The sequence below is a fragment of the Vulpes vulpes genome, chromosome 7, assembly GCF_048418805.1.
Source record: "Vulpes vulpes isolate BD-2025 chromosome 7, VulVul3, whole genome shotgun sequence".
Classification (NCBI taxonomy): Eukaryota; Metazoa; Chordata; class Mammalia; order Carnivora; family Canidae; genus Vulpes; species Vulpes vulpes.
Window position 1 is genome coordinate 11,279,637 of NC_132786.1, and position 473,571 is coordinate 11,753,207.

Genomic DNA, 473,571 nt, shown 5'->3' on the forward strand with positions numbered 1-473,571 from the left:
TCTCTGAGCACCTTGACCTTCTATTCATACACAAGGGGCCTCTCCCTGTAAAAGCTTTTAGGAACACATTTTTCCTCTTTTTTTCTTACATTGGGAGCCTATTATGGAAGGCTCCTTCTGGACGTCTGTCCGGTGGAAGGGGCAGATACAGATTTCTCTGTATTTTTTTTTTTTTTTTCAGATTTCTCTGTATTAATCGTGCCTTTATATTTTCTGTATTCCTAATGCTTTGCATCTGGGGCTTTGCAGACCCAGGAGGGACTGCCCTGGGCTAGCCAGTTCCTAGAGACCTTAAAGGACTTGCCTACAAGCACAACTTTCATATGCAAACCAACCAATCCAGAGCCCATACCCCAGCCACCCCTTGCTTCAGCCACCCCAGGGCCCAGTACCAGACAACCAGAGACAGTCCCTACACCTAGAGATCCCCCTTGAGATTATTCAAACTAGCCAATCCTAAACTTGCTTACCTTGTCTTGCTCTTTCCTTCCTGTGGAAACTACAATAAAGCTTCTTGCTGACTTTTCCTTCCTTCCACTGCCTCCTGACTGACTACAGTGCTTCCTTATGTGGCCACTATGGCAGGGTGTGAGTCCTCCTCTTGGGACCTGTGTGTAACAAACTCTTTTCATCAGCAATTGTCTCTTGGCAATCTGCCAGCCTCACCATATCTGAATAATAATAACGGCCTACTTTAAAAAACACATTCCTTAGGCCTTGGAATGTCAAGTTAGAGGCTGATCCCAGACTCCTGGGCATTCTGGGTTTCACGGATGGATCTACTATGACTTGGGGCAATGTAAAAGATTTGTTGTTTCATTTCACAACAATTGGTTGGCAATTGTGTTCCAGAGAAGAAAAATGAGACCTGTAGAGGATGGTGGTGGTTCTTTTTCCCAGGAAATGAGGTAAATCAGAGAGCAGGTGTCTCATGTCCCAGTCCTGTGCTCAGGCTGGTTCCAAGGTAAATCACACCCCAGGCTCTGCAAATGGGAACTATAGAGGCAAGGAAGCAGTGGGGAATACAGTGGGGGAAAGAACCCAGCTGGCTTCAGGAGATAAACATTTATGGATTTCTGCAGTTTTATCAACTTGCTGGCCACAAGGGAAAAGGAGATGCTTATCAAGCACCTATTATGCACCTGGTGATTTTTATGTATTATATATGATCTTATTTATTTCCTCTAAAAATTTTATGAAGAATATATAATTATTCCCTTTCATAGTTTAGGACGCTGGGATTTTAAAAGGGTAAGAGGCTTCCTCGAATTCATACAGTAAATTAGCTGCAGATGAGAGAGGACAGTCTTCAAACTATACTGTGCTGTTTCTTAGGGCTTGAGCATTTTTGCTTGTCAAGATGCAGGGGTTAGCCTCTATCAGAGATTGCAGACCTTCAGTGCGTGTGTAAATATTTCCGGTTTGGCCCCATGATGTTTCAAACATTTAAAAATTATTGGTTAACCTTTCGACAGTCCAAGACTACTTGTAACATCAGATTTCCATCTTCTCCTAAAAGACTGGAGGACTCGAAACTTCAGGAGCTGAGTAATGGTGACCCCTTCAGTAGCATGGGTTGTCTGTGGGTGGCCACATGTCTCCATGCCTAGGCTGGTTCATTCATTTATGCTGCTTCCCTGGCCCTTCCATCATCTGAATTGACAGGAAAGGGAATAAAGGATAAGATGCTGTATTGATGGGACTGGGAGGTGGGAGGGCGCTCAGTTTCTCCCTGAGGGACAGAAATTGTGAGGCCCGAGTTTGGAGGCAACCAGGCTATGAGTCATGGAGGCTGCTGGCTAATTGCCCTTCTTTGCATTACATGAGAGAATTTGAAATCTGGGGTCTGTTCTTAGTCCAAGAGATAAACCTTCACCAATCTCAAAAATGATATTAAAAACTCTTTTTTGATGATCCCACTCATATAAGACCTTATGCTCTAAATAAAGCTCTTTCACATGCCATGTAACTTGCAGATCATCTAGGAGGGAGATGGAGCAGTCAGTGTTGTCCCTGTCACTCAGTTGAGGAAATGGGGAGGCTGTGGAGATGGGGATGGCACCACATTAAGTTACAAGATGAGTGCAAAGCAGAATCATGAACCAACTGTCCCGATTTCCATCCTAGTACCAATTCCATTAGCTGTGCCTCATCTGGGCAGGTTGACATGCTAGCTGTCTCAGTCATCCATGATCCTTCCAATGGGATTGCTTTTCAAGATGCCACTGCCATATTCTTTTTCCTAGAATTCTCAGGACTGAGTTTTAACTTGGTATATATATATATATATATATATATATATATATATATATATATATCCAAATGTCCCTGTCTCTATAGAGAGGGGGAAATAGGGAAGAAAGATCATCTCAGTCATTTCCTTAAAAATAATCCAAGTCACCATTTGAGAGGCTGGTGTCACTTGACCCCTCATTATTTGGTGAGTCTGGGCAGGTGGCACCAGTTGATTTTGTCTTCCAATGGACACAGCTGTTGCTAGATCTTTTTGGCAATTTTAAAGTAGAGTTCTGGCCCCATGAGGAGGCCATGTGTTCTCCTCCTCCCTCTGTGCTGTTGTTTTTAGATGGAGGAACAAAAATAACCATTGAGGAATACCATGAAAGCTGCCAGAGAGGCTGTTGTGCTCTTCTCCAAGAATCTGTTTCAAAATGTTTAATGTTTCTTAAGTGAAAAGTATTTGGGAATCGGGGCTGCCAGAGTGTTCATCAGTAATGTCCTCCCCAGTATTACTGCAAAACAGATGGCAAGTTGAGTTTCCTGATGAGTGTATGAGACATTCCAGGTGCTTGGGCTGGTTCAAAGGAAAGCCCTCCCCAAGACAAAAATGTAAATATACAACCACCTACATATTTAGAGACCACCAGGACTGGAAAGGTATCCTTAATCCCCAAAATGTTTCCTTTCTCAACTTAGTTATCAATTAAATGCTTTCAATCATTGATACAGCATTTTATCGTGGTTTGAGATAGTATAAGTTATAAATAAAATGCAAAAAGGAAATACAGTTGAGCTGGTATATGCAATATTGCACACATCATTCCATGCAATCCCACTCCAGAGGCAGAACTTGACAGGGGATATAAGTTGAATTAGGAGGGGTGCTATAAGGAAAGTCAGAGTTAGGGACAACATGCATGGCATTACAGGGATAAGAGGTAGAGAGAATGCTATTGGAGCCAATGGCAAAATTTTCCTATGGTATAATTAAATTTTAAAATATTGCAGTTCTATTACACATAGCTAAAAAAAAATTAGGGTACTAGAAAGCTTTTATTGAAAAATAGCAGGCTATTTTTCCCTATCTTTTCTATCCACCAGTCCTACTTCTTGGAAGTAACCAGTTTCCTTTTTTTTCTCACATTTATTTCTATATCTCTTTTTTAAAAGATGTTATTTATTTGAGAGAGAGAGAGAGCACAAGCTGGGGGAGGGGCAGAGAGAGAGGGAGAGAGAATCCCAAGCAGACTCTGTGCTAAGTGTGGAGCCCCACAGGGGGAGATCATAGGACCCTGCGAACATGACCTGAGCCAAAATCAAGAGTTGGACTTTAACTTATTGAACCCCCCAGGCACCCCTCTCTATTTCTAAATAATAGGTTTATGCTGCTCTTACTCAATATATCAGTTTTAGACAATTCTTATGGTTATAAGAATTTTACCACTTCAAGGGGAACCTGGGTGGCTCAGTAGCTGAGCGTCTGCCTTTGGCTCAGGGCATGATCCCAGGGTTCTGGGATCAAGTCCCACATCGGGCTCCCTGCAGGGAGCCTGCTTCTCCCTCTGCCTGTGTTTCTGCCTCTCTCTGTGTCTCTCATGAATAAATAAATAAAATCTTTTTTTAAAAAAAAAGAATTTTACCACCTCCAGCACACGTACAATGCATACTTCTCTCCCCATTTTCTTCCCATTTGGTTTTTCTTTCATGCCATCAGCCTTCCTCAAAGGTCTGAATGGCTTTTGTCCTTTCATGTGCATTATGATGTATCATAATGATGAGCTATTCCAAATTTAAGAGTCAGGCTAAGGTGTTATTCATTTTCCTTTAGCCCAGTGTTCTTTAAACTGAGGGTTGAGGAATTGGGAAATCAATTTAGTGTGTTTTGACCAACAATTTAAAAAAGAGAAACAGCATGGAATGGAGTGGAATTGCACAGAGTAAAATAGAAAATGTCAGAATGTATCTAGTAGAGGTTAACACTATTTCATGTAACAATTTCAGGTGTGTGTGTGTGTGTGTGTGTGTGTGAATATTCTCTTGGCTCATAACAGTTATATCACTCTGAGGGTCACAATAAAAAAGTTTTAAATTCTCAAAAACAAAACCCATTAATAATTCTCTCTCCATAAAGAGGTAAGATGATAAGTTAGCTTTTTTTTTTGTTAACAATTCCCAAAGAATAGCATATGAATATCTGGCACCATTTAAGCCTCCCAAGAGCAGTAAGTTTCCGTCCCGCCTGGGGACTGTAACTGCACACAGGTGTTCACGGATCAGTGTGGGGAACAGCACCAGGGAGAGTCGAAGTCATTTGGTACAGAGTTTACTTAATCCTCCTGTTTTGAGCCCATGCCTCACTCCTGCTTCCTTCTGTCTCTGGTGGCTTAGGCTGTGTTTTATTTGGATCATCTCAAAGAACCTCCAAGAATTTTCTAGATGACTCAGCACTTGCTTTCACCCTACCATTTCCTAATTGATGTAGCAAAAGACCAGCGCCAAGGACTAGCAGTGAGGGAGTCTTTCTCTCCGCTGCCCCAACTCCATCTCCCCTTGTCATCGTTAAGCCGTTAGTGGTCTCTCCTGCTGTGTTCATTGCTCTAGAGGTGTCTGAATTTTGGTACAAACAAAGGTAAAATAACTCTGCATGTTGAAAAGTAAATGTTATTCATAATTACGAGCTGGTACTTTTGGCACAAACTTTAAAACAATTTTCAAGCTGGGATCAAAAATATATTAGAAGCTCAACATATCCTGGGTGAAAATGGGGAGAAGGTAATAGGGCAAAGAGGAGACCTACCGCCCAGACTACACGGCATTTCACACATCCTTGTAAGATTTACTCCCTTTGCCTTTCTTGGATACATGATTGCAGCAGCTATGCAGCCAGAACCGAGAGATAAAGTGGGTGGCAGCAGATAGAGGCAGATTACTTGGTGTATGAAATATCTATTTTTAGGTCCAAAACTTTAAATTTCCAATAATAGATTCAGGGAGCCCTGGCTTTGCAATGTATCTGAAAGTTGCTGTTTGTACCTGAGGATGGGACCATCCTGAAGTGAGTGCAGTTAGAACCTGCCTCAAGTCCCAGAAAGCAAGTGTGCACTGTACCCTGAGTTAATTTACATGTGTCATGTTCCATTCTGTTCTGGCCACCACATTTTAAAAACGTGTATCATCAATCTTCTTAGGTACTGACAAACTCTTATCAAACTGTTTGTATCAGTTTATTCTTCTACCAGCAATATATGCGTTCCTGCTTCCCAATACACCAATGCTTGACTTTTGTTTAATTTTAATGTTTGCCAGTCTGACGGGCATAAAATGACACCTTGTGGTTGTTATTGTTTGAAGTAGAATGCACTGTTTCTGTTTTTCCAAAGATGCTATTTTAATTTTCTTCCTGAGCATTTATTTTTTTAAGATTTTATTTCTTTATTCATGAGACACACACACACACACACAGAGGCAGAGACATAGGCAGAGGGAGAAGCAGGCTCCATGCAGGGAGCCTGATGTGGGACTCGATCCCAGGACCCAGGATCATGCCCTGAGCAGAAGGCAGACACCTAACCACTGAACCACCCAGGCGCCCCTTCCTGCATGTTTAACTTAAACATTTGAAGTTGTATGTTTACTCTTCTCTTGAACAGCCTGCAGACCTTTGCATGCCTTAATTCTGAGCAGCTCTTCTATTTTCATGCACTTTCGGTGCAATGTTTTAGTTGTAAAGTCAGTCCTCGTTATTACCTTGTTTGTGAATTTGCTTACCCATTAAAATTTATCTTTAACCTGGAAATCGATACTCACAGCACTTTCATGATAATTCATGGACTTGCACAGGACAGCAAAACATCTGAGTTGCCTGACTCACATGTTCCCACTGAAGATCAAACAAGGTGATATGCTGCCTTTTTGTTTCAACTCTTATACTGTCAACAACTACCCTTTTGGTGATTTGGCATCATTTTTTCCTCCATTTTTGTATTTTTGTTGATGATTTTGCTGTTTAAATGGCCCCCGCACATAGTGCTGAAGTTCTATCTAGTGTTCCTAAGTGTAAAAAAGCAGTGACGTGTCTTATAGAGAAAGTATACACTAGATAAGCTTCATTCAGGCATGAGTTGTAGTACTGTTGGCCATAAGTTCGATGCTAATAAATCAACAGTACACTATATCCTGAAAAAGGAAGGGGAAATTCTGATGTGTGAGGCTGCTCTGGAAAGTACGTAATATCTGTAATGAATAATGATGCTATTGAAAAGATGGAAAAGCAGCTAAATATCTGGATTTATGAGATGACGGTTGATTAAAAGAAAGCCTAGTGGACAGTAATGTTATGAAGTTGAAAGCCAAAGAATTTTATGGTTGGCTAGTGTCAGGATAATGTTAAACCCCTTTCAGCTAGTGCTGTTGGCTCACACATTTCAAAAAGCAGAATGGTGTGAAAACGTTAAACCTGCAAGAGAGGCAGGTGCTATAGATCTGGAGGCTACAGAAGATTTTTAAAAAACATCTGCTAAGTGTTGCACAGGAAAATAGTTATGTGAGGGTCTTGTTTTGAATTTGTCTATAATTGGTTTTTTCTCTTCTTTATTCTTAAAAGATAGTTTTGCTGGGTATACAATTTTATTTTATTTTTTGAGATATAATTTGCATATAACATTGTATAAGTTGAAAGTATATAATGTGTTGTTTTGGATATATATATATATATTGCAGTGTGATTATCACAATAGCTAACACCTCTGTCATGTCACATCATTATCATTTCTTTTGACAATTGTAGATGGTCAGTTATCCCCTCTCAGTATTTTGATTCCACTATCTCTAGGGTTCTAATTTTGCTATTGAGAAATCAGCTTTTCTAGTTCTTGATTATCTGTAAGTAATCTGGATTTTTCTTCTGACTGCTTTGTGATCTTTTCTTTATCTAATAATAAATTTGATGTATTTATTGATCCTACTTTGGATCCATTGTGTTCAGGATTGGTGTGTTTCACCAAAGGAAATTCTCTGCCATTGGCTTTTCAAGTATACCTCTTTCCTTTGCCTCTCTTAACTCTTTATGGAATTCTGACTATTATTATTCCAGACCTTTTTCTATCTACAATATCTTGTAACTATCATATTTGTCTTTCTGTGAGCTCTCATTTCAGATCTATTTTACAAGTTAACAGATCTCCTTATAATTGCGTCTAATCTGTTGTGTCCCAGGTTGGGTTCTCTTGAAAGCAGAGGTTGGAACTGAGTTTGGGGTATAGCCTATTGATAAGGGATCAAAACCCATGAAAGAAGAGAATGAAGCAGGACTGTATGGAGGAATAAGGCAAATAGCAATGGCTTCCTAACCAAACCTTGGCTACTCCATTGAGGAGCTCTGAAGTAAGTATGTTCCATCAGAGTTGTCCTCTCATTGAAAGTATGTTCTTTCATTGAGATGGAATAGTCAGGGCCGTTGTATGTTTCATCACTCAGTCATTGCATACAGCTTCTCCATGACCTTGGGAAAAGCAACTCTGAAGGAGCTGACCCCCGGAAACTGTCTGATGACCACACTTCTTGCATTTGGTTAAGTCCTTCTTTGATAAGGAATCTTGAAGATATGCCTTCATGTCTACTACATGCTTTTTAATCTGTCCATTGCATTTCTAATTCTGATTATTATTTTTTCTGGACCTCCATTTGTTTTTGTTTTTTTGGAAAATGTCTAGTTGTTTTGATTATCATTTGTTCTTACATCACACTTTCAATATCTTCTTATATTTTTAAACATATTAAACACATTTTATACTCTGTTTTTGTATTTCTCAGATCTGATTTTTTTTGGCAGGATGATTTTGCTCTGTGTTTTTCTGCAATCTCTGACTCACAGTACCTTGCATTTTTATGGCTTTTGTGATATTTGATTGTGAATTTATCTATTTTGAAACTTCATTGGTGGAAATTTGTTGAGGGCTAGATTTAAACTATGTCCCTCTAAAGAGAATCTGCTTTTATTTAGCAGGTGCCAACATCTACCTACCTGGCACTACTTTAAACTGAGTGTTTATGTTCATATAGTGTGAATTATCACCCTAAATCTACACAAATAGAATGAGAAATTTCCTGAGGACAATTTCTTTCTTATTTCACCTTTTCCTCTCCTACCATTATTTTTTCTCCTCCTTCTCCTCCCACCCCCCCTCCTCCTCCTCCTCCTTTCTTCTTCTTCTTCTTCTTCTTCTTCTTCTTCTTCTTCTTCTTCTTCTTCTTCTTCTTCTTCTTCTTCTTCCTCCTCCTCCTCCTCCTCCTCCTCCTCCTCTTCTTTTCTCTCTGCCACTGCCACAGAGCTGTTTCTCCTTTGCTTCTTTCCTCTTTCCTCCTCTTCCTTGTCTTCCACCTACTTTATTGTATTTTGTTGTTCACCAAGCATCCACATTGCAATCAATCCTACCAGTCTCCCATGGTGTGGGTTTTTTTTTTCCTAGATCTTCCACGGTGGATGCAGTGCTTTGGGTTCTTAGGTATGTGTGGGTCTTCAGTCCAACTTATCACCCTATTTAGGCTTTAACTTGTACCCTCCAACTCCACAGTCCATTAAACAACCACTCCTAGTTAACAAGGGATCAGCTTATTGAGTGAATCAGATATTTATTTTAAAATTTTTCCTATATTTTATCCAGGATTGTAGGTGGTCTATACCAAGAGAAATGTCTTTGGATAGCTAGTCCACCATATTGCCAGAAATGAAGGCGGTTAGCTGTGTGCCTTGAAACCTCTCAAATATTTTAGTCCTCAGTTTTGCCATCTCTAAAATGTAAGAGCAACACTGAATGATATATGAGGCCTTTCCAGCCCCAACATCCTATAATCCATTTCAATAAAGTCTGATAATTTGGTCTGGGGTGAGGTTCAGCAATCTGTACTTTTTTTACATGCTTCCATTGAGACACACTTTATCCTTTTCAAACCCCAAAAAACATTTCCAAGTTTTGTCCCAATTTTTATGTTTTTGGTAGTCTTTATCACTTGCACTGGACTCTTTTAATCTCTCCATACCTTCTTTTAAAGGGTGATGACAATTTGACCAGCCCCGTGGAGCTACTGTGTTCAATGTGATTACATATCCCTACAGGAAGGCAGAAGCTTCCACCTCATCAGCTGTTGGAGAAACAATCTAAAAACCTTCAGCATTCAGAGATTCAAAGCAAATGTCCGTTTGGCAATTCCAGGGCTGTAGGGAATAAACACATCCTTTTTTTTTTATGAGTTACAATTTTCTTCATAATGTGTTCCTCCCTCTTCCCTTCTATTTCCTTCCATTTCAAACAATTTATCCAGAGTGGTTTTAATAGTATCATTTCTGTTAATGTTTATTGAGTAATGGAGCAGGAAACACATCAGTGAACTCTTGCCTACCAGACTTCAGTTATCCATTAGCTTTGATGAAGTGATCTTTTGGAAATAGTTCAATGTCCAGTTTGGCAAACATGCTCATGAAATTACTTTCTGAGACAGAAAAACATCAGAAGGATCCATATCTATTCCTTAGAGAAAGGGAACACACTGGTATCTTTAGGAAGTTCTGCAGTTATGCCCTTTGAAAAGTGTTCTTGATGCTGTTCTACTGTTCTTCCCTGATGATGATCACCAAGGGAGGAATAAGATAGGGAAGGAGAAATAGAGAGTGAGAGAGAAATGTGAGAGAAAAACTAAACACTTGATTAGTAAGGGTGCCATTCAGGCTGCTGTAGGACCACAAAATATCTGATAAGATGGCAGTGTACCTCATATCTCTTGCTTCTACCTCATTCACAGTTTTTGGATTCTTGTGGTGAGAAAGAATCTTGGAGAATTTCTGTTTCAATTCTTTCATTTTATAAATAAGAGAACTAATTATTGTAGAAGTTAGGATTATTCTAGAAGTTGCTTAAGGCCACACAACTATTTGATAAAAGTAGATCATGCAAGGTGTGGCTTTCTCATCCAGCGTTCTTTCCACTATAAAGTCCTTCTGAGATGAGGCTTTGACTATCCAAAGTGTGGCATAGGTTGTCCCAGGCTTGCCCTATTTTTTTAAAAAGATTTATTTATTTATTTTAGAGTTAGAAGTGGGGCAGGGACAGAGGGAGAGGGAGGGAACCTCAAGAAGACTCCCCTACTGAGTGCAGAGTTCAATGTGGGGCTCCATCTCACACCCTTGAGATCATGACCTGAGCCAAAACCAATAGTCAGATGCTCAACTGAGTGAGCCACCTGGGTGCCCCCAGATTTAACCTATTTTAAATCCAGTTCCCATTTTCTAGTTGAGCATTCTAGTTGAATGAAAGGATATGTAGGTACTCAGGTGTTGTGGTCTGAATGCAGGTGGTAAATGGAGCAGTACCTGTTGTGACTTAAACAGAACTGAACCCATTTTCTTGGCACAGTAATTATAATAAGAATATCTTCTTTAGCCCAGGGAACTAACTGGTGCTGGCTCGAAAGTAGTAAATACTCAGGAAACCTTAATCAGTTCAGCAACCTCAAAAGCAAGGAAACAATTGGTTAATTATAATTGATGACAATAGGTGTAATTTTATTGGATGTGACAGGAAAAGTCATAGAACCATAGGACTTATTGCCTGAAGTTCCTAGACTCTAGGCAGAGATAAATAGGAAACAATGAAATACTTTAATAAGTAGATGCTGAGGAAGGTGTGATGTAATGTTCCTCAATTGATTCCAAGAACCTAGAGTTTCTGTTATTTCTCTTCAAAATTAAAATTTTTGCTTTTAATTGTGGGGTTAGCTAAAAAATTAATATGGTTTATATCAACTCTGCATAACCTAGATTATCCTCTCAATACTAAATGACCTATGGTTTTAGGAGCCCTGTTTACCCTGATCACCAAGTAGCATTATTTTGTGACTGTGGGCTAATGTGCAAAGAATGGAGATGGAATTACTCTGTAAATTATGCCTTTGTAGTAAGTGAGGCCAAATGACCTCAAGACAGGCAGTATGAGCAAATGTGTTGCAATAATTGCGGTATAGAAATCTGACCAGAGAGCTGCTTATGCTCAAGGCACCCATTTCAAAAGAACTTGCTCTGGAGCAAACAGGGCCATATTTTTGTTGAAGGCGATGATTCAATTTGAGGAAAACAACATTATCCCTCATATTTTAATAGTGTGATTTTTTAATATTTGGGTTGTGTACCTTTGTATTGCATTTGAAAATTATTTGGGTGTTATCATGCAACCAGCATAAGGACTTTAGGCATTGTTTTTGTAGAACCATTAAAATGATAACTGAAAAAAATGTAAATGAACCTGTGGGACGTAAGAATCAAATCTTTTTTTTTCCTTTGAGAGAGTTCAACATGTGAGTGAAGATTGAGAAACAGTCGTATAGTGAGAAACAGTCATATAAACTATCAGTCCAGTAGGAGTTCAAGTAAAAGTAATAGGAACGGCTTTCAAGTCTCTTGGACAGCAGAAGCAATGTTGGACGAAAAAGGTTAAATTACTGCAATTCAATTAAAGACCTGACTCACTTGGAACAAAGAGGGAAATGCAAATGTTCTCGTGTGCAGCTCCATAATGGTGGATTGGACTACATGAGTTTTGCTAATTGTTCTCTGCTCACCAGAGGGACTGCAAATAACAGTAGCAGAAGCAGTCCTCCGAGCCCTCCATTTTTGCTGCAAGCAAACCCTGATCCTAAGAGCACGAGCATTTGTCCTCAGGGAACTTTTCCCACTCCAGTCAGCAGCATCTCAGAGTGGCAGCAACTGGAAAACTTGGCTAGTAATTCCACCCTGTAATCCTGCATCATCTTTGATTAATGAAGAGGGAAAAAAACAGGCTGCACCATCCTGAACTCTGATGCAGGGCTTGGCATCACAGTTTAGACAAGTTCCATCAAGAAATTGTTTGCTCCCTTGCCTTGCCATTGCCCCCACCTGGCTTCTGTTCAGTAGGACTCATGGTCTTAGGAGAATTTATTTTTCCCGTTTGTGTTCTAAGACTTAAAGTCAGACTGACTTCAATAATTTGTGGTCTCAGCATAAATTCGTTTTCATTTTTATTCTCCTAGAACATTGTTTTGTTTGTTTATTTGTTTACCTTTGTTTCAGAGGATTTCAACCAGTTTTGGCATTTAAAAAATGTTTTTATTGTGGTAAAAATGTAAAAAGTGATATTTATTGGCTTCATCTTTCTAAGTATCCAGTTCAGGAGTGGTAAATATATTCATGTTGTTGTGCAAATAACCCCCAGAACTCTTTCATCTTGCAAAACGGAAACTTTGTACCCATGAAACAAGAGCTCTTCATTTCTTCTTACTCCCAGCCTGTGGCAACCACCATCCTGCTCTCTGTTTCTATGATGATGTATAGTATTTGTCTTTTTTGTGCCTGGCTTATTTTGCTTAGCAGAATGTCCTGAAGGTTCATGTGTGTTGTAGCATATGTCAGAATTTCCTTTCTTTTTAAGGCTGAATAATCCCATTGTATGGATGTACCACACTTGATTTATTTACTCATCCATCGATGGACACTTAGGTTACTTCTACTTCTTAGCTATTGTGAACAGTGCTGTTATGAATGTGGGTGTACAAATATCCCTCTGAGGTCCTGCTTTCAATTCTTTTGGATATATACACAGAAGTGGAATTGCTGGGTCCTTTGATAATCTTAATTTTATTTTTTTAAGGAACTGTCACACTATTTTTGATCGTGTCTGCACCATATTACTTTTCCAGTAACAGTGGACGTGTGTTCCAATTTATTCACATCCTCACCAACTCTTCTTATTTCCTGGCATTTTGTTTTGCTTTGTTTTACTTTTTTTTTTTTTTAAGATTTTATTTATTTATTCACGAGAGACACAGAGAAAGAGAGAGAGAGAGAGAGAGAGAGAGGCACAGGCAGAGGGAGAAACAGGCTCCATGCAGGAAGCCTGATACGGGACTCGATCCCGGGTCTTCCGGCTCACGCCCTGGGCTGAGGCGACACTAAACCACTGAGCCACCGGGGCTGCCCTGTTTTACTTTTTTGATAGTCACCATTCTAATGGGTTGAGGTGATATCTCATTGTGGTTTTGATTTGTATTTTCCTGATGATGAGTGATGTTGAATATATTTTCATATGCTTATTGGCTATTTATAAATATTTTACCCTTGTTGCTTGTACTTTGGTGGCATATCTAGAAAGTCTTTGCCAAATCCAGCGTCATGAAGCTCCTTCTCTATTTTTTTTCTAAGTATTTTATAGTTTTATGTCCTATGTTTTGGTCTTTGATCTACCTGAGTTAATTTTTGTAGATAGTGTAAGGTGAGTGTTAGATGCAATGTTTGTATCTTCCCAAGTTCATATATTGAAACCCTAACCACTAACGTGATATTAGGAGGTCAGGCCTTTGGAAGGTGATTAGGTTTGGCTGAGGTCATGAGGATAGAACCCCCGAGGTTGGATTAGTGCGCTCCAGACGCAAGGGATTCTTCTCTCCACCATGTGAGAACACAGATAGAAGAAGGCTGCCTGCAAACTAAGAGGAGGGCCCTCACCAAGAACTAAATTGCCAGTACCTTGATCTTGGATTTCTCAGCCTCCACTATTGTGAGAAATAAATGTCTATTAAGTCATTCAGTCTGTGAAATTTTGTTCTAGCAACTTGTGTTGACTGTAAGAGTAAAGGTCAAAGTTCATTCTTTTGCCTGTAGACATCCAATGATCCCAATGCCATTTTAAAACACTATCCTTGAAGTAAGTCAATCGGAGAAGGACAAACATTATATGGTCTCATTCATTTGGGGAATATAAATAATAGTGAAAGGGAATAGAAGGGAAGGGAGAAGAAATGTGTGGGAAATATCAGAAAGGGAGACAGAACATAAAGACTCCTAACTCTGGGAAATGAACTAGGGGTAGTGGAAGGGGAGGAGGGCGGGGGGTGGGGGTGAATGGGTGACGGGCACTGAAGGGGGCACTTGACGGGATGAGCACTGGGTGTTATTCTGTATGTTGGTAAATTGAACACCAATAAAAAATAAATTTATTATTTAAAAAAACCACTATCCTTTCTATCAAATGATATTAGTGCCCTTGCTGAAAGGCATTTGATCATATATATGAAAGTTTATTTCTGCGCTCTTTTTCCTATGCTATTGTCTATGCCTGCCTTGACACCAATATTTCACAGTTTTGATAACTGTAGCTTTATAATAGGTTTTGAAATCAGGAAGTGTGAAATCTCCAACTTTGTTCTTCTTTTTCAGGATAATTTTGGCTCTTCAGGGTCCTTGGAGAATCCAAAACATTTTAAGATGGACTTTTCTATTTCGGCAAAAAATGCCATTGGAATTTTGACAGGGATTTCGTTAAATCTTTCATTAAATCTTTTTCATTAAATAGATTGCTTTGAATAGTATCGACATCTTAGTAATATTAAGTCTTTCAATTCATGAACACAAGATATCTTTCCATTTATTTGTATCTTCTTTCACTTTTTTCAGCAACATTTTGTAGTTTTCAGTATATAGGTCTTTCCCCTCCTTGGTTGAATTTATTGCTAAGTAATATTTTATGCTTTCTGATGCAACTGTAAATGGAATTGTTTTCTTACATTTTTCCTGATTGTTCATTGTTAGTGTTATAGAAACAACTGATTTTTGCATGTTGATTTTTTTAAAAATTTTTATTTATTTATGATAGTCACAGAGAGAGAGAGGCAGAGACACAGGCGGAGGGAGAAGCAGGCTCCATGCACCGGGAGCCTGATATGGGATTCGATCCCGGGTCTCCAGGATCGCGCCCTGAGCCAAAGGCAGGCGCCAAACCGCTGCGCCACCCAGGGATCCCTTTAAAGATTTTATTTATTTATTCATGAGAGAGAGAGAGAGAGGTAGAGACACAGGCAGAGGGAGAAGTAGGCTCCATGCAGGGATCCTGATGTGGGACTCGATCCCAGATCCTGGGATCATGCCCTGAGCCAAAGGCAGACACTTAACCGCTGAGCCACCCAGGAGTCCCAATGCATGTTGATTTTTTATTGTAGAATTTGGCTGGATTCCTTTAGTAGTTCTGAGAGTTTGTGTGTGTGTGTGTGTGTGTGTGTGTGTGTGTGTGTGTGTAATATCCAGGACATTCTACACATAAGATGTTTTCTGTGAACAGAGGTGATTTTGCTTCTTCCTTTTTAATTTCGATATTTTTCATTTCTTTTTCTTTCTCTATTGCTCTGGGTAGGACTTCCAACACTAGGTGGAATACAAATGGTGAAACTGGTCATATTTGTCTTGTTTTGATCTTAAAGGAAAAACTTTCAGTCTTTCACCAGAAAGTATGATGTTGGCTATGGGGTTTTTACATGTGAATTTTACCACATTGGGATAGTTTCTTCCTACTTCGAGTTTGTTGAGTATTTTTTTTTTCTCATGGTAAGGTGTTGATTTTTTTCTTAAACCCAATTTTTAAGAAGGATTTTATTTATTTATTCATGCAAGACACAGACAGAGAGAGAGGCAGAGACACAGGCAGAGGGAGAAGCAGGCTCCCTCCAGGAAGCCCAATGGGGGACCCAATCCCAGGACCCTGGGATCATGCCCTGAGCCAAAGGCAGATGCTCAATCGCTGAGCCACCCATGTGTCCCAGTGTTGAATTTTGTCAAGCGACTTCTCTGTATCAAATCAATAACCATTTGGTAATTTTTAAAAATCTCTTTATTTTGTTATTATGATGTATCACATTCATTGATTTTCATATGTTGAATCATTCTTGCATTCTGGGAATAAATCCCACTTGGTCATGGAGTCTAATTCTTTTAATGTGTTGTTGAATTATGTTTGCTAGTATTTTGTTGAGAATCCTGCATCAATATTCATCAGGGGTATTGGTCTTGTAGTTTTCTTATAGTGTCTTTGTCTGGCTTTAGGCTCAGGATAATGGTGGCCTAGTAGAATAAGTTTGCAAGTATTTCCTCCTCTTCGACTTTTTGGAAGAGTTTGAGGAGGATTAGTATCAATTCTTTTATAAATATTTAGTAGAATTCACCAGTGAAGCCATTGGGTCCTGCATTTTTCTTCCTTGAGGGTATTCTGATTATCGATGTAATCTCACTATTAAATTTGTATGCTTAGATTTTCTATTTCTTTATGATTGTGTCTTGGTGAATATAAGAATTCTTTTCTTTTTTTAAAGAAGGGCTTTAATTTATTTATTCATGAGAGAGACATAGAGAGAGAGGCTGAGACGGGCAGAGGGAGAAGACTCCCTGTGGGGAGCCTGATGCGGAACTTGATCCCAGGACCCTGGGATCATGCCCTGAGCCAAAGAGGCTCAGCCGCTGAGCCACCCAGGCATCCCAAGAATTATTTTTGATTTGAATTCTCCCTTGCAATACTCATTTTGACTTGCAGGTATTTGGTAGGTTAGATTATGGAGGTTTTGAGCATGTATTTATGATATATATTAAATTTTACTAGGTTCTTTGTGTTATTAGAGTCTTCCTAAAGTTTCAAGAACTACTTATTAGATTCAGTCTTGATTCCACCATTTCCCTCACTCTCCATAATTAATCTGTTAAAGACCTTTGGTTGTATCATAGTAATAACTCTCAAATACTTCAGCAGTATGTATTCACCTTCCTAGCCTGCTGCCACTGCCTTGGTTCAAGCCCTTGGTATTTCTTGCATGGATTGTTTCAATAACCTCATCATCTGTTTTCCTGCTTCTTCCTGTCCAGCATTGTCTTCCATGCCTTGATAGCTTTCTAAAATTTATTTTTAATCATACCATTTCCGGGATCCCTGGGTGGCGCAGCGGTTTGGCGCCTGCCTTTGGCCCGGGGCGCGATCCTGGAGACTCGGGATCGAATCCCACGTCAGGCTCCCGGTGCATGGAGCCTGCTTCTCCCTCTGCCTGTGTCTCTGTCTCTCTCTCTATCTCTCTGTGACTATCATAAAAAAAAAAAAAAAAAATTAAAAAAAAAATCATACCATTTCCCTTGCCTAGGAATAATCTGTGCTTTTTATTTGCTTATTTCATGAAGTTCAAAATCCTCAGAATAGAATAGAAGTTCTTAAAGTCTGTAACTTGCCATCCTCATCTCCTGTACCTCTACTTCTCCCTTGCTCCTCCATTCTAAGTCTGTGTCTGTAGCAAAATATTTGGTATTTTACAGCATACCTGGCTCTTGCATTTTTCTGTGCTTTTGCAATATATTATTTTTGGATTGTGAAATTCTACTCAAATCTTCAGAAACAAGGGAAAAGTGACTTCTTCCTTGGAATTCTTCAGGCACACATTGTTTTGTCTTCCAAGGTTGTGTTCTAAGATGCTTGGAATCTAGTAGAAAATAAGCACTTATGTCAATATGTTTTGTACGTATTATAGTGTTGTTCCCTCCCACAAGACTCTGATCCTGGAAGAGTAGTATGTGTCCCCAATTTGTCTTTGAATACAGTGCCTAACATTGTCTAGTACATAGTAGATAGAGTAGCTACTTCATAAATGCTTACATAATGAATAATTGTTTCTTCTTACAGATGAATAATATTAAAGAAAACCTGAACTATACTCCTTGTTCTTCACTAACTACGTATGTGACCTTCAGTGAGTCATTTAACTTTTCTAGGTGTCAGTTTCTTCATTTGTGAAATGAAAGGTGGGAACAGATAATCTCCTAAATCCTTCCCAGCCCAGACATCTTATTATTGCAGGTTTTATTTGTGCAAAAGACAATCTAATCATTAACATAATTTTATTGTCCATGACTTGCAATGAAGACAAAACCCAAACCAAATTCTTTAACTCATTTGACTCTGCACTTCATGTTCATTCTTGAGAAGAGGATCATTCTAATCTTAATGAGCTTTCCTGATGTTACAAATATTCACAACTTTATTGAATTAAAATCTTTTATGTTATTATTTAAATCAAATATATGACTGTTTATATTTCCAGCAACTCCAATTCAAAAGTTTGTGGTACCTCTATCTTTCATAGAGATACAAAAAGATACTTTTGAAGGAACATGGTATTTAATAAAACAATATTTATCTTTAAAATGTCTTACAATTATAATGACCAGAAAATAATTTTGAAAAAATTAAAAAAGTCATCTCAAAACCAACCTCATTTTCCTACTTGTGCATTTCTTTTCTCTCATATATGCATATTTTACCTAATTGATTATTCAACTTTATATACTACTCTTTTCACATAGCATATCATCAGCAGTATGTGTCATTTCTACATTGACTTATAATTATTATTTTAGAGTCCTGCATAATGTTTCTTCAATGGACATTGGAAAATTTACTTATTTCCCTACTGTTAATTTGTTAGATCACTTCCTCATCAATACAAACAATTCTACAACAAATGTCTTCCTTTACTCAGAATCTAGAGATTTTTGCTTAGGATCCATTTTCAGAAGTGAAATTATCTGGTTAATGAGTAAGATTGTTAACTTCATAGTTGCCTTTGGAAATTATGTGCAAAAGTATAATTTGGGGGGTACAGCCCAACTACCCAATTTGATTTATGGTGTTATAATATTTCAAACAATACACCATTTTTTTCCTGTATTTATTTGTGCCAACTAAAAGTTACAAATGCATTTGGCTGCAAGCAAATGAAAAAAATTAATCCAGTCAAGAGTGGCTTAAACAGATTGGAGTTTAATTTTTTTTTCTTGTAACGAAAATCTAGCGGTAGGCAAGCTGTCCTAGCCTGGCAACTGCTCAAGGAAGTCATTGAGGACCAAGGACCATCACATTTGACTCTTCCATCCTTAGTAAATGGTTTTTTGTCTTCATGGTTGCAAGATGGCTATTATACCTCTAGGCATTGAATTGAAGAAGGAAGAGGGGTAAAGGACTAAAGGGGCATATTATCTTTCTGTACTAATAAAACACTTTCCCAGAAGCCCCATCTGGTTATTTTGGCTTTGATCTCATTGTTCAGAACCAGGTCAGAGAGTCACACTTCACTGCGGGGCAGTTTGGGAAAGAGAGTATTTTATCTTTTATATCTTTGTAGTCTAGGAAGGTTAGAGTGAAAGGGGATATGAATGGTTTTTGAGTAAAAAGATCATGATGTTGCCCCATTACTTTTATTATTTTCAGTGAAAAATAAATGTGTTCCATTTATTATAATTAAATGATAAACCTGTTCAAGGAAGTCTTTTCAAATATTTTATTTTTAAGTAATCTCCCCATTCAACATGGGGCTCAAACTCATAACCCACAGATCCAGAGTTGCATGCTGTACCAACTGAGCCAGCCAGGTGCCCTTGTTCAGGGAGTTTATTGAATCCATGTCCTAATCCTCAGCATTAGCATAGTGTTCATATAGAAGAGGCTCAAGAAATGTTTGTAATATGTTGAAAAAGAAAGATATGATCCCTGGAATTTAGGATAGGTTAATTTAAAAAGTCCTTTTAGATTTGACTCATTTTCTTTAATATGATTTCTTGTCGAATACTAGGAAGCTTCATAATTTGTATGGCAATGGTGAAAGCCTGAGAATCTGGCATTTAACACACATTCATCATGGACATCCCTTCTTCCCTTATTTGCTGGTAAATTTACGACCCCAGAACCTTCCTGGTTGGCTCTCTGATTTTCCTTCTAGGCAGATGAATGTTGGATAATATTTATTCATTCATTCAGCAAACATTTGTTACATGCTACTATGTGCTTCACACACTTTTGTTGAACACATGAGCTGAGATAGAGCTCATGTTCTAATAAGAGAAGAAAGGCAAAAGTAAATAGACAACACAATTTAGACAATGGGAAGTGCCACGAGGAAAATAAAGTTATATGTCAGCTAGGGCTGAGAAAGACATTTTAGGGAGTGTTAGGGAAGCTTCTCTGAAAAGGTGATATGTAAAGTAAGATCTGAATGGTGAGAAGAAGCAGAGTATATGCATTGGACTCGGTTTAGAGGACCTCTCCAGAATGGCTTGGCCCCAGCTGTCCTTCTACCCCTTTGCTTATTCTTTTGCTCAACAGAGAGCCCCCTCCACTGACATGGACATTGCCTTCTCTCCTGCTCTGCCAGCTTTCTCAGTCTCCCCCTGAGGAGGGCTGAACTATGGCACAGCCTCTACCGAGGTAATATTGGCAGGAGATTCAACAGCTTGGTGTTCAGGCCCAACCAGTATCTGTCCTTAGAAGTTTCTCCCATCACTTGCAGAAAGGGCTGAGGAGTCTTGCTGTGGGGCAGGGGTCTGGGGTCCCCAGCAGGTGTCATAATGATCCAGTAACACAGCCAGGGAGTGAGGGCGAGTTAATTCCAGAAGGGACAAACTTCAGCCAGTGAGAGATAAGGCACAAGAATAAAGTGGCAGTGAAATTCGTCTTGCTCCTGCAGACAGAATGTTCCCAGCTGCAAAGACGATGTAAATCCTGTCTGGAAGAAGTTCTGGTGATCAAGCAACCAGGTATGTTTATTTGTGAGGATGCAGTCATGCCATAACTCACCATCTTGAATTTAATTTCCCCCTTTTTCTACCTTCCTCTCTTTTCCCTTCATCAACTGCTGGGATTATATTTCGCCATAAAGCCTTGGCTTGTGAGATTTACATCAAGGTCTGTTTTTCTTAGGGAACCCACATGAAAACAAACACTGTGGAGAAATTTGGGGGTAGAGCCACAGTTCCCAACTGTGCATGAAGGTGCTCCGTTTCTGCCATGAATTTACAGGGGCATTGCAGGATGCTTTAAATTTCCAAGAGAAACACAGTGATAGCTTCTGTTAGATGCCATGCAAACTACTAGCTCAAGGTAGTTGAGAGCTTCAATAGGATCCACACTACTTTCTTTCAATGACATTGTTATCTTGGCAAAGCTGGGTTTTCAGTGTTTGCTCTGATAACAAGCAAAACCAGGTACAGGAAATGAAAGTGGTGAAATCTAGTAAGATTCCAAGGTTTGAGAAGTTGTGCCATGCCCATTACTGTCCCATTGACAAGTAATTTTGGCTATTTTTAAAAAATTTTTTTAAAATTTTGGCTATTTAAGAATGAGATACAAATATCACGATTTCCTTTCAAACCATATTCACTATTTAAAAAACAAAAAACAAAAAACATCTGTTAGGGGCAGCCTGGGTGGCTCAGCGGTTTAACACTGCCTTCAGCCCAGGGCCTGATCCTGGAGACCCGGGATCGAATCCCACGTCGGACTCCCTGCATGGAGCCTTCTTCTCCCTCTGCCTGTGTCTCTGCCTGCCCCCCGCCCCGCCGCCTGTGTGTCTCTGATGAATAAATAAAATCTTAAACAAAAAAAGCAAGGCATGGACTTAGAATTAGACCCTCAACTCCGCCTTAAAAATAAAAACAAACACCTGTTAAAGTTTTGAAGACATAAATGCTTCTTAAATTGTTAGGACCCAACTACCTAATCAACAGAAATGTTAGGTTCTTCTTTTGGCTTGGAGTTCCCAGGAAAATGAATTACTGAGGCATTAAGGGTTCTGTGAACTGAGAAAGTTTAAGAACCTCTGAAGTAGAGTATTCCAGGTAGCACAAGTAGCAAGTCTAGACATTGGAAGGAAAAAAGCCTACACACATCAGTTCAACTCAGTTTTTTCCCTTTGGTGACAGTATGTTCAAAACCTTTATTACCTTGAGTTTGGTCTATACATAACTAAGATCCTAAATGTGTGTGTGTGTGTGTGTGTGGTTTATGTGTGTTACTTGCTTTTAAAAAAAAAAAAAAACAACCACCATAATTCTGTGTTATTTCCTGAAAATTATCAATCGCTACAAACATTTTTAAAAATGTTGGTTATACTATTCTCTTTATTACTGGTCTTGCAATCTCTTTAAACTCAAAAAGAAAGAAAGAAAGAAAGAAAGAAAGAAAGAAAGAAAGAAAGAAAGAAAGAAAGAAAGAAAGAAATTGTTCTTTCTTTAAAACTCCATGCTTAAAGACGTTTTTGGACAGGCTAGAATTTGGAGACTCCAGTTTGGTATTTAGGACAGGGATGATACCAAGTTTTTTTGTTTTTGTTTTTTTTTAAGATTTTATTTATTTATCCATGACACACACACACACACACACACACACACACACACACGCAGAGGGAGAAGCAGGCTCCATGCAGAAGCCTGACGTGGGACTTGATCCCAAGTCTCCAGGATCACGCCCTGGGCCAAAGGCAGGCGCTAAACCGCTGAGCCACCTGGGCTGCCCGAAGATACCTGTTTTAATTATAGAAATATGAAGTAAGAAGCCCACCTCATGGGGCATGGCTTTGGGTCCAGGGATGGAGATATTTTCTAGGTGACGCCTGGGATTAGAAGCAGGATGTTTCAACAAACTCAGAGAAGCTTATTTTCTTGGTTATGTATTTACTCAGAATCATACAAGATGCATTTTTAAACCTGTATGACAATTTCCTTTCCTGTGATTGGAATGCTTTTGACCCATTTCCAAGGATTCTACTTTAGAGTCAAGGTAACCAAGAAGTTGAATGAATAATTACAAGGTTGCCTAGTGACCACTGAAAAACAAAAAGGAAAATACCTTGCCTAAAAGAATAATTGCTATTTTAAGTAACTTCTTAGAAGGCCATCTACAACAAGAATTTTCATTTGTTTTATGCTGGAATGATTTGTACCTCTTGGGTGTACGGCTTCTCTCTTTCTCTCCATTAAGTTCAATGGTGTGTGTTCAATGACCATTTTCTTAACCCTATTTTCCTTTGTTCAGCAGCCCATCTTTGTGGGTACACTCTTTTAACATGCAAATACACAGCTGATTGGTCTAGCGGGCTTTTCCGTTAGCCTGGGAGGCATTCTGTTTCCTGTCAGTATGTACTGATTTAATCAGACAAAAAACTCAACCTTCTACTAGGACCATTCCACTCTGAGTGTCACTGCCTTCTCATGTATTTTCCCCGAAATCCTATATAGCTATTCTCTTTTTTCCTGTAAAGGATAGTATACCATATATTCTGAACTTTGTTTCTCTTTTCTTTTTTTTTTTTTAACTTATTTAAATTCAATTAGTTAACATATAGTGTATCACTGGTTTCAGTTGTAGAGTTCAATAATTCATCAGTTGCCTATATTGCCTCGTGCACATTACATCACGTACCCTCCTGAATGCCCATTGCCTAGTTATCCCATCCCCCTGCCCATCTCCCCTCCAGCAGCCTTCAGCTTGTTCCTAGAGTTAGAAGTCTCCTCTGATTTGCTTCTCTCTGATTTCATCTTATTTCATTTTTCCTTCATTTCCCCTATGGTCCTCTGTTTTGTTTCTTGAATTCCACTCTGTTTTTCTTTTTTCGTTAACATATTTGAGATTGTTTATATTATTATGCATGACTTTGCCTTATTTCTCTCAAGGCTGCAGAGAATTCCATTGTTTGGGCAAATAATAATTTAGGTAATTTCTCCATTTTAACATGCATTTAGGTTGTTTCAGTCTTAAATTTTTGGTGTACACTTACAAGAACATCAGAGGACAAATTCCTAGAAGTGGAATTGCTGGGTTAATTAGGTTGTGCATTCCAAGTATTGATAGATACTGGCAAATTTCCCATCAGGGAGACTGTATCAAACTACCCCAATAATTTGAGGAAGTGTTGGTTTTCCTAATCCATCATCAATACCGTCTATGATCAAACTGTTTATTTTTTAAAAATGACATCTTATTATAGTTTAAAATTGAGTTTCTTTTATAAGGAGTGAATTTGAGCATCTCTCTGTATCTTCAAAATCGTTTGTTTTTCTTTTCTAAGCCAATAAACATTTAATGATGGCCTACAAATATGCATAATTGTTATCCTCATTACTGGAGACATGGTAATAAACAATATGTAGCCTCCACAGACATATGGTAGAGACAGACAAGTGGCCAACAGTTACACTGGTCAAAATGTGGTATAATGGTACATTGGGAACCTGTTGGAGACACACCCATCATGGTGCAGAAGATCAATGGAGCCTCTAGCGGGAAGTGGTGTGCCAACTCAAATCCAATAGAAGTATGGTAGTTAGCTAGGCGAATACGAGGGATGGGAAGAAGATCACTAGGAGGGAGCAGACCCGGGTGTGCAAAGATGGGAGCAGAAAGCATCTGGCACTTGTACATAGTCCCATTCAGAGTGGCGCTGTCAGAAAAATAGGAAGGGGAGGTGGCAGGGCCTGCACACCACCCACTAATGTGGCCTTGAAAATCAGTCCAGGGGTTACGTGAACTTTGCCCTAATGAGACTATGACATAATTGGAGGAGTTTCAAATGGAGGATATCATATCAGAAGTATCTGAGGGGTCGAGCTAGAGAGTTGATTGAAGAAGATATGGCGAGCAGTTAGGACGCTGTCCAATAATTCAGGTAAGATGATGTTTCTGTGGTCTTAGGGATACACTAGATATTCGTAGATCTCGTGGAACATTATTGTTGAAGCACCTCACTCCCCCAGGCCCCTCTGAAGATGAGGCACATGGCACAGGGGTGAGGGGCAACCTCCTACCGCCAGACAGCCTGGGTACGGGTCCTGCCTCTGCCAGTTTCTAGTTGCACGAGCCGGAGCGAAGGAGGAAGCCACTAACGTCTGAGGATTGCTGCGGAGATGCGTGTCAGGTGCTCCGTGTGGCACTCGTCTTATAAAAATGGAAGCTTAATAACCGCTATCTGGGCTTTTTTTTTTTTTTTTTTAAATTTTATTCATGAGAGACACACAGAGAGAGAGAGAGAGAGAGAGGCAGAGACACAGGCAGAGGGAGAAGCAGGCTCCCTGCAGGGAGCCCGACGCGGGACTCGATCCCGAGACCCCAGGATCACGCCCTGGGCCGAAGCGGCGCTAAACCGCGGAGCCCCCCGGGCTGCCCATCCCGCGACCCTCTTCCACGGAAGGAGCAGCTGCTTAGGAGCAGCCTGCGGTGCGCGGTGCCGCAGACGCTGGGCCGGCTGGGGGATGCGCGGAGGAAGGGGCCCCAGCCCTCGGCCCGGGGCAGCTTAAGCTTGACCTGCCTGCCCCCGCCGCTCGCTGGGCGCCCTTTCTCTCCGGGTCCGCACGGCACCGCTCCCCCCCACCCCCCACCCCCGAGCTGCGGGCGGCCGCAGCCTCCCGTGCACCGACACCGACACCGACACCGACACCGACACCGACCGGGGCGCCCCCGCCCCCGCCCCCGCCCCCGCCCCGCCCCGGCCCGGCCCGGCCTCCCCTCCCAGCCCCGCGCCCCGGGGCAGAGCCCGCGGGCAGCTCCGGCTCGCGCCCCCGATTCAGGGAGAGGGCGGCGGGGCGGGCGCGGCGGGCGCGGCGGGCGCGGGTTGGCCGCGGGGGGCGGGGAGGCGGCCTCTGATTGGTCGGGGAGGGGGCGTGGAGCACGGAGTTTCCCACAATGCCCCGGTGCGGTGCAGCCGCGGATGGATGCTGCGGGAAGGGGCTGCCATTTGCCGCCCCTGCCAGCGGCGCGCGGAGCCGCTCGCTCCCCCGCAGAGGCGGCCCGGCCCCCGCGACGCCGCCGCCTCGGCCCGGTCCGCGGCCGCCGCAGCGGTCGCCATGAACCCCGGCTCCGCGGCGGGAGAGGACAAGGGCGCGCCGGGCGGCGGCGGCGGCGGCGGGGGGAGCTGCTGCCTGGGCGCCGAGGGCGGCGCGGAGCCGCGGGGCGCGGGGGCAGCGGCGGCGCTGGGGGCCGCCGCCCTGGAGGAGCCCGCGGCCGGCGGCCCGAAGGAGAAGGACGAGGCGCTGGAGGAGAAGCTGCGGAACTTAACTTTCCGGAAGCAGGTGTCGTACAGGTAGGCGCGGCTGCCCAGGTGCGGCGCCGGGCGGAGAGCTCTGCCCCCCCCCCCCCACCCCGCGCTCCCGCCCACCTGGGGGCGCCCGGCTCCTGGGTACCTCTCCTCTCTCCCCCTGGCGGGGACATGCAGCCTCGTCTCCTCCCAGCGCCCGGTCTCCCTCTGGAACAGGACAGAGGACTGGGTCCCTGAGGTCACGGCAGCCACCGTCATGCGTGTGCACCCGAGCGGGGCTCAGTTTCCCCGAGAGAAGTCCTCAAAGTTGTCCCTAAGCCGGTGTCATCTGTGGCCACTCCCCCTACCTCCTGGATTTCCTTGGATGAACCTTTGGCACCAACTCGGTAGTCGCCCTACAGACAGGAAGGAACAGCACCGCACTGGCACTGGCGAGAAATCCTTGGGGAAGTTGGCCCTGCCCTGAAATCTCCCATCAGGGAAGGGTCGATGTACAGGGAAGTCTGTGGGTGGCCACCTGGGGAGGGGGTTACCCATACCCGTGCTCTCTCCCTCTCCCCCCAGTGGAGGGTGGGGGGTGCCCAGCACCAGGAGGCGGGGAACCCGCAGGCCGGTCCGGGGTGAGTGCCACAATGGGACCATGCTTGCCCCTGAGGACGGATGCAACTGAGAGACAAGGACAGTGTAGGATAAAGGGCCACCAAGTTATCATAAGAGATGACCCCAAAGTGTTTCAGTATGGAAACGTGAGAAATGAGGATTCAGTACGTTCTCTGCTCCACCTCCCCACCGGCATCCTCAGGCAAGAAGAAAGCTTTTGAGAGGTTCCGAGAGTTTCAGAGACTCTCCCCTTACTGCTGGGTTAGTTTTAAAGTCAAGGCAATAACTAAGCATAGAATTACAAACATTTGCACTTGCTGGGCTCTGAGCATTTCCTGAAAAGGGGTCAGTAAAAAACATTAGTGTGACCTGACTCCTTTGAGCCGGCAGTCCTTTCCAGAAACCCATATAAAGTATTAAGCCTGCCACACCATGTGCTGTTATGTAAGCAAAAGCAGATGACAGAGGTGTGTGGGTTTGTGAGGGCGTGTGTTGTGTTTATGGGGGCATGTGTGTGAATCTTTGGGATCCCCGTAGGCATTGCCTGGACTCGAGGCCCCAGTCACTAGGGCATGGGCCCCGTGTCTCTAAGTGTTGGTTGGCTTCTGATGACTCGGAATCGGTCTTGCTGGTGAGGCTGTGGCTCCCGCATCCCCTGCGTGCATTTTGTTCACTGTGCACTGAGGGAGTTTCCCACTTAACTTGCTCTTTTAGTTACTCACATAGATCAGGATCAAATGAATCTTTCTCTTTATATTTTTTGGTTTCTAAAAATAGGTGCTGGAGAGTGGGGTAGCTCTAGGGAGGTATGCTAGGACACAGGCAGTTCTACTTCCTAGTGATGATGGCCTGCCCAGCCCTTAGGGGAACAGGGACCACATCCAGTCTAATTTGGGAGCTGTGGGTTTGGGGGGGGGGGTTGATTACATTACGCACATTGTGGGTCTGGGCTCCTGAGCTGAGAAACTCTCCTGCGTTACTGGTACTCATTGGACTCCTGGCGACAGTGGGTAGGGCTCTGAGGCCAGAGTTTGCAAGGGAAATCATTTCAGCGTGCCTCTTGGGTCATTCCCTGAGGCTCTCTCCTGGACCTGGGCACTGTGTGAGTGGGGCATGGCTTTCTGGATTGCACGCCCACGCATGCATGTGTGAGCGTGTGCACACACAAACATAGACATGGACACAGAATTTTTCTGTAAAGTACTAAGAATACGGCATCTGCCTTCCAATCCATCGAGGTGGATCCCACTTTGTGAACATTTCCTTTCAAATAAAGCTTTACAATCTCCAATTCATGGAACCACCTGCTTCAGCATCACCTCAGGGGGCTGGTTAAAAAGGCCTGCCACCCCGGACTTACAAAATCAAACAGTCCGTGGGTGGGAATCTTTAACAGCCTCCTGAGGCAATGCTTAAGCACATTAATATCTGAGGATTGCTGCCCTATTTTTTGCCCAAAGGCTAAACAATTGATCTTTGAGCTCATAAACGGGTGCCCAGCCAAACAAGGCCAGGGAGTCCCAAAGTCAGAGGAAAGACAGCGAAGACATAGGTGATTCCATCTGGCTCATGTTTGTCCTGGGTCACCCGTTTGATTACTATTATTATCTTTTTTAGAGTCAGGGTGAGTGACCTCCCCACTCGCATGGCAGCTGTTCCTGCTGGATTCAGGTGTAGCTGGGCCTGACCATTTTGCTGGTGGGTTAACAGGTAGTCTGTAAAGAAAGTACAGCTCTGGCTGGAGTTGGGCCCTGGCCCCTCTGTGAGGCCCACGCCGCCTCACTCCCGGGGGCACCCGAGGACAGCGACTGGTGGGGTGGGTGTTTGTGGAGACAGGTTGGGAGTACATCAGGGGATGGAGCCTGAGTGAAGGGGTCGGTTGGTGGGGGAAGCCTGGCCATTTGTGTAAGGGGGGTCGTGTGAGGTGGGGGGGAAGAGGAGCCTTGCAGGTAGGTAAAAAATATCTTTTGGAGAACATGGGAATTTGCAGAATGACACTTGACAGGAAAGAAGAAGGGGACTTTGGGAGAGGGTGTGCGTGTGCGTGTGTGTAGGGGGGTCTCATCTGCTCCTTCTGTTGCTAAGGAACATATAAGCTAGATTTTAAAAATAAATGAGGAGTGGGTGGGCATATGCAGTGACTCCTGTCTTTTTAGGAACTGGAGCCCTTTACAAAAAGCCTTTAAATAACCATTTCTGGAGGCAGATTATTCATTTTGCCTGACTTTTACTTTGTTAAGTAAAATAAACTCTTTATATACCTCTAGATTTCCCCTCATTATCTTTTCTTTCTTGGCTTTTTTTTTGGGGGGGGGGAGCCATTTTTCCCATGAAGAGTTTTCCTTTATTTCAGATTCTGCTCCCCTAGAGCAAATAGTCTCTGTAGACTGTAAAGCTAAAGGTTTTAGAAGGCAGTGCAAGTGAGCTGGTACTTTTCTCTTAAAATTACTACTTCCTTTTTCTTTGCAAATTATGGTGCTGCAACATGATACATATGTGCCAACGACTATATAATGTGTAGGAACTGGGTTTTTTTTAAAACTGCTGTAAGAATTCCCATTTAAGTTAGTAAAAAAAAAAATTATTTCAGAAATCCACAGGGGAGGGGAAGGAGAGGGTAGCTGATGTTCCTCGTACCAGGCACTGCATATGCCATCCTGTTTACTTGTCATGATGGTCTTATGTGTGGTTATGGTTATTTCTATATATTTCTATTCTATTCATTCTACAGACAATGAACTTGAGGGATAGGACTTGAGTAGGAGGCAGATTGCAAACCAAGATCTGACTCTAAAGGGTGCTCCCTTTATTTATTCTTTTTAAAATTTTTTTATTGGAGTTCAGTTTGCCAACATATAGCATAACACCCAGTGCTCATCCCGCCAAGTGCCCACCTCAGTGCCTATCACCCAGTCACCCCAACCCCCCGCCCACCTACCCTTCCACTACCCCTTGTTCATTTCCCAGAGTTAGGTGTCTCTCATGCTTTGTCACCCTCACTGATATTTTCACTCATTTTCCTCTCCTTTCCCTTTATTCCCTTCCACTAATTTTTATATTCCCCAAATGAATGAGACCATATAATGTTTGTCCTTTTCCGATTGACTTATTTCACTCGGGCGCTCCCTTTAAACCATGTTCTGCTTCCCTCAACATTCACTTCGGGTTGGAAGCCTCTCCACGAGTGTGCAAGCATATATATGTGTGTGTGTGTGTATGTGTGCGATGTGAGCTGTTGTTCACCTCCTTTGTAATAGGTCACAGGTCATTATATATTATCTCTTACTCACTCTGGGTCATCTCCCTTTAGCCATATAAATTTAAGGAGTTCCTCTACTATGTCAAAAATAAAAATGAATATAGGGCAGCCGGGTGGCTCAGTGGTTTAGCGCTGCCTTCAGCCCACGGCGTGATCCTGGAGACCCAGGGTTGAGTCCCACGTCAGGCTCGCTGTATGGAGCCTGCTTCTCCCTCCGTCTGCTGTGTCTCTGCCTCTCTCTCTCTCTTTGTGTCTCTCATGAATAAATAAATAAAATCTTAAAAAAAGAATATAAATAATTCCCTTACTATGTCAGAATAAAAATGAATATAAACCCATGGTCACCGAAACATGTATTAGTTTTGCTTCTTAGAACAAAACCACCTACGTGACACCTGCCATAATCATGAAGATGCCCCTGTTAGAGTTTTACATGCCTTTGAATAAAAATTACACAGATGTTGTGTAGGTGAACCTAGGTCCAGTGAACAACTGGCCTGTGTGTGCGTCCTTGGGCAGCCCAAAATAAATAATGAGGTATGATTTCACTTGTAAGAAGGCCTGGGCAGCTACCATTATGTTTAAGATGTTGATGGTATGCTTCAGCTTCCTGACTTATGCTCCGGGACAGTCCTGCCAAACCCTCCTTAGAGGGGGATTTTGGTATGATACAGAAGTAACTAGCAGGAACTATTAAAGTCCTTAGGTTAGACAACTTGGCAAAAAATGATTTGTTATTCTTTACAGGTTGACAAGAACATAGTATTTCCATTCTTGTTTTTTTTCCTGCAAAGGAAAGATTGTATGATTATAGGAAAGGCCAGTGGAATGTAGAAAGCCAAATAGGACAGCATGGACTCTGTTTTTCCTTGCACAAGAATCAATCGTGTGCGGGCAAAGTTTTCTCCTGAATATCAGTATGCAGCATCCTCCTTTGTAAATCAATTTTGCTTATTTTATGTTTCATACATTTGCTCACTATCTAGAGCCTTCAGGATCAGATGAAAACTTCAATTCTAATTTAATGTTTCCTTCCTGAATAATTCCTTAAGACTTGGCTAAGTGGGGATCCCTGGGTGGTGCAGCGGTAGACCCAGGATCGAATCCCACGTCGGGCTCCCGGTGCATGGAGCCTGCTTCTCCCTCTGCCTATGTCTCTGCCTCCCTCTCTCTCTTTCTCTCTGTGTGACTATCGTAAATAAATAAAAATTAAAAAAAAAAAAAAGACTTGGCTAAGTGTAGACGTCCTCATTCAGGACACCAACTGGGCAGGATTGCACTGTAACCATTGTTCAGAGTACTCAATCTGCTCTAGTTGATTTTTCAGAGGCTTGCTTTTTACATGGTAGGGTGACAGCATTGGATCCTGTGGCGTCAGGGGGAGGAGAAGTTGGAGGGGGTTTTGCTGGTGTTTGTTTCTGCTGTGGCAACAACGTCATTGCGTCATAGGGTCAACTTTAATTAGAGTAGAGGTAGCTCTTTGGAACATTTCAGCCTCTCTAATAGAGAAAATGAGGACTCCCAGTGAGGCTGGCTACACCTTCCCTGTCCGATGGGGCTGGGTTATGGGATACACATCTTTTAGGCAACCCTGAGTTGTTCTTGAAGGGGGCTCAGAACTGTGTGAAGCTGGAAGTATCTAGAAGGACCATTGCCTAGTGGCTGACATGACATTTACTTTCTGACTTGGGTATATGTTGATAACACCAATCCTAATTACTTTCGCTAAGACCCTCTAATTTTAGTTTTAGGACAACAGTTGCTCCACATCAATGGTGGATAACTGAGGGACCAAGGTAAGGAGCAAAAAACGTCTAAACTGCAGGTTCTTTTTTATCCTTGGAAATTTAATTTGCATGAAATAACTATAAAAATGGACTAATTTCAAATTGTTTGAACTGGCTGGAACTATTTGAACTGTTGTAATTGTTTGAACTGGTTGGAATGTTATGCTTATTGCAAGGCATAACAAACCAAAGCAATGTAGAAGAAGATTAAAGAAGTTAAAATGCCAAAAAACGTCTGCTTGCACAGAATGCCCCCATAATTCCTCTCTGGCTTGTTCACCAGGCAAACTGCTCCTGAGGGTTAAGTTCCAAAGTGTCCACTTTCTGTGACAGGTGGTGGGTCTTCCTGTGTCCTCAACGTGGCACTTCCAAAAAGCTGTGTTAGGACTACCCTGTGATCTTCGGGTGTGAGAATTCGACTGGGGTTTGAACCTGGCATCTTCTAGCTGGTCTTGGGCATGTCATGTGACCCCACATATTCATCTCTAAAATGGGGGTAATAGTGATGCCTACCTTAGAGGTTTGTGATGAGAATTGCATGGGTTGCTTTATGCAAAGGACTCAGCACAGCGCCTTGCAGAGTTAACTTTTCCAGTTATTATTCCCCGCTAAGTTGTTAGCTCCTTTGAAGATGCAAATTGCACCTTATCAGTTGAATTTCTGAATCCTGTTCTTATTACTCAGTAGGTGTTGGATAAATATTTATTGGATGAATGAATTTAATTGCCTTCTTTAAATAAATGACTACTCTTCCCATTCCCTGTCCATCTCCGCTGCAATTTGCCTTTCGACCAAAAGAAAGGTTGGTCTTCTTCTCATTTACACTTTGTCCGACAGCCCGGAGCTGTGTTTCTGTGGCCCTCTTCCTGCGTGAGTAAGTACCTGCATCGGCCGTTTAGCCAGCTGTTGGAGGCTGGAGAGGGGTGGCAGGCTCCGAATCAACCAGCTATTTGCGGCTTGTCAAAGAAAAGGCCTTAATTTGCCTTCTGAGTAGCACTAATTAGCTCTCAGGCTCTCCTTTCTGTCTGTCACATTCCTTTCTAAGGGGGCATCATTGATTTCCTCCTCGGGGAATATTCCCATTGACTCCCCCCCACTCCCACTCCATGATTAGAATTTAGAGCTGCAGGAAGATGGCTCTCTACCTCTCCCCCCGCCCCTCCCGTTCCTGGAACCTGTCCTGCTGTCCACCAGCCCAGGTCCTGCCTTCCAGGGCCTCTGCTCCCCATCACCTCACTCTCCCTTCGCAGGTCACCCGCTTGAGTTGGGTGGGAAGGTTATTTTAGGAAGAATTTCTTGGGGCACCTGGGTGACTCAGTGGTTGAGCATCTGCCTTTGGCTCAGGTCGTGATCCCAGGGTCCTGGGATCGAGTCCCGCACTGGGCTCCCTGCATGGAGCCTGCTTCTTCCTCCGCCTGTGTCTCTGCCTCTCTCTGTGTATCCCTCATGAATAAATAAATAAAATCTTTTTTTTTTTTTAAGAGGAAGAGTTTCTTTGTCAACGTAGTGACGCTGAGCTTTTTTTTGTTTTTCACTAGCTTCATAAGACATCCTTCAAAAAAGTGTTAGCTACCTTTTAGCCACGTACATTTACCACCTTTGAAGGATGGTGGTGAGTGTTCGGACACCCATGGGGCTCAAGGGGACGTGGCATGAGCATTGCTCTGTTCCCTTAGAGGAAATCGGATAGTCAGATGTGTGTGCACTGGCTGAGGTTGGGTAGGGGTGGGAAGAAGGGTCTTCGCAGATGAATGTTCAACTCCTTCCCTTCCAGCCCTGAGGTTTTGTGAGCCTTTGAAATGGAGTAAATACTGTTTTCAGTTTTGTTTTGTTTTGTTTTTACAGACAACAGCTTTCTGACAGGGACTTCTGTAGTCCTTAACCTCCATGCATTCTACTCAAGTGGAGATTTGCTGTTAAATTTGCAGATTCATAAATAATGCTCTGATAAGAACCAATTGTCATTTGAGCTATCACATTAATGGTCTGGCTTGCTGGATGGAGTGGGGAAAAATCAAAGCTTAAAGCAGTAAGAACTCAACTGCAACCCAGTCTCATTATAATTACTCTCTAATGTCATGAGACACGGGTGGGATTGTGGTTAACAGCCCTGACTCTAGAGCCCTACCACCGCGTTTGGTTCTCCATCCATCTCTGTCTGCTGGGTGACCTCAGGCAAGTTACTTAATCTCTCTGTGCCTTTATTGCCTCACTGATGAAATAGTACGCCTGATGGTAGTACCCCAGCCCGTGGAATTGGTTGAAGGTTGATACCTGTAATGCTTCCTCCACAAAGTAAGTGCTACGAGTGTTGGAGTGGTGTCTTTCATACTTATGTCCAGCTAAGGAAACTTGGTGATTATTCTTCAAAATGTTGAACATGAGTCACATGTCAGTAGCTAGCAATCAAATTATTCAGAGAATATGAAAATAAGATAGCTCTATACTTAGGAAACTTAAAGGTTTTGGCATTCACCGAGGTATAGGATATGCACTTTTGCTTTCACAACATACTAAAAATTAGTTGACTCTTACTAGAGCGTGTGAAGAGGATCAAGTTGCCCCTAAGTGCTGTGGAAACTGGCGTAGGCAGGAAGCCAAGGTCAGAGATGATGCGCATGGTCAATGTGCCAAGCAGCAGTGGCCCACACCCCCAGACCAGTCATTTGGGAGCAGGAAGTCACGCATGGAAGTATTGGATAACAGGGGTCTCAGAGCTTCAAGTGTCAGGAATAGATACACAGATAAAGACAGAGGTACTAGAAATAGAGTTGTCACCAAGGACTCCAGGACAGAGGTCATTTCTCTTCTGGCCTGGCTCGATGATGTCTGCTTTGTGTGTCCAGACAATGGCCTGCCGCCCTGTCCCGGCAATCAGAGAAAAAGCTTCCCAGACGCTACCTGGCCTGGATTATTTCAGAAATGGAAGGCTCAGCCTTCTGGGATGTTCTATCAGTTTTCCCAACCAGGCCAAACAACAGAATTTACTTTTTAAAATTGTAGGTGATTATTAAATATTTGTTGAACAAATAAAACTGGCTCAAGACCGTGGAATAGTACTGAGGAAGTTAATTCATTTTTTTTTTTTCTACAAAAGGCAAAGGAAAGGTAGTTTGGTTGCTTTTGTGTTATCATGCAGATTTTCAGGAAATAGCCAGAAAAGAGACTCCTTGAAAAGTTCAAAGTACATTTTTAAAATGTGTCATTCCTTTGTATACCAGAAATATGTCAAAAATTCTATGGAAAAAATACATTTTTGTTTTAAAAACACTTGAAAGTAATTTGTTTAAAGATGAAAGGGGCTATATATAAGCTTATGCAGAAGCGGTTGGGAAGGGTTCCACATATGACTTTTGAGACAAACTTCTGGAGCATTCTTCAAGCCGAAAGGACTGTGTTCTCATCACTGTCCTTAGGTAGGTAACCGGGTGTGAGGCAATCTCTCTCTGAGACAGAGAGCATTCCCTGTAGGGGTTTTGGAGAAAAGAGCCCGGTTTAAAACGGTTTCTTCCTTTTAAATTGGCCCCCTCTCAATGCAAAGACTAAGCTATAGCATATTTTTGTCTCTCTCCAATTGAAGCACTGTCCTCAGCGTCTAAAGTAAGACAGGAAGTGCAAAAACCTTGAACCCTAGAAGCCTCAGAGCATGATCTTCCCTGGCAGAGTGAAAACCCATGGGGCCTCTGAACCTTCCTGGTCTACACCACCTTTTCTCACAGTGGCCAAAGTCCAATGGAAACCAGTTGTTCTTGCCCTTCCCAGTGGCCGCTGACAGACCATTCCCCAAGGCAGCAGAGACAGCCCACATATTTCCAAAGTCTTTGTGCAGCGCAGCTAAGAGAAGAAACAATCTCTTCTTAGGGTTGAGATGTGGACTGTAAGTGTTAATTTACTTAACTACCTACTTGTGAATATTAATCAGTATAAGGTCCTGATTTTGCTAAATGTTTACTCTGTGCCAAGAGCTTCTGAACACTTTATAGGTAGCGTTTCCTTTCAGCCTCAATCAAGTCGGGACTGTTACTACTTCCATTTGACAGACAAGGGTACTGAGGCTCCGAGTTTAAGCAACTTGCCTGAGGTCACAAAGCCAGTGAAATGGCAGATGTAAAATCCATGCCCGTGGCTGCCCACTGCTCTCTTAAGGCAGCTTTGCACCTTGGTTCTTCTTTCACCCTTTCCCACTCTCAATGTGTGCAAATAGCCCCAGTTCCACCATCTGGTGGTTTATTGGACTAACATCCCCTGAGAGGAGAGATCCACGGACCCATCATTTAGGTGGGTCCAGCCAGTCCTGACGCAGGACATAGAGACAGGTTGATTGGCTGGCAGAGCAAGAGTTCCTTTCCTGTCCCAGCATGGACTCTGCTTTGGGAATAGCCCCGTGCTACCCGGAACTGTAGGCAGGCCAACATTGAGCTTTCCTGGGTGGCTCTTTCTAAAACTGTATGAATTTTCCATTGCATGAGATGGGGAAATAGATCCAGGTTCCTGGGGCAGAGAAATGATTTGCAGGGATTACAGCCCGCTCCTTCAAATGCTGCTTCCGCTACGAGACTTTGTGATCTATTGGAAGCAGAGTGGAACTTGAGAGGAGTGGTTAATGGTACGGTGGCTTGGGGTCCAGTGAAGAAGTTAGCACTGATTTATGTGTACCTTTTGTGATTGAAATGGTCCATTAAGCACCAATTTGATTTTTTATTTTTTAATAAGTATTAATAAGTATCAATAAGTAATAATAAATATTAATAAGTATTCCCAGGAGAGCTGAGTCTTCACCTTTAACGGGAGGGCCTATTCAGGCTATAAGTACTTGCAGTATAAGTTAATTCATAACAACACCCTTCAGAATTCATAAGTGTATGCATGTGCACCGTTATAGTCACCTAGAAAGTTCCAAAGGATGATTTTAAAAACCTGAGTCATTCTTTCCCATTTGAAGAAAACCTTCAGAATTTCTTAGCGAAATAAATCTCTAGTTCAAAAATAAACGACAAAGCTATTTAAAGATTAAAACAGAAGCTTTCTATGAGCCAGTGTGGAATTATAACAAAATCTAAGGGATTTTTTTTTTAAAAGACAGATTTCTGGAGATTTCTTACACTGTTAATACTGACTAAATTTAAGTACTTATAATAAAGATGTGTGTGGCACTTTTAGGGCTTTACCATTTATAAACTGCTTTCGTGTACTTGATCTAATTTTACCCTCAGAACGATCTTAGGCAACAGGTGGGGTAGGTACTGGTTTTATGGCCATTGCATATTTCGGGAAACAGGCATGACCACTAAGTGATGGGCTAGTAAGGGGCACTTCCAGGCTTAGGCTAGTTTTTGGATTTGAAGTCCCACATTCTTTTCATTTCAGGGCACTGCTTCCATGCACCATTCTCTGCGTAGGTTGATAGCAACATCTCCCTTTTGTTAATTTTATTTACTTGAATTTATCTCAGTTGTTAATCACAATGGGCAAAGTTGAAATCAGTCACTGGCTGGCATATCAAATCCATATCACATTGACAAGGAGGATGACCTCATTGTTGATCTCATTACTCTTTTTGGTAGGTTCAAAAACGTGAAACCACTGATGGGATGGTATATGTTTATCACTCCTCTACTGGGAGAAAAAAAAAGAAATATTCAGGCTCTTCCTTTGCATTAGTTGCTAAGCAGCAGCCATTTCATTGTAAAGGAGATTCAGTTCAAGTAATGACATAGGTATTCCAAGAATAGCATTTCATTTTTACAGCAAGTGCATTTCACGTCTCCATATAGCGTATGCTCTTGTGGCTCAATGATTTTAGGAGGAGAAGTAGGCACCTCAACACATTTGCTGAATGTGTGAAGAACGTTCTGTATAGCTGATCACCTAATAGCCAAACTCTCGTGACCTGTGACTAAGGTTGTGCAGCATTCATAAGCTCCTTGCACTTTTAAGGATTTGGAAGTGTCTCCAGAAAATATGACAGCCAAGCAGGTATGCTTTTGAGGCCATATTTGATATTAACTGAGAACATCTCAATGGAATGTTCTGGATAATTTAGAATTCGAAGTTTTTGAAGTAACATGGCACAGAATAGAATTTGGTTGCAGTGGAGAGTTGGATTGTGGACAAGATTTCATTGTATTGAGATTTTGCTAGCAACTGAAGGCTTTAAAAATGAAGATAAAAGAGAGTACCACACGGCTAGCATAAGTCTTGGAGTTCGGTTTTATCAGTGAAGAGGGTAGGAGTATAGGGGAAGGCATGTATCTGAGACATGAATGTGTGTCATTCTTCTATAGTTATGTGTGTAAAAGAGGAGATTGTCAAATTACAGGGCTGTCAGGTGATATATTTTTTTGATTGCACTATCATTAATCTTAAAGGCTGCATGATCTGTGTGTGGAAGCCCAAGGCCCTGCTTTTCGAGGCATTTCTGTCATCTCTGCTATAGGTTATCCAGACTGTTGTGAAATTTATGTGTGCCTAGACAAATATATTTTCTTTAGTGAACTGCTTTATGGGAACTGTTAAGGGAGCAAACTTTGTTGTTTCCTGAGAGTGTGCTGCACACCACTGCTCCCCCGACCCCCTCACCAGGCCATTTGAGAGAAAACACCTCTTTCCGGGAGCAGATGGGATGCTTGGAAGCTGGTCTTTAACTTCCAGTAAATTGCCCTCCCATTTATGGCAAAGTGTCTCTTCCAGGAACTAAAAGTAATGTTCAGAAGAAATAATACATGGATGAATCCACAAATGGTGATCGGTTATTCCCACTGTGGTGTGGGTTCATTAGTATAGTTGGTTTTAGCATCTCCCCAGCAATTAGTGCTTCTCAGATATTTCATTGTGCACTTTTTACAATTGCTTAAAACAGCTTTTGTGAAGCAGGTCTGGTGTTGTAGGAAACCATTATCTACATGGAGAAATCAAGTCTAGAGGGCTGGAAAGGAGAGGACTGGAATCATTGACTTCTCTCCTGGCATGAAGCCACAGAGGAGTAAAAGCTTCCATGTCTAGAAAAAGCACTTCCGAGAGGTGCTCAGTGGTGTACCCTCAGCATTATTAATAGTAATATTACCAGTCACAATAATCTTATTTACTGAGGTCTTATTATAAGTGCCAGGAACCGTGCTAAGTGATTTGCATACTTTATTCCAGTTAATTCTTACAACGACTCTATCAGGTAGATGCTGTTACTATTTAAAGTTGGACAGAAGGGTGGCGCAGTGGTTTGGCGCCGCCTGCAGCCTGGGGTGTGATCTTGGAGATCTGGGATCGAGTCCCATGTTGGGTTCCCTGTGTGGAGCCCGCTTCTCCATCTGCCTGTGTCTCTGCCTCTCTCTCTGTGTGTCTATGAATAAATAAATAAAATCTTAAAAAAAAAAAGTTGGACAGAAGAGGAAACTGAGGCACAGGGGAATGAAGTACCGTCTCAGGACCTCACAGCTAGCAAGCAATGAAGCCAGGATTTCAGCGTCAGGAGACCTCCTTGGCCAGTGCTATATCCCGGTATAGATGTATAGATCTACCCTGTTCTCTTCTTGGGAATCACCTCTACCCTATTGTGTGCAGTCTCTTGGGGTTGTACATCAAGGTACCCGGCTCTGAGCCATGGAGGCCACTGAGGTCTCTGGAAGCTGTCACCGCTGGCTTCGTCTTACTGAACTGACACTATGTTAGGGCATATGACCTGAGTTTGAACAGTTCGGTCTCTTTTGGATTTGACCTCTTAAAGGCTGTCAGAGGAAGTGACAGTTTGTTCATATCCATTAGCAATTCCCCGGTAGGACAGTTCCTTCTGCCCTTGCTGCTGTCTATTCCAAGCATGGATCCCCCAGCCTTTCGATTAAATTGTGAACTATCCAACATCTTATCAATGCACTTCCTCTTTGTTTAAGTAAAAAAAGCAAAACAACAACAACAACAAAAACAAACAAAAAACACAACCCCTTCTCCCCCCAAAAAACTCCCCAAAAAACCTAGCTGATAAAGAGTTAATTGGCAAATAGTCCACAGCAGGGGCTGGTGAATGTCTTCCCTGTCAGGTGTTCTTGGCTACACCTGGGAGAGTGTTATACTGTGCTTAGGTCTAATAGTTGGAAAGTATTCATTATAAGGAAAAATAAGGCACTACCATTTGATGGATATTTAGCATGACTTAGGTACTTCGTGCCTCCTGTTTTGTTGTTCTTGTATCTAATTATCACAGCAACTGTCTGAATTAGTTATTTCTATTTCTATTTTACAAATGAGGACACTGAATCTCACAGAGGGAAGTAATTTGCTTCACGTCAAAGAAGTATTAGTTGATGGGATCAGGATTCAGACTCAGTTCTAGGTCACCCAAGGCATACAATTTTCCCCATGATCCCATGTTGCCTCCATGTTGAGGCTAACCCTGACTCCTTTATTTTTTGCCTACTGGCATTGCATTTGCCCTTCTGGTGGGGCATTTAGATTAACCCTCCCCATTTTGCTATATGGTAGGTCTTCAAGTATTTGAAGTCAGGTATTATATTTCTCTTTAGCCCTCTGTTTCTTTAGACTAAACCATCTCCACTTTCATTCTTCAGTTTTCCCTTATCTAAAGGTGATTGCAAAGCCACTGTTCTGTGTGTCCCTAATTTGACAGCATACTGGTTTCTCCATGACTTTCTTCATAAGAATTGAGCAGTAAACTAAAAATGTGGTCTAACCAGGGCCACCACGAGCACATGTGGTATCTTTGTTTGAATTAGAAACAGTTTCCAAGTCTAAGTGGACAAGTTAATAAAAAGCCTCCCTTATTTCTGAGCTCTTTCTCAGCACCAGAGCCAGGCTCTGCAGGTGGTAGGTGGCACTTAGGGTGGGTTTCAGCTTCTACCTGCCCCCCTCCTCTAGGTGTCCTAGCAAAGGGTACAACCCGTCTGTATATGGGCATGGCTCTAGGAACTTACTTCCCTGCTGTGGTGGTAGGCTGCTGTGAGTATATGGATTAGCATGGGTTCAGGCCAACTGCTGTAAAACTTGCTCCAAAAGCCAAATATTCAGGTTGCCAATTCGACAAATTACTCATGAAATTTCCGGTGTCTTGCTTAAGATGCAGCCATTTCACTTAAGGTTTGTCATTTCAGTTTGGCTAAATGTTTATTTGGCATGTTTCATATTTATTTCAGACACCAAGCACTTCTAGAATGTTCAGGATTCCCTTTCCTTTTCTTCCTCCTTCCCTCCCACTCTCCCTCCTTCCATCCCTCTCTCCCTTCTTTCCTAAATAAGAAATGTCAAACTCTTAAGAACTATTTACTATTACCTCTATTTTTCAGACTTATGCCCTGCATCTCCTCCCCCTTGACCCTGCTGCTGTTGGAGAGATGCCTGTGGTCAACCTTTCTAAAAGTGGCTTAAGCTATTTGTCTTTGAGGTTTTGGTGAACTTTCTTTTAGTGTGTTGACGCAGAACTTATAAAGAAATCCATCTGCTTTTACTAAACCTATATTTGGGGGCCAAAAACATTACTTATTTAGATGATAGCCTTCTACTGTTTCAGATACGAGCGCTGCCCAGTACAGTAGACACGAGCCACATGTGCCTATCAGAAGTCATTTAATACATTAAATTTGAACCCAATTCCTCAGTCACAGTAGCCACACATTAAGTGGTTCATAGCCATGGTAACTACTAGGCACTGTATTGAACAGCGCAGATACAAACCGTTTTTATCACTGAAGACAGGTCTATTGAACAGTGCTTCTTTGAGAGATTAATGTCAAGACACTAATTGATCAAACCTCTAGAAACTGCTAGCCGGTCATCCTTAAATGACAACACTGAATATAGTTCTTGAATGAAGAAATCTAGTTCTCTAATTACAAAGTTATACTTTAGAAGTATAGTAGGAAGAAGAGAGCACTGAAGACAGGGAAAAGGGGAAGGTCATTCTTGGTGTTCTCCATCATGTTGCTTGTCACATCCCTCCCCGCCTCCCATCCCCCGCCCCCCGCCCCAGTGATAACCAATCCCTGTAAGGGTAAGAACAGGAAATTTGTCTTCTCTTTCCTTTGTAAGCTTCATCTTCCTGTAAATTGCAAGATATGCAGAGCTCTGTGCAGACAGGAACAAGTTCTGTGGCTTTTGGGTGGACTGGCTGTTTTGCCCTCGAGAATACCTAGCTTGGCCTACAGGTGTTGTATTTGGAGCCCAAGGGAAGGGTGGGTGAAGAGCATCACTGCTTCCCCATCAGGAGATTCCTGAAATTTGGCAAGGGGCATGGTCCACCATGCAGAGTGTGAACTTGGAATATGAATGTGCAGCTTCAGGTTCTATCACAGAAATTGCTTATTAGGCTCCTTGTTTCATTCTTAACACTAGTTCTCAGCACGTTCAATAAGGATTTATTGTAAATTCACCACATAGGCATGGAAGTAAATGCATGAACTTGAACCTTTAAGGTGGCTCACCTGGTTCTTACAGGAAAGACCTTAGGAGACTATGAAAAGAGCTTCAAGGACAAAGCAAAAACCCCAGGGAATCCTTGTGTGTTTGTGTGGATTCTCTCTGGTGCTTTGAACTGCCAATATTGCACACAAGGGTGTTCTAAAAATAACCTGAGTAATGTGCATCCTCAGCTGAAGGGAGTGAGATAATTTGTGAGGATGATGAAAAATGGAAAAGAAGAGAAGCTTTAGGACATGAGAAATGAAATACATGAATCTCCCTGGTCTCTGAGGCTCTCCCACGCATCAAGTGCTTTCTTTGAAGTCTTGATATTGAAAATCAGGAAAAAGTACTAAAAAAAAAAAAAGGCACCAAGGGGAGAATCATTGGGTTTTTCTCACCTATGTTTAATAACACGAGCAGTTGTCTGGACAAAAACTCACCCATCTTATAGGAATAGTTATAGAATACTCACATGCTGTTCATGCAAAGCCCTTGCTGAATAATCCAGAGTTAAATAATAAATGATTTCTATCTTAAAGTGATTTAAACTGATTATAACTTATTGGGGAAACAAAAAATGTGTTGAGTGCCTACTGTATGCCAAATACTATGCTAAGTGCTAGAAATAAAAGAGAAGAAATTCTGTTATCTAGCTTTTACAGTCTAGTGAGGGAGAAGCAGGGATTGACCTGTAGCAATACATAGTGATAAGTACAGAGATGGAGGGATGGTTGGGGGCCCCAGCGGAAGGGTGCCTACATCAGATGCAAGAGTGGAAAAAAGATCTTCTAGAGCAGATAATGGTTAAGCATGCCTTCAAGATGAAGAGAGGATGGCTAAGTGAATTTGTTCATACCCCGGATTCAATGGAGGAAACATGCCTTTAAGTTCCAAATGGCAAACTAGAATTTTGGAACACATTCCATTTGCTTCTACTCTCTTTTCAATAGCCCCTGAAATCAGCCATTTGAGTTTTTTTGGAGTGGAAGCTTTCAACAGGCTCCACTACCTATAAATCCACACATGAAGGATCTTTACTAGAAATTTTATCTATTCTGTACCTCTTAGGCATCAGCAGCTTGAACAAAGCTACAAACAGTAGGCATAAAGTGACACACATGGTCATTTCTGGGTTGTAGAAGCACCAAAGGGAAGGGGAGAGAAGTTAGTTATGTTTGGGAGTTTTCTTGAAACATTGGCTTTGAAGGATTGGTAGGATTCCAAAAAGGGGAGATAGGGTGCAAGGAGGGCAGGTATGGAAAACAAGCCAGCCAGAGGGATTGTATGAGAAAGGACTTGGTGGGTGGAATGAATAAGGTACTGGAGCAGCCATGTGAATTATGGGATAATTTTGCTTTGAGTAGGGAGATACATAATGAAAGGTCAGGCAAGAAAGGTAACTTAAATCTCATGATAGAAAGCCTTCATGCCATCAGAAGGGTTTGAATTTTGTAGTTAACAGAGAGCCATTGAAGATAGGGCAGAGAGGTGACACTCTGGACCCAAATGTGGGAAAGTCTCTGTTCTTCCTGGATCCATTTCTAATTCCTCTTTCTGGAGACACTATTATTACTGCAGTAGTCATTGCTGCAGAAGTGACACCTGTCTCCTGCCCTGCCATGAAACCTTCCAGGGTGGACAAGAGCTTCCCTCCCTCCTTCAGGGCATGAAGAGGGAAGGGAGATCTCTGTTGTCTCTGCAGTGACCATGGTGGCTGAAAGCCATGCTCCTCTCCTGCCTGTGGGACAATAGAAAGGAGGAAGGAGGACACAAGGAAGAAGGGCGAATCTCAAATCCATGAGAATCTGAGAAAGACTGAGTAAGGAGAATGTGAGATGTACTCAGAGCCTGAACATGAAACTCATTTTTCCATAAAGTGTAAATAAGTGGTTAGATTTGGTGTTCAAACCAGGTAACCACTGGGGAAGTTTGAGAGGATAGGGTGCCTTAGAACTGGGAATTTTTTTTTTCCCTTTCAAGATTTTATTTAAATTCTAGTTAACATACAGTACAGTGCTAGCTTTGGGGGGTAGAATTTAGTGATTCGTCACAAGTGCCCTCCTTAATGCCCATCCCCCAATTCACCTCCCCTGGGACTTTTCTTTCTAATCTGTTTGGAGAAACTCCCCAAATCACATCGTCATTGAAATTTTGTTAATGAAGTGGAAAGGTCCCCCTAGAAAGCACTGGACAAATTAATAGAGAAATATGTGTTTTGAACTTATTAGAAAATAGTAGTTGAGCAGCTTAAACGTTGTTCACTGTCAGAGGACTGTGTTACTGTCTAACACTCTTACATGAATAGGGATTGGCTGGACCAGTTAATAGAAATACAGATAATTTTGCAGTCAGGAAAGATTTGCTTTCAGCTGCAAACTGCACACTCTTTTCAGACCTAATCTTCAGTAAATGGAGTGCAGCATTGCGGTGGAAAGTCAGTGTGACCAATTCTGTCCCGTGGCTTTCATGCTGGCTCTTGAAGGATTAGGGCGATGCCCAGTTCATTCTTTGTGTTAGGTACGTTGCATTGCAAGGCTTCAGAGCTAGCCCCCCTCTGCATTTTGGAAAATCATCATTTTTCTTGTATAAATGGAAAATAGAAAAAATTGGGTAGAAGAGAGAACAAGTTGGAGATCAAAGTAATATTAACATGCGGGAGGGAGTAGAGCTTGATTCAAGGCTACCCAGAGTGATGAGTAGTAGTAATCTTGGGCCTGCAGGCCCACATGACCTGTCTGATGTGGGGACACAGCCTGCAAACTTAATTTCAGGATTTCAAGATTTAAAAACTCTGTCTACCTTTCAACAAACCCGACTGTTAATTATGTAGAGACCACCCAGCAATGCTGTAATTGCATTTCATAATAGTAAACTCTAAGATGCAAAACTTTGTATTCCTTCCCATGTTACTCAGTGAAGCCACTTTTGTTTTAAATGAAAAAAAAAAAAGTGACCCTCAGTTTTTTCCCTCGATAACCTTCTTTCAAAAATGTTCCTTCTTCACTGTCCTAAATCGACAAAGGCATAAATAAAGTCAGAAAATAAGTCTGGGGGGTGCCTGGATGACTCACTTAAGTGACTGCCTTGGGCTCAGGTCATGACCCTGAGGTCCTGAGATCAGGTTCCACATCAGGCTCCCTCTCCATCTGCCTCTCCCCAAGCTCATGCACGCTCTCTCTCTCTCTCTGTCTAATAAATAGATAAAATTGTTTTAAAAATTAGAAAATAAGTCTGTTAATGTGTCATTGTCTATCCGTGTTGAAAAATACTGCTACCATGTATGTGTGTGTTTGTGTATGTTCGAAAATGGAATTAGCTTGTTTGTGTGTCACTTGCTAACCCTCAGGTAGGTCTCACTGTCTCTGAAGTCTGGTGTCCTCATCTGAAAAATGAGGCTGGTGATACCTATTGCACAGCATGATGGTTGAGGTTGCATGGAATGACGTATGCACTTTGTAGATTGTAAACCCTGTCTAGATGCAAAACACTGCTGCACTACCACCACGCTAGATCATGTGTGTGCCATCTGTGATGGAAGGATGCGAAGACCTTATGGACTTCTCAGGGTAACCACATTTCTTTGTGACAGCTCTGGATTGTTTTTGTAATCTCTCTCAACTGTTTCCTATGAGAAGGTGAGGATTTCGTTCTCTTTTGTCCCATCTGCACGTGTCCCTTCTTTCATCTTTCCAGTAATGCTCACAATTTTATTTAAATTGTTCATAAATGCTTCTGTTATTGACTCTGTAAATCTTATGGATGTCTGAGCCACCCAGGGCACTACTGAAGACATTTCCTTCCTTATATTATTGGTCTCATTTAAAAATATTTTTTTATGTAGATTTGTTTCTAATTTTTCCATAAACTTCTTAAAAGAGCCATACGTCTTCTATGGCATTTACATATAACAAGTCATGATTCAGTTTCCTTGTTTCTGAGTAGAGAGCTCTGGTTCCCTCCCATCTCCCCCCTTTCTGGGCTGGTGGGTACCATGGGGCAATCTTTCTTCTCTGTTTTCTAGATTTCTGAGATTCCTTCTTTGGATTATGCCTCATTAGGTGGAGCATATGACAATTTCGAGAGCATGACATTCTTGGATAGTTTTTTTTCCCCCATCATCTTTTTATTTATTTCTTTATTTTTTATTTTTTTTCCCATCATATTTTTAGATGACCAACTGGAAAAAGTTTCCCAGGAGGTGGCTTCCTCGGACAGAGTGCACAGAAGGTGGTAGATATTTTAAGTCCTTTCATGTCAGAGAATATCTTTTTTTTTTTTCTTTCCTGCCCTCACTCTTAATCGAGAGTTTTTCAGGGTATGGAGTTCTGGACGGGAAATAATTTTACCTCAGAGTGGTGAGGGCATTTCTGTGTTGCTGCTCTGCTTCCAAGAGTTGCAGTTGAGAAGTCCAAATCCACTTGGTTCTCAATAACTTTGGTGGCTTTTTATTTTTTTTTTGTTCTCTGTGGGTTTAATTTTTTTTTTCTCTTTATACTTAAAGAGAATATATGCCTTAGCATGGGTGCATATATTCATGGTGTGGGAACTTTTTAGATCTCTTCAATCTGAAAACTTAGTTGTAAGCAATTTTCTGGTATCATTTTTCCACTCTATCTACCGGTTTTCCCTGGTTATGTTATATAGCTACTTGTATCTACTGGAATATTCCTCTAATTTTCTTTTCTATAAAAAGTTTCCCTTTCCTTCTATCTGTCCTCTGGGGGATCTCCTCATGTATTTTCCATCCTTTTATTGGATCTTTAGTTTTGTTGTGATCCTGAATAATTTCTAAGTGTTCTTTCTTATTTTCTAGAGTTCTTTTTTTTTTTTTATAGTCCTCCATTCTTGTTTCATGGCTTTAATATCTTTTATTTCCCTAAGGATATTAGTGATAATTTTTGGACATTTTGTTTGGCCTATATTAACTCTGTTTTCTTTTTTTCAAAAAAAATTATTTTTCTTTTAATGTTAGTACCTTCTTTCATGTTGGACTTTCTATTCAAATATCTGATGATCCATTCATATTTAAGAGAGAGGCCCCAAAAGGCTGCACAGAAGCTCGCTGTGTACACATATGCGACTTGTGAGACGACTAAGCTTCACTATGGTGTCATTGGTTGGGGACATCATTTGTTTTACTGGGAAAACCCTAAACATGAACGTTTTCTGTTCAGTTCTCTGAAGAGAACACTCTACTTTCCTTTTAAGAGGTTTGCACCCATTAACTTCTCTGAGGCTGGGATTTTGACTATTCGGTGTGTAGATTTTTGGTTGATCTCTCTCCCCTCAGTGGAGGGGCTCAGACTCAAACCAAGGTGTGGTTGATGTTTCTGGTTCTCTCTGATTTAGTCTCTTTAGGAACTAAATCTCCAGCGTCCTGGCTGTGTGCAGCAGGAGTAGCCACCAGGCTGTTCCGGGAGGGATCTAAGGAGTGTCTGTAAAGCCTTTGGCTCCCTTTCAGGCCCCTCCTCCAGCCTCGCCTTCTGCAGGACCTGGTGCCTCTGATCCAGAGCTTCTCTGGAACGAAGCAGGGGACTCCACCTCTCATTTGCTTCTCCCTCCTTGATATACTTAATTTCCAGCATCCTCTTCCTGCCTGCACACAATCACTTCTACTCACTCTCTAGCTTCTAAAAATCTTGTCGTCATCCCTTTTGCTGGCATCTTGCCTGTTTTCTTTGTTCTTGTGAAATTATGTCTTTTATTTCCTTTACTTTCATTTTAGTGGGAGTTTCCAGAGGGAGCTGGGAGAGAGAGGTGTATGTCCAACTCCATGGTGAACTAGAAGTTTTTCGCTCTGTTCTTCCTCAGTAAGAACAATAGGAGATTTGACAAATCAGTATATTTCTTTAGAATTTTTGAACAGACAATAATGTTTTTAGTTTACTTAAAAGAGTTTCATTAGGCATTTTGTCTGTCCCAACTCTCTGTGACATGGGAAGGGGTGGTAATTTTGCATCATTTTTCAAGCATCCAAGTAAAGGAGATAAAACTCCTGTCACTTTCCTCAGGCATTTTGCCACAATCCAGTTGCCTTCATTCAGTTCACCATTCGCCTTGCAGCCATCAACTGAAGTTTCAAAATATCCTTTTGATTTCTAGAGCCTCCTCACCTGAAACCACTGGTCTCTGCTAGACACAATGTTCTCTGTCTCCTGTCTGTATCCTATGCTCTCCTCGTTTTCTGGGATTCCCTGAGACTTGTCATTCTAGCAGCTCAGATGCCATGCTCCCCAAACACCCAGAGTTCGTTTAGCACCAAGGACTGTGCTCAGCCTGGGATTTCTGAGGAACCTGTCACTGGAGAGAGACTGTTGCTAATGAGGTGCAAATTGGGAGTAGCTGGGGAGGGGCAGCTCTCTCTGGGCTGGGCCCCATGGGAGGGGTAGATTGCTATTATGCTTTCAGGGGACACTGGCTGTGGGCTGGCCATGGGCTGGCAAGACTGATTCCTGGCAACAGGAGGCCCTCGCACAGTGTTGGAGATTGGTCTGGGCTCACACAGCCACGCCCCTGGAGCCACTGCCAGCTGGGTAATCTGTTGGCTAGTTTTCTTGGCTGGCTTTTCTTGCAAGTAGGAGAGGCCTTGCTCAGTCCTGGGGCTTTCCCAGACAATGGAGAGGCAGCCGGGAAGACCCACAGTCCCCAGAGACTGTCCCTCAGGCTGGGATGCTAGAAGGTCACAGGATTGGGGTTGAGTGGTGGGATAGCAGTTCCAGAAGCAACTGATGGGGGAAGGGAGAGTGTCTGTTCTTGAGCATTTACCCACTGCTCTTGCATGGAAGACTCTTACCCTCTAAACTGTTGACCGAGTGCCCTCATCAGCTACTCTCCTAGGTTCCTGGAAGGTTCACCCTTCTCAGTTATTTTCAGGTGCAAGTATTCCCACCAGGGCTGTGGCAGGGCCGTGGGTGGACCCATGCTCAGAATCGGAAACTATGCCCTGGTAGAGAGAAGATGGAGGGAATTGGGTGGATGTGGGCTGTTGCATAAATGGTGAAGTGGCTGTACCTTCTGGGATGCATGACTGCGCATGAGTGAGTGGAGCCCCGTGTATCTATTTGGATGATCTTGAGCCAACCTCCTAAATTCTCTGACTTTAGCACCCTCTGCCCCTCCTTCTGTTTCTCTTTATCTCATTTCCTCTGACTTTATAAAGAAAGTCCTGGGTGCTGGTCTAGATGCAAAGGTGACAGAAATGAATGAAATACAGTCCCTATCTTCAGTGAACTCACCTTCCAGTGAAAGAAGACAGATATACAAACAACACAGATTTACACGTGATGAGAAATGCCCTATATCAGAGGCATGTAGAAAATGTCACAGATGATGGAGGAAGGGCAGTAATGCTCTATGAAGGGGTCAGAGAATGCTTTATAGCAGTGGTGATGTTCAAATAGACTGTCGAAGCTCGATTCTGTACCCAGACAAGGAATGAAAGTCTGCTCTAGAGAGGTCAGAGCATCGTCATGGTGGCTTGAAAAAGCATGACGCCTTCTAGAAAAGGCAAGTTGTTTGTTGATCCTGGGGTACAGGTGCCAAGTGCCTGGGCAGGCTGTGGGTCTGAAAATACATGGGCTCAGATGATGGAGGATGCTGCTTGCTGGAAGAGTTTGGACCTCACCTTATCGGTGATGGGGTGCTGTGGTGGGTTGTGGAAAACTGAGAAAACTCACTAAGTGAGGAGGCTGGGCTCGATTAAGATCCCTTGTAGTCTGAAATTCTTGGATTCTTTGTGTGGGTACAAAGATGTGGGTCTGGGAACACAGCTTCGTTGAGGAGTGTTATCTGGTGTAACGTCTGTGAGTAGGTGTTTAAATGTGGGCTGGACTCGATAGCTATATTAAGAGGTAGCATCAAGTGGGGTGTGGAGCTCCAGGTTTTGAATTAAGCTGGAGTTTAAATATCCAAGTCTTGGGGTGCCTGTGTGCCTCAGTTGGTTTAGCATCTGACTCTTGGTTTCAGCTCAGGTCCTGGTCTCCGAGTCTTGAGATCAAACCCCAAGGTGGGTTCCATGCTCAGGGTGAAGTCTGCTTGATATTCTCCCTCTCGCTCTGCCCCTCTCCCCATTTTCTCTCTTTCTCAAATAAATAAATAAATCTTTAAAAATAAATAAATATCCAAGTCTTACTTTAGCCTTTGATTGTGGTTTTGACCCTGGCTAAAACACTTAACCTGTCAGTGCCTCAGGATTGCCACATGTGAAATAGCACTTGTGTAGAGTTGGAAGGGTTTTTGTTTGTTTGTTTGTTTTGGAATAGTTATATTTGATAATAACTTCGCTGTGGTTTAGGGCATTTGAGAGAAAAATAAGTTATTTAAAAGTTTAGCATTATTTCTAATTTTATGACTAGTTATCAGTAAGGATAGAAATAAAAGTTATCTGTGCATGAATTTTGTGTAATACACTTGTGATGAGTTTCTCTTGAGTTTTGGTTCAGATTTAGAGTAGGAATCTGGTGGGAGTTAGGGTAGAGATGGGAATATGTGCAAAAACCAGCATTGCAGGAACTAACTTAGTGAACCATACAGACACACAAAGCTTTAGCTGAGTGTTCCAGCTGGGCCATTTTAGGAATGTACTTGTGTAGCTGATGACACATTCCTGGACTCCTAAGTGTTAGTTTATGCTTGTTGAACTTTAAACCCCAGGGGATTATTATTTTCTGAAACCACATGACAAACACTTTGGCCTAACTCCAGAGCAGTTCCCAAACTCTGAGTTGCCTATTTGCTTTTGAGCTGGGAATATTTTCTTCAATTTTGCCTTAAGAGTTTTTTGGTCACTAACCTGCCCATTTTCTCAAATTACTCTCCAGTTAGCTCATCTTTGTAACTAAAGGGATAAACGATTTCTATGTGGTTTGGTTCTCAAGCTCTGAGACAATGCCGCTGATGGCTCAACAGCCAAATATGGGTGTAGGCGAGAAGGATGTTCAAAATATGGAACAATCAGTGAAGTGTGGTCGTGTAGTTGTGGACAACTGATACTTTCATACCAGTGTACACTTTCTGGTGTTTGCCCCAGCTGTGGCTCGAGAGGTGTGGACACATACATATGGGAATAAAACTTAGTATATGTGATGTCTTAAAGAGACTGAGCATCAGAAGATATCTTTTAGCACTGGCCTCATTCAGACACACAGCTTGGGTCCCCTACATTCTTGGGGCTCTTAGCATTGAAATAACTTGCTGATATCTGCAGGTTGGCTTTCCATTGGGAGTGATAGTAGGAATCACAAACATCTTTACCTCTGTCTGGTCTGGGAGGCTTTTATTGATCACTCGTGAAATTATGACCATGGTCTGTAACTTGTAGGACTGTATTGGGGACTGGAGGGAGACACAGTTTAACAACGTACAGAATTTGCTTTGTTCTATGCAAAAGATTAAACACTCAGTGGAGGGATCCCTGGGTGGTGCAGCGGTTTGGCGCCTGCCTTTGGCCCAGGGCGCGATCCTGGAGACCCGGGATCGAATCCCACGTCAGGCTCCCGGTGCATGGAGCCTGCTTCTCCCTCTGCCTGTGTCTCTGCCTCTCTCTCTCTGTATGACTATCATAAATAAATAATAATAAAAAAAATTAAAAAAAAATAAACACTCAGTGGAAAGTAATTTTTCTTGAATCTGAACTCTAATAACACTTTGTGGTTATTTCTCTTATGTCACATATTATTTTTGGCATTATTTTAGAGTTATATCTGCATGTGTCTTGTTAACCTCTGAGTGATTGTAGTATTCTTGAGGGTGCAGCAACTAATTCATTCAACAAACATTTATTAAGCACCTGGGGTGTGTCAAGCACCCAGTGTGTGTTTTAGGCATCAAGCACAAATGAATAAGATTCATTTACAGACCATAAGAATCTCACTGATTAGTAGAGGGAGATAAATAAGTAGACTGATAATCATAACACATATATTATAGTGATAGAGATATTCACATGGAATTAGAAAATGAGATATTTTGGGTATTAAAGGGTGAGGTAAGGAGTTCCTGGGTGGCACCGTTGGTTAAGCATCCAGCTCTTGGTTTTGGCTCTGGTTGTGGTCTCAGGGTCCTGGGATCAAGCTCCACATGGGGCTCTGCATTGAGCATGGAGCCTGTTTGGGATTCTCGCTCTCTCCCTCCCTCCCGCCCATGCTCTCCCTCTTTCTAAAATAAGTAAATAAATCTTTAAAATAAGAAGCATGAGGAAAAATGACTCAATTGAAGACAGTGGGAAGGATCTTCCCCAGAGGTCAAGAGGTCAACATGAGCAAACACATGGCTATAGAAACGATATGACTCTATAGAAAACTAGAAGTGAACTGATAATCCAGGAATATAAAGTGATGGCTTGGGCTAAGAAATGAGCCCAGGGGCTCCTGGGTGGCTCAGTGGTTGAGTGTCTTGCCTTGGGCTCAGGCGGTGATCCCAGGGTCCTGGGAATGTTTCACAATAGGCTCCCCGCAGGGAGCCTGCTTCTCCCTCTGCCTGTGTCTCTCAGCCTCTTTCTTTGTGTCTCTCATGAATAAATAAATAAAATCTTAAGAAAAAAAAAGGAAAGGAGACCAGATAGTAGCACTGTTGTCATTTAAATTATCATCTCATTGTTATTCAATGAGGGTGATTTTGTCACAACTCTGGGGATGCTCTTGGCATCTGTGGTTTCAGGTCTGGGGCACTGATAAACATCTTATGATGCATAAGACAGCCCCTCACAACAAAGAATTATCTGGTTCAAAATATCAGTAGTGCTAAGGTTGAGCAACCCTGCTCTTGACCTTTAAGTGTCTGGCTTTTAACATTCAAGTCTTAGCTTAAAGGCTTCCTTGAGTCTTGGCTCCAAGCTCAGAGTCTTCTAGAGTTTTGAGTCTTAGCTCAAGGCCAGTTCTTCAGGAACTGCCTTGGCACCCCACCTGTCATAGAAAAGTTTGCTTCTTTTCCTCTGTCACTCTCTATTATTCCTGTGGGTTTTTTTTTTTTTTTGTACTTTTTGATACTATCTGACATTATATGATGTGTTTATTTTCATTATCTGCCTCTCCTCCACTAAAATATAAACATCATGAGATCTTTGATTTCTTTGCTGCTATGTCTCCCAAACCTAGAATAGTGTGGGGCACATAAGCAAATGCACGGAAAAGTTTGACATCTTTGGGTTCTGGATGGAGACATGCAACCACTTAGATGCAGATTCTGTGGTGTTGGAATAATAATAGTGGTTAACATGATAATTATTCTCATTCCATATATGAGGAACCTGAGCCAGTAAGAGAGATTGAATATTTTCCCAGGATTATGAAGTGGCAGTGCTAGGGAGGAATAACACCTCATGTGATCTTTGTGTATTTGCAAAAGCTCTTTATGGCTACCAATCTGAGTACGCTCTGGGGCTGGATAGGGACTTGTGAATTGGATTTGAAGAATTTAAAACAATATCCCCAAAACAGAGATGCTAATTCAGGTAGAAATGGGAGGGGTGAGTAGCTGGTGAACAAAGGAGATGTAATAATGAAAAGATTGGTGCCTTGTAAAGAATGGAGTATGCTACTCTGTGAGGGTGTCCAATGACCCAGATAGGTCAAAACTCTTGACTAGAGTCCTCTTATGTAAGGAGGGGAGATACAATGAGCCCTGGCCTCCAAGGCAATCCCGGGCTTAGGAAAAATTGTGTCTTAAGTAGTGGCATAATGCTGAGCAGTACTCCTGACATAGGTGCATCAGAAGTTTCTGCAGACCATTTTCAATGTCGAGAATGAACTACAGGGATAACTGGGATGACAGGTTGCCTCAGAGGAAACCTTTGGGCAGTGTCTCTGTGGCTAGGTCACAGAGAATGCTTCTCATCACTGTAGGATTGCTCATTAGTTATATTTACAACGTTCCTATCCTGGTGGCTCTACAGATCTCAGAACTAAAGCCACACAGCTAAGTCATTTCATTGTAGTTCCTGTGTAAGCAACCCAACCTATGTTTTGTGGAAGGCCATGAACCTGACCTTCACAGATAACATTGCTGACCTAGTGTGGCACTCCTGAGATGGACTGAGATGGCAGGTGGTTACTGGTATCAAGTACCTAGAAACAAGGGAGGAAGATGACAGCCTTGCTTTGTTTTTCTTTCCTTTTGCCAATGGTAGAGCTGCAAGTTGGAGCTCAGTGAGTGCTGGTGTAAATACACCTTATGGAGAAAAGAGGTGGGGGACTTCTGGGTCTTTAGTACATTTCACCACTGGCCTTTGGGATTAATGGGGCAGAGCAGATTGGGTTCTGAGTTCATACCTCCTTCACATGTAGTAAGACCTCCTGACACTGGAGGACACTATCAGGTTATGGGGAGGAGCTAGAGAGGGAGGTGGCTGCACCTGGATCAGCGGGAGGCTGCTGGTACTGGAATATGGAGAGCTTGGGGGCCTGTGGTTGAAAGTTCAACCTTCTCTACATCCAGCAGAGAATATAGTTCAACTGGGGCAACAGGCAGATGCAGGTGATAGAGAGCTAGGGCTACTGTGCTAGCCCTGAACCTGAAAGACTCTTGACATTTTATCCTGCACTGTTGTCTAAGTTGTGTCTCCAGAAACTGGAGCTGGTGTGGCACTGGCTGACATCGATGTCTAGCAGTGGAAGATGGAGCAAGGGAGATGTTCAGTCTGACTTATAGATACAGCCATGTCTGGAAGCAAGGACTTAAGTCAAACTGAGTATGTAAAACTCAGTTTGGAAGAGTTGGAAAGTAAAGGCTGGAAAATTCTTGTGAGAAAATTATGTAGAGGGAGAGCTCTTCATGGGAAGCCCCGGGCCCCGGAGGCTGATGCTAGGGGCAGTGAGCCAGTATTGAAAATGGAGGATTTGTTGCCATTTTATGGCTGCTATGGGTGACTACAGAGAGGTTTTAGATAAGGGAGTGCATCTTTCAGATTTGTTTTTCAGCTAGATTATTCAAATGCATACACAGAGGATGGGATAATACAGGATCTTGTGCCAGTCTAGGTGAAGGGAAACAGGCAAGAACAGGCCTACGAGATGGAGGGGATGGAGAAAGTCTTTAGAACTTAAAATGAAGATGACTTAGTGACTGAGTGAGATTTATTGAGAATGAAGGAAGAAGCAAAGGTGACTTCTGTGTTTCACATTTGGTTGGTTAGTGGAGCTAATACTTAGATAAAGGGTAGAGGATAATGAACTACATTGGACAGGGAAAAAGATGAATGAAATGCCAGTCAAATTGCATGTGAGGTCCTTGTGAGCCAACAAGATGAGAAAGTCTGATGTGTAAGGGAATCTGATGCTCCAGAGAACTGTCTAGGCTGGATGTGTGGATTTTGTAGTGGGAACTGAAATCCTGAGAACAAATGTGACTGTCTCAGGATGGTCTATAGGATGAGTTAGAAAGAGGACGTGGAGGGGGGCACTCTGAAGTCACATCAATGTAAAAGTGCCTATAAGGAGCCCACATAGGAAACAGAAAGAGCAGTAGAGTGACATATCAAGATCTGTGTTAGATGCAAGCTTCAAGCTGAAGTCTCTCCTCTCCATTGTAGAATTAAGTCCTCCTTGGTCTGCTCTATTATTGTTATTTTTTATTTACAACGGAGTAAGTGATATTATAGAGGCATTAGACAATGGTTAGTGTCGTGAGTGTCATGCAAGTTGCCTATAAGCTTCTTTAGGCCTAGGTCTTCATGGTTATCCATGTCTGTAGTATCAACTTGAGTGGCTCATGTGCACTCATAGGCTTTTAATAAATAGATGATATTGAATACATGAATTAGAAAATGTTTTATGAGAGAATGAATGTACCATTTTAGAACATTTGTTTTTTAGCCCACATCAGAAAAAAGAAATTTTATAGACCAATTAGGTTTTTATTCCTCTTGATTTCACAATGGATTCAACTCCCAGTTGAGCAAACCAGTTAGCTAGTATCTGAAATTAGCTACATCAGTATCATGGTTAGGTCAGTACCATAGATGTTGGCAGCTGGACCAGAAACTCAAAAAAATACGATTTTCTAAAAGGGATCAGCTGTGCTGGTTTCATGTGTGGAGGAGAAGGCTCTTACATTTTCAATGTTCTCAGGTGCATACATGATTGTGTTCTCTTTACTGCTTGCAGGGCAAAAGAGGGGGATGTATTTTTAAAGATTTAAGGGAAAGAATGAAGATTCTGTTAATATCCAAGAAAAGTAATGATAAAACAAGTTATCTACAAGTTATTCTACTTTTTTGAGCTGAAAGCCATGTTATTTAGTGCTGTTTATTACTGGAAGGCAAAAAGAGCAGATCTTTTTGGTAATTGTTGATATTTCCATGTTTGCAGCAGGATTCAAGTGAGCAAAGGAGAAGCTTATCTTCCATTTTCCAAACTTAGAGACATCTTGAGTAATCCAGAGACAGGAAATTGCTGCCCAAGGACTGTATTTTAGTTTAGTTTATATGCTTCTTTGACCTAAAACCATCATACCATTTGTTTTTAAATATAAATGATACACCTACATAGTTTGTTCTGCCTTTGGAATATTTGTAGGCTCAGATTTCTCTCTATACTTGTTCTCTAGGTAGGCTTTACTATTTAATAATACTTAAAGAGTCTAGGGCACTTCTTACTGAGGTTCCAAGCCTCAACTTACATGCTAGGTAGCTTGGAATAGCTCAAATCCCTGTAGTCAAAGGACCTAGAAGCTGTCAAATGCTCAAGGGTACAAGAGACTCACCCCTTCTAAGAGGGATGATGCTGATGATGGAATTTTAACCCTTCTTGGCATTTTCCCAGTTTGTAAAAACACTAGACGGTATTCCATTCCAGTGCTAAGTTCTTCTTAACTCTTAAACTGAAAGCCCTATTACTAGAAAAGGCCTCATGAAGGCTTTTGTGAGTGAGCGTCATCATGCTACACTTGTGGCTTCTTCTCCTTATTTCTCCCTTTGATCCTCATGTGCCTCCAGACCTACCCCTCCGTCCCACCGTGGAGAGCCTTTGAAAATAGAGCATTAGAAGAATAAACCATTGATCAAAAGAGGCAGCAAAGCTGCCCTTTGGGGTTTAATAATGTGTCCTGCACTATTTTTGTATTTAGCAAAAATCAATTTTGCCTCATTATAAATGTGTTTTCCCTTGGGCTTTCATTTCTGAGATTATTTCAAGGGAAATTATATCCATATATTAGTCTCATTTGTCTGGTATCTCACTCAATAACTATTAGAGTTATTAAATATCTTGAACCAGGAAGTTGTATTTCGCCAGCATTAAATGCAGCTTGAAATTCTAAGATTCAATTTGGAGAAAAATCACTACATTTGAGTGGGTTAGAATATTGCCAAAAATGCATTTTCCATCTGTCTCATGGATAGAGCTGTTTTAGCATTTGAAATTTATAGCTGAGGACTTTCTGCCATCTTTGCAAAGTGGTCTGGAACTGGAGATTGTGATAAAGATTGTAGGTCCTTGGGAGCCGTCCTCGCGGTAGAGGACGAAGTGGAGTAGAGGTCAATTTCTTTCTGTTTTAGTTCCTTGAACTGTAAATGTCTTTGGTGTCTGATACTGTCAAGTCAGCACCAGCACCCTCCCCACCCTAGAGGTGGTTCCCAGGGTGTCTGCACCCAGAGCCATGCATTTTCCAGCGTGTCATGACCCATAGTGATGGTCATGGTTACTTCTCATCCTTTCCTCCTGACCTGAGTCTATCCTGGAAATATTAGCATTGGACTCATCCTTACACACCTAATCTAACACATGCAGAGAAGACTCTGAGTGTGCCAAATACAACTAAGAAGTCAAAGGCCAAGTCAGTAATTGGTTTTCAGCCTCTTCACTAACGTGGTCCCATATGCAGTTGTTCTTTATTGTCCGAGGTCATGCACCTGAGAGTAATCTCTTCTCTTTGTCTTAGCAATGCTGATAAAGCCATGAGCACTAACATCATCACTCATGGGCACTATAGTTGGTTCTCCTGTCTGCTTTTTTTTTTTAAGATTTTATTTACTTATTCATGAGAGATACAGAGAGAGAGAGAGGCAGAGATGCAGGCAGAGGAAGAAGCAGACTCCTCATGGGGAGCTTGATGCGGGACTCGATCCCAGGACCCCGGGATCACGCCCTGAGCTGAAGGCAAATGCTCAACCACTGAGCCCCCCAGGTACCTCTCTCCTATCTGCTCTTATGTGGATGGAGCCTGTCTCTTAGCATCATCATTGGTTTACTTACCTGGCTTAAAAAGAGGGACTCCCTTCCTTTTGATTGCATGTTGTGTCTCTGTCATACCTTCACAATGTCTGCCACAGAGGGTTATTGTGAGGATTAAATGAATTAGTACATGCCAAGGGCTTGGAATAGTATCTCTCAGAGATTGATACCAAATTTTAGTGATTGAAGAACTGAAAGAGTGGGGTTTCTTCATCAGTCATTTTGCCCTGACACTTTACTATTTATTGACTCCAAGAAAATATATGTGAAACTGCTTAAGAGGTCTGGTATAACTTTTACTAGGCTAAACGCCTCTCTACTTTATAGTATCTGGAACCTAGATGATGATGATGATAGCCAACATTTATGGAACACTTATGATGCCCCAGGCCCATCCTAAACATTATATATAATCTTATTTATTCATAAAAACCACATGGTGGGAGGCTTATCTCCACTTTACAGTTGAGGAAGCTGAAACTCAAAGGCTTGGGGCTGGATTCATACTCAGGTCTATCTGCCCAAAACCTGCACTATTAACCATTACTGTTAACTGCCTCGTTTACAACAATGGGCCGGTTCTCCTTCAAAGTGGAATCCTGGGGGAATGGGAAGAGAAGGAGATCTTTCTGGGGTCCACTCCTAAGGTGTTATTGGAACTTGAGGAAGGCACTCAACTTCCCTGAAGTTCAGAGTTTTTGTCTGCATGCTGAAGAAGACAATCACTGGTCAGGTTGTGTGACAGATGTGAACAAAGTAAAATACATAACAAAGCAAGAACAGGGAGGTACTTCAAGGATTGTTTACTGGCTGGCTTTGCCAGGGCAATCAGAAATGCTGAAGATTTCATTTCATATACATGTTTAATGTACATGATGAAGGTGGGACAGTTCATTCTGAGATTAGTATGCATTTCTCTCCATGATGGAACCGAGCTCAATGGCCATTAAGCAATGTGACTTGGGGAATGATTTTGGCTCAGACTGGGTGCACATGTTACTCTTGTTCTGTGCAGTCTGATCTGTCTGGGAGGCTGGGACATAGCCCTTAGACTCAGTCCCAGTCTTTCTCAACGTCAAGGAATTTACACGACAAATTTCCATTCTTTCTGGTAGGCTTTGCAAAATGCTGGATCTTCTTGGTCTTTCTAACAGAGTATTTTGTGATTGTTTCCTTCTGAGGTTGGTCAGGAAATTATTTTGAAGGGAAGCTAGCTTTTGCAGCCTGTGATTATGGGTGATCGTGATGGGAGGGGACATATTAAATCCTTTCTGTCAGTTCTTGGCCAGAATGGAGCTTAGAATGGATTTCACCATTTATGAAACCCATAACGCTCCCAATGTAATGCCATTACAGAGCCTCCTGACAGCAGTCGGTAAGGAGTAGCTCAGGGATGTTACTGTTTAATCACTTCAAACTCAATTTCACATGTTATTACAGATCTATTATTCCCCCTTCTTTATCACTTCATCTTTGGGTAGCACACCATTGCTTCAGAAGCAGAAATTCAGCAACAATTTTAGTTTATCGGTTGACAATAAACATGTTAGATTGTCTGATCAAGGCTGATGGATGAGCTCCATCTTTGGGATTATGATCAGTTCAGACAGGGCCACCTCTGGCCCATATCTGTGGTAGTCATAGATGCTGTTCACCAAATATTCTCTCTCATCACTCTGGGAGCATGGCAGATTGTACTTCCTGGCTTTTTTATATTTTGGTGGAGCCATGTAAGTAGTTCTGGGCGATATGGTGTGATTGTACGCCATTCAGTAGTGCTGTACTACTTCCGGGCTGGAACGTTTATTTGTCAACATGAGCCTATCCAGGGATCTATCTTTCTTCTGCCATAGTTACAGGCAACAGTCTTGATTGTCATCTTGGTCCCAGAGAGCCCCAGCCAATCCTTTATGGCCAGGCAGCCCGAACTAGAAATAAACTATTGTTATTTTAACAAATGAGACATTTGTCATGTGCCTGCAGGATATCCTGCTCCATCTCAACTAGTGCAATGATCCATGGTCAAAGGCTTGTACTTTTGGTGAGCAGTCAAGATATATCCTTGATGGAACTTGTTTTCTCTCTTTTATCTTTACCATGAAGTCCTTCTAGAAGTCTGAGAAAATGTAACACCTTGATAATAAATGTATTAGGGATAATCAAACTTGCTTCATAGTCTGATTTTTGTCTTTTTCTTTAATTTTTTTTCCCCTGTATCTCCTTATCCTAGCCTCTACTATTTTGCCGGGCATATAGTAGCCACTTGGTAAATGAGTGATGAATGAATTTGTACATAAATCCACTAATCTGAAAGGAATTTGCCATTAGCATTATAGAAGTTTTTCTGACTCTTTCCGAACTTACTGTTGCCAATTATCCTTTTATTAATTTGGCCTGCAGTCATACCATTTTTCATTTTCAGGCCTCCCACAATGGCAGGCAGCTCTGCTCTGGCTTTATCAGTAGCTGCAGTGGCCTCTCTGGAGAGAGCAGCACAGAGGATCTCCATCTTCTAAACTCAGCAAACCCAGGAAATGTATGAGATCCTTGCTTAAGCAGACAGGAAAATCCCTTACTCTGGCACCATTTTCTGGACAAGGACAGAGTACCCAAACTGCTGCCGGCTCTGGAAGAATTTTCACCTTTTTTAAATTTCAAATTTGTGTAGTTTCAACTCTGACCCTAGAGAGTGCCATCTCTAAACTTCTTCCCATGAGGCCACACCTAAGATGTCTGTCCCAAGTGCAGAGGGGAAAATGGACAGGGGTTAGGACAGCCCAAGACTTCAGTCTGATACCTGGGGACAAAATACCAGTCTTTACAACATTCAGCACATATCCTGCCCAACCAGAGATAAGAAGATATCCTCCCCCTCCCATTTTTTTTTTTTTTGAGATTTTATTTATTCATCCATGAGAGACACACAGAGAGAGGCAGAGACACAGGCAGAGGGAGAAGTAGGCTCCCTGCAGGGAGCCCGATGTGGCACTCAATCCCAGGACCCCGGGATCACGCCCGGAGCCAAAGGCAGACATTCAACCACTGTGCCATCCAGGTGTCCTGAGATGTCTCTCGAAGCAATTCCTTCTCTCCATTTCTTCTGACATCGCTTCAGATCAGGCTCTCAAATCCATTGATTGCACTATTAAATTAGAACAGTGCCTGGGACACCAATAAGTACAGCTATTATAATCTGTGTGTCTGTGTTATTGCTATTTTGTCAGCCTCGTGTTCTCCCTGTCTCCATGTTTCTACATCCCAGTCCGTACTCTGCATCTTTTCAAAATAGATCAGCTCCTGTCTTTTACCCCCTCTCTACAGCCCCCTTTGGCCTCCACTGCCTAAAGAATAAGGCCCACAGCCCTGAACGCGTCGCCCTTGTCCGGCCAGGCTTTCATCCACGTTAGCCGCGTTGGAAGCACCAAGGATGCTGGTCAAACTCTCCATCTCTGTACTCTCTTCCCCAAGAGATGCTGACGAGCTGGTGGTTGATGTGCAAGGGAGACATAACACCTTCCTGGGGTGGGAATGTGTAGTTTGAGGAAGATTCCACACCTAGCTATCCCCTACCTCCCCAGATAGAACCACTGCCTCCCATTCTGCTCTCCCACCATGGGGCCACATCCGGTGTGGGTTCCCAGCTTCTGGAGCCTCCTCAACCTCCTCAACTCCTCCCTGCTCCGTCATATCTCCTGGCTCTGCACATGCATGATCATGTCCTTTTATGCCCTTCTTCCTTTCTCTGCTTCGGTGCATGTTTTTTTAACATTTAGTTTAAATGTCAGTTCTTAGGCCTTTCTCAACACTGGATGGTTCTCTCTCTCTCTCTCTCTCTCTCCCTCCCTCTCTCTCTCCAATGCACTGTGCATTGACCTGCATTATTGTACTTGTCGTAGGGCAGCTCATTATTTGTACCTGCAGCTGCCTGGAGAGCAGGAGAATGTCTTGTTCTGTGATCCTCTACCAGATGCTAACTGAGTTTTGGTACCTGGGAGGCACTTAATGAAAGGCAGCACTCTTTTGAAGCATGGGTTTTGGAGTTATCCCTCCTAGGGCCCCGTGACAATTAAATGAGAATATACAAGGCACTTAGCCCAGTGCCTGACTCTCAGTAAGTGCTGGATAAATGGCACCTATAATTTTTGTGAAAGAAATGTTTAGCAATTAGTCAGTATATGTAATTCTTGCATTCGTATGCTAAGTTGTCTGCATATTCGTTCTCATGCCAGGATGCATATTTTCCTCATCCAGATAATATTTCGACTCCCAATTATTTATTTAGCAAATATTAGTTGCTATGGAGAATATATACTACTTCATCTTTGCTTCCAAAGAGATACAACTAAACACCACCGACATCAACACAAACACATGCAAAATGGCAGTGAGGCGACCACAGGTGGAGAGTTTAATTGGCTGTGTCTCTACAGCCCCCTGGGCTGTAGGTGCAACAGGAATGAAAGGAGGATATGAGGCCTGAGAGACCAGATTCACCTTTTGGGAGCTTCATTCACACACATATATCCATACTCACCTCTTAGGAAAAGTGGTGGCAAGAGGGGATATGGCTTGATGAGGGGAGGAAATACGGGGTGGCAAGAGAGGATATGGCTTGATGAGAGGAGGAAATACAGCAAGAGGGGATATGGCTTGATGAGTGGACAGGTAGGTGGCTGAAAGTCTGGGCTGCTTTGGGTAAGTACGATGCCAGGGCCACGCTACTCAAAGTGTGTCTATGCAGAGCAGCATCAGCATCACCTGCAAGCCTGCTAGAAGCATAGAATCTCAGGCCTGCCCACCTCCCCCCGCCCCTCCCATGAGAATATGCATTTTAAAAGCATCCCCGGATGATTCCTGAGCACCTGAAACTTTGAGAAACAGCAACCTAGAAGAATTTGACTTTATGGGAGGCTCATTTTGGGCTTCCTGCGAGCTGCTGAATCCTTACAGGGGTTCCATAAATCCATCTGTATCTCCAGTGCAGTCTGAACACTGCACAGACTCTGTAGCTCATGCATAAATGTAATATTTCTTTGTTCCAAATGTACCTAGATGGAATTATGACAAAATACAAAATTCAATTGGAAGTGTTACTGATTCTTAGTAGTTTTTCATCATTATGTGGTTTCTCAGGCATCCAGATCTAAAAGAAAACAGCTCTTGAGTGAAGGTTTTTTGAAACAATTTGTATTAAAAAGAAGTTTTAGTGTTTGAAAACCAGTATTTAGAAACAGATACACCTTCAGTATTGCATGTTGCACAATATTTTGGATCTTTGCAGACAGATTTGGGAATCAAAAATGAAATGCGTCCCTTCGTTAAACAGAGCACATCGCCTCGCACATAGCAAAGCTGCTCCCGTGACCCAGGACTTAGGGGTTTGGCATCGCTCTTATCCTCGTGCCTTGTGCTGTATGAGCTTCTGCTTCATAGGATAAGGGAAGCAAATACCTGCATGGTCCTGTTCCTTCTCCTTTCCACGTGTCCTCTGTCATTTAGGCTGCTGGTGATAATTCGTGTGTGGGAGTGGAAATTGAGGCATTTTATCCATTTCTTATTCCACTTCTTGGCCTCGGTTGGGTTTTTGGCTTGGAGCATGCTTGTCATGCTTGGTATGGAAGAGGGCAGGAGCGAAGCCTGGCTCTGTTACTGAGCTCAGTCCTGAGTATGGGTGCAAAGCTTTAGCACCTGGTTCTTCCCAGGCTAGTGTAGCACTGACTTTGAAATCAGCTGGACCCAGCATCAAATCCTGTCTCTATCACTCTGGGCTGGTTTCCTAACCTCTTTCGAACTCAGTTTCTTCATTTGTGAAATAGGGGTGACAAAACTGACTCAGCTTCTTTAACAAACGAATGCAATCTGCAAGTCATTTGGCAGATCCTTCCCACCCATGAGACCCCCTAGTAGGCCATAGTCATTGTTGCCATTTGCTGTGTTTTCTAAAGACTTCCCTTCCCCTGGCTTTCAGGTGGGGACCTTCATGTGGTAAATCTGAATGCTAAAGAAGGTAGAAAAGGGAGGCTGAACAATTATTCCTGCTCACAAGTGATTCACGGTGGAGGCCAAGAAGAGGAAATGAAATACCCTGTCCCCCAGCTCTTACTCAGCTTGAGCCCTGTCTGTGTGATCACTTAGCATCACAGAAATGATCTTCCCGTGCTTTCTTTAGCTCACGGTGCTGACGCGGGCTTAGCCTTGGCTGACCTGTCTGGACTCAAACAATTTCCTTCTCCTTCCTTAGCCTCAGTTTCCTTATCTTTAAAATGAGAGTGTGAGCCTTTGTGATCTCAAAGGTATTTCCAATTATAAAATTCTGAGAGATTACGCCCCTCTTAGAGCAAGTAGAATTAATGCGATGAAGGGGAGCCCTCAAGGGGGAAGCGCTGGAGATGAAGACAAGAATAGATGTGAATCATCTCAGTTTGGGGGCTCAGAGAAGCTCATGGCAGGCTTCTGATTCCGTCTGCCTGGTTGCATGCTTATGGATTGCCCTTGTTTGGCCTTGAAGGGCATGGTTTTTTCCATTGTTTCTAGTGGGGACAATACTGTATTGTCACAAATCATTGTGTCACGTCTGCTTGGGAAAGCAACCACGGCTGCTTCTCTTTGGCTCCTTGTCCAGGAAGCTCTCAAGCCAGTGGATTGCCTCAACAGTTCATGATGACTCTCCTGGTGGCTCCTCTTTGGCCAGGGACTTGTTCTCCCCGCTGTGTTGGACACCAGAGGGGATGGTAGGCATTTTCTCTCCACTCACTCCCACGTCAGGAACGGCGCTGGTGATTGTCAGGCAGGTAAGGGGATGCCGTCATGCTCAATAGAGATGTCAGACCAGACGTGAGTCAGCGTTAGCTTCCCCCAAGCACAGCTGGGAGACAAAGAAATGGATTTACTGGAGATGTACACAAACCAGAACCTATTATGTTAAAAAACATAAATAAAAAGAAGGAAAAGGCATACAGAGTGAAATTATCTTTTTAAAGCATTTGGCAAAATAGTGCTCAATACACATCAGCACAATAGTGGAGTCATCCATGTGTGTCAACCTGTAGTTTTTAATGACAGGGATGTATAAACAAGTAGGTAATATACAGCCCAGCTGCTTCTGTGGTTTTTCTTAACTTGCTCTCTTTGAGAATGAGTTGGTGGAAACACAGCTGAAAATACAGACTTAGAAAATGAGTAATTTAAGTTGAACATCGAAAAGGAGATGTGGATGAAGATTTAGAAAGAGTATATTCAACTTCATAAGTGTACAATGTAAGATTAGGCTAAATAGACAGAAATTTTACTTTGCTCTGAAAGGATAAATATCATTTTCCATTCCTTTTGGTGGATAGGCAAAGCTATGCCGTGAATAATTTTTTAACTGCTGGCTTCTTTATGAAAAGAAAAATATACCGCATTTTTTCTCTCACTCTGTGCCCACTCAGGCTCGTAACTCAGGGGTCCCTCCATGTCTTCTCTAGCCTGTATCAGTGCTAATCACCCAACACAGAAACACCAAAAAAGTTTAAATCTCTTCATTTTTTTTCTTCAAAGAATTTAAAACTGCCCGCCTTTGTTCTTACAGATAATTCATAATAGCAGATTGGTTTTATTTATGTTAAACGAATGTGTATGGGGCCAAAGAAACTCATGGAGGAAAGAGTGAGTGAGGGGCTTCTCTTCCAGAGAGGAAACAGGGACGAGAGCCAATAATGAAATCTTATTAAATCTTATTAAGGCAGGAAAAACTTGCCTTTACTCATATACCTAGAACATTCCAGATTCTTTCCTTATAGGATCTCTTTACAATAACTGTAAAGTGGTAATTTTCTTTATTTTTGAAGAGGAAGTCAATGCTAAGTAACTGGTCAAGCTCCCATATCTCACAGGGAGGAGGATAGAGTGGAAGTCCAATGTCAGGGCCTCATTGCTCCCTTTTTTGACAACAAGATCAAAATTACACATTAGGTAGCTACTGTATGCCAGACATTTTGATGAAAACTGGAGATGTGAAGGGAAAAAGAACCAAGTACTTCCTGTTGAGTGCTTCACAAAGCATTTATTAAATGCTTGCTGTTTGTCAAGTACTCTCATAAAGGGAAATCACAATCAAGCCTCACAGTAGATAATCATGTGAAGTGGACATGGTTATTAGCTTATTTTTCAGACAAATGAAAAGCACATGCTCAGACTATATATCTCACATAGCTAAGATCATATAGTGAATGAGTGTTAGAAGTGAGGTCTGGACTCAGCTATGTCTAGCCCTCAGCCCTTGTTCTTTTCTGATGTACATTTAATGCTTATTGAGTCCCCCAGCATATTTGATATGGACCTGATATGTTACATCTGCAGAAGTATTTGTATTGTAATAGAAAATCCTAAGGTGAAACTGTGTTTGTGTAAGAGACTCATAGGTGGTAAATGGGGGAAGTCACTTTGCCCAGGGAAAAATGTCAAAACTCTTCAGAATGACACCCGATGTTAAGTCTATTAGACAAAGACACATAAATGTGAGAGGTGGATTATCTTAGTTGGTAGACCACAAAGAGAGAAATGACATCAAAAAGAAATAAAGTAATGTGCAAATAAATTTCCGGTGATATAAATAGTATATATAATTCTTGAAAACATTCAAAGTCAGTGAGGAGGATTCCTCTGAGGATCTATTTAATATACTCACCGATATTAGAATCATAAAATAGAGCTCCAGTCTTGGTACTTTCCTGTATAAATACCTTGTCTGGCTATTACAAAAAGCTCATCTCCTCACTATCGCCTGACTTTTGTTTTGTCTTACCTCTGTTCTTCTCTTGGCTAGGACCCTTGCACCCTTTCTCCCCAAGGGTGGGACCATTTTAAATACCCACTCAGTCTCCAGGATGATTTCTATGATATTTCCTTACTGCAAGTGACCTGACCTGTCTTTCCTTTGGACTCCTGTTTGAAGAGCTGACATTCACCTAGTGATCCTTATTTTGCTTTGCTTTGTGTTAATTGTTATTAGTACTTGCTTTGCTTTATCCACTAAACTGTAAGTTTCTTGAAGGTTTTTCTCATCTCTTTTGATTCTTTGTAGCATCTAGCACAGGGTTTACAAGTTGCAGTAATGAATATCGGTAGCTATTGGTCAAATGAAACCAAATTAGGGGCACCTAGGTGGCTCAGGGTTGAGCCTTTGCCTTCCACTCAGGTCATGATCCCAGGGTCCTGGGGTCAAGTCTCACGTTGGACTCCCTGCAGGGTGCCTGCTTCTCCCTCTGCCTGTCTCTGCCTCTCCCTGTGTGTCTCTCATGAATAAATAAATAAAATCTTTTTTTCTTTAAAAAAAAAAAAAACAAATTAAATAAGGCCAGAGTGAAATGTGCAGTCAGAACAGCCAGGCATCAGACTTTCTCTGACTTGTGGATAAACCGCTTTCCAGCAAGGGAAGGAATTGGAGGAGAGAGGAAGACAGAAGAAGGCACTTCTGTAATTTGGCAGGCATGAAGTTTACAATGGAAAATCGGCATGTGTCCACAAACCACCTTCACCCTTCTCATGAGGGACAATATCTCCTCCTTAGGCAGGAACTTATACAGTGGGAAAATCTCATAACCCCCTACAGCCATAACCCTATTGATGGCAGCACATGTGGTTACTTAGCAACAATTATGGTATCGCACGTAGATTATTATGATGCTTTCAGGTATGAAAACAACTGGAACAAAGGATTAAAGTTAGCAATGAAAGGGAGAGATGTAGTAAATTTAGAGCTAGAACAGTTCTTTCCAAAAACACATTTTGCGTAAACTTTCCCGTGCAAGGACAAGGCGGACATCCTAAAGTTAAAGCTTTCCCCACAGAGAGAGAGAGAGAGAGAGAGAGAGAGAGAGAGAGAGAGAGAGCTGAGGCCTGCAGTTTTTCCAGATAGCGTTTTTCCCAGCTGCAAACCCATATTTATTTCTTCTAGGATATTTACTAATCCTCTTCCTCCTGCCCTCATCCCCAGGGGATGCATGGCTGGGCATGTAAACACATTCTGTTCTTTATCATTCAGGACTGGAGATAATATATTATCATCAAAGAGAATGGTCTTCATTTGATTCATAGGACTCACTGTAAGGACTCAAATCACACTCTGTAGTGGTTGGCCAGAAGGGTGATAGCGTTGCTCACGATATAGTCAATCATACTTATTATCCACTTTGTGGTTGGTGAAACTGAGGGCTGAAACCTAGTTTGACTTTTTCAAAAGCAAATGGTTGGGACCTGCAGGGTCAAAGCTCTCTGGTCCTAGGACAAGTGGGCTCATATTTTGTTATCACTATTTGTTTTTGCCATGTGCTCCATAGTTATAACGATGTAAAAGACACTGTTGTTTACTTATTTGATGTCCAATCCCCCTGGCTTCTTCCAATCTTGATTCCTCCTCCCTCCCCCCCCCCCCCCGAATTATGAGATTCAGAAAAGCTGGCCCCATTTCCAACTCCAGGGAGCAGGGAATAAGCAAGTCCAGGGAGAGATGGTGGCTTCTTTCATTCCCTTGTTATTCATCCACCCATGCACCGTCGCTCTTTTTCTTCCTTTTTTCATTTGTTTTTGCCTTCCTTCTTGTATGTTCAAAACAACGTCAAAAATATCTTTGAAGGATAAGGAGAAGATACCTCCATGTGAGTGGGAGGGTACGAATATATAAGTGCATAGAGAAGGAAGTGGAGTGTTGACTTGAAAGTTAGTGGGGCATTTGACCTTCCAATTTTTTAAGCACCAGCTGGTACTTCCTTTTCTTCTCTCCCTGATCCATGAGTCATGCCTCATCAAAAGTTTCCTAGGGCCCGGGAGTAAAAACGACAAATCACTGGGTATGAGTGATAGGAGAAGATTTCATTAGATGGACTGAGAGAAAGACTGCAAAATGAAAAATTGCAGGGTACTGACCCTTGTACTACATACAGAAGGGGCATAGTATTTAGATAGCTGCTGAACAGTGCACATCTTAAGATGAAATTCTTGAAATTGAATATGGCCTAAGGTGGGGCAGAAACTCTTTACTCCAAGTCATAAAAATTCTTGCTTTAGAATATGATGGAATGGTGAATTACCAAACTCCACTGAATATATAATTATCGAGGATGGACTCACAGACACTTGATTAAGCATCATGAGTATTGGATGGGCACAGAATACTTAAAAATAGTATGAGATGTCAAAAAGCATATGATCCTGAAATAAGCCCTAAGTATCAACAAATTTTGAAGCCAGAATGCCTGAATTGAATCTCTGCTCCTCCAATCTTGTCCAGGCCTAGTTTTATACCTATTAAAAATGAGCACCAAACTGTGTCATTGGTTTCCTGAAACCAGTGAGAAGCCACCTGGATAGAGTATCACTCCCAAGTTGTTCTAAGGATGTAGTAAATATTTGCCAATTCTGTTGGAACAACAACCCCGTTGCCCATCCTGCCACATTCTGCAGTGGAGAAAATGGCACCCTCAAGTCTCTTGGAAATCTGAGCTTGCTCATTTCCACTTATAAAGTCCTAGACCTATTTCTCTAAAACAACCACGCCTGTGCTCCTGCTGTCTCTTGTGGTTTCTTTCAGCTTTATTCCCAGCAGTCATCTAGAGATAAGCATATAGAGCAGTTGAAACAGGTATTTCTAGAGTCATTGAATACTAAAAATTAGTAAGGAACTAATCAACTACAGAGGGAAATTTCAAAAAGTTAAAACACATGGTTCATAATCACAGGGAGTTTAAAAGCTAGTTAAAGCTTCAAAATGGATGCAACTGATGGAACAGCAGGCAGGACTTCTGTTGTATGGGAGGGATTGTAACTAATTTCTCCTCTGGTCGTTCTTTTCTTCAAGCACACCTTAACTGAGATGGATAAGGCCGATTGCCTTACTACTTCATATTGGGCTTTCATGTTCTGGCTTTAATTCTTGAAGGTTTCAAGATGTATTTTGATCATTTTTCCTTAGGAAAGTAAGTGATCAACTTCTTAACCAGTCTAACCCCAAACGTAATGAACCATAATGTCAAAATTATGGCTTTTAAAGGAATAAATTATAGGCAGAATAGCTGAACTCAATATGTTCTTCTGAAGAATTGGGCTGTTTTTTTTTTTTTTATAGCAGCTTTATTGAAATGCAATTTACATACCATAAAATTTACCCTTTTAAAGTGTACATTCCAGTAGATTTTTAGTACTGTATATTCACAGAGTTGGGCAGTCATCCACACTATCTATTTTGGGAACATTTTAATCATCCCCCAAAAAACTCTGTACTCATTAGTAGTCACTCTCTATATATCCCTATTTCCTGCAGCTTTTGGCAACCACTAATCTACTTTCTGTCTGTGTATTTGCCTATTCTGGACATTTGAAATAAGTGGAATCATGCAGTATATGATATCCTGTGGCTTTCTTAGCATCATAGTTTCAGGGATCATCCATGTTGTAACACGTATCCAACCTTGCTTCCTTTTCATTGTCAGATAGTATTCCATTGAATGGACATTCTATATTTTGTTTGTCTATAATGAATAATGCTGCTATGAACATTCATGTAAAAGTTTTTGTGTGGATATATTTTTCTTCGGTTTAAACTGAAAAGTGAAATCTCTATGTTAAAGAGTCTGAAGAATTGCCAGATTGTTTCTCTAAAGTTCAGCCCCATTTTATGATCCCACTAGTGGTAAATGAGGTTTCCATTCCTCCACAACTTTGACAATCTATATAACTGTATATATTGCTATCTATATATCTCTATATCTCCTATCACCTCTGTTTCTCTGAGAACCCTGACTAATATACGGGGTGAAACTGGCCACATAGAATAAGCTGGAAGGTGCTTCTTGGTTTTCTAGTTGTTGCAAGAGTTTTTAAGGGCCTAGTGTTAATTCTTCTTTAAATGTTTGGTAGATTTCACGTTGAAGCCATCCAGGGCTGGGGATTTTTTTGGGGGGGGCGGGAGTTTTTAAATTACTAATTCAATCTCTTTACTTGTTACAGGTCTATTTAGATTTTTTTTTTTTTGTCTTGAGTCCATTTTCAGTAGTTTGTTTCTTTCTAGGAATTTTTCCATTTCATCTAGGTTATTAGCATAGGGTTGTTTATAGTATTCCCTATATTTCTGTAAGATTAGTAGTCATGTCCTTCTTTTATTCCTGCTTTTTGCAATTTCTCTTTTCCCTTGGTCAGCCTAGCTGAGGGATTTTCAGTTTTATTAATCTTTTTTTTTTTAAAAACTAACATTTGGTTTGTAGGTTTTCTCTATTATTTAACTAGAACCTATTGCATTTAATTCTGCTGTAAACTTCATTATTTCTTTCTTTCCTTCTGCTTGCTTTGGGTTTAGGTTTATTTTTTTCCCTAGTATATTGAGATGGGAAGATAAATTATTGATTTGAGACCCTCCTATATATATATATTTTTTGTTCTTATATTTCTTCATTACTGCCTTCTTTTTTGTTAAATATACCTTTCTTGGGATCCCTGGGTGGCGCAGTGGCTTAGCACCTGCCTTTGGCCCGGGGCGCGATCCTGGAGACCCGGGATCGAATCCCACGTCGGGCTCCCGGTGCATGGAGCCTGCTTCTCCCTCTGCCTGTGTCTCTGCCTCTCTCTCTCTCTCACTGTGTGTGCCTATCATAAATAAATAAAATTTAAAAAATATACCTTTCTTAGTGTACTAGCTTAATTAATTCCTTTTTTAATGAAATATTTGTGAGTTATTTTTTTAGTGGTTATTCTGGGGATCACATTTAAAATATTTTCTCAAAAAATCTAGTTCAGATTAATGCCAGCTCAATATCAATAGTATTACAAAAACTCTGCTCATATGTAACTCTCTTTCCCCCATTGACCTTTGTGTTATTATCACACAAATCAACTCTTTTACATTAGAGCCAAAGTAACATCATCTTAGAATTATTGGTTTATGTAGTTCCCATTTAAATCTGATAAAAAAGAGTTATGAATAAAAATACACTAGTATCGTCTTTTATATTTACCTATGTGGTTACTTTTACTGGTGATCTCTATTTCTTCATGTGTATTCAAGTTACTGTATATCATCCTGTTATTTCAGCCAGGACTCTCTGTAGTATTTCTTGTAGGGCAGGTCTGCTTGTAATGGGTTCTCTCAGTGTTCAGTTATCTGGTAGTGTTTTCATTTCTCCTTCAAATTGAAGGATAGTTTTGCTGAATTTGGTATTCTTTTTTTTTTTTTTTTTTTAGATTTTATTTATTTGAGAGAGAGAGCATGAGCGAGCAGTGGAGAAGGGCAAAGGGAGAGGGAGAAATAGACCTCCCACTGAGCAAGGAGCCTGAATGGGGCTTGATCCCAAGACCCTGAGATCAGGACCTGATCCAAAGGCAGATGCTCAACCAACTGAGCCACCCAGGCGCCCCTGAATTGTGTATTCCTGTTGACAGTCTTTTTCTTTCAGTTCTTTTAATAACATATCATCCTATTGGCCTTTGGTTTCTATGTTTTCTGATGTGAGGTCAGCTGTTCATGTTATTCAAGATTGATTGCATATGGTAGGTCATTTTTCTTTTGCTGCTTTCAAGATTTTTTTTTTTTGCATTTGACAGTTTATGACTATCAAGATATAGGTCTCTGAGTTTATCCTACTTGAAGTTCAATGAATTTCTTGAATATGTAGATTAATGTTTCCATAATTTGGGACATTTTCAGTCATCGTTTCTTCAATCATTCTCTCTACTGTTCTCCCTCCTTTCCTTTTGGGACTCTCATTTTGCCTATGCTGTTGCAATGTTCAGGTCCCAGTCTTTGAGGCTTGGTTTGTTTTTCTTCATTATTTTTTCTTTCTGTTCCTCAAGTTGGATAATCTCAACTGACCTGTCTTTAAGTTTTAGTTCTTTCTTCTCCCCATTCAGTTGGGCTGTTGGTCCCAACTTTTCATTGACATTATTGTATTTTTGATCTCTAAAATTTCTATTTTATCTCTAAAATTTTTATTTTCTTTCATAATATCTCTTTGTTAATATTGTCTATTTGGTGAGATATCATTCTCATATTTTCCTTAAATTCTTTAGGCAAGATTTCCTTTGTTCTTGGAGCATACTTATAATAACTCATTTATAACTATGTAGTAACTCAACATCTGAGCTCTGCAGGGATAGTTTCTATTGATTCTTTTTTCCTATTTATGGGCCATACTTTTTTTGTGGGGGGGGGCATACTTTCTTATGTCATTATGTGTGCCATTTTTTTGGTTGTTGAAAACTGGGCTTTTAAGATAAGTTCATGAGACATCTCTGGAAATCAGATTGTCTCCATATCTCCATACCTGGTTTGCTTCATTGCTTGTAGTATACTGTAGCAGTTGTTATCAGTGCTATTTGCTTGATTAATGACTTTAGTAATTTTTAAAATCTATATTGTTGTATGTAGCATCTAAAGTCTGCTTGATTAGCGTAGTAGTCAGGTAATGAGTCAACATAGATTTCTTTAAATTCCTTTAAGTAATAAGTCTCCCACCCTTTTGCTACAGATATATGTGTGTGAATTGAAGTATGCCTTCAATGCTCTGGCAGTTTCCAGTTATGCCTTAGCCTTCATCTCCTGTATGGCCAACCATACGTGAGAGATGAGGGCCTTCTTAGGTGTTTCCCAAGAATGCATATACATATGGCTTTCTAGATTCCCAGGGATATCTCAAAACTCTCCAAAGCCTTCTATGGACATCTCATTTCCCAGATACTTATTATAAGTTTCTTTGGTCAGCTTCCTGTTTGCCCCAACTGGTTTCACCACCTTAAGCAGCCATGATGCTAAATAATTCCTGATTCTTTTGGAAAAACACTCCGAAGGTAGGGATTTTCTCACTTAGTAATATCTGAGTTAGATCAACTAAAGATAAATCCTGCAGGTGGGACTTTTCAAACAATAGAGGTAATTCTCTAAAGATGGGACTTTTTGAGGGAGCTACAGACCTCTTCTTCTTTCTCAAACAGCTGGAAGACCACTGGTTTTCATAGCCACCATGTTTCTACAGTTGCTGGTTTTCAAGACTGCTGCAATGCTGGGGAGAGGGAGATGAGAAAACAGCAAATATAAATGCCACATAGTTCACTGTTCTTCTAGAAAAAGGACTATTTTTGTTTTCCATCCTTTGGTGATTTACAGAATTTTGAAAATGTTTATTTTGACTATTTTGCCGCCATTCTCATTGCTTTAATGGGGCACCATTCTGGAAGTATTCCTTCTTCTTGAGTGACCTTGATATCAGGGCTGCTTTTGAGACATAGGTTTTAGACCAGAAAGTTGTTTGGTACACACCAGAAAATGGAAATGGGTGAGCTAGAAGGATATAGATGGATGATTAAGTCTGGTACTGGTTTCCACTCTGGGGAGATTGATATTCATGTCGGTAGAGGAATGTTATACCTCATATTTCTGTGTTCAAGAGCCACCATGATTAGATATTTCCCTTAAGCCTTGAGATCACAGAAGAGGAGGAGGGTCAGTTGCTGCTGATGATAAAGTCTGAGTGGAAGTCTCAACTGAAAACCCTAATAAAACTGACAAACTGACAAAACAGAACTGTGACAGTGGGGCTTTGGAATTGGCTGGCTGATTGTGAGCTGTTGGTTGGGGACCCTTGAGATGTGCCTGCTGTTGACTTGCTACTTGATGTGCAGCTTAGGAAACACAGTGTCAGCACCACCTGAGAGCTTGCTGGAAATGTAAAATCTCAGATCCCACTCTGGTTTTGCTGAATCAGAATTTGCATTTTAATGAGGTGATTTATATACACAGTAAAGTTGGAGAAATACATGCCTATAGCATATTTATATCTTTATGTGGTTGTCCCAGGAAGATTCCTGTTGATTGACTAGTCTTGTCTCTTTCATGTTGATTTTTATCAACTTAAATCTCAGATGTAGTCATCTGTTTTCCTTAAACTTCAGAGAATGCCAATCTTTGCACGGTCTTATCCTTCTAGGGTTTTATTTTTGTTTGTTTGTTTGTTTTTATAGTGAGGATAAAGAGTTGAACCTCAAGAATTTCAGAGAGAGAGAAAGTATGTGAGCTGAATTAGTCCAGAAAGGCGTTATTCGAGTTGGACTTTGAGGAAAGGAAAGGGAGGATGTGAGTACATGTCAGGTAGACGACGGAATATAGGTCAGCCTACAGAGGTGGGGATTATCTATCATATGTAGTAGAACTTCAAATTATAAAATTTTTGAAGATGTAGATTATGTCTTGTTCATATATGCATCCTCAGTGACTGCATTGATTCACTGCCTACTCAATGCAGTAGGCACTCTGTAAATTCTTTTGAACTAAATAGTGGCAAAACTAGCTTCACTGAAAGTGAGGATTTATATAAGAATTATGGGAGTTGATACAAATTGCTTAGGATACGTCCAGGTGATGGGGACCTTGAAAGCTTGGTAGGAGTTTGTATTTAAATTTGTCGGATAATTTTCAATAAGCCATGGGGAAATGGAAGGAGGTTTACTTGGGGCTGTTATTAGAAAAATGATGAAAAAAAAAGCTATGTTCAAACTCCAGCAAATATAGCCCTCTAAAATCTTGGCTATTCTAGATATGCATACATTTAAATGAGAATGTGTTATGGGAATCACACATTAAGGAGAAAGAAAGCTGGAAAAAAATGGTAGACAGTAGTGGCACATTTCAACTTTTTGTATGTTGTAGGATCTTAGGCAGAGGAATGACATGTAAAAAATGGGGTTTGACAGTGATTAAAACAATACTAGGTGGATTGGAATGGGAAGAGAATGGAGTCAGGTAGAGCAGCCATGAGGTGTTTTCAGAATTGGGATGAGGGCAGGTGGATGTGAACCAAGCTCTACAGGATGAAGAGTAGTTGCTACTGGAAGTTCCTGGTTTTCCAAAGGAGTGAATTCTTATCAAGCAGCTTGGGTCTTGCATTAAAGATAAAGAAGGAAGGAGAACAGAGAGAAACCACCTGGTACAATAGTAGTAGTCACAACAACTATTTTTTACCACTCTCATAAGGCAATGGTAAGAATTAAATGAGTTAATTCTTGTAAGTTGCCTAGTAAATGCCTGGCACAGGGTAAGCAGTCAATGTAAATTTTAGCTATTAACATTGTTTCCTGGAAGAAGGGACCTCCTGGTGCTGACAAGTGGCACTTCTGTTCCTCAAAATCAGTATCCAACTCAGTGCTTTTTTGTAATAGATACATAATAAATGTTTGATGAATGGGAAATAAAATATTTATCAATGTAGGAACCAAAAATATTGATTCTAAATAAAATCACATTTTACTGTTGATATCTATTATAAATATTATACCCCAGTGGAGGGCTGGAGGAAACTGATTATTTATCTCACATCTTCTGCTCTCCAAACCAACTTTCTCTTTTTTTCTTTCTCTACTTGTCTACTCCCATCCTGGTGGTTCCTATCTCTATACTCGTAACTCCAGGAAGCCAGCTCTTCCTGTCTATCTGCATTTTACAGTCGATGCTCTATAAATATTTGTGTTAATGTGTAAACTTGTGTCTTCTAGACCTGGGGCTCACACCTCAAAGCACTTCCATCAGTGAGGAAGATACCCGTGTTTCTCTGCCATATGTGATTCAGCTCTTTTGAATAGCTTGTCCTCTCCGAAAGATCACTGAAGTGTTTGGTACAACCAAATTAATGAGTTGTGGCTGAAGTTCTTTCTCTATTTCATGTGGCTGAAATACATGTAACTGCACATTTGTGCATGAGCCCACGTTTCTAGAACTTTCATGATTACTTGACAGAATAATTGAAGCAAGAGGGAAAGGATTGAGTGGTTCATTTTCGCTTCTATTTTTTCACCCACTACTAAGATAAAATATTCTCCTGTGCAAAAGTCAGAAACTTTTCCAACCCCTATCACCATATGACAGCAAGTTGAAGAATGGAATTAAAATAGAGAGTTATCTAGAATCTCTTTCCAAGAAGCTGAAAGTTCTATTCATGTATCACCAGAGAATCTCTGTGGTAGAAAAGAGAAGTTTCCGTATGCGGAACTTTTAAGAGACTTAATTTCACTTGAAAGTCTGTAGAAACCTATAGTCCAGTGCTTCTGATCTCTCTGAATCCTTCTATTTAAAGTTGGCTTGCTTTCTGCCATTAAATAGGCCTTTTCCTCTAATGCTTAATAATGGTGAGCCTTTTGGAAGAGATTTGCTACAAAGGGTTTTGAATATGGGTAGAGAATCTATATCAGACCTGACTGACTCACTGAAAAGATTAATCAGGCACACTTAAGAAGGAGCAACATAATTTAGGTCATTTAAGAGAGAATATGAAACTATTAAATATACTTCCTATCATGTCCAGTTGAGAAAGGTAAGACAGGAAATATAGGGGAAGAAAGAGAATCGATCAGAAGAAGGAAAAGAACAGAGGAAAATATGCACTTGGAAGTAGATGCCCATGGCTCAGAAAGGGCTAGGGAGGAGGGAAGGGATTTGTGAGTTCTGAGATGAGATGCTCCTCACGTGCTGTTGTTTCCTTGGACTGATTTCTGTGCTAATGGGTTGTTCAAGTAATAAGTAGTTTAAGCTTCTAGCTCCTTCTACATCAACTTGCAAGGAGGAAAAAAATATTCTTTGGATTATAGCAACATTGACCCAAATGCTTTCTCTCTGAGAGGACAAATAAAATTAAGCCAAAAGCTGGAAGTTCATCTGTGCTCTTGAAAGGAATGCAAGTCACAGAGTTGAATCCTTACTCTGTAGCACATACATGTTCTCCAGATATTACGCAGTTTCATTCTCAGCGAGTCCAGCAACAGGTACCATTTCACACATTCTACAGATAAGACAGTCGGGGATTTGGCAGGTAACACAACTACTTGAGGAGAAACCGATCTCCATAACCAACAATCTCCTGAGTCCCGTACTTTCTGTTTCACCAGCTGCATCCAAGTCTCTTTCTAGAACTTAAAGGAACTTCAGAAAAACATCCAGATTTGCAAATTGGTTGAAATGGCTCCAGGCTTCAGACCGATAATAATTTGCTTTATTGAGTAGAGATGCATCCCTGGGCCTCATGCCAGCCAGTCGAGCTTCTTATCCATTTAAAGTAGAACAGCATCCAGTTGGTTGTAGGGAGTATTGTATCTACCCTTCTCTGACAGATGGCTTTCTACTTGGCTTTTAAAATTTTTTTAGGAGGGAAGGTCACAGTTTCTCACAGAGCTTATTGCAGTCATTTCCAGATCAGTCTTAGGATCATCGACGTGACTATCCACTGTTCCTCCCTTTGAGTGTGGCATACTGTGTGGGCCTGGCTTTCCTGCTCAGTTAATGATGATGGGACAGTCACAGAAACTGAGTTTACAAGGAATAAGTGTGAATAAGGACTCAGCAAACTATCACCCTTGGGCTGGATCTACCTGGATGTTTTTGTAAATAAAGTTTTATTGGAATGTAGCTCTGCTTTTTCACTGTGTACTGTGTATGGTTGCTTTTGTACTTTAACAGTCAAGTTTAGTCATTGTGACAGAGACCGTATGACCTGCAAAGCCTAAAATAGTTATTACTGGCCCTTTACAAAACAAATCTGTGACCCCTGCTATTGATTAACAAGTCACCTAGAGAATTCTTAAAGGGAAAAGAGAGCGTGGGTGTTGTCTAGGCCATAGTATGGTGAGGGTCTGCTACAGATGTTTGGGGAAATCCAAAGGGGACAGTTTTCTTGATTATCCCCTCATAACAGGGATTGAGAGTTCCTGGTAGAAATGTTGCTTGTGCAACAAAATACAGAGTTGTGATTCTCTGTTCTGTGGTTCTTGTCCAGGCAAGTTTGGAAATTGTGACTCCTTGAAACCATGTAGGGAGCCAAGTATTCCAGCTGATGTTTTGTGATCTCCCCCCACCCCCTTGTTTAAAAATAAACTCTGTAGAATCATTTTTTCTTTCTTTTTTCATGGCTCTCTAAATATTCTGTTTTGAAACATTTAATTACCCAGGTTATTTATATGGAAAGGTCTGATAATGTTTCTATTGGAGTCTGGGAGTCTGTTATTTATTTCTTTTGCTAAATTTTATCTTATATTAGGGGAAGGGCTGAGGTTGGTTACTATGGCAACATTCTCAAAACTGCAACAATCCTATTATGGATGCTAAAACTATAGTCATTCTGGTGGGAGGGTAGCATGGGTAGTGGGTGGTAGTCTTTTTATTTTTATTTTATTTTATTTTTTTAAGAAAACCTCTCCCACTTCCAACCCATTTGCATTCATTTATTTTAAGCTTTGCAGTGTAGGGTACTGGAATGAGAAATGAACAGAAAAAAAGGGTGTCCTGTCTGTCTCCATTAAATTTCTGTAGTCTTTATCTGCTCCATTTGTAAGGATACCCAGCTCTCTATCTGATCTTTTATTCATTTCTTCACCACTCTTATATTGAGGCCTACTCTGTGGTAGAAATGAGTAAGACACAATCTCTGCTCTCATTTCTTCTTTTAAATTACAAATTCCCTGAAGTCATTAATTCACTTTGCTGTAATTCAGTTAAATAAATATTTATGAGGACATACACTATACCAAGCATCATGCTGGCATACAGAAAAAGGGGTTTTGGTAAAAAAAACATGGTTTTGTTTTGTTGGGCAGTATAGGGAAGGTGATTAAAATAAACCATTATGCCCAGAGGTGATTAAAATAAAATTTGATTGATGCTAACACAGAAGTATGTAACTCACTTAACTCTCCAGTCTGGAGATCAGAGGAAAAATTTTGGAAGGGGGGCAACATTTGGGCTAATTCAAAGACAGGTCCCTGGGAATGGGTAGGGCATCCCAAGCAACTTTGGACCAACAAGACAGGGAATATGGTGGTGAGAGAGGTGTGCAGGAGATGTTTAAAGCATGCAGACAAGTGGTATTGGAATAGTCGGAAATAGAGGTTAGACTCATCAAGAAATGGCACATCTAGGAGGTTGGATTTTGGAGACTGGGAGCCACTGAAAAATTCAGGCAGAATAGCAACCTGAGTGTTCTAGTTTAGCAAGATCTTTCTGTTAGTGGTGGGTGGGATGGTAGATAATGAAGGGAAAGGGGCAGATTGGATAGAACATGGAGACTTGAAAAGATGGCATGTTTCCTCTTAGGCTTAAAATGAGCCCACCAAACTGGACTATCCAGTAAGCAGTTGGTAATATGGATGCAAGAGTCATGAAATGTGGGTGGGCACCTGAGACCAGGGTATCATCTGAGGCTTGTGGGTAGGAGGGAAGCAACCAGAAGAGCAGCCACTCATTATCACATCCTCACAGTGCCTAATGTGGTGTCTCACTTTGAATAAAATACTAATATTACTCAAATTAATTTCAATTAATTTGAAAAAAAAAAAAAGGATTCCAAAGTATTGATGTGACCAAAAGAAGTAGTCATTAGACTCATGATTCTTTAAGATTCTTTAAGATTCCACTTGGGATTCCTAAACAAATGGGAGATACTCCTCAAACAGCCTAGCTTTCTCCTTCTATTCATCCTTTAAATCTGCACAGTGGGGCATGCCCTTCCCTGGCTCTGCTGGCCACTCTTAGGAAATGAAAAACCTTTCTGTTGCAAAACACTGTACTAATTCACTAACTAAAACTTCCAGAGCTGGGCAATAATGAAAACTCTGGACTTAGAACTGAGGTTTCTTCCCTCCTCCGACGTGGATCTGGACAAGACCACTGCAGCCAGAGAAGAGAGCGGCCAGCTTCTTCTTTCTTACTCCATGGTGCCTTTTCTTTCTTGTCTCCTACTTGCTGGCCTCAGTTGCAAACCTCTCTCAAGCTGAAGTGGGGCTGGCAAAGAGGCGGAGAGGGAAACAGTGAAGTCCCTATCTGCCTGGTCATGATTTATGCTTCTACTGCTAGTGCTGTTTGAATCTTGCAGATATGGAAAGTTGTTTTTTTCTCTTTAGAGTTTTTCTGTGGAGTCTTTATCGTCTTCCCTCCCTCATTGCCGAGGATCTCATATTTGCAGTTTCTTGAGATGAGGGCAATGCATTGCTTTCTTGGCTACAAGTTTTCTCAACCCTTAGGATCTTGGTAGCACCTCTAGCTAAACTCTGCTGTGGTGTTTTGGATAGTATCTAAGCCAGTCCCAAGATGGCTGTCTCTGGCACATGGCCCACATCTTGTTCCATGGAAGACACTCAAGCAACCTCTTTTAAAATATATTATGTATGTATTGTTTCTTGATGTCTCAGAGAGACTATTCATTGGAACATCTTGTTACATATATATATATATGTATATATATATAAAACTACTCTTTCCTTGTTTCTTTTAAACTTTCCTGTCTTGTAGAGACAGTTCTGTTACACAGGGTAGGATTGGCTGGCTGCTTCTGGGTGGATTTAGTGGATGACAAGGGTGGAACCAGGTAGTCTTTGTGAACCTTGTGTGTGTACCTTCCATGTGGACAGGGCATCCTTGGATGAGAAGTGTGCATCTAATAGGAGCTCAGTTTACAAGACCGATCCCCTCCTTGCTAATGACTTCAATCTCTTTGCAGCCCAGGCTAAGAAAGCACAGATGGACCCTGAAAACGCATTACAACCTCTCATCAAAAACCCTGAACCCCAGCTGTTCACCCTCATCTCCATCCTTATGGGAACATAAAATGATTGGCAGCTTCACTGCCCAGTTTTTGCCATGCTACAGATAAGAAATGGGCATGTTCACATTCTCACTCTTACTTTGAGAGCCCTATCATCCTTAACCACCCAAGTAAAACCTGAGCCAGCTTTCTTTGAGATTTTTATTTTTTTTTAAAAGATTTTATTTATTTATTCACGAGAGACACACACACACACACAGAGGCAGAGACACACACAGGCAGAGGGAGAAGCAGGCTCCATGCAGGGAGCCTGATGTGAGACTCAATCCTGGGTCTCCAGGATCATGCCCTGAGCAGAAGGCAGACACTCAACTGCTGAGCCACCCAGACATCCCACTCTTTGAGGTTTTTAAAGGTTTAGGCAAGGTGACCTCCTCTCTCCTCCCAGTTTGGATACCAAAAGGAGATCCCAAGTTGAATTTTTGAGCTTAAGATACTCTTCCAGAGATGCAGACCATATGTCTGACATCTCTGATCAAAATATTACAGACTTAATTCACATCATTACTATGAATCCCACTCTTCATCCTGAGTACCCATTCATCTTCATGTAATTTCTCTTTAGTCTTAATAAATGGCACCTAGAACGTCTACTTAATTGTTCAAATCAGAAACCTGGGAGTCATCTATAAGTTCTTAAGCTCTTATGCACCATGGGTACCCCCTTTGGCAATGTATTGCTATTTATGGACACTTTTCAAAATGATGTTTTTAAACACAGAGAACCACTATGGAGACCAGCGATATGAAAATACAAGTCTATTTTGAGTAATTTGGAATCTGTGAATCCCCCCCCCCTTTTTTTTAACCTCTCATGTGGGTTTAGTTTCAGTCACCAGTCACCTAGGTGGCAGACTCATTTCATCTTGTCTCGCTTCAGGGCTACTTTCTTCATTCAGGCCTTCATCAGCTCTCAGTTGAATTGCGGCAGTTAAATTTTATAAGGAATTTGTATTGGAAAATTTCAAATATGTACAAAGTATATAAAACGGTATAATGAAAACCCATAGAACCATCACCTATTTTTGACAGTTATCAACATAATACTTCAACCTACTTCTTTCTACTTCCTACTTGATGATGATGATGATTTTATAGGGTTTAAAAACAATTTTTCATTTTATTTTTTAAAAAGATTTTATTTATTCACGAGAGACACAGAGAGAGGCAGAGGCATAGAGAGAAGCAGGCTCCCTGTGGGGAGTCTGATGTGGGACTCATCTCAGGACCTCAGATCATGACTTGAGCCAAAGACAGATGTTGCCCAGTTGAGCCACCCAGATGTCCCTATAGGTTTTTGGTTGTACAGTTTGAATCCATGAATCCACAATCCATCCTTCATAGCAGAAAGCCCACACCTCTATGAAGAGACATCTTCCCAGAAAGTTCCTTCTTTTCCCAGTCCCTTTCCAGTCTAGCCTTGCCCTTCAGAGGAAACCACTCGATGTTTCTTAAAAACCTTAGTTTAGTTCTGTGTGTTCTAGAATTTCATATACCTGGAATACAGTATAAAGTCCAACTATATCACTGCATGATTAGTAGGTTCATTCCTTATTGTTGCTGAATATTATTCCATTATATGAATACACTACAATTTGCTTGTGAATCTTTTGTTGATGGACATTTAAAAATTTTTGCATATTGTGTTCCTGAATATTCCTGAAGTATTTTGTGGGGAAATGTTTTCATTGCTTTTGGATAAATACCTAACAGTGGATTGGGGGGTCACAGGGTAGGAATAATGTTGATTTTTTTTAATTAAAAAAAAAAAAACACAACTGCTAGATCTTTTCCAAAAGTACCATTTCACTTCCACTAGCAAGATATGAGAGTTCTAGTTGTTCCAAATTTTCACCGATATTTGTTGTCAGTCTTCAAATCTGGCCATTTTGGCGGATGCATAATGGCCTCTTATTGTGGTTTTATTTTACATTTCCCTGGTAACTAATGATGTAAAGCATTATTTCTTATTGGACATTCACATAATTTCTGTTGTGAAGTGTCTGTCCAACCATTTCTTGCCTATTTTTAATTGTTTAAAAAAAGTATTAGTGAGTTTTAGGATTTAAAAAAGAACTCTAGATATAAATCCCTTATCATATATATATTTGGTGAATATTTCTCCCCATCTGATACATACCTATTCATTTTTTAAATGTCATTTTTAGGAAGCAGATACTATAAATTTTTCTTTTATAGTATTGCTTTTTATATTTTGTCTGAGAAAACTTTACCCTATCTTTAGGTCATGAAGATATTCTCTATTTTCTTCTAAAAATTTTATATATAAGCTTTCATATTTAGATCTGTGATCCATTTTGAATTAATTTTCATGCGTAGTATGAGACAGCAGTTGAGGCTCATTTTTTTTTCCACCTGGGTATCTAGCTGTTCCAGCATAATTTGTTGAAAAAATTCTTCTTTTTTTATGGTTTGGTTTCAAAGTTTCGCATTTTGTTCTTTCTTCAAGATTGTTTTACTGTTCTAGATTCTTTACACTTACATTTCCAATTAGATTTTAGAATTAGTATGTCAATTTTTATTTAAAAAGCCCTGCTGGGGGGAAAATTTTAAAAAGCCTTGGGATTATGATTAGTGTTGCATTGACTCGGTATGTTAATTTGCATGCCTTGTTCATTGGTTAGCCAGGGATCTGAGATTTTATTCAGATTTTAGGACTCACTCCCTTTATGACTTCCTCCCTTCCACCATTTCCTCCTACCTTTCTGATGATCCTGCCTTCCCTGAAATCACCTGACATCTCAGTTAAGGAAGGAAGTTGTGGTTTCCTGCAGCCCAACCTTTGTGTGGATTGAGAGGGCCTCAGACAAGAATTTGCAAATTCACACATTTTTTCCATTGCCTTTTTTTTTATTAATTATTATTTTTAATTGGAGTTCAATTTGCCAATGTATAGCATATCACCCAGTACTCAGCCTGTCAAGTGCCCCCCTCAGTGCCTCACCCAGTTACCCCAACCCCTTTCCACCACCCCTGTTCGTTTCCCAGAGTTAGGAGTCTCTCATGTTTTGTTACCCTCTCTAATATTTCCCACTCATTTTCTTTCCTTTCCCCTTAATCCCTTTCACTATTTTTTATATTCCCCGTATGAGTGAAACCATATAATGATTGTCCTTCTCCAATTGACTTATTTCACTCAGCATAATACCCTCCAGTTCCATCCACATCGAAGCAAATGGTGGGTATTTGTCGTTACTAATGGCTGAGGAATATTCCATTGTATGTATAGACCACATCTTCTTTATCCATTCATCTGTTGATGGATACCGAGGCTCCTTCCACAGTTTGGCTATTGTGGACATTGCTGCTATAAACACTGGGGTGCAGGTGTTCTGGCATTTCACTGCATCTGTATCTTTGGGGTAAACCCCCAGTAGTGCAATTGCTGGGTCATAGGGCAGTTCTATTTTTAACTCTTTGAGGAACCTCCACACAGTTTTCCAGAGTGGCTGCACCAGTTCACATTCCCACCAACAGTGCAAGAGGGTTCCCCTTTCTCTACATCCTCTCCAGTGTTTGTTGTTTCCTGTCTTGTTAATTTTCCCCATTCTCACTGGTGTGAGGTGGTATCTCATTGTGGTTTGGTTTGTATTTCCCTGATGGCAAGTGATGCAGAGATTTGTGTGGAATCAGAAAAGACCCCAAATAGCCAGGGGAATATTAAAAAAGAAAACCAGACCTGGGGGCATTACAATGCCAGATTTCAGGTTGTACTACAAAGCTGTGATCAAGACAGTGTGGTATTGGAACAAAAACAGACACATGAATCAATGGAACAGAATAGAGAATCCAGAAATGGGCCCTCAACTCTATGGTCAACCAATATTCGACAAAGCAGGAAAGACTATCCCCTGGAAAAAGGACAGTCTCTTCAATAAATGGTGCTGGGAAAATTGGACAGCTATGTGCAGAAGAATGAAACTAGACCATTCTCTTACACCATACACAAAGATAAACTCAAAATGGATGAAAGATCTAAATGTGAGACAAGAATCCATCAAATTCCTAGAGGAGAACACAGGCAACACCCTTTTTGAACTTGGCCACAGCAACTTCTTGCAAGATACATCTATGAAGGCAAGGGAAACAAAAACAAAAATGAATTATTGGGACTTCATCAAGATAAAAAGCTTCTGCACAGCAAAAGAAACAGTCAACAAAACTAAAAGACGACCTACAGAATGGGAGAAGACATTTGCAAATGACCTATCAGATAAAGGGCTATCCAAGATCTATAAAGAACTTATTAAACTCAACACCAAAGAAATCAACAATCCAGTCATGAAATGGGCAAAAGACATGAACAGAAATTTCAGAGGAAGTCATAGACATGGCCAACAGGCACATGAGAAAATGCTCCATTGCCTTTTAATGGTTCTCTCTGCTCCAGTTTTTGCATGACCTTGGCCCCTTTGCAGTGCTTTTGAGTAATATTTTCTTTAATTTCCTACATTTTGTCAATGTTATCTATGTGACAGTTGTTATGTCCAAGGTGCCATGCTGTTAGCATAAGATGGCCCCGTCAGCTGCCTCGCAATGCTCTCCATGCCTCCTCTCTCCCCTCCACTAATTTACTTGTCCCTGGTTCCCAGAGTGAACTTTCAAAACTGCAAACATTAGTGGTGCCTGGCTGGCTCAGTCCACATGGGACTCTTGATCTCGAAGTTGTGAGTTTGAGCCCATGTTGAGTGTAGAGATGACTTAAAATCTTTTTAAAAAGATGCAAACATGAGCAAACCATTCCCTGAATTAAAGCCCATCAATGGCTCCTCATTGCTTTCATTGTTCCTCATTGTTGTCATATTTTTCTAGATTCATCTGTGTTTATCTCAGGTGCTTTTGGACTTTATTGAACCATTGGCATTCCCTAGACATTGTTCCCTTAAAAACCTCCCCTCCTTTGCAGGTATCATGGTCCTGGCCTCAAATACCTCTACCTTCTTCGTGGTCTGGTTGACTACTAAGGTCCTTTAAAAGTCAGCTCAAAGTACCAACCTTTAAGAAAAACCCCCAAACTGGATTACTCATGCTTTCTTATATTCCCATTGTTCATATTATATTTTAGCATCACAAAGCATGTCAGGTTGTATGTAATTGTTTAATCACTTATTTGTTACCTCAACTATCAGGGCTGTGAGGTCCTTGAGAATAGGGTCTTGTGCTTGAATACCTGTCACCTAGCATTCAAGTGAAGCAAAGACAGGAGTATGGATGGGTTTTATAGTTAAATTATGGTTGCATTGTAAATTGTAGGTATCTGACCATCCCCAAATATTTTCTCTCATTCCTCTTGCTCATGGGTCTGGATATTCAAATGCCAATATGAAATTAACAAGGGGCACATGGTGGCTCAGCGGTTGAGCACCTGCCTTCAGCTCAGGTCATGATCCCAGGGTTCTGGGATTGAATCCTGCATCAGGATCCCCAGAGGGAGCCTGCTTCTCCCTCTGCCTGTGTCTCTGCCTCACTCTTTGTGTCTCTCAGGAATAAATAAATAAAATCTTAAAAAAAAGAAATTAACAAGATAAAATTAAAACAATAGAAATATCTCAATTATCCAGAGCAATATATATATATATAGCAATACATATAGCAATATATATATATATCTATATATCTAGAGCAAAAATATATATATATATACAGTTGATTGCATGTTGTAAATGTGTATGTGGGTTTGTACTCTTTCTTTTAGTTGCAATTACAAAAACAATAAATATAAATAATACTATATAATACTGTGGTTTATATAATGTAATGATATATCATTATAATATATAACTATATATTTATAAATATATATATTAAAGAGAATAAAAGACATCTATGAGTAGAAGGCAATGACAAAATAAATAAAGGACCAATGATGCAAAATATTTCATTTGTTGAGATACAATTTAAAGTGTTGTGAACACAAAGAAAAAGGCTGATAATGATTTCAGGAATAAAGCAGCCTCTTGAAGCTTTAATCTACATGGTCAGCCAGTGACACAGGGGAATACCAGGGATGCTTAACCATAGCTATGCTCTTGTGGGACACAGGGAGCCAAAATTTTTGCACATTTACTTGAATTCATCCATCTTTTCCTTTTCCTTTCCTTTCTTTTCCTATCCTTTCCTTTCCTTTCCTTTCCTTTCCTTTCCTTTCCTTCTTTTTCCTTCTTTCATTCCTTCCTTCAGTCTTTCTGCTACATAATCATATAGGCATTACTTACTTTTATATGGATTCTTTCTTGGTGGAATCCCAATGTAAAATACTGCTTTCATAGAAGTCATTTTTGGTGGTCAATGACTTTTCCACTTAAAATTTTTTTCTTATGATGTCACAATCCTCCATATTACCATCTTGTCCATCAACTAAGTTGGAAAGTTCTCCCAGTTTTTCAAAGGCCTTTCCTTGCAATTAGTGATGATCTCATTATTCCCCCTTTTCTCTTGCATTTTTTCCTTCTTCTCCCCTTAGATTAATCTGTGAAAATTATCTTTCTGTGTTCACTTCACTTTTCCCTCAAGCCTCCCCACTGTATACTTCAGGCGCCTTTCCTTTCTCACAGGGGCCTGTCCTTTCATCATGCTTTATAACACTGATGCACTTCCTCGATGAAGTTCACCTGCACTGATCATAAATAGTTGATTGCATGTTCGTAAGTGTGTATGTGGTATATGGTCTTCTTAAAGTTGTAATTACAAAAACAACAAATCATATGGAATAGATAATAGAGAGTACAAATGGAAAGTTTCTCCTTTAAATACACCTGCCCCAAATATACCTCTTCCCTCATCCCCAGGGGTAACTGCATTACCATTTGTTGTGTTGTGTGTCTTTCATATTTTTTCTAAGCACCTGTGAATGCACACATGTACATACATATAGCAAGATAATGATGAAATACTTGGCCACTGGTATGGTAGTACAAATAAATATATTTATTTCAGCACTTCAAAATATATTCTCTTCTATTCTCTGAGTAAACTAACTATATATGACTGCCAAGAGTTAAACGTTAGAGGGCAAATCATTCATCAAATCATTATGATAATTTCCAAAGCATTTCTTGATTTCTTGTTGGTATGGTGCAGCTGTCTACAGCTAAGTGATAGTGCTATATGAACCATGATTTGAAATGGGGAAACACATGAATCTGTTCCACAATTTACTCACTGCATTGATAAGCATCAGGTTATTGAGCCCAAGGTTTTATTATAGCCAAAAGGTGGCTGGACATGCACCTGAATGCATGGACATGGGGAGCTGGTATCTTAGCCCCCAGTGAAGTGCCATCCTAGAAGCTGCTTGCTCCACTCTCTAATCAGTGCTGGTCTCTGGGCCCTGGCCCAGTCACCTGGCTCTGTGGTCACTGCCAGATGGTGTCATGGAGTGATTTGTAAACTTAGTAGGCCTAGCATTTCTATTTCCAAATTGATGTGTAGGTATTTAAATAAGTTAACAACTGCTATGGTTGTACCAGTATATATAATCTGTGTATTAACCTTGTATATATTCCACATGATTAAATTCTCTGTGCGTGTGTGTGTACATGCATCCAAGCTTTTATGCATCCATAGGCTCCCCAAATCAGGGGCACAGTAAGGTAAGCAAGAGATAGGAATGGCAGAGGCACCTGTGTAGAAGGTAAAGGAGAAGAGGAAAGGCGGCAGGCCCAGGGATGTGTCAATATTCATGTACCTGGAAAGACTGTCTGTCTATCAAACTTTGAGAAAATTTTTTGTTGTTTTCCATTGTCCATCCAATGACACTTTGCACTTTTTTCCTGAGCATTTAAGATCACAAACTGTCCTGCTTGATTTTCAAATGGTTTCCCTCCCTTCTGTGAGAACTAAACCTCAGTGAAGCATTTGCTTTCAGGAGTCAAGGAGTTAAGAAAAAAAAAGAAAGAAAGAAGAGAGAAGTGAGTCAGAGAACTTCTGCCTGTATGTCTGAGTCAGCTTAGTGCGTTTAAAAAAAAAGAAAAAAAAAAAAGAAAAAAAAGCTGTGTGCAGAGACCTGCCTGGAAAAACTGCTGAATGGAAAGACTTGAACATAGCTTATATACTTTGATGGTGAATTTTGATGTTTTTTCAGAAATGGTTAGCAGCCACTAATAATGCTCCATGACATCACAGAAATCTTGACTCCTGCTGGTCCTTTGCATTCTCTTCCCAAGCCCATCCCACTTCCTTATCATATAGGATTTTAGCACAAGGGGCTTGGGAAGAGAAGAGGAGGGAGTGAGGCAGGTGGAGCTGCTGTCCTACCTGGCAGGCCAGTTTCCCTCACAAATCAGGCGGGCTTTTTGGAGGAAATGCCATTGGGTAAAAGTGACCTGTGAGTACTCGGTTGCTATCAGCAGCTCAGACATGTGGGACCGCTGGAAGGAAAAACACCCCTGGATGGGGGGAAGGTGGAGTTCAATTTTATGTTTCTATTGTGTGTGTGTGTGTGTGTGTGTGTGTGTGTGTGTGTGTGTGGTTTGGGGGGTAATGGTAAGAGTATCTGTTGCAGACACATGAACATGCAACAGAATAGTGGATGTGGTTTCATTATATTCATGCACATAACGGTGAACATTTTAATTTTATTTACGGTAGGGGAAGAAGCCCTTCAGGGTTGAAGATTTGGTGTAGTGGAAATTGCGATGAAGATCCTAGTTTCGCTCTGTTATCAGCAATATGTAACTTTCTGAGAAAGAAAAATCTCCATTTTCAAAGCTTGATTTTTTTAAGATTTTATTTATTTATTCATGAGAGAGACACACACACACACAAAGAGAGAGAGAGAGAGAGAGGCAGAGACACAGGCAGAGGGAGAAGCGGCTCCATGCAGGGAGCCCGACACAGGACTCCATCCCGGGTCTCCAGGATCACACCCTGGGCAGAAGGCGGCGCTAAACTGCTGAGCCACCCCGGCTGCCCTCAAAGCTCGATTTTTAAAACAGTTTGGGAAATTGGAGCTAAAACTAACTCCTCCTTTTTCAACAGCGAAAACGCTTTTAATGTGCTTTTCATGTTGCCCAAATTATGACCATTGTTTCTTTTTTGATTCAATTTCGAATCTGTTGGAGAGTTTAAATAACAGCCCACCTACAGGCCTCTATGAGATGCTCCATGTGCTTCACTATTTTGTTCTCATAAAAAGTGGAATTTTTCTTGTGTGAAATAGTGATTACTTTCCCCTGCAGTCTTAGCAGGTGTGTCAGCTGAGTGTGCTGTGTCAAGCCCTGGGTCATTCCTTCTTAACCTGTCTTTAAGGGGCAGGGGAGTGTGCATTATCACTTCTCTGATTAAATGATGTCTGGAGGCACCAGCCCAGGGCACGGACCCACTGGAAGACTTAATCATATATGTTCTTCTTACTAAACACTCTATAAAGCAAAGTTCACTTTCTTAGAACTAAAATTGAAGTTGAATGCCAAAGACCCTCTAACCATTTTAAAATGTTGGCCCAAATTGGTCACTTGGGAGATATTATAAGGCACTCAGGTAAGAAACTTAAGTTTAAGTGACTGAGAAAAGTTTGGCCAAGTCTCATGGAGGCAAGCTTAGTTTATAAACCTCAGACATGTTACTGTGCATAATGTCTACCTGCTTAGAGATGTGATTTTTCTCACCTTCTGGATATCTGCCTTTTCATGATAGAGAGAACATGGATTTAGTGTCCCACAGTCTTGGATTTGAGTCACTGTATCACTTCTGTAGCCTCTGTAAGCCTCCATCACCTCATCTAGAAAATGAAAATAATGCCTATAGGTTAGTATTGGAGTGAAGGTTAATTCAGGTTATTTCTATAAAATCTTGGCTCATACTAAGCATTTAGAGAACATCAGTTTCACCATTTTTCTTGTTTCTTGGTTGTTATTATTTGTTTGTCTGTGTCTTTCTGAGATGTGGGTTTCTTCTCCAATTTAGGTAGAAGGTGATTTTCCTGCAGTATTGAAATCTGAATTGCTAACAGAATTCTTTTTCCACTGGTCTTATGTATTTTTTCAACAAATAGCCACCCATTCAGCCCAGCTCTCTGATCAATATCTGGTTTCTTGGTTCCAGTGTGCCCCCACTGGATCCACTGAGGCACCGTGACAGGGGTGTCCCTCAGTCAGGGTCACCATTCAGGGCTCCAGCATTTCCTGGGAGTCAGGTCACCTTATCAGGCCGACTCTGTAAAGCAGTAATCTGTTTCTCTGGCAAATAGCCTAATAGCGTCTTTGCAAGTTAATCACATTTATTCACTCTGATCGGAGTGAGGATTTTCCCAAATTGTCATGCCTTCACAGAGGGTTTCCTACCATTATGTGCTATAAATGTGGCATCATTTTATGTTCCTACTTGTTTTTACTAATATAGAAGAAACCCCATTATAAATAATTCCAAGGGATTTTGCAGATTATTTTGCTGGTTCAATATAAGAGGACCGTTCCCTGGAACCTGGAGCTGCTGTGGTAGACAGTTTGTAGGTGTAGAATGGGGTACAGTGCAATTGCCCTGTGGGTTCCATCTTGTGCAGAATGGCACCTGCTGAGAGAAAGTAAAAGGGGAGCAGATCTGTGCATCTGGCAGTCCTCCCCATTCTGCAGCATTAACTCGAGCACTTTATCCCATTATGACACTGACTCACCCTTCCTCTCCACCCCCATTGTCTGGTTCTGATGTGCTCTGTCCCCACTAATTCTAGGGTTGCACTGACTTATGCCTTCTGCACCCTGAGTGGGGGAAAAAGCTGATCTTCACTATTAAAAGTATGAAAACCGAAATGCCACCACTTTCAATGTGAACAATATATGTTTGTTGAATGCATGAATACAACAACTTGGAACAACTGCTGGCAGTGTTTCCAAATATTTTAGGCCTATTTAAGTAAAGAGACATGAATAATTTGAAACTGGCATCCTTGTTTTCTTCTTCTTCTTCTTCTTCTTTTTTTTTTTTTTCCTGCATTAGCAATGAATGTGGTGAAATCTGAAGACAAATTCTTACAGTTAGGAGTGGTCGCCCATAGGCAGTAGGACCAGCAGCAGGTCTGGGACTTAGGCTGTTCATTAGAAACCATTCTGCATATTTTTTTGGTCGGATATATGCATTCCTTTTTTTTTTTTTTGATACCTGCCTTAAGTCGGTATCAGTTCAGTCAAAGTAAAATCTATTGAGGTGCCTTGTACCAGACATTGTGCTGGTCATCTGGGCCTAAGGATAAGTAAGGAATAACTCTTGCTCATGAGTTCACAGTCTAGAAGGAGAGACAGAACAGACCAGAGGTGTAGTTAAAGAATCTGATTCTGGCTTACAGAGACGTAACCGTGAAGGTAAGCATCTTCCTCCCCACAGGTTTTATTCATAGTTAAAAAAAATTCTGTCTTTTTGATGAGTGTGAGTGTATCTCACCAGTGTTCTAATGATATCACCATTTTGGTTTCAGTGCAAAAGAGTAGATGAGATTTTATCTTCATTTCCCCAACATGGAAGACCCAGAATGAATGACAGGCATAAAAACCAGTCACAAGTTTTATTTTGCTACTTTCTCTCTGGGCGTACATGCACAACAGTGTACAGCAGCCCTAAGTCACAACTTGGAATAAGACTGTGTAAGTACCAGGACATTCTTTATTTCCCGAAGCACACAGCTGCCAATTCCTATGTCTATATCCAGAGGTTTCCACTGCTTTTCATTGATTCTGGAGCACCCAGGAACAATGGCATCTTATTATTAGGAGGTGTTTCCAATGTGAATTGGAGGCAAGCTGAGCAGCTGTCTCCGGCGCTAAGTACTTCTGGTTTTCCTGACAAAGCTTCCAAACTCATCCAGGGGCTGTTAGACACATTTAATTCAATCTATCAGATTGTTCAGCAGTTAATGAACAAAGAAAGAGCAAAGCTGCATCACTCTGCATATCATCAGAGTGTACCAAGTCATTCTGATTTTTAAAATATCACTGAAATATATTATTAAAATGTCATTCAAATAAAGATTTGTGTTTTGTGGTGTCTATCTATTCCTCTATCTTGTTCCAGAGAAATTTACTTCGGTTTGTACAAAAAAGCTTTTTTGGCTTAATTTTAGAAGTTTGTGATTTCCACAAAACTAAAAATATCTGCAATGTGTATGATGTACCAGGACTCTCGTTTCTACTAACTAGTAGGAAAATACTTTGTCAGAGATATAAGGAAGAGTTTCATTTGTTGCAAGATAAGTGATTTGCTTTTGTTAATTTCAAAGCTAAAACATAAACTCAGATTGGGAATAAAAAGCAGAAAATGAAGGTTAATGATCATATGGATTCAATCTTTAGTGATTTCATTCAAGGGTTGCTTTAACATCACAAATGCAGTAGGTAACTGTCTGCATTTTATCCGTTAATTCCAAGATTATATAATGATATTAAATTTGTAAAGACACAAAAATTCTTTAAAACCTCCAAGAATACTTTATTAAAATCCACTTGGGTATAATTTATTATTTAAAAAAACGAATATTTAATTATTAACTAGTGAGTAGTACTGCTTTTGTCTTCCTTGATTAGAAGAAATCTTTATAGCTCACTTTAAACCCATTTCTTTGACTGAGATACTTTTAGCTCCAAAATTTCAGGTACATTTGGGGTCAAAATCTTTTAACAGAATTTTACCCTCAACTGCCATGGCTGGATTCTACTTCAGCCAAAGTTTATCTACCATGTTTAACATGCTCCGGCTTCTTCTGCACTTGCTCTAGATTTCTCCCTTTAAAGTGACAGAAGCAGAAAGTGTGATTATTGTCATGTAGTTGGGCCCCATAATCAGAATGAATAATCCCTCCACATAAATGCTGGCTTTTCTCAGAATTTCCTGACCCATTTTCTATTTTTTGTGTTTTTTTTTTTTTTAGAAGACAACATTTTCTTTCTTGCCCTCCTGACTTCTTCAGAAATCTCTTACATTAACTGGTATTTTCATCTGCTGGCACCTCTTAACTATTACAATGTGCCTCTCACATGGAATAGAGAGTGCCCACATTTTCTCTTAGAAAAGAAATACCTTTTCTGCAAGAGTTAGTTTCTCTGATGACACCACCATATGGACCATTTAATAGAAAACTCAAAAGACGTGAGAGCACGATGTAACAGCCATTCAATCAAGGGGCAGCAATCTTTTTGTCCCTGTGTGAAGGAGGCACCCCAGGAAGGTGTGGCTTGGGAGGTGGAAGGCCAGAATACAGGGGCGGGTCCTGGGGAGGGAGGGGAAAGTCGGGGCACCTGGGTCAGTGAAGGCACAGCGGGATTTTGCCTGGGGCCCGCCCATCAGGTCTGGACTCTCCCTTCCCCCTGGAAGCATGCCCTTTGCTAACTTTTTGTTTGAAGCAGCTGGAAAGATATTTTTTGCTCTGAGTCATGGCTTAGCTTTTGAAGAAGCTGCTTCATGAAAGTCATCTATTGTCATCCCTATGGGTTCCAGCTCAGTGTGATGAGGTTACTTAAATATGTGTGTGTTCTTAGATGGTTGGGAAAATAAACCCTTGGCACCAATGTGGCTCACCCCTTCCCCACTACTGAGTTCTGCTCTCCCTGGGAGCAGCTTTCACTTCTGGCTGTCCCTTCTGGTATTCATTTACTTCCACATTTCCGAATACTATGTTTGTTACCATTTCCTGATCTGCCAGGTGTAGACATTCTCGATGGTTTTCCTCCTTTGGATGATCAGGTCTGAGACTGACACCCGTGTGTCTCCTGACGTACCTCCTCTTCCTCTCTCTTCTTCGTATATGTACATCAAAGCTTTGGGTTAAATTAGTGATTGTACTATTTGTACTGTGATATATAACATGTTAAATAATAGCTGATAGTCATTGGGTACTTTTTAGGCACAAGGCACCATTTAAGAGTTTTAGACATGTGTGAACTTACCGTTTGAACAACGGTATCAAGTAGGTAACTATTGTTTTCTATTTTGTAGATGTGAACATTGAGACATGGGTTAAATAACTTTTGTTTTGTTTTTGTTTGTTTGTTTGTTTTAAATAACTTTATTTGAAGTCATACAGGTAGTAGTTGGTGGAGGCAGGCTTCAGAGCAGAGTAAATCTGACTCCAGAATCTGCTTTTAAGCACTGTACTCTGTAAATTACTCAGTTTTTTTTTTTTAAATCAATACTAACTATAGGGCAGCCAAATGCATACTATCACTTTTTAAAAAAATTTCAGTTCACTTACTGTCATTTCATTTCATGTTTTTCACCATGGGGTCATTTGTTTCCTTTTGGAACTCCCAGTAGCTGGAAGTTGTATGTCCTGAATTAAACTTCTGAATTTTTTTAATTAATTAATCTATTCATGAGATAGAGAGAGAGAGAGAGAGAGAGAGAGAGAGGCAGAGACACAGGCAGAGGGAGAAGCAGGCTCCATGCAGGGAGCCTCACGTGGGACTTGATCCCGGGTCCCCAGGATCAGGCCCTGGGCTGAAGTCCACGCTAAACTGCTGAGCCACCCGGGATACCCAAATCTCTGAATTTCTACCCTTTGCATCTTTACTACCTTTTGGCCAACATTCTGGGAGATTGCCTAAACTTTATCTTTTGACTCATCTGTTGACTTTTTGTTTGGTAATGTTTCTTTTTTGGCACGTTCCTTTGTTTCTCTTTTACTTCTTCGTGACTTTGTATTTTTGGTCCTGTCCTCTGTATTAGTGGTTTTCCTCCAGTGTCAGGAGCTCTGTGGTCATCAGTTTACATAGACAAGTGAGGCTTTAAGGAGCTGAAGGGATGTACTCTAGGGTGGCCCTCAGCCAGTGCAGCTCACTGCTGAGTGAGCTAGGCCTCACATCTGTTTGGCTGGAGGATCCCCAGTTATCATCTGGAAGCTTTTCCCATGGGTAGGTCAGATTCTCCAGAATTGAGTCTTCCAGATTTGTTCCTGGGAACATGTGCTGCTGCAGGGATTGTGGGAGCCAAGTTTGGAGCCAGGGACAGAAAGATCTCATAATGCCTGTTGACTTCCACTCACTTCTCCCTTTCCAGGTTCACATTTACCCCTGCACCACCCTTACCACCATGCAAGCCCTCCCTACGTTTGTCTCTAGTTCCTGAGGACTGCTTTTTCAATTTCTGTAAAAAGAAAATCCCTTCTCTGCTGCACTTCTTGGGAAGGCATGGTCACATGCTGAGTGGGGAGCACAAGGGGGTCAGGAGGTTTCTTTGCACCGTGTAGGGAGTTCATGGCACTACTTGTAATTCTGCTGACCCTCAAAGACCTGCAGTCTTAACTGGCTTGCTTTTCTTTGACTTTGCTTTTGGAGAGTTTTAGCTTTCTTTGTTGTAACAGGTAAGTAATGCCTTGTTTATTCCATTTCCATCTTCTGGAAGACTGTTGACATGTCTTTCTTACTGCTATCACCTTTCCTTTTCTCTTTGTCCTTGTGGAGTTTTACTTTTTAAATTTATTCACTTTCCTTATATTGTAGTTTGGGAAGGGAGCAGAGATAAATACCACGTTAATATGCCATGCTTAATGGAACCCTGCTTATATCACGATTGAAAAAAATAAGTATTTTCTGGAACTTGTTTCATTTTCCAGTTAGTTTGGAGAACCCTCCCATGGTAGTTGTTTCAGAACAATGGGATGGATTCACCTTTCTTCCTTACTGCTTGAGTTTTCTTGATGTGTACCTTTCTTTGTTTTCTCTCAGGATTGTAAATCCTGTATGGTCCCTCAGCTCTTTTCTCTCAAGATATTCATCTGTAAATGAAACGGACTGACAGGTTTCAGGAACTGGATCCTACATTAAGGGAAACTCGTGCAACAGGCTTCTCTTGGCCTTGTCCTCTCAAGGATGTCCTCTGAAACCTTTCTGTATTGGGACCTCTGGGTGACTTTGTGGTTGAGCATCTGCCTCTGGCTCAAGTGGCGATCCCAGGGTTTTGGGATTGAGTCCCGCATCAGGCTCCCCCACAGGGAGTCTGTTTCTCCCTTTGCCTCTCTCCCTCTGTCTCTCATGAATAAATAACTAAAATCTTAAAAAAAAAAAAAAAGAAAAAGAAAAGAAAAGAAAACCTTTCTTTATTGTACTGAGGTACAAGTATGGGATATTAGCTTAAGGTATAAGTATAACTTCTTTTGGGAACATGGATAGGGCCTTGAGGATAAAACTCCAAAAATGAATTTTTGTCTCCTTGGCTGGTTGGAAGGCTGGGTTGGGGCTTCAGGGCCTTCTTGGAAAAGAGGTGAATTATTCAGTGGTGTGATTCAGCTCCATCATTTCTAGGAGGAGGCCTGTGTTCACATTTCATTGCAGGGAGCTGGGGCAGGCTGGCTCTAAACTTCCACAGGACAGCGCTTTCTGCGGGAATGCCCCTTAGAAAACTCGTGGCACAGGGGAGATGAGGAGTATCATCGGCAAAATCATTTTGAGATTTCCTAGTTCAGGGGCTCGCCCTGAGCAGTAACTTTGCCAGCAGGTTGGAAGAAGACACTAGAGGCGTGTTTATTAAATCTGTAACAGATGCAAAGTTGGAAAGAATGGCCGATATAAGTATGTCTCAAAATGATCTGGATATGTTGGGATGCTGGGTTAAAAATAACAAGATGACATTTCAAAGAGATAAATGTAAAAATCTTATTTGGAAGTTAAAAAAATCAATGGTAATGATGGGAGAAAAAGATCTACTGGCAGTTGTTCTGGTAGAGAAAAGACATTTAGGTTTTGTTTGACTAAAACTCAATATAAGCTGCTACATCTGATGAGGCAACTAAAAAGCTGCATTAATGGAACCATAATGTATTGATCCCAGGAAGAAACCCCTCCTTCAATGGTTAGCCAGCACCTGGAGACGTGTGTTCGTGGGTGTACCTTTGATTAGATCCAGCAAATAAGAATTTGTCGGAGAGGAGCAATTAGCAAAGGGCCTAAGGCCCTGGTATCAGAGCCACTGATGGAACTGGGTATATGCAGATGGATAAGAAAACTGTCTGCTTCTTAAAAGCTGTAAAACTTCAGGCGAGTTGCTGCCTGGGCCTCAGATGCCCTGTGTGTGAAATGGGGAAGGGAGGGCATTTCTGCTCAGTGGGAGTGGGGGCCAGAGACGGCAGGAACTCCTGAATGAGACCAGAGAGGTACGAGGTGGGCATGAGATGGTGAACATCTTTGAATTTCAGGATAAGGGATTTAAAAGTTTATCCTGTGCTGCATATAAAGTATTCAGTCATCCCAGCTATTATCTTCTAAACCAGGACATTGAGAGTGAAGGGGAGCTTCCTAAATTTTGAATACAACAGATATAAAATGCTACCAGCAACTGTGTGCCAAGGGCACCCCAGGCAAACATGGGAGGAAAGGCCATCCTGGTAACTGGTGCTATAGGCTGGGGAAAACTGCTTTTTGGGATGTCAATGAGGTGCCTTTGGAAGCTATTAAGCAGAGCTTGGCTGAAGGAACCTGTGTTACAGACCAGACCAGTGGTTCTGCTTTAGAGGAAATGAACAAGATGAACTTTAAGATCCTTTCTAACTCCTGGTATAAGTGATGCTCAGTTGGGGGTGTATGAAACAGGTGACATTGAAACCATCCTGGCCTTCCCCCGATTTTTAAAAATGTATATATTTGGCAAAAATAGGGCAGTTTCTTCCGAATTATGAAACCAAAGCATCGGAGTCTGTTTACCTGGAACAAAGATTCTAGTGTACTTCAGGGAGTTTCTTAAAAACACTGATTTGCAGGGCTGGAGTCAGAGTATGGGGCTGGGTCATATTAGAAAACATCATCTGTTCTAGAGTGACCCCATTCACATCTGAGATGAGCAGCAAAACGTATTTATTAAATATTTTCTGGATCTGTGATAGGATTTGATCAAAGACAGTCCGGGAGTCATCACTTGGCACCTGTACAGGTTTAAAATAAATGTTATGATGATGTGCAAACACTGAGCAAATACCAAAGCAGTTAGATGCCCTGTCACTCTGTGCTCTGGCTCTCAGGCCCAGACTACTGTGTCCTTACTGGTTAGAGGTAGTAGTAGTACAGAATGCTTTTATCATTGACACAGGAGGCTGAAAATTGCTCCTCGAAGGGTAGAGAGCTTCCTAGGGACTAGATGCAGACAGGTGCTAGCAGTTCACATGCAGAAGAGCAGCTCTCCTTGGATGGGCGGGTAACTTTGTGTTGCCTTGTTAGGAAGGGAAACATCCAAGCAAGTCAGGGCCTCTCTCCCATTGAGCATTTAAGTCACTATTGTCCCCAAGAACCAGACAGTGGACCTTGTACATGGCAGGGTCTGCCCAGTCCAGGAGATCCTAGGTGATCCTCTCTTGGTTTTCATTTTCACATGGGAAAGTGACTTTCCTTGAGAAGAAAGAGGTCTCCCTTTGAGAACAGGTGATACTGGACCTAAGAATTCTAAGCTTTCTCGTTTTTCAAACAGAAGGATTTGATCTCCAAGTCTAGAAGAGAAATGAGAGAAAAAGGCCAAATTTGCTGAAGAAAAAATAATTCCCCATGAAAGGCAAATCAAAATTCTCAGACTAATTATAATATAGTTTCTATTTCAGAAGGCTAAAAAAATTTTTTTTAAGTTTTTTTTTTTTTCCCTGAAACCTGAATATACCTCAACAACCCTAGACATGCAGAAAGGTCTAAGAACCGGGAGCCCTTACAGGCAATGGCTGATGGGCTGGTTTCTGTGAGGACTCACATTCCTTCCTACATCTCACACCTGAGCCAACCCTTCCTGACTTGGGCTCATTAAGAAGTAAGGTCGTTGAAGCTCTGGGCGCCCAAGTAAGAGCGAATGTACATTTCAGCTATTTCTGTGTCTAAAAACTGAAACAGGGCCTGAAAGCTGAGGAAGCTTTGAGCATTTCGGTTGCAGACATTCCTTAGGTTGTCTTCAGATATGGGTGGGTCAGTGTTTTGGGAATGGACAACTGAGGCGATCGCACCTGAAAATAACAACTGGGTATAGCAGGATTTGCCTGCTGACCCAGGAATGACACACGGCTCACCTGCTCTTTAGACCCTTGGCTTTGGCAGTATCCCAGAGCTCTTAGCAGGGTCTGATCGTGCCAGTCTCCTGTCATTGCTTAACTTCATTCTAGGTCTTCTTTGTTGCCTTTTTTTTTTCTTTTTGGCTTTATTTTTTAGAGCATTTTTAGACACCAGGGGGCTTACCTTACTCTTAGGCGTTCACTGTGATCTTCGCATCAAATGTATAAGGAAAATAAGATCTGTGGATAAGTAGTTTTCAGCAGTTCTTTTGGTGGAAGTCCTACATCATTGTGCTTGATTATTTTAATTCTCCCCGCCATATGATTCCTGACATTATTCTGGACCCTTTTACACCAGGAATTACATGCCAAAAAGTACTCATATGGCTTGAAGGAAAGCCTAGTGGCATTTGTGATAGCATGCACCATTTCTAGAAGTCTCTTACTGACATCTTTTTTTTATATATAAATTTATTTTTTATTGGTGTTCAATTTGCCAACATAGAGAATAACACCCAGTGCTCATCCCATCAAATGCCCCCCTCAGTGCCCGTCACCCAGTCATCCTCACCCCCGCCCACCTCCCTTTCTAGGGAGTTCGTTTCCCCTAGTTCGTTTCCCAGAGTTAGGAGTCTCTCATGTTCTGTTTCCCTTTCTGATATTTCCCACTCATTTTTTTCTCCTTTCCCCTTTATTCCCTTTCACTATTTTTTATATTCCCCAAATGAATGAGACCATATAATGTTTGTCCTTCTCCGACTGACTTATTTCACTCAGCATAATCCCCTCCAGGTCCATCCACGTTGAAGCAAATGGTGGGTATTTGTCGTTTCTAATGGCTGAGTAATATTCCATTGTATACATACATCTTAAAGCTATGCGAAAGATAACATTATTGTCCTCCTTATTTTGAAAATGAAGAAATTGGGACTCAGGGGTTAATCATCTTGCCCGTGGGTGCCGTGCCACAAGGTGATGAAGCTTTGATTCTTATTTTTGTTCTTTGTGACTCCAAAATGTGTGTGTGTAGTGTAGTTATATGGCTCTGCTTGGGAAGATCAATGGATGATTGATTTGCCTAAGTCTATGAAGGAAATCACAGAAGGTTAGGATATATCTCTGACTTTCAATAACCATAGAAGAAAACTAGTCCTAGTCCTTTTTCTCAGATTCTCTCTGAATGAGGAAGATGTAAGCAAACACAGGCCTGAGCTACGTGATTCAAGCCTCTTGGCCCGGATGAATTACATTCTGGGTAATGTAGAGAAGCTACTATTGAATTACTATTTAGAATCTTTGGAGAATCATGGCTAATAAATGGGACAGGAGGTGGAAAATTGAGATAGGCAAACATTTTCTAGGTTTTCAAAAATGAGAGGACTGTAGATGAGAGAGTCTGACATCATTTCCATAAAGCATTCTTGAACAGGTTATGAAACAGACAATTTGTAAGTAGGATAGGAAAGGAGTGAACCTAAATGCAAACACTGGTTTACAGAGAACTTCTTGTCCAGGTAGCATGATTTGTTTTTGAGAAATTTAAAGTTGCAAAGCCTAAATAGGTGTAAGCACAATAGGTATGGTATATCTGGGGTTTAGCAAGACATTTGACAGTGTATGTGCCAGGTAATTTCACACCCAAATATTCTTGGACAAGAACGATAAGTATGAGCTGTATAAAAAGACAGTCAGATACACCATCCCCATTTCAGTGACTTCTCTGGGGCCCTTACATACAATGCTTCACAGATGCAGAGATTTCTCATGTGGATTCTGTGCATTAGGTCCCTATTTGAAACTTAATGATCATAACTTAGATGACGATGAAGAGTACATGTTACCAAAATGTTAGGTGATCTGAAGTGGCAGTGAATACTTTGTATGAGCTGATAAAGGTTTCAAACAGATATGAACAATTTAGACAATGGAGCTAAATCCTACTGAGGTCATTCTTTGTTACTTAGTCACCAATATTAAGTTCCCTGGTTGCTGAGAATTGGGCTAGGTTCTGGGGTTAGGAAGTACACAGCTATAGAAAGGAGAACAAGACACAGATAGTACCCTCTAACAGTGCTTTGATGGAGGTAGACCCAGGATGCTGGAAGAGCACAGACGCAATGAACCCCAAGAAGGCTGGGGGAGCTCAGGACCAGGTTAAGTCCTCCTGGAGAAGGTGATAATGGAGCAGTTTTGAAGAATGAAGAGTTGTTTGCTATGGAATCAATGCGTGTGTGTGTGTGTGTGTGTGTATGTATGCGTAGGGGGTGTATGTAGTGACCAGGAGCAATGGGGTCTGGGTATGAGACAATGTGCAAAACCAGTTTATGGAGGTCATCAATGGCAGGGATCTGGAACAGAGAGATATGTTACCTAGAGTCCTCACTTTTTTGTTGTTGGGTTATAGAATGCCACTGCTGCTTTTATCAGTGCTTCCTAAGAGTGACCACTGTTGTGTTGTTTTACATGTGTTGCCTCATGCAACCATCACAGTAACCCATTGAGGTGGCTACTGTTATTATCCCAGTGGCATAGGACACTGAGGCAATAGGACAGTCATGCACCTTGGCTAAAATCACACATTGGATAAGTGCTAGAGCCCAGATGTGAACATAATTGAAAGGGCTCCAGAGTCCTATCTGTTAACCACCGCAACCACTTGCTAGGGAGTACAATAGCTAGGAGGCTCACAAGCATTTGCTGGATTTAACAACAGAGAAGTTCCTCAAGACCCGGGCTCTGCCCTGGTGCTGGTTGGTGGGGGCTGATGCATAATGAGGAAGTAGAGACAGGGGAAGGAAGATAAGTGGGCTTCACCTACAGGGTAATGGGGCCAACAAGGATTTTGTTCTAAGATAGGAAATGGTGTTTACATGCTGCAGGGGAAGAGTAAGTAGAAAGAAATTGGTTTACGGTTCAGGAGCCTGAGCAATTTTGGTTGAATTAGATTCCTAAGTGTTCTTACCACACAAATGAACAAACAACAAAGCAAAACAAAAGAAAAAGGAAATAAAAAGGAAGAAGGAAAGAAAAGAAAATGGTTAACTATGTGAAGTGATGGATATATTAACTAGCTTGATTGTGGTGATTATTTCACAATGCATACAAATACCTATACGTTGAGTTGCACATCTTAAATAAATACAATTGTTTGTTTCTCAGTAAAGCTGGAAAAAAAAGAGAGATCCCTAAGGAAGCAGGAGATCATAGAATCCAGATAGGCAGCAAGGCACTGCTCTGGACCTGAGAAGGGAATGTCATCCCTCTGAGCTGGGGGAAGAAGGGCTGTCATGGGAGGTGAAAGGGATGTTCTCTGTAGAATAGGATGCAAGGTTTTGCTCTGAGGGGAACTCACTGGGTGGAGTTGGTGTTATTGGACCTCAGTAGGTCCAGCATGTATCAGACTCCTTTTGCCAACCAAAATAGTTCTCACTGGACTTACCCTTCTTGTTCCTGTTCCTCCTTTTAACCCGCCATTTCTAGAACTTGGGTAGAATCTTCATTTCCACTTACTGGTTGTTTCTGATGTGAGTGCCACTTTTCCATTTAGGACTATAACAGAAAACCCTCCTGATAAGATGTGGTCGACTGGATGGGTGGGAAGGGAAAAGTGATTACTGCGTTTCCCCTTTATCCCCCAGGAAAAGAAAGACCTGAGAGTAGAGAGAGAGGAAGCCATGAAAGGACCAGGAGGTGGGTTGGAGTGAACTCAGCTTGTTTAACAAGCAAAGCAGATCTAGATTAGAGTAACCATGACAACAGGCTTTGGGCTAAGGCACTCTGGATTTGGGAAAGAGGGAGGGAGGTGGAGGGGAGGTGCAAGCTGTTGGCTAGGTATCAGCCTACAGTTTTGGAAAATGCCGGTTCTTCCCTCAGGGTCCTTGGCTGTCAAAGGAATCACCATAGTCACCAACGGTGGCTGGAAGGGAAAGGCAATCAGGAAAGGAGGGTGATCAGGAAAGAGCAGTGGGTGAGATGGGTCCAGCTGATTCAAAGAAAGGGAGTGACCCCCAAGGACTAAGCAGGGTTCTTGACAGGAGGAACAGAAGAGGATTAGGGGGAGTCTGTATCTGGTGCCTCAGTCTACCCCTGTGCCTTCCAGGCACAGATGTACTATCCAGTCACATTTCATTGCTTACTCTGTGGTAGCGAAGGTGGTACCACCTCCATGGCTTTTTGTTTTTAGCTTCTCAGAATATCACATTTTTCACTTCTAAACAAATGAGGTATAAGCCCCTTAAGACTCTTCCTGAGGCTGCACCAAGTCTCTCTCTGTGTGTGTATGTGTGTATACACGCACATGTGTGTATGTTTGTGAGTTCATATATTTTTTTAAAGATTTGACTTATTTAATCATGAGAGACAGAGAGAGAGAAAGAGAGAGAGAGAGAGAGAGAGGCAGAGACACAGGCAGAGGGAGAAGCAGGCTCCATGCAGGAAGCCCGATGTGGGACTCGATTCTGGGACCCCAGGATCACACCCTGAGCCAAAGGCAGACGCTCAACCGCTGAGCCACCCAGGCATCCCAGAGTTCATATTTTTTTTAGTGTTACTTGAGTTTTATGTGTACAACGTAGTGATTCAACAACTCTCTAAATTATGCTGTGCTCACCACAAGTGTAGCCACCACCTGCCCCCGTACAGCACTATTACAATACCATTGACTCTATTCCCCAGGCTGTGCCTCTTATTCCTGTGAGTTCATGTGAACGCAGCCTCTTCACCCTGCCTGGGCCTGTCATTATCTACGAACTTCTTGGAAGTCTTGTATCCTTGCTCTGTCACCAACCACTTCTGTAGCTGCTTGAGAATCTCTATCCATAAGAATATAGATGCTTTTAAAATACGTGAATTCAGTTCCTTCCTGAGTAAGCTCAAAGCACTTGAATGGGAAATGTAAAAAATTGCCATGATCCCAAACTAATGATGCTTTTAGCTTAAGTATCTCCTCATCACACCCCAGTGAGATCTCATCCCAAATAGTACCAGCAGCGCTGCTGAGGACAGGCGCGTCAGACTTTCTCTTAGGTTAACTTAAAGTGATTTGCAAAAATGGCCTTGGGAGTCCACTCCCTTCCTCCCTTTCCAACTAAGTTTCTCCCTAAGGAAATAAAAGCTAGACTCACCATGGAATGGGCTGAGTGAACCTCAGGAGGTTTGGAGCCCCACACCTCACCCAGGGGTTCTTAGAACCATGTTGGGGCTGTAGGTTTATGTGTCAACAGTTGTCATTTCCGATCTTCTGCAATTTTGACTGGGAAGGAGGTGATCAAGGGGATTCACATCCATTTCTCAATGACTTTTCCTCCAAATAAGGAGGAAATAATGTAGAGCCCAAGCCGTTGGAAAAAGAAGGTTCCTTTGCACAAAGAGAAGTTAAAACTTGAGCTCTTTCTTCCAAGCTGTCCTAAATAGCTGTGAGAAGAGAAAACAGAAAGAGGACTGATTTCCCCAGGGTGCAGAGATCTTTCTCAAAGCTGGAAAGAGTATGCACAAGTCTCCAATTTTGCTCTAAGCTTAAAGCTACCCACCCCCCTTTCTTGAAAAACAGTCTTATGTCAGGTAGATTTAGTCATCTTGTTCTTCTTGGCTACATTATAACTTGTAAATGTGTAGATCTGTTCTGCAGTGTTGTGAAGAGTCCTCAGTACCTTGGGAAATAGGTTCTACACTGAGATTTCATTAGTCCAGAAGGATTTCTGGAACGAGTGACTTCGGTCTGGCCTCCTGTTGTCAGTACCGGCCAAGGGAAATAGAGCCGCATGCAGAGGGAGGTGACTGGCCAAGTGCTCCAATGGAGGGAAAACGAAGGAAAGCACACTTATAAAGTGATGAGGTGATCCCTTTTGGGTGGAACTGCATTAGAGAGATTCCGGAGGATTTGGGGAGGGAATAGAGAGGTGGTTCTAGAATAGAGTCTGAAGCACATTGATTCACTCACACTGTCACCCCTTGCACATATAGACACGCATGTGTGGACCCACAAACACACACACACATCTGCACTCATGAACCCCCACGTATAAACCCAGATGCAAACAAAAAATTCAGTTTTGCCTATTTCATTTACTAGTTCATTAATTCACCTCCCAAGCATTTATGGGACATTTTCTTTGGGTGGGTCCTGTGCTAGACTGAGAGAAGGAGCACAGAGAAATGTCAGACATTGCTGCTGCCCTCAGGAGTTTATTGTTAGTAGGTGAGAAAGCCCCACAGACGTGGTTGTATCACAGGATGGTGGATGCTGTAATAGACGGGTAGTTGTATGAACTATAGGAAAGCATGATCTCTAGGGTGAGAAAGAGGGGGATTAAGGGAGGCCTATTAGACTGCTCTGGATGCCATAACAAAATACTACACACTGGGTGGATTAAACAGCAGAAATTTGTTTTCTCACAAGTTCTGGAGGTTGGAAAACCCAAGATTAGGTTCCAGCAGTGTTTGGTTTCTGATAAGAGCTCTCTTCCTGGCTTGCACACAGCTACCTTGCTCTGTCCCCACATGGCTCCCTCTCAAAGTATGCATGTTGGAGGGAGGGAGGAAGGGGGGGACTCCCTAGTGCCTAGTGTCTCTTCTGGTAAGGACCCTGATCCTTTGGGATCCTGGCCCCACCCTTATGACCTCATTTAATCTTAATTGCTTCCTTAGTGGCCCCATGTCCAAATACAGGCACAGGGGTGGTAAGAGGGGAGGGGTGGGTGGGTAGGACATGTGAATTTTTGGGGGGGACACCAGACCAGCATTCGATCTACAACAGAAGGCTCATAGAGCAGATGACAACTGAAATATGTTTTTTAAAGTTATGCAAGGGAGAATAGGGATGCATTCCCTCCCCCTTAAAAAGAATAGATTAGGAAGGGATGGAAAGACTTTCTGCATTTCTACAGATTAAGATAGCCAGAAAGTAGACAGGGAAATGGGGAGTAAGGACACATCAAAGGGCTCGGATTTACTTTGTGGTTGATATGGAGCCACTCATTCCCGTTAAGGTGGTAACAGTGTATGTCGTCTCATGGGAAGCAGAAAGCCTGAGGTAGAGGGGACACCATCCTCGGTTAGCGTGATTGGCAGTAGAGGGGAGGGAGGACTGGTTGTATTTGGTGCCTGGATGTAGGGAGTGTAGAAGAGCAGAAGGTTAAGCCGATTGAGCTGCTGTCTTGGCTTGATGGATTTGTTCTCACAGGGAGCAGGGGTGGAGGGCAGGCAGGTGTGGAGGGATAGGTAATGAGTACAGTTTTGACATTTTGAGTGGGAGCTGGTCAGGAGGGAGGTCCCAGAAATGAAAGTTTGGAACCCCTCAACATTCTATGTGGCCATAGAGTGAGGGTGGGAAATGATGTGGAGATGACAGGAGGACTGGGCACAGAACCCAGGAGACCCTGCAGCTGAGGAAGGAGAATGAGAAGCTCGGGAAGGAGAGGGGGTGGGAAACTGAGGAATACATCACGTCTGGAAACCAAAGGAGGCCTTGGTTACCAGCGCTGGTAGCTGCAGATGGGACTGAGAAATAGCCATAGAATCTGGGCCTTGGAACAGGACTAGTGGTTTTGGTGAGAGGTTTTGAGTGGAGAGTGGGGAGCCCAAGAACCTCCTATGGAGTGAATCCAGTGTTAAATGGAGCAAAAAAGAGTGTAGGTACCCAGGAGCGGGGAGTCTAGAGTGTCAAAGGACAGCTTTCTTTCCTTTGTTTTGGGGATCCTGAAGAATGTTTACTGATAAAATTTAGAGGAGAAACAAATACAAAAGAGAAATAATTTAAAAACCTAGATTATTTATGCAGAAACACATTCAAAATCTAGGGAGCCCACATAGTTGAGAGAGACAAAAGATAGGTAGACCTATCTGCACAAAAGGAGCTAAAAACTGAAGCGGGGAAGGGGTGGGGGACGGGAGGGAAGTCGTTGAGGGGGTGGTCTTATTAACACTGTATTAATCACTCGGAAATCTACTCAAGGTAGTCTCTGAGGCAAGTTTGTTTTAAAATTGGAATTTAAATGATAATAATAATAATAATAATAATAATAATAAAAACCCTCCACAAGTCTAAATACTTATTCTTTTAGATCCTAGAGATGGATGAAGTTAAATAGCTCTTTTAAGAACAGCGCTGTGTGGAAAATAACTAGGTTTACCCGGCTAAGTTTAGCATATAAAGCTCTTTACTGAATGGCTTCTTTGTCAACCTCAGGCTGGAGGAGTTCAATTCCTTTTTATTTGGTGAATTCCTTAATTGGATTTTGTTTGCCGATCTTACTTTCTCACATTGTAAGATTTTAATAAATCATTATAATCATTCCCTTATGTCTTGCAAAAATAACCTTTCTGACGGTTCCCGAATGATTTTTCCCCCCTGTGTTTGCATCATGGGATTATTAGTGTAGCTTACAAATGAATCAGAAAAGGCTGTGCAGCCGAGGGTGTATTTCCATCATTTCCTAGGCGTGAGCTGGGGGCATGATAACCTGGAGCCCCTGAGGTCATGCTTGGCTAGGAGGGCACAGCAGGCCTTGGCATATTATCTCCTGTCTGGATTATTGATGAGGTGCTTTGCTTGGAAACAGGGGAGAGGTCTCCTATCTGCTTGGTTATTAAGGCCTCTGTAGGAAACAGGTTCATTGGTGATCTATGTACACTGGTGATTTGGCTGCATTTTCAGCTCCGATCCGTCCCTTTTACTTACGGTTGATGACTGGGTAGAGGAAGAACTTCCCGTCTTGTTTAGCTGATGTACTTGGTCAATGTCTGGCTTGAAGTGTGCCTTTCCTATGGCCCTTCCATGACAGATCTCTTCTGAGAGGAGGAGTTCAGGGGTGTTCTCAGTCACCCATTTGGGAACTGGACCAGGGACCCAAGGCTTTTTTCCTTCTAGCTCCCCGGGCTTTCCAATTTGCTGCTTTGTTGGTAGACTCCAGCACAGCCGCCTTCTTGTTGGCGGAGCTTTTGGGAAGCTGGGGTTGCTTTGGACGGTGGGATTTTCCAGACTAGACTCATTTCTTTGGCATCTTAGCGCCCTCAAAGAATTAAAAGCATTCAGATGGATTTGTTTCTGGTTTGCTCCCTATGTGAGCCAAAGATCTCAATCTTGACATACAAGTAATTTTTAAGCCTGAGAAGTTTTGTTCACTTGCCTCCCCTCTCTGTAGCTCTCTCAAATTAAAGGCCACCATCCCAAGGCCCTACCAAAAAAGCCAGGCTCGGAGGTGAAGGCAACACCCTGCAATGCAATCTTCGCCCTTGCTTGGTGGCGAGCCTGTGCAGAGCAGGTGTCGAGAAAAGCCTCGCATCCTTATAATCTGGTCCGTTTCTATTTCAGTCTTGAATGGATTTTTGCTACTTGCAAGGAAAGGATTCTCGATGGATACCCCTGGAGACTGGAGAAGGCCTTATTTTATTTTTCCTCTTTGTATCTGCAGCGTCTAACGCGCCCCTCACCCACAGCATGGCCGGGCACCGATCCCGTGTGGTCTTGTGCTGGTGTGTGTGTGTAAAGGCTTATAACCAGCAGTGCCCTGGAGAGCAGAGCATGGCAATAAAGTGCTTAAAACGCACAGAAAAAAGAGAAGACTTGGGCAGCCCCGGTGGCTCAGCGGTTTAGGGCTTGCCTTCAGCCCAGGGCATGCCCCTGAGGACCTGAGATCGAGTCCCACCTCGGGCTCCCTGCATGGGACCTGCTTCTCCCCCTGCCTGTGTCTCTGCTTCTCTCTCTCTCTGCATCTCTCATGAACGAATAAATAAAATCTTAAAAAAAAAAAAAGTAAGATAGGTAACACAGGAGGAAGAAGGCAAACGCCTTGCCCCAGGTGCCCTTTGGGAGGCCGGGGGTGGGGAGGCAGGTGCTCGAAGGGCCGGGTCTGCGCTGGAGGCCCGGGTGCAGGGCAGGGGCCCTCGTGGGTCTATTTATAGCCGGTGCGAGGCTGAGCACCTTGTTCTTTTCTTAGCAGTCGCTTGACTTGCTATCAATTATCTAGGAGGCGGATGCCAACACCGGGGGAGTTATTCGAGGCAGGTGCCCTGTGGTGAGAGGGACGGGACGGGTCACGCAGGGCCGGCTCCAGATGGAAGGGGTGAAATAGGCCTTCCTGGGTCCCCCAGCTGGGAGGATGGGGGGCCGGAGCTGCTTGCCCCCCGGACTTGGACTCCGGCTAGGCCCTTCTTACCTGTGTTCTGCTTCCATTTGAAAAGCCCACTTGGGCAGCCCCGGCAGCCTAGTGGTTTAGTGCTGCCTTCAGCCCAGGGCGTGACACCAGGGTCCCGGGATCGAGTCCCCTGTCTGGCTCCCTGCATGGAGCCTGCTTCTCCCCCTGCCTGTGTCTCTGCCTCTCTCTCTGTGTCTTTCGTGAATAAATAAATAAAATCTTAAAAAAAAAAAAAGAAAGAAAAGCTCACTTGGAAACTATGGGGAGCAGGAGGCGAGCAGCGGGGGTCTCCTCCTGGGGGAGGTGCCCGCAGGGGTCGGGGAGAGGCCCCACCAGGAAGCTGGGCATAGGGGTGGGGGTGGGGGGTGCAGGCAGGGGCTGGACAGCCTCCCTCCACCTGGGAGCCCTACAGGCGACAGGCGGCAGCCCCAGGACAGAAGCAGGAGTGCCTGCAGGGCTGCTCTGGGCCCGGGCACCTGAGCACCCTGGTCCTGGGCCACATGCCCCACACCCCTCGCGAACCCTCCCTCTGACCTCTCAGATTCTACACTAGGTTCTGATCTTTTGTTTGTTTCTGTTCTTTTTCTTGCTGCTGCTGTTGTTTTGTTTTTTCCCCACTGATCATTTAGATTCCATTTTTGGGAAGCTATTTCTCCTCTTCCTTCTCCAACTTTTTTTTTTTTTAAGTGTTGTAACAGAAACGCTGTTTGCCCCGTTGCAATGGGAGCGGCTGCCCTGGTGCCTCCTCTTACCTACCTGCTGTTCACCGGGCAGGTGCTGTAGAAGCAGGTGGAATTGGCTACCAGAGCAGTTCTGACGGTGCTGACGTCATTGCTTTAGCTCCAGGAATTGAGCGGCCCTGGAGGTGCCCGGAGGGGGCCTTCTTTTCCACGACCCCTCAGTAATCAGCCTTCTATTCCCTGCGCTCTGCCCCCCTTGGACTTTGAATATGATGAGAGGGAGACTGAGTTCCAGTCAAAGAGAATGGAAAATGAATTTGTTGAACATTCTATCAGCCTTGATTTCGGGCATAAACTAGCTCAGACCTCTACCCCATCCCTCTCTAAATTTTCCTGATTTCCTTCTTCCGGTTGCCCTTCCAGTTCTTTCTACCTTGAGGGATTAAACTGTCGCCGCTGCCCGTGCTGTGTGCGCTTGCTGATGCCTGGGGGGACAGGGCAGCTGCATCCGGAAAGGCTTTGGGATCCTTGGGAGGTTCCTAACTATATGTGGAGGGCACTGCCACGGTCACGGGCAGCCTCTCCCAGGGATCCCGGCTCTGGCTCTAATACCATCTGCCTGGCTAATCCACTTTCCAGGCCAGTGTCTAGCGCCAGAGAGTGTCTGGGTCTGTGAGTGTCCTGGTGCCATTTAAACCGACTCCAGCTTCCTGGGGATCAGTTTGCAGCCTTTGTTATCTTTTGGCAGAGCAACCCTGTCTTTTTCTTTCTCCTCTTCTTGGGAGTCAGACCACTCAAATTTAGCTTGGTTTATTATTTAGGGACTTCATAGGGAGGAGTTGAGCACAGAGCACCAAGCTTCCAGGCAGATACTGTGTGTGTGCCCGTGTGTGTGCTCCTGGGCACACAAGCACGCACTCGTGCAGGAGTAGCACACACATGAGTCGGTGAGTGCTACTGACTGTCTGGGGAAGATGAGTCCAGGATGGATGGATCTCTTTTGCAGAAGCTGCAGGAACCAAGACAGGTGCACAACCCCAGTACCAGAGGCCTCAGATGGCTGGTAAGTAAAGAGGAACTTCCTCCGTTTTGTTTTCGTTCTAGGTCATAGCAAAACCTTTAGTTGACAAATTACTAGGTCTTCTTGCTTCCTCTTCACAGACTGAAGTTTGTGAAACAGACCTCCTATTTATACCTGTGCGGGATTGTGTGATCGGAGTTTTCTTTTCTTTTTCTTTAATTGTTGATTATGTTATTCTTGAGTGACGGGAGTTCACCATCCACAGTTTTGCATTGATATTATTTGCCCACCTTTTCTACATTGTTTCCCTCAGCTTTTATTATCCAGGGGGAGATCTGTTTGAAGATTTCTGGCTCCAAGAGGTTCGTTCTGGGGATAGGTTAAAATAGCCAGATTTTTAGCCTGAAGGTTATTGCACCGAGGTTTATGATTTTGCAACATATTGGTAAATTGTATGAAGCTATATACTTATATCAACAGTCAAATATATATATATATATATATATATGGTATTAAATACGATTAAATGATTGGCTAGCACCTATACAATAACCAATAAACCTAGAGATGTTGCTTTTGTTTTATTTTTTGTTATTGTCATATTATTACGGCCTCTTTTCTTAGCTTGCTCCTTAAGAGTCCATATAGGACCAAATCTCTCTCATTGGGATTGGCAAAATGATAATAAATTGTTCTTAGGCCTTTTTTTTTTTTTGTTCCAAGATTTAATTTAGGAGTTGGAAAACTGCAGCCCATAGTCATTCTGGTCCACTGCCTGTTTTTATAAATAAAGTTTTATCAAAACACGGCACACTCATATATATGTAAAAATACTGTCTGTGGTTGTTTTTGTGCTACAACTATAGAGTTAATTTGTTGTAACAGAGACTCTATGGCCCCCAAAGCCTAAAATATTTAGTATTTGAGCTATGTTGTGGTTTGATTTCCTCTTTTCTTTTATGTACTTTCAAAAGATCTATAGTGACACTAAATAGGGTATCTTTAATGGGAGAATGAGCACTATTTCTACTCAAGGGGATTCTAAACTGATCAGAAAAGGAGGAAAGATATACCTGAAACATGTATAGCAACACGTGTGATAAAAATATATGAAAAGATAACCCAGCAGATATTAACAGCACCCACTCAGTGCAAGTAGCTTGTCAGGATGAGGAGAGGTATTCAAGTGAACAGAACACAGTCCTATTCTCAGAGTTAATAGGACAAATCTGCTACATAACTAGAGTTTCTGACAGGCTGTCACGATGGCTATAGGAAAATACACATTGTTATGGGATTCAGAGGAGGTAAAATGACTTTTATGGCCCAGTCTAGTAGGTACAAACTTTGGAATGGAAATTAAAAAATGATAATGAGGGTTGCTTCTTAATAACAGTAAAGGAAATCTTTATCTGTTGTCTCCAGCTGTTCACTGAAGTAGACCTTTGCTTCTATAGTTGAGGGAGTCTTGTTTTTTCCAAGAAAGGATAGAAGGAATCTTAGCCAATTATTTGTCATGAGATTCACAGTTGTAATAGACTCAGCGATACCTCATTTTAGGCCGCGGATAGGAACAAAAATATTATTAAAACCAGTTAGCCTGGACCTAGAAGTGACCCATAGAGCTCATCTACTAATAGTCCACTCCTTTTACAGCTGAAGAAACGGAGTCTAAGAGATCTAGTTAGTTGTATAAAATTGTCTCCAGAGCCTAGGATTTTTGGCTTCCTGGTCTTGACTAAATTTCACTATAGTTTTCTTTCCAATTTTTAAGCGAGAGTCTCTGTGGATGTGGATAACATCTCAAAATTACCAGCATGAAGTCTTTATGGCCTTAACGATCATGTCAGTTCTTTCCTTGGTCCTCCTGAATCCCCAAAATCACAGATGGGGGAGTAAAGTGTTGGCCAAGCCCCTTAGGCCTCTACCTGCTTCCAACTTCCCTATTGGACTGTTTGTGGGGCAGACAGACCTTCCAAGGCTGGGCTGGGTGTCCTGCTCTGCTGGAGTGCCCTCAGTTTTATAGTGCTGCTGATTGGAACAACCATATAAGGGTTTATCAGTGGGGAGGAGGACAGGAGAGAGTGGATGAGAAAATGACCCACAGGTAATGATGGGGGAGGGCTTCAACTTCCATTAACTTTCAATTAGTATTCATTGGTTATTTACTCAGCAGGTATTTATTAAGCACCTACTGTATTCCAGGCTCTGTTCTAGGCACTTGGGATATAACAGTGGTCTAACAGACAAGAATCCTCCCCTTGTGGGTCTCACATTTAAGGGTGCTTCACTATGGGAGAGTGTTTTTCATGGAGATGCGGCTTGGAACGTGGACAGGTTGAAGTGTTGGACCTGGGTAGGAAGGGCTGGGTCTGAGCCCAGCACCACCTCTTGGCCATCTCCAAAATTCTCCGCATCTCTTTACTCTTCATCTCATCTCCCTGTACTGAGTCTCTGTCTCTTTAATACCTTCATCCTGGTTCCTCTCTGCCTCCTTTCCTGGTTCTACTAATTCTACTTAACCTTAGGTTCCCCTTTAGGTTCTCCTATTACCTTTTGCTAGGAGGCCCAATGTCAGTTGTGTGTCCTTGTGCTGGACTCTGTGATGCTCTGCTCTGCTCCCCTCCAGTTTTCTAGCTCCTACCCAGCCCCGCTAAAGTATGCTTGGCTTCAGATCCTGGGTCCCATCCAAGGGTCAGCTCACCTTGGGGAACAGCTCTACCCCTAGCTGTCTGTAATCAGCACTTTTGCCACATTCCTTCCATTTCTGTGATGGTATTTATTCACTACATGTTAATTCACTCATTTTACAGTATTTATTGGACATGATTCTAGACAGGGACATAATGGTGAAGAAGATCAAATTCCTGTTCTCATAGATCTTACATTCGCAGATGGAGAATCAGGGTTGAATTTGGGTTAACTTCAGGGACTGATTCATCATATGCCAAATGATGAGTTGGGAGTTGATAAACATCCTTTTTAGCTCAAACATCCATCCTTTTTAGCTCAAAAATTTCTCCTTTTCAGTCACTCTCTCTCTCTCTCACTTGCCTCTCTCTTGCTTCCTCTGCCTACAGCCGATTGGTTATTATATTCAGTTAGAGTTATAAAAATGACCAGGATTTTTTAGGAAAAAGAGAAAGAGAGAGAAAAACGAGAATTCTTTAGATCCTGGATAAAATGGGCCTGTTGGATAGTGAAGGAGGCAGTGACAGCCCTTTGGTGTCTGTGAGTTGGGGTTCACCAGTGGTTTGAGTGGAGACTTTGCTTGGGGAAAATTAACTGTCCACAGAAACAATGGGGGGTGTAACAGCTGAGGGGAAGGGTATTGGAGGGCAGGGAGCTCTGTGCTCCTCATCTTATTTTAGGGTTCTGCTTTTGTATGTTTTGCAAATGGAGGAAACACAAGCAGCACGTATTTTATGGTGTTTGAGCATGGAAAGAGAAGACAGACGAGCTGTTTGAGTTTATTTTAGGTGAAGTTAAGAATCTTGTTTTACTAGTTTATTGATTATAGAATGGCTGGAGCTAGAAAAGATGATTAAATTAATAAATATTCGATGATCATTCTGGATCTGGCAACCATGCATGCCAATTTCAAATAATGCGTTCTATTGTCTCCATAAATAATCCTGTCATCATAACCTGCATGTCAATATTTGGTTCAGAAAATATAATCAATGGTTGCTATTATTATCTACAAGGCACGATACTGTATTATCTTGTCATCCAACTCAATTTTTACCATTTTTGCTTTGGCAATTTTATTGGAAGAAACTAGTAGCTCATAAATCATAAAAGGCTAATAATCCCAGTCATAATTTCCTTCCTTTACCAGGTGTCCTTAATATGCCCACTCTTGGGGCACCTGGGTGGCTCAGTTGGTCGAGAATTGGCCTCTTGATTTTGGCTCAGGTCATGATCTCATGAGTGATAGGATGGAACCCTTTGTGCTCTCTGTGCTCAGTGGGGAGTCTACTTGAAGATTCTCTCCTTCTGCCCCTCCTCCTGCTGGGATGCACACCCTCTCTCCCTAAAATAAAATAAATCTTTAAAAAATAAGATGCCCTCTTTCAATCCTAATATTTTTCTAAAGATTTTTAAAGAACTGGATCATGATTTCTATGATGAGATTAGGTTGGGAATGATGAGTTTAAAATGAATTTCTGACAGTATGTAAAGAGTATATTCCTATGAGAAAATTGAAATATAGAAAAACATACAGAAGAAAGTAAAAATTCCCCCCTGGCTTTCTGTTTCCCAAGAAATAATACTGGAACATAAGGGATGATGAAGTGAAGATATTACCTGTCTTCTGCTCTGTTTCTGTGCCAAAAAGTGCTTGGCACATAGTAGACATGCAGTAAATACTTGTGGAATGAATAAATGACTGTTTTGTGTATTTCCTTCAAGTCTTTTTTTTTTCCTATATACATATGTATGAAGATTATATAATAATGATTGCATTTACATCTTTGAATCATATTCTGTGTTTCAGTTTTGTATCTTCCCTTTTTCTTCATTCCAACCATAGATGCATTTATATTCAGGAGTTCCTCGAGGGAGCAGAAGAAAAAACAATGAAAATAGCATTACATATGGAATGATTTAAGAATTTTTGGTTTATATTTCAACTCCTGGTGATTAAGAAATCTGAAGTTGGTGTTTTCCTTTTGGGCCTTACTTCAGCAGCTATAGAACTTTATTTGTAGGACCCTCTCTTAGGTGCAGATAGTCACTGTTGGATGATGATGATGAGCTGGTGGCGTGTAGGCAAAGCTAAGAGCTTAGGTTCTGGGATCAGAAACACCCCAATTTGAATTTTATTTCTCTCCTACAGGACTAGATTAGGTGACCTTGGAAAAGTATCTTGCATTTTATAAATCTTATTTCCTTGTCTGTAACGTGGGTTTGCATTTGTTAGATGGCTAGCTGGACTATGACTGCCATAAACAGATAAACCCTGGAATTGAATTGGTTTAGGACAATGAGAGTATTTTTCACTCACGCAAGTCTGAGCCAAGTCTGGGCAGTGGGGAGAGGGAGGCAGGGGTGGAATGCTTTCCTCTTTCGAATGACTCAGGATCCAGGTTACCTTCTTGTGATGCTGCCGTCCCATTCCAGCATGTGATCTTTAATGTCTCTGCAGCAAAGGAGAGGAAGGCCTGGTGATGGCACCCAGCTCACAGCTGCATTGACATCAAAGTTACACATTAGATACCATCTCCGCTCACATGTCATTGTGTAGATCTCCGCATTGTGCCGCACTCAAGTAGAGGGGCAGGAAATAAAATTTTCGGATACCTGGGAAGAAAAGGAGACCCAGGCATGGGTGAGCACTAGTAGTTTTTACAACAGAGCCTAATAACAGTAACTTCAACAAAATTTGGTATAATCCAAACCTTTGCCAGCCTGTGATAAAAAAGAAGATTACACTTTGTTTTTTAATCTTAAGTTACTATGACACAGAACCCTACCAGCCAAATTGCTGGAAATAACAGGCCTCCACCCTCAAAGTACCTTTCAGGGATTCTCAGGGTCCTGCTCCTGGGTGTTCTCTAAGAGGTCTTTAGGCTTCCCCATTCTGGTTCCTTCCCTTGTCCTGTGGCGAACTCTGCTGATATTGAGAGGACTGTGCTGTGCCTGTCCATCCTGCATTGGTGACCGCCCACTCAGTGTTCTTCTCATGTTCGCCCTGGCTCCCTTCAGTAGAGCCACCATGGGGCTCAGTTCATAGGACCTTACTGAAACCTTGAGGTCAAAGCAAGCAACACCTAGAGCATACCTCACACTTATTACCAGATGTGTTTGGACTCGTGGAGCTTCAGATCGAAACTTAACTTCAGAGTCTCCTCTTCTGCTAATTTGGGGCTCATCTCCACCTTGCCCCATTACAGGGACTACTAGTTCAAGCCTCTACATGCTTGAGAATCCAGATCCTTTGTGGCCTGGGGAGAAAGAGGGTGAGGAAGACTTCCCTGCCCTATTTCAAGGCATAAAAAAAACCCCAAACTGACAACAATAACAAAAAAGTGTTTTCTTCCCAGGATGACTGTCAGTGAGAAGCTCGTTTCCCTCCAGGGGAGATTTCGCAGTGTGGCTTGGCCCCATATCCCTGAAAATATAATGTAATAATTCACAATGCATTAGTCCAAATCTGGATTATTTGCACTCAAATCACATCACTGTGGAACCCAACAGCCTATCCAGATTGTGCTTGATTAAGTCTGTATCACTTTCTTGTGGCTTTTCCTCTAGGGGTTGGGAGGGGAGATAGGGCTTTACCACCCTCCTGATAGTCTAGCTTCAGCTCCATCTCCTGAGAGCAGATACCTGGACAACACAAAGCATGATCTTACCCTCCTTCCCCCTGCCTCTTTTAAGTACTCTCCACACCCAGTGTGGAGCATGGCATGGGGCTTGGACTCATGACCCTGAGATCCAGACTGAACTGAGATCAAGAGTCAGATGCCTAACTGCCTGGGCCACCCAGGGACCTCCAAGCATGGTAGCTCAAGAACAAAGTTCTAAATCAAACTTTGGGGGAAAAAACAAAAACAAAAACAATTCTGTATCTATAGACACGGTTCTGTTAATACAGCCAATTCCCATTATTACATAGACACCTAACATGTTAGTCTGAAGTTTTTACTTCAGGCACTTGTTGCCTTCCATCTGTGTGAATGAAAGGCCCACCAAGGTAATCCCTTCCATGATAAAGACTGATTCTGCCCCAAAGACCAAAAGATACATTCATTCTTCACGTTCTAAGACCGAATCCCACAAATGGACATTTTTACAGATTCATGTCAATTTTAGTCTGGTTTCCACTGGAACTCCCTTACATTGAGTATTCTGATTATAATAAAACAATTTTACATCTTCCCTTCTTTGTCTTTCTTTGCATTATTTTCTTTAATAAACTCTATTGTACATAAAGTTATAGTCTTGCTAGTGGTTACTTCTGGGGTCAAGTCCTTTTTGCTCACTCACACACTTCATTTTTCCTTCTCAACTTCAGGCTTTTTCCCAATAACTTTTTCTCTTTCTTGTGGTAACAATGAGTAAGACATAAGCTGCTTATCTACCCAGGTCTTCGTTCCGTGAATGTCATGTTTGTGGTTTGCCTATCATCAGTCTTGTCACATGGGTTGACCTGCTTCTGCAGGCAGGTCTGTGTGTCTATTGGGCTGGGTAGAGGTAATGGAGAGCTCCCATGGGTGTTCCTTTTTTTTTTTAAATTAATTAATTTATTTCTAGAGAGAGACAGAGAGCATGGGGTGGGGGGTAGGGAGCAGAGGGAAAGGGAGAGAATCTCAATCAGACTCACTGCTGAGCAGGGAGCCCTATTCGGGGCTCGATCCCAGGACTCTGAGATCATGACCTGAGCCAAAACCAAAAGTCAGACACTCAATCCACCGAGCTTCCCCAGCGACCCACCCATGGGTGTTCTTGTGTGTGTCTGGCCAAGATACCAGTCCCAGATTGGTTCACTGGCACTTCTTTACTGGAAGCTCTATTTCTACCCAGAGCGACTCTCAGGTTCACCACTGCTGCTCCTAATGTAAGGGGACCCTAATTAAGAAGGATTTTAAAGTTCTATTTCTTTCTTTCTTTTCCCTTTTGGAGGTAACAGCTCACTCACCGCTGCCAGAGTTGACAGGATTGGAATGGCAGTAGGTGGGTGAGGGGAGTGGGGGTGGCAAGGGGAATGGCAATCATCAATTTGGGAACAATCTCAGAGCCAAAGAACTGCCTTTGGCATATAAGAACAATATGAGAGAGTTTGTCTCTGCCTCCTTGGAAGGAGCTATGCTATAAATCTGACTCAAGCCAGGAACTATTTATGGGATATCATTATTAAAGAACAGATATTTGGTTTTTCAATTAGCATAGGCTTGGCGAGATTATGAGTTGGGCCACTAAGAACTTGTTGTTCCCTGATAAGTTTCCTCCTGCTATCCATAAGGCAAATCTAAATTCTTGACAGGAATCTCTTCATGAGAAACCAGACTAGGCTTGTGTATAATATTAGTACATGTAAAAGCACTAACAAGCGTGGAGCTTTGCTACGAGAGAGCAGCCCCGTGGCTTTCAGCATTGTTAGCAGCAAGAGGTCTCATTCGTGTTAACTAGTGACTGTGCTTTCCCAAATCGCCCAGTGTTGCACCTTCATTAAATTGCAGTAAGCATCCAGATTTGTCGTGATCGTTATAGTAACTAGATCCAACCCCCGAGCCCAGAAGGGCCTGTCACTCTCAGTGATTCAGATGGGTATTTGGGTACAGGTGGCCATGTTTGGCAAGCAGGTGCCATGCAGATTCTGCACTTGTGGTTTGTTTGGTCTTAGCAGTCAGGCACAGATGCCTCTTGGAGTACCAAATCGTGCTGTTGGCCGAAATCTTTCTGCATAAACCACGACCTCTCCGTGATCCTAACAAGAAGGAGTCAGTGTACAGAGGGATGTGACATATTAAGAATCAGAAGCTGGGATAAGCCAGAAGGAATCTTCTAGGATTACTTTCTTCTCTAAGTTGGGTAATGTTTCTTACATACCCTCTTTTCAAACTTCAGCATTTCACTTGTCCATCTGCATTTTCTCTAACTATTGCAAATGTCAGGTTTGTGTGAAGAGGCATCTGCAAAGCTGTTGGAATGAATAATGCCCCTGATATTTCTGTGCAGACATGAGTGCCGGGAGCAAGCCGACTTTCGCACACTTACTATCTTTTACTAATTAAAATCAAGAGGACTGTGCAGTAAGACCTTTGATGTGCAAGAACCCGTTGAATTGATTTTTCTCCTTTTTGGTATTTCTGATCAGGTGGGAGGCAGGAAAGGATTGCCAAATGGCTTGCAGCAAGCTACAATGGTGATGTCCCACCACCCCCGGAAAGAGTCTTCAGTGGCCTGCTGAAGTGTGCTTTTCTATCTCAGAATAACCCTTCAGGTGGAGATTTGTTAACCCCTTTTGTACAGGAGGAAATTGAGGCTCAGAGAGGTTAATGATTGTGCTCAATGACACGGAGTGTGACAGGCTAGAATGTGGACCCAGAGCCACCGCTGAAGCTCATTCTCCTTCCACAAGCAGGGGATGGTGAGATAGCCCAGTTTCTGCATGAGAGCAGCCTTATTCTATGTGGAGTGAGTTTACATTGGATGGTTATTTAAGATTAGAGTCATAGGCTGAGCACTGCGATACCAGCAAGACACAGAAGCTTTCCGGAGAAGTTTTCTTGGTGAAATATTTGCACAACTTCTGATCACACTGAGCAACCATGCCTAGGGCTGATTGTTGGGGAGAAGGATGGGGCCAGTAGGTAATAGCTAGTCTCCATTTCTTACAGTGAGACATTCTCTGACTTTCTAGTTTTGAGGCAGGGAGGAGTGTTTGTGGCGAATCCCGGGAGACAACTTGATGGATGTTCCCTCTGTACCTGTCGCTGCTGAACTGCTTTGCTGGGGGCCCAAGTGGACACACAGGTCGGCCAGGCTGATGCCCCGGGGAGTTTCTTCTGCAGCCTGACCTTAAGCATCCTCCCTGTGGAAATTCCTCACATCAGACGTCTTGCATTCATGCCAAACAGTACTGATTCAGTCTCATTTGTTCCCGGGAATAATGTGACTAAAATCAGAAGCAGGAGATAGAAGAAGCTGGTCTTTCATCCAGAATTAATAAACCAAGATCTTTTAAATGTGTTTCCCAAGACTGTGGATTTCTGCAGTGTGTCTCTCAGGCTGCATAAACAGAATTTGTGCTTCAATTTCCCAGCGTCCTTAATTTCTCAATTCTCTCATGGGGCTTTCAGTAGAGGAGAGAGCCAGATTTAACTTGCTGTGCAGTCCTGGGGTGGGTTTGCGCTTTGACTTTATCCCAAAGCAGGAGATTGGTGGATCTTATTTGTTGCAGTGAGATGCTGTTTCTTTCCTCCTCCAACTTTGGAAGTTATGGTGGAGCAGAGCTGTTGGGCAACACCAGGACAAATAATTCAAAACTAGAGTAGTTGTTACTAAACACACACACACACACACAGAGAGAGACCTCAGTGTCACCTTCCCTCAGTGGAACTGCCAGTTCCATTCTGCAATTTGCAAATGTAGTCTGGAAAGCAGATACTCACTCTCATATGCTCTATGGGCAAATAGGAAAAATAGGGAAGAAGGGACTCAGGAGGCATATGACCCAAACTAACTTCCTCTGGACAGTCTGGAGGATAAAAGCCACTGCGAGGAGCTAGTATAAACATTCACGTGAAAATGCAGCACTCTTTACATGTGCCCCACACTTTCATAGTCAACTCTCATTGGCCATTCTGACTCTATTGTGTGTTGGGCAGGTGGGTCTGTTCTATTGGCAAGAGGGATGAGATCTGAAGGCAGCCCCTTGGGAAATGAGCTGGAGAGCCGGGGCTCAGCTTGCAAAGAAGTCCTGCCTGAGAAGTCCTTCCTTTCCCATAGGAAGCCTCTATGATCTCTAGTTCCTGCCCTTTTTTTTCTTTCTCTTAAATCACACTGCAACTCTGAAAAATCCAGGAAGGACTAAGCTTTTCTTATCTAGAGTTTTAAACATGGAAGGAGGCTAAGAACTTATTTTGTTCATTTTAGAGATGAAGAAAAATGAGACCCAGGGAGATGTGACTTTTACAGGGTCGAACAATGCTGAGGTCCTAGCCAGCATATAAAATACCTAGTGTGAATTTACAAAAATGCACCATGGAAGAACACAGCCTTTTGGACACATTGCTTGGTAAGCTGGGGTGTCTTTGTGCAAAGGAAAAGATGCCCTTCTTTCAGGTGGACACAAAGCCACACAGGGCACATGGCTTAGATGGCTGAGCATGAAACAAATATCAGGTCCTGATCCCCAATTTGAGATGCACTGACGATGTACTTACTAAACAAAGTAGCTCTGCATAGTTTCCCCCATTGTTTAAAACAAATTTGGTTAGAAAACATTATTGAGTGAGGGAGTCAGTTTTCCATTAGGTAGATGAGAGTGTCCATATGTCTACTAATTGCCCTCATTTGGCATAAATCAATCAGGCCTGGGGCATGAGGGGTGAGTCTTTCTTTTTTGCAGTTATAGACATGAATAATTAAGATGAAGCCAGACCTGCATGTGCTGGTTTGACTGATGGTGAACATTTTCAAGATCATCGCAAAGAAAAGAGACTTAATGGAAAGTCTGGCAAACTTCACAATGAATATCTAGTGAATTGGATGTGAAAAGGAAAGGAAAAAACTCTCAGCTTTTCAGCATCTTAAAAAAGAGTTCATGCAAGACAAAGCTGGTAAATTTGGAGAACCATTTTCCAAGCTTAGGTCAATACAGGAGGGTTTTTTTCTGGGGCCCAGAATTTGAATGGACAGGGAGGTTGGTGTCAGTGGTTAATGATTAAAGCAGATAAACATAACCCCCCCCCCCCCACCAGCCACATTACTATAAATGCTTTTTACTAATATGACATTATATTGGAAGGTAAATGTCACTATAACATTTACAAGTAGTAAATTAATTCCTTGGTAGTGAAAATAGCCCTACATTACAGAAACTAGACCCTTCTCATAAATGATCTTTGAGTAGCTCAAAGTTTTCTTTAGTATAACTCATTAGTCTTATAAATAATTATTTGCAGGTATGCATTTGATGTGTGTCTCCCTCAGTAGCTTGGGGTCAGAATAGCACAGTGGCTAAGGGTTCAGACTTTGAGGTCTGGTTTCATTTTTTAAAAAAGATTTTATTTATTTATTCGTGAGAGACACAAAGAGAGGGAGAGCGAGAGAGAGAGGCAGAGACACAGGCAGAGGGAAAAGCAGGCTCCCTGCAGGGAGCCAGACATGGGACTCCATCCCGGGTCTCCAGACTCACACCCTGGGCCAAAGGCAGGCGCTAAACCACTGAGCCACCTGGGGATCCCCTGAGGTCTGGTTTCAAATTCCACTTTTGTCACTTAGCAGCTGTGTTACACTGGTTGAATTACTTAATCTCCCTGTGCTTCATTGTACATCTGTAAAATGGTAATCATCATACAACATATTTCGTAGGGGTGTATGTTGCGTGTATTAAACGGGAGCATCCATGTGATTGCTGAGCACCATTCCCAGGACATGGAAGTCCTTGGTAGAAGTGCTGGTTGCTACTGTGGATGGAAGTGTAAGGCACTGTTTCTGTCTTATTCCCTTGGTTATTCCCAGAGTGTGGGGCACTTAGACAAACATTTGGTTGAATAAATTAATGGTCTCATTTCTTCATAGCTCCAGTGCAGTGAAGCCTCAGATTGCCCACGGTGGTATGTGTGAAATTAGCTCCCATGTGGCTGGGCCTTTTCCACAGTTGGTGTAACTATTTTGTCGCACTTCATTTAACTCCAGATTGATCTGCCCTCACATAAAAACAGTAATCTATAGGGGGCTTGAGCTCTGGTTCTTAGCTTCTAAAAAATTGACCGCTATTGTTTAGAGGTATTTTAAAATACAGTCTCCCAACAATACGTAGGGAAATAGGAGATGTGTTTTTGCCTTATGAGAATGCCGGAAAAAAGGACTAAATCAGGAATTCTGGGTTGTTAAATTTCCTCTGCTTAAATTTACCTTTTTTTTTTTTTAAATGAAGGATTAGCCTTGTGATCCTCAAGATTTCCTGTCTTTATATTTTATGGTACGAATGCGTTAGTGATTTCTGTTAACTTCTTCAATGCACCAATACAGGTACAACTTTACATAATAGAATGCAGATTCGGTTTCTGCAAATAATGTTTCTTTATATTCCAAGGAATCCTTCCATAAATATATCTTGTAAATCAAGAATCTTTTCTCATGCCAATAGTTTTCTTCTATGTCTCTGCTTTGAAAATTTGCATGCATTTTTTTTTCTTAAAATCAGGCCCATCCAAATATTTGCTAGTAAATCTAACACTACTTAGTGACTGTACGCATACCCAAGGTAGGAAACTAAGCATTTTTGGATTTGCATTTTTAAAACACTGTCACATTTCCTGCCATTGACTCCTATTCTTCCAGTTGTAGTTTATAGCCTGAGTCTTTGAAACTGATGAGGCTTGATTTTTTTTTTTTTTTGGAGTCATTTCACAGATTGCTCCAACTTCTTTTCACCCTGATTTATAGGAGATAACAAAAAGAGATCATTTACAGCCACTATTATTAATGAGGTGAGGGCAGATATTAGAAAAAAACTAGATAGGGTGCTTATCTCTTCCTGTGGTGCACGTGACCTCCGATTAATTTAATCCTAGTTCTGCATCTAACGTTGAGGGCCTGACACAAGGTCTTGATTGACAAAATCTATTTCCTCCTCACGTTCACTCAGGCCTCTTGGAAGCTAGGGATTTCTGATTAAATTATGCTATTTTTATAACCTGCAGAAGATCTCATATGGTCAATCTCAAGTTCCCTTTGCTTCCAGTATTTCTCCCAGATGTTTGTTTTGCTTAGGACAAGCAGGATGCTATTTGTGGGTTTGTTGTTTGACCTTCTCTTATGAAAAGGTTTTAAGTGTTTCCTCTTTCTGCTATTTTAAAAGTGAAATTTATTGACTGCAACGCACTGTAATGTGTTCTCTCCTTTATTCTTCACAGCAACCTGATGAGGTAAGGACTACTATTAATCCCATTTTAACTTTTCAAAATAAGCTGCAGAAGAACTAAATAATTTTCCCACTGCCAAGCAGCTAGTAAGAAGTTGGGTCTGAAATTCAGGTTCATTTGTCTCCAAAATCCATGCTTAAGCCTTAAGATAGGCTGCCTCTTAGAAAAACCTATCCTGATAGAGACTGCATGCTGAATAGAGTTTGTCTTAATGTTGGAAATGGTTTATTGATGTTCCCAGCATTTTTATTGGTCAGGTTGCAAAATCTGTGTGGACATTTAGTAAGAGAGTGAGGCAAAATTAATGATGTCTTCTCTGAATTTTCCTGTGGCTTATATTGGGAGAAGTTAGAATAAGCCAGGCAGCAGAGGAGAAGAGGAAGCTGGGGTCAGGGAGGGCAGGGGACTTAAACACATATTCCCCAGTGTCGACTGGCCCTGTGCACAGCACATATGATCTGTGTGCAGATCCCTGTGTTGTGTGCTTAGACATGGTGGTTCTCTTATTTGAGCCATTGTTCCCTGGTATGATTGTGGTGCTGGGGGGACAGGGTCCAGGAGAGTGTCCAGCATCACTGACATAGCAGCATACTGCAGCCAGTACAGGTGTTTGATGTGGGGCCACCATCCTGCTCTCCTAGTCCCTTCATTTCTTAGGAATTGTTGCCTTTTCGTTGCTGAGCTTGGAAGGGACCACGTGGTCTGTCCCAACTAGTGTCCTTAATGTCAAATTTTGAGGGTGAGAGGTTAGGGTTTTGCTTCCTTCCTTCCCAAAATTCCTTTGGGCTTCATATGCAATGGAGCCCATTTTCTTTATAGTGACTGGTTTTACATACTGGGGCTTCCTAATCTTGAGAAAATGGCTGGCTGCTCAGTCGACATTTTTCAATAGCTTAGAGGTGGCTTTGTGCTGCCAAGAAGAATTAATTTATTTTAGATAAAAAGTTAAAGGAAAAGCCTCTCTACCTCAGAGATACATGCGTGTAGTGGTAAATGCTGAAACACAGGCATATCACAATCCCAGAGGAGCACAGAAAGGGGCACCTGGCTAAATCTGGAGGATTCAGAAAGACTTTCTGATAGGATGACTCCTTATCTGGTCTTAAAGAATAGGTAGAAAAAGGTAGAAAGAGTTTTCAGGTAAGAGTACAGTATGAACAAAGGAAAGGAATAATGATGAAGTGCTGGTTTGTAAAGCAAAAATCAAAACAGATTAATATCACTAAAGCACAAAGCATGTGGTGGAGAATGGTGGAAGATAGGTATAAACACATCATTAGAAGTCCTGATACAGAGCCCTAAAATGCAAGATTAGAGTTTATTTTAGGCAATTTAAACACCTGAAGGGTTTTAAATAGGACAGATATGTTTTTCACGTTGGTAACTCTGATGGCAATGTAAAGGGTGGATTTCAGGGGCACTAGGTAGAGTAGAGGCAGGGAGACTTAGTTAAGAGATAGATGGTATGTGAGATGAAAAAGGATCTATCCAAGTACAGGTAAAGGGGATGCAGATGATTTTCATATTATGTTGAGGGACTAATGTAAAGGAGAGAGAGAAATTATCATATACTCATTGATCATCTAGTTTGTTCCAGGCACTTTAAAGGTCTTGCAATGTAGAAATCCGGAATTCTAAAAATCTAGAGAATGGTTGCAAGGGTTCCCCTTATGAGTGAGTTATCTATTGCTTCATAAAAAATTACTCCATGCATGCAGAGCAGGATAACTAAACTTTCAGCTTTCTGGCCAGTTAACTGAAAAGGGCAACCCCATATAACCAGAAAATATTGAGAAGGAGACAATGGAAAGGGGGAAATTTTAAAAAGCAACACCATAAAGTTGTTTATGAACTCCCAGGCTCATCCACAAGCTATGAATGAATATGTCTGACCCTAGTTTAATAAATAAAACATCTTCATTCAAGAGCTATATCTCCATGGTATGAAGGGCATACAAAATGTATATTTACAAGTATCTATTGAAAAGTGATTATACATACTATTTTGAGACTAGATCACTATTTGGCTTATTAGCTAATCTTTACAAAACTAGCATTAGCATGGCAGTTGCCATGTAGACAAATAAGTTGAAATTACAAATGGCAGAACCGCAGTTTTTTCAAGAACTGTGAATAGGTTTTAGAGTATTGTCGGAAGATGGAAACTTTCACTAAGACATGAGAGATTTAAGATTGAATTAAAGATTGTCTCATAGACATGAATAATTCACTTAAAGTTACATGATCCAGCTAGAGCACCAGCAGTTAGGTGGAGGGAAGACCTGAATAACCAGAGTTTATAGGAGATATGGTATGGGTTTTTATTTGGGAGGGCCAGCAACTCTGAGCTTAATTTCAGCGTATTCTTGAGGGTCAGATGGGCCAAACTCCACATAGAAAGTCTGTGGTTTATTTGGTGGCCAGACATAGGAAGCTGAGAAAGGAAACACCATGGGAACAACTAGTTCTAGAAATCAAGGTTAGGCAAGGTCAAGGACATGAGGAGCATTGTAAGTTGAGATAATGGCGTTGACATCAGAATACAGATGTGGGCTTGAATTTGGGAGGAAAGGAACTGGCTCACAGTTTTTTTTAGAGTTGGAGGTTTACTCGGTATGGCGGTGCTAGGACACATCTGATGATGACAACGATGATGATCACGGTGCTGATAACATCTGCCATTTCTTGGATCTGTACTGTGTGCCAGGCACTGCTAATTCAACAAATATTTTTAGTACCTAGTCTGTGCCTAGTGTTGAAGAAACAATAAATAGACAAAGTTCTTGTTCTTACGAAGATGGTTTAATTGGAGCAAGACAAAGAATAAATACACAGGCCAGTATATAGGAAATTGGGGAGTGATCAGCACTTTGGGAAACGGAAGAGCAGAGTGAGTGGAACAGAGCTAGGGGAGGGGGGAATAATTTCATGTAGGATGCTGAGGACAAGCCTGGCATTTCGTTTTTTGTTTTGTTTTGTTGTTGTTATTTTAAATTTTATTTATTTATTCATTTGACACAGAGAGAGGCAGAGACATAGGCAGAAGGAGAAGCAGGCTCCCTGTGGGGATCCTGATGTGGGACTCGATCCCAGGACCCCAGGATCGTGCCCTGAGCCAGAAGCAGACGCTCACCCACTGAGCTACGCAGGCACCCCAAGCCTGGCATTTTGAACAAGGATACAATATTGGTATGGGGACAAGCCAGACAGGTCTGGGGAAGAATGTTTTGAACAGAGGGAGGGGTAGGCCTGAAGGCCCTACAGCAGGCAATTGTTGCAAAATATAAGGAACTGTGCTGAGGTGAAACAGGACATGGAGACTAGATCTTGCAGAGCCTCACTGGTGCTCATTTCAAGGGTTTTGTCTTTTAATCTAGTGAAATGGGAAACCATTGGAGGCTGCTCTAAGCTTTCACTGTCTTAGCTCCCCACACCTCTACAAGACAGGTAATATTATTATCCCCTTTTACTTTAAAGAGGAACCTGAGACATAGAGAGAACTTAAGTGACTGGCCAAAAGCAGCTTTGAAGTTTTGGAAGGAGGATGTTAACCCAGGCAGTCTGATTTCAGAGCACATACACATTGCATAGGAGGGATACAAAGAAATGCAAGGGAAATTTGAAGGGTGATGAATATGATCATTTTCTTGATAATGGTGATGGTTTAATACCTGTAGATGTATGTCAACACTCATCAAATTGTACACTCCCAATATGTGCTATTTATTGAGTCAGTTATAGTTCAGTAAAGTTGTAAAGAAAAATGTTTTAAAAATATGAAGGGTTTTAAAGCAAAGGAGTGACATTTGTATTTTGTGAAGGATGGATTGGAAATTAAAGAGCCAACACGAAATCGAGGAATTGAATTAAGGTAATGCAGGGAGGAAAAGGAGAGGTGCTTGACTGTACAATTGACAAGACCTGGAGACTATTTGAAATGAGGGGAGAGAGAAAGAAGGAGCCCCAAAAGACTGTCAATTTGGTGGCTTGGGCAGAAGTGAACCGTGGTGCCATCAACCAAAATGTAAAACACTGGAGGTTCTGAAGAAAGATGATGGCAGTTGTAGACGTGTTGACAATTGTGGTGCCTGTTGGGTATCCAGGCCAATAGATAGTTTAACTTAGGGAGACTTCTGATTTGGAAATAGAGGTGTGGGAATCAATCAGTGTGTGAATTGTTGAAATAGGCACAAATGACACAATCCAGGAATGAGAAGGACATGGAAGGTAAACCTTGGTGGATATCAATACTTAAAATGGGATTTATTTATTTATTTATTTATTTATTTATTTATAAATGGGATTTAAAAAATATTTACCATAAATTTTGCTCTGCACCTCCTTTCACGCTCATGGGAAACACTGTGCATCAATCACAACACTCTGTCCTTTAAAAATCTCTCTGCACAGTGTTCTTAGAATTTGTGCATTTGACCAGTGCCAGGAAGGAAGACAAGTCCTCTTTCCTCTTTTCCGTCCCTTATTTAAGCAGTGAGTGTGAAACTGTTAAGGGAGATGAAGAAGTGTATCCTGGAAGCAGAGGAGATTTCAAGGAAAAGGAAGTAGTCAGCATAGACTTTAATCTCGTATTAACTGAAACATATTCACTGGATTTAGCCATCAGAATGGTAATAACTGTGTTGAGAGCTGTTTCAGTGGCATTAGGGGGCATAGGCCAGACTCGAGTGGAAGGAAGCGTGAAAGTGAGGATCGTTCCTCCCAGAAGCTCAGCACTGAAGGGAAGCAGGCATTTTATTGAAATAACCTATATTATTTTTAATAAATTTCTTCCCCAAAGAGTTCATTTAGTTTTTGTAGATTATCCTTTTTGTTTCTTAAATCTAGGAGGATTCTTGTCATCTCTTTGCTAGGAGACTTTGGAGCACAAGGCAGACGCCTTTATTTCTGGGCAATGTCTTGCCCTGTGGTCTGGGAGGAGGCTAAGCATTAGAGCCACTAGGATGTCTTTCCAAATGCTGGTCTGCCAGCCTGTAGCCGCCCCAGACCATCCTGGCACAAAAAGAGGTGCTCATGATACAAAGAAAAGTAAGAAAACTAGGGGTACCACTGGATTCTGAGATTGTCTTTTCTCCTATATCTGGATTAAAATATCCTTCCTTAATATCAGTAGATGGTATTTTTAAAGTACTATTATTCAGCAAAATAAATAAATTGGCAACTCTCATCCCATTTTTTTCTTCAGTGATTTTAATTCCTTATAAATAGACATCTTTTAAAAAATGTTTTATCTTTTTGGGGCCAGAATTAATTTGGGCAATGCTAACTAACTAGAATAATGAAATCATTCATCCTTGAAAGCTAGTGACCTGTAGCCCAACCCCCAAGACCTTTAAAATAAAGGATATGAGATTACCCACAGAAATTGGACATTAAAAGCTGTAATAGAAAAATGTACAAAATTACCTTAAAGATTCAGAATGGCTTTCCTGCCAGCCGGACTTGATTGATTAAAACTCTTAGTATGTCTAATGGAAGAACATTTGATGAGCAATGAAGCTGATTAGCCCAGGGAACATGGAGAAGCCACCGGGGCTGGTGGAGCCTATCTGAACACTGATTAGATGACAAGAAACCTTGGCAGAGCGTGTCTTTGGGGACTTGGGTTACAGCAGCAGAGACACTAGTGGGTGCTTTGGGCTGGAAAGGCCAGGCTGTATGAACCAACATTTACTGCATCCAACTGGCCTTCATCTCTTTCCACCCTCTTTTTTCTAGCTTTCCAAGTAGGAAAAGATACTATCGTGCTGGGGGGTAAAATATTGCTTCTCCAACAGACTGAGAATTCAAGTCCCTGTGTGGATATTTTCTTGCTAGAAATTAATAAACTGGCATTCTTGATTCATCCCTCAGTCTCAGCTGTGGGAGAAGGATTCTATAATGTGCTGACAAAGTCTGGTTTCTGAGCCTGTGGGTATGAGGATTGATTGAGACTCTTGTGACATTAGCCAGGAGGACTCTGAGCTATGACTTTCCCCAGGTAGGAACAAATTCTGGCATTGCCACTATTTTGGGTTTTTTTCTTCCTCCCAATTTTATGGAGGGAAATCGACAAATAAAATTATGTGTATTTTAATGTGTATGGTGTGAAATATATATATATATGAAATATGACCAAGATCAAGATAATTAATATACCCATCACCTCACTTAGTTAACTCGTGTGTGCATACATGTTGAGAATGCACGAGATGTACTCTCAGCAACTTTCAAGTATATGATACTATATTAACTACAGTCTCCATGCTGTACCTTAGATCCTCAAAAATTATTCTTCTTACTACTGAAAATTTGTACCCTTTGACCTATATCTTTCCATTTCCCCCTCCCTCTACTCCCTGGCAACCAGAACTCTATTTTCTTTGTCTTTTTTTTTTTTTTTTTTTTGGATCCCACATGTAGGTCATACCATACTGTGTTCTCTGTCTGGCTTATTTTACTTGACTTGAATTATGCCCTTCAGGCTCATCCATGTCACATGTTGGCAGGATTTCCTTCTTTTTTTTGTGGCTGAATGATATCCCATTGTATTTATATACCATATTTTCTTTATCCATTCGTCTGTCAAAGGACACTTAGGTTATTTCCATGTTTTGGCGACTATGAATAATGCTGCAGTAAATGTGAGGGTACAGAGACCTCTTTAAGATACTGATTAAGGGAACCCTCATATACTGTTAGGCAAAATATAAATTGCCAGTGTGGAAAACAGTCTGGTATTTCCTTAAAAAATTAAAGATAGAACTACCATATGATCCAGCATTCCTGGTATATATCTGAAGGAAATATTGCCAGTGTTTTAGACTACATTGTAACTTGCCATAATTTTTCTTTTAAAGTTTCCCCCAAAATTACCATTTTGAAGAAAACACCCAGTTAATAGAATGCCTATTGACCAGACATTCTGCAGAAAGTCGTGCTGAAGAATAACATTTGCCATTTTCCTCAGGTATTGTTCAGTCAAATTTTTTTCTTTGTTTCCTATAGAGAATAGCTTCAAATTTTTATAAACTGTTTTATGCTCATAATTTTATTCATGTGATTTTGGATTGTTCTGTGATGATAAACCCCAAGTCAGTTCCCCTTTCTTTGCCCTCCATTCTGCTGTGATGGATTATTTGTCTTGCAGATTTTGAAGGAAGTGGGTAGAGAGGGTTTAATCATACCAAGATAGTTTCCTGGGTAGAGAGGGTTTAATCATACCAAGATAGTTTCCTAACCCCCTAGTTCTTTTTACAAACAAAATGTTTTAAGTTTTTGCTATGAAAAATTACATTCGGTTTTCCTCATGGTTTGCAAATTATTTCACTAAGGCTCAAGGCTTTTGACATGACAATGAGCATGTGAGGGGAGTTGAATTTAGTTATTTGAGAGGGTTTGATGTACATTTTGAGAAGTTCACACATTTAAAAAAAGATTAATTAATTAATTAGAGAGCAAGCAGGGGAGAATCCGAAGCATCCTCCATGCTGAGCAGGGAGCCCAATGCTGGGCTTCATCTCATGACCCTGAGATCATGACCTGAGCAGAAACCAAGAGTGGGACACCTAACCGACTGAGCCACCCAGGCACCTCAGAAGTTCACACATTTATAAACATTCTGCTTTGAGTCTTTTGAGTTCTTTCCCCACTTTCTTTATCTGCTTCTTTGTCATTATACAAACACTTCCTTTCCTTTAGAAAGGAAGAGAGAGAAGTAATTCTTTGCCCAAATATCTCTTTCTTTTGTATTTGATCAGAATGCCCTCTGTGCTTCACTCTGGATGTTACATGATAGATATGGAGGGGCTTTGTAGAGGAACAGTGGGATTAAGCCTGGGCCCTGTGGTTGTTGCGTAACTGGGCAGTTTTGAACAAAATCTTTTCTGGATGAAACTTTTTTCTTATTGTCATATGATGTATTTAGAAATGAAAATAAGATGAAATATTAACTTACTGAAGTCTGATCTTCTAGATCAGGGTCATAATCCTGTGTTCCCCACTGGCATAGGAAAGATTGGCTAGTAATTTCTGTCCCCTTTTCTCCCTTTTGTATGACTTTAGACACCTGATTATTAATGTCATCTCTGGTAAGGAAAAAAGTCCTGTTTCCATGGAAATGGAATTAGGAAGGATCTTTGGGAGCTAAACATTTCCTCTTCATGAGATAATGTTTTGTTTTCTTTTGTTCACCTTGAAAATAATAGTACCTTTAACTAGCAATATACATAAATAAACGCTTTGATACATAAGATGGAAACATAGAAGAACTGTTTTATCAGAGTTTATATCAGACCTGTAATAACAAAGTAGAAAGGTCATTTAGGAATGAGTAATAGTCTCCCAGGGGAAGTCACAGAAGCTTTACCAGTATGCTTAAGATAAGATTTTTTTGAGGAAATTAAAGCAGAGAAAGTGCTATACCATTATCATCTTTCATAAATCTGTAAGTCAACTGTAGAGGTCAATAGTAATATACAACAATTCATGAACCTTAGAAAATATTTTTTAAAGACATAAAGTTTTAGAAATCATCTTGTTCTTAGCTGACTTCTTTAAGAAGTAAGGGTTGTTGATGATTTGGCTGATATGTAAATCCTTGACCCCTCCATGGAAGAACTCATGGTTAGAAGAAGAAAGCTCATTATCATATCACACGTGAAGTATTATATTAGAATCTACCTTTTTTTCTCAGATTTTTTGAATTCTCAGATCTTTTTAGCAATTAGCATTATAATTCAGTATCATTATATTTTGATGAATGGTTTGGTTTGGCAGAGTTGTTTTTGGTAACTGGGGAATGGTGTTCATGAGAAAAATATTTTGTGACTAGAATCAGACTGGAAAGACAAAGTATAGAAGAGGAGAGACCAGCTAGGAGGTTTTTGTAGTAATCTAGGTGAGGATGGCATGGATTGGTGTGGGAGCAGAGGAGGTGTGGAATGGAGAGCTTTAAGACATAATGTAGAGGCAGACTTGCCCAGGTTTAATGATAATTGGTTGTGGAAGTTGAGGATGATAGCGTCCTCAAGGAAGACATCTAGTGACTGAGTGAATGAAAGGATCATCATCTGAGATGGGGAAGGACCAAAAGTTGTTTGGGGTGTGGTAGGTATGAAGGATCTTCAAATGGGACAAGCACACAGTGGAAACTATGAGTTGGGGCTTAAAAGTCTGTGGGACTACTGATATGACATGTTACAACAGCTGACATCCATGAGTATTTGAGTATTTAATAACTAATTTTAGGTACTGTGTGACAGCCATAAAAATAAGAGATGAAAAAAAAATAAGAGATGATATACTTGGTAATACCACCCTACCCACCCCAAAAAAACCCCCACAAAGACAAGCACATCAGGTCAGGTCCAGTAAAAATCAGTCAGTGTTGAAGAGAGTAAGAGAGTTAGGCTCAAAGAGAAATTTAAGACTTTGCATTTTCTCTTTTGGTTTGATTCACATGAAAATTCATGCTGGAATGGGAAATAGAGGCTGTTATCAGAAGTCAGGAAACAAAAGCATAGGAAGAGAAAGTAAACAGATTGCTTTACCACCACTTTTGTTTTGCAAAGGTTAATTAAATCTATTTATGCTTTATAATGAGGACGATGTAACAAAAGTTGTTTTTTTTAATGACACAACCATTTTTAAGTTATTTGAAATAGAAATATGTCTGTTAGAGTCTCTTTTTCTAGCTGAGAGGAAGTTTCCCAGCAAGCCTCAGGACTTGAATGGTATCCTGTGATGTCACCAGGTCACCTCAGGGACATGTAATATAATAGGAGAAACCAAAAGGAGGATGTGATAGGCCTAAAAATTTAATGAATCAGGGAAAGATTGATGGTACTAGGGAAATTTTGGTTATTTTGACCATTTGCCAAGGTGGTCCTGTTTCTATTTCTGCCCAGAGGAATGTATTCCACATAGCTGTAGACTTCTTACACAGCAAAAAAAAAAAAAAAAAAAAAAAAAAAACCCAAAAAACAAAAACAAAAAAAAACCCAAACCAAAGAGCAATAATTCCACTGATTTATCATTTCTCTGCTAGGTTGAGTATTTTTTGACCAGCTCCTTTCTTGGCTGTGGTGTGCGCATGCACACACACACACACACACACACGCATGCACACGCACACATTTGGGGCAGCAAAAATGTAGAGAGGGAAGAAGTATGGAGACTAGGTGCTGAAGAGGAAGCCCAGGCTCTGAGAGGGAGTGGGATTAAAGAGCAGAGAGGGGATAGTACTTCACCTCTCACCTCCTTCTTACCTTTGTAAATACAAATAACTTTTTTCCACTCTTTGTTCTTCCATCACTGGTTGCTCCTTTTAGCCTGTATTGCTATAACAATCTTGCCTATCCAACTTAGGATTGTTCAGAGCCCCAAGTGCAATATTAGCACTTCTGTTCCTCTCTGTCCCCAGCTGCTCCCCACTGGGATCTCACCTGGCCCAGTGACTTTACCACTAGATGCTGAGGACAATGGAATGTACGTTTGCAGTCCTTCTCTGTCTCCTGAGCTGTGGACTACCTACTGGACATCTTTGTTTTAGGTGTTTTATAAGCATCTTAGACTTAATTTGTATGAAACCAAAGGCTTGATTTCCACATTTCCAACGCTTGTCTTCCCTCAGTGTCCCCCTCTCAGGAAATGTACTACCATTTGTCCTGAAACCTTCAGTCATCCTTGGCTTTTTTTTTTTTCTTACTCACAATCCACCTGCAGTCCATTAATGGACATCTCTGCTTTCAAGATATACCTTGAATCTTACCTCTTCTTGCCACCAGTACTGTTACCATTCTAATCCAAGGCCCCATTGTCTGGACCATTGCAGCAGCCTCCTAAATGTTTATTGGACTACCCCTGTCCTCTTCCACACCATTCAGATTTATTCTTCACACACCAGCGACTGTGGTCCTTTAAAACATAATTCTGTACATGGCACTCATTGGCTCAAAAACCTCTAATGGTTTCTTCTCATACTTAGCAATCCAAAGTCCTTGCCATGGCTAGAAAGCTCTGCATGCTCTGGCCCCAGATGCCAGTCCAGTGTCATCCTGTTACTTTTCCTTGCTCGTTCAGGTCTAGCTTTATCACCTTAGTTGAACAAGACAAAAACCGGAGGGGCTTTGCCCCTGAAGTTCTGTGCATCTGGAGTTGTGTTGATTCTTTCTCACTTCAATTAAGGTTCTGCTCATGTGGCACCTTCTCTGAGAGGACTTTGCTAACGCCTTACGCAGAACAGCATTTCTTACTCTGCTCTCATCCTTGTTTCCACTGGTGCTGTTATGATTGCAGTCTACATTAAAAGTGTGTGTTTCTGTTGTCTGGCTCTCTACTCAGTGGTAAGCTTTCTGAGCCTGGGGCTTGGTCGGGTTTTCATGTTTCATGTCTTACATTCAGAAGACTGCCTGCACATGAGGCATAAGTATTAGCTCTATAAATATTAGCTGACTGAATAGCAAAATCAATAACTAGGGAGATCAGATTTTATGTGTATGACTTCTTATTTTGGCAGCCTTGGGGAAGATAGCGAGTCTGCCCAGTGCTTGCAAGTGTCTAGCATGGTGCCTAGAGCAGAGTTTGCACATAAAATATATGTTGAATAAATGAATGAATGATTAAGTGAATGGATGAAGTTAGATTAGAAAGTTATTACCAGGGATGCCTGGGTGGCTCAGCGGTTGAGCATCTGCCTTTAGCTCAGGGCATGATCCCGGGATCCAGGATCATGTCCCACATTGGGCCCCTTGCAGGAAGCCTACTTCTCCCTCTGCCTGTGTCTTGCCACCGCCCCCCCCCATCTCTCTGTGTCTCTCTCATGAATAAATAAATAAAATCTTAAAAAAAGAAAGTTACCATTACATCATCATCTGCTCTTTAGTCCCATTCTTTATGGTAGGCTTAGAATAGCAAAGAAATGTAACCCTAAGGGGTCTGTGAAGCCCTCTCTAAGGAGAGTATGTAATAGTAATCTTACCTGTCACATTACTGAGTACTTACTATGAGTCATCTACTGTGCTTAGTATCTTATGTGCACTAGCAGTTTAATCCGGTGGGACTGGTACTATAATCAGTCCTACTTTACAGATGGGGAAAATAAAGTACAGAGAAATAGATGAATTTGTCTCAAGATCTATAGCTAGTGGCTGATAGAGCCAGACCCAGGCAATCTAGTTCTGGATCCTGTGCTCTTAACTATGGTGCTATAGGTCTAAGCTGGGGACAGAAGAGAGGCGTATATGGCTAAAAGGAGGGTTGCAGTTAGGTAGGAGTTAGTGTTCTGGGCAAATGGAATCATATATGCCAAGGGCTAGATCATGACCAGTTCCACTGAGGACATGAAGAGACATGCAAGAGGGTAAGAGAAGAGATTTGTTATGAAGGCCAGTAGGCCAGTAGGCTGTAGAAGGCCAGTAGGCTGTAGAAGGAGTTTAGAATTACTTTTGACAAAGAGACACATTAAATGATTTTAAGCAGAAACATTAGGTGCACAGATTTACATTTTTAAATAGTCATGCTGGTGGCTCTGTAGAGGATGGGATGGAAGGTAGGCATATGGAAAGCATGGAGACCAGTTAGAGAGGTTTTGCGACAGTTCTAGAAGGGGGTCATGAATACCTGTTGTAGAAGAGGCCATGGAGAGGTAGTAGAGATGTGAGGTTGAACCAACAGGACTCAGTGGCAGAGTGAGGAAGAGGGAGATAGATGGTGTCATTTAGAGGACCAATTAATCAATCACTTCACTTCTAGGGCTTGGTTCTACAGATAGACTAGTTACTGATGCATGCACAGAGGCCTTATTTTACAGGATTATTTCATTGTGGGAGCTATTTGTAGTTAAACTAGACACAGGAACACTGTGGGGCCCTGCATGACCCCAAGGGCTGCCATTCACAGTGGAGATGATGAGGAGAGCTCCCTGAATTAGAGCAACTGGCAAATCAATTACTGAGGTACAGGGTGTCCAAACAATGGAATAGGATGCAGCAGTTAAAAAGTGAGGATGTAAGTCTTCATGTACTGATAAATGATCTGCAAGATAAAATTGTTAAGTAAAAAGAGAAAGGTTCTTAACAGTGAATAGTATGCTATGATTTAGATTATTGGAATCTGTTTGTACACACACAAGTATATTTGTATAAATGTGTAATATCACTCCAGAAAGGTACATGAAATCTTTCAGTGTAAAGATTTCATAAAAAAGTCCTAAATGGATTGGAGGATTGAAGGGTAATAGTAGTAAGGAAACTTTCCTTTTTTGTACTGTTTTTTTATCTGTATGTATGAGATTATTAAAATAATGAAATTTAAAAAATAAATCATGGGAGACTTGATAAATGCAGTGACAGTTAAATGGGAATAAAGCAGACATTGTACTAGTTTGTAAGTATTTTTCTTTTTTTTATTTTTCTATTTAAAGGCCTGTGACATACAAAAAATTTAAATTATAATTATAAATTTCAAGGCAAAATTAAATATGAATGTAATAAATGTGGGATTTGGAATAGTGTGTCAGGGAAGGGCAGCATATTAAATTCTTAAGTCTAGGATAAACAAGTCATAACAAAAATTGTAAATATAAAATGTTTGTAATAGCATGTGAGTATAATTAATTGACCTTAAAGATTCATGTGCATGTACATGATTAGGATTTGAAAGAAAAGAACTGTATTTAGAAATACTATCATAGAAACTTTAAGTATCGAATAATTTTATGAGAAATTCCACTTTGCAAATCACAATGAGGACTCAAGGCTCTTTTAAGATTGATGAATCTTAGATTATACTTTTGGTTCTGGGATAATACTAGTTCCTTGGAAAGTGTGAGGAGCTCAGTGTCCTGCAGTAGGTGTACAGCTGCTAGTGGGACTTTGAGGATTTGTTCTATTCACCAATACATGTGAGAACTACTGCAAAATGAATGTGTATTGTAAACAAGAATAGTAGTGTGAGCAGGCCCAGAATATTAGATCAAGTTTGCCATTCTGGACTTCTTTAATTCTCATTCTATAAGTAATTGCAGTCTTTTGACAAGGGGCAGACTTTACCAGCCCTCCTTATCTGTGCAGCCACAGAAATGCTTGAGGACCAGGTTGGTGATTTTCTTCAGAGTTTGCCTGGGTGCTAGGTGAGCTTCATGTGCACATAAAGTGCACGTGGAAATTGGGAAATTTTATGGTGGCAGTAATAAAATTCACTATTGGGATTATATGGATGTCAGAAAACCTTAAAATCAGTCTTGATTAAAAGAAATGACAAATTAAAGGCAGATTCCAGTTAGGAAATACTTTTTTTTCCTGAAACTCAAACAATTGAAGCTATAATACATATATAAATATAAAAAACAATAAATATATTGTCTGATTATCATTTCTCTCCATTCATCTTTCAAGAGACAAAAGGCCTAACATTGTGAGGGCCTTGTCAGAGTGATCATTGTAATTGTCTCTGAAGACAATGTTGATTTATGCCATTTTAAATGCAGAGAGCAGCAAGAATGAAGCTTAGGGTCCTTGTGTTCTGAAGATTCCAGGTAGAATGCATGAACTTCTAGGTGTCTCTCTTCAGCTTCTCACTCTTTTGAGATCTCTTAGTTGGTCTTTCTCCTGCTACCTGTTGTCCTAATCACTGAGGACAATGATATTGGGTGGCATGAGATCCAAGTATCTTGAATGATACTTGTAAGATACTTGTATCTCATGCCATGAGATATGCAAGTATCTCTAAATGGTGGGCCAATGTTTACCAATTTCCTGTGAATGCTATACAAATCGATACTTTGACGTTTCAGTAACCCAGAAATATAAAGTGCAACAATCTCTAAAAGTGTAGGATATTTAAGTTCCTCCCAAATTTAAACTCCAGTACCCTCCCTTAGGTCTCAGCCTTCAACCTATCTGTGGAGTTGGTTGTTCCCGGAAACCCATACTGTGTGGAGAAAAGTGACTTTTGGGGATTACATAGACAACAATGTGTGTTGTAAACAAGAATAATAGTGTAGACAAACTGACTTTGGGGATTGCATAGACAAACCTGGTTCAAGTGCTATTTGTATCTTATTGGGTGTGTAGACTTGAACATGTTACAAAATGTAAGTGAACCTCAGTTTCTGCATGTGTATGGTAGGATTAATAATACTGTACATGTCAGAGAGCAGATATAAGTCCTCCCATATAATAGGACTCAGTAGTAAGTGTTCATTCTTTCTTTTGGCCACCCGCTGTTCCCGGCTAGGGCAGTGTGTTTTTAAGATGTGGTTTATGGATAGCCTACATCAGAACTTGCTGAGGAGTTTATTGGAAATGTAAATTTGTGGCCACCCCTGGACCACTAGGAGCTGGAAATTTTTGGTTAACAAGCTCCCTTGGTAATTCGGATAGAAATAGTTTGGGGACCTGCTAAGAGTGCTAAGAGGTGGTGCCTTCCCAACAAGCCTCAGATGAATCCTGTCAAGGCCTCCTTTGCCCACCCTTCCTATAATACCGTTCCATTAGGGGGTCTATGGAGGAGCAGGCTCCACTGGGAAACCCAGGTGAACTCAGCTCAGAAAGTGATGGATTCATGTCCAGGAGGAAATGGAGACATATAACTCTTAAACTCTGTGATCTGTTGATCAAATGCAGCAAGGCTTACCAAGAAAATCATCTGGTTTTAAGAGATAATCCCAAAACAGCTGAGACAGTTGTGACTGATTCTTGGCTGAGGGGCTGCTCTGAGATGCTTGCTATGGAGGAGGTCCAAAATGGGAGGAGCTGCTGTGTCCCCACGTCACCCACTACAGCTATAAGTCCATCAAGGGGTCGGCCAGCATATACCTCCCCTGATGGTATTTGACTGCCAGGAATCCTATTGGGCTGCAGACAACAGTTGGGTCCCTATAAGGGCACATTTGGTGTGGATTTCGGGTTTTATGCCCTGTTTTAATTTCAGTGGCATCTAGTAAAGACAGCAAATGGATGCTGAAAATCTAGTTGTCTAAGACATTAAAATATTATGTACCAAGACCAAGAAACTTCTACTGTCCAAAATACTGACAAAGTAAAAGGCCATGTCCCTTGTGTATTTTATACACAAAAACTCCATCCTGCTAAAATATCTGGTCTTATTTATTTATTATTATTGTGGTTGCATTTAATTCCCTCCAACAGGAAAATTTTTATGTCAGATGGCATTCAATCTTACATAGCGTAGTCTGACTCTGTGTTCTTAGAGTCACTTGTGGGTCCACTAGGAGCTTCTTTTGTCCTTCATTGCTTAGGGCTGGGGAACCACTACCAGAGTCCTGAAGACCACTGTTCTCACTTGGAGGAATTACGAGCCTCCTGGTATTGTGACTTTCCCCATGTTTTCCATTGCCCTCCCTGGACATCTGAGGTTTCCAGAGGACTTCCCCTCCTTGTCTGCAGGAGTATTGCTGCCCTCAGCAAGTTTCCTATTCTTTTGAGGCTGTGATTCTATGACTGGACCGTGTTGGTTGGAACCTTGTGTGTTTTATGGAGAAAGCTCTTGAGTGCCTCAGACTGGTCCTGAGTCAGAGAGAAGGCTTTGGCATTGCCCTCGCGTTTTTAGTGTCTTTTCCTCACTGGCCTTAATTCCTTTCTCAGTCTTCCCTGCCAACATTCACACCTCCTGGCAAGGGACATTCTTTGGGTTCAAATCCCCACTCCATCTTTTATTCACTTGCCATTTTAGACAAGTTGCGTAACCTCCCTGGGCATCATCATACTCCTCCATAAGGCTGCTCTAACAATCATAATAATGCTGCCTAGTGTTGGTTTTTGTTATTTTAAGCCTCATATGTTGTCTTCTAGAAAGTAGGTGTTCAGCTGCTCATCATTGTTATCTGTACAAGGCTGGGAGCCATTGGCCACTCCAGTTCATTCTCATTTTAATTCACTTGAGGTGCTGCAGGTGGGCAGCACCACTGGGCTGAGTCGTCGCTCCCCATTCTAGATGGGGCTGTGCTCTGAGCACATTCTCAGAAGGCAGCCTCTGAGGAGCACTTCTCTCCTGGTGGGAGGGGAGCTCATGTTTTCTCCTTATACTGGTGGTTACATAATTTGCAACAACAATGTTAAGGGGGAAGTTTAAAGTCATCAGAGTGGTATATATGGAAACAGTCTGATAAGTATGTGAGGATTTTTTTTCAGCCAGGAATGGCCATTGGATGCAGACTTTATGTGAGAAGGCTTCATGGAGTGTGAAGGGAAGTGTGAACCCTGTTCATCATATTCCCTTGTCAGAATTTCACCTTTTCCTCCTTCGCACCTTATCTCTACCCCACGTAGTATTTCTCTTCTCTCTAATTTTCATGGAAATTTAACACTTCCAAATACCTATGTAGAATATACTAAAGTAAAAATAAAAAGAAGAACATAAAGAGTATTTCTGCATGACTGTGTACATGCACACACCATGGCTATTACTGAGTGGTACCCATTTGATAATAAATGAGCCAACAGACATTTCTTCAAGCCTTGTGGAAACTTCATAGCATCTTATAAAATGCTGACATCACCTAAAATGTGATTGCCTACTCTGATTTTATTTCATTTTTTATTTTCCTGAGAACTATTCCCTGCAGCCGAAATGCCAAGTATTCATTTTAAATGAAGTTTTGTTTTTTTTAATTCCAAGTTACAGAAAGAAAAAAAAAAGCCTTTCTTTCTTTTCTTCTCCTTCTTGAGAGCCAAAAAAGCATGTCTGAGCCATTTCTGCCCACGATTAAATAATAGGGTCTCACACATCCCATGGGCTCTAAACCACCAAATTGAAGAAAGCAACTGTGTTGGAGTTTTTCCATGTACAAGGCAAAATTTCTTCATGTAGTTCCAATAATATTAACAAATATTGGCCCCCTAGTATTTGTTGGTCACTCCGTGTCACAAAATAAGATAAGTGCCTGTCTCCAGGTATTCTAGAATCTAATAAAAAAGGTTAGAAAAAGTGACCTTATAGTATAAGTGGAATAGCATGAGTTTTACAAGAAAAGATAGCAGTGTGGAAGAAGAGAGTCAAGTTAGTAGTGAGTGACGGATGTTGATGCAACAATCTGCAAGAGGCAGACAGAAGTTGAATAAAAACATGGGTGGAGGGACGCCTGGGTGGCTCAATGGATGAGCATCTGCCTTCAGCTTAGGGTGTGATCCTGGAGACCCGGGATCGAGTCCCACATAGGCTCCCTGCATGGAACCTGCTTCTCCCTCTGCCTGTGTCTCTGCCTCTCTCTCTCTCTCTCTGTGTGTGTGTGTGCATCTCATGAATAAATAAATAAAATCTTTTTTAAAAAATGGGTAGAAATTTTTGCTTAAGCTGGGACACAGAGCTGGATGTTTTGTTGTTTGTTTTTCAGAGGGAGAGGCAAAGGAATGAGTCAGTAATGGTGCTGAGGCATGTTTAAACTTGAGGAGGGAAAGGTTAAGGAGGCTCCCCCCTTGACCTTTGGGAATTTGCACAGAGCCTTTTGTAGGGGGGTAGGGGGTAGAGATGAAGTTTGGAACTTGAGGAGAGAACCTTTCTTGGGCAGTGATGAAACGTTCACTCTCAGTGTCCCCTTCAGTTTTTCAACACATGCTGCATATGTATTCAAGAGTCTACATTATCATTTGCTTTCAAAGATCATTAAGAGAAGAGTGATTTCATTTTTAATTACCTCCCTGCTGAGTTTTCTTTCACTGGTGTCTTGTGCTTTATGTTTGAGTTAACCTATTCTGGATCCAGCTGTCTTTGGGTTACTGGTGTAAAGCAAGAGTGATTGGCAGGTTGTTATAGCAACTGAATGTGATGGCAGTTAGGGATACCTGTGGGGATTGATCATGAGCTTGAATAGTGTACAAGCTTTTTCTTAGGAAATTTTACAGTCATTTTAAGTCCTTTCTTGCGGTTTTTGTTCTGACAATGAACCTTTTCAAGAATGTTCAGATTGTCTGAAGATGTTACAAAATTAGAATAAGGCAGTTGTAAGAATGTTCCATGATTCCCAGGAAACTATAACATTGTATGTTCTATTGTGGTTCTGTCGAAGTTCTATTAATAATAAAAATTTGAAAAAAAAATTTGTCAGAGACCAGAGTAATTATGGGTTTCCTTACATAAAAGCTTTGGTATTCCCATTGCCTGTGATCTTCTTAGGCCATTCAAGGCTTCGTCCTCTTGCTCTCAGTCATCCAGCTTTATGCTCTGTTTCTCTCCTTCATACTTTGTACACATGAGCCACAATGGGTGACTTCTTGTACCAGCACAAGACTTTCACTGTCACGGCTCTGGGTCTTGCTATGCTTTCCCCTCTTCACAGCAGACTTTTAACCTAATTCTTCATCTGGTGAAATTCTTCTCAGGCTGAGCTCAAATGCCACCTCCTCACTGAAGCCTTCTCTACTTCCTTTCAGAATTCACTCTTCTGTGCTCCTTGAAAACCAGCCATACCACTAATGCAACAAGTTGGGGGTTGTATCATAGTTATGTGGTTAGTCTTCAGTGAGTACAGAGTGTTTCTGAGTAACACATGTTTTTCCTAGTTGCTTTGCATACTCCTCTTCATCTTTTGCACAAAATGGGGCACTTTTGCATGTGCCCACACTTGCTTCTTCTGTTGGGCATTTATTACAGTGCCACCCTAAATAAAGCTGGGGCTTTAATACTGACTGTACAGGGGACCATATAACACTCACATGTTTTGGAAGACGTTGAAAGGGCAATGTTACTGGACTTTCAAAATGGGAGGGAAGAGGACAGTGGGCCTCATAACCTTCCACCCTTCTCTTCCATCAGACCAGCACACTCTTTTGGCCTGGGTTTCTCAATCTAGGCTTGGCAAGAACTGTTTAATAATACAAATGCCTAAACCTCAGGGCTTCTAATTTGGTGGTCTGTGGATGACTCCTAATTAAAGCATGTTTCCAAAACTTGGCTGGAGACTCTGTACACAGCTGGACTGAGGAGCATTGATCCCGCAGTGACTTTTATCCCTGGCTGCACATTAGATTCCCACAGGGAGGTTTTCCAAATATCAAGGCCAGGTCCTACCCACATCATTTAAATCAGAATCTTTAAAACTAAACCACTGATCTAAGATTTTTCTCTTCCTGCTTTCCACCAAGAAGCAAGATATGGAAAGGAGCAGAGGAGGAAATAGGCAGAGGTGATTTTATTATGGGAAACCACAGAGAAAGCTTATTTTTAGTAGTTTTTATGGTGATTATTTTAGTTTTTCCTGCACGAAGGAGAAATAGATTAGCAAGAAGGTAAGGGTAAGGCCATTCCAGGTGGCCGAATTAGTATTTGTGAAGGTATGGAAATGAGTGATTTGCTTTAGCTGATGGAAGGACTAAGTATGTGGATAATCAAGGTAGATCCCTGCATGAATGGTTGTAGGGATGCAGTGGGCAGAGAAACTCAAAGTCTGTATTGAGGATGTGGACTTAATGTTGGAAATAACATTCCCACAAGAACTCTTTAAAAGAAGAGTTACTTGTCTTTAAGCAGAGGAGTAATTTCATAGATAGCATTTCATTTCAATAAGATATCTTATTGCTATGGTTAGGGCATGTCTTAGTTTGCTCATGCTGCATAAAAAGTTACCAGAGACTGGGTGGCTTAGCCAACAGGAATTTATTTCTCATTGTTCTAGAGGTTGGGAAGTCCAAGGTCAAGCTGCTCCTTGATTCATTATTGATAAGGGTACTCTTCCTGGCTTGCAGATGGCCTTCTCTTATGTTACCGTGTCCTCATATGGATGAGGGCTGGGGAGGGAGAGAAGACTCTGGTCTCCTCCTCTTTTTATAGGAACACTAATCTCATTATTGGACCTCACCCAAAACTCCCAAAGACCTCATCTTCAAGTATCACTGGGAGGTAGAACTTCAATGTATGACTTTGGGAAGAGACACAAACTTTTGGTCTATAACAGGATGAATGGAAATGGATGGTAATATGGAAGAATGTTACCCAGGGTCAACCTGTGTGGTAGTAATGGGATGCTGATCACTTCCCATTTTGTATGTCCAAAAATGAACTAAACTCTAACATGGAATTTGAGTAACCAATGCCACCTTCCTCTCTTCACATTCCTGCTTTTCTTGCCTTTTCTTTCCACTTTCTTGTCACCATTTTTATGTTAAGTATGTTGTTGTATTCTCTCTAGGGCAAATGTCTAAATGTCAGTGCAAGGAAATGGAGGAAAAATTAAGAAACAATGATAAGACTCTGACTTTTTTAAGATGAAAATTACCTTATGACAATCAATATGGACTGTCCCAAGGCACAAACCATACAGTTTAAAATATATATATTTAAAAGCAAGTATGTGTTAGATATTTTTAACACTTAGTACCCTTGAAAGAATCCTAAATTCTTAGGAATACAATATTAGTATTTTAGATCTATAATGGACATGAGTTTTTGCCTATTGTTGCTTCAGATATTTTCATTAAGGAGAATTATCTTAAAACTGGAAGAGAGAAATAAATATTGATATGAAAAACCCAAGATCAGAAAGAACATATTTTGAAATAATCTACTTTTTTGAAGAGGGAAGCTTCCCACATTCAAATAAATTACATCACAGATAGTGGGAGATCTTGGAAATTTGATCATAGGACCTACCAATAATGTCTGAGATATATTGAAAATGGTAGTTTCTGGAATGTTGGTGATAGGAAAATATTCTCATTGTCAAAATTGGGCAGGTGAATTTATAACTTAATAAGATTAATGGCAACCTGTGCAAAATTCCCCTAAGAATCTTATACAGATGTTTTATGTAAACTTAGAAAGGAAAATCACAAACGAGCTAGAATGAGTTTCCTAAAAAAATATATATGTGGTTAGCCTCATTTCATTTATTGGATAAGATTACTATAGTGATAGATTTGGGAAATTCCATTGATAAATTATATCTAGACTTTAGCAATGCATCATGATTTCCCTATGGTCAAGATGGAAACTATCCCCATGAATATTATCAATTAATTCCAAACTGGAAGCAGGTTTCTATTTGAATAGAAGTTCTACACTTGGTCATGTCCTGGTTGCTACTTTCATTAATGCCTTAGGTGAATCATACAGGCATGCTTATCAACTTATCACCTCGTACTTATTCTGCTCTGGGAACTAGAGCTAATACCATGATGATGGAAATAAGATTTAGATATCTATAAACTGGAAGAATGGACCAATAGTAATCCATAAAATATAACACAAGGTTATAAATTTAGAAAAGGTGGCAATTAGATTAATTGGTAAGTATCAATGCTTATTCCCCCTGGTGATCTAGGATGTTCTGTTGTAATTTGTGTTACTTGGAAATTCCAAACTGAAGCTGTCTGGCCATTTGTCAGGATTCTTGGCAGAACTAGTTCCTGAGTTGTGAGGAAAGTTGGATTAGGTTACTTTGCTTGCCCTGAAAGTCTATTATTCTTTGAAATTACTTTGAGAAACTGTTTTATGAAACACATTGTCATCTTACTTATCTATTTATTATAGAGCTAAATCACCCATCTCATCCATCAGACTTGATTTCAAATAGCTTGTTGCTGTTTGACTAAAATAAAATCTATCCTCAGAGGATAAGGACTGTCACCATTCAGAATGTTCAAAAGAACAGCTGCAGGTTCAGAAGGCATTTCTAAAAAAGAGGAATCTCTAAAATTTTTAACAAGGTATCAGTATATCTGGAAAATACCATTTGCTATTGAAATTTTGTGTGTGTTTTCTGGGGTGGCAACTTTAAGTGGACAATAGTAGCTTGACTGTGTAAAGAATCACCTGTCCCTTTTCTGCTTCTAATTTTACAAGGTTTAAAAATATTTTTTTGTTGAGGAGAGAGTATATAAAATACAACCTATCTATAAAATGTAAATTATAAGGAATAATAACCAACAAATACTTGAGTATTCATTATCCATTTTAATACTGAAGGGTACTACCATAACCTCTGAAGTCTGTGTAGATATATTTACTTCATTACTCCATTTCTTAGCCTCCTCTAATTAGCCTGAAATATTTACTTATTCCCTTGTTTTTCATTATTTTTTTTTACCATATACATGATATATATTTAAGTTATATAAACATAACTTAAATAATTATGGCAGCATAAAACCTTAATACAGTGTTTTCTGTGTGGCAGACACTTATAAGTGCCCTAGTCTCATTTAACCCTGTAACAATCCTCAAAGGTAGGTAGACTAGTATCCCCATTTTACAGATGAGAAGCTGATGTATATAGAGGTTAAATAGTCCAGTCATATAGTTAGTAAGTATGGTAACCAGAATTCCAACTCAGGCAGTCTGGCTGTAAATTTTGTTCTCTTAAACCTCTATGTTATGTGACCTCTCAAGAATTTCTTGCAGTTAGGCAAGAAATAGAAATAAAAGACACTCAGATTGGAAAGAAAGAAAAGAAAAGAAAGAAAGAAAGAAAGATAGAAAGAAAGAAAGAAAGAAAGAAAGATGGAAGGAAGGAAAGAAAGAAAGAAAGAAAGAAAGAAAGAAAGAAGAAAGAAAGAAAGAAAGAAAGAAAGGAAGGAAGGAAGGAAGGAAGGAAGAAAGAAAGAAAGAAAGAAAGAAAGAAAGAAAGAAAGAAAGAAAAATTATTATTCACAGACGATGTAAGTGTCTATATGGAAAATTTGGTGGAATCTCCAAACAAGCTACTAGAACTAATAAATGAATTGATAAAAGTTGCAGTCTACAAAGCAATATATAAAACTCAATTGTATTTCTGTGTGCTAGCAATGAATAATTACAAATTGATGTTTAAAAGATCAACATTTACAAGCATGAAAAATATAAAGTACTTAAAATAAATCTGACCAAAAAAATGTTAAAACCTACATATTGACTACAAAATACTGCTATGATAAGTTAAAGAAGACCTAAATAAATGGAATATATTATTGGGTCAGAAGACTTAGTATTGTTAAGATATCATACTTCAAAAATACAGATTTAACATAGATCAGTACAATCCCAATCAAAATCCTAGTAGGCTAGTGTGTGTGTGTGTGTGTGTGTGTGTGTGTGTGTGTGTAAGTTGACAAGCTGATTCTTGAATTTCTTGCAAAATACCCACACTAATCAAAACTCAGCAAAAAACTAATGAAGTTGGAGGACTAACATTATTTGATATCAGGAATTCTGAAGCTACAGTAATCAAGACAGTGTTTTTGATGTTACAATACGCCAATAAATCAATAATAAAGAGTTTGTATCCTGAATATATAAAGAACTTTCAAAGCTCAACAGTAAGAAAGCAATCGATTGACAGATGAATGGATAAAGAAGATATGGTACACACACACACACACACACACACACACACACACAAACACACACAATGGATTATTACTCAGCCGTTAAAAAGCAATGACATGGATGGAACTAGAGGGTATTATGCTTAGCAAAATAAATGAGAGAAAGACAAATATATCATTTCACCCATATGTGGAATTATGGAATTATCTGTTTTGTTAAGAAACAAAACAAATGAACATAGGGAAAGGGAAGGAAAAATAAAATAAGGTGAAAACAGAGAGGGAGAAAAACCATAAGAGACTCTTAACTATAGGGAACAAATTTGAGGGTTGCTGGGGGGAGGGGATGGGGGATGAGGTAACTGGGTGATGGGCATTAAGGAGGACACCTGATGACATGAGCACTGGGTGTTTTATGCAACTGATGAATCACTAAATTCCATCTCTGAAACTAATAATATACAATATGTTAATTAAATTGAATTTAAATAAAAATTTTTAAAAAAGAAAACAATCCAACTGGAAAACAGAAAGGATATGAACAGATATTTCACTGAACAGGACATAGAAGTAAGGAAATAAGGAAAATAAGGAAATGGAATGATGTTCAATATCGTTAGACATTAAGAAAATGTAAGTTAAAACCACAATATCAGTATAACTATACACTTATTAGAGCAGTTAAAATAAAAATATAGGGATCCCTGGGTGGCGCAGCGGTTTGGCGCCTGCCTTTGGCCCAGGGCGCGATCCTGGAGACCCGGGATCAGGTCCCACATCGGGCTCTCGGTGCATGGAGCCTGCTTCTCCCTCTGCCTGTGTCTCTGCCTCTCTCTCTCTCTGTGTGTGTGACTATCATAAATAAATAAAGATTTAAAATAAAATAAAATAAAATAAAATAAAATAAAATAAAATAAAAAAATAGGAATTCCACAAAATTCTAGCAAGGATGGCAAGAAACTGGATTTCTCATACATTGTTGGTGGTAATGTATAAGGTGTCAGCCATTCTAAAACCAGTTTGCCAGTTTTCTATAAAAGTAAAATGCAATTACCATATAAATTAGAAATCTCATTCTTGAGCATTTATCCCAGGGAAACAAATTTATGTTTACACAAAAATCTGTGCAGAAATATTAATAGCTGCTTTATTTCTAATAACCCCAAACCAGAAATTACCTAGATGTTCATCAAAGGGTGAATAGTTAAACAAACTGTCATGTATCTGTACCATGGAATACTATGAAACAATAAAAAGGAACAAATTGTTGATACACTCAATAGCTTGGATGGATCTTGGATTAATTCCATTAAGTGAATAAAGCCAATACCAAAAGATTTATACTGTATGGCTCCATTTTTATAATATTCTTGAAACAATGAAATTTTAGAAATGGAGAATAGATTAGTGGTTGCCAGGGATTAAGGATTGGAGTGGGATGAACGGAGGTGAATGTGTTTTATAAAAGGACAACATGAGGGATCTTCATGGTAATTGAAAAGTTCTTTATCTTGACTGTTGCTAAGTGCACAGACCTATACATGTGATAAATTGTATAGAACTAAATACACATACAAACACGTTTCGTGCATACAGGCAAAAAACAAAATAAAACATACTATATAGCTCTGTTTGCATTTTTAAATGTTCTGTAAATGAAATACAACTGTGGTATTCTGGAATTGGCATTTTTCAATCACCACTGCTCTGGAGTTTCATCCGTTTGTTCTGTGGAGCTGGAGTTCATTCATTTTCATTGCTATAGAGTATTATTCTATTGTACGAGAATAATCTATTTGTCCATTCTGCTTTCATTGGACATTTGGGATGCTTTCATATTTTTATATGATAAACAATGCTGATATGATGTTTTTGACACATCTTCTCCATGTGTGCCAGAGAGATCTATGATCTAGAACTTGGAGCGTAACTGGTAATTCTTATTTGCAGTTTTAGCATTCCTCCGTAACACCAGTTTGCTTCCTAGAGTGATTGTGCCATGCTGCACTCCAACAGTACATTAATTCATTCCATGAGTTAATTTGTCAGACTTTTATATTTTTACCAGTCTGTTGGTTTTGAAGTAGTAGAAGAATGGGGTGAAGATGGAGGAGGAGGGCAGATTTCCATTTCTCTCATTACTAATGAATTTGATGTTTTCACTTTTTTTTTTTTTCAATTTGGGTTTCCCCTTCTATAAAGTATCTGTTAAAATATTTGGTACATTTTTGGGAGGAGGAGGATTCTTTTTCTTTTTTCCTATTGGTCTCTATTAATTGTCAGTTGCATTTGTGGAAAATAACTTTTTTTATTTTGTGCCTTGTCCTTTTTACTTTCTTCATAGTGATAAACAGAATTAATTAATTTAATGGATTTATAAATTCTTTCTTTTAGGATATCTGCATTTTTGTGTGTGTTTATTTCTTAAATGCTTCTTTCCACTTTTATTATTTTTTTAAATATTTTATTTATTTATCCATGAGAGACAGAGAGAGAGAGAGAGAGAGAGGCAGAGACACAGGCAGAGGGAGAAGTAGGCTCCATGCAGGGAGCCTGACGTGGGACTCGATCCCGGGTCTCCAGGATCACACGCTGGGCTGAGGGTGGCGCTAAACCATTGAGCCACCTGTCCCCCCCCCCCCACTTTTATTTTTAAAAAAGACACTTTCTTGTATTATCTTCTAAAAGTTACATAGGTTTTAATTTCACTTTTCCATCTTATTCTCCCTGGGATCAATTTTTATGTATCCTTTGAGGTAATGTCAATTTCATTTTTTTCTATAAGGATAATCTTTTTTCTGGGACCATTTATTACTGCCTTCTCTCCCCTATTGGTCAGTTTGTCTATTACTGCCTCAACACCACAGTATATTAATTGTTAGCTCTTTGTAGCAAGACTTAATATCTGTTCATGAGCTAGCCCTACTTCCAACTCTTGGTTCTCCAGGAGTCTCGGCTACTTTTGTTCTTTGCTCTTCCGTGTATATCATAGAATCAACCTGTCCAGTTCACCCAAAAGCCTATAGAAATTTTGACTGGAATTTTTTGAATCCAAAGATCATTGAGAGGAGAACTGACGTCTTCCACCACATGAACAGCTCTCCTTTTATTTGGGTGCCTTTAATGGCTTCCTGATATGTCTTTAACTACTGTCCCTTCTCAGTTCTTCCTCCTTTCTTTCTGAAACTCTAACAGACACGTGTTAGAGGTATTTTCTCAATATTTTTTATGTTTCCTAACTTTCCCTTCCTTTCATATTTTCTATTTATTATGCATTCAGGTCATTTCTTTAGATCTGCATAGTAATTTACTAATTTTCTTTTCTACTATTTCTGTGTGCCATCTACTCATTTATTATTTCCTTTTATAGTTTTCCTTATGAAAAGTTATTTTTATTCCTTAAACAATAGTTCTAATAGTCCTTTGTTCTTTCATTTTAACCCCATCTTTTATTCCTTTAAAGCCATCCAACATGATTATTTCATATTCTACTTACTACAGCTTTTGTATTCTAGAGTGTTTTCTAGAGTCCGCTGCTTTTGCTGGCTTGTACTCATTGAGTCTTTTTTGTTTTCCTGTGGATTTTTTATGAAGATTTTACATGTCTTGGCACCTCTTTTATTCTATTCTCTGAGACCTGGTTTGCAAATTGGTTGCTCTAGGGAGGATTCATATTTGCTTGTTAAGCATTCAGGGAAATTTCTTAAACCATAGCTACTTTTGGTTTGCCTGGGTGGCTCAGTCAGTTAAGTGTCCATCTCTTGATTTTGGTTCAGGTCATGATCTCAGGGTTGTGAGGTCGAGCCTCTAGCCAGACTCATGCACTGAGTGTGGTAGTTAAAGTCTTTTGGACAATCCAGGAACAAACTCATATAAAGGCCAGCTTATAGTCAAATATCCAAGGGGAGATCTTTATTTTTTTTCAATCACATAGTGCCAAAATTCAAGACAGATTTTTTTTTAGTAGACCCCTGGAGCTTTACAAATAAATATTTTTATTTTATAAGGTAGTTATAGTTTTATGTTCTATAAGGTACTTTCTACTCTCTTTTACTGTTGAGGAAAAGCAAGCTCAGAGCAGTTGCAACATGGCTTGCTCAGAGTTACAAAGTTAGTAAGTGTCGAATCTGGTTGTTGTTGTTGTTGTTGATTTCATCATCATCATTGTCCAGTTCACTCTCCCCTTTCCAACCCTAATCCTCTATGTAATGGTGACATACGCCTTTTAAAAACCTTTGCGGTGTTCTAGAAAACTAATAGGAGAAAGGTGCCTTTATTATTCTTACTTAATTGAATCTTCACAACAAGCCCATGTGGTATAAATTATTATTCCTGTTTTACAGCTGAGGAAATTGAGTTTAAGAGACATTAAGTAATAGAGAGATCATGTATTTATTTATTTTATTTTTTTATTTTTTTATTTTTCATGTATTTATTAACTAAGAGAGTGAGGCTTCCCATCCAGGAAGCCTTTTTTTTTTTAATTTTCTTTTTTTTTTTTTTTAATTTTATTTACTTATGATAGTCATACAGAGAGAGAGAGAGAGGCAGAGACATAGGCAGAGGGAGAAGCAGGCTCCATGTACCGGGAGCCCGATGTGGGATTCGATCCCGGGTCTCGAGGATCGTGCCCTGGGCCAAAGGCAGGCGCCAAACCGCTGCGCCACCCAGGGATCCCCAGGAAGCCTTTAAATCCTATCTCTGTTACCTGCTCTGGGTAGCCCATCCTAATAACTGGTTGTTGTTGTTGTTGCTGTTGTTGTTGTTGTTGTTTTTAAGATTTTATCTATTTATTCATGACTGACATATAGAGAGGCAGAAACATAGGCAGAGGGAGAAGCAGGTTCCCTGTGAGGAGCCTGATGTGGGACTTGATCCCAGGTCCTCAGGACCACACCTGAGCCAAATGCAGACACTCAACCACTGAGCCACCCAGGTACCCCTATCCTAATCCCTGTTCATTCCCATTCTCTGCCACCTTCTTCCTGTTGTACCCTTCATAGTAAGGGTAGTAGTAGTTACATCTATTAGCCACACATCATGTGTCAACTTATTTATCTGTGTTTTTTTCATCAGGATCATAGGCCCAATGAGAAGAGGGGTGACATGAGTTTTATTTACTTCTGTACAACCAGTAATTAGTTTAGAGCCGGAAATATAGCAGGCACTGAATAAAAATATTAGATGCCTGAAAATGGGATTCTGAAACTCATTTTATTTTTGCTACATACACTGCCTCCTCATTTCTTAAAAATCTCTATTGAGTAGAGTTTCTCCTATTATCTTGGAATTATAACCAAGTCCCAAAGCAGAAGACCATAAACATTGTAAGTATCCCACATTCTAAGTTTAGAGAATTGTCAGTGGTTAAGGTCAGACACCTATTGGGAAAGCTGAGATCAGAAAATTATTCCACCAAGCCTTCACATCCACTCTTGTAAATCAAGTGTAATATAAAGGGCAGATGGAAGAGAAGATGTCACTCTATCTGGAATACAGTGTTAGTGAGGAAAATTTGTTTGCTTCCCACATTCTGTAGCTATCCCTAAGGGCAAAGGCAGAGGGCTCAAGAGAATAATAATACAAATTAAGGGTGTCTGCAAGAAGGTACTATAGACATTTCCACTTCCATTAGTGCATATGCTTAACTCATGGACTTGACCACCTGGCTATCCAGTAGAAGAGAAGAAGTGGTGAAGAGATGTCTTGGTGAATGAAGTACTGCCAGGCACAAATGAAGCACAAGCTAGAGTTCTCTCAAGTTCTTAGTTGCTTCAGGTTTTGAAATATTGGTGCCACCTATGCTTTAAGGCCAAATGCTAGAAATTTTTATTTGGAGAAGAGGAGAATCTAGTCTTGTTAGTATCATCACAACTTTGAGTGAGTTGGAGGCAAACAGAACAACGAAAACTTATGTGTCAGAAGAAGGCTGCATGATGCTACTAACATCTCGAGATCAGTGGGAAGATATGACATGGTCTTGGTCAGGATGGCCAGTGTGGAGGGAGCTTTGTGGGGATAAGCCTGTGGTCAGTGGAACACATTGAGGCTACTGGGAGTCCAAGACAATGAGCTCAGCCTGCCCTATGGCTAGCCAAGACCAGAGCTACTGCCCGCCTCTTCCATTCGAATGGTAATTTCCAGGGTTCTGAAAAAAAAATATTTTGACAATTTTTGCTAGTGTTCTTACCACTTTTATAAAGGAACAACTTTTCAGAATTTTTGGCACAGGAATGAGAATGGCAGAATGAGTGTTAGTATCTTTTGATATGTCTTTTGATAAGTAGATTTTTTGTTTTTGATTAAATTCAATTCATCAATTTCTTCTCTCATGATTAGAACTTTCTGCATCCTAGCTTAAAAAAAATCATTACCTACTCCAATGGATGAAGGTAATTTCTTATGTTTTCTTCCAGAAGCTTTATAGTTTTAGCTTTTAGGTTTATATCTGTATCCCACCTGAAGCATTATTTGTTTATAGTTTGAGGTAAGGGTCAAGAAAAATTTTTCCCCAGCATGAATAACCAGTTTTTCCAGCATCATTTGTTAAAAGGATATTCTTTTCTCCAGTGATTTGCTTCAGTGTCTCTTTTGAAAATGTATATGTATGAATCTGTTCCTGGAAACACTTTTTTTCTATCATTCTGTTAATTCTTCCTCCAATATCCTATGCTCTTTTTTTTTTTTTTAAGATTTTATTTATTTACTCATGAAAGATTTTGATAGGGATTGTGTTGAATCTATGTATCATTTTGGGAAAATTTGACTTCTTAACTGTATTGTCTTTATTTATTTTTAAAGATTTTATTCATTTATTCATGAGAGACAGAGACAGAGAGGGAGAGAGAGAGAGAGAAGCAGAGACACAGGCAGAGGAAGAAGCAGGCTCCATGCAGGGAGCCTGACGTGGGACTCAATCCCGAGTCTCCAGGATCACACCCTGGGCCGAAGGCAGGCGCCAAACCCCTGAGCCACCTGGTGACCCCCAGTATTGTCTTTAAATGCACAAATAGAATACTTTGATTCATTTATGACTCTTTAATTTTTCTCAGCAATGTTTTCTAGCTTTTAGTGTGAGGTCTTATATGTATCTTATTAAATTTATCCCTTAATAGTTCACATTCTTGAATGCCATTGTTAGTGGTATTTTGAACATTTTATTTTTCAATTTGTAGTTGCTTATATATAGGAATACAGTTGAATTTTCTATATAGGTTCCATATACTATGATTGTAAAGTCACACATTAATTCTGGTAGATTTTTGTAGATTATTAGCAATTTTACATGGTTATAAAATCTAAAAATGAAGAGAGTTTCACTTTTTTATTCCCAGTCCATATGCTTTTTTCTCTTCTTTACTTTTTTTTCCCTCTCTCTCTCTTACTAAGTGGTTAGGACTTGCATTATAATGCTGAACTGCAGTGATATGAGCAGACATCCTTTGTTTCAATCTTAGGGGGAAAGTGTTTGGTCTTTAGCCATCATGTATTGTGTTCTGTGTAGATTTTTCATACGTACTCTTTATCATATTGAGGACATTTTCTTCCCTCTCTCTGGCTTGTTGAAAGTTTTTATCATTTCTTTTCTTTCTTCCTTCTTTCCTTTCTCTCTCTGTCTCTCTCCTTCTCCCTTCCTCACTCCCTCCCTCCCTCCCTCCCTCCCTCCCTCCCTCCCTCCATCTTTCTTTCTTTCTTTCTTTCTTTCTTTCTTTCTTTCTTTCTTTCTTTCTTCCTTCCTTCCTTCCTTCCTTCCTTCCTTTCTTTCTTTCTTTCTTTCTTTCTTTCTTTTTCTTTCTTTCTTTCTTTCTTTCTTTCTTTCTTTCTTTCTCTCTCTCTCTTTCTTTCTTTCTTTCCTTCCTTCTTTTCTTTCTCTCTTTCACAGGTAGGCCTGAAAGACATGTTCAAAGCATGAAGATCTGGGTAGTGATGAGTTAGTTGCTAGGGAGACAGGGAAATGAAAAGAACATGTACACTTACTTGTAGGCCAGACTGGATGGGATGGACAGAGGTCACACAATGATAATATAGACAAACTGGGCTGGACGAACAGACCTGATTTCTATTCCTGGCTCTGCCACCAACTAGCTATTTGACCTCAAATAAGTCACTTTTGCTGTCTATCTAGCACTGAGAGATACAGCTGAGAGCTAAGTGGATCTCAGAGAGAATTTAGTAGAGTTTGCAAATATGACTAAAAGATTTGAAAAATAAGAAATATGAGAACAGATTGATATGCCTGGACTTCTTTTGTCTGCTGAAGAGAATGCTAAGACTTGGATTAGTTTTATACTAATTCTTGTTTACTGCACAAAAACAACCATAAACCTGTTCTCTGGTTTTATGGTGCCTTAATATCCCTTTTCTCCAATATCACATGTTCTGGTTTCCTTAGGTTTATTATAGGTCTTGAGATTAGGTAGTGGTTTATTCCTTTATCTACCTTTAACTAGTTGCTTTATTAAAGCCTCTTTATTGGAATAATCTGAGCTGAATTCAATTTTTTTGCCAGGAACCTTCCTTCACTGATATAAGTTGGCAGTGTCTTCTCAACATATGGTATACTCTTGGTTCTCTCTGTAAACCTCGCCATCATGCCTAGGGCTGACCTCAAAGTAGATAAGTAGGTCTCTGCTTCTAACCCAGACCTCCCACCCCATTCATTCCTCATTGGTATTTACAATATTCTGGATTGGGCCTTAGGAAAATTATTTTAACTGCTTTGAATGTCATTTGACTCCATTCTTTGGGTCATGCAAGTTTTTACCTTTTTATGAGTCCCTTTTGAGAATGCAGATACTCTTATGGGGGACATATCCTAAACTGCCTTCAGTTGGCAAAATTGTGTTGGGTGATCTGTTCAGTGATACCACCAGTTGAGCAAGATTATGGTTGAGGCAGTGTAGGTGCAGAGTGAGGGAAATTGAGAGGAGTAGAGAGTGGTGTACTAGCATAGAAATAAAGAGGGAGGCTCAGATGTTAAACTTTTCCTGTTGATAGTTTTACTGGGAAGAACCCCATGGAAATCCAAATCCTTTCCCCTAAAATTTCTGTGAATTCCCAGAGGGCTTATGTTATTTCTGTTCTCAGGCTCATGCTTTTTCTAAATTTGTTCAATTTTGGATTATCTTTCTATTCCAGTAGGCAACATCTATTCTGTATTCATTGACCTAGATGTAAAATTCAGCTGTTTGAATTTCCACATTCATAAAACTCCACTGCCTCTAAGACAAGGAGTAGACTTCCCTGAAGATTTAGGTGCAGGTGGAAAATATGGAGGAGGAGACAAAGAAAGCATTTCCATCACAGTATTCATCAACTTCCAATTGAATGTTAGACGATATTTTTAAAATGTCCTCAGCCACCCTGACACAAGGGCATTTTCACTGGTGCCTTTCAGTCCATTGCACATCCAGATCTTTTCTTCTCTCTCTCCCTTTCAGAGGGAATGCAGAGCAATGGAGCTTTTGGAGCCAGACATCTTGGCTCTAGTCGTGGCCTTATTACTTATTAGCTGTATGGCTTATTTAAGTTATTCAAACTGTCTAATGTCAGTTTTTCCATTAGCAAAATGGGCATGATAAAATTACCCATTTCCTAAGTTTGTCATGACTATTAAGAGTGTGTAGTGGATGCTTGTTTTGCTGCCCACATGCCTTCTCAGGACCAAAATGTTCCTCTCTCCAGCTTCCAGGAGCCTTGGCTGCCAATGGTCTACAGCTGCACCCCTTCTCAGGCATTGCCCCTGTGTAAGAAAAGCTTTAGCCCATGGTTTCACTCTCCCAAGGGGCTGCCCATACCCAAAGACTGGTGGATGTGGAATTGCAAAGTCTCATCCCTGCCTGAAATTAGAATAGTTCTGAAGGGATGTTCCAGCTCTAGAAACTTACCTTTTGATCAGCTACAGCTTCTGTGAAAATTATATCACAGTTCAGATTCTCAATTTGCCAATTCTGCTTCCCTTATGAACCCTCCGCACAAACTCCAGTAAACCTCAACACTTCGATCTCAGAATCTGTTTCTAACCTAAGAGAAAATAGCTAAAGTTACGGTAATTGAAGGAGGTAGGGAATAAATTGTTATTATCATTTGGAGAGTGAGAGTTTTTTTTAGGAGATTTTCTATAATATTTCAGATATAAATAGAGATACACAAGGAATTCTGTATAATAATTTGAACTGTGAGTAGTAAAAATAAAATTATCTTAAATTTTGACAATGGAAAATGGTTATCTGGCTTTTAAAAATTATTCAAGTTTGTTATTTATTTAATTTATTTGACTAGAACATATTCTAATTAGCCTGCTCCAGTAGAAGTAGAACCTTGTTACTGAGTAATTGACTCTTACCTGATACTTTGGACACTGTAATTTCACTGTCTCTGTGTCTTTGATTAAGAATCCCTAACTTAAAAAAAAAAAAAAAAAAAAGAATCCCTAACTGAGAATGTGAACTGGTGCAGCCACTCTGGAAAACTGTGTGGAGGTTCCTCAAAGAGTTAAAAATAGACCTGCCCTATGACCCAGCAATTGCACTCTTGGGGATTTACCCTAAATATACAGATGCAATGAAACGCCAGGACACCTGCACCCCGATGTTTCTAGCAGCAATGTCCACAATAGCCAAACTGTGAAAGGAGCCTCGGTGTCCATCGAGAGATGAATGGATAAAGAAGATGTGGTCTCTGTATACAATGGAATATTACTCAGCCATTAGAAATGACAAATACCCACCATTTGCTTCAACGTGGATGGAACTGGAGGGTATTATGCTGAGTGAAATGAGTCAATCGGACAAGGACAAACATTATATGTTCTCATTCATTTGGGGAATATAAATAATAGTGAAAGTGAATAGAAGGGAAGGGAGAAGAAATGGGTAGGAAATATCAGAAAGGGAGACAGAACATGAGAGACTCCTAACTCTGGGAAACGAATTAGGGTGGTGGAAGGGGAGGAGGGCGGGCGGTGGGGGTGAATGGGTGATGGGCACTGAGGGGGGCACTTGACGGGATGAGCACTGGGTGTTATTCTGTATGTTGGCAAATTGAACACCAATAAAAAATAAATTTATTATTAAAGAATAATAATCCCTAACTGAAATCCCTGGTGGCTCAGCAGTTTAGCACCTGCCTTTGGCCCAGGGCATGATCCTGGAGTCCTGGGATCGAGTCCCACATCAGGCTCCCTGCATGGAGCCTGCTTCTTCCTCTGCCTGTGTCTCTGCCTCTTTCTATGTGTCTCTCAGGAATAAATAAATAAAATCTTAAAAAGAAAATAATCCCAAACCAATGGATGTGCTAACAGTTTATATCCCCATAAGATATAAGAGGTTAACCTATGAAAAACTGATGAGTTATGATTTTATAGACCACATGAAAAGTTAATGCCATGGTAATTAAGTTATCAATCTGTAGAGAGATAATACATTTTACATCTGATTTAGCAATCTTTTTATTTTATTTTATATTTTAAAAGTTTTTATTTAAATTTATACATACAACAATATTAATTAATACAATAATATTAGTTTTAAGTGTACAATATATACAACACTTCCATACATCACCTGGTATTCATCACAAGTGCACTCCTTAGTCCCCATCATCTGTTTTACCCATCCTCCTCCCCACTCCCCTATCCCCCATGGTAACCATCAATTTGTTCTCTATAGTTAAGAGTCTATTTCTTGGTTTGCCTCTTTCTCTCTTTCCTTTTGGCTCATTTGTTTTATTTAACAATCTGTTTCAACATTTCTTTTCTGATTATTCATGTCTCAATTTCTTATACACACTTTGATTTTGCATTGGGTTTTGCTGCTGGCTACCTCCTTAATGAGTTAAATAAAACTTTATCTAATGCTCACTATCTATTTGTATGAGAATATTGCTTTTTAATAGTAGCTTTTCATAGGAATGTGTTTCTGTTTTTTTTTGTTTGTTTTGTTGTGTGTGTGTGTGTGTGTGTGTGTGTATGTGTGTGTTTCTGTTTAAACATTAGTTTCTGAAAGGGTCACATTTGACAGGAAGGTACCCAAAGTTCCATGGGGCAATTGGAAAGAGAAGTCAACATTCTGAAGTTAGCCAAACCCTATCATACTATATCCAAACTTTGGGTTTGAAGTATGTGTATTTGCCAGGGTTGCTGTAATGAAGTCCCATGCATTAAATGTCTCAAACAATAGAAATTATCTTACAGTTTTGGAGACTACCAATCTGAGATCAAAGCAGGGTTGCTTCCTTTTGAGGTCTGTGAGGAAGAGTCTCTTTGGGTCCTCTCCTCTAGCAGCTGCTGGTTTACTGGCAACCTTTGGCCTTCCTTGGCTTGTAGACACAACCCCCTGATCTCCGCCTTCATCTTCACATTCTCCCTGTGTGTGTCTGTGTCCAAATTTCCTCTTTTTATAAAGACATCAGTTATACTGGATTAGGACCTGCCCCAATGGCCTCATTTTAACTTGATTACCTCCGTAAAGACCCTAAATCCAAATGAGGTCACAGTTCGACCCGTAACAGTATGATTATTTTTCTCATTTCCAAGGTTTACTTTTTCTCCTCAACAGGTACCTTAAGAATGTCATTAACTCCTGATGAATCCCAATTGAGAAATCTCCCTCCTTGTTTTAAAATGAGATTTATTGTCACATCTCACAACAAGTCCATGCTGGCATTGCTTTAGGAATGTAGTTATGATGAAGTAGGTTTGGGAAATAAATCCTGTTTAACAGATGAGTTCACAAGTTCTCAGGGGCATTTAGCAGCCCGAGTGCTTTACAGATTCCACAACAACAACAAAATGCCTTTTTTTGGTATAGTTTTCATTTACATGATTTTAAATAAATAAGTAATTTTAATGGAATTTGGATGGTATTTTAAAAAATATGTCGGTAAATTTGAGGGGAGAGTGTGCTTTTGAATTTTCATTGGATGGGTAGGCAGGTGGTGGGGAAGAATGATTCCTTTGGCAACCATGGAATTATTTACCACGACTAGAAGAAGAACCTTCTGTTTGAGTAACCCCTTTGAACAGTGTGACACGTAATGGAAGCTTGTTAAACGTTTACTCAATGAATGGAAGTGTCCAGGGAACTTGAAATATTTGAGAAGAATCAAATAAAAAACACCTGGGTGGCTCAGTTGTTGAGCATCTGCCTTTGGCTCAGGTCGTGATCTGGGGTCCTAAGATGGAGTCTTGCACCAGGCTCCCTGCAGGGAGTATGCTTCTCCATCTGCCTTGTCTGTGCCTCTCTCTGTGTGTCTCTTATGCATAAATAAATAAAGTCTTTTTTAAAAACCACATATTTATGCAGAGATTTACCATATACTTTGCTTTGACTAGATGCAATGGGGCTGCCAATACATGTAAAAAAGAATAATAGTAGTGATTATTTTTTTGTGCTTACTATGTGCCAATCATCCTGCACACACTTCTTTTTTTCTTTTTTTTTTTAAATTTTTTTCACACACTTCTTTTTAAAATTATCTCTGAGCTAGGTAATATTGTTCTTATTTTATATAGAAGGACACCAAGACTAAGAGAGTTTAAGCACCTTGACTATATAGCTAGCGATTGGTAAGGTTAAGTGTGCTCTTAATCTGTACACTTGAGTGCCTTTCAGATTGGCCTATTTCTAGGATAAGCTTATGTTATTATTGTGGAGATGGGACATTTATAATTGAGGCAATTGGAAATTTGGCATAGTAAGACTCTAGCTACTTTGTATGTCTCTTTTGCTATGTATGTGTGTGCTGTCAAAATTTCATAAAAATAACCATTGTATCATGGTTAAGTATGTACAATCTGGATTTTGATGCCTGGATTCAAATCCCACTTGTACCTCTTCCTATCTCTGTGATTTTGGACACATAGCTTAACCATTAGGTACTATCTTTTTTTTTTTTTTAAATTATAAAATAGGGTATGATAAAAGTACCTCCCTCATGGTTGTGAGGGACCTATATGGTATGTAAAATGATCTGTACCTGGCAAAATGTGTTTCCTGCTAGAATATAGGCTTCACAAAGGCAGCAATTTATGTCTGTTTTATTCATTCATGCATCTTACACATCTAGAACGGTGCTTGGTATAAAATAGACATCCAGTAAATACATTGTTGAATGAATGAATATATTTCAGTGTGTAAATGCCAGGGCTTAGTCACATTTGCAGATGTAATGAAGTAGTCACATGCTTGTACATCAATGTAGAACTGTGGTTCTCAGCCTGGGATGCTCATTAGAAATACCTGGAAAGCTTTTAAATAGACTGATGTCAAGCTACATCAGTCTCCACGCTGAGCAGCGAACCTGATGCGAGACTGGATTGCAGGACCCTGAGATCACGACCCAAAGTGAAGGCAGATGCTTAATGACTGACCCACCCAGGCGCCCAAACTATCAGAAGCAATTTTTTGGAATGACTTACAACCCTTAGGAAACTAAAAACAACCTTTGTTTTAATATTTACATTCTTGAAAATTTCAATTCACATTAAAATTGTCAAAACTACTTTGAGTTCATATGTAATATGGATTAGGATTTAGGCTCAAATAATTACACAGGATTTGTTCCCCTAAATAAGTCTTTAATGGAATATTTGGAGTTTGTATGGAGCTTTGGACAATTTTTTTTAATCATGTGGACTAACCTTAACATTGCTGGCAGCTCCTCTAGATCAACCAAGGAGCATCGTGGGCTGCTTTGAATATAAACAAAGTTAGTACCAAAATAGCATATGGGGAAAAGCACACTAACACATACACAATGATTAAGATCCCTCTTGAGGCACTTGGGGAATTAAACCAAGGTATGGAGTACCTTTCTAGACAGCTGCTTCTTTTTCTAAAACAAGGAGATGAGTTCACCAATCCCTGATGTGTCAGTTGCTTCTCTTAGGAGACGTCCTGGTTACGGGAATCTCTCAGTTCTGATGCTTCTCTGCTTAGCAGGCGGGGTCCTCATTCTATTCTATTCATAGAATCACCCAGAAAGGGAGTTGGCAAGATGGGGATGGATTGAATATAGGAGCCATATAAACTTGGAATCAGAGTGGAACCAGAGCGAATTCAGAGAAAATTGCAAAAATGGATAATTAGAGGGTATCCTGGCTAAACAACCACTTACATGTTTTCCCATAAATTTTAAAAAATTCTTTGCAAAGAGTATATGCTGCACATTTCTTTCAACAAATACATTATAAAAATGTTAACACTATCCCATGCCCTTTGCAAATGTTAGAGCAATAGGATTTTATTTTACGTGGATCACAAAGCAGTTTTGATGTCTCTTAGGCTTCTTAACCCTGAATTGTACCTCTTTTGCCTTTTTCTTTAAAGAGCTGTTTTGAAGGATTTCTGGCCCTTTCTGGAAAGTATATCACCGAAATGCACAGCCTGGGATATAATTCAAATCTTCCTAATCAGATTTCTCAAACCTTGATCTAATCAGCAAGCTGTTTTGCTTAGCTTTTTGGTCAAGTTCATTCATTAACTCAGAAGGCATTTATTGAATATTTGCTGTGTCTACCCCAGGGCTAGAATGTAATAAGATTAGTAGATGAATTGAGCCCTGTCCTTTAGGAGTTTGTAGTCTTATTGAATGAAGTAAAGGAAATAATAGAATGCTATTTAAAATGTACTATGGCTTTTATACTTTAAATATGTTTGAGGTCTTTCATGGCAGGTAATTGACATTAACCGTGACTTTGTGCGCCTGAAACAGCATTATAAAATATTTTCTTTTCGTATCTATTTCACAGTTAATATCACAGTTCTCCTTTTCAAAGATTCTTTTGCCATTATAGTCATCCCAGCAAAGTGTTGTTATAAGATTAATAGGAAGAATCACTGCCGTCTCACTGTCTCACTGACTGTGGGTTTGGGAAGATTCTGGGCCAGAGTCAAAAATAAGAAGTTGAAACCCCATTGATTTTTTATTTTTACTGGAGCATAGTGTAACATAAAACCCCTGCCACCTCAACACACCCCAAATCCTACCACTCTTAAATGTCATCTCCTACAACCAAGATGAGCCCACATAGAAAAGTAACTTATACTAATTTTACTTGAAGTCTGAGAAATAGTGAAATTGCTTTCTTATTTTGGAACAAAAGGCGTATACATATATGAGCTATTCAAGAAAAGGATTTTCTCACATGGTTGTTTAGAAAGATAGAAAAGGCTGTAATCAGAAGTTACCTCCTACTTCCCTATAGTACCTGCAGGTATTTTTCCTGTCCTCCTTCCTAGGTAATATCCTCTTGTGAGGCCCATTTGCAGTTATACACTGGCACCACTTTGATGATTCCTACTTATTTTCCTCCAAATAAGTGTTTATGTGTGTCGTACATATACAATTTTCCTCTATTAATGTTACAGAAAACCAACCTTAAATTTGCATCCACAATGAGGGATAAATAAGCAGCAAAAGCCCTTACTTATTGTTTCTATTCACGGGCTGGCCAAGAGTGCCATTTGACCGTACTTTCATTGCAGGGCTTACTCAGGGTTGAAGGTATGTATGTCTTTCCTTTTATTGCCATGTGGTTTTTTTTGTTTTGTTTTGTTTTGTTTTGTTTTGTTTTGTTTTGTTTTTTTGCTATGTGGCTCTTATAGAGACACACACAGCTCTTCACCCTAATTTGGTTATTTGGGAAGTGTGTCCCTCCTGGCTGTTTTAATTAGGAACACAGGCTTTGGTGGTCAGAGTCAACAACTTCTAGTGAGTTAAGCTCATTTATCCTGTGGTTTCCACTGTGCGAGCAGAATTGTATTCCCTCCCTTCTTTTTTATTCTCATCACAGCTTTCTGCGGCTGTGCATGAAGACATGAAGGGCTTGTATTTTCCTCACTTATTCAAGATTTAGGGATTCTTCAGTTCTTCCAAGGCCTTGTGCTTTGGCACTTTTTTTTTGTTGTTGTTAGAGTACTTAAATTTAGGTTGTGTTTTAAGGAATCAAAGATGGAACCTGTAGATTCTGACTCCACAGAGATCTGATTTTCTTGTGATGAAAGCCGTGACTTAGAATCACATATAGCCTCCTTCAAAGCCAGAGAAAAGTCCTAAAGAAAAATATGACAGAAGTTCCTTGAACTCAGGTGGAGAAAAATGCGTGGGCCCTGAAGGAGCACCGTGTGAGAATCTTCCAGTGTTCTTTTCTTATTGCTCAGTGGAACGGGATATACTTTGGAGGTGTGATATTGTGATTTATAAGAAACATACATTTGGTCAACTGAATGACCAAATATAGATTTCTCATATGTATTTGTTCTTCATCCACAGATATCTGCTCACAGTTCCTGAAACTTGTGATAAGGGCAAAAGAGGTGTTTTTCATTACGTTAACGAAGGTGGCTTTGTACCCCACTCAGGGGTGGGGGCTGTTTGCCAGGAGGACCAATCTTGTGATGGGAGGGTCGGAAGTTTCAGTTCTACCCCCCTTTCCCACCAGGGAGGAGAGAGAGAGACTGAAGGTTGAATCAATTGCCAATGGCCAATGGTTCAATCAACCATGCCTATATAACGAAGCCTCCATAAAAACCCAAAGGGATGGGGTTCAGAGAGCTTTCAGGTTGGTGAGCATTGGAGGCACTGGGAGAGTGAGGCCCCTGGATAGGGCATGGAAGCTCCACACTCCTTCCTGTACTTCACCCCTGTATCCCTTCATCTGACTGTTGATTCATATCCTATATCGTATCCTCTATTCAATGGGTAAATGTAAATAAGTGTTTCTGTCAGTTCTTTGAGCCACTTTTACAAATGAATCAAACCTAAGGAGGAGGTCATTGGAACCTACAATCGGTAGCTGGGTGGCCAGGAGCACAGGTGACAGCCTGGGGGTTATGACTGGCGTCAGAAGTGGCAGGGGGGTAGTATTATAGGGCTGAACCCTCAACCTACAGAATCTGATGCCAGCTCTGGGTAGGTAGTGTCAGAATTGAGTTGAATTCTGGGACACCCTGCTGATACCTGAGAATTGCTTGATGTTGGGGGAATCTCCCAACTCCCACTCCTCACCCCCCCACCTGGCTGCCAACTTTGGAATTGGCTCTGGGAACACAAAAGAGTTGGTGTCAGTAAAGGGGCCAGAATGGATGTTGTTAATTATTTGCCTTGATGAAAATGAGGAAAGAGAAGATTGTGTCATCGGAATGTCTTCATTAAAGGTCTACATGCTTGTAATGACTCTTTGGGGGATTACATAAAGCAAGTACATTGTGTGCTACCCAGTGGGAGCTTCTGAAAGTAGGCTATTGGCAGGCTTGATTGTGATCACTTCCAAATACTAAAGACCTTTACGCTATTTCTAAGACTTCCTGAATAAGGGATGGGGGGAAGGGGCTGGGCACTTGCTGAGCTCTATACTTGGCCATTGATCAGTGGCTGCACAATCTTGGATTCTTTTCTGGATTTTACCGAGCCTTTCTTTGGGTTTTGAGGCTACTGTTTATCTTGGTCAATTACAAATTCCATTTCTGGGTGGAGTTTGCAGAGATCAGTGAACAGAGAAGAGAGATCATCTTCCCCTAGATTCTAACAGAGCTTTTATGTTTTATTCTTATTCCTCCTCCTTTCCTGGGCAAGTCCCTTGCAGTGGCTCAGTCATGATGGGATTCTCCGTACATCTGGCCATCACTGCCTCCCTTTTCCCCATCTACCTGTCTGCAGCCTTGTTCCTTTTTTATAGTGAGATGGGTGAAGGAGTCTGAGGATCTGGGCCTCCCTGGGGAACCCAAGTGTCTGCAAGTCCAGGGTCCAGGATGGCAGATTCTTACTGCAACGTTCACATCCTATGAGATAGGATGCTGAGAGCTAGTGGGTGTAAAGTGCGTACTGAAGTTACTGATGCTTTCTTTCAGGGGTCCTGGGTAAGTTAGTGCTCCCCCACTTGCCCAAATGTACTTGCTATTGTCAACCTAAATAAAGAGGTAAAACAAGGCAAGCTCAAATTATCAGAAATTGAGTTTATTTGAGAATAGCATGGGAATTGCAATTTAGGAAATGAAAACTGTAGCAAGCTGCAGGCAAGTCCATGTAGCAGTTTGGGGTGGGCTGTTTTTATGGCCAGGAGTGTGAAGAGCAGGGAGTCTAGCCTGAGTCCAAGCAGCAAGTTCAGTGGCTTGAGGATGGGGAGACAATCTTGGTGGATGTTCATTGGTTGAGGGATAGGTTTCCAGTCTTCTGTAAAGCAGGCATTAACCTGAAATCAGTCTCTAAGTTCTTAAATTTTGCTTTCATGAGGGTGTGGAAGATTCTCCATTTCATATCCTCTTTAGGTTAGTCTCTCCACAATCCCACTGAGCAGTTTGAAAACTTTAGCTCACAGGAGGAAGCATGTATACATGCAGATTCCTGGGCTTCGCCCTCAAATCTGTCCAGGACTCAGCTGCAGGGTCACAGACCCACCTGAGTCTAGTTCAGGTCATTCTCAAAGCACACGTGGGCACGGCTATGGAGGGAAAACCCCTCTCCTTTCCAGGGAGCCACTTAGTTATTCATGAATCGGTACTTCTATTTAAGCTTGAGACCCTTGTCTGGCATTTTTCAAGGAGTTGTTCAGAAATTGTACTTATGTTATTAATGGTGATACCACAGGATCTCCCTGCTTTCTTCCTCTATCTTGCAGTTCTCAACTTGTCCACCGGGCTCTCCTCTCCTTTCCCTTCCCTTTTTCCTGTAGTTGTTAGATTTGCTTGCTAAAGCAACTCCTCTTATTTCTTATCTTTGCAGACCAAGGTCAGGGCTGACTTTCTCAACCTCTCCTGATTCATTCTGTCCTTTCCGACCTGCATTCTGTTATGTTCTTTTTAACAAATGCAATCTAAGCAACATGCTTTGGTTTTATCTCTCCGTGGGCCTTTGTAAGATAGTGGTCTTTTAGCAGATGCCTTTTCCTGGCAGATACAAATCAGTCTTTTCCCACTTGGAACTTCAAGCTATCTGCAGAAGTCCTCTGCAAGGATGAGGGAGGATGTTCTTGAGAGGAGCAAGACTGAACTTGGCCCTGTGACCAGCTTGGAGAGCACTTTGTTGGGAAATAGAATTTCAACAGAAGACCCCAGGAGCCTACTTTTCTTCTTTTCTTAACTTTTGTCTCTGACAGCTTTAAACTTGTCCAAGTATTATGACCACCCAAGCCCTAGATCTCTCTCTCTCTCTCTCTTTTTGTAGACAGAGAGACCTGCATTCTGCCCTCTACCCTAAATAGGGACTTACATTTTAATTTCTGGTTCTGAAGCAATACTGCCCCCCAAGTGATCCCCTCAGGCTCCCCGCTGTCTTTTGAGATTTGCCAGCCTCTATCTTCGCCATGCACTTTAGAGACCTATATTCCAATACATTTGCAAAGGTTTTCGCATGTGGAAGACTAACTCAGGCATTGTTTTCACCCCAGGGGAAGTTTTTAACTGTGTATTACCTTCTGATGTTGGTTTTTCTTTGTGTTTTTTTCTTCTGGCTGCAGGAAAGCAATCTCCCGGGCAGGCCTGCAGCACCTGGCTCCTGCACATCCCCTCAGCCTTCCTGTGGCAAATGGTCCAGCAAAGGAGCCCAGAGCGACTCTGGACTGGAGTGTAGGTGTTGGCTTTTTCATTTCAACATAATTCAATTGCATGTGTGTCTCTCTCATTCTCGGGCTCCCTATGGCTATGAAGCAAGGCTTAATAATTTTCAATATTGCTCACTGACCAATCTTCAAATACCTAAGCCATAGCTCCATTTGCAAACCTCCAGCAACATAGCTCCTTTGTATGAAATCAGATGTGTTTCAGACTAAAATAAAAACTTCATGAATTATTTGAGGCACTACTGCCTGGGTTTGCAGCTGTGAGATAAAAAGTATCTCTGTGCACATACTTTATTGGTTCTTGCCAACTTGATGATGAATAGAGCTTACTCTTAGCAACATCATGGCATCTAAGCTTAATTTCCTCAGCTCAAACTGCCTTCTTTTCCTTTTAGGTGCTTGTTTTCTTGTTTTTGTTTTCCCTGATACAAGATGATTTCATTTTACATTTTAGGTACTTCATGCCCTCCTGTCTGATATACTTCTGCCCTTAACACAAAGGTAGATGGGTCTGGTATCGGTGGTTTGAGTATAGTAACAATTTTAACCAAAAGATATACACAAAAGCTATTAACTTGAGCTGAAGATTGCATTCTGAAGTTCTTAAATTAATTAGAATACATTTACTGAGAGGGTCTTCAGTGAATCACGTTCTTGGTCAAAGACATCTATAACTGTGGACCGAAAGGCTTTGTCCCTTCCTTGAAGGAATGAATGTAGGGAACAGCATGAAGGTAGAGGAGGACTGCCCTAAAAATTTTGCCAGTTTGATCTTGATAGTGATTCTTGTTTAGCATTTGTAGTTGCGTTGAACAGTGGGGATAATTCATGTTATCCCATATTAAAGAGCATGGCAGGGTGGGGGAAAGGAAAAGAGGTTTTTTAATTAAAATATATATTTTTAGCCCATCTGTCATGACTTAATGTCCTTTTATATTAAAACAATTCTTCCTCTTTCCCAAGCACACACTTACTGACATTCTTATTTTACATTCTGGACTCATGCCAATATACGCTGCCTACCTAGAAAAAGACTGGACTTAACTGAGATGTAGCTTCTTCCGTGATAGGGTCGTGAGAATGCTCCGATAGCACCTGCATGTGCTGGATTGGTGCTTAGGATGAATGCTCCTTTCCTGGAGTTTCCCTATATTCTGGGACAGTAACTTAATAAACTCTTAAACCATAATGGAGTATATTTATACCAGTGTTTATATAATTAAAAAGAGTTACATGTGTAAATAAGCAGATAAATAAGATCAAAGAGCATCATCCTTGATCCAATAGTGAGAATGTTGGGAATCAGGGACCCAAACCAGTGAATTTAGTGTTTATGATGCCTAAACAACCCTCTGACCCCCAAGTAGTAGGACCCTATTTGAGAGGTAGGATTCTAATGAAGGATAGTTTAAATCGCTGACATAGAAAAAGTCATTAAATCCTTTTGCCTCTTGGGTGATGTTAGTCAAGTTACTTGATTTCTTTGAGTGTCCTCATCTATAGATGGGGACAATTGTAGCCCCTCCCTAAAGGGGACTTCTTGAGTGTTATTAGGATCAAATATGGCAGTAAGGGTGAAAGTTCTTTGTCAACTGTGCAGCCTGCAGATTTATTTAATCAGAAATAATATAGTTGATGAATTCAGTAATTCATCACATATTTGAGTCCCTGCTTTGTGCTAGAGCCTGTGTTGGCTCCTTGGGATTCTAAAATGAGGAAGATGGGATTTCTGCCTCTGAGAAGCTCAGGAAGCAGTCAGCATACAAAAATCAGCAGCAAGAATATAGGGTGGTGACACCTAGAATAGAGAAGCCCAGAGTCATGGAGTGCCAGGAAGGATGCTCCATCTCTATTTGATGGTGGAAATAGTTATCAGAAAATACTTTTAAAAAGAAGTGTCCTGCTTGAGCTGAAGCTTAGCAAGAAGGTATTATTTTCTGATTCCTGTAGAGATGTATGCACTCTAATATCTCATCAAAATGGTATTTTGGGCTAGTGGTGGGAGGCTGCACTACATAGCAGGAGAAGAGCAAGTAAGAGCTAAGCTCTTTCTTCCTCCCTCTCCTTTGATTGTGGGCGCCCTGTCATGGCGTCCCGGTGAAATGATGGCATGGCAGGAAACACTTTGGAGATGTTTAACAATGGAGGGAACACTGAAAGCCTCCTCTGAAGACACTCCATCTGAGGGCATATTTGAAGATCTGACGTGTAAGGAGCTATAAAGATATGACTGAAAAAAAAATTAACTGTGGGCTGATACTGCTGTTAGCGAACTAAAGCCAAACAGTGACCAACACTACAATTCCTTATTTATGATTGATTCCTTATTATGATCATTATAAAACATGTTTCTCAGAAGAGAGGAAGAAGCAGATGGTTAAAAAACATTTTAAAGCTTTTTTTTTTTTCTAAGACTTGCCCTTGCTTCAAAATTTTTGGCTTTTGCTAACAAATGTGCTTTTCACTAATTTGATTTATGTCACCTTAGTTTGCTGGTTTGTTCACATTGCTGAACCAGGATTTTCTTTGTTCTGCTTAAAGTGTGAGCTCAGGCCATGGGCGTGACTTGTCTCTGTCATTCCCTCATCTCACCCCCTGCCTGGCTCCCTGTGGAAAAGCAGCACGACCACCTATGCCCCCTCTATCAGCCCATTCTCTGGACTAAAGACATTGAAATGATCAAAATTCACTTACTCACTTTTACTAGTTACTGATCTCTGATTTGGCTTGGAGCCTTTTATGTTTCCCAAATGAGGGGGTGGCCTTAGGGGATGAGGTTCATCTCAAAGGCTTATAGGACTCTGAGCCCCTGACTTAAGTCACCTCCCCTCTCTGCATTTCACCAGCGGAAAAACAGATACAAAAAGCTGTTCGTGGTACATTTGAAGTTGCAAGACAAATCAGGATGAATTAAAAACTTAGTCCCTACATTTCTACTTAGTGTAGAATCCCAAAGGGGTCCTGTTTTGACTTTGTGCCAAAGCCTTTAGAAGGGGCACAATGGTTTCCATAAATATCTTTGTGCAAAGGGCTTTAAGGAGCAACCTGCCTACAGGGGTGCACTGATTTGGTGAGCCTAGACTGTAGGCACCTGTGTACTTTGGCCAGGTGTATCCTGTTGTAGGAATCGGTTTGATGTGTTGGGTATGCAAACTTAATAATTTCCTTAAAGTATTCATATTCCCATTTTCATATTCTCATTTACCTACTTAGTGATATATATTATCTCTCTCTTATTTTTAGCTGTTCCTCAAAGTCCCCAAACTTCCCTCTTGCTATGATTTACTCAAATGGTTATTAGGACTTATCAGATTGTGTCTCTCATATGATCTCATTTTCTTGGTGACTCTTCATGAACATTCTCTCCTGCCCCTGAGCAAAAACCTGCCCCTCCATGCATGTCAGGGGTAGAACCCTGCATGTTGATGTGTGGGGAGTAGCCAAATCAGTCTTCACTATGGTGCCTGAGCCTTCTATTGACAACAGTAGACACATGTGGAAATTGCTATTTCCTGTAGAGATTTCCTCTCATGCTCTGTGCCAAGTCATACTCATCTTTTCAACTGGCCTAATTCTGTTTATCTTATTCACTTTTTGCTTTGTTTCCTCACAATACCTCTACCCATGGTGCACTGTCTTAGAAACCTTAGAACCAAATTAGTGGTTTTTAGTTGCTTTCTTAGTCCAGATCCTCAGGTCGATTTCAGGCTCCTTGAAGGGAGGGACCAAGTTTTTTGCCCAGTTTTTCTTCTTCACAATGGAGAGCATGGGATCATAGGCCTACCCGCTATTTGGCTGCTGAGATCAGGGGACAAACTGATTTGGGCAGCTTTTCTATTCAATTGGTGAGAAGTGGACATTTCATTGGGAGTTGACCAGCATTCAGATTATCTCCAGTTCCTGAAAGGATTGGTAGACAAGAGTCCAAAGCTTCTTTTGAAAAAAGAAATGGGTTTATGCTATTTGAAACCAAGTAACTCTTTAAAAATCACTTTCCTAGTATGACACATTTAATTAAGTCTTGGAGTATAACAGCGGTCTGATCTCATTCCTCCCAACTTACCACCCTTCACCCTTATGGTGACAACCTGTAGGGGCTGCTTCCATGGACACACCATATCATGCATGTTGACCAAACCAGTTTTTGGGAAAACAAGCGAAGTTGCCAGAAAGGGAGTAATACTCAAAAAGGAAAAAAATTCTCATCTCCTGGGCTGGAATCCAAGGTTCTGGTTTAGAGTGATTTAGCCCCTGTAGAAGTATGTCTGTTATATAGATAATGTGTGTCTTCTCTTGAATGTCATATGCTTCATTCTATGATGGAGACTTAATTCATACTTAGATATTTTTTCCCCTCTTTTTAGTATTCTAGCAGGGAACATAGGAGGTGGGTCTTACTCTGTCTCCACTGTTTTATAATTTGTTTTTGCCCATTACACTGCCTAAAACAACTTTCAAAGCAATGGTGAAAAAGTCACCCAGATCTTTCTTAAAGGGCATGTTGGTTTTAACGTCGATTTTAATTTCAGTTCATTTTTCCCTCCCTCCTTGGAAAATTTCCTCCAATTGTGAGGGCTATGGAAAATAGGATCAACACAAACAAAGCCAGATTCTAAGTCCAGACCATATTTTCTTGCCTCTAGTTGGCAATGCTAAGAAAATAACTGCATTCTCCTAGGCAGGTAGAAACAAAACAGTTATACACCACCTCACCACTTGGTTCAGGAACAAGATTAGGGAAACAGAATCTTCACGCAGGATTGGTTTAAACTGGGTTATGAAACTAGGTCATCTTATCTTTAGAAACCTTGAATGAAGAAACAGGAGGAGGCAGGTGTGTATGGGTATGTGTGTGCGCATGTTCTCATTTCAGTCTTATTTCAGATGGCAGGTCCTGACAAACCTGTGCTTTTAGGCTTTAGCTCTTGTACCTTCAGGTTAGGGTGTTGTCCCCAATAGTGACTCTCACCTCAACATTTTCTCCACTCCCATCCCCATTTCAAAAACTGTTTAGTCAGGTTAATCAATGTGCCTGATGCTTGAGAGGTCAGGAGGAGCTAACCAACTATAAATCAGTGAAGGTCCTGGTCCTGGTTAGCTGTGTTAATAGTGGGACAGATCTAGCATGATTTCCAGAACCCTCATAATCCTTTATTTCCCCCAATTTTTTTTCTTTTTTTTTAAAATTTTTATTTATTTATGATAGTCACACACACAGAGAGAGAGAGAGAGGCAGAGACATAGGCAGAGGGAGAAGCAGGCTCCATGCACAGGGAGCCCGACGTGGGATTTGATCCTGGGTCTCCAGGATCGCGCCCTGGGGCAAAGGCAGGCGCTGAACCACTGCACCACCCAGGGATCCCTATTTCCCCCAATTTTAAGAATTTTAAATTATGTCACACTTGCTGCTGGGAGTTATCATAGAATCCCACAGTTTCACAGGTCATTGAGAAGTGTCTGGCTCTGAACTTCTGCCTCTAAGCAAGTGATTACCTAAACTGACACTGCCCAATAGAAATACAGGTGAACCATAAAGTATTTCTAAATTTTCTGGTAGCCACATTTTTTAAAAGTAAAAATAAATAGGTAATTTTAACGTTAGGACCATCTTTTGTTCAGCCAAATACATAAAAAATATTACTATCTCAACATGTAATCAGTATAAAAACTATCAGTGAAGTGGTTTGCATCCTTTTTTTCATGCCGAGTATTCAAAGTCTGCTGTGAATGTTACATTGACAGGACATCTCAGTTAGAGTTAACCATATATCAAATTCTCAGTAGCCATCATATACTTATTGGGAAGCACAGAGCCAAACCATCTGAGACAAATTCTACCTACTATTATCATGAAAATTTTCAGGGAGAGACAGTTGAGATTTCCTTTTCCTTTCTGAGTTTGTAAGGACATTTACATGAGATGCATCTTTATAACTTCCTTACTGTTTCAAAACATTTTTGTAAGCAAGTGTCTTCCTTTTGTGTAGACTATTTGCTTCTAGTGTCAGTTCACTCTGTGTTATTCAAACTCTTCCCCACCAATACACACACATATCTTCTTACCTATAACCATTACTAGGACTTCAGTAGAACTTGAGAGCAAGGACTCATATCTGTATCTATAAATCCATACCTAGATGGGTCTCTACTCTTAGGTAGCTAGATCTGTCTTTATACAGATGGATGTATATAAACATATGTGTATCTATAGAGACTTGTCTCAGTGCTCACAAATACAGAAGAAATGTTATCTTCATTTAAAAGTGGGAGAACTATTTTTTCTGTCTAGCACAGATAGATATTCTCAGTTATGTATTGTTTGAGATGATAGTTCAAGGTAGATGTGTACAGGAGAGAGAAAAAGGTTCCTGGGTGGGGAGAATGGAATAAACCAAAAACATTGCACAAAAGAAGGAAGATATGGCTATATGTAGAAAAGAGAGATGAAGGAGGAAAATGTACAAAGATGCATACAAGGAAGGTTAAAGATAGACAAATTGGTGCCATTAATAGAAGGTCTAGTATGTGAGATTAAATTTGGATTTCATTTTATAAATAATAGGGCATTGTTTAAGCATCCTGAGCAAGACAGAGACTTAATCATAGTTCTGTTCTAAAGGAATTAATTTTGCAGCATTGTAAAATATCAAAGAGAATGTCAGAATTTGAGTTCAGAGCAGAAGAAATCAGGACTCAGTTTAGACATGTTCTTCAGTAAGTAACTTGGGGGTAGACATAGATAATGAAAGGAAATCCAGACAAAAATATGAGGCCTATATTAGTTGGTGTAGAAGAGGCTGCAATAAATAAAATATTCAAAATATATAATTACCATGGAAGAGAAGTATATTTCTCTTTCATATAACAAACCAGGACTATTTCAAGTAAGTTAGGTGGGAAGTAGGTCCTATTCCACATTGTTATTCAATGCTCCAGGCAGTTGACCTTATATCCTAACCATATGGCTTCTGAAATCATCCCAAAGGTTGACTTTTCAAGTGTCCGGTGTGGGAAAAGAGCGTGGAGGAAAGCATGTGGGAGGTTTCAATTGGCCAACTCTGAAAACAGTGCGTGTCTACTCATGCTTATGTTCCATTGGCTGGATCTTGGTCACATGGCCACAAGTAGTTGGAAGGGAGGCTGGGTAATGAAGTCTAGCTATATGTCCAGGAAGAAGGAAAAAATTATTTTAGTGAATGGCTAGTAGTCTTGGCTACAAAGTCCAAGGAAAGAAACTTGAATAATACCAACATCTATGGGTTAGAAGGGAAGGAAAACTGGAGAGTGTCCACCTTAAAAGAAAACTGCCGGTTATTTTACCAGCAAACTGGATTTATTTAGGACTAGCAGAGGAATTGCAATTTGGAACATGCAAGCTATGGCAAACCATACTTGAGTCTGGAGATCAAAAGAGAGAAAGAGAGAGCCATTACTTCATAGAGAAAAGGAGGACAGTGGGAGGAGCTGCTTTGAAAAGAAGTCCATTGGAGAAAAGCCAGAGTCCAGGGAGGTGATGATTTCTCATTGGCTGAGTTGTGGTATTTTCTTATTGGCTGAGCCTGTTTCAGGGAAGGAGAAATTCTTTCCTCCTGCTGGAGTAGTAAAGTAGGCTTCTCCTTGTTGCAAATGCAAGGTAAGTCTCTTCTGGTAAGTTGGGAGTCTGCAATTAAGGACAAGTGGTAGAGTGTGACAGCTCCCTCATCTGATCTCCTGACTCCATTTTTTAAAATTTATTTTTAAAAAGATTTTATTTATTTATGAGAGGCACAGAGAGAGAAGCAGAGACATAGGCAGAGGGAGAAGCAGGCTCCCCACAAGGAACCTGATGTGGGACTCGATCCCGGATCCCGGGATCACACCCTGAGCCGAAGGCAGATGCTCAACCACTGAGCACCCAGGCATTCCCTCCTGACTCTATTGTATTGTATTGTATTGTATTGTATTGTATTGTATTGTTTATTTTTTAAGGTCCTGACTCCATTTTAAATGAATTTTCTTTATTCAGTTTTGCAAGGGTAACCACAGCAAAAATTATAGAAACTATATTGAACACCTATTAACTTCTTATTGGGTGCAAAGCATTGAACATTATGCATTTTCACATTTAAATATCACTATGATTTTGTGAGTGAAGTACAATTATTATTAGTGGTGAGTAAACTGAGGTTTAGGATAGTTAGAGAGGCCCAGGGTCATATAGCTAGTCGGTGGAAAATCTGTCTCATGTTTATTGATATTGATCTAGAGAAGGATTCATCAGAAATGTAAGAAGAGAGCCACAATGGTTCATTTGTCTTTTCTGTTTTTGTGTGAATGCAACCCCCAGCTGGATATCTTTATGCAGAATTCAGGAGTCCCCAAGACCACCTTCACTTCTGACATCAATTGAGGGCTTGGGACTCCCTAGCACCATACTCAGAATGTTTGATGAGTCACTAGAAGGACTCACAGAATTTACTGAAAGCTGTTACACTCACATTTATGGCTTATTACAGTGAAAGATGCAGATTCAAATCCACCAAGGGAAGAGGTACATGGTGCAGAGTCCAGGAGAGTGCCAAGGTGGAGCTTTGAGTTATCCTCTTCCAATGGCTCTGTGGACGGTGCTAACCTCTCCCAGCAACCATGTGTGACAGTACATATGGCATATTGCCAATTGATCTGAATCTTGGTGTCTCGAGTAGTAGTTGCAGCTTGATCATGTAGATACGGTTGGGTTTCTTCATGGCAGAATGTAATCTCTAGCCCCACTGGAGGGTGAGCTGATATATGGCTCCAAGCCCCACCATAAATCATGATTCTCTTAGACTATCTGGCATAGTTCCATGTCCCAAGGTAAACATAACACTCTTATCAGGTAGGACTTTCCAAGCACTTAGGGAGATGACCTTCCTAGAGCTGAGGACAAAGTCCAGATTTCTCTTTGGGTAAGGTTACTATAAATGTACTTTATTAGGCATCAGACAAGATAGATGTGCAAGAAAAGAATGAGGCATGGGAGAAATGTAGTCTAGTAAAAGATATGCTTCATCATTATTTTGCATGATTTTTTTTAAAAAAAGATTTTCTTCTGTTTGTCATTTAGAATACTGTCATGTTTCTATTGGGTACTCATATTTACTTCTCACAGTTAATGACTCTAAACTAATGGACAGCTAAAAATATTTATCCCTTTCTACCCCTTTGGAGTTCCATGTAACAAAATGACCATTCATTCATTTATTCATTGATTCTTAGTCTTTCATCTTTTCAAATTCAAAATTTATTTGTCATCTACTATTTTCCAGGAACTAAGTGAAGTGGACATTCAATGTTCTAGTGGAGTTTAGAATCTAATATATGAGGGAACATTAATCACATAATTATGCCAATGAATAGATAATTACCAATGGAGATAATTTTGGGAAGAGAACATGGTTTGATGAGAGAAACTAAGAAAGTAACTTGACTTAAGCTTTGGGGTCAGTGATGGCTTCTTGGAGGGAGTAACACTTGATCTGATGACCAGAAAGTAAATAGAAATTAATCATATATAATCAAAATGGAGAAGAGTAAACAATTTGGATATAATAAACAGCATTTGCAGTGAATCGGGATGTAGGGAGATTTCACAAAGACCTAAACAAAAATGAGTAAGGCACAATGTAGGTATCTTGTGTAAGGAATTTTTAGTCAAGGAAACAGCCAATTCAAAGGACCTGATGTGAGAGCTTCCTTAGCCTGTTTGAGAAACAGCAAGGAGACCAGTGTGACTGCAAGTCAATGACTCAGATGTAGTATGATAGAAGATGAGGTAACCAGGACAGAAAATGAAGTTGCAGAGAAACAGAAAGTGAGGGAGGCAACCAGGGTCTAGATAGTAAAAACTTCGCACTCTTTTAAGTTCATAGACAGCCTTTGAAGAGTTTTGAGCAGATCAGTAACTTGCTCAGATTTACATTTTAAAGCAATTACTTTCATTGTTCTGTGGAGAACAGACCATGGGGAGGCAGGACTGAAGCAGGGACACCAGTTGGGGGGCTATTGGGACATTCTAAGCCAAAGATTATGGAAGATCAGGTGGTGACAGCTGAAGTGGTAAGTAATTGAGTTTCATGCCCAGTTTGAAACTGGAGTCAATAAGATTAGCGGATGGGAGGAGTGGGAAAGAGAGATCTAGAATGACCCCAAAGTTTTTAGCAAATATTTGTGGCTATAAGAAAGGAAATGCCATTTGCTGAAAATCTAGGGAGAAGATTGGAGTATGAGGAGATTTAAGGAGTATATCACAAGCTGAGTTTTGAGAGTAAAATTTTGGGTGCTTTTTTGTTTCAAGTGGACATACCGAGAGAGCAGGGTTTTTTATTTGTTTGTTTAATGAATCTGAAGTTCAAAGAGAAGGTTTGCACTGTAGGAATAATGGGGGAGGCAATAATTAATTGATGGAATCTACAGCCAGGAGAACTAAATGCAATAACCTAAGGACTGGATGTGGATAGAGAAAAGATCTGAGAATGAGCTGTGGAACATTCTAATGTTTAGAGTTTGGGATTATAGGAAAGGTCCAGGAAAGAAGATTGTGATGGAGTGGCCAATGAGGTGCAACAAAAACAAAAGGAGTATAGTGTTTCCAGGAAGCAAGTGTCCCTAAAAGAAGGAATCATCTGTATCAAAAGCTGTTGGTTAAGATAAAGATCAAGAATTGGCCATTGGATTTAGCCCTGTAAAGTCACTGATGATGTTGACAAAAATAGTTACAGCGGAATGAGAAGGAAGAATGCCTGATGGAGTTGGGTTCAAGAAATAATGGAGCGCAAAGGAAGTAAAGGTAGCAGATAAGGAAAACTCATTCTTGAACTTTGCCAGGAAAGGAGAACAACAAGTAGAAATAACTAACAGGGATGTATGGGTCCAGAAATCAAACTACAAATATAATTTCTCCAGCTCTTATTTATATTCAAAATTGTGATCATAATATACAGGTAATCTTGAATTTTATTTTTATTTGACTTTACATCATATAGTTTTCCATATGGCCAATCTTCATAATTGTACTTCTTGATGACTTTATAATATTCCATTTCATGGGCAGCTTCAGTGGCTCAGCAGTTTAGTGCTGCCTTCAGCTCAGGATGGGATCCTGGAGTCCTGGGATTGAGTCCCATGTTGGGCTCCCTGCATGGAGCCTGCTTCTCCCTCTGCGTGTGTCTCTGCCTCTCTCTCTCTCATAATAAATAAATAAAATCTTTAAAAAATATTCCATTTCATGTATTATTCTATCAAACATTCTTCTCTACTGGGCATTTATGATAATTCCAATTTTTTATTAGACAAGGTAGAAATAAGCTTCTTGATGTAAATAGTTTTTTTCTTCTGTTAGGATTATTTCCTTAGGGTACATTCCTAAAGTAAGATTACTAAGTAAGTGTATAAACGGATTTAATTTACTCTGTTGCTTCTTTAAAGATTTGTGCATTGAAGACTTTTCTCTTATTCCCAGGATCTATCTTGTTAACTTTGAGCCTTCTCACTATGTATCTATGGTTTCCTGTCTCTTTCCTTAAAATCTCTCTGGGCTACCTTATACCTCCTCATCTCTCCTCCTCTCTTACCTTTTCTGGTGACTGTACAAGGACAGAAAAGTATCAAATTTAATATGTCAGTCATAGACAAGTTCCAGAATCTATTAACTTGAATGGGTAGGGTAGGGTTTGCTAGATTAGGGAATCTCAGGCTCTCTGCACACTAATCACTTCAGAACTTTGAAAACTCATGATGTCCAGGTTTCACCTTACATTAGTTAAAATAGACTCTCTGGAGATGGTGCCCAGGTATTCTTAAAAACTCACCAGTTCATTTTAATGAGCAGTCACATTTGAGAACCAGTGGGTCAGAGCCACTGTGGCAGGAAACCTCTTGTCCTTTTTTTTTTCCCTCTTTCCCTACAAAGGACAGTCTTTCTGATCAGATTTCCTCTTCAGAATGAGGTTAGCTGGACCTAGCAGCTCTGCTATGCCTGAATCTGAGTCAAGGTTTATCAGCAAGGATCTGAGTGCTTGTAGGTGGTATGTAGTATGCAGGGGGCAAATAGCCCCTGGCCCAGGTGAAGCCTACCAGCCTGGTGAGTTAGTGGAGTGCTTGCAAATCTGAGTCCCCAGGTCTTGACTGCTCCTGCTTCCCTTACTTGACCTCCCAGGAGTTAATTTCTGGCCTAGTTTGGTATTTACTATCAGTGGTTTTGGACCATTTGACCCACGGCAACATTTTATTCTCCATTTTTTTAAATTGCTGGCAGGATTTTTGCTCTTTTGCCTTCCCTAATATTTGATGCTGTAATTATGTGTTTTGTTTTCATGTTCTCTGGTAGATTTTATGCCGTGGGTTGCCACACTAACCCAGTGCCTGGCACCAGTGGTCTGGAATAAATGTTTATTGAATGAATTAAAGAACAACGGAATGAAAAAAAGTATTTTATTCTATAAATGGCAATAAAAAAGTTGGGTATTAAGTCCCCAATAATAGGCTGTTTTAGACTTTGGGGACCAATTTCTTTAGGATACCTAACAAAAACATGCCTTTCACATATTTAAGTATGTTCTCATCCATCCCTACCTGAAAATTTCTAGGGTGTTCTTGTCTTGCTTCTGTTGCTTTTCTGTAAGATGGACTGTGAAGTGAACCCCATTTTCCCGTTGACTTTCATAAAGAACATGAACATGACTTTCTACAGGGAAAGTGACCAACAGAAAAGAAAAATTTCTAGTGGAAAGACGGTCAGTCACCCTTTGACATGGAGGGTGGTGATTCTCATTAGCATTGCTTTCTTTTTTGGAAGAGTTTTGAGGCATTCTGAGATATGCAGGGCCTGCTCCTCCCACCTTGTGTTGTTCCTGATCCTTCAATATCTATAGAACTCATGAATTTCTCTTGCCCCTCCCCTTCACTCTTCTAAGAGTTGGTGTCATCTATCTCAGATTGTGAAGTCTGTATAACCTACACTTATTCTTGCCTGAAAATCATTTGAGCCTATGGGCTCTGAAAAGAAAGGTTTTGTACTGGAATCTTAAGAAATACATTTATTATAAGAGATGATGGCACTTTGTATTTTTTTCAGCTTCTCTTCAGTATATGTTTCTGCTACTTCATGTTGAGCTTTGGGATTCAGAGGGCAGTCAGGCGGGCATTTCTGGAGTCTGTTATTATAAAGGTGACTCATGTGAGATGGACTTCCAAGTTACTTGGTTATTTTGTAAAGCTCCTTACTGAAGTCATTTAACAAAAATGCCATAAGTGGCTTAAACAATAGGAATTTATTTCTCACAGTTCTGGAGGCTGGGAAGTGCAAGATCAAGGCACAGGTATATTCGGTTTCTGATAAGAACCATGTCCTGGCTTGTAGATGGCTGCTGTCTCACTCTGTCTTCAGATACCTTTCCTCCGTGTATGCATGGAGAGAAAGCCCTCTCGTGTGTCTCTTATCAAGGCACTAATCCCAATCATGAGGGCTCCACCTTCATGACCTAATTAACTCTCAAAGGCTTCATCCTCAAATACTGAGGAGTAGGGCTTCACAAATGAATTTGGTGGGGGGGGCGGATCACAATTCAGTCTATAACATCCCCCATGGAAGAGTGATTGCATGCCCCACTGATGAATGAGATAAAAACAAGAGCAATTTTCTTTTAAAATCAGTAAACTTCCTCTCTTTGTGGTTAACCCAATACAGTGCCTTCCTTAGTAGCTGAGTCCTTTTCAAGCAAATGAGCAAAATTCACAATTAATACATAAATCCACCATGTTTCTGAGGTAGTGTGCCAGAAGAAGGAAGGTGGCATCCTATTCATTATCCCGTTTTAAAGTATTATATTCCCCCCACCCATCCCAATGAAACAGTATGTGTTCCTGAACATCAGATTATTGTACTTATGTCACCCATCACAGCACCTCTGTTTGCCATCAGATGTGACTATGTAGGAGCAGGGAAATCACTCCGTTTGAGGAATGTAGAGCTATATGGGTGAAAGATGTACTGAAGTAGGAAAAGTGTGAATGAGTAGAAATTCATTATGCTTTGAGTACACAGTGACTTAAAGTAAGTTTTGAGAGGCCTCTGCTTTAGAATATAATTTACCCATTACTGATATTACATATGGCTTCAAACAGTCTTTAAAGTACTCTAATATCACTATCCTTCTTCTTAGCTAATTTACTAAATAAAGGCACCTTTTAATAGGATTTTGGTCTCAACTGTTGTGGGCTGTGCAGTGTTGGGCCTGGATAAATATGGCCTTCCGTTGAACAACGTGAGGGATTTTTCTTCCTTTATTTAAAATATGTTTCACAGATGACGGGATCTGTGAATAAAGCTTTTATAGGCCTAATGTCTGTTTTAGTTATGGCTCAGACAAAGTTTTCCCAAATATCTATTCTGTTTCTAGAATTTTGATAGGACTAACATCAACCATATCTCCAGGGCTGTGCTTATTTTCTTGCATCCAGAATCTAAATTTGAGATCTCCCCCCTTGATGCCTGAAAAGAAAACTGAACTCAGGTGGATCTTTTCCTTCCAGGAGAATGCCGTGAACGGAGAGCACCTGTGGCTGGAGACCAACGTCTCAGGAGACTTATGCTACCTGGGAGAAGAGAACTGCCAAGTCAGATTTGCAGTGAGTGTGCTCCTCGGACCTCTGGGCTCTCACCTTCCCCTGGGAGGGCCGCCAAGTTGAGTCTTCCAGCAGCACAGAGGCCACCATGCCTGAATCTCCAAGGAGAGGTTTGAGAGAGCCTGTACCTTGTGAGACGGTTGACAGTTAATGTGGCTTTTAAGGGGTCGGTTTTAATGGCTTTAGGGCTTGGCTCATTATTTGTTATGGTCTGTGATCAGGGATTATGACTGACTGAAAGCGGAGATAATGGTTAGCATTTGTAACAATGAAGTATTTTTTAAGGTAGGTACTTTTTTTTAGACTTAATGGCTTTGCACATTTAATAGACTATAGAATAGTGTAAATCATAACTTTCTTATGCATTGGGAAGCCAGAAGATTCATTTGACTCACTTTATTGTGATACTTTATTGCCGTGGTCGAAAACTGAACCCACAATATCTCTGCCGTATGCCTGAATTCAGATCAAGTTGTGGAGGATAAAATTCTAGAAACTGGACAATTAACAAATACATTGAAATAGCCCATGCTTTTTAAAACTTGCTTTGTATCCCTATTTAGAACCATCAGTATAAATGTCAAGATTGTCTTTATGTTCTGTGAAAAGAGCATGGTTGCCAGGCATTAAGTTGTGAGGAACTAAAATTGTATTAAGCAAGTGAACTTAAATTTTTATGTAATTCAAAATTATTGATTTGGAAAGAGAGTAATGGGAACCCTAGAAGAGTAAGGAAGAAATTACAAAAAAAAAGGGTTCCTTCTTATTTGGGGAAACGGGCCTCATAAATGACATATAATACATTTCTTTTTCTTTTTCATTATGTTTGTTTATTACATGAAAGACAAATTTGGGGCAAAATGCAGGACTTTGGAATTACAGATGAATATGTTTCTAGTAATGACTAATAAGGAAGAAATTGAGTTTTCACTACAGCTTTTAGAAGAATATAGCCCTCAAGGACTTTTATCAGGCTGCCTAGAATTGCAAAGCCGGTGGAACAAGACTTTAAAAACTGAATTAGCTGTTTTGACGACTGGTTTCTAGGTTTTGTTTGGGAGATTTCATAAGAGTTTAGAGGACCAGGGTTGCTTTAAGTGAAGTTAGGAACAAAGATCAGTGACAGGCCCAGCTGTATAGGGAGGGTCTCAATTTGAATCTCACTGTTACCACTCACTGTGTGATCTTGGGAACTCCTATCCTTTGGGCACTGGCTACCTTCTTAGAAAAAGAGAGTAGGATGAAATTATTTTAATTTTGCTTCCAACTCAGATCTGTACTTAGTTGTTTTCATTTCTCTTAATCTTGTAAATTCAATTGATTTAAATATTAGGGTTTCAACTTTCTGCATACATATTCTTAATTAAAGTATAATTGCATAAAATTTGATTAAATTAACCGAAAACCCAGAGATGCTCTGCTGTTTGGTCTGAAATGCTGTAAATAATGAATTAACATTAGGATCTTAGTTAATTGCATAAACACTGGTCTTGGAATATCAGATAACATAAAATGGAAAAAAATGAAAGACAATTTTACTTCCAAATACTTGCTTTTGAACGATTTCTACTGATACTCTAATTTGTTATGGAGTTCTACATCATTTCCAAATTATTCACTTTGATCCTCTTCTGGTAGTCATTTAGGGTCAGTACCTCTCTTGGCATATATATGTAGATAAACCTTACACCTTGGGTAGCATCGTGACCCACCAACTGATTATAACTTGATCACTATTATCTCTATACCAGGAAAAATAAAAAAGAATAAGGGAAATCGTAAGTGTAAGTAGGAGACAACAGAGTTGTGAATATTCCTGGTGCTCTTCTGAGTCTTTCTCCACAGTTCATCTTTAATACTCAGCAATATTAACTCACTTTACAATGTGTCTGGAAGATGAAGAGCTCTCCTCCAAAAAAAAAAAAAAAAATGATGAAAGAGGAATGAATCAGTGAGGAAGCAGAAGATCTGTGTTTCCTCATCATAGACTCCTGAAGGCTCAGTTTCTTCTGTAAAGAGAGCAATGTTTGTAGCATCACATGAGATAATGCATTGAAGGAATTTACTTGTAGCAATCGACACAATGAATTAAAAATAAAAAAAAAACAAAAACAGAAAAGGCAGACAATTCACAAAAGAGCTACCAAATGCCAGTATATATGTGAAAAATATTTTTAAAAGTACTCAAAACAATTGTGAGGAGTCAATATCATGTGCCCATTAAATAAGCAAAGATTTGCAAAATGGTAATACCTGTTGGTTAGTTTAAGCCTAAATGGATATTCTCATTGTCAGCTGGTAGGAGTGTAAATTGATATACAGTTAACTCTTGAGCAACATGGGTTTGAACCATATAGATCCACTTATATGTGAAATATTTCTGAATAATACAGTATAGTAATACAAATGTATTTTCCCTTATGGCTTTCTTAATGTTTTCTATAACTTACTGTATTATAAGCATACAGTATATAACATAGCATACAAAATATGTGTTAATTGACTGTTCATGTTATCAGTAAGGCCTCAGGCCAATAGCACACTATAGTAGTTATGTTTGGGGGAGTCAAAAGTTATGTGTGGGTTTTTGACTGCACAGGAGGTCAGTACCCTTAACCCCTACATCATCCGAGGGTGAACTGCACTGCTGAAATGGTCAGTATGTAGTGAAAGCATTACAAATCTAGTGCTCTCTCTCATTTGGGCATATTTGGTGGGGGGAGGGGACTTTGGCAAGCAGAAAAAGACCTAGAGGAGTGTGAGGAGGTAGTAGGAGAAAGAAGAGTGAAATAACCTGGATTGCAAAAGAATATGAATGAGGGGAAGTAGAGAGAACTGATCTCTTCCAGTGTTTGAAGACCTGCCTCAAAGAAAATGGAAGGGTCTTGCTCTCCATAGTTAGGACAGTAGAACTAAATTCTAGGTGTAGAATCCACTGACTCTAACAGTGAATCTTACATGTTTCATAAACATCACCTGGAAAACCTGTTAACAATGTAGATGACTGTTTCTCTCCTTGCTCCAAATGCTGATTCAATATGCCAGAGTTGGACTTGGGAATCTGTGATTTTAGCAAGCACCTCAAATAACTATGGTGCAGATGGTCCACAGACTTAACTTTGAGAAATACTCTATTATAAGGAAGAACTTTAACAACCAGAACTGTCCAGCAAAGGACCAAGGTATCTGGAGAGATGGGCTCAAATGATGTGTTTACCAACAAGATGGATGACCATCTTTCAAGGATGCTGTGGTGGGGGTAGGGGGTGTGGGGGTGTGCACATATGCTTGGCTAAGAGGTTAGGCAAGTTAATCTTCAAGAGAGGCTACAGTTTAAATGTTCTATTTGCAGCTTTCTTAGCTGAACAACAGTTTTGTAAGAAAAAAGCATGTGCAAATGGATTATGCATTATATTCTCCTTTCTTTTAATGAAGCATCTTTGAAGATAGCCAACCTGTTGAGATAAAGACCAAATTACCATTACCAGGTACTACCTGGAGGCTTCTAAACAGTGTGCAGGCACAGCATTTGGAGGAGGAGTGAGTCCATTCCCAGAGATGTGCCTTTCACTCCTTACCTTATTTTAGCAAAGCAAATGTCATGGGTAGAAGTTAAGAGAAGGGAGAAATCAGTGTGGGTTGAGGTAGACAGAGGCGGCTTCATGGCAGTGGGGCTTGAGCACGGTTTGAAAGATGGGTAAGATTTATGTAAGTGGAGTGGGGCAGGGGAACATTTAGGAACGAAGGGAACATTAGCAAACTCAGAGACAGGAACAAGCTTTGAGCAAGGGAGGAGTCATCATCAGACATGCATGAGCATACCAAAGGGCATGTGTTAGGTAAGAATGGAAATAAGGAAAGATGGGGGCTGTGTGTGTTCATGTCTTCTGAACTGAAACTTGGAGTGCATGTTATAAATGTCTGTGTGCTTATGAAGCATGGCTATATAATAAATCTTCTAACGTAAGATAGTTTTGAGGGTGAAAGAAGCTGCTGGTTATAAGGTGCTGTAACATTAACTATAAACCAGAACTGCATCAGGGACACTGAGGTAGTCACTCTACCTTACAGGGACATTGCAACAGTCTATTTGAAACCAAGGCTATCCTGCAAGTCCAAGACTTCCTGCTACCATATGGACTGATATTTGGGGCTGATATTGGAGGGTATTGAAAGCAAGGCAGTGACATCATAGGACACTAAGACATTTGTAGGAGAGTTTGCTCCAAAGCCTTGGGGCTGAACCAAATGACCTTTAAAATCCTTCATCTTTTGCATTTCTCTAGTGGCAACATTTAATAGTATAGAATGTCTGTGAGCAGAAATTTAATGGGATTAAAGTTGTTCCTAAATCAGCAACAGTCCCCAAATTAGTAACTGTTTTTTTTTCTGGTCTAGAGAGGAGAAAGGGATGCAGCAATAATGAAATGGGAGCAGAAGGATCACGGTTTCCCAACACAATGATGGGGGGAGAAAAATTGAAATAAAATTCCAATTAGGACCACTCTCATTTGGTGCTATTTATTGAGGAGGACATTTCTTCATTCATTTATTATTCTGTAAAAGTTTATGGGCTGAGTACAGTACCCGAAACTGCAGACAGTGTTGAGAGTGACAGTTAATTGGAAATGACATTATCACGGTCCAGTAGGTGCACTCTGGAGAAACCATTCCCAGTCTTTGTTTATAGTATGTACAAAGACGTTGAGCCAGAGATTTGCTTCTAAAGAAATTCACGCCTCCATTAATAATCAATAGAGCACATTCTAGTGCACACCTATTTTTACACTGAAATGACATTTGCCTACATTGCTATGTTGAGGTACCTAATAACCGTAGTCCTGGTCCGCAACCTGCCTCTATACGAGAGACAGAGATAGGCAATGCGGGAAGTAGGAAGGAAATGGGTTCTGTGAGCCTGACCTGGATTTGAAAACCTGTTCCGGGGATCCCTGGGTGGCTCAGCGGTTTGGCACCTGCCTTTGGCCCAGGGTGCGATCCTGGAGTCCCGGGATTGAGTCCTGTGTCGGGCTTCCGGCATGGAACCTGCTTCTCCTTCTGCCTGTGTCTCTGTCTCTCTCTCTCTCTGTGTCTATCATAAATAAATAAATCTTAAAAAGAAAAGAAAAGAAAACCTGTTCCATCTGTGTAGAGTGAACTTTGGACAAATTTCACCTACTTTGCCTCCACTTCCTGATTTACACTATGGTCACTAAGATCAGCCTCAGTGGTTCTTAGTGCTGGATGAGCACTGTGAACTTCTAAAAACTTCTTAATTTTGTTTCTTAAAGTGGTTGGTACCAGACTGGATCTACCACTCTGTTGGGTGGCACCGGGTGTGAATCTGTTAAAAACAAAATAACTCTACAGATGACTCCTTGCTGTCACATGTAGGTGGAGAAGTCTACCATTCTACTTCATGAAGAGTGTCAGGACCCAATGAAGAGACTGGTCTCAGCGCCTGGTGTATAGTGGCTGTTGTGGCTTGAATTGTGTATCACAAAAAAGATGCTGAATTCCTAATCGCCAGGACCTCAGATTATGACCTTATTTGTATATAGGATTATTGTAGACATGATTAGTTAAGATGCCTCTTCCAGTGTGACAAATGAACTTCTAAGGAGAGAAGGGCACAGAGATCCACCAGAAGGAGGCAGAGACTGGAGTGATGGAGCTGTAACTCAGGAACACTGCAGACCACAGGCTGTCATCAGAAACTGGGAGAGAGGCATGGGACAGATGGCCCCTCAGAGTCCTCAGAAGGGTATCAACCCTGTGGATACCTTGATTTCAGACATCTAGCCCCCAGAACTGTGAGTTCATGTATTTCTGTTCTTTTAAGCTACCCACTTTGTGATACTTCATTAGGGCAGCCCCGGGAAACAAATACCATAGCTGTCCTGTATGGTGACTTATCTGGCCACATGGGTTCCTCCGCGAGACTCACAGATGGGCATGCACCCGGAGGTATATTTCAAACAGCCTTGATTGAAGATTTCATTGAGACATTCGTGGCTCTCTGCATAAGTGAGCAGACAGGCAGGGAGGCGCCCGCAGCTGAGAACTGCGGGGAAGAGAGTAGTTAGACGTTAGGTGAGTGAGAATGTGTAGGTTGGGTGAGAGAAAAAAGGAACTGTCAGACTTCAGAGTGCTGTTTCCAGATATCTTTTCTATTTTTAAGTGGGCTTATGTCACCTTGTTTTTGTGGGTAGGCTAATGGGTACTATTTTCCTTTTGTAATTGTTTTGTTTATACGTTTTGCTTTCATCTTTTCCCTGTGGGTAAGGTTAAGCAAAAATGGCCACTCCGCTCCCCCACGACCTTCATTCTAAAGTGTCTTCCAATGTTGCTGGAAGCTTAACAAATACAGTTTTATTGAGTAAATGAACGAATTGCATTAGGGAGGCCATGTGATGTGGGGTGGGATGTGGAGAGTGAGGAACCATGCAGATTTAGAGACAAATAGACCTGGATAAATATCCTAGCTCTGCCCAGCTTCTCTGAGCCCCAGGTCCTTCTGTAAAATAGTGGTGATTGTATCTGCCTCTCAAAATTGGTAGAGAGATTAAATTACTTGACAAACATTAATGTCCTTTCTTGTTTTCTCCTGTCCCTACTTCTATTTCAATGTCATCAAGCTGAATGACCTAATGAGTAGTTTGGTTGGACTTTGCTCTCAAGAAGACTTTATGGGGATCCCTGGGTGGTGCAGCGGTTTGGCGCCTGTCTTTGGCCCAGGGCGTGATACTGGCGATCCGGGATCGCGTTCCACGTCGGGCTCCTGGTGCATGGAGCCTGCTTCTCCCTCTGCCTGTGTCTCTGCCTCTCTCTCTCTCTCTCTCTCTCTCTCTCTCCCTGTGTGACTATCATAAATAAATAAAAATAAAAAAAAAAAGAAGACTTTATGTTTGAGGTTCTCCTGCTAACCCCAACACTGAGACTTAAACTTTTACCTGTCATTTTACTGCTATGTGTGTAATATCCATAATCTTCCTAGGTCATGGATAGGGAAACTGAGTGTGCAAACTAAAGTAACCCATTCTGGAAAACATCTCCTAGACTGTGTCTCCTTATTGGTAGACCAGAAGTCTCATTGCAATATCACAGCCTCTGCTCACAAGGGGGCTGGGCATTTCACTGGATCCTTGGAAGAAACTTGTTAGAGTACAAGTGCGGTAGCTTCCTGCCCTATTTGAGCAACACTTTCAGCTTTTTGTTGCTTAAAAAAAAATTTTTTTTTTAAAGATGCAGAACCTGGTCACACACTGTTTATTTCATCTCTGGAATATGGACACACTAGACAGCAGTCAGTGCAGATGCTCTTCATGTGCATCTCTGTTCTGTGGGTGAAGAGGCAAAGCAGTGTCCAGCACACATTGGTGGGGCCTTTCTGCCCATCTGTGCATTCAGGTCTGGCAGGTGTATACCACAGAGCACCAACATTGGACTCAAGCCTCAGAATGCATCAGGACTGCTTGCCTGCTGATCCCTCACATGCCAGTTGTCCAGCGTGGCAGATTGATGGGCCATACCCCCAGATGGCAGCTTGGCTGAGTCGGGTGTGGGCTGTTGCAGGGAACTGTGAGTGTGGTAATAAAGCCCAGGAGGCTAAGCCAACTTTCTGTTGTTTGGGTGCCAGCCTTGAAGATGCCATCTCCAGGGAGCTGCCAATGCTGCTCTCTGCCAGAGGTCTCTCCCATCATTAGGGTATTGAGGAGCTAATGAATCCAGATGACTCAGGGAGAGCAGAGCCATCAACAAAAATTGTTTTGAAAAACATTTGCATAGAAAGATTATCTGCTCCTGACCCTGTGGTCAGTGGACGTGAGTGGAGAAAGGGAGTGAGGTGGTTCTGTGGGTGCAAGTGATGGTACTCCATATGTGTCTGGCCAGATGGTTGGGCATTTGCATGAGATCATCCAAGTGCACATTTCAAACTGCATCTGGCATGTGGCAGGCCCTCAGTAAATATTAGCCGTTGTTACTAGTATAGCTATCATTGTTGTTATTAGTGTAATTATTTGGTGTAGAATGCTGTCCATGCACTTGAGGGGAGTATCGTACTGATCCTGCCCACTTCATGCAACAGAGACAGAGATGTGTTATGGAGCCCAGGAAACTTTAGGATTCTTCCCTCCTAAGTGACCATGGATCAACAGTATCATTGACTTTTTGCATAGTCCGTTTTTTTTTTTTTTAAACCAAATCATGTTCTGGAGAGCACTAAACCCCTATAAAAAATAAGGTGCATTGTTTATTAAAGCAGACTTATGACCAAATAAGTTTAGCAAACACCGAACACCTTTGATATACAAATGTATGTTATGAAGCTCTAAGAAGATATAAAGTATGCAGGATTTCCTATGTTTTTCCTTGGGAGAAGGGATGATGAATCCATTATTTTTCCCACAGAACAGCTACTGGCATCATGTGGGATCCCAGTATTCACTGGAAACCTTAGAAATGCTCACATAATGGCATTTACCTAGGACTTGTCAATGTTGGTCAATAACAGGAACCCTTTGGGCTGGTCATCGAGGCAGTTGCCTCCCATTTAAAGGTGAAGGAATGTCAGAGAAAATAACCATACAGAGTTTCATACCTGTTCTTTATCTTCTGTTATTTTGCCTTTGTACTAAACTTTCATTAAGACAAGTGTGCACGCGTGCGCGTGCGTGTGTGTGTGTGAGAGAGAGAGAGAGCGAGAGCACGTGAGCATGTATTTTATTCTTAAGAGTTTGGGCTTCTGAGAATAATTTTCATCTCTTCTGCAATAATAATTTTAGATTGAGGCTGTGTTTGTGGGTATGTGTTTGTGTGGAGCAGTTGTTGTTATTTCATACTGGCATGGTCCTGTTACTTAATAAAAATAATTTGCATCTAATTGAACATAGGGTTTGTATCTCAGCTAGGCAATGCCCAGGTATATAGAAATGCTTTTGCTTTTTCCACTGTTCTCAGTGCAAAGACCCAGAAAATAGAATTCAACCAATAGTCTTGTTGCTCAGAGGCCCCAGTCTTGGCTGAAGCATTATTTGTATCAGATGTTCCCCAGAATTACTACCAGCCTCTAAGTGGACATGATTTCTAATTGTTAGGAGCTTGTTGTTATTTTTGGTCCCTATCTCATAGACCAGGCAGATAGAGATTTTAGAAAGTAGTGTCATAAAAACACATGGAAATGGAAAAGCCTGCTTTGATGACTTCATTTGAGGAGGCATGTGGGCTGTGGAATCAAAGGGTGATCTGGCTTTGAATCTAGGCTCTGGGATTTCCTGGTTGTGTGATGTTGGTTATCATGTAGCCTCAGTTTCCCATCTTCAAAATGTGCACAATACCTGCTTCTTACCATTGTTGTGAAGCTTAAATGGGATCATGCATATACAGCAATCAACAGCGTGGCAAGTCACGAACACATGGTAAAAATCTTCCACTACAGTCATTCCTTCTTCAGTGGAAGTGGCTGCAATGGGTTGTCAGAAACTTATCCCGAGCCAAAGCCCGAGTACAAACTTTGTTTTTTTTTTTTTTTAAATGTTTTTATTTTTTTTATTTTTTATTTTTTTATTTATGATAGTCACACACACAGAGAGAGACAGGCAGAGACACAGGCAGAGGGAGAAGCAGGCTCCATGCACTGGGAGGCCGACGTGGGATTCGATCCCGGGTCTCCAGGATCGCGCCCTGGGCCAAAGGCAGGCGCCAAACCGCTGCGCCACCCAGGGATCCCTTATTATTATTATTATTATTATTTTTTATTTATGCCGAGTACAAACTTTGGAGGGCCTTATGATCAGCACGTTACTCTCACTGAATAAAAGAGAAGATGGAGCTCATGAAGTGAGATCCCAGCTGACAGGCTGTCACTCAACTCTGTGGCCCTTCTCCATTCTCTTGATCTTATATAGCATGGATCACTTTCTATTTTTTTTTTAATCACTCACCTACTTGCCTGTATCTCCATCCTAGAACATACAAGTTCCATTTAGCTCAGAGACTGTTTCCTGTGTTCTACTGTCCTGGATCCTTAGTTCTGAGAGCAGTGACTAAAGTCAGGAGTTATCCTGCCATTTTTCTGGAATGAATGAGTTCAGTGATGGTATTACTGAGACACACATGCACACATGGATGCCTGTCACCAGATCGAACCCTGCCATTTAAGTATCATCATACTTAGCATCCAGGATGTTTGAATTCTTGCCTTAGTTCTCAGGCTCTTTAGCAGGGGGTTCAACATTCATTGTTTATCAGGCTCTTGTGGTTAAAACCCCTGTATAGCCTGTGCCATGCCAATTGCAGCCCATTTTATTTGTTTCTCATGGAGAATAGAGGCTGGGTGTTTTCCATTCTTGACATAGGTGGTCATGGTATGGTTGTCTTATAGTCCATCCCCATGGGGCTCTCATGAGAATGGATCATCTGAAGCAATGTCAAATGTATTTATCTTCATTAGTTTTGTTCCCCTAATCTTTCACTAGTAAAATGACAAGGAAATAGTAAGTTGTAATAGAAATGTAGCTTTGAGCCAGAAAGACTTGGGTTTCACTAGCTAATCTATCTTGGGAGAGTTGTTCAATCTCATAGGGTCTTACCTCCTTTGTTGTAAAATGGGTGAAGTACTGCCTTGCATGGCTGGAGTGGGCTGTGATGACAGTGCACATAATGCATATATTCTACTACCAGCCATACTGGTAAATACCGTAAGTGGTAGCGACGTTCTCACTGAAGGATGGTATAGGTAGGTGTGTGTATGTGAGTAAAAACTATGGTGCCAACTGGGGATATAGCATTGGGTGAACTGTGGCTGAAATAGCGGTCCCCCTGGGCTAGATTGGCTGGAAGACTTTCTCTTAATTATGTTACCAAGAGCTTGGGATATAGGAAATGGCAATGAAAGAATAGCTTATTTACCATAGCTCAATATGGCTTCTTAAGCAGGTACAGTATTCCATATTAAAGCATGTGTATCTAAATTATTTTTTAGAAATCTCAAGCTGTGAATTAAAAAGAAACCCAAACAAACAAAATTCCTCTATTTCCATGATGTAAACTGATAATGAGAACATGTTAGGAATCATGCTGCAGGTTAGGGAATGTATGTGGTGCCATCACACCTGCAAGGAATGAAAGGCAGACTTTGGTGTTCTCTAGTTTATACTGAACCTCAGATCTCTACACACTTGACAGACTACCTCAGAACTAGAGAGAGCCATTAACACAACATAGACACACCATTTCCTGTTAATTTTTATTATGACTTCTGTAGTATGTCCAGCCATTCTCGTATCTATTTCCTTGAAATTCATAAATGTGCATCTTTGGGTGTGTAGAGTTATCATTGCGCAAATATCTATTTATTAGTGTCTGTCTACTTATAATCCTACTTACATACATTTTTTGCACATATAGTAACACTTCATTTAATCTGTAAGATGTGCAACAACTCTGACCTGAGATCACTTGAAAAGAGTATAAAAATTCAACAGGCAGCAGCCACAAAGTCATCTTGAAAGAAACAAAAATAGAAAGCACACAATAAAGTCAAAGCCATTGACTGGCTATGGTCATATAAGCTAGGACCTGCTGGCACCTAAGCTGAGAAACATAGAGGAAATGAATGGGGAAAAAGAAATAAGAGAAAAGACAGGCAGAAGAGAAAAAGGTAAAACAAGAGATGAGAGCAACAAAGTACAGAGGCTGTCAATAACAATAGTTACGGAAATATCAAGTATCCTTGGGTAAAATGACAACCAAGAGTGGGAAATAGAATTATGGATTTGTGAAGATTTCTTCTAGCTCATTAGGCTGAAATCCTTTTTTCTTTTGTCCTGAAATCCTTTTTTTAATGCATCAGGACCATGAAGGTGGCAGAACGAATGTGTAAGCAGCAGAGCAACCTCGTATCCGTCCATGAGTGCACAATGCTGAGCATCCCATAGCCCAGCAGTCTCTCAGAGCAGCCCTGTGTACATACCTTTCCATCAGACCTACACAGATTTATCAGACCACGCACCTTAATTTCCATAAGTGACAACTGCAACATATATTTGCTTCCTATCTCTTTAACTGCACCCAAATTCTACATAGATGTATAAAAGTAGTGTGTGTAAGAGTTAAACTCAACTGAGTTCCACGATGTGGACTCCTCCTAAGATTTTCTACATGTAGCTTCCTACTGCAACCCATCAGTACCTATCAATTTTTCTTTTTGCTAGAGAAAAATGCCTTGAATTCACTAACATTAGCCACTTTTAGACCACTCTTAAAGAACATGATACAAATTTTATTGTAAGTGCGAGCTATTAAGATATAGGCAAATATCTCCCCCTTGGCCCCCACACTTAAAGTGAATACTGTGCCACTCTGACCGTAGCTTTTACCAATCTTAATATAATGTTAAAAATAAGACAAGATGCCACTCTTTATAACCAACCAATAATTTCATCTTTGAATCAACTCAATTTCTTTTTTTTTCTCTTGGATAAATATTTTTATTTATTTTTTAATTTTTTTTAATTGGAGTTCAATTTGCCAACATATAGCATAACACCCAGTGCTCATCCCGCCAAGTGCCCCCCTCAGTGCCCATCATCCAGTGACCCCAACCCCCTGCCCACCTCCCCTTCCACTACCCCTTGTTCGTTTCCCAGAGTTAGGTGTCTCTCATGTTTTGTAACCCTCACTGATGTTTTTACTCATTTTCTCTCCTTTCCCTTTATTCCCTTTCACTAATTTTTATATTCCCCATATAGACCATATAATGTTTGTCCTTCTCCGATTGACTTACTTCACTCAGCATAATACCCTCCAGGTCCCTCCACATAGAAGCAAATGGTGCGTATTTGTCGTTTCTAATGGCATAGTCCATTGTATACATAGACTTCAGATTCTTTATCCATTCATCTTTCGATGGACACCGAGGCTCCTTCCACAGTTTGGCTATTGTGGACATTGCTAATCAACACAATTTCTACCAATTTAGTTTTTACCTAAGTGTTTCTCCGGTGAGCCCAGATTGCCTGCTTTACAGGAGGAGGAAAGGTTTTCATAAGATGTTTTAGTTCTCATATTCAGCTCACCCAGTCTGTTCCCTTCCTCAGTTTTCTGCTCTAAGATTTGGGTTTTCTTTCCCTTCACATGAAAAATAAACATCATCAGTTGAGGAAATATAAGACTTTTATTTGTGTCAAAACAGTCAGGAGAAGGCTCTTCTTTATGTGTCTCCAGAGAAGCTGTGGAAGCAACACCTCTGTGCCTGAGCTCAGGTGGCTCTTGTGACCTTCTAGATTTATAGGCCTATCTGAGGTTACTCAAGAGAGCGGGTCTCTAGAAATGTAAACACTTCACACACACATTGCTTCAGATAACACATTCTTTACAACACGATACAATGTGCTGCTTGAAAAGCATATCAAGTGAGGCTTATTGCAGGACTTTAGAGGCAATCCGCACCATAACACGCCGTGCACTGTAGTATGTGTAGTCAGCCGGCTACACCAGCAGCAGGCTGGTCAAGGTGTAGGAGGGAAGCCGTCCTTGGCCGTCTGGAAGACCGCCAACTGGAAGACCTACGGGCCCAAGTAGGAGACATCTGTGTTAAGCTTTAGTGGAGGCCCGCAGGTGACTGGAGAGGGGTCTACTTTATCACTTACACACTTGTGCATCTCTGCCTCCACTCCTGTTTTGTTTTTGTCACTTCAGCTCAGTACCTAATTGCCTAATACGTGAGTTATCACTGTGGAGTCGGAACCATGATTTGCAAGACCCCTTGTGATCTGGCCTTGCCATTGTTATCCGGCCTCTTCTCTACCTCATTTACTTCGACAACTCAGGCCCCTCTGTCACTCTTTAAACATCCCAAAGCCCTCAGGCCTCTGGGCTTTGCACTTGCTGTTGGTCCCTTTGCCTTGAATGCTTTCCCCCCAGACATCTGCAAGCGAACTCCTACACTTCCTTCCGGTGCTCCTCAGAATGTATCTGCTCATTGAGACCTTTCCTGGCCAACTACAGCTTCCTTCTACTCTTGTTTTTTTTCTCTTATTTCTGGTTCTCTCTTTAATTTTTCTCTTTAGCACTTATATCTACCAACATATGATATTTATGTATCATATTTATTTTCTGTCTCTTCTTGGATAAAGTTATCTCCATGAGATAAAAAAAAATGTTTTGTTAATGCTTTGCTCACTGCTGTATCCCCAGAGCTTGGCACCTACTATACGCTTGGTATTTACTGATTGACTGAATTAATAAATTACTTTGTCCCATCTCCTTTTTTCTTTCTCCTGCTTTCAGATTGTGCGACATCTTGCCACCAGATTAAATGATTATTTTTGGCCACATTGGTCTCAACAACTCTGTCAGCGTTCCATTGCATATTAGATTAAAATTTGTACTGCTCAGCCTAGATTTAAGGATTTGAGTAGTCTTGGATTTGCCGTTCTGGCCTGATCTGCATCACCTAACCGGGACTTCTATTTGGGAAGCCTGGCCTACTTGCTGGCCCCAATTTTGTCCAGTGTGTTTCCTCCCCACCCCCATGACCATCATCCAAGTACAGATTCCAATTTAGCCTGTACATACAGGTAGTATAACAAGAGCAGCAATAGCACCGACTTTTTGTTCTTAACTCTACCGACTTATGTAAGACCTCAGTCCTCTGCCCAATAGCTATCCCATCTAGTGTCCCCAAGGCTCTGCAGAAGGTATCTCATTTGTGACACAAAGGTGGTGCTGCTGTAATCACTGCGAAGCCTCTACCCTATCTTCCCTCTGTGTGGAGAGGTCTTCTCTTCCTTTAAAGTACCACATTTTCTCTTTTGGGGTTGCCTACTGTGAGAATGCCTCTGTCCTGCTGAAGGTTTTGTCTCATGATCTCAAAGCCGCCAGTTCTCCAGATTGGGGCTGATTTGGGGGCTTGAAAGAGAGAAAGCCCTTCTCTACAAATCCTTCTTCTTTCCTTTTTCCTTTCCTTCCAGAATGTCTATTAGGCTCTTGGTATGTATCCAGTAGTGTACTTGGTGATGGATTTTAGGAGTATGAGGAATCTCCTACTTTTTGTAACTCTACAATTTTTTAAAATTTTATTTTTAATTTATTTAGAGAACATAAGTGCGGGAAGGGGCAGAGGAAGAGAGAGAGAGAGAAGCAGACTCCCCACTGAGTGTGCAGCCTCACAACCTTGAGTTCATGACCTGAGCCAAAACCAACAGTCAGATGCTCAACCAACTGAGCCACCTGGGCACCCCTATACCTCTACAATTTTTAACCCTGGGGCCTCTTGGGAATAGTTCTGCTTTGCCATTTTTTTAAAAAAGATTTTTATTTATTTATTCATGAAAGACACAGAGAGAGAGGCAGAGACACAGGCAGGGGGAGAAGAAGGCTCCCTACAGGGAGCCCGACATGGGATTTGATCCTGGGACTCCAGGATCATGCCCTGGGCCAAAGGCAGACACTAAACCACTGAGCCACCCGGGGATGCCCTGCTTTGCCATTTGTCTTGCAGCCCCTTATGACACAGCTCCTGTGGCTTCTTAATATGGCCATTTCTCCTACTCCTCACCTTTGGGGACACCTTATTCCATCTGAACCTCCAGCCGGGAACACACGTAGAAGTCTCCATACTCCCAAGTTTCAACCTGGCACCCAAGAACTTGCACCAGTGGACACCTATGAGCCCAGCAACTCTGTACCCCATGAAACATGCCAAACCCAGCCTCCATTCCTATACGAGATATCAGTGGCTGCTACATAAAGGCTCTTTACTGAAGTGTTCTCAAATTTTGAAATATATACATTTTATAAGGCCCAATTCAAGCATTTGTTTTTCTGTTAGGTCCTTCTTACTGACTCAGCCTCTGAGATTTTATCATCCTCTGAATAATGGCTCTCATTGTCTGAGCTGGTCATTTAGCATCTAGCCATGTGTGGCCTTCTCTGTTAATGACCTCCCCCCACCCTCCCGGCTGAGTCCTCCTTGCCTCAAGTGGCTTGCCAGCTTTTCCTAGGAAGGACAGAAGCTCCTTCCTCTTTAATTCCTGCACTGCACTTAGCATTGCCTTATCTTCTTAGTGGTGGTTAAACGTATTTCTTGATTAAATGTTTATAGATATGCTTTGGAAAAGTCAGTGGTTAACACTGTTTCTGCCACATGGAAAATTAATTTATGCTGGACACTTCAGACCATCATGGTTCCAGAGGACTGGCACATGCAGGTTTAGGTGTATTGGTATGTATTTGAGCATTGCATGAGCAAATTTTGTGCACTCATTTACATAAGTCCTCCACCCAACCTCCTGTTCCTGTTCCTTTCTCTGTCAGATATTTTGAGGTACATCTGGCATTTAGAATCTAGGGTGTCAATGGTGAGGGACTCCCTCAGAGGAGTTTGAGTCCTTGTCTATCCAGAGGACACAGGGGACAAACACATAGGACCTTGGCAAATGAGGGTCTTGACCTTCCAACATGGACCCACAATCCTTAGGCTGAAGGCTGACCCCTTTAACACAGAGTGAGATCTTGTAGCAGACCCTGGGAGACAGCTTTGAAATTACCCTTGAGCCACAGACTGCTCCACATGTGTGGTGTTTTTGCTCCTCAGTCTGGGATTTTGAAATCCTATTGTCATAGACTTACTGATGTAATGAAGAACCACAATAGAGGTGCACTGAGACCTCAGATAGCTGCCCTCCTGGTTTGTCCGAAGTGTCCTGCATTCTGTTTGAGGAAAAGAGGAGCCAACATGAGTGGCATTGGAGGCTGTGCTTGGCCCTCAAATCACATTAATGGAACTTTCAGATAATGTCATTCTTCATTTTTCCTAATACCAATTTACAGATTGCATCCCAGGATCCCCAGAGAAGCAGAACTTGCCAAGTATGCTTGTCATTTCTTCTAATTAGGTTTTTAAATAAATCAAAGAACTCTTGTTTTCATTTACCTTGGATTACACAGCAACAGTGTTCTGGTTCATGTTGCCCATAGAGGCAATCCCCACTGAAAGGACACCGAAATCCTGACACTCCAAAGGCTTAGGAGCTTTCCTCCCTCCTCTTTACTGAGCATTCCATTCTTTCCTTGGAGAGGAAGAAAAGATGGCCTTACCTGTGCTCTGTTGCCTCTCCTGGTGGCCCCTCCCACCAAAGCGCCCCATAGACTGAGTTCTGTGTCTGAAAGGGAGCAAGAAGGGAGGATATAATTCTTCTTGCCTTGCTTTCTTTTTACTCTTTACCTAATTCCCAACCCTCACTTAGCTTCTGTTCCTCAGCCTGATGCTTTGGATCTGGGGTAAGCCAAGGGGCTAAGGAATCACTGGGAAGAAGACTGCTAGGCAGAGCTTGATGCCCATTCCCTTGGCCCCGTCCTCTCACCTCTTTCCAACTCTGTGCTCCATTAAGTCCTTTCCCCCAGAGTGCCTCCTCTGTCTCCTTCCCTGCTCCCAGTATGATTGGGTTCCTGCCCAGAGGAACCCTTCCCTGGCCATTCATCTTTTTATCAGTGTAGCCTCATTGTAGAGACAGAGCTGATAGAAGTAGTGACTCCTTGCATTAAGTCTGTGAGCCCAAACCTGGGAACTCTGGGGAGAGATGCTGCAAGTCCAAACTGTATTTGGCCAGCAGCAGGCTTTGGTCTCTAAGTTCTTCCGAAACAGGGAGACTGAGAAGGGGTAGTCATGCCAGCTCTGAGGACTCGAGTATTTCCTCCTAATATTTTCTTTGAATACTGACAAAATCAGAAAATCCTTAGTAAGAGCATTGAAATCACTTGATATTCAAAGCAGTAAGTCTGATTAGCCTTTAAATTCATAGAAAAGAGTGAGTTTTTAAATTTTTAAAATTTTAATTTGCAAACATATGTAGAATTAATGACTATATATATATATATATATATATATATATATATAATAGTCACACACAGAGAGGCAGAGACACAGGCAGAGGGAGAAGCAGGCTACATGCATCGGGAGCCCGATGTGGGATTCGATCCCGGATCTCCAGGATGGAGCCCTGGGCCAAAGGCAGGCGCCAAACCGCTGTGCCACCCAGGGATCCCTTAATGACCTTTTTTGATTCATCACTTTTTAAGAGTGAAGCATTGGTTTAAATAAGAGTTCAGTGGTTGTTTTTTTTAGTGGTTTTTTAAAGAAAATGTAAATAAAGTCTATATTCTGACACTTTTAACTTTGTATTTAGCTTAAATCTTGCAGTTAAAAATTGTAAAATAACCTAGCACAAAAATTCTGTATGTTTTGAGCAATTTCTGCCCAAAAGCTTATCATCTAGCTATTTTGAATAACTTTGACCAGTCAAAATATAGTCATAAATCAAGAAGTCAGGAGTTAAAATTTCTGATTCACTGGAACAGTTTTTGTCACTTGAGAAACTAAATTCCATGTATTTTATTATTATTGAAAAAGCCCTTCATTCAGAATTTGCCTGATTTTGCATATGATCATAAGCCTCAATTACCCACTTTTTATATTTATTTATTTATTTATTTATTTATTTATTTATTTATTTATTTTTTAATAATACATTTTTCATTGGTGTTCAATTTGCCAACATACGGAATAACACCCAGTACTCATCCCGTCAAGTGCCCCCCTCAGTGCCCGTCACCCATTTACCCCCACCCCCCGCCCTCCTCCCCTTCCACCACCCCTAGTTCATTTCCCAGAGTTAGGAGTCTTTATGTTCTGTCTCCCTTTCTGATATTTCCCACACATTTCTTCTCCCTTCCCTTTTATTCCCTTTCACTATTATTTATATTCCCCAAATGAATGAGAACATATAATGTTTGTCCTTCTCTGACTCATTTCACTCAGCATAATACCCTCCAGTTCGATCCACGTTGAATTTTACCCACTTTTTAGATTATTAACTGTTAGAAGCTGTCACTGAAGAAATTGAAGGCAACAAAAGACAGGCACAACAACATTGAAAGGATATCTAGTCTGTCAGAAAGAAAACAAAAATAACTGTTCTTCATAGAAAAATGCATCATGTTAGAGTGTTTATGAAGAAAAATTTAGATTATGGTCTGTATATTCTGGTTCTAGAGGCATGAAAGTCTATATTTTAGGAGGGTTTTTTAAGATTCAATATTGTTTAAATAATGTTGGTTTTATAACTTACAGCACTTTATTTCCTACATTATCATCTGGAGAACATTGCACTTGAATTACACTCTATGAATGATGTTGACATATTTACATGCTGTTCCAGAAATCTGAGAGATAACTTGTCTGAACCTTGTGGTTCTCAAACTCTTACTATTAGCCCAGATACCTTATTCCAAAAATTTTCTTTCTTTCTTTGTTTCCTGGTTTGTTTCTTTCTTTCTTTCTTCTTTCTTTCTTTCTTTCTTTCTTTCTTTCTTTCTTTCTTTCTTTCTTTCTTTCTTTTTCCTTTTTTTTTTTTTTTTAGATTTTATTTGACATAGAGAGAGAGAGACAACACAAGCAGTGGGAGGGCAGGCAGAGGGAGAGGGAGAAGCAGTCTTCCCACTGAGCACGGAGCCTGATGCAGGGATTGATCCCAGGACTCTGAGATTGTGACCTGAGCTGAAGGCAGATGCTTAACTGAGCCACCCAGGTACCCCTCAAAAGAGATTCTGATTTAGAATCCTGGTACGGAAAACAAGGAAAGGAAGAGATATTCTGGTTTTACCCAGTGTTCTTGGGTCCCTGTGCCTGCTTGGTGCTCTTCCTACAATCCTCAGTGACCTCTTAGGAGCCTCCCAGAGTCCCTGGAGCTCTACAGGTGCAAAGCCAGACTGAAGCAAGAATTACTGATAAGGAGGGAGGCTTGTCCAGTGTGCTTAAAAATCATAACCCATCAGTGGTGCCTACTGTGAGGAGAGTTGCTGTGTTTGTCTGCAGTGTAATCTACCAGGGGTTTTGTGGATGATGAGTAGGCTGGAATCAATTCCAGTTTCCATAGCCTCACTACAACTCTGATTGGCTATATGACTCAGTTGCCCCATGCATTCTCTGCAGGTGGTGCTGCATCAGTGATCTGTACCTGAAGATCTGAAGGAGAGGGGAGAAAAACGTGAATTTGCTCATGGGCATTCTGCAAACTAGAATCCTATTGTTGCTTCGAGTGCTGCTGCTGCTTCTACTACTACCACTGTTTGTGCTCCCCTTCCCACCCCCCTCGTCCTCCTCCCTCTCCTGTCTTTTCAGTAATAGAGCTGAGATTTTCCAGTCGTGTAGCTAGACGCTTGGGTTTCCCTTATCCTTTGTTCTTTGCAAAATCAATTGATTGTCAAACTTAATGTTCCAGACCATGTTCTTTCCTCAGGCAGAGGAGAGCCATCTACAAGCAGGTAACTAAACCTCAGTCAGTGGGTGTCTAGACTGCAAGTTGAGATGCTGCAGGGTTCTGGGTGCCTGTGGAAGGCACAAAGCACCATGCAAACCCCATGTTGAACGCATGGAACTATCTGAAACAGAGCAGGCTGGAGTTGCTTGCATTCCTGATCCTGCCCCTTCCGAGAGGGTGGCTTGCAGTCCTTCTAATTTTCTTCAGTAGCAGCAATACCTCAATTTTTGGCTCAAAAATTATATCTCAGTAGGGGAAACCACACATCAAAAGAGAGCAGTTTGCCAGTAATCTATACTAGCACCTTTCCTGAGAATAAGGACTCAGGCCTTTCACACTTGGATGCTTTGATTCACTGTTTCACAGATTAGCTTTGTTATATTAAGCTGCTTTCAGTGCTCAAACTCCAGTTATTCATGCAGACCTACCTTCTAGCCTGTGCTTTGTAGAGAGGCCTGAACATTCCCAGCTTGGATTTTACATGACATTGGAGTATTGAGATACCACCTGTTCCTCTCTCACCCCGCTGCTCATTTTTTTCTTTATTGTTAGAGGAAAAATACACCTCAAAAGTATTCTTATTGTGCATTGAAACTATACTGTCTGTCAGGCCAAACTGTATAATGCGGACAAGCATGAGCTCGGAGCCAGACTCCCTGGCTCTGCAGTATCCTAATTATGAAACCTCACGTGCATCACTTATTATGCTGTAGCTTTCTCATCTATGAAATGGGAGTAAAAATACTACCCGTTGGGGTACCTGGGTGTCTCCGTGGTTAAGCATCTGCCTTTGGCTCAGGTCATGATCCCAGAATCCTGGGATCAAGTCCCACATCAGAGTCCCTGTAGGGAGCCTGCTTCTCTCTCTGCCTGTGTCTCTGCCTCTCTCTCTGTGTCTCTCATGAATAAATAAAAAAATAATCCTAAAAAAAATACTACCTATTTCTTAGGGTTGTTGAAGGTTAACTGAGTTACTATTCGTGAAGTGCTTCTGAGTGCCTGAGTGACAGTGAGAACTACATTTGTCTTAGTTGTTCCTGCTCCTGTTATTACTGCCTATTGGTATTACCAGGTGTAAGTGTTAGGCTGCTCTTATTACTTAGCTGAAGATTTGGGTAAAGACCCAAGTAGCTTAGTAGAGATTTTGTGCCTGGGATAGAAGCCTAAAGTGATTGACCCCTTGAAATGTCGATTCCTGGCAGTCACTAAAGAATGCCTGTTTTGAATTTAGATTTAATTCTGCATGTTAGTCGTGCTGCTTAACTAGCAGAGTAAAAATATAAAAAGACAACAACAAACAAAAAGAAACCTACTAAGGAAAAAAAAGAAACTTACAAAAGAGGAGGATACTAATGCTTCTGTTGTTCGGTTATAAAACTTAGAAATGACAGAAGAAAGAGCCTGGTCCATATTATATGCTCAATATATAGCAGCTATCATAAGTATTACATTTTGGAGAGAAAATCTAGCCCCCCACCCCAAGTCATCGAGATATGGAGGTAGGAGGTGGGTTGAGGGATTGAAGCTTGCCATATTATCAAATGTTTCAGATGATGTTTTAAATTTGCTTGTTTGTCTTCTTTATGTATATTCTCTTTAATGCCAAGGGACTTTTCAGAACAGACTGTTAATGTTTCTTCTTGTATTTTGAATTGAATGTTGTAGAAATCGGCCCTGAGGAGGAAGTGTGCGGTCTGTAAAATCGTCGTCCACGCTGCCTGCATTGAACAGCTAGAGAAGGTGAGACAGCACCACCTGCTGCAGCGTGGGCTACATTGCAAGTGTTTGGGCTTCTAAGACCAGGTGTCAGTTCCTATTGCCAACTTTTTCAAAACAATGCCCTTTTTAAAAAACCTGAAATACCAACATTGTTACCAGATTAGTAATGGAAAAGCAGTGCTTAAGGTTAATTCGCCGTATTGTTTGCTGAAGGAAAATTCGATATCATTTTATGTTGCTTCTTGGGAGGAGGAATGGTGAGGTTAGAGAGAAAAGCCTGGTACACACAATTTTTTTTTTTTACAGTGACAAAATTGTTATTCACCCATAGAATTTTCCACCCATAGAATATTTTTTTTCTTAAAGAAAAAATATCTATAAGCTCTTTAAAAATCATTGTTTAGATTCGTCTGACCTTTGTGAATTTCTTCTTCTTAAAGTAGCTACAAGGAAGAGAGCCCGGCCAGAAGCCAGCTCTCTGTCCTTTCTTGGGGGGCAGCATGAATGTGTGGGTGGGATGGAAGTAACATCTCCCTGGTGTCTTGCCTCTGGAAGAAGTAGATTCTGCGGTCCATTTGGGTATTTGCAGGAAAGGGGAGGTTCCAGCTGTGAGTAGTCTGTTGGCCTCTTGCTCTCCTCTCTTTCCACCTGTGAGTGTCTGTGTTATATGTTCTTGAGCTGCCATGTGTGAACGTGTTGAAATATTTTCATCCCCTGCAACATTCATTATTTTCATGAACATGTTACCGATTATTGCTAGCTGCTATTTTGTAGGGAGGACTACTAACATTTATACATATATGTATACATATACATATTTTTTTCTTCGTGCTGTTCCAACCCCATTTACTTATGTCCTCTTTCATTTCTATACTCCTTTCACCTTATCAAGTAACTAAAGAAGATGCACATGTTACCAGGAGACCTGCCTATCTAAAAAAAAAAAGCAGTACTGAAGACTTGAAGAAAAATTTCTGTGTGTGAATCATCATCATCATATTAAATATTTCTCAAGTTTATGTTGTCCTACTTTTAAAATCCGAAACATAACTGGGTGATTTCAGCTGCCTTAGATATTTTCTTTACTTTTTATCTTTTTCTCACATTTATAGTGTAAGGGGACTATTGTTTAAAGATATGTTGATTTCATCAATGAGAATAAAGAGACGTGGTTTAGAGATAGAGGATCACCTGGGATCTGTATAGATTATGTAAGGTGATGATTTCAAGTGTTAAACTGTGTTCCTTATTCTTTGGGGCTTTTGTAGTCTCAATATGTGTCGCTGTTGATTTGTTCAGGTAAGTCAATCTAGTCTGATGCGTATCCCTAATGTAATACACTTTTCTTTTTAAATGACAGATTAATTTCAGATGTAAGCCAACATTTCGAGAAGGGGGCTCAAGATCACCAAGAGAAGTGAGTGTTTCAGAGCTTGACTTTAAATACCACCTTTATTTCCCATTGACTTACTGGACTGATAGATATTCACCAGTGATTAAATACCAAAGTCTAGCTCCCTCCATTCCACATGGGTTTCTCGTTAATACATCAATAAATACCATCAGTAGAATCTCCCAGTCTCTTCAGCATGTGTATATTGCCTTTTATTATTCTCATGAAATGCATTGGGGAACTAAGGTTTTCATGAGCAGGTGGAGAGGCAGTGGTAAACTTGAAGAGGTAAGAAATAAATAGCATTCTATTGTCTTCTGGTCCATTTTAATTTCATTTTTCAATTTTGAGGGGGGTAGAAGCTCTTCAGGGGGCTGCATGGTTATTGAGTATTCCCACGAACACTGGAGCCAGGTTGATTTCTATACCAGTCTAGATGCTGTGTGATTTGAGACATCGTACCTAATCTTTCTGAACTGCAGTGTTTTTACCTGTTAAGTCAGTAGGTAGGTAGGTAAATGGAAGAACCACATTCAGTGCTTAGTCCTTAACCTCACAGCCCAGTCGTGAAGACAAACAGCTAAAGAGGAAATCATAATGAAGAGCAGTTGCTCTGTTGGTGGTAAGCAGACGGGAGGACAGGAGGAGAGCTGCACTTTTGTCATATTTGTTTGTGTAGCTCTTTTCGAGGAGACTGAGCACATGAGGAGAAGTTAGAGAAGGTGAGACGGTTGGTAGAGGGTCTCAGCCCTCCTGTGCTATCCTGGATAGCCCAGCTCCAGGCCCCAGATTGCACTCTCCAATTGGCAAAACAACAGGCTGCAATGAACAGAATCCATCCTTCTTAGAAAATTGTTTAGGTGCCTAAGTGTTACCGTTGTATATGGTGCTCTCCGTAAGAGAAAGTGCGATGTGTCGTTTTTGTAAAATATACTTTCTCCATTTCACTTACATTCCCAATGAGATTATTTTCAATTCCACATATAGATTTAGCCTCTTGGAAATCTTCCCAGCTGGTGCACTCCTCAAACTAGCTCTGTGTACTGATAAATAGGCAAGAGAGGTAAGGCACTGGAGAATGGGCTTCCGGGAAGAGGTGGCAAGCAAACTGAGACCCAGAGGAGTTATCTAAGTGAAGGTGTGCGTAGGGGGAGGGTGGTCAGGAGGTAACAGCCTCCTAGATAGAAAGAGCACATGCTTCCAAGCTCAAAGATGAGAAAGAACATAACAGAAACGTGAAATCTGAGGGATAAGGCAGGGGCTGGGACACAAAAGTCCTTGTCACTGTGCTACAAGTTTGTTTTATCATCATGGTAATTTAGGTGGAACATTAACTATTTTTTAAATTTTATTTATTTATTAGAGAGAGAGAGAGAGATGGGGGAGGGGCAGAAGGAGAGGAAGAGAGAATCCCAAGCAGACTCCCTGCTGATGCAGGGCTTGATCTCACAACCCTAAGATCATGACCTGAGCCACATCAAGAGTCAGAACCCTAACTGAGTTACCCAGGTGCCCTGGGGCATTAAACTATTTTAAATGAAATATATTATTCTGGCTACAGTGTGGAGGGAATACCATACAGTTCAAGAGCAGCCATATTGGAGGCATGGAGAGAATTTAAGGAGCTCCTCTAGTGGTGGTCTGAACTATGAGTAATATTGATTGGATACTGGACACGGAGATGGCGGAGCCCAGAGTAAACCAGTCTTCTGGCCTGGAAAGCCAATGAAACATTGGAAAATGAGTTGATCTGAGGATGGGTTGGGGAGGTAAGGTGATGAGTTCAGATGTAGAATTTTCAAGCATGCAGTGTCCTTGAGCCTCAGTTGGAGATGCCCAGTAGAAAGTTGAATGGGTATATGAGTTTGGAGCCTATGAAGATTGGGTTAGAGGTAAGACATTTGTGAATCACTAGCACATATAGATAGTAATTAAAGTTATGAGAATAGATGAATGTATAGAAAAGGAACAGAGAAGTGTGAGTACAGAGAGGGTCAATGACATCTTAATGATAATGAAGAAGACACTGAAAAAAGAATGATCTTATTGTTACTGTTACAAATACAAGAAGATTGGGAGAAAACATGGGAGGAGGGTAGTTTGGGAGTGGAGATTGTGGAGAGGGGAAATATAGTTGTCCCTTTCACTTGTCTTCTCCCACTGTATTTGGCCATTATGTCAGACAGGAAGGTGACAGGCCATATATAGGGTGAGGAAAGTGTGAGAAGAGTGATAGGCTTGTGGGTACCCTCAATGCCATCCAAGTGCACAATAGCATTGGCCAGAAGAGAACTCAGAGTTCTAGTGAAGGGAAAAATTCCTATAGGACAGTAGAAGGAATAATTTTGTGTTTTTAAGATGAAGTGAATGAATTTCCAACCCAGGATCCATATGTGTACGTTTAGCTCCCTGTCCTTTCATTTCTCTCTTTCTCTCTAGATTGTGTTTATAAGTACTATTTTCTAATGCAAGGGGTATATTTTTTTAGTTTTTAGTAGTGGTATCACTTGTCTTCTGTGAAGCCAGACCCTCCTCCACAAGTGTTTTTGAACACCTGCTCTTGTCTTTGTAACAAGGACTTGATATTTCTTCCATTCTCCACCAGTCCTCTAGATTATTTCCATCACCGTAAACATGCTCTGACATCTCCCATCTTAAAAATAAAACAAAAATATTTCTTAACCACCATCTGTATCTTAACTGCTGTTTGATTCTCAGTTTTGCATTCACTTCTAAACATCCAGAAAGTGTTGTCTATATCATTGTTTTCATTATATCACTACCTAGTCATTTTAACCTGTTCTCATCTGGTTTCCACTCTATCCATTCACTGAAGTTGCTTTTTTTCAATGTTGCCAGAATCTCCCAGTTACCAAATCCATTAGATGTTTTCTGTTCTTTTCATATTTATTCTTTCAAATATATTCAAATTATTCAATGTTCCACCATTCTTATATTTCTCTCCTGTCATGACCTCTTTCCTAATTTTCCCCTTGTTTCTTTGTTTTGTTTTTTGTTTTTTTTCCCCTTGTTTCTTTGGAGTGTCCTTCCCACTCTTTCATTGTTCACTCCTCCCAATTCCTATGTAATTCTCTGGGCTTGGTACTTGGCCACATTTTCTCTCAGTGCACTCTTGTTGGGAGAGCTCATCCAATTTCATGGCTTTAAAAATCACATCTGAGCTGACAACTCCTAACTTTACAGTTCCGGTCCACACTTCTTGGAATTCCATTTGACATGTCCCTTGAATGTATCATGGCCATCTCAAACATAACACATTAAAACTAAACTCTTTATGAACATCACCATAAATTTTTTTTTTTTTCAAATTTTTTGCACGTCAGAAAATGAGACGGCTATTGATCCAGCTCCTCAGTCAAAAAGACTGGGAGATCATGGATTCCTTCTCTGATGTATTCCACACATCTAATTCATTTGCCAACCCTAACAATTTTATTTATAAAATATATTTCAAATCATCTACTTATTTCATTTCTGTTAGTACCCTAGACTAAGACGTCATGATGTCTTTTGACTATGGCAATAGCTTCTTCATGATTCCTTAATTTTTCCCTTTAATCCATTGGGATTGAAGAGAGATATTTAAAACAGAAATCCAATCCTGTAATTTTTTTTTAACTTAAAATGCTCCACTAGTTTTCATAGCACTTAGAGTATAACCCAACTCTTTGTCTCTGCATGAGTTGTCTCTGCATGAGTTGTCTCTGCAAGACTAAGCCCTGTGTAGTCTTGCCCCAGCCTACCTCTCCAGAACAGGTTACTTCCTCCGAATAGGTTACACAGTGTTCTTTATCAAAGCACCTTGTTCTGCCCCTTCGGAGCACCTTGTATGTCATAATTATCTATGGGTAGTACTCCTCTGCTTGTTTGTTGTCCCCCTGAAGTCACTCATGGAATTTGAGGTCACTCATGGAATTTGTCCCAAACTCACTGTACCAGGACATAGAGGATGTGATCTGTTGACTGTCCGTTGACTGAAAGCATTGATAAAGGAGTTATTTTCTCCCTCAATGCCTAAGAACTCTTGTTCTAAGAGGACAGTTTGAAGATGAAACTCATGGTAGGCTATGACTCACTGGAGATTCTTAATTAAGAGACCTCAGGTAATTTACCGAATGTCAATGGAAGAACAGTCACCTTAGAAATAGTTTGGCCTGAGTTCAAATCATAACTCTACTACTTTTCCACTTTGTCCTATCTTAAGTGCAAAGACCTAGAGCAGGGATTGTTCATTGCTGTACCTTACACTTTGTGGAATGTCTGACACGTGGAAGTTTGTTAATGAATGTTGGTTGGACTCCTCTAGGCGAAATCTTTCTGGACCTCAGTTTTCTTAGCCATATGCTATGTAGGTTAGGTTGTAATTTCAAGATTCTTTCAAGCTTTCTATGAATAATGTTAGGAATTGAACTTAGTGTTTGAAAATAAGTGAGCAAGTATGTTATGAATGTCTGCTAACAATACTGAATATAAACCCTGAATTAATGTATCACTCAGATTTTAACACCCATAAGTAATAGCTATTTCTTTGCCCAGTACTTGAAGATAGTGTATGAATAATTCAGAGATTATTGACAAGCAATAAAAAGATGTCATGGGGTTAGGCCTTGCTTTGCTAACTTAACAGCAGTATATCAACACTCACATTTTCAGTGTAAGGATTTCAAGTCTAATTTCTGCTCCATAATTTAGGAGATGTGAATAATAATCAAAAGGAAAGATGGTGAAAAATGAAATTGCTTGGGAATAAGGATCAGAAAACAGCAGTGATTCCATAGAAACTGGGCTTTTCCCCCGATTAATACTGCAATTGATCCATAACTATATGGTAACTATATGATTTGGTCATCAAAAGGTTAGGTTCAGAATTCCATTCTACTCAACACATATTTATTGGATGTTTGTCCAAACTGTGTTAAAGCAGCAATAGAAAGAATTTATGTTAGGCCTAAGAAGATCTATTCGTAGAAGGATCCTTGACCTGTCAAATCAGAGCTGCAGATGGTAGGCAGTTACTCAGTTTTTTCTCAAGGAGTCCTTTTGTTTCACTTACTTTAGCTGTGCCTTAATCTGTGACCCAATTTCTAGGAAGAATGATATTAAAAATATTTAACAACTTCCTGAGTCATATGTTAATATTTAAATAAACAATTTAAAAGTGTTCCCTTTTATTCCCTAAACAGATTAAACTACGTGGTATTATAAATCTGCTTACTAAATGACACATGTTGCAAAAGAAATGATTCATTAAGTCAGTCTTATAATTCTAAATAATTGTTGATTTCTGGAAATTGTTGGTTTAATCTTTTGATTAGAGCTGTCACTAGCTAAATAACCCCATGATTCAACCCAGATTTCATAGGCAGTTGCATCAAATTCTTCCAACATTTCCCTCCTTAAATTGATGGTCATTAGGTGATTTATAATCTCCATAAGCAGAGAATTTCCCTTATCATCAATGATATTGTTCATTTTCCCACAGCTTCTGCTAAACTAACAGCAATTACAGTAAATTTTTCTCTTATAGTATTGTGTGACACTTCTGTGCATTCAATATTTCTACTATTGACTGTCATTGATATCATTTATTGAAGGTGCTTGATCCTGAGCTTTCAGAGCAGAGGAATGGCATAGCAGCATAGTGGTTAAGAGCATAGGCTCCGTTGCCAGCCTGCCTGGGTTTGAATCCTTGCTCTGACCCTTACATTTGAAGTAACTGCTCCATAACTTAGTTTTACAATCTCTAAAAGGAGCATGATAATAATAATTCAAACAACACCCTCTGATAACGTACACTACAATGTTGTGAATTGAGATATAGTACTGTTGGCAGCTGACCCAGTCCTCTCCAGCCCTGTTCTTAAGCAGGCAGTAGGCTGGAGTTCTCATCACTTGAGTGGATGGAAAGCTAAAATGATCAGCCTCACCTGTGAAGTAGAGAGGTACAGGGTCCAGCAATTTCATTCCCTGTAAGTGGTATGGACACTGATTACTGGGTGGTTCCCTGACTTGCTGCCACTGTTCTGAAAGCCACAACCAGGCAGGGGACCCAACATTGTATGATATTTAAACTTGCACAGAGAGCCACCATCAGTTGGGCATAGCCTAGTCTTCTAGGGGGCTAGGGGAACCCAATGGCATTGCTCAGGCAATGTGGTTTGTTTTCAAAAGACAGCTCATTGGAACGGAATCCCAGAGACCTGTTATGCCAAAAATTAACATTTTTGTTAATAATAAGGGTAGAAATGGTTTCCAATATTGAGGGGGTGAGGTGAGGTGGGGGTGCTCTGGTAGTTAGGGAGGAGCCACGGGATGGTCAGGGAACTAAACTAATTTATCAACCAGTATAGGAATGTTTCAATATTTTAATGACTCATGGGATTTTTCTGGTATGTACTGACTGAATAGCACCTCTACTCATTTAAATTCTCATGAAAATTGAAATCATTATTACATTTAAAGCATTTTAAAAAGTGCCTGACACAAGTTAGTATTCAAAAATATTATTATTAGCTTTTTTCTAAGAACAATATAAGAATTGTGTCCCTGTTTTATTAAACTGCCTCAGTGGGAAAAGCCAGACAAAAAATTCGACTAATTATTTATATCTTATTATAGTTAAAAAAAATACATTATTCCTTCAGGATCTATAACTTGAATCGATTTGACATTATAAAGAGAAACAGAGGTGGCATTGTAGAACTGATGCTTAGGTCTGTTACAGGTGTCTTTGTTACTCTCACTTTCATGTGTTGATAGAACTTTTTTTTTTTTCCTCAACACGGATCAATTTCCTATATACTTGTATACCTAAAACGATGCCTAGCAGGTAGTAGACATCTAGTGAGTATTTGCTGAGTGACTGAATATACATTTAAGGGCCTTTTAAAGGGAGAAATATGGGTTGTAGCCCAATGATAGACATGTTAGTGTCAGGTCAAGTGTTTTCTCAGAAAAGGGCAAGAAAAAAAAGGAGATAATTTCTGTATATTGGTCTAAGAAGGATGAGTTATATGTAAGTTTATTTCTGCCATAGGGCCTGAAGACAACTTTCTCCCCTATAATATATCCTAACAGCAATAGTAATGGGGCTACTTAACTCCCGGCCTAGAAGTGATTGTCTATTTGGGAAGGCCAATTCTCAAAGATGAGAATAGACTTTAAAGCAGATCTAGTTTCTAGAACCCAACGATAGTTTAAGCATAATGTCATTGCACAAACATCATGTCACGATGGGGCCACATCTCTTGTCTCTGTCATCTTTCTCCTTCAGCTTTTCTTTCCCTTCACTTTAGCTAGTGAAAAATTCTCATCCTGTATGTCCTGAATGAGGAGGTCTGTTTCTTTCTGAGAACTCAGTTTCTTGAAGCTCTATCTAGCATGGATTTTAGGTGCAGTGCCTGCCTGGCATATATAAAGCATTAAAGACATATTTGTTTTTATAAGTTTTTAAAAGATTTTTATTTTATTTATTCACGAGAGACGCAGAGAGACAGACAGAGACACAGGCAGAGGGAGAAGTCCCGATGCAGGACTCCATCCCAGGACCATGGGATCACGACCTGACTTGAAGGCAGATGCTCAATCACTGAGCCACCTAGGTGTCCTGATACATATTTGTTTTTAAAAATGGATATTATTGCTTCATCTTATCTCCCTCATCTTCTTACCTCTCTGAGGATATTTCCATTATTTCCCACATCAGCATAGCCTTTTACTAGGAAGGAAGCAGAGTAAGAGCGCAATGTTGTGGCCATGAGGAAGACATGGCAGGAGGACACAATGAATGGTTTCTATAAATATGGAAGGTGGCTGGGCATGGGAGTAGGTTCAGTTTTCTAAGTGGATTCATGTTTATTGTTAAACCAATCATACACACACACATATTTGGTTTCGTGCTGATATGGGCTTAGGTTTTGGTTTATGGGAATCTATATGCTTAACATTTAAAAAACTAATAATGAGGTTTGCCAATCTAAACATACTCATTTAATTTTGTTTTCCCACAGAACTTTGTGCGTCATCACTGGGTGCACAGGCGTCGGCAGGAGGGAAAATGTAAGCAGTGTGGTAAGGTAAGGGGCCCAGCACCTCATGGCCATCACAGGAGGCTCCCCAGGCCTTCATAAGCACCCGAGGTAGATGAGTCCTCTCACCCGAATCCAGTGCTCAGTATGTCTCTTCCTTTCTGAAAGGCCTTATTTCTCCAGGTCCCTTTTCTTAAGAGGTGTTTGAGTTGTAGAACTCCCTGCAAGAGGCAGGGGTCTTAATACAGGTATTGGCACGTTTTAAGGGAGATGGATACACTTGTATGGTGAATTTCATGGTCAATGGTTAAAAAAAACAAAACAAAAAACTTCCTATTTTGTTAAAACCCCCTCCTGAGGACTCCTGGCCTGCCATATTCCTTGCTCAGCAGAAAATCAGTGAGTAGCACTACTTTTGTTGACACATTATTGTGTTTGGGCAGAACTCAACCCAGGAAGGCAACACAGAAACAAGAAATGTGTTGCTCTCTTAGGCCATTATCCAGTTCCTGGAAAGAGACAGCCTCTTCACTTTGTGGCTATTTATGTCTACTCTCTCTGTGTGACTGGTGAAAGGCCTCTTGGTGTACAGGGCCACTGGGCAAAAGACGGTGGGGGAGAGGGTAGGTCCCATGGCCACATGCTATAAAACTCCATAGGTTCCACAAGTTATGACTTCAAGAGATTTGGGTTATGGCCTTTTTTATTGTACAAAGAAAGGTCTGCCATAGGAGTAAAAGGACCCTTTGGGAAGGTTAAACTGACATTAAGACATACTACAAAGATTTTTTTTTGGTAATCAGTAGTAAGCTGGGTTCAGTAAAGGGCAGTTTTGATTTGGTAAAGCAAGATAACTTGGGAGTATATATATTCTTTATCAATTAATTCCCAATTTGTTTATTTATTCACATGACTTTTTTTGAGCAAGCACTGGGATGAGCTGACCAGCATAGCATTTTTGACAAAAGAGGGCTGCAAGGAAATACTGGCTATCTGAGGTAGGAGTGTTGAGGGTGAGTGAGAATTGGAAAAAGTTTCACGAATTTTACTGTTTTGACCAGTGCTGGAAAGAAAATATCATACTGTAGCTTCAATTACCAAGTTTTTCTTTGGAAGGCTACTTGTCTTTACTTCAAGGGTATTGCCCTCCATTATAACTGGCGTTATCTCCTCAGTTCACAGTGACTTTTAGTTGGTTCCTTTCTAGCTTATAAAAAGGACACATGAAATAGGTTGAAAGGGGAAGAAAGTAAAAGGAAGATGAGGAGGAAGGGAGAGTAGAATGGTTTTTATTTGACCTTTTACATGGTTAGGTAGAAGTCCTCTACTCTTACATGACCTTCCTTCATTGGGTCCATCTACCCTACTCTTTATGGGGTTGCCTTGGGGCTTGTGGGCTTTATCTTACATAGTAGACTGTAGACTATCTACAACTTTCAAGAAGGAAAGAAAGAAAGAAAGAAAGAAAGAAAGAAAGAAAGAAAGAAAGAAAGAAAGAAAGAAAGAGAAAGGAAGGAAGGAAGGAAGGAAGGAAGGAAGGAAGGAAGGAAAGAAAAGAAAGAAAGAAAGAAAGAAAGGAAAGAAAGAAAGAAAGAAAGAAAGAAAGAAAGAAAGAAAGAAAGAAAGACGAGAGAAGAAACAAGTAGGTATTCAGGCACAGCCAACTTTGAGGTTAGATATGTGAATAGTAGGAAGGATCTGGATGAAGAAGCTCTTTGCCTTGCAAACATATCTTCACTGGATAGCCTAGTAGCTGGCACCACCCCCAATAACTTTCAAGCCATAATAGAATTGGAGGAATTTGATTAAAAGAAAATCAATAAACATTATATTTTGGTTCAGGTATCCCCTTGTGTCACATCATGCTCCCTTTTCTGGCCTTGTCTTCCACTGGCATGGTCAACCAAATGAGGAAACTGGACTCCCTGTACCCTGGGATGCTGTGACCATGTCTCCTTTGCTTCCTCTGTTCTCAGGCAGCAGTCTTGGAGTGCTTATGGCTATTAGCTGGGAAGTCAGTGATCCTAACTCTTCACATAATGTTCCCACAATAATATATTACTATATTCATCCCCTGTGTATAATCCAGCTGCTTATGACTTCTCAGAGACTCTAGGAGTTATAGGATGGGATGATCTTACACCTGTGTGTCTCACCAGATGGTAAATAATCTTTCTTTGGATCCTGGTTTGTACTCTGGATTAGAGGACACACACAGAGAGAGAGAGAGAGAGGCAGAGACACAGGCTGTGGGAGAAGCAGACTCCCCGGAGAGAGCCTGATGTGGGACTTGATCCCAGAAATCCCAAATCACACCCTGAGCTGAAGGCAGACACTCAACCACTGAACCACCCAGGCATCCTGGGTTTTTTCATAGTATTTATTTCCCCACCCTCTGTCTTATTAAAACCTCCAACGTACTTGCCATTTCTTGACACCCATTTCGACACAATGTCATTGATAGAGTGAACCAAGTGGTCTGCAGAATGTTCATATGGCTCAGGTCCCTTTGCACTACATTTGGATAGGATTCAGAGGAGTTGAAAGCCCTGTTAACTCTACCAAGTGAATGTAAACAGTTTTTGATTTTCTTTTCAGAAAGGGATGGAAAATAATTCATTTGCCAAATCAATGGCCATATGTCATATACTCAAGATCAGAAGATCCCTGCTTTTAGATACACTGGGTTGAATTTGTGGTAGTCCAGAATTATCTCCAGTATAATGTCTGGTTTTGTAGGAGCTCATTAAATGGCAATATTTTAGGGACTACCACCATGGCTTCCTGTAGTCTGTATGGGTGGCATGTAAACAGGTAATAATTTTTAAAAACATAAACACAATACTATTACCATAACTTAAAAATTAATCGTTTAATATCACCTAATTGAGAATGTGACATTGGTTTTGATTTAGATATGACAGGGAGAGTGGTTTATGGTTTCACTTGGGCTTGAGGCCTCCCTATGCCAGCTCTTGCATAACAGGCCAAGAAACCAATAACTGGAGTTCTGCTGAATATACCAGATATGTTTACTCCAATTACACAATTAGGGAGCAGGAAAATTAATTCTGGTGGATTTGTGAGGCCAGTAGACTCTCTGTGAACTGGTCCTGGCCCAGGACTTTTTTTTTTTTTTTTTTTTTAAAGATTTGTTTATTTATTTAGTATAGACAGAGAGAGAGAGAGAGAGAGAGAGAGAGAGAGAGGCAGAGACACAGGAGGAGGGAGAAGCAGGCTCCATGCCGGAAGCCTGATATGGGACTTGATCCCAGAACTACAGGATCGCACCCAGGCCAAAGGCAGAGGCGCTAAACCGCTGAGCCACCCAGGGATCCCCAGGACTTTATTTTTTTAATTGGACTTCGTATGTCCCTACTCTAAAAGGGCACCAAGATGTTGCTTCATACCTAGGACCTTGGGTATACAGATCAACTTGGACTCTTGTCCAGTAGTCTTCAGAATGTTTGGATATTTCTGCCTCCCCATTGTATGACTACCCAAGTAAATGTCTATATCCTCTTTTAGAGGCTGAGGAAATGTTGCCATAGACCCCTACTATGATGTTGTAGGATTTTTCTCTGGTAGACTTGCTGTCTCTAATCAGTGAGTTTTATCTTTGAAAACTGCCTTATGTCCAGAAATGAGGCAAAAGATTATGACATGTGGGAGCATTGGTCTTCATATCTCTTGATTCTCCATTCTTGATTTCTTGTGATTGTTAGATTGAACAATACCCATTTTATCTGTACTCCATCTTGCCTCTAGGGAGTTATTGCTGTATTAACCATTTGATAGCTCTTTGTAGGTCAAGCCCCCTTGGCTGCAACTTCAATTTTGCTGTGATTGTACCCACCTTGCTTCAATGGTTAATTGCTGCCATGTGGTCCTATTTTTTTTGGGATTCCATAGCCCTTGTTGCTGTCAGAATGCTCATTCTATAAGGCATTTCCTATCATCAGACCTAATCTACAGAGGAGAGCTTCTCAACAATGATGGTATCCTTCTTACCAGCTTTTGTTGCTTTTGTAAGGGGAGTATCCTTTGCCACCTCTTGCAGAACAGAGTCCAGTAGTGGATTTTCCAGCTGTACTTAATATAACAATTCTATCATGCCTATTTCTGTGAAATTTTCACAACTTCCTCTATCATAGCAATCCTGGCATTTCTACTTCATTTAAATAAACCCTCTTTATTCAAGTTTTCAGAATGCCATTGAATGTTAGTATCATCTTCTGGGGTTCCTGGTAATGTGTTAAATGCTCTATTGTAGAGGAGTGCTCCCACACTGAGAGACGTCTTTATCCAGCTTAAAGTCCTATCCCCTTTTATTCTGAACCCTCAGGATGCCATCCCATATGCACTTTCCCATTCCAGCTGGTAAATACTGGTTATGTCCTACAGCTAGATCTTTTGAGATGAAACCTGTTCTTTCTTAATGCCCATATACCTCCCTGGCCGGGCACATTGATGTGAAAAGTTATTAGGTCATTTGAAGTACTATCAGGAAGTGTAATGTAACATGAGATGGTGTTTGAAAACTGGAACAAAAAATAGTCCTCATTAAGTACAGCAGGAAAGTCAGAATTGCTGTGATAGAGGAAGAGACAATCAAAATCTCACAGAAATAGTGGCTCTATTAGGCATAGCTAGAAAATCCATCAGTGGACTATCAAACCCTTAAAATGAAGTCAAAGCTATTTCTAGACAGCAGAATCCTTTCTTTCTCTAAAGGCATACATTTTATGGTGATGCTACTCTGACATAAATTCATGAAGCCAGGAGGGACACAATCTAACTAATTTTGGCAAATTTTCTAACTCTCTTTCTCAGCTGTCTGGGGCTGTTACAGCAAAATAGCCTAAGTTTGCCCAGAAAGAAAGCATCGTTAGTTCTGCCAGCAGAAGAGCATTTTCCTCCATTAGTTAAGGGTAAAAGTACAGCCAATTATCTCCTGGAATGTCATACTGTCAGCAAGATTATAGATTATATGGCTTCTCAGAAAAGCTGCAATCATTTTTATTGGTAACTGCAGTAACATCAATCCTATCTTTGGGAAAAGTTGTTTTTAAACAAAACAACCTGCTTGGTGAATATTATCAGTGTTATAGTTTTATTGGTAAGTATCAATTATGAGACAATCAGATGAAATTAATTTTCATGGGTGATCATTACCATAATTGTAGCTGGTTGTATCATTAGGAAAATACTTTCATGTAAAGAACGTCCCTGGTATTTTAGGACAAAGATATAAACCCAATAGGTAATGTTTTATATACAGTTTTGGCCATATTGAGTATAACTCCCAGTATCTGTATAAGACATTTTTGTCCTAGAATAAGGATAGTCATAAAACTATGAAATATAAATGTCACAGTTAAAAATAGTTGACATGTAAATTAAAATGTAAATCAGTAGCCATTGTTATAGGCTTAATTCTAATTATTTCTTAATTGCAAGGTCCTAGGTTAAGCTGTCTGTTTCAATGAAGTCATCTGTCTTTGAAATGACTAAGTTCTGTAAATCAAGTCTTAGACTCTTCAAACAGCCTGACAAGTTCATGGTAGCAGTGTTAACTTTACTAAGATGACTGTGCCCTAAATTGTGCTTCCTCAATTTATGATCTGTAGTTTATGACAAGAGCCTTCAGATAAATTAATGGCAAAAACAGAAACTGTGAGGATAATAAGACTGATTTGCACTGATTAATGCATTGTAATTACTGGCAACATTAGAATGGAAGGACGCAGAAGGTTTTATTGAAAAATAATAAAGTGTCAATCTGTGTGTAAGTCAGTGATTACTTTAGAGCAAGAGCATATTATCGACAATAAGGGCATTAATAAATTTTCAGAGCCTTTAATTAATACTGCAAAGTGTATTATAATTAAACCCAATAGATAAGAATATAAGATAATTCTAATAAAGTCACTAGATTCATAATTTGCAGTGCTGTAAGAAGTCATAAAAACATTGCTTTCCATTTATAAAGACATCATTTATTATAATTCATTTTAGATGACCACATAGGTTTACATTTTGAAAATCTTGACTATTGCTACAAATTTAGCTTTATTCCTACAAATAAGCCTAGTAAAATCAGTAGAGGAAATTTAGGAAGTTCAGGTAAATTAGATTTTCTATGAGTAAATAAACCGTAATGCTGCATAAACTAGAAAATTAATGCTGCCATTTTTTTCTGTACTTTTTGTTTCCTTGAAGTACAGTTGACACGTTATATTACTTTCAGGTGTACAACATAGTGATTTGACAAGTGTGTATGCTATCCTATGATCACAAGCATAATTGCCATGTGTTACCATACAATGCTATTACAAACCATTGATTCTGTTCCCTATGCTATGCTTATTATTTCTGTGACTTATTTATTCTGTAACTGGAAGCCTGTACCTTCCACTCTCCTTTGCCTATTTTGCCCATCCATCCACCCACCCACACCCCTGTCCTTGCTCTTTCTGTTCTTTGTTCATCTGTTTCCCCAGAAAGTGAAATGATACAGTACTTGTCATTCTCTTATTTCACTTAGCATAATACCCTCTAGGTCCATCCATGTTATCCCAGTGTCAATTTCTCATTTTTTTATGGCTGAGTAATATTCCATGTTCTTTTTTATGGCTGAGTTCCTTCTTATGGTTGAGTAATTGTGTGTGTGTGTGTGTGTATGTGTACATCTTCTTTATCCATCCATTGGTAGACACTTAGGCTGCTTCCATCTTGGCTATTATAAAGCTGCACTAACCGTAAGGGTGAGCATGTATATCAATACTACTAAATTTTCACCATTGGAGGACCAAGGAAAAAGACATATTATAAAAATAGCCCAGTATCTACTGATTCACATTGTCAGGCAAGAGTACACATACCAGTAAAAAGACTGGACTAAATAGTTTGCTGAGGGGAAAAAGTCAACAAGTTGTATATTGTAGGAAACGGATTGGTTTATGGTGGTTTTGTTAAAGACTAAAGGTTGTACTCTGCACAGGGCAGAATTAGTCCATGAGTCTCTAGATAGTTGGTTAAAACAAGTGTAATTTTTTTTATTAGTCAGGAAAAAGGTTTTAGATTGTTTAGATTAGATTGGTGTGGGTCTGTGCCTGGGTCACTCAAAGGTCATACAAGTACCATTTTTCATTGGCTAAAAACATGTTTTCAATTAGGTTGGTGTGGGCCTACTCTGAGGTCATTCAGAGGTCTTAGTTATTTATCAGCTTCAGCTGGTGGTGCTCAAATGTCATGGTTGTTTGTGAGCCTAAGCTGGTTAAAAGCATTCATACTGAAACAGCACAACCAGTTTGAGATCTTTAGCGAGGTTCTGCTCTGATTGATAGCATTTCCTTTTTCATTGTATTGAATCACTGTGGTATTTGTATTCCATTGGATAAGTTTATAAGAGTGGTATAGCAGTTTATTTTGGAATTTCATTTTTATTTTCTAGAAGTAATGAACTTGCATCTGATGAAGATTTTAGATATTAAATATAAAATGTATAAAACTAGACATTTGTCAAAAATTATAGAAAGTACTTGAGCAAAAATGCTTCAAGTTCTCTGTTTTGAGATAAATATTAACTTAGTCTTATAATTCCCTTGGGTTTGCCTTTTGCAATACTTTGTGAATCTTGGACATGGGAGTGGATATGTAGAGGTTTATTTTGTTTTTGTTGTTTAAAGTTTTGGAGGCAAGAGCAGTATCAACAATACTGTTGGATAAAACAAAGTCAAACAGAGAATCAGGCGGTGATCAGGAGATCCCCTTATTCAAACCTCAGTAAAATACATAAACAGTAAAATCATTTGTTTGTTTCAAGTAAAGCTCTTCGTTTCTGGTTTAAGCCAAAGCTGTAGAACTGAGGGCCATTTGGTATATGCCCTAGATTGCAGAAGAAAAAGAGACAGCAAAGCTTTAGATACTCAGAAGAAATATTGTTTAAACTTTATTCCAAGGACTCAATTTCATTAAAAAACTCAACCCCCCAAAATAAATGACCTTATCTCTCAGGGTTCATGGCATTTATAATTCTGCAGTCAGTTAGATCCAAAGCATATGACCTCACATCCCTATTTTGCTCTTTGATAGTGATGAACAAAATAGCCTTAAAAATCATAGTCAGCTGAAATTCAGTAAGGGCATCTGTCAGTACCATGATATTAGATTTGGGCCAGTATTTAAAAATGGGTAATTAGGAATCTGGCTCTTTTTGCTGTGATCCCGGCCAAAATCTCCCCATTGCAGGTGGTCTGTGGGAACTTGGTTCATGAAGGCTTTGATGTGGTTCTATTTATGTCTCTATGTTAGACAATAACCCTGAAGCCATGGCTGCTGTGACTCTTCCAGACCAGCATCCAAAAACAAAGCACAGACCTCGTTTCTAAGAGACCTACAATTCTGTATGAGCACAGTGCCCAGAGCCCTCATTGTGGATGGCCTTGCTGTTTGTTTCTGGTATCAGCCTGGCTGTTGAGACTACAGCCTAAGTGGGCTGCATCTGTTTCCCTGAAGCCAGAAGGCCAATGTTCAGTAGAGGGGTGGGCTAATACACACACTCAATACCATCAGATACAGTGTCACTGGTCCTATCAGTCACTGCAGAGCTTCATCAGCAAGGCAATGGGAGAGGTTCCCGTTGATAGATCTTAGCAATAAAAGTATTCCTTCATTTATATCTGCTGTGTTGTAAAGATCTCGCAGATAAAATTGCTTCATTGTATACTTAAAACCATTTTGGGGTATAGAAGAAATTTGTATTTTTTATTTTCATTTTCAGGTGAAGGAAGAAATCGGAAGGGTTAAGTGATTTGTCTAAGATCACCAGGCTAATAATTATTAGAAGGTCCAAAAACCATTCTCAGTTTTTCCATCTCTCTGTCAGCTTCTATTTGATAGTCATCTGCTGTATGAATTAATAGAAAAGTGGCTGTGTAACGATAGCATTTAAGACTATTTACCAATACATCTGACACAGCAGCATTCAGACTTCTGGTTGGCTACTGCTGTTGCATCACTGGTTCTACTATACTGATGGTCAGCCATGCACTTGTCAGTGTCACAGACTTAACAACTGACAATTAGAATCCTTGTATGCTTGCCCTGTCTGTAGGGGTTGGAGGAAGATACAGGTAGGGGCGTATTTTCAGGTGGTTTGCGTTAGGTTTTTAGGGTCTGGATAGCATAAAATTTTTAATTGGATCACGTGGTGGCAATGACTTTCTTGTTCAATTAGAAAACATACCATGTCAATGATTTTCAAAAACTATGGTGAATTGTAGAGACCTATTAAGAAATATTATGGGGTGCCTAGATGGCTCAGGCGGTTAAATTCCAACTCTTGATATCAGCTCCAGTCTTGGTATCAGGGTCATGAGTTCAAGCTGTGCATTGGGCTCTGCACTGGTCTTGGAGCCTACTTAAAAAGAAAGGAAAAAAAAATTACAAGGGCTTCTCTCAAATTCATGTACATACAATAACCAGCAACTTAGAGTAGCTGTTCATTAATGCTAAGGGGAGGACCAAAAAAAAAGGCTTACAATTTAGCAGGAGAGATCACAGTGAATTGAAGTGATCTTAGAAGACTTGGATTTTTGTAGTGGAAGTAAAAATCACATGCCATAGGTGATACAGTGGTGGGCATTCTAGATGATGGTTTGAAGATAACAGAAAAAATTGGCCAAAACATGGAAATGAATAAAGCATGTTGGAAATGTAATTAAATTAAATCCATTCCTCTAAACATGGGAGTTTATAATAGGGTGACAAATTGATGTTAAAAATTGGGAAGATTATGGGTGGCTCTAAATGCCAGTAGGAATAGTTGATTATGTAGCTTTGAGGAAAGAAGTAGTTAGTTGAGTATTTTGAGATGATGCTGATATGTAAGAAGTAGCATTTTCCCTGGTGGCTGTGCCAGGATGGAATGAAGAAGCCAGGGGGAAACAGACTATCCCAAGAGCAACAAGTTAGCAAATGGGGCAGACATCCAGATGTGAAGTGACCAGTTGAAAAGCCTGCTGTCTGCTGCCTGTGAGGAGCAGGCTGGAAGGACCTAGCCATGCAGCCAGGGCTGGCTGCAGGAGTCCCTGTGCAGACACTGCACCAGCTTTAGTACACTTGCTCTTGGCTACAGCTTCCTTCCTCACACAGTTACAAATGGTTGCTATGGCTCAAAGGGAAGTTTTATTCATCCCTCTTTTACCTAGTCCATCAGGAGTAGCCTGAGAGATGATGGGGAACTTGGCAAACACTTCCCGTATGAATTCATTTCTTCCTATTTGGTGCCATCTTGTGTCACATTGACTCATCTTGAATCGAATTATATCACGTTGAATTGAAAGGACCTGCATGCCTAATCCTTTGGCCCCTGGGCTCTGTGTCCTCTCTTCTAAGCCGTGTCTATCAGGCAGCTCTCTCAGTGCTGGGGGATGTGTGGGTTGTTGCTGGCCGTGCAGCAGTGAACACCACACCTGTCCTAATAATTGATCCATATGTGTTTTACAAGCAGTGCTTCCTTTTGGGAAATGATAGTATCACCGACAGAAGGAGGCATTGTTTGGGAGAGGTGAGTGCGTTAGGGTCCCCAAGACCACCTGTTTGGAAGATTTGCTAGGATTACAGGAATCAGTAAGTATTACGGCTGTGATTTATTACAATGAAAGGCCACACAGCAAAATCAGCAAAGGGAAAGGCATATGGGGCAAAGTCTGGAGACAACCAGGTGCAACCTTCTAAAAGTTCTTTCCTAACAGAGCCACATGGGTTGTGACAACACATGTGAAAGATTGTCTCCTAGTCTCATTAAAGGCTCAGTGCCCAGCGTTTTTACTGGGGGGCTGGTTGCATAAGCACCTCCTGCCTGGCACACACCCAAGTCCCAGACCTGCTGGAGGAAAGCAGGTGTGCAGCATAAACCACATTGTTTGTACCAACACATTAGATGTAGTGAGCCACTCTGAGCTGTTTGGGGGAATTGGGGAACTCTTGAAATCCAAGTTTCTACCTACCAGCCAAGGGCCAACTTTGTGAGCTGGCCTTGTAAGGAGAATGATCTCCAGCCTGTTGCGTCAACCCCCTTGTTCTTGGAATGATTGCTATCACTTCAGTTGCTGAGAAAGGGGGACTGGTGGAGAAGTTTTTCAAAATCCAGGAAGGTCTGATGTTAAGTCGTGTTTCTGGAAGTGAGATTTGAGTATGGGACAAAAGAAAAGGATTCAAGGAGGAGTCAGAGCATAGAGGGCTGAGAGCCATCCTGGTTTGTTTTGTGCAGGAGATGAGAGAAGCAGATGGAGAACGTGAATGTGCTTTAGGAACTGAAGAGAATGGAGAGGCTCAAAATGGAGAAAGTGCTCCATAGTATATAAAATACTACAGACCGGTAGAAATTCTGGGGACTGCAGAAAAGTGCCATCGGGAATTCTTTTAATAATGTGTAAATTGATTTTTTTTTTTCTTACAGTGATCTATACACATTAAGGCAAGACTTTTTCAGCCAGGACCTTAATAGCTTCCCTGCCCATTACATCTTTCTGTTTTCTTTTGATCACTTTACACAATCCTCTCTTCAAATGTTTTTTGTCATTGCCTTGCTTTAGTTTATTTGGGCTTATAGATGTCACAGGCAGATAGAAATGGATAAGCTTTGGGAGGACTAACCAAAGTTCTTTGAGCATTACTGCCTACTTCTCTCTGGTAATTATAAGGACAGCAGCCGCCAAAAAACATCTCTTCTGTTCTTGATGGATAAGTAATTCTGTTTATTCATTTAAGAGGATTGTGTTTGCTATTCCATTAATCTCATTGCTGCTTGCCAGTGAAAAATAAAAATTGAAAGCTGATTATTTTGAGTCCCAAGGGGATGGTGAAAGTGTTTGAATTTCCTACAACACCCTTGGACTCTACCCAGACCCTGATTTCTAGGTCCTAACTCTGATATTTAATTTCTCTCTTTGTGGGTTCTTAGATGTTCATATCGTGCAGAACCTCTGAGGTGGATGCCCATCATCACAAAGAACCATGTGACCCAACAGTGGCTTTCCTTTTACTTATAATAAAACTCTATCTAAACCACATTTATTTGGGGAAAAGAAACAACTTTTTGTGGCTGACTTGAGTAGTTAGTGGCACAGCAAATACTGGTGCCTCCTCTCACATTACAGATGATTCAGGAGTGAGAAGTTCTGGGATGGTGGAGGGTGGAGGCCACAAGTGCTAACTGTGGCATTTGCAGTGCTAGTCACCTTGAGTGGTGGGCCACTTCTGGCCTTACTTCTTTGGACTTCAGGAGGGCGAGTGTGTGCTGTGATTAAAGTGGTTTTAAATTCTCTATCTCTTATCCTAACATCCCAGGGCTTCCAGCAAAAATTCTCCTTCCACAGTAAAGAGATTGTGGCTATCAGCTGTTCCTGGTGCAAGCAGGCGGTAAGTTTGGGGATGAAATAAAACAAAGTGGGCTCATGTTTTATCAAAGTAGACTTACATCATTACTTGAGTTGCTGTCTATAAGTGGAAGGTTCTAATTTATGTATTATTTCTCTCACCTAGGATCCTTGAAGGAAGAAAGATAGATTAAAACTATAGAACTATAGCCTATATGACCTGGGAGAAACTAGAGAGGTCAATCAACCCCTTCATTTATATACACTGAAACCTAAGATCAGAGACTGGGAAATCCTCCCCTGGTTCTCACCCTGGGTCTACAGTCGAGGACTTCTCATCCCTAGAACGTATTTCTTCCACCACACTAGATTGTTGATAACTCCTCTATGGTTGGAATTTGCAACATTAGATAATCTCTCTAACACTGGAATCCAGCCATCTTGGTTCTTCTGTTTTTTGATGTGGGTGACTTTTATGGGGTTGCGTTGGGGTCAGGGGCAGTCTTGTACTCTCTTTAGGCTTGGATCTGGTTACAGCTGTGCAAATGCTCATTGAAATGTAACTCTTCTTTACATTTGGGCATATATATTCATTAGGATCCAATGGTAGTTTCCCTGTTTTCCTCTTTTATCTATCCTTTATCCATTGTTTATCTCCTCTGTTCCAACCAGATGGTTCATTTTCTTGTTTGCTTATGCACCTGTTCTTTTTTTTTTTTAAACAGACGATGCTAACTCATGGGTTGGCAGACTGTGGCCCATAGGCCAAATCTGACATGGCCTGTTCTTATAAATAACATTTTATTGGAACACAGCCATGCCCATCCATTTACATATTGTCTATAGCTACTTTCATGTTACAACAGCAGAGTTGAGTAATTGCAACAGGGACAGTATGGCCCTTTAAAGCTAAACTATTTACTAGCTGCGCCTTTTGTAGAAAAAGCTTGTGGACCTCTGCTGTAATCTCTCAGTTCACCTACTTTGTTGAATGACTGTATGACTGTGGCATAGAGTCCACTCATTGCATAGACAACCTGAAAAGAAAGGACTGCGGTGTTCAAGGTAAGTTAAGGTTTTGCAGGAAGACTTCAGCCCTCTACATACATCAGATTTAACTAGCCAAATGAGCACACAGGGCAGGAGCAGATACATTTAGTTGAAACACATAAAATTGATATTTTTTGTGGGGCAGAAGCTTTTGAATTTGGGGAATTTTATGACATTTGACCTATATCTCTCTAGCATAATTTCCCTAGTTCCCTATGTATCAAGAGAACCTACTGTCACTAGGTAGGGATGCACTAGTCTGGAAAGTTCAATGCTTACTGTATCCTCATCCTGCCACATTTTCTAGGCATTTGTATCTCCTTTCAATTAATTTTTACACAAATAATCTTTGTGCTTCTGTTCAAGAACATGCTCATAAATGTAAGGTCATCCTAGTCCTTGAATGAAACTATGCCATCAAGGCAGTATCTCCACCTGGAGAGAAAGAAACTGATTCAGGTTCCAGGTGTCACTAACAGCATCTATGCTGTGAGTTTCCCTGATCTGTTGAGACTCCACTTGTGGGATAACATCATTGATAGTTTGAGCTCCTATGGACTACGTTGGCTCCACTCCTGTAGCAACCACGCTGTGGTGAGAGGGTTTCTTCAGCATCCATTGATTTTGGGAACTCAGTCTTACTTTCTGTGAAGCACATGATCTCTTCTCACTAATTCATAGTCCAATTGAATCATGTTGTAGGTGATTTTGCAAGAAGATGAGTTAGTGACAAACAGTTAAATGACAAAAAGTTAAGACAAAGCATTTTAAGACAAATTGCATTGGGGATATATTTTAACCCTATTGGTAATCTCTTCAAGAATATCTGATGTCAAACAAGTGCTGTCTGTAGGCACTTTCTGCAGCAGGGGAAAAAAAAAAAACTGGGTTCAAAAGCTAGGTTTTTTGGTTTAGGCTCTGACTCCACCTTGTAAAAATTATGCGTTTTTGGACTTTATCTGGATAGCTCTTTGTCTGGGTTGGAGAGTACTCAGGTATAAATTGAGAGTTGAAAGACTGTCTCAGAGATCTTGACTATTTTTTTTAAAGATTTATTTATTTATGATAGACATAGAGAGAGAGAGGCAAAGACACAGGAGGAGGGAGAAGCAGGCTCCACGCGGGGAGCCCGACGCGGGACTCAATCCCGGGACTCCAGGATCGTGCCCTGGGCCAAAGGCAGGCGCTAAACCACTGAGCCACCCAGGGATCCCGATCTTGAGTATTTTAGAAATGCAATGGGCATGCAGTTAGGGGTTTATTTGAATTGCTAAAAGAAAATCAGTTTTGAAGAAGATATTTAGATAATGTTTCTCCAGTATATCACTGTTTGCAGATCACAAATAACTGGTGGTAGGAGAAATTACTAACTTATTTTGCATTCATACTTAATTAGTAATTTGCTACAGGATCATGTGAAGATAGGCAGAAATGAAGACAAATTCTCTCTCTGACATAATTGGGATGGCCATATTTGCCAGGTTTCCTGAGACAGTCCTGATTTATGTTTGTTGTTCCAACATAATTGTTATCAGTGCTCCCTTTCATTTTTAAAATTGTTCCTGTTAAGATGACACATTATGCTTCCATTAAGTATAATTCAGTAGAAACTGATGTAAAAGTTTTTAAAAATCATGGATTAAATCTTTAAGGCCCCAATTATTGCATAATGTGGATTTTGTTTCTTAGGAAAAAATTGTTAACCACACATCGTTATCACTTTACATTCAGAAAATGATGGTCACTCAGTCCATTGGTGCAGAGTTAAGCCACTAATCCTGAGGTATTGTTATGATCACCAGTCTCCATTTACTTTCTTCCTTTCAAAAACAGGAAGCCTTTTAGACTTATCAAGTGTGGTAGGGTCATTGTATTTTTTAGCAGCCCCAGACAAACCCAGCAGAGGCAATTTCTTTTTTACCTCTTAGATTAAGAACTCTCTAGAAGAGACGTCTTGCTTCTTTCCCGGGCTTCCTAAACTAGAAGGACTACCTGTGCTGGATTTACATCAATGATCAGAAAAAAGAGAGGCCAGTGGGAGGACCTGCCTCTGCTTGCCTTCATTGCCTCCTCAGCATTATCCCATATCAAGTCCATAACAAGCACGAGTCAAGTGCAACATCCAGGGTTGGGATCGATAGAACTCTCCGAGACCTCATTATATAAATATCCTAATAAAAGCTTGTAAAGTTTTAGCTGGCCTTGACCTACAAAATTGATTTCTTTATCAGTTTGTGAAGGGGAATGAGTTGTAAATCTGGTCTCTAAGTTCCCGGGCTGTTTGGGGAGTGATAACGAACGTGTGTCTTCAGGGTCTGCGAGTTTGGGTGAGTGCACGTGGGTGCATGTACTATTCCTTCTTGCTGCAGCAGGGGCCTTTGCCTAGGATTGTTTATTGGCCTGTTTTTCTCCTCAGTTTCACAATAAGGTGACCTGCTTCATGCTGCATCACATTGAGGAACCCTGCTCCCTGGGGGCTCATGCTGCTGTTATCGTCCCGCCCACCTGGATCATTAAGGTCAAGAAGCCTCAGGTAACTTCTGGGACCCTGGTGCTGCTGGGCCAGTGCAGAGAAAAAGGAACTGCTGCTTCTTGCTTTTCTTGCCCTCTTTTTTTGGGTTCCTAAAATCTCTGCACACTCATACCCCCAGCCCCACGCTCAGCTTCCCCAGTTCATCCCCTTAGCCCATCACATGACTGCAGTTGGGCTCTCTCATGGAACCAGCCTCCCTTTCCTTAAAGAAATCAAAGTTCCACAGCAGGAATGTTTCCTTCCCATTCATGTGCTAATGAACTCTCTTTGGGTGTCCTCCTGAGTTCATTAAATACTAGTGGCGGGTGCAGCTAATTCTGACACAACTCTCTTCTCTTCCAGCCTGGGCATCCCCAGGGAGTGAATGTGAGGGCAAACTGTGCAGGCTTCATTGTTTGGTTGAGATTACCACCACTTCCAACCTGAACGGCAGACTGTGGGTCATGACCTTCCTAAATACACAAGGCCTGCTCAGAGAGCAACACTCTTTTCTTAAGGCAAAGTAGAATTTATCCTCTTAATACCTAATCTCATTCTGTATTCAATTCTTGTTGTACATTCTGTCCTAGAGCGTCTCTGTGATATTCCAGGAAACCTTAGTGGTTTCTCAACAGGGTCACAGTCTTTGATAGCAAAATTTCTACCTTTGTCCTATACATCTTAGCCTGTGAGCTGCAAGTTACAAGATGGCATACTTGTAATGCTATGGGGGAAAGAGGATACTTCTCCTGGGGACACAGCTGCCCATAGGATGTCCTTATTGAATGTAATACCTTTAAAAGATATGGCGGTCCTACTTCATATGGTCTTCAGAATCATCCTGCAGGTTATTCTCACTGACTTTGTTTTATTTTAAAAAGTGGTGGATCAGGGAGACTGTTTTGCTTTGTGTGTTTTTACAAAAAGTTCAGCTTCTGCTGATGAGTAACATACAGTAATAATCTTTCCCAGTTACAATCCAACAAAAGCCCTTGGGAAATCCCTTCCAGAGGCAAGTGCAATATCCATGTATTAAAAAATGGGGAATTTAGACTTTTCATCTAATATTTTAGAGCCAAACGCTAAGAGCTGTTAATAAGTGAGTGGCCCAAGGTGACAGCAAGTGTAATACTGCATTTGAAATTCAAGTACCAATTTCCAACCTACTGTTAATTTAAAATCTCTAACCTTTTTACTTCTTTGATTCCCCAACTCCTGAAATTCAGTGTTCTGAGTTATATATCAAATACTCAGTTAAATCAACATGTTTACACTGAAAACCTTCATGGCATTGAGAAAGCTCCTAGGCATTGGGATATAATGTATGATCCTTGTTCTGAAGAACTATATGGTTTTCCTAAGGAAAGATCAGGGAGTGTCCTGAAGGAGGTGAGTTCTGTTCTACCCCTATAAAGATGGGTGGGATTTAGATCAATGGAGAAGGGAGGAAATAGCAGGCCCGGGGAATGGCATGAGCAAGGGTGCTGTGGCCAAAATCAGACTCAGGAGGCTATGAGACTAGTTTGTACTACATGGGTGGTGATGTATTTCTGTGATATTGCTTTCAGAGGAATGGGGCAGCAGATTGTTTACTCTTAGTTCTAAGACTGATCAGTGAGTTCGGGAGCTATGCTTCTGATCCATCTGTCATAAAGTTGTCCATCAGCCTTTCACCATTTTATCCATTAAGGATTATTGCCTAAGTCTGTTATGTTAGGGGTTTCCAAGAGGTGGTTTTTGGTTGTTTGTTTTTACAATTTTTACTCTTCTTTATTTTCCTGCTGGTAATAAGGGAACTAAAAAAAATAAAGCTAATTCATGAAAAATGCTTGGATATTTATTTATCTTTATTTGTAAATTTTCAGAATAATAAGTTGGCAACTTTGCAATGTTATTAGTTGGCTAAAGGTGGTGGTGGTGGTTTTTGGAGAGTATCATTATGAGTTATCAACTTACCTCATGTGATATTTAAAACATGTTTCAATCCATTGGTATCATTTTTTTTGTATTAATGTCTTTGACCAGTTGGACCCTTCTAGATGGCTCTTGTCTCCATTTTTCATGAGCCATGAGGTTTTTGATGCCTTCCTTAGTTTCAGGAATCATATCATGTTCCAGGATCATTTTAGGCATTTCCTGCCCATACCTAGAAGCAGCCATTTCTCTAAGGAATCTTGGTTACTTTTAATGTTGGATGGTATTTACAGTTCACAGTCTGTTCAAAGTCCAGATAGTTTTCATCACACACCTTCTTATTGTCCTTCTGTGATTCAGGAAAGTGTAATAATAAGGAAAACTAACACTTATGGAATGCTTTTATATGTATTAGGAAATATTTTAAGGACTTTACATTCAGTATCTCATTTTGCCATCAAGTACCTATTCCCATCAGGTATCCTATTCCCACGTTGTAGCTGAGGAGAGTGAGGAATTAAAGTCAAATAAATTACCCAGAGCCATAGAATTATTAAATTGTTTAAGGTAACATATGAACCCAGGGATTCTGATTTTGGAAACTATGCTCTTAATGGTATGTCATGCTGCCACACTGTCTTACTATAGCAAGCCTTGCCGAGGCACATATCTTTAAAAATTTTGTAGTCCCTCCTCGTCTGGGCCCCCAAAAGAAAGAATTTAATCAATAACTTAATTCTATTTGTAAGCCAATGTACGATGAGCGTGGGGGACAATACAGTGGTGGTTAAGAGCTCTAGCTTATGAGTTCACTGCCTAGATTCATAATCTTGCTCTGCTGCTTAGTAACTTGTATAATGTCAAAGAATTTATTTTTATTTTTTATTTTTAATCTCAAAGAATTTAAAGTCTTTGCCTTCTCGTCTGCAAAGGGTAAATAATACTAGTACCTAATTATAGGGTTTTTACGAGGACTAGTGAGTTAAGAAATGAAAATGAAGCACATAGAACAGTACCTAGCTCATTGTAAAACTCAATAAATGTTAGCTCTTGTTATTTTCCTTGTGAGTACAGGATATCAAATGAAGTTCTACATCAAGAAGAAAACCTTGGGGGATCCCTGGGTGGTGCAGCGGTTTGGCGCCTGCCTTTGGCCCAGGGCGCGACCCTGGAGACCCAGGATCGATCCTGGAGACCCGGGATCGAGTCCCACGTCGGGCTCCTGGTGCATGGAGCCTGCTTCTCCCTCTGCCTGTGTCTCTGCCTCTCTCTCTCTCTCTCTCTGTGACTATCATAAAATAAAAATTAAAAAAAAAATCTTTAAAAAAAGAAGAAAACCTTGGGCAGTTGTACAGAGGTCAGGAAGGACAGAAGTTATGGTTTCCTGAGCCATCTGTATTTTAATGAGAGAAGATGAGAAGAGATGGATTCTCATGGGGAAAGAGGCAGAGTAGGGGTCACAGCCTGGTGTCTGGTATGCTCTCAAATGCACCTTGAGATGCAACTGTAACTATTGTATTTTACACTGTAGTGAGATTGTGTGTTCATAGCATGATTATCCCATGGGAGAGAGTTAAGAACTATTCATTTACTGAATTGAAGAATTGAAGAAGACCGAGTAAGCATCCACAATCAGAAAGTGGAAGGAAGAGAATCCTGCAGAACAGGGAGAGACCTTATAGCACAGTTTCATTATTAAAAATGGAAAGAAAATAGGGTAGTCATCAAGGTTAAATTCTGTAGGCATTAAAAAATAACAAGGATTGAAAAAAGTCTTTGTGTTTGGCTATAGATCATTGATGACCATCAAAGCTATAGTTTTTTTTTTTTTTTTAAGATTTTAATTATTTAATCATGATTGCTAACAGAGAGAGAGAGAGAGAGGCAGAGGCACAGGCTGAGAGAGAAGCAGGCTTTATGCAGGGAGCCTGATGTGGGACTCCAGGTTCACGCCCTGGGCTGAAGGTGTTGGTAAACCCCTGAGCCACCAGGGCTGCCCTAAAGCTATAGTTTTTGGAGTGTGGGTGACAAGCTGTTAGTGATGGTGTTGGAAGCAGTGAGATTAGAGAGTTCATTGGAGACATTGAGAAATGCTAAAAAAGGAATTTGGAAATTAGAGAAGAGCAGACAAAATGTTTTTCCTACTTGTAGAATTTATGTATATTTTTTCTGTATATTTTTGTATTCGAGGATACTGCTTAAAAACAAGAAGATATTCTTAACTGAGTGAGGTAGATGTTTAACTCCATTCACAGATGCCATTATAGGCAGTGGGATGTCCACAGATGAAACAGATGTTCACCTGATGTCCACAAAGAGTATCCTCCCTAGGTGAGAAAACTGATACAACAAACTAAACCACTGGGCAGAGAGTTTGTGGATTCTGGAAAAGGAATTCAGCCACCCATAAATTCTTAATAAAAAGAATGGTCTTGGGGTACATGGGTGGCTCAGTGGTTGAGCGTCTGCCTTTGGCTCAGGTCATGATCCCAGGACCCTGGGATCAAGTCTTGCATAGGGTTCCCCATGGCGAGCCTGCTTCTCCCTCTGCCTACATCTCTGCCTCTCTCTCTGTGTGTCTCTTATGAATAAGTAAATAAAATCTTTAAAAAAAGAGGAGTGATCTTCAGGTATCTGGAAGGTTTGCTTCTGTCATCAGTGTGCATCTTGTAGGACAGATACACACAGGGTGGTGAGAGAGAGGATGCCCCACAGGTTGGTTGAACCAGCCATGGTCTATGGGAAGCTCCCCCCCCCCACACGGGGGGTGATAAAGATGGCTGAGATGTAGGAATGAGGTAGAAGCATGAAGTAGAAAGGATTGATTTTGGTCGCAGAGATGGTTGGAAGCCAAACAGAAAGTCCTGTTGGTACTCAGTCTTGAAGGATGTGAGGGGCCACACTGGGAAGAGGGATGAAGAAGGACAACATGAGTTTAGAGAAGATACTGAGAATAGCAGTTAAGGTGGATCACTAGATAAAGTCAGCTTTACTTTTGATGCTTATGTCTAAGAAAATGACCCAAGAGAGGAAGAAAGCCATTTGTGTGTATAACAGCCAGGAAAAACAGGTTGTAATGAAGTGGAATCAAACTATATATTTTACGTATCTATTAAAGGATGGATGGTTCTGAGTAGATCATCACTCTGTGACCAGCTGTGTGAAGCTTGGATGGTATGGAGAATGGGGCTGGTTTGGATGGTCTGCTGGGTTTCATCACCAACTCATTTGGAGAGAGCTAGAAAACAAAAGATGATGGAATTTAGAAGACAGTCAAGAATTAAAAGCAAACCAAATTTTAAGAATCAAGCACAAATCTGTTCATATATTTAAAGGCAAAGTTATATTTAATGTTACAGATGTCACAGTTTCTCCTCTGGACTGAAAATGTTAGAGGATAATACTTTGGATAAACAAGTTAAAGATGTTAAAATATGAGCACTTGGAGCTGTTGGAGAAAGACCCATGATATGTGAATTTTTGTGGAGTTAAATTATAGGAGACTAGAGGTGTGTGTTTTTAATAAATGACGTCATTCTGCACATAATACTTTAAAACTTGGCTTTCCTAGTTTAAAAAAATCTTGGAGAAAAATTTGTATTAATACATGTAAATTTAACTCCTTTTAAAACTGCTACATATATTCCATACTATAAATATATTACAGTTTATTTAGCCAACTCCCTATTGGTGGAGATTTATAGTCTTTTTCTTTTTTTTTAGTCAAATCACTAGTTGGATTTATTACAAAAGTTGAAGTTGCAAAATTACATGTCAAAGTTGGTGTTAACTTTTTCATCTTCTAACTTCAAAATTTGGAATTGATATTCATACCAACCTTGAAAAAAATAGTTATCACGATAAAAACTAAGCAGTTAGCAATCACAATATAGTAATATCTTGTTAAAAAGGTCACATGATGCATGACTTTTGGAATCCCAATAAAAACAAATGGAAAAAATCAACCAGCAGGAAACAAGCATTTGAGGAAGAAAAAGTCCATTTTGCATGGAAAACTTCCTGCTCATGTATGTGTGTGTATATATATATATATATATATATATATATATATATATATATAGTTTCTAATGGTCTCCTTATAAAAAATTCTGCAGTCAACTCCTTAGCCCATATGGGTTTCTCCATGTCAATCTCTTATTCGTTATGATCAGATAATGTGAAAATGCTGGAGACCCAGAACATGTAATAGCTATGATCAGCCATCTCTTTCAGAATTGCTCAAGCCATTTCCTTTGTTCAATTATAAAGGTTAGGCAATACTTGCTGTAATTTAACCAAATATCCCTGAGAAATAGCAAAGACTCTGTCCTTATCTTTTGGAATTAGTTTTCTTTATTTCTCTGCTTGCCTACGGAACAACTTTTGTCCTGGTGGTGCAGCTGGAGTGGGGCAGCAGGAGAATACCGTCTAATAGATGAAGTCCATGCCTCTCCTACTATCCATCAGAGTTTTGTCCCATATAGATGGGGGAAGGCTTCATTCGGCATGATGAAGTATGAGATATCTTCTCTTTAGAGCTGTTGTTATAACCTGTCCTTTGTGATCCCATAATCTGGGAAAACCCCTGAAGGGTATTAAGAGGTAATTAAGTTTTATTTACAGTTGAGTGATTTACCTGTAGGCTTTTTTTCTTTTTTCTTTTTTTTTTTTTTTTTAACAGCCCAGGAAGGGGTCCTGACTATGAGAGAGGCTTTTGTTGATAGGATTATTTCTGTAGTAAAGTAATACTGCCCCAATACCTGGCATAGAAAAAAATAAAATAAAGTAAAACAAAAGGCCTTTATCTATTCTTAGAACTTGAACAAAAGAGTAGACACAGAATGTACGGGGGCAAATGCTGTTAGAGTCAGAAAAATGCAAAAATCCATATGAGGGTATAACATTTCACTGGATGGTGTTCAACTTGCCAAGTAAATCCTTTGTATCACTGAATTAGCTGCCCTTGATAACAGAGATGCTTTGTTTTAGAACACAGGACAAGTATCGATGGTTTCTTGGATAATGCAACCAACAATTCTACAAAATAACTTCTTGGAATAATTTTTATGTTCTTGAAAAGCATGCTATTTTAATTCTCACAACTGACCCAGGCAGGGTGAGCAATATCTCAGATTAGCAAGACTAGCTAACTTGTCTTGTCATGGCTGAAACACAACCCAAATCTGCTTTCACATCCATCTGTTCCTCACTGGATGATGATACCTTCTAAAAGAAGTTCTGTGTTGAGACCAAGATACATATTTATACTTGAACAGAAGGAAGCCTTGGGGATTTTGAGGTGTGCTGTGAAATCCCATACTGCTTATCTTTTGCTATTTGACTATCCATAGGGCTGTAAGCTTCCTCAGAGTTCACATAGAAGCATCCAGGTACTGTAAGTCAATCGCTGTGCTTCATCTGGGCTCCCTTCTTGTTCTGTGAGATGAAGACCTCAAGTGCATTTGGCTCCATGAGGCTCAGAAGCATTCATATTTGCTATATCTGTGTGAGAAAGGCCATTGTTGTATGTATGTTCCCTATTAGAGTGGAGTTCTTTGCCTGCTCTGTTTTCAGACATGAAGCCTTCCTTTGATGTGTTTTCTAACTGTTTCCCAAACATGCTTGATCTGCAGAATCCCTTGAAGAACTGTGATTTCTGTGATCAGGCAAGTTTAGGGAGTGATCTTAGTCTGATCCATTAGACTTTTCTCATAGCGCTTATTTATTGAGTCCTGCCAAGAACCAAGTCCTATAGCGTGTTCCTGAAAGCACGTGGCTCCCTGCATTGCTCTTGGCAATAAATGAACTAAAACAACAAAGAAGTTAGGAGACAAGAATTCATTTCTGAAAGATCCTTTCCAAAATCAGGAAAGATCAGTAAGTGTTGTGAATTATAATATTGATTCATTTCAACAATGATTTGAGTGCATACTATGTGCCAGGCATTTGTGCTCAATGCTGGGGATATACAGCTATGAACGAGGCAACTAACATTTATGGAAGTGCTTATCATGGGACGATACCAAGCTAACTGCTTCACATACCTTTTCCCGTTTTAACTTCACAACTGTCCTGGGAGGTAGGTATTATCACCTTCGTTTTAAAATTAAGGAATCATTATTTCAAAAGCTTGACTGACGTGGCCAAGGTCATAGATCTCGTAACTGGAAGACCCAGAATTACCACCCGTTGTGTCAGATTCCGCAGCTCACACTCTTTATCCCATTGAAATTATGCTTTAGTCCAGTAGGTATGTTCCCTCACTTTTCCCTTTTACTTTAGAGGTTCCCAACTCTGGCTACACACTACAGTTGCCTGGGGAACTTTTCAAAAGTATCTTGGCCTGGGCCTTACTCCAAACAAAGAATATTTGGGGGGGTCCACATCAGCATTTTTAAAAGAACTCTGGGTGAGGCCAATGTGCAGTGATTGGTTGAGAACCATTCGATATCATTAATTGCCCTCCTAATAGTTTCTAGCATTCTTCTTGGGACTGATTCATTGTTTACAGTTTCCAGGTAGTTCTTCCCTTTTAAACAAAGTAGTTAACATGTAGGAAATACTTTAGTAATGCAAACGTTTCCTCAAAGTGGAACATGGTAGTAGATCAATTTAAAGAGGAATTCAGAAACTTGGAGTTCTTTATGTAGGACAAGTGTAGTCTACAGTGAGTGGTAAGAAATAACCTGGGGCCTAGAGCACCCATGAACTTCTGGATCTCTCTTTTCTGGTGAGACTCAGAACCTGAAAGCTCTTTTAATCTGATGGAGAAAGAAAACTTCCTTCATCCTTGATGAGTACCAGCTACAGAGCAACATATTTTTTTATGGTCCAAATGAAAGTAAAAAAAAAAATGTAGTTTCAATTTTGCTAATTTGAATGTGTTAATATCTGTACTCTAGACTAAGGTTTATTTTGAATGCGGTAAGAAAAAAATACCCAGGAACCTAAGAATAGATATCTAAGTTTCTTGAAGCTGTTTGAAAATCTTTATCTGCTTGGGCAATGCATGTGTATATATGCTTATATAAACTTTTAAGTTAAGAATTCTGTGTTTCAGGCATTCAACAGTTTGCTAACCATCTATGGTATGATAGTAACATCTTGCCTTTGTGAAGATGGCAATCTAATTAATTATTGACTCTCCACTAATTAAACCAGTGAGTTGTGACTGTCCCCTAAGAGAGGTTCTTCTCAAAGCATCTGTATCATATATTAAGAGTAAATGGTTAGTTGAAGTAATCACAAGGTTGGGGCCCATAACATTCCTAGAAAGAGAAAAATGGGGAAACTAAACTTGGGGTCACTGTATTCCACAAGTTGGAGGCACTTCTATGAGAAGAATAAATCAAGGCTACCAGGGGAGGGAAGACTTTTTAAATCAATAGGTCTTTAGAGAAAGAGAGCAATGATTGCCACTCTACTAATATTAAAAGTAACTTCAGGTGAGCCTTATCTCTGCATTTTAAAACTTCGCCATCAGGGCTGATAGGATAGTTGGATCATAATGTTCCACTAGGGTTGAGCCACTTTATGACTATTACTAGAAAGGTCATTACCAAAAAAAGGTAAACAGAGAAAAAAAAGAAAAAAGAAAAACATGAAAAATGGCCTCCTTTTTTACATTTCCACATAGGTGATCTCCATACCAGGAGATGAACTTGAACTTGGTTGGGCGGGAGACGGACCTGGTTGGGCGGGAGACTGGAGCCCCTCAGAGAATTTGGGATTCTTCCATTTTTACTGGGAGGGTTGGCAGGTATAACATGTGTTGTTATGTGAGTCCATGAGAGCCTCCAGGGTTCTAACTCCCTGCCTCTCCGTGTGGTGGGGAGTCAGTCGCTCACTCTGAAGCACTCGACTGGTTTCTGTCTGTGGCTTACCCATGAACAGTGGCTTGGAAGTGTCAAAGCATGAGAAGCATGCAGTGGAACAGCATGTGCTGCCTTCATCTCCTACATGGTTCTGCATGGGAGGTTCGTGGGCCGTCTGCTTAGAGCTCAGGAGTTTCTTTCTTTCCCTACAGAACTCATTGAAGGCTTCAAATCGGAAGAAGAAGAGAACAAGCTTTAAAAGAAAAGCCAGTAAAAGAGGAACTGAAGTAAGTGTTTCAGGACAATGTCCCAGTAAACTATATTCTCCTTACTATAACCACCTCTGTCCATTGTGATCTGGCCCAAGCTTCTTTTTCTGATAAATTTTCTACTCCACTTCCCTCCTTCACTATACTTTTATGAACCACACTGGAATTCTTTTCTATTTCCAAAAAAAATGTGTGTATGTGTAACCTTCTGCTACTTCAGAATCAGAGCATTTGTACTTGTCCGTGGAAGTACTGTCCCCAAAACGATGAAGAACTAACATTTCTAGAATGCTCAAGAGCATACAGAATAACACCAAAAGCCTGGCTCATTCTCTAGGGCAAATTATAGCTTGAGATCCTTTCTTCTAAGCTTTATATGGACTATCTTGTTAAGAGTAAGCCATGTGACGTAAGATGTAACTTTTTTACTTAGAGACATCAAGGGTTAGTGGTGGTGTGGGGGTGCTGGTAGTTGCTTCCATTGCTTTTGGGCTACCTGTCCAAGTCATGGATGGATGTCTCAATAGTGTTGCTTTCTTCCTTTAGCAGGAAAACAAAGGTCGTCCTTTTGTGATAAAACCTATCTCTTCTCCTCTCATGAAACCCTTGCTTGTGTTTGTGAACCCCAAGAGTGGAGGCAACCAGGTGAGTCATTTTTCATGATTTTAACTTGGAATCTCAACGCTTTCTTGAAAACAGTTCCCAGCACCAACTACCTAGGACTCCAAGTGTTGGAAGAAAACCAATTTCCTAGGGACAGGGTTATTGTTATAGGGCATAGCCTTATACATTGCAGGGTTATGCAAAATCTAGAGGTCTTATGTTTATCTCTCAGCTTCCAAGTAAGATTATACCAGAGGCCCTCTAAAAACCTGTTGACATTTTCCTTACAAAATTTTAAAAAAGGTCATTCCAAAATCTCTTAATTAATATGTTTCAGGGTTTCTCAACTCTTACTGTTAGGAAGCTCTTTATGGACTTTGTTGCTTCCCCTTTTAAGTTAGACTTCTGTCCCTATCGAGAGGAAAGCGAGAACAATGGCTCATCATTGCCAATGATCATTAACAACAAACACCACCAAAGCTATCAAAAATATCACCTTCTAAAGGTTTCATTTGGTCCTTGCCCAAATCGTGTAGCATAATTAATCACTACCTCATTTGAGGAGGAAGAAATGCCTAAGAAGTATAATTCATTAATTAAGTATAATGACCTACCCAAAGTGACACAACTCTCTAAGGACAGACTTTGTTCTAGAATCTAGGTCTTTGTCTCCTCATATGCTTCTCTTTCTACTCTGAGGCTCATTACCAGTACTCTTATTTGGCTTTGATTTTCTCTATCTTCATGTGAGAATGGATGATAAGATATTTTATATGTCCTCTAAGTGCACATTTTACATTTAGAGGTGAGATTCCTTGAAGTTCACACTTAACAACTAACGATCTGAAACTGCATACTTAACCCCATATAGGGAGGGGAGCCATATAACTAGGAATGATATTCTTACTACTAAGGATACTGGGCATTTTCCAGAATGGACTAATTATAATAAAGCTTCTCCTAAGAGAGCCTGTGATTTATTATTTTTATTTTATTTTATTTTTAAAGATTTTATTTATTCATGAGAGATACAGAGAGAGAGGCAGAGACACAGGCAGAGGGAGAAGCAGACGTGGGACTCGATCCCAGGTCTCCAGGAGCCCGACGTGGGACTCGATCCCAGGTTTCCAGGATCACACCCTCAGCTGAAGGCGCGCTAAACTGCTGAGCCACCCGGGATGCCCCCAAGAGCTTATGATTTAAAGAAAATATTATTTCTCCATTTCTTTATTTCCTTTAAAATTCTTGATAACTTGCTGTGTTAAAAATTTTTAACATGGTAGAAAACAGGGAAAAGAAATGTGTTGTTAGCAGATAATCTATTTTCAGCATCCTGCTTTTTTAAAAAGCCAGTGAGTGATGATTTTCATATTGTAATGATGATGATCCTAAGGTTTTTACTGGAGGAGCTTTTCAGGAGTGAGGTTCAGTGTGCCCTGAACCATACTCACTTTCTAGGTCTAGCCTCCATATAGCCCTAAGAGGGTCAGGAGTATGTTTGGGGACCACGGAACAGAGCAAAGATAATGCAATGGAGTCCATGATTTTGACCACTTGAATATCATATGCTAATTCCCAATATATTTTATTATGAAAGTCATTCTAGAGGATGCACTCATCAAATCATAAGCCTTTTTCCTAGGGCATTTAGAAACTTGTAGGTTTTAGGAGCAGATAGTCTAGTAAAGATAGAGCCTATTTTTGTTGGAATCTCTGTGTAAATTAGTAATGCCAGGGTCTGCAGAGATGATCTGATGTTATTTCCTATTTCACTAAATAGAAAACAAGAAAGTTTAAGTAAATTTTCTAAGGACATTTTGATAATGATACCCAAGGGGCAAATGTGAAAAATAATTCAAGCAACATTAACTGTATGTGAGTTTTAAATTGAGTGGATCAGACTGTGCGTGCTCTGAAATTTCAGAGGCAAGTAGTGCCTTGGGGGTGGTACAAAAGTGGTGTCATGGCAGTGGGTAAATTGAAGATGGACACTACTTAGAGTTATGCAGAGAAAGAAGGCTGGAACAGTAGCACTTTTCTTCTCCTGTTCATCCTTTAAGGATTGGAACCATTTCTCAAAATTAATCACCCTGTCCAGGGCCGTAGTCCCATAGCCCTTGGTACAAATCTGTATTTTGTGAATTGCAACATAAGTACTCTGTGTGTGTCCTGCTAAGATACAGACTCCATTATGCCTGGGGTTGCACCTTTCAACCTGTGGTTTCTAGTATGTGGGATATGGAAATGAACAAAGAATTGTATAATAGGCAATTGGGATTTTACAGCAGATTATCTGGATGGTGGCTTTGTTACTGCTGAGAATTCAGGAAAGGAAAGAATTATTTTGGAAAAGAAATTGAGGTGTGTTCAAGGAACTGTAAGTGACCATGAGATATTCAAATAAGAAATGCCCAGTTATTAGAGACAGAGGACTTAAATGATTGGCTCTCATTTTATGCATTTTGGTTTGCAAGATTACTTCTAGACTAGGATTCTCAGAAGTATGACTAACCAAATCAAGATGGATATTTTATAACTCTACATTTCTATATACTTTCTTTATAAAACAGAATACTAAGCCTAATAAATGAAGGGCATTGCTTCTAAGCACAGTGTGAAATGTTGAGAGTACTTTATTTTTTTTTTAATATTTTATTTATTTATCCATGAGAGACACGGAGAGAGAGAGAGGCAGAGACACAGGCAGAGAGAGAAGCAGGCTCCATGCAGGAAGCCTGATGTGGGACTTGATCCCGGGTCTCCAGGATCACACCCTGGGGTGAAGGCGTCGCTAAACCACTGAACCACCTGGGCTGCCCCAGAGAGCTTTAAAGACATCCGAATACCTATGTATGCTTGCAATCATTCCATCTGATCTCCATCTCCAATCTTGGGAAGGCACAGCTTGATTCCCAGGGAAGGGTCCTGGTCATAGATAATCTAATTTCCACCTTTTCCTGTGCTGTGGTTGTCCTATGTCTTTAACATTGCAAATAAGGTTGGATTCTGTGTGATGGGGGAGTCAGAAGGTGAATTGGCTCCCTTGAATCTTGTTTTCTTCATAATCTTGCACCCTGCCGGAACTTCAACCTTTTTTGAGACTAAAAGTTCAAAGGAGAACTAAGGATGGCAGTAAAAACTGGGCAAGTGAACCCCCCAGGAAGGTGGCTTTGAGAATCTGCTTTTCTTTTCTTTTCTTTTCTTTTCTTTTCTTTTCTTTTCTTTTCTTTTCTTTTCTTTTCTTTTCTTTTCTTTTCTTTTCTTTCTTTTCTTTTCTTTTCTTTCTTTTCTTTTCTTTCTTTTCTTCTTTCCTTTTCTTTTCTTTTCTTTTCTTTTCTTTTTTCTTCTTCTCTTCTCTTCTCTTTTTTTAAAATATTTTATTTATTCATGAGAGACACACACAGAGAGAGAGAGAGAGAGAGAGAGAGAGAGAGATGCAGAGACACAGACAGAGAGAGAAGCAGGCTCCATGCAGGGAGTCCAATGTTGGATTCCTATCCCGATCCCGGGTCTCCAGTATCAGGCCCTGGGCTGAAGGCAGCACTAAACTGCTGAGCCACGAGCCTGAGAATCTGCTTTTTTAACAAGCTCCCAGCTGACTGTTGTTGCAACTCCGAGACCACACTCTGACTGATTAGCTAGGGCTTCCTAGAAATACGTCACCGCTGTTGTTGTTCAGTCCTGGTTTTTGCCTTTTAATGACTGATTTATTTTGCTTATCTCTGTAGATACAGAGCACTCCCTCTTTGAAGCCTAGGCTTCAAACCTTTATTTAAACTTGCCTGGGCTTCTCTTAAGTAAATAACTAGACTATATCGCCATCTTCTGGCAAGAAAAATACCTTTTTTTTTTTTTTTTTTAAGCACTCGTGTGTGCAGAAATTTTCCAACACTTTGCAGATATATATTGAGATGAACACATTTGGGACTGATGCTATGTATTTTTTTAAACAATAATTTGTTTTAAGCAGTTGTTTCACAATAATTGTCTCTGTTTTTTTCTATCCCTTAAGGTGGAGGTGATAGTGGGTATCTTGAAAGCTTTTGAGGTTGGCAGTGCTGTTGTTGTTGGGATCTGGGAACTGGAATCATGGACCACAAGGTCAACTTCAAGTGTGTCCTCCTGTGGAGAAGACGTAAGATCTGGGAGATAAAGTTTGCACCAGCACAGTCCCCTCTTCTGTGTTTGAAAACCTGAGGACTGGAGAGATAGGCACCCTCCTTTATATTTAATCTCCGCTCTAACTTCAGAACTTAGTATTTGTATTGGACATCCCTGACTCCTTAGCATCTTTCTCTCTGAGTCTTATAGACACTTCTGATATCTCTTGATGTTTTTCCTGCTTTCACATGATCTCTCCTGGAGGCTCCCTCTCAGGACTACATTTTTAGTGTCTTAGATTATATGTTTGGGGTTAAGCAGGTGCTCTGACCACTAGAGTGATTCTACCTTGAGGTCCTGACAGTTGGGGGGTCCCAGGCTCTGGATCCTCACCCTATTCATCGTGAAATCCCATTGTTGAGGGGTGGCATGTGTTAGATTAGATTTCCAGGGATCTTATCAGTAGATGATAAGAGGAAGGCAGTATCCAATTTGTGGGTAGGCTCATGCTGAGTCCACCACCATCACACATCTAGGCACCATCACACCAGGGCTGCCCCTCCTAAGTCACGGACAAGTCAACCAAGGTGGAAGAAGGAGACAAAAGTCAATAATCTCAAATGTCTGAGTCCCCAAACTTCCTAAATACTTGACTGAACAGCCACAATTATTTTCTGTGATGTTCAACCTGTTGATAAATCAAGAATCAAGACGTTTGGATAAAATTTTAGGCCCCTGATGCTTAGAATGGGCTAGGAGGAGGGCAGAAGGATATCAGTAGATGATCACACGTGTCAAAAAATCTAAGCTCAAGATCTTGTCAAACCAGCCTCAAGAGATGGAATTAAAACAACCGAATGATAAGTCTGTGGAAAGTCCCTTTTCCCAGTTATAATACTGGTGGAAGTGTGGGGGTACCTGTTTTACTCCACTGAGACTGCTCTAACTGAACACCACAGACTAGGTGGTTTAGTAAGAAGAATTTATTTCTTATAGTTCTGGGGGCTGGGGAGGCCACAATCAGGGCAACGCAGATATGGTAGCCGGTCAGGTTCCACTTCCTGGTTCTCACAGGGCTGACCTCTCACTGGTGTGTCTTCACATGGAAGAAATGATGAGGGAGCTCTTTGGGTCCCCTTTTATAAGGGCACTAATCTACTCATGAGGGCTCCACTTCCCCAACGTCCCATCTCCTTTGACGGGTCAAGGACCTGCCCAACTGTCCAGCTTCTTAGTTGATAGCCAGACTAATACATCAAAATGTCAGTCTGGCTCCCCTGATTAAGACATCTCAATTACTCTTATTCCCTATAAAATGGAAGCCAAACCCTTTAGTACCTCTGCAACTCGGGTAGCTTTGTCTCCCCTGCTTCTGCCTCATAGTTCAGAACAGAATGTCAGAATGTCCTCCTCCCATGTCTTGCTGTTTTGCATGTGTTGTGCCTTCACCTTTCTCTTCTCCACGTGTAAAGAAATGGCTGACTTCACTCATCTTTCAAGAAACAGTTCAGATATCATATATAGGGTGCCTTCATCTAATCCCAAAATTTGGGCTTAGAGTGTCTCCTCTGGCCACTCCTACTTCTCAGTATGTATCTCCACTATCACATTGACCATCCTTAGCAGGCTAATTTATTTTTCATTTGGCTCTTTCTGAGTTTCCTGAGTGTACACATGTACACAGAGTAGGAGCCTGGTATGTGTTTTTTAAGTTAATTAGGTATTCCTTTGGGGTTGTTTGAAGCCAGTTTAAAGTAATTATTTCTTCATCCCTTCCTTTCACTAGCTTTTCTTTTCTTCAGGACTTTCACATCAGCTTTTGCCATGACCTAGATAATACCTCTGTTACATAAACCAAGGCTTGCTTCATAACCTACCAAAATGTTTCAGGCTATACAAGAGGTATAAGCCTTCAGTGAAGATAGATGAGCCATTTGAGCTGATTCATTCTTAATTGACTTGACTCTCCATACCTCCAAGTCATTATCATATTTTCTTTCATGAATAATGCATAAAACTTCCTCTAGAGAGCAGGATCTTCCTGTTTTGTCCATCTCTCTCTCTTCCCGCCCAAAACAATGTCTGGAACCTGGTAGGTGAGTAGATGAATCTCCTTTATTTCTCTCTAGAACAATCTACCGGTTTTCTGGGAAGTTGTTTTCTCCTGTCCCGGCCTATTTCCCAAAACCTGGAGCCAGAAAGAACCTATTCATCACTCCACAGGAATACCCAATCTCACAATATCTTAACAGGTTCTTTAGTCAATGTGTATGAGAACCCTCCCAAGAGTGTGCTAGAATTGACCAGCAAGCTATTTTTTCTTTTTAACTTAGAGAAAAGTATAACACTCTTGCAGAGAAGTTGCAGCTTTTTTTTTTTTAAGACTAAAGGAAAATAAGCAAACCAAAAGCCCTGAGTAACCTATATTTTACAGAGGTTTACAGAGGCCCAAGGCTAAAAGTTATAGCTCATGGCCTTGCTCTTCCTTTCCTGCTCACCTGCCATATGACCTTAAAATGAAAGCAAATGAAGATTCTCTGTTCTATGCTCTCAGCCATTGTGTCTTTCTTTCCCCCTAACTCTTGATGAACCCTAAGGCAATTTTATGTCTTTTGTCTTTCGTAATCCTGTGGATTAACATAGTGGCTCTTTTTTTTTTTTTTTAATTCTTTTTTTTTGTTGTTGTTTTGTTTTTTTCCCCTTAATTTTTTAATTTAAAATCAATTAATTAACATATAGTGGGTTATCAGTTTCAGAGGTAGGTATAGTGATTCATCAGTTGCATATAAAACCCAGTGCTCATTACATCAAGTGCCCTCCTTATGCCCATCATGCAATTACCCCATTCCCCTCCCACCTCCCCTCCAGCAATCCTCAATTTACTTCCTATAGTTAGAGGCTCTTATGTTTTGTCTCCCTCTCTGATTTCATCTTATTTTATTTTTCCCTCCCTTCCCCTATATTCATCTATTTTGTTTCTTAAATTCCATATGAGTAAAATAATGGTATGTGTCTTTATCCGGTTGACTTATTGTGCTTGGCATAATATCCTCTCCATCCATTTCATTGCAACTGGCAAGATTTCATTCTTTTTGATGGTTGAGTAGTATTCCATTGTGTGTGTGTGTGTGAGATGTATACATATATCTCACATCTCCTTTATCCATTCCTCCCTCTGTTGATGGACATCTGGACTCTTTCCATATTTTGGCTATTGTTGATAATACTTTTATAAACTTTGGGGTGCATGAATCCATTCAAATTACCATTTTTGTATATTTTGGATAAATATCTAGTACTGCTATTGCTGGGTTGTAGGGTAGTTCTATTTTTAACTTTCTGAGAAACCTCCATAGCCAAACTGTGGAAGGAGCCTCGGTGTCCATCGAAAGATGAATGGATAAAGAAGATGTGGTTTATGTATACAATGGAATATTACTCAGCAATTAGAAACGACAAATACCCACCATTTGCTTCAACGTGGATGGAACTGGAGGGTATTATGCTGAGTGAAATAAGTCAATTGGAGAAGGACAAACAGTGTATGTTCTCATTCATTTGGGGAATATGAATAATAGTGAAAGGGAACATAGTGGCTCTTTACTGACCACAGAGGGAGTGAAAGCAAGGAGGAAAGGCAGGTGTATGAAAGGAGGCAGGGAGGGAGAAAGAGCAGGAAGAAACAAACTGGCACAATAACCTACAAAAAAAAAATTATAGCTTTTGCATTTGGCCTGTAGCTTGTGCACAACTATGAGCATGTTTGGGATGCATTAGTGAATGGCAGTTGTGTGAATGTCCAAGTAGGTTTAATCCAGTCGGTGAGAAAGAAATTACTCTTTTCCTGGTGAAATTTCTCAAGCCATTCAGTTCTATTGAATAAATTACCTAAGCCCTAAAGTAGTTCATCCTAGAGGTCACAGCAGAGGTAATAGAATTGACTTCAATGTGTCAGACCTTTTTCTTTCTCCACCCACCATGCTGGATTTAAAACAGTGCAATGTTTTTCAGGCCCCTACACTTTGATAACACACATACTTTAGAAATACTACTTTTAAAAGAAATAATTCTATCATCCCTGAATAAAAACTCTGACACGGTTGACATGTCTGGCCATGCACATTACACCTGCACAACTCCGAGGGCATCCTTCTAATGGGTTGTGGTGTCAGCAGAGCCTCCTGGAAATGTGCCTGCCTTAACTCCCCTTCCTCGAAGGGATAAATGTAGATAATTAGAATGTCCCAGGAATCAAAAACTTAAAATGAGCAAAAACAAAATTTTGTGGTCACTCAAACCTTTTGGAGAAATTTCAGTTTAACAAAAAACACCTCTAAGGACCCCTCGGTGGCTCAGTGGTTAAGCCTCTGCCTTCAGCTCAGGTTATAATCCTGGGATGGAGTCCAGCATTGGGCTCCCCACAGGGAGCCTGCTTCTCCCTCTGCCTGTGTCTCCGCCTCTCTCTCTGTGTCTTTCGTGAATAAAAAATCTTAAAAAAAAAAAAAAAAGAAAGAAAAACTACCTCTAAATGCTTTTTATTTTATTTTTGTAAGGTGTTCATTACCTGGCATCATATGCATAATAGAAGCTGAAATTGAGACGAGCACTGTGCCATGGCCAGAAGTGGAAAGGAATAATTAACATTAACCATTCATATTGCTCTAGGAATTTAGAACTGGAAATTAATTTTCTAGCAAGTCAGTGGGAAATTTTTTATAAATTGGTCATTAAAATGACTCTGGTGTTACCGATTAAACATAAAAGATTACTTGAGAAAATCCCCAACTGACTTGGTAGCAAGGCCCAGTATGGGAAGAGAGAGAAGGATCCAGTTGTTACTAGTATTATGTATCCAAATCTATGTCTGCATTTTATAGGAAGCAAAATATGTCATTTGGTGAAATTGAAGGATTAGTTGTAATAAGTAAGGATAGAATGTTATTCCTAAATTTATAGCAAGCACATGATAAAGCAGAACTTTTAAATTATAGGTTTGGATGAAATGTGGAACAAAAGACCTGCATTGGCCCCTGTAACAACTGGCATAACAATGTGATAATTACAAGCTACACTTTAGCCCTCATGCCCTCAAGTGCAATTTACTGAATAGATTAACAAGGAGCAACAAAGAAAGAGACTAACCTTTACAAAGGCCTATTTTGCGCCACATACTGTGTTAGATCCATAACTATTACTGATTCATTTAATTCTCATTATCTTCTGGAAAGTGGATGTTGCCCTCCTATTTAATATGCTGGATTTCTGCAGGATTATAAATACTCACAATCACCTAATGAGAACACCCAAGTTATTACTGACTCAAATACCATGCTGTTTCTGCTATCCTAGAATGACTCTCAGATAAGGCATAGTAGGTGAACAAACTTGGGAATATTTTCATGAAGAACAATCATAATAGCTAACAAAGGAACTCTAATTATAAGGAACAAGAACTGCCCAACTAATCAAATGCTGTTTGCTGTGGTTGATAATGACCAAAAAGGGGTACCCTACACAGTTTTAAAGCTGTTTTGATGCTGCTTAATGAAATGATCCCTCTTTCATTTTTTCTTTGCTCAATTCACTGTGAAGAAATGATCTCCAGGACTGCCTTGCATTTTTTTCCATGATGGCCAGTTCTGCAAATGCCAACTAGAAATTACTTAAAAAATTCTAAAAATGTTCATGTGAGAACTGTTTGACTTAGAGACATGGACATTGAAACATGTCCAAGTAAACTATTACTAGGAAAGTTGTAATCTGTGTGTCTGTCTGTGTGTGTGTGTGTGTGTGTATACACACACTAAATAATGAGGAGCCTGTGAGACTTTTGCTTCAGTTAAATTATTTCAATAAAATCATACTTAGCTCACACTATGTTCATATTATGCAAAGATAAAAGTAATCTTAATAATGAAGTAAAAATGGATGTTAAATCACATGGATTGGCTAATAACTTCCCTACATGGATTTTCACGTTGGGTGATGGTAAAAATCGGTAGATACTGTTCAGTAAGCACTTAATTGAGTGCCAAGCACTGTGATGTGCTCCCAAACATTATTGTGTTTAATCCTTGCAACAAGTCTGTGAGCTAGGCATTCTTGTCTCCACATTAAAGAGAAGGAGGTTGAGTTTTACTGATATTGAAGAACCTGGCCAGAATTACACAGGTTGGACCGAAGCCTCATCTGGATATTCAACATGTATATAGATGGCCAAAGCCATGACTTTGACTACTTCTCTATGCTATTTATAATTAGGTGGTATTTTAGAGAAGAAGATTTATTTTTATTTTTTAAATGAGCAGCAAATATTTGGAAATCTCTTCCTACTGTCTTTTTATTATTATTTTTTTCTTACAGGGAACCAAAGTCCTGCAGATGTTCATGTGGTACCTGAATCCTCGGCAGGTCTTTGATCTTTCTCAGGAAGGGCCAAAAGATGCGTAAGTCTGGAAATAAACCCCCCATGGTCCATATTGGTTTAGGCAAAGAGAAGGACTTCTGCAGCAAAGCCAAGCTTCACTATTAGATTCCCTCGTGAAATATTTTCTGACCATCCCTCGTTGACTTTCTCCCCTGCCATCATCTCCCTTAAAGCTTCATCTGATGTTTCTCCTCCTACTCTTCACTGGGCTAATTTCCTTCAAACCCAGCTACTCAGTTATCAACTCCAGGTATACTTCTAGTGTGTTTGCTGCTCATGGACATGGTCTGTAGATTATTTACAAGTCTGCCTTGAGAAAAGGTTTGTCATTTTCCTATCTATACAAGTATAACTTTGGAGGTGTACATTAGACTCTAAGTATATCTTTGGAGAGTGGCCATAATTGCTTATGAATATGTTTGTGTGTGTGTGTGTGTGTGTCTGTGTCCGTTTGAGACAGATTAATTGAATCTGCCTACGATTCCACATCACAATGGGAAGACATTTTATTTTCTGCTCAATCCCTTTTCTGAGCTTCTCAGACATTTCATGGTCTTTGTTAGAAATGTTGAAAATCAAGTTTAGATGTCGGTGACATGTATCCCTTATCTTTCCTTTGGTGGTGGTGGTGCTGTACATGGTAACAAAGAGCAGAGCTGTTTCTGCTACTGTCTGATTCCCTTTTTAAAACCCATGTATTACGATAGTTTGGATGTCATCTGATAAATATTAGAACTTAAGTGGTACTAATTATTTTTAAATAAGTAATGATATTGCAGGCAAAGTAACCAGTTCAGATAATTTCTAGAGAAATAATATTCCTGTATGAAATGGATAAATCATATATTTTAAATATTCAGGAGAACATTAAATATAAAAATTACTTTCTGCTGTCATTCTTTTAATCTATAAACTTTTTTGCCACTAGAGTTCGCTATAAAACTTCTAGATTTTTTTTTTCTGTATTTGAATGGACTAAGGCAAATCTGCTACCCCAGCTTTGGCCCTTTTAGATGCTTTTCTTAAAATCTTATGACTTTGGTTAGACTTAGGCAGAGGCTTCATAGATCATCATAAAGAATGTGGCCAGATAGGAGATATTTCTAGAAAAAAACAGTTCATTTAAAAGGTGATGTTTTCTACAACAGAGGTTCTAACAGCTTCACTTAAGTAAATGTTTTAGCAGGGGTGGTATAATTTTATTTTCTCAAGAGCCAACATGAAAAATGATCCATTTTAAAGTAGACTAATTTTAAATATAGAAAAACCAGTAAATCTTCCCCTTTTTGAGCTGGGGAGTTTAAATTTGTTTTTGAGTGTTAGTGAATGAATGGAGAGAGAGCTAGAATTGTAGGTGTGGTAGTAATGCTAGTGGGTATCCTCCTATCATCCTGTTTTTCTGAAATGACTTGGTGGAATTAAGAGTGGAAAGAACATATTTGAAAAAATAATCCAGGAAAAGCTGACAAAATATAAAGAGGAGACATATAACGACTACTGACCATCGATTAATGATGATTTTCTTTGAGAAAGGTAGAAGGGGTATGATGGGAAAAAGAAAAGGAAGTCAAAACTAATTAAGAAAATAATGTGAGTTGATGTATTAATAGGAATTGTGGGAAATAAAGCTCTGAAATCCCATTCCAATGTCAGCCATTTAAAAATGATTTTTGCTGCCAACCTCTGATGCAGTTGTTGGGGCCCATCCCCTTGTGATGACTTAGTAACTAGTTATGATAACATCATTATCCTCATGATTATACAATTTCCCCGGTGGACATCCCCTTCTCCTTTTCTGCCCTGTGTTTTCTCTCTGCAATGGCTGATGATGTACTCTTTTGTTTACTTCATGTTCTTTTTCCTCTACAGGCTTGAGTTATATAGGAAAGTACCAAATCTGCGAATTCTGGCCTGTGGAGGGGATGGAACGGTAGGTCCTTGAATTAGAATTAAGCTCTCTTCCCTATTTCTTCCATCTTTCTTTTGTTTTCTTTATTCATTCCCACCTCTTTCCAATCCTCTAAAACATAGGTCTCTGTCATGTGAATCCTAGCTTGAAGAAGGGATGTAGTTATTGTCCTAATGGATTCATACTTGGTCTTCCTAAATTATATCTTACTCCCTCAGCTCTACTGTATCCCTTCCTGTCCTATAAGGTAAAGATGTGGTCAGATTATTAGGATGAAAGTTACAGATGACTAAATTCTTAAAAAAAAAAAACACCAAATACTTCATTTCCTTTGGTTCTTAATAATGGGTCGCAATTGGGGCACCTGGGTGGCTCAGTCAGTTAAGCATCTGCCTTCAGTTTAGTCATGATCTCAGGGTCCTAGGATTGAGCCCCGAGTTGGGCTCCCTGCTCAGTGGGGAGCCTGTTTCTCCTCCTCTCTGCTCATGCTCTCTTTCGCTAACTCTGTCTCTGTCTCTCAAATTAATTAATTAATTAATTAATCTTTAAAAAATAATTGTTCACAATTATGAAATAAAAGTATATGGAAAAATTATTGTATTTGTTCTTTTATTAGTGAAGACAAAACTTAGAATGCTGACATTGGTTTGCCTTAAAGATCATTGATTGGTCTCCTTTGTATTCATTTTTTAAGAAAAGATGGAATTGGGCTGAAGTTTAATATCATGGGTATATTTTCCTCTATTTGTCTCATCTGTTTCTCCATTTACTCTCTACTTATGTTGGTATATTTAGCAAAGGCAAAGATTGAGAACCATGACATTTAGACTCTGTTGTCAGGTGTCTTTTTCTTCTGTATTTGGAGTTTGCTCCCATAGGATCTGGAGTTTTATTATGAACTATCTTTGGCTTTTCTCTAATCTCCCTAATTAGAATGCTTTATTCTCAAAGGTAGCATCAAAATCTTTTAACTATCTCTCATAGCACTTAATGCAGCATTGGATACACATTAAATACCAATAAATGCAACTGGAAAAAAAAATAGAACAGTGTTTCCTGGTCCCTTACGTTACTCCATGAAGATGAAAATATTTTCAGTTGGGAAAATAGTGTTTACCATTTGTCAAAATTCACAATACACATTATTAGCTTATAAAATTCATGATAAAATCATACAACTGAGAAGCCAAACCTGTTTCACTTTATTTAATCCAGTGTTTTCCAAAACTATTTGACCATGGAATTTTTTCTACCACAATACCAATTAAAGTTCAATCAGTTGCAGTGTTCTAGGAAAATATCCTAAGGGATAGGCTGGTTTGGAATTTTCCCAACTTTTTTAGTAGAATTATATCCAAGCAAATCCTCTAGGGATATATGTGTATTTAATATCTATCTATCTACCTATCTATCTATCTATCTATATCTATCTATCTATCTATCTATCATCTATAATCTATCATCTATCATCTATCTATAGTGTGTGTATTTGTGTACATATATAAATATATTAAATATATATTAGTATATTTGTTATGTTTAGCATACACACACAGAATGTTCCTCTTAGCTCTCCCCAGAAAGTTATCTTAAAATGTAAGCTTATTGTGACCATTTACTACGGTTCTTTTCCTTAAGTTAGAATCCCTTTGTCTTCCTATATGACTTTAGCATTTGCTCCCATCTTTTCTCCATCTCAGTGATAGCAGCAGAGAAGTTGGAGATTTGCCTGCTGTCCTGAATTCATAGTTTTTATCCTTTCTTAACCCAAGTGGCTATGACCTCAAATGCACATCCACCTCCTATTCCATCTCTATCTACATCTTGGACTTCAGCAGTGATGGAGTGCCACGCCTTCCAAATTTCTCCCATCATCACAGAGCCCTCTGGCAGCTGGCTCTCACTTCTCCTTTCTTCTCCCTTTCCTATACTCAGTGGGCACATATAGGAAGCACATTCTAGGTTTTGTGGTTTTGAGGCATTCTCTGCAAGTAGAGACATATTTGAAAACCTGGAGGTTTTTAAAAAAATTTTTATTTTATTGAAGTTCAATTTGCCAACATATAGCATATCACCCAGTGCTCATCCCATCAAGTGCCCCCCTCAGTGCCCATCACCCAATCACCCCAACCCCCACACCACCTCCCTTTCCACTATCCCTTGTTCAGAAAACCTGGAGTTTTAAAGCCTAAAGGACAAAGAGAAGAGAGCCGAGTCCAGACACTTGTGACAGGCCTGTGATTAGGGAGTCAGGGCCAAAGTTCAAAAGGCAAATGAAAAGACAGAAGTAGAAAGGACCACTTGTAGTCTAGTCTGTCAAGAAAAAAACAAAAACAAAATACAAAGGAGTTTCAAGAAAGAGGCAGTGGTTATATCTTGAGGGAGAGTCCGGAGAATTATCATTGATTTTGAAGACTAGTAGGTAACTAGTGGTTTTTAAGAAAACCATTTCAATGGCGTGTTTGGTACAAAACCCAGAATGACGAACAAGTGAGACATGATAGATTGCTAATGAATCCTAAAGACCAGATCCAATTATAGTGTTGAATATCTGTGAATACGCCCTGGTGCCATTAATAACACCTTTTTGACACGAAGACTACCTAGTTCTCCTACTTAGCCTGTCTTTTCTAGCATCCTTTCTTTAAATATACCATAATTAATAGGTACTCTACCAGGCTAGATATTACTCTTCTTTTATGTTCTAGGTAGTTTTTCCTCTTAGAGACTGTGTCTATGTTCCTGGCTTCGATTTTCACATCCTTCCACACAACTTGTGAATATACTAGACATTTATATTCAGGTCCCTCACAACAGGCATGCCTAAAAAGGAAAGTTGTAGATTTCCCCTAGAGTTGGTGCATATTTTGTACTAATTATTTTCTCAATAGTAACCCTCTGTGATTTAATCACTCAGAATCAAGACTTTGCTTATCTTGTACCTTATATAAAACCAGGTTTTATTTTATTTTGCTTTACATGGTTAAAATGGATATTTTGCGAAAGATGCCTGGAGTTTATGAAATGTTTTTCTGGGTAAGTGATCGATATTTTTAATCTCATTAGTTTAGGATATGAAACTTTTAATTTTGAGTAGGGGCAGAGTTTCTGTAAAGGCGAGACCTCCTGATGGATTTATGAAGAAAGCTTGCTGGCTTGAGGCAAGTGAAGACGAATTCCTGAGAGTGCCAAGTAGACATTTGACATGAGGCATTCAGCCTTTACTCAGCGAGCATGTCTATCACCGTAGAAGCTGTCAGAATTCTGTCTGTATAGTGACAAGGTTCCAGGCAGAATCAGGAATGGGATTTTTTTTTTGACTGATTAGGAGGAGGATATATTAACCCTTAACTGCACTAGTTTGTGCACGGAGTATTATTTCACATATAGATGTCTCACGTTAATTTGGAAACAAGTTCGTTGGCTTCACTGCCAAAGTTCTGCGTCGCTCTGCCTCCTTGCACCTCTAAATAACCCATCCTCCAGCACTGCACTTGGAGCCACAAGAGTTGGTTGGGTGCCTATATTTCTCTGATTTTCAGCAGGTTCCTCACCCTTCTTTGAGACCTTCTATATTTGCACAGGGGTACATCTGTATCGCTAAGGGTCTTCATAGTGTTAGCGTTGTAACAGTACAAACCTTTGCTGTTCAGGAGACCCACAATACAAACCACATTTTTAAGTTTTCTAAGTCACTTAAAGTCAGAGGCAGATGAAATTAATTTTATAATATATTTCATTTAACCTAATATATCTAAAATGTTATCATTTCAACATGCAATCATAGAAAAACCACTGAATAGATAGCTTATGTTCAATTTCTACTGTCTTCAAAAATCCAGTGTATATTTTTACTTATAACAGCACCTCCAGTTTGTATGGGGGCACATTCCAGTGCTCAGCTGCCACACGTGACCCACGGATGCTACAGTGGGCAGTGCAGATGTGGTCTCTTTGTAACCAGTTAGTGTAATCCCAAGGCTGTCACATAGTTGCGGGTATTGGATGGGCTTGTCTCATCTTTGATCTCTAGGCTGAAAGAAAACTCCCCTAACTCAAGAATAAGCTCAGACCTTCAGGTTTATAAACTAGGTTTTTGTTTTTGTTTTTTTTTTTGTCATGTGGTGAATTTATATTCTTTCCCTTCCTTGGCCACATCTCTACCCATCTAGCTCCCCATAACTGTCCCCATAGCTGCTTAAATATTGAAGGGCATATGAACCCAAGACCCTAGAGGCACACATACCCACTCACCCCCCACCCCCCCTGCTGGTTCCTTAAGGTATAAGGTGATCCCTACCTATTTGGCTCCTGGCCTTGATAACTGGGTGGGATCCGCCTTTAACCATGTTCACGTCTTTCCAAAGGCCTAGAGTTAAACTATTTAGCCATCCACTTCATGCTTATTTCCTGATCACTTGGCTTCCCTAGATGAGGATCCACCCCAAACAGTAGGTGCCTCCATGCCCTGACTTACTACAGCCACCGCAGGGTGGCAGGCACATCATTCCAAGCCCCTTTCCTCCCAAAGCCTCAGTTTATCTCTGTCTCTCCACCTCCATCTCTCTCATCTTCTATCTTGATTTCTTTAGGGCTGACTGTAAACATTTCTTGGAATGCATGGTGACTTGTAAACTACTAGATACGAACGTAAATTAAAAATATCAAAGGGAAGAACCATTGTGTACATGTTAGAAAGGGACACCCAGGCAGTAAATGCTATCTTGACCTTTCAGTTCAGAAATGCTGGCCTTTTCTTTTGGTTTCTCAATATGCACATCCTTCATCTTTTTTGCCAGCATGTGAGGAAATGTGACATGTATCTGGTCTGTTCAGAGAAAGCGTCAATTCACCGATCTTCCCACCCCTTGGCCGCCTCTAATGTTTGTACATTGCAGAATGAAAATACTGCTCAGAATGCACTGGGTGAACATTTAGTGGTAGCCAAAGCAGGAGTTGGGGAGGCGGTGGCAGCACTGACCAGCTGCAGGTGGCACCGCGGGGCTGCTCAGGGACAAAACCTAGGACCCCTGGGTTTCAGAACCCAGAGGCAGGAAGGAGCTTGCAAACTGGGAAATGGTTTCACCCAATCTGGATAGTTTTCTTCAGTTGTGATAGAAAATATGCCAAGTACTGTGTTTTACGATTAATTAAATTTAACTGAAGGAGTGCTGGATGGGCTGGTGCAGACGATTTGGGGAGATGTGAAAGCCTAGTGTGCCACAAACCTGAAGCCTGGATTTCCAGAAGGAACAGGTTCCTGATAAGGGAGAGGCCCCAATAACAGCTTTGGGCCTGAAGATCTTTTATAGAGTTTTGCTTTTATAAGGACAGATACAGATGATTATTCAAAACCTTTTATGCCTCTTGCTATTGTAGTATATTTGCTTACATTCTCTCTCTCTTTCTCTTTGTAGCAGTTTTCTGCTTCAGTACAGTTTGGTTTTTGATAGTCTCTGAAAGACTTTGTGATGGGTGGCAGTCAAAAGTGGGATTGATATGCCACCTTGAGGCTCCAACTTTAAGTGGCGAGGCAGGAAGAGGGCATTTGGCTTCTAGGAAACTGGACCTTTATAGGGGAAGTGAAGAGGAAGAAAAATTAAGCTTAATCACAGCAGCTAATGTTAATTAAGCATTTCCTATTTGCCAGTGCATGCTAAGTAATGTCTACACGTTATTTAATTGATAACATAATCCTAAGAGGCTTGAGAGACAGATGAGGGAAATTGGAAAGATTAAAAGGTTTACGTAAACTCGCCCAACTAGCTTGTGATGGAGCCAGGCTCACTGGGATCTGTTTCTCCCTTCAGCCCTACATTCTGTTGCCTACTGAGGAAGTTGGTGTTGGCTAATATGGCTCTTGGATGAGAAAAACTATTAAGGACTGTGCAAAGCAAAGATACAGATTCACCTCTGCTAAAGAACTATGATTAGCCTAACATTGATGGCACTTGAGAGAATTTCATGACAAATCTTGGCTATGAAAGGCAGGTGACCTCTCATGACATCAGAGTTATCTGTTGATGGAATGCTAAACCAGCTGATTGTATCCAGGAGAAAAATGGAATATTTGTCCACTGAAAAAGAAAGTAGGACATATTTATGCAGTTCTTTTCTTTTTAAAATATTTTATTTATTCATGAAAGACACAGAGAGAGAGAGAGAGAGAGAGAGAGAGAGAAAGAGAGAGGCACAGACACAGGCAGAGGGAGAAGCAGGCTCCATACAGGGAGCCTGATGTGGGACTCGATCCCGAGACTCCAGGATCACGCCCTGGGATGAAGGCAGGGGCTATACCGCTGAACTACCCAGGGATCCCTATTTATGCAGTTCTTAAATCAGTTGCTAAGAAAGGAGAAGATCCTTTGATTCAAATAGGTTGTTATGCATTTTCCTCTTCTGCTTAGGCCAAGTGTGAGGGACAGAGAGTGGACGAGAAGTCCAAGTGTCCTGAGGGCTCCTGCATAGTAAAGTGTCATATGGATTCTTGTCCACTTTCTTTGAAAAAACAGGAACAGCATCAGAAGGTTTGAATGAGGGCTATTGTACAAATTAAAGAATTAGTAGAAGATCAATTCATGAAAGTTACAGGGCACTCGTTTCAGTCATTTGAAAAGTATTTTTATTTCATGCACTGTGGACTAATCCCCTATCCTTCCCATCCATCTTGGTATTAGTGTTCTTCCTATGATTTAGAATTTTTCTTTGCAGGCTCCTCTTCAGAGGAAGTTAGTTTGTTGTGTTTTGTCTTTCTCTTTTCTTTGTCTGCATCCTTTCACTTCCTAGTGATCCTTATCACTTCCTAGTCATTTGCATGGTTGCCAGGACTCTGGGACTTGAGGGTTTTTTTGTAGGTGACTCAGGCACCCATCCCAGGGAGATGTTGGGTGTTGGAGGTATGTCAGTGAGCCAGTAGGAAGGTGGGCCCACTGCTAGAGACTTTGTCCCTCCAGCCTCAACGAGTCTCCACTGTCTTTGGGCTATGACCTGGTGCAGGTGTTCTTCACCCTTTTCTAGCCTCTCTCCTACTGGCCAAGAGGCCCATGAGGGGTCTCATTCATATGTGGCCTCCTGCCAGGAGGGGTTAACATTTACCCCCTATTATCAGACAGAAGCTAAACTCCTGTCTTCATCTGCTTGCCATTTTGTGTTTGGTTTGCTTCTGGTCCCTGAAGATTTATTTTTCCTATCATTGTGTCTAGAGTGCAATGTGAATTGCAAATGTGAATACATGACATTATTTTACCAGGAAAAAAGAGACTTGTTTCACCAAAGCATAAGAAAAAAAATTCTAATTTAAGTCTACCTAAAAGAAAGTAGATTGACTTGTGAGTATAATTCATAAGGAGGAGACTGAGTGTTCATCTCTTGGAGAAGTTTTAAAGAGATTGCCTTCTTTACCGGGGACATCAGACTCGATTTCCAACCGAGTTTCATCATGTTTCTGAGAGTCTCTGAGTCACAGAGCTGTTTACGTTTGTAGTCAGTGATTCCTGATTGCTAGGATTCCTGAGTTTTCATGTCTTGTTGTAGTTTATTAGAGGGATCTTACGGTGTGCAGTTCGTGCTTTTAGCAGCACAGGTACCGTAGCTAGCAGAACTATTTAGCATCTGACCTATACTTCAACAGCAAGCTTTGTTAATACCATCTGTAAAAAAACTAAGAACGTGTGGGGTCAGAATCTATGGAGTCATCTAGGAGTGACTTGCTCAGTTTGAGGGAATAGAGGGACTTCTAGATACTTCTTTAGATCTGGATTTTTAGTTTCTCATATTGGGTGAACATGATGGTATGCCTTTCTAGGAGGTAAACACAATGTAGGCTTCTTAATGGACAGGCAAGTTTTACTTCCTGGGAAGAAATATTGTGGTGGAGAAAGGATGGAATCTCTAGATGGAATCAAGAGACCTGATAAGATGCTGATGCTGAAACTCCTAATTATTTAGTCTTGAGCAAATTACATGATCTCTTTGCACCTCAGTTAATAAATCTGCAAATTAACTGAATTTGATAGAGCAATTGCTAAGATTTCTCCAGCGCTCCAAAGATTCCAAAAGAACATGCTGCTGTCTCCAGCATGGTCAGACTATATCCAGAATTAGGTTTAGGTCTTTATTTAAAGGCTCCCTGCACCAGAGTGGCTAAGATGTTAGCCTTGGTGTTTGGCATACCTAATTTTGAATGCAAGCTATACTGCATAAACGATATGATATTAAAGAGGTCATTGAATCTTCCAAGTTTTGGCTTCCTTATCTATAAAATAGAGGTGAAAATTATTTCTACCTTACAGAATTGTTCTGAACTTTAATGATATGATTACAGAGCTTTACTCAGACATCAGCACATAGAAAGCAAAGGTATGTTCCTCTCTTTGTTCATTGTAAGCTCTTTGACAGCAGCCGTGTACCTTACTTACCTTAGCCTGGCTCATTCATCTTATTTCAGTTGCTTAGTTCTGTTTTGTATGTAGTAGTGTTCAGTAAACGTACTATTAAAGCACAATTTTTTAAAAAAAATTTGAATAGGACTCGTACAAATATAGAATATATGCATGTCAAATTTATTTAGCTCTTTAATGAGGGAACCAGCAAGATGATAAAGTTGATTTATTAGAGAAGTAGAAGAAAAGGACTATGTAGTTTATACCAAAATAATTTTTCTAAGTTTGAGACATAATTGGTTTATGGCCTTATGGAGGAGTAAAACCAAACCTTTAACATAATCGTTTATTGTCGACATTTGTATCTCCACAGTACAGAAATCTGCCCGTTAACCTACAGTCACAAAGTTCTTAGGCCTAGTGAAACACTGTTTTAGTATGACATTGGGAGGATATGCAAGTTTCTTTTTGCTATTTCCAAGTTTGGGATAATTATTCTAAATAGTTACAAGGCCAAACCTAAAGTATTATTTATCTTAGAAAAAGATTAAATGGGAATATGATTCTAGTATATAAGTATCTATTTTCTGCCTAAACTTATAATAAGTCCCTAGGACCATCCATAATTATGTTTTCATAATGTTTCATTAAGAAGAATATAAGGATGTTTAGGAAAATGCTACTAATTTCTTACATGATGCTATGGAGGGTAACCATTTAATGAATGCTTACATGGACCGTATCAAGGGCTTTATATATATTTTAGTTTAATCTGTAAACAATCTTGTGAGGTAGGCATTATCTCCATTTTGAAAATCAGGTAAATAAGTCTCAGTGAGGTTAAATAATTTAATCAAGATTATGTAGCCAATATGAGCCAGAATTGAAATTCAGTCTGATTCTGAGTTTTGTATTATTTCCAGTGCCTATGATAAACCTCCCTAAAGTTCAAACTGTTCTGAATTTTAAGGTAGATCTCAAGTTAAACATATAGTAAGTGGGTCTAGTTTTGCTTATATGACAGCACATACAAAATGGCCCTTCTCCCTATAAAGGACTCGCCATTTTGAAACTGCTTGAGATAAGTGGTCTGTTTCCTGGCCACTAGATTAAAACATATATGTTTTCAAGAAAAACCATTTCATTTGCTTTTTAAAGCTCCCTTCTTTGGAGCAAGTTGTCTTTGTAACTTACCTATCTTTCTTATATCTCTTCTGGCCCCCAAAATGTCTCTAGGTGGGCTGGATCCTTTCTATTCTGGATGAACTACAGCTGAGCCCTCAGCCTCCCGTCGGGGTCCTTCCTCTGGGGACTGGGAATGACCTGGCTCGAACTCTCAACTGGGGAGGGGTAAGAACTTTTCTAAGGGGCTGCTCATGCCATCAGGCAGGAGGAGCCTTGAATCCACAGATGTTCTAATGGAAGGGAAATGTGCTTTTATTGTCCAAAGAATAAGTTAGAATTCAGAATCAGGGAGCCCATGCATAAGGATTTTATCTGGGACCTTCTTCAGTTTAAACCTTTAATCATCTAGAGAAGAAAGTATGGTATACAAAACAGGAGTTAGGACACAGGCTTGGAGCTTCTTGAGGTAGCCGTTGGAAGGCAGTTGGGTAGGTTGGCCTCAAGTCTTCATCTAAAACAATTACACAGACCTCAACTGATCCTGACTGTAGCCCTGGCTAGAATAGCTAGTCTGGTTCAGATTACAATCCTTAAGTCAAGGAGAGTTACAGCTTTTTTGGAGCATTTTGTTTTTTTGGTTGATGCCGTCATTGGCTTTGTTGGGCAGGTAGCCAGCTGTCCTTTCCACTGTAGAGCCAACTTTAAGCAAGCTTAGTGGAAGAAGTATACCTGTTACTATCTAGCCATTTTATTAATTTTTCTAGGGTGTTAAGATAGTAAGAAGACAAATTTGCTTACATATGTGGTCCCACCAGCTTTTCATCTACTCATATGAGAGATTGGGCTGGGCTCCATGAAAATTCTCTTCAGATATTAGCAGATACTGATTTGACCTTTGTGTGAATTAACTTCCCTTAGGTGATAATTATCTTCATATATTAACAGATATTGATTTAACATTGAATGAATTAACCTCCCACAGGTCTTTCTTATTTTTTCAAGTGAGCATAGTATAAATGCATTAGTTGCTTCGTGCAAATATACTTATCACTGTTAACTCCTCTCATCTACATCAATAACTTGACTATCCTTAATAATCATGCTGCAAATAACACATACTCAAGGAGTGAGTGGGTGTCTGATACAGCTGTGCTTCAGACAGACTTGCCTTAGGTCATAGAAGGAACACAGAAAGAGCTCACTATAAGGTTAGGGAGAGGTGAATGAGGTGGAAGGTTAATAGAAATAGTTGTCTACCATATACCACCTTGATTCTTTTCCTCCTTTTCCGCACACACACTTGTTCTATGTATGTCTCAGATTCCTCTATTAGGAGGCTTGGGGAATTCTGTTTTCATTCTGATAGAAGCAACCAGCCAGCATGGCCCTCAAATGCCTACCAGTGACATTGGTTGTTGATGGTGGCAAAAATTACTTCTCAACTTAAATCAGTTAGAGCAATATTTCTATGCATATTGCCTGTGACTATTGTCCTAGATTCTAACTACTTCAAGAAAACCAGTTTACCTTCCCAGCCTTGATAATTGTAAAATAAACAGAGATCTATAGCAGAAGGGCTCTTGCTTGCATGAAATTCCTTTGGCTATACTGTTCCAAGTGGCAATGGGTGTATTCTTTGATTCCTTAGGGCTACACTGATGAACCTGTCTCTAAGATCCTTTGCCAAGTAGAAGATGGGACAATCGTACAGCTAGATCGTTGGAACCTCCATGTGGAAAGAAACCCAGACTTGCCTCCAGAAGAACTTGAAGATGGCGTTTGTAAGGTGAGAGAGTTTTTTCTTCAGTGGAAGGGAACCCTGGAGCATGTACCTGAGCCACAGGAAATATACTGCTGGCTGGAGAAGCCTATGCTGATTCCTTCCTATGAGATAAGAGGATGATGTTTGAGTTTATGGCTATTAGGACTACAAATATGACACTCCTTAGTGATTCTGCCCCCATAGACTTCTAAAGATTGAGGTTTCCTACCTGCTTCCAGACCTCTGTCCTCAACTTCCACACCAAAGAGAATGTATTCATTTTCTAATCTTTCAAGCATTGTAAATTCATAACCTATGAGAAGGTAGAAAATATGGATGGTGTAAATTCATAACCTATGAGAAGGTGGAAAAATGGTTCTGAAGCATTAGGCATATGATCTTTCAATGGAAAGATAACCTCCCAAGATTTCTAGTCTCATACTAAATATCTCTTATGTATAAGAAATATTAACTTAGTCCATTTGATTACTTGATTGAGACTTAAAGATGCCTAAATAAATATTTTGACTTAGTATTTTTCCTTCAGTGATTGAGCTTTCATTTCCACCCAAGGCAAACCAAGAGACACAATTGTATATATGTTAGTATAGAGCTTCAGTAGAACATTTGGTTCTAAGTTCTGGCCTCAACTTCAGATAAATCTGACAGATTGCCAAATAACCATGTTCTGCATATTACTTTCCACTTTTCTTCTGTGATAGTGTTTTCAAGGTTTTGCATGCATAAGAACCTCCATATGCAATCTGTTAAAAATGCAGATTATGGGGCCCAGTCCCCATTAATTCTGATTAAGTAAGTGCAGAGTTAAGGCCCTGAACCTATACTTTAAATGACATCCCTACTTTATTGGATTATGCAATTGATAGAGCCAAGATTGTCATGGATGTTTCCACTTTAAAATATGTTGAACCAGATATCCTTCCCAACTAAACCAAAACCTATTTATTCATTAGCAACATGATCCTGACCAATTGTGATAAACACTCAATCTATGGCTAAGATAAGTTAAAAGGTGTTTTATTTTGTCTTCATGTTTTTTTCCCAAAACTATGATCCAGAAATTATAAGGTTTCTAACAGGTATCATGACTGCTTAGTGGATTTGCATTCATAATGTCACAATGTTGTTTGAAACCACAGGTATCGTTTTGGGATATGATGTTTTTTTCTGATGTGTTTGACCTACAGAAATTCAGTAGAATACAGCCAGTATGAAAAGAATTATACCATATGGAGATTTTAAGGTCCTTTCCCCACCAAACTTAGAATGCTTCGGCCGTCAGTAGAAATCTCTATTTAAATCTCTTCCCAACAACTTAAGAAATGGAAAGACTCCTTGGTGCAGCCAGGGAGCATTAATTCAGATAATTAAAGGGCTTTGAAAACTTGGATTTTTGAGGAGATGTGTAGGAAATTGGGACAATTTTCCCTGGAAAATATGAATAAGAACTTAATAACAGACTAAGTTGGGATATTATTTAGGGAATGGTGACCAGATGTTCTCCTAAAGTTATCAGTGAATGCTAAGACATGGGTTAGAATTGTAGCCAAGAAAACATAAATGGTAGGGATGAACATATCTATGCTTTTGGCAAGATCACCAACCCTTGCTGTCATTACTAAAGCTTGGTATTTTGTTTAAGTGCAGGAACTGGACATTCTCAAATATTAAGCCAGGAGAATGAGACATGATTTTGGCATTACTCTGTGTTTTGTTTCTTCCCTGCTCTCCAGTCAGTTGTAAACATTTCTAAGGGGCTGATTTGACCTATGAGTTTATTATAAGCTCTGACTCAGGGCCTTCTGTAGGGGGTTCATTCTTTCTTTCCATTGGAGACCAAGGCAATCTGTTTTCTTTTCTTCTGTATTAATATCTCTCTGCTATTCTTCCTCTTGTTTCATTTATCTCTTAATGGGATAAAGTCCTCACTCTAGTCAAACAAAATCTTACTGATTAAGGAGCATATGAACACTTTTGATAAACTTACTTTTGAAATCTTGAGGATTAAACACTTCTAACAGAAGAGAAGTATATTTCTATCTGGAGGCTAAGCCTGATAATTATCTGGAAACATTATCCAAGCTGAGATAAAATTGCTTCTCTATTTAACATTTACCTTCTACTCTGAGTTGCAGAGGGAAAAGTGGAAGAGCCACAATTTCCTTTCTAGCATTTTCCATGGGCTTTTCTAATTGTTCTAACATTAAAGCCTTAAAAGCACATGAATTTTGCAGTTATGAAGAAGGATTGTAGGTTGTATCATCTTCTTCTTTACTAAGCTTGCAGTGGTAACAGCCAGGGACCCAGAGGACTATAGGAAGACTTGTGTGTGTACATGCATCTGTGTCTGCATATTTCATGGTCTATTAAAGATACAAGATCTAATAGACTTCTGATAGATTCAAATAGATTCAGATTCAAATAGAAATCTGAAAAATACTAACAACTATGTATACATATATTTTTTTTCCCCCTGTAGATCAGGGATAGCTGAATGTTTCCCACTGCCTTATTGCTTATGACATATGTCAAAAATATACTTTAAAAAATTAAAGTGTAAACATTAAATATTATTCATTATAAGTTGCAGTATTAATATGCTGAATATAAATCCTCAAAAAGTTTATCCACTGATTAGCTTACATATGATCCTTCCAGTTGAATTGACTTTCTAAGTTTACTTAGTCATTCTTTGTAACTATTGCATATGTGCTTCCCTCAGCTCAATTGGACTCTCATTAATATCCACAAGAATAGTTCCCATTTAATAATTTGTTTTTGTTTCACTTGTTTCCTATACTACTTAAGATTCTTGGGAGTGTTATTTGATTTGAGCTTTCACTAATGAATTAAAAAATCACCTGTTCCTTCTATGCAAACACCTTCTACCTCGGGTTGTGACTTATCTTTTTCCCAGGGACTGCCCGAGAGACAGGTGTCTGGCCTTAGGCTTTATTTTACTCTTTCTGCCCAGTTACACACCACTTCACCTCTACTTTGTTCATCATTTCAGCTCCCTCTGAATGTTTTCAATAATTACTTCAGCCTTGGATTTGATGCCCACGTCACATTGGAGTTCCATGAATCCAGAGGTGAGGACAACGTCCCATTTCCATCTCCCAGAGAGGAAGTTTCCAGCAGGTGTTTTGCATGTTCCCTTCTGCTTGCATATCACTTTAAGTATTGACAGTGTGCTTCAGTGTTGTTCATTTTAACTTTTATGATGACCCTGTGAGCTAGACAAGATAGGAACTTGTTACAGATAGGACCTTGAGATCTAGTTGTTTAGGTCTCAAAGACGTAAAGGATGGCACCAGATATATGTTTCAGCTCTCAGATTGCTAGTTTTTAAGTGTGACTAGAAACTTTGAAGTTAGTGAACTACTAGAAAGTGATAAAGTTTCTTTCACTCAAGTTATTAGGATATTCATAGCTTCTTGAACCACCAATTAGAAAAATCCAACACTTCATACACCAGGGCCGTTGAAATTAGCAAAAATATACAAATCCTCCCTGGGTGTGCAAAAGAGACAACAGGCATCTTAGAACAATAGGGGAGCTGACCAAGTGGTTTAGGTTGAAAGAAGGGGTAATGATTGGATTGGTGGCAGAGGTGCTGGGAATGCCCATTGGACAAGCTAGAGGGGTGAATGACACCCAGTGGTAATAATTTCAAGGGCTAAAAGATATGGGAGCAAGATTAGAGAACAAACCATTTTTGAAAGAGAAATAACACAAAATAATGGCACACAGTTAAATACTTCATCAGAACATTTCCTATGCCATTCAGAGCTGAGAAAGTTTAGGATTTGGACTTACGCTGTAAAGCCCCAATCTTCTGTGCTCATGTTCACTTACTTGGTGTCTCTTCATCTCTCTCTTAAAATCTCTTGTTAATGTAGCTATATGTCTATGCCTTTGCCTGTATCTACATCTACATCACACCTAGTACCTTGTAAATATGTTAATATATAACCAAAACCATGCCAGGCTGTAGGTTAGTGGGTGTGTTGTGAGATAAATGAGAGGGTTATTTTACTTCTTTTTCTCCAGATTCTTCAAAAGCATCAGTGGTTTTTAACTCCTAGAATTTGAAATACAGAGACCTAAAAGCTAGAATTTGAATGTTCAGATTCTAGTAATAACACAGAAGAAACTCTCTTACACACTAAAGGTTAAGAGTTGAGTTGTAGGATTAAGGGTGTTAGGATACAAAATATGAGTGAAGTCCAAACCTGTAATTCTCTTACTGAATTTAGCAGTTTTGGTAGGCTTTGCCTTCCTGCTTTCATGGGGCTTTGCGGGTCAAATGCTGTGTCACATAAAAGCAGTACTGATGGAAGAGAAAGCCATAGTTTGACAGTTTGACTTCTCTCTTTGAAGGGTTAGTTGATAACAGAATACCCAAATATCAAATACCCAGATCAGAAGCACCACCACCCTCCCACCTCCTTGCCATAGGCAGGTCTTAGAGACAGATATGGAGAGAGCCCTACTTGAGGGCCTACATTTATAATCTGTTGGGCTCCCTGTATTTAAGGAGACTTAATTTGGGGCAGTAAATGGAGATTACTCATTTCTTAACCCATTTGTTTTTCTCTCATATTCTTCAGGAGACTCTGGCTCTGGGCTTCCTAATAAAATCCTTAGATTTTTTAACAATACTTATAAGTATCACCAATGCATGAATCTCCCAAAATAGATATCATGGCATGAAAAGAGGCCAAAATGAGTAAGTGGCAGACAACGAGCTCATTCAAAGGAGCCTAATATTTTGTCCAATTAATCTGACAATTTCCTCATGATACATTTCCTTGTACTCTGATGAAACTTCAGTGTCTTGGAGAGACAGGAGCAGAGACATCAAGGTGGAAAGATTGGGTTCAGAAGAGAATTCTTGAAGGAAAGTCATGGGCTTCTTTGTTTTGTTTAGTTTAGTTTTAAGCTGTGGGACTATTTCATTTATAGAGAGGAATATGCAAACTCTGGTGTATATATACATAGTTTAATATATATGTAATTATTAAACAATTGGTTAAAAGACTCAAAGTATTAGTCTTTGAATAGTTTATTGTTGAGGCTTAGTAATTTAAATGCTTTCAAGCAGTATGAAATGGTATTACAGACATTTGCCCTGAAGGTAAGCTGGAGCCCTTGTGGAAAACCAGCCACTGAAGAGCTGATAAGGGACAATTGATACTGACTGAGACTAGTCTGCAATATTCATGAAGATGGTATAGAGATTTGGTTGATACGGCTATACCAGAAGTGTGGACTTCTTAGTATCTGTTGACCTATTACTCATTTTGCATTAATTAAAAATCATTAATTTATGATGAAAAGTATAATTGCCCAAACCAGTTTTTTTTTTTTTTTAACTTTTTTCTGTTTCTTTGGATTTTCCCCCATATTTTTACCTGGATAGTCAGGAAACCTCAAGCTCACCTGCAAAAGAAAAAGAAAGAGAAGGCTATATTTTCAACTTGTTTCTTTTGGTCTTAAGTGGCTATTCTCAAGCCAAGAACACTAATTGCTGACACTTCAAACTGTTCTCAAATGCAGACATTCACAGTTGGAGGCATCATGACAAAACTTGTATCATTTGCCATGAAATACTTGGAGAGTGATTCAAAGCCTCATGAGAGCCATTATAAAAAAATGAGCTTGGATAGAATAACCTATTAGGTATTAAGAAAAAGATGTGTAATGTGTGTGTGTGTGTGTGTGTGTGTGTGTGTGTGTGTGTACTTGGGAATTATGCTAATCTATCTACATGAAATGGGTAATAAATACAAATCTCACTAAGGCAGAGTCTTTAAAAATGTAATTGCAAAAACTATTTTTGGCATAGATGTGAAATAGCCCATTGAAAAGAGGGGATAATTAGACACAATTGAGATCATTTATTGGTGGCATTACCGTGTAAATGCTTTTAGAATTACCAGTAGAAAATCAAGCAAGGAGTAAAGATAGTCTTAACATTTTGATTGCCTTTGTATATAAAAAATTAAACATTTGAATAATTTTGTTTCTATATTTGATCAGAAGGTAGGGTTAGTTCATTTGATTGGAAAATAGAGATTTTTTCTTCTTATTAAAGTGGCTAAACCATGCATGGTTGAACTGTTGCTTACATATCAGAAAGTGCAGTCATTTGGAACAGAACTTGGAGATGTAACAGAATTGGCCATTTAATTTTCAGCTGGAGTCTTGCCCAGAACTTTAATAATTATTGCATTATGACAGTGCTTGAGCAAGTGCATTGAAAATATTCTCATCTATTAATGTATAGCCATGTTAACAATGATTATGGTTATCAGGTGGCAAAGTTAGGTCTCACTTTGCCAGCTATATGAATTAGATTGTCATTTCTTTGGACATGAAGGATATTAAGCACCTCAAACTTTTAGCCTGAGATTGGATGCTTAAATTTTACTGCCTCATTGAAATTACTTATCCAGAGGAGTTGAACCTTATGCTACAAGGTCAGGGAAATACAATTATGACTCTAGACAAGGCAGTATTTAAATTTGATTTAAAATTTACTATTTTCATTGAATATATAGAAACATGCAGATCAGCATATTTCTAAGGATTATGAATGTTTCATGATTCATATGGAGAATGAACAGATTTCTTTAAAAAGATGTTCAATGGCTTGCTAAATTTCATCATCATTATCACTGCAAAGGACACACTATCAGTCTTATGTCTGTGTACTGAGACTCAAGCTTGATTTGCCCTTGAGAAACTCTCACTGTCCAAGGTTCTCTGTCTGTAACCTTCTTTTCCATTTTGAACCTCTGCATGGCACCTGGTCTTCATTCAAGATTCAAGAACACTTTTGATCATTCCCTTTATGTATGACTCTCACTTCATCTGATATAGGCACCTTTGCATGGCATATAAAAAACGATGTTTTCCTCTCATTTTCAAATCTATCTCCTCCACTCTAAACTCATGAGGGCAAAAGACCACATCTTATATTCTCTGTGCCAAGGCCATGGATATCTCAATAAATGTTATAGTAATGGAAAGTGTAATTAGAGGATAGGCCACATATATAATATAAAAGGTAGAAGTAGAAAGGAATATACAGCAGGGACAAGATTAGTTAGTTGTACAGGCAATAAATAATACAGGAATTTGGCAGGAGAAAGGAATCAGAGGAAAATTTCCAGAAAGGGTAGGATGGAGCTGAAAGATAAAGGAGGAGTATGATATATGTAAAAAAGAAGTAAAGTGGCTGAGGGCATTTCAGACAGCCAACTATAGAGGAACAAATGAGCTTGTGTAAAGATGTGGACCAATTAACACATAATGACAGATTTTTACAGCGGTGTTAGAAAAATGGATAGTATTGGTAAACATATTTGTCCTTAATGGGAGAGGAAGTTGGAAGAAAAGATTTTTTAGATACATACAATTTAAATTGAAGGTGGCATTGTTACTGTAGGTATAGATTTTGGGATCATTTATGTATATATAACTGAAGTCTTACAATTAGGTACATAGCTAATGCAGAGAAGATGGAAAATGTGAGTTCTGTACAGTTCAAATTGGTTATTGATTTCTATAAACATAGAATTGAACTTGTTTTTGTGAATATCTCCCCTAATATTCTTAGACCAATTACAGACGAAAGTAGGCTTTAGGATCCTATTCTGATGGCACAGATGTTACCATGTTGGACATAAAAATGGGATCAATATTAAATCAATAGAATGGATTATACCCTGAACCTTATTATCATTATAACTGGATTATATCTAGAGCCAAATCATTTAGGTGATTTAGATGGTGAGATTTGGGAAGTTTGAGCTAATAAAATTTAGATGAGATTTTTAGATTTTGAGTTGATGCCCTAATTTGGGATGAGACCATTGGGGACCTTGGAGGGTATGAATGTTTTTCATCATGGGAAGGATGTGAATCATGGGGACCAGAGGGTGGGTAATGGTAGGTAAAACTTTGGCCTTTATGATCTTTGCCATTTGGTGTCATGCTTGTTGGTTACGTTATTTTACATGGTAAAAAGACTTTCTGAATGTTTTGAGGTTAATAATTAGCTGACCTTAATAAAAGGAAGATAATTCTGGGTTATCTGAGTGGGTCCAATGTAACACCGTGAGCCCTTAAAAGCATGAGTGGAAAGTTAAACAGGAAGTCAAAGAGATGTAGCAGAGGGGAGTCAGATAGATTTGAATTGTGAAAAATACTTGATATGCCATTGCTGGCTTTGACAGTGGAGGGGATCCCAAGCCAAGGACTGCAGGTGGGCTCTAGAAGTTGAGAATGAACCCTAGCCAACAACAACCAGCAAGGAAAAAGAACTTCACTCTTCCACCTGTAAGGAAATAGGTTTTGCCAACTATCTGAATAAACTTTGAAGTGAATCCTTTTTTTTTAAGATTTTATTTGTTTATTTATAGCACATACATGTCCATGAGTTGGGGGACAGGGGAAGAGACAGAGAGAGAATCTCAAGCAGAGTCTGTTGGGTGCTGAACCTAATGCATGGCTCCATCTCATGACCATGAGATCATGACCTGAGAGGCAATCAAGAGTTAGAATCTTAACCCCCAGAGCCATCCAGGCAGCCATGAAAGTGAATTCTTTATAGAGCCGCCAGAGAAGAGCCCTGCAGACTGACACCTTGATTTGGGCCTTGTAAGACCCTAGGTAGAGGAGAGTTCAGTCCAGATTTTCACCTAGAGAATAAGAAAATAAATGGATGTTTTAAGCTACCAAGTTTTGGGGAATAGAAAATGAATACAATTAATGTTGGTGTCCCATCTGATTAGAAATAAGTTAATGTCCTAGACATACACAGTGTTTAGATCTCACTTGGTTACACTGTGTCCTTGTGGAAGAGGAAGATGGGCAATTGAAGAATTGCAGCAATAAGTTATGAGTACTTCCAGTATTAGGGTCTTGGGATACTTCCAGTATTAGGTATTGTTGGCATTTCTTGAGAATGATGTTTCATGGTTGACGTCATTCCAATTAACAGATACAATTTCCTTAAGGAACAAGAATGCTTAAACTTTCTTACTGGTCCTTTCTCGATTCTGTATGTCCCTTTTCTTTGATATATTTGGGAACTACGTTCCTTGGACCTTCTCAAAGACCTGTCAATTCTAATACATACATGTAGATATATTCAGCCACTCAACACTTTAAGAGTCAATAAGGACTGATTAAGTACTATTATTTGCAGATTTCCCCTTCCTTTTTAATGGACTGGCTTCTGCAGGGACTGGGGAAGCTCTAACATAACCCAACACCTCTCTCAGCTCTAGTCAGCCTTTGTTTCCGAGGCTGTTTGGAGTAGGGTAAATATTAAAATGGAAAAAATATTTAATCGTCAAAGTAGGCTCAATCAAGGAGTCATTAGTATAATACCATTATACTATTAACAGAGATAACAGAATTTACCTCCATCTTTTCTGTTCTCAGGGCCAAAGCATAGGTATGACTCTCCTACCTTGTTATGTTTCTGACACCTCTCTAAATACTAGTGTCTTAATCTTGTTTAGTTTACATATTAATTGAATTTTATCTAGTTAAATTACATTTGAAGTAACTGTTTTCATTAGCTGTGTCGGTGAAATCATCAAAACCTCAGTTTACTTATTAATTTTATTCTACTCTTTTAGGTCTTACAGAACATTTTCTGTGTCTTGAGAGAAAACTATTTCTTTAAAAGGAGAAATAAATAGGCTCATAGGAAAATCCCTTAGGAATGAATATTTTTCAAACTGTAAATTAATATTTTTGAAAAATAAATGTAATAGTTGATGCATGATTCACTTGATAGCTGTGGATGTGAGTGCCCTGAAAAAGTTCTATGTCAGAACTATGGGTTCTGCCATTTTGCATTTTTTTAAGATTTTATTTATTTATTTGTGAGAGACACACAGAGAGAGGCAGAGACACAGGCAGAGGGAGAAGCAGACTCCATGCAGGGAGCCTGACATGGAACTTGATCCCAGGTCTCCAGGATCAGGCCCTGGGCCGAAGGCAGCACTAAACCGCTGAGCCACCCGGGCTGCCCTATTTTGCTTTTTTTTTTTTTTTTTTATTGTAACTTGCTTGATAGCCAGATCTATTTTTCTTTCATTCTTTTTAAAATTAGGAATTATGTACCCCTGATAAATTGCATTGCAACAAAAATTCTAATTTTGTCTCTGGTTCCATAAAGCAAGAGTTAAAGAAAATGGTACCCAGCCAAATCTGGGTTAAGAAAGGATAAAAACAAACAAACAATGTTACTTAGCAGCCAAATTTATTCTAAAGACCCATACTGTAAAAATGGTGACTTTGGGGTCCACAAATGGGGACCAGGGAGATAGAACACTCAGTACCACTTTTATCCTTTTTTGTGTGTTTAGTATTGCCTACAAATTAACCTTCGACTTTTGTTTTATTTTGTTTCTAGGGTTTAGAGTACTTAATTCTGTAGAACAGAGTGAATGTTTAAGGAGAGGTGTGAAACTTAAATATGTAAAACTTAAATATGTAAAAACTCTCAAGAGTTTCCATGCTATGTGCTAATATTATAGGCAGTACTAAAGTACTCAATTTAGGCAATACTAAAGTACTCAATTTACAACATACTACCTTTTTTTTTTTAATTTGCAAGATTTCACCCAGTTTCCACATTATGTGCTAATATTCTAATAATCATGAAAATTATCTAACGATCCTATGCCTAGGATTATTCTCTGAGATGGTACAGCTCTTATTCTGCACAATCTTAGTGAGTGAACTCTTTGCTACTGTTCTTCATCTAGACAATTGTTGAGATTTGCCATTCAAACATAGGGCCAGGACTTAAACAGCTTCAGCTAGCTGGCCAGCTGTCTGATGAGAAACAATTTGAAGAGACACCTTGCCTGAAGAAGGAATTAATGAGCACTTGGAATAAAATAACAGGAGGCAAATCATTGACAGTAGGTCTGATCAGAAAGTCTTGGAATTCTACTAGAAAGAATGTAAGGAAATAATATTTCATTTTGGGATTTTGTAATCCCTTAAATTCATATGAACATTCTCCAATACAGATTCTTATTTAACTTTTTTGTGGTCTTCAACCTATATAATTAACAGAACCAAACTCAAAATTAAACCATTTTTCAGCCAGAGCCTTTGCTGTTGAATGCCCTGAGGGCATTTAGCAGTTCACCTGCATATATGTATATTTATGTACCTCCACTAAGTCAAATGACTTTTCAAGGATTGTTACATAAATAGAACATAGGGGATCCTGGGTGGCTCAGTTGGTTAAGCATCTGCTTAGGCTCAGGTCATGATTCTGGAGTGCTGGGATTGAGCCCCATGTCTGGCTCCCTGCTCAGCATACATAGTTTATAAAGGACATGCCTTATGGAGGTCAAAGCAAATAATCATGTCTTATCACCCCCTCCTTCATCCTTTCACCTCTGCCCTGGATCCCTGCCAGCCCTCTACTCTGAATAGAGTCCAGAGTCTCTCATCTTTTAATGTACATACAAATCACCTGGAGAGCTTATTCAATCATGATTTATAGATACTACCTCCTAAACATTATAATTCAGTAGGTCTAGGGTGGAGTCTAATAATTTGCCTCTCTAACAAGCTTCCAGTTTATGCTGATGCTGCCATTTTGGAGCTACAGTTTTGTAGCACTAGACAACTATACCAACTGGCCTGTAACTAAGGGAAAGATGATAATAAGGCTGTTGAATCTGTTGGATCTGTGGGGTGGGGAGAGAGGGGAAGGAAGTAAGAGTGCTAATGGAAGTTACTACCTTTAAGGAGGTCTCTATAACAAAACTACCTTTTTCCTTTCACAGAAGCAAATCCAGAGAAATTCAACAGTCGTTTTCGAAATAAAATGTTCTATGCAGGGGTAAGTATATAGTGTATTTTATAAGTATTATGTGTTATTTAATACTAATTTACCATTGATAATAAGGATGCTAACTATGTTAAAAATAATACACATCTCAGATGTTTACAAGTATGTCTATATATGATTAAGGTTTAATGTCTTGGTTTAAAATTAAGATGTATTTAAGTTGGTAGAAAGGGAGCTGGTGTTCATCACTTCGAACTTTAAAGCCTAAGGCTTCATGTTGTACTGAGGGGATGATATTCAAGGAGTGACATGAAAAACATCAAAGCCAATCTAGAGAATGAGACAGTTAGGCAGACTTAAAAGATGTATGGTAAGTCTTGGATAAGAATGTGGATTGCATAGGAGTTCATATGCATCCATGTTTGGATGAGAAATTGACAGAGGATGGGCAGTTTCTCATGAAAGGATATATGTGAGTAAAGGAGATCTTTTTTCTTCCTTCTCAGGAATATCCCTGGGGATGCATGACCGTTGATTGGGGGAAGCACCTCTAAAATATTGATTTAAAGAAAGTATAGTTTAAATTTATAACACTGGATAGACAGAATTGAAATAGAAGAGGAAAGGGTGAAGCAAGATGTTCTTAGTGGCAAGTTAAAGATGATATCAATACCCTATGGTCAAGTAGGAGGTCAGGAAAGGTCATCAAAATCAATCTTCAAACTGGCCCTTGGAATTATCTACTTTTTCACTTTTCTATTTGTGTTCTTAAATTTTATTATAGGTTATAGTTTGAAAACAAAGTTTTCATCTTGACAGCTACTGCATTGCATTTTGTTTTGGATTTAACAAGAAAAGAACTTGTTTTATATTTTGAATAATTTAGAAGCACTAGGAACTATTTATAACATGGAAGCAAGGACTTGGCATAACCATGTGATTAAATTTATTTTTTCCCCTTTATTTCCTTGTGGTATAGGCAGCTTTTTCTGATTTCCTACAGAGAAGTTCTAGAGATCTATCCAAACATGTTAAAGTTGTTGTAAGTATTGAATGTGTTGACTCAGTTCATTTGAATATAAATATGTATGCTGCAAATAATGTACCCCAAATACCAGTTTATATACTTAATCAATGGGCTGCCTTAATTCCAGAGATCATTTAATATAGTTCATTCAGCCAACATTTCTGATAATATAACTCTGTATTGGGAACTGTCTTAGTTGCTGGGATGAACAGACAGTTAGTTTCACTCCTAAAGAAACTCATAGTTCCATTACAGAGAGGACCTGTAAGTCACTGCATAACATTGTAGTTAGTGTTGTTGATTATGCATGCAATATGGTGGTGGCACAAAAAGGGGAATGGAAACTGATTATGGTGGGTTCAGGGATACTTTCATCAGAGAAGTGATGTTGAGCTGGGTCTTGACATAGAAATAGGTGCTCACCAAATAAATATCTTTTTTTTCTAATTTTTTTTTAAATTTTATTTATTTATGATAGTCACACAGAGAGAGAGAGAGAGAGGCAGAGACACAGGCAGAGGGAGAAGCAGGCTCCATGCACCGGGAGCCCGACGTGGGATTCGATCCCGGGTCTCCAGGATCACGCCCTGGGCCAAAGACAGGCGCTAAACCGCTGCGCCACCCAGGGATCCCCCAAATAAATATCTTTATTTCAGGGCTGCTTGATGAGACTCCATCTTAGAAAAAGACTCTTAAATACAGAGAACAGGTGGTTGCCACAGGGGAAGTGGGTGGGGAGATGGGTGAAATAAAAGGACCTAAGAAGTGCAAACTTCCAGTTAAAAAATAAATAAGTCATGGACATGAAAAGTACAGCATAGGGAATATAGTCAGTAAGATTATAGAAATGATATTTGGAGACAGATGATTTCACTCAGTGAGCACTGAATAATGTATAGAATTGTTGAATCATCATGTTGTACATCTGAAACTAATAACACTGTATGTAAATTATACTTCAATAAGAAAAATTCATAAAATTCATAATCACCAATCAGTAAAGCATGTATGAGACATCAGTCTCCTGAGTCAGTTGAAAGAAGAGAGAAAAGCGATTACCACTAGTGTCAAAGGCCATTGACATCACTTTTGGGTAGTTTAGTTCTCATGCAATAGCAGTGAAAACAAGCATCTCCTAGTAGTAGAGACTCTTTAGAGGGGAGGTACTGCTTTCTTAAAGCTGGAGGCAAGAAAGACAGTGGTCCACTGAACTATGAAGATCTTTTATTTTTATTTTATTTTTATTTTTTAAGATTTTATTTATTCATGAGAGGCAGACAGAGAGAGAGAGAGAGAGAGAGGGAGGGAGGGAGATGCAGAGACACAGGCAAAGGGAGAAGCAGGCTCCATGCAGGGAGCCCGACTTGGGACTTGATCCCGGGTCTCCAGGATCAGGCCCTGGGCTGAAGGCAGCACTAAACTACTGAGCCACCCAGACTGCTCCTGAAGATCTTTTATTGATAAAATTATGGTTATTAAATTTAAGTAACAGTGACCTCCCTGTTTCTTTAAATTTTAAAGATTTAAATATTAAATTTAAGTAGTAGTGACCACCCAGTGAAAAATGAACTTGTCCTGCTTTTCCAGTATTTTTACATTGAGAGGAAGGGCAGCAACACCGCCCAGGGGCAGTGGCCATATTGAATGGCTTTTACTGTTCAAGTCAGCTGCAGTGAAATTAAACTCTGTATACTCCCTAACTACTAGACAGTTTGTCTCCACACTCCCCCTGATGACAAGTATCTTGTACATAGGTGGTTATATAACAGGGATTAAAAGAAGCTTACAAAGAGACCAAAATGGCACCCAGATAACTAGGAATGATAAGCTGTCAGCCAATACAGGCAAGATTCCAAGTGAATTGGTTTGTGTGATACCATCTTCTTTTTTTGTGAAGAGAAAAAAGATTAGAAACAAAATAGAAATATTTGGGATTCAGTCCTAGGTCCACCTTTATGAGGTATATGACTTTCGGGGAACCAGGTAACCTTCCAAAAGAGTTTACTTGCCTCATTTAAAACAGGCATAACAGGACATGTCTTTGAACAACAATTACTGACCATTGTGATGTGTCACACAGGGATACAGGATATTTCTATAAGGACATCACTGTATGTTTTCTTGAGTGAGAGATGGAAAGGATAGAAGATTAGCTAGAGCAATTTAATGTACAGGTAACGACAGACTGTCTCATTTTTGCCACAGGGTGAAGTCAGGTGTTTCTGAGGTAGTAGTTAATCTCTCACATAAATGTAGAGTAGTTTGCATGACTACTACATCAGAAAATCATAGGACAATAACAAAATCCTATGTACAGCATTATTTGTCCTCCTTCCCATGTTTTCTTCTTCTTATGACTTATCAATATGTGAGCTTCTGTATAGGAACATATTTTATGTGTAGATATTTTCCTTTGTGTGTTTGAAATAGGAGAAAAGTTGAAAGCTGCTGTTCTTTTTTTTCTTCAGATTTTATTTATTTGAGAGAGAGAAAGAGTGAGAGCATGGGGGGCAAGGAGGGGTGGAGGAAGCAGCAGACTCCCATCTGATCAGGGAGCCTGACTCAGGACTCCATCCCAGAACCCTGAGATCATGACCTGAGCCAAAGGCAGATGCTTAACCAACTGAGCCACCCAGACACCCCGCTGTTATTCTAAAGAGACACAAAATTTAAAGGCAGCAATATGTAAGAAAATTTTGTGAAGCATGAGAGATGGTAAAGTGCCCTCTTTTATAATTTGATAAATTCCCAGAATCACTGACATGTTTCTCAGGAAGAAAAAGTAGAAAATTTAAAAGATTTCCATTCTAAATATGATAATTTTATAGTTTTTTTTTCTGTAAGGCAAACAATACTGCTTTGTATGCTATTAATGTATCACATCCTATTTTTAAAGTTTTAGTTACTTACAACACTCAATTTTGATAATTTAAGGTATCTTCCTTGGTATAGTCCTCTATCAATCATTTCAAGTCCTTAAATTGGGAGACTTCATGTTTTCTTGGTGTCTGAGGATATTGTAAAAACACCTTCAATCCATCAGTCAATGTCTAGAATTTGATTCCTTTCTAAATCACCTTTTAAAATATTTTGTTTATTTAGGGCTATAATATTTCCTGGAAACAATTTTTTGGGGCAGGCTCGTTAAAATTAGGCTGCGTTAAGATCAGCTGGGAAAACAATGAGACAATAATGCTAGGAGAAGCACTGTTCTTAGATTGAACACTCTTGAAAGAAGTCTTTAAAAATTCACAGGGGGCTTGGGAATGCATTACTCTGCTCTCCAAAGGAGAAGATAATGAGGAGATAGGAGATAATGAGGGTATGAGGAGAGGAAATACAGAAGTACACCTTTGACATTGAGAAGTCTATAGTTGTGACTAGAATTTTCTTCTTTTGACTTTTGTCACCAGTGGGAAATGAGAAAAGAAAATGAAAGCCTTTTCTTTGATTAGTTGGAGGATGCTCAAGGGAAGTGCTAACCATGAGGGAAGCTCCATACAGAGATATTGGGGCCAAGCCAGCCTGAGGCCTTTGAGACACCTGGGGTCATTCATGTCCAAATCCAGAAAAGCAGTTTATCTCAGAAGACCAGTCAAAGTCTGTAGGACATTAAATGTGTAAGAGCAAATCCCTAAAGGAGATATCACTGATTTACAATAGTTTTTTTTAAAGCTTGCAGTATATATTCCTCTTAAACAGTTTTCAAAATGTTATGTTTAGTGTTTTCAAAATAAAAATTATTTTCAGAAAGCAAATAGAATAAATGGTTATATTCATCCCTATTGTTTGGGTTGGATAACTGTGGTGGAGATCACTACAGCTTGAACTCAAGGCTTCCTTTTAAAAAAAAAAAGATTTTATTTATTTATTCATGAAATAATAAAGAGAGAGGCAGAGACATAGGCAGAGGGAGAAGCAGGCTCCATGCAGGGAGCCGGATGTGGGACTCAATCCTGGGACTCCAGGATCAAGCCCTGAGCTTAAGGCAGACACTCAACCGCTGAGCCACCCAGGTGTCTCATCAAGGCTTCCTTTTTATGCACTTAAATGTTCATAAATCTTTTAAGGTTGATACAAGTCAAAATATCTAAAAATCCAAGGTTAAGAATGATGGCAGTTCCTTTGTTTATGAGGCCAGAGAAAAATTATTTTGGCAGCTTTGTTTTCCTATTAAAACAAAACCATGCTCTGAACCCTGGGTCTGCTAAAGTTATAATCAGAATACATTTTCAGTCACAGTAATGACATCCACTTAAGCAGAGTTGAGGGCAAGGGGAAGACCGTGGTATATACCACTGTGCCAACCTAGTTATCTTTGATAAAATTTGTAGACTTGTGACTACATCAAAAACCCTTTTTCTACTCTGATTGTTGCAGTGTGATGGAACAGATCTCACTCCAAAGATTCAGGAACTGAAGTTCCAGTGTATAGTATTTTTAAATATACCCAGGTAAGCTCTGCTCATCCTTTTTCTTCGGTTTGATATGAACTCTGTTTGACTTGAGGTTATCAGTTTTCATTATAGGAAATGTTTAGGTACAAACAGTGAAAGTAAGTTATCTTACTGACTCATTAGGGGTTTCCAGGCCTGATCATTTTGTTCTCGGTTTAGTTAGTGTTCTCTGTGGTAGGTGGTTTTTTTTTTTTTTTAATGCGATGTGGTGTGCATGCTATATACTTATCCATCGTTAAGAAACCCAGGCACCCCTATTTACTGGAACATTTTAATATAATTCTCAATTACTGATTCTCTCTCCCTCCCAAGAATAATAGACTTGAATAAATCCCTGTTCTCAGTTTCCTGAAAGCTGTTAGGAAGCCATGCAGCCTGATTTTAGCATGGAACTCATTCAAAATTGTTGCTAGATGATTGCTTTGAAAAAATAGGATCAATTAGAGTAGCATTTTCTAGCCAGGATGTCAACTCTCTTTGGTGCTATTATATACCTCTGGAGAAAGGGGTATTTAAGATTAACTAGACTCAAAATAAGCACATTATCTCAGTGGTACAAAATTAGAGTCTAGACTCCCAAGCCAAGATTTTGGAAGGGATGAATCTATGACCCTTTGTTATTTGCAAACCACACAACTCAAGACACAAAATCTGCAGATAAGTTCTATTTAGACTGAATTTAATTGAAATGAGAGTTGTATGTAAATCTATGGCTAGGAAAACATAGTTTCTTGATTATTTTTGGCAGTGCTCAGCAGAGTCACCTACAATCTTATTTCAAAAGGTTTTCATCTTCATTATTTCCATAAAAGACCTAGATTCTCAGGAAACATTATTTTCTCAGGAAACATTATCTTCTTTATTTTTTTTTTCCTCTTTTTTTCCTTCTTGCTGCCTTCCTCTCTATTTTGCTTCCTCTACGTTTCCAATTTCCTTTATTTCTCTTTCTTTTTCTTCATCTCTTATCTTTTCCTCATACCTTTCTCACTCTTCCTCAGCTACCTTTCTCTGCTTACCTTCCTGGTAGTTATTTATTATCTTAGTTATGCACATAATGACCAATGTGTACCCACCTCCATTTCCTGGCCCTTTTCTGCTGGCATGCAATGTCTTCCTCCGAGACCAAATTCCGGAACTGCCCGTAGATAACTCACGACATATCATAGAAAAAAACATAATGGATCACTGAGTGAGAAATGTTAATAAACAGTGAGTTAGGGATATAGTTGGGCACCATGAGGTACTTTTGTTATAAAATTGTGACCCATTTTCAAAGATGAATATTTGGAAATCATAAGTCCATTTTCTTTTCTATTGGAAGGTATGCACCAAGAACAGGAAACTGTTCTTAAGTGAGATACATGTTGGATCTTACTGTAAGGTAATGCCTAATGACAATCATGAGAGAGATGGAATAAATTTAATTCTGTGTTTAATCTTATTTTGCAGATATTGTGCTGGCACAATGCCCTGGGGGAACCCAGGAGATCACCATGATTTTGAACCTCAGCGTCATGATGATGGTTATATCGAAGTCATTGGGTTCACTATGGCCTCTTTGGTGAGCAATGCAATATGTTATTGAAATGAAATATATATAAGTTACAGAGTTTATTGATTTCATAGATTTTGGGGTTTTAGCCTTTAATTTTCTCTCCTACTTTACCAATTTATGAACTTTATGCAATATAGGATTGTTTGAGGAAAACAAGAAAAAAAGATGATTCTTTATGTCACGAAAGAAATTGATGCACAATTGTTTGAATTTCAAAAATAAATATTATTTGTTCATTTTCCTGATTAATTTTCTACCAGAATGAAATGCAAACATTTTTATGGAAATTAAAAAGCGTTATGCCACAGACATATCTCAGCATTAATGCAGAAACCTTGCCATTTGATACCTTTTTGTTTCATTGAGGACCTACCTTTGTTTAGGTAGAAAGGAAGGTGGTCATTTGCATTCAGCTTTATCTTGCCTGGTAAAGAATAAGGTGGATAGCTCCATTATCACCAAATACAGGAATAAAGAAAGACATCATTATTGTAACAATAATGAATATTCATTTGCTACAGCGCTGAGATCATCTTCACATTTTAATTTTGTTTGCTTGCATTAGATTGTGAATTATAGTGTAAGGGCAATTTCAAACAGGTTTTAGCACATATTTCAACTTATTATTGAATGATGAGGAGACAAATTAAAAATTATGCTTATCATCTTATCTAGTATAAATCAAGCCACAGGGATGCCTGGGTGGCTCAGCGGTTGAGCACCTGCCTTCGGCCCAGGGTGTGATCCTGGAGTCCCGGGATTGAGTTCCACATCGGGCTCCCTGCATGGAGCCTGCTTCTCTCTCTGCCTGTGTCTCTGCCTCTCTCTCTGAGTGTCTCTCATGAATAAGTAAATAAAATCTTAAAAAAAAAATAAATCAAGCCACACTATCAGTTTATAAAATGAATTAAAAAATTAAAAGCTTCTCCTTGCAGCCCATGGTTAGCACTTGGTTTGTGCTATACCTTATACTTGAAGGTAAAAAGGTTATATTTCTTGCTCCGAGCAAGCCAAAGCAGCTTTCTTTGTCACTCATCTTGTGGATTCCTACTGACTTTTCCTCAGTCACCTCAGGTTACTGAGATCTGATAGAAGAGCCTGTTGTGATTGTAGCAAGGTTGTCCATCACCTGAGATGGTGATGCTCCTCATGAAATCCACCCTCTCTGGGATGAAGTGATTGTTACGTGTGATAGATTTGTCTGGGAGTGATCTAATTTTCAGGGTTGTAGCTCAGGTACAGCTCTTTCTCTCCAAAGGTCTTTATGGTAATTAAGGCAAAGACTCAGCGGAGAGCAAATATAGGAATAAATTCAAGAAAGATATCTGCAAGGAAGAATTCTTGAAAGCAACCCCAAAAGCCTCAAATCTAGCCACATGTGTTTCACTCATTCATTTATTCATGGGTTCGGTGAACATTTATTGAATGTTCCAGAGCTTCCTACTCCTGACTGTGTGGCAGCAGGTTGTTAAGGGATGTGGGAGAGAAGATGATCCTTCACCAAGGCTCAGGAGGGCAAAGAAAATATTAGTTACTTCCACATCACTCTCAGGATCAAAATCGAAATGTAAGCCTGCAAGATTGAATTTCTAACTCTCCCGCCTTTCCACTGCCTTCTTCACTTTCTAACTCAAGTAGCCTCTCAAGTCAAACTCAGCTTTGAACATCTCTTGCTGCTTTTGTACCACAGGGCCATTGCATATGCTTTTTTCCTTTCTAAAATGTTCTTCAAGTCTCCATCTTCTATAACTTCTCAGCTCTATCTATGTCAGGTCTTTCTTGGGTTATTTTTGTTTACAGTTGCATAGTATCTGGACAGGAAGGAGATAGCTGAAACTGGGTAAGTAGAGGAGAGTTTGTGGAAGGATTCTATAAATATTGAACTAATTGTGAGTAGCAGCAATGGATGGTGGTGTATTCCTGAGCTCAAGGTGCAAAGATAAGGAAGCAGTCAGCTGCACAAGAAGGAGAATTATTTGGGAAGGACCATGTGATAGGAGTAATGTTTGCCAAGTGGAAGCAGTCAGTCAGTGGCAACCTGGCGGGGAGGGAGCCAGAGCCCTAGATATAGTGACTTTACTCTTCTTGGCCCTATAGATCTTTTTCTGGTGCTTCCCTCTGGAGAAGTCTAACCAGAAGCCAGGGAACATGCAGTTACTGCTATAGTCAGGTTCACAAGGCAAGACGGAGAGCAGGAAAGGGTGGAGTGCCAGCGAAGCATGGCAGGTGGTGGATATGCATCAGTCCAGTGTGCCTTCCACACGAGACAGATTGATAACCTATATTGGCATAAGCAAATGTGTCAGAGCAAATTAATTTTTCCAGGAGAAGAAGAGCGGGATTTGGCATTCTGTAGAAAGAGAAATTTACGTACACTTGGAATTGTGAGAGATCCTAGTCCTCTGTGGGAACTATAACTCATTTTAAGGGGGTGAAAAGTGAGGGTGGTCGATGATGGTAGAGAGGTAGGCAAAGGCCAGATCATGGACTGATTATAGGATGTATACAGTAGTTTTGACTTTATTCCAAGGTCACTGGTGAATTAGTAAAGTGTGTTTTTAAATAAGTATTTATTTTGAAAAGAGACCAATATAAAAGTAGACAAAATAATATATTGAACCCTCATGTGCCACCACCTAGCTTCTATAATATTCAAGACATGGGCAATCTTCTGTCTCCACCTATGACCGCCTCCCTCATACTAATGTGAAGCATATCTCAGGCATTATATCAGTTACCTATAAATATTTCTGAATGTGTTTTTAAAAGAGAAGACTTATGAACACAACTATATACTTTATATCTGAAAAAATTAAGGCAGTTGCATCTGAATATTGCTAAGTGCTCAAATTTCCAGTTGTCTTGCAAATACCCTTTGTTTTCTTATGCTCTGTCAGTTTGAACCAGGATTCAAGTAAAATTTATTGATAGTAATTGATTGATATGACTCATGTATCTATGTATCTATAGATTTCTGCCTCTTTACCTTCTTCATTTATTTATTGAAGAAACCAGGTTATTCATCCTGTAAAATTTCCCTGAGTTTGAATTGTGCTGATAATATTCCTGAGATGTCAATTAACATGTTCTTCTCTCTTGCTGTTTCCTTTAAGTTGTTTGTTGGATGTAGATGCATCACTTCCATCCCTATCCCCCAAATCTACTTTGTGGGTATTATTTTCTTTTTCCAAAAGAGAATAGGTAATATCTAGTTGTCTTTCTTTTTTGACTAATAGTCCTTGAGGAGCATTGTCTGGATCCAGCAATCATTAGAGGTTGGCAGAGTAATGATATTCTAATTGTATCCTTCTTCATTTATTAACTGGAATATTGTTATGAAGAGTAATTTCACCCATTATTTGGGTACTCAGTTACATAACTTATGTAGGAAAGTGGGATAACAGATTCTTTTTATTTATATGTTTTCAAAATATAGATTCACTAGCACCTTCTGATGGTGACCATTGTTTTCAATGGATTTGGATTTTTTTTTGACACTTACCATTACAAGTTTGGGTGTATGTACCCTCTCCTCACATCTGGGGAGGCTTACAAATACTTGGCAAGTCATTGGGATGCCTGGGTGGCTCACCGGTTAAGCATCTGCCTTCACACTCAGGGTGTGATCCCGGGGTCCTGGGATCGAATCCCGCATTGGGCTCCCTGCAGGAGCCTGCTTCTCCCTCTGCCTGTGTCTCTGCCTCTCTTTCTGTCTCTCATGAATAAATAAATAAAATATTTAAAAAAAGAAACCAAGTACTTGGCAAGTGAGGTACAGTGGAAGTGACACTAGGTAGCTTGGGATGCTGGATCATGAAAGGCCATGCAGCATATGGAAAATACAGGTCATACTGATGGTCTCTAATTAATAGGAATTTTATACATTCTAGGTAATATTTTTAGCTCCTTCATTTATTTGTTTATGTAATTTAAATTCAGTTAGCCAACATATAGTACATACTTAGTTTCTGATGTAGTGTTCAATAATTCATCAGTTGTGTATAACACCCAGTATAGTATCTGTTCTTATCAGTTTAATATTTGTTATTTAAAATGTCTCCCTGCTTTCATTCATTTAATGTCAGTCATAAATATTTATTGAACATTTGTTGGAACCACAAATACTTACTGAATTCATAAATGAGACTCTGCAACGTAGAACAGTTATGAGAGGGACCCAAAGACAAGCACTGTCTTCAGGGTGCCCACACACAAAAAGCACGAGAGTTGTGGTCTGGCATCATAAATTCTGGGAAAAAAGGCATATGTGAAGATAGAAAAAGAACTGAAAGCAGACCAGTGTTTATAAAATGGAAAATAAGCAAAAATTGCACAGAGGAGGCAGGAGTGGCTACAGATGAGATTGCAAGTATCATTCTATGAGAGAATTAGCCTAAGAGAGCATGGTATTCTAGAGCTCTCATGGTGGTTTAGTGATGACACATACAGTGAAGAAAGACACGTGTGGAGGAGAAAGGATGGGACAGGAACAATATTTTGTAACTGTTCAGAAGGTTGAGAGAGACAGAATGAGACAGAATCAGATTTGTGGTTTAGATAGATTACCTGGATGTCTGTGTGGATGATAACCAGAATTTCTACTGCTGGAGGCAGATTGACAAAACAAGATGTTGGTACCAAAATTCAGGTGAAGAAATGAGAAAGCCTGGAAACCCGAGGGAAGAAAGTGATAATGAAGGTGGGAGGACAGGCAACTTCAAGAGTTATTCAGACAAGGTAACTTATTGTGAAGGGTGAAAAAAAAAGAATAAATGAATCCTGGCTGGCTAGAGTAGGCCAGTAGATAAAAGGTGAATACATTAGAGATGTGGAGAATACAAAAGAAAGATAATATTGCCAAAAAATGAATTGTGGGTTTTTTTACCACATTTTAAAATTTTATTTTAATTCCAGTCTAGTTAACACACAGTGTTCAATTAGTTTCAGATGAACAATATAGTGACTTAACAGTTCTATATAGTACCCAGTGATCAACTGTGTTTTATGGAAGTTAAATTTGGAAACCCTGTAAGACATCTAAGAAGACAGAGGCAATTTGAAATGCATGTTTAGAGCTCAGGGGTTCCTTCCAGGTTGGGAGAAAGGGTTTTGGTGGGTTCAGATCTCTTTCTCTCCTATCCCATCATTGGTAGGAAAAGGAGAAGAAAAATAGTTGATGGAAGCTGGTGAAGAGAAAATGGAATACTTAAATTACGTTGATCATTTTTTCTCTTTATATGATACAAATCATTTAAAAATGCATACTAGCTAACATCAAATGTGTGATTGGATCTCATATTCTAGTGACTTTAGATTGCTTCCAAGATTTAAAAAAATTCTACTTCAAAAAAGCAGAGTTAAGTGTAGTGTATACTGCAGTTTTGAACACCCTATGCTCTCTAAAGAATATGGGCATATGTTTCTCTATTTTCATATCCATCTTACCTGACTGCTCGTATAACAGTAAACTATTGTTCTGGAAGAAAGAATTTAATTTTCAGAACTTGAGTTACATGTTTCTTAAAACTATTATGCTGATTATGTTTCTAAGAACATAAATTATTTGAAAACCACATCTGTGTAAGATGATTGCATAAACAGAGGCGTGTGGTTATTTGGGTATATGTATATATTTTTGTGTACTTAAAATATTCAGAGTGGCACTTGAAGAGAGATTCAAATAGAATTGCTGGATGGGAAAAGACATTGTTTCTTTTAGGTTCTTTATCTTGTGATTGCAAATTTCAAAACAGAAATCTTCAATTTATTTTCCTGGTTGAAACACATTCCTACAAATTAAGATGATTCTGCATTGGGTGCTTGGTAACCTAATTACCTTTTTTTTAAAAAAAGATTTTACTTATTTATTTTAAAGAGAGAGACCATGGGAGTGAATAGTGTGAGGGGCAGAGGGGGATGGAGAGGAAAAGGAAAGAGAATCTGAAGCTGACTTCTTGCTAAGCATGAGCTCGACAGGGACTTGATCTCACCACCATGAGACCGTGACCCGAACCTAAATCAAGAGTCAGGCACTTAACCAACTGAGCCACCCAGGTGCCCCAATTTTCTTTTTGGATTCTATGCAGACCATAATCAGGTGTTATAATTCATGTTTATTTCTGCCACAATTTTTTGCCTTCATGATTTTGAAAGTCTTTTCATATTTCTAAGTAATCTCAAACTCTATAAGACAGCCCAAAGCATTATACAGATTGAGGAATCAGTTACCTAATTTGCTATGCAATATGAAATCCAAAGATTTCAGTCTCCTAAACTTTAAAGAAAGTATAGCCAGCTTTTTTGTTGTTAAATCCAAATATGTAAGCTCTTTTTTATGTATGAATTAGAAAAGCGAAAGGTTATTTGATGAGAAAAATCACATGGGGAAATTCCCAGGGCTGAAGTTTCACACAATCAAGAGAGTATGTTCCTTACTTCTTCAAGGAAAAAATATTAAGTGGGTGCTTATTTTGATAACACACTTAAGAACTGAAAATAAAAATATCAGTCATAATTAAATAACCTATAGCTATATATATTTTGATGTGTTTTCTTCCAATTGCTTTATTTGTTTTTAAACATATAAAAATAACATTATAAGTAAACCTCATAGCACAAATGGCTGACTACAAAAGGCTGACTACTCCTTCTTGTATAAATATATCAATTTATATAGTAATTATTCCTTTATGAAAACCTTTCTTTATGAAATGTTTAGGTCTTTGGATGTTTGGTGGTATAAATAATCCTGTGATTAACATAATTATTCATAAGCCTCTGTTCACTTTTCACAATACTTTCTTATGACATATCCCCACAGAAGAAATTACCGAGTCAGTGACATGAATATTTTAAAGCCTCTTAACAGTTATAAAACTGCTTTCTAGAAATTTTGTTCATTTACTTACCCAACAGCAATGTACAAGAATACCTATTAAGGAGTAATATCCCATAGGTGCTGGAAATGTGTTAACAGAAACAAAAAGCTATTATAATATTATACCTGATGAAACAGAAGGAGAGATGAGAATAAAATCATGAGTGTTTTGTACATTCCATTATGTCCTCTTAAACAGCAAAAAATGAGAGTAAGGACACATTACTCTTTAACTTTATTGTTACCTTGCATTTTTTTTGAAGTGTGTTTTTTGCATATTTTCATAAGCTATTTATCTTTTATTCTTAATTTCAGAAGTTATTTATATATTCTGAATACAAGTTTTTTTGACAGATGTATTTAGTGCAAATATATTCTTCATTTATTCTTATCTTTTATTTACTTAGTGTTTGTTTTGATGAGCAGAACTTTAAATATTCTTCTGAATTCCAATTTTATGAGGTAGGCTTATTTCATTGTTAGGGCTTTTGCTGCTCTTCTTAAGAAAACATGGTTATTCCAAGAAAGGTCAAGGAAATATTCTCCTGGGTTTTCTTTTTGAAGATTTATAATTTTAGCTCTTGTGTATAAGTCTGTAAATCAGCCCAAATTAATTTATGTGGATAGTGTGAAGTCCATATCAAGATTCATTTTTTATTTAATTTAATTTAATTTTTTTAAGATTCATTTTTTAAAAAATACATTTATCCAATCTTTTTTCCAGCTGTATTTGTTGAGTAGATTTTTCTATAGAATTACCTTAGCACCTTTGCCCTTTGATTGTATGTGGTTCTATTTCTGGACTCTATCCTGTTTCACTGACTTATTTCTTTATCCTTATGGCAATGCCACACTATTTTGATTACGATAGCTTTATAATAAGTCTTCAAACCGGTAATATGAATCATTTCACTTTGCTCTTCTAAGGATGTTGTGGTTATTCTGTCCTTTATATTTGTATATAAATTTTAGAATGAGTTTGACTGTGTTTGAAAAAAAAAACCTGCTGGATTTTAATTGGTATTGCTTTGAATCTATAGATTAGGGAAAATTGACATATTAACAGTACTGAGTGTTCCAAACTATAAACATATCTTTCTTCATTTAGCTGTTCTTTAATTTCTCTTAGCAAAGTTTTATAGTTTCATGGCTTCAGCATAGTTTTCAGGTTCTTGCATACCCTTTGCTAAATATGTTCCTAAGTATTTTGTTTTCTTCTCTGCCATCACTGACCCAAGATTGCCATTATTCCCACTGGACAGCAAGTAGAATAAGGGCCTGAGTAGTAAGAAAGAGGATCAGGCTTGGAGGAAGATGGAGACAAGTATCACAGGGAGGAATATAGTTTGGAAAGACAGAAGATCTCATGGCATGAAGGGAAGTTGTTATGGTCTGGATAGCAGGGCAGTAAATGACAGTGGACGCACTTGGTTCCAGGAAAGTCTTTGTTTTCCTATCATGGCCTATACTATCAGAAAGGCAATGTTTGTAGTTTTCACAAGAGTAGTCTATGCAAGACTGAACAGATCATTGAATGTGTGTCACTAATAAATTACCATATTATTAGCAGTAAAGATTCATTCTAGCAAATCATGGGAATATTTGTGGTTAAGCCTAGACCACCAAGTGATGAAAAATAATTATTTCTAAGAAGCATTTAAAAAACTACCTCTACTCTAAGTTGTTCCAAAAATAACATGGCTATGCTAACAATAATAGGACTGTCTTTATCCTGCAAAGCTATTTACTGTAATTCCTCTTGTGCCTCTGCAGTGATCTTGGATTGATTTTGAAATGCCAATGGGACTGCTGTTGACAGCTGTTGACATGTTTGTGGTATTGCTGCTGTTGTATTTTTGAGGCTGAGAAGATGAGTAAAAGTGCTCTACAGTACTGTGCCTTCTCATGCCAAGGGGTTGGAAAGTATTCAAAGTAGTGTTCAATTCTGTTAAACTTGAAGAAGATCTCATCTGGCAGTTTCTGCATTTTTATTTGTAATTAGGCCTAGTCAAGGGTAGCAGTGGGGAGAAGAGATGGTATTTCCAGAACAATGGATGAAGGGATAGAGTTCTCAGCTGAGAAGTACCTGAAGTCAAGGGAAATACATTAGAAACATTCTGGAGATGAGATAGTGGCTCTAATTTAATGGACTTAAGTGGATCGTTAGATTACAGCCAAAAAAACCTTTCAGCTGAATAACAAAGGATCAGGTAATAGGCCAAAAAGAATTTTAGTAAATCCTCACTGCATCCTTCTCTGCTTTTTTGTTCTCCCCAACTAATTGAATAAAATTGTATGTAAAGCACACAACAGAATGCTTTTAACATTATAGGTGTTCAGTAAGTAGTTCTCAGTTTCTATTCTATTTTCTTTCTAGCCTTTTTGCCCCTTTGTGTTTCTTTTCTCTTTGCATTTATAGATAATTAAGTTTCAATTGTTCAAACTAAGGCAAGTACAAAAAAAGAAATTTAAAGCATCAGATAAATACAAATATTTGGCAACTGAAGAAGAGGAAGTTGACTTCACAAATCTGTTAACAAAGTTTATTCCACATTCACAAAATTGAGACGTATGAAAAAAGTTGATAGTATGTTTTAACCTTTTAGATTTTTGAGTGTGTTACTATTTGACTCCTTTTTAATGTTTATTATAAGCTAATTGATAACTCAAAATGCATAATATAACCTTACTAAAAAATTATTTAGCAGTATCTACTAAAGTTAATTATATATCTCAACTCAATGGCATAGCAATTCTTTTCATTGTATGTACCCAGGAGAATATTTATCTACCAAGAGATAAGTACAAGAAAGTTTACATCAACAAGAGCTACAAACTGGAAACAACTAAATGTTTACCAGCAGAAGAGTAAATAAATGCATTTTGCTATATATTACTGAAAAATAACAATGAGCAAAAGATATGAAACACAAAAGAATCATCTAGTATGGTTTATATGAAGTTCAAGTTCTAACAAAATGAATCTATGGTGATAGGAATCAGAGTATTGGTTGCTAACATGTTGGTAGGAGGAGTTAAAAAATTTGAGAAGGAACACATAGAAACCTGTAAATTATCTAAGGCTTGATCTGGATGGTGATTCACATATGTGTCTAAAAATATTCATCAAGTTGTATAATTTGTGTACTCTTTTATAACCAAAGGTGTATGATTTTCATTCATCCCTAAAAGGTAAATGACACTAAATATGTAATAACATATACAACGTAAAAATATATAGTATATAATTTAACATATATAAATGTATATGTTTGCATATACATATATTTTTTTAACTAATGCAGGAAAGTTATGTTAATTTGTTGCTTTTAACAACAGGCCTTTCATATTGGATTGACTTTCCATTCTGTGGAAATCACGGTGAACTGAGCTCTGTATTTGATTTTGATCCTCAAAGCTGCTTAACTTTTGATAATGTTTTTAATTGAGTTATTAATTGATTGCATTGATCTTATATAGATTAGAAGTAGCTCGAGGAGGTTTTTGGTAAAAAGAAAAAAACTTGCCCAAGTTTGAAAATTAACCAAGGGTAGGCTGCCTATTTAAATATTAATATATTTAATATATAATCTATAGTTACATATTATAGAATGTATGTATATAAGACATAGGTTACATTTACATATATATGTTATGTAGTTATATATATTTAAATATATGTTATGTATTTATATTTAAATTAGTATAAAAGCTGTCTTAAACTGTGCTTTATGCCTTTTATTGTCTTTTTTTCTCCTTATATTGATTATTCACTGGGAATAGATAGCACAAAGGACAATTTTGTATTAAAGTAATGTTTTAGATTAAGACTGAAAAATACATAAAACTGAAAATGGACTATCAATGAGAATTTTTGGTCAAGCTCATGAAAAGTTTAGAAACTTTATTTTTGTTAAGGCGATTTATCCAAGATTTCTCATTCTACTCCTGGCTAGCAATTTTCAATGTGTTTATCAAAGGCCTTTTGGTTATGCAGCATGGTCTTGAGGTTTCTAACCTTTCTGACTCTTAAGAACTAATGTCTAGCTTCCTTTGGCCTCTTGAATTCACAGGCTGCCCTGCAAGTTGGGGGCCATGGGGAAAGGCTACACCAGTGTCGGGAGGTCATGCTGCTCACTTACAAATCCATCCCCATGCAAGTGGATGGGGAGCCCTGTAGGTTGGCCCCAGCTATGATTCGGATCTCCTTGAGGAATCAAGCCAACATGGTACAGAAGAGCAAGAGGAGAACATCCATGCCTTTACTCAATGAGTGAGTCTGCCCCTTGCCTACCTTTGTGAGCACAAAGACCATGGAGAGAACGCCAAGCATGTGCATGGTTTAGGGGCCTTACTTACCATGTTGAGAAAGGAACAAAGTCCAAGAAACAGCAGTTCGTTGGTTTCTCTGACATATTTTTCTTCATGTTTATTACACAGTGACCACGCTCTTCTTTTAGAAATAACTACTATATCGTATACTAGAGAGAGAACTTTTCTGCATTGACCACTTTGGTATATATTTTTTGGGAGCAGCAGAAAATAATTAAGAGTGATCTAGGGTCATAAAATGCATCAAGATAAATGTGCTCTGTTTCGTTTTAAGAAGGCATGCTGTTGGCCTCCTTTTTACCCTGGTCACTTGGAGAGTGTTGGTTTCCCCAATAGCAGGAGGCTGGTGGAGCTGGATGTTTGGAGCTCATCACTCTCCATCTGGCATCCCCTTCTGCCTGTTAGTGAGTTGTCACTTTCCCAATACCCCCATTTTGGGGTCCTGTGGACTCTGGTGCTTCAACTCAATTTTGCTATTCTGAGAGTGGCATCCTATTATCTAGATATAACCTAACTCACTGTTCAATATCTAAAAAAAAAAAAAAAAAAAAGGTATCCCTCTTGGACCCTTTCTTTTCTTTGTTGTTTTGATGAACTGGTTTGAGATAAGGTGATGATAACTAGATATGTAGAGTATATATTCATTCTATAGCACCCCTTCATCTAATTTTGTTAATGGAGAGGTCTACCTGGGGTTGGAGAAGGGGATGGGGAAGGATGGGGATTTGGGGCCTCTTTTTTGGTATCTTCTATATATAATGCCCATATGCCTAATCTAACTCAAGGTAAGGCCACTTCTGGGCTCAGCCTTGGGTCATTATCCTGTCACAGTAAGGGACCTTCCGAGGTGCTACTCCTGTCTGTGGCCTGTGATGCATGGTTACTGATTTGTACTGAATGGCTGGCTTCCTGCAGTGCCTATGAAGCAGGGCATGCTTTGCCACATATTTATGGAGTCACTATGACAATCTACAGAAGTGCCTAGAATAAATCAGTGACACAGGTGCCATAGCTCACTGCCAGAACCTGACTTTACCTCTCTTTCTGAGATGGCATATGGTGAGGAATAGCATTAGACAGGGCTCTTAATGTGTTTGCATTTTTTGGCATCTGCTTCTAAGTCTGAAGCTGGTGTGAGAGATCCTCTCTCCTCTGCTTCCTCCTTTCTCAGAGTCACTGTGGACATCAGAGTCACTCAGCACTTTCCCCAGACCATTATCCAGACAGCTCATTCAATTGTATTCTTTATTTTGTTTACATTTTGTAGCTAGTGAAACTCCTAGCTCCTTCCCAAGGATTTTCTTTTTTCTTTGCCTTTAGCTTCTCTTAGGCTGAATATACAACTGGCAACATTTATATGTTAACATTTATATGTTAAAAAGGTAGGATGCCAACAACAGTATATGGTTGACCATATCCTCTCAAGAAATGTTAGCATTAATCCATGAACGAGTAGTTGGGGAGAAAGCTCTGAAATAGTAAATGAAAAGCCATCTCGGAGGTCATATGGCAGCTCAGGTTGTTTTGAGTCACTTGTAGATAGTTAAGAAGCTATAATAAAACTAAAAGTTCTTTTTTTTTTTTAATTAAAAGTTCTTAATATCTACAGGTAAAGACTTCTCATCCTCATGCCTGGCAGTGCTATATTTAATAACCTTATTAGACACGGAATTGTTTCTAGGTGCTTAAGTTTCAAACAGCTCTTGCCCTTGAACTGAGAAAGAGTTTGTATTTGCTCAGCAACCATATTGTTAATTCATCTGGGCTTTCTTCACATATAAAAACAAATACAAATGGTTGTTTTCTTTTCGTACTTAGACTACGTATGACAGATGATGTGACCACATAGATTTAGCTGCAGGGTGTTCGAGAAACAGCCTCAACTCAAAAATTGTTCCTTCCCACCAGGGGGCAGTGGTGCATCCACCTAAGCAGCCTCTGGCCTCAGGAAACCTCTGTGAACCACAATAACATGCTTTTCAGTTCAAAAAAGGACACCTGCAAAACTTAACAAAGATATTTATTATTATATATGATGAATAACTATAAAAACACTACATTTTTTAGAAAATCAATACAGATAGCACATTTTCAAAGGAAAACCAAACACCTAGTTATCTTGTCATGCTTGTTCACTAAACCTCAATTGCTCTCCCTCACTGCTCTTGTTCACCCTCTGCAATTAGATTTCTTCTTTCTTTCTACTAGAAATCCTTGTTTTGAAATCTGACTTCTGGGGATCCCTGGGTGGCGCAGTGGTTTGGCGCTTGCCTTTGGCCCAGGGCGCGATCCTGGAGACCCGGGATCGAATCCCACATCAGGCTCCCGGTGCATGGAGCCTGCTTCTCCCTCTGCCTATGTCTCTGCCTCTCTCTCTCTCTCTCTGTGACTATCATAAATAAATAAAAATTAAAAAAAAAAAAGAAATCTGACTTCTTCCACTGGATTTCCAGGTGGAGTTTTCAGGTTGAGGATTGCCTGGTCATTAAGTCCTTCCTACAAGTTTCTAAAACCTTCTACGTCCTCTAGGCTTTTCTGTTTTGGCCATGGTTGTGCCAAGTTCACTTTTGCAGCTAAGGCAGAGAGATAATTGAAAGATATTTCTTTATTTCCTTCCTTCCTTCCTTCCTTCCTTCCTTCCTTCCTTCCTTCCTTCCTTCCTTCCTGTTTTCTGAGATTGTTACTTCTGTTCCTTTTGCCTGTCTTCTTTTAGAAGAAAGAGAACTGGCTTCAAATGTCTGGAGAATTCATTTAGAAACCTCTGTGGGTGATAAGGATTGGGCTGGGTGTAGCGAGTTAACTTGGAATATTTGAGAAATAAGTACTGTGATTCCCTAAACAACTGGCTTCCTTTTCCACTTGAGCAATGGCGTTCCTCACAGGTTTGCCTTTCTCTAGGAGATGACATCTGTACCCCAGATTTCACCTATGACAGATAAGTGAATAAATCTCACATCTGTGTTTTCTATCCAGGTATTCTTTCCAAAAGCCAGAGACTCATACCCAGATATCTCAGGTGACATCTTTACCTGGATAGCAACCTCAGACTGCAGGCTAAAAATGGGCTTGTTAATTCTGCTCTCTTTCCTTCCCTGCTCATCAGCCAATGAGCCCTTTTCATTCATATTTGTCTATATGGAACCATCTACCCATTCACCACATCCTTGCCCATCCTTGCCATGGAGTCCTTGCAGTTACCTGCGCTGTTACACACCCCATGTGGTCTACCTTCTGTTTATTTCCCACATGTCTCTTTTTTTTTCTTTTTTTTTTTTTTTTTTTGGCAAAGGTTTATTTATTTATTTTAGAAGGCAGGGGAGGGGCAGAGGGAGAGAATCTTCAAGCAGACCTCCCACTGAGTGTGCACCCCATATCACAAGATATGGGGTTTGATCCCACGACCCTGAGATGATGACCCAAATTGAACCCAAGAGTCAGACGCTCAACCAGCTGACCCACCCAGCCACCCCTATTTCCCATGTTTTTAACTCACAACATCTACCGCCTCTGCTAGTGTTACAGCCTCTGTTCAAAGGCCATATAAGTTACCTCACCACAGCATCACTAAACTATGGTCATGATTCCTTGCTTCCAGTGTCACTGCCCTTCACACAATGCTTTTTCCAATAGACTAATTACAAGGATCTCTCTAGAAAGGTCAAACTTATATTCCTTAGTTTTGTGGACCTTTTGATTGCCTCCATCATCCTCGTCTTTCACTCCAGAAATCATTGCTATTCTGGGGCAGTGGACTGCCTTGTGCATCCTCATACTTTTGCACTTCTGTCACTCTTCCAGCCTTTTTGTCTGTTAACTCTTGCTCAGGTTCAAGACTCCATTGAAATATCACTTTCCCTAATCTATCTACTTCTAGCCGTTAGTGTTCTATCTACTTCTAGCCATTAGCCCTAATCTATCTATTCCTGTTAGTGTTCTGGGTTATGTTCATCACACCATTTATCAAGAATAATATAGTTCTTGATTTACGTGTCTCTCTTCCATGCTTAGAGATTCCTCTTAGGGTCCTCAGTGTCTACCAGTATGTCTAAGACATGATTATGTATTGAATAAGTGGCTTGCTCCTGGATCAGATACATTTCTCTGAGATCGTATTCAAAATAACATAGATCTAAAAAATATCATCCCCCCAAAAAGAAATAGAGGAAATTATCTAGGTTCATATTTATATATTAGTAACATGGTACCCAGGTAAATTTGATTACCCTATTTGAACAGCACCTTTGAGAGAGATCAGAAATATAAAATTTCTCAGGTCGTTGGGGAGATCTTAAGCAAGCTGAAATCCTGAGTTCACTGGTAATTAAGACTACACTGTGAAAGGCGATCATAATATTCAGGGGCAAGATTTTTAGTTGGCAAACTTTGAATTGGGCAACTCGGTTAATTGGATTCCATCATCTTGGCTGCTCAGAAGCATTATTGGTTGTAAATGATAGTCCTTTGAGGAAAACAAGGAGTTGATTCATAGGTGACTATGTGTAAGGACTTACATACCCAGCAGAAAAGAGGAATGGGGCTGCTGTGCCTACTATAGTTACAGAAAAGCTCTTCAAATGGTCTGAGAGAGCGAAGAGAACTATTATGTAAATGTGACAACAAATTTTGGATTTAGTTTTTTAAATTTTATGTTTCATCTTTTGTAATAGCTACTGAAGGTTCTTTCCTTTATAAAAGAAGAGAGAAAATAGAGAAGTCTATGGCTTCCCTCTTCTACCAAGAGTATGAGTGGAATTACAGCATCACTGTGATGAAGTTAGGCTTTCCTGGTATTAGCTTCAGAATCATCAAAGGTTTTGTTTAGGCATCTTTCCACGATGGTTGTCTTTTGACACAAATTTCCTCCAGAGCTCTGGAGTTAGGAGGACTATGTTAAAGGATTAAGTTTACCTGGACTTTCCTCAAAGATGAGTTTACTGTGCTAGCCTACCCCTCTCTAGTGCGTGTGTGCCTGTATGCATGTGTGTGCACATCCTCTCCTTGGATGTGCCGAATGACCTGGAGCGAGAGGGGAGCACACCGATGCCTCCCACCTGTAGCCCTGCCCAGCGTCCGCACTGCTGCCGCACCTGCCCGCGCCCTGCCCCATGCTCCGGTCTGCTCCGTGGCTCACCTGAGAGTCGGCCCTTGCCGTGTGTCCTGTTGGCTTCATCGCAATCACCGGCTTTTTGGATTATGTCCGTGGCTGGCTGGATTTTCCTTTTCTTTTCATTCACTGTGTGGTGATGCACTCATTTAATTTCTGTTTAAACTGTGTATGTCTCTCTTTCTCTCCCCTGGCTTGCTCCCTGTCTGTCCACGCTGTTGTGCTGACTGTCTTCGCTGCTCATTCCCTGCTGCCTCTAGTATGCACCAGGTGTCCGCTGGCGACCTGCGGAGAGTTTCGGCTCCCCCTGGCTCCTTCACCACGTGAGTACAAAGTCGCTCCATTTCTACATTTTGGCCAGCACCCTCATGTCCTCCTGGGGGGGGGGGCGGGGGGGGACCACCTACCTGCTCCTTTGCCCACCCACGTCTGCTTCTCAGACAAGGACCTGCCAGCCCTGGTTGCCTTCTTTACCCCTCTGTGATTTGAGAAGGAGCTGTCCAGTCCTTTGTGTCCTGTTTGTCTCAGTGCTCTCAGGCTTCAGGTTTAAATTTTTGGCTAACTACTTTAAGGCCCATAATTACATGGGGTTGTATAAAATTCCATGCTAAGCTGTTGGTTCTTCTGGAAAGTTTGTAACAGCCATAGACCATTCTGTTATCTGCAGCTCAGGGATGATGTTGAAGGAGTGCCTGCCACCCTTGATTTGTGAACCCACTCCGAAAATTACGTGTGGAGTTTTTTTTTTTTAATTTTTAAAAATTTATTTATGATAGTCACAGAGAGAGAGAGAGAGGCAGAGACATAGGCAGAGGGAGAAGCAGGCTCCATGCACCGGGAGCCCGATGTGGCATTCGATCCCGGGTCTCCAGGATCACGCCCTGGGCCAAAGGCAGGCGCTAAACCGCTGCGCCACCCAGGGATCCCACGTGTGGAGTTCTGAGTGAATGCAGATGCATCTGGGCATTATTGGGGGTGGAGAATCCATGGGTTGTAATAAAAGATCAATGAAAAAAACTGGCTCTGAGTTAGCAAAACACACTTCACCCAGGGTTCATAATTTATACTTAATGTATTCTATGCTTTTATTTTTTCTCCAGCGGAAAAAAAAATGTGATTTGTTGTTTTTTTTTTTTTTTTAAGCACTTTGCAACTTTTTAGGTTGTCACATCTGTCTTGCTCTTTCTTCATCTTACCAATACTTAGCTTTTGTTCTGGTTCAGGTACTGTCACAGGTGCTTTACATTAACTACTTAACTAGTTACTCCCCTATCCATGGTATTGTGGTGAATCTGATGCACAAAGAGGTTAAGTAACTTGCTCAGATCACACAGCCAGCAAGTGGTAGACTGGGGTGCAAACTCACATGGTTGGCTTCAAAGTTCACACCTTTAACAATTTACAGTTTTGCCACCTTTCATCTATATCTTTCTAAGTCCTAGTTGAATCATTGGCTTTTCAAGGAATTCTTTGTTGATTCTTGTTGTATTAATTATGTTCTTACTAGAGCTCACTATTGATATATTTATTATAGTTCTCAAGGTTTAATAGGCTGGTATTAATTACATTAGGTCTATATGTGTATGTGTCGTGCACTAGACTTAGGCTACTTGAGATCCTTGACCATATCTTCTTAGGAATTTTTGTGTCCCTGGCCCTGAACACAGAACTTAACCCAAAATATTCTGAAACCAAACAGAGTCGTTGGTTGGCAGAATGAATGAGTGAAAGAATACACGTGTCATTGAACTGTACAGCATCTATCATCTAGGAATATGCCAAAATGATCCCTAAAATTTAATCATATAATCCTACTTCCAGTCCTAATCTTATAGATATGCATTTATTCATTCTTTGTTTTTCAAAAACATTACTTTGTAGTTGTTCTGTGTCCACCATTTTGTCCTTGAAATCTAGAGGTGAGCACAACAGAGATCTGCCTTCATGGAACTTAACACTGAGTGGTCAAGGGCACCTGGGTGGCTCAGTTTATTAAGCGTCAACCTTCAGCTCAGGTCATGATCCCAGGATTCTAGGATTGAGCCTCACATCAGGCTCCCTGCTCAGCGGGGAGTGTCCTTGCCCTGTGCTCTCTCTCTCTCTCAAATCAATCAATCAATCAAATCTAAAAAAAATTAATTAAAAAAATTGAGTGTTCAGAAAATCAATAGGAAAATAATATTTAACTTTCAATTAGAGGTTATTCTGGCATAAATCCTACATTCTACAAAAAGCCTCTTCAATAAATAGGAGTCCAAGGAGTAGCTTTCAGTAATTTTCAGGGGCTAATGGATAGATTTCAAAGAATTGAGAATATCAATAGTAGAGATGCATGTGGAATCTGTCCCATTTCTATCACAGTTTAAGTTTGGGTTGTGTTTTAAGTGTTTGGTTGTAAAATTTAAAGGAGACTCTTTTATGGAGTCTCCATAACACATGGAATCAGTAATTCCATGTGTGCATACTACAGTAAGATTAACTGTCAATATTGTGATAAAGTGTAACAGGTGAAACACCTAGGTGTGGCCACTTTAAACTTGAATGTTGATCTAAAATATTTTATATCTATATATGATATAGTAAATATTATATATTATAGATTTTATATTTGTATGTCTCTGAACTATTAATGAAATAAGCTTTATTTTAAATTAGACTATTTTAAAAAAACATAAGAAAACACTGTCAAGTAGCCTGGAGAAAAACCCTAGAACAGATATTGTCTTTATATATTATGTCATTGGTTAACAGTTTTGACCCACTCTCATGCTGCTATTTGCTATTTTCAGCAGCATTTAATATATGCATTGATGTTGCTTTGGTCCTCATGAAAGTGAAGACCCCAGTATTTTGAACTAAGGTTGTCTGATTTGGATTTTTTTTTTTGACCCTTGGTCAGCCATTCTCTGCTCAGAAAAACTCTTCTATGATCTTTTCTGGAGAGAAGCCTCCCTTTCTACTGTTGCATGGTAAATGTTGGGTTTCTAAAGCGATGCACATGGCCTTTCTCTTTAGCTTTCTAAAAACTTTTTTTTTGAGCAGTTTATAGTAGTAGCAGTGTAATTAGGAATTGGAACGTACTATTAATATCTGTGCATGTGGAAAATTTCACCTTTTTACAAAGAACCCTGAAATTTTATTTTTGATCACATATGACCATGTATGAATCCTGAGTTTTATTCAAAAGTATTTAGTGCTTTATCCAGTAGAACAAAACAAAACAAATGGAGAATTTTACCACAAATCTCATGCATGTAGCTTAATGAATTATTGAGCAATACCTCAATTTAAAAATTTCTTATAATTAAGTGACTTCATAGTAAAGTCCTCGCTGAGGGACACATACGCACACTGAATTTTATAAATTCATGAATGTTATAAATTTTATAAATTCATGAATATGCTAAATATTCCAACTACCAGCTCCTGTTCAGCCAAAAATAGCACAAAGGTATGTAATTGTAAGTTATCTTTCTAGAACTTTTATCCTTCACTAACTGCTTATTAAATTCCATTTTGTATCTGTTCTCCACCAAAATGAAATAATGTAAACTATTTATACTTAGTTTTAGTCAATTTTTTATCTTTCAAAAAGTATTGAGTGCCTTCTTTAAATACCAGGGGTTCTGTGGGATACTGGAGATACCCTGGGTGGCGCAGCGGTTTGGCGCCTGCCTTTGGCCCAGGGCGCGATCCTGGAGACCCGGGATCGAATCCCACGTCGGGCTCCCGGTGCATGGAGCCTGCTTCTCCCTCTGCCTGTGTCTCTGCCTCTCTCTATCTCTCTGTGACTATCATAAATAAATAAAAATTAAAAAAAAAAAAAAGCTAAGGTTTTTGTCTTACAGAAATCAACATTCCAGCGATAGACATAGTTTGTTGCTTATAATAAAATGGCAATGCCATCTGATAAGCATCCATGTACATATTCCGGTTGTTTTTCCATGTAAATGACTATGTATTTATCACGTTTGTTTTTATTTTTTATTATTTACTTATTTATTTGTTTTAAAGGTTTTATTTATTTATTCATGAGAGACACAGAGAGAGGCAGACACACAGGCAGAGGGAAAAGCGGGCTCCCTGTGGGAGACTGACATGAGACTCGATCCAGGACCCTGCAATCACATCCCGAGCCAAAGGCAGGCGCTCAACTGCTGAGCCACTCAGGCATCCCTGTTTTTATTTTTTATTTTCTTTTAGAATTTAAAATTAACATACAAAAATGGACTTTTTTGGTATACAGTTGGGATTTTAAGGCAAGTATAGATTCATAAAACCAGCACCCTAATCAAGATACAGAACTGCTCTACTACCAACAGAAAGCTGCCTAATTCCTGCATCTCTCCTTCCAAACTCTGGCAACCACCAATCACTATAGTTTTATATTTTTGAAATTGCCACATAAATGGAATCATACAATATGTAACCCTTTGCACTTGACTTCTTTCAGTGTAATGTCTTCAAGATTTATCAGTTGTTGCATGTATCAGTCACGTGTTCCTTTTTATTGCTGAGTAGTATTCTACTGTATGGATGGATGCTTCCATTTACTTACCCATTTACTTGTTGAAGGACATCTGGTTCATTTTCAGTTCTAGGCAGTTATGAATAGTGCTGCTGTAACATCGATGAACAAGTTTTGTGTAAATATAAATTTACATTTCTCTAGGTTAAACACCTAGGAAGGGAATGTCATATGGTCATATGGTAAGTGTATGTTTAACTTCATAAGAAATTGACAAACTATTTTCTAGAGTTCAAATTTTGCATTTCTACCAGCAGTAGGAGAGAGGGAGTTTCAGTTGCTCCACATCCCTGCCAGCACTTGGTATTGCCAGCACTTTAAGATTTTAATCATTTAATCATTCTAATGAGTGTCTTTTCATTATTTGCCATCCATTATATACTACTCGATGTAGCATTTGCTCAAATCTTTTGCATTTTTTAAAAGATTTTATCTATTTATTCATGAGACACACACACACACAAACACAGAGAAGCAGAGACACAGGCAGAGGGAGAAGCAGGCTCCATGCAGGGAGCCCGATGCAGGACTTGATCCCAGGACCCTGGGATCACACCCTGTGCCAAAGGCAGATGCTCAACCTCTGAGCCACCCAGGCATCCCTTTTTGCATATTTTTTAATTGAGCTATTTGTTCTTTTCCTCTTGAGTTTTGAGAATCATATATTCTGGATCCAAGTCCTTTGTTAGAGATGTGTTTTGCAAATGTTTTCCCCTCAGCATGTATCTTTTCTTCTCTTTCTTTTTACACAATCCAACTTATCAAATTTTCCTATATATATGTGTGTGTGTATGTGTGTTTGGTGTTATATCTAAGAATTTTTGGTTTAATATCAGGTAATAAAATATTTTCACCTTTGCTTTCTTCTAGTGGTTATATAGTTTTTTTTACATTTTGCATTCAGTTCTATGATTTGAGTTAATTTTTTAAATGAATTTTATTAGTTTTTTAGTTTTTTATTTTTTAGATTTTGTATTTATTCATAGAGACAGAGAGAGAGAGAGAGAGAGGCAGAGACACAGGCAGAGGGAGAAACAGGCTCTCTGCGGGTTGCCCGACATTGGAACTTGATCCCAGGACTCCCGATCACAACCTGGGACAAAGGCAGATGCTCAACCACTGAGCCACCCACATGTCCTACACATAAATTTTAAAATAAACTTGACTGTATCTCCAAAAATTCTACTAGAACTTTGGAACTGTGTTGAGTCTGTAGATCAGTTTGGGGAATGTAGACATCTTTACTCTGATGAGACTTCCAGTCCATGAATACTGTATTGTATCTCCATTTGTTTATTTTGTGCATCATTGTTTTGTAGTTTTCAACATAGAGATCTTGTACATATTTTGTTAGGTATGTGCCTGTGTTAGATATGTGTTGGTTTTACATTTTGGTTACTGGTATATAAAACTACAATGGATTTTCATGTGTTGACCTTGTGTTCTATGGTCTTATGAGAAGTCACTTTTTAGTTCTGGAAGTTTGGTTGCATCCTTGGGATTTTCTACATGGTCACACTTGTCATCTGTGAATAGGAGTGGTTTTCTTTCTTCCCAATCCATATGCTTTTCATTTTTTTCTCTTGTTCCCTTATTGCACTAGCTAGAATTTCTAGTACGATGCTGAATAAAAGTGATTGCAGTGGGTATCCCTGCTCTGCTTCCAATATTAGGGGGAAATCATTCCATTTTTTTCACCATAAAGTATGATTGTTAGTTGTAGATTTATTTGTTAAAGTCCTTTATTAGGACATCTGGAAAAGATTAGGGGACTAGGAATTATTTGTCCTCTAAATGTTTTTTAATCTAATTTAAAATTTTTAAAAGATTTATTTATTTATTTATTTATTCATGGAAGATAGAGAGAGAGGCAGAGACACAGGCAGAGGGAGAAGCAGGCTCCGTGCAGGGAGCCCGACGTGGGACTCGATCCCAGGACTCCAGGATCACACCCTGGGCTGAAGGTGGTGCCAAACCTCTGAGCCACCCGGGCTGCCCTCTAAATGTTTTTGAGAACTCGCCAAGAAACTGGGATGCCTGGATGGCTCAATGGTTGAGTGTCCGCCTTTGGCTGAGGGTGTGATCCCAGTACTTTGCTATTCTCTAAGTCTCCTTTTTTTTGGTCTTCCAGCCAGAAAGTTAAGGTTTTAGTTACCTTGCTCTACTGAATACTTCCTGCAACTTTGTTCATGTGCAGGACTAAGCAGTGAACGAGGATGAATAAAAGCAATGTTGGTTTATCCCATCCTTTTGGGATTCCTGTTCCTTTTATCAGAGAGGAAAGCTCTCTTCCATTATAATTTTAAGCACCTTATCAATGCTGCTGCCAGGGTGAATGCTGAGGTGTAAGAAAATGGTAAGGAGAGAATATATATAAATTTTTCTGAGCATTCAGAGCCCCTTTCTTTTCCTGAAGCCAGAGCTCAATGTCTTTCTTGGAGCTTTCTCTACCTACATTTGGTGTTCATTTCAGGCTTTGTGCTGCCTGGAGTCCACACCAAGTTTATTGGCAGGAAAAAGAAGGGAGAGTTCACCACCATTTGATAGGATTTTATATTCTGATCTTCTCTAATCTGCTGTTGTCATTTACTTTCCAGAGTTCTCAAATAGCTGCTTTATGAATCCTGTCCAGATTTATAACTGCATTTATTGAAAGGAGAAAGAATGGTGTATGCTTACTTACCTTACTCAGAACTAGAATTCTCTACTGCTTTCTAAAAGCAGAGTGCTATATTACTGTATCCCCTTCTCTACCACTGTACCATAGCTAAACTCAGCAAAACAAATCTGCAGAGAAACTACTATATTTCTTGAACTACAATCAACATATGTAAAACATAATATGCCATTTTGCACAACGGGTACAATTTAAACATAAACAAGATATTTCCCACTGCTAAGTTGTGTGGATTTGCTTGTTACCTTGGGAAAGGCAGAGTTGGACACAGATCCATGAAAAAGCAAAAATTGTCATGTTTGACTACAAGCTGAATATGATTCAGCATTCTAAAATTGGTTTCAATAAATGAAGTCTTCATGGTAAAAGATGAAAGTAAATTGATTTTTGTTCCAAGGAGAGGGGGAGTTTTAGTAAGAGAAAGAGAAATATTTTTGATGTCTTTTTTTAGACAGGTTCTGTTTTGGGTTGAGTTTAAGAATTTTATTGTTGGGAAACTACTAGGATAAAGCCAAGAGTCTCCAGTCTTCATGACTGAAGAAAACACAAACTGGTCATAGGTAGTTTAACATTTGCATGCCGGCCAGCAAAGTGAACTAGTTGATCTTTGAAGTGCTTTCTTAAAGTGCTGTAAGTCTATTCTCCAACTAGTGACATTAAATTTTTTGTTTTAACATTTTTATGAATTTGTCTAATATGGTATAAAGAGTCTGTTTATTCCATTTAATATTGGCCCTATAGTTAGAATATAAGACTTGATGTGCTTTATTCAGACCCTTTTTCTTTTCCTTTTTTCTTTCTATAAACTCCACTTTCCTACAAACTACACTGTCTGGGAGTAGTAAAAACATTGCCAAAGTAGAAACTTACATGTACATTTCTGCAAACTGTGAGGGTTACCTCTAAAGTAGCCCAGAAGATCTATCATATATACTTTGCCTGAGAATGAATAAAGCTAAAGGTGGATAACACACAAACCTTCTTGAGAACCTCAGGATAAAAAGCACTCCTGCACCACTTGAGCCTCCAGAAGAGTGCTTCATGTCTGGGGTGGAAATCTGTCCTGATTCTGATTCACAGATTACAATTTTTAGGTCAGAGTTTCTAGATCTCAAAATCAATTGTGAGGATAACAAAAGTGCCTAAGCACTCAAGAAATTATGAATATATTTGTTGTTAAGGCTTTCACTGTTATTGGATCCTAGGGTGATTATTATCTCTGAGTGACAGGATCATGGATAGTATTTTAGAGGCTTTCTGTTATTTTCTGATTGATTTCAGTGAACACGCATTACTTCTATAAAGGGAGAAAAATTAAAGTTCATATTTTAAAAAGGACAGGAGAGAATTGCTACATCCACAGAACAGAAAAAAAATGTCATTTACTGCATCTCAGAGTGAGATAGGGAGGCATTAGAGTTAGCTTCAGGCCTTCTGGAATACAAAACTATTTGTTCTCTGAACCACTGAGCAGAGGAAACTGCTAATCCATCTTCTTTCTTTTCTCTTAATCCCACTCTCACATTTTCTGGGTTGTCTTCCTGGTGATTTCGCATTCTATTGTCCAGTTTCTTGAACTTTCATAATGTCAAAATATTTGGTGTCCTTTCTGCCAGTAGCATCCTCTCTCCTGGTTGTGTAAAACAGATAAGCCAAATTGAGAATTCCAAGGAAAAGTAAGAGTTACTTGAGCTTCATCTCATACTGCTTTTCAAACTTGAGCCCAGGCTGCAGCTTAGATGATAGTGGTTTTATTTCCTGTGCTCCGCAGTGTTCCCCCAAGAGTTTCCTCACTCCACCTGCACTTTTATTCCCACTCAGATGGTCAGAAGAGGGACATTAGGAACAGACACAGGAGGTCTCTAACTGGAGTATCTTCCTCCTTATTCAGTAGCACTGCCCCGTAACATCTTGCCATTTTGAATATTCAGGGGAGCTCTGCTTTTGTTTGTCTGACATTGACCAGTGTTAATCTCTTTGCATTTCAATTTTTCAAATATTAAAATAGAAATGCAGTTGTTCCCCTGGATTTCTATCATCTCCAAAGTTCTGTTATGGTAAAATCCAGGGCATCACCCTTGACTATATGAAGGTCTGCCCCAAAGGGATCTAAGACTTGAGGTAGGCAAGACTTACCCTGGGACATGACAGGGTCATCCTTTTTCCTAAAACTGGTCAGGGAGTATAGGCCCCATACTACCTTAGTACATTTAATTGATATTTCTCCTTGCTGTCAGTAAGAACCCAAGTGGATTTTTTTCATTTAGCTAGAAAGGTAATGTGTGTCTGGTAATATGCTAATAAGCACCTTGACTTGTGATCAAATTTAATGTCTCGATAACTGTAGTAGCAATTGTCATTATTCCCATTACATCAATGACAAGGTTGAGAAAAAGAAATATTAAGAACCTAAGAGTATATGCCAGGAAGTGGTAAAGTTTTCTGCTGTGGAGAGGGCATTTAAGACCCTAAATGCCACTGTTGATATAACCTCTGATCATTTTCCTGTGTGTGCGTGTTTATTTTTGTGTATATGATTTATGCATTTTATTCAGTCACACTATGTTAACTTCTTCCTTTTTAAAGAAAACTTGGAAATATTAACTTAGAATTCAGTTTTGCGTGTTTCAAATGTGTGACTCCTTAGTATTATAGGCTTGCGGCTCCAGTGTTATTATAAGAAAAATGTCAGAATGACAAGCCCCAATTAAAAATAAGTTCTAGTACAGCCAAAGAACCCGGAGAGTCTTGTGGAACTGTTAGTAATGGTGTTTGGTCTGTGAACGTGGCACCTCAGGAAGGGTCATGCCCATGACTATGGTGGACGAATGAGGCCTATGTTCTTCTCTTAGCAAAGGTAAACACAGATGGCAGCCTCTGGTACAGTTATGTAAGGCATAATACATTTAGGACTCCCTCAACATTTAAAATTGTATCTTGTTGCTTTTAAAATTTATTTTTGGAGATGAATTATTCATGTCTGCGTAGGTGTAGAAACAGTCTTACACTTACGAGTCAGCACTTCTTGTAAAGTAAAAGGTCACTTCAGAACTGAAGGGAATATATACCCAGGTGTTGGCTTGAGGTGTAGGGTCTGAGGAGGTGATTGCACAAATCAGCTTCAGAGCCATGGGGAGAGTTTGTAGGAGGGTTCAGGTACAGTGTGTGCACCAGGCCCACTGGGCAAGACAAAGGAGGAGGAAAATTTATTAATTTCTTTGTTTATTTAATCAAAATAAATTTTAAGAATTCCAAATAAAAAATGACTTTGGAAATAAATTAGTTCAATAAACACAATACAAATATGTATTATTTATATGATTATTCTATGTACCTTGACTTTTAGGAGAAGTAGAAATTAAGGTCTGAATATCCTAAACAGTGACATCAAACCAGCAGAGATTAGATTTCCAAGCCAGGTAGGAATTTTGGAAAATGAAAAATCAGATGCCTCTCATTCTTCTCTTTGTGTGATCTTTTCATAATCAGTAGTTGTAGGATGAAAATAAAATGTAGTGATTCTCTGTAGAAGGTATTTGTGTAGTTTGCTCGGGCTGCTGTAACAAACTACCACAGACTGAGTGGTTCAAACAACAGAAATATATTTCCTCACAGCCTGAAGGCTGGAGGTCTGAGATCAAGGGGTTGGCAGGGTTGGTTTCTCCCTAGTCCTCTCTCCTTGACTTATAGTTGGTGGTTGTTTTCCTGTGTCTGCAGGTGGTCTTCCCTCTGTGTGTGTGTGTGTGTGTGTGTGTGTGTCTGTCCTAATCTCTTTTTATAAGGACACCAGGCCAATTGGATTAGGGTCCACCCATATGACTTCATTTTAACTTCATTCCTCCTTAAAGATCCTATCTTTAAATACATTTACATTCTGAGGTACTGGAGTTAAGAGCATATGAATTGAGGGGGGGGGATGGGGACAAGGGAGGGGAGGTGATGACACAATCCAGCCTCATACTAGATAAATTGGACTGAATTTTAGTTTTGTTTCTTTTCCTATCACCAACTGTGTGAAGACTGAACTTTGTGTATGTGACTTGTATTAATGGTTTAATTCTTTAAAATCTTTTTTATTAAAAGGTATAAGAAAGGCTAAAGAATATTGCTCTTTTATTTATAGCAGACTCTTGGTATTTGGGTGCAGTAAGGTTGTTGTTGACCTCTTTGGACCCAATTCTTATTTCTATAAAATAAGATGGTCAAACAAAATGAACTTTAAATTTTTATTCATGTATGAATTTCTAAGGTATTACTGTAATAAAAGCAACAATAGAAATTGAACACCAATAAAAAATAAGTTTATTATTAAAAAAAGAAATACAGACTATAAATGCAAAGGGAAGGGAGTAATTTTGCTAGAGTTTGTGAACAAAAGATCTATTTACAAATGGACTCTCTATGTAGAAAAAAAAAAACCTTCTGGAAAGTAGTTATTTTTATCTTAGATAAACCACAATCTGCAGTGTTATTAATGGATTTGCTGCATTCAGAGAGAAAAGAGAAGCATTGCAGTTTTTACTCCAGTATTACAATGATAACTGATACCATATTCTATCATAAGTCAGAGGAATATATCAGTAACAAAGAAATCTAGATGTTTGTTTGGAGCACTCCAACAGGGTGTTTAGTTTGGATTGCTTTGCTGAGGTAGTAATAAGCTGCAGTGCACACTTTATTTGTAGAATTTTAATTTAATTATACCAATGTGGTTTAGTTTCCTGATCTGTCATAATGCCCCGAAACACTTACAGGAAATGAAAAGGAAGTACATGGTTAAAGGCAGAAAGAGAAAATCCTTGTTGATGCTACACTTAATTAATCCCCAGAACTCATCACATTTTGTGTTAGAAAATGAAATTCTAAAAATGAATTCAGCAAGTTCCAAAGTTGGAGCTCAGATATTTGACTAAAATGAAAGTGATGTTGGAAGGATTATAAATGGAACAAAAGGCCGAAGTTTTCAGCTTTGTATTAGAGAGAATTGTACTTTTTCTTTATCATGTAGACTCTCCTTTGGCTCTCAGGAGAGGTGATTTATGTCTCTAATTGGGATATAAATCTTTTGGTCTGATGATATTTTGTTGCTCAGGCAAAGTAAAACAATTAAATGTTTCCTCGATGAGAGGTTCTTGGCTTATGAAATGTTAAAATACTGCCTTTGGTAGAGACTTGCTCTGTAATACGGTAAGAGAAAGGAGAAAGGGAAATGTACCTAAGCAAAAGTACCCTGATTTATATTCATATTCTATCATGGCATTCTCAGCAGAACCCATTGTTTTCCTTCTCTCCTCCATTATTTTCATTTTAGTTTTGGTAACTAGTTAGTATTTTGACTAATTTGTGTTTGCTCTTGACCATCCAAGCAATTTATTAGTCTACCACTAAAAGTATATCTTAAGGAACTTTTTTTTCCTCAAGTTTACTATCAAATTTTGCATTTATTTTTAAATTTTTGTTGATTAGTAGTTGTAATGATAGAATTATATGATTTGGGGCAGCCCGGGTAGCTCAGCATCTGCCTTCGGCCCAGGGTGTGATACTGGAGACCCAGGAAAGAGTCCCACGTTGGGCTCCCTGCATGGAGCCTGCTTCTCCCTCTGCCTGTGTTTCTGCCTCTCTCTCTCTCTCTCTCTCTCTCTCTGTGTGTGTGTGTCTCTCATGAGTGAATAAATAAAATCTTAAAAAAAAGAATTATATGATTTTTGCAAGTACTGTTCTATGAAGGTGTCTTTGTTCTTTCCATTTTTTGACACCAACAAAAGAATGATATAAAAAGATTCCCTTGGTCATTAGATTAGGGTTTAGAGAGTGGCAATAACAGTTTCTGCCTAATTGGCTACATTTACTGACTTGGAAAGAGGAGTCAGGTTTGGGGACTCTGATTTGTTCATGGATCTCTGACGAGGAAGCATGAGGTGGTGGGAGCCTATCTGTGCTATGAGTGGAGGACGTAGCTTTCCCCCAGCTATAGGTGGATGAATAGGAAACAAGTGGTGTCCTCTCCTCCCTAGGGCCAGATGCAGCACCACTGAGTATTCCAGATCTTGCAAGCCATTGTCAACCTGGAGGGGAACATGAGTCAAACGCAACATGGTAAAATACTAATTATTTAATATGAGTAATGGTTTCACAAATTTTCTGAATACCTAGATTTTAAGAAAGTATATGTGTCCTTTCTTAAAATGTTTTATATAGAAAGCTGAAACCATTTAAGGAAGTGTTTCTTATGTAATGCCGTTTACTGTTAGGCCAATACGTACTTTTTTTATTTCCTTGATGTAAACCAAATATGGAATCTTCTTCTTACCGAGCTTGTTTCCTAGGGGTGCAGATCTATTTCCTTTGCCCTATAGTTTCCAGTAGGAACACATCTGGTAATATGTTCAATCCTTTCTCAAATTAAGTGAAGTTGCATTTCTCTACCTTATTAAGATGGCCATGTTTATCTTTACACCATTATTGTCTTACACATTTTTGGCTTCTGCTTTGTTGGTTATTTTTACTTAAAAAAATTCTCAATTTTTCCTATAGTATCAGAGATGAAATAAGTGTTAAATATTTTTAGATGACATGTGCTGTAGGTTTTTATCAAAAAAAGATACTTATTTTTAAATATTTATTTATTTATTTATTTATTTATTTATTTATTTATTTATTTTAGAGAGACAGAGAGAGAGTCTGAGCAGAGAGAAGGAGAAGCAGACTCTCTGGTAGAGCAGGGAGTCCAATGTGGGGCTCTATCCCAGGACCCTGAGATCATGACCTGAGCCAACGGCAGACACTTGTCCAACTGAGACACCCAGGTGCCCCTCTAGGGTTTTTTTAAAAATAAATATTACTCTCAATCAAATATCACCACTTGATTCATCAAAGTGTATAGGGTTTCTATAAGGTGAGCAAATATGCTAATAATTCTGGCCTAATTTACTCCTTTATGATATGTGTGAAGGGCTACATTATTTTCTTTTGTAAAAGAACACTTTTAATTTTTATTTATTTATTTTTAAAGATTTATTTATTTATTGGATGGGGGTCAGAAGAAGGGGGAGAGAATCTCCAGTAGCTTTTCGCTGAGCATGGAGCCTAACCCAGGGATCCATCTTATGACACTGAGATCATGACCGGAGCCGAAATCAGGAGTAGGACACTTAATTGACTGAGCCACCCAGGTGCCCTAGAAGGACACTTTTTAAACTACACAAATCCCAACACTTGCTCTATACTCTCTTCCAAAAGAAAGACAGTTTCTTTATCAGTTACAAAGAAGAACAGGATATTACAACAGCTTGTGGTTGCAAACCCAAAGGAAGATTTTAGCATTTAAATAGCAAATGAATGCTTGGTTTTCCTTTTGTTTGATACATAGAAATTGAAACCTGGAGAAAAAAATGTCTGTCTTTCTGAGCACATGATGTCTAAAGCCATTTGGATGGCTTGAGACTAACATAATTCTGTTATGTCTCATTGGTTCAGGCCCAGGGTTTCCTTCCTTATTCCACTGGAGCTAATTAATGGATCTCTGTACAATCAGAGCAGCAAAAGAATTCTCCAAGCCACTGCAGGCTCTGCTACTATAAGTAGCCCATGTTAGTATTTTATGAGAGAATTTTTAGTCATTTTTAATAGCCAGGACACCTCTATCAAGTGGACTTATCTCATGAGGCAGAAATGATTCTTGCCTGGTGTGATGAAAGACTAACCTTGAGTTCCTGTTCCCATTCCAACTGTTCTTAACTGTTCTTCATTCAGCAGTTAGAATTTGCAGGATTCTACAAAAATGCATGCACCCTCTACCTTTAATTCCATCCCTCTAGATTTCCCAGGGGTATTTGTTTCCTTTGCCTTTCATCATGATATTTGTCCAGCTCCTATACTCTTTAAACATAAAACAACATAAAAAGAGTATAATTGGGGACCTAAGGTCTGAAACTCCTATAAAGTTTTCTGAGAAGTTGTCATCCCTAGTTGCCAATTCAGCAACTATTAGGGCAGGAAACTCTCAGGAGATTTAAATCTGTAGGTGGTATCTAATTACAAGTGGACATTTTTCTCCATTCCTATTAACCAGAGATAAACCAGAGAATCAACCCCATCTGTGAGGGTAGCATGAACATTGAGATTGTTTTTTGTTTGTTAGTTTAGTAATGGGAATTGAATTTTCCCTTGAACCAATTTCTGTTGATTGGTCAGTGATGCACATTACATAGGACACATGAATAGGTAGGATGAAGAATGTAGTTGTCATGAAAACTGGTTCTCACTTCAAAATTAGTAAGTGCATGTAGGAAGCAGCATCTTACTGCTGGATAAGATGTAGCTGGCATCCTGTCCTCGAAGAGCTCATGATTTAATGGGGGTGAAGCATTACCATGTCATGATCACATTTACATTTCACACTGACTGCGCCATCTATGGCAGTCAGTCTAGGTGCGAGATGATAGTAGCTTGGTCTGGGGGAGGGGAGGTGCTACTGGAGGGGGGTAGAGAAGCATACATATTTGAACACTATTTAAAGGAGGATGAATTGGGACGCCCGAGTGGCTCAGCGATTGAGCATCTGCCTTCGGCTCAGGGAATAATCCCAGGGTCCAGGGATTGAGTCCTGCATCGGGCTCCTGCAGGGAGCCTGCTTCTGTCTCTGCCTATGTTTCTGCCTCTCTGTGTGTGTCTCTCATGAATAAATAAATAAAATCTTAAAAACAAATAAAGGAGGATGAGTTGCAAGGGAGGGAAAGGAGGAGCAGGTGGAAAATCAGAAGAGTATTTTGAACAGAAATCCAGAGAAAAGTGCTCCAGGAGTTAACCAGAGGGAGGAATCCTACTGAAGGGGGGATTTGAGTGAGGACGGAGAGGTGGATTTAGTGAGCGTGGATAAAGGGAAAGGAGAAAGTAAAGGGACAGTGTGTTCTTATGTAGAGGAAAGTTTGGGGGTCTTTGGCTTAAAAAACATACATCTGTGACTCTTGAACTCAGAAGTTGTAATGTTATGTACACATGGGATGATTCCACATACAAGTCTCAGAGTTGATGACCAAGGCAATGACAGTTATGACATTCACTATCACAAAAAGAAGAGGATGGTTGGAGAACTTGAAAAATTGACCAAGGCTAGTGGGTTCTTTTCCATTAAAGTGAAATAAAACTGCTATACTTGCTGAGCTGCTATAGTGCCACCAAGTGAAGCAACTACTAGTTCTTTGTCTTTGCTTCTCCTTTGCATTCCAGGAGCCTGACACCCAGCTGAAGAAATAGTCTGTAATACCACATGCTAATTTCACTCCGCTGCATATTCATTTATCACAATTTCAGAATTAAAAAAATTTATTCCAATAGAAAGCATGAAAATGTACATCTCAATATGTATTTGAAGATCTCCAGAAAACTTTAAAAATATCTGTTTCTACCAGTTGCATAAAAGTTCTCTGATATTTGGTACTTAAAATCTATTTTTAATCTATTAGCCATTAAGTCAGCAAATAGTTTCTTTGATATGTGTCTAGGCCTGGTGCTTAAAGTTTACATTCCTTTGCCATTAGTGTCTGTGGTTGATTATCCCAGTGACTTAAAACCCAATTCCAACCCAAATAGTAGAAGAGAAGTCAATAAATTATGGAAAGAGATATAGTTTCTTTGGGGAGAATTTACAAATGCTTAGAATAGTCTAAACAAAGAATAGAGCACTTCTATCCTTCACCTTCCACACTTGGTGAGGGTCAAGCTGAGATGGAGCAGCCATGGCTGCAATCAGAGACACAATATACAATCAGATGGAATAGCAAACAGTGAATTAGTGAACATCTCAGTTTTCTCCTGACTCTGTAATGCTGTAATTCCATTATCTTGTTGGAGATCCAGAGGGATAGCTGTCTCAAATAATTTGCCATTATGACATATTATATTAACCACCTCACAGATGGATGTCTTAAGAACTTACTCAACTTAATCTATTTTTTTTTTTTGAGAGAGAGAGAGAGACCACAAGAGGTGAGGGAGAGAATTTTTTTTTTTAAAGATTTATTTATTTATTTTGGAGAGAGAGTGCAAGTGGGGTGGGGGGCAGAGAGAGGGAGAGAAGCAGACTCCCTGCTAAGTGTGGAGCCCCACACCAGGCTCTATCTCAGGATCCTGAGATCATGACCTGAGCCAAAATCAAGAGTCAGATGCTTAACCACCTGAGCCACCCAGGCACCCCAGCAACTTCTATTGAAAAACAACTAACAACCTTTAAAAAAAGTACTTTCTCTAGAAAAACATGTTGGACCCTGGGAGCTCATGATTGCTGCTAATGTAATCTTGGTTTATCTTTGGTCCCAAATTCAAAAATTCCTTTAAATTTTTTTTTTTTTTTCAAATTTCTGAGGCATTGTTCTCTCTACTCCAGGCAGGAGACAACTGAATTCTAAGAGTGCTCTGTGAACACAGCAGGTGTCAGAAATCCATTTTAAATCTCTGTTCAGAAGCTTTGATTCAATTTGGTTTCACTGCTCAATGCAAAGAGGCCTCTTTGGATGTGTTTTTAGATAGATTATTGTGCAGTGGCAGCTTGAAAATGTCCCAGGGTAAATTGCAGCAATTTCTGGGAAGTTGTTAAAGAAAGCTCTTGGATATAATTATATCTAAATAAGGCCCAGCTTGATAGCTGATGAAAGGATGTGGTGTGGTCAATGTTTCTGGTTCACTGTGATTTAATTGAAGAACAGGCGGTCCTGAAATGGTTTACATACTTTCCTGGTAGGGACGTCTACCATTTGTATGTTCTTTTCTCTCTGTGCAGATCCCCCTAGAGCTAAGATGTGAAGGAGCATCATCCTGCATAGATTTACCTCCAGATCTTGGAGAGCTGGATGGGAAAAGGACAGAAATGGACAACTCCATCAGGGGTTACCTAGGGCTCACAAAGAGAAAAACAGCTATGGAGTGGCTCAGATGATGTCAAACTGGGCTAAAGGGCCACGCATAGTCCCAGAGGAATTCAGCTTTCTTGCATTTCATTCATTTGTTTAAAAACATTTATTGTAAACAACCCAGGTTAGACTCTTTTAGGTGCTGGCATTGTAAAGAAGAGGAATAGTCTTTTGTGCCATGAAGTCACACTAAAGTCCGTTCATAAAACAAGGGCCAGTTCAAAGGAATCCTTTTGGAAAGTAGTCAGAAATGTATTATATGTAGGTTATGGTCAAGTAGAATCTCACATTTACAATCGCTTGAAATAAATTAAAGCAACATATGATTAAATCAGGCCTGGAGGGAGAAAGGCAGACAAAAGTTGTGATGTTTTCTGCCTTTCAAAGGAAAACTCTTTATATATGAGTAGCAAATTCCTGGTTAAATTACAGTTCCTCATAAAAATCAGTGAATCTACCTAATGAGTGTTTTAAGGGGCGGGTCTTACCCTGAAGCATTTGAAAATGTTAAGGAAGATTGGACATTTACGAAGTACGAAATGTAGAGTACTTATATAACTTTAAGGGTCGCACGGAACATGAATGAAGATTTATATTCTTAGTATCCTTAAGATATCTTGCAAACATTTGCAGTCCCCATTTGCTTTGTCATCCCATAGCCTATAGATGGCTACGTAACTCAGTCTTTGGCTCCCTGCCTGTATCATCAAACTGTCATTATGCTAAAATTCAGTATCTACTAACTACTAAGAGCTGTGACTCTGGCCTCTGCTATGATATTATCTAGGATTACATTAAAAAAATGCTTGTGGAAGTTGAAGCATCAGACTATTAACTAATTGTCTATTGATAAAAATAATAGTCTATTGATAAAAATAAACAATAGGGACACCTGGGTGGCTCAGCAGTTGAGCGTCTGACTTTGGCTCAGGGAGTGATTTCGGGGTCCTGGGATCGAGTCCTGCACACATTGGGCTCCCTGCAAGGGGCCTGAGTCTCCCTCTGCCTATGTCTCTGCCACTCTCTCTGTCTCATGAATAAATAAAATCTTTAAAAGAATACAACAATATATTTTACACTATTTACTAGGGATGTGCTGTCTTACGTGTATTTTCTCATTCAGTGCTCACATATTCCTATTATCAGTTCCATTTTCAGGTCAGAGAATGTTTTTGCCAAGGTAACTTTAGGGTTCTCAATGTCAAACACATATTAATTGACAGCATTCAGATTGGAACTAAGATTTTTCTGAGTTTCCATCTTGCATTGCACACTGTGTTATAGTGTCCTAAAATTAAAGGATATTATTCCCATATGGTTTGTGTTTCCTTTTTTTTTTTTTTTTTTTTTATGATAGTCACACAGGGAGAGAGAGAGAGAGGCAGAGACACAGGCAGAGGGAGAAGCAGGCTCCATGCACTGGGAGCCCAACGTGGGATTCGATCCCGGGTCTCCAGGATTGCGCCCTGGGCCAAAGGCAGGCGCCAAACCGCTGCGCCACCCAGGGATCCCATGATTTGTGTTTCCAATGAGAATGAATTCTGTGGTGTTGCCGGCCTTGAAGTAACCCTGGGGAACAAAAGCCCTCAGCTCATTCTCTTCATCCATAAAGGGTATCCATGTGAGAAGGTTGGAATGAGGAGATTCTGTTATGAGGACTGTGTAGTAAGGAAGGTGTAAGTTGAATAGCATTGAGTGTTCTGGGAGTTGTCTGGATGGTGCTCCACTTCCGTCCTCCCCCACCAGTGCCTCAGGGTAACAGGTGTGTATAATGTGGCTATGGGAAGGCATGGTCTGGAGCCAAAATGCAAATCTCATTTAATGAGATTATTTTATGGCAGTTCTTGAGGGAGTTGTCATGGGGACCTTTAGGAGTTATGTTCAGAGTCATGAACTTCCAACATCTGCAGAAAACTCAATCTTGACATTTCAGAGGAAATTTGTGATAAGGTAATAGGTAGAGGTCACTGTCCTGATTTCAGAGGGAATCCAAAGATTGCTGAGTCCATTTTCAGAACCTTGAGTGTTTTGACAGAAGTCTGATTTAGAACCCCTACCACAGAGCCTACATCAGTATAGGAATAGTTTGTGGTAGATGTTGGCATGGAGGCAAATTCATTTTTATCCAGGAGTTCATCTCTTCTATGCTCTACTAACTTTCTTGGGAAAATTTAATTTTAGAAAGCTAATGGCACTGCTATTCCCCAGACTCCAAGGAACAGCTTTGTCATCGTCCACCTCCACTCAGCCATTAATGGGAGATTAATATATTTTGACATAAAGGGACACAATTGAATTGCTTGGCTTTCACTTAATGTCTGTGTATTTTATCTTCCCCATGTTCTAGTTGTCTGTTTTCATGTTATTGGTTGGCCTGTAAAATACCTGTGGGAGAAGATCCAGGTGAATGATGGCCCTATCCAGGCTAGACCATTTCCCCTCAGAGAAAGCCCAGCTGCTTGTCAGAAGTGCCTAGGCGGGCCCAGCACACCCCTGAACTTCTTCCACTACCTGGCAGCAGCAGATGCTATTGTTTATTAGCAAAATCTTATGTAGGGGAGTAGTTGTCAGAATAATGATTAAACTGATAATAGCTGGTATCTACTGAGCACTTACAGTGAGCCAGGCATCTTTTGGTATTGACTCATTTAATCCTCATAGTATCTTTGTCCATAAAGGGTATTCATGTGAGAATGTTGGAATGAGGAGAGTCTGTTATGAGGATTGAAAGAAACCTGTGTAGTGGATCTTGTTATCTCTACATTACCGGTGAGGAATCTGAAAACACAGGGTTTCCTGATTCTGGTAATTGGAACACCTGTACTTCCCATCTAGGCGACCTGACTCAGAGCCTGAGCTCTTACACTTTGCTGAGCTGCCTACTTTAGTCCAGGATCCAAAATAATTCAAAGGAGACTTCCACGATGGACCCCATGATTGCCCTAAAATTAGCTGATGGTCCCCAACAGTTGATAACAGGCCAAACACCAAGTACCTCAGTTAGAAGGATGTTTAAGCAAGCAAGCCGCGGCTGGTGGGAACGTGGGATGTCTTGTAGGTCGTTTGGAACAGATGGGTGCCGACAGCAAGGGAGTGAGTGTCTAAGAAGGTGGGATGGGGGAGAGTAACAGGCAGTTCCAGAGTCTCCATTTTATTGTCTCCTGCCTAGCTGATCACTCTGGAGGGGAAGTGAGGTAATATATGAATTCATTTGGATCTGGAAAGTTCCATTCAAATGACAGGTCCTATTGTATGTCCATGGTGTGCCACCTGTCAGGTCAGGAAGATTGGTGGAGACTGTGGCTCAGGAGGCAACACAGTGTGGCTGAAATTGGTGGGCAAAGATACAAAGCTGGGAGACAGAAGCATGTGGGCAGGGAGTGGGCATGGCTGAACCATGAGAAAGGCAGGACACACTGGTTGGCTAGTGGGGAGCGCCTGGGGGAAAGGTGTACAGTGACTGGTCTATAGTCATTCTCTGAATCCTCTTTTCTACTCTACAGCTACTGCTGGACCCAGGTCTTATTCCTGATACCTCTAGCCTGCTAGAGGATCCTAGAGGTTGCTGTCATTAATTCTACAGTAATCTCAAAATTTGTTGAAGTAGAGCTCTTTCAACTTCTGTCCTCCCCAGAGGGTCTGGTGGGCCACCACATTCTCTGCTTATCACTTCCCTCTTACCTAATGTACTTGTGGGGAAATATTTCCTAATTACAATCTTTTCAGGTCACTAGGGTAAACTTGAAAAGATCAGACCCCTCTTAATTTGAGGAATGAGCATTTGGTATAAATACTGTATGATCACTCCGATAATTGCTTAAATTCTTTCCTATCATTTCCTATCTACTCACATCTAATATCTAACATTCTCTACTGTAATTCTTATTTTTACTCTGGTTCTGAGTTAACATTTATTTATACATTGACATAATTTTAAAATCTTTTTCTAAAAACGATGATACTCAAAGTAAAATAATCCCTAAATCCCATCATGTAGAGATAACTGGTTGGGATAGCTCACTGAACATTCACTCCAGACATTTGTATACAAATACAAATGCTGATTCCACAGTTTACATGAAGGAGATTATTCCAGATACAATTTTCCATGACTTTTTTTCACTTCACAGTGTTATGGTAAGACTTTCCTTTAAACAACTGTAGATCTAGACACTCATTTGTAAATCCCCAGTGTTCTCTTGTTTCAATATACCACAGTTTACATAATTTTCCCCCAGTTGATTGCTTATTGATAACAGTCTGAACACCACATAGAGATTATTTGACTGTGTTAATTCAGGCTCTCTGGTTTTGCTGTCAAATCCACAGGATTCTTGGCATCACATAATAAAGCAAGCATGAAACTGATGAGTAAAGAGTCCAAGACTCTGCTCCCAGCTCTTCCACTTAGTAGCTATGTGACCGTAAAATCACTTTACCCTTCTGAACCTTTGCTTCCCTGTCTGTAAATGATGGTAAGGTTATATATGATACTTAAGGTGTGTTCTACTAATTCAAAACATGCCTTTAAATTCTATTGCCCATTTCAATTTACCAGTTTTATTTGTCAATGCCTATTCCATAATCAGCACAATGCCCAGTACAAAGTGGACACCCAACAGATACACTCTGAATGAATTAGTCTATTGATTTGTCTTCTCAAAACTTTCTCTCAGAATTATCCATCTTGTCATTTCCTATTAGCTTAGTTTTAAACCCAGTGAACCTCAGACATTTTTATTTGTCCACCATTTATCTTTAGGATTTATGCTCTTGTATCTAACTATCTTTGTGTGTGGGGAGGAGGAGGAGAACTACATATGGGTGTGCACATATGAATCCATAGTTGGATCTATATATTGTTTTGGGGGTATTAGAGTGGGAATCTGTATGGAGGGAGTTAATTATACTTTCCCTAAGATAAGGTGATAGGCAAGAGAATGAGATTGAATTATTTTTTCCCTTCTTCCAGAATTGCAGTGAAATTCCATGTATGTATGTGTTTGAGGTGGGGGTCATGGTATCCTGACAATATTTTATCACTCCCTCCTTCCATCTATCTTTTTCTTCTTCCTTCTCACTATTTCTTCTCTTTCTTTCCCTTTTTCCTCTTTCAGTCTTTCCCTTCTTTACTGAAATGAAGAATAATGCTATTCTTTCTACTTTGGTCAATAGTGATTTTTATTCCATAACACAAGAAAGGAGAAGCAATCTCAAAATTTGCTAAAATTATCTGAACCAATGAAATCTAAGTATAAAGTAATACTGAAGGACAGATGGGGATTGTGTTGTATTAATATATTGAAGAAATGCATTGATCCATAATGGTGATGATGAAGATTAAATTGTTTCACTCAACTAATACCAATGATTAAACTGCTTTGAAAAATACTATGTAAAACCCAAGGGCATTCTATAAGTGAACAGGATGATTTGGAAACCTTGGTACTACCCTCTTTTAATTGTTTAACATTTATCCTGAACCAATTTGGATTGAGTTCTTTGAAAATGAATTACAACTTCATTCCCTTTCTAAAGAAAGTACATTATACAAATTTTAAATTTTTTTCTTCATTTTGGGGTACTCAAAAATCACCATCACAGGCAGAATTTATTGTCCTAAACTTTGAGAGGTTCCTTCAGACTGTTGGGGTACGTAGAGCCGTTTTGATCTCGATCGTATGCTTTCTTAATTCTTGGTCTGCTTTTTAGAGGGTTTTTGTTTTTGTTTTTTGGCTCTTTTGAGGGTCAAACTGTTATATTTGGCTAACAAGGGCATATTTTCCTAGAGGAGTTTTTTACAGCTCTGTGCCATGTCTCACAATTTCAGATTAGCTATGTCTAATTTATTGCAGAACTAAGCACATGAGCTTATTGGAATTTTTAATAAGTTAATAGTAAACAGGACAGGAGAGGCTTCCAGAAGCTTTTTCTGCTTATTTCCATGTTCTTACCTAAATTCCAGAAACTTGAGGTATCTGGAGATGTATTCTCCAGATAATGGCCAAATTGTGGTAAAGAACCTCCAATTCTGGTTTGAATGAGAACTTATTCTCCCAAGCATGAAGAAACATTATTGGCTTTAGTTCTCCCAAGTGTATGTGACTCTCAATTCCACTCTCTCATTTGTTTTGCAGTCCCCAATCTGTCCCAGACCGCCTGAGGATCCGGGTGAACAAAATCAGTTTACAAGACTATGAAGGATTCCACTATGACAAAGAGAAACTTCGGGAAGCTTGTAAGTTGGAAGGGCCTAAAGTTGATCTCATGTGATCAGCCTATCTTCAGCTTCTTGACCCTCCTTGGTTTGATGAATAGATTCATCCTGTGTCTGAAAACAATGGTTAGGGAAATGAAGGGAAGCACAGTAATGTGTGAACCCCAAGTGGTGATTTATGGGCTGAAGAAAATAGAACTGAACAAAGGAAAGTAGCAAGATAAAATTATTGTGCTGGAGATGCCAAGTTAGGATTTGTTGGTTTATTAAACACTTTAGGCTCAGGCTCACCTAAAATGAGGAAGCAGAAAGTTGGCAAGTGTCATATGGTATCACAATGTCTAGAAATGTCTGCATTACCAAATACTATCCTTGTTCTTCATGCAGGTGTGCCAGTTATCTGCAAAGACATGTCCAATGCTTCTAGCTATTATGTGATTGCATAAATGTCAGAGGCCCACAGAATACTCAGTGTCATGATAAAGTGACTCACGGATGATGAGATGCCATTGTTCTGAAATCTTAAGTTGACTCAAAGAATGAATACTTCTTAATGTTCATATTTTCCACATGCTTCTTTAAATGCATAGCTAGTTTTTAGTTCATCTTGTCTATCATTCAGTATTTATTGGGCACTTTTTACATTCCACTTACATTTGGCTCCCTGTCTGTACTGTGATATATGAGGTAACCAAGTAAAGTAGGCCAGAAGATGTGAAGACCGCAGGTGTCTTAGATATTAGGGTTCTGGGCTCTGTTATAACTACGGAGGCCAATAGTGAAATGCAGTAAAGTCAGAGAAGATCAGGACCAGTATCCCAGGGCATAGGCAGGGATCCAAAAAAGAACAAAAAGAATTTGACATAGAACCAGAGGTTTATAAACTTAAAATAGAAGACACAAATAGCTCAAACTGGCAGGAAGAACATAGGGGACACATTCCTGGGATAATGATTTCCAAGTTGTAATTCTGAACCTGAGATCCGGAGTGGGATTTCGTGGATGGAAATCCTGAAGTCCCGGGTCAGTCTGGGGGGTCAGTGAGGGACTTTCCACTCTGGAGGTGGCAGTGAGCAAGGGTCTATTTCCCTGGTAGCCCAACCACTGAACATCCCAGCAAATTCTGTGAAATTCCTCCTCTCTGAATTCTCTCTGCCACTTCAGTTGCCTCAGCCCTTCTGGTTCTTTTCCTTAAACATCAATACCTTCTAACTGTTCCCCAGCCTTCTCCCTCTCTGTTCTTCACTCTCATTTCCTCTCCTTGGAAAGTTTGAAGTCAAGAAGAAGTACTTCCCTGACCCTTTGTATTTCTCCCTTCTATGAATGACAGATTATATATTTAATACAAATGAGATTATAAGTGACAGACTAGCACAAAATCTAGTTTAACTCATAATGCGATGGACATACATGTTTGCATTGGGAGGTGTAGTTAGCTACTGCGTAACTTAAATGGACTTGTAAAGGTTACTGATTCTAAAGAAGAGTGTCTATGTCCTTTCTCATTCCAAACTTATGGACAAAAAGCTTATAATTTTTGAAAACCAAAAAAAGAAAGAATGGAACTCAAGTCAGTAATATTTTTCAGCTTACCATAGACTCTAAACAAAGTTGGTTAGGAGTAGGGAAGCATTTGAAATTTGGGGCTGAAATGGGATTTGAGGCTTATCTGTGGATTTCAATGATCTGTTCTATCTCTTCTGTGACATTATCTGTCCACCACTGACATAGGTAATTGTGATTTGAGTTTTTACAAGAAGATGATATTTCCTGGCAGATGCTTTACTCATCATATCTTCTGTGATACAACTTCTCTGTAAGGAAACTTATATCAAATGGGGAAGATGACTTGGTATAAATCTAAATCCAGTAAATTCAGCAGTGTCTATGGGTCTCAGGACAAACACTCAAAGAGGGAATCAAGAAGTTAACTTGCTCTAAAGATTTGAGTCTGAAGGAAACAATATATTAATTAGAAGTGAAGATGGCCAACTCAGACATTCCACATTGAATATGTAGTTGTGATGCACCTAAACTGTGGTTGCTCAGGGAAGTTTGTCCTTCAGGATTATATATTTGATTATCACCCTCACTCTCTTGCCTAATTCCAACTTGCAACCAACTACAGATTCACAGGAAGACTAGCAGAGCTCAAACTGAGTATAAAGATGAAAACCAGTTCAAGTCCATTTGTGACATACAATGCCAAAATAGATCTGTTATTTCGGAAGCATCAATTAAATAAAATGCATAGAACACATATAGATAAAAGGGATTTGAGGACTGCACTCTGACCTGCATCACAAAGGGAGTGAATCCTCTTCGGCCATCTATTTATTGTCAACATACAAACCCTGAACTAGAGCAGTACTGCATTATTGGGTTTAAAAATTAGTCCCCCCCCCCAAAAAAAATTAGTTCCCTTTCTTGATGATACACCAAGTGATTCATCCAGGCAGCATGTGGCTGTTTGCCATCACTGTTTAATGGATCTTGCTCATGTGTCTGGATCATTGTTTATATTCGATTACAAGCTTGAATATTTGTTGTCTAACAAAGCCCCACTTCCATCTATAAGGCAGGACTCCTTGGTAATTAGAGGATGGCAGCTCTTTTAATTACCTTGCTTATTTTAGCATAGATAAAGATGACTACACTATTTCAAAGACTTACCATCCCTCTTCCATTTAGCTCCAGCTAGCCTGGGGGCAGTCCCCCTGAAATAATAGCTTAAAGAGGGTTAATATATACCAGTCCCTTCCCTGGCTCTTGCCAGTAAATTTCAGACTTACTTAAAATAATTAGAATCTCATTCCTGGATTTATGAATTATTAACCCTCAAGATAATGGTTATGATGTCCAAGAGGAAAGTCTATTCAGCTTAAAAGGCAGAACATAAAGAGAAACATTTTTAAAAATCCTTAAAGTAAATCCATAATGATCGCAGAAACTCACTCCCATAATCTGAATGAAGTAGATAAATGACTCCTTAAAAAAGCATGTAATCATGTAGTCTAGACAGAGGGTGGTTAGTTATTGAAAATCTCTTATAGTTCTAACTCCTAAGGAGTTTTGTTGATGCAACGTGTATTTTTATATCTAGAATAACTTGATCCTGGCCAAGATTGAACTCTACCCTGTGTAAACTGGCATTAGTATACTCTGTGCTTTTGAATTGCCCTGATAATTCATACAGGTGTAGGCCTTAAAATACAAGCAAAAACCAGTTTGAAACTAATTGAAAATAGGGGTAGCCTCTAAAGGTAGGAGAGGACTAACATTTGTTGTTTATCAAGTATAGTGTTCAACTATCCTTTTACACTTTCTCAGTGTAATGGGAATTCTATGGATGTTTATAAGCCTGTATAATGTATAGTATATAACATCTCACTACATTATTCTCTGGCAAAGATTAATGATATTAGGATTCTTTACACAGTTGCTTTAATGGAATTCCCTTGTCTTTCATTTACTACTGTGGTGGAAGAGTCAGACATGTTTGTGTATGAATCACATTTGGAACCTTGACCAAATAAATAATCTCTCTGATGATCCTATCTCTCAGCTCTAAAATGAGAATATAATTGCAGCCTCATAGAATTAGAGGGTGCAATGTAATCTTGTAGATGAAACCACTGGTACATAGTCTGGCACACAAGCATTCTCTCTAAGAGTGATGGCTCTGATTGTTGCGGTTGCTGTTGCTCGAGACATACTACAGGCACACTGGCTGCTCTTTCATCTGCAGGTCCAAAAGCCAGCTGACCTCTCTTACCTGTGGCTTTCACTTTAAAGTACACACGCTACCACCTTCCAACTCCCTTTCTCACTTTCAAAAACAGTGTTGAAAACACTGATAAATATCACAGAAAGATTATGGGAAGAGAACATAATCACTCAATTCACATTTATTGTGTCTGCCAGGACAAGACACTGCTCTGATGGCAGGATATTTAAACCTGTGAGACATGTAAACACTGAGTGCCCATATTTGGTGATCTGGCTAGATATCTATCTGCACACTTCTTGAGTCCTAAGACAGCCTCATACGTGCATCATCTGGTATTTGGGACTGATTTTTTTTTTTTAACTTATTTTGGGAGTGCCTGGGTGGCTCAGCCACTGAAGCATCTAGCTCTTGGTTTTGGCTCACGTCATGATCTCTGGGTCCCTAGAGCATCATGTTAGGGCTCCACGTTCAGAAGAGAGTCTGCTTCTCTGTCTCCTTATGCCCTTCTCCCACTCATGCTCTCTCTCTCTCTCTCTCTCTCTCTCTCTTTCTCTGTTTCCCTCTTTCTCTCTCATATAAATAAATAAATCAAGGTGTGCCAGAGTGGCTCAATCCTACTCCTGGTTTCAGCTCAGGTCATGATCCCAAGGTCATGGCATCAAGCTCCTCTGGGCCTCCATGCTCAGCACAGCTTCTGCTTCAGATTCTTTCTCCCTCCTCCTCTGCCTCCCCCCCGCCCCACCCCGGCTCATGGTCTCCCTCTTTCTCCATCTCTCAAATAAATGAATAAGTAAAATCTCTAAAAATCAAATAAATATTCTTTTAAAAACTTATTTTGGAGTAATTTTAGATTTTTATAAAAGTTCCAAAGATACTACTGGAAGTTCCTGTATCCCTTTCACCCAGTTTTCCCAATTGCTGAACATTTTATATTACCCTGCTACCTTTGTCAAATAAACTGATATTGCTTCATTACTATTAACTAAAATCTGTACTTTCTATTCCACAATCCAATTCAGGACAAAATATGGCATTTGGTTGGCATGTCTTCCCAGACTTGTCTGGTCTATGGCAGTTTCTGAATCTTTCTTTTTCTTCCTCCATGACCCTGATGGTCCTGAGAAATAGTGGCCAGGTGTCCTGTAGAATACCCACAATCTGGCTTTGTCTATTGCTTAGTTCATAATGAGAGTGAAGTGAGTTAAAGGTTCTTGGGGAAAAAATACTGTAGAGGTGTAGTTTCCTTTTAGTCTCATGATATCAGAGTTTCCCTGGCACCCATATGATATCCATGATGATGGTAACCTCATCACTTGGTTAAGGCTGTACTTGCTAGGTTTCTCTACTGTGAAGTTACTATTTTTTTCCTTTCGCAATGCTGGTTTGTTTGTTTGTTTGTCTGTTTGTTTGTTTTTGTGAATCACTACGTTTAGCCCATCTTCAGACTTGGGGGAGGTCTATCACAGGGGTTTTCATCGTTTCTAGTGTCCATATTTGACCTCAAGTGAATTTATTTTAATACATGTGGCATAATGGAGCCATTCATTCAGATGCATCCATGCTTCCAAAAACTGTGTGTTTGTGACAATTATATACTATCCACTGCATTAAATAGGCATTGGAAAATGAAATTGGGACATTTAACATGACAATATCATTTATGCAGTACACATTTATTGAGTGCTTACTGTTAGCAAACGGTGGTGGGGGTTAAAAAACAGAAATAGTACCTGATTCATTGGAGCATTTTTCTCATGTGAATTCCAGTAGGGCTATGGAAACACTAGGTACCTATATTCCTAGCAAACATCACTTAAGTGACTAAAGAAAGTGATGGAAATGTAGAAGCAAGAATGAGAAAAACCAATCTAACTACTAATTACTTGTATGACCTTGGACAATGCATTTATCCTCTTCAGGCTTCATTGGCCTTATCTGCTCTACACACAGTGGTTAAACTAGGCGTTTCCTAAGAACTGTATTATAGTAAATGTTTAGCCCTATAGAAATTACATAGGGTTTAATATTTTTTCCTCCAGACATGTCTTCTTAGCGAAGTTTTTAAAGCACACACATCACTCATGAGTATGAACATTAGAAAATTCTGTAAGTGCATTTTGCTTCATGAATTTGCAACAAATACTGATATTTTTTCTGTTGATAGCTTCATGTAAAATTTAGTCTTCTCCCCTCATTTAACAAGTTAACAATCAGGATGTTCAGTGGGGATTGAGCCCCCATTTGGTGGAGGTAAGTGTTCCATTTTGAAAGCTAAGGAATAAAATGATTCCAGTCTGTTCTCTGAAGGACACTGTATATCCCTTTGTGAGCGTGTTTGTCTTTTCCTATTTTTCATGAGTTGACATTTACCCAGAGTTTTGTGCTTAGTTTCTTTTACTATTCTTCTCTGTCTTTTGTCTATACTGTGTATTTATCTTTTTATTTAAAATGTAATACTAGGTTATGCCTGGATGGCTCAGCAGTTAAGCTCTGCTTTCAGCTCAGGGTGTAATCCTGAAGTTCAGGGATCAAGTCCCACACCGGGCTCCCTGAGGGGAGCCTGCTTCTCCCTCTGCCTATGTCTCTGCCTCTCTCTGTGTGTGTGTCTCACAAACAAATAAATAAAATCGTTAAAAAAAATTTAAAAAAATGTAATAGTAAGTGAAAGTAATAGTTAACTCATAAGCATTACTGTGAGCAAGGAAATATCCTAACATTTCTATTCCTCTTATATAATTTAATTCTTCCAAAATCTTCTGAGGTTTTGGCCTGAGAAACTTGGTAAATAGAGACAGGAGAGGTGTAGGGGGCCCCCAGTGACCAAGAAGCAGCACACAGTGAACCAGGAAAAAAAAAAAAAAAAAACTTGTTGATTGCAAGCCAAGAGAAGAAAAATGTTTTATGCGAGAACAGTGAGAACTATGCTGAATGCCCCAGAGTGGGAGAGGTGGAATAAGGATTGCATGCTAAGAACTGGTCATCAGATTTGGATTTGGGCCGAGGGTAATTATTCATCACCCTACAAGAGGTTGAAGAGTGAAAAAGTGAAGATGACTAGAATGGCTACATGCACACATGGGAGGGAAGGAAGTGAATCTGCATAGGTTGCCCTTTTTAGATGGTTAGCTACAAAAGGGAAGCGGGAATGGAATGGTGGCTGGGAGGGGACCTGGAGCCCAGGGAGGATTTTTTTCTACTTTGTAAGATAGTACAGCTGTCTCTCTTGATGGAACCCATTTACTAGAGAGGGAGAACTCCTTTCAGGAGAGAGGACCAAATGCAGGGGTAATGCCTTGGAGTGGGTGGAGATAGGATCTAGTGCCCAGGGCACCAGTACAGAGTACAGAGCAGAAAAGCAGAGGAGTGTTGCAGAGGCAGGTGAGTTGGGGGTTTGGGTATTAGAGAGAAGCAGAAGTTCCATTCTGATGACTTTTATTTTCTCAGTGAGATAAAAAGCAAGCCTACCAGATAACAGTAGGGACAGGAGAGTATCAGTGTTCAGGAAGAGCAGAGCAAGTTGAAAAGAATCAATGTGAAGAGCAACACAGTGAGTCGCTCACACAGAATTGCTAAGCAGCACTTTCGATATGGATCGATTAATTCATTGGCTTTTCATAAGTGCAGAGAGCCTGACCCAGTCTGTTCCTAGGGGTCTTAACTTATAAATGAGTGCACTGTCTTTCTTTCCAGCCTCAAAAATTCAGATGCCAGGAGGGTATTAGGCTGGAAGATGGTGATCTTACTTTTAATATAAATGTCTAAATGATCTAATTCTGTTTATGACCCAAAGGCTTGCTTTGTTTATAAGAAAATATGTGCTTCCAGAGCTTTGGTGAATTAGATGCTGATGATGGTAGGTCTCAGAAAGGAAATAAGCCTCAGGTATTAATATTTGATCCTTCTTTCATTGTTGAAATGTAGGTTTGGGGAATGAGAACCATCTATTGTAGGTACATCCTCAAGTCTCTACCCAAAGGAATATTTTCCCCCTTTAGTTTATTCTGTGCACACACACAAAATCATGACTAATTCTTACTGCTTATACACCAACCTAGTTCACTTTGTTGATACCTTCCCAGGTTGACAACTCTAGGATATCAACTCAGATTGCAGTCAGGTTTCTCTTTAAAGGCTTCCTTCTAAGGACCTTGTATAAAATTATTGCTTTTTTATTTATCATGTTAACGTGTGGGTGCCACTGCAATCATGGCATTGTGTTTAACAGCTAGTGTCTACACACTGCTCACGGTTTACAGAGGGTGTTCATCTATGCCATATGCATGTGTTATCACAGGGACACTTAGAAACACTGCCTCACCCGGGGTCACATGGCTATGATGGGATTTTAATAAGAAGCAGCATCTCTCTCCTAAGCCAGTACACTTTCCTAATACACAGCTCTACTTCTTTGTAAAGACATAGCTGTGCACTTATAGAAATGTGTTTTTAAAAAGGATTTGGGATCATAGTTTTTGTAAGTGGTTGGGTTTCCTCAGAAATAGAATCTGAGGCTTTTGAGTTTTAGATGTAGGAGGTTTGTTGGGGACTCTCCAAGAGGGAACAGCATTTGTGAAGACGGAGGAAAGTACCATCAGGATAGGGCAGAGGAAGATGTTGAGCTGTAAGACAATTGCAACAGAGGCCTCCCACAGGGACATTTGCATCTGGGATGGCCATGTAGGGTTGTCCCAGTTGAAACAAGGATTGTTCCACTCAAGCCAGGCTCTCCGCTGAGAGGAAGCAAACCCTGAGTAGGGTATTTTCCTTCCTGGAGAAGGATTCAGCTGTGAGTTATCAGTAGAGCCACCACTTGAGAGCTGAAGGAATGAGTGCTTCCTTGTGTCACCTCATCTGGGTGGGGCACGTCAGCTCTGAAAGCATCTTGTTTACAGTAACAGAGCACCTGATTTTTAAAATAAGGCTGGGAAGGATCCACCCCCCCCACCCAAAATCCTTGAGTGCATTTATTCACTTTAAAAATATATTATTTTTCTTTATTTTCAATTTGTCAACATACAATATAACACCGGTGCTCATAACACCCAGTGCTCATTCCATTAAGTGCCCTCCTTAGTTATTCACTTCTTCATTAGCAATTCTTTATTGAGTACCTACCATGTACCAAGCACTGTTCTAGGTGCTAGGGATTAGAGTCAAATTTTAATTTGTATTTTTTTAACCTGAGTCTCCTACTATTCCAAATTCAGGGAATTGGAATATAAGTTATCTTCTTTAGATGTGTCAGAATTAGCTAAAAGAAACTCAAAATGTTAATGATGACCTTTTCTTGAGAGCTCTTTTTGACATGAACTATTATTAAGCCAAATATTCTTCACTTGGAATTTGAGTGATTAAAATTGGAAGCGTAAATATAAGGCAATCTAAATTTTAAGCTATTTCTAGCCTGACACTGTAGTTAGAGATAACTTCAGAGTTTGAGCTTCATCAAGATAGACATTTCATCTATGTATTCTTCCAACTTATTGGTAAAGATGTTGAACCAAATAGAACCCCGGACAGAAATGTATACTAATCTGAACATAATAACCTCTTTGCGGATTGACTCAGAATAACAATTTTGTGTGCTACTAACGTGGGTGAAAACTGTAGACTTTTCATAGTTCATACTTAATACTTCGTGGGTTTCCTGAATCCCTGACCCATGAATCTCCTCTGGAGTCACTGATAAACAGAATCAGAGTCCCCTGGCTTGTCAGATTCTAAGGATAGGTTTGCTGAAATCTGCCCAGTTTCACATCTTTATGTGGCAGCTGTCTACATATAATTTGTTTACTCTTTTTGCTTCCAGAAAGAGATTTAGGCCTCTTCAGAAGATTTTGGGAAATCTTTGTATCATTAATTCTCTACATGTATCCAATGAACTCAGAAATTCAGAGCTATGTGACTGATTATGTCTTCCGTATCTAACTGTTGGTGACCTCGCGCATCACCGAATGGTACACAGACAGTATGATCTTGAAATTTAAACTAGTGTCTCTAACCATCATTTTTAGTATTTAAGTATGTGGTACAGTTATGAATCTTTGCTTTTGAACCCTTAACGTTTCATCTGACTTTCATATTTTTTTGGCTGGCCAGGCCAGGTAGCTAAGATTCCAATGTCATAACCAAATATTTGCTATCTCCTAATTACTAGAGCACTAGCTCTAGTAAGTCGTCACTGGTGCTTCTTCTCTGTATCTAGGAATTTTATAAATCCTACCTTATTGATAAATACACCTGGAAGAAATTCTATTTTCCAGTGCCCATTGTCAAGTACATTCTAGAATCTCACCATTAAAAGCTGTTATTACATTTTACGCTGGGAATAAATCCCAAGGAATTTTATAACACATTTTGTTGTACTAGGATTTCATTGAATGTGACAATAGGAGTTTTCATTGAAATGGAATTTTCTGCATCAAAAATAGAAATCTATGTTATTGTTGTTAAGCTTTCATACTAAGTTGGAAGATTATGGCATTTCATAGAACTGAGCTAAAGCTCTTCCTAACTCACCTTCCTGCCACTCATCGTCTTCATATCTCTGCCAAAGATTTTTCTAAAATGTCAAAGAAAAATTGCATTGGACAAATTAAACAGGCTACGAATAATTTATTCAAGACTATTGCAATAAGAAGGAGAAAGTGAACTCAACTCCCCTGTAACAAAAGGCAGGAGAATTTTAAAGCAGAGGGATGAGTGAGTAGAAAAGTAGTGCAGGACATTGGCATGTTAGTCTTTGTGATTAGGCTATCTGTGTTTGTTAATTGTCACTTATTAGCAGCAATTAAGTAGGCTCCTACCCAACCCATGGAAATTCAAGGATCCGGACACAATCTTCCTTAAAGGGTCCATTTCAAAAAGATGCCTCCCAGGTCTTTGAGAAGGACATTCTAGGGTTGTAAAAGTGGCTGAGAGGCTGGGAGAAGATTGACACCTTAAAAGGACAGAGAAGTAATTTACAATTGGAAGTCTTCTAAATAAGAATTGGGAGGTCAGACACTGTCTTAAGTATAGTCAAGCTGAGGGGAACATTAAGGCCCTCTAGATTAATGTAAATCTGAAACTTTTATCATCTGTTGGGAACCCTATAGTATCTGTCTATCTTTTTAAGAATAAAGTCTCAATTCTTAACATAAAAAAAAATGCAAGTCTCTGGCCTTGGCCTCAGCTTGTACTCTGCATCCATCTATTTTCCTAAGTCCTGAACATTTGCTGTTTATGAGACCTTGGTTTCTCAAAATCTAAGGATGATCTAAAACTAAGGGAATTTCTTGTGCCTGAAAAACTCTTGTCTCTGTTGCCAGACTTCCTTATTGTCTTCATTTGGGATAACTCCTCATGAATTGTATCCTGACCTAGGAAATGTGCAACTTCTCTGTATCCTAAACACACTAGTTTCTTGTCTGTCAGAATTCCAATCACAAGGTATATAATCAAGAGGATGTCTTTAATGTCCCTCTTCTTTTCCCAGTCTATAATATCTTGAGGGCAGGTACTGGTTCTTATTCAGTATTGCGGCCTCACTTCCTAGCACTCTAGTTGTTGCTGGCACAAGAAAATCCTTAAAACTTGTGTGTCAAGTGATTAAGTGGATGACTTATAGACCTGAAAAATATTTTCATACAATTCCATATATATATATCTGAAACACAATTGGCCAGTTAAATGAAAGTGAGTACCAGGAGTTGTTATTATAGGTTATAAATGACAAAGTATTTAAGAGAATTTTTTAAAAAGTGAGTTGGCTGTCCCTTGGGTTGCCTTCTCAGTTAGTTTACTATTAGGATAAGAAGCAGAATTCGAACTGTAGTTTGAAACCCAGATTTGTAGAGAAACTGCTACTTCCTAGAAAGCATGCATCCAAAATATTATACTCACATAGAATGCAATGAAAACTACCTAGTTGACTTTTATCTTGTGGTGACGTTTTGAACTAATTTTGGGGAGATTTAGCTCAAGCTATGGAGTACAACCTTTAGGATCACTTTTAATCACAAGAATCAGGTTTCCTGAAACCTTTTACAGACCCCAGCTATGGCAGGGTGCAGTATAAAGTTCTGAGGATGTTCTATATCCTGTTGAATGCTATATGCCTATTAATTTCCCCTGTTGGTTCCATTGAGCTGTGGCAGTTAATGATGACAAGTTGTTATAAAATGGACTTGTGGGGAAAAATTGGATTGAAACATTGCCAACTCATTCTCTTTAATTATTATCAGCCATCAAGTTAGAACTTTAGTTCCCTGATAACCCTGACACATTCAAAACTAATGAGGACCATAGGAAGATTCCACTTGCTCCTCCCATCTTCCCTTAGGACTTTCCTCCCTTTCTCTAGTCCCCTGCCTCCCCTCCCTGATTTTTACTTCTAGTCCCTTCTACCCATCATTGTGTGACTTCTTGAATAGTGTTAAAACTATGGCCAAGAAAGTCGGTAACATTTGCTTTTTCTACGTGTAAATAGATTCTCGGATGTTAGCAAAGTATCTGTCTATAGGAAACTCAGAGCCTGTTTTTTCTTTTCTCTTGCTTTTTATTTCTTTTTAATTAATAGACTTTTTTTTAAAGAGCAGTTTTAGCTTTACAAAAAGTTTAAGTGGAAAGTACACAGAGTTCCACATAGTCCCCCACTGTAGGCTCCCTACCCCAGCACACAGTTTCCCTTATTAACATCTTGCTTTAGTATGATAAATTCAGTTACAATTGGTGAGCTAATGTTAATGCATTATTATTAACTAAGTCCACATTTCTACATTAGGATTCATGTTTGTGTTCTGTAGTTTTATGGTTTTTCACAGATGTGTGGCATATATCTACCAAGACAGTATCATTCAGTGTAGCTTCCCTGCACTAAGTACCCCTGGGCTAAACCTATTAATCCATCCCTTTCCTGTAACCCTTAGCAACCACTGACTTTTTTTACTCTTCATACTTTTCCAGAATACCATGTAGTTCAAATCATGCAGCACTGTCTTCTTTCAGTTAGCAATATACACTTAAGCTTCCTTCATTATCTTTTGTGGCTTGAAAACTCATTTCTCTTCATTCCCGAATAGTAACCCATTGTACAATGATAAGTTTTGTTTTTCACTTGCCTATTGAAGGACATCTTGGTTGCTTGCAAGTTTTAGCAATTGTGAATAAAGTCAATTGTGAATATTCGTGTTCAGATTTTTGTGAGGACATGATTTTGGGCTCATTTGGGTTAATACCAAGGAATAGTTTTGCTGGTAAGAATTTGTTTAGTGCTATCTTCCAAAGTGGCTGCCTATGTTGCACTCTCATCAGCAATGAATAAAAGTTCCTATTGCCTCCTCCTTCTCACCAGTATTTGGTGTTGTCAAATATTTGTTTTTATGTTGTCTATTCTAACAGATATGTAATGGTATCTTGTTGTTTAATGTGCAATTCCCTAATGACATATGATGTTGAGCACCTTTTTCATGTGTTTATTTACCATCTAAGTCTTTTATCTGGTGAGCTGTCTGTTTAGATCTCTTGCCTACTTTTTTTTTTTAAGATTTTATTTATTTATTCATGATAGACAGAGAGAGAGAGAGAGAGAGAGAGGCAGGCAGAGACACAGGCAGAGGGAGAAGCAAGGCTCCATGCCGGGAATCCAGGATCATGCCCTGTGCCAAAGGCAGGCGCTAAACCACTGAGCCACCCAGGGATCCTGTTGCCTACTTTTTTGTTTTTTTTTTAATTTTTATTTATTTATGATAGTCACACACACAGAGAGAGAGAGAGAGAGAGAGAGAGAGGCAGAGACACAGGCAGAGGGAGAAGCAGGCTCCATGCACCAGGAGCTCGACGTGGGATTCGATCCCGGGTCTCCAGGATCGCGCCCTGAGCCAAAGGCAGGCGCCAAACCGCTGCACCACCCAGGGATCCCAGGGATCCCCCGTTGCCTACTTTTTAATTGACTGTTACTTTTGAGTTTTAAGAATTCTTTGCATATTTTGAATACCAGTCTTTTACCAGATATGTGTTTTGCAAAGATTTTTTTCCCCAGTCTATCTGGTCTTTTCATTTGTTTAACAGTATCTTTAACGGAACAGAAGTCTTAATTCAATTAAGTCCAACTTATCACTTTTCTCTTTTATGGATCATGCTTTCGGTGTTGTAGTCACCTGTCATTGCCAAACATAAGCTTGCCTAGCTTCTCGCCTGTGTTAATTTTTTTTTTTAATTTTATTTATTTATGATAGTCACACAGAGAGAGAGAGGCAGAGACACAGGCAAAGGGAGAAGCAGGCTCCATGCACCGGGAGCCCGATGTGGGATTCGATCCCGGGTCTCCAGGATCGCGCCCTGGGCCAAAGACAGGCGCTAAACCGCTGCGCCACCCAGGGATCCCTCGCCTGTGTTATTTTCCAGGGAACAGTTTCTTTTTCAGCCTATCAGTTTCTCAAGGCTGTGTAGAGGTTGATAGAAAGAGAGTGAGTATTGATTATGCCTACAAATCTAAAATCAATGCTTAAGGAAATGTCACATTTTAAAAAGATTATCTCTAAATAGTATTAACATAAAATAAATTAATTGTAAGATTATATTTTCCCTGATTTACCATAGTATTTGAAATGCTTCCCTATTTTGTGAATTTTTAACTTAGATTTATTCTTTTCAGGAGGCGACAGTGTTTTTATTTAACCTCGAGACTGCAATTCTAACATTTTTATGTATACACTTAGATCTTAAAACCCAATCTTTGCAAATCCCTGCAGTTTCTGAGAAGTTTTCTCTAAGGTCACACACCTTCTTTTAATGATCCTGTTGAAGATAGTTTTTCATGTTTTGAATAGGTTAGTAGCCCCATTCAGCTGCAATTCTATTGTAACAGGAATGACACTGTAATAAAGAGAGAGATAGACAAACCAACTGACTTAAACATCTTAAACATGTAAGGAAAAGGTGATGATTTCACTTGTATTTATTTTTATTATTTTTGAACTTTTTAAATTTTATTTAAATTTAATTAATTAACATATCATGTATTACTGGTTTCAGAGGTAGAGGTCAGTGATTCACCAGTCTTATAGAACACCCAGTGCTCAGGACATTATGTGCCCTCCCTAATACCCATCACCCAGTTACCCCACCCCTCCACCCTCTCCCCTCCAATGACCCTCAGTTTGTTTCCTATGTATGACTTCACTTGTAGAGGAAGGCTCTCAGGACAGCTGAAAAGAGTCTGCATCAGTGTCTGGCTTCAGCTTCCCTGAGAGTGCACATGAGCCCCTTCTAAGAGGATTTAGGGGGCAAGATTATGACTGAATTCTGAGAAACATTTGTCAGGGTGTTGGGGTGCATTCAAGGTATCAAGCAGAAATATGGTTGGGGGAATGGACTTCTTTGAATATTTCTGCTTTACCATAACCTAACTCTTGCTCTGAAAAACAGATTAAGACAGAGTACATCTAGGGTGCTACAGTGTTGATATATTTGAGAAACTGGTTCAGACTTGCCTGGGCTGTACCCTTGGGTTGAAAAATAACTCCAAGGATTGTGAAAATCTCAATGATGATAGCTATCCACATAAAGGTCTCTTGAGTCACAGTGTTCCAGTATATGTTGTTTGGCAGCTCATTGTATCTGTCATCCTGTGCTTGTCTAATCCCACCTTTGCTCCTCTTATTTGTATTCTCTATATGTTATATTGCATGCATTTCTCATCCTTATTGAAAATTCAACTTTTGTTTGGAGAAGTACTATAGGAGCTTCTTGATAGAGGGTGTGTCCTTTATTCAATCCTTGGAATTGTTTGATAGCTTGGATTATGTGTAAAAGTCTTAGAATGTTGAAGGCCTTGTTTGATTACCTGCCTGACCATGTAGATGCCTGTACAGTTTAAAACTAAATAATTTCTGATCCTTTATATGCCATCTAGTTATTCTTTTCTGGAAATTTATAGATGCTTTGTCCCCAGTATTCTTAAATTTTAAAACAAAATGTCTTCCTATTGTTTTATTGTTATTGTGCTAGGCACCTGTCAGGCCATTTCAGTTTGAAGGTAATGTTCTTCAGTTCTAAGAAATATTTTTTATTTTATTTCTTTAAAAAATATTTTATTTATTTATTTGACACAGACAGAGAGAGAAACAACATATAAGTAGGCAGAGTGCCAGGTAGAGGGAGAGGGTGAAGCAGGCTCCCCGCTGAGCAGAGAACCGGATACAAGGCTTGATCCCAGGAACCTGGAATCATGGCCTGAGCTTAAGGCAGACACTTAACCGACTGAGCCACCCAGTCACCCCTTATTTTGTTTATTTCTGATAATTACCCCTTTTGCTCTTCTCTGATTTTTGGAACTCCTGTTATTTGAATGTTGGACCACTTGACCCAGTCTTATTTTGCTTAGCATTTCTCTTGTATTTTATGCCTCCTTTTATTTTTGCTCTAAGTTTATGGAGAGTTCCTCAACTTTATCTTCTATTCTTTCCATTAAACTCTATTTTTTTCTATCAGTTTTTAAAATTTTCAATATTTGTTATCTGAGTGATGTTCCTTCTCCTTTTTCTTCCTCATATTCTTTGTCTTCTTTTAATATAATCTGTTTATATTTCACAGATGGAAATTTTTCTTTTAACTATCTGAGGATTCCTCAGAGAAGAGACTCCAAATTTTTTTTCCAAAAAAGTGTAAGGTTCTGACTGCCAACTTTTGGAGAGTAGTGAGGGAGAAATCTGGGAATCTTTGCATTCTTTAGATGGTTAGTTAATCCCCCATTGTCTGTAAAGTAATTACACTCGCCAAGAGTGGCTAGTAGAATCTAGTCATCTATTTTGGCTGCCCCTCCAATCTGTTTGTGAGTCGCATGAAACGGCCAGTTACAAGACTTCTGAAGGTTTTCTGTATAAATCATGTTGGTTCTCATCAATCCTACCCATGGTTTAAGATTGGATTCTATAGGTGCTATGGGTCATTTACCAGTTTTCCATCTGCTTCATCTGTTACTCTCTGCACACTGTTTCTCCTCCTTTTTTCTTGGTTTATGTCTTTAAAAAAATCCATTTACTGTAATTTAGTAGCATTTCTGGCAAGAGAAAAGGAGGTGTTAAATCTTCCATCTTAACTGAGAAACCAGCTTGTTCTTTACTGCTTAGAACTTATAAATTCCATTTGATCCCTGCAAATAAAAGTTCAATTATGTAGGCTGAGTATTGGCTGTTGCTTTTTGGAGTCAAATAAAATCTTTAATGCCAAAATAACATGAATCATCAGGATTGGGGATAATGATGCTAATGCTCAAGTGATAACTGTTTTCATTGTTCCCAATAAATATGAATGAAACTTCATTGAAGTGGTAGTTGGTTGTCAATATTATAAAAGGAAGGTGATAATTTCCACAAATTTCTACTTTCTCCACCAAGTTAAGCCCCAAGTGATACTGTCAGATTACAGTATTTTTGTACTACAGTTATTTTCTCATTGCAGAAAGAATAGAAGTTTGTTTTAAGAAAACAGGAATAGGGCAGCCTGGGTGGCTCAGTGGTTTACCACTGCCTTCAGCCCAGAGTGGGATCCTGGAGACCTGGGATCAAGTCCCACATCAGGCTCCCTGCATGGGGCCTGCTTCTTCCTCTGCCTGTGTCTCTGCCTCTGTCTCTCTCTTCCTCTGTGTCTCTCATGAATAAATAAAATCTTAAAAAAAAAACAGGAATATAACTTATGGAACTACCAGCTAATCCTTACAGTATTATGATAAACTGAAAGATATACAATTAGATGTGTTCATTTTCTAGCTAAAATTGCTCAAAAGATAGTAAAGGGAGTACGTGAGAAAGAACATTGATATTTTGGCTATTCATTTTTAAATATACTGTTGCATTTAATCTTCACAAAAACCTAGAAGATACCTATCCTAAATACCATAGTCTTCACTTTAAGGATCAGATGAATTGAGTAATTTACAGGACCAAAGAGCTAATGTGAGTAATTCCTAAGATTTGAATCCAAGAGAGATGACTATAAATGTTTTCTACTGCATACTGCTACTTTCATAGGATAAATTTGACAGCAATTGTCAGTAACTATGGTATTAAATTGTGGTGGAGAATGCCTTTTTTTAAGCCCAATTTATAGCTTACATCAATCAAAAGCACTCTTTCTCTTAATTGACTTCTTGAGGAATATTGCAAAGTAGCTGATTTTATACTTATAGTAGAAAGGAATGACACATTTTTGAAAACTTTTTCCAAGCTATACCTTCTTGATGCTAGGTCTGGAATATCTACTCTCGAAATGTAGTTTAAAATATCTGCTACCACATACATTGAATTTATGGCCAGATTAACTCCAAGCATTGATAATAGAAGGAAATGAGAGATGTTGAAAGGATTCCTGCATTTCTAAAAAAATATATCTCCTAATTTAAGTAAATAGATAAGTATTGATCAAATTTCATTTCTCTACATTGGCACATTTGAAATTAAGAGAATACATCATTAAGACTAACATGGGCTCTCATGTTAGTAATAGTTACATTTTATTTTCACAACATTTGACTGACTTTCTAGGCCAAAATTTTAGCTTCTCCTCCTCATTCCTCAAGGGTTAAAAATCTTTATTCTTCCTTTACTTAAGGGGCTAATTTTATTTGGATCTATTTAGTAGTCTAGCTGAGGATGATTATTTTAATTAGTAGTTTTAGGAATCTCCTCATTGAATTTTCCTTCCATTTCTTTTAAAGATGCATGATTGGGATCCCTGGGTGGCGCAGCGGTTTGGCGCCTGCCTTTGGCCCAGGGAGCGATCCTGGAGACCCGGGATTGAATCCCACGTCGGGCTCCCAGTGCATGGAGCCTGCTTCTCCCTCTGCCTGTGTCTCTGCCTCTCTCTCTATCTCTCTGTGACTATCATAAATAAATAAAAATAAAAAAAAAAGATGCATGATTGCCACATGATGACTTTTCTGATGTTTCTGTTTATATTCAAAAAGAAAAGAAAAATATTTTTCCAGATTATTATTTCCCCTCAACACATGACACTTGCAGGGCTCCTTACCCTTTTGCTTACTGCCTCCTCTACTCCAACCCAATGCATGCTCTGTCTCCTGCTCCAAACCTTTGGGTTTTTTTTTTTTTTTGCCTCCTCTGGAAAGCTGACCTAGCCTGTAAAGACATACTTTCTCTTTTACACTTGAGCATGCTCTAAGCTCTTCTTCCTCTTGTTACAAACTTTTATTGAATATCTACCATTGCTATACCAGACATTATGGTTGTGATAGTATTTATTCACATGTTTACATAGTTCTACAAGATGATGACTGTTTTCAAGCTTTATGTATGCAAGACTTTGGTTTCCATTAGAGAGATCAATACCACACTCTGTTGCTTTAGGTTGCCAATCTAAGAGGTATCATTGAGAAAGAAACTATTTCTTTTTCTCCAGACTACCCTCACTTCCCTAACTAAAAGAGCCAGTGGGGCTTCATTTACAGGGAGCCTAAAACTATCCTCCTGGCAAGAATTAGTCCCACTCTCCTATAGTTTTCGAATGACTAAACTCATATTTAATGTAGCCTATGCTACAGTTATTATTGTTTATATGTATGTCTTCTCTACTACTTTGTGAGTTCCACAAGATTTCTTCATGCATTTTATATGTATTTTATTCTCTGTATGATTAATTTTTAATGCATTTTGCATTTCAGACCCATTTATTGATGATGAGGCTTTAAAAATTCAATGGGTGAAAGGTTTTAGAAAATCTTTAGTGAGCATCATTGTCATATCATATGCTTGCTAGACTCTAGTTGGTTAATTTAGAATTTTGAAGGGTGTTCTTTTTTTTGTTAAATAATAGATTTAATAGTATAACTGCACTTTTAAAATTAGACATAGGCAATACATATTTTGAAGTTTTGGGAAGGAGATTAATTTTCAGTGTTTCAGGAATCTTGTGGTTATATCTGAAGTAGGAAGTTCTATCCATTAAAGCCTCTGTATGACATTTGCCACCGCCTAAATGTAAGATATTTAAGACACATAACAGCTTTACCTAACTGTTCCCTGAAGCTCTGCTGCTACCACATTTACACTGACCATCTTTAAAATCAATTGGATTTTTAAAGTTTCCAGGATTTTTCTTTTTTTTTTTTTGGTTTGTTGTTTTGTTGTTTTTTAAACATTTCATATCTATGTAGTTCTGGTGTTAGCCACCAGGTAGCACAGTGGCTGGAGTAGCTTGAGTCTCTTAAACAGGAAATTGCTGCACACTGACAGAAAGGTTAAGCTCCATGCATTCAGGAAGGAAAGGAGTAAGTATCCAGAATCATGATTTTTTAATTCCTCTCCCTGGTAGTACATTGACCATTGAAATTTCAGGCATAAATTATTAGCTGGCTGTGAGCCGCCTCCTGGTCCTGCCAGTACACTGTTTCCATGACATTACAGTTCATAATAGGGCCACCAAGACAAAATAAAGGCTGGCCAGGTGGCAAGAGACAACATGGCTCATGCAAGGAAAGCTTATGAAATAAAGAGATTGAGTCACAAGGGAGGTTTGAGAATTTTGTATATTGAAATGTCCAAAACACTAATAATATTTATGGGATTTTATTTTAACCATAAGAAACACATCTATGCCAATCTAGAAAAATCAAATATGTTATTTTAGACTTTTCTCTTTCCTTCACCCTTAGCTATCCCTCTGGGTATTCTAGTTGTGCGTGGAGACTGTGATTTGGAGACTTGCCGTATGTACATAGATCGCCTACAGGAGGTGAGTTTCTTTAGCCAATTATTTATTCTTAGTTTTCCATTTTTGTAAACAATTACCAGCTATATATATATATATATATATATATATATATATATATATATTTCTGAAATGATGCATCTGGGGAGGAAATGGAAGTGTGGTGTCCTTGCCTGTTAAGCATTGACCACATCTTCTCTCTCCCTGACCCCCCACTGCTATTTTCCCTCCTCAGGTGACTGAAATGGGAAAGGATGTTGCTCTAGTGCGATCCATAACTATAGCTTGGAACATCTTGTCTTCTTGCCAGACTACATCCCTGTATTTTTTGAGCTATATAAAATTTCAAAGGGTCCTGATAAATAATGAATGAGAACAGAGAGATTATTTAATGTTTTGTATCTAGCCCAGTCTTCTGTCAAAGATCACTACATTTTTTAAAAATATAACTTCTACAGGAAAGAAAACCCTTCCATCTTTCATAGGAATTCATGTCAGAACACAGAAGAATATTCTCCTTTTTCCCTCTGTATGATTTACCATAGAGAAGGACAATGGAAGAGACCTCATGAATGTGAACTACACCAGTGAAGTCAGGAGACCCAGACCCATCATTGCAGTGGCCATAGATTGTTTTTGCAAAACTTTGAGGAGGAGTATTCACTGTGTCCATTCTACAAATGATGAAAAGCATAAATATCCACTTCTTCATCATTGTTTCTTGATGAAAGATGCACATTAAAATCATTTTTTTTCTGGATGTGGTCTAGACATTTGTATTCTTTAAGCTGTTGGGTAATTTTGATAGATACCACAAGTTGGACAACCTCTTCTAGATGACACATTATACATAAGTAAATAACACAAATAAAATATAAATTACTTAAAATACCTTCCAGTTGTAACCACTTAGCTTTTAACATGAGATTCTATTTCTCTTGGTGGCAATAAAATCAGGTAGGAGGCATAAATATAAAAAATTGTTAAGTTTTCTTTTCAGCATTTTTAAAGATAGAGATGGAATTGTGAATACAATATATTTTGAGATAGCAAACTGAATACTGATATGGATGAGAGAAGAAAAGTCAGCAAATTTTATACTTGTGGCTTTATTTGGCTATCTTTTTACCAAGGATAACTTTAACATGTTAAAGTAACTCTTGGGTAACTTAAGATTTCACAGTAGTCAACTACATGACTGATGAATTGACTTTGTTGAAAACTAACTACCAATATTCAACTAAAATTAAGATTCTTAAAAAAAAAAGAATGAACTCAAAGAGGATAAGTTTTAAAACTAAGTTGGGCACAGAGAGTAGGTTGGTAAAGCCCTATGGGAAGCAGGTCTGAGGACAAAGGTACCCAGGATTGCTGACATCTGTAAATAGAATCACTATCCTCATTAACAAGGAAGCCTTCAGGACATGATCATGGTGACAACTTAGTTATAAAACTTTATAAAGGGAGCCAGACACTCAGAATCTGCCAGTAAAACCTCATTATTTCAACCCTATTAATTTGCACTTCTTAATAATGCAGAGGTGGCCAAAGACTTTCTCTTTGCTATCTATGAAAACCTGTGTTTGCCAAGCACTTATTGGTATAAACACAATTACTATGACAATTTGTATTTGGTCTAAGATAAATAAATTCTTTCTAAGTACTGAAAGGGATTTTAGAAGCTTTCTTCATAAGTCAAAAGTTCAGGTGCAAATTAAATACAACCCTCATTTATTAAAATAAAATTGGCTATTTTTTACTTTTGATCTTTTTGATCCTTGAAATTATATCACTCACTTCTAAAACTATTTAGGATTTATAGATTTCAGTAGCTAACTGGCCTTTCTTCTCTCATTCCAGCTTGGTTTGTTTTTGTTATTTTGGGCATTTTCTTCTTTTTTTAACCTTGATGAATTTGGAAGAGTTAGATCCTTTCTAGATGAGTTTAATAATATTAAATTGGGAGTTTGCTTCATAGAGTTATAGAGCCAGCCTGTTCAAACTAATCTTAAGGTATGGATTTTTCCCCCCATTTTCTCATTAGGACCTGCAGTCAGTTTCTTCTGGCTCCCAGAGAGTTCATTACCAGGTAACACATAATTGACCCCCTGTTGTTTTCTTACCTCCCCCCTAAAAGAAGGTCCATCTTTCAATCAATGTTCATAGGCCAAATCTTCCCTAGGGATGGAGTTGGTACTAAGAACTAAGTGAAGCAGACATTCTGATTCTTTTACATTTTCCTGGTTTTGGACTATCCTAGTGTAGCACAGATTTAGACTGTGGATTTTCTCCCAGATCGTTTAGAAAATATTATAAAACGAAGTGCTATCCACGGTAAATATTAGAAACTCAGTTCAAACTAGCTTGAGAGGGAGAGTCTATTGGTTCACATCAGCAAAAAGTTCAGATCAAGGGTGGACTTTATGTATCCTTTGGCCATGCTTCATGCTTCATTTTTCTGCTGGGCTTTCTGCTCTATTCTCCTCATCTGTCAATTTCACCTCTCAACTAGATGTTTCTGTGTCCAGCATGGCTGCCATTAGCAATCAGGGCTGCATGTGTCTTCTTCACATCCAGGAAAATGAGTTATCTCTTCCCACAGCCATCAAGCAAATGTTCTCAAATGCATTCTGACTGGCACATCCTGGTGTTTTGGACAGGATCTAGAAACCCAGCCTGCCTCTCTCTCTTGTGACTCACATTAAGTTCTCAGGAAAACACTCAGATATTCTTTGGCCCAACAATCTTTGGGAAGACAGTTATCTCCTGCCTTCCCTGTCCCTAGTCAATTGCACTCTCTAGCCATCCTCTTACAAATTAGATTTCTCAGATATGGTTCGGATCCCAGTGTTCAGTACACTCCAAACTGTATGGGGCAAACGTGAAGCTCTGAGTGGTCCCAATAAATCCCTTTTCTTTGGGAAGCCATTACCCTTCCCTGCCAGAGGGGTGTGTGGCAGTTAGAGCATGCCAAGATTCCCTCCGAATAAGTCCTATCCTAGACCCTTTCATATCTCCATGTGGGGGACAAATGTTTAAAGATGTCTCAGGCCGTGAATCCTGGTTTAGCACCTCACATTTGCTTTTGGTTTCTTTTTTGCTACACCTCAACATCCTTTTATATAAACAACATTTTTTAAGTCATTTTTTAAAACTTTATCTTGTAACCTCCAGGTAGCTTCTCTGCCTGCTGGTGGATACAGTATACCTTCAGCCAAAGCAGTCTAATTATCCTGAGGCTTAATGACAGAAATAGCCTTGGTGTTCTTGTTTGTTTATATGTTTATGTTTCAAAGAAAGTACCCCACTATTCAAGAGTCTTTTCTTCCATCTGGCCTCAATAAGAAGGATAAGAATTCACTTATATTATATCTACTTTGACAAAACAAACTCTACTTCTGAGATTGTTTATCAACCATTAAAAGTCTAATTTCCACTTTATTTTTCAGAGCACAACATTCCTCCCATTGGTTATTTGCATATTTACTTGAAACCACTAAGCTTAATTTTATTTTTAAAAGTTTGGTACTTTTAGAGGCTACAGCTGATCTCTACTCTTTAAAAATTGGCCCTATTACTTATAAGATTTTATGAAACTGTCAAGTTTTTTTTAAGTTAGTACTCTTTACTCATGAACAGTTTTCATCTTTGCATTTTTATCAAAACATTTCAGATATTTTTTCCAAATAGTTTTATGAAATTAATACATCTCTTTATTACCCTGGCTTATTTGATGTAGTCATTTGGATGTGAGAGTTTTAATAGGTAAATATTTTGTGCCATGTTTTCTTTATACCATATTTGTACATGTTTGCAGAGATCAGGAGATGGTTGACATTATAGCATATGAGAAGGGCATTTGTTTCATTTGTTATTTGGTAACAAAAATATGCAAAAGAATTAGTGGTATTTATTTAACTATATCAAGAGTTTGCTGTGTTTTTTTTTTGTTTGTTTGTTTTTTTGTTTGTTTCTTTGTAGTCAAGTCAAACTTTGGTATCAAAACTGCCGCATTATAAATGTCACATCAGAAGCTTTTATGCACTGACCACATAGGATAACCAATGCAGTGATGAAAGATGAGTGTCAGGAGTGTTACTGTGCCCACACCTCTACTTGCAGAGTTATAAAAAAAACAGGGGCCTTTGGGCATTAAGGAAAGAGTGGAAAAAGAAATCTAGGGAAGCCCAAGATCTGCTCATGCAATAAGAAGCTGAGGGGGAGAGTTTGAATTAACATGACGAGGGAGTAAGTAGAGGGTGGTGAGGAAATTTCCTGAGCAGAGGTAAGGAAATGGGGGACAATAAATATTCACATTTGGCTCTGATCTTAGGCAGTCAGTAGAAGGAGGAGTGAATGAGAGGGATGGGGAATAGAGAGTTCTGTTTTAGCCACACTAATTTTTTTATGCCCATTAGATCCAAGAGGTTTTGGTGTATAGAAAATGAGATATTAAAAAAAAAGAAAAGAAAATGAGATATATGAATTTTAAAGCTTATTGAAAAATTCAGGTCTGGAGATAGAAATTGGTGGGTCATTAGGAAGTAGATGGTACTTAAAACTATGAGGAGGCTGGAGGAGATCACTTAGGGAGAGTTTAGATAAAAAAGAGGGCTCCATGTCATATCTGCATGTACTGATGGGTCAAGAAGAGTGGAAGTTTAAGAGAACCATTAATCCAGAAGAGTCGTAGAAACTGAGATGAGCAACCAGAGAACTGGAAATCAAGGGGAAGGTGGAATCATGAAAGCCAATAGTGAAATATGTTTCAGGGAAGGAGGTAGCAGTGAAATGTGTCAGTGCTGTGGAGAGGCTGAGATGACATAGATTGAATTCTATAGCATTCTGAGGGTTTATAGGTTTATAGTTTTATAACATGACATAGAAGTGCTATTAGCTTCACAAAGAAAGTGACCAAACCAACCAGCAGGAAATTTAATATTAAATTTGTGTTTCCTAATGCAGTAACTAATAATACCAGACTCTAGTCTGTCGGGTACTAGACAGGGGGGATGTAAGAGAAAGACCTGTCAGAAACACAGACAACAAAATGCATTAAATGGCACTGAGGGGGGCACTTGATGGCATGAGCACTGGGTGTTATACTATATGTTGGCAAATCAAACTCCAATAAAAATATATATATATATAAAATTTAAAAAATTTAAATGCATTTAAATGGGCTTTCTTGTGTAGGAGATAACACAAACTAAGCTTGGAAAATTCATTTTGACAGGATGAATAAATACCAGTAAGTTAAGAAGAAAAAAAAAAAACACCCAAAAACAAAGCATGAGAAATTTCTATCAGCTCACTTATTGGCAGCTGGCATTTTACCTGACTATTTTCTAAGGCTAGAAAAAACCCAAGAGAAAACAGCATTTAGAAGGGTGTGTTAGTGCCCAAGTCACCTTATTAGTGAGACAAATGGCAGTTCCTAGTCATTTAAGCATTTCATTGCTTTGGTTTCTTCCTTTCCTAAATTCATAATGAATTGCCAACAAAGCCCGAAGACTCAAAAGCAACCCCTTATTTTAACCTAACAAGGCATTATGGGTTCTACAAGAACGTGTTGGATATTTATAGCGTGCTGAAAATTCCTGCCTACACTGTCTCTGAGGTCAAAATACCAAGGCCCCTCCATCTTAACGACATGTCTTATAACCTGTAGCTGATAAGTTAGACAAGCAAAATGCACTGTGCTGACGGATTCAGGATATTCTTGAGCTTGACAGAAGAGATAGAAGTCATAGAGAAATCGGACTCTGCCTACCAATTTGATAGAAATTTTTCTTGAGGCCACATCCTATGAAATTATTCGTTCTCTGTTCCCTCTCTCTTCTTAATTATATTCCTTTTTAGCCCTAAGTTGCTAAGTTAAGGAGTAGAAGCAGATACAACTGTTCCAGTGATTCTCAACAGGGGGAGATTTTGCCCCTTGATATAGGGCATTTGGCAATTTGGATATTTTTGTATATGACCATCAGGTGAGGTAGTGCTACTGGAATGTGTTGAGTAGAGGCCAGGGATGCTGCTGAACATCTTATAATGCACAGGACAGCCCCCACAGCAAGGAATTATCCACCCCCTAATATCAATAGTGAGACTCATGTGAAACCCTGAGTCATTCCGATGGGTCTCAAGACATTACTAGAGACCACGGGCAGATGTAAGTAAGACCTAGGTGAGCAGAAGAAATGAGGAAGGAGCAGGATGAGAAACAAAATAGTGCAGGGAAACAGGCATCTGTGGATATGACACAGGAAAATAACAGAGAGCCGGGGATAATGGAACCAGGAGGAGTAAAGGTTTTTTGTAGACAATGAGTTTCCCCATTTCCCTTGTGTTGTGCTCCATGCATGTAGTGGGCATATGAGAGTGTGCTTTCCAGAATCTTATGAGCTAACCACATGAGCTCTTAGAGTACAGTAGGATTCAATAGTAGCTGCAAAAAAGGAATCTATCCAGGTGATGATGATGATGATGATGATTCTTCTTCTTCTTCTTCTTCTTCTTCTTCTTCTTCTTCTTCTTCTTCTTCAAGAATTAATTTACTTTAAACTAACACTAGAATGGCTGGAATACTTCAGAATAGGTATAACATTTTCAAACAGTTCTTTCATCCTTTAGAAATGTCCTTCACTTCCATAAGAAAAAAAAATCCCTCCTGGTCAGATCTGAGTCTGTGTCAATTTGCTCATCCTCTGATCCCTCTTCCCCACTTTACATAAATACCTGAACTTCTGGGAGATAGATTTACATACTTCACCAGAGTGCTGTCCTAGGTAAACAGCATTTGCCCACAAATACTTGATCTATTTCTCTTTTCTTGACTATCCTTATTCATCTCTCTCCTTTTTCTGAAGCCGCCTCCTCTTAATTTGTTTTCTGGATTTTAGACGTCTTTCAGTGGACAGGTTCAAACAAGTTTAAGGGGTCACCCTGGGAATTAATTTATCTTGTCTTAGAGAAGGACAGGGGTTAGCTAGGAACTTAGTAGAGTGTTGTTCCTTTGGGCTAGATCAAAGCTGTCAGAAATGGATCAAATGAGGAATGAAAATAAGACTTGCCTGGGGCCAGGTCTGTTGCAAGAGAAGGCATTGGTACTGCTAACACAGACACACATGCGTGTACAGTGTAGTTGTTGTTAATAGAGGACTTTCTCACACAAGAGGGCTCTTAAAAATGTTAAAATATCTTTCATTTTCATCTTCTAAACCATTATTATTTCTTCACTTTTCAAAGCTGCTTTTGGAAATGGGCATCCCATTTCTGTACTCTGCTGCTGCAGAAGTTATCGGCAGTAAAGTAGATTTGAGGAGCAAGAGTTTTGAAAGACAAAAATAATGGTAGCAAAGTTTATTAATGGGGATTATAGTTGAACAAAGATGAGCAAACACGTATTTTCTACCCATCCCTGGTAGATCTGTTCACCAAGGATAAAAATATATGTTTATACAACGTGGTGATGAATGGAAAGAAAAAAATGAATAGATGGGTTGGGCAGGGATGAGAAATTTGGGTGAGTAAACAAGTGGCCAATATAAAAGTAGAGTGATTATTGACTGGACATTATTGAGTAAAGCAGGGATTCCCAATCCAAAGGGACTTCTGTTTACCTCCTTGCCTTTTACATCTTCCCTAAGTTTTATGACAGAAAAGAAATCTAATTCACAGTGAAGGTATAGTTAAATGCTAGGTGAATACTGCTTAATTGAATTACCTACTGGAGTGTGTAATGGGCTGCTGTGCTTTCATTAAATTATGTGTGCATCAGCTATGAGTAATTGAATGTAAATTAAGGGCAAGTTTGGCATATGCATGCCAAATAGTGGTTCAGATAATTTCCTTATCAATTACATATAATTTATGCCAGTTGACTTTTAAAAATATATGTGAGAAATAACAGGTTTGCTTTTGTGCATGCAGCTGTATTTTTAGCATGAGAAACTGGTTTTTCATTAGCATATGTTTAAAAAATTCACATATCAGGGATTTTTGAAATGAATTTGTTAATATTATTCATTTAAAGAGCATGCGGTTTTACATGATTATTACATTTGAATGGAAAGGAGTTTGGGATGTCTAAGGTTATGTGATTCTGCCTATAATATAGAATAAGGACAGTCATATTCATCTAAATCACACCATTTATATGAAGAAAAATAACAGATCATAAAATGGGCAAGGATCGTTTTGATGAATTGTAGATTTGATTATATAATTTGAGAGGACTGAGGGGACTCAAAGCCCTAAATTTAGCACCAAAAGCATCAATGTTATTGTGAGTGGCACTGCTCAGTTAATTATGTGAATACGCCCTACCACATAGCAGTGCTCACACAATTGTGTTTCCTAGATATCTATACAGTCAGATCACTTTTGAAAGGTGCATATTTTTAAGCTTATTTTTGTTTCTATCAGAAATTAAGTCTCTTTACATTTATTTCAATGCACAGCATTCACAGACATACTTCCGGCCACTCTTTTTTATTCTAATTTATTTTCTTATTTGATTTAAAGATTTTATTCATTTATTCATGAAAGACAGAGAGAGAGAGAGAGAGGCAGAGACACAGGTAGAGGGAAGAGAAGCAGGCTCCATGCAGGGAGCCCGATGTGGGACTCGATCCCCGGATTCCAGTATCATGCCCTGGGCCGAAGGCAGATGCTCAGCTGCTGAGCCATCCAGACGTCCCCTGGCCACTCTTGTTTAGTGGCATGGATGTTTCTGTGTTCACCATAGAGGGTCCCTGAAGCTAAGGTCTACCCTTGAGGTCAATATTCACCCTCCTGTGAGGAGCTGTTTTGTTTTTCTCATTTCCCCCTTTCAGCTCCAGTCCGGTTCGTAGTCTGCACCGCAGTGTTCGGTGACCCCCTCTGGGGGCTTTGAATCCAGGATTCCTTAATGCTGGGGCCACCTACTCTACCTGTGTGCCAGGCCCAGTGTGGGACTACAGTGTGTTATTTACCCGATGTAAGGTACATCACCCACAATGGGTTAGTAATGCCAGTTATTTAAAACAAAATTATTTCAAGTTAAATATTACCTGTATATCAACATCACTGTCACTTGTATTGATTCTCTTTTTTTGAGTAGGAGAGAAAGGGGTGTAGGTAGACAAGATGTAGGAAGTACATGAATCCTGGTCACTTAACCACCTATGTGGTCATTAGCTAAAAACATCAGTGTGTAAGGAAGTTTATGGACCATGGCTTTAAGTTACTGTGAATTTTTTTCAATAATCTTTTCTTTATTCCTGTTCTAATTTGAATCCATCCACAAATGCATTTGTCTTTGACATTAAGGTCCTCAAGGTAATTCTCTTGACTTTCATTAGCTACTTGTGTTGTGAAGTCTGCTGGGTTTTATAATCCTGGCTTATCTTAAATTTCCAATCGTGTATTATAATTCTAGACTTCTCTTTGGTTTTTAGCTCCCCACAGTAGACCTTAGGACAATACCTTTCAGTGAGTACCTTTTGATAACTTTCTGTAAATCCATACGAAGTAGAACACATAGATATACATGGATATACATTTGTTTTTTTCTTTTCATATTTTTTTTAAGATTTTATTTATTTCTTTGAAAGAGAGAGAATAAGAGAAAGAGCACAAGCAGGGAAGGAGCAGAGGGAGAGGGAGAAGCAGGCTCTTCACTGAGCAGGAAGCCGATGTGGGAGACGTGATCCCAGGACCCTGAGATCATGACCTGAGCCGAAGGCAGATGCTTAACCAACTGAGCCACCCAGGCGCCCCTGTTTTTTTTCTTTTTAATAAAAATGGATTTGCATTCTTTGTACACTCACTATGTATATTATACCACAACTTATTTTTAACAGTAACATACCATGGAGATAATGTTTTGCCAATAAATGAAGCTCTAACTCAGTTGTTTAAAAACTACTGCTCTATTCCATGGTATATATTTAATCCTGTCTCTCTGGGTAGACATTATGTTATATGCGGCATTTGCCATTGTTTTTCTAAACAAAGTTGCAGTAAACATGGTTGTGCAGATTTGAAAATAAAGCTGTAACAGAAGTGATAATTATGTCACATGCTGAACAACTTGGTCACTTGTATGGAGTTGAGAATTGTAATCAGGTAACACAGCAAAGTTATCTTAAACTATATAACCAGAATTTACACGAGTCTTGTTTCAGTTTCTCCACTCAGAATTGTGGCTCATTCTTTTTTTCATTGATTACCATATTTCTGTGGGATTCTCAGGCAGATGGGGACATGGGAGGGGAAAGTGTGCAAGCAATGTGACTGGAGAATTTGAGAGAAGAAAAAATCCTGATTTACCAGACAGTGAACCCTGATATGAAATATGGAAGATTAGTTTGACAGTTAATGAAAGTTGAAAGTATGAAAAATTCAGAGTCAAAAGAAAGCTTTCATGACCATTAAGATTATTCTAGCTTTTGCTTTCTTCGTGTTTTTGCTTGAGCTGAGTACAAAAACAACTTCTGTCAAACTTGACCTACACAAATTCCACCCATCTTTCAAACCCCCCCCAACTAATTCATATTCCTCCAGAAGCTATAAACCTAAGTATATAAGATCATAATCTCTGAAGTAAAAAAGGCCTGCATTTGAATAGCAGCTCCACCACTAAATGGCTGTACTTGTGAGAGTTTACTTTAATTCTCAAAGCTGCAGCTCTTTATTTATGACTCACTGTTAGATGCTGGAGAAGAAGTTCAAGAAGAACAGTGGGGATAGATGGTAGGTAAGGTAAATGGGGCTAGATTATACAGCTTTCTTAATGACAGAATGGATATGCCATAAGAATATGGCTTCACATCAACTTACCAAATAAGACATAAGCCTAATATTCCTAAATGAACTCTGTGGTAGTGGCCAGGTAACCTGAAAAGCAAAAGGGATGGTGCTGTGAATTTTCATGGTAATCTGTCCCATACATATGCTTTGAGGGGAAATTTTTCCAAACATAGAATATTAAGTAGTTGTAATAACATAAAAAGACTGGTGGTCTAAATTTTATTTAATACAGAACCACCAAGGAATACAGAAATAGAGTTATGTTTATGGAAAATTCTCAGAAGTAAAAAAGGAGCATACTATAAAAGGAGGAAAAGGAAAGAAAGTTTACCAGTCACCAACTGTTATTCTCTGAGTAGTTGACAGCTTGTTAAGATTATTGTTCCATATCCTTTGATGCCAGACAATGGAGATGAGTCTGAGTGGGAGCTGTAGGTGGAAGACTTAAAGTGTCAGGAAGGCATGAAGGAGAGCAAGAGTCAACAACCTGCTGCTCTGTTTGACATCATGGCCACTGGCCTTTGTGTAAGTGGATTGCATGATTCAGGAATGTGCCTACTGGCACATCTAAGCTACACCTCAATGTCGGAACTACCTGAAAACCCTGCCCCACAGCAAAGATTGCTAGCCCCACATTTCCAACTTGAAAGGAAAGGGTGTTCTTAACTGTGAGCTGACCCTTCCATTTGCTTTCCCAACTATTAATATCTTTTGCTGTCTTCACTACCAGGCTCCAGGTCTTTGGGTAGCTGACTCAAGATCCTTTTCCCAAAGTCAATGGCTTTTGACAATATCTAGGAAATAAAGTCATAATTAGAACAGCCATCTCTTGAAAAATAAAGATGTTGAAATCTGGTAAATCAAACATATAGCAGCTCCAAAAATTGGGGTGAGGGAACCCAGGGGGTTCTTACTGCAGTAGACAGCATCTGAAGACACAGTCCAGGCTTTGCTCTTCTTTATGACTCTCATATCACATGCCTTGCACTTCATTAGCTTCCATCAATATGAATTGAAAAGACTGAATAGAATTGTGTCAAAGGAATAAGAGTAATGTATAGCTGGGTGATATCTGACAATCCAAAGCAGCAAAAGAAAAGATAACAATTTTGGTGAAAATGGGTGAATATCAGGCATAGTTACTATTGAATGAGAAATATTATTGAATATGGGAGAGGACAGATAGTAAAGTGGATATTCTGAAAAATATTGTTATTGGTGACAGAAGACACGCCTTAAAAACCACACCCTGTACTTAAGGCAAATATATAGTATCTGATAGTGTGAAAAGAGGTGTTAGGTGCAAGCATCAAACCAAGGATAGCATGGGTTCAGCTGCAGTTTGATGCCATTCTTTTTTGTGTCCACACATACAGATCTGTCCCATTTCTCTCTCTGAAATCTGGATTCTGAGCACAAAGACATTTATGGATAGGATAGTTTTGTGCTGATGTAGCACCATCTGAATGATCCAGTCTAAAATGTGGTCTGTGTTCCATAAGCCCCAAAGGCGATTAAAGGTCAGAATTGTTTTAGGTTAAAAAAAAAAAAAAGGTCTCAGCTACCCCAGCATTCCTTGTGTAGCATAACAATATCAGCATATCAACATGTGCCAGCCCTCGGGTTAAGCATCCCACCTGACCTTTCATTTATTTCTCAAAAGAATCCTTTATGATATGCTGTGGTAGCCATTTTATAAATGAGGTATCCATTTATGGTCAGCAGGTGGTGAAGCTCCAGGATTATCATGTGCACGAGCTGGTGCTCTCAGCCACCAGAATTCCTCTGCCTTTGGGCTTGCTCCTGGAGGTGGATCATGTACCATTGATTGTACTATTGTTCCTTCTCATCTATAGAGCTGCCTTTCCTAAATACCTCAAGGACAGAAACCTTTTTGTCATCTCATTTCTTAGTCAGATGATGTCATCCTTACAAAAATATCAGTTTTTCAACCCACCACTATGTCAGTTGACTTGACTTGTAGATATGAAGAATTGATAAGTGTGATTATCTACCACTGTCTCTTGGGTTTCATTACTAAATGGTTACCATTGAAAAATTCCTGGTACTACATGGATGAGATTCAGAATTAGGCAGTTTCCTACCTAAGGTATATCTTTTTCTTGAATTTTCAAACAGCAACCATTGATGAGGCAGCAATGACACGACAATTCACAAGATGAGTTTTTTTAAAAATGGACTTTTGGGGGAACACAATTTCTATTAAATCTAAATGTAATATAATCTCAAAACAAGCAATCTTGTAATGATCGAAACCACAGGTCTGAAAAAGTATATGTCAAACAGTCTGCTGCCTATTTATCTTTTGCAAAGCCTGTGAACTAAGAATGGTTTTCAGATATCCAAATGCTTGGAAAAAATGTTAAAGAATATTTTATAATTCACATAAATTATGTGAAATTAAATTTCAGGGTCCACAAATAAACTTGTATTGGAACACACATACAAAATCAGTTTTTCAAAGCAGACTTTCTCGCTAAAAGTAGCTCTGGGCTCAGTTTTTCAACGCAAGTGAAATACAACAGCCTCAACCACCACCAGATTTCCTGTCCCTAGCCTGCTCTTTACCTCATGTTCTCCCTCAGATCTTTTAGTCATCAACCTAGCACCCAGCTGTGCCAATTAGCTGGATTTCTTTGTGTCTTATTTTATAGGTTGTTGGTGTATTGTGTGGATATGTTTTACATTTTGTCCATCTGCTGCATTGAAACGTTTAAACATTGATTTCAGGTAATCTCTAACTTTTAGGGAACTAATGCAAGTGAGATCCTTTCATCTGCATATATATGTATGTGGGCTAGATTAGATCCAAGGGGAAAATTTTGTTGAGACTTGACTGCTTCTATATATCTTTTGATATGCAAAATTTTGAAATAAGTAGTTTAATTGCATTGCACTATAAATTCTTCCCATATTGGGGTAGGTAATATTTGCATTTTTACTTCAGAATTCAAATGCCTTTTAACATGGGACTTCATTTTATTAATAACACTCTTCTTAAAAGCTCATATATATATGTATGCATATATATGTGTGTGTATATATATATATATATATATATATATATATATATATATATTTATGAACAAGGTTGAAAGAGCTTCCTAAAAGGAGGGAGAGGATGCAAACCTAGTTCAGGGAAGCTACGCCAGAGAAATTAGGGCTCTCCCTGTGCATTGGTAACCATCTCTTAAAATGGCAGGTTAATCTGCACATGACCAGGAAAGTATCCAATTATTTTTCCAAGACATTTTTCTCAGATCACTTTGATAATCTGTAGAAAGCAGTGAAAATGCATGTACACATAGACATCCTGAAGTTAGCCTAAAATTTCAGGGAGTTAAGGATTGTTGAACTTACTAGAAGATCCATTTGAACCTATTTGATGTGTTTTAAAGATCTCTATTCTATGGCAGCCAGTGTATTTTCACAGAGCAGACTGGTACCATTCACTTTACAAAAAACCTCTTTAAAGCAGTTGGGTTGTAGCAAATGCCTGTGAATCAAGGTATAGAGAAAATAAACAAAGAAAATATACAAATAAATACTTAGGCCCATGCATAAAATTCTCCTGACACACAGACCCTCATACCTAAAAATGTATACAATTATACCAATATTACTTTACCAGTCTGTGGTAAGCTAGTCAAGTGGCTGAGGCAATACATCAATCTACGTTTTATTTATTTTTTTCAATCTGCATTTTATTAAGCTAGACTAAATAATATCCAATATTCTCCAACTTGAACACTCCAGCAATAACATTATTAATCTTTAGATTTTTAAAATCACAAGTCCTGTATTTCTGTGTTCTTTCAGAGTAGATTTTTACCTAGGGAAATTTGATTTTTGTATATGATGCTTTCTGTAGTACATTTGACCTCAAATTTCAGAAACTATCCCTAGTGTCTAAGTTATGTTTATTTCTAGAGAAGACAGCCATGTTTCTATTTAATATCTTTACTTAGCAGCTTTCATAGTTGTCACTAAATATTTCAAATCACATTTAAATTTCTTGACTTATTACATTTGACACCAAGCTGACATGTTGGTAACTTTACATGTTTTATAAAAATATATTAAGAACCTTAAGTTTCTTTAAAACAATGTATCACATGTGTCAAATGTAATTCTCAAAATGTTAAATATAATTTTCATGCAAAGAGGTATTGATCACATGTCAGGATTTCATTTAGTGCAACCAGCAGGATGGCAAAGCCAGTTCAGAAAAGAGATAAATATCTCTGTATCCATAGCTGTGTATATACTATGTATATGCATAGAGATATATGTTTATCTATCCATCCATAGCTATATCAATTCTACATATATAAATATAAAGTTTTGTTGTCAGACCTGAGACCAGTTTTTTCTCTATCAATTATTTAATTTGTAGAACCATTCATATTAAAAATTCCCTATATTCAAGGTTTCTAATAATAAAAATGGATTCCTCTTGTTAGATCTATGCTTTGAAACCTCTAGTGTCCATCACTTTCACCTGAAACATTGCTGGGTTCCACTCCCAGAGTTTCTATAAACTTGGGGTGGCACCTGGGGATTTGTATTTCCAACAAGTTTCTGCCTGATGTTGCTGTTCTATGGCTCACACTTTGAGAACCACTGATCTAAGCATAGGCTTTGCCTGAGGATCAAGTGAGACATGAGGGAGTATTGATCAAAACCCAAAAAAGTCAATGCAACCTCTGATTAGTTCTCTTATTGTTTGTCCTGTATTATTCCTATTTCCTTCACCTGTCCCCCTCTGTACACAAGGATCATCCAAGCCCAGCCGCCCTCCAAGGATGCTCCCTATATTTGAACATCTCAGATCCCTAATATGGGTCAGACTCCCACTGCCTTCTCCACAGAGACATAGCCTTCTTCTTCATTTGTCCTATTTCTGTCAACGATTTCAAATTCATTATAAGCCAGGGCTAGCATGCTCCAAGTCATGTGTTATAAACTGGAATGTGCTTTTTATTTTTAAATTATCATCAGCAGAGCTTCTCTTAGGAGAGATTTTTAGTTTTTGAAAGCTTGGAATTATAAAGAAATAATCCATTCTGCTTTCAATCTTCCAGTTCTCTAGTCTGTTCCTCTGTGATGTGGCCTCAATTCCTTGTAAAAAAATAAACACTTCAGAGACTTCTGGGAAGCTTGGGAACTGGTAGTAGTGTTAAATCAGGAAGGATGCTGGTCTTGACGATCTTTTGGAAGGGTAGCTTTTGAAGAATGGTGTATCAGAAGCCAGCCTTCTAGAGATTGGGCCAAAATGGTTAAGAGGCAGGGGATATATTAATGGCATGCTTCAGTAGTTTGGCAAAGCAAGGAAGGAAGGAAAGATTTATTTTCAGGAGATGTAACAAGATCAGTTGAAGGGAATTTGTTTTGGAGAAGGTGAATCATTGAAAGCAGAAAAGTTAATGAATTTCTGGGTAGGGGGATGAGGATTTCGGTAAGAATACAGAAATAAAACTTGAAAGAAGAGGATAATCTGGAGACTAGATGAAGTGGTTAGCTTTGAACAGGAAAGAAATATTTTTATCTAAGCCTAGAGGAGAGAAGATAGAGGCCCTCAGGCTTGAGATCACACATGAGAGGGAGGGAGGGTCAGCATCTTAGAAGCTAAAAAGCTAGAGACTGCTGGGGTGGATGAGGACATCACTGGCTAAGTCAGCGTTGAAGAGATGTTTGTCATCAGCCAGCTTGGCAGAACTTTCTTCCTCCACTGCTCTGCACTCAGGGTCAGTGCATAAGGTTGAGGTAATGATGGCCTCAACATATGAGGTTTTCTTTGCTCTCATGCAAGTTGCCCTGTATAACAGATTCTACTCTAGTTAAAGGGATTTGACGCTACATGTGGATGGCTTCTTCTGTTTCTTAGATGCCCCAAGTCCATTCTGGCCAGTAGATGAGCTCAACTCTTTCCCATTTTGTGCTAGTGCCTTATACCTACAGGGGAAACCAAGGTGTAAATGTCAGCCAGCTGCCACTAGTTCCTCAGCCTCAGCTTCATGAAAGGAAAGAAATTCCCTAAAGGAGATAAATGTCCCAAGTTATATCATTTATGAATGCTTAATATGACAGTTGAAAACTTCCTGGAAATTTCTTTGTGGGAGTTTTAAATGGTTCTGTGTGAAATAATTTATTTGAAAGCAGAGCCTCTTTCTAGTAAAAATACGATTTGGTTTCTCACCAGTGCTCAGGTTAGGAAAGGATGCTCTCTCTTAGAAGTAGTTGATAGAGTACAATGAGGTTAAATCCCCCAGGTCAGTCAAATGGAGTAATGGAGTCAGGAGGATGTTTGTGTCTCTTTCCAGGACCATGAAACCTCCTTCCCCAGGGCGCTCTCAGCTCAGAGACTCTCCCCACGGTGGTGCTTTCTAGATGGTGAGTATTTCTATATTTCACGGAGTGGTGGGGGTTGCATAAGCAGCAGGACAATGCATTGATAGATGGTGCGGAGTGGACCCTGGTCTTCCAAGGGATTATTCAGAAACCCTTCATGTGGCTCTGTGTGATTGGTATTTGCATCTCAAATGATGTGGACTTGTTGATGTTGCAATATAGTTTCCTGACGTCATTTTTCTCAAAGAAAGTTGGTTGACTTGGGCTGAACTTCTCAGCCTCAAATTGCCCAAGTGGACATTTCCCTTTCTGTGTCCCCTCCCCTTTCCTAAATCATGTTGAGTGCTTGTCGTAAATACAGGCCAGTAGATGGATCCAATACACTGGGGATATGTACTGATTTCTCTGTTGTTTGCTTATTGTGGAACTTTCATATGTTTCCATTAGCCATCATTTCAGTACAAGTATACATTTTTACAAAAATCAGAAATTTTCAGTTGCATTAGGATCTGCTCTCCTGAGCATGACCTATTGAATGCATAGTATTTCAGGTATTTTCTGACTGACTGGTTAATGGGTTCATTTTCCATTGCAAGCATCCCTCACTCCCTACTTGCTGCCCAATTCTGTTTTTCTATCCATTAGTTACCCATATTACAATCCACTTCTGCTTACCTACTGCCCATTATATTGACTCCATGGTATCTCTCTTGTCTACATGGACATGTGGTTTTCACTGTAGACATTTCATTGGTTGACCTGGGGATGCATCTGAGAAGATATAAATGCAGACAAGAGTATGACAGGATGTGTGAGTATGCGAACAGTACTATGAAGATTGAGCACTTGCATTTATATCAGACCTAACCCATGTGAATCATGACCTAGGTTTTCATTAAGAGCTCGTCACCTACCTCTGAAGAAGAGAATTTACACCACTTTTCCTCTGGCTCCTTTATTCCCTTGTGATGAGAAGCACAATCATGTATTTTTTTCTGAATTCACAAAAGACTTATATTTAAGAAAATTTTGGAAACTTACTTGAATTGTTCTATATATTGTCTGTTCTGTATACACTCTTAGATAAAATTATAAGTGTTAATACAGATATTCATTATACTCTATAGATATAAAAAACCTTTAAAAGGTGATCACACTTATGTTTAACAAGAACAAAGTAGAATAAGTCCTTCTCAGATAGATTTTACTCCCCTGCTGCTTTTAGGGGGCAGGGACCATGATCGTCTTCTCAACTCATTTCCTTTGGAGAGAAGCTACTCATTAAATATTTATGATTTTTGAATGATCATTTGCATTTTGAGTTATTCCCTCTAGTACTATGTACTTTGTAGAAAATCTATTTATAATATTTGGACTCTGTTGGAGAGATTTAAGTGAGGAGGAACATAATTCTTTTGAGTATTAAGAATAATCAGGATAGTTTCTAGAAACTCAAAGTTTGCAGTTTTTCTCCCAAGCCACAGATGTAGCCCAATCCCTTTTAGGAATGCTTAAATAATTATTTTTTCACTGTTTTGGCTTTCTTTAGACATGGCTTAGGGACTCAGCCTTGAAGTGAAATGAATCCTTCAATACCAGATGTGGTCCCTGGCTCCGTATCTTCAAGCTTTTTTTCAAAATGAGAATCATTTCCCTGAGAAGTCTGGCTACCTATAGGGATTTTTCACACCAGCCCCCCAACTTTATTTACTTAATAAATACATACAGAGTCCCAGCTCTGTTTAAGGACCTGTGTTAATATCTGAAGACATAAAAGAGTAAATGAAACAGAGACCTTTAAAGAGGCAGATATGTTCATCTCATAGTTGTTTGTGAAGATGGTTTATACAAGAAGAATAAACAAAATGTAAATGTGAATAAAGGTAGGAGCAATGAATTCTCTCTGGGGTAGGGAGGAGGGGACCGAGGAATGTTTCACAGAGAAGGTAGCATTTAAGTTGGTCCTAAAGAGACAAGTAAGATTTAGTTAGGGAGATAATGGGGAAGGGCTTTCTAAGCAAGGACATGGAGGACACAGCAGACATGGAGGTCCTGATGTTTCTATGTAGACTCAGGAATGGGCTAGCAGTAAGGCAGGACTGGAATGTTGAGATTTTGGTGGCATAATATGAGAGAAGGCTATGAATTTGGTGCCAGTACACAGGACTCTGAATGCCATATGCATTTTTTTTCTTCCTAGCAACTTCTGCTGATCGCTTTTACCGAATAGACAGATCTCAGGTAAGCTTTCTTGAGCCTAACACTTTGTTGGTAGCTAATCTTATACATTATTTTCTGATGTAAACCCTAAAACATTTACAAATTCTGGAATGGCACTCATAGCCGAAGCTATGAGTTTTCTTATTTGTCTTCACACATGTTGTAATCTGTGGACTCAGGATGATGTGGCTTGACCTTGCAGATGAGTACAGAAAATGACTAGGTTTGTAGATATCATTACCTGCCTGCGCTCTAAATTTTCTCACACACTGCTACTTTTACTGCTTCCTAGCTCAATTTTATGGCTTTTAAAGTTTATTTTGGTTAACAAGTTTGACACCTCCAGTATATATTTATGCTACTTACTTGCAACTCATCACTTCCCAGAGTTCCATAATGAGAAAAAAAATGCTTATGCCCAATGATAATATGTGTTCTCATTGTCCAAATTCTCCTGAAAAAAAGAAAAAGGAAGAAGAAGGAGAAGAGGAGGAGGAAGAGAAGAAATAATACAGTATGGAATCCAGTGATAAAACTAGTTGTTAATCATGTCACTTAGTTTGGCCAGATCCTGGGGGTCCAAGTCCAGCTTATTGCACAACTCATGCTGGACCAAACCGCAGGTGGGGTATCATTTCTTTGACTGTATTTGAAAAGAGGCAAGCCCAACTCTGGTCATACCTGACAAGATCCTGGTCAAGATCCTGGTCAATCCCAGGCCAAGGGGGCTTCACCAGCCTCTTCCTCCCGTGTTGCTTCAGGGATGGATGTCCACAGGTCAGACCTCTGAAAATGCACTTGGTCTTTTGTTATGTCATAGACTTTGATTATCTTTCAAGATCAAGAAGGCTTTATTTTGTTACATATCCGATGATAGATTTGAGCATCCTGCCAATCCTCTGACAGACTCCTTTTTCTTCCTTAGGAACATTTGCACTTTGTGATGGAGATTTCCCAAGATGAGATTTTTATTCTGGACCCAGATATGGTGTTGTCACAGCAGGCAGGGACACCTCCAGGAATGCCTGACCTGGTGGTGGAGCAAGCCTCAGGGTGAGTGTGCCTCGTTTTTGGTGACATGGTAGCGAGGCTGGCCACAGGGTGACATCCATATCTGACTTTGCACTTGGCATTTCTAATGACATCAAACTATCTTAAGATACAGGTTTTCTTGTTGTGTCTCATTAGAGTGTAGCATAACTGGTTCCATTATATGTCTGTCTTTTGAATGGCTGCATAGAATTATTCTTTCCCACCAAGATTTGTACCATGTCTGAGCCTTCTTTACACACCATGTCTACACCTCTTACCAAACCATAAAGTGCTAGTATTTGCATTTGTGTGTATATATCTATAATGCTTGTATTATCCAAAGAAAAATGGGCACAAATGGTTTGACTCTATGTTCCTCCTCCACCACTTCCTCCTTTTTTTTGCTATATCTAAGCAGCTTAAGACATAGATTGTATAATAATAACTATGATGTATCAAGCACTTATTATAAGCCACCTACTGTCCTAAATGCCTTTATTATATCCTTGCCATCACTTCATAGTAACCAAATCATCAGAAGTGCTCTGTGCTTATTTCCTGATCTGTAAAATAGAAATGAAACCTACTCAGAGAACTGTTCGAAAATTAAATGAATTGATACATGTGAAGTGTTTGGGATAGTTTTTGACACTTGCTAGACACTAATTAAATATGATGTTGTTAAAATTATCAGCCTCATCACGGTCATGTAACAATGCCCCTGTGCATCTGGAACTTTTATTACCCTAAATCCATAGATAACTAAATTGAGGCTTAGAGCATTCTTTAACTTGACCTGTATTGCGTAGAAAATGAATGGCAAAATTGAGATTTGGTCCCAAGTTTTATGCTAAAGCTTATGCATTTAATCACTTCTTTGAGCCACTAAAATATTATTAATATTTCTAGGTTATTTCAGCAATTCCAAAATATTTATTTAGAGAACTTTTTATGTGCCAGCCACTAGTATAAGTGCTTAAGAAACAACAGTGTAAAAAAAACAACCCCAAAACAAACAAACAAACAAAATCTCTGCCCTTGTGAAGTCTAATGAACTTTGATGTCTTACTGGTATATGGAGGCCAATTAGTTAAAATAAGGATTTCCCTGGAAAGCACACACACATGTGCTCAAATAGCATTTGCAGATTGTGTACACACACACACACACACACACACACCTACCATATAAGTTGACATGTTCACTTGAGGTAGCCCTTATGCCTTTTTACTCCTCTGCACTAATTTATTTGACCATTGTTGCCATTTCTGAATATCTCCCACTCTGCAAGGGCCAGCTGATATCACTGGTATGTATCAAGTCAAGAAAAGACAGAAGTAGCATGACAGGGCAAGTATATAGTTGTGTTTAGGAAGCCAGAGCTAGTGATATCAGATATGTTTCCCTGGGCATCCCAGAACGTGGTGGAAAAGCCCATCTTCATAGTCCACATACTGTAAATCCAGTGTGTCAGCTGGAGGGAGGAAAGCAAGTGAGATGTTGGGTCCTCCTGCAGGAGCAGTGGACACTAGAGTCTCGGTGTCCTCCTGCCCAACATGATCTTGGCTACAGTCTTTGATCTGGGAAAGAATCAACTCATCCTGCCACACTCATCCTGGTCTTTGTCCTTCTCTATATCAAATAATGGCCAAAAGAAATGGCTTTGTCCTGAGTTAAACCTCTATTAGCCCCAGCTCTCAAAACAAAGTAGCCCAAAGTAGCCTGAAAACCCACTAGAACTTCAATCAATCCCTTTCTTATTTCAGATCACTTGCCCCTTCTGGAAATGAGCAAGGACAGGAAAACAGTGAAAAAGGCTGAGCTTTTTTATTTCCCAATTTCAATTTCTCCATCAGGTTCCATTACTTCTTATTTACATCACATTTAAAATTACCTAATCGTGAAATGTAGTCTTCTCATCTGTAAAAAAGGCAGAGGCACACAAGCAGTTCATGATGGTTGAGAAAAGTAAATAATAAATGTGAAGAAGGAGCTAATAAATGAAGATTAATTTCCCATCTCCTGTTCGGACAAGCATCATCTTGAGGAAGAGCAGAGTAGGTCCTGTGGCTGGCCCTGAATGCCTAATGCCTGGTACCTTCCTTCTCCCAGGCTGTCAGAATGGTGGAATCCTGCCCTACGGAAGCGCATCCTGAGCGACAGTGGTCTGGGAACGATTACTCCGCATTATGAGGACTCCGATTTGAGGGATCTCAGCCACTCACGTGTGCTACAGTAAGCGCGCTCTCACTGTTCTTTTCCTGTGCGCCCTGTGGTCACCTGGAGAGGCCTGCCAGGTACCTCGTCAGCGACAAGGGGTCTCTTTCCAGTGCTGCTCCCACGCTGTCTCCTGTGGCACCCAGTGGTTTCACATTGCATTCACTTGGCTCACTTTTCCCAACCCCCGGCTCCTAGTGGAGCTTCACTTTCCATTTCTTTTGCCCCCAAACCACACCGAGACCTCGCATGTCCATCTACAAATACGTTGAACGTCACCAGTGTTTGCTTTACTGGAGTCCAGTGCTTACTAGATGTCCCTATGTTTGCTGCCTCAGGAAGACATGCATGAAAGAGATGATGAATAGTTGGGAAGTGACGTAGCATCTTTTCATCTGTATGAACATCTCCACTTGCTTTTACAACTCTGTTTCATTTGTGTCCAGTTCTGAGCCTCTGGATGTGTGCTCTGTGTAGCACAGCCAGGTGGTTTTGTTGGCTGAAGTGGAGCTGTTCATGTTTCTCAGTGTCTCTGGATAAACGAAGCAGCATCTGTTCATGCTTATGGATGCTTTTTGTTTGTAGATCAGAATAGTCGGTGTGTTTTCTTCTGAGGTCGGATCACAGTCAAGAAGTAGGATGAATGTTGGAGTTCTGGCAACAGTGTTGGCACATTTCTGGCTGGGGAATCTTTTTCTCCCTGTGATATCTCCTTGCAGGAGTGGATTCTAGGTACAGTCAGTGGTCATGGGTACATTTCTTCCACACTTCAGGCCAATCACCCCATCTCAGAGGCCATATAAGTTGGTTGATTTAAAATTTGTAATATTAGGCTGATTTCTGTTCCTACCCGAGGTCCTAATTGAATAGCGAAAATGGCCTTGTTGCCATGTAGTCTTACCATTTTTACAAAATAAAAAGAGTCAAAGTCTTAGAAGCCTAAGGTTAACTGAAGAGGTGTTGTTTCTAAAGGAAGACCACAGCAATTTTGGTATGACAAAGGGGAGAATAAGTGAAAAATCTGGAGCTCATTACTTCTTTGGTGAAGGCTCTACTCAAATATCCCAGGGGCAAAAGGCAACTTCATTTTAATTGCTTCTTGGCACTACCTCTTATTTTTGTTGTGTGAAGAGTAGAAAGGAAAAAAGTGAATTACCATGGATTTTCCTTTATAATGCAACCATATAGTTAGATTTTGGTCACATCTTGATTCCTTACAACCCAGGGTTGTTTTTCCATTTCTTTTTTATATGAAATTGATGCTTGTAAACCATGGTGAGTCAGCCACCCATTGATGGTTAAAGACATGGCTATCTAGCTGTGGGCAGATTTATTTGAAAATTAGAGTTTAGCCACAGAAATAGGAATTATGCCTAGGCCAACCAGATGAGTATTGTAGTTGTTCTTCCAGACAAGCTATTTCCAAAAAGTAGAGTATGACCTCACCCTGGTTTCCTGTTTCCTGATTTCCCTATATGGAGTATATTAAAGTATGTATCATGATATGTGAAGTGATTGTTTCTAAGGTAGTAAATATCCTTCCTAAATCACAAATAGATGTACTACTTTATATTAATAGCCAAGTTCTTAAAACTCTACATAAAAATCAAATCTTATTCTTTATTTGGGATATATTATCCTTCAAAGATTTCTCTTAATTTTCTTATTGATCTTCACTTGGCAGCTGTTAGTTGTCCTGGTCATTTATACTACTTTAGCTCTCAAGTGCACTAGAGCAGTTAACTTAAAAAAAAAAAAATTCTGCCAAATCTCCTTGAAAACAAAGTAATACTCAAATACTCACCTTCTAGTGCTCGAGTCTCCTAGCTGAATCTCTGGGCATCATGGATGCGAGACAAGTTGTTCCCCCTGGCTTCTGTCTGAATCCCTGACTCAGAATACAGGACCATAATAAAACAGTTGTTTTAAATCACTGACAATAAGCAAATACCGTACCCTACCCTCATTTTGCCTATTAATTCTTTAATTTTTTATTATTGTTACTGTGTCCATTAATTCCTTCGAAAGAACATCTCTTTGTTTCCTTCAGAGGTCATCTCTGATGTGAAGAGGTATATTTGCAGTTATCAAATAGTTCAATTATATAATACCTAGATATTATGTGCCATGTTAGTAATATCTACTACTGATAGAATGTCTCCTGTTTGCTTTGTGCCATAGATAAATTATCTTTAATTCCTGTAACAACTTCTAAATCTTGCCATTGCTTAAAAGATGAGTAAATTGAGGCATACAGAGTTTAAAATACTCATTTTGGATCATGCAAGATAGCAAGAATGGAAATTGTGGTTTGAGTCAGTTGGCTTCACTTCTGACTTCATGGTTTTTCTGACCATACTGTATAATCTTCCTGAAGGGCTAGTGCAAAGGCATGGTGCCCACAGCTCCACAGCCCAAAAAAGGTTTACTTTGGTTTCTATTTTTTTTTTTTCTATTTTGCATCTTTAGTGTAGTGGGGAGAAATATATATTTGCATATATAATATATTTGCATACATAATCTCCCTATATAGAAATTTTCACTTTATACATATATATTATTATATATATTTAACTACAAATTAACCCAAAAGTAAATATGATTGAGAATTAATTTTAAAGCAGTTTTACTGCTTTTTAAAAAAAGATTGAAATTTTAAAAATGACTTTTATTTTCAAAAATTATTAAACTATATTAAATTTGTCCCAATGTAAATAAGTACAAAAATTATTTGAAAGCTCATTTGTTCTGTTTCTTAAATTCTACATATGAGCCAAGGGAAAAAGAAATTCCACATATGAGGTAAATGGTATGGAGCTTCCTTAAAAGTTAAAAATAGAGCTACCCTATGACCCAGCAATTGCCCTACTTGGTATTTAGCCAAAGGTACAAACATAGTGATTCAAAGGGGCACATGCACCTCCATGTTTATAGCAGCAATGTCCACAATAGCCAAACTGGGGAAAGAGCCCAGATGTCCATTGATTGATGGATGGATAAAGAACATATGGTGTATATTTACAATGGAATATTACTCAGCTATCACAAAGAATGAAATCTTGCCTTTTACAATGATATGGATGGAACTAGAGGGTATTAGGCTAGGCAAAATAAGTCAGAGGAATACAAATACTACATGGTTTCACCCATATGTGGAGTTTTTTTTTTTTAAAGATTTTATTTATTTATTCATGAGAGACACAGAGAGAGGCAAGAACACAGGCAGAGGGAGAAGCAGGCTCCCTGCAAGGAGCCTGTTGTGGGATTTGATCCCAGACCCCCAGGATCACACCCTGAGCCAAAGGCAGATGCTCAACCACTGAGCCACCAGGCATCGACACCTCATCTGTGAAATTTAAGAAACAAAACAGGTGAACATAAGGGAAAGGAAGGAAAAATAGAATAAGAGGAAGACAAAGAAGGAGGCAAACCATAAGAGACTCTTAACTCTAGGGAACAAGCTGAGGGTTGCTGGAGGGAAGTGGTGGGGAGATGAGAGATGGGGTAACTGGACCATGGGCATTAAAGAGGGGCTGTGATGTAACAACCACTGGGTGTTATGCAACAATGAATCACTGAATTCTACCTCTGAAACTACTAGTACAGTAAGTGTTAATTGAACTGAATTTGAATAAAAATTTTTTTAAATGAGGCAAACCAAGAATCTGTAACTATAGAGAATAAACTGATACTCACCAGAAGGGAGGAGGGGTGGGGATAGGTCAAACAGGTGACCAGGATTAAGTAGTGCACTTGTGATGAGCACCTGGTGTTGTATGGAAGTGCTGAATTAGTATATTGTACATCAGAAGCTAATATTACATGTATGGTAAGTAGCTGGAATTGAAATAAAAATTTTAAAAAATTATAGAAAGGGTATTCATGTGGCAAATACCCTGAAATATTATGTTGTTTTATGTTATTATTTGCATTAGGTCTTTCACTCCATAAACAACATAGAGTAACATAAAAATATGTTGTTTTATGAACTTTTTTGTTTATATTATCTTTGTACTTTCATTACCTACATTGAACAATGCATATGCTTTTCAGACTTGCCATTCATTCAATGGTCATATTTTTAAAATATATTAGTATTGATATATGCAGTTTTTAATTAACTCTACTTGGTATAGAATATTGCATCATTAGTACTCCATAACTTATTTCTCCATTTTGATAGTGATTTCTAATATTTTATTATTTTAAAACTGCAGTGAATACCCTGCTTCATTTGTCCTGTGTTGCAGGGTGTATGTGCAGTTTCAATTTTGCTTGATATTCCTATCAGGAATATTAAAAGTAAGTATGTAAAAAAGACCTGAAGAATTATTGTAATATTTTAGGTACAGTTGGCATCTGCTGCTTTCAGCTTTAAAGCCCCAGTAAGTTTGGAGAGAGAGAAAGTCCCAGTTTAACATCATGTTCACAATATTAAATAATCCACTACATTAAAAAAATCAAAAGGGAAATTTTGAATTCCTAGAACTGAAAATACTATTTATCAGAGTCTGCAGAAACCACTAGTCTTACTCACAGAATGATTTATGACTATGAATTCACTTATCAAAGGAAAAATGATTCATACAAATAAAGCATTCAGTTTGATAAACTGGGAAAAGTATCCCAGAGTAGAAAACAAAGAAATAAGAGGGAGGAAGAATCATAGAGACAGAAATCAATGACAAAGAGAAACTGTGGAAGGAGCCTCGGTGTCCATCGAAAGATGGGTGGATAAAGAAGATGTGGTTTATGTGTACAATGGAATATTACTCAGCCATTAGAAATGACAAATACCCACCATTTGCTTCAACGTGGATGGAACTGGAGGGTATTATGCTGAGTGAAGTAAGTCAGTCGGCAAAGGACAAACATTATATGTTCTCATTCATTTGGGGAATATAAATAATAGTGAAAGGGAATATAAGGGAAGGGAGAAGAAATGTGTGGGAAATATCAGAGAGGGAGACAGAACATAAAGACTCCTAACTCTGGGAAACGAACTAGGGGTGGTAGAAGGGGAGGAGGGTGGGGGGTGGGAGTGAATGGGTGACGGGCACTGGGGGTTATTCTGTATGTTGGTAAATAGAACACCAATAAAAAATAAATTAAAAAAATAAAAAAAAATGATTAACCAAGACTAAAATGTAGGTAAGAGACAAAAAGTAGGTAAAAAGGTAGGTCAGAGACAAAAATCCTGAGAAGACTGATTTTTAAAATAGTAAATTTTGGAGTTACCTGAGTGGCTCAGTGGTTGAGCATCTGCCTTTGGCTCAAGTCATGATCCCAGAGTCCTGGGATTAAGTCCTGCATCAGGCTCCCTGCACGGAGCCTGCTTCTTTCTCTGCCTATGTCTCTGCCTCTATCTCTGTTTTTCTCATGAATGACTAAATAAAATCTTAAAAAAAAAAAAAGTAAATTCGGGAAACAGGAGGAATGTAACTGCAGTGCTTTCCCAACTCATCCTTCCTCCCTGGCTCCCCGACCTGCTCACAGTGGCCTTTTCTCTCTAAATTCCAAATGACCTAACGCCAGGGGTCTCCTCAGAGTTGTCTCTTACTTTTAACTTTTATTCGTAAGATCCATCATCCTCCCTTCTACTTATACACAGTCCTCTAGGAGAGAACATAATTCCAACGAAGGAGGTATAACACATCTAGGGTCTTCAAAACCTATGAAGATAGTAAAAAACAATCTTTAAGTACCAATTTTGAGATAAATTAGGTAGAGACAATTGACTTGCATTCTTACAACTAGAACCATAATGAATTTGTCTTTAGGTTCAGAAAATATTTTCAGTATCTAAGAAAGTTCTATTTAAAATAATATGATTTTAAGTAGATTCTAGAAACATATCAGCTCTCATCATTAATCATACCACCAGAATTAGTGACAAGGCTATATTTCATTTTGGCAGAAGGTTTGTAAGGAAGGAATTAATGGAAATTATAGCAAACAGAATCTTAGTCCTAAGAAAGAGTTTTCTCAACTTCAGGATCTGAGATTTGGAAAAAAAAAATAGCACTGAGTGAAAACTAGTATGTTCTTTTTTTCTTTTTTAAGATTTATTTATTTATGAGAGACACAGAGAGAGAGGCAGAGACATAGGCAGAGGGAGAAGCAGGGTCCCCGTGGGGAGTCCAATGTGGGACTCGATCCTAGGACCCCGGGATCATGACCTGAGCCAAGGCAGCTGCTCAACCACGGAGTCACCTGGGTGCCCCAACTCTAATATATTCTTAATAAGTTATTTTTTGAGAAGGACAGACTTAACCTGAGTCAGATGGGTTAAGGGAAAACCGGTAAAGGGACTGGGAGGTATTTAGTTTCTGAAAAAGGATGATCTTTTTGAAATTTTTATTTATTTAGGGTTATGCAAAACCCCCAAAACTGACTGAAAGAAGTACACTTTTTCTTAGTGTCTTCAAGTCCTAAATCGGAAAGAACTAAGATAAAGGTCACACAGGTAAAAACAGAATATCCTGCCACGTGACTAAGACAAGAAAGAAGAGTGTAGTGAGCTACCCGAAGGCAGACGTTCCATCCAGACATCTGTGTCTAGGCAAGTATCTATTACCTGATCAACTCAGCAGGGCTAATAGATCCTTATGATCTGCAGTCTCTAAGAGATAATGTTATCAAAAATCAAACTATGATGTATCTGGTCTGATTATTTTCATTGGGATTCCAAGAAACAGGCTGAGTCATTCAGTTAGTCATTCATTGATTGAGCAAATAAATATTGAGCACCTTCTCGGTAAGGAACTGTCCATCTGGTATATGTATATAGGCGCACACTCATACATACGTAGGCACTGAAGAGATAAAACTAAACAAGAAATTATTATCTCCTTTGAAGAGCTTATATGCAAAGGGGGGAATATTACACAAATCAATTATTAGAGTTCTCTCTGCTAAGTGCCATAATGGAGATATGCATTAAATGTCCTGGAAATAAGAGGACTAGAAATTGCTGCTTCCTCCAGATTTCACTTTTTTATATTTATGTGAAAAGAATGAGTATTTAGAGAAATAATGAAAATGTTAGCCTCAAAGGAAAGAGGCTTTTTAAGAACTCCAAGCTTATTTTCTTCATCCTTTGTACATGAGCAGATAACTATCTGCTTTTCATCATCATATAACCAGAAATGCTCCTCGAATAATTGAATGCACAGTTTAGCATCACTCTAACTGACATGTGCTTAAGGAAGTTGGTACAACTAGCAAGTTATTTAGGGATATCCAGGATACCAAATAGTACTTTAGAAATTGGCTTTTCCAAGTGGTCTAAAATTCTGAACCACAATATCGAGAAGATAACCCTTCCTTCCCCTTCCAAAAACTCAGTCGTTCTTGGCTGAACATAGGGTTAAGAGCTGCATTCCCCTCTTGTTTTCCGACTATTTCCTTTACCCAGTTTCTTCGGGAACATTAGGTGATGGCCTGACTCTAATAAAAAGGATAATTGGCTTATAGTCACAGCTCCAAGTTCTCAACAGGAGGACAGACCATTGGGCAGTGATTGGGTTGTGGAAATACCCTTCAAGCTTCACAATCTGATAAGAGGGAGAAAATTAATCTTCTTAGTGGGATGCGAGTTTTGCTGGAATCTGTCTTAGAGATGAAATCAGTGCTGTCTGGATGGAGACACACAGTCCCTTGCATCTGTTTCACTAAGATAGTTGGTTCCCATCCTACTTACCTTTGACTGGTCTAAATCTTGCTCTCCCTGCCTAATCACTGAAGCTGGAAGGGCTCCAGTTTATCTGACATATATCTTCCTTTCTTTTTCTTCCTGCCTTACCTCCAGTTTTTACCCTCCCTATTTAGCCAAGCACATAATGCTCTGTTCCCTTGTGTGTGCAAAATTTTTAATAAGAAAATTTGCTCTATTCCTCTTATAGTTGCTCCTCAAATACTTCTGCATATGGGGGTCCTAAACCTTTTGTCAGATATGGAAATCCTTTTCCAAGTTCGGTAAGTTCAGTTAGTGGCAGAGCCAGACTAGAATTCTTTATGTCTTTATATGTCAAAATATATCTTATTTTGACCAACACTGAAAAAAAATCTTGTTAATGTAAATAAGCTCTAATATTAAACATCCATTGGATTTAAAATGACGCCAAGAAATTCCACCCTTCCATTTTTATGAGTTCAAGTTTGGTCAGTGATTACAGCATGTCAGAATATTACTTTAAGCGCTCTTTCTTTTCACTTGCAAAAGATGTGGCATTACCTACTCACACTTGAGGAACATGGTAAATGAGGGAAATTTGATCAGACCCTTCTTTAAAGCATGTGAGTTCCTTGGATAGACAAACTATATTACTCATTCTGCATCCACAGCACTTTGCACCATATCTGGTATACCAGGTGTCCCGTAAGGCAGGCTTATTGGATAAATGGATAAATATGGGACGTTAGAGAGAAGGTACTCTATCAAACCAAAATAGAGATGTCTATTTATAATACTGCAGCAAACCCAGTTCTAATCACACACACACACAAAAATGTAACAAAATGTTACATTAAATGTTAAACATTTTTGTTAGGCTGTGGAATCCATTTATGTATTTTGTATTTTAATGTAGATCTGTTTGACGCAGGGAATTTACATTAAAATAATAATGATGAAAAAAAATAATGATGCATGGAGTCCCTCACTTGCTGTTTTACAAGTGAGAAAGTAGAAAGCAACAATGGTGAGTATAGAGAATTATAGGCACTGTTGATGAGCACACAGATGAGATGGGGCCAGGGGGCGGAGGAGAAGAATCCCATCTAGAACCTCGTGCATTGAGAAGTCAGCATGCTCCCTGTGTCAGAGCTCTGGATTTTTTTTGGTTATGTCAGTAAGTTGAGTGCTTGAAGAGGGTTTGGATGTTCTTTGGACGAAGGGGAAGAAAGTTGGCAAGTGGGAAACCATGAACGGTCAAAATGTTATGGATGGAAGAGAATTTGGAGATTTCCTAAGGATTTCCAACCTAAAGAGACAGGACAGAGCCAGAGCATGAGGAAATATGGGGACAAGACATGCAGAAGGAAAGCATTTTTTTTTTTTTTTTTGAGTTCCCTTAACAAGTAGGGAGCAGTAGAAGGAGCCTCTAAGGAAAAACTATCAGTCTTATTTAAAAACAAGACAAAGGGAATTTCTCTCTCCTTCCAACAACACATTCTGCCTTAGGGCATTAAGAAAAGCTGGTCCCAGGTCACAGTCTTTTGTGACAAAAGCATCTACGTGCCATTCTAAAACTAAGGAAATAGCTCCATCTTTCTCTGTGCCCGGAAGTGAGAGCAGGTATTGTTAGGCCAGTAGAGAAATGAGAATTTTTCTTTGTTTTCAGAGGCTGTGCCAGAGATGGAGACTTGGGTGTGTGCGAGAGGGATCTCCTGTCATTCCTCTGTCTTGTGTCCCCTGGGAGTAGCCATGAGCATGTGGCTGGCTCACCATGCAGTCTGGTTTTTGCACATTTGGTGCTCTTTTTTTTTTGAAACTGTTCCTGGTTCTTCTTTAAGGGCTTAACGTTGAAATCTTCTCAGTCTGGTAAAGTAGGAATTTAGGGTGTGTTGAATGGGATCCAAGCTAAAAAAAAAAAGAAAAAAAAAAAAAAAAGAAAAAAAAAAGTTGGCATAAAGTGGATGTTAATCCCAGAAAATGATGGCACATCTCTTCTTGAGGGCCCACTTTTTCTAAGCATCAGGATTAAAATTTAGTCAAGTGTGATAAGAATCCTCTCCCAGAGCCTGCTGGGAAAGTGTCCAACCCATCAGGCAATTGTACAGTTTCTGGGGACTCTTATCAATGATCTTTCCTTCCTTTTGGAAAGGGTGCAAAATCCAGAGTTGGGTCTTCTGTGATGTTATTCCCAGAGGGCCCATCCTGTGGAGTCCTTGTTCCTCAGGACACATGCCTTGTCCTTGGGCATCCATAGCAGGTTTTGGCAACAGGAGGAAAGGTGAGATAATCTTTCCCAGAGATTATCCCTTTACAAGTAAGGGTGACTGACAGGATCTGAACTAAACATTTGTTTATTTATTTATTTATTTTAAAGAGGGAGCACAACAAGCTCAGTACTGGCTGCCCTTGCCTTCCTGCTTACCTCCACAGAGAGGGGCAGAGCACTTGGAACACGGGTGAAGAGGCACTGGGCCTCCTGTTGACTTACTTCCACAACCTGCTCATCCTTTTGCTTCTTTCTCAGACTGCCACCCAAACTCTTATTTTCTCAGTGCATCTGCCTTCGATGAGGTATTGATTAAATGTATTAAAAATGTCAGTGATAAATTTGAAATCCTTCCAAAAATACTTGCCCAGGAATCTCAGGTTGGAGGGATATTGACTAGTAATTGCTTGGCTTGCACAGGTATGGGGTCAGGGTGAGAAGGGTTTTTGGAAATGAAGGGGTGGGTATAGGACTTCTCTCATGAACCTCTGGGGATCTCTGAACCCAGGACCACCCTGAGGAGACCGGCACGAGAAAATTCTCTACAACATGGAGAAATGACTTGCTTGGAATTCAGGGAGACAGGGACCATGTTTTCCCTTTTCCTAACTTTTCTGGCTCTTGTGCTAATCACCAAACATAAGAACATCGACAGCATTGCTTTACAGTTTCTCCAATTCTCTCTTTGATGTTGGTCTTACTCCATAAACCCCTTAGAGTCTCCTTAAAAGTGGGATAAAGTGTTGTAAGTTCTGTATCTCTGACAACTTCTGGAATTGAATTAGGTTTATAGCAATGCTTGATAGTCACATGTGGAATTAATTATTCTCAAAGAGAGTCTGTGGAGCCCACTTTCACATCTTGTTCCCAATATTACTGTGATTTGTTTGTATTAATTTATCATTTTTTCATATAGGTTTGTGGGGGGTTTTTTTGTTTGTTTTTTTACTATTTTGGGTTGTTGGTAATATATTACGTAGAAACTGTCCTGTCCTTGGACACAGAAGTGTGGGGAGGAGATACTTTTCATATTCTGTTTCCCATGCCAGTGTCTTGAACATGAATTCCCTCTTCTGAGAAGTGGGTAAGGTGGGAGATGTTAATAGAAAAACTTCTGGAATATATCACAGTTATTTTCAGGGAAAGTGCCAAAGCAGTTTCCAACTCCACTTCTGTCTTTTCTTCCGTTTTCTAAAGCTGGATTCAGAAGTCCTTATTTAATGAAAATAAAATTAGTTGTGAGTCTTTGCTCAATTACGTTGGCCCCACAAGGTAGATACTGCTTATCCTGAATATTGTGATATGTGAGAAGTTTCTTCTGTTAACAGTATAATGTGACACTCACACGATTTGCCTTCAGTGCCCAGAGCTTTGTTTCAAATTATACTAAAAAAAAAAAAAAAAAAGTCCATATTCACAAAACTCCAGATCTATTGTGCCTCAACAGGAGCTGTTGGCCAGCATTCACCGAGTGACTAAGTTAGAGCCAGTGGCTCTTGGTATCAGGTTCTCCTTACTCATACTCCCTATTGGCTCTCTGCAGATATATCTCCCTTGGTTCAATTTCAGAAAAAAAAAAAATGCTTGTCTTATTCCTTCACTCCCCCCCCCTTTTTTAAAGAAATTAAGCAGGCAACTATATTGCAAAAACTGATTTCTAATGTGAAGTGTCCCATCTTTTGTGCCTGCACGGCTGTCCTAAGTCTCATATGCAATTATTTTCATGTCTCCAAAATGCTAAAATGTTTCCCAGGAATGTTCATATTTTAGGCAATCAAAAGTGTGATGGACAAGTTTTCATGTTGAATGAACTTGGTTGATACTGGTTTCTTCAGCACCATCTCTTCATCTGTTTCTTCCCCTGTGTCTACTGCCCACTTTTGCCCACTTGTCCTCATCTTTCCCAGTAGATTTCAGAGATGCCTTTCCTTTCATCTTGTTGCAGTTCTTAGGCATGAACATTAGGTGGCAGTACAATTTCAAGCTCAAAGGGCCCTCAGGGGCTTCCTTCTCAGCAAATTGCAGAGGATGGATAGGAGAAATCCAGTTGTTACAAGCTAGTGTAACAACTAAAATACAGTGGTATTTTTTAGATACCAATTAAATACAGGTGCTTATATAAAAAAAAACCGGGAAGATATTTCAAGTACAGTTCATGTGGGGATCATCAGGTATATATTTGGGTAGAAGACTCTCAAAGAATAGGAAATCAGGAGTCTGAAAGGAATTAGAGGATATTTACATCAAATGTAGAAATGACCGAGCAACCTTTATCAGTTAGGTTCTGGGTCTTATTTCCTTATTTTCACATTGATACCTATCGCTCTCTCCTTCCTTCAATTTTGCTCTTTCCTCAGCACACTCCCCTCCCTGCCCCCACCTCATTTGTGGTGAATATTACCTTTGAGGCTATTTGGCATTCCCTGAATGGGTTTGTGACCACTTGAATAGAGAATGTGTTTGTCTCTCTCATCTCAATGCCACTTTGTATGGTCGCTGTAACTTTCATCTCTCTGGCTCCCATTCTCTGTAGCTCTTTTACTGTCGGTGCTTTGTTCATTGTCTTAATAGCAATATTCATAATTAGAAGGAAGAAAAGCAAACAAAGAGAGGATTGTTTGGTTGATGGAGATTCTCAGTGCTAAGGGACTTCTGGTTCTGTTTTATCTAGTTAGGGATGCTTTGGTACTAAAGTAATGGTTGTGAAGTTGTCACCTGGATCTGTGATCTTACTCTTTCTCCCTCAAGCTCTTAAAATGATGTCATAGGCTAGACATGACAGTCCTCTAGGCAGTGCACGTCCTTGAGAGAATCTCAAGGGGGAAACGCTATTGCCAGAGATGATAATCTACAGCCATGTTTTCAAATCACATTAAATCATCCTTTGGCTTACTTAAATGAAAATTCTTTGTCTATCAACAGTTTCAGGAAATAAATTGAATTTGTGTAACACCATTACTTGAAGGTAAAACAAAAGAAAAATAAAGCTTGTTTTATTTGTGTTTCTGCAGCAGTGACATGGTCTCTTGAAATGTGCCTAAAAGGGAAATCAGTTTCCATTTGGGGTACTTCTCAGGAGTTTGTTAACAGACAACTAGCAGTAACAGTTCAGGCAGGAACAGCATCCAACCCAAGGACTTTGCCCACACCTGACTGTCCCTGGTATTCTTCAGTTGGACCAAGTGTATTAATTAGCACATGATTGGAGGCCTATTTCACAGAGAGATTGGATTCTACCAAAGTGTGAGGAAGGTGGATGAGATAAGCCAAGGTACTTCTTAGGCTGTGGTAAGGAGAAGGAAAGAGAAATAAAAGTAGACTGATGAAAGGCATTCAGAATTGATATAAACAGCTAGAAGCCAGAGACTTCAATTTTCTCTTCCTTTCCTGAGTAGTATGGATGGTCACCTTTGCTTATTGAAAGTGGTGTTTTTGCTGTGGTCCTCATCCCTAAAGCTGGAACATAAAGAGGGAAGGCAGACAGAAAAAGGAACATTGACAAAATATTCATAGCATCGCTTTCAGTGTGGGGGCATGGACTGCCTTACTCATGAGGACTTCACAGTCGAGAAATGTTTTATTTATTCATAGTGTGCTGAGTGGACTGTAGAGGTAGCAGAGCTTCCAGCCCATTCTTGTTTGCTTTCTAACAATTCCATGTTAGTAACTAGGAAATAAAGGTGCCCCAGATTTTCTGGCCAGGCCTATGAGCTGGTATGAATATGTCAGAGCTTCCTTCTCCTGTCCAGTCAGAGAAACTTTCTGTTGCTATTTTCAGAATATGGATCTGGTATTTGGTATTTTCAGAATATGGATCTCTGCCTTTATGCCTATTCAAGCTTGGTTCTTATACTTATTCTATATGTTTATTCCCAGTCCACTTCTATATGGTAACCCCAACCCTTGTCCCACTCAGATGATGGTTTAGAAATGCTAAGTAGAGGGTATATGGGTTGGGGACACTGGGAAGGGAAGTTGGCATTTATTTGTGAATGATTCTTTCTAAGAAGTAGATGGGTCCCCAGTATTCATCCAGTCTGTCTTTAAGAAAGACCTTATCTGAACTAGACAGTCTATTGATCTACTACTACCTCCCAGGAAGGAAGGAAATGATACAGACATTCTGAGGAAGGGCCAAGTAGGAAAGCCATGGATGCTATTGGTTTAAACCACAAAATGAAACAAAAAGCAAAATACTGTAAGGAGGCTTAAAAAAAGAGTCAGGAGAGTATTATTTAAAAAAAAAAATCTTGTCTTAGGATGCTTATGGGTTTAGAGCATTTCATGGAGGTTGCCAATAAAATGCATTAATCTAAAATGTATTGCAAAGCATCATACCACGTCCTACAGGCTGAGGTAGTCATGATGCTCATCATCTCAGTTCTAGGTTTATTGATTAAAACAACAAGAAATCACAAGAAGCGTAGTACTTCTTAAAGACTTTTGCCTTCATAAATATATCACTCTTAGGCTTTTTAGATCTCAGGTGTTACTTTGCTGATTGAAAACTGAGCATGATTTTCAATGTCTTTAAGCCTTGTAATTGATCTACTTGGAAGATTAGAGGCCTTGAAGGGAAACTTGCTGATGGAAAGCAATTTAAATAACTATCTTTGATTTTCTTAGGGATTCCTTGTTTCTTAATGACAGACAACAGGATCATAAGCTGTGCTGTTTACTGTTTAACAGTAGCAGCTAGTTAATAAATGCCTGATGTCTCATTCCTTCAGATTCTTAATCTGATAAAAATGATTTATTCCAAAATATTATGGCTCTGTATATTTTCATGTTTGCAGATTTTTCCCTGGAAACACTCCTATTCTAGAGGTGAACAAATCTACCCCATTCAGGCCTTGGGGTTATTGCCTGAAGCTGACTGCCTCAAATACAGACTTTTTTGTTGATGTCGTTAAGTTTGTTGTTTTATTTTAAGAAGTCAAGTGACTTTTGCTTTGGGACCCATAATATGTTGCTGCTGATTTCGATAAAAAATAATATTTTAATTTTTACCTGTTAAATTATGTAATCCCCCATCCAAAAGCAGTGTGTTGGTTTTCCTGGGAGCCTCCCCTATTTTCCAAGTTCCTTTTTTTTTTCTTAAAGATTTTATTTATTTATTCATGAGAGAGAGAGAGAGGCAGAGACACAGGCAGAGGGAGAAGCAGGCTCCATGCAGGGAGCCCAACGTGGGACTCGATCCCGGGTCTCCAGGATCAGGCCCTGGGCCGAAGGTGACGCTAAACTGCTGAGCCACCCAGGCTGCCCTATTTTCAAATTCCTGTGTAGATGCTTGTTTGAGAAGTGTGGCCTTCATGTAAAAGGCGAGAACAGTATGAATATTCTTAGCATAATTAACACTGGGAAGAGGACTTTCACCAGCAAATCTTCAAATAAAAATTTATAGAAAAGTAGATGTAATCCCAGGAAGACAGTGGTGGAGAAGAGGACCCTAGACACACCTCATCCCATGAACACAACTAGATAACAATCAGTCATCCTAAATCTGTCAGAAATAACTGAAGAATGGCAGAACAAACCCCACAATTAAAGGAAGATAAGAGGACACATTGAAGAAGGTACAATGTGTGGAAACACAGTTTGGGAGAGAAACATGTAGCTCCTATGGAAAGGAGGGAGCCACAGTTGCCAAGAGGGGTGAGAGACAGACTAACAGAGGATGCATGAGGAGAATGAATTCCCATAGCAATTGGCTTGGTAAGTGAGAAGAGCCAAATTTCATGAGTTCCTGCAACCAGCAGAGCTTAAACCCTGAGGTTTTAAAGGTCAGTGGGCTTGGCTGGGCTAAAGCCTGGAGGGCATTGTGCTGCTCCTGGGGAGAAGGCAGAGCAAGCAGCCTGCAGACATACAGCATGGATACAGCAATCTGAAGAGCACCTAGGACACACAATAGGGAGTTTATTCACTCATCTTGGAGCATGTCCCAGAGGGTCAGTGTTCACAGAGAGACCCCTCTGGGAACAGAGGAAGTGGCCGGCACCATTTCCCTCCCCCACTCCTCAGCATAAGTGCAGGGCCACCTGTGGGAACCGGTTCAGGGCTGACACTACCTAACTTACATCAAGCCCTGCCCCTTGGTGGAACCATTCCTCCCAGTCACACTTATATTGGTCCCAGCAGAGGGGGCGTCCTTACCCCCAGAAGACCAACCTAAAACACTACTCATACCACATCTCCCAACAGGGGAGTTGTGCAGAGCCTCAGTTCTGGAGACAGGTCTCTTGTGGTGACAGGTCTCATTTCATAGACTAGAGCAAACCTAGTTAAAATATGCCACATTCACGCCAGGTACCAAGCAATGCTCATAGCAGGCAAAGAGAGCCTCTGCAGGCAACTGGCCTGAAGGATTAAGTGACCAGGACAAAACGATAGAGCACATGCAGCACATATTGGAGGCACTCCTAAAAGTGCCAGGCCCTAGGGACACTACATCGCAGGACACTACAAGATCTCCTCTTCAAAGGCCATTACCTTCAATAACAGGAGATTTAGGGGTACCTGAGTGGCTCTGTTGTTTAAGCATTTGACTTTTGGTTTTGGCTTAGGTCATGATCTCAAGGTTGTGGGATTGAGCCCTGTGTTGGGCTCAGCATGGAATCTGCTTGAGATTATCCACCCTTCCCCTACTTCAGCCCTTCCCCCCAAGTGCTCAGTCTCATAAATAAATAAATAAATAAATAAATAAATAAATAAATAAAAAATAAAAGAATAGGAGATGTAGTTCACTTTCCTAACACAGAGAAATAGGCACAGAGACTCAGACAAAATGAGAAGACAGAGACATTTATCCCCAATTAAAGAACAGGACAAGGGCATGGCCAGATATCTAAGTGAAATAAATATAAGTAACATGCCTAATGGAATATTTTAAGCAATGATCGTAAGGATACTCACTGGACTTGGGAAAAGAGTAGGAGATATATGAGACCCTTACCACAGAGATAAGGAATAACAGAGAAAAGGGGCTAAATAAATGAAATGAGAAACACACTTGATTGAATGAACTGCAGGCTGAAGAAGCAGAGGAATGAGTTAATGACCTAGAAGAACAAGTAATGTTAAGTAATCAAGTTGAACAAAAGAGAGAATAAAGAATTATGCAAAATGAGAATAGTTTTGGAGAACTCAGTGTCTCCCAACAAATGTAATAACATTCACATTATAGGAGTCCCAGAAGAAGAGAGAGAAAGGGGAAGAAAATATATTCAAAGAAATAATAGCTGAAAACCTCCCTAATATGGGGAAGGAAACAGAGATCCAGATCCGGGAGGCACAGAAAACATGCATAAAGATCAGCAAAAGCAGATCCATACCAAGACAAGTTGTATGGCAAAATGTAGGGATAAAGAAAAAATTTTAAAAGCAGCAAGACAAAAGAACAGTAACTTACAAAGGAAAACCTATAAGGGCAGTAGGGCATTTTTCAGAAGAAACTTTCCAAACCAGAAGGGAGTGGCATGATATATTCAAAGCACTAAATGAGAAAAATCTATAGCCAAGAATACTCTATTCAGCAAAAGTATTATTCAGGATAGAAGGCGAGATAAAGAGTTTCTCAGATAAACAAAAACTAAAGGAATTCATGACCATTGAAACAACACTGCAAGAAACATTAAAGGAGACTCTTTGAGTGAAAAGGAGAGAACAAAAGTGACAGTATAAAGGTAGGAAACAAAAACAGTAAAAATGAATATTTTTGTAAAAAAATGATTCAAGGAACTCACAAAATAAAAGGATGTAAAATATACAACAGATACCTAAAACATGAGAACATGAGGAGTAAAGAATGTGTTCAGACTTAAACTACCATCAACATAATATAGATTGCAATTTGCAGAGAAGGTTATATACAAATGTAATGGAAACCATATATCAAAAGCCACTAATAAATATGCAAAGAATAAAGACAAATAAATCCAAATATATCACTAAAGAAAATCAGCAAAACATGAAAAAAGACAAGTATCAGAGAAAATCTTCAGAAACAACCACAAAACAAATAATAAAATGACAATATATACATAGCTATCAACAATTACTTTGAATATAGATGAACTAAATGCTATAATCAAAAGACATAGGGGACAAATAGGGTAAAAAATACCCAACACCCATCTACATGCTTCTTACAAGAGACTCACTTTAAACCTAAAGACACTCAGACTAAAAGTGAGAGGATAGAGAAACATTTATGCAAATGGAGATCAAAAGAAAGCTGGAGTAGCAATACTTATATTGGAAAAAATAGACCTTAAAACAAATACTGTAACAAAAGACAAAGAAGAGTACTATATCATAATAAAGGGGACAATCCAACAAGGAGATATAAAATTGTAAAAATTTATGCGCTCAACATAGGAGCACTCAAATACGTAAACAGTTATTATGAACACAAAGGACCTAATTGATATAATAAAATAATAGTAAGGGACTTTAACACCCCACTTACATCAATGGAAAGATGATTTAAACAGAGAATAAACAAGTAGAAGATGGCTTTGAAGGACATACTAGACAGATACATTTAGCAGATATATTCAGAATATCCCACCCTAAAACAGAATGCACATTCTTTTCAAGTGCACAGGGGTCACTCTTCAGAATAAATCACATATTAGGCCACAAAAAAGTCTCAATAAATTTTAGAAAACTGAACTCATATCATGGATCTTTTCTGACCACAACACTATGAAACTAGAAGTCAACCATAAGAAGAAATCTGGAAAGACCACAAATATATGAAGGTCAAATAGCATACCACTAAACAATGAATGGGTCAACCAGGAAATAAAAGAAGAAATTAACAAGTACATGGAAACACAGGAAAATGAAACCACATGGGTCCAAAACCTTTGGGATATAGCAAAAGCAGTTCTAGGAGGGAAGTTTATAGCAAGAAAAATTTCAAACATCCTAGCCTTATACCTAAAGGAGGTAGAAGAACAATAAACAAAGCCTAAAACCAGCAGGAGGAAGTAAATAATAAAGATTAGAGCAGAATTAAATGACATAGAAACTAAAAAAACAATAATAGTACAGATCAATAAAACCAGGAGCTGGATCTTTGAAAAAGATCATAAAATGGATAAACGTCTAGCCAGACTTATCAAGGAAAAAAATGCAAAGGACTCAAATAAATAAAATACACATGAGAGAAGAGCCAACACCACAAAAATACTAACAATTATAAAAGAATATTATCAAAAACTATATGCCAATAAATTGGACAACTTAGAAGGAATGGATAAATTCCTAGAAACATATATAATACCAAAACTGAAACAGTAAGAAATAGAAAATTTGAACAGACCTATAACCAACAAAGAAGTTGAATTAGCAATCAAAAAACTCCCAACAAAAGGCAAAGACCAGATGGCTTCACAGTTGAATTTGATCAAACATTTAAAGAAGAGTTAATACCTATTCTTCTCAAACTGTTCCAAAAAATAGAAGAGGAAGGAAAACTTCCAAATCCATTCTATGAGGCCAGCATTATCCTGATACCAAACCCAAATAAACTAAAAAAGAAAACTACAGGCTGAAACCCCTGATGAACATAGATGCAACACTCCTCAACAAAATACTAGCAAGCCCAGTCCAACAATATACTAAATCATTTACCATGATCAAGTAGGATTTATTTCTTGGTTGCAAGGGTGGTTTAATATTCACAAATCGATCAACAATGTGTGATATATCACATCAATAAGAGAAAGGATAAAAGCCATCTGATCATTTCGATAAATATTGAAAAAGCATTTGACAAAGTACAACATCCATTCATGATAAAAGTCTTCAACAAAGTAGGTTTATAGGGAACATACATCAACCTAATAAAGGCCATATATGAAAAACCCACAACTAGTATCATCCTTAATAGGAGAAAATGGAGAGCTTTTCCCCTACAGTCAGGAACAAAACAAGTTTGTCTACTCTAACTACTTTTATTCAGTATAGTACTGGAAGTCCTAGTCACTGCAATCAAACAAGAAGACGTAAAAGGCATCCAAATTGGCAAGGAAAAAGTAAAACCTTCGCTATTTGCAGATGACATAATACTATAGAGAAAACTTGAAACATTCCACCAAAAAAACTGCTGGAATTGATAAAGTCACAGGATACAAAATCAATGTACAGAAATCTGTTGTATTTCTATATACCAATAGTGAAGTGACAGAAAGAAACTAGGAAAACAATCCTAGTTACAGTTGTACCAAAAATAAGACACCTAGGAATAAACCTAACCAAAGAGGTGAAAGACCATACTCTAAAAACTGTAAAACACCGATGAAAGAAATTGAAATGACACAAAGAAATAGAAAGACATACCATGCTCATGGGCTGGAAGAATAAATATTGTTAAAATATCTATGCTACACAAAGCAATCTACAGACTTAATGCAATCCCTATCAAAATACCAACAGCATTTTTCACAGAGCTAGAACAAATAATTCTAATATTTGTTTGGTGCCACAAAAGACCAATAGCTAGAGCAAACTTAACAAAGAAAAACAAGGCTGGAAGCACCACAATTTCATACTTCAAGTTATTTTATAAAGCCGTAGAATTTAAAACAGTATGGTATTGGCACAAAAACAAACACATAGATCCATGGAACAGAATAGAAAACCCAGAAATAAACCTACAACTACATGGTCAATTCATCTTCAGAAAAGCAGAAAAGAATATCCAGTGGGAGAAAGACAATCTGTTCAACAAATGGTGTTGAGAAAACCAGACCATTTTATTATACTATATACAAAAATCAATTCTAAATGGATTAAAGACCTGAATGTGAGACCTCAAGCCATAAAAATCCTGGAAGAGAACACAGTAGCTTCTCTGACATTTGCTGTGGCAACTTTTTTCTAGATCTGTCTCCACAGGCAAGGGGAACAAAAGCAAAAATAAACTACATCAAAATCAAAAGCTTCTGCCCAGCAAAGGAAACAATCAATGAAACTAAAAGGCTTCCTATGGAATGGAAGAAGATATTTACAAATGACATAGCCAATAAAAGTTCAGTATTAAAAATACATAAAGAACATATACAGCTCAACACCCAAAAAACAAATCTGCTAATTTAGAAATGGACAGAGATAAGGGCAGATATTTCTCCACTAAAGACATCTATATGGCCAACAACAGACACATGAAAAGATGGGCAGCATCACTCACCATCAGGAAATACAAATCAAAACCACAGTGACTGTTGGTAGAAACGCAAACTGGTGCAGCCACTTGGCCAACAGTATGGAGGTTCCTCATAAAGTAAAAAATAGAACTACCATATGATCCAGTAATCGAACTATTGGGTATTTACCCAAAGAATACAAAAATACTAATTTGAAAGGATAAATGCAGCATTATTTACAATAGCCAAACTATGGAAGCAGCCCAAGTGTCTGTTGATAGATGAATGAATAAAGGAGTGGTATACACACACACATACACACACACACAGAGGAATATTATTCAGTCATAAAAAAGAATGAAATCTTGCTATTTGCAACAACATGGATGGTGCTGAGAGTTTTATGTTAAGTGAAATAAGCCAGTCAGAGAAAGACAAATACCATATAATTTTACTTGTGTGGAATTTAAGAAACAAGGCAAATGAGCAAAGGGAGAATAAAAGGGGGGGCAAGAATCAAGAAACAGACATTAACTGCAGAGAACAAACTGATGGATACAGGAGGGGTGGTGAGTGGGTTGATGGGGAAAAGAGGTGATGGGGATCAGTTGGTGCACTTGTCATGATAAGCACAGGGTGATATATGGAATTGTTGAGTCACTATATCTGTATACTTGAAATTCACGTGATGCTGTATGTTAACTAACTGGAGTTTTTGAAAAAACTTAAAAAGCAAAAAAAAAAAAAATTCACAGAGAAGTAAATCAAAGTGGAAAAACAGCAAGACATTTCCACAAAGCAGTTATTTGAATAGAGGAATAAATGAATGGCTTATATCTTAATATATTTGTAGTTATTATTCATCTCTTACCTCCTCTTAATATCCTTTTCCTAGTGCAGTGGTGACACAGTGGAAAGAGCCCTCAAGCTTTTTCTATAATTTACCTGTTCAAATATTCTGGACCAACTTTTGCTCTTTTCTTCTGCTAGAGTGGTAGGATTATTTCATAATCATTATATTTCTTCCTTATGTTTCTGTTCACAGAGGCTCTATTCCATCCGTTACTCCTTCCTCCTTTCCCTCCTTCCCTTTTTCCATTTTAAAATTTTATGGAGATCTGTTAATAGTTTTACCTACCCCCTGCCATCATCTTTTTAGTGTACTTCCCACCTTAAGTTTTGTTTGTCAGCAGATCCTTATCCTGCTTTCTTCTTGGAGTATTTTCGTGTGGATATCATGCTGTCTTTTCTTCATTACTCATATTTGTTTTGGAGGAGTTCTTTTTGGAACTGTTAGTTTGGAACGGATAATTAGGGATAGTGGGTTGGTGTGTTTCTGGAAGCTTGACTTTGGGTCTGTTTTCAATTTCTTTTTAGCAGCGCTATCCTCTGGCATTTGATTCTACTTCTGACTAACAGGACACCTGGCTCAGAGCAGAGGGCTTTCTGCCAGATTTTGTGCTGCACAGTGTAGCTCATATCTTTTGAGTTGACTGAGATCAAAATATGCTCTCCTTGTCTTTCTGAAACGTGGTCGAATTTTCCCCCTACTTGGTAGCTCTTTTTTAAAGATGATTTTGGTTTATGAGCATCTTCTGGCTTAGTCAAAGACGATGGTTCCTTTTCTGTTTTCTTATTCTCCCTGTTGCCTTAAAAAAAAAAAAAAAGATGATTGATTGATTGATTGATTGATTTGAGAGAGAGAGAAAGAGAGGGAGAGGCAGAGAGAGGCAGGTTCCATGCAGGGAGCCCGATGTAGGACTCAATCCCAGGACCCCAGGATCACACCCTGCACCAAAGATAGACCCTCAACCTCTGAGCCACCAGGCTCCCCCCTCCCTGTTGCTTTTCATGAATTTCAAAGAGAAGAGCAGAAGCTTTGCAGTAATAGTTTCTAACTCATCTTCCACCTTTATTCTTGCTTTTTTTTTTTTTTATTCCACTCTGCACAGCCTGCCTGATGAGAAGCACCAATGAGAATGTATGACCTCGCTGCTTTGGAAACTCACTTCATTTAGCTTAGGAGGTAAATTACCAGTGCTTCAAAATGGCCTGTCAGGCCATGTATGAAATGGCTCCTGCCTCTTCTGTCTCCAGGCCTAACTTATTACTCCTTTATATTTTAGCAACACTGAGTTACTCATCTGCTTGATAACGTATTATAAAACTTCCTACCCAGATTCCTTGTCATATGCCTGTCCTTCTGCCTGAGATTCTTTTCCTTTCTTATTTACCTAACAAGTTTCTGCATTTCCTTCCAAGCCCAGCTCACATGGTTCTTGCTTTCTGAAGTCTTCTTTCACTCTTCTGGAATAGAATGGGTCTCTCTATCTCCTGTTCCCTCTTTACTTCACACATGTTTTGATGATTATACTTTTTTCAGTATAATCCTTTTATTTATCTATTTTTCTCCTTCACTAGACTGAGGTCCTTAAAGTCGGTATCTTGTTCATCTCTGTATCCTCATCACAAGGTGTAGGGCCTGGTACCTAATAGGGTCTCAAATAATTATTATGTAGGTTTGAATCAACATAAATAGATTTAAAATGGGAGAGAGATTTTGAAATCTAAGGACATGAGTTTTTGTTTCTGCTTTTTCACTTTGCTGAATTTGAATGAAATGCAAATAAAAATGTTTTTTAAGAACCACAAAACAAATGAAACTAAGTAAAATCAAGTATAAATATTCTATAGACTGTCATAAAAGACTAGTACTGAGGAAAGAGGTAAGAACTCTAAATCCTGGAGTTATTTGAATGATAGTCATAGTTTGCACTATGAGAGCGATGCTATCCCCAAGATAAAGTGTACGTGGAGGAGAAATAAACAGTCTGGAACAGAACCACAAGTCTTGCAGGTGCAGTGGGAGGAATAAGAGTGAACTTTCCTGCATTCCTCAGTTGTCAGGTTGAAGAAGATTATCTGTTCCTGGGGTTCAACCACTCTGTTTTAAAAATAACTACTTCTATTGCTGATCGCATGAATTTTCCTCTCTCCTGAGCTAAGTTCTGTAAAACTTTTTATGCCCATTTCCAGCAATAATGGATGATGTGCATGTCTCAGTAGTATAATTTAGTGACTCGTTAGAGTGAAAGGTGAAATACTGAGTGAGGATTGAAATACTCCATATGTCTTAAAATTCCACAAATCCAGGCGTGTGGGAGACATTCAGCACAGAAACTCAACATGACTAATCTTCAGAAAACACTCTGAAATTGATAGTTCTTCCCACTGCCTGGACGATAGCATCCCCTTGGGACTTGAACGAAGCCATCTGGAATTTTTCAGATTTAATATTAGTTCTTTGCTTTCACAGAAAGGCACCAAAAGCCCTGCTTTACAAGCCTTCTACCTGAGACATTTAGTCGTCTGTTGGCATGGATTTTTCTTTGTTCCTGTAGAAGTTAATTGCCAACAGTCCAACAATTCTTATTGCTTAATTCCCATCAGAATACACGAGGGCTAAAGATGTTACCTTGTTGCTGACTTCTTTTTATGCCCTAAGCATCTTAAGAAATTATCTTATTTTAAATACATATTTCTCATTAGACTCACCTTTCGATCCTATTTACCTCAATTCAGCACTGTCTCCCCCTTCTTTTTCCTAACCACTAAGGCAGATAGTGGGTCTCTGTTGCTGGGTGTATTGGATGTCTTTTGATTCTGAGAGTGCTCCCATTATCCTTATTCTGGAACTTGTCTCACTCACTAGGCCCTTCTGTCATGGTTGTCCTAGGACCTGGCAAACCTGGTTTGCAGAAGGTTTGAAGGTGACATGATGATTTTTTTGAGACCCTCCAGAATATGTTTGAGCCTAAGCAACACTGTGGTGGTGCTGACATTAATTATTCAGTTCAACAAATTTTAATCAGGGGCCCATTCTGTACCATGTAGGAAATAGTCCTAGTTTTCTATTTGTTCACAACTCAGTGGGGAAGACTGGTGTGTGATAGCGTGAAAGAGGGAAATCCCGAAGAGAACACAGATTGGCTTCACCTGGGGAGGCCAAGTGGTATTTCTCAAGCAGTGGACTCTGTGGAGATGACTTAGCGACTTAGCTCATGGCAGGTTCCCTCTCGGTGCTCCCTGTGTCCGTCACCCTGATGCCAGTTTTCTCCCTACCAAAGCTTGGGACCCTCTGTTGTTTTCACATGCAAAAGTTCACTTGAAGAAACTTGTAAGGTTGAAATGATTCGACACTTTGCAACTATCTTTCCCACCACTACTGCTGTGTCCTTACACCTTACTCATCACTTACATAATGAACAAAAATATTACTGAGCAGTAAATAAAGTAAAGCATTCTCAAGCATCCCAAAGTAGCTAAAATCTTCCTTTAACCACTGTGCCTCCATGGAATCATTCTTGCCCCGACACGAGTTATGCAAATGGGTATGTTACTAAACTCTTGCTTTTCTCTTTGGTCATCTTCCTGCTGTGGACCTCAGCAGGCTGATCATGTAGAAGAGAGGATGCCTCCTGCCTGGTTTCTTGCCTTTCCCTGCAAAATTCTATCACCTGTTAGTACAGAATTATACACCTCCCTTTATCCCAAGGAAAGAATAATATGGTAGAGTCAAGACTGTATCTTTCTTTTTCTTTTTTTCTTTTTTTTTTAAGACCGTATATTTCAAGCTTGAGGGAAATTCATCCTCAAGGATGAATCTGTATTGCTCAGAGTAACTCAATCAGTGGCCAGCTGAGGAAGAAAGAAAGGTTTTTATTGAGAAAGGGTCGATAAGATGCTTCATCAGTGTCTTCCTAACATAATTGGAGCTGCAGAAGTCATCCATATTTAAAAGTTCTGTGGGACCCCAATGATCACCCTCTTGCCTCATCCTGGTTCTTAAAGGTTTAGAGCTATGAGGTCAGTACAAAGAGGTTCTATGTCATGCTCACTTAAACCTTAAATTCCACGAATAGTGAAAACAAAAAACAATAATGATAAGGGTACATATCATTTGTTTTACTTCTGCCTCATTTTTTACTGTCCAAGTAGATTTCTTTTTACTTGCACACAATCAATCTAGTGCTTATTTATATCCCTGGTATTTTCTCTGAAGGCTTGGCCTTTGGTGACATCACAGCATTCCATCCATTATCACATTTCTATGACTTTTCTATTTGTGTGTGATAAATCCAGACTTAAGTTCATTGCAGTCCCATGACACTGTGCAGTAGACTGAAATTTTATTAACCCCAACCAATCAAGGTAATCTTTGGGAGTGATCAATTAGAAAATACCATGTGACCAACAAATTAATTACACTGTCTACTATATTGACTTTGTATTTAATTAAATTTGGGGGGTAATATTCCTAGGAGATTATTCTTGATCATTATTGTATTTGTAATTATCAGTATTATTTACAAAACATTTATCATGTTTATTATCTCGTTTTAGGTCACCAGTCTCTTCAGAAGATCACGGTAAGAATCTGTCTACTTATGCTAATTCAAGATTAAAAGTTGAGCTCCGTTCCTTACATTTCATTGTCAGAAGAAAGAATTATTTAAGGAAATGTTTCTAAGACATTGGTCTAATATATTTTTTTTTTCATGTGGAGTGTCATGCACTTTTAAAAATTCAATGCATCCTAGCTAAATGTGATGTCTTGTCTTCCAATCTATTATAACCAATTTGGTTGACAAATATTATGAAGCTTAATGTATCTGCCTGATTTATGACCCATCACTGGATACTTTCTGTGACTTGGGGCTGGCTGTGTAACTTCTCTGGATCACAGATTTTCATCTTTAAAATGAGAGTTTGTAGTAGACATTCCCAAAAGTTTCTTCAAGATTGGATGTTGGAATTTGCTAAAAGTACTAGAAGTCTGAAATGAACCTAATCCGTAGAGGTATTAACTGTTACCCAGCTAAGGTGAGTTATTCACATTTAAGACACAGTTATTTTATTCAAAGGATAAAATATATAGTTTTGTCACATCCAACTTTTAGAGTTCATTTATTCAGTCAGTCATTCAAAAAATGTACACTTTAAGTGTCTACAATGGGTCCATTATACTACGTAATCATGTTATACAATATTAGGAACTATGTGCAAACACATGTGGTACGTGACATAATTTTCCCCCTCCAGGAGCTTTATGAGTCTAGTGGTGAAGGAAGTGGTGGGAAGATAGTAGGACTCTGAGTAATACTGGCATTCCTTGTCATGCCATCCCTAATTAGTGAAGGGCACCATTTTGCATTCAGCCAGCTAAATACAACGCATGAAAGCTGCTATAAGCTTCCCTCTTCATCCCTTTATTCTATTCGGTCATTAAATTTTATTAACTCTGGTTTTTGTATTTCTTTTATCTCTATTCTCTTTTCCATCCCCAATGCTGTTGCTTAGGGCTTCTCCATGTCTTATTTGGACTTTTAAAGTTATCTTAAAACTGCTATCCATACCCTAGCTTTCTATCCTCTAGTTCTCTGTATCCTTGGATAGCACTACATTGTCTGTTCTGTGGCAAAAATCTGCACCCATTGCCTAAGGGTTGAAATCTTATCAAAAGATCAGTCGTTGTATTCAGGTTTCCACTATTGTATTTTAATGTGGAATGGAAATCCTAACTGATGGAATCTTTGTTTATTGCTACTGCTTATTGCTTCTTATGGCATCTTTTCCCCCTTCTGAATGCGCAAGCCATGCAGTATATTGCAACTAATTTCGGAAACTCACCATGTTTCCTGTGTCCTGCTTTTATCCATGCTGTTCTTTGTGACAGAACTATTCCTTTTTGTGATATACATGGTTTACATTTACCATTTGAGACCTTGTTAATCATTTCATCCTCCCTGAGAGCTCTCTGATCCACTTACCATTTGCATGAAAAATTTTTCTTCTAGAATTTAATAGTAAATTTGATGCTTGATTTGCTTGTCTACCATGCTGGGCTGTGAGTTCTTTGATATAGATCCTAACAAACAGTAAACATTCACCAAATGTTTATTAAGTGAATGAATTAAGGACAAAGAGAGGGGGTTTTTGGATATCGTGCCATATCATAAGATCTCTCGTAATATTGAAATGAAGATGTATCACATCCCTGAGGATCATAGGCAAATCATGTTTAAACCTATTAAGTCAGAATTGGGTAACCAACCACCTAATGATGCCCTATTACGGTATACTATTTTGCTCATCATTGTTGGTCTGACTAGATTTTTTATTGTGTGTTTAGAGATCCTTGGGCTTCTAATTTCCATTGACTCAAAACGTGTTTCGTTTTTATTTCGATCTAGGGTTCTCCTAAATGACTTTTGTTTGCTTTAGCCTTCGAATCTATTAGACTTATCCCCTATTCCTAACAAAGGAGTGTGTAGGGGACTTCTGAATTGTTATTCTGTAGTTCGCTAGGAATTCTTAAGGGGTTATGAGCTATCAGTGAGCAAGTGATGGCATCCTTGGAAATCCTTGAAAAATGACTATCACCAGAAAGACTTGCTCAGTATGAATAGCACTTCAGAATTAATTATTTTAAGAACTAGTATATGTGATTAGTTAAGGAAATATTATCCAAATTTGAGGGCTTTTATATTTTCATGGCTTCAAAAGTTATTACATGTCCATGATTCTTCGTCGATTCTACAACTTCCAAAAACTACTTGAATATATAAGGTGAAATTACAGTGCTGATTTATCTAATCTTATTAATTTTCCATCATCTTCTAGCCCATGTATACTTGGGAAAAGTATTCTTAACCCAAGGAAAAGGAAAATATTCTTAACCTTTTCTTTTATCAACAAGATTTTCTACTAGAACTTAAAATATGTTTCCTCCTGCTTATACATTTTTAGGTTCTCATATTTTCTGTGGTTCACATTAAATCTCCTGAATATTCTATCAAGCTTACATTTATACATGATAATGATATTGCAATATGTGTGCTTTTAAAAATGGCAAGAAGTAACAGTTTTCTTTTCTCAAACTTGATAGAAAAATTGAGGTTCATTGGGCAAATGGATTGTGACATTGGAATATAACGCCCCATGCCTCTTGACTTTTTATTTTGTTAACTTACTACCAGTGATCTTACTTTTCTCTCTAATAACGGTTGCTCTGGCTAACTTCAAAACAGACTTTGTTCTTGAGAAAATCTAATTTTCGAAAGTCCAATATGCCCAGCATTCTCAGTTCCCACAGATTACTTTTCATAGAAAATAGGCTTGAACATTATGGCTCTGTCATTTACCCTTTCTTACCTCCCACCTCCTTATCTGTAAAGTGGAGATCATCATATCTACCATGCCTACCTCATGGGATTATGAGTTCAAGGGGAGATCATCTGTGAAATCATTTTCCAGTTTGCTAAAAGCACCCCAAACACAATGCTATTATCGTCCAGGCAGTGGATGAGGAAGTGTGAGTTTACTTGTGATGTTTGCTCAGCATTGGACACTGTCTTTGAAAAGTTAAAAGGTGTCCTGGGGGAGAAGGAGAGATAGAAACTGTTTCCTTCAATGTTATCATTAAATATTGTGTTTTCGGGTCCCTGGGTGGCTCAGTGGTTTAGCGCCTGCCTTTGGTCCAGGGCGAGATCCTGGAGACCTAGGATCGAGTCCCATGTCAGGCTGCCGGTATGGAGCCTGCTTCTCCCTCTGCCTGTGTCTCTGCCTCTCTCTGTGTGTCTTTCATGAATGAATAAATAAATAAAATCTTTAAAAATTAAAAAAAATAAATACTGTGTTTTCATTGGAAACCTTTGAACATCTGGGTAAGGAAGAGTAAAATGGTTAATGCACAATGCAGCTTATAGTGGCGAAGTAAAAATACAGTTCATGATTACATGTGGCATCATATAGGAAACTGACCATATAAGGCATAAGTGAAATATAAAATGTTCCTATTGGTTTATATAGTATCAGAGTCATTAAGAATAAAGGCTAACATTTTTGAGCACTTTTGATGCAGACACACTGTGCTAAAAATACTTCAACTATATTACTTCATCTCATCTTTAACAAATAGTACACAGTAGACATTTTACCATCTATTTTTTAGTGGGAGGCAAAAGGTTCATGATACTTAAATAACTTGCTTAGGATCACATAGCTAGAGTTAATTTTCAAACCCAGTCCTTTTTTTTTTAAGATTTTATTTATTTATTTATAGAGACACAGCTAGAGAGAGAGAGGCAGAGACACAGGCTGAGGGAGAAGCAGGCTCCATGCAGGAAGCCCGATGTGGGACTCGATCCCCGGTCTCCAGGATCATGCCCTGGGCTGCAGGCAGTGCTAAACCGCTGCGCCATCGGGGCTGCCCTCAAACCCATCTCTTGCTCATTCATGTACCACATCTCCGGAAAACAAAAGAAATGATTGTCAGAATTAAGGTGAATAGAATTATAAAGAAAAAAAATTCCCTCTAACAAGAGTTTATTTACTACTGTGTAAGTAATCTCTTTTTAATGACAAAACAAAACAGAACAAAAATAACAACCTGTCTCTCCTGCTGGGAATGATTTGTCCCTGTAGAAAAAGCAAATACCAATGTCACATTCTCTCATAATTAGTTAACTGAGTGAAACCGAAGCTTCAGGGAAACCTGCCACACCAAATCCCAGTGGGAACATTACATTTTAATGTTACAGCTGCAAGCTGGAGTCCTACCCCTTGTCAAAAGATAAGCCTGGCAGTGATTGATTGCCCTGCCCTAGGAGTTTCCCCTGCATTTAGAGCCTATCACCTCATCATTTAAATTGCTCCAGGAGCATAACTCCTGTGCCCAGGCTGCTCTGCTTGAGCTCTCAGATTCTGTTTTGTCATCTTGGCCACCTTATTGTGGGGACCCCTGAGAATGCCCCTGTGCTGCTGCTCCTCCACCAGTGCATTCGCAGAGGGTCATCTTCCAACTAATGTCTGCTCACTTACAAAATACAGGACAGTCACTGAATCTCTCACAAGGAAGTGCCAACACTCTGATTCCCCTGGATGTCTGAAGCAGGCACCCCCTTCCTGTCCTCGCTCCTAGACCGGTCGGCAATAATGGTTCTTGCATTATATGGTGGCTTTTTCGTTGCAATAGTAACACAGTAGACAAGGATGGGAGTAGCAGGCATCTGGAAGTAAAATTTTAAGGACCACAGTCACTAGAGTAAGTCCCCAAAGGGTCCAGAATCAGACTTGGAGGCAGTTTTACTTTGCAGGAGGTTAGGCAAGAAAAAAAAAACAACCCAAAAAAACAGAAAACAACACATTATTGGGTGGCCTACCACTCTTTAATATATCAATAACTATCTCTTGGCTCAAACATCATAGACGTTTTTTTCCTCCAATGTAAACATATACGCATGCAGTTTTACTGACATAGATAATATTCATAAAAATGTACAAAATTTATCAGCTTAGTTCAAATGATAACCAAAAGGAACTATGGCATGCCCAGCCCCCAGCCTAAGAAATAAAACATTGGTAGTCATCTAGAAGCTTCATATTTCCCTTTCTGTTTACATTCTCTTCCCTCTCCCACTGAGATACCTCTGTTATGCTTTTTAAAGAATTTCCTTGTTTCTTGTGATCATTTTACTACATATACACATATTCCACATATGAATGTGTGTGTGTATTCCAGATATGTGTCTTTATATGTATAGAGATTTGCTTATATTGAACTCTCATAAATCGAACCCTGTGGTAAATTCTTCTGTGTTTCTTTTGTTCGGAATGTTTTTGTGACACATCCTTGTTAAGTGCCTTGTTGCATACATTTATTTCATTAATTTTTCATGTTGTATAGTATTCTATTGTATGAATATAAAACAACTTATATATCCAAACTCTGATGAATATTTGTGCAGACTGGGTTTTTTGGTTTTGTTTGTTTGCTATTGTAAACAATATCATTATGAACATTCTTGTTAAGTGCCTTGTTGCGTACATTTATTTCATTAATTTTCCATGTTGTATAGTATTCTATTGTATGAATATAAAACAACTTATATATCCAAACTCTGATGAATATTTGTGCAGACTGGGTTTTTTGGTTTTGTTTGTTTGCTATTGTAAACAATATCATCATGAACATTCTTTTTCATAACTCCTCTGGCTTCCGTATGTATGCATTCTTCTAGGGATTAAGCCTGGGGATGGCATAGTTAGGTGGTAGGTTATATATCTGTGTAAGTTATCACATCATGACAAGTTGTTTTACAAAATAATCATTCTAATTTACTCTCACAACTCTAGTCAGAGCTCCCATTGACCCCTATCCTTGCCAACACTTGATGTTAACTAATGAAAAAATATTTTACCAATTTGGTGGGAGTGTCAAATGTTATCTTGGGGTTTTAATTTGTGCTAAATGATTACACGTCAGATTAACCATTTTTCATATAAGCCATTTGTGTTTACTTTTCTGTGAAATGTTGCTTTATTTCTTTTGCTCGTTTATCTCCCACTAGGTTTTCTTTTTCTTAATGATTTGTAAACATCTCTACGGATTCTAGGTAAAGGTTTTTTGTTGATAGGCGTGTTGCAATTTTTTTCCAGTTTGTGGTTTATCTTTCCAAACATTTTTGAGGAATAGGTATTCTTTAATTTAATGTAAACAAATTACTAATATATTTTTTAAAATTTTATGTATTTATTCATGATAGATACAGAGAAAGAAAGAAAGAAATAAAGAAAGAAAGAGGCAGAGACACAGGCAGAGGGAGAAGCAGGCTCCATGTAGGGAGCCTGACTTGGGACTTGATCCCGGGTCTCCAGGATCACACCCTGGGTCAAAGGCAGAGCTAAACCTCTGAGCCACCGGGGCTGCCCTATTAATATTTTCTCTATGGTATCTAGCTTTGGTATGTTCTTAAAGAAGTCCTTTCATAGGCTAGAATATCCTAAGGATATTGTCCCGTTATCTCTTCTACTGTTTTCATAGTATTAAACTGCAATTGTGTCTTCATTATTTTGGAAATGATTTTGTGGCTTGATGAGAGGTAAAGATCCAGTTTTATTTTGATTTTTTTTCATATATATAACCAGTCATTATTGTTTATTTCTTTCACTGACTTGAAAAGCCTTCCCCTATATGTGGATTTCTAGATTCTCTTTTCTATTTTATTGATCTGTATGTCAATTCTTTTACAATGATTTTTTAAATTGCTCTAACTTTGGTATAAATCTTGCTATCTGGGAGAGCACGTACTCTAAAATTTGTTCTTCTTCAACAATGTCTGAATTGTATTTGGACCTTTGTTCCTGCCTATGTATTTTAGAATCATTTTATCAAGTTTTGTGTTGTAATTTTCATGGAAATTGCATGAATCTATAAATCAGTATAAAGACAATTGATACTACAACAACGTGTCTATCTCAAACAATCTCTTTACATTTAATTTTTGTTGTTGTTGTTGTTTTTGGGGTTTTTTTGTTTTTTTTTTTAGAATGCCTGCCCATAGAATTTCATAATTTTCTTCATGAAGGGTTTGACTGTCAGTTTTAAATAAAGTCCTAGGTACTTTACAGTTTTTGGTGATCTTTTATATTTTAAAAATTGTATTTTCTAAGTGATCATTGTTGGCATAGTAGAATGAAATTCACTTTAGAATCTTGTTTCAAGGTTCTTGCTTCAAAATCTTAGGTCAAGATTCCGGCTAAACTTTTAAATTCATAAACTTTACTTGAAGGGTCTGTTGTGAGGAAGAAATTCTGCAGAGGCATTATCATCTGCAAGTAATGATAATTTTGTTTCGTTCTTTCCAATGATTATACTTTGTTATATATTTTTTCTGGTCCTTTCTATGCTGATTAGAACCTTCAGAACAGTACTGAATAGAAGTAGAGATAGTAGATTGAATAGTGGCATCATCAATTTGTTTCTGATCTCAAAGTGACTGCAAACCACAAGTCACCAGTAAGTGTGGTGAACAGCACTGGTGATGCTGGTTGTTTTGCAGATAGTATCTTCAGGATTTTCCTTTTCATCCAAATGTGATAAATTCAACAGGCATTAGAATTTTACAGACTACTTTTTTCTTCATCTTTTGAGATAATGATTTTTCTTCTTTGGTGTTATGTCATTGTCTAGTAGAAAGCAATACCATATGCATGAGATAAATTCAAATTGGTTATTATATTAATCTCCCTTATATATTGCTGGAGTCAGTTTGTTCCTATTCTATTTAGAATTTTTGTGTCCATGGTCATCCATGTGATTGGGCTCCCATTTTCCTTCCTATTTTACAGAGCATGTGTGATAAATCTAGCTTTATAAAAAGAGTTAGATTGTTACTGTTATTTTATTGTTTTTTTTTCAAGGAATGTTTCTTTTTAGCTTCATTGGTCCTCTGTATTACATATTTGTTTTCTGTTTCATTGGTTTCTTATCTTTATAATTTCCTTTATTCTAATCATTTGGCTTGTTTTTATACTTTTTTCTATTTTTTCTTTTTTTCTTAACAATTTTATTTATTAATTCATGAAAGACACACACACACACACACACACACACACACACAGAGGCAAAGACACAGGCAGAGGGAGAAGCAGGCTCCATGCTGGAAGCCCGATGTGGGACTTGATCCCAGGTCTCCAGGATCACGCCCTGGGCCAAAGGCAGGAGCCAAACCAGTGAGCCACCCGGGGATCCCCTTTTCTTTTCTAACATAGACAATTGAAGTACAAATGTAACCAGAATGCTTTCTCTTCTCTGTATATGTCCTTCTGGAATTCTGTTTAGATGCATGATAGACCTTTTCATGCTATCCTATATGTGTCCTACTCTCTTTTGTATTTTATTTCTCCTTGTTTCTCTGGAATGCATCCTGCATTATTTCCTCAAAGTTGTTTTCTTGTGTTTTTACTGATTTGTATTTATGTGTTTTTGATTATTCTTTGAGCCACTCATATCTTTGTGCCTTCATACATGAGAATTCTTTAAGTCCTTGAGAGAGGTTTTCCAATCACCAAAGAAAACCAGCAAACTTAATTAAATTCTATGTTGGTGAGTGTGTGTGTGTATGCTTGTTTGTTTCTTTCTTAAGATACATAGAGAACATAGAGACAATAATTCAGAGTGCACAGTGTTCTGTTGATGGCAATAAATTCACATAAGAGTTTCCTTGTTTTTGGTTTTATGTCCACACAGCATCAAATTTTCTTGTTCAGTCCTTTATAGGTCTTATTTATTATTCATCCTATACTGATTTAGCTCTTCAGGGGCTCAATTTTATGTGGGGGTCTCTTTGGGCAGGTTCCAGGCTTTATCTTCTATATCCCATGCCTCACACAGTCATCAAAGAGAGGCTCAAAATCCTCAAGGTGTGGCAGAAAGCTTTAGGGCATTGGGTGGTTTGGGCAGCTGTTCATCTGCGAGGGTCAGTGGATTTACTTTGTTTAATGGATTTATATATTCCTGTCTTTCTTCACAGTAGAGAGTGTGTGTGTATGATGAGTTTTTAAAGGTTATTTTTGTTGTAAAATGAAACACCATACATAGCTTGGCATATTATCATGGTAATATCCTCATAACCATCACTCAGACCAAAAACCGAAATTCCTTCCATGTGTCTCCATCCTAATTACATCTCTCCAGGCCTCTAAAAGTAACCACTATCTTGACTTCTGTAGTATTTTTTTTTTTTGTATATCTATAAAATCTTATCACTCATTCTAGTCTTATCTTTACTATATTAGAGTTTAATCTTGCCCATTTAAAAAATATAATATTGTCATCTAAGTCTCTTTTAAACGTACATTCTCCACATACCCCTTTCTTTTACTTAGAATTTATTTTTGAAATGCTCAGGCCATTTGAACTGCAGACTTTCACACAGGCTGGGTCTTGCTGAGTGTATTCTAACACAAACTCAGGTCTGATCTCTGGCAAGTATATTGGTGAGAATTTGTTCTTTTATCAGAGGCAAATGATGTCTGGATTTCACTGTTTTGTTGATGTCAGACTTGCCAATTAGGGTTATAAAATAGTGCTGTTCTAGTTCTACCTTTGGGGTTTTCCCAGTTCTTTCATTTCATAAAGAATCACTTCATCTCCTCTACTGTTTTATTTCTCAGTGAAACAGTGCTGTAAAGGAAAACAATAAATGTTTGAATCTTTCCTTTTATTTATCTGGTTATCAAGATAATTAATTGATTCCTTATCAATGTAAAAAATGACCAGTTTTCAAAAATCATTACAAATTCATGTTTGTTTGTTTTTTTTTGTTTGTTTGTTTGTTTTTTTTTGTAGGCTCCATGCCCAATGCAGAGCTTGAACTCACGGCTCTGAGATCAAGAGTCACATGCTCTACCGACTGAGCCAGCTAGGCACCCCATGAATTCACAATTTTAACACATTTCATGGGCTTCAGTGCATTGCAATTATCATTCTTATTGAAGCTTAAATTGTTTTATCTATGGCAAGAAGGAAGTCCCTTCATCTTGACTTCTAAGGTCTAACATGGTCCTAATATTTATAGATAATTCCCTTGATACCCAGCATAGCAAGATGTTTCAAGCTCATCTTTTGTAGTTCTTGCCCTGGACATCATTTCTCTAAAATTTCTTAGATTATTTCAAAGAAGAATAGTATTTCAAGATCACAATTTGGGCACTAGTTACTATTATGTTGTTCATTGTTTCTGGTTGAGCAGAGATAAGACAATTATATTTGCATTATGGATACGTATGTGTGTCTATATCTGTGTATATACATGCCTCATCTTTTATTTTAACTCACACAATTCATTTAGGATTACTGAAAGGATATAAAACAGATTTCCTTGCATTTTTATTGATTTATGATATGTTGGTATTAAAATCATATAGACATTGTACACTATAATGTCTCTCTTTTAATATTCATTTTTGACTCGGTTGCAAAAGTAACTAATGCTCATCATGAATTAATATGTTGAAGAATGTCTAGTTATTTTGGTTGTCTGAGCCACATTTTCCCCCAGATCCCTTAGGTAAAATCCCCTGAAAACAGTATTTTTTGAGTTGTTTCATGAAAAAGCTTATCTGGGCCTTTTACCCTTAAAAATTAATTGTGGCCTGTGGTGCCTAGGTGGCTCAGTCGGTTGAGCATCTGACTCTTGATTTTGACTCAGGTCATGACCTCAGGGTCAAGCTCTATCCTCAGTGGGGAGTCTGCTCTCTGTCTCTCTCTCTCTGACCTTCCCTTAGTGTGCTCACACATGCTCTCTCTCTTAAATAAATAAATAAATTTTTGAAAAAAAAATAGTTATGGTCTCTACAGACTCATCATGTCACATGTTCTTTCCTTGATATTTTGAGTATTCCATTTTCTCCTGGAATAAAGTATTGCCTTTAAGGTCTGATGATATTCTTATAAAAGTCATTTCTTGGGATCCCTGGATGGCTCAGCAGTTTAGTGCCTGCCTTTGGCCCAGGGCGTGATCCTGGAGGCCTGGGATCGAGTCTCACATCAGGCTTCCTGCATGGAGCCTGCTTCTCCCTCTGCCTGTGTCTCTGCCTCTCTCTCTCAATCTCTCTCTCTCTCTCTCTCATGAATAAACAAATAAAATCGTTTTTTAAAAGTCATTTCTTTTCTTTTCTTTTTTTTTGTATAGATACCCAAAGGATATTTCTCTTTAATGTCCAATACCTTTACAAAAATATGCCTTGGTATAGATCACTTTGAGACATTGATGCTCTCAGATACATGATACACTATTTAAATGTATGGTTCATTTTGAATTTCAAAGCAGCATTCTTGAATTAAGTGTTTATACATGGTCTATTCTCTTGCTTTGGTTTTCTTCTGTAGGAGCTCATTTTGTATGTTTGATCTTCTCTATGTCTCTTTAACACTTGTCATTTCCTATCACATTCTTTTTATCCCTTTCATTATTTTTTGAAAGTTTCTTTGTGCCTTCTACTTTTCTTAAGGCTTTATTGGTTGAATTTATTTGTTCCTGTGTTCCTTCCAGTTTGTCTTCATTGGAAAATGATTTTTTTTCTGTTATTTCTAGTTTTTTGTTGAATGACATCACCTCATTTCTGAATTATTCTGATTCAGATGGGCTATTCTTGATCTCATGTATCACTTTACTAACGCCATTAAGCTTACTTGAAATAGTATGCTACTTTTTAAGCAAGTCTTTATGGTACACTTTCATTGCCTCTCAATGTTATTCTGTTCTTTATCCTTTTTTTTAACTAAAATAACTTCATATGAGATTTTACCTTTCTTTGCTATTTTTTCTATGAAATTCATTTTCTTTCTGAATTTTGGAAAGAAATGTAAGTTCAGTTAGCTATTCTCGCTTCAGAGGGCTCTTTCTTCTGTTGGTTTTGTGTCCTATTGAAAATGTGGTAGCTTGCTTTCTCTGACTTCCTGGCTTTGATCCATATCCTCACTTTTATCAAGACCTCTTTCTTTGCTCCCGTTAGCCATATTCAGCACAATGTGAATTCCACTCAGAAATTCATCCTCAGTTTGGATCCTGTCTTGAAGGGGTATCCTAGGTGGTCAGTTTTGAGAGTTCACAGGAGCTACAATGCTCTAGGTACTTCCGTTTTTAGTGGGGCCCCTTACATGGATTTGGCAAGGGAAAGGGGAAAACTTCTGAGGCTGCTCTCATACTGGAGCCCAGTACTTTACCAGGACCACCTGTTGGCTACTTTGTGGCATTCCTGCTGTTAGGTGCATCAGCTTCCCCACTGCCTCCCTATGCCCTCCTGTGCAGACTGGGAGAATGCAGGTCTTTTGGCAGTTAATGGCCTCTCTGCAGCCACTTGTAATCTTGAAGTTTGTAAGGATATCTTGTTACCTCGTTTTTACAATTGATGGTGTATTCTGGTTCTTTTACTGAGTTTCTCTTTCTATGTGGAGATTCAGATGGGCATTAGGGAGGGCACTTGTGATGAGCACTGAGTATTGTATGTAAGTGATAAATCACTAAATTCTGCACCTGCAACTGATATTACACTGTATGTTAACTAACTGGAATTTAAATTAAAACTTGAGGGGGAAAAACCAACAAAAAAGAAACATTCAAAAAGTCTGCTGCTACTATTACCACCATCTTCCCATATTTCCTGATTTTTAAAAATCCATCATTTTAGCTTAAATTGTTAGAGAAATTTAGTGTCTGTGATTCCCCTTATTAGCAAAAAGAGAACCCTATATTCATTTTTACAATTTTACATTTTTACATTTTTTTACAAATTAAAGTTAAACATCTTGAAATTTATATATTTTTAAATTTCTGCTATCTCCTGAAATTGAAGAATTAAAACAAGCATAATGATTTTTGAGAAACTCAGAATGGAAGGGATTAATTAAGGTTTGGGTCCTTGTGTTTCAGCAAAATACTTCCAACTACTCCTTTGGGATTATGTGGGTTAATATACTCTTAGGTGTCCTTATAATAAAAAAAAAAATGTCCGTGTTATTAAAACTTAGTGCCAGGCATTGTCCTAAGGTGTGTTCTGATGAAGCTTAGAGAGGTTAAATACTTTCTTCCAGGTCACATCAAACTAGTGTATATTGAACCAACTACTCCGGATGTTTTAGACATATTTACTCTACAAAACAATCATAATAATACTACTCTTACCATTTTACACATGAGGAGACTAAGGCACAAACCCTGTAGGTAATTTTTCCAAGGTCCCTTGCATAGTTGACAAGTGTTAGAACTTGGATTCATACTCAAGTAATCTAGATCCAGATCCCATTCTCAGTCACTGCCCTACAGAATCCCTCAATAGCATTGCTAAGAGTCGAGCTCATGTGGTAGGAAATCTTGATTCTTTTGGTTGAATGGAGATCTCCTACTTATTGGATGGCAATTCATCATTAAAAATGAGGTATATATACATATTTCATATCAGTGACCAGTACCTTTGACACAGGATAATTCAAAGATGTGTTCTTGATCCACTTCTCCTATCTTCATACTTCCATGATGAGGGAAACAATTTCTTCAATCAAGGAAGCTAATCAAGGAAACAATTTCCTGTCAATAGCATCCATTTTTCAAAAGGAAGAATTCTCGAAAGGTAGCTATTTCCTTAAGGAGATATCACAACAGGAAGACAATATGATGACCAAAATGGTAGTATATATTAAGAAAATCTGGTATTTTCCCTTTTATTTTCTATAAGCTGCTTATTAGCAAAATGTGATAAGTAAAGTAAACTCGGCTGATGATACAGCTGGAAACCTCACAGCTCTTAATTGCCTCACTGGGAAGAGTCTTCGGTGTTGGCCATCACAGTATGCCACTCTGCAATGACTTTGGGCTAGCTAATGCAAAGTTGCTGGAGTGTTCTTTTTTGCCCCATATTCTATTTCTGACTATGGAATCCCCCATTGGCTTTTTAATTAGATTCGAACATTTTAGTGCTCACTTTTGAGGCCCCTTCTTACCCTGGTTTAGCTCATACGGCTTTACTGAATGATTTCTACTCCTCTGCTTGTGGGCCTCTCTCCATGTTCATCTCCTTTATATTCACCCAGCCATATGGTTTATATCACCTCCTACCATCTCTCTGGCAGACCACCTTCATTGTCTTTCATTCAAATCCCTCCTTGGCGCTCATTAATTCCCGTGTGTTGGAACCACCTCCATAGATTCGAAGGACAAACAATGATGAATTTTCCTGACAACTCAAATGCCCACAATTTCTCCTTCCCTATTCATTTACTGTTTTTTTTGAGTGTATGCCAAAAATTTTTCCCCATGGGTGGTGTTGCCCTTCTTATTTGACTATGAACCCAGTGAATAGAGATGTTGCCCCATTCTATGCTGTGCCCTGGCACAGAATTGATTTTCTCTATACAAATCTCACTGTTAGATTTGCTGCAGTATGTGGTGTTGGCAAACAGAAACTTTCAATACACATCTTTGAATTCCATTGTAGCCTCATTAACATTGTTCCCTGTTGGAGAAGGTAAGTTCGTCCTGGTTCTTTTCCAATGAAATTCAGTTGGTAATGTGCTGAAAAAAATGGCCTTTTATGGTGGCCTCACTGGGTGCTCCCCAAAGACTATGTGAAAAGGAAAGGAATAAAAATGACGGCATGCTTTTAGTTGGCTAGCCTTCTTTCACATTTCCTAGGAAAACAGACAATCACTGCTGATTAAAAAAACAAAATAAAACAGTACAAGCGAACAAAACAAAACAAAAACCCCTGGGCTTTCCAGAATCAGGTTATATTACTTTCTATGTGTCCTGACCCTGCTCTCCTCTCTCCTCCCCCTATCTTAAATCTCACTATTGACTGTAACCATATAATCCTTTGATCCTGTGGTTTCTTTGGAGTGCTTTGTTGGCGATCATCATTATCTTTTGAAGCCTTATTAGAGATGAGTGTATGTTGAGGGGGAGGAGTGCTCTTGACTGAGATTCACCTGCAACTTGGCTTGAGCTTATCTGGCCTCAAGGGAATGTTCTAAGTATTTAAAACATTGCAAAATAAGAAAGTGACAAGAAAGGGGAGAGGAGAGGAGAACATTAACCCCCTGGTTTGCATGTAAGTAAGTGGATGGGTCAGAAGAGGTCAGCAAATAAGGTTATGTGTCACTGTTCCTCTGGCAACAGATGAAGCTATCACAGATTTTATGCCTGCAAATCAGTTACTTCTCCACCAGGTGAATGTGCGAAGGGACAGGGGAGGTGTATGACCTGGTCCCTTGTAGTCATCGATAAGAGCAGAAATGAAGAATGGAATTGTGCTTACTTTTTAAAGTTTACTGTGTTTACTTAAGCTTTCTAGTGCATGAAATGATAGGAGCTGAGCTGTGGTATGAACTCATATCACCAAGGGGCTAGACAGGTATGCTGACAAGTACAGTAGGACCCTTAGATGAAGGTCATCATCACTCCATTTGTCTGTTGTCTACTTGACAAGAGAAACCTCAGTATCCAGTGAATATTTTTTCCCCAGTGAGCTCCACCGAAAGCTGATTTGTTCTTTTGATGCCTTCCTCCTGCAAAGAACTATGTGGGTGTGGGGACTGCTTTCCCTGAATTATGGTCTTGGCCCAAGCATCTCTTATCATGCTTACCAGTTGCAAAATACTAGAATGCCTCATCACTTTTTCAGTTGGAAGATGAGCCCTGGATATTTTACAGTACATTCCATCCTGGCATGTTCCACTTGGAAGCATTTTTTCTGTGTGAATTTTTGTTTGTGCAGGCTGTCTATGCCAGCCTTAGAGCTTGGAAATAGCCATCAGTCCAGCTCGCTTTCAAGCTAATGAAGTCAACGAAATGCTGCCTCATATCAGCAGCCTTCTGTGTCAGTCCTCATTTTCTGGGTCCACCCTGGGTGCTCTACGTGTCAGGTCATGACTCTCTTAGCCGCACGGGGTATGTCTTCTTCCGGTCACCATGACTGCACGTGGTGCCCATAAGCAGTTCATTACTACTGCATTTCCTTCTCCCAGCACTGCTACATTTCTTTCTGTAGCCTCCCTCTTCAGAGCCGGGGAATTCTAAGGCATGGAGGCATGACAGCTGCACTCCTCGTGGCTGACCAGGGAGATGAGGGGAAGAGAGGACCTCGTTTCACCACCTAATGGCACCCTAGTACTGTCTGATTCTCTGTGCAGCCAAATAATGGAGGAGTGTAGAGCTGTCTTGCAAGTCACTCTTCCACATGCTAGGTTTCCATCCTAGCTTTGCCACATACAAGCCATGTGGCCTCATGCAAAATGACTTAGCCTCACTAAGCCTCAGTCTGTCATACTTAAATGGGGGTGATGACAGTCACAGTACCTGTCCAGCAGTTGTATCAGGAGTATTAACTTAGGTAGTATTTAGCTCTCTGCCTAGCGCATAGTTTGCTTGCAAATACTCACAAAAGAAAGGGACAGAGCAAGAGAGTAGATGTGCCAAAGAGAACAAGAGAAGCTACCAGAGTCAAAAAGCAAAATGGGAGAATCTTTTTCTATAAATAGACCCATCCCATTGTATTTGCCTGGACTTGGGATATTATTCAGGCATGTTGTTTTCTAACTTTCCTAGAACTAAACATCCTTCAGGTTACAGCCCAGTGGGCAGAGAGTGACTCATATTGTGCTGGGCAGTGGCCAATTGAATGTGGATGGTTGTATAGGGCAAGGACAAGACCATTATTTCAGAGTAAGGAGGACTGACCCCAGCCCCGGCTCTGCTTTCTACTAGGGCGTGGGGTGTAGGGGGTGTGGAATCTAAGGCAGATCATTTCCGCTTAGACCTTGGTCTCTGTAGAGAACAAGCTGACCTGGCACCATCTAAGCCTTTTCCTCTCCTCTAAACTCAGGCCTTGGGATCCCTGGATGGCTCAGTGGTTAAGCATCTGCCTTTGGCCCAGGGCGTGATCCCGGGGTCCCGGGATCGAGTCCCACATCGGGCTCCCAGCATGGAGCCTGCTTCTCCTTCTGCCTGTGTCTCTGCCTCTCTGTGTGTGTGTCTCTCATGAATGAATGAATGAATAAATGAATAAATAAATAAATAAATAAATAAAACCTCAGGCCTCTGAGCCAGGGAAGACTCCTGAGCAATGAGATACATGAGATGAACCCCAAAATGTCACCTTCAGTTTCGGAAGAGTATTTGGGAGACATCCAAGCTCTGCTTTCTAAGGAGCAGGCATATGGATTCCTGCAGATGAGTGCCAGTCTCTTAATATTTCTTCTGCTGATGACAAAACAGCACTGCTGCTTCCAAACCTCACCAGGTACTCACCTTCTGAAAAGAAAGAAAATCAACTTTGCAAGTGCATAAATGCTTCGGGCAGATTTCACACTGATAGCTTTCTTTAACAAGGTAACAAACTACATTACTATTTAATTATTCAGCTCACAGCCTCTCTCTTGACAAAACGATGCCCTAGTGCTTATTGGAAAAGGGATTTGTAATCAGCCAGGACCCATTCAATTTTGTGCAGTCTGGTGACATTTCCATCCCATCTTGTGCCTAACCAAGTAAAGGCAATTATTTCAGCCATTGCAGAAACAAAAAACAAAAAACAAAAGAGGTAGTGTTTTATAAGACCACAGAAGACCATGTTGAAACCATATTGTTTGTGTAGCTGCTTGTTCTATTTCTCTGACCATGTGCCTCTTTGGGCCTCATATCTTCCCTAACTCTGTGGGCTCATTCTCAGAAAGCAGGGCTTACCCCAAGATGTTCTTTGGGCATCTGATTGCCCAGCAATTGTTCTCTATAAGCTCCTTTTATATTTGAGGAAGACAGTGATAGTCTTGGTCAAAGTTGTATTCTGAAAAGGGAGTTGATGAGTGATTTTTCAGTGATATTAAAAAAAAAAAAGTTTTTGGCCTCACATGACTGTGTCTTGGAAGCTGTTCTCTCCAGATGCCCTCCTCACCCCCTTCCTGCCTCTTTTATCTCTACTCCCATTCTAGACATGCTACTCAGTCAAGTGAACCCACTTATCACTTGTTCCATCATGCCTCTATGCCAGCTAGTCTTCTTCAGAGAAAACCCTCCACCCTTACTTACTTTTTACTAGGGCAGATCTTCCCTTTTTGGACAATTTCTTATTACGTTCCCAGGAAATCATTCCATACACCACTGTGTTTCCTTAGCAGTCAGGGGCTATGAGTAGATATGTAATTACACATGTGTTACTTTATGGATGACTCTTTCTTGAGAATACATGAGTTCTTAAGAAGAGCGAAGGTTTAGTTTATATTTCTCTTCATGGCAACTAGATGGTAAAATCTGCTCTTGAGTAAATATCGTTGAAGATGTGCTCGTGCACTGAAGCCTGTTCTATTTTGTATCTTCCTAGGAAGCTTCCGGACTAACCATTTACTTTAGAATTCTTGCTTTTAAGGTGTGATATGGCTTCAGTCAACTTAGCATAATGTCAAAGTGAAAGTTGAAGTTTACTGTTCATTTCTCTGAAATAAAACGCTTAATTTTTCTGTGCTTTTGGTTCATATCTGCCTTATGCTAATTCAGGGACGGTTCAAAATTAGCATTTTATTATAACTTGATTAGAGGTACAAATTGTATTTACAGGTATACATGAGAGCAGGTTCTAGAAACTATCTTTTTTTAAAAAAAAGTTGGACACTTTTTTGCTAGTGTGCGTTTTGCTGATGGATGTCCCTGAAAGTGACTTTTACAATGTTAACTCCTCCCTGGTTTTACTTGTGTTCTAGGGAGGAGTGTTTGGGCTCAACCTGTTCTTCCTTTAAGTTCAAAAGGCCTTCATCGTACAGAGTGGTCAGTGTGCTGCTAGACAGTGATAAGCTACTTACTGTGCATTCCGATGACCAGATGACCTGTAAACCCGTCATCTTTTTGAGCCCCAGAGCACATTCATTTGTACTTGGATCCTGGCCTTAAACACCATTTCCCATGCCGTCTTGATGTTTGGTTAAAACCAATAACCATCCATCACTTTCAGGCCACGTCAGACCTGCTCGCGGCTATCATGGAATGAAATATGAGCGCAGCTATTCCACCTAAGTTCCTTTTAGAGGTCCTGAAGGACACAGCTACAATATATCAGATGAATTCAAGGAGACCTATCACAGGAGAAAGGTGGCCTGATGTTGAGAGGCGGGATGAAGCCAAGGCCCTGATGCAATCTCCAAGGTCCTTGGTGAGAGTCATTAGGAACCAAGTTCAGCCCCAGCACCACTTCTACTTGGCACCTTCCTCCCACCTGTGAGGCAAATGAGGACTTTGCTTATTAGTTCTTCCATTTCTCTTAGCCTCTCAGGATTATAGCTCTATCATCTAAATGCTGGGAAAGCAAAAATAAAGTTCATCAACCTGAGTTAAATTCTCTTGGGGTTGTAGAGGCAGAGGACTTTTGGAGGGTGCTAGAATTTTTTTAAATCTATCACAGCACTAAATCAGTTCTAATATACTAAGAATTTTATTATTTTTTTTAAAGATTTATTTTTTATTTATTTATGATAGACAGAGAGAGAGAGCGCGAGCGAGAGAGGCAAAGACACAGGCAGAGGGAGAAGCAGGCTCCATGCCGGGAGCCCGACGCGGGACTTGATCCCGGGACTCCAGGTCACGCCCTGGGCCAAAGGCAGGCACGAAACCGCTGAGCCACCCAGGGATCCCCTACTAAGAATCTTAATATGTACCACTTTATTCAAATGTGAAGGAGAAAGAGTGTTATTGTGGACTCTGATTATATGGGGTCCACGAATATGAATTGAGTAAGGTGTAACCAGCTTAAAACCCTTTACATATATGAAAAAATCTTCCATGTTGGTAGAGACTTAACAGTTGTTGAACAAAAATAGTTGATGAGATCCTGTAAAAAAGAATTTATATTTTTCCAGTTTTAAGGGAATGGTTGGATATTACTTTAGAAGGTGATGTTATATGTTTTTAAAACTGTTGGCAACTACATCCAAAGATTAATATATCATCACTAGAGAACATATTAATTTTGGGTTTAATAGATTCTCAGGAAGGCACTTTCAAGAACCTGCCTCGTCCCTCCTGTGACTATTGGCACATATTTTACACAGCTGTCTAAAACCGTGACTGGGGAAGACCTGTGAACTTGGCTTCTCTAGCCCAATGCTCAAAGCAAATTAACCCATGAAATTTCTCTTTACACCAGTCCAAACCTTACCGGTGATGTTCTAGGAAATAACTATTGCTTAGCATAGGGCTCTGATTTGACCCATAATATAAATATTCCTGGTTCATTGAGATACTTACGATGTTGTTTCATGGCATCTAATAAATGCTATTAGATGCCTGAGAAGATAAGAAAATATTTTTAACTCTAAAAATTGACTGCCAGGTGTAGCAGGGGCCAGTAAAGTGGGCTTGCTTCCATTCCTTAAAATGCCTTCCATGATTCAGGGGGGTTGGAAGAAGATTGAATGATAGCTCGCTGTATCACCAGACCACAGTATCAACCAAGTGTTTCTTAAGCACTTCATATAGTTCTAGTACTAGAGCTTTTATTGAAAGAGGGAATGTAGATAAAACAAAGAGAAAAAAAAAAACAGTTAAAATACAGCCCCTGTGCTTTTGGCTTAAGTGCAGAGATGGGGCTTACACATGTGAAACAACCAGAGAACAATTTCGCAACCCCAGGTAAACAAATGGGGTGTTTGGGAGACACATCTGGTCTCCTCACTGTTTATAGCTAATTCCAGGGGGGAAATAAGAGAAATGGAACCAACCACTTCTGAAGGGAACACGTCCCTGTCCTCTGGCAACAAGGTAGAAGTTTTCTGCCAGGAGGGAACACTGGATAGGGGGCTGTTTGTTTTTTCTCCAAACAGGAAACTCCTTCCATGCCAATAGTAGCTTCAAAAGGATCTCAGCAGCAGATGGAAAGAACCCATATGCATTCATGCATTCAATTAGCAGGGACTAATTCAATTTGAGGATTAACTCTGTCATTAGAGAGAAACAAAACCTATTTAAGTCTCCCATCTATGGTTACACACTCTGAGTGCCATTGGCACAGGTGGTGGGTGAATATTAGACCATTGTAGCATTTAATGGCCTTCAGATTGCGCTGATGGAGTAATCCCATTGATGAGGAGATCCCGGAGATGTGTGCTCTGAGCCCTCTGCCCTGTATCTCGGCAATGGAGGAGAAGCCGGTAGGCCAGGTGTGAGGGATATGGGACTAGTTTGGTGAGTGAGTCCTTTCTTGACTGGAGGAGGAAAAAGAGGAGAGATGGTGGGTTTTTTTTGTTTTTGTTTGTTTGTTTGTTTTTTTACATCTGGTTATTAAAGAGAATTTCAGGGTAAAGCTTACCTTAGATAGACTTCTTAATTCAACTCAACAAACACTTGTCTGCAATGTCTTCTACTTGCCTTTCTTCCTTCTGCTTCAAAAAGCTGATCCTTCAGATAGGCAGCTGGCAACCTTTTGTATTTTTCTGCTGAGATATTCATGACCTAAAACAGATGACGTTGTATGCAAAACACACTACCATAGATGACACAGGTAGCAAAGGCTATGGTTCATGGTCATTTCCCAATGCTAACCAAAAGTCAGTGTCAGCCCTCTTACTCAAGGCCTGTCACAATGCTAGCGTATGATGTGACCAAATTTTCCAAAAACATTCACAGCATTATCTCCCCATCCCACACATTCTTCTTGCCATATGACTTTGACATTCTTTTCATTGAGATGTGGGGGTCTGTGTCTTCTTAAATATGGGCAGACTTAAGACTGTAGCAGCAGAAGTGACACTACATGATTTCCAAGGCGTGACTTCCATGAGGCTTTCTTGGGATGGTTGCTTTTGAAACCCAGCCACCATTTCAGGGGGAAGCCCAAGCAGCTGGAGTGTCATGCTTGAGGATCTAAAGCAGCTGAAGCCAGCACCCAGTTTACCTGTCATGTGTAACCATCCTGAAAGTGGATCTTTGAGCTCTCAGTGGAGCTGCCCTACCTGATGCCAGGTGGAGGGGAGACAAACTTAATGGCTGAACATGGCCCAAGTTGCAGATTTTTAAGCAAAACAAATAATTGTTTTGTTTGAAGCCACTGTGTTTTGGGATGATGCGGCTCTGTGTTACTATATAACAAAGAGCTGATACAGATTTTGCACCATTGTTAGAATAATCTTGAAATTGTTCCAATATATTTTTAAAAACCCAGTATTTTAATTATTAACAAATAACTTGGCACATAGCTTATTATCAGTTGTCAAAACCTCCCCTAGACTTATATTAAAATGCAGGAGTCTTTCGAGATACCAAATTCCTCCGTTCTCTCACCTCATCTTGTTGAGTATGACTATGTAAAATAATACTAATTACAGTCATTTTCATGAGCTGCTTCTCATTTATGCCTCATTAGCATAATTCACAGTAGTTATCCATACCATTCATTAAGTGAGTGTTAGTTACCTTTGCTGTATCTGATGGTGATACTAGATTCCATTTTGGGGAGCTAAGCCTTCACAGTCTGTTGCTCATGTCCCATGACTGCTTACAAAGTAGAAAAATTGGACAGAATGCTTCTGATAAGGAAAATATGGGAAAAGGTCTGCAGAAATATGTATCTGAAAGAAGTAGGCTCTTGGGCACCTGACAATGCAAGCTATCTGTGACTATGCAATAAGTAACTTTGAATAAAGGGGAAGTAGGAAGATGCCCATCATGATCAGACTAACAGGACTGTGAACACAATATCTGCCCTGCGTGCCCTCTCTATTCAGTGGCTCTGTCAGCCTAAAATGAGTTGGATCATAAAGGATAAATTGACTTCATTTTGTATGTGATGCATTCATGAAATATTTATTAGGGGTTATTTGCTTTAGTTTTTGCCCACCTTGATCCTAGTTCAAGAGGAAATGGCATGGTGGAAGGACTTCTCACATAGGGGTCAGATGCAATAACATTAAAGAAACTATAAAAAAAAAAAATAAGAGTCTCTGTCATCTGGGTTGCTAACTACCTGTGTGACCTTCTGTGTGATCTTGGAAAAGTCCAGTTACTTCTCAAGCCCATTTTTCTCATCTATGAAATGAGAAGTTTACCCTAGGGCCCCAAATAGCTCTGGAATATAGAATATGACCACTTCTGAAGGAATGGTTCTCGCATATGCTTCTTGCTTTGTGGATGAAATATTTTGGGGTAAAAAGTATGCAGAACTTGGCAAAGCCAGTGATATATTTATGCCAGGTATATATTTATGCATCAGCTGATTTCTCCCACTACCTCAGGGCTCTACAAGCTACTCTTTGTTCGATGGTGGTTGTTTGTACTTTTAATTTTTTTCTTCCACAATTTTTTTAAAAAGATTTAAGCAGCTGCTGTCATTAGTAGGTGACAAGCAATTTGGAAATAGAATATTAATTTAAGGACTGAGAAGCAGCATGAAAGATTAAACTTTTTAAATAGACATAAGTGTTCAGAGTTGAGACTATATGATGTAGTTATTTCAGCTGATTTATTGAGAACTCAGATATGTGGCTTTGCCAAGTCTTGTAGACTTTATATTAAATATTTTTGATGGCATAGCAAAAACTGCAACCTTAAACTATACCTTTGGAAGTAGTCATACGCCAAACTCTACAGCTGTAATTGGCCTTAATCTAACCTCATTTCATAGGTGAAAAATGGTTCTTTTTCTGTGTAGTGAGGTCAAAAACATTAGTATTCCGTAGTGTTCTATGCAGGAGACCATAATAAATCCTCTGGTCCTTGAGCTTATTTAAAAGGCAGAGTCCCAAAGGAACTGACTTTATCTTCATTATTCTAACAAGAGAACTGAAGTTTAGTAAACTTGTGCAAGGTTATAGCTAGTTCATGGTGCTAACCGGCAGTCTGGTTCTTGACTCAGTTATGATGTATCCCTTCGTAGTTTGGACTTCTTGCCAAAAGCCAGTTCCCTGAGAGGATAGAGTTTGTTTTGTCCAGAAGTATCCCCAAAAGCTCCAACAGGGCCTGGCACAGGAGCAGGAGGCCAGCCAGTGCCCCCAGTGGATTCTTTTGTCCCTATCCTAATTCCAGTGGGTATTCCATTATTCCTTCAGGCATGATTCCTGAGGATATCCAGACTGTTGGGAATCGAGGCCAAAGAGAGAGACAAGAAGGAAGATAGTGGGCAGCCTGGGTGGCTCAGCAGTTTAGCGCTGCCTTCAGCCCAGGGTGTCGTCCCCTGGAGACCCGGGATCGAGACCCGGGATCGGGCTCCCTGCATGGAATGGAGCCTGCTTCTCCCTCTGCCTGTGTCTCTGCCTTTCTCTCTCTCTGTGTGTGTGTCTCTCATGAATAAATAAATAAAGTCTTAAAAAAAAAAAAAAGAGAGAGAAGAAGAAGGAAGATAGTGATTCCTTCCTGGCAGTCCTGACTTCTCAGTTCCAGGATATTTACTGGATAGCAGTTTATTTATTTATTTAATTTTTTATTTATTTATGATAGTCACAGAGAGAGAGAGAGGCAGAGACACAGGCGGAGGGAGAAGCAGGCTCCATGCACCGGGAGCCTGATGTGGGATTCGATCCCGGGTCTCCAGGATCGCGCCCTGGGCCAAAGGCAGGCGCCAAACCGCTGCGCCACCCACGGATCCCTGGATAGCAGTTTAATGGAAGGCATAGCATTGAAGGAAAAAATCAACCATTTCATACAAATTAATGATTCCACTTCTAAGCTCTAAAAATGACCAGCTTCTCAGTTCTCTACTCCCTTAGTTTCCTGCCTAACTACACAAGTTTCTGTGATTTAATTGTCCAGGAAACTTACTATCCATCTACTCATTTACATCCCATCAGCAATTTGACTTCCTTTCTTTGCGTTTGGGAGCATGATTTCCCCAGTTGGAAAGAGTTTTGGAAAAGGTGGGAAGGCAAGCTTGGAGCTCAAGAAATAATAAAGAATAATACTATAATCATAACAACTCATTATTTGTTTTTAAAGCTTGATCTTCCAGAAGGTTATTTTCTGGAGTTGAATACTAATAGGTTCAAGCTCCCTTTATGCAGAGGAAATCTTAAACAACAGTGTTCATGGGGAAGGACATTAATCAAGAGAAAGAAGTGAGCCTTGAGCCTAATAATGTTTGCATAATAGCTACCCTTGGGTGTATTGCTTGACTTAAAAATAAATATTCCCGCTTTCCATCTCCAGTACAATTGGAAATTATCTGTGGTTATGATTCTGTTATATGATCCTCTACCTGTTCATGGAGACTCTAACCCACAAGGCAGCTGGAAACCAACAAACATAGCAGTGCTTGTGAATGTTGGGGTAGACATTTAAAGAGGCTATAATATGGGCAATCTGGAGAAAGTGAGCAGGGAACAGGCCATAACTCTCTTTCGTGGAGGAGAAGGGTGGGATTGAACTGGCATGGTTGACATTTATATGCTTCCCTGCTTTACTTTTGCCTCTGCAGTGGTTTCTCACCACCTGCAGGATAAACTCCAAGTGCCTTATCTTGACGGAAGAGGTGTTCACTGGGTGGAGGATTCCTCTGACTCTGCAGCACCTTACCTGCGACCACTCTCCACCTCAGGGAGGATAATATACTGCTCTTTGCAGGTTCCCTTAGATAATACAATTTAATTTGCATGTCTTTGTTCAGATCCTCCCTTTGTTTTGCCTGGATGTTCCAAATCTTCTTTGCTAATTAATCCCATTTACCATGGAAAAGTTGGTTTAGGCTTCATCCAAGAAATCTTTGAACTCCACAGCTAATCAATAAGCTTTCCCCTGACTCCTAATATTTTTCGTTCTTTTTGTTCTTTCTCTCATCCTTTCCTTCCCTTCCTGGTGCTCCTTCAACAGACGTCCTGGGGAATGCCTTTACTGTCTTGATTTGTTGCTTATATGCACCAAATTTTATTACACAATTTTATTACACAAATTTTAGGCTTTAAATTAATGAATTCATTTTTCTTCTTTTCTCCCCCTTTTCCCTTGACTTCTGGAAAATGTTTCAATATAATCTTGAAAAAATGGGCACTCTACTGTTTCAAAATTATAAAGCTTTCATTGTTGGTTTTGTTCTTGCTATAGAGAGATGAGCAGGACAGCTATTAATTTTATTTTAAAAATTAAGAAAGTTGGCTCATAAACATTGACTTGTTAAACCTACATGTCTACTTAGTTAGAGATTAGAATTAGACTCCAATCCAGTGCCTTTTTTGGATTTATTTATTTATTTATTTATTTATGGAGAGAGAGAAAGCATGTGCATGCAAGTAAGGGGCCTGGTTGTCACCATAATGCAAGTCCCTGTGTCCAACCCCGGCCTCTGTGCAGTGCCCTCTGGGAGTCCCCCCTGTAAAGCTCCACAAGGCTCTGGGAGGCCTGAAGAAAAGAAAAGTGAATAGTCTTTATAGGCTATCAAGTTTATACTGTTGTGAAAAGGCACCACAGTGGTGCTCCTGAGTGGCTCAGTCAGTTACGTGTCCGACTCTTGATTTGGCTTAGGTCATGATCCCAGGGTGATGAGATCAGCCCCACGTTGGGCTCTGCACTCATTGGGGACTCTTCTTGAGATTCTCTCTCTCCCTCTCCCTCCGCCCCTCCTGCAGGTGCTGTCTCTAAAATAAATAAGTCTTAAAAAAGTAAAAATAAAAAATAAAATGATGCCTTGAGAAATAAAATTCAAGTTACTTTCTTCTAAAATTTTGTGTTGTTCAAGCCTTAAGATCATCTATGTTTTTAGTAGTTCTAGAATCTAAGTACTTTTTTCTGAAGGGACCATTTCTAACCCAATGTACATGTTCCCTTCAGGAGCCATCACTGTCATTAGAGGCTTCCACATCCTGCCCTCTCTCACCAGCTCCCCCTTCTATCTTCTCCTCTACCTCCCAAGTGACTTGTATGTCCACTTTGATTCTTTGCCCCTGGAGCTACATATCTTTACAATTAGTTTAGGCTTCCTAAGACTTTGAGAGTTCTTTCCACAAGAGTCATCAGGATAGATGCTGACCACATGGTTATTTTCCGTAGAACATAATGAAGCATACATGTTCCCTCCTCACTACCTCCAGTCCTCTTCATTTCCATAACAGTAGAAGTTTGTCTCTCACTATAAAGCAAAATTACTAGTGATTTATAGGACCCCAAGAGGATAAAGCGAAAGGAATTGGAAAGAAGGGAGCAGAAACGATCATGATTAGGCACCCAGCCCGCCTCAGTAGATGAGTTGAGAAATCCCTGTGATTTCATCCATCATTTCAGTCACTCTGTAAGATTTAGACTTGCTGGTTGATAGATGTGGAAATCGGGCTCAGAGGGCTTCCATGATTTGCCCACAGCTTGTGTTGGAGCTAAGATTTGAATCTAACCTCTGTAGCTCCAAGTTTTATGAGGAGTGTTCAGGTAGATTCTAGAATGATAGAATGGGTACCTGGGTAGCAAAAGGATGAAGTGAAGGCGTTAGCCTGTTGTGAGATTCAACCATTGGCATGTTTCTCCTTCCCTGATTCCTGCCCCAAGTGTAGACTATTTCTGCAAAATATGGATCCAGCCCTTTGTGATATTTTAATGAGAGGGTCTTCTACTAATGGGACATCTCTCTTTTGTCTTCCACAGCAATTTTGCAGGCAGTAATAGCTGGTGATCTTATGAAGGTAAGATATCTTCCTACCCAAACTTTTGGTGATTCTTTAAGAACTTTAACATCATTTCTCACCAAATTTTCATGATCTCTCATATGTCATTTATCATCCCCCTGCCTGTGCTAGCTGACTTGAAAGGGGAAGGATGCTCTTTTGAGAACTGGGCAGAGAGGGCCAGAGAAGTCTTCACAGCATCTCTACATTTCCTAACAGCAAAGAATGTATGCAGGGGTACCATGTTGGTTGCCTCAACTAGTTAACATGGATCACACATTCCCTGGATGCAGTGTTCAGGGTGTCCCAAATCCCTGCTCTCTAGAAGCTGATATTTGACATTTAAAGGTTTCTTTTTAGATAGGTCTTGAAATGAGTGCATCTGTAAGAATTATCTGGACAACACCCAGAAATACATTCTCCAGGCCAGAGCTTACAGCTTCCAACATTATTACAGTTTTGTATGTTGAGAATAACAAGTAAGCAAAAGAACACACTCTGTCTCCCTCGAATACTTGAATTCAGGCTTATATTTTCTTAGTTCGGAGGGAAGGAAGTGGTCACTGGTGCCTCTAGAGGGAATGCAAATTCTGGAGTCAGAATGCCTGGGTTCAGATCTTGGCTCTGCCGTTCACCGTATGTGTGACCTTGTATAATCATTTAGTTCTCTCTGTGCCTCAGTTTCTTCAGCTGTAAAATTGAATAATGGTGCCTCTTTCCTTTATTGTGAGGATCAAATGTAACAACACATGTAAAGCTCTTAAGACTTTTTATTATATAGAAGGGACTCTAAAATGCTACCTAGTGGTGTTAGTCTGTGTTTTTTAAATAAACATAGTGGAGATGCAAATATTTGTTATAAACTATAGTATAGTCCACGAGTATCCTAAAAGCTATATTTGTTCTCACATCATTTTCAGGCGTTGGGACCCATGATGGCCTGTATATCCTTGTATAACCCACACTGGCATTGATCTGCTCTATAATATTGGCAACTGCATAGAGGCAGAGGCCCTTGCCTTACTCATGAGCCTGTGGAGTGTGGTGCCATTGCAGACCGGGAAACCAAAACCCTTACAAGAGAGCTGAGAAGCACTGACCTTGCTTGCAATTTCCTTTGAAGCACATCTGTTGAATAAACTGAGAAACCGCTGTGCTGCAGTGTTAACAGGTTACTAATAGGAAACAAATGGCGAGAAGGTTGCAAGCATCTTGATAAACTGCCATCTTTAGACACATAATCCTAGAAATGGTGCCTGTGGCAGTGTCTAGAGCAGAATGTTACGAGGAACTGTTACCCACAAAAGAAAAGTATTCCCCAAGCGGCGTACCTGGGAGTTTGATGCTGTTGTCCAGCCAGCAGTGGATTGAACCCATATTATCTTGTGCTCCCCACAAGGCCTTGTATTAGACGCTTTGAGCAGTCTTACGATGGGATTCCTGCTTCTGCAGAGCTTCTAAGTCAAAAAATTTTGCAAACTGCTGTAAATTTGGAGTCTTTTTATTTCATTGTGTGTGTGCCTTTCATTTAAGTAGCATATTTTTCAGGTCTCTGGGTATACAACCACACTTTTTTTTGTGCTTAATAGAGAATTATTTGAAATATGAGCAATTGCTATATTCAGTTGGTTATCTTATTACATTCTCTGTTATAATCATTTTCTTAAGTGCCTAAGAAATGACTAAACCATGGAGCACCTGGGTGGCTCAGTCAGTCAAGCATTTGCCTTCAGCTCAGCTCATGATGTCAGGGTCCCTGGATGGAGCCCCTGCATCAGGCTCTCTGCTTAGTGGGGAATCGGCTTCTCCCTCTGTGCTCTCTTTCTCTCTCTCAAATAAGTAAATAAATAAAATCTTTTTTTGAAAAAGAAATTATTTAAGTTTATTTATTGAGAGGTGAAATATAGTGACTTAGAGTTTTTCTTACACCTTTTTCTCTCTTTCCTTCCCAAGTCTTTCTTCCCCTTTCCTTTCCTCTTTTCTGCCTTCTTCTGGTTCTCTGTCCCACCCAGAAAGCATTATAAATACTAAATATTGCGTGTGTCTGTAAGAGAGAGAGCACGCACCAGACAGCAGAGAACTGAAGACCCCAGGAAGCAGTCAGTGTCAAGGGGTATTGGGAGTGGCTTCTGTGCAACTGGGATGCGTCAGATACCCATGCACTGACTTAATGTCTGTACTGTCCAAAGACCCCACAGAAAGGCGACATCCCAGCACCTGATGGATTGAGTCTGTGCTAGTCCAGCAAGCGCAAATCCTTTGTGGGTCTGCCTATAAAGAAAGGGAGTGTCATTGTAAGATTGTTATTGACCAGTACCAGATATGCTTAGATTTTGGAGGGACAACTATTAGCTACCTCTTGCTGTCCTGTAGTTGAGGGATACAAGCCACCATATGTTCTTTACTTCCTTTCAACTCTTCTTTTTTGAACTATTTTCAAGGAAGTCTTCCCTGACTCCTTTTTTTTCACTCTGTAATAGCCTCCTGTGTTCTTCTGCATTCCTGTCTCTGTCTTCGACATCTGTCCTCCCCACAGACTGCAAGTTCTCGAGGCCAGTGGCATCTGGCACATGGCAGTTCTCTGGTTGGATCTGAGTGAAATCGTGAAGTATGTTTACTTTCTTTGACCTTAGGAGATGTTTACTTTTTTTCTTTATATAATGTGCGATCTAACTTCTTGGTGATAGATACATTCCTTTTGCTTAGCACCTGCTGGGTTACTGTATTCTTCTTTGTCCTAAAACTACTTCTTAGAAGTTCCAGAAGGACTCTTTTTGTTCTGCTATTCCACAGTTTGGAGAACAGGGACCCATTTCCACTTTCTGTAATGTTCAGTATTTCATGAAATGAGACTGCATCCTCATTTTGCCACATTATTCTCAGGCTGCAAAATCTGTTGGTTGTTTTCCAGTCTGTTCTCATAATACAAGTGTTTTAGGTTTCTCCTGCAACATTCTCTGAATCCTTCTGGTTCTCCTCCCGTGGATTGTCTCTAGCCTGATTGGGTATAGGTTGGATGATTAATGGAAGGCGTGCAGGCTGGGCTGCAGAGCTGGAGAAGAAAGAGGCCATACATGTGTGTGCTTGTGTATGCTGCACGCACGTGTGCCACCATCTCCCATGGGAAAATGGGAGGCAGCTTCTGTATTTGGTAGCTAGGTTCATTAGAGTTTGAAGAGAAACCCTAGGCTAGGAAAGGAGCTTAGCTACCAGACACCAAGCTATTCCTGTCTCCAGCCTTAATTACTATTTCACTCAAGAGAAAGCCAAGCCAACATAGGAAAGCATTTTTTTTTTTTCTCTTTGCTGCTCTCTTGGGACAGAGACCAGTGCCCAGAAAAGAAAAAGACATCAAACAGAAAAGAAATAACTAAGGCAGCACATTTTCAGTTTCTCTTGGCTGCTCGGTGCCCGCAGACCCTCTCTGGAGTGAGAGGGGACACTGGCCATCTCCTTGAGTGCTAACACAGACCAGGAGCGTTACTTCATCTCTTTGACTTTTCTGTGTCCTCTGAGGCCAGAAACATTTGTGGTTTGCTACATTACTCTTATTTTATCACCGGTTAACTATTTCCCTGGTTCCGGACTCTGCTTGAGCTGCTTTTCCTATGTCTCTTTTTCAGCTAATGGAAAGCTATAAAAATGGAGGCAGTCTGCTGATCCAGGGGCCGGACCACTGCTCCCTCCTTCACCATGCAGCTAAAACTGGCCATGGGGAGATCGTTAAATATATCCTGGACCACGGTGAGTAGGCACAGTAAACCAAGGGTCACTTATCCAGGAAGTCACTGAATTTTCTAAGTTGACTTCAGGCTATCTTCAGAACGGTAGAAATGCTCCCCAACTTACAGCCGACACCCCCTTGCTTATGTGCGGCAGACAGAAGTGTTCCTCACCAGAACCAAACAACTCCTAGAAATAATTTTCATAGCAAGGTCTTTGCAGGATATTGTTGAGCTGATTGGTAAAAAAGACAAGAACAAATGCGTCCTTACAGAATATGCTGGATTGTTTGGGGGAAGAGCTTTACGTTGCCTGGTTGGGACCAGGTACCAAATCCATGTTCATCGCTGAGCATTCTGAGGATTACTTGAACCCGTATTTTTGTAGCTCTTTGGCTTCTCTCTTTTTATTTTTTATTTTTGGTCTGAATGTCATTCATCATTTCAGTTTAAGCCATAGTTGATTCTCTTTGAAAACATCTGGTACTCTCATGTCTTCTGTACTTAGATGTTTGCTGGAAGTAGCACATACATGGAAGATGCAATGGTGGCATCATTCTCTCATGGCCCTTTAGAGGCATAAGCACATGGATGGATAACAAATCTTGACCAATACCTTCAACTTCCCATGTTTATAGTGTTTCTAGGAATTAAGTACAGGAGTAAAGGAAAAACTCTGCCTGGCTTGGCTCTTTTTGAGGGGGGGAGGATTGGAGCAGCCTCTAGCTCTGCTAGATGCAGCTACACAGAGATTCTAGAAGATACTCTATGAAGATACCTAGCAGTGAGGCTGTGAAATCCAGATTCAGGCTGTAAACAGTAAGCATATTAGTAGAGAGGTACATTCCTTTTTGCTCTGCTTTATTTTTTCTTTTTTTGAGAAAGAGAGAGAGCATGCATGCATGAGCAGAGGAGGAAGGGGTAGAGAGAGAGAGGGAGAGAGAATCATAAGCAGGCTCCACCCTCAGCACAGAGCCCACTGTGGAGCTCAGTCTCATGACCCTGAGATCATAACCTGAGCTGAAATAAAGAGTCAGATGTTTAACCAACTGAGCCACCCAGGTGCCCTGCTCCTCTTTTTATTCAGTTCCACAAATGTGTCTTTTAGTCATTCAACAAGTATTTGTAGAGTGCCCAACAGGAACTACCTATTATAGACCAGTGTACACACACACACACACACATACAAACTACACACACAATACAGTCACTATTTTCAGGCAGTTGGAGGCTAAAAAATATATAATCATATGCAGAATTATAAATTTTTTTTAACTTTTATTTATTTATGATAGTCACAGAGAGAGAGAGAGGCAGAGACACAGGCAGAGGGAGAAGCAGGCTCCATACACCGGGAGCCCGACGTGGGATTCGATCCCGGGTCTCCAGGATCGCGCCCTGGGCCAAAGGCAGGCGCCAAACCGCTGCGCCACCCAGGGATCCCCCTCATATGCAGAATTAAATTGAAAACAGTTCTTTATAGATGTTTTAAGTCCTATTGTAAAGCCGCAGGTAGAAAACACAGCTACCATTTGTCTCACACTTATTATACTTCAGATGCTTATACTAAACATCCTATCATTTAATCCTTACAAAGACCTTGTAAGGTAGATATTAGACTGTCAGTTACACTGGACTCACCTTGCTTTGACTTCAGTTCCTTCCCCCTGTGATGACTTTGCTTAAACCCTTGGCCGGAGTTACAATGGAAAGAATGGTTTAAGGAAAGGAAAGCGTGTTAAAGCAGGCTAGTGATCATTTGACCATTTCTTTCCCCCTTGTAGGCTGGGCTGGACAGTTCCAAGTCTGTCTACCCTGGAAAGCCTAGTTGGTAAGCTGTATTCTTGGTGCTGTGTCTGGGGTATGCATCTTTTCATCTCCCATTCCCCTGCCCATTCTACCCACTGCAATAAAAGCACTTGGGGAAGGGGGGCAAGACTTAGCAATGGTGGCATAAGTTCTGCTTACCTCCTTCATGAAAAAAAAAAAAAAAGAAAAGCGTAGGTATTTTCTCTTTCCCACAGTGACTTCTCCAAAAGCTGGTGAGAGGTAAAACCAAATGTTAGAAAACAGTCCCAGAGACAACACATACAGTCACAGAGCTTTTATGATTATTTTTCTCTTAACTGAATAGATCTCAGGGCACCTGGGTGGCTCAGTTGATTAAGTAGCTGCCTTTGGCTCAAGTCAGGATCCCAGAGTCCGAGAATAGAGGCCGAGGTCATGGTCATTGTCATCATCGTCAGGCTCCCTGCTCAGCAGGAAGTCTGCTTCTCCCTCCCTCTCTGCCTCCTCCCCCTGCCTGTGCTCTGTCTCTGTCTCTTGCTCTCTCTCAAATCAATAAATGAAATCTTAAAGAAAGAAAGAAAGATCTCAGGATTTCTACCATACAAAATGGAGATGAGCTTTAGCTATACATGTTGTCAGTTTATTCCTCTTTAGCTCCAGTTAAAGTACTCCTGATTGCTGTCTTCTTGACCCTTCTCAATCATTTCTTCCTAGTTTGTCCTTTACCCAATGAGATTGAATGCTTGCTGGCATACTTTAAGTGGTTCAATACCCACAGATCCTCTCTCGAGTTAGGTGAGACACTGGCCATCTTTTTGAGTGCTAATGCAATTTAGGATCTCTCTCTCTCTCTCTCTCTCTCTCTCTCTCTCTTTTACCTCTCCTGAAGAGCTAGCATCTTCCCCCGCCCCCACATACACCCATAGTTCTGAAAACCTCTATGTATCAGTTACCTATTGGTCTCATTTGATCTCACTCATGAGGCTGTAGGGAGCTGCAACCGTAATTGAGTCTGTATTGAAGACAGACTCCCCCACGTATTTGGGGGTCTCAGCTAAGATGGCTGGAATGGCCAGCACACCTGAGCCTCTCTCTCTGCCTGTTCTTTTATCCCAGGCTTCTTCACAGCATGATAGTCCTAGGGTTCCAGGAAAGTGAGGATAGAAGCTTCCAGATGTACTTGAGGCCAGGCTGGAAAGTTCTGCATTATTTCTGTAGCATTCTGTTAGCTGAAATAGGTCACAGAGTTACCCCTAATGCAAGGGAGGGCAAAATGACCCCCACCAACCCATGAAAGGAGCTGCAAATAATCTGTGGCCAGATTTACCCTACCACTCTCCCTTACTCTCTGTTTTCTTCAGTTGAAAATGATGAGCTTACTTTCTCCATATCCTGAACTACTGTCTCACCTGGAAATCCCCTGGCCCCTGGACCTCAGCTTCTACATTTTCCTTTGGTTCTGGGTCCTAAGGTTGATTAGCAACAATAATTCTTTTAATTTGCAGCTTCTGCAAAAACACCAGTTTCCCCCTTTTCAAGCATAAGTATGACCCATGCAATATTTGGGACATACTTATACTAAAAACAAAACCGCAATGCCTCTCCTCAGTTGCATGTCCCAGGGGCATGAGTGATGAGGCATGAGATGACATGAGTCTAAAACCATATATTTAAAAAAAGTAATAAATAAAACCATAGATTCTTCATCTCCCCGCTACTCTTTCCATTGCCCTAAATAATAGTGCCTCTACAAGCTTGCAGTTTCTAACAGCCGCCCCCCACCCCCTATGGACTGGTGCACCCATCCTTTGCCTGGCATGAAATCAAGCTGGTTTGTTAGTCTCTTAGTGCTGTAACCAAAGCCTGATGTTCCAATGCTAAACTCATTTCTCTTCCATCGCCAGCATCTCTGGCAAAGGTGAATCACACAATACAGCTCTCTATCAAAACCAAGGACGCAAAGCAATCTGTTAATTTGGGGCGAGGAGGGTGTTTATTTTTCCAGCTTTCTGTGGGGATTAGATTTTATAAATTAGTTACTGTCATATTTATGATAATGAGAGAAACACTCACCTCTGCTTCCCTCACAGGCATGTAGTTCCCATGGTCACGGGAGGCATCTGATTCCCGCCCCACCTCATCAGAATCTCTCATACCTGGAGGAGAGACTGGAGTTATGAGGCATGCTCCATCTTTCTGTTTGAAAATAAAATCTTATTATGCTCGCCAGTCCAAGAATCACTGCAGTTTTGAGGGATGGCGATTTTTAACCTTATAGCACTATAGTCAATAATGGAAACTGAATTGCAGTTGATGTTTTTATTGAAATTAGCATTTATCAACCTGATAGGCCCTGTCAATTTTAGCCTTAACGTAGACCTCACTATTCCGACATATTTAGGTATATGCAGGTAAGTCTTTTGACGTAGCCAGCCTAAGTCAGCAGCTTCCCCAAGAGCTAAGTGCATCTGCTTACCTGTTTTTATTATTGTTGTTTGTTTTAACATCTTTAGTCGCTGATAATAATGATATTAGCCTGTGCATGTTGAGATTGTAAACTACTTTTGTGAAAAAAAAGGTCTCTTTTAAATTATAGGAACCCCTGTAAATTATAGTGTTTTTGAAGGCAGGGACAAGCACATGGGAAACATGACCCTTTCTCTGCTCTGTAGCAATCCTTTTAATGCAACCCCTGCTCAGTGAAATCATCTCTCCTAATTTCACGTGATGGAATCCCCTTGGTCTGACAAGGAAAATAGCCTTTTCCAGGAGGCCTCAGTGAGGCTGGGAGTCAGGATGTACATCAGACCATGGTAACATATTTATAAACCAGCATCAGATTTGTGGTCGACAGGTCTGATCAACATGAATTCGTGGAAATGGAAAAATATTAAAATTTTACACTGTGCCAAAGATGGAGAGGGACATTCCTTCCAATTTCGAATGCTGCAAATCTTTTGAAGTTTTAGTTTATTTATTTTTTAAAAATTTGCTTTAAGTCTTTCCTGGGGCTTCATATGATATAAATCGTAAAACTTGTTCATAGACCTCACTGTAAAGATGCCGTCCTGACCAGGGTTCCCCAGAAATTGGTGGGCTCTCTCCAAGGTGCCTGAGAGGGAGCTGGCTTGTTTGCTTCTCGCATCCTTGCTCAGGTGGGAGCCTCTCTCTCCTCTGCTTGGCCTCTCTCCTCACTGGTTGTTTATGGTGAGCAGTGGTCCACAGTCAGGAGGGCAACCCCCCTACCCTGCCTACCCCCAACAGGAGCCTGAGACATTACTTGTTCTCCCAGACACCACATTCAGTAATGCATTTCTCTTCTAAGCACTCTTTGAAAGCCAGGCTGGGGGGCGAAGGGCAGGGGTATGGGGTACACTCTGAAAAGCCACAGGAGGCTTGCATTTTTTTTCTGTCCCGCATCTTCTTTGGGACTTTCTCTCAAACATACAACCTGCTGTTTTTCTTTATGCAAAACTGGAATTGGGGGCATTTGGAGGGTTGCAGGGAGAATGGAGGGGGAAGAGAGCTAAAATTCCATGGGGACACGGTGGAGAGGGAAGGACGCCGAGGGGTCCCAGCCAGGGTCCCCCAGCGGTTCCTGCTTTTCAGCTCCTTTCAACCATATATTCTACTCGCTCCCTCCTCCCTCCTCATACCCCTCCGAGAGGCACTTTTGTGTTGTTTTAGTCTTTTACCACCCCGCACATTTTGCTCCTTTGTTTTTATTCTCCTCACTCCCACCCCTTTGCCCCCCTACCGTGGGTCCCGATAGAAATCTCACTCATGCATTTCCTTTTTGATTTCAATGGCTTATTTTGCCTTCTCTCTTTTTCTGTCTCTAGTCTTTCTTTTTTTTTTACCCCCCTTTTTTCTGCCTCTGGTCCCCGAGAGAAACGACCACCATCCCGCTGGGACAGGATGACGGTGCTGTTAGAGTTCCCAGAGCCAACTCTCCCCACATCTGTGCAGCTTTTGTCCTGGAGCAGAGGAGGATTTGGAATGGTCTGCTGGCAGCGTCAGGGAGACTAATGGGAAATGAGGTCTGGGGAGAGAGAGGCCATGGAGAGGTGGAAGGAATAGCAAAGGGGATTTGGATGCCTTGGTGTGGGAAGCAAACTACAGGATGCACGTGACAAAAGACACATCATATATAATGCAAGGACAAAATCGATGATAGGGTTGTGCTCGCAAGAGGCTGTGATGTCCAGTGGAAGAGCCAGTGGAATGAGCACCGAGCCGCAAACTTCCAGTTTGGAAGGCTTGACTGCTTGGCCACATTGTTTCTCAAGTGGGGAGATTTGTGAAGTTTTGCTTCCTTTCACACTCCCTGGCTTTCACCTCTATTCTGAGGTGTATACCCTCTTCAAACATTCCCCCCCCTAATTTTTCAGGCCATTTTCTATGTAGCAGTCTCTTGGATCCATGTGACATTTATGGATCTTTCTCTGAGAAAAGTTATGATACTGGCTGGGGTCCACATTGATTTTTAAATGTCTTCATTCATTCATTAAAGAAATGAATTCTGTCCCATGAACTTTTGAGAAAAAGTATTATAGTAATAGCCACTGCTGACTAAATGCTTTGTATGTATTAATGTGTTTAATTCATAAAACAGCCCTACATACGTGAGTTCTCTTATCTCCATCTGAGAGGTGGTGACAGCTGAAGCATAGTGAAGTTAGGTTCCTTGCCAAGACACGTACGTAGTATATGGTCTCTGCCCTCCATATTTCTAAAACCCCAGTAAGGGCAATGAAACATGGATAAAGAGCCACAGTGCAGGATCATTCAATATAAGTGTTGTCTGCAGGGTTCCAGGGACAACTGGTGCAGAGCTATGGAGGGGCAGCGATGGCTCATCTGTCCCCGAAAGTTTCATGGACAAACATGAACACACGTGTGCCTTCATTTGGGATTTAATAGTTGTTTTCCGGTGCAGGTCACTTATAAGATTGGGTGTGGACATTATAGTAAACTCTAGGAGGGACAGAGAACCGAGACTTCCTTTAATATTCAGGGAATTATTGTGAGTTCACTGTTAACATGTTCATAGTATTCCTTCGACTTCCCCAGGGCAGATGGCATGATCTCCACAATCAGACCATACGTATACCTGCCTAACATACACAGTAAGCCCTGGGTCCAAATGTTCACCATTGACATAAATTGAAAGAATTCCATCATCTTTTCCTTCTTGTGTCTCTTATCAGTGCTCTCCCTTATCAGTGACACTCAAATTAACTTTCCAGAAGTCATAGATGCCATTTTTAAAAGTACTTTTTCTTTTGAACAGAATTTTTGAGGTCTGTGTAGATGATTTTTTGTTTCTCTGGCCACATCCCCTTCTCTGAATCTTACACCAATGCTGCTAACCTGTGCAGGGCATCACTCACCAGCACAATATAGGACCCCAGGGGCTCCCAGCAGGTCATTGGAAGCACACACAAGGAGGGAAACTCCAGCCTGTTCAGAGGCTGCCCCTGCCCCACCGGCCTCTGCTTTCCTCCTCTGCACCCCCCTTCTTGCTAGCATTATGCAAACACAGTTATTTTAAAGCAGGTTAAAACATTATTAGAAAATGTAGCCGTACTATTAAAAATAGCTCCCTACTCCCGCCTCTCATCAGTTTGCTGCCTCCCTTCGCTCTTTGGCGATTTGCCTGACGCTGTTCAAAATGTTCTGCTCCTTTGTGATTATTATGTATTGATGGGAAGAGGAGGAAAGTTTGGGTTAATTAAGTCCATCATTCCGGGGCCCATTCCATTCCTGAAACCTGTAATTGGAGTTTCGTTAGATTTTAATTAAGAGCAAAAGTATCTCATTTTAGGAGCAGCACCTCTCCCTCTCACCTCTGCCAGCTGCCAAGGATGAAAAGGAGAGAAGGGGGATGTGATAAGCAGCTATAGGCATGCCTGACTCATATGCTGGATAATCAGCTCTGCAATTATCCTGGGTTGGCTGCATTTATAGTGATTCTTTAAGAAATTCGAGGAGCAGGGTCCCTTCTCTTCCTTGTCCTTGCTTTCAGAGTGTCCAACAATTGCCATTTTAGCTCAGATTTAGCTGGTTCCACAGCCTCTCACTTACGTGGTAGTGTGCCCTCTGGAGTCAATGGGCCAAGGGAGAAAGGACTTGAGGCTTCTGGTGCCTGAATAGGCATGCACTTAGCAGTGAATGGTGGGAACAGAGCTCCTGCCCATGGGGCTGGGTTGCTCCTATTCATGGAATTCCTTTCCAGATGAATGGCTCCAAAGGTTCTCTGAAGGTGGCAGGCACTCTCTGTGAGGACCATAGGACCCTGTAAGCCTTCTTATTCCTGACCTTGTGGATAATGCCCTGCTAGTGGTTGAGGGGGTCTGGAGTTACTGGTTCTCAGGACATTGAATTTGAGTCAACAAGTGGCTTCAGAAGTAAATGGAGGTAAATGCAGATCCTGGTATATTTCCTTCCTCCACAGATGCTTCACATCTCCACTTAGTGTAACCTGCTGGATTATGCAGAAAGTAGGACACTTCATATCTAGACTTCAGACATTGCCTGTATCTTGCCAGCTCCCATTTTAAGCACATAACTTATATTAGTTTGTGAAATCTCACAACAATTCTGTGAGAGAGATATCAGTCTTTCGTTATGAATGTGGCTGAGAGATTAGGAACTGAGAGATTAAATGAACTTGCCCGAGATGCAGTAAGTGGCAGGTAGAGCCAGAATTTTGAAGCAAGCAGGTTCGTCTCTAGACCCCATCACTGCACTATACTACCTTGCACTTCTCTGGGTGTGTGTGGTGGGAATTATTGTTCCTGTGTCCTCAGAATGCCAAGACTGAGGAACAAAGATAAATGAATGAAGTCTTTGTTGGATATTTCATGTAGGATAGTGCTAGAAAAATAATAAATGAAAAATAATAAATATTCTTACATGACAGGGATTTAGAATAATTCATTTAGGCAGACAAGTCATTTGACTGAAAAGCAAATACATAGTACAAGAGTGGAGCCAAGTCAATGTTACAGGAGTTCAAAGATAGATTCTTTCTGTCAAAGCTGGTCTTTTCAGAAGACCTTGTCACAGACTGGGCTTCATGGAATGAGTAAGATTTAGGTATGTGGCTAGAAAAGGGAAGGCTGTTCTGGATTGGGAGAGTGGTGGGAACAAGCTCTGTGAGCTGGGAGAGGCTGAGAGAGGGGGATGATGGCACAGTTGCCAGTTTAGGTAATGTGAAAAAAATGGAACCTGGAACAATTGAGAAAGGGTAGTTCCAGGTGAAAGACTGCCAACTTTCATGTTTAAATACTTGGGAGCAAGCAGTCAATGTGTTGAATTAGAAACCTAGAATTCTGAATGATAAGAGAACTTTTAATTTTTCTTAGTAACTGTTTCTGCATGCTGATTATGCCATAGGCAGAGACCAGTTAGGAAGCCTATTTATCAAACAGGACAAAGAGAAGAGGTGCATAGGGCAGGGGGTACAAAGGAAGATTCACAGGACCTACGTGGCTATAGATGTGAAAGAGGAGGCAGCTCTTGGATGACCATGAGGATTGTGAAAGTCCTTCTTGGCCTGTGACTTTAATGGTCAGGGAGTTCTAACCTCTTCCCTTCTTTTTATGTAATAACCAATCATATAAGCAAATTTTCAATGATAATGATATTCAACAATATAGCGACCAGATCAACAGGATTATATTTCTAAAGACTAAAATGCTCAATACCTAGAACTGTGTTTGGTGCATCTAAGCACATTTATTCATTAATTCAACGAAACATTTAAGCATCTGCTTGGTACCAGGCTCTATGCCAGGTACCAAGGAAGGACGGAGTGGTGGACAAGGCATAGGCCACAGCTTCAAGGGGTTTACTAGAATCTAGTTGTGGAGAGAGACTAGTGGTTTTATTATGGTTTAAGTGTCATGATTGTTAAAATGATTACCTATTCCCACCTATCTGGGACAGTCTCAATTTGGATGATAAATTATATTACCTTCCCAATTTTAGGACATAGGGTTAGGGCACAAAGTGAGGGGCACATAGATGGAACATTTGATGCAGTATTTGGAGGGAGGGTTGTGGAGGGCTTTATGGAAAATGTGTCTCAGCTGATACCCGCAGACAAATTAGAGTATAGGAGGGTTGGGGAGGGAAACAGTGGTGCAGAAGGTGGAAAGGTGATCATTCCAAGGATTGTTTGCAGACTGAATTAATTAATTGGTGATCAAATAGAATGTTGTCAGTGCAAAAACTCACCAAACATGTCACTTCCTAAGGAAGCATCTATAATCATTTGGTGTTTATGCATGACATTCCTTCCAGATCTTAGAAGGGAAATTTTATGAAAAATGTAATTTTTCTCTGTTTCTAAAATACAGATATTAGACGGGATGATATCTGTGGTATCTTGTAGCTTTAAAATTATACTATATAAAACCCCATCTCAACCTGCCACTGGGGAGTTATAAACAATCCTTAAAGCCTACTGAAGTGTCCCCTTTCTCCAAGGTAACCACTTAGCTATTTATCACTTATTCTATTCCAGTTAATTTTATTTCTTCTACTTGATTGAAGGTTGCTTTAAAGGTATGGACTATATCATTCCACGCATATGGGCTGGCGGTGGTTGGTGAGTGGGGGGCAGAGAAATCCTTTCTTTTCCCTATCACCAAATGACTCCTTTTTCAGCTTTCCAAGGTATTTTAATTCTGTGACTATAATTTTTTGTTAAATGGTTAGTTTTTGAACTTATTTTTGATGGGCATCTTGCTTTCCCCTTATTTAGGACCTTCTGAGTTATTGGATATGGCAGACAGTGAAACGTGAGTATTGCCTCTCTTCACATAGTCTAGATTATTTTCTTTAGTACATATCTAGGAGAAGAATGTAGTCTATAGAGCATGCAATAGATAATTTAAATGTCAGTGATAAGAACTTCACTTTCAATTGTATTTACAACTGTGCAGGGCTAATCTTCTAAATCAAAAATTACACAATAAAAATTAATGACAGGAATCATAATGATTACATGCACAGCCATTGCTCTTCATCATTTAGAGCTTCCTACAGGCAAGGGAGTTCTGCACTGGTGCCTCTTGGACTACTGAGAACTCTAAATAAGTACATTCACCTTTTTTTATTTACTCTTTCTCAACTGGGGTTTGTGAGAAAATTAAATCCTAATGCCCTACGGCATCCTTCGTTAGTAATGAAACCCCTCTCCTGGCTCTAGAATGGAGCAAGTTCTATACAACCACTGGAGAATTAAGAATATAGTCATTCCAATCATTTTTATGTTCTGTGGTCCAGATGAAAGACTCCAGTTGAGAAAGTCCTCCTCTCTGGTGTGGTCCCCAAACTGATAATGTTTGTTTTCAACTTTTCCAATCCTAGGGCAGCCAGATAGCTACTACTCCCCAAGTAGGAACAAAGAAAGGCTAAACATCTAACCCTGAAAGCCCCATAGAAGCACTATAAAACTTCAAAGAAATTTGAAGAGAGATAAAGGAAGGGGAGCAGCTAAGTAGGTCTGGAGGAGGAAAAGTAGGAATGAATAGAATGGCAGATGAGTGGGAAGGGTATAGTTCTATACTTATGACTTCCTGGACATGGAGGAAACACTCCTTTGTGCCATAGAGTTTGTCCACATACCACATCCTAATGGCAAGGTGAACACTTACCTGAATGGAAATCTCGCCTCCCTATGCTGCCTGTTAGAGGGGTGGAAATAGCTACTCGGCTTTGCTCTCTTCCTACACCTAGAGGCTGGCCTTGGGCCTATGGCCAACATGAGAGAGCTCATGTTCCCAACTCTCCCAGATGTCCTGTATGGCTCCCCACATCCTCCCACCTGCCATTCACATGAAATCAGTAGGTAGGGCAGCTTGTGTTGACCTGGTCCTTCGAAGTTGAATCCCCCGAGATACTCTACCAAGGGCACAATGGCGGTCTGCCAAGCATAGTGGGAAGTATCTGAAGGGATGGTGGTTTTCCATCACTGCCCCGTGTGTGCTTTATCTGGTTCCCCCATGTTCTGCCCAGATGCATCCACAGAGAAAATTGTTTGATGGTGCTGAGATGCATCTATACACATCCGTCTGTTGAATAGTGCCATTCAGTATGACCTAAACCAGAGGTTATGGGTGAAAACAAGTCGCTCAGCCTAGTTAACACTGTGGAGGAAAGAGACTGGAATCAGAAATTATGGTTCGTTGATGACTAACTGAAGGCATGTTTAGACAGCCCCCCCATCCACCTCCCCAGAATGTGCCCCCCAGCCATGGTCTCAGCTGTGCAAGGAGTGCAAGGAGGCGCAGGAGCACAGAGCCTCAGCAGCAGGGATGGGAAGCTACCCTCACCCCCTCCCTGCTGCCTCTACCCCCACCCCCATCCCCAGTCCCTTTATGGGTGGTTTCCCATTTCCTCTTTGATTTAGGGGTGAGACCGCACTGCACAAGGCTGCCTGCCAGCGGAACCGGGCTGTGTGCCAGCTTCTGGTGGATGCGGGAGCATCTCTGAGAAAGACGGACTCCAAGGTAACTTGATGAGTGAGTGCAAACATCCTCCCGCTGGGCAGGATCACCGGCACTGTTGCCTTCACTTGTGCGCATAGCAAAGGCGCCCTTTCTTGCTTATGGAAGTGCCTGGGGCTTTGGAAAAAGGAGGAAAAAATAAAGTGCTTCATTTAGAGAAACTGTAGTTTAAATGTATAAGCACAAAGGGAAGGGTGTGTGCTTGCCTATGGGACTTTATAAAGCTCTGAATGTCCTGGCCTTGGGATTTTGGGGTTGTCTTGCTGAAGGCCAGCAGCCAAGGCCGGGGACGTGAGGTTCAAAGCCTGAGGAGAGGGCCTCTTTGGACTATCTCCTTCAGCTACTTTACCTAGGGTAGCTTAAAAATCTATGATTTATGATGGCCCCATGTACAGGTGCCCAGGTGATTAGCAATCACCGTCAGGATGGTCAGCCCTGACTTCAAGAGGGTTACAATCTTAAATCTGGCGCATTTGTGTTTGCTTTCTATTTTTAAAAGTTTCTTCCTATTTATTTTCTTATACTTTTTTCCTAAAATCTAACCCCTGAAGTTAGGGTGGGAATTGCTCTTATCAGTGCAAGAACTGAAACCAAAAGAAAGTTCTATGCCCTGAGACCATAGCTGAGCCCAAATCCAAATCCAGTTCTCTTGACACCCAGCCCAGTGTTGTTTGAGCAGATCCCTTGTCATTTGGTGATGGAATACCCCACTGGATCCAACAGGATGAAGTATGGTAACAAAGTAACCAAGTTGTGTTTTTTTCCTATGGTTTGTATAATGTTTTTGCCTTACAGCGGTACCTATGGCATCCTGTGGTTGGTTACCCTGCAGCTAAAGGCATGTAAATCTGGATTTAAAGTATGTTAACGTCTTAAGGAGGGAGCAGGGAGGCCAAAAACTGATAGTGGGACATATAAAAATAACCCGTTAAAATGCCTTGACCAGAAAAATGCCAACAGGTAGAGAGGTAAGGCGTCAGGAGAAACTTGGTTCAGGAGACCTGAGGTCAAGGTACACCGCAAGTCATTCATTTACTGAGAGCACCAAGGGAAGGGCAGAAAGCTGGAGCTGAGGAGGTGGTGTAGCTGGAGCTGCAGCCCAGGAGAAGGGGGTGGGGGTGGGGAGACAGCGTCTACAGAAGACAGAGCCGCAGAGGAGCCTGATGAGCTCTGAGAAACCACCCTGGGTTGACCCTAAAAAAGGAAAGACTGCTGAACTGTAAAAATTGATTGAGAAACGCAAACCATGTAGGTGGGAAAGGGGGGGGGGCACGATTTCAGGTAGGGTTGCCTTTGCTGGGGCCAACCACACAACAGCGTGGCAATTGCCTATTTACACACAAAGGGCTACTCCTACACTCAACTCAGAAAATAAAAAGAAAGGGAGGAGCAACGTGAAAGAGGCAAACAAAAGACTAGGCTGGAGACCCGGCTCATGAGCAGATTGCTCTTTTTTATCTTTCGAAGTTTCTAAATCAGATAAATAGGCTGGACATTCCTTGAGATTGCTTCCTTTTTGGTGTTATGTGTGTGCCTGCTTTTTTTCAAAACACAGTTTCATTATTTTATGATTATAAATATAGGGCATTCTTATATAAAAAACTCTAGCAAAAAAAAAAAAACCTCTAGCAATGCAAAGAATATGTAAAAGGATAAAAATCACTAGAAATCTCACACCCTAGACCTATGTACTATTAAAAGTTTAATGATCTCTCTTCACATGTAGGTATACCTGTTTTTCTCCCTCATTTTTTTTTTTTAAGCCAGTGAAGTCATACTATTCATGCTGTTGTAGAACGCTTATTTTCACCCAACATTGTGTTCTAGAGGTCTCACCGTATGACATGCTTTATCCTTTTGGGATTGTTAATTTTTTCTATTTTGGAATTTTATGCTAGGTTAAAGCAGAACAAGATAATTATAGCTGGATCTTTTCATTCATATATATATATATATATTTTTTTTTTTTTTTTTTTGTGAGAAGTAGTATCTTGACAATTTCTCCTGCTAGAGAACAGTTTCTTTAGTATCAACTCAAGAGCCACCCCAGTCTCCCTCTCTGAATACTTGGAAGCTAGTAATTCCAACCTCATTAATAATATTGAAGACCCGTATAAGTCTATTTATACTGTAAATAAGTTGGAAAAAATATTATAAGAGCTTTAAGCTAGTGGTTAAATATTAAATCCCAGCAAAGTATGTATAAGTAAAATTTTAGAAAGAATCAAGAACCCCTGTTACTTTCCTTTCATCCTCTACCCACGTATCTTTGTAGGCTGGTGGAAGCAGGCTTAATTGAGCTTGATACTCTCCATTGCAGTGACTCAAATGGAAGCTGAGAAGCCTTCAATCATTTTTGTAATACTTGTGTGCATTTATACTTGGAGCTGTTTCTTTGGTACAATGACCATGCTTCCACCTTTTTTAACTTAATATCACTTTTATTTTTTATTTTTTTATTTTTTAATATCACTTTTTAAAATAGTTTTACCTGTATCTTTATCATAGAACAAAAATTAAAAGTTTCAAGGAGTGTTAAGTAATATCTATATGCATTCAAAAGAATGAAGACCTTCCTTCCTTCTACTACTGAATTCTCTTCATTGACCTTCTTCCAAAAATATCATGTGTGTGTATGAATTTACATACGGCCTTATAGCAGGCTGCAAGAAATGATATGTTCATTTAAGATGATGTAGAAGAACATTGAATGACATAAAAGTCATATATTTGATATTTGTGATATATTTGATATAGTAAGTGAAAAAGTGTGTTATATAATAGTATGTAAACAGAGTATGTTTTTTTAACTTTTTTTTTTTTTTTTGAGAGAGAGAGAGCACAAGCAGGGGAGGGGCAGGGGGAGAGGGAGAGAGAGAATCTTAAGCAGACTCCACACTTAGCATGGAGCCTGATGCGGGGATCGATTTCATGACCCTGTGATCATGACCTGAGCTGAAATCAAAAGTCAGACTACTTAACTGACTGAGCCATCCAGGTGCCCCATAGTATGGTTTCATTTTTACAAAAAATAGTTATGTGTAGAACTATAGAAAAAGACAAAATAGCTACTCCGTGGAAGGTTAACAGCAGTTATCTTAGTGTAGTGTAGGAATTATTGGCGATTTTTATTTTCTTCCTTATGCTTTTGTGCTTTTCCCTGTTTATTTAACCAACATCCATCACTTTTATAGTCAGAAATTAAAGCACTTTTTGGAGAGATGAGATGGTTCTGAATTTGGAGAATTTAACTGAAGACTTTGAAATCAGCAAAGAAACATCTTTAGATCATTTACAACCATCTGGTCCTCTCATTTTCTGCTTGCTGCCTCCCAGAGTTTAGGATAATAGGAAGAGTCCAGCATCAGAAGTCCGAATGCCAACTTCCTACTTTTTTGTTCAGTGATTTCTATTCCTCTTCTCCTGGAAAGAATCTGGGTTCAAAACTCACTGTACCACACTGTTTCCTGCTGTGGACTCAGTTACTCTGAACCTCCTGTATCCTTGGATCTAAGCCCCACCTGTTAAGTGATTATGTCTTTCTCTTGAACTTACCTAACTCACATGTTTAATGTGACAATAGATTTGAAAGTGTCTTGTGGACTCTAAAACCACAAGCATGGAAAAATCCTTTAGTGAGTAATCTTTGAATACCTCTGTACCTTTTTTTTTTTTTTAAATCTCATTCCAAGTATTTGTGTCTCCTTCCTTCCCACTGTTACCTATAGGGTAAGACCCCTCAAGACAGAGCACAGCAAGCTGGAGACCCAGATTTGGCTGCTTACCTAGAAAGCTGCCAGAACTATAAGATCATTGGCCATGAGGACCTGGAAACTGCTGTTTGACCCTGGTAGATCACAAAGAGAACCTGCGCAAGTGTATCACCTGTGCCCTCCCGGTGATTGGGCAGCTCCCCTGGAAGAAGCTGATGGAATCCATAAATCTGTCTGTCTCTGCAAGAATCTGATACCATGCCACCAGTTGTTAAGGGCTACCAAGATGTACAACAGAACATGGTAGCCTACTGAGGAAGGGGCTGGATACCTGGAGATTTGTGGAATACCCAATTCCACAAAATTTGATCCTCATTGCTTCCAGCAAGTAGCATGAACTTCTGTGTTCACCTGTATAATTTATTTTCAAGATTCAAAGGATGTTCGTATAAATGGCACCGCTCCCTCCTCCCCCAATGCATTCCTGAGTCCTCTGTACCACACAATTCTACTGTAACTACCCATCATTCAAAAAATATGACCTGCTTTCTTTATGTTCAGTCTTTGAAGATCGCAAGACTGTCAGAAAGTCTATGAAAACCCTCTGGATATCCTGCAGAATCACAACTGTAAAGCTGCTTCCATTTCCAAGACAAAATATACCAAGATGATTAGTGACCTTTTGCATGTTTCCCCTCCCTCCACAATCCCTTGTCATTATGTAGGAGCTGGGACGTGCCACATGGATGATGTCAATTTGTGCGCTATATATCTGAGGTTTGGTAAGGTGGCATGGGAGGGCATTCAGGGGCCGGCCCTGGCCGCGGGGCTGTTGCTGATAGCCATGAAAGACTGGTTCAGCTTGGGCTGTTTGCACAGCCCCATACTGCCTACGTGTAGCCATCTTTGCCTTTTGCTGCAATAGAGACAAGCAAAGGGTTCAACAAAGGCCCACGGCCAGTTTGCGGAACCACTGGATTTTAAGTGCAGTTGAAGTTGCTGAGCAGAAAACCATGTGTGGGAACTGCGATTATAGGAAATGGAGCACTGTGACAGCCTCTACTTCTAGACTTTCTTGAGTGATAATAGAAAGCAGGCTAATTGACTTGAAATAAAACAGCCAATGCAAAAGTAGCAGCATCTGTCAAAATAACTCACTTACGCAAGAAAACAGTCACTGGCATGTTGCACAGAAACTAATAAGTATAGACTCTTGGGTTACTGTGGTGAGAGGGGGCCCATTTTAGGTTCTCTTTCTAAGTTTTTGGTTCTCATCACCCCAAGTAAGCCTTGTCCCAAGGACAAAGCCTTGTTTTATGAGTTCCACTGCCAGATTTCCAGGATGGCTGGATCTTTCTGATGGATGCCTCACCTTTTACTTGTCAGATCCCAAGGTCATACCCGATAGCACTATAACCCCATTTCTTATGTACAGGGTAGTCTAACACATTCCTTTCTCTGTTTTCCCCTACCAGAAAATTCTTAGTACAAATTGCTGTGGGAGCCTAGCTAGAAATGTGTCTCTGGCATTGGAATTACAACTTCGAATCTTGCCACAGATCAGTTGGTACCTACAGGTCCCTCTATCAGGGACTCTGTGATAACTACAATAGCAGGAGGAAAAGCCTCCTAACTTTCAGTGAGGAGGTCTACTTGCCTTGGGTATAAAACAGAAATGAAAGTGGGTAAAGGGTTGTCTCAGACTAAAACTGATGTCTTCTGAGCTTCCATTTTGCTCCTAGACACAGGCAAAGTGCTTCCCTAGTGTCTCTGCATGTGAACATATAAGTGATCTTTTTTCTACATTTACTTTAAAGGTCCATTGGTGACACATTGCTTATCGGAACCACATTTTGGTCACATATCATTTTGAAAGGACAGATATGAATGCTGTATTAAGTAGGAGAAACTTCTCAGTGGACGAGGATGAAGTATCTCTTTAGTCAATTCAAAATCGAATTGTTAGTTTTATTTCCAGCTGTAGGAGAACAGGTTGGTTATGAGTAATCTATTTCCATATATCAGTCTTAGAAATGGAATTATCTGTTGGGTTTTATGGTGAGGTAAGGAGGACAGCAGTAGATTGTTTCCAGAAGCTGGAAAAAAATATGTTACAGGAGAATTTAATCACTGAGCTTCATCTGGGAGTTTTTCAGTTGGTGGGACTGTCAAAGAGATGTTGTGAGGACAGAAATATAATCCTTAAAACAGACTGGAATCTGGCTTTGAATGGTGCCTTCCATTCCCTAGACTGAGCCAAACAGTTGGCCACACGGTTGGTTACGCAGCTGCCATTTCTGGGATGTAGGACTATTTTCACCAACTACCATCTCATATTTCGTTGAGATGCTTCAAAGCAGCCCAGAGAAAATTTAGGGTATAGATGGCTATGGGCCAATTCAAATAGGTCCAACCGAAGTCACAAGTAAATTCCTGGTATGAAAATTGATAAGATAATGACTACTGTAGGGTTCTGGTACATTTGGAAATCATTCCAAGCCAAAAAAAAAAAAAAAAAAAAAAGGAAAAAGAAAAAAGAAAGTTCTACATTATTGATGGGAAACTATGTACAACCAAGGCAAATATCCCTTTGAAGAAGTGAACAACCCTCTGGACTTGGGTTTTCCAAGAAAAGAATATAAAAAAATGAGCAGAACAGTTACATATTTAATGGATTCAATATTAAACCTACCTCCTGTAGCATTTTTTTTTTTAATTGATCACTGCATGTAACAGTCTTGGGCTTCAGAAAGAGCTGAGGCCATATGCTCCAGGAGTTTCCAGCTCAGCTCAAGTATATAGTATCCCCTTTAATGGGCTATCAGAAAGTGTAGAAGCAAATGATCTGGCCCTGGCCTGTAGACCCATATCCATTTAATTTAGAAGACATAAAACTGTACACTTATAAAAATACAATTTTCTACAAAACCTCCTGAGGCGGTATTGGAGAGAGGCTGGCTTAGCTGCCATTCCTCTGTGTTTGGCTCAGAAGAGCCCCTTACATGGCAGTGCTATCTACTCTTGGATTCCATATGTAGGTTAGGTTGACAGGGAGGGGGGTAAGGAATGGAGAATTATTACAAGACAACATAGAACCTTAAAGGTAGTCATTTTTGGAGCCATATATTCCAGTAGTACACATTTAATGAAATAGGAGCCAGTTAAGCTGTGCTATATCACATTCAAGGACTGTTAAAAAACAGAAGCCAAGAAGGAAATAAACACCATGGCTGCAAATTTCACTTTGAGAGTTCTGGTTACCTCTATGGAGACTATAACCTACAACCAATGCAATTTCTGAAGAAGAGAATTTAGTTGGCAAGTGCACAGCCCTGAAATTCATGACAACTGATGGAAAGCCCTGCACACCCCATCACTCCCTTTCCTGTCATACTAGCTGGCTTTAGCACTTAGGCAGATGTGTTTGCACCGGGAGATACTCAACAGGTAGTTTGCGTTTGGGCCTTGTAACCATTTCTTTGCCTAAAGGATTTCTGAAATTTATTTAACAGACTTCTCACAATATCCATGTTTTATAATATATGGGGCAGCAGTTTTATTTTTTTACATTTTGATTTATTTAAAACATTTAGATTTTTTTTAAATTATAAAGGTAGAACATGCTTTTTATAAAAAAGTTCTAATGGTACAGATGGGAATCACAGGCAAGAGGAACAAGGTGTTCCTCTGTGCTAGTGTCCTCCATCCCACTCCCCAGGGATAAACAGTGTTAACACTGATCTACATTGCTGCTTGTATGTTGTGTCAGAAAGATTGTGTGCACACAAGCCCCCACAGACCTATAGAAATGTATTTATTTGGATACATATGTGTACATATCTATATGTGTACATATATATATACATATGCTATACACATGTTATTACATAGGTTTCCAATAGACAAAACATTTTAGAAGCATGCTAGTCATCTCTCTATGTATAGTTAACACCAACAGGCAAAGACAAGCTAACAGAAATTTTTCATTTATTCTTTGTTGTTTCTGCTGTTGCTAAGCTCAATTCTCTTACTGCAGCCACTCCAATTGCACATGGCATTTGCTATTGCCTGCGTCATAAAATCCATGACCAAGAGGTCTCATAACAGTTCATGTTACCTTACACGAAGCATGAAACCTAGAGCCCAGAGACTTGTCTGTGCTGTTTTTGGATCTCAGATGGAAAGTTTCTTTCTCTGTAATGCTTTATAAGGTTGAATTTGCAGGGCTAACACTCAATACGTTGCCCTAATGATATTTAATGAGGGCAAGCTGCTGCCAGGAAGGTGTAGGAACTGGGATAAGGGCTGGGGGTCTGAGGAGCTCGGCTTCCTTCCAGTAGGTGTAGCTCATGAAATCACTGAAAACAGCGTGATCTTTCATTCAGTTCTGCTGTTTAAACATATAATAATAGATCATTGTTGAAATGGGAGACTTTTCTAACTAGTTTTTGACATTTATTTGTATACAGTAGTTTCTGCCCATGTCTCACTAGAACCTCTCTGAATCCCTCTACTTCCTCATTCTCTGAATTCTGTCTGGCTTCCCAGATGGGCTTTGTCCCATCCCTGTGCTCTGTGTCCTGATCTTCACTCATCTCTAGTCCCTCTAGTTTTCTGACCATGGCCATAGACTTCCTGGACTTTCTGCCACTACCTTCAGTAATTTTGTCATACGGACACCCAAATTCTTCCTCAGGGATTCTGCTCAAAATGGATCAAAATGCAGTTACCCCCGGGACAAGTATCCATTTTGTCTGAAGGATGAAGAGATGTCCACTAACTCTGATCACCTAGTTGACTGGACTATACACCTGTTATACCCATCTGTGGATTTTAGGCTGTATCCCCACAGTTTAATGAGAAGCCTAAAAATAGGAATTAAGCAAGGAGTAGTGCCTTTGGAAAAGCCACTCCCTGGACACACAGCACTGACCTGGTCCCCAAAAGAAAACAGGAAAAGTAATTCTTAGGCTGTTGAAGCATTGCCGTTTACAGTAGAGATTTGCATATTGAATGGTGTCCTCATGGTAGGCAGATTCCAGAGTCTATATATGTACTCAGGCATTCTGCATGCAATCATATGTTCATGAGTCAAGCATACATTTATGTATTTAATCATTTCTATTAAAAATCTATTTATCCCTCACTCTGATGCAGGCAACATGCTAAGGATCATCTTGCTAATGAATGCAAGAACCAAAACTCTTGACTTCATGGAGCTGGCAACCTAAGAGATTCCAATGGGATCAGTTCTGCATGGGAGAAGCACAGTGTAGCAGGGAAGCATGGACTGGGGGATCCATCAGGCCTTTATCGTGCCAGTCACTCTTCAGCCAGCAATGTTTTTGTTCTAAGAAATATGACATGAGAATATGAATATGAAAGAAATGATATTTTGCATTTCCTTTCCCTAAGAGTCTTGGTAGTGTTCTTAAAAACATATTTGCAACCAAGTCTTTCAGATGAGACAGAAATACTACTAAAATGAGAGCTAAAACTCATGCTATGTCTTCAGGACAAAACTAGAAGCAATAGACAAAATTTGCAGTGGGTTTTGACTGAATGCAAAGATGAAGTATAAATATTATCCAACAGCGGAGTGGGCACTCCTATGGAATTACATGTGCTTTCAGGCCCTGAGACTGTTTGAACAAAGGCTACCTGACTACCTGGGAGGGATGCTGTGATTAGGAACATTTGTCTGAGAGGCTGGAATCAGATTTTGTGAGTTTTTGAAGGTTTTTTTTTTTTAATGATAAATGACAAGATTTCATTTTTAAAATTTATTAAGATCTTGATTTTTAATCTTTAAAACATCACATTGAGAGGAAAAATCTTGGAGATAATGATTTTTGGTTGCCATTAAAAACAATTTAAACCAGCTAAGCCTGAATTTAAGAGCTAGTGCAAAGAAAACATACTGAGAGATCTAACTTACTCCAAAATGCTGCTTGAAGCATCATGGATTTTGATGAATGTTCTTAGGCATTCTTAAGTCACATTAGAAATTGGTTTTACTGTTCATCCAAGAACAACAAAAAAAGTGCTGTGATTTGATATTCTTACAATTAAATGGACTACAACCACAGAAGAAAATTTTGCCCAAAAGATTTTTAGGAGCCAAGTAAATGCATGCAAAAGACAATCATGGAAAATGCCTTTGCTTCTGCTGCAGGCATGATAACTACTAGGGAGGGCTCACCCATGATAAGTGATGATTCTGAACATTTTCCCAAGTTTTCATATTTGAGCCAAATGGCATCTGAAAGGGATCCCTTCATGGCGGGAACAACCTAAACTCTCTTGTTTCTCAATCTTTTAATGAAATGCATATAGCTTTCAAAAGAAAATAGTTTAAACAACTCAAATCTATACTGCTTACTGTTAATGATACTGTCTACTGCAATTTCAGTAATTTAAAAAAATTTTAGTGTTTTAGCATTTCGGTGCAGTTGTGACACCTTTGAGCTTCAGTACAAACCCATGAGGTGGATAATGCAGGTAATCCATTTTAGGCAATAAAACCAAATCTCAACACAGTGAATTCACCTTGCACGGATGCATATAGTAAGTGGTAAAACTGCAGTCAGAACTAAGATCTCTAGATATTACAGGCTAACACATCCACAGTAGATATTTGCTTCATCCAGTAATTTCCCACCACTGCCTGCGATGCTGTTTCACGTCATTCAGATTTCCATTCTCCAGATTGAGAAGGTGCCTCCTTGAAAAGATAATGATTTAGTATCCCATAGCAAGAATTGAGTAGAACTGAGGGAAAATATGGAGTTACAAAGTCAGAGTTTTTGTACCAGAGGCTTATCGGTTGGGCAAATTTCAAGGAATAAAAGATCAAATGTTTTGGTGCCAAGGTGGATTTCACGAGAAGAAGCGAACACTGAGGATGACTTCCTGGTTTCTCTGGGGTTCTCAACATTTAAAAATGTTAGTACTATCTTCTTTCCTTGGACGTCACTATTGGAATGAGATTTTAGAATTCTGTGTCCCGAAAAATGTTGACGATGGCTTGCCATTCAAGACTCCCTTGTTTTAAGTGGGTGGGCATGCAAAGCTGCATCTGTCATACAGTCACATAGGTAGAGGTCTCGTAGACCCACAGGAAGTCCTGCTGACCTTGAAATGGGAAGAATAAACAGACCTGAGGGATTCTTCAGTTCCAGATCTCATATTTTACAAAAAGGCACCTGGATGGGCAGATCAGTGACTATGTAGAAGAAGGATGTTTGATCTGGAAAGAGGACAAAGTTAGATTAGGAATAGGAATGTTTGGAGGAGCCGGGTAAAGTAGAATGGTGAGATTCAAATTCCATACAGCAGATAATTTGTAGAATAAAGCAAGGACAGAAGAATTCAGAACTGACATGAAAAGGATGGGGCATTATTACTTCTAGAAGGATTTCTCTTTTTCCGGAAAAATGGGTGGGGCTTTCTCAAAAGCAAAGTGACTTACTGCAGCTAGGGTTTCTTTTAGTATTTAAGCAAAAATTGAACAACCAAATGAGGGAACAGGAAAAAGCTTTAGTCTAAGCTCCCTCCTTAATCGTGAGGGAGCTTAGACTAAAAGACTTCTGTGATATTTTCTAGTTTTAGATGTCTATGATTTCAGACTCAAGGAGAACTCATTTAGAGTCCCTGGCTTCTCTAGGTTCCTGCCACGTAGATGGCAATTAAAGCTATTTTGTGGAAACACCAGTCATTGCAAATATATCCCAGATCATTGAGAAGCAAGTATTTCATGACCTTCTAAAACAATTTTCTCTGTTTATATACAAACCTGCAAATGTGTACATGCACGCACCCCCCCCACACACACACACACACTGTGTCTGTTGCTAGCTTATTCCCAAATCTCCTAAGATATGTGTTTCTACTAAGGCAGAACAGTCACAGGTTCAGTAACTTTAAAAAAAGGATCTAGTATTCATTTTCCTACTTTCTACCCATTTGTTGTTTGGGGTGTGTGGTTGTGGCTGGGGCTTGGAAGGGGCAGATCTCTTTTCTGGTAAAGAGGCAAAAAGGCCATTTTTGTAGCTTGTTGCCATTAAGTAGGACTTAGTCTTGTGTCACTAGACTGAAATGTTGCTATAATGTTTGTAGACTATAGTTTTTTTTAAAACCCATTTTTAAAATATTTTAAGATTTTTAGAGAGAGAGAGCATGTGTGCCCAAGTTGGAGGAGGGGGAGAGGGAGAGAATCTTTCAAGCAGATTCCCTGCTGAGCAAGGAGCCCATTGTGGGGCTCTGTCCCACAGCCTATGAGATCATGACCCCAGTTGAAACCAAGAGTCCCATGCTTAACTGACTGAGCCACCAGGTGTTCCGTGGACTATAGTTTTAATTGCTTATCCTTCCTTATTTCCATATTAGGCCTGGTTCCTAGATTTCAGGTTGGCTCAATGGAAGGCACTCTTGAGATAGTCTTTAAAAATGAACTCTTATCTGGAATCTTGCTCAGAAAATGCTCCCACTCCACCTTCTCCCCCACCTCACCCTTACCCTTGCCTTGGGAAGGTAAAGGAAGAGCAGGGATATGAGATAGGAAAAAAGATTCGCAGGAATAGAGCAATAATAAGGCTCAGTCTTTACACAAATTGCCATGGCAACCCACAAATAAATAATATATACACTCAGCAAACTTTGATCCTCATGAAAAGCAAATTCAGAAGATGTATAAGAAGATTGAACTTATTCAGTGGTTTCAAGGACTATCATGAAATTTTCAATCTATGTAGCTTAGGGGACAAGAGGGTTCCTGTAATAGAACTTTCTGATAGAGCTTTCCTCAGGACTGGGTTGTTTGTTAAAGGAGTTTCTCTAAGTGCTCATAGGAGGTTAGACCTGTCCACAGATTTGTGATGGTCTATGGTAAAATTTGAGAGGAATAAGGACAACTTAGGGTTTTTTTTCATAAGTCTAAATATATACAATCCTTAAAAATTCAAAGGCTAACTTTTTTTATTTTGGGGTTTACACATAACCTTCTTAAAATTATAGAATAGGAAATGTTTACAAATTGACTTTACTTGTAAAAATAAACCAATGACAGCTCCAAACTGGTTTACCTTATATTTTGTTTTAAATTTATAGGTAACTCTGTGAGATATGTTGGCGAGATTTATCACTTTTAAGATACTATCTAGCTTTGATACTTACTGCACCTCGTATAATGAATCCAAATGGTTCCTGACCTTTTGGGTTTTATTAACACTACAATTTTTCATTGGCTGTCCTCAATTCCTTGTTGGTTGGACTGAGGCTCTGACCACATGCATAATTTCCAACACGACTAGAACTCAGATTGATGCTAACATCCTGATTGTGGGCTGGGAAGCGTGGGCTTCTTGCTATCCTGGGAAATGAGATTCAGAACTTTCATAGACATAATATTCTAGCAAAATAGAATATTTTGCAAAACACATCTTTGAAAGGGTAGAGTTTGAATTAGTCTCAGTAAAGGTTAGGTAGTCTGTTTTTTAGGTTACTATTTATGTTTTACCAATGATTAAGTGACAACCATGAATCTGAATATAATACGGATCCTAGCTGATCAAAAGAGGGGAAAACCATTCCTGTTAAGAGTTAAAGGAACAGAGGACAATCTCGGTTCCTTACGAATGAATATATTTTGTTTAATTTGATTTCTGAGTGGGAAAAGATTCTTGGGCATCCAGAGAACCCTTGGCTGGGGGTAGTTCACTCTCAGAGGCTACATCTGTATGAAGAGTTGCAGCCACATTATAAAGGGCTCTTTCATGATTTCTGATTATGCCCTAACACATCCCAGAGCCATGATTTTGCAAAGCTGCCAGCTGGCAGGTGGAATCCCAAAAAAAAAAAAAAAAAAAAAAAAAAGAAAAAAAAAAAAAGAAAATAGCAGCTGTGGCAGTAGATTGATGAAGTTTTATTTCCAGGTGAAGTGGGATCCAGATAATACAAAATGGAGGGGGGGTGGGTGGGAAGGGTGGGGAGGGGAAGGGAAGAATGGATTTTTTTGTAACAAAGTCATAAAGTATTTTTCCCTAATTTTCTTGCATTTCCTATTTATATAAAGTATCTTGATCACTGTGTTGCTCTACAGAGATTTTCAACGGAATTTCATTTGGGAGACTGAACTAATCTCTGAAAACGAAATTGACTAGTTACAGTTACTTTTTGGACACTTTTTCTGTATTGTGAATTGTGTGGAAATGTACAGAATAAAAATTAAGAAACATAACTAGTTTCTTTTCTTCTGTTACTAGCTGCTAGGTGTAGTCGGTGGGAGCACTGGCCATAACGGTAGTTAAGTTAGAGTTTCGGTATCAGGAGCTAAGCAAAGATTGGCTGTTAGACAAGGCAGAAAGGGATCCCTGACAAGGAAGAAGGTATAAAAAATAAAAAAAAGATTTCTTCTTTCAAGACGGACTAATAGGCTACTTGGTGGCTCAGCCAGTTAAGTGTCTGCCTTCGGCTGCTTCTCCCTCTCCCTCTGCCCTTCGCCCTGCTTGTGCTCTCTTGTGTGCTCTCTCTCCCTCTCTCAAATAAATAAATCTTAAAAAATAAAATAAAAAATGGACTAATAGAGGCCACATTTACCCTTCCACCTGAGTAAGGAACATATATATAAAACAGTGATTGTTGGGACACTGGGCGTGAGTCAAAGAAAGACAGTGATCCCTAAGAGATGGCAGTTAGCTGCATGATTGTGCCATTTTACAGACTTCAGCGTTTCCAGACAGTGGCTCAGAGCCTGGCAGATTTCCTGAATTGGGGAGACCGAGGCAACCAGTGCTTACAGAGCGGAATATCAGGAAACTACACGGAGCCCCACAAATCTGCAGAGACCCCCCCGCCACACGCACACACACCCTTAGTTATTCAGGAAAACACTTGGGCGTGTGTGTGTGTGAAGCTTGCCCAGACTTTGAAGAACTGTCCCAAATTCTTAGAAGGAACAACGACCAGTACTCTCACATGGCTGGGAATGATGCCCTTTGCCACCAGCCATGCCCACCCCTTCCATCTACTCAGCTACAGCTTTTATTTCTTAACAAAATGTCACACATCTCCTGCTTTCCCACTCTGGTCCCTTTTCCTCCCCACTCCGGCCACCAATCGCTATGATGGTTTTGTATGAAGCTTAACGCATCCTCATCTCTTGTCCCTCTACTTTTCAACTTCTATGAACTATATTCCCTGTCACAAATGTGCATTTTACTTTTTTTAAGTTTTTTTTAAAATTCCAGTATAGTTAACATACAGAATTATATTTGTTTCAAGTCTATAATATAATGATTCAACAATTCTGTACATCACTGGGTGCTCATCACATTAAGTGTACTCTGAATTCTCTTCACCTCTTTGCCCCAACCCACCTCCCCTCTGGTAAACCACCCATTTGTTCTCTGTAGTTAAGAATCTGTTCCTTGGTTCCTCTCCTTTTATTCCCCCTTCATTTTGTTTCTTATATCCCACATATGTGTGAAGTCATGGTGTGACTGGCTTATTTTGCATGGTGTTATACTCTCTACCTCCATCCATGTTGTTTCAAAAGGCAACATTTCATTCTTTTTTTTATGCCTGAGTAGTATTTCTCACAAACACACACATACACACACACACACACACGACCTCTTCCTTATCCATTAATCTATTGATGGACACTTGCTCTGTTTCCATAGTTTGGCTATTGTAAATAATGCTTCAATAAACATAGAGATACATATATCCTTTCAAATTATTATTATTACTTTTTATTTTGGGGGTAAATACCCAGTAGTGCAATTACTGGATTGTAAGGTAGTTCTACTCTTAATTTTTTGAAAAAGATTTTATTTATTTATTCATGAGAGACAGAAGGGGGTGGGGTGGGGCAGAGACACAGGCAGAGGGAGAAGCAGGCTCCATGCAGGGAGCCCGATGTGTGACTCGATCCTGGGTCTCCAGGATCACACCCTGGCTGAAGGTGACACTAAACCACTGAGCTACCTAGACTTCTCTATTCTTAATTTTTTGAGGAACCTCCATACTGTTTTCCACAGTGGCTGCACCAGTTTGCATTCCCACCAACAGTACACAAGTGTTCCTTTTCCTCCACATTCTCACCAACACTTGTTGTTTATTGTGTTTTTTTTTTCTTTTAGCCATTCTGACAGGTGTGAAGTTTTACCTCATTATACTTTTGTTTTTTTTTCTCATTATACTTTTGATTTGCATTTCCCTGATAGTGATGCTGAGCATCTTTTCACGCATCTTTTGGCACACTGTATATCTTCTTTGGATGAACGTCTATTCATGCCTTTGGCCCATTTTCAATTGGGTAACTTTTTGGGGAGTGTTGACTTATTTAAGTTCTTTATATATTTTGGATACTAACCCTTTATAAGATATGTCATTTGCAAAAATCTCCCATTTATAGGTTGTCTTTTAGTTTTATTGATTATTTCCCTCACTGTACAGAACTCTGTTTTGATATAGTCTACAGATGCACATTTTACATTCTGTTTCATACCAATGTTAAAAGCTCTACATATTACCAGTTTTTTTAATTCTAAGGTTTCAAAGTTAAGAACACATATATTCATTAGCATGGCATGTTAATGTGTACCTCAGAGGCAAATAGTAAGCTACAGTTACATTTTTTTTCTGAAGCTTTTCAAGGCCACCCAAATGCCAAGGAAAGACAATGTTCTGTCATTCAGATCAAATCATTTTTCTTACCACTTCTTTTTAGATTGCTCTGCTTCATATTTAGACCTTTTGATACTGTTTTTTTTTTTTCTTTCTCTTGGTGTTGGTTGTTGAAAGATAAAACACACACACACACAGATTTTTTCTTTTTTTTTTTTTTTTCTTTTTTAGATTTTTTCATTATGTCTCTAGGATCATTGATCTCCTGTGTCATTCTGGAATCCATTTCATTCTTTTTTCTGAAGGCATCTTAGAGTCCAGTGGCTTCCTGTTCTAATTTTGATGAGCTTTTTCCTCGTAATGCTGTACAACTATCACCTTAGGCTTTTCTTCTTTGGATTTCCACATTTGTCTTATCACTTTTGACTCACGTGTTTCTTAGTTTCTTGATTTGCTGGAGTATAGTCACAAATGACTTAAAACTAAACACTAGGGAAATAAATTCTCTGAGTTCTTGCAGGTCTTAAAATGGCTATTTTGCCTCTTAAAGTTTGTCTGTCTTTGGGATTCTGATGGCAATATCATTTTTCTTTAGAAATCTGGAAAATCTTAGGGAAAAGAAGGCCCAAGCATTTTGTGAAAAGTAGAAGCTAATTTGCCAATATCTTAAAATCACAGAGTCATATGTTATGGGAGCAGAATGACTCTAGAAAGCATGTGGAATAACTTTGTTTTGCACAGGAGGAAACCAAGGTTCAAAGAGATGGAAAGCACTGCTCAAGATCACACAGCTAACAGTGCCAGGGAGACTTCACCAAAGCTCAGGGGCTCATTTGCCCCCTCCTCATTTGCAACTCCTATTGCAATGGCATGTTCAAATGCTTCGGATACTGTCTGAAGGAGCTACTGGGGTAAAACAAAGAGATGCTTGTAACAGAAAAGAATGCACCGGGTTCCAGCCTAGCTTTGCTCCTAAGGAGCTATGTTTCTTGATCTCCTTTAGTTCAACTTTCCTGATGTGTAGAATAAGCAAATTACAAATGATAGGCTTCGGAGAGCCCCTTTCTTTTCTCAAGTAGTGAAATTCTCTAAAGAGGTTTTTAAAAATGTTTTTATTTATTTATTTAATTTGAGAGAGAGAAAGAAAGGGGGAAGAGGAGGGAGAGAGAGAGAGACTCTCAAGCAGCTCTGTGCTGATGCCGAGCTCTGTCCCATGACCCTGAGATCATGACCTGAGCTGAAACCAAGAATCCGTCTCTTAACTGACTGAGCCACCCAGGTGACCCTGAAGGGGATCTTTTAATTGAAAGTCATTATAAAGATGGAAAAAGCTTCAAAATGACCTTCATTTGAGCTCCTCCCTTTGGAAAACATTACTAAAGCTATCCCCCAAATATCTTGTTTGAGCACTATTTGTCATAGCTTTCATAACTGATTAGCATTTTAAAAATCTAAAACAAATGTATTTTTAATAAGATATCTCTGGCTCCAATCCTTGAAAATTTTTATATGCACTTATTTTCAGGGATCAGTGTAGTGAGTCACAGGTTGGTAGCTCCCTGACTCTACAGGCTATACTTCTGAGGAATAGAGATAATTAGCTCAGTTTTGTACAGATGGAAAGGACCAGAACTTACAGGGAGCACAGATACTTAATAACTATTAGATGTTACAATTACATCGCAGCTATGGTGATGATAACAAGGAAGGATGTTTCTCCTTCACTGACCAATCTAATTAGTTGTGAGGTTTCTTTTTGGCTTGACATTGTCTGAATCCATAGAGACATCTGTGCTTTTGACACCTATGTTGCTGATGACAGATGGGGTGAACTTGGTCGTATAATACTGTTTCTCAGCCTCAGTAATGTACCAACCATTTCTCAACCATCGGAAATGTAGAAAACAATACCACCAACCAAGTGGAGTTTTGGGGACATGTAATGAGGCATTGGCCGAAAGAATATTAAGAACAAAGCCTAACACATAGTAAGTGCTCAATAAATTGTGCCCATGAAAATGTGCTGCGGAGGATTGCATTGGTGACACGCTTATCACATTTCTTGCACTTTCCCTGCCCTGCGGGGCAGGGGACAAGGTGAAAGGAGAGCAACTATACATACTCACCTTAGATGACTTAGTTTGCTTGATTGTCTTTTCTCTGACATGAAGTTCCTAATCTAAAGTTTGCCTCAATCCTTTTTACTCTCTCTGGCTTGTAAAAATGCCTTAAAAATTAAAGATATACGCATTTTGACGGTGATAAATACGGCACAATTCTGAAAACTTAAATTGAGAGAAAATATGGAATAAATAGACCCAAAAGCTTGAAATGAGAATGGAAAAGAAAATTCATCAGCTTTATTGTAAGTCTAGTTTCAAATGATGTCAGTCTGCGGGCTTTACTGGTTTAAGAAACCACTGTGCTGTCTCTTGTAATTGCATACACACATAACCCATATTAACAATTTAGTTAGGTCTAGGGATAATTTTCTTATTTTAATTTACCTATTTTTAAACAGTCTTTATTCTTCTGAGAATCCCAAATTTCTAGACTCAGATGGTATAGAGCCAAACTTGTGAAGATTCTTTCATAACATGAAAACCTCTGACAATGGGTAAGCTGTAGTGGTATTCTTTATGCCCACCAGATTACCCATACAGTTCAGTTTCAGCTTCTGTGTCTAGTCCCATTCCTTGAAGCCTCTCTTTAAGTGTCCTGTATTCATAACTTTTATTCTCAGCTTTGGAATTACATTGAGTCTGGCCCCCCTGAATTTAGGTTTTTGGGGCTTTGTGGTGAGGTTTTTTTTTTGTGTTTGTGTTTTTGTTTTGTTTTGTTTTGTACTGCACAGAAAGGAAAATGCTTCTTCAGCCCAAACCTAAGGTTTGCAATGAAGACCATGATATATTCACATGAATTAAGGCCTTTCATCGTCACTGATGATGGGTATGAAATACAGGCATACAAGCTGTTTTTAATTATCTGTATAGAAAACTCAATGGCAACAGTTTGCGCTGGCTCAGTGAGCTGCTGGCTCATTGCAGAAAGAGATTACAGCTGTCCTGGCTGCCAGTGACAAACTCATTCCTCTGACAGAGGCAATCAGGGGTGAGATCCTCAACTCCGGTAGCAGTAGCCTAAAAGGTACATGCTTAATTACCAAATGTGAAATGGCCATTTTGGTTGTCAGGAGTAGGGTGATCCAGAAGGGATGGAATTTTCTTGCTCTAACCCAAACCCAATGCATATTTTTCATTCTACTTATTTTGTCTAAAAAGTAGGGAATAAAGGTTGGATGAGCAACAATTACTAAATATCATCCATGGGATCTGTGCTAGAATAATATCCTAGTTACCTGATTTAATAGTTCCACTCAAGAAAAATGAATCTTTCAGAAATGTGTTAGTACTATTGCCATTTTTCTATTTTCAAGGAACAAAACATGGGCTGCGGGAGCCCTGATCAGAAGCTATTTCAGTCTCCTGACTTTTTCAATTGAACCAGAGATCCCATACTTGTATTTCTGGTCAACTGCTATTTTATGGCCCATATGAACCCTGCCTCCTGGTCTTAATGTCCTGTATAATCCCCTTCCTCATTGACCTCGGTTTTGTCCCTTTTGCTAATGTTCCTTTTAGCTGGTGTGAAGCAAGTAGTGGTTTGATAGGCGCTTGCCTACTGGGGCTTGTCCCTCTTGTATGCTCTTTCTGGGGACTCAGCACCATTCCAACTTAGCCACACAGGGAGACATGCAGAGAGAGAAAGATGTTGAACCAGCCCTGATCTGTTTCAGCCCCCCTACCCCAGTGGAGGCATCTATCCAATGGGTGATTGAAGAGGACATATCGGATGGTCCAGTCCAGTGTGTAGCAGAGCAGAGCTGCCCTGACAAGTCCAGTCCAAGCAGCAGAATCATGAGCAAATAAATGATTTTGGGGTGGTTCGAAACAAAGCCATGGATAACTGAATTTGAGTCTCAGTATCTGGAACGATGCAGCCTGATTGGCTTGACCATTTGTGATCCGTTCCCTTATGTTAGTGAAGACAGGGAAAGGAACAGTTACATGATTTTTTAGCCCACCAATAATTGAATTTGTGCATTGAAGTGGCCTGATTCTATGCTATAGAATCAGAATTATGGAGTTGGAGAGTCTTCACAAGGTATTATTTGTATTTTCAAACTTTCCAGCCAGAAAATTAAAAACAAAAACAAAAACAAAACCCCACAAAAACCCTGGAGTCCACACAAGTTAAACTAGGAATAGAATTCAAGCCTCATAATTCTCCCAGTATCTGTATGATGTTGACTCTAGTGGTTTCCAACACTTTCATGGACACAGACCACTGTTAACAGCACTGGAACACATAGTTAATGCTAAATTAATGTGAATTAATTTATTTGCTGTATTGTTCTTTTTCTGCTCATGTTCACCAAAAGCTGTCAGATTCACGGCTATATCTGTATCAAAGGACACAGTTTAGGCTGATAATCACATCTTTGAAAGGAAAGCTAAGAAATTATCTGTAGGGAAACAGCTTCCAGCCACTTTCTGTCCTCATAAAGAAGCAGCTATGTCTGCAGTCACCCCATAATATAGAATATTTTAGCCTCAATGACTTGTGATTTGAGAATTCTGCTTTTATAAAAAAAAAATACCCACTTACTGATCTGGAGAAGCTTTTTTAAAAAATATCTTATTTGTTTATTCATGAGAGACACACAGAGAGAAAGAGGCAGAGACACAGGCAGAAGGAGAAGCAGGCTCCATGAAGGGAGCCTGATGTGGGACTCAATCCCAGGACTCCTGGATCACACACTGGGCTGATGGCAGCACTAAACCACGGAGCCACCAGGGCTGCCCAAGTTTTTGGTTCTTAATGAAGAGCTCCACTGGGTTCTAAGAGAAAGATAGTGCACACCAACCATTTGTGAGTTTCTAAACCCTAGGTATGCCAATCTGATAAGCCTCTCGCCATGGGGTCAAGGAATCATAAAATTTGGGGTTAGAGAAGCTACTAAAAGAACCTATTCTATACTATACTTAAGAACCTATTCTATGCTACAGGTTCTTAAGCTACATCTTTGAGGTTAAAAAAAAAAACAAAACAAAAACACCCAACTGTTTATGACATAGTTTATCCAGTTTACAATAAACTGAAGGTAATTGAGCAGTAATATTCTAGTTATTCAAGAAGACTTCGCTGTTCAGATTCCTCTAGTAGTAGAGGAATGTGTAGTAGATCAAAAGTTGTGGTGGCATAGAACCATTAACTTTTGAGCATAGCACTAGAAAAATTAGTCTCTCCTTAACGAGCCTTTCATACCAGATGCTAGCATCTATTGTCGGCTATTGAACTGACATCTTATTGGGCCATCTCTCACTGATTTTTTTTTCTGATTTTTTTTAATGCTGTAATATCCTAACAGTACAACATAATATGAGGAAAATAAATTATAGAAATAAATCACAAACCTTTTAAAAGATAGAGAATAATGGCAGTGTAGTTTCTGGAAATGAGGATAATTGAATAGCAAAGAATAAGAGGGAATCTCGGAAGATTGATGAAATCTTTCCATATTATTATAAATATAATCATGCTTCAGATTTAAAATGTGAAATAGGGCATATTATCATATATAATTTGTTGGAAAAAAACAGAAACAAAGTGTAAAGACTAAATTAACATTTGATGTATTCTTTGAGTTTATAATTAGTATTTTTTTAAAGATTTTATTTATTTACTTGAGAGAGAGTGAGAGAGAGAGAGAGAAAGCATGAGCAAGGAGGACAGGCAGAGGGAGAAGCAGACTCCCTACTAAGCAGGGAGCCTGCCATAGGACTTGATCCCATGACCCCAGGATCATGACTTGAGCCAAAGGCAGAAGCTTCACTGTCTGAGCCACCCAGGTGCCCAATTAGTGTGTATTTTTATATTAATCTAAATTTGTTAAATAATATACTTTTATTCTTCAATATAAAAACCCCCATTTACTATAAAACATTGGTCACCTATCTAAAAAGATACTTTCCAGGTTCTAATTATACTCTGGTAATGAGGTCCTCCTGTACTTATTAATTGTATTATATGCATGATTTGGCTTCTGATACAAAGGACAGAAAGAGATGACCACTTAATGTCTTTTACATTCACTTTCTCATTATTAATCCTTGTACAACCTTCTGGATGGAGTAAAAACCTACCGGTAATCCCATTTTATAAATAAAATAAACCCCATTACAAACCAAGGATTAGGAAAGAAAAGGAATTATGATCACAAGTTGTTTATTGATGTGGTTCAAGAAAATCACTAAATAACACATCACCTTACTGTTCAAGTCCCAAGCCAGTTGAGACATTAAAATAAGTAAATACAAATAAAATAGGACAAAGCAAATGGGAGCCCAAAATATTTCTTTTATTAATGACAAATCTGATATCAGAAGTGTGGTTCAAATTGAAGGATAAGTGGGCTTCCTGTTACAGCTTCTAGAAGGACACAGCCCACAGGATGGCATCATAGGTTGTCCCTCAACTCTTCCCACCCTGAAAGTGGAAAAGAACTATGAATTGAAACAATTGGGGTCTAGAAAATTCATCAACAAGAGATATAGGATTGGCAGGTCAGGAAAAAGAATCTTCTTTAGCATAAATTCCTCCTTTAATAACACTTGACCACTTGACACTTTCATGCCGCTGCCAGAGATAAAATATTTGGTTGAATGAGGCATTAGGATCACTTATTGGGAGTCTATCATAGGCTCTAAGTGTTTTCTTATTCTAAATATTATGACAGAAAAAGTGCTTGAAACATGAACCAGTTAGCAGCAGATCCTACTAAGGAGTTCTGAGTCTATATGGTGAGACCAACAAAGAACTCCAAAGAGGCCGAAATAGACAATGAAGAGCCTAAGGAAAAGAACAGAACTGCTTACAGATTGTTTGCACAGGCGAAGTAAGTAACCTGATGGAAACGAGGAGTAAAAGAACTATTTTTCCACGCAACAGCTTTCTATTAAGCCTGTGGTAATTAAAACAGGAAATTAAATGTTGCTAAAACTTAGTAAAGATAAAGGAGCTGAAATCCAGCATTAGAAAAGCAAAACAAAACAAAACACCCCAAAACCCAGATAAGTGCAGGTAACAGTGTTACCTCTTCAGGGAAGAGATCATGTGATTATGGTTTATTCATCAAGCTGAGGGGGAAAAAGTCTGTCCATGCCATGTAATAATTGGTACGGATGTCTGTATGCCTTCTGCAAATTCCATCTTCCCTGCCTGGCTCCCATTATGGAGGCTGAAGAAATTGTATCTCCAACTTACTCAATATTTCTTCCAGGAAAGATCACATCTGACCCAGTCATGGCTAATAGTGTGCAATGAGGAGTCTTCTGGGGGCCTTTGGAAGGATTTCTTTCCTCCCCATGTGGAGGAGATACTTAAGGTGAAACCCTCTGCTGAGCACCACTCCTGAGACGCAGCCATCTTGTAACACAAGGTGCAGGACTATAGTGTGGCAGAGATACCAAATGGGCTCTGAAATCTTGGAGACTCTGAACCATTGCCAACAACCACAGATTTCCAGAAGTCTTGTTATGTGAGACATTGCTAGACAGGTTTTCTGTTATTTGAAGCTGAAAGCATTCCTAACTATTCCTAAAAATGGAGGCCACATTTAAGGACAGAAATGGATCTTTTCATCTGAATCCCATTATGATTTTTCTCTAACAGTTTAGTTTCAAAAGGTAAATAACCATAATAATTCATTTCCCACAGATCAAAATGTCATATCATGTGGCAAAAAGTCTGGGAAGATGATGACCAAAAAAGGTCAGAGTACATTCTAGGTCAGACTTGGCTCAGACCTTGACTTGACCACCTCAAGCTGTGTGATTTCATCTGCAAAATAAGGATAATGAGTCACTTACCTCATGGGGTTGTTGTGAGAATTACATGTGATCTTTGTAAATCATTTACCCTGGTGCCTGGAAGATGAAGATGATTCTGGCCTGTTATTACATATTCTCAAATTTGCAAAATAAATGTTCACCTTTATAGTCATCTCCTTGATATCAACTTGCACTTTTCCAGTTTTTCAGGAAATCTTTTATTCTGTATTTACTTCTCAAATATACTCTTCCTTTTTGACAAAATTCCTATCGGTGCCAAGTTTCTTCTGAGTAGTCACTTATTCCAATCCTTTAGATATTCTGCACAAATCAACCACTGCATTCTTCTTACCAACCTCTCCCTGACTCATCTGAGTAGGATGGGACCAAAATTAGTGTCATGTAGAGGAAGTGTGGAGAGCAGGGCACAAGATGGCGAGGCAAAAGTAACTGGAGACAATAGCCAGCCCTACACATGTAAAAGCAGTGCTGAAGAGGTGTCAACTAGCTGGGGTAGGGAGATGAAACGGAAGTTAGGGTGGCCCTGATCCTCTCACACTGTACACAGGGAGCCAAAACAAAAGAAAACAACAATAAGACGAGTCAGAAGACTCACAGACATAAACACAAAACAAATAAAAAGCAAGTAGGATTTAAGACGTTGGAATTATAGGTCTTGGGCAATAGCAAAAATCTGGTGACAAATGTACTAGATATTCATTAGAATAGTTATTTAAATGGATAAGAGAAGGGCACTGGAGGAGGGACAATGGGTGGAAAACAAGACTGAGTTAAGCTACCGGCTTTGTCCCTGGAGTCGCAGACAACCAGGTTTTTACTTAAATAAAGACACAGCTTCCCATTTCTCTAGTCACTTTGATATAAGGAACCTCCAAAATATGGTTGCTTCCGAGTGGGGGTGAAATGAAAGAATTAGTCATTAGCAAAGTTTCTCCTTTCCATTTTGGAAATGGAAGCATCAAAAATTAACAGCCCCTTTTAAAGGGCAGACTCTCGTTTGGGAAGATTTTTATTACAGGGTTGAGAGGTTCTTGCACAAACTGATTCAGAGAGGCATTCTAAACGGACTAATCAAAGCAAGTGGCCCAGAGTCTTAGATAATGCTTTGAAAATACATAAAAAGTGAACTTAAAATTGTCAGTTTGTGCTGTGCTATACGTTTCTTTTCAGTCTTGCTTGAATAATGCATTCTCCATTTGGATGTCACATAAACCTCCAAACTCAGCATTTCTAAGGGTGGACTCATTTCTCCAGTCCTGTTCCCAGTTTCAAGGTTTGGCATCACCATCCACAAAGCTTGAATTCTAGGGATTATTTCTGATCATTTTTTTCCCTTTGCCATCCATAGCCAATCCTCCACTGCTTCTTGTCCATTATTTTCTCTCTAATCTGCTGTCTCTCCATCATCATCATTGCTGGCTTACTTACTCAACCACCGTGATTTCCCAGCTGGATTATTTCAACCCGTATTCCCACTGCGTCTTCACTCCTCCTCCTGCTACTCCAGGCAGACAGAGCCAGACCTTTAAAATGGGCAACTCAATATATAGTGCTTCTTGGCTTAGAACATATCAAGGAAAGCCTATAATGATGCAATAACGTCTAACTTCCACATGAATGTTGGCAAGGTTATCCATAGACCTGATCCATGCTCATCTCTTCAGACATGTTCTTTTGAAGCATGCCATGTCATGAAAAAAACATGAAAAAAACATGACAGATCTATGGTAAGTAGTCAGCTGTAGTGATTCAGTTTTGTTTTCTCTCTAAAATACATACAGAAATTAAAAGAGATATCTATCTGTATATGTATCTATACATTGGCTTTCCCCCAAACCCAACATTTTATTTTCTCGTCCAGATTTCCACTGGAATTTCTACTGGTGTCAATCAAAAATGTCAATCCATTAACACAAACCGATGAGTCAGCAAGGTACCATGAGGGCTAGGAATTTAACTTCTTACTGCAATTACTATTCATTTACAGTTTGAAAGAATGCAAAAATCTGGAAATTATATGCTGGAATACATTATGACAGGATTTGGAAATGAGAAGCAGGTGGTGATTAAGTGAGGTAGTCGCAATTATTCAAATTTTCAATATTCTAGTCTTCCCTTTGCATACAAGATATATTCAATCTAATCCTTAGAAAGTACTTTTTTTTTTTCTACACTAAATGTGAAAATGAAAAAGTGACCAATTGTGAATGTTCTGGTTTCAAGAGCAGGCCTCAAAACACACTGATGTGAATGGATGCCGAGAGGCAACTGCTCAGCAAGCAGCTGATTGGGGCACTCAAGAGTCCCACTAAATAATTCAGAGTTCCCTAATGGAAATCAGATCCAGTGTTTCCCCAGTGGAAGTGCAGCCCTTCTTGGTTACCTGATATCCAGCGAGCTGCTCAAGAGCTTTGGAAAACAACAATAAAGTAAAAGGTAAAAAATATTTTAATGGTGTTCATATTCTCCTGGGTGCTTTCTTGGCATGAAGTTCCCAACTTCCTGACAGCTGCTGCCATTGTGGAGACAGGGAGAGTGAGAGAAAGAAATCAATATTTAAATCTGAAACGGCCAGAAAGTTCCACGAGGGGTGCCAGTATTAACTGGTTTGTGTATGTGTTTGGTCTTTCAAAAGCCCCCAGTCTTTTAAGAGGAGAGAAGGTATTCTAAGTAAACAGCTCATTAAGAATCACACAGCAACGGATTTAATTTAAGGAAGAATATTCATGTGAGACTTTGTCTAGAAATTTCAATAATATCATCAACTGTTGCATAAAGTAATCTCTCTCTCTCTCTCTCTGTCTGCCCCCCCCCCCCCCCCCCCCCGCCTTCCCTCTCTCTCTCTCTCTCAAAACAGGAAGAGAATATTGATTGCCCAGTTTTGGCCACCAGCCCCACCCCTTCTCACTATAAGCATTGAGATGAATGAGTTGGTGTCTCTAAGAGCACTAAGCAATCTTCAAGAGAGTACCGCTTTATAAATAAAAAAGCTTTATTATTATTGGGTAGAAATGTTAGAGAGAAAGTTGGATCTCTTATCAAAGGCCGTTGGTGCCCTGACATTTGCTGTCAGCTCTGAAAAGGTGGCTGTGAAATTCATTGTATCCAATCCTGGTTGGCTTCAGGCCCAGCATACAGTGGGATTTCTGGCCAATGGCCCCGTACAGTGGGACGGCTGGCGCTCGGCCCAGGGATTAGAGAGCTTTCATTTCTTTGTCTCATTGATATTAGTCACAGAATCTCCCTTTTCATGCACAACCCAAGCCCGTGCGGGGGTGCAGGGGAAGAGGGCAGAAGCAGAAATGGCTGTGGACTCTGAGCTCTGGTACCCCTCAGAGTAAGGAGAAAATTTCCATTTCCAACTCAGCAATCCAACATCTGTATCTATTTCGTTATGCACATTTAGCAGGAAATGGATAGTCTGCTATGTCCTTTAAAGGAAAATTGCTTTATAGACATAAGATACTGTGGGTTAACCTTGGACAAACAAGGTATTCAGTATCTTCGGGCTTCTTTCGCTTTTTCCCTCTTGAATGACCTAATAACTTCTGAAATTTCATCTCAAGGAGCAATTTTGGTAAACTGAATTTGCGGGCCAATTTCTTTCAACTTCTAGACACGTGTGTCCCTGTGTCTGTTCATGTTTAGATTTCCTTCAGTCCCTTCTTTGTGTGTGTGTGTGTGTGTGTGTGTGTGTGTGTAATTGTGTACTTGTGTGCGGGTAGATGGTGTGTGCTTCACAGAATCCATCTCTGCTAATAGGTCCTGGAGCCACATTCTACTTGAATCTCAGAAAATGTTCTGCTGAGTTCCACAGAGTAAACTTTGGTCTCAAATAATAATAATCTTGTCTTAAATATTCATATGCAGTGGAAACTAAAAGTCATTTCCAAAATAAAACTAGAACTATGAATTGCTAAATAGCAACTGATCTTAAAATAAACCACAGATCCCCAACATATCATAACAAAATGACTCAGGCTCACATCTCTTTGCCTGATTCCCCTAAAACAACAACAACAACAACAACAAAAACCAGAAAAAAAACAAAAAACCCTTTCGATACAAGAAATGAAGTATTAAGGTCTTAAAGAAGGCCTAAATGGAGTATATGGGCATAAGCTGTCTCCTTTTCATTATTATAGAACTGTCATTAGTGGGTAATTAATCTCAGATATGAAATATGTATATTTTCTGGAACCAGCTGAGTAGCAGAGGGAGTCAGTGAAGAGTGGAGAGAGGACACATAAATGCTGTTGTGAAAAGCTATCATCCCCCTCTCTCCTCATTACTGGATTAAACTTCTTCTCTCCCAGCTATAAAGTAGTAATAATGATATCCATCCTTATAGGGTTCCTGAAGTGTATCCAATGAGAAAATATACGTGGAAGACTTCATAAAACCTACATTTTTCATAGGGGGTAGAGGTTCACAGCACTTGAGAATGGCACTACTTAAGAGGGGAAATTAAAAGAAAGATGGGTTTTGTTCCCATGAATATACATCAGGGCTTCCAAACTTCTAAAATTATAACAAAATGTCTAATCCTACACTCAGAATGGCAGGAATCTTGCAGATTACTATATTTTTAGAGGTCAGAAAATCAAGGTCGAGAGCCATTCGTGATTTATCCAAAGTCTGAAACGAACCAGCAGCAGCTGGAGGGAATCTCACTCTTCGTTTCAACCCTGTATTCTTGTATCTGCATTTGCGACAAAGGACAACTCACTGGTTTTGTTGTTGTTTTGCTAAATGGACTATTAACCCTGAGAGAGGTGGCAGTGGTGATAGGGACACTCCGTGTGGCTGTGTCATTCTGGAGGGCTTCATGGTGTAGGAGGAACCTGACCAAAGGGTAGGGTGTAGGTAAGTGCAGAGCAGGGAAGGCTCTATGGGTGCAGAACAGAGCAAGAGCCCATGGGGCATGAAGCAGTGCTGTCGTACGCAGAGGACAGTGGGGGTGGTTACCCGGCTACAGGAGAAATAGTTCATTGGAGATAATAAGAAATTAAGGGCATTATTAAAGACCAATTTTTATTTTATTTTTTAAAGATTTTGTTTAGTTATTCATGAGAGACACAGAGAGAGAGGCAGAGACACAGGCAGAGGGAGAAGTAGGCTCCCTGTGGGGAGCCCGAAGTGGGACTCGATCCCAGGACCCTGGGATCACAACCTGAGCCGAAGACAGATGCTCAACCACTGAGCCACCCAGGGGTTCCAAAGACCAGATTTTAGATGATGCCCTTCAAATACATTTTGCTTGATGGTATCAAAGCTTAGGTTCTTGAAGGAGAGATGGACAAGATGACATATCTTGAGGACGTTGTCTTTCATTGAGGCTGCCTCCATGCTTTCGACATCAATCTTCGTAAATATTACCTGGACTGAGGCAGTCTGTTTTAGAAGCCCCCACGTCTCTGGTGTGTCTACCGCAAAGGCAAATTGCAGATCGGCCACATGGAAACCTCACTTCAGCTCGGGTTTGCTCCCAGGCCTAGCCCCTTGCTTCTGCCAAAGTTGGCTATGAACCGTACCCATTGTTCTCGCTGGCCTTGGTGGGCTTCACCTGCTGGGATAATTGTGTGACCCCACCCATTTTAAAACCCATTCTTCAAAACCCAGTATAAATCCTTCCATTTCTATTATGCTTTTTTTTTTTTTTTTGCCCTAACCTTTGATGTGGATCCTTTTTCCTCTGAACTGAGAAAACCACCTTTTAGTATAAACTCATAATGCTTTTATCAGTAATGCTGTCTGCATAGTCTCTTTGAGGACAGGGTACATGTCTTTACATGTGACACTTCTTTGTATATTCCTAGTCACCAGTGCTGCTGTGCGTGAGCTGGTCCTGAAGCAGAGTCTCAGGGGGCTGACGGGCTGGACATCTACATGCTGCAGACCTCCTTCTGGATTATCAACTGAATACCTATTAATAACAGCAGTTGGCAATCTGCTGGAGGAAATGAGCAAAGAAAAATGGATGTCTTAAAATAAAGGAGTTGACTTTTCAAAGTCTTAGGCTACGGCTACATGGATCTATTCCCAATTTAGTGGGGATTTAGTGGGGTGATTTTTAAAGATTCTTTGTTAAAGTAACAAATGATGATACAGTGTGTTTCTTAATTAGCAAGAAATGCTCCAAACATGTTAAAAGCCCAATTTTCTCAGCAAGCTCGTGAGGCAGGCACTGTCATTGCCCTCACTACACAAATGGTAAACTGAGGCACAGAAGGATTAAGTAACTAACCAAAGGTCACCCTGCTGTAAGTAAAGACCCAGGTTTTGAAAGACCTCAGGCAGTCTGACAAAGGCCAGTGCTGTTAAACACTAGACCACGATCTCTTTATTTTACTCTGTAGACAAACTTTACTGAGGTGCATTTAATAACTTCAGTTATATACAGTAAAATGTACCCACTTAAAGCACGCAGCTTGATGAGTTTTGACAAATGTCTATTTCTGTGTAAATACCATATCAATAGAATACTTCATGGTTCACCCAACCTCTCCCCAACCTCAACTTGTAGTCACAAGTACAACCACTCATCTGTTTTTGTCAATCTGCATTGACAAAAGGTGTGCTTTTCCTTCAGTTTCATATAATGGAATCATACAGGTGCGCAGAAGTGTCTGGCTTTTTTTGCTCAGCATAATGTTCTTGAGGTTAATCCAAGTTGTTGCATGCATCAACATTTATTCTTTTATTTCTGAATAATATCTCATTGAATGGATCAACCAGATTTCATTAACACGTTCATCAACTGATGGATTTCCAGTTTGGGGCTATTATAAATAAGGATGCATTAGACATTTATGTGTACACTTTTGAGTGGGTCACCTATATGTATTTAACTCAAATAAATATCCAACAGCAAAAAGTCTCTGTCAGATGGTCGGTGTATATTTAATTATGAGAAGCTGTCAAACTGTTTTCCAAAGTCGTTGTACTGTTTTATATTCCCACCAGCACGTGGGATTGTCAGTCTTTTTAATTTTAGCTCTTTTGGTAGGTATGTGGTGGTATCTCATTTGGTGTTTTAGTTTGCATTCCCTTGACAAGGAAAATGATGTGAAGCATTTTTTTCATATGCTTATTGGGAAAAAAATTTTCACACATTTTCTTTTGTGAAGTGTCCATGGAGACCGTTTTTTTAAATTGGGTTTATTGACTTCCAATGATTCAGTTACACAAAATGTTTAGTATCCTGGATCACGATCTTTGTCAGACATGCGTTTGAGAATATTTATTTGCATTCTCAGGATTGCATTATTATTAATGGTAGCTTTCAAAGAGTAAAATTTTATTTTTATGACATTCAAATTACCAATGTTTTAATAACAATTTATGTGTTCTTCATATTTTATCTAAGAAACTTTTGCCTACTCCAAGGTAACAGAGATTTTCTCCTATTATTTTCTCTAGAAACTTTATAGCCTTTGCCTTTGCATTTAGTCCACAATCCATCTTGAGTTTGTTTTACTCTACAATTTTGAAATTTATTTTTTCCACATGAATATTCAGTTCTTTGGGGACCAGTTGTTGGAATGACGATCTTTTCCCCATGAAATATGTTTGGGTGTATTTGTGAATTGATGGTTTTGTTCTCCATTTATCTAAAAGTCTATCTTTATGCCAGTATTGCACAGTAATCTTAATTAGTATTGCTTTATACTGGGATTTGATATCAACTTATTCTTTATTTTAAAAATGTTTTGCTCCTTTGAGATCCTTTGTACAGCCATAGAAATTTTGGTACCAGTTTGTCAATTTCTATTAGAAAATCTATTGGCATTTGATTTGGATTAACTGAATCTGTAGATAAATATGGAGGGAATTTACATCTTAAAAGTCTTAAAATTTCAGATTGGTGAACATAATGAATCTCTCCCACTTATTTCTGTGTTCCTTAGCTTCCATCAGAAATGTTTGGTGTTTTTCAGTGTCCAAGCCTTGGACATGTTTTCCTAAACTTATCTCACTACTTGTTCATGCTTTTGAGATATGTCTTTTACTCTTTATTTTTCCAGTGGCTATTTGCTAGAATATAGAAATAAAATTGATTTTTATCCTTGGAACTTGTATCTAGCTAAGGGCACTTAGTTCTAGAAGCTTCTCTGTGAATTACTGACAATTTTCTATGTATATACACACATACCACATGAGAATAGAAATAGTTGTACCTCTTTCCATTATTTTTATTTCTTTTTTCCTGGCCTTATTTTACTGGCTAAGATCTCCAACACAATCTCCAATAAAAATTACAACAATCATAATTTTTGCTTTGTTCCTAGTCTTTGATGGAAAGCATTCACTTTCACTAGTAAGTAGCTGGGGCTTTCTGCAGATAGGTCTGATCAGAACAAGGATATTCAGTTATATTCTTAAGTGGGTGAGAATTTTTATCATGAATGAGTGTTGAATGTTTTCAAATGTTTTTCCCTCTATAATGTAAATGCGTTTTTTATTCCTCTAACGATTCCACTAATATAGTGAATTATGGTATTTGATTTTCACATGTAAAACCAAAATTGTTTTTCAGGGGTAAACATCCAATTTGGATATACAGTCTTATTTTTTTACACATTACTGGCATTCATTTGATGATATGTGTTAAGGGCTTCCACATTTATTTTCCCAAGGAATATTGGCCTATAGATTTAGTTTCTTGTAAATCTTGTGCTCAAAAACTCTTTTGGGTATTTCAGGCCTGATTTGCTGGGTAAGTGTGGATAAGGCCCAAGGCCTGTTCCTCAGCTTTCCCAGTTTAGAACCTTGATATTTTAGCAGCTCTTGCTGAGAAAGACAAGATTGAGGTGCTTAAGTCAAGCTACTAAGATTCACAACAGCTTGACTGATAAAAGTGTAATTCATAAAATTTATAAGCATTGCTGGTTGCTCCCCAGATCTGTTCCTCTTCCTTTTGCTGGTGCGGTCTGTGTGGACACATGACTAGGCGGCTGGATCCATTCTCTACTGGGGTTTGGGCCTAATTACTTTTCTTTTAAAATTTTTTTATTTAAACTTAATTTAGTTGACATATAGCGCATTATTAATTTCAGGGGGTAGAATTTAGTGATTCATCAGTTGCACATGACACCCAGTGCTCATTCCATCACGTGCCCTCCTTAATGTCCCCTCTCTCCCAGTTACACCATTCCTGCCCCTCTTCCCCACCCGCCTGCCTTATTTTCTTTAAATCAAATATGCCTGAAGCTCTTCACAACCACACTGAAAACCCTTAGCTCATGGATTGAAGATGCAGATTCAAAAGGAAAACACCTGGGTCCTTG

General features: G+C 39.6%; 1 protein-coding gene across 1 annotated transcript; it reads left to right on the forward strand.

The window, feature by feature from the left end:
- Window positions 1-25,589: 25,589 nt before the first annotated feature.
- Window positions 25,590-444,872, forward strand: DGKI (diacylglycerol kinase iota). Its single transcript, XM_072762958.1, is given in 35 exon segments — window positions 25,590-25,673; window positions 25,675-25,968; window positions 170,848-170,956; window positions 185,500-185,595; window positions 207,582-207,656; window positions 208,996-209,052; window positions 217,059-217,124; window positions 229,434-229,505; window positions 232,929-233,045; window positions 242,965-243,039; window positions 243,568-243,666; window positions 254,089-254,171; window positions 256,022-256,082; window positions 265,679-265,792; window positions 267,216-267,353; window positions 270,364-270,442; window positions 279,188-279,243; window positions 280,172-280,234; window positions 284,600-284,673; window positions 286,126-286,237; window positions 297,182-297,381; window positions 302,805-302,867; window positions 326,794-326,894; window positions 347,255-347,334; window positions 349,355-349,399; window positions 364,446-364,515; window positions 366,674-366,714; window positions 367,619-367,746; window positions 369,838-369,960; window positions 396,443-396,468; window positions 423,976-424,013; window positions 427,619-427,739; window positions 438,279-438,315; window positions 439,929-440,028; window positions 443,754-444,872. Coding segments are annotated over 35 exon segments (3,207 nt in total). The 5' UTR covers window positions 25,590-25,596; the 3' UTR covers window positions 443,871-444,872.
- The last annotated feature ends 28,699 nt before the right edge of the window (window positions 444,873-473,571 follow it).